The 576,716-nt window shown below is 41.4% G+C and overlaps 1 protein-coding gene across 1 annotated transcript; it reads left to right on the forward strand.

The window, feature by feature from the left end:
- Nucleotides 1-1,460: 1,460 nt before the first annotated feature.
- FHIT (fragile histidine triad diadenosine triphosphatase) lies at nucleotides 1,461-338,767 on the forward strand (the record flags this gene model as incomplete). The annotated part of the gene is made up of 6 exons (XM_080813378.1): nucleotides 1,461-1,488; nucleotides 58,929-59,074; nucleotides 61,632-61,661; nucleotides 155,794-155,862; nucleotides 313,426-313,535; nucleotides 338,313-338,767. Coding segments are annotated over 5 exons (375 nt in total), but the record flags the coding sequence as incomplete, so codon positions are not given.
- Nucleotides 338,768-576,716: the final 237,949 nt, after the last annotated feature.

Here is a 576,716-nt window from a genome sequence, read left to right on the forward strand (position 1 = left end):
AATATCTAGGAAAGTTGAAACCACATATTCCCTAACAAACAAGTAGAAGAAAAATCTCCCATTCATCCATCCCCCCACCCCCATTTCAATTGCTTATCTCTTAGTAGCTTTCTAAAAATAATTGAGTGGAATGTCTATTAGGTTATTTCTATTTAGAAGTCACTCTGGGCTTTTGCCTAGAAGAGAAGCTGATGAGCTACAGGGAACACAGGGAGTCTGTGTTCTGGTTATTCTCAACCAATGTGAATTTGGCTGGACTATTTTTTTATTAGAGAAATCTCATACGGTGTAGTGACATATCTGGGGTCTATCACTTGGTTCAAATGCAAGATTATTATTATAGCTTTGCTTATATTCAGTCTCATCTAATAATTGTCAAAAAATTACCATATTGGCAAAATATTGATCCTATAAACTAGATGTCCAAGGATCCTCCTCGACCTATGGAAATGTAACTATAAATTCCACTTTTCATGACAATTTAAAGTTCTCTACCCTTTTTCGGAATCTTTCTGTTTCCTCTGTCCAAGTATCTTGCAGTGTTTTGTCCCCTTCAACACGATGTGCTAGTTGTCCACATTTATCCATAACAGACCTAGTCTAAGGGTTTTGTTTTTTGTTTTAATTTTAATGGAAAACTGAAAGACATAAGAGATTGGCTCTCCTTCTCCTTACCTCTTTCCTTGTTCCCCCTCCTCTGTAGAAGAGACTTGCCTCCTTCTGTGAAGACATTATGGCCACCAGTATCCATGCCCTCCAGTCTTCAACTTTGAAATGGTTTGAGAAACTTGCTTTCAAGCAAATACATGTCCTCCCAAGGGAATTTTTTTTTTAAAAGATTTTATTTATTTATTTATTTGACAGACAGATCACAAGTAGGCAGAGAGGAAGTCAGAGAGAGAGAGAGGAGGAAGCAGGCTCCCTGCTGAGCAGAGAGCCCGATGTGGGGCTCAATTCCAGGACCCTGGGATCATGACCTGAGCTGAAAGCAGAGGCTTTAACCCACTGAGCCACCAGGTGCCCCCCCACAAGGGAATTTTTAAAAGAAAAAAAAAAATCCTCCATATCATTACAATCTTGATGCTTTAATGATGTTGGCAGCATCTCCCTTACAAAGAAGCTTTCCCACACTTCTCTGTTTGTTTTTGTTTCTGTTTTAACTGATTGTTATTTGGCTGTCTGGATTCATAAACCAAGGGCTTTCTTAGGATAAATCCAGCCCTTTGGTAGAAGAAAAAGCATGACCTTGGGAGAAGGGGAGAACTTTGGTTAAATTCAAGCCCTACCATTTATTCATTGTGTTTAACATAAGCGACTTTAATTTTGAACCTTATTTTCTTCAGTAACGTAGAAGGAATAATTCTTAATGGATTGTTTTAAATTGTTGTATGTTGTAGACATCAGGCTTCCAACACAAGGCTTAGAAAGCAGGAGATGTTCGTGAAATGATCGTGTTATGACTGGAACTCAAACTCCCCGTCATCTTCTGTATCCTTAAACTGAGTTACAGATGTTGTTAACTCCACAGTGTAGAATACACACACATTCTGACTGTCATTATCAGAGCACTTCCTCTGCTTAACCCCTCAGGAAAGTGTCAGGGGAGGACCATGTCTAATTTTCTGTTTTGTTGCTGAACACGTGTGAGGTACTCAGTTCTTATTGATTGGTATTTTATGGATTGGTAATCTTTAAGAGATACAAAAATGTTCCTTCTTTCTACCTTCTTGGTAACTACTTAAGAAAACTGAAATTTACTGTATCAGAAACTGTTTGATTGCTTCTCTGCCTGCCTTATTTTGAGTCAGGTTTCTTTTCTGGCATGAGACATATCTTCATTTTTTTTTTTCTCCTAGGCATAAATACATCTTTCTCATTTCTTGCTCTTTTCCAAATTCCCTTTTACAGATCTTTCTTTTTCCTTTTCTCCAAAACATGAATTCTCTTCTTCTGGTGGTGGAAATTCATCTTTAGTGTCACAAATGGCCTATTTCTATGTGATTCTCCAGTCTACTTTCCTCCAGGTGATATATTCACCTTATTTGAAAGAAAACATCATTTATTTCCCAGCATCTGATCTGAATAACAGTGAAATGTTTGTTTAAAATTAATGCTTTAAGCAAAAGAACCCTCTCTGTTTACTTGACTTGCAGTATTTTAATATTTAACATGCTATGATGTAAAACTTGTGGAAGAAAAATATCCTGGTGTGATCTGGTTGTCTAACAATTTACATTCAGCTGCAATATTTTATTTGCTATAATTACTCACTGACAAAACAGGGAATCGAAATGCAAAAATACAAAATGCTCTTGGTTTGCATTTTATTTTGGAACGTGAAAAACCCTCCATTCTTGAGAGAGCAAGCGAGCATATAAAAAGGAAACCTAGCTTAGTCAGATATCCATCTCTACACACTGACTCTTCAGCACTAAGTCTCCAACCAGAGTGGCAACCGTTGGGCTTTCAGAAAGACTTTTTGTGAAGAGGCCGTGTGATGTGGACTTCAGGTTGGAGGGCAAGGCCTGGGATCGTCACATTCCAGCTCTTACTCCAGACTCTCCCTGTGATTTTGCATTGGTTCTTTCATTGTGCAGCATTGCAGATCTGCTCTGAAATAATTGAAGTGTCTTAGATGAAAGGTAGGAATCCACTGGGCTCTTGTTAGAGAATGTCCAACTCCGGTGCTCTTTTCCCCTCCTATTACTGGCACTCTTGAAAGCGACAGGTTTCAAGGGGATTGTGGATCTGAGTGGAACATGACAACCAACACTCAGGCATCATGTATGTACCCACGATGACCTTGCCCCTTGTGAAAAAGGCCTTCCCCAGAATTAGAGGTAGGTGCTCTCCTCTGTCCCAATCTCAGCCCCCTCACACATCCATCCCAACCTCATTGGCAGTCAGAAAATTGAGAAGAGTTTCTGTTTCTGAAATTCTGAAGAGGATTACCACAGTGTGTTTTTCCAAGAAGTAATTGATAGAGGAGGTCAAAACAAGATTCTTCTTTATGATTAAAGTCAATGATGTTCTCCAGTATGAGAAAAGAAAAAGAAAAAATTTTTGATTTTTGCTTTACATTGGGGCCAAAAGTGACACTACAATGTAAAAATCTAAAACTGACTAAGGCATCTATGTATTGATTCTTTCTAATTCAAAATCTCATTTTTCTCCTAATAAGCTATGTTCTTCCCGAATGTGCAGCATTTTTCATGTAATTTATTCAAAGTAGGTAGTATGTAGGAGAAACCAATACAAAAGAGTTTACAAGAACAGTGAACATGTGTTCCATATTTCTGACATATAAAACAGGTAAGGCAAAAGATTAATCATTACACAAACTACATGTAGGCAGGATTTAGGGAAAATATCTTAGAAATAAAGGCCGTGTTGTGTGATGCATATTAAAAAGGTTTTTTCCAATTCAGTAACACAGGATTTAACGATCCTTAGTTAGTCTCCAAGTATTGATTCTAGGATCTAAATTCAGTTCAGTTTGATTTTTAGATAATTTGAAAGTTGATTGCGTTGAAGGATTTCTTTTTTGCCCAAGAAACATTTTTTTTTCATGTAACAGGAGGATGGATTTCTGCAAATATTTTATTTTTTAATGATTATTATAATTTCCAGTGTGTTTGTTATTTTTGTTTCTGGTTCAACCAAGTTGTAGAAGTTCCCAGGGTTAAAAATGCTACTTACCTATTGTCCTATTTCTGCCAATAATGAGAACTTGGATGACTACCCATATTTCTCTTTGCATGTGGGCATGTTGTCTATCAAAATACAGAAAGCTCCTGGAGTATAGTAAAATGCCAGTGAATTGAAATTGCTTCCCATGGAGGACACATTATATGACCACCCTACTGACTGGGGCCCTGTTGAAGCTGAACTATTTTTAGATTTAAGAAATAGATACTAAGCTTTTATGGGGGGAAGGGAGATTTATAGCAAGGCCACATGGAGTCTTGCACTGGCAGAGAAAGCATCAAGAGCTGAGGAAGCTCTCCACAGCCCTCACCCATGAAAGTCATGGTCAGACTCCTTTGTAGCTACCTGGATTTCCTTGCTTCCTTGGTTCGTGGGCCATCCGGAAGTCAACTTGCCCTTGGCTGTCGTGGTCTCTCTGCAGCATATTCTGTCTGCCTCAGCTCTTGGCATGTGGTTTGTGGTTCCCAATCCACATTTCCCAATTAAAAATATTTTGTCGTATTGCATCTGACATTTCTGTTTGTCTTTATGTGAGGACCTTACAAGTCCATTCTGCTGTTTATCCCACTTGGACCTGGAAGCATCCTCAGGATCCTTATTAGCACAGTATTTTCAGCAGACTATCAGTGGATTAGAGGGAATGTGCCTGGAATTGATAATATTTTGTATCACTTTAGCACTAACAAGAGGTAGGTCTAAGAGCTTTGGCATCAAGGTGTGGTTTCTATAAAAGGGAGAAGTGGGAAATATTGTTTATATGGTGGTAAAATATACATAACATAAAATTTACCATTTTAATAATTTTTAAGTGTACCCATCAGTGGCATTGAGTATATTCACGCTGTTGTACAACCATCACCACTATCCATTTCCAGAACTTTTTCATCATCCCTAATAGAAATTATGTACCCGTTAAACAGTAATTCCCCATTTCCTTTTCCCCCTAGCTACTGGTAGCTTCTGTGGTACTTTCTGTGCCTGTCAATTTATTCTAGGTATCCCACTGTAAGTGGAACCATATAATATTTTCCTTTTGTGTCTGGCTTATTTGACTTAGCATAATGTTTTCAAGGTCCCATGTGGTAGTATGTATCAGAATTTGATTCCTTTTTAAAGCTGAATAATATTCCATTGTATATACACCACATGTTGTTTATTCAAGAAATAGCATTTCACACTAGGCTTTCTATGGCAAGAAAGGTATGGCAATGCCTCTTGGTCACATAGGAAGGCTCAAAAGCGAAAGATTGGGCAGGGATCATACTCCAGATCCTTGTAGCTTTCCGCTTAACAGAAGTACGTCCTTGGGCATTTTTAGTTAACTCCCCTAGTTTGTCATCTGCCCTATGGATGTAATGATGCTGTTAAAGATTTATCATGAGGTTTATGTAGAATAATGCATAGGCTAATAGTAAGTGTTCGGAAAATTAATTCCACATTGTTACCCATTCCTCCATGTTCAGAAACCCGTACCCAGGACAAGAATGAAGAAGTACATAATAATGGGTGTTTGGAGCGGGTTGGTTTTTATAGTGTAGATAAGAAAAAAAATAGGATACTTGTGTGTCCAGGATGTGGATTCGAGAACAGTGAGGCCGAAATGCCAAGATCTTTGGAGTGGGAGGAGTGGCCCGGAGGACTTAGCACTCCTTGTATCTGTTGCATGACCTGGGGGTGGCTGGCGTCGCGGATCTGGTTGATCTCGAGAGCGAAAGGAAAGCGTGCCTCCCTGTCTACCATGCTGAAAACACCTTTTCCGAGATAAAAAGTCCCTACCCCTCTTTCAAACTGCTTTTGATATTTCCTATGGGGGAAAGAAAGTGTTTTTCATTTTGATAAAAAGCAATTTCTGTGTGCCTGCCAAGCCAGCAAAGACTCTTTGAGAAATGCTTCTGCGTTCCTGGTATCAGGGTGTACAATCTGCGGGACACCAACAACACCGCAGTGGCATCATTTAAGCAGCCGGCGAGGGAAGTGGCTGGAGGAACCGCTGAGCGAAACCACGCCGACCTCTGTAAATGCGCTCGAATCAGAAGCGCATGCGTGGAGTCTAACTACGGGCTGGGCACGTGGAAACCTGCCTCAGGGTAAGGTGTGCGGAGAGTTTCTGTTAAAAAACTTTTTGCAAATAATAGAACTGGGCCGGTGCGGCAGGAATAGGAAAACAAAACAAAACAAAAACCAGGAGTACCCTATCCTCCTCTCCTCTCCCAACCTCAGTATAAGTGGTTACTTTCGGACAGAAAAGATTTTCATTCCAAATGCATCAAAAGCAATACAACTCAAAGCAGCCTGGTCTTTGCAATCAACTGCAACATTTCTGGGCAACGTCTCTGTGTCTCAGAAGGGTTAAAAGCGGCTGAACTTGAAGAAGGAAAGCAGAAGCGTTGTGTGCTGACCTTCCACCCTGCACGGCCTCCAGATGTCCTGCGTGTGGGACCTGCATAAAGCCCTTGGCCCTTACAGAGATGTGTTCTCACAGAGCTTCCTGCAAAAGGGGGCTGGTCGCGAGTTGCTTTTCGGGGACACGCATGTGATTTGGTTGTGCCTGGAGCAGCTCTTTCCACACCTGACAGCTGGTGGTTCTTATTAAGTATTTGAACATTATCCAACATATCCATGTTGGCCAGCTGACTTGAGTACTTCCTGAGTCCTCAGGAGCCCTTGTTCAGCATCTTCAGAGTCGCCTAGGGAGTGTTGGGGGTGCATGGGGGTGGCGGTGAGTGTAACCTCTGGAATCAGATCTTAGTTCCACTTCCTCTAATTGCTAGCTCTGTGGCCTTTGGCAAGTCATTTCACTTCTCTGGGTCGAAGTTTGCTTCCCTATAAGACAATGATAAGCCTGCTTCTTTGATGTGTTGTCCCCTTGATTCAATAAAATCAAAGATCTTTTCCTAAATGTTTGCACAGTGGTTGGCTTATAGCCATTGCCCAGAAAATGTTGGTTTTCCCTCGTCTTTCCTCTCCTAGATTGTGGTATAATGTTTCTTGGTGCAAATGCTGAAGCCTTGGAGCTCTGTACACCACCATCTTTATGACACAGAAATTGGCCAGAAACCTCAGGAATAAATCTGAGAATTAGAAAGAAGAAGAAAGCCTATCACTGTGCATTTGTCAGTTGGCATCTCTTTGCCTTCTCTAGTTAGAATCTTTCATAGTAAAGTGGATATTATTTTTTTTTCCTTCTCCTTGAAGCCACGTATGTCGGATGGTGTTTGACAGGCGTTTTTGTGTGTGCCAAAGTATGGGGGAAAGTGACAAGGAGAGGCCCACTCAAGATGTCACTTCTCTGGGCTGCAAGCTGGAGCTGACAGTGCGGTCCCTTCTGAAAAACCCCGATGGCGTGTTGGAGTGTCGTAGTGTCAAGAGGAGAGAAAGAGGCTGAATAGTCAAGGGTACCTCTCTCCTCACGGGAGAAAAGTGTTTCGGGTGTGGCACACACATAGAAGGCTGTACTCTGGAATCGGGGTCATCACTTCTTTTTACTTAGGTAGAGAATCGTATGGCGACAGGATATTTTTTATTTCCTCCTGGTGTTGGACAGCTGTCCTCCCCTCCCCCCAGTCAAGGAAACACACGTGTGCACACACACATGCATGTGATACCTTCAGTGGGAATTTGGAACAGGCAGCAAAGACATCCATTCTCTTTTCATTGGCTCCTTACTTTTTTTTTTTTTTAAATGCATTTCTCACCAGTGACAGGTGGTGAAATGTCATCATTGTGGGTAGGCGAAGGATGGGATTTAAAAATTTTCATGTAATGACAGAGTGTGTAAAGAGATCTGAAGGCACAAATAGCTACCACCGCCACCATCACACAACAAAAGAGACGAGGTGGCACTTATGGACTCTTGTCCTGTGCTTGGCAAGCACCTGGCACATAGCATCCACTCAGTACAGGCTGTGTTTGATATTATGAACAAATAGATCAGGGAGAAGCCTTGCTGTCTATTTCTCAGTATTATCTTTAGTGAAAATAATGTACAGCTGTCAAGGTACAGAGTGGACTTCCTTGTCCCATCATTATGATAGAGTTCCCACTAATTGAAAAACCACGATGCTCACTGAGAAGCGCTGGCTGGGTGGGAGGTTTGTATCTCATAGCAACATCGTTCCGCTGGTGACAGGATCTGAGGAGGCATTTACATTGGTTCTGCCATTTATTTGTCTAAAGAAACCTTGTGTTCTTTTTTCTGATATGACCTTGGCACTTTCATTTATCTCACACATGTAGAAAGTGCCTTCCAGGTTCTACGTTAGAATTTGCTGTAAGTTTGTGGTTTACCATGATTTCATGCTACATAACCTTTCTCCTTTCATTTGCTGTCATCTGTTCCTATTTCTTCCCAGTAATTGTTTGCAAACTTGTCATTTGGTCCTAAAAAGAAATTTGAATCTGATCCAAAACTTTTGTAAATTATGTGATTAAAAAGCTAAATAACTCATATGTGGAGTTATTATCAAGTTAAACTGATTTTGCTACGTGTAATAATAGCTCATATTTATAACGTTTTTCTGACTGAACAAAATCATTACATTTGTTTTTCTCTTAATAAATGTATGTGGGTGGTATCTTTTTTCTCAGAATTATCCCTTTGAAAAATACAGTGTGCATCATTCCTGATTCATATGTATAAGATGCCTAATTGAATTAGGGCTGTGCATATATTTATGTTAACAATTGTGTTGAAAGGGAGTATTTACTTTGGTGGGTATGCATGTATGTGTATTTTTGTAAAGAAAGCACTTCTTCTATATTTAATATTTGGGTGGTTTTTGCCCATGAGCTTCATAGAAAGTTGTATTGGGAAAAGACTGTTTGAAGGAAGAAAGTGGTGGAGATAAAGTAGTAAGAAATAATAAAGGCTGAATGGGCACAGCCAAGGTAACTGAACGATCACTTAGGTGTGACAGGTAGGAAAGGAAAAGAAAAAGTGGGAAGTGACATCCAATCAGAGACCTGGTTTCTCCAACTTTTTACATGCCTTGGGAGACCTTTTTCCCTAAGGCTTTAACATTGGTAGAGTCTTGACCATCCTGCCAACCGTGTAGTCTTCATCTTTCTTTGAACACGCGTGGAGCTTCCGTTGTGCAGGTGCTGTGTTTGGCCTTGACCAGCATGCATGCTGATGAATGGTAACATATACAGGCAAAACACATGACTCAGAAACATTGAGGAGAATGACAACCTGAGTAGTTTCTTCTTTGATAAGGATTTGTTGGGTACCTTGTATGTGAAAGGCAGATTGTTAAGTGCTTGGGATACAAAGGTGCAGAAGGCAGAAGTCCCTGACTTTATGGTGAGGGACACAGTTGAACAAGTAAGATAATGATGATGATGATGATGATGATGGGCCCATATATATACCTAAAGGAAAGGAAATGATTGGGATAGCCTACGTTAGGTTTTGTGGCTAAGGCCCATGAGACATCATCTCCTTAGGGCCAGTTGAGAGATCTGACAGGTGAGGGCAGAAGAGGAACCAGCCATGCTCAGAGTGAAGGGGAAGAACATTCCAAGAGACACCACAACCGAGATGCTGAGGTGGGAAGGTGCTTGGCATGTTCTCATGCTTCTGGAAGTTCTCCTTGCACCTGAAGCATTGGTGGGCAAGCAGAGTGTGGACTAAGTTGAGAGGGGAAATGGGGAGAGGAGGCAGGTCACATGAGGATTGTATTTTAAGTGTAAATTTAAGTGTGGGGGGCAGGCAGATTTAGCAAACAAAATCACAGGACGCCCACTTAAATTTGACTCTGTGATAAAGAGTATGTGCTTTGGTTGTGCAAGTATGGCCTGACTACTGCATGCGCATACTTATACTAAAAAAAAAAAAAAGAAAAAAGAAACAAAAAAACTTTGTTGTTTATGAGAGTTAAGGTTAACTGGATCTCCTATATTTTATCTGGCAATCCTGTAATGGGCACTGGTACCATCTGACCTGTGTATATGAGCATCAGTCTTCTTGGGTGCCTTGCTAAGTGTCTCACCTGCTACTTTTAGGAGTCCCAGAAGGAGCAGCAGGAATGTTCTACCTGGTCCACTATATTAATCACAGGATGGTTTCCAGGAGACCCTCTTTTCCCTCCTACTACTCTTAGATAAGCTGCCTCCATTCTCCTCATCTTCTGGGTCTCTGTCTAGATGCAGCTCCTCCTGAGAACCCAACCCTTCCTTACTCTCAGAAACCCCATTCAGTGCTCCCTACTATGTGGTCCCACAGCTCCCTCTCCTTCCTCTGGTAGAGCATTTATGCCACCTGTTATAATTGCTTCTCCTCTGTCTTTCCCAAGGACTAGCAACCCTCTGAGAGCACAAAGTGTATCTTTTTCCTTATTCATTGTCTGGCATCTAGCCCAGGGCCTGGAACAGTGGACAAGTTCTATGAATGCCAGCTGAATGGGTGAATCAACTGTGTAAACTCTTTAGAGTAACCCTTGGGTCAATAAGTACAATCTTATGAATCTAATTTCTGAGCTATCAGTTGCTAAGGAGTTTATTTATTGAGCACTCCTTGCTGTACTTTGAAAAATTTTGGAGACATTTGAATCAAGGTCTGTGTCCTTAAGGAGCCTGTAAGTTAGTTGAGAACATGAGATAATCCAGAATACAGAGGATGACCAAGGCTATAGAAAGCACAGTGAAATATTAGAATAGGTGGTAGAGTCCATAAGACTTAGGGATCCTTAACCCGGATTTCACGGACCACAGGAAGGGCTTGGGGTAGGAGGTCTGAGAACTCTCTGGATTGTGTGTACAGTGTTAATGTGTTCCCTTCTAGTGAAAGAGTCTAGAGCTTTCCTCAGTTCTTGAAGGGAGGTACCTGACTCCAGCCAGAATGGCTGAGAATCATCTTCTCTAAGTACAATAGAAATCCATGGTGGACAAAAGATACAAATACGAAAGGTGAAACTAGGAAACCACGAGGAGAAAATTTATGAAATTTCTTTATCATTTCATGCAGGGAGTAGAATTTCCTAAAATAAATAAAAATGAAACTTGAGGAATTTAACTAAATCATAATTAAAGATTTGTGTTTAATGAAGAAAACCATAAAAAAATTAACAGAGGGCAAACCAAGAGAAAATATTGAAAATACTGATAGTAGGTGATCAAATATTTATACTTTAGATAAACTCTTTTTATTTCTGCTTCTTAACGAACAGAAGTTTCAATGGGTAAAGGATATAAAAATGGACATTTTAGAGAAGGGGAAACTTGAATGACTAATTTTTTTTGAGGGAGATGTTCAGTCTTAATAGTATTCAGAGACATAACTGTTAAAATGAGAGCCATTTTCCCCAGGAGGTTGGTTTAAATAATTAGAAAGTCAGGTAATTGTTTATCAGGCAAGATGTGTGAAAACAGGAATTTTGAGGTTGTTTGGTATGGCAAAGGACTAGAAACAACCTATCTGCCTATCGTTAGGAAAATAGAAAGGGAAAAATTTGGTATATGCTTAAGACAAGATACTATGTAGTAGTCAGAGAAATTAAAACTTAGAGAAGCACTGTCCCGCAGATGTGAGTTGTATCTGTTATTTCAAGTTTGTTGGTAGCTACATTAAAAAAGTACAAAGAAATAAGTGAAATTAATTTTAATATTCTATTTTATTCAAGGCAGTAGATCCAAAGTAGTATCCCTTTGACATATTTATATACAAATTATTGAGATATTTTACATTCCTTTTATATCCCTAGTGTTCAAAATTTGGTGCATACCTGACACAGCATATATCAAACAGATGCTAAATTTTCATTGGAAATATTTGACCCTTATTTCTGTGTTTAGATTTTATAAAATGTACAGCTGAAAAAATAGGTTTTCATACTCAAGATGTTCTAAAAATACTTAAAAGTGTTCTAATAGTTGAATAAGATATCAATTTTAAATTTAAATTTAATTAAAATTCAATTAAAAATAAGAATTGAATCCCTCATTTGTATAAAATAAGAATTCAGTCCCTCGTTTGTATTACCTGCATTTCAAATGCTCAGTAGCTACATGATGAAGAATTACAACTTAGCTATATAGGTGTTTCCCATAATATAATAGTGGAAGAAAGAAAAGAATAAGAACAAGATTTATAGTAAAATACCATTTAAATAAACTAAACATATACCCCCCAAAATCAATACATTGTATTTTTTCAGAAAAAAAAAAAATATATATATAATGAGATTCATGGAAATATTTGGGAAGTATTGACCTCTAGCTACAGGGTGAGACAGCAGGAGATCAGGAAGTGGGTATCTAAAGGGAAAACCTCAAGTGCCATCTAGGAGAGATCTAGACTGTTGGAGTGCTCTGGGTCCAGGAGCTTACTCAGCTCAGTTCTAGGGTGAAAACAAAAAGCAATAAGCAGTACATCCAGACAGTGGAATGTCACTCAGAGCTAAAAAGAAATGAGCTATGAAGCCATGAAAAGTCATGGAGGAATCTTAAATGCATTTGACTCAGTGAAAGGGGCCGGTATGAACAGGCTACCTACTGTATGAGTCCAACCATATGACATTCTGGAAAAGACAAAACTGTGGTAACAATAGAAAAGACCCTTGGGCTGCCAGGAGTAGTGGAGGAGATGAACAGGCAGAACGCACAGGATTTTTAGGACAGTGAGACTACTCTGTATTAACACTGTAATGATGGATATACATCATTATACATTTGTTCGAGTCCACAGAATGTACAAATCCAACAGTGAACCCTAGGTAAACTATGGACTTGGGGTGACTATGATGTGACCATGTAGGTTCCTCCTTTGTAATAAGTGTCCCACTCCGGTGAGTGGCGTTGATAATGGGGAGCCTACACAAGCGGGGGGGTGTGTGGGGGATATTACCACCTTTGCTGTAAACCTGCTCTTAAAATAGGAAATATTTAAAGGTATTTTTAAAAGACCAACACAAATCAGCTCAAAGTAGTGACAACATTGGAATCTTGATGCAGAATTATGGTTTCACGATCACATTTTCAAATACTGCCGTGGACGTTCCTTCTAAAACCGTAAACTCAGTCATGCCAGCAACTCACAAACTTAGCTGATGGCACCAGAAGACATGATTATGAAAAAAATCAGAGCATTCGCCCGCATGCTCTTTACTCCTGTGATAAACATAGTTTTTAAACATCACATTCTGACAACCTTTTGATAATGGAAAATCCAAAATAGGGCCTTATATAATTAAACCCTCTGAAGCCAGAGGGCTCTAAGGCTAGTGTGGTAGGGAACATTACTTTACTATAATATGTATGATATAAGGGTTCAGTTTCTTCCCCCAAAATTCATATAGAATCCCTAACCCTCCGTATGTCAGATTATGACTATATTTGGAGACAGGCATTGGCATCTAGGTAATTAAATTAAAATGAGGCCCTTAGAGTGAGTCCCAATCCAATTCCTGTAAAAAGAAGGTATTAGGACACACACACTGAGACCCAGGGAGGTGTCCATATAGAGCAGGACCATCTGTAAGCCAAAGATAGGGGCCTCAGGAGAAACCAAACTTTCTGCTTGATGTTGGACATAGAGTCCCCAGAACCATGAGAATATAAATTTCCATTATGTAAGCCATTCTGTATGTTATTTTGTTATGGCAGCCCTAGTGGCCCCATGCTCCTGAACCTTAAAATAGATATGTATTTTTAATGTCAGTGCAGCAGTAAGAACAGGAACTCTGGAGTCAGGTTGGATTGGCCTTAACCTCAGTCTACAAATGGCTAGTTCTGGACCTCATTGCATGCTTCTTTCTGGCCCATGAAGTGAGAGTGGTAAATTGTACCTGGTAGGATTGCTGGGAGAATTAAGTGGGTGTGTGGAAGGGATTGCTGGATAAATGTTCATTATTGTCATGATCATTATGATTGGCTGCTGTGCTCCTGGTGTCATAGTTACACTGAGGACATAGAGCAAATGCACCCCAAGAGCCAGGGTGACTCACTAGCCATTCGTCCCATGTCTGGTTTTACAGATTGTAAAGAGATTCCTTTGTGAACTGTTGTCTGGTCTGCTCATTATTTTCCGTGGTTCACTCTCTGAAAGCATGACTTTGAATTGACCGCTGGAGTTCTGAAAGTGAACACGAGAGATTTTGTGTTCTCTTTTAGGAATTAATGCAGCCAGTGTAAATGCACGTAGTTAAGAGTGGGCACTGGGGATCAGTGGGAAACCGACCTCAGCTGGTAGGAGCTCGAAAACACACAGTGGCCCATGTAGCCTTCCGTGCCCCCACCAGCCTTGGAGAGAGCCATCAGCGTCATGATACGGATTCTGTTTTGTTCTATCGGTAATACTGTTTTTCCTCTGCAATGAATCGAGGACAGAATTAGCCTTCGCAAATCAGAGGGCATCCCTGCTATTCACCCTCGGTTGTGCTTTATGGAACATTACTATAATGCGACTGCATTTTAGAACGCAACAAATTCTTAGCAAAATATCGCTGTGTGAATGCAGGCTCTTTGGGGTGTTTAAGTCAGTTACCTTTGCACATCAAGCTCTAGGAGATAAAAGTGGGCACTTAATATTCACTGGATATGTTGCAAATATCCCTGTTTATATGCTCAATTTCCTAAAATCACATAACCTTTTGTTATCTTGTAACACATAAAAGGGATGATTGGAGCTGAGAAAGCTGTTACTGTGTCAGATAAACAAGTCACAAAGTTCCATTTAAAGCACTTAGGGCCCTGCATGGCAATATGCCTTGGAGTGGAAACTTACATCTGTGAGCCCAGTCTTGGTTCTTGGCATATTTCTCAAGGACATCTCTGATAGAAAACATGCCGCTGAGCCTCTTTCTTAGAGCTCAAATATCCTACTACCCGTAGGCATCGCTGGCTTGTTTTGGTGATGTCTTGCCTTCCTCATTCCCTCTTCCCCTGTTCTGTGTCCTCATATCGGGATGCTTCTCATTCAAGTGTCCTTTCTGAGCCAGAAGTGGGTTCTGTTTGTCTTTTTTATTCCCACATAGCCGTCCCCCCCACACCCCGCTAAATTTGTGAACATGTTCTAGTGTCCGTGGAAGTGGAGAACTAATGGGCTTGCCCGGAGGCAGTCATATATACTTTGGACAGGTGCTGCACAAACCTTTGCGGTCAGCTTGCAGAGAGAATTCTTCAGCTCCAACTTGTAAACACTGATGGCACGCTGGTCTGCACAGGTGCTGCCAGGGGCTGGTTATTGCATCGACAGACGCAGTTGGCCTGACCGTGGGGGCCGAATTGATGGGTGTTCTGTTGGAAATCCCCCTGTTCATCGAATACCCCGTGTTTGCCTAAATTGATTTGATTCTGCAGACTGATCAAACTGGCTATGTGTGAGATGGCAATAGCTGCGGGGAGGAGGGGAGGCATGGACTAGTAAAGGAAGCATATGAAAAACAATTTTGTTAAATGTTTCTGGTGTGTTAGATTCTTATTCTTAATTTACACAAATGATCCAGTGCCTGTCTGTCCTTACTCACATATGAAATATTCAATGAAAAACACAAGATGAATCCATACATCTAGAAATACAAGCTTATCACTACTAATTATAGAAGAAGAAAATTTCTGAAGGGCCTAGGGTTTGACTGTAACCAAAAATTCGAGTTCCCAGTAGAAATACACTGCATCTCCACACTAACCCTTCTTCCTGAGCTCCAGATCATCAGAGCCAACTGCTTGCTGGTGATTCCTACTTAGATGAACTTCTCATGCCTTTCCAACCCTACTCTCCTCTGAAAGTGCTCCTTCTTGGCCATTCTTCATTGCAATTTTTCCAGCAACTTGGAAATCACCTATGTATTCTGTCTTCTTCATCCCCCCATTCAGAAACATAACCCATCCTTTCAATTCTGCCCCATAAATATTTCTCAGCTGTGTCCACTTATTTTTATCCCTAAGATGCAAGTCTTAGAAGGAAAGCAGATGGAAGAGGGGAGAGAGTTTTTTCACTTTTTCACTTTTTCTCTAAAAAAATTTAATTGTGACTAAACATAAAGTTTATCATCGTAACCATTTTTAAGTAATTCAGTAATGTTAAGTGTACTCACATTGTACAATAGATCTCTTGAACTTTGCAAAACTAAAATCCATACTCGTTAAATAATTTTCTTTCTTTATTTCTCTCTCGCTCTTTCTTTCCTTCCTTCCTTCTTTCTTTTCTTTTCTTTTGTTTTCTTCTTTCCTTTTCTTTCCTTTCCTTTCCTTTCCTTTCCTTCTATCTCTTTCCCTCTCTTTCTTTCTTTCTTTCATCTGCAATGGTCATTGTGAACAAGCAAAAGAAGATAGATAAAACTTTGAATCAGTATAATATTAGTTTATCAGTGTTTAGGTATTTTGAGATTCCTAAATGATGAGTATCAAGGGAGATCATTCATCGATGGCTCTTGCCTTGTGAGCGCACGGTGTCCCTATGACATGGTGTGGGGACTCCTCCCAGCATTTTCACTAGGTGTCCACATGGCCTTAGTTTCAACAATAGGAACAGAAGGGAAGATGACCTAGGATAGGCACTATTGCTTGTTTTTACAGACTTATCATTTAGAAGAGAGCTTGTGGTAGAGAATGAGATATAGGATCTGGATGTAGTCTCATTTTCATCATTTATTTATGTGTGACCATTTGCCTGCATCATATGAAGCATTGGTTTTTATGTAGGACATTCCTTTTTGGGAGCCTACAGGAAGATATTCTTGTTGTTCTTCTCATCTTCCTCTCCCTCCCTCCCTCTCCTCCTCCTCCTCCTCATCATCATCAACAGTTACACTATGGAGACACCTAGCCAAGGTGTGCTGGCAGCCAAAAAAGCAAGGGGGATAACATTTGTTTCGCAATGTTGTAGGGGAGCAAACCCTGGACACACATATTGAAAGTCACTGAATGGTATCCCAGGGGCTCCTGCATGCTTCGCCAGTGCCGTCTTCTACTTAGAAGTTTGAAGACATTGTCCTGAAACTTCCTGTGATGCTAGTGGGTAAAGGTTAACAGAGTTAAAACTTTTAAGTCTCTTTCATAAAAGGCAGCTCATCTATCTAGATATATTTGCTCTGTTATAATCAAAGATCTGTCAAAACCTTCCAGCTTCTCAAGTAAACCCATATTTTCATGATTTTAGGGTTATACTTGGTGGTAAAATTTCCTCCGGGCTACAAAGCAGCACATGCAGTCTGTTCGGGAATGAATTTTTTTTTACGGAAGCCAAAGGAAAAAAATCAATTTAGCTGGTTTTGACTTATAACAGTAAAAAGAAAAATTGAAAGTATTGGATTTTGGATAAGTACTTTTGCTTCACAGTTTGAGGGTTGAATGGATGTTAAAATATCACTCACCACATTGGCCAGTCGTTTGGATTATTCTGTTTTACTATTTCGGAGCTATAAAATCAACCAAGTAATTAAGTGGGCTGCACGTTGTCAGATGTTTCACATAAAGAACCATTAGGCTTTTCAACACATCAAATACTAATCAGTTGGCTCAGGCTTTCTTTAGTTGAATATGTTATGTCACAGATGTAGACATGAGAAAAAGCCACCCGTTTCTTTCTAATGAGTGCAGAGTGTATTGCTAAAGGATACACATATGTATACACAGCACACACATAATATTGGGCAATTGACAAGTTCTGAGGTTAAAAGAGGCAGTACTGCATAGGGCCTAAGAGTGTGGGAGTTGTGGGGTACCTGGGTGACTCAATCGGTTGAGTGTCATGGGCTCAGGTTATGACCCCTGGGTCCTGGGATCAAGCCCCACATTGGGCTCCCTGCTGAGCAGAAAGCCTGCTCCTCCTTTCTGCCTGCTTTTCCCCCTGCTGTGCTCTCTCCCTCTTGCTCTCTCTCTCTCTCTCTCTCTCACACACACTTGTCAAATAAATAAATAAATAACTCTGTCTTTAAAAAAAAAAAAAAAGTGTGTTGGGATGCCTGGGTGGCTCAGTGGGTTAAGCCTCTACCTTCAGCTCGGGTCATGATCTCGGGGTCCTGGGATCGAGTCCTGCATCGGGCTCTCTGCTCCAGAGGGAGCCTGCTTCCTCCTCTCTCTCTGCCTACTTGTCATATCTGTCAAATAAATAAAATCTTAAAAAAAATAAAAAATAAAAAAATAAAAGAATATTTTTTAAAAAGTGTGGGAGTTTTGTTCAGACAACTGGAGTTTTGATTTTACCTTCACTGTGTGTAGCTGGTGCCTTTAGCAAGATACTTAATCTCTCCAAGCCTCAATTGTCTCATCTGTAAAATGGAGCTGAGAACAGCAATCTTATATTGTGAAAATGGCTTTAAATTGTGCACAGTAAGGGGCGCCTGGGTGGCTCAGCCTGTGAAGCATCTGCCTTTGGCTCAAGTCATGATCCCAGGGTCCAGAGATCAAGCCCTGCCTCAGGCTCCCTGCTCAGCAGGGATCTGCTTCTCCCTCTCCCTCTGTGCTCTCTCTCTCTCTCAAGTAAATATATAAAATAATAATTAAAAATTGTGCAGGGTAAGTGCCTGGCACAGTGCCAGAAACATAAGTCTTAGAAAAAAATGGATAGTGCTATTATTTTCCTATTATCAACTAAGCAAAAAAGATGGGTGGTTGGCCATCATTATTCATTTACATACAATTCTATTAAAATAATTATCATGGGCTTAATGTCCCAAGGAAATTGGTGAGGGCAGACGGTCACTTCTATGCCTACTGGACACTTCTCTACACAGTGTCACAGTGTTGCTCATGCTTTTTAACTAGGGCAAGGGAGAAGGAAATAGAAGTGAAGTGCTTTCCACAATTTGAAGATGGGTGTTCCAGTTCATCTACATTTCTGCCAGATAGGGGGACTGCCAGCAAGAGAAGTTAGGTTCAATAGCATGGAGTTTGCATTTTGTTCCTCTCTGTTTCCCTCCAACATAACATAGTGCCTGGCACAGAGTAGATGATTACATGAAGCAACCAACAGAGAAATGTGTTACGATAGCATCTTTCCTCTTTGATAAGTGACTTTTTTAAGTCAGAACTTTTTTTTTTTTTTTTAATTCCTGGCAATGAATTGAATTGTGTGACCTCCAAAACAAGGTGTATTGGGATCCTAACTCCGAGTGTCTCAGAAAGTGGCTGCATTTGGAGATAGGGTCTTTGCAGAGGGAATCCAGCTAAAATAAGTTCATTAGGGTTGGCCATAATCTAATATGCCTGGTGTTCTAGTTAAAACGAGAACTTGAACACAGACACAGGCACATACACAAGGAAGATGATGTGGAGAGATACAGAGTGAAAACAGACATCTTAAAGCCAAGGGCAGATCCTTCCCTCACAACCCTTACCTGAAGGGACCTAATCTTGCCAACGCATTGATGGTGGGCTTCCAGTCTCCCAAACTGTGACATAATAGAGTTCTTTGTTTAAGGCGCCCAGTTTGAAGTGTTTTGTTCTGGCAGCCCTGGTAAACTAATACAGTCCAGACACCCCACAGGGTCTATTAAGGGTAGGATTATTCAAAATTGGAAAAGGAAAAAAAAAAAAAAAAACAAGATACTCGAGATTGCATTCTGCATTTGAGAAGTTAGGTCAGTGTATGTTTATTTGTAGCATGTGATGTCAGTGTCAGCACCCGAGGTCAGGGGTCTGGTTCTGCTAAATTTCAAATGTCTTCTCCTGGGAGATAGGTCCAACACAAAGGGCTCAAGGAAAACTGGAAGAAATATGTCCTATCCATCTGCAAGAGGCATGTTGATACACACCTTTAGTAACATCCTAGGTAGGCTGGCAAAAGTGGGTCCTCCTCTAAGAGGGGTATGTGGAAATCAGCCATCATCGCAGAAACATAGAAACAAGAACAAATGATACTTATATCCAATGCTTCTCTAAAATGTGGATTTTTATGAAAGCTACATAAAATATTTATCCAGAAGGGAAATAAGAATTAGGAAAGATTAAAATGGGATAGGTATGGAAAAATGATTTTGAGTAGAATTTTGGTTAAGAATAAATAAATCTTTCTTCTCTCAGCCTTTGTCCCAAAACATTATGTGTTGTGGAAAGGTTAAGAGACCATTTGTGTACTGATAAACAAAACTGCTCAATAATTGGGAAAAAAAATGACAGAAAACAATGAAAGTCCAAGTTTCTTCCATGGGTATGCTGCCTGGGTCTCAGTGGTGTCCTGTCCCATTGACAGCTGTCAGCTCCGATGCTGAAGGTTGACAGAGTGGGGTCTCATACTGATTGGAATGCCAGAATTAATAAAGCCATGAATGGAAGGCAAGTTCTAATCCAGTGTTCTTTGCCTTCTTCATTGGCCTAAAGATAAATAGGTCTGTAGCTAATTAACTTAGAGTTTCTTTGAGAGGCTTGATTCCATCACCAGGGCAGTAATTACTATTCAGGGCATTACTATACTTTGATGTTTGCCTGAAGTGTAAATTATTAGTGTCTGAAAGAAGTCATTGGCCCAAAAGGAAAGCATAAGAGACAGAATAGGAGGAGGATCAAAGTACTTCTGAGCTGATTTTCCTCTCCTCCTCAGAGCACATCATTCAGCCAGAGATGCCCCCTGACGCATTAGGAGTGCCCCCTGTGGATGAGGTTCCAGAAGCAGTGGTATCTGCAGTCTTCTCCTGAGGGTCATGGCAAGTGTGGGAGCATAGGCTGCTGATAGGATGGCTCATGGTTTAGAGGTGGGATGTGTAAAAGTATTCTCTGCACTGGAAATTCTTGTTTGGTGACCTGATGTTAAATGCACCAGAAGTTTCTCTATTCAGAGAAATCACTCAGTGATATATTTTGTGTATATATTTGTCAACGCCAGTTTGTCTCCTTTTTAAATGCCCCCTTCCAGATTTTAGGAGAACCATGGGTTTGATACTGGGAGTTTCGAATACAGCTTGAGGCCCTGCAGTGCTTCCTTCCCTACCCAGAGTGGCCTTCAAGGAGTACCACTCAGATGCTTAAGGTTAATTAAAAGGAAATTCAGTCTTTGAATAGCTCAGAGCAATGGGATCTAGTTCCTTTCCCTCCATAGTATTTCTCTAATCCCTCAAACCTTGGTGTCCTGGAGCTGCTCCAGAGTCATTCAGATGCCAACTCCCCAATCTATCTCCCACATTCTTGCCCAGCCTGCTTTCTTCCCCTTTGTTTCTTCTCCCACAGTCCTGAATCTTCATAATACAGATGTAGCTCCCTAGTTCTTTACCCTGCCTTGGTCCTTTGAGCCACTTTCACCGACCCAGAAGCAAAAGAGATCCAGGAACCAGGCTGGGGAGAATGAGATTGACAGAGTAAGTGTGAGGAGGACAGGGGGGTCACATGTGAATGGCATGGCTCTGTTCCACTTATACTCATTATAATTTAATTATGCTATGAAGAAAGGAAGGTTAAGGAGGAAGGCAGTTAGCATTTATTAGGTGCCTGGATTGTTATGACCCTGAGTTTGGGAGACGTGTTTCCATGTATCCCTCTAAAGACTGCTGATAGGTGCAGACATACCATGGTTTTGGCGGCCTTTCGTTATCGTAGGCATCCCTGCTCACTGTGATGTTTTCATCCTACGCTGCCTCTGGCATATATTCCGTTCTCCCTAAATATAGAGTGAATTCAATAATGAGTGGGTTAGTGACTCTCAGGGCAAATTTGTGAACTTGTATAATCTCTTCCACCTCATTGATGAAGATACTCAGATTCTGAGAAACTAAATACTTTGCCAAAGTTGAGACTGCTCCAAAGTGCCCATGCTAATGCTTTCAATTCATGTATTTGGTTCAAAGATTTTTCTACTAGATCACACATTCTGAGACAGTCTTCCCCAACATTTGCCTTTTGTAAGAGCATTGAAGTTACCAAGCAAATACATGTTAGAGCTCTTTTGCTTGCAGCTACTAAAATATTCCTATTACAATGACAGGGATGGAATGTAAGACTAACTGAAAGTGAGGTATTTAGTACAACTTTATATGCAAAAGATGCTAGATTAATGACGAACCAGCTCTCAGTTATAGCCTTATTAGCTGTTGTTTTGATTATCTGCATTCTCTAGGGGTTCTCATCCTCTCACCTCATATTTTAGAGGTTTGTGGCATTAGACACCACCCAAACCAGTCACTTTTAAACATTTTCTGTTCTGTTTTTCACGGATACTGTCTTTGGTCAAAGACAACCTTATGCCAAAACAAAGTGTATAATCCTGAGAGTAGTGAAGGGAGAGAGGCTATCAGAACACTTGCCTTGCCCCTTTTCTCCAGATTTAGACTTATCAGAAGAGAGCTTATCGACCACTGACCCAAACAAGCCTTCTTAATTTTATAGATAAGGAAACAGGAACAGGGAAGCTGAGCCTCCTTGGGAAAGTTACAGAATTATTGGTGACCCCGGAAGATTTGAGAAGTCAATCCAGTGCATCTTATACTGAATCACTTAGAGCCACTGAGAACAACCAGAACAGCAAAGCACATCCTTATCGACAATTTCATATGTCAAGCACAGTGTGAAGAGCTTTACACCTGCTTCCTCCGTAAATCTTTTTGATAACTCATGAGAGAGATGTCTGCCCCACTTCATGGATAGTGAAACTGAGATACAAAGTGGTTGATCATATTGACCTAAAGTCCCATGTCAGAAAGCAGAGGATGGTTAGAGCCAGGCTCCTGGTCTGCTAGCTCTACTTTCCCACTCACTCCCTCTCGATGTCCCATGTAAAGCCATGAATTCTCTTTCATTAACTTAAATAACTTGTGTAGCTCTTTTTTAAATTATTTTTTTATTTTAATAAACATATAATGTATTTTTATCCCCAGGGGTACAGGTCTGTGAATCGCCAGGTTTACACATTTCACAGCATTCATCATGGCACATACCCTCCCCAATGTCCATTTCCCCACCACCCTCTCCCGTCCCCCCTCCCTCCAGCAAACCTCAGTCTGTTTTTTGAGATTGAGTCTTTTATGGTTTGTCTCCTTCCCAATCCCATATTTTCATTTTTTCTTTTCCTACCTCCCCCCAACCCCCCCCCCCCGCATTGCATCTCCACTTCCTCATATCAAAGAGATCATATGGTAGTTGTCTTTCTCTGATTGACTTATTTCGCTAAGCATGATACCCTCTAGTTCCATCCACGTCATCGCAAATGGCAAGATTTCATGTCTTTTGATGGCTGCATAGTATTCCATTGTGTATATATACCACATCTTCTTTATCCATTCATCTGCTGATGGACATCTAGGCTCTTTCCACAGTTTGGCTATTGTGGACATTGCTGCTCTAAACATTCAGGTGCACGTGCACCTTCGGAGCACCACGTTTGTATCTTTAGGATATATACCCAGTAGTGCAATTGCTGGGTCATAGGGTAGCTCTATTTTCAGTTTTTTGAGGAACCTCCACACAGTTTTCCAAAGTGGTTGCGCCAGCTTGCATTCCCACCAGCAGTGTAGGAGGGTTCCCCTCTCTCTGCATCCTCACCAGCATCTGTCATTTCCTGACTTGTTAATTTTAGCCATTCTGACTGGTGTGAGGTGGTATCTCATTGTGGTTTTGATTTGTATTTCCCTGATGCCGAGTGATATGGAGCACTTTTTCATGTGTCTGTTGGCCATCTGGATGTCTTCTTTGCAGAAATGTCTGTTCATGTTCTCTGCCCATTTCTTGACTGGACTATTTGTTCTTTGGGTATTGAGTTTGAAAAGCTCTTTATAGATTTTGGATACTAGCCCTTTATCTGATATGTTGTTTGCAAATATCTTCTCCCATTCTGTCAGTTGTCTTTTGGTTTTTTTAACTATTTCCTTTGCTGTGCAAAAGCTTTTGATCTTGATGAAATCCCAATAGTTCATTTTTGCCCTTGCTTCCGTTGCCTTTGGCGATGTTCCTAGGAAGAAGTTGCTGCGGTTGAGGTCAAAGAGGTTGCTGCCTGCATTCTCCTCAAGGATTTTGATAGATTCCTTTCTCACATTGAGGTCCTTCATCCATTTTGAGTCTATTTTCGTGTGTGGTGTAAGGAAATAGTCCAATTTCATTTTTCTGCATGTGGCTGTCCAATTTTCCCAGCACCATTTGTTGAAGAGGCTGTCTTTTTTCCATTGGATATTCTTTCCTGCTTTGTCGAAGATTAGTTGACCATAGAGTTGAGGGTCTATTTCTGGGCTCTCTATTCTGTTCCATTGATCTATATGTCTGTTTTTGTGCCAGTACCGTACTGTCTTGATGATGACAGCTTTGTAATAGAGCTTGAAGTCTGGAATTGTGATGCCACCGACTTTGGCTTTCTTTTTCAATATTCCTTTGGCTATTCGAGGTCTTTTCTGGTTCCATATAAATTTTAGGATTATTTGTTCTATTTCTTTAAAAAAATGGATGGGATTTTGATAGGGATTGCATTAAATGTGTAGATTACTTTAGGTATAATAGACATTTTCACAATATTTGTTCTTCCAATCCATGAGCATGGAATATTTTTCCATTTCTTTGTGTCTTCCTCAATTTCTTTCATGAGGATTTTATAGTTTTCTGAGTATAGATTCTTTGCCTCTTTGGTTAGATTTATTCCTAGGTATCTTATGGTTTTGGGTGCGATTGTAAATGGGACTGACTCCTCAATTTCTCTTTCTTCAGTCTTGTTGTTAGTGTAAAGAAATGCGACTGATTTCTGTGCATTGACTTTATATCCTGACACTTTACTGAATTCCTGTATAAGTTCTAGCGGTTTTGGAGTGGAGCCTTTTGGGTTTTCCACATATAGTATCATATCATCTGCAAAGAGTGATAGTTTGACTTCTTCTTTGCCAATTTGGATGCCTTTAATTTCTTTTTGTTGTCTGATTGCTGAGGCTAGGACTTCTAGTACTATGTTGAACAGCAGTGGTGAAAACGGACATCCCTGCCGTGTTCCTGACCTTAGCGGAAAAGCTTTCAGTTTTTCTCCATTGAGAATGATATTTGCGGTGGGTTTTTCATAGATGGCTTTGATAATATTGAGATATGTGCCTTCTATCCCTACACTTTGAAGAGTTTTAATCAGGAAGGGATACTGCACTTTGTCAAATGCTTTTTCAACATCTATTGAGAGTATCATATGGTTCTTACTCTTTCTTTTATTAATGTATTGTATCACATTGATGGATTTGCGGATGTTGAACCAACCTTACAGCCCTGGAATAAATCCCACTTGGTCGTGGTGAATAATCCTTTTAATGTACTGTTGGATCCTATTGGCCAGTATTTTGGTGAGAATTTTCGCATCTGTGTTCATCAAGGATATTGGTCTGTAATTCTCTTTTTTGGTGGGATCCTTGTCTGGTTTTGGGATCAAGGTGATGCTGGCCTCATAGAATGAGTTTGGAAGTTTTCCTTCCATTTCTATTTTTTGGAACAGTTTCAGGAGAATAGGAATTAATTCTTCTTTAAATATTTGGTAGAATTCCCCTGGGAAGCCGTCTGGTCCTGGACTTTGTTTGGAGATTTTTGATGACTGTTTCAATCTCCTTACTGGTTATGGGTCTGTTCAGGTTATCTATTTCTTCCTGGTTCAGCTGTGGTAGTTTATATGTCTCTAGAAATGTATCCATTTCTTCCAGGTTGTCAAATTTGTTGGCGTAAATTTGCTCGTAGTATGTTCTTATAATTGTTTGTATTTCTTTGGTGTTGGTTGTGATCTCTCCTCTTTCATTCATGATTTTATTTATTTGCGTCCTTTCTCTTTTCTTTTCAATAAGTCTGGCCAGGGGTTTGTCAATCTTATTAATTCTTTCAAAGAACCAGCTCCTAGTTTTGTCGATTTGTTCTATTGTTTTTTAAGTTTCTATTTCATTGATTTCTGCTCTGATCTTTATGATTTCTCTTTTCCTGCTGGGTTTAGGCTTTCTTTGTTGTTCTCTCTCCAGCTCCTTTAGGTGTAGGGTTAGGTTGTGTATTTGAGACCTTTCTTGTTTCTTGAGAAAGGCTTGCACCGCTATATATTTTCCTCTCAGGACTGCCTTTGTTGTGTCCCACAGATTTTGAACCATTGTGTTTTCATTGTCATTTGTTTCCATGATTTTTTTCAATTCCTCTTTAATTTCCTGGTTGACCCATTCATTTTTTAGAAGGATGCTGTTTAGTCTCCATGTATTTGCGTTCTTTCCAAATTTCCTCTTGTGATTGAGTTCTAGCTTCAGAGCATTGTGGTCTGAAAATATGCAGGGAATGATCTCAATCTTTTGGTACTGATTGAGACCTGATTTATGACCCAGGATGTGGTCTATTCTGGAGAATGTTCCATGTGCAGTAGAGAAGAATGTATATTCTGTTGCTTTGGAATGGAATGTTCTGAATATGTCTGTGATGTCCATCTGGTCCAGTGTGTCATTTAAGGCCTTTATTTCCTTGTTGATCTTTTGCTTAGATGATCTGTCCATTTCAGTGAGGGGAGTGTTAAAGTCCCCTGCTATTATTGTATTACTGTCGATGTATTTCTTTGATTTTCTTATTAATTGGTTTATATAGTTGGCTGCTCCCACATTAGGGGCATAGATATTTAAGATTGTTAGGTCTTCTTGTTGGACAGACCCTTTGAGTATGATATAGTGTCCTTCCTCATCTCTTATTATAGTCTTTGGCTTAAAATCTAATTGATCTGATATAAGGATTGCCACCCCAGCTTTCTTCTGATGTCCATTAGCATGGTACATTGTTTTCCACCCCCTCACTTTAAATCTGGAGGTGTCTTTGGGTCTAAAATGAGTTTCTTGTAGGCAGCATATTGATTGGTTTTGTTTTTTTATCCATTCTGATACCCTGTGTCTTTTGATTGGGGCATTTAGCCCATTAACATTCAGGGTAACTATTGAGAGATATGAATTTATTGCCATTGTATTGCCTGTAAGGTGACTGTTACTGTATATTGTCTCTGTTTCTTTCTGATCTACTACTTTTAGGGTCTCTCTTTGCTTAGTGGACCCCTTTCAATATTTCCTGTAGAGCTGGTTTGGTGTTTGCAAATTCTTTCAGCTTTTGTTTGTCCTGGAAGTTCTTTGTTTCTCCTTCTATTTTCAATGATAGCCTAGCAGGATATAGTATTCTTGGCTGCATGTTTTTCTCGTTTAGTGCTTTGAATATATTGTGCCAGTTCTTTCTGGCCTGCCAGGTCTCTGTGGATAGGTCCGCTGCCAATCTAATGTTTTTACCCTTGTATGTTACAGACTTCTTTTCCCGGGCTGCTTTCAGGATTTTCTCTTTGTCGCTAAGACTTGTAAATTTTACTATCAGGTGACGAGGTGTGGACCTATTTTTATTGATTTTGAGGGGCGTTCTTAGCATCTCCTGGATTTTGATGTTTGTTCCCTTTGCCATATTAGGGAAATTCTCTCCAATAATTGTCTCCAATATACCTTCTGCTCCCCTCTCTCTTTCTTCTTCTTCTGGAATCCCAATTATTCTAATGTTCTGTCATCTTATGTTGTCGCTTATCTCTCGAATTCTCTCCTTGTGGTCCAGTATTTGTTTGTCTCTCTTTTGCTCAGCTTCTTTATTCTCTGTCATTTGGTCTTCTATGTCACTAATTCTTTCTTCTGCCTCATTTATCCTAGCAGTGAGAGCTTCCATTTTTGATTGCACCTCATTAATAGCTTTTTTGATTTCAACTTGGTTAGATTTTAGTTCTTTTATTTCTCCAGAAAGGGCTTTTATCTCTCTGGAGAGGGTTTCTCTAATATCTTCTATGCCTTTTTCGAGCCCGGCTAGAACCTTGAGAATTGTCATTCTGAACTCTAGATCTGTCATGTTACCAATGTCCCTATTGATTAGGTCTCCAGCCTTCGGTACAGCCTCTTGTTCTTTTTTTTGAGGTGAGTTTTTCCACCTTGTCATTTTGTCCAGATAAGATTTGCTTTCTCCTGCTGTGGAATTCTGCTGTTCTTGGTGAGTGAAGTTGGTTTTGGATGGGTTTCTTGTTGATCTTCTGGGGGAGGGGCCTGTTGTAGTGATTCTTAATTGTCTTTGCCGCAGACAGAATTGCACCGCCCTTGCCAGGGGCCGGGCTAAGTAATCCGCTCGGGTTTGCTTTCGGGAGCTTTTGTTCCCTGAGTGCTTTCCGTAGAGTTCCAGAGGACGGGAATGAAGATGGCGGCCTCCCAATCTCTCCGCGCAGAGGAGCCGAGAGCTTGGGGTTCCGCTCCTCAGTGCGCCCTCAGAGAAAAGCGCCCAACCGCCCTGCCTCCCTGGCCTGTGGTCGTGCCTTGAATTGAAAGCAGTCAATTGCTGGAACCTGGAGAAAAGCTCCCGGTCACTTCCATCTCCATGGCCTCTGGCTGTGCTCTGAGCCCACCCAGCCTGCGACCCGCACAAGGTAACCCTGGGCTGAGAGCTCACTCTTTGGCTTTGTCACTGTAGCCGGCTTCCCTGCTCTAATACCTGCGAGCTCTTTGGCACTCAGACACCCCCAGTACTTCTGTGACCCCACAGGACCTGGGGTTATGCTGACCCCGCCTGGGTTTCCCCCCGGTTTAGCCTCTGGAGCGATGTCTCCCAGTGGAGCAGACTTTTAAAAGTCCCGATTTTGTGCTCCGTTGCTCCGCTGCTTGCCAGGAGCCCTCCCCTCCCCCCGGGGTCTATCTTCCCGTCGCTTTGGATTCACTTCTCGGCAGGTCCTACCTTTCAGAAAGTGATTGATTTTCTGTTTGTAGAATTGTTGCTCTTCTTCTCTTCAATTTCCCATTGGATTTGTAGGTGTTCACAATGGTTAGATAAGCTATCTAGCTGATCTCCTGCTACCCGATGTCGTCTCAGCCTGCTACTTCTCTGCCATCTTGACTCCTCCCCCTCAGAACTGAGATTTGCCTGAGTCCTTTCCTTTTCTGCTTTTCCTGCCCTCCTCTTGAGCACTTCTCACCCAGGTCCTCCCTAGCTGTTTCCTGGGAGAGGTGGAGCACCACTTGTGTAGCTCTTTTAATGATTTTTTCCCACCCCCACTACTTGCCCTGTAATGTGGAATGGTGGTTCCTGGAATGATTCTCTTGTTGAGATGTACATTGTTGCAGATCCTTATGTAGGATCTCTGAGGGTTGGCCAGAATTGCCTGTGGTTTGGTTTGTCTTCATCCACCAGCTGAATCTGTCCCCCTCTTCTCTCTCTAAACAGCTTGAGGTACCCCTTACATGTAACTGCATCACATGTGGTGGTGTGGAACCCTGGTTAAGAATCATCGCCCTGGGGGCACCTGGGTGGCTCAGTGGGTTAAAGCCTCTGCCTTCGGCTCAGGTCATGATCTCAGGGTCCTGGGATCAAGCCCCGCATCGGGCTCTCTGCTCGGCAGGGAGCCTGCCTCCCCCTCTCTCTCTGCCTGCCTCTCTGCCTACTTGTGATCTCTCTGTCAAATAAATAAATATAAATAAAATCTTAAAAAAAAAAAAAAAAAGGATCATCGCCCTAAAGGCTGTTATCCACAGACAATGTGATTTCACATTCTGTAGTGTTTCCAGAGCAGCTCTTCCCTGTATACTAAGAGAGCATCCCTACATCTGCCCACATTCCAGAGAGCAGGAATGGTTCCCTATTATCCTAACGTGTAGTTCTCTAAGTTAAATTTGCCATAGTCTTTGGTCTCTAGCTTGCTTGACACAGCTGACCCTTCTCTTCTTCTGGATATCTGTTTTTCTCCTGATGTTGTAGATACCTCCCATTCCTCCTATTTTCTCCTGTCCTGCAAACTCCTCTTCAGTGTCCTTTGTGGGGTGCTGCTCCTCAAATCAATTTGACAAAATGTTGGAGCTCCTCTTCTCTCTATCCTAGGCTTCCTTCTCATCTCACAGCTGATCCAGAGAACATTTGCTGTTCTGTGGCTGCCAGAGAACTGGCTCAGTGTCAAGTATATGACCTCTTTTGGCAGAGCTTTTTGTCTCATTTGCTCACTGCTATGTCTCCAGTGCCTAGCATAGCATTTGTCTCGTGGTAGATACCTAGTAAATATTTGCGGAATGAATGGTCAGTGTGTCCTGAATTGATCCAACTTCGGAGCTTTGTCATTTTCTACTTAAGGTTTGTTCTAGAAAAATCCCCAAAGAAAGCTAATGCCCCCAGGAAAGAAAATAAAACATCTCTCCATACAGATATTGCCGAGACTAGTTGTTCAAAGCAAAGTGCTGTGCCTCTGTTAAACTCACAGGTACTCCAGAGAAAGTGATGAAGTGTTTGAATTATAATCCGTGTTTAGATATTACGGTTTTAGTTTTAATACTTGTTCTAGCCAAGTTAATGTTTTCCAGGACTGTGTCTCTTACAGTCTGGGGTTTTAAGTTAACAACTGTTTCTTCCTCCCAATTCAGTTGGTAAACCTGACAAGCAGCAGACAATGGGATTTAGCTTTTATTTTTCCCTTGTAGATTATATTGCTAATCATTTTTACATGTGTAGGTGACCCATGTGACTAAGATGGTAGGTTGGATTTTTAGAGAGGCGGACACACAAAACATGTCCTATCCTACATGGTCTTACTACAGTGTGATGATGAAACTCTTCAAGAGGTGAAGTTTACCTTCCCTCCACTTGAATCTGAGTGTTTCTTTGTAAATACCTTGACCAGTAGAATGTGGCAGAAGGGAAGCTGTGTGAGTAAGGATGTAAGAATACATCCTTATAGAATTTTGGTTTGCTTGACAGAGAAAGAAAGCCCTTTCTCTGTCTTGGGACATTTGCCTTCACAACCACAAGGCAACATGTGAGAAATCTGGCCACCCTGAAGCCACCATCCTGGAGATTCCACATGGGGGTGCCATATAAGGCTGGAGAGGGATGCCCATAACTGTGTGAGTCTTTCCAGCTCAGGCTCTAGTCTTGGATACATAGAAGCCTTCAGTATGACCCCAGTATAACCACTGATTACAACTTCACGAGAGATCGGGAGACAGAATCTCCTAGTGGAGATGCTTCAAAACTCCTGACCTATAGAAGCCATGAGAAGTAATAAATGGTGACTGTCATTTAGGTATCTTAGCTGTGGAGTATTTTGTTACACAACGTTAAATAACTGGAACTTGTAGGCACTATGTGTGTTCAATTTTTCATATAGAAATTGGATTATTGTTCAGTTTGGCTTTCTGATGTTTGTTTCATACCAGGTAGATATTTCTCAATGAACATTTCTTTTCTTTTCATATTGCTTTCTTCTACTCTACTGGAACATTCTGCTATAAATTCTTTATCAGCAACAAGTGACTTTTTCAAGTAAAACATGTATCCCTTTCATTTGTTACCAAAATTTCTCCCTTAGGAATACTTTGAACAGAATTCCAGGTGTTTAATGTTTTGCACCTTAATGAAGGCACAACTCATGAAAATAACTATTGAACTGTTGAGCATTCATGAATATTGGGACAGTATTAAAACTGAAGAGAATTGTATTAGAAACTCTCTGTAGTCATATCTGGAAATGATATTTAATGCTACATTTTTAAAAATTTTTCTTGACAAATTTCCAGAGAAGGTTTGTATTTAAAGTTGGTATTACCAGACTCTTAGAAAAATATACAGTGTTATTTATAATGCAGTGGGGTTGGCAGATTCTTTATGAATTATAGCAGTGGTTAATGATTGTAAATAGTCACATTTTATTCCCACTATATTCTATTGAATTAGGTAAGAAAGATTTGATTCAGATCAATAACTGTGGCACATAAAATAATAAACCCTTTCAAAAATGTAAGAGTATAAATTATGTGTGCTTATGTAAGTGGTGAAAGACTGAACATAAAATCAGAAAATATTATAGCTTGAAAACCTAATAATCTATCACCTATTAAAATATAAAATAGGTAAGAAATCATTATTCTGAAATTTAATAAGATTTGGAAGGATGATTTTTTCCTTTTTAGTATGGAAGTAGTTCAGTATAGTTTTACTTACTTGATCTTAAATAAGCTAAACAATCAGGGTTGTTTATCAACTATGGTGATACTTCCCAGTGCCTTTCGGTTATATAAGTAGACAAAAATACATTGTGTATGGATATTCCACCTTGTTCCAGAAAGGGTTCAACTCAGCTCACATCCATAAGAACAACATGTAATAAAATAATCATAGAAATTAATTATAGTAAGAAAACAAGAAAATTCACAAATACATGAAGATTGAACAACATGCTACTGAACAACCAATTGGTCGAAGAAGAAATCAAAAGAGAAGTTAAAAATTCTATGAGACAAACAAAAATGGAAATATGATATACCAAAATTTGTGAGATACAGCAAAAGCAGTCCCAAGAGGGAAGTTCATAGTGATAAATGCCTACCTCAAAAAATAAGGAAAATCTCAAAAAACAACCTAACATCAGAACCTTACAGAACTAGAAAAACAAAAACAAAAACAAATGAAACCCAAAATTAGCAAAAGGAAATAACAAAGATTAGAAAAGAAATGAGTTAACCAGAGACTAAGACAGTAGAGAAAGTCAATTAAACTGAGACCTGTTCCTTCGAAAGTATTTTTAAAAATTGCAGGTTTTTACTCATCAAGAAAAGGACTCAAAATCAGAAATGAAAGAAGAAATGTTACAACTGATACCATAGGAAAACAGAAATATAATGCCTATATGATCCAGCAATGCTACTTTTGGCTATTTATCTGAAGTAAATGAAAACACTAACTTGAAAAGATACATGTACCCATGTTCAAGGCAGCATTATTCACAATAGCCAAGAGATGGAAACAACCTAAGTGTCTATCACTGGATCAATAGATAAGGAAATTTTATATATATATATATATATATATATATATATATATATATATATATATATCTCACACATACAATGGGATATTATTCATTCCTAAAAATGAGTGAAATATTGCCATTTGTGAAATGGATGGACTTTGAGGTCAGTAGGTGAAGTGACATAAGTCACAGAAAGGCACATTCCATATGATCTTTCTTGTATCTGGAAACTAACAACAACAACAAAAAAACCAACAACAACAACAACAATAATAGCAACAAAGCCAAATTCATAGATACAGAGAATAGCTTGGTGATGTGGAGGTGGGGGATGGGGGAAGTGGGGAAGGCAGTATACGTTTGTTAAAAAATAGTAAACAAAATAAGAAATTTAAGAGTGAGACTAAAACTTTCATGTTTTCTTGCGTTGTTAATGGTGTCTTAATGATAGGCCAAAACATGGTAACATTGGCAGTTTTCTTCCCTGCACTAATATTATCCAAAATTGTCCAAGATTTAGTACATAGACTTTGTTTTCTTTTTTTCTTCTAATGATGGAAATCAAGTTCCTTTTACTAGAGGTGATTTCTTTTAGAGCCAGGTTAAGGACTAGAAGTTTTGGGGCAGGGTATACTGCTTCCTCTTAAGTAATGGTTATGGTACTAAATAGCCTGGAATCTTTAAATCTCTGGTACACATATTGTGGAAAATACAAATCAGTCTTAAGATGTGACCCAATGTGTTTTTGCATTGAGGAAGAGTAAAAAGCATTGATGGGGCAGTCATTTATCTTCTATTTAGAATTCTCCCTATATCCACTTGCACCCTGAATACAGTGATGTAAGGGACATAGACACTCTTTAAACAGTACTAGACAGAGAAGTGCAAGGAGTTGCTGGTTTAGGGGGGTGGGATTATGGGTTCAGTTTTATTTCATCTTTATGATCTTTTTAATGTTGTTTTAAGTATCTTTATGATATAAATAAGAAGAAAAAATATAAAAGGTTTATTACTTATCAAGTATTACTGGCCTCCAGGGTATTTGAAGTCTTTGGAGATGAAGTCTCATTATGCATACAGTCTCATTCAATCATTCAAGCAATATTTATCTAGCAAGGCATTGTGGGAAGCATAGAATCCCAGTGGAGACACTGTTCTCATATAGTCATAATGGCCTTAAGAGGTAGGATAACGTGCTGTGTATATTAAGAGTCTGAATGCCTTCCTGGTAACAAGAGGTACCAGGGCTGTCTATTTGAGGAAATAGAATCTAACCTAGATATGAAAGAATTACAAGATTGGGGGCATGTGGAGATAAGAAGTCATTGATGGTGTTGAACAAATGATATCAGTTCATTGTGCTTGTGGTTCGATGGGACCACATGGCTATTTATGGCAATAAATTGTGTCAATTTTTGTCTGAGCAGCTAATTTACAGTGCAAGACCCACAGAGTTTTCTTTTCTTCTTGGCATGGATCCCAGCCATGTCTGTGCTGGTGATTGCTCAGTCAGCCTGGATGCCTGAGTGACAAAGGTGCACATAGCTGATCTCCTGGCCTGCTATCAACTCAGTATCAGGCAAGAAGAAAACCTTTGGTGTTCAACCCACTGAAATGTTGGGGCTGTTTGTTACCACAACACTTGGCCTATTCTAGTATTACAGAGGGCAATGATTTTCAGAGCAGAAAATGATATTAACTGAGATGTAAGGAAGTTACTGTTGTTTGGAGCCTGAAGTTACTGAGAGTGGTGAAAAACAAGGTTGAAAAATGGGAGGACCTATCCTGGTGAGCCTGGAACTATGGGCAAATGCTCAAGAGAAAACACATCTTTGCAGGGTGTCTGGGCCATACCCAGGATATATTGCATTATTCCATGTTCTAGCCCCAACCTGAATGTATGCAAAACATATTGAAGAGAGGGATCTTCCTGTGAAACCTTGACTAGTCAAAAAACAAAACTCCCCGGGGCGCCTGGGTGGCTCAGTGGGTTAAAGCCTCTGCCTTCGGCTCGGGTCATGATCTCAGGGTCCTGGGATCGAGCCCCACATCGGGCTCTCTGCTCGGCGGGGAGCCTGCTTCCCCCTCTCTCTCTGCCTGACTCTCTGCCTACTTGTGATCTCTGTCTGTCAAATAAATAAATAAAATCTTAAAAAAAAAAAAACTCCCCAAAACACCAAAATTTAAAATAAAAAGCACTTTGTGGGTACAATATCCAAAATGATGCCTTTTCTCCATATTCTGTCACCATTCTGTGAGGTCCATGCAGCTGTTCACTGCTCTGTGATCTCTGGACCTTGGTACTCTTTCTAGAAACTTGTTCACTGGCTGACATGAACTCTAAGCATGATTTACTTTTAAAGATTTTATTTATTTATTTGAGATAGAGAGAGACTGAGAGGAGTATGGGGGATGGCCAAGCAGAAAGAGAAACTTGAGCAGACTTTGTGTTGAGCACTGAGCCTGACACGGGGCTTCATCTCATGACCCTGAGATTGTGACCTGAGCCAGAATCAAGAATCAGACATTTAACTGACTGAGCCATCCAGGTGCCCCTCAGGACGGTTTTATTGGTGTGAGGAGAATCTCTCAGCCGTGAGCAGATGGCTTGATCCTCTGCGTCAAGTTTGTGTATTCATTGCTCTGTGTTAACTTTTTCTCCAGAGCACGATGAAAATGAGTTAGGGTTTATAAAATGTTTGAAGAAGCATCAGGAAAAAAAATACCTTCCGTATGAATGAGATGGTAATAGTAATAAAGTTAGGATTGAACCAGAGGTTGGTGAAGGGAATTTAGTTTGATTTGCCTCAAACAGGCTCCATGCTTTGAATGATTGGTCAAGTTAAATCTTTTTTTTTTCTGAAGTTCTTAAGCACTCCCATTTCTATCCAGGGCTTTAATATCATTTTAATGCAGTTTTTTACATGTGAATTAATATAATAAATGTCAATGTTCAATAGAATAAGGTCACATTTTACTACTTTGACCAGAAGTGTAATCTTCCAAGATTCAATTTTATTACTATTATAACAGTCATACTGGATAAGGTCACCAATATTTCTTTCCAAATGATATAATATATGACGACAGCCTTTATACCAGCTTTAGTTTTTGTAATCTGGATTTATATTCTGAAACATGTTGACAAAGATATACCATGGGCATTTCTTGGTCCAACGGCAGCCTGGGGAAGATGTTTCCCTGTAATTTATGGGAAATTTGAAAATGGATAAATGAAGTAGTTGAAATGTAGCATTTTCTTGATCACATCAGCCCCTTGCCTACAGATAATTAAATTCTTGTGGGATTTTAGTCTGCCACTTAAAAGGGAAAGGTGATGTTTGAAGACCTTTCAATAAGTAAAACGGAGAATTGCTCTCTGTTCACTGGCTTTGTGTGAGCCAGCCAGCTGGCTAGCCTGTACAATCCATTTGAGTGACATGTTCATTGAATCAGAAGAGTCCAGGGTTGTCAGGGATGGTAAAGGACAACTAGAAGAGCCATTCACCTTGACCTTTCTCTGCAACATCCTCACCAAGTGATCAATCTCCGCTGGCATAGCTCCAGTGGGGATAACAGGAGTATCTACCTTATGACACTGTTGGGAAGCTGAAATGAAGGAATATGGAAGGAGGCTGAGACGTATGTTTCCCACTTTGTAAATGCTCAATAAATGGGAGCCACTGTGGTTTTTGTTATTAGGAACATCTCTGGGCCGCCATCACCTCAGAAGACAGTGTGTTTCCATTTTCATAGAGCCCTCACATTGAAAGAGCTTATTCGTATATTAAGCCCAAAGCTAACTATTGTACTTTTTACTAGTTGATCTTTGTTTTGGCTTTATGGATCATGAATAATAATGATGTTGCTAATAGTTGGTAATTAACATTAATTGCATTTATTGAGTACTTACTACGTGCCAATTACTCTGCAGAACATGATCATTTTTTTAAAGATTTTATTTATTTATTTGAGAGAGAGAGAGAGAGAGCAGCATGAGTGGGGTGGGGGAGGGAGACAGAAGGAGAGGGAGAGGGAGAGGGAGAAGCAGGCTCCCCCATGAGCAGGGAGCCCAACATGGGGCTTGATCCCAGGACCCTGGGCTCATGACCTGAGCCAAAAGCAGACACTTAACCAACTGAGCCAGCCAGGTGCCCCCAAAATCATTTTGAGTTATTTCAAAATACTCAGAAGTAACAGAAATAATTTAAAGGATGCCTTTTGACCTTCACCAGATTGAATTATTATCTAGATTTTGCTACAGATATTTCATCTATACATTTCTGTATTTGCTAAAATATTTTAAGGCCGTTTTTAGACATAGTTTTATCTCAACCCTACATATATTGGTATGCATCTTTATAACTGTAGAAATTTTCTAATGTAACTATAATACCATGATCATATCTAACAAAATTAATAGTAATTTCCTGATATGTAATACTCAAGCTTCTGTGGTTGTTTCAACATGTCTTTTTATCATTGATTCGTTGAATCAGGATCCAAACAAAATCTTCACATTATATTTGGTTTCTTATTTTAGTACTCTTTTAGTTCAATATTTTTTATGGCATTGATTTTTTTTTAAATCAGATCAATTGTCTTATCTTAAAGACTGTTCTATAATCTGGATTTGTCTGTTGCTTTCCCTTGGTCTTCTTTAATTTGTTCCTCCATCTTCTGTTATCTTATAAAAGCTAGGTTAGCTCTAAAGAGGGTTGTCTAGTAGTATAGATACTAGTTAAATGTGGCTATTTAAATAGAGATTAATTAAACTTAAATAAAATTTCAAAAATTCAGGTACTCCCTTGAACTGGCTACGTTTTAGGCAGCTAGTGGCTGATATATTAGGTAGCCTAAACATAGAACATTTCTATCATCACAGAAAGTTCTGTTAGACAGTGTGATGTGAGGATTGACTATCTTCAGATATAAGCATTTGTGGCAGTGCTATGTGCTCAAATCACATCTCGTAGGGAGGCATAGTGTCTGAATGTCCCACTCTTAGGGTCCTGACATTGCTCAGCGGTTTTGGGTATTGCCATCCTGGCCCCTTCTTATAAAGTTCCCAGCAACCTTCCACCTAAAGCAGGAGCTCTTAACCTTTTGTGTTAGGTGGGCCCTTTTGGCAAGTCAGTGAAGCCTGTAGATTTCTTCTCCTGGTAATTTTTTTAAAAAGATTTTATTTATTTATTGGAGAGAGAGTGAGCAAGAGAGAGAGAGCATGAGTTAGGGGAAGGGTAGGGGAGACAGAAAGCAGACTTCCTGCTGAGCAGGGAGCCTGATATGGGGGAATTCCAGGACCCTGAGATCATGACCTGAGATGAAGGCAGATGCCTAAATGACTGAGCCACCCAGGCATCCCTTGATAACATTTTTAAATGAGGAAAACCAAGTGCGTACAAACACAGAGAAAGTCCGTGTTACTGAATAGCAGTTTTTTTTTCAATATTAAAGAGCAAAGTCATGGTATAGTAAAATATGCATGATGTTCTTACATAGTAAGTAACAAGAACTGGTAGGTATAATGACTTCTATAATTTTCTAATACTCCTAGAATTGATGAATATCTGTAGAGTAAATGATTTTTCAAGATGTCTGTAACAGATATAAAGCTATCACTATTTTTTTTTAATGTCTTTGAATTATAACAAAGTTCTAGGTACCACTGTTACTCCTTGGTTTGTTATTTACATTTGTGATTTGAGGAGATGCAAAGCATCAGTTAAAAGTTATTAAAAACAGACATGCAGCATTCCCCCCTCATTCATCTTCATGTGCTCCTTTTCTTCTCATTGTGCATCTTTCCTTAAGTGTGGATGCGGAATGACCCCCCAGGTGGTGAACCCCTAATCTAAGTCCTAAATCATCCATTAATAATTTTACATGAATCAGTTTTGTTTTGTTTTTTATTTTATTTATTTATTTATTTATTTGTCAGAGAGAGAGAGAGAGCGAGCGAGCACAAGCAGGCAGAGTGGCAGGCAGAGGCAGAGAGAGAAGCCGGCTCCCCGCTGAGCAAGGAGTCTGAATGCAGGACTTGATCCCAGGAGCCTGGGATCATGATCTGAGCCAAAGGCAGCAGCTTAACCCACTGAGCCACCCAGGCGTCCCATGAATCAGTTTTTTTGTTAGGGTTTGAAAATGGTGGTTTCTGTAAATCTATTGATATTCTTTTCACTTTTAGAATTGGAGTACTTTTTTTTTTTTAAGGATTTTATTTTATTTTTTTATTTGACAGAGTGAGAGAGCACAAGCAGGGGGAGCAGCAGAGGGAGAGGGAGAAGCAGACTTCCTAATGCGGGGCTTGATACTAGCGCCCTGGAGTCATGATCTGAGTTGAAGGTAGACGCTTAACACACTGAGCCACCCAGGCGCCCCCAGAATGGGAATACTTTAGATAACTTCCCATCACTGAAACTGTTTGATTTCCCTGAAGTACAAACTGAATAAATAATACCCATTTTGCAGGCGAAGTTGCTACAACTCGAGGAGTTGATTTGGCCAACGTCAAATAGCTAAAAAAGTGGGAGACATGAAATACAAATCCAGATCTGGGTCATTCCTCAGCCCACATGTGTGACTGAAATTCTGTTCCACCATTTACTAGCTGTTTTCTGTCATTTACTAGTTGGTTTATATTCTCCCACTCACTACCAGGTTAGCCAGCATCTTCCTCTTCCCTACATGACAGCTGTTGCAATGCTGTGGCTTGAAGGTTGGCCCTTGTTTCCTCATTTCCATTTTGTCTGATCTTCCTCATCTATACTTATCCCTTCTGTGAATGTGCTATAGGCGGTCCCTGGTGGCTCCCATGTTGACAGAAAACTCCAAGAAGAGCCTTGCCAACAAAGATCAGAGTGAGAAATCGCCTCCCTCAACTCAAAACCAGACTGGCATTCACATTCTGAGAGAAAATGTGTTTTGTGGAAACAACATTTCTCTGTCGACTCATCTTGAGCTTATTCTTAACAAAAGTTCCCAAGCTGTTTTCACACATGCTGCTGTGAAGTGAAATGTCTCCATCTTGTCGTTGAGCAAATGGTAGGCTGGACCTGGGGAGCTCACCCACTGCAAGAATTCTCATCTTTAGATTTGTCTGAGGGCAAAACCTAGGAAAAGGAATGACAACCCAGAGAATTTTCTGTTGGTGGGTGTGAAACATTAGTGAGGAGCACAATAGTTCTCTTTTTTTTCTACTTTCTACTTACTAAAAAAAAGGCAATAGTTTCAGACTAATTCATTTATTAATCAAGCATCCTTTTCAGCAGTCATGCATTCAAATAGTCATTCACTTAAACACGCGTTGCTTCAAAACACCCAGCCACCACCATTCATGTGGTGTTTAGCAAGTGTGTTATGTCCGGGGACTGTACTGGTTATCAGGATGCAGCTGAACACCAGACAAGTCCCACCCTGACTCTCATTTCAGCTGACCTTCTAGGTAGGAAGTAAGTAAACCTAAATGAATGCTTTAGTTCAGGATTCAAATCAGGTTCTGAGGGATACCAGCAAATGAAGAGTTACGGAAGAAGGGTTGCTTTAGATGGAGTGGACAGGTCCCCTAGAAGGTGGCATTTGAACTGAGACCTAGCCAGGGATGAACGAGGGGAGGTGGCCTCTGTTTTAAAGAGCTCTGGGACTGGTAGCAGAGGATTTGCTATGGGAAGGGTCTATCGCAGAGCATTGTGAGGGGAAGGGTAGATCCATCTCTATCCCTTCTGTTGTCTGAAAACAAGGATTTTGGCAGGAATGTTGCTTGCTGTTCATCATCCATATTAAATAGGGGACATGCGTGGTGTTGATGTTCCGTATGTAATTCACCTCCCTTCATATTATTAGGTATAAGAGAACATTTCATGGAGAAACTTTAATGCTTAACAGCCAGATTTAATGATGCATTGAGGGGTTAAGAGGTTTGGTAACATGTAGTTCTCTAGCTGTTTAGAGAAAAAAAAATAAATTGTCAACTTTATTTTTGCCAGACAGTCTATTAGAATTCAGGGGCATGTGACAATAGGTTTACCCTTCCTGGTCAGAGTATTGGATAAATACATCTTTTTAAAGTCACTTACAGCCATCGAGTTTCTTCAGCCCACTCTGTCCTGCTATTACTGAGAAGCACATCAAGTATGACATTAGTTCCTGGCACAGGTTTTAAATATGTGGCCCATTAACCATACCTCTTATTTGCCCTACACAGTATTTTTTTATGAATTTAAAGTATTTACTGTGTATAGCAGTTTGGGACTGAAAAATGACCAGGAAAGTTGAAACCTTGCAAAGCAGTCTTAATAATCAATGCGGGAAAATTATGATGGCTCCATGACCTTTAAAAATGTTGTCAAAACACAATTCTTACTGCGTGTTAAATGCATGTAGGGGATTTTGAAAAAAAAAAAAAAAAAGAGGACTAAGACTATTTAGTGCACCGGTAATTTAAAACACTAGAAACATTGAGAAAGTGCCCCCCACCCTTTGGAAAACATTTATCAAGAGTAGTTTGAACAGCGCTCGCCTGCTTTGTCTGGTTGTATAACTTATAATACGGATGGAGCATCTTTTCTCTGCCTTGGCAAATTGTCACACTCCTTTCTGAGTTTGGATTGGTTTCCAACATTTTATCCTTTGTGCTTTCAGTGTGGTGAAATAGGAAGTTGGTTTTTTTGTTTTTTGTTTTTTTGTTTGTTTGCTTGTAAACGTTAAGTGTTCTACTGGCATCCCTTCCTTTGAGACATCTTCCCTCTTTTCGTCATGACCGCTTCCTGCGTTTATGTCAATACCTCTGCCTTAGCTAAGTTCCTCTGGCTCCATGGCTAGCGTCTGCGCCGCAGCTTGGTCCGCATTCCCAACATTCCCACACTCAACTATTCCTCCCATAACTTCCTTTATGTTTGATTCACAGATCACTTCCCCTGCCATCATTTTTTGTTTCTTTGTCGCACTTTCATATTTCTTGGCCCGTTCCCTCCTCTGCGTGTCCATGTTTGTAAAATGTCACCGGGGTTTAACCAGCAGAAGACTGGGAGGCTCTGTGTGACCAATGACAGATGCGCGATGACCCATCCCTGGCAGACTTTGAAAGAAGTACTGTGGTTGGTCACTGGTCAAGACGCACATCTGTTACCCACATGGTGGTCTGTGGACAGAAGACGTGGCAATGGATTTGTACTTTATGCATTGCCTCTGAGCTAGCAAACTATGGTCACTGAAATCTGAACTACATTGCTGGGGAACTGGTATTATTTAACTAAACTGTGGTCATTGACATTTTCGAGTGTTAGAATTATGGTGAGTAAGGGCTGGAAGTTAAGTATAGAATTACATAGAGCCTCCAATTTCCAGTTCGCTTGATAAAAAGAAACAATGAAGTAGTGTCCCCCCACCTCAGGATATGTGTTTTCCCGTTTGTGTCAGTTTTCCCAACTCCCTGTTGTTATGTACCTGGGGCTTCTACTGCTGGCTGTCTGGTGTAGAAGCAAGTAGCTGCTGGTGACTCCTGGCTATAGGAGACTACTTAAATGAAAATATAAAGTTGATGTTTAATTGTTCATTTTAAAATTAAAATTAGTTAAAATTAAATGCAATTAAAATCCAGTCCTTCAGTCCCACCAGCCACATTTCAACTGCTTAGTAACCACACGGGGCTCGTGGCTACTCTATTAGTGTAGGATATAGAACTTTTCCCTCATTATGAAAGTCCCACTGGGCAGCATTATAGGCATTGACTTATATTAGGTAAATTACTATTGATATAAGGATATCAAAACATTAAAAATCCATAATAATCCCTCTCATTTGAATTCTTTTTTTTTTTTTTTCATTTTTCATAGATTAAGCTGGACCAGACGAGATTCTAAATGAGAATTTTTTTTTTCAAGTAGAGGCTTGGCTTTTTTGTTTTGTTTTTTCTCCATATGGAAACATTGATGATGATGGAATCTCTCTGGCTTAGTATTTGAGGTTGCAGTCTCCGGGAAAAACATTCTGTCATCAATAAGAAATTTGGGATGCTATTTTAGCAAAATGTGGTAATTCATATAATTTCTACTTTTTGGTGGCAAAGATGGTGGTGATGATGGTGATATTGGTAATGAGAGGTATTGGAGCCAATGTTTGATTCCCCATGCCAGAAGACTGTCAGGTAGCAAAGATATGTGTTTTTAATATCTGGGCATATAAGGAAATGGGAGTGAGTTTTAGGATCCTGCAGGAGGAATAACATGTAAATATAAACTTGGTAAGAAATTGCCAGAACATCTGTTTCTACAATTTTTTTTTCTTTTCTTAGCCTGCTTCAATATTTTTTTCAGCTATATACAAAATAAAATTAAAATACATAGAAATATTGGGTTTAAGTTGGTATTTTCATAGATTCTTCTGAGCTTATTGGGTCTTCTAATTTAAACATTAGGCAAACCATATCGTGTGCTCTGCTGCCTAAACCCAACATCGGAAGTGAGAGCCTAGAAAAAAGTTGCAAATCCTCATTGCGCTTCAATATTTTGAATGTCTTCAGTGTTCTTGTTTTTTTTTTTTTATTGTGAGTTTTTTTATTATTGATAATTATGTTTTTAAAAATTGATATAGTTCAAACTGGAGTGAAAGACAATAACTATAGTCAGTTAACCTATCCCCAGCCCCTGCTTCCAGCCGTGCTAGTAATGATGGGGGAGAAAAACAGAGAGAGAATATGAGGTAAGGGTGGTGGGTAGGTGAGTGGACTTTGAAAACAGAGCGATGAAGTTTCATATGTGGCGTAGGGAAGTTCTGGGTTCCTCACGATAAGAACCCTCATGTCAGTGGACAATATTCAAACCCTATTCCACATTGTGGTTTCAAGGAGGGGCATGCTATCCAGAGGGAAGCCTTAAAGGAATTTATTTCTATTGATTTTTTAAGCAAACATTTGCTTAGTAGCCTTCACTTTATGGCATGAAATACGCTATTAAAAATCCCTTATTGGGGCGCCTGGGTGGCTCAGTGGGTTAAAGCCTCTGCCTTCAGCTCAGGTCATGAACCTAGGGTCCTGGGATAGAGCCCCGCATGGGGCTCTCTGCTCAGCAGGGAGCCTGCTTCCTCCTCTCTCTCTTTGCCTGCCTCTCTATCTACTTGTGATCTCTATCAAATAAATAAATAAAATCTTTAAAAAAAAATCCCTTATTGAGGCGCCTGGGTGGCTCAGTGGGTTAAGCCTCTGCCTTCAGCTCGGGTCATGATCCTGAGGTCCTGGGATGGGGCCCTGCTTTGGGCTCTTCGCTCAGCGGGGAGCCTGCTTCCCCCTCTCTCTCTGCCTGCCTCTCTGCCTACTTGTGATCTCTGTCAAATAAATAAATAAAATCTTTTTTTAAAAAATCCCCTATTAAAAAAAAACAAACAATAAAACCCTTGTAACACACCAAATGAAATAGGTATAAATAATAGCCTAGCATTAACAAAGACACTAGGCTAAGAGATTTGAGGAAGAAAGAGTAGCTTAGGAGTTTGTGGTTTGAAACACTGTATGTGTGATATGTGTGAAGGTGTCTCTTCTGCTACTGTTTTAAAGATGTCACAACTTTCCTTGTCATTGACAGTTGACTTGATAAGGAGAAGAGTTTAAGAAGCTAGAAAGAACAAACTTTGTCCCTTTACAGACTTTGGAGATTTAGTGATAAATGCTGAGCTACATTTGCATACAAATCACTCTCTTGAAAAAGCCTGCTTTCTTGACACTTCTTGCTGAATTTTTTTAAATTTATTTGTTTTTAATGAATTGCCTCTTTGTTTTTAGAGGCTGCCTGATTAACTTACTCTATTCTGGAAGCTACCAGAGTGACATTAAAATGTCTTTTGCTTCCTGTTTTGGAAACATTTAGAAATCACTTGCTTCTTAGAGTTTTCACGCATTTTTTTCCCCCTAGTAGGATTTTCTGCATTTTTATTGTTGTAAATGATTTAGCCTATTCTTTAATTTTGAATGGATCACACAATCATCTTTATGTGTCCAGCTGTCTTTTGTTGGAAGAGACACGTCTTAAACTGTTCACTGCTGAATCAGATTAAAATGATTTTAGTGTTATGCCATGTAGAAAAAAATCTTTAGTTTGTCTTTTGTGGAGGGTTCATCCTTGTTCATCCTTCTGAACATTGCTCAGACACAAAATAAACTTTTTTTTCACATTTCAGGAGTGGGTCTGATGTGGGAAACAAAGGCAGAAAAAAAATTAAATTTCCTTCCTACCTATAGCCTGCTGACAAGTCCTTGAAACAGGCAGAGTGACATTCCTCTAGACACCCAGCGGCCTCGGTGTTAATACTTTGCTAAAGGCAAAAGACAGTCTTAGCCTGACTTCCAGGATCCTGCAAGTCTACTTAAACATATAAAAATTTCTTTGGAAACCTCTTTTATCTCCCCCCTCCCCGAGATACATGTTGGCAATCATCCCCCAAGAGTATGACCTACCAATATACATCTGAAGGGTCTAATAACTACGGTTTTATTGGACAGTAATAAATGAACTTTTCCCAACAATAGCTAGCCCTCTCAAGGTTCTGGAAACCTTGCTTCCAAATTCCTTAGAGACTTATACTCTCCCTAACCCCCTCCCAACCTGAAAGCATATAATGAGCCACATCATATGGCCTGGTGCTGGTCTTTCTGCCCATGGGTCCCGTCTCCGTGCTTTAATAAAACCACCTTTTTGCACCAAAGATGTCTCAAGAATTTTCTCTTGGGCATCAGCTTCAAACCCTAACATCTTTCCTACATCAAGTCTATTAGATTCTAAGCTAAAATGGATAGAAATATGAGTCTGTTTTTAATCATTCTCTTGGGAGCTAATTTCTTGGGCATCAGCTTCAAACCCTAACATCTTTCCTACATCAAGTCTATTAGATTCTAAGCTACAATGGATAGAAGTGTGAGTCTGTTTTTAATCATTCTCCTGGGAACTAATTCCAATAATTTTTCTAATTCAAATCAGTGATTCTTATCTTAGTTGTAGTCAGGAGACTAAGAATTTTTTGCAAATTCAAGACCACAGGAAAACAGTGCATACACACATGCACACACACACACACACACACACTCATATCCATCCCATCTTGCCAGCATTTTCAGGAGATTCATAGGAGCCCTGGGGTCCATCTATACCCCCTGGTTTGTTGGTTTTGGGAAATCTGTAAATTCAAGAAGGAAAGGTCTCTAAATAGTGAGCCACATGACACTGCCTCCCCACCCGGCTAACCACCTTCTCTCCTAAATTACACCACTCTCCCCACCCATCTCCTCAGGCCAGAACCCTGGTGTCTTCTTGGACTCCCCTTCTGCTTCTTCCCCACCCCCCATCAGTCAGTGCTGTTGCTCTGGCCTCAGAAATATGTCTCAAATTTTCTGTATCTACACTGTCACCACCATAGTTTGGGCTTAGTTGGAATCTCTCAGCTAGTCTCTGGTAAAGCCATCCCCAGTGGTCTTCCACTTTTATCCTTGCATTGATTGAATCCTTATTTTTTTTTTTTTCCTCTACAGCATTTACAGGGCTCTTTCTAAAAGAGAACTCAGATTCTGTCATAAATCTCTGTTACCCACTGCCTGAGATGCCGTGGAGGCTTCCCCATGCATGTAGAATTAGTCCAGCCTGCTCCCCCACCACCAAAGCTGTGGCGGGCCAGTGCTCTTTCCTCCTGCTCCGGGTCCTCAGGCCAAGCTCACTCCCAGGTAGCAGTGTTGGTTTGGAATGTCCTTCCCCTTGTACCATTGCATCTTGGCTTTCTTATGTCCACTGTTGTCTCTTTCACAATAGAGGTCATTTTTATCTGTTTCCTGCCTTTTCACCCTCTACAATGTACACTTCTGGATGGGAAGGAACGTGGTACACATGGCTAGTGCCTGCTCTGTCCTCAGCATCCTACACAATACCTACCATGTAGGAAGCTCTTTTTTTTTTTTTTTTAAGTTTTTAGTTTTAATTCTGGTGTTTTAATTTCAGTATAAGAGTATTAACTCTCTTATTTATTCTCTAAGTTAATACATACTTAATGAATAAATAAAAAACATACAGTGTCCTAAAAAGTGTTTTGTTTCTACCTGTTCCTCCAAAATTTGGCTTTATGGCCTTCCTTCAGTAATTCACAGAGAAATTCATTCATTAAACACGGTACACCTTTCAACACGAAATATTCTCACATCTCTTTTGGGACTGAATTTGTTTATTTATTTTGGTTGGGGGGGTTAAGTCACATTTTGAGAATGTCCAATTAACATACTTAAGGCTCTCTGTTTTTGAAATAAGGAATTTTTCTATCAACATTTGTATCTATCACCAAGAAAGATCTCTTCCTTTTTTTTAAAAGAACATGGAACAATGTTATTCTCAGATCTTTCCAAGCTCCGATGAGTTAATGGTCTACAAGTTTCCCATTTAAAATGCAAGCACTGCCTTTGATGTGCAAAGGGAAGGGTATCTTCTGTTTAGTTTTTCTATGCCTTTAGCTGGGTCTCTCTTTGATTAAGAATTCAGAACTAAGCATTTTTTTTAAAGTAGTAAGTGCATTTCCCTTAATTATTTTCATGTATGTTAGTTGAGCCTGGTCTTGTTCAATGGTCTCAGAAACAATTTCTGAAACATTTTGAAGACTTACTTACGTGAAAGAATTGTTTCGCAGATTAAGCAACGAATGAGCATGCATGTCATTTTCTCTTTCACTAAATATTTCTTGACAGCCTATTCTGCACTATTCACACTCACACTGTGTGTGGCACCAGGAAATGCCATGTGAGCCTGTCTACTCGGGAATATTTCCTATCTTCTAAGAATGCTTTCCCTGCAGAATATTCCCTTTTATGTCTTACTCATTCTGGAGAAAGAGGCAGAAAATGGAGGCAGAGAAGTCTCCCATTTCCTATTCCCTTTCTCCTGTTAAAGAGTCTTTGCTGTTCCGTATTTATATTTTGGTTGTTCTTTGCGTTCCTTAGTGTCCAAACTATGATGTGTGGCTTGCTTCATGGGCTAGTCCAACTATACTAGAGATCTGATGGAAACTGGACTTTTCAGTGGCTCTTGAGTGGCATTAGCAAACCAGAAGTGGAATCTGTGCTTTTCAGGACCTAGTGGAGCTTGTGTTGGAAGGACCCTCACTGTAAGGGAGTTTGGGTCCCAGTCTGTAGACACAGACACTCCAGACGTTCTGTCCTCCTTCACATGCTGGTAGAATAGAAGCGTACATGGTCAAATACTACTGAATGACTTACATTGCAGATCTCCAAAGAATTACAGACCTTTAGCAGACCTTTAGACCTTTACTTCCTGATCTGTACTGGAATTAAAAACAACAACAACAACAACAAAAACTTTTCATAGAGTTTTTGAAGTGATCTCATAGCAGAGTATATCTGAAGTTTAAAAAAAAAAAATCCTCATTGGGGATGATCCTGTAATATTTCCTTCATCTGGGGTGCCTGGGTGGCTCAGTGGGTTAAAGCCTCTGTCTTCAGCTCAGGTCATGATCTCAGGGTCCTGGGATCGAGCCCCACATCGGGCTCTTTGCTCAGCAGGGAGCCTGCTTCCCTTCCCCTCTCTCTGCCTGCCTTTCTGCCAACTTGTAATCTCTGTCTGTCAAATAAATAAATAAAATCTTAAAAAAAAATTTCCTTCAGGTGACAAATATACTTAATTATTCTTCTTTGCAATATCCTTCCCGCTCTTAACACCTAAGACCATTTTTTATGTCATTCTCGTTTTGGGATGTTCCTGCTCCCATGTTGGCACATTATGGAGGATACTTTTGAGTGACAGTAACTCTTATTTATTTATTTATTTATTTGACAGAGAGAGAGAGAGAGAGATCACAAGTAGGCAGAGAGGTAGGCAGAGGTGGGGGGGAAGCAGGTTCCCCGCTGAGCTTCGATCCCAGGACCCTGGGATCATGACCTGAGCCGAAGGCAGAGGCTTAACCCACTGAGCCACTCAGGTGCCCAGACAGTAACTCTTTTTTAAGACTCTCCTAACTAGAATTACTTAAATCCCATATTCTTTTATGTATCTCCAGGACGATATCAATAAGACCCGATTTTCATCACTGTTACTCAGAGACATTGCATTACCTAGAAATGACTTCCATATCATTGAGAAAGGGGAAATGTGAGCCCTGGGGGAAAATTCTGTATTGCTTTCTCATCGAAGAATGGCAGATACACATGCACGTGGATATTCCTCGTATACGGTAGCCCAAACTAACAAGTCCCTCCATTTTTCCCTTCTGATTCCTATCAAGGTTTCAGAATTCTCTTCGAAATACTGCTCGAAACAGCTGCTACAGGTTAGTTGGGAGTTAGCAAAAGAGATGAAACCTGTTTGACAGACTTGCTCTAGTCACTGAGAACAGGTGATGAGCAGAGCCCCCTGCTGACCTGCAATGCCAGTCCAGTCTGACAGCACAACTGATGTTTCCGGTTGCCATGGAGAAGGAGAGAGAGCTTTGGGGTCTCATCCTGCAATTCAGGGCTTTCGTCCATAAGCGATGTATATCACTTCTGCTCCCAAATCCCTGACTAGAATTCATCTTCAGCTTCATCTAACCACAAGGATCTGGGAAGTATAATCCTACCTTGTGCCTGGATACGGCAAGAACCTGAAATAGTTGGTGAGCAGCACTAATGACCTTCCTATCCCACTAGATGTATTTTAATGCTCAACTTTTCAGCATATTTCATTTAGCAGAATGTCATCTTGCTTTGCCCATATGAATTAACAGGATATTTATTTTTTGTTTGGAAAACAGCCATCTTTTGGAGGCACCTCTATATTGAGATAAATGATGCTCAGGATTCCCAAAGAACATCCCCTAGAACATTTGTCCTATGCAGTGTTCTGCAAAGTAATAGTAATAATAATAGTAATAGTACTAGTTTTATTGTTAAGCAAATATGAGAAATGCTGCACAGCATCTCTGGTTTTTGAAAACTCAGAATGCACGTTAGCATATTAAATATCCTGATGAGTACAGTTGTAAAGAAACCTGTTACACTTCATTTCATCTGGTGCTTTTTAATCCTCACTAAGCACCCATGTTTTTCCTCCTGTCTAATGTGTGATAGCATCTCATGAAACCAGTGTTCTGGTGAACCACTGTAACGAACACCGCAGTAGGCACATGGAGACTTCCATGACACTGGCGGCATTGAGATAGCCTAGATGATTTCACCACATGGCCTGAGCCAAGATTTTCACTTATAATTGTGTCACCTTGGGTATGTGGTTTCACTTCGTTGGCCAGAACTTCTGAATGTGGAAAAACGGGGGTGATATTACCTGCCTCAAAGGGTCACTGATTATCATTGGCACAATGTTACATGCTCTTTCCTTCCCCTGCTAACATTATTCTCTTGTCCCCACATGTTTAATTTAATGCGGGTAAGCTTTTCCCATTCTAATTCTCTTAGGCTAATCAATACAAGATTCCTTTGCTTTGAAGAATACACAGAATAATGTGTGAAATTTAAACCAAAGAATCTGTACCATAGTGCTTTCAGGCTGCACGCTCCTCATTGATTTTACTTTGTTTGAAGGCCACCTGGTCACTTCTCCCTACGAATGTGATTCTCACCTCTGAGCATCCAGACTGGTATAGGAGCTCGGAGCCTGGCTCAGGGCAGGTGTGCCTAGTCAAGGATACCTGCCTTCCCTACCTCTGGATGACTGAGGACTCACTGTCACTCTATGTCTCCAGGACAAAGCATGAGCATTCTCATGGATACTTAAGAAATACTCGCCCTGAGATCCAGGAATGAGCGGAGTCCTATCATTATCTTAATCACACTGTCCTGGAGTTTATTATATTCTGGAAATCAAACTTGCTTAAAATTAAATTCACGCCATTTATGCTTATGGTTGATGACTATCCCACGATGTCATCATTGAGTTACGACGGTGGGTATGTTAATATCCAGTGAAGAAAGATGTGGCCTAAATGGACAAAGTTGCTTCTTCAGAATGGTATTGCTTAATTTAGGGAGGGGGGTAATATTTCTACCTTTCTGATAAGAAAATTCACAGAAGTGCTTGCACTGTGAATAGTAGATTACTTTTGGAGATGCCACTGACTTTGATTCAAAGCTCTGTAACTGTGCTATTTAAATCAAATAAATTGAATCTCCTCTTTAAAAAATGCCTCACCGTCCATCCTATTGTTTTTGAAGTGACATTATGAATTATTTTAAACATTTGCAAGGGCTAGGATTATTTGTTAGAGCAAATAGCTTATTACACAGGGTCTCTAGAAGTCTGTAGTACGAAGTGGAAAGTTCCTTGCTTGTCATTGAACTACATACTAAGCTGTCGTAAGATGAATACACACTCTACTTTTTTATTAGTTTCAAAGAATGACTAATTCTTCATCATATTATTGGATACTGACTTCCTCCATATTCATATATGCACATGCTAATCAGCCTCATCAGAATCAATGATATTTTGATGGTTTGATTTATTTTAGTGACTTTTATATTCTGAATCCCTAGAATAAATCAGATATGGAAAAATAAATGGGAGCAAGTCTGAACAACTCTGAGAATTATATTCTGCTGTCTTCTTTAATTAATCATCTGAATCAGTACATTTCCATTTCTCTGTCACAACTCTGTATTTAAATATTTCTTACTTGTCATGGAAATGTACATAAAATTATTTTTTAGATCATCAATTATTATCCACGATGAGCAAATTTTAAACTTATCCCATTTATTTTGAATAAAAATGTAGCAACATGATGAACATTTGAGGTGGTTGGGCTGATTCTTGCTTTTGCAACCTTTCACTTTGTTCTTGACTCCGCCGGGGCCTTTGCAGTTGTTTGTGTGGTTCTCGAGGCAGGAGAGGGAGTCAGAGAAATGACCCCTGGGTCTCATGGTATATGCCCACTCCAATTGGTGATAGGTGCTTCAAGGGCAGGATTGAGAAGGAATCTGAGTCTCTGTGGTTCAGGGACAGGGTTACGGAGTTGATTATTGATGTCTCCCAGAGGGTTAGCGCTGGAACATGGTGGCAGAGGCTCAGTGTTTTGTCATCTTGTGTGTGATGGAAGGAGCTTTGGTTTGGGAAGGGAGACAGCTGAGTTTCAGTTCCATTTGTGAACCTGTGTGACTTTGTGGCACATCAGTTAAACACTCTATTCCCCCATTTTTTTCCCCCATCCAACAAGGAAGATATTGATGTTCTAAGAGTTGAAGGATGATGTTTAAGGCCCATCCCAGCTCCAAACATGCCGTGGCTATAGATAGTCAGCAGGTGTCTAAGATATCTTGTCATCTGGTCATTTTTATAAGATCCCAAGGACTTAATTTCACAGTTACTACCTGTGGTCCATTGTTATGGTGATGACCCCTGATGCAATAGGACTGCCCCTGTCCCTACCTCTTTTCGGTGTGGTCTTTCCCCTCCTCTCAGGAGATGGAATTTATTTCTCTACCTTCAACCTGGGCTGGCCTGTCATTTCCTTTGACCAGTAGAATATGGAAGAACTTAAGCCTTCAGAGGCGTTCAGAGTTTCTGCCTCTGGATTGGGATGAAAGTGCACGTGGAGCGAGGGCCCAGTGGACCCAGCTGAGCCCAGCCCCAGCCCTGCCTGCCAACTCAAAGCAGTTACTAAGTGTGATACCGGCACAAAAACCACCCACAGAATCAGGACAAGAAAACAAAGTAGTGTTTTTTTAGGCCACTGTGTTTGTGTTTGTTGTCATAATGGAGTAGTAGACAGCTGATAGAGAAGTTGGAAGTCAGTCACTAGGTCTCCTGTGACTGGAAGGTTCTAACAGTTGGTGCTGGCTATCAGGTGTGGTACCTTAGTTCTCCTCCATGTGGTTTTCATTCCCCAGTAGGCCACCTGGGCTTTTCATGGCATTTTGGTCTCAGTGTTCCAAAAGGACAAAAAGCAGAAGTTGTTGACTGTTCAGGGCTGACCCTGGAAAGTCACACAGTGAAGCTTCTACCACATTTCACTGATCAAAGCAAGTCCTAAGTCCAGCCCAAATTCAAGGGGAGAGGAAACAGACTTCCCCTTTTGATGAGAAGAGAAGCAAAGTCACTTTGCAAAGGGGCAGGTGGGAGGGACTTTTGTGGTAGTATTTGTAAATCATCTACCACACCAACTTCAGGTGCTTGAGTTGTGCAAGATTCCATTTGATTTCTTTCTCCCATTGTGTGTATTCTGGGTTAGCTGTGTGCCACCCAGGGCTCAGCACAGGGTCTGGCGTGTTGTGTCATCATCACTTCCATATGGCAAAAACACCCTAAGTGTTTACACCCAAAGGACAGAAACAAGCACTTCTGGGCTGGTAGTGAGTGAAGACAAAGAGGGAAAGGAAAGGCATTACCAAGTTTCTGGTGGTCCTTGGTCATACAAATAATGGTGTGAGAAAGTCAGTGACTCCCAATCACTGTCCAATAGGCCGCGGGATTTTTCAATGTATCTGTCAGCCTAAGCCATCGATTTTGACTGTTGTAGCTAAGCTTCCTTCAGAATCTGCCAGCCCAGAGGAGCCAAAGGTACCTTGAAGCAAGCCAACCTCAAAAATCGAAAAGGGCCAGGTAGTAGCTATATTTGTGGTGAGCATATTTTATGTATACACTTGTGGAATCACTATGTCGTACACCTGAAACTAATGTGATATAAATCAACTGTACTTCAGTTAAAATGAATGAAGAAAGAAAGGACAGCATGGAGGAAGGGAAGGGCCAAAATGGAGGCTCCACATCCCTCCATGCTTCCTCCTGGTGAACCCCTGGTGCAAGGAGGTTCTGTTATTCTTGATGTCCTTACTCACAGTTCTCTGTTAGGATGAGGGCATCCTTAACAACTTCCCTTTCCCAGCACTGAGGCTTCCTCCCATGATGGGATTATGTATTTCCACTGCTTTCTTCATTCAAGGCTAGGCGTCTCTCAGCGTTTTCCAGTTTCGCACAGTATCTTAGTGTTTTGTAATACCCATGGCTCTCTTCCACAAACAGACCCTGGGAATTCAGGGCACACTTTTAATAAGAGGGTGGGCAGAGACGGAGTCCTAATAGTACAAAAAGTGCAACATCATCGCATTGTGGTTAATAACATGGATCTTGGAACTGCATGGCTTGGGTAGAATTCTAGTTTTAGTCTCATGTTGAGTGTCTTGCACAAGTTTCTCTTTTTCTATAAGCTATAATTTCCTCATTTGCAAAATAGGAATTATAACAGTACTTTATGGATTTGTTGGAAAGATTAAGTAAATGGAGAGTATACTCTAAATGAAACAGTGATTGTGGCCAAAGAAGGAATGTCTGACAACTTTCTTTAAAGCTAACCACAAGTTGCTAGGCCATTTTCAAGGACAGATCTTGGTCTAAATTTGGAGAAATAGTTTCTGATTTTAGAAAATTGAAATGCAAGACCATGCTGAAAAGTTTATCTCACACCCCTAGGCAGAGTTAGATTCTGTCTCCTCTGAGCTCCCACAACATTCTGTACTGATTTCTATCAATAGTCTTCATCTCTCTGTGTTGTGATGATCTGTTTAGACTGTATGACAGTTTGGGACATTAGAGTGTGAGCCCTTCAAGGTCAGTTACTCTGCTGTATTCATCTTGGCTCCCAAAACGCTAGCACAAACCCTGGACTGAGAGGAGGCTGTAGTGGTGGGATGGACGGATGAATGGGTTGCCACCCGACCCACTGGTTGAATTACTCCCCCATTTGTAAAATTCACTTGAAATCTCATCTGCTCTAGGAAGTTGTCTTTGATATTCCTCTGCTATGAGGAGTCTCTTTGTGGACCACAGGAACTAAACTCTAACTATTCCCTTCTCTTCTTAAAAAAAATGTTACTACTGAATGGACTTGTCTCCTTTAGATTAGAGAGAGAGAGACCAGATCCTATTTGATACTCTCTTTCACAGGTTCTCACCCATAATGGGTCCTGAATAAATATATATTAAATTCAATTCTGTAGATTAACTTCTTTGAGGGTTATCAGGCATGTTGGCTAAAAAGTCTCCTCAGAGGTATTAATCACAAGCAAAGAGGATGCAAAAGAAAGTGTGTTGTAATAGCCAATGTATAATGTGGGATTTGCCCATTAACAATGCCTAGGACTCTCTAAATTAAATTATACTGCATCTGTGATATTACCTTAAAACTACTGGCATATACAAAGTTGCAGTAGGATTACAAGAGCTGTCTGCTTTTTCAAAATTAATTTGGTTTCCCTGAGTTGTTTGTCTCTGGGAATCATGTAGCGCGTGATACCCACCATCTTTAAGCAATATGGTGTTTTCTTCCAAGGCTTATGCACTTATTTTGAGAAAACGCCTTTATTTTCAGTTGAATTTGTGAATAACATACTGTTCTGGTGCTCTCATGTGTTTGTAGATCATATGCTTCATTCTTCCAATTAAAGATGGCCGAAACTCCTTTAGTTGCATTGGAGAGCAACACTTAGGATTTATCTACATGATATCATCACCGTAACACATTTTCTGACTGGGATTAGTCTTTAAACACATCAAAAGTGCTGCACAGGTTCATGAAATTTCTCTATCGTGCTCAGGTGTTTTCCTTAGAAACTGACAATTTTTAAGATACCAAAATGATGTTTGTCCAATATTCTATCTAAATAACACTGTAGTCCTCACCTCAGGAAAAGAATGGAGTCCCCAAATAGTTCTAGCTTCCTTTAGTCACCTCTTGCTAATGTGATTCCTCTAAACCAAGGGTTGACATTATCAGATCCATGGCCAAATATGGCTTCTCCTGCCCCCTTTTTTTAAATAAAAGTTGACTAGGACATAACCATGCCTACTGTTGTTTGTCTTGCCTAGAGCTGCTTAGGCATATAGCCCACCAAACTTTGAATTTGACCATCTGACCTGTTGCAGAAAATGTTTGCTAATCTGCTTTAAATCCTTTACGAACGTGCTTATATTTTCGGGAAACATGGAGTACTTTATCAATCTTGCAGGTCACCTGTGGTTGCCCTGGAACCCTTGCCTCACTATGGTTCTCAGGTTGGGCTGTGTTGGGTGCTTCCCTCTGCCTCTGTATCCTCGAATTCTCCATCTGTACCTCCCACGGTACTACAGTTACCTGGTCCAGTGCCTGTCTCCTGGACTGGAAGGACGGGAGCAACTTCCTGTTCTCTGTTGCTCTTCCCAGAGCCTGGCACAGCCTCCACACTCACCTGGTGCCCCTGTTCACTGAGTGAACAAATGAATTGCAATCCCTATTCAAACTATAAAACCATTTTGATAGGTTTAGTTTACCAGAGTCTCTGAATAATCTAGAAACCACTTCTTTCTATAGTTTTTAATACATACATGAAAAGGGTTTTTCACAAGGATTCTTACCCTCATCATTATATTTCCTTTGGGCTAGTATGAAAATTCTTTTGCATGAAAAGCAAGTTTACGTTTTTCCAGCTCACATCTGACATTGGTTCCAATTATGCTACATGTTAGGAATAGATCTCTGAATTAAAAAAAAAAAAAACTTGCAGACCATCCCAACCTTGTGGAGAAGGCTGAAAATAAATGGGTGTTGTCTCCATTTTGTCAGGGTCTTCGTGCTCAGAGGTAGCTGATAAGAAGGTCTGGTTCATAATGTATTCCCTCATTGCAGCAAAGCTTATTAAGTCTGGTGTTCCAGGCAGGGGTGAGCCAGCAGTAAAGAAGGCAGTCTTCACTCTTGTGCAGCTGACATTCTCATTCAGGTAGGTAGCAGCCAACCCAGAAAACTGCCAGCTGGTGGCAAGGCCCCTGGCAGGATGGAAATTGGGTGACCGAAGAGAGAGTCACTGGGTAGCTGTTGAAACTAGTGGTCCTGGAATGCTCCTTGGAGGGGAGCCCTGGAATTAGAATCAGAATGATAAGAAAGAAGCAGCCATGCGAAGATCATGGGGAATTGAATTGTAGGCAGAACAAACAGCTGGGATGAAGGCTCCCCCCATCTGGGAAGGAGTTGAATGTGTTAGACGAACAGAAGAAAGGCAGATGTGGCAGATGTATAGTGCAGAGCAGAGCAGTGGGGGAAGAGAAGCAGCAGGAAGTAGGGTAGGCAGCAGTGGGACGTAGCCTGGGTTTGGGGTTAGGGCATAGGCTCTTTTCTGCTCTGGTTTCAGAGGAACTAAGGGATGGTGGTTGGTCCTGACTTCCTGATGCCATTTAGTACCTAGAATGGCCTGGGGAATCTGATGTTGGTCAGGTCAGTGACTCACACAGTAGCCAGGAGCTCCAGAGCCCCACCCACCCTGTGTAAATCCAGACCCATCTACCTCCCTGTGGACTCCTCTGAAGCCTACCTGTGTGTCCACTGCCAGGTCAAGATGCCTATTTGTCAGTCCGCTGGGTCCCAATAGCACAAAGACAATGATTACCTACATGAACACCTGCCCGAGTAAGCACCTTTAAAACTGAACCCTATTTCATCCTGTCATTCACATGGAGACATTGTTTGTTGCAGGCAGATAAGAAGCTTTCTTAATAAAGGATTAGATTTCAGGAAATATACATGTCAGGGCAACATGACCTAAATGGGCTGGTGGAAAAATATTCACCTAAATGAGAATGTGTTTAGCCTGCCCAACTGCTTTTTGACATGTTGTTATTAGTGTTATGAACCTTCAATTAAAATAATAAATGTATATCACGTAGACGACCCTGCCATTGTGTGTACACGGGATGAAACAGCTGACAGATTCAAACATTTTAATTCACTTCCATGAATGTTTTGATTCATTAAACATTGGGTCAAGCCCATCCTTAGCATCAGAAAAGAAGAATGAACTGATAATAAAACATTTTTATGGCATTGGGACGAAAAAAATTTTCAGATGTCACTGATATTACTGAAGTTACATCAGGTACAAAGAATTTCAGATTCAGTCCAATAGTTCTTAACAGTGAGCCCTTGTTTAAATAAAATGTCCTTCCTTCCCCACCTGGTCGCCGTGTTTAGACACAGCTCACCACAGCAATTATGGGTACTGTTGGAAGCCTGCAAAGTTGTCATGTTGCTGTGGTTTGGTGAAGTCAGGCCCTAAGGGAGGGTGTGGGGAGGAGGAAGGAGAAGGAGGTGCTGGGAGGAGGATGATGGGAAAAGGTCTCTTTTAACAAAGAAAAGGCAACTCAGTGGGAGTGGAGGCTGGCAATCTGCTAAAAGGAAATGAAAGGAAATTCTTCATTTCTAAACGGTTCATTGACCCATGATAATAAAGCAGCTCTGCCAAAGAAGGATAATTATCTTTTTAAGTATCTGATGCCCTGTGGGTGAAGGCTTCCCTTCTCCTCTCTTGAAAAATGAACTCAGATTAAACAAATGCCCCTTTTCCTAGTTTACCGTTGACATGAATTTCCTGATTATGAGCAAAATTAATCAGTTTTTCCTTTCTCCGCCCCACTCCCTCTTCTCTTATGGAAATCAGGCCCACCCAGCTGAGCTCAGTGCATTTCCCTTTGGGCTCTGAGTCCTACCAGTATGATGGGCCACAGTGCTTGATATTCTGGTGAGACTAGCAGTCCTAGAATTGGGGTTTTATTATGCCCCTTAGCTGCTTAACGTCAGGCAAAGCACACTCTTATAAAATAACAAGAAACAGGAAAAAAAGAGAGAAACAGAAAAGAGCATTAGAGCACTTTTTTTTCCTCTGCTGGTACCTGAAAACTAAACAAAATTTAATATATCTGTCTGTGTATGTGTGTGTGTATATGTGTATATGTATACACACTCACACACACACACACACATATATATGCCTGTTTGTATGCATGTAGCCACACATATGTGAGGGGTTCAAATACAAAGACAACTGAAATGTTATTGATGCTGTAACATTGAATACTGATTTGCCACCAACGTGTGATCAAACTCATCTTCTTTTTCTTTAGATCTTGTTTGTTCAGGCCAATAGCATAACTATGATGACTTGTCTTAAGATGGTTTTGTCTGCCTAAGTAAAAAAACACAAAACAAAAAACCCTGTTTTCTTAAGTCAATGATTTACCTTTAGCTGGCTTTCTGAATTCTTAATAATCAACTTGAGGAACACTTGTCATAAATTGCTTAACCATGTGGCACATCTCTTATCAGAAATGAAGGGCATGGTACATTTTCAGAATGTCGACACTCCTTTTAAACATAAATAAAACATCTCCTATAGTATTTTTATTACATTTTTCTCTAAAGAGATATTGAAATTAAAATTTTAATCGTGGATATTCTGCTTGCTTTTCCAACCCAGTGCCTTTAGCTGCTGGAGAAGACAGAGCTTTCGAATTGGGGTCAGGAGATAATGGTCCAGAATAGATTTTGCCTCTTGGCATAATTATTTCAGCCAGCACTTGAGTCTCTCTGAACATTAATGTCCCTTTCCCTTAAAAGAATTTCTTCAGTGCACCATCCAAGTATAATTAACCATGTTTATAAGCTCTTTTTGAACTTCTTGGAGTTTGGTGGTTGATAAATATTTGTTCTTTTATTCCTTAGTCTTTGAGAGTTCAGGCCCTGGGCCAAGGGGATTCAGTACTAGGGGTATAAATTTCTTTGTAAAAATACTGCCCAAAGCAAGCGAAGTGTGCCTTAACAGAACTCACCACAGATGTCCTCGTGTGTCCCCTTCGGCCGGTGGAGCGTTTCCGAGACCTGCGTCCCGATGAAGTGGCGGATTTGTTTCAGGCGACCCAGAGGGTCGGGACAGTGGTGGAGAAGCATTTCCAGGGGACTTCTCTCACATTTTCCATTCAGGTGAGTGTACGGATAGCTCAGAAGTTATTTTTCTTCCTTTCCATCCCCTAGCATTGGGATCTCTCTCTTTAAAGCGGCATCTCACTGGTAAGGTGAGTTTTTCATGTCTTATACAGTAGCAGAAAAAGGTGTATCTAATCCAGGACTGTCCTATTATCCATGGGCCCCACGGTGGACTGTAGACTGTCAGCTGAGACGCTGTCTATGGCGTTGTTTACGAAGCAGGTGGGAATAATAGACACGTGATTTCATGGGCAATAAGACATTCCAGATCTTTTCCCAGAACTGGGGCTGGACAAGTCATTTTTACTGCATGGTAAATATGTATTGAGCACTGCATGGGCCTAGCCCTCTTCTACTTTAGGATAGTAGAAACTGCCCTCAGAGGGTTCCTTTTCTCTTTAACTCAAGCCCCAGTGATTGGTTATAGATTGGTATGAAGCTGGACTGATTGGATATTCTATGTGGCCTGCTTCCCAGGAAGAAAATAAGACCCCCTCCGCCTCCAGATCACTGGAGATTTTTAGGGAGAGGTTGAACAAAGTGTGAGAGGAGGAGGTCGTGGTGAGTCATCAGTTGTGGGAATTGAGTAAATCAATAGAACATATCTTATGCCCCTTCAGATTCCCCATGGGAAGAGTGGGGGGTATCAATACCTAATTATTAAAGTCCTTAGTAGCCTTGAAATCGGATGACTCTGCAGGGACCCTTTGGAAAGAATTGGCTTCTTCCATCATGTGATACCTTTCCCTCGGTTAGTTATGCAGAATACTTACCATCCTCCTCCAACCCCTCTCATCTCCCCACCATAGACCTTCAAAGACAACAGATAAAGAAGGCCACTATTTTCAGGTTATGAAAGGCTTGGACTAAAACTGCTGTTAAACACTTCTTAGGGGCGCCTGGGTGGCTCAGTGGGTTAAAGCCTCTGCCTTGGGCTCAGGTCATGATCTCAGGGTCCTGGGATGGAGCCTCACATCGGGCTCTCGGGCTCTCTGCTCAGCAGGGAGCCTGCTTCCCCCTCTCTCTCTGCCTGCCTCTCTGCCTACTTGTGATCTCTGTCTGTCAAGTAAATAAATAAAATCTTTAAAAAAAAAAACCAAACAAACAAACAAACAAAAAACACTTCTTAAAATTTTTTTTTGCTGCCCTGTGTTGAGAGTAAACTTCCCTTTAAAATGTGTGTGTGTGTGTGTGTGTTGTATGTCAAACCATTTGAGTCACCTTCATGCAGGTAATTAATCTCAGGGTGGGTTTATCAAGCTTTTGCAACAAATCATGTTTCTAGAGAGACCAAATGGAAGGCAAGTGGCTGAAGACATCTGTTAGTGTTAAATGAAATGCTAGAAGAAAATTCACATTCACTGGAAATAGCCAGGGCTAGTTATCTAACATGATTTACTAGAAAGTGAATCCCATAAACATAGGAACTGACTTGTGCATAACACTTGGAGTACTTTCATATATGCCATGTTTTCAAACCTTTTAAAGCTTTAAACCACACTAAGATATTTATTCCACAACGGTGTGACCCTCCCCTCCCATGGATACATATATAGACAAAGGAAACCAGAGTTTTACAAAATAGCATTTACCCTTTCAGTGCACTCTAATCGTTTTTGTTGTATTATCTGATTTGTTTTTAGTGCTGATCACAACCCATTAAGCTGACTTCATGACCCACTAATGGGCTGTGACTTCAAGTTTGAAAACCACTGATGCAGAGTTCGACTTCATCTTAGCCACAGCAGGGCAAACATACTTACCCATTAGTCTAGGTTGCAGAGGTAGAAAGACTTGCTAAAAGTTGCAGCGTTCTATTTTAGTTTTACAGTTTTTGACTGTAGACATTGCTTGGTATCTCAAACCCGCTAAACACTTGCTTTTGCTTTGTATTATGGTGATGACTGGGCAAGTTAGCTTATTTTCAGCTAAACCAAGAGTTTTGTTGGGTTTTAAAAAGCTGAGAGGAGGAACCAGGATGGGAAAAAGGCCCAGCAACAATGAATGCTTCCTTATCCCCACACCTAAGGTCAGGACAGCCAGAGAGGGCCCACTCTTGGGTGATCTTCTCGTGTAAGACAACCCATTTCCTGCTTAATGGATTATGTTTACAGCAGAGTTTTTTGTTTGTTTGTTTTGGTTTTGTTTTGTTTTTTGAGTAGAGATCTCTAGTAATCAGACATTAATTAAACTACATCTGATTTAAAGATAACCAAAAGGTGTGATAATTTACCTCCCCAAACATCTCCAACCTTCCTTTAATGCAATTAAAACCATAGCCAAGAGCAAAGAGCATGGAAAGTGGCAAGAGGGTTGGCTCACTGGATAATTTATATCATTTTTATACATAACTTCTCACTTACTCTCAGTCAGAAATAGAGAACTGTCTGGTCCCACACATTTGAGGTGAATGGTCCCCATGAGAATACTATAAATTAACACACAATGAAATTGGTTCTAAATTATTAACGGGAGATAGTTCTGAATAAGCAGGAGATACCATCTATCTAGTATCACCCCTGTTATTTATCTACTTTTTTTTCCCTTCTTCTAGGATGGGCCTGAAGCTGGACAGACTGTGAAGGTGAGTGCTTATTACGTGCATACAAATTAATAAGGGGCAATTATGAGAACTAATAAAAATCACACTGAGCCATTTGCAGCACATTGCTGGTTCATTATGTTATCTTCGAGGTCAGAGAGACCCTCAGTGTTAGAGCCATAAATCCTGACATTATAAACTGTGCCAAGCAATATGTTTCCCATTAGTTTACAAGACATTTACCTTTTGTAGTAAAGTTAGTATTGTAGAAATGCTAAAACAGAAGCTAAATCAAGAAGTCCAAAAACAGAGATTGAAGTCAAAGGAGTTCGGGTGAGGTCATGTGCAGGGTACAAGTGAGCCCTGTGTGGACTGGTGGGTTCCATGTGAAGCTGGGATGTCTGTGTTCGTCACACACCCTCTTTCTGCCTTGTTTTTCTTGAGCACCGGGCGACGCAAGGTGCTTGCCCACACTTCTCCTTTGCTCCGCGCCCTGTTTCTCTTTCTTCTCTTTCTCTCCACCCACATACCTATTCTTTTCCTCCCTTTGTACCTCATAGCAAGGTTCCAACCTAATGGAGTCAGTGGAGCTCAAAGATGAGTTTTTAACTGTGCTGAAAGAGGAAAGGAGGATTTATTAGGATACTCTCTGCTTCCCTAGTAAAATAAAATAAAATAAAATAAAATAAAAGAATAAAATCTTGGCTGATTCTGAAGCTAGGTTTCAGCCCCCTTCATACAAATACAAATTTCTCTGCAGATAGGTCCTACACCTAAATCATAGAAAAGGCTATTTTCTTTTTTTCCAGTGCTAGAAATCAGAGGGAAGTCAAACTAGGGTGCTAATGTGATACTTTGCAAATTAAGGTTTTAGGACTTCGAGACTAGCTGTGAGTAGCTAAGGTAATGTCTGGCTCCAAACAGTGTAAAAAAAATAGTCCTTTTTTGGGGCACCTGGGTGGCTCAGTGGGCTAAAGCCTCTGCCTTCCGCTCAGGTCATGATCCCAGGGTTGTGCCCTGCATTGGGCTCTCTGCTCATCAGGGAGCCTGCTTCCACCTCTCTCTCTGCCTGCCTCTCTGCCTACTTGTGATCTCTGTCTGTCAAATAAATAAATAAAATCTTTTTAAAAAATAGTCCTTTTTTGATATTAGTTTGCATATGACTTTAATGTTTAACAGAGCTACTATGGGACTTTTACAATAGAATCTCTGAGAAGTACTTCTGAGGAGCAAATGCCCTATGGGGACTGCCACCAAATTCTTTGTGATAAAAAAGAGCTAGCCTCCCGATTGCTCCAGACATATGATGTCATAGGGACAGAAAGGACGCAAAGCTTCCCTCCAACCCACTGTCCACCTCCCTGCCAGACTTGTAAACATGCAGCCACTAAAAAGAATATAATATGTGTAGCTTCTTTTTGAAACTGTTTCTTGAAATACAAAACACAGTGTTTAAACCTGGTTGCTAGTTTTTTAAAAACTCCGTATGCTGGGCGTTTGGGTAGCTCAGTCACTTAAGAGTCTGCCTTTGGCTCAGGTCGTGATCTCGGGGTCTTAGGATCGAGTCCTACGTCGGGCTCCATGCTTAGCAGGGAGTCTACTTCTCCCTCTCCCTCCTCCCTACTCATGCTCTCTCTCAAAAATAAATAAATAAAACCTTAAAAAAGCAAACAAGCCCTCAATAGGTAGATGTAGATTCCAACAATACTAGAGTTTGTTAGATGTTGTGTGCACTATCTAGTTTGACAGAATTCTTTCAGCGGTTGGAAGTCCAGCTGTAGAAACATAGCTAATAATGTGGGAGAATGCACAGACTGATATGATGTACATATTAAGCGTCTCATAAAATTTATATGAATATATAGGTAATATCTCAAAATTTCACTTGGAAATTCTGAAGGGGGCATTAAAATTATGTCCTATACAAGCAGGCATCGAATAGAGACAAAAAGTCAGTGAGTGTTTGCCAGGGGCTGGAGGAAGGAAGGCGTGGGGAGTGACCGCTCAGGAGTCTGGGTCTCTTTTTTAAGTTGATGAAAATGTTGTGGAATTCGATAGTGGTGATGTTCTTGCAATGTAGTGAATATTCTACAACCCAGTGCATCGTACTTTTTAACATGGATGATTTTATCGTATTTGAACTCTAACTCAATTAAAAAGAATAATAAAATACAGTTAAAAAAAAAAAAAAAAAACCAAAACCAACAAACGCCACGTCGAGCAGGGCTGGGCCCCAAGGCCATATACTCACTGACTCGAATTGTGACTACCTTTTTGGGGTCCCAGTTATCTAGCCAAAAATGTTAATGGTTTTGTTAGCTTCAGTAGGGTAACCCCTGGCCTATAGGGCTCATACATGAAGTGTTGAACGTGATTATTATCCTCACCACTGTTGTTACTCAACATAAGGTGGTGGTGGTGGTGGTGTTTTTAACAATTCTATATTTTTGAATTAGTAGATTGTATTGCTTTGGACATCTCTCGCCTGTTTCCAGCCCAATCACAGAATTCCCCCACGCTGCGTGGGGGTGGGGGTCCTCTTACATCCTTTGTGGAATATAAAATGGCTAAAAGGTCACAACCACATACATGCCGATGAAACCTCGACCGGCGTGTGACAGAGTTTGGAAAACTGTCCTTTTCGACAAAGTCCACATCTGCGAAGTTGTCTATGTTTTTCCAAGTGCATGCCTTATATTGCCTGCATTAACATTAATTTTGGTGTTAGTTAAAAAAAAAAAAAAAAAAAAAGTTGACCCTATCAGTTCTCATTCTAAATCTTTGTGTTTGGGGCTTGGGAATCTTCCTCCTGAACCAGCACACCATATGGGTCTTTACAGAGCATGGCTGTTTATCAGCCTCATTATTTTATGGTGATAAAATAGTAGCTGGTAAGGGCCACATCCCACTGACACATGGAAGCCAACCTTCCAGGATCCAGCCCCTCCAGGGAGCAGGGCAACCCCTTCAGTTTTCAGCTGTCAGCTTCTGAGCCCGCAGTTCAAGACCGTATTTTGAAATGCACCCAGATGCGCCTTTCAGGGTAGCACTTGACAGCCTGCCAAGGGGAGCACACGGTGACTGCGGGCTTCATCTCTGCCTCTGCATCTGACTCTTGGTATGCTGCTCGATGCCTGGGTTCGGAACCATCTGTGTCTCGGGTGGTGAGAACAGTAAGCCCAGTAATGATCTCTTCCCCTGAAGCCGCTGTTGTTACTGTTAGTGAAGGTGTACCCCTGCGTGAGACTCTTAAACGTGGTGCCACTGTAAGGTTTTTTTGTTTCGGGGACTTTCGATGCTGCTTTGCAAAGAGCAAGGGTGGCCTCACGTACTTAGTAAGTAATTCGTAGCAGGAAAGGGGATGGGGAAGTAAAAAAGTGACCTCTTATTTTTCAGTTCATTATTCAATCTCCTTTTTTTTTTTTTTTTTTTAAAGATTTTATTTATTTATTTGACAGAGAGAGATCACAAGTAGACAGAGAGGCAGGCAGAGAGGGGGAGGGGGAAGCAGGCTCCCCGCTGAGCAGAGAGCCCGACGTGGGACTCGATCCCAGGACCCTGAGATCATGACCCGAGCCGAAGGCAGCGGCTTAACCCACTGAGCCACCCAGGTGCCCTTCAATCTCCTTTTGAATTTAAAAGTAATAAAGCCCTGCTATCTACCTGGTGATCATTGCAACTGTCTGGGCATCCTGCAGGCTTGAGAAGAAATCTCTTTTTTCTGGCTTTAGGTGTGTCCCATAATATATGTCTGCATATCATTGTATATACATTACAGCCATATGCCACTCTTTTATTAACCTTTCCTGACTCCCATCCCCCATCCGAAGTGGTTCTGCAGAAGCCTTTACTCCCTATCCTGTTCCCTTATTTGATTTCTTTCAAGGCATTCCTTACTGGTTTTGTTTTGTTTTGTTTTTTGTTTTTTGTTTTTTAAGATTTTATTTATTTATTTGACAGACAGAGATCACAAGTAGGCAGAGAGGCAGGCAGAGAGAGAGAGAGAGAGGAGGAAGCAGGCTCCCTGCTGAGCAGAGAGCCCGATGCGGGCCTCAATCCTAGGACCCTGGGACCATGACCCGAGCCGAAGGCAGAGGCTTTAACCCACTGAGCCACCCAGGCGCCCCAACCTTACTGGTTTTTGTTTGTTTGTTTGTTTGTTTGTTTGTGTGGCTGTTTTTGTATCTGTACCTATATTTCCATAGCTCCTCAAAAATGGTAGTCTTCGAGGACCTGCATTTTGTCATTGTCTACTATGGCCCTTTTGGGTGGTATGGGGGGAAGATAACGGGACTTTGATACAGCAAACCTCTGCTTGTCAGTTTCTAACTTGAATTAACATGGAGCAGTAGATGATAAGTACTTGCATTTCAGTGTGCAGTCAGGGGTCTGGGTTTCTTGGGATTTCTCTCAAGAATCCCCTTTATTTAAGGCATCACTGTCAAAGACCAGAATTTCCACTAATCAGGTTTCCAAATATTCCAAAATGTAATTTCAGCTAGCCAAACCATTAAAGGCAGTGTTCTACCCTTTAAAAGGGATGTTCCTTAGTAAGTTTAATGTGAGCGATCTTTTAGAGTAATTACTATATGCGTCTTTGGGTGGGAGGGTGTTTTAGGTATATTAAAGTGAGAAATTTATGGCAGGCAGGTAATCTAGAATCTCATAAGGACTATTTATGGTATATGCTTGCTTACCCTTTTCTGTGTTTATGTACTTGAGTCCCCTACTTAGATATTTAATTTTCTAATATTAAGGCAGTGGGAAGTGTCTTAATAACTATTGGTTTATTAACGGTTACTTTTCAAATTGCTAAAGAAAGAACAAGAAAAGGAATTCTTTAGAAAAGTGTGATTTAAAAATTAAAACCAGAGGCATCGGGGTGACTTAGTTGGTTAAGTGTCTGCCTTTGGTTCAGGTCATGTTCCCAGGGTCCTGAGATCAAGCCCAGCATCAGGGAGCCTGTTTCTCCTCCTCCCTCTGCTCTTCCCCCTGCTTATGCTCTCTCTCTCTGTCAGAGAAATAAATAAAATCTTTTAAAAAATTATAAAAATAAAAAATAAAAATTAAAACCAAAACAAAAGTAACTCTTCCATTTACTGAGAGGTCTCTACGGTCCTAGAGAACATTTTCTAGTGAAAATTTGGTAATCTTTTCAATTCATGAGCAAAGAGGACATTTTAGCTTTTTGTGAAGTCCAGTAGTTAATACACTTTGGTGTCAGTCAGAGATTCTATAGGAATATTAGCTCTGCTATTTTACTGTGTGACTTTGGGCAGGACTCTTAACCTCTCTGAACATCTATGCCTTCATTTTTCAAATGGAGGGAATCGTCTATTGTACGGAGTGATGTGAGGAGAAACCAACATGAATAAATAGCCCAGCCCACCACATACTGCTTCTGGGATCTTGTGCATGTCTCTTAATATTAACCTTACCCTCAGTTTTCTCATCTGGAAAATAGGCAGACTGGACGTAAAGAGAATATACTTGGCATCGAGATTGTCTGTGGCTCTGATAAGTTCACAACTACACACTGAATTCTGACACTGTTAAATTTTGCCATTTTGCTTAAATTCTTGAGAAACTTTCTTCTGATCATATGACTTGTATTTTTGAATATTGACTTTGAATTTATTATAAAAGTGACCAGTTGAATATTCAGAACCTACCTTATTAAATGGGAGAAAAAAATCTTTACCCTGGTATTTTTTTAGCCTCTGCTGTACCCCTCAGTAATAGGTAACTCATGGTTCTAAACCAACAGTATACTTCAGTTACTTGATGTAGGTTTTCACAAAGCAGAAATCTGCCTGCCCCCTTTTGCTGATTCAGTAGGTCTGGTGTGGGACCTAGGACTCTCTGCATTTTAACAGGCACTGTAAGTGATTCCCATGCACACCTTGTATAGTGCATAGCATCGAACTGATGAGAAGATATAGAGGAATCTCCGTATAACTCCTTGCTTTCAAGACAAATGAATTCCTTTTTTTTTTTTTAAAAAGATTTTATTTATTTATTTGAGAGAGAGAGAGAACACAAGTGGGGTGAGGGTCAGAGGGAGAAGCAGACTCCCTGCTGAGCAGTGAGCCCAATGTGGGCTATCCTGAGAGTCTAGGATCATGACCTGAGCCAAAGGCAGACAGGTAACAATTGAGCCACCCAGCACCCCATCACTCCAAATGAATCCTAAAATTTGGTGCACACAGAAGGAGAAACAGATACCTCGAGAATGAAAATGATTTTACGTGACTGTTGTTTATTATTTTCATCTGTATAGAAATTTCACGAGAGCTGTAATTTGCCAGAGAACTTTTATCCTCTGATCCAAGCCGTGACAAAAAGTGCCTCTCTTGTGTTTATATATCATGCCTGCATTACTGGCAGAAGAATTAGTATTTTAAGGACATAGTAGCTTTTATCTTGTGGAACTGCCTGAGAATTTATCTCTTCTCTCGCAGTGAATCCAGTTTGCCTGAATTTGGCAACCCAAAACCGATTTTGGTGCCCAGAGGATGGGTTTAGGTGTACATATGGGAGCAGACACCTCCAAACATGCCCCTACCTTCTGGCATGTATGTGTGTCTGACTCTCCTTCCCCTTCTGGTGATCTGGGGACACAACCTCAGGTGCCTGGCTCTCCAGGCAGGAGAAAGGAACCATGACCTTGCCTGTCTCCTGTTGGAAACTTTCTCTCTCCTATTAAACCTCCAGCCTTCCTCTAAGTAGCTTATCAAATCATTATGTTTTTCCATTTCTAAAGAGTTGGTTTTGATTTGTATGATGTCATGCAAAGCCCTGAAAGAAAAATTACCCAAGCCCCCTGGTGTTTTCTGGTTACTCTTTATTTATTTATTTTTCTCTGTTCTTTCAATGTCACAGGCAGCTTCGGTAGATGGGATGGGGGATGCTGGAAATGGAGTGAGGACGGAGGGGAAATGTCATCAGGATTCCAGCCTACTGACAGAGAGGGAGGACTCTGGAACCAGATGGCCTGGTTTCAGTTGCAGAGCAGTCCCTTACCAGTCAATCGTACAACCCAGCAGAAGTCAACCTCTCCTAGCCCCACCATTCATTTATAGACTGTTAAAGTGAGAGCCTCAGTGATACCCTACCTCCTAGGGGTGTTGTGGAGACCAAAGGGATTAATGCATGTAAATGTCTTTAAAACAGCCCTTGACAGGCAGTACATCTGAGTAAGTGTTTGCTTTAGTTTTATAATTTTCACTTAATCCTCCAAACCCGTAACAGTGGGCATTGGTATTTTACACTTGAGGAAACCATGGTGTATGCAGGTAGAGTAACGTATCAAACCACATGCGGCTAACAGATGTTAGAGCAGAAATTCAAACCTAGGCCTGTCTGAGGGCCCCTCTCCATTGTGTCATGTGGCCAGCTAGTCCTAGAAAACACGTTGCCCCCAGTAAGCTCAGGGGAAGATGTTCAAGGAGAGACTTTGTAAATATTTTGTCACCCTCAACACAGATTAATCCATATTATTTTGCTTTGCTTAGGGTAACATTGCCTTCTCCCTAAAAAATTACCCAGAGGATTCTCTCTGTCTAACTTTATTATACAGGTGAAGGTTAACTCAACTAAATGCTGCTTTATTGCTGTGCATCAGTTCATAGCAGAATGATACGTTTTAGATGTTCAGTTTTTCATTAGCGCTACCAAACAAATTTCTTTATTAATGGGAGGACCTAACATAAGCAAAGTGGATATTTGGCTGTTAAATTTATTTTGAGATGCGTAACACAGAATTATGGCCAATGTTGAAGATGGATTCTCGGTGCCGATGTTTTATAGATTTCAGCAGGCTGTCTTTTACAACTGATGTTCAGTCGGGGGGTTTTATTCAATCACTTGTCAAGTCAAATATCCTGTGAAAAGCAAAGTGCTCCGTAGACCCAAAAATGCTCCATTAATGTAAGGTGTAATTATTCAGTCACCTTCTTACCTCTGTTGCTGCCATCTGGGAAAGTCACTCACTCTTGCCATTTTGTTGTGGAAGACTAGGTACTCAGTAAGTCATCACCGAAGGAATCTCTTTCTCACTCTGTTGCTCTGTATGCTTCAGGCCCGGGAAATAATTCGTAGAATTATCCAATTCCATGTAACCAGCTCATGGTAGGTTTAAAGTTTTGAATCTGTGGCATCTAAATAATTGACTTGGCCAAAATGTCAACCCTATGTAAACAAATAAACGAAAAAGAAAAAAGGAAAAAAAAAGAAACATGAAAGAAAAGGTAAAGTTAACTCAGCCCAATTAATCATGTGACAAGAAGTCAGTTTTGATGAGATGTGATCATGTCAGTCTCAGTAGACAAACCATTTGTTAAAAACCATACCACACACCTTAAATATCAAATGGGGAGGGAATGGCCATTAAATAATGTGTGATTTGATTGAAATTGGACACTGCAGCTGAGAAAGATATGGATGACATTATAAACTTTTGTTTCAGGAGTTATTGAGAGCAGAAATAATAAAATATAGAAGCAGATTCCTTATAGACTGTCTATATTACATATAAAAATGCAGATCTGTATATTGCTTAGAAATTTGGACACAAATAGGATTGGGACCTCCCCCACCCTGCCCCAGGGAGACAGTAAGGAGAAGGAGCACACTGTAGGATGTCAGGGGCACCCAGGGACCTTCAACCCTGCAATTACGTTTTCTCTTTAAGTTGGGTAATGTGTACCTATTTATTCATTACATGATTTATATTTTATAATATCACTGATATTTTAAAAGTATTCTGAAAAACAATATACAGCTTTCTCTATAATTTTTTTTTTCACAGAGGTCCCACTGGAAGGTTTTCCCTCAAGAAATGGTTTTTATACTTCATTCTTTTTCCTTTATTGTCCTTAGTATATAACCAGTTCTCATACGTCCTACGTTCAGATTGCTGATGATGGGGCCCCTAAAATAGATTTTTTTAGAAGCTTACAGTTGATTCTATTGTTGCCCAGATTTAGGAACTGCTGTTTTATGTATTTCTATAAATACATTTTGATTCTGGGTCAAAGTGACCGAGGCATGATTCTTGCTGCCATATCCATCCTAAGTTACTCCGTCCCTTTCAGGAGCTCCTCTTTGCCTTTTACACTAAAGCCATTAGTAGAATAATTAAGATCCAAAAGCTGTTGGAATCATAAGGATTTGATGACTGAGCCTGGGTCAGATGGAAACCAGCTTAATGAATTATAGACGTGGCAACCTACAGAGCTACAGACATGGAAAAATTAGAATAATGACCTTCCTAATGACATTTAAGTGAGAAATACGGGCTTGTGGAGGATCTGTAATGGCCCTTGGGCCAAACACAGCGAGCAATTCTGCCCCCTCCGTAGTGTGAATTATGCTAGGGCTGGGAAAGGATAATGTTGAAATTTTAACTTCACGTGCAGCCTCATAGCAGATTCCCTTTGCGGAGAAGCCACTCATCTGCCAAGATTAGGGAAATAGAGGTGGACATCTCTGGAAGCCTCCTGAGTCCCCTGAATCCTGAACCTCAGGGGGAGAGGGCAAAATGCATGGTTTGAAATGCTTCTGGGCTCATTCGACATAATATTTTGAGGTCCTGGAATGAAGACTCCCATTTCTTCCCCCTGTTCTTAAATAAGCTTTTCTTGTTCCTGATACTACATGAAAAATCAACACAGAGTTGTTTAGGTTGTTGATCTTGCCTACAGTGGTTTATAAGAATAAACAGCGTTGAGTGAACAAAGCGACCTCACCAAACACTCTTTTACTTCGTGGCGAAATCCGTTTATCCTAAGGTTCACATTCAAATATCCCACCGTAGCGTCCACGTCTCTGGACCTGTTTCCTGAAAATATGTTTTCTTATCAGGCTTTGTGTGCTGGGGCCCTGGCAAACAACCCAGCTGGGCCTTTTATTTGTGTTTCCATTCATCCGTTGGTTATAAATGGTATAAATTCCCAGATGTAATCAGGTTCTACAGTATAATTTGACAAAACTGTTCAGCCATGCAAAGAGTAAATATGATTCCAAGCTCAGCTCTGCCATCAGATGACCAGAGATGAGAGTCACTCTCAAGGAAGAAACTCAGAGCCTGGGATAACTCGGAGAATCCCAGAAGGGAAATGATCTTGGAAGGCATGTGGTATCCTCACCTTCTGTGCAGACGATCACCCTCCATAGCCTCTAAATTGCTCTGTCCTCTTCTTCTTTATCTGGAAACCAGGCTGCTTCTAGATTTGAACCGCTTCGAACTGTGGTTGATGATGAGAATTTCCTCACCATTGAAGTATCCCGTCCCTACCTCGCAGGAAAAGAGCATCCTGTCTGCTCATGTTTTATTATCTAGCATTTAGTCTTTATTATTTTAATTTATTCTTGTGGGGCCTACTATGTACCAGGTATTGTCACAGGATCTGGCAGACCAAGAAGAGTGAGACGTAGTCCCTGTCTTTAAGGGCAGTCATTGAAATAAGTGCTTTCGCAGAGAAAGACTGAGGGTTTGCGGAAGTTCTGTTGTGCCTATGAATTCCTCTCCCAGGAAGTGTTTAGTGATCACCTGCTAGGTGTCTGGTGCTCCCAGGCACTGGGGTACAGTGGAAGAACAAGCATCCAAGGAATAACTCTCAACCTATTGTCTGTCTTCCTCTGCGCCCAAAAGGACATAGAAAATAATTGTGAGCTCTGAGCGATATTAACAAGGCAATAACAGGGAGCCACGAAAGGAAAAATACAGAAGGAGGGAAGATGGTGGAGTGACTGCTCTAGATACAGATTGACTGCTGGGGAGGTCAGCTGAGACCTGAGGAATGATAAGGATCCATCCCAACGGAGAGCTGGGGAGGAAGAGCATTCTGGGCAGAGGAAACAGCAGCAATGAGCTTTCCAAGTTCTGGGAGATGATGGATGGCCCCAGTAGCAGGAATTTGGGGTATAGAGAGGTGAGCAGGAGTCATACCAAGCCTTGTATACCCTGGTAAGTAGTTTTAACTCGATTTTAAATGTATTCGGTATTTACATTATATTCCAAGGGTGGAGGGCAGATGTGATGGGTCACCTTAATTAATTTGGTTTTTCAGTTTCTAAGCTCATTTTTTCCAGAACTTGAATAACTTTGTCTCCTATCTATTTTGAGCACTCTGGTTGTCCCTCTGGGATGCTTTCTCTATTCCTCCATTTTCTAGAAGCCAAGACATTAGGGTGTGTTTGAATCCATCTCTAAATCTAGGTGTGGACTCTGCTTGGTCTAATTCAGGAATTGGCACACTTTTTCATACAAGTCCAGATATGAAGCATTTTAGGCTTTCAGGGCCAGAGGTCACAATTTTACACCTGCCTCTGTAGCCTGAAAACAGCCACAGAAAACATGTAAATGGATTTGCACCAATAAATGTGGCTGTATTCCAATAAAACTTTGTTTATAAACTAGGACGCGGGCTGGATTTGGCCCACGGGCTGTCCTTTACTCATCTCTGGCCTAAGCCATTTCTCTCTGCCACAGTTAGGACTTCAGTTAACTCTCACCTAAGCCATTTAGAGGGTTGGATTCCATTCACTTCAGCGATGGTTCTTCCCAGCATCACGGATAATTTATATCCACTGTTTGTGGGAAGGGACGTGAATAATGAAGCAGGAACCCTGACAGCTGCTGACAGCTACCTTATGATTCCTGGGGAATCTTGCTTTAGGACAAAGCAAATGCTGGCCTGAAATGGCAGAGCTAGAAGTTGGACCCTTGGTGACATTATCAAGTGGCTGAATTAACCCATCCTGAAGACTGCACCACCTCTAGACTTTTTAGGTAGGTGATCCATTCAAGCCCCCTCTTGTTTAAGCTGACAGAATTGCATTTTCTGCCACTTCCAGTGGAAAGCATCTTCAACTCAATCACCTGCTCTAAAATATTCAGTTATCGTTACTCCTTAATATGCTTAACTGGCAGTTTGCGTAAAGCGCGGCTGCATATCTGCGATACTCATCACATGCCAATGGGAATCTTTGAGTGAAAGTTGGAGAATCAATGGCCCTAGAAAAGCTTAACTTCCAATAGGCTCCCTTTGGTGCATGACCACAAGGTAATTCCATTAACTTTAATGATGGTCGTGCTGTACAAAATGGGCCCTGTTAGTCTATTCTTCCCCTTGTCTTTAACATTAAATCTTATCCTGCAGCTAATTCTTCAGGGTAAGATATGTGCACCAATGCCATTCATTTCTTGGCCTTTATTAATATATGCAAGACTCTCTCAGGGAAGGAGTTGAGTACATTAAAAATGAATCCACTGACCCATTTGTCGACTGTGAGAAAACCCCAGAGTCGGGGACATCAATGGATTATTATCGATTGTTGTAAGATCCAATAAAATCATAAATATGCCTCAAACAATTACTGTGGCCACATTAGCAAATTATCAAATCTATAACTTGCTCTGGAGCTTGGCCTCAGAGATTTAAATAGAATGCCAGAGGGAGAAAAGTTGTATTTTAGGAATGTGACAACCAGGGTGAGGATAGAGAAATTTATGATTTAATTTGCCAGGCAATCTAATTGAGAATAACTGTTGGATTTCTAAAAAGTGAACTTTGATTAGGTTTAGCCATCAGAAATAAACTGGAAATATGGGTCGGTTTATAGTTTTCTGAGAGTCTGTCTGGAGGGGGAAAGGAACGTGTTCATTGCAAGGAATGACTTTCCTGGGTGACCTTCCACCCTGCCTCCTGTGTTCTTATTTCCTGTGTGCAAATAATTGGGTTATACCTGAGACTAGCTGGCTCTTTCCAGAGACGTGCTTTTTACTTTTCTTCCCTGAGTGTCAATTTTCCCCCATTTAGAAATAAATCAATTCAGAATGAAATTACCCAGAGCATTCATTTTTTACCATCTAGTAAATGAGCCTCTCTAAAGAACAGGAGGTCCTCCCTTTTCCAGTTCAGGCTTAATAGCATCCTCCTCTTCCCCAGAAGTAGTGCAGAGCTGTTGTCCCTGGCTTCTCCAGTCTTTTCATCTTTGGTGGACTGCTAGGCGGTATTTGCTTTGTAACATGTACACTGGCATGTTCATAGATCCCTTTGCATATTTTCTGAAGATCTAACGTGCAGTCGGACTGCCGGGTTTAAATTTCTAACCCGTAGCAGGTTGGGACTGAGCTGCCTGTGGCCTCATCTCATCCATTAGCCATTATCATCATTCATCTGCAGCCCTGGCCTCAGCCGCACTCTGATGACAAGCACACCGGTGGCTAGGTTTTCAGGAATGGATGGGCTCATCTTTCAGCTCACTTCAGGAAAATAGAAAAGCAATTTGCACAAAGATAAAGGAGATTTCATAGTGATCGGGGTAGAACTGGCTAACGGATTTCTACAGGCAGTCAGCGAAAGCTTGAAAACCCAGCTGAGAAATCATAAATTACTGCTAACTGTCCTAATTATCCCTTGACACTCTGTGTTGAAACCTGACTAAATTTTGCTGAAACTTACAAATAGGAAAGAAATTTTAGGGTTTAATAAATTATCCATAATAGAAATGCTGAGAGAGAGAGAGAGAAAGAGAGGGAGGGAGAGAGAAGACCTAGAGCAGAGAGCTCATATTGATTACCCAACAGTTTCCTGAGCCTTAGCAAGAGGTAGGGGTAAGGTGGGGGGAGAGGTGGAATGTGTTAGATACATTGTAATGTTAATTACAAACCTAACTGATGATATTCAGCAGGCTCATCAGGTTAAGGAAACCTATGAGTCAACTCCCAAGGTCATTACAGGAATAGCCATGGTAAACATGTAATTTGTGTTAAGTTGACTTGTGAACATCATGTTCTTCACAAACAACATCATCAACGTACTAGTTTTAAAGGGTCACGCACTGACGAGATGTACTTGTCTCGTTGTATTTTAATACAATCATCTTTTACTCATTCATCTTTCATGTTGCATAGTTTCAGCTTTACCTTCATCCCTTGTATAAATCACACAATGTCTTCTAGAGATGTCAATCTTACTTGTTACCAGCTATCTTATTCCACTTTTGGATAACTCCAATTAGAAAAGTGTGTTGTTCCTTTCCCATTTTCTTCTCTTCCTCCTCCTCTTCCTCTTCTCTTCCTGTGAACCAGCAGTCACAAGACTGGAATCTTGGCTGTTTTGGTTTTTTCTCTCTGGAGTCTGGGCCCTCTGGTCTAATCCTGTGTTTCCTCTTCTGCCTAGAAACCTTATAGGAATTGGAAGAAATGTGCTCTTGTCCTTCTAAGGACTCACTGGTGCCTTTAACTATGTATATGGCATGGCTTTTCCTCCTTTGCCAAGCATGTCCCTACATCTAGGTGTTCTCTAGGGATTCTTCTATTTTAAACACGTTGCCAAGAATCACATGGGGGCATCCAGATGGCATAGGAAGTGTCTAACTGCAGTCCTTGGTACATAGTAGGCTTTCAGTCAGTGTTTGTTGAACATGAGGATGGTACAGAGCCTCAGGGCTGGGTGTTCATGCTGCAGATGAAGCCTGTAGAAAATTAGAAGGTTAGAAACACGTTGTTGACAGTTACAGGCACTGCTGTATGGTGGGGATTTGTTGGCTCCTTCTCATATTTTAAAGACCACTGACCACTGGTCAATGATACGGGATCCTATGATGTCACTACCCGCAAGCCCAGCTGGGCAATAAATTGATGGAGCTGCTCTTTGATCTCACTGTGGACAAATGCTAGCAACGGAATAAATTCTGAACTAATATTCTTAATTAAGTGGTGATCTGTGGGGGTTCTTTCCACACCAAGGGTGTTTTCAGAGACTGACTGTTCTCATGTCTCATACCCACCAAGCTTTCACGCTGATTATTTTCCCTCTAGCAGGCATACAAAAGTCATCTAGAACCCTTTGACTCTTTGGGGGTGACAATTAGAAGCATAATTTAATGAAAAATGGCTAAGTCATTAAATTCTGGGGGTTGGAAGGATCATAGACTCTTTGAAGTCGGAAAGCTATGAACTTTTTCTGTGGAAAAAACTCGGGTATACGCACAAAATGTTCCATTTCATATCAGGGGTCTCCTGGTCCCCTGTCACCTGTCCGTAGGTGCTCTACTGGCCTTACCTGAATTGCTGTCTTCCACCTACATTCAGGGACAGGTAGAATTACTAATCTAAGTGGATGGGATAAATCTTGAGGCAGGTTGCAAAAAACCCTGTTCTCCCCATTGGGGAGATTTACCTTGGAACTTGTGTCTCTCATTCACGTGATTGTTTGCTCTATGGATTCAAAGTCTGGCTCCATTGACTCTTAATTGTGTGGCTTTAGGCCTGTGGCATAACTCTTGTTGCCTTTGTTTCCTTGTCCATAACATTGGAAGGAGATGACTCCCTCTTGCACAGGATTTTGTGAATATCACAAAAAGCTACGAATGGGAAACTCTCCCCATAGTGCTTGGCACACTGTATTTTTATTTACCAGTGATTTATTGAGAACTAGTGTGCTCGCCAGCCTCTCTTCTAGCTTTGGTGATGACAACAGGCATGGGGAGATGCAGTCCCTACCCTCCAAGAGAGCATCCTCTCGGGTCTTCTTCTCTGTCACCTCTGTGTCAGGCGAGGCTCATGAGAACTTAAAGAGAAACCTCTGGAGAGGAGCGAGAGTGAATTCCAGTTGGTTTCCAGCCCTTCCTGTCATCCTGTTAACGGGTCCAGAATTCTTACTAATGGAAGCACACTGGTTTCCAAGCAGTGTGATCAAGGGGGGCAAATGGCACTGAACGTGCAGAGCTAGATTTTGCAAGCAGTGGAGTCTACCCAGTGTCCCTGGGAGGGTGGGGGAGCGTGTGTATCACATCCAGACACACATACTGTCTGCCAAGCATGTGCCCCTGAGATGGGCATTTGCTCCTTTCAGAAGCGGAATGTTAACTAATCCTGAACATCAATGAATTCTTTAAAAAATGGACAGCAGCATGATTGAGAAAGTATTTCCCCCATAGCCCAACCAAGAGAGAACCTTATTCTGGCGTTAAATTTGCATCACAGAAAGTGGGGATTTCCTTCACCTCTGAGGACCAGGTGTGACCTTAAACCACCCTTGAATTTCACATGAACTCATTTCGGTCAGCTGTGAAATTTCACTTCCCTCTTCAAAAGACTCATTTTGACTTGAAGATAGAGTTAGGAAACATGAGAAGTTGAGATTGGAGAATTAAAAGGCTTAGACTTCAAAGAGTTAAATCTCAAGTTCCATTTAAGAGCACAAAATTGGAAGTTTCCTTGGAACTGAGATTGGAGGTAAGTTTTAAATGTGATGAGGTTTTGTTCTCTTTTTATTATTATTTTTTAAGGCCACCACAAGATTTCCTTTGTAGCTTCCTGTTGGCAGCCGCTGAATCGGGGTGTCCGGGATGTGACTGTCAGAAGGAGGAACAGAGCTGAGGACATACTCCGGCCTCCACAGGGTGGGAAGTTTCTCCAGCAAAGTCAGGGATGGATGGCAACACTGCTTCCTTGGGAGAGGGGTCCTGCTGCCCTCCTGTCCCACCTGTCACAGTCCCGCTGCCACCTCCACAGACTGACCCCAGAGAACATTCGTTATGCAAACACTCTGCCATCTGCCATGCTGCGGAGGCTTCCAGACTAGAACAGAAACAGGTGTGGTGTCAAAGTAACTTAGTGAGGAAACAAGCTGAAGGGAGAACTCAGAAATAGCCTGTCACGTTGTGAGCTTTTCCTCACCCTTGGCCCCGGGACCCTGGCCTGCAGCACGAGACCTCACCAGTGGCTGGCTCTTTGTAAGGTTTGTGAGGTCGGTTTGGCCTGCAGCCAGGTCCCGGGCGGTGTTGGGGTGATGTGTGACTTGCCAGTGGCAACAGGCCCCCTGGTGGGGATCCCTCAGCAGGCCCCCCTCCTGGTCTGCAGTAGGAATGGGAGTGCCCTCCTTAACCTGCTCTCTCAGAGGCAGTGCCTTGCTGGAGCTCTGAGAATTTGTTGCTCTGTCAGAGAAGGCATGGGATTCTTCTCCCCTCTAGGGAAGAATGAATTCTCAGGTTGAAATGCTGTCTGTGGAACTTCTCTTGTGATGATGTGCCAAGGCCATTCTAGTTGGATTTTTTTTTTTTTTTTTTTTTGATAGTGGATTGTCAGTATTCCTGAGAGAGGTGTATGCGCTTTCATTAAAGGAGTTGATGGTTACCTCATTTTTTAATAATTGTCATGAACATCTATTTATATTAATAGTAATACTTTGCATTTTTTTCAATTAATTGATAGTTCTAAAGTGCTTCACATCACATGCTTCAAATGATTTGTACTGGGCAAAATAGCACAGGGGATAAGGCTTTGGAACCAGAATGCCAGGGTTCAAATCCTGCCTTTATTATTATTATTATTAATATTATTATTATCAGGTATGTGACTTGGGGAAAGTTGTTTAACACTTTTGATCTTCAGTTACTTCATCTGTAAAAAAGCAGACAATGATCGTGCCTGGCTTCGTAGAGTTGTTGGGAGGATCATTAGAATTCAGGAAAGTATAGGACTTTTATCACAGTGCTTAGCATATGGGGCACCTCAGTGAATGTTAGCTATTATCACTGAGCTATTAACATCATCAGTGCTCTTGTTACTGTGCTCCCAGCATCCTATGAAGTAGGTATGCTGCCAGGAATTTTATCTTAATTTAAAAGGTGAGATGACTGAGGCTCAGAGGGGAAAAGTGACTTGCTCAGGAGCTAGAATCCAGTCAGAGGCACAGCTAAACAGAAACTCAGACCTACGACACCTTATTTACAGGGAAAATGTTGGTAGAGTCCTCCCGATGCGCTCATATGGCCTGGTTTCTGCAGCCCCAACCTCATCAGAATGTGGCTAACAAGCTCAACTCCCAGCAACAGCTTTTAAAGCAAAACATTTCATTGTCTGTGGCAGAGGAGGGTGGAATCTGGAACTTGATTCTGACACAGAGTTTTCTAAACTGGGAAAGCAGAGGCCCTTTGCAAACTGTTTGAGGTGTCATAAGTTCCACCGTTCTCAGGCCGAATATGACATCTCCCTTAAATTAAAAATGCTTCCATGCTCACACTGATATTATTTTAGAATTTTTTATGCTTTTAAAATACACTCCATGTATAACCAATTTTATCTCTTTTATTTCATTTTTTTAAGATTTTATTTATTTGTTTGACAGACAGAGATCACAAGTAGGCAGAGAGAGGGGGGTAGGCAGGGTCCCCGCTGAGCAGAAAGCCCGAAGCGGGGCTTGATCCCAAGACTCTGGGATCATGATCCAAGCTGAAGGTAGAGGCTTTAACCCAGTGAGCCACCCAGGCGCCCCAATTTTATCTCTTTTAAAAAAGTGATCAGTCACCAGCCTGGAAGAACATATGAAGAACAGTAACAAACACTATGAGTCACTGGCTTTGTAGAGTGTAGTTCCGAGCTCCAGTCTTAGAAACTTTGTGGGACTTGGTACCTCTCTCCCAGAGGTATGCAGTTCTGGAGAAAGGACAGGAAATGTATATAAAGAACCAACAACAGGGCAGCACTTTGTAAGGACCAAGCAAGGAGTTTAAGGTGAAAAGTAAACACTGTGGATTCAGAGGGTAAAGAAAGTGTCTTGGGTAGAAGAGAACTTTCTCTTTCAGTGAAGCCATTCTACAAGAAGAAGGGTAGACAACAAATTGTCTGTGGGAAATAGTAGAGGCAGGAGCCATTAGTAGGATTAAATATGCTTGTCCTTTTTGGTTTTTAGCAAGTTATTATTTTATAACACTTGGACTTCTTATGGGTAGAATCACTGTACCCAGTCTTTGAAGAAAAATACTATGGGATGAATAAAGTTGGTAACTATGTGGTAGATTGATCATCCTTGCATTTAGAAATATTTTCTGTCCTGTTGACATACTTGGAGCCTAGGTCCTTATTGTTGTTGATATTCTTGCAAAGTTGTGCTGGTGATTTTCACATCCTTTCTGTTCTGTGAGTAAGTGGCAGGTCAATGTCTGTTGCACAGATAACCTCTCTTTCTGGTGCCTTACTCGTGGCACTGCGCACAAAACATTACGAAACCCTTTGGAAGACCAGAAAATAGGCACAGGGCAGCATACCCTATGTAAAATCTCTAGTAAGTATGTGGCAAAACTCAGGTGCTTTGAGTTCAAGGATAGGATGTTAGTTTTTGCTGCATGTGTTTGCTCATTGGCTGCTTGATCCAGTCCCTGGCAATTATTTTCAGTTTCCTGAAAATCTTGATAGGTGTTGGTGCATACTTATAAAGAAGCACTAGTAGAGAAATGATTTTGTTTTAGTGCAAGCGGTGTCAATTGATCCATTTGAAATATTCTACAAATTGATTTTAGCATTAGTATTTGTTTAAATTAAAATTGGCATTTGTATTTTCCTTGGGAAACTTAATTATGTAAATAATTCCTAAATGTACAACAAGAAGAAAACAGAGTATAAGTAACCCACAGCAGATATATGTCTTGTATTTCTGGAGTGTTGATGGCAGGCTAGTTCTCATTGCTTAGCTTCAAAGTAACTATGTGCAGAAATAAATAATAGTTTGCTGATTTCTGGAGGGGGGAAGCAGGAAAAAAGCAGTGAACTCTGGGCTTCAAGCTCTGTATTCTTTATTTTTATATATATATATTTATTTATATTATTTATTATATAATAAATATATAATATATAATATATAAAATTATATATATAAATATACATTTATATATATTTAACATAAATATATATATTTAACATATAATGTAGTACTTGCTTCAGGGGTACAGGTCTGTGAATCATCAGTCTTAAACAATTCATAGCACTCACCATAGCACATACTCTCCCCAGTGTCCATAACCCAGCCACCCTATCCCTCCCACCCCCGAGCAACCCTCAGTTTGTTTCCTGAGATTAAGAGTCTCTTATGGTTTGTCTCCCTCCCTGGTTCCATCTTGTTTCCTTTTTCTCCTCTCCCTTCCCCTCATGACTCCCCACCCTGCCTCTCAAATCCTCATATCAGAGAGATCATATGATAATTGTCTTTTTCTGATTGACTTATTCCACTTAACATAATATCTCTAGTTCCATTCACATCACTGCAAATGGCAAGATTTCGTGGGGTTTTTTTGATGGTTGCATACTATTCTGTTGTAAATATATACTCGTCTTCTTTATCCATTCATCTGTTGACGGATATATAGGTTCTTTCCATAGTTTGGCTACTGTGGACATTATAAACATTTGGATGCAAGTGCCTCTTCGGATCACTACATTTGTATCCTTGAGGTAAATACTCAGTAGTGTGATTGCTGGGTCGTAGGGTAGCTCTATTTCCAACTTATTGATGAACCTCCATACTGTTTTCCAGAGTGGCTGCACCAGCTTGCATTCCCACCAACAGTGTAGGAGGGTTCCCCTTTCTCCACATCCTTGCCAATATCTGTCATTCCCTCACTTGTTATATTATAGCCATTCTGACTGGCATGAGGTGGTATCTCACTGTGGTTTTGATTTCTATTTCCTTGATGCCGAGCGATGTGGAGCACATTTTCATGTGTCTGTTGGCCATCTGGATGTCTTCTTTGCAGAAATGTCTTTTCATGTCTTCTGCCCATTTCTTGATTGGATTATTTGTTCTTTGGGTGTTGTTTGATAAGTTCTGTGTAGATTTTGGATACTAGCTCTTTATCTGATATGTCATTTGCAAATATCGTCTCCCATTCCCTAAGTTGTCTTTTGATTTTGTTGACTGATTCCTTTGCTGTGCAAAAGCTTTTAATCTTGATGAAGTACCAATAGTTCATTTTTTCCCTTGCTTCCCTTGCCTTTGGTAATGTTTCTAAGAAGAAGCTGCTGTCCCTGAGGTTGAAGAGGTTGCTGCCTGTGTTCTCCTCAAGGATTTTGATGGATTCCTGTCTTACATTGAGGTCTTTCATCCATTTTAAGTCAATTTTGTGTGTGGTGTAAGAAAATGGTCCAGTTTTATTTTTCTGCTTGTGGCTATCCAATTTTCCCAACACCATTTGTTGAAGAAACTGTCTTTTTTCCATTGGACATTCTTTCCTGCTTTGTCAAATATTAGTTGATCATAGATTTGAGGGCTCTCTGTTCTGTTCCATCGATCTATGTGTCTGCTTTTGTGCCACTACCATACCGTCTTGATGATTAGAATTTGGAATAGAACTTGAAGTCTAGAATTGTGATGCCACCATCTTTGGCTTGCTTTTTCAACATTCCTCTTGCTATTCAGGGTCTTTTCTGGTCCCATATAAGTTTTAGGATTATTCTTCCATTTCTTTGAAAAAAATTGATGGTATTTTGATAGGGATTGCATTAAATGCATAGATTGCTCTAGTTAGCATAGATATTTTCACAATATTTGTTCTTCCAATCCACGAGCATGGAATGTTTTTCCATTTCTTTGTGTCTTCCTCAATTTCTTTCATTAGTACATTATAGTTTTCTCAGTACAGATTCTTTGCCTCTTTGGTTAGGTTTGTTCCTAGGTATCTTATGGTTTTGTGTGCAATTGTAAATGGGATCAACTCCTTAATTTCTCTTTCTTCTATATTGTTGGTGTATAGAAATGCTACTGATTTCTGTGCATTGATTTTATATCCTGACACTTTACTGAATTCCTGTATGAGTTCTAGCAGTTTTGGGGTGAAGTCTTTTGGGTTCTCCACATAAAGTATCACATCATCTACAAAGAGTGAGAGTTTGTCATCTTCTTTGCCAATTTGGATGCCTTTAATTTCTTTTTGTTGTCTGATTGCTGAGGCTAGGACTTCTAGTACTATGGTGAATAGCAATGGTGATAGTGGACATTCCTGACATGTTCCTGACTATAGCCAAAAAGCTTTCAGTTTTCCCTATTGAGCATGTTATTCACTGTGGGCTTTTCATAGATGGCTTTTAGGATATTGAGGTACATACCCTCTATCCCTACACTTTGAAGAGTTTTGATCAAGAAAGCATGCTGTACTTTTTCAAATTCTTTTTTAGCATCTATTGAGAGTTTCACATGGTTCTTATCCTTTCTTTTAATAATGTAGTATATCACATTGATTGATTTGCGGCTGTTGAACCAACCTTGCAGCCCTGGAATAAATCTCACTTTGTTGTGCTGAATAATCCTTGTAAGGTACTGTTGGATCCTATTGGCTAGTATTTTGGTGAGAATTTTTGCATCTGTGTTCATCAAGGATATTGGTCTGTAATCCTGCTTTTAATGGGGTCTTTGTCTGGTTTGGGGATCAAGGTAATGCTGGCCTCATAAAATGAGTTTGGAAGTTTTCCTTCCATTGCTATTTCTTGGAACAGTTTCAGGAGAATAGGAATTAATTCTTTTTTAAAAGTTTTGTGGAATTCCCCTAGGAAGCTGTCTGGCCCTGGGCTTTTGTGTGTTGGGAGATTTTTGATGACTGCTTCAATCTCCTCACTGGTTATGGGTCTCTTCAGGCTTTCTATTTCTTCCTGACTCAGTTTTGGTAGTTTATATGTCTCTGGGAATGCATCAATTTCTTCCAGATTGTCAAATTTGCTGGTATATAGTTGCTCATAATATGTTCTTGTAATGGTTTGTATTTCTTTGGTGTTGGTTGTGATCTCTCCTCTTTCATTCATGAGTGTATTAATTTGGGTCTTTTCTATTTTCTTTTTGATAAATCTGGCCAGGGGTTTATCAATCTTCTTAATTCTTTCAAAGAACCAGCTCCTAGTTTTGTTGATTTGTTCTACTGTTCTTCTGGATTCTATTTCATTAATTTGTGCTCTGATGTTTTTTACTGCTCTTCTCCTGCTGGGTTTAGGCTTTCTTTGCTGTTCTTTCTCCAGCTCCTTTAGGTGTAGCGTTAGGTTATGTACTTGAGACCTTTCTTGTTTCTTGAGAAAGGCTTGTGTTGCTATATTCTTTCCTCTGAGGACCACCTTTGCCGTGTCCCAAAGATTTCAAACAGTTGTGTTTTCATTTTCATTTGTTTCCATGAACTTTTTCAATTCTTCTTTAATTTCCTCTTTGACCCATTCATTCTTTAGTAGGATGCTCTTTAGCCTCCATGTATTTGAGTTCTTTCTAGCTTTCCTCTTGTGATTGAGTTCTAGCATCAGAGCATTGCAGTCTGAAAATATGCAGGGAATGATCCCAAGCTTTTGGTACCGGTTGAGACCTGATTTGTGACCCAGGATGTGATCTATTCTGGAGAATGTTCCATGTGCAGTAGAGAAGAATGTGTATTCTGTTGCTTTGGAATGGAATGTTCTGAATATATCTGTGATGTCCTTCTGGCCCAGTGTGTCATTTTAAGCCTTTATTTCCTTGTTAATCTTTTGCTTAGATGATCTGTCCATTTCAGTGAGGGGGATGTTAAAGTCCCCTACTATTTTTGTATCATTGTCAATGTGTTTCTTTGATTTTGTTATTAATTGGTTGATATAATTGGCTGCTCCCATGTTAGGGGCATAGATATTTAAAATTGTTCGATCTTCTTGTTGGACAGACGCTTTGAGTATGATATCATGTCCTTTCTCATCTCTTATTATGGTCTTTGGCTTAAAATCCAATTGATCTGATATAAGGATTGTCACCCCAGCTTTCTTTTGATGTCCATTAGCATGGCAAATGTTTTTCCACCCCTTTACTTTAAATCTGGAGATGTCTTTGGGTCTAAAATGAGTTTCTTGTAGACAGCATATCGATGGGTCTTGTTTTTTTTTTACCCATTCTGATACCCTGTATCTTTTGCTTGGGGCTTTTAGTCCTTTTCCATTCAGGGTAACTATTGAAAGATATGAATCGAGTGCCATTGTATTGCCTGAAAGGTGACTATTACTGTATATTGTCTCTGTTCCTTTCTGGTCTACTATTTTTAGGTTTTCTCTTTGCTAAGAGGACCCCTTTCAATATTTCCTATAGGGCTGGTTTGGTGTTTGCAAATTCTTTTTATTTTTGTTTGTCCTGGAAGCTTTTTATCTCTCCTTCTATTTTCAATGACAGCCTAGCTGGATATAGTATCCTTGGCTTCATATTTTTCTCATATATTGTTCTCAGTATATTATGCCAGTCCTTTCTGGCCTTCCAGGTCCCTTGGATAAGTCTGCTGTCAATCTAATATTTCTACCATTGTGTGTTACAGACTTCTTGTCCCGAGCTGCTTTCAGGATTTTCTCTTTGTCACTGACACTTGTAAGTTTTATTATTAGATGATGGGTGTGGCTCTAGTTTTATTGATTTTGAGGGGGTTTTTCTGTGCCTCCTGAATTTTGATGCTTGTTCCCTTTGCCATATTAGGGAAATTCTCTACTATAATTTGCTCCAATATATTTTCTGCCCCTCTCTTTCTTCTTCTCTTGGGATCCCAATTTTTCTAATATTGTTTCATCTTATGGTATCACTTATCTCTTGAATTCTCTCGTCATGTTCCAGTAGTTGTTTGTCTCTCTTTTGCTCAGCTTCTTTATTTTCTGTTATTTGGTGTTCTGTATCACTAATCCTCTCTCTTGCCTCATTTATCCTAGCAGTAAGAGCCTCCATTTTTTATTGCACCTCATTAATAGCTTTTTTGATTTCAACTTGGTTAGATTTTAGTTCTTTTATTTCTCTAGAAAGGGATTTTATTTCTCCAGAAAGGATTCTCTTAATATATTCCATGCTTTTTTGGTGCCCATCTAGCACCTTGATAATCATCATTCTGAACTCTAGTTCTGACATATTACTAATGTCTGTATTGATTAAGTCCCTAGCCATTAGTACTACCTCTTGTCTTTTTTTTTTTTTTTTTGAGGTGCGTTTTTCCACCTTGTTATTTTATCCAGATAAGAATAGATGAATGAGAGAACAAAATACTGAAAGGGTAGTAGCCCCAGAAAACTATACACTAACAAAACAAAACAAAACAAAGCAACAACAACTACAAAAACATATATGTGTATATATATATATATGTATTAGACTGGTGAATAGAACAGAGCCACACACTTGATTTTGTGTGTATTTTGGTCTGTTGGAAGAAATTGCCTCGCAAAATTTTAAAGAAAGAAAAACTTATGTATATAGAAAAATAAGGGCAAAAGGATGAAGGGATCGAATATGACTGTAAAAGTAAAAATTAAAAAAGGTTCTAAAAAAGAAATTGAAAAGATAGGAAGTTGGTTGAAAAAAAAAGAGGAAGGATCTGATCTGATCAGGCTGGAGACTAGAACAAAGCCATGTGCTAGATTTAGGGTATATTTTGTTCTTTTATAAGAAACTCTATCCCAAAATTTTAAGGAAAGAAAAACATATGTATATACAAAAAATAAGGTTAAATACAATGAAGGGATAGAATATGACCTTAGCAATGAAAGTTAAGAAAAGATTTTTTAAAAAGGTATTGATAAGATAAAAGAGTTAAAAAAGGTTAAAATAGGAAAGAGGAAAAATTTTTAAAAATGGAATAAGAAAAAAATAAAATTAAAAAAACTTAATTTTGAAATACCAAGGAATCATGAGGGAAAAAGCCATGAATTCTATGTGTTGCATTCCCCCAGCTCTGGAGTTCTGCAATTCTCATTGGTCTGGTGAACTTGGTCTTGCCTGGATGTTCTTGCTGATCTTCTAGGGGTGGGTCCTGTTGCAGTGATTCTCAAATATCTTTGCCTGTGGCAGAATTACACTGCCCTTGCCAGGGGCCAGGCCAAGTAATCTCCTTGGGTTCCCTCTTGGCAGCTTTTGTTTCCTGAACACTTTCTGTAGAGCTTTGGAAGATGGGAATGAAAATGGCGGCCTCCCAATCTCTAGTCCCCATTACAGCCAAGAGCTCAGGGACCCCCTCCTCATTGTGCCCTCAGAAAAAAGCAGTCAATCCCTCCCGTTTCCTTGGTCTCCGGCCACAGTCCGTGCTCACCCGGACTGTGACCGAGTGTTTCTGTCTCTGGTGCATGGCCCTGTTTGGAGTCTACAAACCCAGCCAATGCCTGCCATGTGCTCCCCAGTCCTCCTGGAGGAGGAAGGAAGGGGTCTCCCTGGATCTGCCACTTGTATGGTCTCCACTCGAGAAACAGTGGCCCAACTGTGCCTTAGATCATGGTTCAAGGTAACCCCGAGCTGAGAGCTCACTCCTCACCTCCATCCCTGCAGCCGACTTCCCTGCTCCAATACCTGGGAGCTCTGCTGCACTCAGACACCCCTGGTCTTTTTGTGACCCTGCAGGTCCTGAGACCACACTGTCCCCACAAGGACTCCACCCCCCACTTAGCCTCTGGAGTGACGTCCCTCAGCAGAGCAGACTTCCAAAAGTTCTGATTTTTTGCTCCAATGCTCTACCACTTGCCAGGAGTCAGCTCTCCCCCTGAAGTCTCTCTTCCCATGTATCTCCTTAGATTCACTTCTCTGCACATCCTACTTTCCAGAAAGTGGTTGATTTTCTGTTCCTAGAATTGCTGCTCTTCTTCTCTTCTATCTCCTGTTGAGTTTGTAGGTGTTCAGAATGGTTTGATAACTATCTAGCTGAACTCCTGGGACACAATGATATTTAGGTCCCCTATTCCTCTGCCGTCTTGCTCCTCCTCCCTCCATGCTCTGTATTCTTATTCTATACTGGCTGTTCCTATGACTTGGTCAAATCTTCCATTGTTTTTTTTTTTTTGTTTTTTTTTTTTTTTTTTCCTTGGATCCCTTTTTCTTCCTTTCAGGTTTTTTGGGGTTTGTTTTGTTTTTTTCCCTTGCCCTCATCTCCTTTATCCTTCATATGTTAAAGCTACTTCAGTTGCAAGTGACAGAAAACCTAAACTGGATAAAGTAAATGGAGGATTTATTGAGTCATATAATTAAAGAGTCCATCCATGTTCTGACTTCAGGTATGGCTTGATCCAGAGACTCAATGACATAAGGAGCCAGTGTCCCCCTTCCCCACACCCCATATGTGTTTCTTTTCCTCTATGTTTGATGTAAAGCAAAGGACTGGCATTAATGTAGGTATCAAGATGGCAGTAGTGGGTTGAGCATCTTGACTCACATATGTGCGTTTCAAGAGCAGCTCAGAGGTGGGTAGGTTTGGAGTCTATTCATAAAGATACTCAAGAGCCAAGACCTGCTTTCTGACTGTGATTCCAGAAGCATTCAGGACTCATTGAGGTAAGGAGGAAGAGACTAACTGAGAGGAAAAGAAAGGTACTTCCTAGAGAGCAGCAAGATAGCAGTCAGTTGGGTAAGGCTGAAGGCTGGGATACTAATGTGTCTTTCTGTTTGAGAGTCTAAGAAGAGGCTGGGACAAGTGAATTTATAAGGAAGGGATAAATATGAGTTCAGTGCAAGATCCCATTAGTCCCATTAGCTAAAGGATTGTGGGAGAACCCCTTGGGAATCTCGACTTCTATCAGCATCATTTATGTTCTAGGCCAAATCAGGCCAAATGACACACAGCAAATAGTGGGTGAAGAAACATCTTTCTACTTGAAGAAAGTCTCAGTCCTTTTCCCTAATACCAAAATTTCCGTAAGAGTCTGTATAATAATGGGTTTTGCCCTGTAGGTTTAAATTCAAAAAAGTTGTGATTTTCTGCTTGCAAGATCACAGGATGCTATGAAATCTCATTCATCCATTTAGCATTTACTAACCACCTGCTAAGTAACAGCCACTGTCACACACAGCCCGCTCTTTTGTATGTACTGCTAAGGAGAACAGATGTGGTCCCTCACCTCACAGGGCTGATAGTCTGCCAGCGTCTGCCACCCTTCACATTTACCTAAAATAGCTCATCTTGATTCTTAAGGTTTGAACCCATGGGAGGATTATTTCTAGGAGACACCTGGAAAATGTAATCAATAGCCATAATCAGCCCTAAACCCCATTTCTCAACACTACTGTGTGTCTAAAAATTTTTTATGAAAATTTATTTCCTGGAATCTTTTGTTCTTGATTTATGGCAAAAGCTCTATAATGACTATTTTAAAAATGACTTAATAAGGCAGTAGTTCTATCGCTGTTCTAATATGCCAATAGATCACTTAAGTGTCATTTGTTAAACCACTTAGGTCAATAAAAATCCTTTCATTGTTTTTCCCCAAGTGGTCATTGAGCCATGTAACACCAGCCTTAGTCCTTTGCTCACACTGCTTTATCTGCTTTTGGCTGGCATGGGTTATCAGTAATTATTTCTTCACAGACTATTAGCTAAGAGTTATCATGATATGGTAATGGTAAAGGTTCCCAAAGATCAAATGTCCTAATCAGGAAGCAAAGTGGAGGAGTAAGCAGTTCTTCAAAGTGGATTGAAATTTGGTGAGTGAGAACTGGCTCCCTCGTACGGTCACATATAATTGGAAACACTGAGTGCTTGGTTAATATGGAACAATATACTTTCTCTCAGTGTATTTTAAGATTTCACATGTATTCATTTAATAGCTGATGTACATGAACCAGCAGCTGATGAAAATCCATGGGAAATAGAATTAGAAATCATTCTGACTGAAGCAAACAAGAGAGTTGGCACCACAAGCGTTCATGTTGTCCCCTTTCTCTTGTCACGCCAGATAGCTCCCTGAGCTTACACAGACAGAGATCTCATTTGGAGGAGTTTTATAGTTTCTTTTCTGACTGCAAAGATAACACTTGTTCATTGTAGATTTTTTGGAAAATACAGACAAAATACAAAGCAGAAAATGGAAATCATCCATGGTTAAATTTGTTTCAGCTGACACCGTTTTTTTTTGTTTGTTTTTTTTTTTAAACAACCACAAAAAGAAGCCTTCATAAACTATGAGGGGTTCTTATTATTTCCTACTCATGGTTAAGGAAAAAAACAAAACAAAACAAAACAAACAGCATACAAACAAGGTTTGGTAAGGTTATCCTCCCCATCCATTTTTCTGACCTTTCTTCTCTGTTGTGTTTGAGATGTATCAGTTCTCTATCCAGGGAAATCCCTGTCAGAGAAAAGAACCCCTCTGTTGTCAGTCTCTCTTGGTTTTTCTCTCTCTGATGTTTGTGGAGAGAAACATGTCATTTTGATATAATGAAGTCTGGGAAATTGAGCACAATTTGTTAAAAATAAAACCATGTGAAAATTACGAGAGGGAAAATGGGAAGGATGACAGGTGGGCAGCTCTGTGTTCCCTGAGACAGAGTCCCTGTGAAGACACCAAACCCAGTGCAGATGAGCCTCTGGTTGAACCCACATAGCGAGGTCTCCCTCTCTTCTGTTTAGCTAGAGATTGTGGAACATAATGATTTGCAAAATAGAAGCTTCTTTCTACCATAATTTTATATTTCAGACCCCCGCAAGCCTAACCTTTAGAGCCTTACTATGCCACCATGAGGTGGTTCTTGGGAATGATTCTTATCTCTCATAGACACCTATAAAACTCCTTGTCAGCAAAAAAAAAAAAATGTTAACCCGAGTATGCACAAAAGAGCCTTGTCTTGCTCTACGGGGAACCAAAGCTAAGGCCCTGCTTCATCTCCCAGATGGTGGCAGAGGTTTGGAGCCTAGGTCATTTGTATGAGAAAGCAATCATCTCATCCCTCTTCAGCCAAACTGACCTAGTAAGAAGGCTGTCTCCCTAGCCTCAAAGGTTTCCGGGGAATCAGAGCTCACGCTGTCTTCCTATAATAACAGCGTCTGAAAGGCTGGGGACACAGGGGCCTGACCTGTGAGAATATCAGCCTCTCCTAAATGGAAGCCAGGGGAAGCCAGTGGAAGTCTCCATGTATCTGCTTTCTCACATTTCCAGGTGCTTCGGATCCACTGACCTGCCCAGAACCACCTTTATGTTTTTTAAAGATTTTGTTTATTTATTTGACAGAGAGAGAGTAAGAGAGAGCACAAGCAGCGGGAGCAGCAGAGAGCAGGTTCTCCACTGAGCAGAGAGCCTGATACGGGGCTCCATCCCAGGACTCTGGGATCATGACCTGAGCCGAAGGCACTTGCTTAACCAACTGAGCCACCCAGGTGCCCCATGCCCAGAACCTTCTTAAAGCCTGAGTCGAAAGCCCTGAGGTGAGATGCTCTCCATTGCCTTCAGCCCAAGCTGCCCCTCCGTGGCAGCCATCTAGACAGCACTTAGCGCATTCATATATCCATCAACCTGAGATCGTGTATGCTGGCCAGCATAGATAGGAGAATCTGTTGCCAACTAGCTCCCCAAATACCACCTGTCCTTTGCTTTTAGGACTTTGGCCCTGTTCCGTTTTGCTCTAGAGCTTCAGTGCACACCTTCTCCCATCGTGGAGTGCCTATTCTCCACCTGCTTCCTGAACCCCATCTTCACTCTGTACCACCTCCACAGGGAGGTCTGCCCTCAACTCACAGGTGTTTGCTCCTTGTCTCCATTTGAAACCCTACTGCCTATGTGTGTTTATTCGATCAAAATCTGTCCTTTTCAGTAGACTGTCAGCTCAGGAGAATGGGGCCATGCGTGTCCCCACTGCCTCACTGAGTGTGTGGCCCAGAGGATTAGTCCAGGAAACACCCAGGTGAGAGATATGGTGATTATAACATGGAGATTAGAGTCTGTTTATTTGGAAAAGGACATTTTCACATGTTTGCTTTATTTGATCACGTAATAAAGGAACCAGCCGTAAGATTCTGTCAAGGCATTAGGGACAGAATAAAATACCAAAGAACAGGGAGGTGGGAGAGAAATTCATGAAGCTACTTAAATTTTTAATCCTACTTTTAAAGGGTAAAGTCAGATATGTTTTCAAGCTGTTTCTGCATTTTTAACGAGTGTTACTTTGGAATATTCAGCAGTGAAGGTGACCTGCGGGATCCCTGGTTCGGTATGGGAGGCTACCTGTTAATTTCATATTCTCTTTTCCTTTCAGATTTGCAGGAAGAGTCAGAGCCTCACACCTTTTTACTTGAAAAGCTCATACACATTCCCTATAAACCTCCCAAATGTATAAAATAATTACCCAGGAGACAAAAGAGCAGGGCTCCTACAGTCAGATATTCGTTCACGAATCTATGTGAGGCATTGTTCCATCCTGGATCAGATTACAACTTGTTCCTGCTTTCAAAATATATTTCAAGTTACATTATTAAAATGCACCATAAGGCGTCTTTGTGTAGAAAATTGAAAAATAGGACTTTAGATGGGGCAGACTTCTCTAGTACCCCAAGTTTTTTATTTTCCTTGAAACATTCCTTCACTTTGAAAAATATAAGTAGGCCATGGAGAGAAATGCCTGATGTGAATTTCTTCTAATAGCCCCAAACTCTTCTTTCAAATTACTGCAAATGCAATTCAGCATTTTTTAGTGCCAGATTGATGGGGGAAAGAAAGTGCGTATTAAGCTTTCTTTATTAATTAAAGGCAGTGAGGAAAGAGTCATCCTAGCTCAAGTTTATGAAAACAAATAATGCTTGAAAATGAGCTTGCAGTATAAAAGTGGGCAATGTTGTGCGTTAATAGTTGGTGTTCATGTTGGGTATCATTGCCTTAGAAGGGGCCAAACAACTAATTACTGATGGGCTTCAAGAAAGAGGAAAGCCACAAGATTTTGAATGGGATTTCAAGTTAGATTTGAAAAACCATTCAAGGAAACCATCCAGAGAAATGATTCTGTTTTTTCCCTATGAGACAAGCAAGATGAACTAATAGATCATTTTTGGCTCTAATTCTTAACATTGTTCTTAGCCAGGTTCTTTTATACCAGGTGAATGATGATCTGGGTCACCACCAAAAGTAGGTAGTAGAATGAAAACTTTTACAAAGTAAAAACAACAACAACAACAACAACAACAACAACAAAAACCCATATACATAGCTGTGTGTGTGTATATATGAATTATACCACTTTCTCCTACACAGAATCCTCTGGACTCTGAGGGAGATCCAATCATAGCCATATCTGGGTGATACGGCAAAGAGAATGATTCATTGTAAGTTAACCAGAGTAGAAGAAAAAATGAGGAAGCTTGGGAAGAAAATGGTCTTTGGAATTTTAATCCTTCTCTGTATCTCTTGCTTTTCTTGACCATCTTTCTAAAGGTAGAGTGCCCTTGAGTTTTATTTGGACAATTTCTTCCTGCTGAGAACTGCTAGGTTATCTTAAGGATGTGGTCATTTTTTTTTGTTGTTGTTCTTCTTTTTTTGCTTTGGAAAGAATGATTCTGTCTTGAGTTTTCTCAGGGAAGTTAGCGGTTTCAGGGCGGACAGTAATAAACTGTTGTATGCAGGGAAGAGAGACTTTTCTCCTACCCTCTTAGATTCTCTCTCTGGTCCTGAGAATTAAACTGACAAAAGACAGATAAACAAGAGAGAGAGATTCACATTTTATTTGATGTTAATAGTTTTCCACATACAAAGAAGCTTTCGTATATGTAAGAAATGAAAACCCAAAGCAGCAGCCAAGTCTGAGAGCTTATATGCCATTTTAACAGAATGATAGACGGTGGAAATGCAAAAAGACAAAGGAAAATGGGGTTTGTGCTGGGGCAGTGAACAGTGGGAAAGTGACTAGGAATACAGGGAGCAAACTAATGGAAGATAAGGGTTATTTTTGTAGGTTCATGTGTATATAAATTCCATTCAGCATCGACTCCCATCCCTAGTGGTCAGATGGCTCTTGTCTTCCTGGTACTAGGAGGATAACTTTCTCCCAGGAAATTTATGTCCTGCTTTTAAGCAAAAGGGGGAAGGGAGAGAGCTACTATTTTTTCCATTGCTTTCAGCTCAAAATTATTAGTATGCCAAAGTGGCATATTTTCCTATAAACATGTGCTTATCCCCTTTACTTTAAATCCCTAAATGGCAGTGTTTACATAGAACAAAGGAAGAGATACTTGTTTTTTTTTTTAAAGTTTATGTATTTTTCCTCTCTCCCTCTCTCCTCCCCCCTTCCCTCTCTCCCCGCTCCTCACCCCCCCCCTTCTCAGTGATGGCATGTTAAGGGGCCCATGCTCTCTGAACAAATCATGAATGTCAAATAGGTTTCTTCTCGAGTACCTGCTCTAGAAGATCAGTCATGACTGTCTGGAGAACAGTACCATGAAGGCTTCCAAGGCTCATTCTGGGCTCATTGAGGGAGGGAGCTGTAATCGATGAACATGTCTGTCGAGAGCGTGCCCCACATATATTGGGTCATCCCACTGTAGGCCACACTAGACGCATCCCAACAGCCATCAGCACTTTGTTTTCTGACCATTTATTTCAATAGTCATTAATCAAAGAATCTAGAGTCTTCACAGAAAAGCAGCTCTAGTGAAGCCAGACTCATTTCCCTGAGATGGGAGATGCCAAATGGTAGAGATAATCAGAATAAGTAAAATTGCCTGCTAGCAGATTCTAAATTACGTGCATAGATGTTCAGGTTACAGTAGAATAGGCCTGACTTATCTTTTACCTCTACATATAGTCGATTACTTTCTGTAAAAGTGTAACAGGTTTATTTAAGGCAATGCTTGATGATATTCTAAGGTTTTACAAACAACTGCCCATGTCCAGAGATTTGCAAATACACTGCTTTACCTGGCCAGTGCAGATCAAATGGAATTCTGGATCATTTGGAAGGCAGAGGACTTGGTGTTTGAAATGGAGATCAGTTAGCTTCTGCAGGGTGTATTTGAAGTCACCAAGGCCCGTTTAATCCCCAGGTGGTCAAATTAACATTAGTCTTCTCTACATCCAGAAGCTTCACACCCCACTCAGCTCTCAGAATGTGAGCGGGCAATGCTGCGTGCCTCTGGGCACAAGCCACCACAGGAAAGAGGTCCCCAAAGGGTTTTGAAAACAAAATGTATCTCAGTGTCCTGTAATGGAAACTACTTCCTTCCAAAATCTATCTGCTAGCTCTAGGTCTTGAGTCAAATTTATCAGTAGCTCAAAGACCCAATGTAGCTGGGCTAGTGATAGGGAAACCCAAGACTAATGACCTTGCTATTTTCAAATTAGGGACCATGCTGAAAGCTGGTGTTGTGAACAAGGCTGTGATATGCAGCCCATGGAATCTGCCTCTGTCCAGCTCAGCTTTGCTGAGTATTAAGTCAGATTGTAAACTTCGTTTTGACCCTCAGTGTATTTTCAGCACCTGGAAAACTCCCTGCACAAAACAGGAGCTTGGTAAGTAGGTGCTAAATAAATGAATGCATGTTTTCATAGATGTGTGTCACTGGTGGGAGCCAAAGCGGTGTGCTGTGGCCATATCCCTTGGGACTAACCCTTCTTGGACATACTGAGGGAGGCTATTCTGTTACAAGTGCCTTCTCCTCCCCACTTCAGAGCTTTCTCCCACCAGTGCAAGGATCAGTCCTAAAGCGCTGGGAAGTTAGTATCTCCCTCAGAATAGCCCTCTTAAGTTCTCCTGGAGTCTGCTCTGGGGAACCCAGAGCATATGGGGAACCGTATGGGGAACCCATACGGAGGAAGGATGAGAAGTTCAGCATACAGCTGCCACGTCTGGGAAAACCATCAGGTAGAACATACCCAGCAGTTAGTGACTGAGGAGTTTCCTCTTGGTATATTAAGGATAGCGTACTACTTACTGGGAGGCCAAAGAATTACTCACCTGAAGTCATGGAATGATGATCCTGTAAGCATCTGATAGCATTATATACTCGGTGAATCAGAATCCGTAAAGGTGTGTTCTGTGCCTTGTCCTTCCAGTCCATGGATGCTATTGTCCTCGGTCTGCCCAGCGTCCCTTCCTTATGCATCAGCAGATGAGGTATACAGTAATTCACCCTCTTTGGCCGCAGGGGTGATAGAGTTATGAGCACTTGACCCGAGGCAGGCTTTTTTGTTTATATTATGCTTTTCTAGTTCTGTTGGGAGAATTCTCCCATTCCTCCCTGATGACTAGGTTGGGGGCTTCCTGAAGCCATGTTCCCTGGCCAGGCTGTTCATCTTCATTCTGAGAGAATGAAGCCAAAACCCAGAGGGGCAAAGGACTACTACGCCAACTCTGCCTGGCCACCCTGGGGTGTATTCATGTGAGTCAGTTGAAATGCACCCTGCTTTTTTTTTTTTTTTTTAAAGATTTATTGATTTATTTGCAAGAGAGAGTGTGCACAAATGCAAGAGTAGGGGGAGGGGCAGAGGGAGAGGGAAATTGAAAATCTCAAGCAGACTCCCTGCTGAGTGCAGGGCTCCATCTCAGGACCCTGAGATCATGACCCGAGCTGAAACCAAGAGTCAGGCGCTCCGCCTGCTGAACCACACAGGCACCCTGATGGCTCCCAGCTTTTTGTCAAGAAGAATCCTAATACAGGATCCGTAGGATTTTATCTGTTACCTCTGCCTCGCTATAATCTCTAATTTACTAAGAGGAAATTCAGAATCTGGTGATTATGCCAGTTGTATGTCGAAGCCCCTGGGATGTTCTGGAAGCTGTTCTAAGAGAACAGAGACTGTGGTTAATGTCATCATTGTGGAGGACCCATTCCCTTTCTGTGTCTACAGCAGAGCATAATGGACGAGTTGCTGTTTGAAGCACTGACTATGTTGTAATATATGGGTCATCAGCCTCAGGCCCTTACCTTGGTTCAGTTTCCTTCCCTTCTGTAGGAACTGGTCCACACTGGAAATTGAGCACAGTGTCCATAAAAACAGACTAAGGAGGGCAAAAACTCATTCTGAAATATTCCCGGAGCAAAACAGTTTTGATTATATATTTCGCTTCCACTGAATTGACCTGGACTAATGCTATAGCCCTGCTGAAGTACGACGGGGCCTTCCTCCTACTTCTTTTGGATACTGCTCATAAAACAGTAAATTAGGTTTTTTCTTCTGTGATTCCATTTAACTTCTGAATCTCCAAGGTTTATTCTGGGCTTTTTTTTTTTAGAGTCTCAGAAGCTACAATTAAAAGACAAAATGTTCTTTTTTTTTTCTTTTCTCTTAATGATCTTCGGGGAAGTTATTTTGTGTTTGTGTAAATATTCTAATAGGATTTATAAACCCTATCTCCCTCACTCTCATCTTTACAAGCTAAGGCAGCGCTTGAGAGAAGAAACCCATACATCACTATTTATTCAGCTAATGTAATGGGAAGAGCTCTTTCTGGATAGTCTATTTATCTCTTCACGTTGGCACTCGGTAGAGGTAAGATCAGCCAGTGCTCAGCAATCAGGGAGTTCCTGTTCAGAAAGAAGTGAAGTCAACTGATTTTTAATAGCAGATCAATAGTGGGCTTTTTTTCGCTGACCCTGGCAAGAATGTAAACTAATAGATACCTTGACTCCTGGGGGATTGTTCTGCTTTCTGTCATAAAATAAAATTAAAAATTAACCCTATCGTGCTCTTCCTTGTGTTCCAGAAGATGATTAATGTCGATTCCAGAGCTGAAGGTCTTTTGAGATCATCAGCGGTTAATTTGGCATATTTAAGCGGTTTCACATTAAATGTTTTATGTGTGTTAACTTCTCTGCTTGACCATTTATCAGTCCGGAAACTCTGTAAGAACTGTTAATTATCAAGGCATCACTTTGCCTCAATGTGTGGGCCTTTGGATACCTTCCTTGCTATAAAACTGTAGCAATGTGGGTGGACTGTCGGGTGCCAGGGTGTTATCTAGAGGTTAGATAATGCCAGCCAGGCTCTGCCTCTGTGGGAGTCTTGGTATAATGAAGGGATTTTGCAGGTCCCCACTGATGGCCTACTTATTCCTAGCAGGAAACCAGAGACTACAGTTCAAGGACAGCAGTAGAATTTGGCTATTTGTCACATTAGCGATGGCCCATATTTTAGTTGCCTTATGTTGTCTTAACCAGGAAATCAGCTGGAAACATGAGAATTATCCTGAAGTTTAGAAGAAAGACCAGGAGAAGACAACATTAAGTCCTCTGTAATATGGAGACAGTCCAGGAATGAATATTTGAATCCTCTTAGATGAAATTGAAAATATAATAATTATTATTTGGATTCAGGAATAGCAGAAAGCATAATGTTCTGCTACACTCCATTTCCATGAGACGCTCTACAAATTTTTTCTTCTTGCAGCAAAGAAATCTATTTACTTGACTTAACTAAATATTTGCTTTTTTTTTTTTTTTAATTTTACCATGGGCATGCCATGTTTTGATGTTGTTGGTCTTGGTGGTTTGGTTTCTTCATTGCTGTTATGTAGAATAATAATTAAAATTCTGTAGCTGCTTTGTCTTTAGATATTTTTGATAGTAGAACTACAGAGATTTTCAGGGAAAATTAGTGTTGTTATCAGAAAGGTGTTACACATCATAATTTAAGGTTCATAGCTAAGATTATGTTTAATTTTAGCACACATTAGAAATTATGATAAATAGCCATCATTACCTTTCTTGAAACAGAATCAATTTATGCCATCCTTCTGCTTAAAACCCTCTGGTGGCTTCCCTTGTTTGTAGAATGGAACACACTTCTGAACCATGGTCCCTGCGCTGCTGCTTTCTTCTTTCCTACCATTCTCCCCTCTCCTTCTTGAACACCAAGTCCATGCCCTTCTTCTTAACATTTGGGCTTCAGTCTGTCTGGAATTCTCTTGCAGCAGATTTTTGCACAGTCTACATCCTTCTCATCAGCCCCTTTCCCCTTTGTTGCTTCTTCAGAGCCTTTTCCTGGTCCTTGAGAAGAAGTACCTTCCTCTTCCTTCCTGTGCAGCCATCTGATCTGCTCACCTATTTAATCATTTTCTTCAGAGCAGCTCTTGCTCTCTAATAAGGACATTTCTTTTTTTGTTTATTGTTTTACCTATGTCTTCTTCCACTCCGTATACTCTGACCCCAGAGTAGGAGCTATCTGATGGCGGGGGAATTTGTTTCCACCCCCCGGCAGGCATGAGAGCAGGGGGCGGGTGTAAGCATAACAAAGTAGCAAGTAAGGAAGTGAAGAGAAAGTATCAGGCCCTACTCTTTGAAGGAGGGACCTGATTTAGAGGCACCTGGGTAGTTTAGAATTCCCCTGTTCTGGAAAGCCGAAATGAAGAATCTACCAAATCTGCACTTTCAGCTTGATTCCACACTGCCTCCATGTTGTTCCTATCCCTTCTCAGAGCCCTTCTCAACACCCTCCCAGTGGCCCTCAGCTGGGACTGAAATACCTCCAGCAGTGGTGGAAAAAAATGCCTCCCCTCCTGGGGCAGCAAGCTGTACTTGGCTGTGACTTCTCCACACTGACCTTGAGTGACACTTGATGCTCCTTAGACAGCTTGGTGATCTAGATAGCTTCCCTAGAGCTTGAAGCCCTTCCTTGCCTTCACCTCATCCACCTCACATAGGCGCCCCCCCCCCCCCCGCCCCCGAAATTCTGAAGTGCAACACAGGCTCTAGCCTTATGGCTTAGTAACAACCTCGAACTAAAGCAGAGGCATTGAGCCTTCGGGCATCTGATGAAGTTAGGACCCCTTTCTTTCCTTCAAGTGAGGAACACAAATGCTTACTTTTGTGCATTATTTCAACGGGATTGCTTACTGTCTCTTGGATTCACTATCCCTGGCTTGACATGAGACTTTATCATAGTGAGAAAAAATGGGGAATTACCACTCAAGCCAATGTCCGAATGTGTGATACTCATTAGTAGCTGGGATGATGAGTCAGTTTAGGAAGTTGGTATTGGTTCTTTTAGGCAGTGTCAAACATAATGGGAGAGAGGGAGAGTGGGGGACGAGAGCCATGTACACTTGTGTGGTGTTTTAGGCTATCTCTTCACTGGGAAGAGAAATTGACAACATTCGAATTTGTTAAATTAGGAAGAGTCAGTGTGGTGTATTTGCCATCTGTCAGACCCATGAAGTCTTTGTTGTGGAAGAGCACTGCGAGCCAACCTTCATATGTTGGGAAAGATCTGCTGCTTTATCCCCCAGAGTTATTAGAACTTTCCATTAAGAAAGTTATCATTCAGTTATCATTTATTGTCATTCTTTATGTGGCAGGATGGTGACAATTATTTTTAGTTTCTTTCTTGTTGAAAATATCCTTGTTACTTGGACTCACCTGTGGGCGGGTTGAGAATATAAGTGAGACGTCCCTTCCTCAGCCATACAACAGATCACCAAAGAACAGTCCCATCACCCCTTGGTTTAGAGTTCCAGAGTGGCCCCACTGACCTGGAATGTTCTTTGAGGGCATGCAAATTCTAAAGGGGCTTCATCAGCACTTGCTTACCCCTGCTTGAGATATTTCTACTTACGAAGGATTTTGGTATCAATAGAAAACAAAGTGATTCCAAGAGAATCTCTAAAATATTTTATTCCCACAGCTGGTATTTTGCAAAATACTTTCCTCTCCCAAGACTATCAAGTAATTTATAAGGCCTCCCCTGTAAACATTTTCAACTAAGCATCTTGTTTTCCCTGAATCTTGGAAATAGAAATGTGCAAAATACGTGAAAAAAATGCATTGAAGGAAGCAGTAACTTACAAACTATGTTTCTGGCTTTGATGAGTTAGGTGTTAATGCATCGACCACACAAACAACCTGCAAGTCTAAAATGCCCCCTCTGAAGAGCCCCATAGCTCTTCAGGACCCCAAGTCCAGATCAAGATCTTCCTTGGTGCTTTGAGAAGGTTATTTGGGAGAGTCTGGGTGGGTCTTAGCTCTGGGGTATCTCAGCCTCGTTGTGATATTGTTAGCTACTTATGTCAAAATAGTTTTCAGATGTTGAATGGGAAATCAAAACAATGTCAGAAAGAACGGAATTTTGATGGCTCCACAGAATAGTTTAGAAGCATCTGTCTGCTGAATTTCTAGGCCCCAAAGGCAGAAGGTACTATTCAGTTAATTTTCTAAGCCTTAGGTTTTCTTTTTCTTCTCTTCTTTTTTTCTCTTCTTCTCCCCTCAGGTCCTAAGCCTTCTTGAGAAACTTTGGACCTTCTCCTTAGGGGGAAAAAAATGTCTGTCTATCCAAAAGTTTTTCAGTAATTTCAGGGACTATGAAGCCCCACCCTTCCTATTCTCTAGGGTCCATGCAAGGACCCCTCAATTCTGAACTTCTGATTAGATAGTAGTTTGGGTTGTTTCAGAGAACTAAAGTGAGCAGAAGAACACAACTAATTAATTAGCTCTTTAACTATTCTAGTCTCTCATATTTATAGTAGGTCTTTTAAGGATACTTTAGATATTCAGATCGTGGGTATAGCCAATTATACATGAGTAATTTCAGGGTTCTGACTATAATATAGTATGTTGTAGGTGTTCCATGTTCTACTTCCCTTTTCAGGAAGAAATGAAGTACTTTACATTTTAAATAAGGTCCTAGAGTCCTAATTGACATGTAAGGTAGACATGTAAACCCAGCTTTAGGACAGAACTTCCCCAAAGTTGCTGGCCAAGACCAAGGACCTCTGTGAGGAAGAGCACACAGACTTCTGGGTTTAAGTCCAGTGTGTGATTCATTAACCGTGTGACTGGAACAAGTTGCTTAACCTATTTTGGTGTCTCTGTTTCCTCATCTATGAACTGGATTTAATAGTATTCACCCACAGGATTATTGTGGGGATTAACTGAGATCGCACATGAAGAATTCCTACATAGCATAGTGTCTGGCCCACAGTAAATGTGAAATATATTTCATAATACCATACACTTGGCTGATGATATTTTTGACTCAAAATTTCATAGTTGTCCTGAAACTACATAATACTTAAAAACAGAATACTGCCAATTGACCACCAACTTCTAAATATTCTAATTATCTCTCTCTTTTGCCATGTGTCTTTATCAATTAATAGGCAGAATAACTAGAGCTATTAGAAATTTGGCCCCAAAATATCAGTATCCTTGATTTATTTGCTGTGTGTCTGTGTGTGTGTATGTGGGTGTGTGTAAGTCTTTTGTGCCAGGGCCACAGATAACTACTTATAAATACATTCATATCTGTCATGGGAGATTCTCTCTGCTTTAAATTTGTGAAGAGGGGCTGTGGAAGGGAGCATTTCATATTCAGCTTTTCATTGTTTGATAACACAGTGACTGTGTCTTGGTTGCTATTATCAAAATGTAATGTTAGGCCCACATTCTTTAAACTCTACACAATAAAGAAGACCTTGTTATTATGTGTAATAACCTCCATGAGGTTTGGAAGCTTCAGTGTGTTTCTTTTTATGACCCTTTCTCTTGGCTATTGATGTGGCCAATGGTGGATCCTTCGACAAGGGCTGCCCCTCACTGCTGATTTGGCAGGCTGGCTTTCTTTTAAATAAGTGCTTCAGGGATGCCCACTTTCTCACTAAACATAAATCAAAATTTTGGAAAGGGAGCATAAATTGTAGTCCTCTTAGCAAGGAGAACCCTCCAGGTTGCTTCAAAATAGGACTTTACACATGGAAGAAACAGAACACTGAAGTTTAGTGGCAAAGTCAAGACCATTGGCCGATAAGTGATCTTGAAAGAAACGGTCCCGTTTTACCTGGGACTTAGTCTTTCTGTCTACAAAATGAGAGCGTTGAAAATGCATTCTAGATTCTTAACCTCTTTTGGTTCTTGGATCCATGTGGCTGGCTGATGAAAAATACTTAGCATTTACATAGACACAGATGGAACTGTAGGGTATTAGGCTGAATGGAATAAGTTGAACAGAGAAAGATAATTGTCATATGGTTTCACTCATATGTGGAATATAAGAAACAGTGTAGGGGATTACAGGGGGAAGGAAAACTGAAGGGAAAGTCACCAGAGAGGGAGAAAAACTATGAGAGACTCTTAACTATAGGAAACAAACTGAGGGTTGCTGGGGGCGGTAAGGGGAATGAGGTAATTGGGTGATGGGCTTTTAAGGAGGGCATGTGATATGATGTGTACTGGGTGTTGTACGCAATTGATAAATTCTTTAACACTATACCTGAAACTAATGATGTACTATATGTTGGCTAGTTGAATTTAAATTAAAAAAAAAAAAGTAAAAAGAAAACTATGTCCTAACTCTGTAGTAAAAAGCCATATTCTCAAAGAACTTCACCACATTCTCACGGCTTCCCACCCCCAGGGCCCACTCAGAGACTCCTTGGTGGTACAAAGAGCCTCAATTAAGAGCTCCCCATAAGATGTGCCTTCAAACCATGTCTGGCTCCCAAATTATTCTCCCAGTGCTGATGGAAATACCTTGCATACTTGTTTTCCTGCTTGAATGGTTGACCTCTCTGGGTCAGGATTTCTTTGTTGTGTCTAAGTTTATCAACACAGTGGAGGACTCGGGGATGTTATTTCACTTGGCATTTTGAAATGACTGGCCTTTGAACCTACACTAAAATTTGTTTTCCCTTGTCAGTATTTCTAGGACAAGCTCAGAAATGAAGATATTTAGAAAGTATCAGGTAATGTAGATTTCAAGCATCAAATTTGTTGGTTGACTGTGATAGGACTGGTTTGCAGGGGAGTGGGGATATCTGCATGGAGATATTGAATACTAAAATTGGACCCTCCCTTCCTTTCCTCTTGACATAAAAGACATGACATAAATGATTTAGTTGCCTTTGTCTGCTTCTTAAGACAACTTTCTTACTTGTATTTGTAGAGTACCTAATTCTTTGAGAGTCTTTAGTATTTGAGAACTGTGCTAATTTGTTCAAGACATTAAGAGTGATAGCTGTTGATCATTAACAAGCTTTAGGTGGTGGTTTTAGATTTGCTTCTACCATATATGCCCTTTGGGGAAGTCATAGCATGAAAAAGGAAATACATTAATTTTATGAGAAGCAATCACTCAGCAAAATTAAATACTGTCTGTGCTTATATGACTATTGAAAGATTCTCTTGCCCATATACTGTATGGAACACTTTTTGGGAACTATCTCATTTCATTTTTGTGCCAACCTCATGGAGTAGATCCAGTTAGTATTCTCATTTTTCAAAAAATAAAAAATAAAAAGAGGCCCAGAGGACTAAGTAAGTTACAGTGTCACCCAACTTGTAAGTGATTCAGTTGTGTCTGAACTCAAGTCCTTCTGGATACAGAACTTATACTCTAATACCCTGAGTTGTCCTGGAACACTCTAGTTCTGGAGCAGGAGCTGGTGTTGTTGCTGTCTTTGAGAATAAGGGAAATGGAACCAGGGAGTCAGAATTCCAAGTCTTATAGCCTGGATTTCTACCCCAGGCTCTTAATTTCCAACTCACTCTTTGGCTTACTCCAGTTTATGGCCAGTTCAGGAGCTTTTAAGGTATGGGTCCAGTCTCAACCCACCTGACTCCCATGTGTTCACAGGACCAAATGTCACCAAATTCTGCAAGATTAGGCCTCTTATTTCTGGGTTAATGGCTCTTGATTCCTTCTTGCTGCAACACTTCTGTTTGTCTCACTCCTCCTCCCTCCTTTCCATGGTCTTTCTCTAACCTTTCTCTGCTCTTTACTTTATGCAATAGCATTCTCTTCTTCAAAGGGCCAACTGTAAAAAAGAAAATAATAGCAGGCCCTACCTTTTGCTGCTGTTTTGAAAATTATGTTATTAATAATTATAAAAAATAATTACAGTAAAAATATAAGAATAATTGCTAACATTTATTGTTTAATTATTATGTGCCTAGGATCTGTGCAGAGCATCTTACACTTAAACTCTCTCATTACATTTTAAATCTACCCTTTGAGGTAGTATACTTATCATCCTCTCCATTTTAGGAATCACCACTTGGGGGACGGAGAGGTTAAGTGACTTGCCCAAGATAAAAATTTAGTAAGTTTTGGGGCCCAGGCTTTGTGACTCTGGAACCCAAGCTCTTGGCTCTTTCCTTTGCTGCCTTCTCTTTATTCATGAGAAGCAGTAGGCACAGAACATGGCAAACAGTAAGAACTCATTCATTCTTTTAAGAAATAATCATAGTCTCCTATGTCCCAACTGCTGAGAATACGGTAGTGAATAAGAATGATAAAAAATCCCTGCCATTACAGAGTTTACGTTGAGGGGTGGGGACACACAAAAATTAAATAAGCATAAGATGTGTATCTTGGATGATGAGTGCCATGGGGAAAGATAGAACAGAGACCAGTGAATGCCAGAGGTTGCCATTAGAATCATTATTTCTGAGTAGTCATGGTAAAGGTAGAACTCATTCTTGTTAGATTAGGGTACAGACTCCTGGTAAGATCAGGAGCTGGTGTAGAACTTTTCTTTCCACTTTGGCCTCCGTTTTCACAGCGCCCCCTCAACCTTTGAATATTAGGCAGTTTCAGAACACGAAATTGTAATTCACCCCTCTCAAGTCACATACAACTTTTAGTGTGAGTTTTGTGATTTAACATTTATTGAGCTTAGCTGCCATGCACATTGCAATCATTGAGATAGGTCTGAAGTTGATACTCTTTGCATGCAAATGTGGTTGACTTTACAGACACCCATCCTTTACTAGGTGTGTTAGTGCCACTTAATATGTGGCAGTATTAAGTATAAGGAAATGCAAAGAAGATGAGATAGAAATTAGTCTGTATTTGTATCTTGTGCTGGGTGAAGGTGTTTTATATGCACTAGAATAGTTGGTAGAACTAAGGCCAGCATGGCCTAAATATCTGGCACTCTAGGTGGCCATTTGATTGCTGAGGTGAAGCATCTACCCATCACATTTGGGAGCAAGGTTTAGAAGATGATGTTTAATGTTTTTCCCTTTGCTGAATGGGGCATTTAGACTTCCTACACATATGGAGGCCAAACCATGTGCAGAATGGAAACCCAATTTGCCTTTGTTTCGTTCTTTCTTTCTTTCTTTCTTTCTTTTTTTTTTTTTTTTGTTTTCCTTTTTGGGCATTTTGTAAAACACCATCTATCTTTCGGGAGTTGGGGTACAACTTGGCCAAACTGTCAAGGGTAACATTCAGATGTCATAACGGTTCCCTTTGGCCTGCCTTTATGGCCCGTATAGATTGCTATGGCTATAGCAATTATGAGGCACTCCATATCAGTTGTTGAGAAATGCCACTGTGGCCCAGGAGAACTATATTCTTCCTTATAGATGGCACAGACAATTTTTGTCTTCAACATTTTGTACTTGAAGACTTTACAGAGCCCTGTGAAGTATTGCCTCTATGGTCCTACTTAATGGTACTATTAGGAGAAACAGGAAGCTTTGAGACATTGCATCCATGTTTTTGTTGGTGGAGAGTGGATTGAGAGCCTCTCCTATTTGTCAGAAATTGGTGCAATAAGAAGAAAAGTGGAATCTTGTCCTTGGCCCAAGTAATTTCAATTAACAAATATTAATGGAGCAACTCTTACATGTATTATACAAACCCCTAGGGATGAAATGTTTAACAAAACTAACATGGTCCCTATATCAGCAAATTTAAACTCCAGTGGGGTAGTGAGAAATTAATAAACATACAAAACCAAAATCACATCTCTGATGTCTGCTACAAAGGAGACATATTAGTACTGGAAGATCTAAAATCAAACAGAATTGCCTTAGTTGGGAAGTTCGTAAGAGATCTTGGCTAGAAATGGATGATTGAATTAAGATACAAAGGGTGGATAGGTATTAACTAAATAAAGGAAGAGATGGGGAAAGAAACACTGGGAGCACGTGTAAAGAAAGACTCTGTGGCAAGGGAGAGAGTGATGTGGTAGGAACGTAAGACTGGAAAAGACCGAAGATGTCAGATAGACTGTAAAGATAAACAGAGCCAACTGAGGTCTTCTGGGTTGTGTTTAGGATCTTTGTCTTTATCCCAAGTACAGTGGTAAATCACTGAGAGACCATAAGTAGAATCAGGTTCATGTCTCAATAAGATCAGTATAGTATTTGAGTGGAAAACAGATTGGAGGGCATATGTGTGGACAAGGAAAGAGGAGTTTGGAAGACAGTTAAGAATGTAGACAGCAAAGTAAGACATAGCATTAATTACCATCATAGGAAGTAGTAAGAAGCACCAGAAGTGAGGAATCAAGAATTTTAAGAGTTGGAGGAGAGAGAGATACACTCTATCTGGCTGGGCTTCATGAGAGAGTTAGCATTCAATGGTGTGATTTCATTGGTAAGAGTTGGGGATTGGGATGGGGTCAAGGAAAAGAAATCAAGAGCAAAAATATGGAAGTGAGAAAGCCCAGATAGCATCCAAAGACCAAAAACCAAGTACCGCTGTGATGAAAGTACCCGGTAGGGTCAGTAGATACTGGTTTCCTTCTGTTCCCTGGTGAACCTCAAGAGAACAAGTCAGAATCTTAATCCAAATCTTAATCCCAAAAGAATAGGAGTAGTGGACATGTTCCTGATACCTGCACTGAGTAGAGACACAGGAACTTAGTTATCTAAACTGTAGTACCAAGCTCTATGAGCAGAGTGGGCTGAGACCTGGGTCTGACGTACTGCTGAGACCTGTGGGTCCTGGTTGGTGAATTTGATTGTTAAAAATCTGGGGTCAGATGGAACGTGCAGAGAAGAGAGGACTGGCCCAGCAGTGGGTCTTACAACCTCAAAGGAGTGACAGGCATGGTTTAGGTTGGAGTCTTAGTGACCATGAGCTACCTGACCCATAAAACTTAAGGAAGTTTATAGTTTACTGCAGTGGATACCAAGAGTACCTTCCCAGCCATGCATGCCAAGAAATGAGACAGGTGGTTGGTTGATAAACAAGCTTCTCAAGTCTCCCCACTTTTTCAATGGGAGACACACTTGCATTGGTGACATTGATATTCCTATTGTCCAGGGTTAAGTAATCCTAGGTCTCACAACCTCCATTTGGGACTTATCAAGCCTCTTAATTATGCTACCAAGTCAGTCTGAAACTCGGGAGTGTGTTCCTTACATGTGTGTCACAGCTGAATTTAGCAAATCACACTCCTAATTCCAACATCTTTGGTCTGAGTACTCATCCTTCCTAGGACACCAGTACAGTCTTGCTACATTGTCCACAGGTTACCGAATAATGATGGGCCACATCACATGTGCAGGTTTTTAACCATTATATTACCATCCATTCAAAGTAGTTGAGTGACAGAGTTTGCCATGTCTGTCCAGGGTCTACCAAAAAGAGGTTGAAATCTTAAGGACTTAAATGAATGGAAGAAACGAGGTAGAATACGGATTTGACATTGGCAACATTTATAATTATATTTTGTTGTCATTTAATGTATCCTTAATGTATGCTGGGCCCTGTGGTAACTCAGGGTAACTGAGTAACTGCGTAACTGCAGGTAACTTCTGCACAGTGACACTTGAAATCCACATAATCATGCCCACGTTGTAGGTGATGAAATTGAACCTTAGCAGATTTACTGAGCTTGCCCAGTGTCACACAACTAGTGAATAGAGGAGCCTAGACAGGAGAGGTTTGCCTGAGTCCAAAGTTGACTCAAGACCCCATGTAGGCTTCCGTGTAGGCTTCCTTTGTTTTCCCATTGGCTGATAAACGTGTTACAGACAGATGTTGTTTGGGTATTCTCTTTCTTTCTTGGCAAACCTGACCTCGGCTTACTTGCTAAAGGTAACCCACATGAAACAGTGAATCCCTCCAGGTTCCTCAACAGATCACAGAAGGAGGTTAGCCCCCCAACAGAGCTTAGAAACCCTTGCATTGATAGTATTACACTGAAATCACCCCTTGAACCAGACTCTTCAGACACAGGTGTTGATGGCTTTAGTGTCCATGCATAAGGGAATTCTCATTAGGAGGCCCTCCTAGCAAAGATAATTGTGGTGCCTCTTTCCCAGGTGTGTTCACATTTTTAAAAAATGTGGAGATATATATATATATATATATATGTGTGTGTGTGTGTGTGTGTGTGTGTGTACACATACATATATTCTTGTGTCTATCAAAGTACCTGCTGTCCAAAGATTTTCCTCTTCTCTATATTTTTTTAAAATCTTATAAAGCTGATAGCTTTCAAATGGAACTCAGATTGCCAAAGACTGAAATTCATTTCCTTGAACTTTATATTTAACTGGGCCACAGAATCATTCTCAGAGAATCGTTTAAATTAATATGAGGCATTATGGTATTAAAGGGAAAAAATTTGGCCCTAGTTCCCAGTTTCAGAGTTTCTTGAGACCTCTGTTCTGGGCTGTGACCCCAGGGTTGTGTGTAGCTCAGGTGGCTGAGGAGCCCACACGTGTCCTGAAGTCACGTCTCAGACTCTGCAGCTTTGAAAACAAACATAGAGGGAGAGTTTATTTTTCTTCTCTGGTTGTTCAGTCAACTGGTTTACCAGTGAACCCTGGTTAAATGTGGAAAATATGGGAATTAAAAAAAAGGCTGGAGTGGGAGGTGGAGGTTTTTGCATCCCAAGTGATAATTCACCCCAAGCTGTGTTAGTGCTGGACGAGACAGCTTGTGCGAAAATTTAGGAGTCCCGGAGAACAACAATAACAAAAATTAACAAATGGCAGGATGAGTAGCAGAAGGGAAAACTCAGCATATGCTGCTCGTTTAAAATGTAGTTTCATTAAAAATCTTTTTCATTGCACCCTAAAACAATCTGTCCTTGCCAGATAACACATTGGACACCAAAAGGCTGTTCCCTCCGCTTGCTTTCTTAGTTGTAAGCCAACCCTTTAAAAATAAGAACACAGCTGTTCAAGACAAAATAGATTTGTCAGCTTGTCTTTGAAGGTAAAATAACGAGGGGGAGCCAGTGCCACTTCCCACCACTTACTGACGGTAGCAAGCAACACTCAGTTGTGTTTGTGTTCAGTCAACACTAATCAATAAACATCTGTTGGAATGAGCATTGGTGCCTCTTTACGATTCATTATGCTTCATTAGGAATTGGTATTGTCTTCGAGGGAAGAAAAAAATCTCATGTAATTAAAGAATAGTATCTTGTGCTCTCATATTTTTCCCCCTAAAGACCTAAATTCTTTTAAGGCCATTATTTACAGTACATTTATCTGTATTGAAATGTAACTAGTTTTCCTTGAAAAGACCATCTGTTCACAAAGACCATCCTTTTTGTCCTCCCAGAGGTAAACTTGGGAGCGTGATGGTATTAGGCGAGGAGTGTGGATAAATGAAAATGTATGAGACAAAAGGCAGGTGAAGGGAGCTGGGTGCCCAGTAAAATGACACTCAGTCATGTTCTGGGTGGGGATGAAAAAGAAAGGTCAAGTTTGCTGGAGGAAGATGTGCCTTTGAAATGACAGCCATTAGAAATAGTTTTACCAAAGGGAGGTAGTATAGCTAAAACTCTCAAGGCTGGTTAACTTCAATGATCCTTTCACTGGGCTTATTATACACAATTTCAGGGGCCTCTGAAGTATTGGGCCTACAGTATATTTTGTTATTTTACTGTCAAGAAAATATCTTGATTTTGAAGGTACTGCTGGAAATATTAGTGTGAATGAATAATGCAGCTCTACTCACATAGGTCACCTTAAAGACAGTATGGATTTATTCCTGCTGAGGGAAAAATATCCTCAGGTGAACTTAACAAAATGCATTTAATACACATGAGTATACAAATAAAGCAAAAAAGTAGCTGATAATAGTTCCAAATTACGCAAAACACCGTTACTGTTCCCATTAGCTTAACATTTGTTTAACCAGGGCTTTTGGTGAACTGAAAAGCAAACACATCACTTCAGAGAGAGCAGAGCGCAGCAGAGGTTGGGGTGAAATGCAAGCATTGGGATTAATGAAACATTAGTATTTACTTTTCCACTTACCTCATATTAGAGTCCCCAAATACAGAGGTTTGGGGGCTGTTTTGTACGAACAAAAGCTTTCTTTGAAAAACACTCTTAAGGAATTTCCCTGGAAGACTGGTACCACATACAAATGAAGGAAACTGGAGAATCCAATGCAATGTGATTGTTTTATTTTTGAATGATGGGATGAAGATTGGAGTAGAAAAAACAACATTAGATATTCTTGGGCAACACAATAAATATGCACGGAACAGGTCACATCCTTTCGAATTTAGATACAGAGGACTTTCTGTTGTTTATACAAATGAGAGGCATGATTACATGTGGAGTATAATACACGTGTGCAAAAAGTTTCATGTGTGAGCAATACATGAAACATGGATTTCCCACAACATCTAGCAGACCTACTCTTTGTCTACCTATTTCCTAAAATGGCCTGGACAGATCATTTCCCAAAATGTGTCAGGATGGTTAGCAAAATTAAAAAGCTAAGATACCCCAGTGAAGAACCTTTGGGAAATGTTGCATTCTTGATTTCTCTCTTAGACATTTGCAGGCAACATTGGCATCATAAAGGCTTTGAGAAACCTAGCAGTAAATAAATAACTGTGACTTCAACTCCAGCATTACTGGACAGCAAGCCATTTTGTTCACGGCACATATTTTGGTATCTAGCAGCATGTTTGTGGAAATGCACTTTGGCACACGGTGGCCGATAATGGCGTCTTCCTGGCTTGGGCAGCTAATGCACACCATAGGGAGTGATGGATTGAAAGAGGTGAGGCCCCATTTCTGTGTGTTTCTTGGAGGATAGAGAACTTTGAAATGAAACCACAGAACTATAGTTGAATGTGCTGTGAAGGTGCTGGTATCTGATCTTCGGAATCAGGAATTGAGGGGTTACTTCTCTGTGGAAGAGCCTTTGTCCAGGAGATAGCTCAAGGGTACGACTCTGGTTTGTTTTGATTTGTTTTGTTTTTGTTTTGTTGTTAGCCCACTACCTTGAGTCTAAAGCACATCTTAAATAGGTTTGGGTTTCCTGAACTGCTTGAGGTTCACATAGGTCCCTGCCCTCTCTCTGAGCGGGTCTTTGCTTCATCAAAAAAAACCCCCTAATTTATATTGTGAAATTAAATTGAAACTGTATGATCTCATCACCTGTAGCTGAGAGTCCTGGATACCTGACCTTTGTAGAAAAGTACACAATCAAGGTTAGCAGTGGGTGCAACCTAAAGCAAATTTGCCTTCCACAGTCTTTTATGTACGTTAAAAATGCCTCCCTAGGATGTGAGATGGTGTTTTTTCTTATTTCACTGTCCCTTCAAATTGGTAAATGGGAAAACTACCCCCTGGTCCTTTGAAATGGTACTTTTTCTGGCATTCTGTTCTATTGGATGGAAGTGACATTCTTCACAAGGCTATTGTGAGGGACTGTGTCTTTACCTCACAGATAACCTGATTCTTTGTTCTTTATTCCTTCTTACTTTTTTCCCCCCCTAAAGTATCCCATTTTTTATCCTTCATTTTTCTAAGCCTTCCCTGCTCCTTCCTTCTCCTTTTCTTCTTTTCTCCTCTCTTTCCTTTTGTTGTTGTTGTTGTTGTTGTTGTTGAGTCTCTTCTTCTTTGATCCTCTCTGAAGGAGAATTATGATAACTCTAAATATCTTTCATTGTATTTTGTTGCACTCCTTGGATCTACTGAGCTTATCCTGCAAACATAGAAACTGAGATGCGTCTGGGAGCCATCCTGATTCTTAGTGAAGATCTTTGCCAAATTATTGCCCACAATTTAAAAATAATGTGTTTTAGAATTTTACCCAGGTTTTGTAAAGCTATGTTCTAAGGCTATGGTAAGTTCTTTTGATAAAGGGGCATTTATGCTTACACAATATTTAGATCAAAGGACCACTTGAAGGGGTTGCATAGGTTGCATGAACATTCCTGACCAACATGGAAGTGAGGATAAAATCCAGTCCAGGCTTCTACAGCAAGCCTCATGCCTGGGGACAAAGAGAAGAGTGCTTCTTCCCTCAAGTACCATCTTCATATTTACCCCACCGGAAGGTTAAGTACCACGGCCATCCCTGTTTAGATACCCTGGCTTATGATGATGATTCTTCCAGGCCCAGAAGCAGTTCAGGATTTTAATCTGCAAGTTCCGGTGTTATCCTTTTTTGGACACCTTTGAATTCAGTGATATTTTTCCAGAAAACCTCACATCAGTTCATCAGTTCTGCCTGTAAGTTCTTTCCATTCATCCAGTCTGGAACAGCCTTTAAAACAATGCCATGTTCCCTTGAAGTCTCATTTTTCAGTTTGTGTTGGCCATCAGTTCTCTGAGCCCCCCATTTGATTTACTCTTTCCAGCTTGTTCATCTTCCTTGACAGAGCAGAAAGGAGGAAATGAGAAGCTGATTTAACTTCTTCTCTGATGGTCTAGTTGTATTTGGAGATAAAATGATTTCTAATATTTAAAGATAGTTTTTAATATCACATTTAATATAAATTTAGTTATAGTCATGGGTGTTTTGTGGGTTGGAAGTTGGACTTAATCTTTTAAATGTTCCTTTTAAGAATTGCTTGAGGGAACTGGTTCTATCTAATAAGCCTGAAGCCCAGTGGAAGGTTAGAACTGCAAGGTCTACCCCCTTTCTCTTGTTGGAGGGTGGGAGAAAGTTGGTCACTGGTGGTTATGTTAGTGCAAAATTTTTGAGCATGTTATGCTACCAAGAGGTTTTACTCTCTAACTACAAGAGGACATAATTCTGCAAGAGATGAAATAATTTAAGTTAAACAAATGGAAAAATATTGTCATCTCTTAAATAATATTCTCTTATAGTAATGTGTAAAGCAAAGAGGGTGATATTTCTGTAGCTCTGTGAGGTTTAGTATATAATTCAACATATTCTCACATATATATGCATGTATCTATGTCAGATATATCTCCTTAATAGAATCTCTATTCCCTATACACAAAGATACCCCCATCCATATTGTATTCATGCTCTGTTCTGCTAGACAATTGAAAACATTATACATTTAGGAAGTATTGCTTTGTTAAAAATACATGTTATTGACTCGTTACATAATATAAGCATCGTTTTGCTAACTCTATGATCTACTTGACTCAAAACTCTCCTATTTAGATATGTCTTAAGATTTGAGGTTAATAGAGCAAAGTGTCACAAACCTACATTCTTCCCCCGCGCCCTGAGAATACCATTTTCCTCTGAATAAGACTTTTTGCTCTAATAGATTTTATCCTAATGTTAATTTGATTTATGGGACTGATGTTGAATTTCTTCCTTTCAAATTTATGGTCTGGTAGATTTCATGCTGAGTTTAAGATGCTGAGCCTAATGATATTCACATTGGTGGCATTATATTGATTTGTTTTGGTATGATATATAGGGTTTTTAAAAATAATAACACTGAATAATTGTACATACACAATGCACTTTTTTCTGCTTATGCACGCTGGTATTAAGATTTATGTTCAGCAACATGTGATTAATTTTCTAAATACCTAAATTCAGAACTTGAAACTGATGACACCTTTAACTGGGAATAGGTAAAAATGTGCATCCTCCCTTGTTATTTACGGTATTTGAGTGCTGCTATTTATCTATTATAATTTATTTTGTGGACTTCTTTTGGGACACTTTATAAATAATTTGCACCCCCCCCCCAAAAAATGGGAGACTTATTTTCTTCTAGTTGACCAAACTCTAGAAAAAATCCTAAGTAACTAGTTTTGTATGTGAAGTGAAAACTCTTTTACTTTAACGCCGTATTCTGCAAATGAGTTACATATCACATCATATGGAGTAATGAATCAGAACATAACTTATCAGCTGTATTATATGTGTGTTATATGTATTATACTGAGGTATAATATATGACATGCATTATACAGAAATAATGGATTAATGACTGATGACTATTGGTCCACACATTGTTCATGGAGAGTAGAGGAACTTGTGAACCTGAATGGTATGTTGTTTCTGAAATATAAACAAAGTTCCAACTAAATTCAAAAGTTCCTTTTTAATACTCCTGTGTAAAGTGTCTAAGATCAGTTTTAGTATAATATATTTTAGTTTTTGCCATGAATAATATGCAGGGTATTAGTAAAGAGGTTGACCTAAATATTAAAGTTATTAAATATTTAAAAAAATATGGGTCAGCTTATTTATGGGTTGCTTTATTTAAAAAAACTTCCATACAGATAATTGGCATTAAATGAATTGAAAGTCTTATTTGGTTGACCAGATTTATTCCCTTGTTAACCAGCTGTGCTTCTGTCATATAAAAACAGCTTTACTGGGGTCTTTGCCAACACACGGCAAACTATTAGGATGAAAAATGTGACTTTTTAGTGACATGCATCTGTTTACCAATTCACATCCAACATTTTAAATCATGTTCTCTTAATTTGCTTGCCTATGTTCCTGTGAAAACTTCATTTATTTATTCACAAAATATTTTAAAGATGAACCATTTCCCCCAGTTTGTAGCAAAGCTTTATGGAAAGAGAACTCATTTTGGAGTCCAACAGATTGCTCTTTGAAACTGGGATTCTACCACTTACTCACTGAATAATCTTTGGAGAATCACTTTATTTTTTGAACCTCAGCTACTTAATTTTTAGGATAAATGAGAGTATAAAAATGAAAGCCTCCAACATAGTACTTAAATAATTGAAACATGGTAGGTAATCAATAGAAGTTTCTCCTCTTTCTCTCTATCTCATTCTCTCTTTCTCTCTATCAAAAAAGAAAAACAATGGTGAATAATTTCAGGAACTAACTGTAGTAGTATTTAACCCAAAGAATTCATACTTAGAGTTTGAATGAACTTGCATGAGCTTTGAGTATTTTTGACCACCAACCTAAAACCAGAAAACCTTTAACACAACCAAAACTTTTTGCTTTTCTTACTATCCTTGGCTTGTTAGAAATAGAATATTAGCAATGCTGAGTTCCATGTAAAACTCAAAGTATGTGTGTAATGTATACTAGGAAAATGGATGGATCTGGTTGTTCTTTTTTTGTATCCTTTATGGTGAGCCTTATTCCTACATATCATGTTTTGTGCTCTTGAACTAGCAAACAAATATGTGAACAGTTGCTTTAGGTTGGAATTTAATACTTAAATAAATAAAACTTTAAAGGAAAAGGAAATTGTGCTGAGAAAATAGTTACTGTTTTCCATTGCTTCCATCTAAGAAGAGACATTCACCTTTAAATATCTCTTGAACAATGGAAGTGAAGAAAGCTCTATACCCTTGTAGTCAATAAGTGTGTAGATTAAACTATCATTTAGGATCTCATTAGCCATCTTTTTGCTTAGAACAATAATAATTTACCTTTCCTTAACAGACCCTCCTTCCCCCACACACCCAACCACATGAATGTCCTATTACATTTCTAGGGTCTTCTGCTCTTCAGAACTTTTGACACTTAGAATTAGCTGAAATAAATTAAGTGGTCCTGGAGAGTACCAGTTTACTATAAGTAGATAATGCTGTCTTTTGGCTTTGATTAAACTTTGAACAAAGTAGCTCTTAAGAAAAAAAAAAAAAGAATAGGCAACATTAATTATATCCAGAGGCCCCAGCTTTAGTTGATGGCACTTTTGCCAAAAGCAGAAGGCCGTTTTTATTCCCCATTTTAATATTCCATATAAGTGATTTCACCATATGGGTTGGCTTTCAAGAGGAAGATTTGAATGATATAGCTCCTTTTGTTTGGATGCAGTCAGGGCTATTGAATTAAACATTTTAGTTCTAGCCTTTTAATGGAACATCTCCATGGTTTCATTTTTAGAGAAAATTCAAATTAATTATTTTGCAGAATGATTCTGCTGTGAATTGAGAAGGCTTGCTTGACTTGGTTGTATTAATTCATTTGTTATTTTCTAGACACTATGCTAGATCTAGAGGATTAAAAACAAAAACAAAAACAGAAACCAGACACCACTATTCTATCTCTCAAGAAGCTCATAGCCCAGCATAGGAAAAATATGAAAAAGTGAGCTTTAAGATAATGTAAAAAGTATAATAGAGGGCAATGAGAACAATGAAATTAGTGCATTCCTTCTAGAAACAGGTGTTGGTTAAATTTGAGTGCTTAGTATCTAATTATTAGGTAATTAAACTCATTACTTAGTACATGTATTTTCTCATCTCTTAGAATTTTTGCCATTGGGGATTGCTTCATCTTTACATTCCTATTTCCATAACTGCATATTATTTTAAGCATAAAGCACTTAAGCAGTAAGCTTGAATATGAGAAAAATGACTATAGTAGCTAGTATATCCTAACATCTATGAATCTTCCAGCTAGCCATAGTGAATTGACTCCACCCTAAAACTAAACATTGGGGAATCCTTTAGACATCAAATTCTGGGCCTAGTCCCTGCCCACCACAACTTTCACACATTTTGGCATTCATGATAGGAAGGCATCAAGAATCATCATAGAGTCTCAAGGAGCATTCAGATCAGAAACCTCGAAGTTATCTTTTATTCTACCTGCTTTCTTACCTTCACCAAGCCAATCCATTACTAAGTTCCTGAGATTTTTACATCACTGTTTCCTAAATTCTTCCATTTCTCCTCATCACCACTGACACCAGCTGGTCAAACTGCCAACCTCTCTTATCTGAACCATTAAGTAACCTATTTACTGGTTGCTTTATACCCATTCTAGTTCTACCATGCTTCTATATTATTTATATCTCTTAAGTCTAATTCATTATGAAAAAAAAAATTGCCCCCACCCTACTATTCCCTCCCTCTCTCAAATCCTTCCATGGTTTCCTGCTGCTGTTCCATGCTCCCTAAAGTGGTCTGACCCCCTACCAGGCTCTTCTCACACTCTTTCCTTCATTGACTTGTTCCAGCTACATTGGCCATCAGCTCTTTGAACACGTCATGTTCCTTCCTTCCCTGGGCCTTTGCATATGCTGTTCTTTCCTCTGCAATGCTCCACTTCCATTCCCCACCTCCTTTCTATCTAATTAGTGTTGATTTGCTTTTCAGTTCACATCTCAGACCTCATTTCCTTAGACAGGACTCCTAGCTGAAGTCATGCTTCTTTGTCATATGCTCCAATTGAACTTATTCCTTTCTTTCAGAGCATGATCTCAATTTGTGATTACACAGTAACATCATTGATTAATGTTTCCCCTTCCATTAGACTGTGAACTCCTTGAGGTCATGCACCTTCTCTGCTTTCCTCATTACTCTGTGCCACCACCAACTACAATGATAGGTACATGGTGAATATCTGTTGAAGCAAGAATTAATGAAGGACAGATGGATAGATGCATGGGTGGATGGGTGAATGAATGAATAACCCAAATTAACCTTTTGTGAGATTTATCACCCTCACTGCCCAGTATCACTGCATGTCTTATGTGTTGAAATGAGAAATAGTATGCCAGATGATTAAGAACATGGGTTTCAAATCAAAGCACTTTTGTTAGTGCTTCCTTTTTAGTTAGTGCTTTAGAGTTAGTTTGTTAATCATCTATTACAAGTTATTTGCCCTCCCTAGACCACATTTTTCTATAGAGAAAATAATGTCTCATAGGTTGAAGGTATTACATGAAATAGTCTGTTCCCATCGTCTTGGCATACTGACTTTTCATACTGAGACATTATTAAATGGTAGCTATAGCAATGATCAAGAAGTTTCAGAGAACTAGAGAATGAATTTTGTAGCTTTGATGCTGATGAGGATTACAGTGTCCACCCCATACATAAAGCAGAGCATGGAACAATTCTCACTGCATTGCTCTCTCGCTGTTGTAATTCCACATGCAAATAGGACTATACTGATGGTGCCTCATCTATCTATCTATCTATCTATCTATCTAATATCAAGAGAGGATCCTGGAGGTCATTCACAAATCTGAGTCTCCAGCATCTACCTCATTTTGTCTGTCAAAATTTATTCTAATAACTTCAGTGATAGCATTCTGGTAATGATTTTCAATGCATATACCAAAGCCACACATAACTAAAATGATACTAGATGGAGAGTAAAGAGGTTGCTATTTTGAGTCCTGGGACTGAAAGCTGGGACTGAGCAGTTGCTTTATGTTGAATCTTTTTCCAAAATTATTTTTATTAACATATAATGTATTATTTGTCCCAGGGGTACAGGTCTGTGAATCATCAGTCTTACACATTTCACAGCATTCACCACAGCACATACCCTCCCCAAAGTCCATGACCCAACCACCTTCTCCCTACCTCCCAACCCATCAGCAACCCTCAGTTTGTTTTGTGAGATTAAGAGTCTCTTATGATTTTCCCCCCTCACAATCCCATCTTGTTTCATTTTTTCCTTCCCTACCCCCCAAAGCCCCTGCCCTGCCTCTCAAATTCCTCATATCAGAGAGAGCATATAATAATTGTCTTTCTTTGATTAACTTATTTCACTCAGCATAATACCCTCTTGTTCCATCCACGTTGTTGCAAATGGCAAGAATTCATTTCTTTTGATGGCTGCATAGTATTCCATTTATCCATTCACTGTTGGTGGACATATAGCTTCTTTCCATAGTTTGGCTATTGTGGACATTGCTGCTATAAACATTTGGGTGCATGTGCCTCTTCAGATCACTACATTTGTAACTTTGAGGTAAATACCCAATGGTGCGATTGCTGGGTCATACAGTAGCTCTATTTTCAACTTTTGAGGAACCTCCATACTGTTTTCCAGAGTGGCTGCACCAGCTTGCATTCCCACCAACAGTGTAGGAGGGTTCCCCTTTCTTCACATCCTTGCCAACATCTGTTATTTCCTGACTTGTTAATTTTTGCCATTCTGACTGGTGTGAGGTGGTATCTCATTGTGGTTTTGATTTGTATTTCCTTGATGCTGAGCGATGTGGAGCACATTTTCATGTGTCTGTTGGCCATCTGGATGTCTTCTTTGCAGAAATGTCTGTTCATGTCTTCTGTCCATTTCTTGATTGGATTCTTTGTTCTTTGGGTGTTGTTTGATAAGTTCTGTGTAGATTTTGGATACTAGCCCTTTATCTGCTATGTCATTTGCAAATATCTTCTCCCATTCCCTCAGTTGTCTTTTGGTTTTGTTGATTAATTCCTTTGTTGTGCAAAAGCTTTTGATCTTGAAGAAGTACCAATAGTTCACTTTTACCCTTGCTTCCCTTGTCTTTGGCGATGTTTCTAGGAAGAAGTTGCTGTTCCTGAGGTTGAAGAGGTTGTTGCCTACGTTCTCCTCAAGGATTTTGATGGATTCCTGTCTCACATTGAGGTCTTTCATCCACTTTGAGTCAATTTTGTGTGTGGTGTAAGGAAATGGTCCAGTTTTATTTTTCTGCATGTGGCTGTCCAGTTTTCCCAACACCATTTGTTGAAGAGGCTGTCATTTTTCCATTGGACATTTCCATTGGACATTTCTTCCTGCTTTGTCGAAGATTAGTTGACCATAGAGTTGAGGGTCTATTTCTGGGCTCTCTATTCTGTTCCATTGATCTATGTGTCTGTTTTTGTGCCAATACCGTACTGTCTTGATATTACAGCTTTGGAATAGAACTTGAAGTCTAGAATTGTGATGCCACCAACTTTGGCTTGCTTTTTCAACATTCCTCTGGCTATTCAGGGTCTTTTCTGGTTCCATATAAATTTTAGGATTATTTCTTCATTTCTTTGAAAAAAATTGATGGTATTTTGATAGGGATTGCATTAAATGTGTAGATTGCTATAGTTAGCATAGACATTTTCACAATATTTGTTCTTCTAATCCATGAGCATGGAATGTTTTTCCATTTCTTTGTGTCTTCCTCAGTTTCTTTCATGAGTACTCTATAGTTTTTTCTGAGTACAGATTCTTTGCCTCACTGGTTAGGTTTATTCCTAGGTATCTTATGGTTTTGGGTGCAATTGTAAATGGGATCGACTCTTTAATTTCTATTTCTTCTGTCTTGTTGTTGACTTATGGAAATGCAACTGATTTCGGTGCATTGATTTTATATCCTGACACTTTACTGAATTCCTGTATGAGTTCTAGCAGATTTGGAGTGGAGTCTTTTTGTGTTTTCCACATAAAGTATCATATCATCTACAAAGAGTGAGTGACTGACTTCTTTGCTGATTCAGATACCTTTTATTTCTTTTTGTTGTCTGATTGCTGAGGCTAGGACTTCTAGTACTATGTTGAGTAGCAGTGGTGATAGTGGACATCCCTGCCATGTTCCTGATCTTAGGTGAGAAGCTCTCAGTTTATCCCCATTGAGAATGATATTCACTGTGGGCTTTTCATAAATGGCTTTTAGGATATTGAGGTACATACCCTCTATCCCTACACTTTGAAGAGTTTTGATCAAGAAAGGATCCTATACATTTTCAAATGCTTTTTTAGCATCTATTGAGAGTATCATATGGTTCTTATCCTTTCTTTTATTAAAGTAGTATATCACATTGATTGATTTGCGGCTGTTGAACCAACCTTGCAGCCCTGGAATAAATCTCACTTTGTTGTGCTGAATAATCCTTGAAATGTACTGTTGGATCCTATTGTCTAGTATTTTGGTGAGAATTTTTGTATCTGTGTTCATCAAGGATATTGGTCTGTAATCCTGCTTTTAATGGGGTCTTTGTCTGGTTTTGGGATCAAGGTAATGCTGGCCTCATAAAATGAGTTTGGAAGTTTTCCTTCCATTGCTATTTCTTAGAACAGTTTCAGGAGAATAGGTATTAATTCTTTTTAAAATGTTTTGTGGAATTCCCCTAGGAAGCTGGCCCTGGGCTTTTGTGTATTGGGAGATTTTTGATGACTGCTTCAATCTCCTCACTGGTTATGGGTCTCTTCTTCCTTCTTCTATTTCTTCCTGACTCAGTTTTGGTAGTTTATATGTCTCTGGGAATGCATCGATTTCTTCCAGATTGTCAAATTTGCCAGTATATGTTGCTCATAATATGTTCTTATAATTGTTTGTATTTCTTTGGTGTTGGTTGTGATCTCCCCTCTTTCATTCATGAGTGTATTAATTTGGGTCTTTTCTATTTTCTTTTTGATAAATCTGGCCAGGGGTTTATCAATCTTCTTAATTCTTTCAAAGAACCAGCTCCTAGTTTTGTTGATTTGTTCTACTGTTCTTTTGGATTCTATTTCATTGATTTGTGCTCTGATGTTTTTTACTGCTCTTCTCCTGCTGGGTTTAGGCTTTCTTTGCTGTTCTTTCTCCAGCTCCTTTAGGTGTAGGGTTTGGTTGTGTACTTGAGACCTTTCTTATTTCTTGAGAAATGCTTGTATCTTTATATACGTTCCTCTGAGGACCACCTTTGCTGTGTTCCAAAGATTTCAAACAGTTGTGTTTTCATTTTCATTTGTTTCCATGAACTTTTTCAATTCGTCTTTAATTTCCTCTTTGACCCATTCGTTCTTTAGTAGGATGCTCTTTAGCCTCCACGTATTTGAGTTCTTTCTAGCTTTCCTCTTGTGATTGAGTTCTAGCATCAGAGCATTGCAGTCTGAAAATATGCAGGGAATGATCCCAAGCTTTTGGTACTGGTTGAGACCTGATTTGTGACCCAGGATGTGATCTATTCTGGAGAATGTTCCATGTGCAGTAGAGAAGAATGTATATTCTGTTGCTTTGGGATGGAATGTTCAGAATATAACTGTGATGTCCTTCTGGCCCAGTGTGTCATTTTAAGCCTTTATTTCCTTGTTAATCTTTTGCTTAGATGATCTGTCCATCAGTGAGGGGGGTGTTCAAGTCCCCTACTATTACTGTATCATTGTCAATGTGTCTCTTTGATTTTGTTATTAATTAGTTGATATAATTGGCTGCTCCCATGTTAGGGGCATAGATATTTAAAATTGTTCGATCTTCTTGTTGGACAGACCCTTTGAGTATGATATAGTGTCCTTTTTCATCTCTTATTATTGTCTTTGGCTTAAAATCTAATTGATCTAAGGATTGTCACCCCAGCTTTCTTTTGATGTCCATTAGCATGGTAAATAGTTTTCCACCCATTCACTTTAAATCTGGAGGTGACTTTGGGTCTAAAATGAGTTTCTTGTAGATAGCATATGGATGGGTCTTGTTTTTTTTTATCCTTTCTGATACCCTGTGTCTTTTGCTTGGGGCTTTTAGTCCTTTTCCATTCAGGGTAACTATTGAAAGATATGAATCGAGTGCCATTGTATTGCCTGTAAGGTGACTGTTACTGTATATTGTCTCTGTTCCTTTGTGGTCTACTACTTTTAGGTTCTATCTTTGCTTAGAGGACCCCTTTCAATATTTCCTTAAGGCTGGTTTGGTGTTTACAAATTCTTTTTATTTTTGTTTGTCCTGGAAGCTTTTTATCTCTCCTTCTATTTTCAATGATAACCTGGCTGGATATAGTATCCTTGGCTTCATATTTTTCTCATTTATTGTTCTCAATATATTATGACAGTCCTTTCTGGCCTGCCAGGTCTCTTGGGTAAGTCTGCTGTCAATCTAATATTTCTACCATTGTATGTTACAGATCTCTTGTACCGAGCTGCTTTCAGGATTTTCTCTTTGTCACTGAGACTTGTAAGTTTTACTTTTAGATGATGGGTGTGGCTCTAATTTTATTGATTTTGAGGGGGTTTCTCTGTGCCTCCTGAATTTTGATGCTTGTTCCCTTTGCCATATAGGGAAGTTCTCTATTTTAATTTACTCCAATATATTTTCTGCCCCTCTCCTTCTCCTGGGGTCCCAACTATTCTAATATTGTTTTGTCTTATGGTATCACTTATCTCTCGAATTCTCCCCTCATGGTCCAGTAGTTGTTTGTCTCTCTTTAGCTCAGCTTCTTTATTCTCCATCATTTTGTCTTCTATATCACTAATTCTCTCTTCTGCCTCATTTGTCCTAGCAGTAAGAGCCTCCATTTTTTATTGCACCTCATTAATAGCTTTTTTGATTTCAACTTGGTTAGATTTTAGTTCTTTTATTTCTCCAAAAATAGCTTTTATTTCTCCAAAAACAGCTTTTATTTCTCCAGAAAGGGATTCTCTAATATCATCCATGCCTTTTTCAAGCCCTACTAACACCTTGATAATCGTTGTTCTGAACTCTAGTTCTGACATATTGCCAATGTCCATATTGATTAGGTCCCTAGCCATTGGTATTGCCTCTTGTTCTTTTTTTTTGCGGTGAGTTTTCCACCTTGTCATTTTATTCAGATATGAATATATGAACAAGAGAATTAAATACTAAAATGGTGGCAAGGACCCCAGAAAAATATATGCTAACCAAATCAGAAGACTTGAAACCAGAGGGAGAAGAAAAGTGTGGGGGAGATATATATATATATATATACGTATATATGTGTGTATATATATATATATATATATTTATATTTATATTTATATATATATGCGTGTGTGTGTGTGTGTATGTATGTGTGTGTGTGTGTATGTATATATATATATATATATATATATATATATATATATATATATATATTAGACTGGTGAATAGAACAGAGCCACCCAGTTGATTTCGGGTATATCTGGTCTCTTAGAAGGAATTACCTCCCAACATTTTAAAGAAAAAAAAACTTATGTATATGCAAAAATAAGGGTAAGCACAATGAAGGGATGGAATATGACTGTAAAGATGAAAATTTAAAAAGGGATTGATAAGGTAATTTGGTTGAAAAAAGAAATAAAAAACAATGTAGGAGAGAATGTGATCAGACTGGAGATTAGAACAAAGCCATATGCTAGGTTTAGGGCATATTTTGATCTATTAGAAGAAATTGTATCCCAAAATCTTAAAGAAAAAAAAACCTATATGTATACAAAAAATAAGGTTAAATACAATGAGGGGATAAAATATGACTATAACAATTTAAATTTAAATTACAAAATTTAAAAAGACTTTTTAAAAAAGGTATTGTTAAGATAAAATAGTTTAGAAACGTTAAAAGAGGAAAGAGGAAAAGTTAAAAAAAATAGAGTAAGAAAAAAATAAAATTAAAAAAACATTTCACTTTGCCAGACTAAGGGATCATGGGAAATATGCCATGAATTCTATGTGTTGCTTTCCCCTAGCTCTGGAGTTCACAGTTCTCGTTGATTGTTGAACTTGGTCTTGGCTGGATGTTCTTGCTGTTCTGCAGGAGGGGCCTGTGGTTGTGATTCTCAAATGTCTTTGCCCAAGACAGAATTGCACTGCCTTTGCCAGGGGCCAGGCTATGTAATCTGCTTGCCTTTACTCTTCGGAGCTTTTGTTCCCTAAACACTTTCAGTAGAGCTTTGGAGGAGAGCTTTGTAGGATGTGAATGAAAATGGCATCCTCCCAGTCTCTGGCCTGGAGAAGTCAAGAGCTTGGGGCCCCACTCCTCAGTGCACCCTCAGAGACAACCAGTTAATCCATCCTGTCTCCCTGGTCTCTGGCCTCCATATGCACCTGGTCTATGACCGAGCATTTCTATATCTGCTGCATGACCCCGTTTGAAGTCTCCAAACCCAGAAGATTTCTGCTATGTGCTTCTGGGCCCCTCCTCCCAGAGGAGAAAGGAGGGGGTCTCCCCAGATCTGCCACTTGTGAGATCCCTGCTCGATGAGCAGTGGCTTGACCATGCCTTGGATCATGGCTTAAGGTAGCCCTGAGTTGAGAGCTCACTCCTCGGCTCCAACTCTATCTCTGTAGCCAGCTTCCCCACTCCAATACCTGGCAGCTGTGCTGCACTCACACACCCCTGGTCTTTCTGTGACCTCGTGGGTCCTGAGACCACACTTGTCCTGCGAGGGCTCCACCCCCGCTTAGCTTCTGGAGTGATGTCCCTCAGTGGAGCAGACTACTAAATGTTCCGATTTTGTGCTCTGCTGCTCCGCCGCTTGCCAGGAGCCGGCCCCTCCCACCGCAGTCTATCTTCCCGTGGCTTTGGATTCACTTCTCCACACATCCTACCTTCCAGAAAGTGGTTGATTTTCTGTTCCTAGAATTGCTGCTCTTCTTCTCTTCTATCTCCTCTTGAGTTTGTAGGTGTTCAGAATGATTTGATAACTATTTAGATGAACTTCTGTGACCTAATGCTATTTCAGTCTGCTACTCTTCCGCCATCTTGCTTCCTCCCCAGTTGCTTTATTTTGCATTAGAGGAGCATGTTGGGATTCTCAGGATATTTTACCATGTTTATCCCAACCCCAAGAGCAAAAGTGAGGGAAGAAGAGAAAGAGAAGAGCATAAAAGGTTAACACTGGAAAGGAACTTAAGAGACATCTATTTAAGAGTAGACAACACATAACAGACATCTTCTCCTGCCAATTTCACAATCACAGAATACATCATTATTCCACCAAGGCAGTTTTACCTATTGAGCTCAGACTTCTCAGTACAACCCTCTACATAGCAGCAGCTAGTTGAATGGTACTGACACTCAGCACAAAACCTTTTTGTTATTCCTCATTTTCTTTATCTCCTCTTACGTATGTAAGATAAATAATTATATTACTTCATTACATATTTCTTTCTTCAATAAAAAAATCAGTGTGTAAGAGGAGAGATCTCTTCAACATAGAAATTATCTAGATTTTATCCCACAGCTTGTGCTATTTCAGTGAGACTTCACTGTTGAATCATCAGCTTGGTGATTCTTTACAGTCCTAAAGGGATCATGTGTTTTAATTCCAAGATCTATTACAAGAATCGATATACATGCTGTTTCATATTTTGAGCCAATAGCTTGCTGAATTGCTTGCATTCATATGAACTCTGTTGTATGGGGGGGGCAGCCATACGAGAGATGGTACTACTGTCAAAAACTGTGCCAGGTCTTGTGATTTATCATAATTTTAGATATGCCACCAGTTGCCTGTGACAGGTACATATTCCAGCTATAAAAGGGCTTTATTTGAAGGCAGTTTGGTAGATGTGGTTCATATGACTACCTATGCTAAATGTCTAACTTGAGATCCGATGATAGTATATGGTGTGGTTACCTTCAGTGGAAAATTATATGTGTGTGTGTGTATATATATATACACACACATATATCTCAATGTATATACTAACACACATACATGTGTCCATGTTCAAAGATATATTTATGAAAGCAACTGGTCTATGTATTGAAAGTAGAATATTATACTCCTTTTATTCTAGATTTGCTTTCATGTCTGAGAAATATTTGTTTACTGAGTATGAAATGTTATATAGCCAGGGTCTGTCAGAAAAATGGCCAAGGTCCAACATGTGCACATTAGTAAATAGAATTCCTAAGATTGGTATTTGGTTGCTCATCAAGGAAGGTATCAGCTTTCATAACTAATTATATTCAACTTCAGTATCACAGTTGAGAAGCACTAAGTGCCACTAACATTTTTCTTTTGTCCACTTGGGCAAGGTACATTGGGTGGATTTGCTGGTGAATCATTATAACATAGATCATCATTATTTCAAGAACAGGAGTCAACATTTGTGGCATACTTACCATGTGTAGGGACCTGGGCTGGCATGTTCTTCTGTTCATTCAATTTAGTGAGTGTCTACTGAGTATATTAGTCTGCTAGGGGAGACATAAAGTATCATGGAGCTGATGGATCAAACAACAGAAATGTGTTTTCTCATAGTTTTGGAGGCCAGAAGTTCAAGATCAGTGTGTCGGCAGGTTTGGTTCTCTTAAAGTCTCTCTCCTTGGCTTACACATGACTGCCTTCTTGCTGTGTCCTCACATGGTCTTTTCTCTTGTCCACACTATCTCAGTGTCTATTTGTGTATTCAAATTTCTTCATATAAGGACACCAGTCACATTGTATTAGGGCCCATATAGTGACCTCATTTTACCTTAGTTCCTCTTTAAAGTTCCTATCTGCAAATATAACTACATTCAGAGGCACTGGGGGTTAGTGTTTCAGAGCATGAATTTAGGGAGGAGAACACCATTCAGTCATTACACTGATTGCCTAACTGTGTTCTCTTTCCTCCTGTATGAAGTTCCAAGGACTGAAGAAAACACAGATGAGGTTCCTGTTCTTTGAAGCTTAGAACAGGAATGAATAATAAGACTCAAAATAAATATTTGCTGACCAATTAAGGTTGGTTCTATGAAAACAGGATGGATTCAAACTGGGGGTTAGAATAAGTAAGGACTCTTTAAGAAGTAACATTTAAGCTGAGAGCTGAAGGACACTAGGGATTTTTTGTTAAGATAATAGCATTTGTGAATTGTTTCATATATGCCAGGTACTGTTCTCAATATGTAGTTAATTTAATATTTACAACCATATGAGATAAATAAAATTATTATTTCCATTTTACAGATGATTAAAGTAAGGTACATAATACTAAGGAGACTGTCCATAGTCACAAGCAGTAAGACAGTTTGACTAGCAAATTGAAGCTCTTTTTTTTTTTTTTTTTTTTTTTTTTTTGATTGCATGGAGCAAATTGAAGCTCTTAACCACCAGGTTAAGGACGAGGAGTTTACTGGCTAAGGAATGAAGAATATGTGTGAGGGTCCTGACTCAAGAAAGCCTGGTTTATCTGAGGAATGGGAAATAGGCAAGTGGGAATGCAACTTAATGACCAAAGAAGAAAATGGTGCTAAAGGAGTTTTGTGAGTAGATCCTGGAAAAATTAGAAGACTTACTTGTGATTTCATTATTCTACAAGCAATAGGAGGCCACTGAAGGATGTGACACAAGAGACTGGGATCTGCTTTCCATTTGTTAAAAGTTATGCTGGCTGCTTTGTGCAGAAATGACTATAGAGGTACAAGACTCAAATCAGGAACTCACTCATGGGCCATCTGCAGTCACCAAGATGAGAGTGGTGTTGGTGCAGAAGAAAGGCATGCAGTATTAACCTGTATTTTGGATGTGAAATCCTTAGGATTTAGTGACAGATGTTGGGAGAGAGGGATATGGAAGAGTCATTAATGACTTGTAAATTCTGGCTTGACCAGATGAGTAGAGGGAAGAATTTACCAAGATGGGGGAGAATTAAGTTTAGAGATTGGACAATGGAAAGTTCCATTTTTGACATGTTGGTTGGAGACTCTTCCATGACATCCATGTGAAGATCTCAAGTAGATATTTTGACATTTGAGTATGGAGATCAAGGAAGAAGTAGGTCATTGAGGATATAAAAATATGTGTCATCAGCATTTGTATGGTATGTAAAATAATGGGATTGACAAGGGAAAAAGTATGTTGCTAGAGAAGGTGATAGTGTTATGCCCCAATAACGGGTCCGTGATTAAAGGAGCGAGACTGATACAAAGCGAAGGTCAAGCAAAGCTTTATTTCGCACCAAGCATCAAGAATCTAACCGAACGTTCAGGGCCGCACCTCTTACAAGAGAGGGCGACCCTTCTCTGTTTCACAGTCTAGCTTTTAAGGGCAAAGGCCATGCGGTCAGGCCTGGCCACACACAGGTGACCAATGAGATTGTAACACACAGGAAACTCCACAGTGATGCTAGGTGACCAATTGAATTATAATTTACCCTAGTAGACATTTGAATCAGCCTATTACACCTTGATTAGGATTGGCGCCAAAAGGGTTCCCAAAGGGCAGGGGCCCATACTCCTTGGTAGCTAGGGAGACAGTATGCAACCCCCTACTCAACGGATGTCTCCACCTGGCCTGACCCACCTTTGTATCTGGGCTTTGTTACCTGGAGCTGGTTTCCGGGACTTGTTTTTAAGTGAATTCCCTGGGGGAAGGGAAGCAGGGACAGTTTAAGGGTTAAACAACAAGGTTTTTGTTTAACCTCAATGAAAGCCTCTTCCTAAAATATAAAAATAGAAAATAGGTTCTTACAATAGGATTTAGAACCCAAACTTGAGGTTTTCCAACATTTAGAATTTGTATAGAAGAGGGTGCCTGTGTGGCTTAGTCAGTTAAGCATCTGTCTTCAGTTCAGGTCATGATTCCCAGGGTCCTGGGATCGAGTCCTGCATCAGACTCTTCTCTCGGTGGGAGTCTCCTTCTTCCTCTGCCCCCCCCCACCCCACTCATGCTCACTCACTTTCTCTCTCTGTCTCACAAAAATAAATAAAATCTTTTTTTTTTTTTTTTAAAGAATTTATGTAGAAGAGAGGCCAGCAAAGAAGACTGAGGAGTATCTAGAGAGGAAGTAACACCAGGAAAGGTCATCCTAGGCCCCAAGTTAATTAGGGGGAAGGGAGTACTTATGGGAGCATCATCAGCTGTGTCAGACACTGCTATCCATTAGTCAGGTGAGCTGGGGACCAGAAAGTGTCCATTAAATTTGGCAGCCATCATCACTGATAACCTTGCTAAGAGTAGTTTGTTACATGATCTCAAGGGTCTAAATTCTTCACCATTTTACTCTCTTCACAGTATTAATGCAGAAAAGTAGCAAATGACAATGTCAATTTCATCCCTTAAATTCAGATTCCAAAGACAAACATTTAAATTTAAAGTGATTGTCTTTGAGAACAGTTCTGAGTTCTCCTCTCACTTCTGGACCTAGCATACAACTTTGGAACTCTGCTCTCCTCATTTTCAAAAGAAAGGAATTTGAAGAAACTTTTAAAAGTCCCTCCTAGGATTTTGAGACTTTATTAATATAAGCAACTTTTAAAAGGAAGCCCAGGAAAGGGCTTTCCAAAAGGAAACAGCTGCACTTCTTTTTTTTTTTTTTTTAAGATTTTATTTATTTATTTGACACAGAGAGAGATCACAAGTAGGCAGAGAGGCAGGCAGACAGAGAGGGGAAGCAGGCTCCCTTCTGAGCAGAGAGCCTGATGCGGGGCTCGATCCCAGGACCCTGAGATCATGACCTGAGCCGAAAGCAGCGGCTTAACTCACTGAGCCACCCAGGTGCCCCAACAGCTGTACTTCTTAATGCCAGCCTGGTCTTGAGTCGATGTTCAACATGAGCATGGCCAACACACATACCTTCAGTAAGACTTTTATTGGATGCATGTACTACGTGTCACATACTCTCCTTCCTAGGTGTTTGCTCAGGCTGTTCCCCCACCTGGAGTGTCCTTTTAGTCTCCCCTTAGGGTCTCAGATCCCAGATGTTCCTGGGTTAACAGTCTTCCCCTTTAGTGCTTATCACACCCCTTAGATGAGAGGTGGATGTATGTTTCCCCTAAATCGTTTGTTTCCAAAGTGCCAAGGGGCAGGAACCATGATTTCTCCTTCATTCTGACTTTACAAGAAGCCATAGCACAATGCTTTTCTCAAATGATGTCTGTTGAGTTGAGTCTTTTGCAAATAATAAGAGCTTTGTTGAATTCTGAAAGCCCAGGGTCTTGCTAGAGGACTTGGAATGCACCAGACCTTTATTTTAGCAGAGAGGCACAAACGCATGTTTGGAAAAACAAAACTCAGCAGCAACCAGAAAACCCTCTAAAAATGTGAGTTTCCCTCCCATGATGACTGAGGCTATAACCAGTTGTACAAGTACTCATGGGGGCTCCTGGGCTCTGATTTACTTCTAGTGTTTGCTTTTCTCCCTGTTCCTCTCTTTGCCACTCTTCAAATTAAAGTGCTATTGTCTTGCATGGGCTGCTTGCCAACTTGAAGGTTAAGACTAGAATATCACAAGTTCACCACAGCCTCCCATTTGGTCACAAAAGAAGGCAAAAGGACAGGCTCCACTCGATGCAGTTTGGCCATAAAAACAGCCTCAGAACCTTCTTTTAACACACACACTTGGATCACACCACGGGTGCCAGTACTTCTCAATGTGATGGTGTACCAGCAGGTACCAGGAAATGCTTAGGCACCAGGATGCTGCTTGTGGGCATGACAACAAGTTTGGGTGCTTAAAGCTTTTCAAAGGGTGGCATGTGAGTTTGACCCAGAGAATGCAGGGGCTTCTGATACAGAGAAAATGGTAGAGGTTGGGGCGCTTGGGTGGCTCAGTGTGTTAAAGCCTCTGCCTTCGGCTTGGGTCATGATCCCGGGGTCCTGGGATCAAGCCCTGCATCGGGCTCTCTGCTCAGCAGGGAGCCTGCTTTCTCCTCTATCTCTGTGTCTGCCTCTCTGCCTACTTGTGATCTCTGTCTGTCAAATACATAAACAAAATCTTTTTTTTTTTTAATTTTTTATTTATTTTCAGCGTAACAGTATTCATTGTTTTTTTCACCACACCCAGTGCTCCATGCAATCTGTGCCCTCCCTAATACCCACCACCTGGTTCCCCCACCCTCCCACCCCGCCCCTTCAAAACCCTCAGGTTGTTTTTCAGAGTCCATAGTCTCTCATGGTTCACCTCCCCTTCCAATTTCCCTCAACTCCCTTCTCCTCTCCATCTACCCTTGTCCTCTATATTATTTGTTATGCTCCACCAATAAGTGAAACCATATGATACTTGACTTTCTCTGTTTGACTTATTTCACTCAGCATAATCTCTTCCAGTCCTGTCCATGTTGCTACAAAAGTTGGGTATTCGTCCTTTCTGATGGAGGCATAATACTCCATAGTGTATATGGACCACATCTTCCTTATCCATTCATCCGTTGAAGGGCATCTTGGTTCTTTCCACAGTTTGGCGACCGTGGCCATTGCTGCTATAAACATTGGGGTACAGATGGCCCTTCTTTTCACTACATCTGTATCTTTGGGGTAAATACCCAGCAGTGCAATTGCAGGGTCATAGGGAAGATCTATTTTTAATTTCCTGAGGAATCTCCACACTGTTCTCCAAAGTGGCTGCACCAGTTTGCATTCCCACCAACAGTGTAAGAGGGTTCCCCTTTCTCCACATCCTCTCCAACACACGTTGTTTCCTGTCTTGCTAATTTTGGCCATTCTAACTGGTGTAAGGTGGTATCTCAATGTGGTTTAAACAAAATCTTTAAAAAAAAAAGAAAAAGAAAGAAAAGAAAAGAAAATGGTAGAGGTTCTTGGGAATCTGGAAAGGTTGGACTGTTCAGTTTGTTAGGGCTTCCGTTTCAGACTCGGTTTGGCCTCTGCAGAGTGTTGAGGGGGAGGCTGAGCTTGGCTTGGAGCCCTCCACCCTCACATTACCCACTGAAGCTCTGCACTACCCTCTTCTATATGTGGACATTCCTTCAGTGCAAGTTTTTGGGAGAAAGGGGGGCTGCCTTGCTGAAACTGTGTTTATAAATGCTTGGGCCAAGGTATGCAGTGCCTGCAGCAGTGCAGGAGAAGGTGGGGCTCGCATGCCTGGTGGGAACAGGTTTCAGAAGATCTTGCAGGTTATGCTAAGGAATTGGACATGTCCCTCCAGGCGGGGCAGGGTGGGGTGGCGTGGGGTGTGGCAGGCCACGAGAGAATGAGGTGAGAGGACTGGCTGTGGCACTGGGTTTCATGCACTTAATATATGTGAACTCAATCAGCTCTAAGTGCTTGGCAGAGACCTGTATCCTGAGAAATACGTGCCCTGGGAGATATGCACAGGCATGCACACACGGATCCAATACACACATATGGCCAGAGGGTTACACACACACACACACACACACACACACACACACACACACACTGACAAAAAGAGACCTCAAGACCCAGGAAGAAACAGCCATAGAGATACTCATATAGAGAGATACTTAGAGAGCAGGGACAGACACACAAAGACATAAAGAAACGTGGTGGGGGTAGAGGGAGATACACAGAAACACATACCCAGACACACATAGAAACCCAATGACACTAAGAGAAAAGGATGATATATGCACAGAGGTGCACACATAGAGACACACACATGACAGACACCAAGAAGGGGTCACAGAAAGAGAGACAGAGACACAGAGACAGACACATGGAAAGAGAGATAAATACATAGGGAGAAAGGAAGCAAATTCCTTAGGTACGAGTCATGAACCACTCCATTCTTAGGGTATGTGCCCAGAGTGGCTGCCATCCCTGTCATTGGCTACAGTCCCACACGCCTCTCACAGGGTGAGCCTCTGTGGGGTGGAATGTGATGCTGGTGGCTAAGAACGTTTGTCGACTATTTCTTGCTCCCTACACCCAACTAGGACTTCATCAGGTGCTTGACAGCAGTGCCAGTGCTTGGTTCTGACAAGGGAAGTGAGGCTGTTCAGACTTATTAAGGGGTAGTCCATTAATAGTTCCAGATATCTAGGGGCAGCTCCTATGCCACAGAGCCTGCTGAAATTATTCAAACTAGCCGGTCCTCAGCTTACTCTGCCTTGTCCATTCCTTCCCACAGAACCCCATAAAGTCTCAGGCTCTGGTCTTTGGTTCTCCCCTCCTCTGACTCCTTGCCAGCCCCAGTTCTTCTCCATGGGACCTCCTGACATAGGATGACCCCCCACCCTCACCCACCTTGGAATCTCTGAGGATACATATTGTCCTTTCAATGGCAATTGTTTCCTGACCTAAAGGCCTCACCACACTTAATTAATAATAAAAATCGACAATTAAAACACTTTCACATTAGTAGCTAAAGTGTAAGTCCTTGAAATTGAATTCTTGTGCAAGGAGCCTAGGAACTTCTAGACAAGGCTATGGAATCCGTCATTGGCTGTAACTCTCTGGATACCGAGAACAAGATCCTAGGCCAGGTAGAGATGAAGACCATGAGAATGACCCCCAAGAGAGGAATTTGGGAGGGGTAACTGGAGGCTGCCAGGGATATTAGCAAAGCTGTAAAGAAAGGGCTTGACATACCCAATAACATAATTTTAAAGGAGGGGACTGTTGAGTAAAAGTTATAGATTGGTATTCTCAGGGACACTGTGGGCAGGAGAAGACCAGTCCCATTTCTTAGATTTGAGAAGCAAAGGTCATGGTTGGGAGAGGTTTGCTGAGAAAAGAAGTGGGGTGGGAGGGGTGAGGTAGCTGGGGTAGCTGGGCAAAGGGACTTTGCCCTGGAAAGAAGAAAGAGTAATAGAAGTTGCTTTTCTGTGCTCCATCCTCCAGGAGTCCATGGCCACTGCTGTTGAGTGGCAAGCCCTGAATTACACTGACCCCAAAAATGATGTGAGTTGATACCTGTCATGGCTATAACCACTCCTTCCAAGAGAAAAATAAGTTGGAGATAAAATGGAGTATCAAAATGTATTTAAGCACTTTCTGCTGATTGTCTTTTACCCAAAGAACTCTGATGATGACATGGACATTACCTTATAATGCCTCAGCCACCTCTAGTCCTCTGGGCACCTGTGACCCTCTAGCCACCTCTAAACCTTCAGTCAAGGGGAAAGGCCATCAGATCTTGTGGCCTACCATCCTGGTTTAGAGGTTTTGTCTTCTTTCTGAGCTATGAACCCAGCTGAGTGCATACTAGTCCCTTGGAAGGGAACACATACGATTTTCTTCAGGATCATATAGGGTTGGGATTGTAGCCTGCAGTTCTTTTCTGGACAAATCCCTTAACCTCCCTAATCCTTGGTATCCTCATCTATAACACATGGATGCTTATTATACTCAGGTTAGAGGATTGCAGTAAGAAGTAAACAAGCTAACATGTCCTCAAACCATTAATATAAAGCCAGGCACCTAGTAAAGTCTCCTCCTGCTCTCCTTTCTACTATGTTGAACCATATGAAAGTAGGTCAAAACAGCAAATCTCAGCCATTTTTATATAGTCCAACATAATACCGTATGATCACTACTATTTCCTCATATGAAGTTGTCTTATTTATGGGCTGCAGAATCCTGGGGGCTCTTGAAGACTCAGCTTGAGGACAATGGCTCCCAGTGTTAGAACCAAATATGTTTTCCAAAGCATGTGAAATGAGAGGAAGATTTTTCCTCTCAGTGCCTGAGAGGTCTGCCCAGGGGACATCAGGGGACTATGGAGAACTCATCTGATGTCATAGTTGGCTGTTCCTCATTCTGGAAGGTACTAGGGAAAGGGGAAAGAAAGCAAGGAGATGAATAAACATAGCTTTCAGATGGGGGTAAGGAATGGGAAGAAATTTAAAGAGGTGATATAAAAAGTAAAAAGTAAGTGGGTGGCAGTTTTGATTGGAGGGTGGCACAGGGAAGATCTGCTCTGGGGAGGGGCCATTTGCAAGTATGGAATCCCCAAGGCCAGAGTGTTCCTGGTATCATGGGGAAGGGAGGAAAATCACGGTGGCTGGCATGTATGGACAAGGACAGCGGGATGGGAGACGAGGTCAGGAGGGAGGTGGGCGTGGATCACAGGCTTCTTGAATGGTAATTGTTTTTCTGTCATGTGAGACCAAAATACTAAAATGCTCTGAACTAACAGCAGTGATAATTCTTATATTTTATGTTGTGTCTTTCCTTTAACAAAGACGAAGTTATGTTTTTTTAATCCGTTTTTTGTTTTGTCTCTATTATTTACTTGTGATCCATAGAACATCCATGGCAGAGAGAGAAAGGAAGGGGGGAGCAGGGAAGGCTGTTGTGTTGTTGTCTTTATTTTATAACCAGGGAGGACCCTGAGGCACAGGGGGCCCTGTGGAGGTGCTAGAGTCCATGCCCTGTGTACCCTTACCTGCACTCCTTCCATGACACCCCCCGACCCCGCCCCCGTGACTTGGTCTTCTCTGGAGCCTTAATTCCTTTGGGGGAACGATTCCACAAAGCTCAGGTATCTCATTATCTAATTATGCATTGTTGTGATTTGTAAAGAAGGTAGCTGTTTGTTTTATTCTGAGCTGCATTCTCCTCAGCAACTCACTAATTAAATGTAAGTCTGGAAATAGGTTAGAGGTGCTAAGCAATTGCCTGTGTTCCGAACATGATGTTCATATGTAAACACAGCCCACAGATCACACGTTCTGAAATGCATGTGTGCTTAATTAGCCAAATGTGAGCCACAGGTTGGCATAAATAGATACTCTTCAATAAATGGCGCTGTGTTGCAGTGTTAGCTAGAAGTGTGGGAGCCGAGAAGAAATTAATCACTAACACATCAGAGTGTGTGTATTTCTTCCTGTAATTAGTTATCCTTTCCATGGGATTAAATGATTTTTATCTAACCCCAGCCCCTAGATCCATGGTAACCATGGTTTCTGCTTCAGACCCAGGTTTAGAGTCACTGAATAAAAATCCAAGTATCTTTCGGAGAGTCACTCGGTGGACATTAATGAAGTCACCAGCTAGGTGCCCCCCTCTTAGCAAGCCCTGAGGAAGACATAGATTCTGCATATAGATGAGTCAGGGGGCTAGAAGTTCTGCCCATGGAAGAGTCCAAGTAGGCGGGAACAAAGCTCCCCAGTGAAACCTCTGTAAAGAAGTGAGGGAGAGAAGAGATGATCTCCAGCTAAAGGGACCCAGGGACGGGGTCCTGATACTTAAAAATTTCCTGATAAAAAGACTCATATCTAGAATGGTAGAGAACTCTCCAAACCCTGTAATAGAAAGAGAAAAATGAAAAATCCAATTAGAAAATGGACAAAAGTCCTGAAGAGACATTTCCCCAACAAGAACAAAGCATGGCAACAAAGTACACAAAAAGATGCTTGACGTCACCGGCTTTGAAAAGATGTTTGACATCAAAAAACCCAACGCAAACTCATGCACCGGATGTACACTGAGCCCCCCGAAAGACTGATGTGGACATTTGCAGGGAAGAAAGAAGAGTTGATTGTTGATGTGGTGCCCCCAGGAGAACGGGGAGCTAATGCTCCAAGTCTCAAACTCCCTAATGGCTTATGAGTGAGGATTCTTAAGGGCAAAATTTGAGAAACTCAATGTTGTTGTTTGGAGACCTATGAAGTCACATTAACTGATGTTACTTACTTGTTTCTGGCGTCACTCTCTCTGCTCCCATGGAGGTCTGCTCCAACGCAAAAGATTGGGAATCTGCAAAATAGCTTTGTTCTTTATGTTAGAGATGTCATTTTGTGTATCTGGTGCCAAGGAGTTCATGAGAGTGCTGTTTGGCTGGCTCCCTGAGTATTTGTACATGTGTAAGCTAGTGGGGTTACATTTTTTCATGTTACTTTGATTGACAGGCAGGCATTCCTATGTCTTGGGCCCTAGGTCTGTGTGTTCCCTGGCCAGTCCAGCCATGCCCCGGGCCAGTATCACCCCTGGTGTTCGTTCTTTCATCTGAACCGATAAGTTGGATGCCAGCTTCACAGCCCTTAGGGAAATGCAAAATCAGACCACACGGACATATCACTGCACACAGGTAAGAACAGATCAAATAAAGTGACAACACAGGACTCTGGCGAGGTTGTAAAGAAACTGTTTTTCTCCAGTGGGAATCTAAAAAACCAAACATATCCTTAGCCAGCAATTACACTTCTGGGCATTTACCCCAGAGAGATGAAAACTTACGTGCCCAGAAAACCTTGTGTATGAATGTTCAGAGTAGCTTCTTTGTAGTAGTCAAAGCAGGTAGCACCGTGAGGTCCTTCAACGAATAAGGGGTTCAACAAGCGGGCACGTCCCTACCATGGAAATCTACGCAGCAATGAGAAGGCGTGAATGACTGATACCTGCCATAGCGTGGATGGATCTCGAAGGCTGAGTGGGAAATAAGCCAACCTCAAAAGGTCAAATAACATATGATTCCATTTACAGAGCACTCTCAAAAGAATAGCGTTATGGAAACAGAGAACAGGGCTTAGAGGCTGCCAGGATTGAAGGCAGTAGGGGAGATCGTGACCATGAGTGAACACAAAGGAGGGCTTTGCCTTCATGGATGCGTCGTTTCTTGAGTACAGTGGTGTTCATGCGTCTACACACATGCAAAAGTGATTCCAAGCTATACACACATTGTACCAGAGTCACTCTCCGGGGCTTGACACGTGTGTGCTGCCACCCACGCCACATTGTTCCGTACCGGGAGAAACCGGGGGAAGGGTACACGACACCCGATCTTTCTTCACTGCTTTTGCAATTTCCTTTGAATCTGTAATGCTCTCAGAGTAAAAAATATTTTCTTAAGTTAGCAGTAGAGTAAAAATGATAATCATAGCGAACATTTAAAGAGTACCTACTGTGCACTAGGCCTTTGCTAAGGAATTTATTCCTAATTCTAAGGGGGGGGAGGGGGAAATGCTGTGAGATTTATAAAATCTTATGTTTGTCTTATCGACGAGGACACGGGGCCTGGAGAAGTCAGATAGCTCGCCCCAGGTCAGACAGGGCGTACGTGGTGAGAATGAGGATTCCCACGCTGGTAGTCCAGCTCCAGAACCACATCTGTCCCCATTGTCCTCTTCCTTGGTCTGCCTAGGACTTGCAGGGGTGTGTAAGTTCTGTTGAGCTGGGACATCTGTGTAGCCCAAGAAGGATGTTTGGGTATAGAGGAATTCCTGTGGTAGAGCTTTCTTCCCCTCCAGGCTGGTCTCTGTACTTGCAAGAGGGTTGCAAGGTCTCTAAGAACCCACTGTGAAGCATGGCAGGTGTGGGGGGCAGCGCTGCTGCCTTTACCCAGGTGCCAGGGAAGCGGCTTCTGTAATTAGCTGAGGAGAATGGAGTTGCTCTGATTTCCACTTGCAGTCTGTGGTTCTCACTGAAGCAAAAGTCCCCAAGGGCCCCGCTCCTTATATTCCATGCAGAGCAAGGCTGGGAGAAGGGTGGGGAGTGCATTTCAAATAGAACAGGTGTTAGTGTTCTTCTTCCTTTTCTGCCCCTGAGATCGAAATCCTCCAATTTCCATGCTGATTTATTTGAGGTTGAGAATATTTCTTTGTCCGCTTCCTACCCAGCTGCCTAATCTCCCTATGATCCTAGGCCTAAAAAAATTCTTTGACTTCTGTCAACCTGAAAATGCTTGGCACCCGCCAGCTTCTCCTTCTTTAAGCGCTGAGCCCCCGTCTCCTAGCGATTGGCATTTTCCGCTTTGCTGCCTGCCTTGGGCAAGGGCTTCCGACGCAAGGAGTAAAATCTGAGCAAAGCCGTGTGCTCTCAGGGATGCACCCGCAGATTTATTGTGATGCCTTATTTTTCTTGTTACTAGTATAATAGGAGCGCGGGTCTCTGCTGCAAAGAGTAGGCTAAGCCTTCTGGTTGGAACCAATTTAAGTCTCCAGTCCCTGAGGCAGAGCCCCCAGGCGAGAGTCCTAGCAGAGGAGTTGCTGTGGACAAGAGAGGGAACTGGGCAGCTGGGGTCCTGGAAAGCGCCGCTCTGGACAAATGGCCACATGGAGTCTCTTGGAGAATGGAGAACTGCTGTTCTGTTTTATTCAAGGAAAAGCTGCTACTTCTTGTAAATGCGAGGTCCTTTGACCATCCCCATTGTTGGTTGAATATTAAGCCAAGAGTCTGATAAATGTCATCCGCAAGCTAGTGAGGAGGGGAAGATGAGACCTGGGCCCAAGCTGGGTTTGGGGCATCAGGTTTGGGCACAGGAATGTTGGGAAGAAGGAAATTCATGGGAGAGACCCGGAATGTGGATTCCAAAGATCTCTGAGAAGATGGAGGACAAGGCCAATGTTTGCCTAAGGGCCAGATGGGCAGCCTGTAGGAAGGGCCCCATGTAAATATTCAGGCTGAGAGGCTAAATATGGATGCATATCTGGGGAGCTGCAACCTGAGTGAGGGGTTCAGAGAGGTGGAGGGGAGAAGAGCCTGACGTAAGGTTTGAAACAGAGTAGCTGGAGTCCCTCTATCAGGGCCCTGCAACCTCCTTGATGGTAGTGGTCTGAATGGTTTGTCAGGATCGACCTCTTTTTTCTGCCACTTTGGGGCATAAGACAGAGTTCATGAGAAGAATCCGGATCCCAAGGCCTGAGGGGATTTTACTGACTGTTCTGGAGCCAGGAAGTTGAAGGAAAATTCCAGCCAGGAGAGAGTGAATGCCCATCAAAAGTAACATGGCATCTCCATGCTTACCCCCCTCCCTAAACACACACTCCCAGTTCCTAACTCTTTCCAACTCAGCCACCCCACTCCACCACAGCCCTTGTCCCCTTAACCAACCACATCACACCTCATGCATTTGGGGGTGGCTGTTGGGGGAGCTCAGGAACACTTGCCCTCACAGTACCCCATAGAGGCACGTGCCTTCCTCTCCCAGGTTTTGGGTAGCCCTTGCGGAAGTCATGACAGCATGGTGTGTGGAGTGTAGCCCTGAGCTTCCTGGACTCTCTCCAATGGATAATATCATGTTTTGAATCCAAATATTACCCACGTCCACAAAGTAGACACAAAGGCAGTGAAGAATCCCAGCTGTAGATGTGTAACTACATCATACCCACATAGGAGGCTACAAAATGTTTTAAGATAGAAGAGAATATTTGGTATTATATGGAGGACATTTCCATGGACAAAATAAAGCCAGCCATGAAGAAAGAGAGTATGAGAGAGAGAGAGAGGTCATAATGTAGAGAAGCTTCCGGAGAAGAAAAGGGGACAAGGGCAGTGAGGACATTAGTGTCCCAGCTGCATCCTGGCATCTTTGGCAGGACTTTCACTGTGGCCCACCCCAAGGAGGTTTGAATAACCCCCCCACACACACACACCTTTTTTGTGCCTTGACAGCAGAGCAACTACCCTACTGTGAAAAGTAGTAGACGGAGAACGGTCACCTTATGACATCATGTGCACAAGTCTATGCCATCAGTCTTGTTTTTGTTTTTCCCTTAAGGATTTCTACCTCCTGGATTCAGGTCCGGTAGAATTCCTATGATCTCTTGAAGATTGAGTAGGGATGCTTCCTCTCTCCTCTTCCTCCTCCTCCTAGTTCTCTTAACACAGTCAAATCCTCCATGTATCTATTGACTGTGAGCTAGGCGTGTTCTCAGGTAATGGGATCCCAGCTCTGAATATGTCAAAAAATGAAAAAATAAAAACATTACCATTTCATGTAAGGAATGGGGGGACTGTGTAACAGTGGGGCTTCTTTAATGTGAAGGAACTGAGAAGTCCTCACTAAGGAGGTGTCTTCGGTCAGACTGTTGTAACAGGACACCATAGCCTGGGTGGCTTAAAAAGCGACATTTATTTCTCACGGTTCCAGAGGCTGGGAAATCCTAGATAATGGCATCCTCAGAGCAGGCTCTGGTGAAAGTCCTCTTCCACAAATAGGAGTCCCGAATCCTGCTCATGATGGCTCTACCCTCATGTCCTAATTACCTCTCCAAGGCTCCTCCTCCTCCTCCTCCCATGTCCTTGGGGAATAAGGTTATGATCTCAGCATATGAATTTTAGCGGCACACAAACATTCACTGTATAGCAGGAGGTAACAGTACCTGAGCAGAAGCCTGAGAGATAGTAGAGATAAGAAGCCTAAGAGATAATAGCCAACCTACATTGATCATGCACGGAAGATGTGGGAGGGGCTTTCTGTGCAGGATCTCGTTTAACCTGCTCAGGAGCCCATTGAGGAAGGTACTTCTTAGCTGCATTCCTAAGTGTGGACCCCAAGGCTTACAGACCTAAAACTGCTCTCCCAGGGTCACTTGGGAAGTGAAGGGTGGCATGGGGATTTCATCTGACTTTAGAGCTTGGCCCTGCTAACCACCAAGCTCTGCTGCCTGAATTCTGTATCCTGCGGGGAGAAGCACCTGGTTCTCTGCTTTCAGTCTCCCTCCCCAGTGGGTTGAACATAATGGTTTTCACACTGTGCTCTTTGGAATCTCTGGAGTATTTGTTTTTATTTTGTTTGTTTGTTTTGTTTTTTGAGGCCAGGGTAGGAGTGTGGGGTCACACCATGGTGTCTGGAGAATGCTTCTACTTCTGTCTGTTTTATACATTAGGCTTCAACAATCTTTTTTTTTTTTTTAAGGGCTTGAAGTCCCTAAAAGAGAGTTGTAAGAGGACTTGCTTAATGAGTATTTAAAAATTTAAAGAATAGAGGGTGTTTGTGGTCACGTAGCGATAATGATGGCTGGTAGGGGCTGCGACAGTGGTGACAGCTGGTGGACCCTTGCCTCAGGGCTTCCTAGGTGTCAAGTCCTAGTACTTTGCAGTACTCATCCATTCAGTCCTCACAGCAAGCCCAGTAGGGGGGTTATGTTCCAAAGGAGGGCTCAGAAGCCCTGAGGTGTGCAACTGGTCCAGGTACCACAGCTGGTGAGTGGCAGGACCAGGACCTGAGGCCAAGGGGGTTCAGCTGCAGAATGTGCACATTGTTAACCCATGATGCGGGGCCAGGGACCTGAACCTTCTGTCACTGTGCTTAAAGGGAGAGCTATGCTTGCCCTGAAATCTATACGTGGTGGCTATGTGTCCACAGAGGGAACTAGACAGCCTGCATGGGCCATAAGCCTTCATGGTTCAGCACCATCTGGGACGCTGTGCCTGGACTGCTTGCTGATGCAGGTGTGACATTTCTCAGGGGCCATGTGTGGTTCCCCAACTTTCACATCCATGGACCTGGCATGGCCTGCTTGCATAACTCGTCTTAAAAGATGGATTGTTGGTTCATCACCTTAATGAATTAAGCCAACACTGGCAGCAGCCAGGGCTCAACAGTGTCCTAAACACCAACATTTGTTTCCTTACGTGCAACAGGACGGTCAGCCATTGGATGGCCCTCCTTGACCAAAAGTTAATTCTAAAGGTTAAAAGGCAGGGGAAGATCATCATAGATGGTTTACCTCACTTCACCGCCTGTACAACCCAGTCTGACCCACGCCATGAAGGGGAGACTTCCTGCTAAGTGTTCCTAAAAGGGCCTCACCGCTCAGGTCTAGGGTCAGATTCCTGGTAAATTGGAGTCGTTGCCAATGCAGTTGGGTGCACCTGTCACCCCCCCCAACCCAGGAGGGCTTAGACTAGGTGACACAATGCAGTGTATCTTCCGTTAATGGCCAGTCCACATGGAACCATGGAGATGGAAGCTAGCAACCGTGCCGTTCTGGACTAAAAGAGTTTAGGCAACATAAATCCCAGGGCCTCAGTCGCTGAAATCACCCAGAAAAGGAAACATTATTGATTTCTCATATTATCTAATTTCTGGGCACTGCCTATGGAATCACTCTGTCTCATTGAACAATAAAGTATATTATGAGAAAAACGAGAGATGGTTCTAGGGCTTTCCTCACTGCCTGTTTCCTTTTTTATTATTATTGCCTTAGCAGCATTCATCGTTGGAGCCTCAAAGCCACCAGACAGGGTCCCACAAATCTCCCTGGCTCCTTGTGTGGGAGCCAGGCTGGGATGATATGCAGTCCTCTGGTTGCTCCTAGTGTCATCATTCTAGACCCAAACCGAGATGTGATTTAGGAGGTCCCGATAAAACTGGGGATCATTGGCCTAATCGGAGTCATTTATCCTGTCTTGAGCTATCAAATCAGTGCTCCTGGGTTACAGGGCATTGGGTGGGGGTGGTTCTTTCCTGGTATATTTCACAATGATTACTTTGAAAAGAATATCATTTCTGAAGTTTGTGCTCTATGGTGTGTCCGGGTAGAACATTTGTAAGAAGTAGCAGCTCCACTGAGTAGCTCTGTGGGTTCAGATTTGGCCCATCCTACAAGAGGACGTCTTTTCTAAAAGCATGTCTCACAAATCAATACCTGCTCACTTGAGTTAGAAGGAAAATGTAGCCCTCCAAAAGATGGTTCTGCCTAATTTGTGAATTCCGGAACATTAGAAAACAAGAAAGCATATGTACCAAGAGAAAAGTGGCATGTGAAAAAAAAAAAATCTAAGGGAGAAATATGATAAAATTTGGATCGCGCTAAATTCTATTTATGCTGAATGTTGTATTTTGTTGGAGTCGTATGTGAAAATAGCCATATTGAAATGGTGAAAATCTTGTATTCAACTCATGTTAAGGAAAGAGAATGTTCCTTTGAAAGATTTTGCGGTAACATTTAAAGCAAGGAACTAATTATTCATAACAAATCACAAAATGGTGGGAGAGGGGGAGGTTCACTCAGGAACATTTCCCTGCTTGCTGTTGTTCCTATGGTAAGTAAACAGCACCATCTCAAAATGCGGCATGCGGGCTCAGAGATATTTATGCATATTAAAGAAACACAACTTTTAACTATGTAAAATGATTCCCTCCTGACAACGTTTAACTAGTGTGCCAACCCACCAATAAAGCAGGCTGACAGGTCATGAAGGGACGCATTTCATCACTACTCCCAGAGGCTGAGTATCTGGGTCTTATCACACTGCAAAGGATCTTTGTTCCTTGATTTTATCTGGCACCTTTTTTATTTTTTCTCTCTGGTTGAACAGCCCAGTTGTCACTATTGGACAAAGAGAAAAGAAATATATCATTATGCTTTAGTTATTTTAAAAGAACCTGCTTTTTGGAACACAATTTGCAAAAATTATTTGAAATAGATTAACCTTTTAAAATGATAATGACATAAAATTATATTAAGTAATTTTCTTAAGAAAATAACTCACACTGAAAATAAAGTGTGACACCGTCAGCATGAAACCCAGCTTAGGATCTTGTCTGGATTCGGTTACTTCTGGGTGATTATCTGATACTCAAATTGTGTGTCTGTTTTCCCACCTAGGAGTGTCCATCTTGCCTGATGTCCCGTGAACTTCTAGGTCTGCCTCCTGGTCTCTCTGTTAGCACTAGAAAGGGAAGTAGCACAAGCTTGCCCTTCATGGTTGACCTTTCTGGGCTTCTAATCACTTTTATTTAAACCAGTTATTAAAGGTGAAAACTATGGTAGTGATGCACTCGGCTAGTGAGATAATTAGGAAGCACCATTTCCATAATTACTATGTCACTGTCTCTGGAGGGACATGAAAGCTTGTCCTGTCCCTTTAACGGGACAAGTTGCTAATCCCCTTAACATTTTTTTCCCTTTGGACTGATGATATTTCACAAATTTTTTTTTTTTGCTTTGTAAAATATTCCTAAAGGGAGGCTTAAGCAATAATGCACAGATTATGGAAATGATGCTCATTAAGTAGAGGGCAAGATTTCTAGAAAGCCACAGAGCTGCTTCGAAACATGTAACCTCCATTAGAGGCTTCATTTGAATGTTTATTCATGGAGCAGTAAACGTTTATTATTATACATTTTATTGAAACATAAATTAAAGAACTGTAATTATGTGTATGGCAAACAGTAAAGCAATGTGCATTTGTCACAGAATGAGTAAGACAAGGAAAAATGCCATAATTGTTTCATTTGCATCCAAATCCTTTATTGTATACCCAACAGAAAAATACCCAGAGGGAATAACTCTGTGGATTAATGTTCTGATACGGTGTATAAATAAAAAAAAATACATATTCTAGATATTCTTTCTAGCAAAGAGAACATCCTGGAATTAATTTGTCAAGGTCACAAGTTATCCAAAGAAAGGGTGGGTTTCTTCTTTTCTCCTGAGAGAGAACCACAGTGACTCTTATTAAAGTTAATGCTGAGCAAAGAATATGTCCCCTTGGCAGTCTGTGCAATGCTGATTGTTTTCAGGATGAGCTATTTGCTCCAGACACTCAAGCATATTTGAGGAGTTTTTAAAAAGGACTTACATGAAGCTGGGAAGACGAGACCTTCAAACTTTTTACACTTTTGTAAAAACAAAAAATACCGTTGAATGGGAAAGAAAGGAAAGTGCAATGTAATCACTATGACTCTACACGGGCCATATCCTGGTGTATGCAGGAACGCTTAAGCAGAGGGAAAAGACAAAAGTGGCCAAGAGAATCTGTGTATGTGAGGTTTCTTTTTTCCTTTTCCTGAAGCAACCTAACAAATAAAGAAGGCTTAGCAATCACCTACTACCCACCCATCTATCCACTCATCCACCCATCCACCCACCCATCCAACCTGTCCACCTGCCGAGGATTTATTTACATAATATGGAATGTAGGATTTGGGGTAAGGAAATAATCAGAAGAAAAATGCAGTCAGCAATGACCCAGAGTTCCGGACTAATAGAAGAGAAGTACCTGTAATTATTGATACTTTATAGTAAAAAGCAGACCTTGAGATACATACAAAGAATCAGAGGAGCCCTGGAGAGTCTGAAGGGTACACAGAGAAGGTGGCATTTGAACTGGCTCTTATAGGTTGGGGGGAAATGGGAGAGAAGGAATAAGAAAGGAACTCCACATAGAGGGAGGAACATTGTATAATTTTTCTTATCAAGGATAGGTACTGTAAACAGAGCAGCCACCACATTTGCTGATAAAATACAAGGATGACAAATCCGGAGACATTCTTTGAATCTCTTGAAAGTCATTTTACTGGAATTGTCACTAAGGCATTCTATCTGCCCAGCAGCAGACAGAACCCTCGCGTGTGTGGCTGAACGGGGAGACTTTCTTGTCCTTGAGTCGGTCTACCTGGAGTTTCACCTGGGTTGTTGCATGAGCATGCCCTCCTGCCAGAAAAATGACCAGCTTTGCATGGGTTTATCACAGTTTTATAAATCTTGAGTTTGTCAACTTTTCTTTTTTCTTTTTTTTCCAATTTATTTTATTTTATCTCTTTTCCGTGTTCAAAAATTCATTGTTTATGCGCCACACCCAGTGCTCCATGCAATACGTGCCCTTCCTTCAGAGTATCAGCCACGCTCAAGCAGCTGGTGTGCCTTTCATCAGACAGAAGAAACGCCTTGTTTTTCCTGTGCTCAGATTGTCCCAGTTAAGTTGAGAAACTTTAAGGAAAAAAAATAGAAGATAAAAAGCCATTTCAGTTAAAAAACAAAACAAAACCAAAAAAAAAAACCCAGAATTTGTGGAGACCCCACAGAGTTTTTTGGCTTAACAATTGTGTCTTCAAGCCTTACATCAATGATGGTGCGCCAATTGTGAGTTAGAATAATACATCATGAGAAGGACAGTGCTCTCATGATATATGGGCACAGTACATCATTTCAGCATCACGGCTTTGATGATGTATGGCTCCAAACCACAATGAGAGTTTAAAGGAGCTTTTAGCGACCAGACAGCTTTAAATTTCAAATTTTCTAAAAATTAAGGTCTTCTCAAGTCAAATAAAAGCAAGATGATGGAATCTGTTGCTGTATTAAGTGTCGCTGCCCTCTGAGAGCCTGGGCATGTGTCTTTCCCTCCTGGCTTTAAGCTCAGAACATAGAAATAATGGGCAGAACATAGAAATAACGGGCAGGCTCTTCTTCCGTTTCTCCTTCACAAGAACAGAAGCTCAGAGAACTGAACAGACATGAGCTAGGTTCAAGGCGTCTGTTTTGCCCATCGATTCCACCCCCCACTGTCTTCCACACGGCTAACCCGAGTAGCTCATCGTCATAGTCAAGTACTGGGTCACAGGACATGATTTTCTGTTTTCTTCATTTTAAGGAGCGCTTCTGCTGAAATGCAGAACAAAATGAACACTTAAGAAGTTGAACGACTTCCTTACCCATTGCTCACCAACTGGAAACAGGGCCCACAGCAAGACAAACCGGCCCTTTCTATCATTTGTCTTTGTAAAACCAATGCACTGATTGCAAACGAGAAGACAGCTCAAAGGTGACTGACATCTCGGCCGTTCACCCAGAGCGGGAAATGGGGGCTGTTGCTTAGCTCCATCCCCATTCCTGTCTTAACGATGCGTCTCTAAGATGCTGATGTTGCTGAGGAGAACATACCGCTTTGTTCAAAAACCACTCACTTTTGGGGGCAAGGAAATCGCTATCCATTAAGAAAGCAGGTGTTGGAAGAACCTCCCCTCCTCCTCTGTTTTTTAATCCTACTGCAGTAAGCGGAACAAAATGAGGAATCTCCCTACTGTTTGTATAATAGGCCCAAACAGGAACAGCAAGAGACAATTACATTTCAAGTGGCTTCTTCCATTTTCCTTTACTAAGTGAATTAGAGGCAAGCATGGCGGTGGAGAGGCTGCCATGTGGAGAGAAACATCTGGGCAGGAGGAATTAACACAGTCTCCCTGTCCATTATCTTGCCTCTAGTTTTTCACTCCTTTAGCTTCCTCCACAGATTCTAATTCTCAAATTACAATAGATTTTCGATGTCTGCCTCCTACTCCTCCCTGACTTCCAAAAGGCAAAACATCCTGTTTTCACCAAATAGAACTTTTTTTTTTTGGTCTCAAAAAAGAAGTTCTGGGCTCCCCCCCACTTCTTATGTAAGTAGCTTACCTATATAATCTGGGTACTAAAGAGGAGAAATAAACACATCACCTGTTATTCCGAGGCTGTCAGTTGAACCGTCTCGAGTCCCGGTGTCTCGAGACCCGGTGTCTCGAGACCCGGTGTCTCGAGAGAGGTGGGCTATGTCATCGCTGGTTTGAAGATTCCCCTAAAATTAATCTGCTTCTTTTCTATAAAGAGAACACTGACACATCATTTAATTACTTTTTTTTTCTCATAAGTCAAATGCTTTACTTAGACATCTGTCGTACTATCACACCATTCATCCATCCGTTTCTTAAGTCATTGTCAATTATACCAGGAGCTACCATATCTGTGAGAACAGGATATGCTCATAACCGTGCACAGTGCTGTGGGCACATTAGCACATCCAAAACACGACATAAGAGCTATGACTGTCTCCATTTTTCTAGAGGAGGAAATGGGGCTTACTGAGAACCAGTGAATTGAATTGTCCAGGGTCACCAAATCGATCACAGTGGCGGAGCGGAGATTCTCAGGCAGTTTGGTGGGATGTCTACATGCGGTCTTTGGGACACCACTGTCCTTCCCAACTATACAACCAGCATTTGGGTGAAACGTGTGTCTGGGTGTATTTGGAATAGTCCAGGGTTAGGCCTGGCGTCATAAACAGGCCACTGTAGTTGTGAATAGTGCCTCCTTTCACACTCAGAAGTTCCACTGTAGACAGCAAATGCTGTGGTGCCCTAACTAGCAGCATGGTTCGTGCTAGGCAGTCCTACTTCTGCTGATTCTAAGTATTCTCATCTGCCTCTACTAGGCAAACAGAGAAGGAAGGGCAGGAGGCTGGCTTTGGTGACGTTCTTGAGACACGGTGGCCTGCTGACTCTGCTCATGGGCTTATTGCCATTTATATATCTTCTTTGGAGAAAGGCCTATTCCTACTTCTCCTATTTTTAGCTGGAATGTTGTCTTTTCTTACGTTGTAATAGTTCTTCATACGTCCTACATACCAGGCCCTATCAGATATATGATCTACAAAACTGTTCTCCCATTCTGTGAGTTGACTCTTCAAGTTTCTTGATGGTATCCTTTGAAGCCCAGTGTTTTACATTTTGATGATGTTTGCCCTCTTCTGCTTTAAGGACCCTGGGCCCACGTGGATAATCTGAGATCGTCCACACTCTTCCCCTTTTAAGAGCAACTGGTTAACAACTTTAATCTTTCTACAGTCTACTTCTCCCTTGCCATGGAACCTAATGTATTCACAAGTTCAGGGATTAGGGTGTGAACATACTGGAGGGGTCATTGCCTGCCCATGATCTGCAGTGGTTTTTGTTATTCTTTAGAATCAGATTTGCCTTCTGAGGTCACTCATTGATCTGAGTGAGGAGGTTCAAGTGGCAGCAGCTGGTGGTTGCAGGACACTATTTATGGAGGAGCCCAGCTCTCTCCCTCTAGCCTTTCCCGCCCTTTCCCCTTGCCGTGATTGTATCGCTTATAATGAAGTCGCACTGTATTCCGGCAAGGACAAAAGACACCAGTGTGACAACATCGACCATCCTCAGGTGAGTATGAGGTAAAGTAAGTGTGTTCAAAAGGGAAGGAGAAGCTCCGTAGCATAAAAGAGGCAGAGCCTACAAAAATGTTGGCAGGGTATTAACACTCAGAGAGATCCCACATTTGGAGAAAAACAGAGAGAACAGGGCTTTTAAAGCTAAAATGTGCTGAAGCCCAGGGGCCAAGAAAAGGTAGATCTCCTGCTTGATGGAAAGGACTTCCGTTTAGTAAATGAGGGAAGCGAAGACTTGTCATTGAACAACTTTGTTCATCTGTACGATACCGGGCATGGCTTCCAACTAGGAGGGAGTAAGATAGAAATGGAACTCAGGAGGTAACACTGCTTCAAGTGAATTGAAATTTCTATGCAAAGGCCAGTTCCAACCCGTGATCTCAAAAGGACTTGCAGATGTGGTCAAAGACATGACTCAGAAATCACGGAGCTTGAGAGAGGCATCAAGGAGCTGCAGCAATGAGGTGTCCTTGAATTTGGAGTGTGTATGTGGGAGAAGGTGTGTGGTCTCCTAAGAGATGGTGTCACGACAGACTCGGGTTCAGATTTCAGTGCTTGGTCACTCTTGCAGGAGCTTGGGCAAGTTGCTGAACCTCGTTGGGCCTACTTTGCACCTGGAAATGATAATGAATTTATTAGTCACCTTTTGGGAGTATTAGAAGGCTTCATTGAAATGGTGTAAATCATCCTAGGGACTGGCAGGAAGCAAACCTTCAATAAATGCTGACAGCAATTTCTGGTGCTGAAGATAATAATGATCATTGTGGAAACCAGTAGGCTGAGGAAACTTCAGCCAGTATTTCCCCAAAAGTGATTTCTGTCCTCCCCCATCCATATCACCATTGATTTCTTTGCAGGACTCCTTTTCCTTAGAAAGTTGTCTGTGCTTATTTATCTCCCTTTCCTCACCTTCTCCCTCTCTTAAATCCGTATCAGTTTTTGTTTTTTTATTAAAAAAAAAAGCTTTATTGAGATATAATTCACATGCTATCAAATTCACTCTTTCAAAGTATATAGTTCCAAATTTTTCTAGAATATTCGCAATGTTGTGCAACCATCACGACTATGTAATTCCAGAATATGTTCATCATCCCCAAAAGAAACTCTTGCCCATTAGCAGTAACTCCTCATTCTTCTGTGGAAAATGCTAATTTACTCCCTGTCTGTATGGATTTGCCTATTCTAGACATTTCACAAATGGAATCAGACAATACCTAGCCTTTTATGCCTGGCTTCTTTCATGTGGCATAATTCATTTAGCATAATTCTTTGACTTAATGGTTCTTCATTCCTTTTTATGGCTGAATCATGTTCCATTGTCTGGCTGTACCACGTCTTATTGATGCATTCACGACTTGATGGACATTTGGTTTGCTTCCCCTATTTGGCTATTGTGAATAATACCGCTATAAATATTCATGTGCAAGTTTTTGTGTGGATATGTTTTCTTATCTCTTAGACACATGCTTAGGAGTGGAATTCTGGGTTTACATGGAAACTCTGTTTAACTTTTCGAGGAAGTGTCAAGCTCTTTTCCAAAGCAGTAATACTCTTACATTTCCGCCAACAGTGTAGGAAGGTTTTAATTCTCCATATTCTCGCCAACACTTGTTATTGTCTTGCTTTTTTTTTTTTTTCTCTAATTGCCATTCTGTTGAATATGAGGCAATATTTTCAGTGTGGCTTTGCTTTGTATTTCACTACTGACTAATGATGTTGAATCTGTTTTCAGTTAAGTGTTTATCACCCTGATTTCACTGAAACCAACTCAGGTTTTCAACATTGACACTGATGATTATTCCTTCCTTCTTGAAATTCCTTCCTCTCTCAACTCTAGCACTGACCCTTTCCTGACTTTCTTTCCGCACTGTATCCTTGAGTCTTTTTTTTTCTTCCCAAACTTCAAATGTTTAAGTGTCCCAATTCTGAGTTTTTATCTCTGCCCACTATATATTTTTCCACAACACTTATCTTTACCTGCAATTAAGTTGTGTATTTATTTACTTGTATATTTTCTGCATTACCTATTGGAAGGTAGGTTTGTGGGGGAGGGACTTTGTCTTGTTTGGTACTGTATCCCTGGTTCCTAGAATAGTACCTGGTTATAAATAATTTTGCATGAATAACTGTACTAGAAGAGTATAAATAGATGTTATATAAATAAGGACCCAAGATCTCCATTATTAAATAAGTTTCCCGGTTGCTAATTGAACATACTTAATTAAATGTATTCAATGTGGTTCTTGTCTGATACCCTAATATGGTAATGAGCCTTGTGATATTTTACTTGACCATGAAACCTTTTTTGGTGTGGAATATGTCATGGCTTTTCTGAAGTATTCTTCTAAATCAAGCAGCTAAACTGCTTGAAACCCTAGCAAAATTTAAATTCTAACAAAAAATAAACCCTGGTAAAATTTTGGGAGGGCTTTATTAAGTAGAAGTTTTGCTACCACTTAGAAAGGTATGTGGTGATCACCAAGGCTCTGTACGAACTCACTAAGGACAGGTTATGTCCAAATATCCCCATGTGTGCCATTCATAGCGCTTTGTTTGTTTTGTTTTGTTGGAATACCATTCTATTGAAAGGCCATGGTAATGGTATTTGTTCACAATAGTGAAGTTGTGAGCTGGCTTTATCATGATTTCCTTTCTCTGAGAAGTCGAGTGTGTTGTCAGGATCTCGTGATCAGTCAGTCTGTCACTTAAGAATTTATGTCAAGATATCAGGCAGGGTTGAGGTCTGTGCCCTTGGGGAGAATCACCTATATGGTGAGCTGTTTGTTGTCATCAGTGTCACAGTAAATCTTAGTGACTACCAGTGATCAGGAATGACATTTCCAGGACTGGGTGATAACAGAGCTTATAGAAATAGCCCTGAACACTAAACCCAGGCAGACAAGGTAAAGAAAAGGAGACATAGGATGGGCCTGGACTCTGGAGGTTCCCCATAGCCAGTCCATAGCCAGGCCTGTTTCATTAGTGCACGACAACAAGCCTATCCTTAAGGATAAGGCACAGAAGATGACCAGAGTGCAGGAAGCCAGGGAGCACTTAGTAATAGTAGGTCTTCCATAACCCAGTAGGGCAGACAAAACAGTGAGTGACCTTGGTGCCTCTGGTCACCTTTGGCAGGAAAGAGCTCAGGAAGCAGATGGATAGTCTAAACAGAGGATATCGGCACCACCTGGGAGTTTGCTTGAAATGCACATTTTGGGGGCCTCAGAGGTCTGTGTCTCACCAAGCCCAGATGCATGCTCAACTTTGAGAACTACCAGTCAAAGCAATAGAAAGAAGCTGTAGCCTCAGACTAGAACTGTACTCCCGCTCCAGGAGCTTCTTAAATCTCTTCTTTGCTAGCATGGGATCCAGTCCCTGGAGGTGCTCTCTACTTGGTCTGAAGGGGAAAAAAAATGATAATAAAAAAAGAAAATAAGAGTAATAATGCTGTAGCTACATGTATTGAGTGCTGATGATGCTTTGCGCAGGCTTAGTGGATTTGAATCCTCTTAATGTCCATGTGGAGTAGAGACTGTTCCCGTCCCTGCTGCAGCTGAGGATACAGAGATCCAGGCCCTTCTGAGACAGAGGCCCATGGCCAGTAAATGGTTGGTCAGGGTTGGCAGTAGGCAGTTGGACAGCGGAGCCCTGGTGTGGAATATCTGATTATTCCACGTACAAGGAAGATGGTAGTTGGGTGGGTGGGTGGATAGAAGAAAGGAAGAAAAGCAGGAAGCAGGGTAGAAAGGAAGGAAGGATAAAAGGAAGAAAGGAAAAGGGAAAGAGTGAGAGGAGGGAAGGAGAACTTCAGGTGTGGGAAGCAAGGGTCGAGGGAAACCTCCTTCCCAGGTAGGCTCTTGCCTTGAACCGTGACATTTTTCTGGTCTCACCTTGAAGTCACCAGCCTGTGTCTTTCATCATATCCAGCCCGAGACCATCCTCCATTGCTTTCTCCTAAGACTTTGGTCCACGGGCAGTTTGCAAATTTATGTTTCCCCATTTATTTGTTCCCTTTGTCTCTCTATGCTCACACAATCTTTGTAACTTAAGTATACACTCGTCCCAGTTGCTGAGCAATCTATGACTGCCTTCATTGACTGGAGAATATTCTGGCAAAAACATGTCCTTCTTTGGGGACTGTGCGCTCAGGGGCTGATGGGAAGCTCCTCTGCCTTCATTCACCTTGGACTGCCTTGTTCCCTACCTCTGCTTTAATAGCATATCATTTTTCCCTTTCTTGTGCAGGGAAGCCACAGGGACACTTAATCTCACATTCTCCAGAGGCCCTTTGGAAGCTCAGAGGCTGATCTCCGTAATCAAGAAGGGGTGGGTGTGATCAGGGACTAAGTTTGATTCTTTGTCTGCCTCTCTACATTTAGGCTTTTCATTTTCACATTCCTCCCCACGGTTTGTAATAAACGCAGGAACATAGCTCAAGGGCAGGAATGAGGTTTAACTTGAGCAGAGGTACAATAGAGGCTATTTGGAAAGTAAAACTTTCAAATGGCAGTTTAGCCTTGAAGAATATACTGAATTAGATATGCGATGTGCCTTGATTCACGATCTCTGCATAATAGCATAGCTCTGTCTATTACCTGGGTGCTTTCATAGACTGGAGACACGGGCTGTTTAATAGATGGAACTCATTGAAGGAGCGTTGATGCTCATGAAGAGTGTGGGGACAAGAGCCACAAGCCCTGGGTTCCTGCATAGACACTGCACCTCCTGCGGGGCCTTTACCACTTCTGAGGGTAGATTTCCTTATCTGTAAAGGGGTCCTCAGAGTGGAAGTTGCCTCATGGGATTATTCAGAGCAGTACATGAGATCAGTGCTAAGCATAGATCTTTCTTATCACAATAAGTCAACATTTAATAAAGGAGAACTATTTGCATTACTTTTAAATGATTTTTACTTGAAAAACCTTGATTCTGTAACTTGGCCCACGCCCTTCGCTACCGTTACTTATTTGCTCCCATGCAATTCTCTGTTGGCCAAGTCTTATTTCTTGTCACTTTCAGAGTCACTGTGGTCACCTGTCACTTCACAGCACTGGCTAACTATAGCCAAGACTGACAGCTATGAATAATTCCACAGACCCCCTAAAACGTTCTGGCATTTCACTCAAATTCTCATCCATGCCACCACATTGTTCTCTCTTGTTTTAGGCCTCTCTATTCGCCATGGATTTCAGATACAGTTACTGAAGGTGAACATCCTCCTCCTCTGAAAAATAATCTAGCAGGAACCAATGTGAAGTAATTGGGCTTCATGGGAGCATCACTGTCAAGTCTAGAAATATATGGGGAGATAATCACATTTCATTTTTTTCCCCTCTCATTCATTTTCAGCATGTTCACGTCCATGTTCTTCCGAGGAAGGCTGGAGACTTTCAAAGGAATGACAGCATCTATGATGAGGTGGGTCTGTTCTCTCTGATCTTATTGCGTGATCACAGGGGCTGTCGGTATGATGAAATCAAGCTGATGAACCAGGTATCACCCTGCATATATGGGCTTATGTGGGATTCTGCCCAATATATGACTTGGGAAGTGGCAGGAGAAGCCAAGGAGCCAAGAATGTCCATGACAGGAACCAAAGACAAATGAATTATAATGATTTTTTTTTTTTTTTCAAATGAAATGTGGCAGAAACCAAGTGTCCTTGTGATTTCCTTCCTCTCATTTCCAAGGACACTAAATATTGTGTGGAGATACAGTCCAGAGTCTCCACAGGAGAAAATCTATAGTGCTGCTGACCAATGGAAATCAAGCCAACTCATAGATTATTTTTCTAGTCATATGCTCCATTTAATTTTAACTCAGCTTTTCTCCCCTAATAGCATTTATTCAAAGTGGAACTTTGAATTATCATCAGCAGAACCTAGTTGGCTTGAATGATAGGAATGCTGTCCATGTATCGTAAACATTTGAGCAGCGAACTGATTTCTGGATATTTCCATTCAAAAATATAAATGTGAAACCACTTATAGAGATGAAATAGAAAGGCGATCTGCTCCTACGGTCCTCTACCTAGGAAACTTTGGGGGTCTGTGTGCACTATGTGGGGTAAATAACCTATAATGGATATGCTGGTGTAAAATCCTAGATGGATGATTCAATTTAACTACTTATTCTAGCCAGGGAAGGGCACATATGTTCCCCAAATGATCAGATGGCAGAGGTGCCCCCAGTGCTTGCTTGGAAAGGGTTTTGAGGCTGTTTCTGGATGAAACAAAGACAAATGCTGTGATTGATTAGTTGTGTCTACCACAGGTGTCAGATAGGAAAGGGGTACCAGTCCTGCCATCTTTTTGACGCTACTATTCTAACCACTGGAGAACAATGTTCAAGTACATTTGTTTTAAAAATTTTTGGTTGTTCATCATGTGGTCCTACCCCTGTGATTATCTCCACCTGGTTTTATATTTGTAAGGTTTTTTTTTTTTTTGTATTAGTGTGTCTTTTTTTGTATTTGTAGTGTTTCTTTGCAGTAATTGGATATTAAAATGGCTACCAAGACCCTAAAAATAAAGAATGAGAGGTCACCAGTTAATAATGAGACTTACAATTAATTTTTCTGGGACTCACTGGTTCCTCAGAGGTGACTGGTGATCATGCCTTTGGGACAGCCTTCACTATATTGTGCCTCCTGTGAGCTGTAAAAGGCCTGTGCCGAGTGGAAATGTTCTAGTTACACCAGTAACTAGAGTACTGGCTTTTGGTTCCTAAATTCCTAAGTACTGGCTTTTGGACCAATTGCTACAAATCTCCATTCCCCACAGATCCCATCCCTAGAGATTCTGACCCAGCGGATTGCGGGGGCACATTGGAATCAGTAATTATGGGAGCATAAGAAAGTGCCCAGGAGATTCTGATCATGGCTAGATTTGGGGATAGTCTCCCAAATTTCTACTTTCTGAAAGTTCTATCCTATAATATTATAATTTGAACTTGTTTTCATTATATGTGGAATGTGACTTGGAGTTAGTAAGGGCTTAGTTCAAGTTGGAAGAAAATCAGAATTATGGAGTAATTATAAAGAGATGCATTTTTTAAAAATATGAGTACTGATCTTATTAACATAAACTAAGGTTAATAGAATGTTGCCAAGTACAGGCTATTTTAATGAATAAATTAGCACATGATTTATATACAAGTGAATACTGCTAAAGTGTTATTAAAAGTGCTTGAAAACACTGTTTTCTTAGGCTGAACTGTCACCTTGAAATCTTATTTATATTCCAAATGCACTTGTGACAGGAGCTGTGGGGCTACATTTCAGCCCAGTCTGAGACACGATGTCCATTGCTGAGGTTGGCATGCGGCCTTTCTCCCCTCCCTTACTCTTTTGCCCTTGTGTGCATGCTCTCACAGCGTCTCTAGCCCCATAGATGAGGCAACACATGTTCCTGCTCCTCCCTATTTGGAGAAGCATCTCAGGAGATGGAATTACTATAACAGTTCTATTTTTTTTTTCCAATTAATTGCTAAGTCATGCAGTATAGACAGTACCCACTAAGGGAGATGGTGGTATAAAACTATGAAGGGATTGAACTTCAGAGACAGGCAGAATTAGGTTTAAATTCAAGTGCCACCTGCTAATTTTGTGACATAGGGCAAGGCATTAAAGCTCTGTGTTTTATCTTTAAAAATGGAGATAACACCCTTCAAAAGCTCGTTGTGTGGAACATATGATATACTGTACCTAAAAAGCTCATTGTGGGGATTGGTACCTACTAGGCATTTATTAATAGGTAGTGGTTCTATTCTTATTATGATCATTAATTTTGTTTTTCAAAGGACTAGCAGTTGGTGGGTAAAGGCAGTGCTTATATTCAAAGCCAGGACATTGGATGCTTCTATTCAACACTCTTTTCAGGGGTCAGATTTCCAATTTTCCCTCTGCCTTTCACTACTCATTCTCAGATTCATCTTCCTCTTTGTGCAAAAATACACTTTTCCAGTTTCAGCACGTAATAAGATAATGTCTAGAAAGTGGCACAAGAAACATGAAGCATTGCACAGGCATTATTGGTACAAGACATAATGTGCATTAGACTGAGTGATCTTAATCAGAAATGATGGAGTGATGAGGGACAGCATTCTTTATGCTGATGGGAGCGCTCATTCTAGATTATGTATCTGTCCATGAAATATAGCAAACAGACTTGCTTGGAGGGTGGGGAGTGGGAACCGGGACAACAGGAGAGGGGGCTCCATAAAAAGCAATTGTGTTCCTTCTACGGTGGAAACAGAAAATGATGTGTAAAGGAGCGCCAGATTATAAATCGGCTAAGAATGTGGGCTTCTCCCTGGGTCCTGTTTGAGGAGAGAGAGCGACAAACTGGAGAACATTCACAGAAAGATGATTGGGATGGCAGAGTCTGGAAAGGGTGATCTGGGGAGTAGTGAAAGGTGGAGATATTTTGTCTGGAGAAGGATAGACTTGCAAGGGGAAGGCAGTGACAGAGTCATTATTTCTAAATATTTGCCAGTAGGTGGGAAAAGTATTAAATGATCTGTGTGTCTCTGATGGGAAGGGGGTAGAAATTTGGGGTTTGGGGGCTAAAAGGAGCCAGATGTCAGCTCCATATAACGATAGATCAAATTGACAGAACTTGCTAAACACTACAGTGCTGTGTGTGTGTGTGTGTGTGTGTGTGTGTGTGTGAGAGAGAGAGAGAGAGAGAGAGAGAGAGTGATTGGGGGTATGTGAGGGCTTCCTTTTCCCAGATCCATGCAGACACAGAGTGGATGGCCATGATTCCTCAGGAGGACTTCTACATCCAGTCCTTGGAGGGATCCCTTGGTTCTAGGATTCCACTCTTTACCAATCTGGCCCATTAGATCATTACCTTTATTTTTCAGTTAGGCAAGTTCTGTAACAACTAGCGTGAGTTGTTGTTGTAGTTGTCATCAGAATAAGAGCATTTGGGTTGCTGCCTAATAGGACAAAATTTTTTATGTAGCTCATAGAAATATAAGTGTAGTTCTCCTCTCAGGTATGGGTGACCATGCTCTATTGATTTTTCTCATTCTCAACCTGCTTCCTACTTTTCCTCCAGTTCACTGTTGCATATAGATGGCCCACAGGCTCTGCTTGCCTCCTCATATGTATTTTATTTTGCCTGCAAAGTATTTTTTTAATGAGTCTGAATGGTGTTGGGCACGTTACTCATTCCTCAGGTCACTACATCTCCCCCAACTCCCTGTCTCTTACCAACACTTGCTTCATATGTTTATGATACCCATCTGGCCACTGAAGGCATTTGAGTTTGAGATCTCTATTTCATGGACTGCCCCTCTTCCTTCTACCTCTCAAATGTCACTACTCCACAGGATTGTTCGTCTCCTCTGCTGTGCATGTCAGTTCCCTGTAACTTCTGTTTTACCTCCTTGGTTCCTCACGTATAGCACTATGGCTCTAGGTAAGTTCTTTAACTTCAGTATACCCTGCCTACCTCTCCAGTTCTTGTTAGTTTCATTCTCCCTTACTGCTTGCTTTTGTCAAATACATTATTCTTGTTCCCACCTCAGGGCCTTGGCACTGTTGTTTCCTTTGCCTGTAACCTCCACTGGCTTTGCGTCTTCATCCACATCTCAGCTCAAATATCAGCTCCTTGAAGGGTTCTTTTCATGGATTCCCCCAGCCCATATGAGATAACTAATCTCTTATCTTCTCCACAATAATTCTATCACATTACTATATTTATTTCCTTCTTAACATTTACCATGCTTGAAACAATTTTTTAGCTTAGTATTCAGTGCCTATGTTCCCAACTACACTGTAGAGACTTGGGAACAGGGACCTACTCTGCCAGAGGAGGTCTCCAAGAAATATTTGTTGAATGAATGAGTACATGATTGAACTAGAAGAACTTGACATTCCCTACTCGTCCTAACATAATTTAAAGGGAGTGAACATCTTGCTTTTCAGGGGATCAATTTATTAACTTGTAGCTACATTGGGTGAGATTCTGACATGGTGATGTCAGCCATCTGAGGTTAATTTAATGGAGGATTTATGGAACAGAATCTACTGGTCAGAAATCAGTGTGCACACAGTTCCAGATCGCCGCATGTCAGAAGGACGGCAAAGTAATTATAAACCCTGTCTGATTGCTAAGGAAGTCTGGGAGGCATGTGTCAACATTGATAAGTCACTTGCCTCCCCCAAAATCTAGACTCACGTGTCTGTAACAAATACAGATGTGGGATTTGCCTAAAGCAGCCTCCAGAATTCTCTTCCTTTCATTTCAATCTGGATTGTCCAGATTGTCTCTGAGGTTATCTTTATCAGCTCTTCCTCGAGCTTTCTGTCCTGGATGTGTCTTTCTGCATTTTGATCACTAATTTATCTTCCTCATTTCAGAGAATGAGTCTCCTTTTTCTCCCTCAAAAATGAGTTCACACTCCACCCTTTTCAAGAAAAAATCTCTTAAAAGCCCTTTTAGTATTGTTTTCCATGAAGATCTTATTTGTCCATTGTTCCCAAACCCTTTCTATATCCATGTTCTTTAAACTTCCATGAATTATGTGAGGCCTTCTCTGAACTCAGTGGGCCCTCCATTATCTTGACAAGTTGATGAAGATTATGATAATGACATAAATGGGTCCTTGGTTAAAAGAGAACATACAGCTAATGTGGGGGAGGGAAACACCCATTGCCTAATGCCATGGTACATCATCTCATTAACTCAGTAAGGCTTAACCTAGCTGTGTCCCAAATAAGCAAGTCTCATAACTGTATTAGACAATTCATCAAATGTTTATGGGTGACATTGAATGGTTGTGATTGTGCACTGTATATAAAACCCATTACTGACGAAGGAAGTGACTATTATTAAAGCAAATGGGAATAGCAATCAGCAATTGGACAATTCAACCATGAATTTCATAGACAGAGCAACTGTGGGTTCAAGCATGCCATGGGAAACAATTGCTTGGCTGAACACAATGCATGAACAAAATCAATTTGCTAAAATGCAGGTCATTTGGCCCTGAGGGCTGGAGAAAACAATTATATTGCTGATAATATTTATTGTTGAACTTGGATCTCTTTCACACACCATTTGACAATGGGCTCAAAGTCCATGGGTCCCCAGTTGACTCCAAAAGGGAAGGAATGTTTCAATGAGACCGTTAATTAGCTTTTTTTTTTTACCCCTTTTGAGTTCAATGATGTCTTCATACTGAGTAATGCATTTTTTACTGTTTGAGAATTTTGGAATAAAAACTTGGTTACCTCTTGTTAAGAATAAAACAGAAACTAACATGGAGGACATGGGGAAATGGGAAGGAGAAGGGAGTTGGGGGAAATTGGAGGGGGAAACAAACCATGAGAGACTGTGGACTCTGAGAAACAAGCTCAGGGTTTTGGAAGGGAGGGGTTTGGGGGTTGGGTGAGCCTGGTGGTGGATATTAAAGAGGACACGTATTGCATGGAGCACTGGGTGAGGTGCATAAACAATGAATTTTGGAACACACACACATACTCAAAATTAATTTTAAAGAAAACTTAAAAATAATAAAACAGAAACTCTATGGGTTCTTCTAAATTCATGAGAACTTTCAAATTTTTCTTGAAAGAATTTTAATTGCAGCATAGTTAACATATAATATTATATTAGTTTTAGGTGTATAACCTAGCAACTTGAAAATCATATACATTATGAAATGCTTGCCATAGGAAGTATAATTATTATCTGTCACCATACAAAGTTATTACAATGTTATGAGAACTTCTACCTCAAAGAATCTGGATGTGATATAACCAACAAAAAATAGTTAGTGGTAATTTAATTCTCAAATTCTCCCTGCGTGGATCTCTGAATATTCTTTGCTTACCTGTTTTAAGTATAAGAGAATTGGGTAGACATCTGGTTTACCTTTTCCTATCTCAGATTATTACTCAGATGTCTCTGTCCCTTGGAGAGAGGAACACAAGGTTAGCAAAGAAGCATTTACCTGGTTAAAAATTATTTCTGCCCATTTTTCCTAGTAGAAATAAGAATCAGGGAGTATACAAGTCAGGTTAGTTACTTTTGACTCTACGCATGTGAAATGTTGAGAAGCAGGCAGGGTTATAATGGTGGGCTGGGGACCTCCAGGGATAATCATGCAGTCACTGGATACAAAAGGAAAAACACTGAAGGAAGGCAGAAGAGTGGCTGATGATGAGAAGGACAGGTATCTATAGGATGTACCTCAAGGCAAAGGATGACACCACTATGATTTTTCTTGAAATTGGCCTAGACAACTTCCACCGTATGTCAGTCTTCTCAGAACTGCTCTCATCTCTCATTTGAATGTGTTCAATTGCATATTAATAAACAATAAGCAGCAAAAAGTTAGTCACATGTCATTCTATCCATCATACCAAAGTAAGACCGTTCCATGTTTTCTGAATACGGCTTTATTGTCCAGAGTCTTTTCTGCCTTCCCCAGTGAATCCTGTCTCCAAACAGGCATATCCCAGCAGAAATCAATAAGATCATGCTAGATAAGATGCTTTAAGAAGTCTTCATTGCTGAGATCTTTCTGTCGCAGTTGTGTCTTTAGTAACACAGTGACTACTGCAATCAAACCTCAACTAACATCAGTAAATAAAAATTGGACCATTTGTGTATTTTTCAATTTTAAAATTAAGTTTATATTCAAGGCTCTTGACAAAGCTGTAACAGTCACTTCATAAGAGTGTCCAAAAATATTCAGTAACTTTGGAGCCTGTGACCCGCTAAAGAAAACTATCAATATCACACATAAGAATTTTTTTCTAAATCTATTTTACTTGAGAGTTTTGAGAGAATAGGGATTACTGGAGGAATAAAATATGTGCAGAAGTGGATAAGTACAGCAAGAAGGAAAGAAATATGATTAAGCACTGACACTTTTCTATCAATATAATTTATAATGGCCTCAGGGCTCCTGGGATGGCTCAGTAAGGAGTCCAACTCTTGATCTCAGCCCCGGTCTTGATCTCATAGTCATGAGTTCAAGCCCAATGCTGGGCTCCATGCTGAGCATGGAGCCTACTTAAAAAAAATTATAATGACCTCAAAGAAAAAACTCCCTAAACATTTGACTTGATCTCTGTTTTAAGGACAAAAAGCCAAATAAGCAAGAATTAAGGACGAAAGAAAGAATAAAGACGAATAAAATTTTAAAGCCCCAAAGCACTTGATTTTTTCTTTCTTTTTGCTTTTCAATTATCAACTGTCATTTTTTTGGGACAAAAGAATGATATACCTAATTAAAATAGTCTTTATGAATTAGTCTTATTACCCATTAGCTTTGAGCAGGACCTATTCTTTGGATCTATCTTGTGTCACATGCCAGTGGAGAAGAGTAGATCTCCAAGTTAGCTGCTTTGGAAAAGGCACATAGGGCTCTAGAAACATAGCCTGGTCTTTGGGATCCCAGCTCAGGTGCCCACAATATGGCTATACTGATGTCACTGTCAGGTGATATCTCTCACAATGTTCCATTCTGTACTTCCCATATTGTGTGTTGGAGCAGCATTGCACAACAGAATATAATGTGAGTTACACATGAATTTAAAAATGTTTCAATGGCCATGTTAAAACAAGTGAAAACAAATCGGTGAAAATAATTTAGTGATATCTTTTTTAACCAGTATAACCAAAAGATTATCATTTAATCATGTAATTGACACAAAATATATTTTTTTAAGAGAGAGAGTAGGAGAGAGAGAGAATTTTAAGCTTGCTGGGCCTGGAGCCTGACTCAGGGCTCGATCTCACAGTCAAGGATCACAATTGAGATCATGGCCTGAGCCAGAACCAAGAGTTGGACGCTTAACCAACTGAGCCACCCAGGTGCCCCAATACAAAGCATTATTAATGAGATATTTGCATCCTCTTTTTGTATAAGTCCTTGAAATTCAATATGTATTTTATATTTCAAGCACATCTCAATTTAGACTAGCTATACATGGCTAGTGGCTAACAAATTGGAAAGTAGGGAAAGTACCATTTCAGGCTTGATTAAATCCAAACAATTTCATTAGTTTTCATAAAGTGTAATTTTAACGCAAAACCTCTTAATTTTTTCACCCCACCTTTCCATATCCAGATGATAATAATTTATTTTTCCTGGTCCTTAAAACCATAAGATAACACAAGAGATATGTCATCAAACGGTTGAGTTAGGGCCTATCATCCTTAATCAAATGCTTTGTGTAAGTTTAACAATGAAATGACCTCAGAGATGACCAGTTGGATTCCTCTACACAGTCTACTTTCATTTTTCTTCTAATTTATCTTTCTTCTACTAATTTCACCAGGGGTTGACAAGATAATCCATGAATTTTGGAGGATAGATGAGCCACTATTTTGATCATCGTTTCTTTGGACCATTGCTCCTCTGAGTAGCATAATCAACCACTGTTCAGGTGGCCAAACTTTCTTCCAGTTTTGAAAAGAAACCCATTAAGTGTACATTTTTAAAAAGTTTTAGGGGCACCTGGGTAGTTCAGTGGGTTGGGGCCTCTGCCTTTGGCTCAGGTCATGATCCCAGAGTCCCAGAGCCCGTATCGGGCTCTCTGCTCAGCAGGGAGCCTGGTTCCTCCTCTCTCTCTGCCTGCTTCTCTGCCTACTTATGATCTCCGTCTGTCAAATAAATAAATAAAAATCTTAAAAAAAAAAGTTTTATTTATTTCAATAATCTCCACCCAAAGTGGGGCTTGAACTCATGAACCCAAGATCGGGAGTCACACGCTCTACCAACTGAGCCAGCTGAGCCAGCTGCTCCCCCCTATTAAATGTACTTTTATGGCAATATCAGGACTTAAGGTTGGGCCTCCAGATCCAGACTGGTTGCTTCATGCCTCAATTTCCTCATCTGTAAAATGGGGATTATGATGGGGCTGCTGGAAGAATAAAATAAATTACTGCATATAAAGCCCTTGAACAAGGCCTGATGCAGTGTTAATGCTTAATAAATGTTAGCTGTTATTTGTGTAATTATTAACACTATTATTACTATCATATTATTATCAGAGAGTATTATAAAGAGTTAGTGGGAGCCAGTGAGAAGTTGGAAGCTGAACTAGGTGACTGTCCAGAGGACCCCTTCTCTGGAGACCCAGGAGGTTTTCCAAATCCAAGAGACCCATCAAGGGGAGATTGTAAAGGTACAGTGTCATTACCATTATCATGCCTGTCTTGGGCCAACAGCCTTCAGAGAAACAGCAGCTCAATAATTTGTGACCACATTAAATTTTTAAGTCACCACAAGTGTGTAGCCCACACTGTCCAGACCTGCAAACATTTCCATTGACAGAATCTCTTCTGGAAAGAAGAAATTTTGATTTACAATTTTATTCCAAGACTTTCAGATTGCTTTACCTTACTGGCAAGCAGCTCTTTTGGAGATTGTTATGACCCCCAGATTTACAGGAGCCAAGTTGAGAGATGCCAGATTTTCTTTCTAGTCAAGAAAATCTAGAATAGGTTCCTCTACCTACATAGGTCTAAATTCTGTGCACTGGGTCAGTATGGTGGTTTATTACAACTTCTTTAATGTTGAACTTGCTATTTAAATCTCAGTATCTTTTATGTTTCCAGTATTTGAAATGAGGGGCAGGGGAGATTTGCTACTGGGATTAAATAATAGGTGAGTAGTAATAAACAGTGCCTAATTTTGTTTCCTAGAGAGAGGACTAATGAAAACTACTAATAGAATAAAAATATTATTGTCATTTACTGAGAGTCCACAATGGGCTGGACTCTGTGTTAGGTTCCGTACATACGTTTCTTGAATTTTCTTAAGCCTTGTGAGGTCGATATCATTAATACCATTCAGCTGAAGCTACACCTCCCAGCAAGTGTGTGTTTGTCTCAGGACATTATAACTAGTTCATAACAAAGCTTATTTATACCACAGTCCGTCTGACTACAAAACCTTTGGTCTGAGGCAAATATAATCCTTCGTTTTTATGGAAAACTCAAAGATAGTGAGATGAGTGATTTCTCTAGATAATATGACCTCCAGTGCTAAATCTCAGACGGTTTCAAGGTCTCTGTTTGGACTTAGAGACATTCGCTCACACACTCATATCCTAGATTTCCAAGAAACCCATAGGTCCTGGACACACCACTGCTAATTAAACACATAAGACTTAGAGTATAGGAAATTGGCATTTTCCAAAGTTAGATATGTTCTCTGCTTTTCACATATGACCCACTAGTCCCCAGCTAGATACTTTATTATAACTCCTTTTTATAGTTTTTATTTTTTTTTTTAAACACAAGGAAGTCATCAACACACTCTAGCCAAGCTTCTACAATTCCCAAGGTCATCCTTTCTGATCTGGTTTTGTGCACTGAACCTCTTAAATACTTTTGCATGCCTTATAGTGTATTCATGTCATGATAACAAACTAAAATATTTAAAAGGAAATTGCTGCCTTTTTCTTCCTCAAAAAGAAACAGTCCTTGCTTACAACTCTCAGTGGACCATAAATATCTTCTAGGCCAGCTGTACCAGTACCTGTTGGAAATCCTTCTTATATTAACTGTAACTAAGGAACTTATAGAATATTCCCTTTTCCCTGAAATGAAACCTTGTTTCTGCACCATCTTTTTCCTTTAAAAGAATTTTGGTTCTTTTTCGATAACTCTTCAGAGATTTTGAAGAGGAATGTGCACAATTGGGTCAGATCCATGTATGAACCTTCAACTGGGTTCTTCAGTAATCTTGGCCACATTAGTTGTTAGGAAGACTGAAGCTGAATTTATTTTTAGCTATCTGAAATAAGCAATCATACTTGTTTTCTTAAGCCATTTTCCATCCACATGATGGGTCTACATTTATCTTCCTTCCTTGGGGCACTGGTGTAGTTTCTTTGTTCAGGTTTCATCTCAAAATCAAGAGCATGAGGAGCTTGGGAGACTTTACTTATTAGTGATCTGGTATATAGCTGAATTCAACTTATTGAGGAAAAAGTTAGGGATGATATTCTCAAATGCAGAGGGGAATTATAGTGTGGTTATGACTTCAGCATGCTGATGAGGTCTTGCATCCAATAAAGTACAGGGTAGGGCAGTGAGTACATATACTTTCTAGAATAGGAAAACTGAGGCACAGAGAAACCTAGTAACATTTTCAAGGTCACACACACACACACACACACATACACACACACGGTAAAAAACAGGCAGAGGATTCATACTGCTCAGTTCTCTTTCACTCCATTGCCTCTGTGAACTCCCAGAAGTGTTTTAATCACCTTTGTCTTCCCTACCTCTTCACACCCAATAAATCCCGCTACCTGATGGAGTAGGTTCTTGAAAAACGTTTGCTGAACTGAATCTGTTACTCCCCTGACCCTCTGAATTCAGAGACTAGCTCTCTCATTTCTCAGCTCTGTGGCTTTTCTTTATCAGCTGCAAATTCCTCTGTTAGTTTTTGGGGGTACTACCTTCCTTCCTGTCAAAATCTCCCCTCAGGAAAGAACCTGTACATTCATTATAACAAAGTAATTCACATTGTTCCCTTCCCAGAGATGACAAAGTATTTTATAAAATAACAAAGCCTGATGGGAAAAGAGCAGGATTTTGAAGCTGGGATATCAGACCTTAGTCTAGAGGTATGTGGGACTTTATTGTTAATTCCAGAATCCAATCACAAAGCCCAGCTCTGAATCTTGTACTTATTTCTGGAATCTACCTGTAATTATTTTGAAAATTGACCCCTGAGAGCCTCACCAGCACTCTCTAAGATAAATCAATCCAAGATATAATAATCCTCATGCACCTTCATATTATGGAATTGTGTCAATACCCTGCCAAGAAAATAATAGATATTTCTATCTTATTACACTGTAGGCTCAAAAATACGGTTATCTGTATCAAAGTTTCCAAATTACCTTAGAGTGTGTGTCTATAAAACTTGTATAACTTACCTATTTCATTTTAAAAAAATCCATGCCTGGGAAATAATTTAAATGTCGAATAATAGAGGGATATATTTTAATCATATGTATTCACATATACGGATGAGTGCTTTAAAATAATTTTGATGATGTAAAACATTGAGATTATAATATTGAATGAAAATAGTGGCATATAAATCAAGAATAGAATGGAAACATATACTTCTGGTAATTAAAAGGTATTGTGGCTGGGTAACAGAATCGTAGGTCTGTTCTGTTTCTTTCTTCGTACCCTTTGGCATTTTTCCCAAACTTTATATAGTGATTGTTCAAAATTCTGTAACTTAAATAAAATATTAGGGGTAGTTTTTTTATAAGCAGACGTTGTGCTCTTTTAGACTCATTGACAAAGACCAACAGTTATGGGGGGCTGGCTGGTGAAAGAGACTTAAATTTTGGTGAATCCTTCATGAGAGATGCTCATATGTGACTGATCACTTGAGCAGCAATACCCAGAGAAAGGGCCTTTGTTAGTAAAAAATACTGTTTAGGATCACATTTCCCTGAGTTCCTGCCCAGAGAGTTGCAGGAAAGGATACTTTAGATATAACGCTCCGAAGCCTCGTGCTCCCTAATCACTTTGTCTTGTCTCAGGTTTCTTCTCCGTCACCAAGTCATCTCCTACCATTTCTGAGGTCCATGAGTGGTCCATAATTAATTTCACAGTTACCAACTTGACTATACAAGAATGAAATACACTTTAATCTCAAATTTGGGTTTCATTTGTAGCCATGAGAGCAGACCATTTCCTTAGCCCAGGGCCAGGTTTTGCTCAGCAAATTCAGCGCCGTCTCAGTGAGTTCAGGCCTATAATTCAGCTCTATTCTGGTTTACAGCCTCTCAGTTCAGCATTCTGCTCTCTGGGACCACTGTGAGCCACATGTCATTTGGGGAGGGCAGGGGTTATGCAGTTCTTGGCTGTTATTTCTTTGGCGTCTGGTGTCTAAGTAATTTGCCTTTCCTGGTCCTTGGGTGTATCCTTGGTCCATGCCGATACCCATAAGCAGGGCAGTCGTCCACTGAGGGTTAGTTATCATGGTCTCCTGCCTCCCTGAGGTGTCCATGGTCCTGAAAAAGCCTCTGCATACAACACATGAAGAGCACTGACTCTGTGCCCTTTGCCACCTTTCCAGCATTCTTCTAAGTTCTTTTTTTCCATGCTTTCCTGAGACCTGCAGGAGACTTGGGACTCCCTGGTAGACATTCATGTTGTTGATACAACACTTCATCATTTTCTTTGCAGAGAAATGTGCTACCAGAGTTGTTGATGAGAAGAGCAGAGTGCAGGTACACTCTGTCTTGGATTCCCAACCCAAAGGGGAGGTTTCCGGCCAGTCGCTTGTGGAAGGCAGAATGACTGCCTCCTAAGGGTATCCATGGCTTAATCTCCAGAATCTGTAAACATGTTACGTGGCAAAGAATTAAGGGAGTAGATAGAATTAAAGTGGCTACTAGCTGGTTTTAGAAGAGGGAGATTATCCTGAATTCTCCTGAGTAGACCCAGTATAATCATAAGAGTCCTTATGTGTGGACAAGGGAGGCAGAAGAGTCAGTGTCAAAGTGATGTGGCCTGAGAAAGACTGAATTAGTCATCGCTGGCTTCAAAGGTCAAAGTGGGCCATGAATCAAGGAATGCAGCCAGTATCTAGAAGACGGAAAAGGTGAGAAAACAGATTTTTCCCCTTGGCCCCCCAGAAAAGAATACAGACCTGCTGACCTCTTGATTTTTGCCTGTTGAGACCTGTCTTGGGCCTCTGACTTCCAGAACTGTAAGATAGTAAACCCGTGTTGTTTAAAGCCACCAAGTTTGTGGAAATTTGTTATAGTACAAATATCAAATTAATGTATCTTCAAACCTCAGGATTCAGCCTGGGGTTTGGAAGAAGGGCAGGGGAAGAGCCTATTGCCCTGGGGTGTGCTCATGAGCTTTCTCTCTCATTCTGTCTCTCTGTCTCTCAGTTGCTTTCTCTCTCTTAAGTTCTGTCTCTTCTCCAGTTCGAAAAATCTTTTTTTCAAGTCCAAGGATGGGCAGGTAGAGCTATGCAGGCTCCTTATCCCTGCATGAATCATTTCTCTCTCACACTGGGCAGTGCCTTTTGCACTTAGAAGTCATGTTGGTGAGTGCAGGAGACTAGTGCTAAGCAGTAGTTATACTTCCAGTTAGCCAGAAGAGAGGATCAAGAGGGAAATGGCACACTGGTGATTACTTTGAAAGAGTAGCCTGCCTTCTGTGGATAAGAAATGAGTAACAGTAACCACACAGCAGAAACCACTGAGTCCCATGGGGCAGTCCACTATGATGAAGGGTATTGCAGGTTCAGGGAAGTGACCACCTTCCTTCTCTCCGTAGAGGTTCATGTCCTGGCTCTATTGCTAATGAGACCTTGGTCAATTCCCTGCGTCTGGGGCTCAGTTTCCCTCTCCTCAAACTGAGAGGCATTCATCTCATCTCGGTCACCTCTAAGCACACGTTCAGCTCTGATACTTTGTGATTCTATGACACTAACTAGTTCAATTGAGAAAGAGCCACTTACCCTGAGGACTCCCTCCCTTTGATTTCTGCATGGAGGCCACATTAGCATAGCAGAAAGGATATTGACACTGCAGTTGACTTTTAAAATTCACCGAGAAGGGGAGATAAAATGAAAACACACCAGATGGAATGTGAGCTCCCTACTATTTCAAAACTTAGATATTTCCACTAAATGTTGGCACAAACTTGAAATTAAATATCACGGTGAATGCTATTTACAGTCTTCAAAGTGACAACAATAGTCCCTTTAGAAAGGGAAGACTATGAAAAGGTTGATTCTATCACTTTAGGAATTTTATTTTATGGAAATATTAAGGAAATAATTAGCTGGATATAAAAATAACAGGGAGGGGAAGTCATGCAGACAATTGAGACACAGTAGGATTCCACCACTGACTGACTGGGGCCTCCGGGAATGGAGTCCTGAGAAGCACTGTGAATCTTCATCTCATGAAGATTCACTAAATAAATTTTCCCTGTCTTTAATTTTTAGGGATCCTCTGTGCTGGGCTTCTTTTTTTTAAATTATTATTATTTTTTTTATGTTATGTAAGTCACCATGCAGTACATCATTAGTTTTTGATGTAGTGTTCCGTGATTCATTGTTTATGTATAACACCTAGTGGTCCATGCAATACATGCCCTCCTTAATACCCATCACTGGGCTCACCCATCCTCCCACCCTCCTCCTCTCTAAAACCCTCAGTTTGTTTCCCAGAGTCCATAGACTCTCATGGTTCATGCTGTGGTTCTAGATCTATTTTGGGTTACAGACCCCTTTGAGAGTCCTGCTGAAAGCTGGAAACTCCCTAGCTAGGACAAATTCTAAACATTTGCACAGATACTATAAAGATTTACATTTAATGTTACAATTTTTTTAATGCTGGGTTAAGAATGCCCAACTTGAAGTAGAGAAGAATTTTCTCAACATCTAGGAAATTAGGGGCTCCTGGATTGCTCAGTCGATTGAGTGTTCGGGTCTTGGTTTGGGTTCTGGTCATGATCTCAGGGTCATGGGATTGAGCCCTGCATCAGGCAGTGTGGAGTCTGCTTAAGTTTCTATTTCCCCGTGCCCCTCCCTCCCACTTGTTCATTCACTCTCTCTCTTATTCATTTAAAAGAAATCTTTTTAAAAATCTAGGAAATTAGAAAAAATGATTTTGTGCAAGAAGTTTTATATACACATATGCATGTATGTACATAGGCATATACATGGTCACACATAATCAAGGATTTGTGTTCACATCCTTGAGGCTCACTGTGTCCACTCAAGACCCAGTTGTCTCTACTTGAGAGCATTTGACTGTTCAGTTATTCTCTTGTAGAGCAAATGTCAGAATATGCAAGGAGGAGGAGAGGGTCTTTTGAAAAGGAAATATTCACTGGACCTACAGCAGTGACCTTCATCTGGGAGCCCATAATTGCACACATCTGATGGTTGACTCTCTCAGCTTTCATTTAATTAAAAGTCCAGTCCCAGAGTCAGGTAGTAGCTTTCTAAAAAACAGGACATACAATTTTCCACAAAGGGTTAGGACTTGCACTTTAATTTGTTAATTGACTTGATTTCTGATGTTTGATGATTATGTAACACCAAAGTACAGAAAACAATTATCTTGAAATTTACCAATCATAAATCTTTTTGAACTGTTAAGTAGTCTTTAAATAAGTTGTAAAAATAGGAATTTTTTTGTCCTTCTGTCGGTGGGGGAAGTTACATATTCAGTTTTTCTGTTCTCTAATATGCTCTGCATGATTATTTTTTAAGTGCTAGATGACTCAGGCTGTGGCTCTACAATATCAAAAAGATAGTTTGAAATTCAAAATTTTTGAAGAATCATGGAGCCAGTTTTGATTCCAAAGTAGCTGAAAAAGGTGATTTTTTTAAAAGAAAATCTGTTTACAGCTGCTCTCATTTTTTCAACTTCAATTAACATTTTATACGCAGTGGCCTCGTTCATCCTGCATGCATTCACCAAAGGCATACTCCTTGGGAGACTCTAGGACAGGTTGATCCAGAGATTTGAATTCAGTTGATGCATTGCTCAAACTTAATGCATCTCAAAAGAAAATGCGTCCCCTTCTCCCATAAAATATCTTCCTCTTCTAGCCATTCATACTGTTGGCATCCCCCTTCTGGACAATCCCAGCTAGAAAATCTGGTTCATTTCCAGCCCATTCCCGTTTTTTTTTTTTTTTTTTAAGATTTTATTTATTTATTTGACAGACAGAGGTCACAAGTAGGCAGAGAGGCAGGCAGAGAGAGAGGAAGAAGCAGGCTCCCTGCTGAGCAGAGAGCCCAGTGCAGGGCTCGATCCCAGGACCCTGCGATCATGACCTGAGCTGAAGGCAGAGGCTTTAACCCACGGAGCCACCCAGGTGCCCCTCATTTCCAGCTCATTCTTGAAGTCTGTCCCCTATATACTGTTCATCATGTTCCATTAATTTTTCCTGCCAAACACCTCTTATAGTTATTCTTATTCTTGGGTAGGCAGAATTCCTGGGATTCTCCTCTCCAGAAGTTTTCTGGGGCTTTCTCAGAGCTTTCAAATCATGTCTTCAGTGTACCTCTCTCTTCATTGTGGGTGAAATTAGAAGAAATCTCATAATTCTGTCAACTAATTTTTTTTTTCAATCTCCTTCTGAAGGTTGGGGTGGAAGGTTTTATTTATTTATTTATTTATTTATTTATTTTAAGGTTTGTTTGTTTATTTTAGAGAGAAAGAGAGAGAGCGAGTAGGAGTGGGAGGGGCAGAGGGAGAGGGAGAGAGAATCTTAAGCAGACTCCATGCTGAGCAGGGAGGCTGACATGGGGCTTGATCTCACAACCCTGAGATCATGACCCTTGAGCTGAAATCAAGAGTCAGATGCTTAACTGACTGTGCCATCCAGGCGCCCCAGGGTCAGAGATTTTAATGCAACTCCAAATCACACTAAAATTACCTTCTATGTGTTTCTTTCTCTTCCTCCCTCCCATTTATTTCTACTTTCCTTTTTCCTACCAGTTACTTTTGAATCTGATAACATGGGTTTGTACTTGATTCCCCATTTAGGGGTTCTGTTAAATTTACCCTGGATTTCACCATTATTTTGTGGCCATTATTATTAATTTTGTTAGTTGTTGGGGAATATTCCTTCTGAATTCTGTCACCTTTACAATGATGAAGCAGCATTATTTGTATCATTTCTTTCCTGCCCTCATTCTTATCCTCTTTCTTCAAACCCTCACCTGCTTGTACCTTTTGGACTTTGTTCCAGTCATTCCCACTTATTCCACATGAACTGGCAGATTACTTTTCCCTATATTCAAATCCTGGCTTCCCAGTGTTTGGACAAGTCCAAACCTCCTGACCTATGCTTTCAAGATTCTTTGAAATCAAACTTTGCTGCCTCATCCAACCTGTCTCTTGCACTGGTGAACATTTGCTTAATCAAACTGCCATCTTTATGGGCCCAGTAGGGGACTAAATCATTTCCACTTTAGTGCTGTTGGACTGCTACCTCCAATGACTCTAAAAGCTCTTGCCTCAACCATTGCCCTGTCCAAACTTTATTTTTTTAAAGAGACTTTATTTATTTGAGAGAGAGAGAGAAAAAAAAGAGAGAGCGCATGAGAGGGGGGAAGGTCAGAGGGAGAAGCAGATTCTCTGCTGAGCAGGGAGCCTGATGCAGGACTTGATCGTGGGACTCCAAGACCATGACCTGAGCCAAAGGCAGTTGCTTAACCAACTGAGCCACCCAGGCACCTGCCCTGTCTAAACTTCAAAGATACTTCCTGACTACTCCAGCCCATAATAATCTTCCTTCTCTATACCTCATTGCATATAAACTTAAGCACTTCGATTCTCAGAATAACAAAGCTGAAAGACTCCAGAATAATCTACTACAGTTTAAAAATGGAGAAACTCATGTCCAGATGAGTTAATTATAATAGTGCCAATTTTTTGCCCTTACTGTGTACTAGGCCCTAGGTTAGAAACTTCCCATATTTTTACATCAACAGTGTTTATTCAGATACAATTAAAATCCATATAGTTTACCCATTAAAATGTGCAATTAAATGGTTTTAAGTGTATTCACAGAATATGTAATCATCACTGTTTAATTTCAGAACATGTTATCACCCCCAAAAGAAACTCCATTACCAAAGGCAATGACTCCCCGTTCCTCCCTTCCCCCAGCTCCTGGCAATTAGTAATCTATTTGCTGACTGTGAATATTTCACATAAATGGACATTGTACATTTTGTGGTCCTTTATGACCTACCTCTTTCCACTTACCGTCACATTTTCAAGGTTCATACATCATGTAGCATGAATCGGTACTCCATTTCTTTTTATTGCCAAATAATATTCTGTTATATGACTGTACCAATTTTTGCTTATTTATTCATCAATTGTGGCCACTTGGGTTGATTTTTACTTTTTTATGTGAATAGGGCTTAGGAATAATGATGCCATGAATGCTGATATTCATGTACAAGTGTTTGTGTTGGCATATGTTTTCATTTCCCTTGGGTATATACTCAGGAGTGGAGTTGCTGGGTCATATGGCCTCTCTATGTTTAACCTAAACCACTGATACCATTTTACATCCCTAGCAGCATGAGGGGATGAGGATTTCAATTTCTTTATTTCCTTACCAATATTTGTTATTTTCTAACTTTTTAATTATAGTCATCCTAGTGGGTATGAGATGCTATCACATTGTGGGTATGAGGCGCTCTCTCACCCAGGATGGCTACTGATGTTGAGCATCTTTGCACATGCTTATTATCCATTTGCATAACTTCTTTGGAGAAATGTCTATTTTGAGCCATTTTAATTGGGTCATAGGTCATTTTATTACCGAGTTGTAAGAAGAATCTTCCATATTTAGGGGCATCTGGGTAGCTCAGGGGGTTAAAACCTCTGCCTTCGGCTCAGGTCATGGTCCTGGGGTCCTGGGATCGAGCCCTGCATTGGGCTCTCTGCTCAGCGGGGAGCCTGCTTCCCCCGCCTCACCGCCTGCCTCTCTGCCTACTTGTGATCTCTGCCTGTCAAATAAATAAATAAAATCTTAAAAAAAAAAAAAAGAATCTTCCATATTTAACTCATTTAATCCTTGTGCTTCTTTCTGGGATTGGCAGGCTTTCCTTTATTTTGTAGGTGAAGCAATTAAAGGTCAAAGATGTTCACTCATTTGTCCAGAGTCGCATAGATGGCAAAGGCAGACTAGGGCGGAACCTCTGGATTTCTGACTCTGAGGCTAGGATATTTCCTAATATTGTGCCCATTTGTAAACTTCACCATTTCGCTTGAAAACTAAGACAATGAAGAGTAAGGAAAACAATAAAACTATTAGTAAATTCCAAAAGACAGTGTAGAAATGGGCAGACTTAGTACTATAAAGGAAAACAGGGTTAAATGAGAAAATCAAAAGACTGGGGACAGTGAAAGATGTCATTAACCAACAGAACAGGTAGCAAAAGTTTTCTTCGCTGAGTCATGTCAGTCACATAGTTGAGGGAAAAATAACCAACCTCGGTATGATCACATCAAGGGAGGACTGAACAGAGTCCAAAAATTTGGCCTAAGGCAGAAGCCACCCCTAGTCTTGGCAAATACATGGCACATAAGGAGTCAGCAATTCAAGCACAGGTAGATGGCTTAGTGCAAGGTGGTGCTGGGGACGGCACCTGGGGGGAGTCTAAGAGGCAACAAGGGGAGGAAAGACATTTGGTTTGCTCTACATGTATAAACCCAAGCATCCTTATGTGCCAGTGTTCTAGGTACTGCAGGCCTTTCTTCTGTTAACTTTGATTTCATCAAGGAGCTAATATATCATGCGGCTGAAAGACCATGTCACTGCCCCTGTTCTGCTCTCCAGACTACACCATTGCTTGAAGGAACCATCCACTGGAACAACCTAGAAACTCAGTGTTTTCATGCCTTGCAGGGCTAGTTTGGGACTAGAGCTACCGAGAGCCTGTTAGTTAAGTCACTGTCACTATCTGGACCTCTACATTTAAGGTCTACATTTAAGGTCTGGTCCCTACCTAGGGAGGGGAATCCAATAGGCATCATCTTGTATCGTTCCTGTTACTGTGCTAGATGAAGGTGAAGGGCAGGTAAGAGGTCTCCCGCTGAGCCTCTGTTCTGCCTTCTTGGTGCCTGCCTCAGGGGTTACAAATTATAATGAGTGAGCCAATGGCTTGATTTCAGAAATAATGTTTTATTAGAACACAGCCATGCTCATTTGTTCACATATGGCCTGCAAAGCCTAAAATACCCACCATTTGGATCTTTATAGGAAAAGTGCCAATTCCTGGCCTGGCATCATACTGGGCCCACAACAGCTGACTCTTATACCCTCCACTGCCTTGTATACTTCCAATGTCACCTAACTGGCACAGAGCTACAAGGAGCCAAATTTTTATTAGTTCCACTGAGATGTTCTTTCCCTAGGTGAGGGTTACTCGATGCTCAAGGCTAATGCTAGCAGAAGCCACAGTACCATTGTTTTCTTTAGATGGTTAAAACGTTTCTTGCCTCCCTACTCCAGGTATGTCAGCCTACCCCCTACCCATTATCTGCCTACTCAGATGAGATCATTTTCCATTTGTGAAAATGTCTGAGAAGTTCAGTATTTCACCTGCATCATGTCATATGCCCACATGTGCCCCTGGAGGTAACGTCAGCTCTTATTTCTGAAGTTCATCGCTAGTGGAAGAGCAAAACACGGGAAAACTATGTCACTTGCCCAAGGTCCCACTTTGAATCACGCTCAGGGTCTAAATCCAGGCCCAGAAAAAAACATGAATAGGTGAGGTTGTTGTAAAGCCAAATGGGATGTGGCTTTGGAATGGGAAGATGGTAGCAAGGACTCTGGGGGACAGACCTAGGGACAAAACTTTCTGCTGATACCCAGTGTCATTCCTTGGAATCTCAGTCTCTTCACTGACAAAATGAGGCTAAAAATATTTTCTGGGTCATGGTATAGTTTGAAGGATTCCATCTGACCATGTGCATTAATTGCCTAGCAGACAACCTGGCATGTGATGCTCAGTAAATGCTAGCGCCCATTGTTGTTGCTGTTACTATTATTATTTTACTACTGTAAGTAAGAGATCGGTGTCTGAACTTGAGCTTCATGGCTCTTCATTTCGTGTCTGGAGTTAAAGGTCAAATGCCCATGGAAGAAAGAGACCATAAATGATTAAAGTCGGCTGGGAGTAAGAAAACAAAATCTGTGGAATGTATTTATTATTTAAAAGATGCAGCTGCACGTTCCTTTCTGGTTCATTCTTGCCAAGCAGGAATATAAGACGAAAACTGCCAGATCTAATCATTATTCCTGGAAATCTTCCTTTTTAACACCGGAAAACAATTTCCATTAAAAAACCAAAATACGTATGATGGGGCACCTGGAGAGCTCAGTCGGTTCAGGAGCTGACTCTAGATTTTTGGCTCAGGTCATGGTCTCAGGGTCGTGAGATGGAGCCGCATGTTGGGCTCCATGCTCAGCGGGGAGTCTGCTTGAGATTCTGTCTCTTCCCCTCCCCCTCTCCCCCACCTTCTCTCTCTCTAAGATAAATAAATAAACCTTTTAAAAATATGCATGGCAAAATATTACCAAATCTGAAGGTTATATCTGCTTTGCAACTTCTTGTATGAAGGCAGTAAAACCTTCCCTAGGGAAGAACGTTCCTGGGAAGCTCTGCTCATATTTGCTCACATCTAAAGATGGTTTCACTATCTCACTTGAGCATCCAGCAAATATTTGTCAAATAATTCTCATGTGCCAAGCACTGAACTAAGGATTTCGAGATGATCCAGAATCCCTGCCCTTGAGAGCTTCGTGTCTAGTGAAAGGACCAACATGTCATAGCGTAATTATGCTATAGTGATCAATGAATATTTTCAAAGCATATGCACCTGCCCCAGAGGGAACAGGAACAGGAACAGGAAGGGCATTCTACAAGAGGGGACATTTCCGTTGAGTCTTGTACAAGGAGTAGGTGTTCGCTAGACCAATAGGGGAGGGAGTAACAGAAGCCATTTAGGCTTTCGTTTGTGCAATATGGTAGCCACTTGCCACATATTCCATGTGGTGAATTTGATTGAAATTGAATTAGACATTCGGATCCTTGGTTGTGCAAGGCACATTTCAAGTGCTCAGCGGCCACATGTGTTTAAGAGCTCCCTCATAGTGCAGAATTAGATCACTTTCCCCACTGTGGAAGATTCTGTTGGGTGGTGTTGATCTATGGTGTCCGTGAGGAAACAGATACCCCAGGACTCTAACAAGTTCACAATACTACAAGTTTTGGGGTGTTGCAGGAGTGAAAGGTGGGCAGAAGGCAGAGCAAGATGAGGCTTATGTGGCATTTCACCATTGTTCTTCTCATCGTTGACTCATCGTTGACTGTGCTTGATCCAGGATGCCATCATTTACCCATCCTCCTGACCACTGCCGACATAGTTCCGGCTTCTTTTCTTTACAGCTGACATGCACACAAATACATCACACGGTCCTAAAAAAGCAACATTACGCTTGTCTGTGTTCCAGGTTTCTGCAAGGATGGCATACTCCTATTCTTGCCTTAGATACTGCCTGTGTATATTAAATATTTTAATTATTTTTTTTTCACAGTGACAAAAACTATAAAAGGAAAACAGACTTAAATTTATTTTCATACCATGCTGGTCCACATTGCTGAACCATATTTGGAAGCCTATGAGATTATTGCTATGGCTATGTATTGAGCATTATTAAAATTATTCACTGTATTTTCATGCCATCATTTCATTGTCTCTGCTTGTAAGATATTTAAAAGTATAGGATGAACTTTAATTTAGTGCTCATGAAAAGAATGAAAGATTTATACTCACACATTGTTAATTTAATTTGAGTTGTATGTGGTGATTGATAAACATTAACCACTTTTTTCATATTATTCTGATGATTTTGATTGTTAGATTGATCTCAGTTAAACAAAGGATACAATTTGGGGTTTAATTTGGGGTTTAACTTCTTTGCAAGTGGCAGTTTGTATTTCCTTTTGGATAATGCCTTTTTTGCTCTTCCTAGCTCATTTATGTATTATTTCATTTCCTCTTGAGAAGTCTATTCATCCACCAAATAGATATTTACCCCTTTACTGTGCCAGGCTCTGTACTCGCAGTACAGCAAAGAAGACAGTCAGATCTCCTGCTCTCTTGGAGCTGACACACTAGTGGGGGAGGGATGACCAGTCATACGAGTATAACTGAGCATATAAAGAGTAAACTCACAGATTTTGACTCATAATGTGAAGAGAATAAAACAAAGTAACATATCTGATAAAAAAAAAAAAAAAAGAAGAGAGGGCAGTTCTTTATCCCCTATAGTCAGGAAATTTCTCTCTGATGAGTTGACTCTGAATTGACTTATGAATGATGTGCCTGTGGCAGCCGTGTAAGCATCCAGAGGAAGAGCATTCCAGGCTGGTACAGAGGCTCTGAGGGGAGAAGGATCTAGCTGTGCTGGTTAAGTAGGAAAATGGGCATTGTGATTAGAGTGTGAAGAGGTGAGCAGGTGCCTGACCTTATAAAGCCTTTTAAGCTCCAGTAAGGACTTGAGCAGGTTTTGAACACGGGAATGATGGGCTGTGATTAGTACCTGTAAAAGGATATTACTGATCTGAGAGTATTGAAGGGGTGGGGGGCGGGAGGTTGGGGGAGCCAGGTGGTGGGTATTAAGGAGGGCACGTATTGCATGGAGCACTGGATGTGGTGAAAAAACAATGAATTCTGTTATACTGAAAAGAAATTTAAAAAAATTTTTTTAAAAAGGATATTACTGTAGGGAGAATGGAAGCTGGAGGTCAAAAGCGAAATCGGGGTGTCCCATTAAGAAATGTTGGTGACGATGGCTTGTCCATGCCTGGTAGTAGTGGTAACACAGTAGAGAAGCGTGCCAATTCTAGAAATACTTTTGTGGTGAGTTGACACAAGTTATTGGTAGGTTCTAGCTGTGACCCCAGTTACTGCTCAAGGGAAGATGGGCATGTAGGAGGAAGGGACAGATTTATTAGAGTGTCTAAGTGCTTTGTGCCCCAATAAGCAAAGTCATATTTGGCTATATCTTCTCTTTTCACCTTCCTTTGTGATTTCCATGTGGAAGAAGTGTTTGCTCTACTTTGAAGGAAAGTGGTGACCTGTGGTGTTTTCTACTGTTACCGTTCACTTGCTCTGCAGAAATTAAGAGAGTCCTCATTAAGTATTAGGCATTACGACAAGCACCAAGACTACAGTGGTTCCTGCCCACATGGAGGTTTCAATCTAGTGGGAGAGACCTTTCACAAGTGAGTCCACACTGATCTGTGTTCCATACTAAGGAAGGTTGACCACGACATTATGGATGTGTTGAACCAGAGAACTCTTGGTTGTGGAGATGGGGCTGTGCACAGCATCCCTGGTCTCCACCCACTAGAGGCCAGTAGCATCTCCCACCAAGTTGTGACGACCAAAAATGTCTCCTGACGTTGTCAACTATTCCTGGGTGGGAATGGGGGGTGGGGAGCGGGGGATGGGGGTGGTGGTGAGAATTGTCCTCAGTTGAGAACTCATGCCCTAATTCCAATTCCTGGTGCCTGATGACAGGAAGCAGTAGGAGCACTACTACAGGCAAATTCAGAAGCCTATTCTCCTCACCTACTAGGTCTGAGAGGTTTTTTTTTTGTTTTTTTTTTTTTTTACCTCTTAGTGATGGAGCCAAACTTGCAATATGGGAAGTCTTCGTGTAACGTTTGAGGTGGAACCAGTCTCCTTTTGATTCTTTATTCAGTCGGGTTGAGCACAGGAAGTGTGGCAATGCATGTTATTAGCAGTCTGGGAAGTCAGGAGAGAGCCAAATGACTTATTTTAAGTCAAGATACACCAATTTGGATCAATTTGCCGTGCCCTGAAAATATGAGGTATTGAAAGACATTTTCATCTTTCACAGTCCGAAAATGTCATAACAGCACTACTGTAATATGTTGCATTTTGAAGGTTAGTTCTACCAAATTCATATGTTCAGTCATACGAAGAAGTGTCTAGCTTTGACTTAGTCCACTTCCACAGCCCCCTCGTCTTCAAAGCGTGGTGCTGATTAATTCTACACTTGAGCTGAGGAGCAGATTCTAGAACAAAAACAGCTCCATGGACAAAGAAGACCGCCCCTCTGCTTTGCAACGCCAATTAGCAACAGTGGTGCCTAGTCCTGACGATGATGGTGCTAATGCTTACTAAGTGAAGTGAAAGTTATATACTAGACATTGTGAACATTGCTTAATGTGTTATATTTCTTTAATGCTGGTAATCCTATAGTCATTGCTGTCTTTACCATTTTCTATGTGGTAGATTGAGGTTCCATCAGTGCCTTGCCTAGCTGGTCAGTTACACAGCTGGGATTCGAACATCTCAGTATGTCTTCAGAATCCATTCCTTATTTTTTTTTAAAGATTTTATTTATTTATTTGACAGATCACAAGTAGGCAGAGAGGGAGCCATAGAGAGGGGGGAAGCAGGCTCCATGCTGAGCAGAGAGCCCGATGCGGGGCTCGATCCGAGGACCCTGAGATCATGACCTGAGCCGAAGGTAGAGGGTCAACCCACTGAGCCACCCAGGAGCCCCCAGAATCCATTCTTTACCTCTTTGTGAAACTGCCTCTACAGGCATTATTAATGGATCATGTTACTCTTTTCCACTGAGTCCAAATGTGGCCTCAGGGTCCTTCTCAACACGGATCACTGCCATGTGGTCAGAGCTGGTATTTGAGGTGCAACCACTTGCCTGTCAGTACCTTAATTATTCTCCCTCCAGCATTAAGCTGTAAATTCTGAGATAGAACAGGGAGATACAGTCGATACACGTGAGTTAACATCCAGTGAACCTGTGAGGAAGGGGAAACATGGTTGAAATGTATCTTATAAGGAACAATCCAGGCTCCCCTGAACTTTAATCAATAGAACTAGTATTTTCCTGCTTACTCATTTCTTTCTTAATTTTGTAAAGGCAGGTAGAACATCCTTTCTGCAAATGTGGTGTTCAGCAGACTTGTGGTGTTGTCACATTGGTGGTCTTAGTCTTTCATCTTTGGAGACATCCCTAAATTTCTCCATTAGTAGAGATACCTTTGAGGATCAGTCCCGGGGATGTGTTTTTTTTCCAGATTAGCGTGTACAAAATCCAATTTGCCTTCATGCACTGATTCAGTTCATCTTACATTCTTTGCTTTTTGGGTTGCAAAGAGTCCTTCCCAGCAGTCTAAAACCTGGAGCTAGAGGGAGATTTTCTTCCTCTTATTCTGGCCATTTTTGCTCTTTATTAGACCATTCATGGGTAAGTGATACTGGGCTGTGTCACCAGTAGGCATCTCAAAGCCTGAGATTGATTCTTTGTGCTACTAGTAAATATACCAATGGCAGAGTTAGCTTACCTTTCCCTGTGAATGGCCTGTGAGTATCAGATGAAACAAATAGGCCAGCAACAAGCTTTGGCTGGGTAAAAGTGTTAGACCAAAATATGATGGTGCAAAGATAATAATAACACTAACTGACCAGTACAACTGACTATATACTTTGAAATTTTATAGATATAATTTTAAAATACAATATGTTATAATGACTGTGTCTATCAGTGATTCCATTTTTAAAATATGGTCTGAAGACTCGTTTAAAAGTTTCTCTATTTTTTAAATTAAATTTAATTTTTTTCAGTGTTCCAAAATTCATTGTTTATGCGCCACACCCTGTGCTCCATGCAATACATGCCCTCCTTAATCACCACCAGGCTCACCCAACCCTCCACCCCTATCCCCTCCAAAACTCTCAGTTTGTTTCTCAGAGTCCACAGTCTCTCGTGGTTTGTCTCCCCCTCCGATTTCCCCCCACTCACTACTCCTCTCCATCTGCCAATGTCTTCCATGTTATTCCTTATGCTCCACAAGTAAGTGAAACCATATGATACTTGACTCTCTCTGCTCGACTTATTTCACTCAGCATAATCTCTTCCAGTCCCGTCCATCTTGATACAAAAGTTGGGTATTCATCCTTTCTGATGGAGGCATAATATTCCATTGGATATACGGACCATATATATTTTTACATGAAATATGAAAACACTCTAAAGGAATCAATGTTTTTGAGATTCCCAGACATGACCAGAGAATATGTTTCATCCTAGATTCAATATTAGGTAATATTTTTATGATTAATGAATAGGTGGTTCATTTCCAATAAAATCTTAATTTCAGCTGGGTTCATTGTTTAAGGAAATACCATCCCCATCTAAATTATATTGCTAGGCATTAAGATTTGTTTCCCATTAGGGTTCCCTGGGTGGCTCAATCGGTTAAGCATCTGCCTTCAGCTCAGGTCATGATCTCAGGGTCCTGGGATAGAGCCCTGCATCCGACTCCCTGCTCAGGAGGAAGGAGTCTGCTTCTCCCTCTCCCTCTGCCTGTCCCCCTGCTTGTGCACATGTGCGTGCTCTCTCTCTCTCTCTCTCTTTTTTTTTTTTAATTTTTTATTTCTTTTCAGCATAACAGTGATTCATTGTTTTTTCACCATACCCAGTGCTCCATGCAATCCGTGCCCTCCCAAATACCCACCACCTGGTTCCCCCAACCTCCCACCCCCCGCCCCTTCAAAACCCTCAGGTTGTTTTTCAGAGTCCATAGTCTCTCATGGTTCACCTCCCCTTCCAATTTCCCTCAACTCCCTTCTCCTCTCCATCTACCCTTGTCCTCCATGTTTAAAAATCTTAAAAAAAAAAAAGATTTGTTTCCCTTAAAAAAAGTGATAGAACAAATTCCCTAGCATGAATAATACTCCAGTTCCACTTAGGTCCACAGCACTGTTTGAGGAATACTACTTTGTTAAGTCTTACTTTTCAAGTCTGGTTTAATTTTTCAGCTCTTGACTCTGCCTCAGTGTAACTGCCATCTAACCTCTTTAACACCAGGGCTCAGGAAAGTGATGACTTTAAATTTATAGTTGTTTCATAGGTTGTTAATCACCAAAAGAGTCTATCAATCTTGCTGACCAGAATTATATTTAACAAAGAAGACGGCCAATTACTGGACTGTTTTGCTGATAGTTATTTTAATCACACTGACTGCCCTTCTTGGGGTGGAGAGCGATTAGGCAGTAGAGACAGAAGACAAGCCATCCTGGCAACGTGGGGCTGATGTTGGGAATTACACTCCAGAGGGCAATTTGTCAGTTTGCTTAGGAAGTTCAAAACTCACTTTGTTGTATTTAAACGCCACTGCCTATTTGACCAGCTGCATCCCTCCTGATCATGTGAACATCTGCCAGTTTCTTTCACTCTTCTTCAACTTGCAAATTACAGGGTCACTATTTAGGGTGGACTGAGACTGTAGGCAGCTTCAGATGATAAGGATCTGACTAAATTTGGGGGTGGGACAGTGATCTCACCTCAAATCGTCAAAATGACATCGAGCTTGCAAATTTTGCTTTCATCTTTTTACCTTTAGTTCAGGGGCAGTGCAGTTATCCTATGTCTGCTTTTCAGCATTTCTTTAAATCTGATAGTATTTAAAGAGCAGTTATGTTCTATTCAGGAAAATGCAAACAAATCTCTGAGTGCTTATGGATTCCTTACTCCTCAAAGAATTTACTGCAAGGGTACTTCAAATGGGTCATTCTTCATGGCCATGTAAAATGACCATGCCTGTAAGACATCCATGAATATTCAGTTTTTAAGGACCCTTTTATTTCATAAGGCAAAGGCACAAATGTAACCCTAGGCTGGTGCCCATAAAGGGATGACTACTATGGACACCTGCTTCTGGGCCCATGTTGGAGGAGCACAGGCCTATTAGATTGTCTCCGATGTTGGGAGAGTGAGCAACTTAGGAAGGCCATCCCCTCATATCGGCAGCCTCAATGCCTCTCATGCCTTCTGCTCGTTGTACCTGGCAAAATCTTTCCACCAAAACATGTTCCAACAACTTCTGTCTTTACTAACTCCTTTGCACCTCATGCAGAATGAACTTCCCCTTTTTCCATGTTACACATCTCATGGTTTATGGTCGGTTCTCTATCACTGGCAAGGTAGCCTCTGGAGGCCACGCTTGCCATGTATTGGTCTCCCCAGTTCCTGACATTACAGCTGTCACAGAGTTCGCCCTTGGCCTCAGCTGGACAGCAGGAAGGACTAATTAATAGTCTTTAGCCCATAGCTTTTTAGGCCTCTGGAAAGTGTGTAAGTTCTTGGGAGGCTTGGCACATGTCCCACCATGTTGGGAACCTACCCTTTAAGAGTATATGACCGTTCTTCTGACCTTGTGTTGGAGAAATGCTGAGTGTATGGTTGCATGATTGCATCAGAGTTGGTGGCTGGCAGCTAATGGAGGGTGCAGATGTGGATTAACTTAGAGCATAACTTCCCAAAGCATAGTCTCTGGAACCATGACAGGCTGAGACAAAGGAGGAGAAATGAAGAAAGTCCTATTGTAAATAACCTTGAAAAATTCTCAGCTAAACAAAATTAAACAGGTTTCTTAACTGCAGAAATTCTCAGACCTTAACATTCTTTATGAAACTCCAAGAAGAGATATAATCAGCATTTCACAAAGTACTTTTACCACATTTTTCTTTTTATTTCATTTCTTTTTTCTGGTTGGTTGTCCTTCTTGCCTGGCTGCCTGCCTTCCTTCCTTCCTTCCTTCCTTCCTTCCTCAAAGCAGTTCTATGGGAATAGTGTTTCAAAGATCATACTGGGAAATTTAGACACTAAGATTCATTAGCTGGTTTGGCTGATTTCAGACAAGAATCATTGAATTGGCTCCAATTTTGTATATGAATTAAAGTACCTGTTTTGCCTTGAGAAGCTAACAAATGAGCTTGAGAATTTCCCCAACAGGACATGAGCTGAGGTAGCATTGATTATTCAGGGACCTTAAGACCAGCCTCTCCTTGAACCTGGCCCCCAGTGAACTAGAAACCAGGGAGATCACGGCAATCCTTTCTAGTCCAATGATTGGTTTTCTAGACACCCTGAGAAAGTTCCATAGGGATGCCCAGAGCCGTATTTATGGTCATACTAGCATGAGAAATGGGAAGAGTGGAGAAGCAGCCACAGCAGCCACCACAGTCAGGTCTAATTCCCTCCATGGAGTGCCCGCAAGGAAATCATCTGTGCAGAACAATAGAAGCCTCCAGGAGCCTCACAGTCTTTAGCCTCTCGAAGTTAATTTTGTACTTGGAAATAATGAAATTACTGATGGATCAGGCTGGGCTCTCTGGTATTTAATATCTTCCCCATCTCTGTGCCTTGTGACAATGCTGTCGATTAACTGTAATGTGGTATTTTGAGCACCATTTAGATATTAATTATTTTTTAATAACCTCTTCATTGAAAGTCTAAAGCTTTGCCTAGGATTCTAATGAAAGTTTTCACATGAAAGAGAGGGATAATATTAAACAGGCACTAATAAACCCTCTGAAGAAAATTCAATACAATATCTTTGACAAAAGAAAGGAAGGAAGGAACAACACGTTTCCAGCCAATGCACATCCTCTCATTAGGACTGTACATTTATTACTGGACCATCACTGCAAATTATTCTTAGTTATGTATGTGCTTATGAACCCATGAAGAATTGGAGTTTTCTTAATGAGCACCAAAGAACATATGTATTAAAAACCCTTAACCCTTCTGTAAAAGAGAAACCACTTATTAGCCATTATGTCTTAGGATTGGAAAGTATTTTTTTCTTTGAAAGCATTCAAAGCACATTTGAGTGTCTTCTCTTATTTGACCTTTCAGCATTCCTTTGAGGGAGAGTGAGGCCAAGGCTGCAGTGTGTTTTATGTAGAATGTGTTTTTCTGGAGAATGTAAAAAGACCTGGTCATGGATCCCCAGTGAGTCAGGGACCATGCAGAGGGCTTCACTCTCATGGTGTAATTTGAGGGTGGTAGGAGGAGGCTTCATTCAGTATGAGAATAGTTCTCCTGGCCTGTGGCTCATGTACTAGAATTATCACCACTAGAGATTCATGAATTGTTCTTTTAGGCATCTAATTAGGAAGGCAAATCCTAGGGGAGGTGCCCATATTATCATCAGAGCCTTGGAAAGACCTGGGGTTGGATGGCTGGCAGTATGCGCTGGGAAGGCTGGACTGGCTGCAGATTTCTGGCATCTGGTCCCATTCTGATTGTCCAGGGCTCATGGACTGTGGAACATTGTTTTAATATAATCCCAAGCAGTAAGGACAAATGAGGACAATGTGTGTTCATGGGACTAGGATGAGAGATCCAAAGACAGACTAAGACTTTCAGAAGGTCATCCTGGACAGGCTAATCACTGATGGTACAGATATCAGGACCCAGTCCCTTTCCATTGATACTTGTCCAAATCTTTCAAAGATAATAAATGAGCAGAGGCAGTCTCTGTCTGTCTGTCTGTCTGTCTCTCTCACACTCTCTCTCTTTTTTACTGTGGAACTGTTATTTTTAAAAAGCCTTGATTTTTTTTCTCCTAGATTTTTACTGCACAATGAGTGGAGGCTATTACTATGAGTGATATATATGCCTTTTTATAATGTGGAAAATAAGATAAATATGATGATTATTATGCAGTTCCCTCACACCATTGCTTTGTCTGCAAATTTGGCCCTTTTAATGGTGTCTTTCCTAAAAAAAATAAATAAGTAAAAATAAAATTGCCAAGCTTCAACTTCACATGCAATAGAGATGCACTTTTTTCCTTATTTAAAAACAAACAAACAAACAAAAAACAAAAAAAGGTCAAATTCCTTTTTTTTAAAGGTGGTTCTCCAGGAGGTGCCTGGGTGGCTCAGTTGGTTAAGCAACTGCCTTCAGCTCAGGTCATGATCCCAGGGTCCTGGGACTGAGCTCCATGTCAGGCTCCCTGCTCTATGAAGAGCCTGCTTCTTCCTCTCCCTCTGCCTGCAGCTCCCCTTCCTTGTGCTCTCTCTCTCTCTCTCTCTCTCTCTGTGTCAAATAAATAAATAAAATCTTTAAAATAAAATAAATAAAATGTGGTTCTCCTTATATGCAGTGTATGGTCATTTTAAAGTTATAGTAAGTTAATTGGCTAACCTGGAATACACGACCATTTGGCCAAGCTAGGTATCTGAATAGTGTGAATTTCCAAGGCTGAATCATTGGGTCTGAATTTCTTAAGAGGCAACTTATTAAAGAAAACAGATCCCCTTTTTTCTTCTCCCACATTGCCCTGATGGCAACAGAATCCTGGAAATCCTCAGGGAACAAATGGGGGATAAAAGTTAGAAAGCACACATTGGCTTATTTTCTAAGCTCTGAGCAGACCCAAAAAGAAAGACTGAATTTAATCAAAAAAGATTTTATTGATGAAGGTGTCTCTCCTTCAGGCTAAACTGGGGCCCCTGCATGCTAATAAAAGCATCTCATTTCTCAGAAGTAGCCTTCTGCATAGAATCTAGGGGAGATAGAATCTAGGGGAATACGTCTTAGGGGCAGGGCCTTGACAATGACCAATCGGAAATCGGCCATCTCCCCTACTGTCCATCGCTGAGTTAGGAGGCATCTGCCTCTATGTGGATTGGGTGATTTTTAGTTCTTGGGCAGTCACCTGAATGTCTTTGGGCTTCGGGGAGAGTACAGGTTGTGCCAGTGGACCTGGCTGCGTCCCTCGGCTCAGGCAGGCTGAGGCCTCAGGGACTGCTCTCGGCTGCTCCGCCACGTTAACTGTTTTACTGCCCAGATATGAAGATGAGCAACTGAGAGCCTTGAGTTTTTATGACTGCTAATTAGTACCCTGTTTGTGCCCTCTTAATTTCTTATTATAATAGGATGGCATGACACGCAGTCTTCTTTTTTTGGCTTTCTGGCTGCTGCAGCCAGAGGGGGCTCTATTTTGCATTTTCTCATTACCTGGGTGCTTGAGGAATATTAACAAAGATGAGTTTAAAAGGGCAGGCTGTGTTCGAAAACTTTCTAGTCCTCACCTTAAATCTGGAATTCAGGTCCTGTTCTTCTCACAGCTGTGCAAGGAAGCCCTTGCCCCCAAAGATGATGCTTAGATGCCCGTGAATGAAATCAAGCTCTGGAACAGATTCCTCCGCTACTGTTCTTTCCCTCGGTCTTTGTTTTTCTCAGAAATCAGCAGGCCGGGAGGGGCATCTCCAAGGCTGTAGGACTTGGTGAAGTGGAGAGTGAAGAGTCTGGAATTCAAATTTCGGTTCTTCATTTTATTATCTGGGCATCCTTAGACAACTTGTTTTCTTTTCTTTTTTCTTTTTCTTTTTCTTTTTCTTTTTCTTTTCTTTCCCTTCGCCTTTCCCTTTCTTTCTGTTCTTGTCTTCTCATACTGTCCCCTCTTTCCCTGCCTCCTCCTCATTTAGCCAGGCAGCCAGAAGTGTACTTACTGACTGTCCAGACACTTGCTTCTCTGAGCTCCACTGGGATGGCAATTCTGTAAGGTGAGGGGCCACATCTTTGTCTTCTCTCGAAACTGTGCAGTGTGATTTCTGGCGAGTAGCTGATGCTCAATAAATACATATTTACTTAGTGAGGGAGCCTTACTCTCTTGACCTATAAAGCAGGGATCATAATGCTGCCCTTATAAGGCTATAGGGACCATTAATTGGCACAGTACTTGCAGAGTGCCTAGGAAATAGCGGGTCCCCAATTAGTGGGAGTGTAATTCCTTCTTTCCATGGAGCTCTATGAGCTGAGATGCTCAGGCGAAATGTGGCTTCACGCTTATGAGAATGAATTGGTGGAAACAAAGGAAGTTGGGGGGGGTGCTTTTTTTTTTCTTTCTTTCTTTCATTTCCCAAATGACCACTTTGGGAAAGAGTGAATTTCCAGGCTGTCAGATGTAATAGGAATGTGGCATTCCTTGCTTTCTGGTGCTGTCTTCATGTGATAGAAAGTATTACGTGTAACCACGGAGCCCTACAAAGGCATTGCAATGCTCTGGCATTCACAGGTAGGAAAAAACTGCCTTAGAACCTCCATATCAGTTTGCCCAATAGAAGGCTTTCCCTCAAATGTGTCTGTTTTGCCTTGATCCCACCACCCTCCCGTCCTTGCAAGTATAAATGCCTGGCATTAGCTTCTCTTAGGGTCAGAGGTTTGAAAATTTCAAGGAAAACTAGCAAATGTCTTCTTGGCTGAGACCTGCCTCCCTGCTGGTTTTACTCACTCTGAGTGTGCGTGAGTTCTTATGAGCCACAATGGGGAACCTGCCATGTGCTTGCAATTCCCAGTGGAAAGCTGATTTCTTTTGGTAAATGAAAGCAGTGTTCATGTCCTTCATATATGCCTTGTGGCTTCCATGGAGGGAAGTCAAAGAAAAAACCCAACTTTTGGTGCCCCAGGCAACTATACTTGAGGGCCTTAAAAAAAAAAAAAAAAGGCAACATTCAAGGTAGCAAAGCATTGCAAGGAAGGTGAAGTTAGGATGTGAAGCTGGACCTTGGAAAGTGATGATCAGATAGAGCACTACAAAGCAAGACCCTATAGGCTGTAGCTGCTGCATTTTTATTCTATTACAGATGCTCAGAAGAGCTTGGAGCAAATCAAATCACAGAAGTCAGTAGTTTAAAAGAAAAAAATATATAGCACCAGGTAGCGTGGGCTTGATGTTCTTTTCTAGAAGCCCTTTGGGTTGATTTTCTTGAGGTCACCGATTCCTTCAGACTCTCTGGAACAGGGAGGACACATGGCAGTCCCTGTGCTCATTGGTTCTTAGTGTTTCTTGGGCAGTATTTGTGTAGGTGAAGCTGAACTTCAGCCAGGATGAGGCTGATGTGGTTTCCCTCAGCTGAACCCAGTGCTTTTCCTGTTCCCCCTTCCAAATGTTGATAGTAAATGATCTTTGGGTACCTCTTAACTTCTATGTGATCCTTATGGCCAGCTGATGAGCTTTCTTAAGGGCATGAGGCTGATAATAGAAGGGTTTAAAAACATCTTTACTTGGCAACAACAACAACAACAAAAAACCCAGCGTGTCTATTGGGTATCCCATTTTTGTTTTGCTTAATTTTTGATTTTGGTGATTTTTTTCCCCATGTTCTAAAATGTAATACTGCAAGGAAACATTAGCTTAAGGTCTTTTCTGTCTTTAAAATTAAATGAGTTACAGTTCTAAACTAGTTTGAATACAACTAGACACCAAACAGGATCTCTTAATATTATCTCAACACGTACAAAGTTACATATTCTCCCAAAGATTTCACATTAATGACCTTTCATTTGAATACTTTCCATTATGTGCAGTAGCTACTTCTCAACAGTCTACTGGCAACTGACAGCCTGTTGACATCTTCTGTTCTTTCCTCCTTGCTAAAGGTGAATTTCCCTACCATCCGCTAGCAGGATACCCCTGTATACCCTCAAAATAATGGAAGGAGGGTTCAGATCTGTCACCAGCTTCATAGCCTTGCTGTTTGGGAAGTAAATCATATAGCAAATAATGACCCAGTAAACTTCCTACCCTCTAGTTTCCAACCATAATGTAGTTGTTTGTAGGAAAGTTGAATGATCATCTTTTACTAAGTATATTTATTGTAGTTATATCCAGTGGTATGCTGGTAAATGTTTAAACATCATCCCTTCAGGGGAAAAAAATTGTATGGGAATGTCCATATCTTATATATACGTATAAGTTTATTGTAAATTTTACTGATCTATAGTATGCATAGCATACATTTTTACTCTCACAGGTTGCTTTTATTGATGTTGGCTGAATTCTTGTATTTGTAGTCAACTTGTGGTTTCGATTCAGCCACAGTTTGAGAAATTCAGATGAGAGATAATGCTGGGTTACTCTCTAGTTCAGCGATGTTGCAATGTCTGACATGAATAGCAACATGAAGACAAAAGTGAAACAATGAAGAAATATGCCAAAATATTACTCATTGATCAGTGACATGAGTGACTTTTTGCTGAGTGAGATCATAGATTTAGAATACTGGAAGAATATCCTCTCAGTTTTCTGTGCTGTTCACAATGTAATAGCTATAGACACAAAACACTTTTAAGTTTAATCTGTGGTAATATCTTATCTGTTACTTCCTTAGGGCTAGATAACCAACCAAACAGTAAATCTGTAGTGCTTGCCAATTCCATCATATAAATACTCCCATGATGGCTGATTTCAAACTACAAACTAGACATCACTATGCAGAGTTAGAAAGATATGTGCAGTAGCACACTATTGTATGGGATTTCAGCCATACAAATAAAACAGACATGAATACTAAAGAACCATAGACAATGGTGAAATCATTAAGAAGTGAGGATTTTTAAATACTATTGTTGCTATTAATGTGTATTTAATTACAAGTTACAAAGTAGCTTTTCATGGTTTTTTAAGCAACTGGCTTACAAAATTTCTGAAAACTATAAATAACTCCGCATGAGTCAGTACAAACCAACCCCAGCACATCACTGTATCCAATGTATGTGGATTCCAAAATAAGCAAGAGATGAAGGAAGTTTGGAAAGAATGGGGGTTTGCTGACCTAGTAAAACACTGAAGAAAATCATTTCCCCTGGAAACTCTGTATCTCCTTCTTCTGTCAACAGCACAGTCATGGCCAAAGTCCATTTAGTTTTGTCTTTTGTCAACTTGGGAAGCTCTGAATTCTGGAGTGTTAGGTGTCTTTGTTCTCTGTTAAGGACGAACCATGTTTCTTTGGTGACAAAGATGATCAACCATTGAAGCTCCTAATTTCCCTACACCTCCGCTCACTGGCCTGAACAGTCTTTTCTGTAAACAGTTTGCTCTGTGGGAAGGTGAAAGTTATATCCTTGATTCAGATAATGTAATTAAATGGAAAGTAAATTCCATCGCCATGTCTGGATTTCTCCAGTAAGTACTACCTGAGGGCTCTCTTAAACCTCACTTACTGGCTGCTCCGCTCGAAAACAATGTACTATAAATACTCCCCCCTCCTAATTGCTTTCTGCAATTGAATATTGTTAATAACTTTTTTTTTCTTTACCCAGTTGAAGGTATGAGGACATTTCAGTAGTATAAGTCCCCAAAATTATTTCATGAAGTATGTTAACTGTATATTTCCAAACACATAAATGTGCATATGTGTTTTGAATGTTTTGTCTTCCATACCTAAATATTTTTTTACACTGTACACAGGCATCTTAAAGGACTCCTATTTTGATCTTGACTGCCCCTGAAAGTGTTTAATTTGAACAGTAGGCAAGATAAATACCTCACATTTAGACTGGTTGAAAATGAGAAAAAAAAATCATTTTAGTGAAAAAGGAAGTAGGAAATAAAAGTTCTTAATGTGAATAATTTCATAGCACCTGATGTTAAATTTTTTTCTTGTATCTCATATTACTGTAATTTAGTAACTGAAAGTGTGTCTCAGCTAATTTGTTAGGGAAAAAACTGACGCCTTATTACCCATTCAGATATTATAGTGCTATAGGTTTGTCTTATCTTATTTCAATTTGCATTAATTAATAAAAATTGCATTATTATATGTTAAAGCAAATAATCTTAGCTTTAGATTGTAACCAAGCGAAGATCTTTTAAACTGTAATATTCTGTCCTCATATTTTAGTTTCTTCCTTTTTAAGACTTAATTTTACTCATTTCCATTGAAGGACAAAATGACTGCATGCAAAGGAGGAGAGGGTAATGTTAAGTCTTTATAGAAATGTTTTGTTTTGTTTTGTTTTAACCTGGAGTATGTGGCTCATTGATGGACTTCATGAGATTCTTCAAACCCTGAAAATTATACATGAACATTTATGTGTATGTGCACTTGCCTTGGGAATCCATAGTTTTAATCAGAATCTGACAGAGGGTTTATGATGCCCAAAAACTTAAGGACTACTGCCTCATAGAGATTAGTGGGACCCATTGTCTTCCCATTCTCCCTACCTCGCAGAAATGACTTTATTAATGACCTGTTGCCCACTTCTCCTTCCTCTGTGCTTCCCAAGGATACTTTTATCCCTGCATTCTGATATGTGGAATAATAAAGAACCAAATACGTAAATACATAAAAGTTCCAAAACCTGTGCCAATGTTCTAGAAATAATACATTTGGTCAACAGCTTGAGGTGGGTTGGAACATGGCCTCTTTAGAAGCAGGGATCTCCATAGCCAGGTGGTCTTAATATCATTTTATCCTTGCTACATGGCCCAGTAGAAGCATTCAATTGCGTGATTATGGAACGGATGAAGAGATAAATCGTTGAGAAGCTGGAGCTAAGGAACAGTGTTGCTGCCCATTACAAATGTCTGTGTGTTAGATGTGTTTGTTTCTTTTAGGGAATAGACCCATGAATCCATTAATTAATATAAATATATATATATGTGTGTGTGTGTGTGTGTGTGTGTGTGTATGTGTATATATATATACACACACATATATATTATATAAATTATATGTGTATATATATATACACATATATATATGTGTATATAATATATATATATTACTAAAGGTTGTTAAGATGTCCAAATGAACAATGGCATTGCTATTTCTGGTGCTGCCATATTGGAAGTGACTGTATTTATTAGTACTCCCTAAAGGGACTTAAAGACCAGAATCCATTCTTCCCATTTAGTCTGAGACTGTGGAACTGGAATTAACACAGTATTGTTTGGGCTCATGGTAAAAATATAGACAAGTAATAAAGAAGATGGTTCATTGACCTAACATCCATTATCATGAATTAATTCACTTAAATATGTCAGAATTACCTCTGTTCTTGCAATTTTAAAACCAGCTAATGAATGTTGATGGCTTCTAATGTGCCTGACACTATCTAAAATTTTTTACACGCATGATCTCATTTAATCTTCAAAACACTGTCATTAGTAAGCATTGCTATTCTCCCCATTTTATAAATGAGGACCCTCAGGCACACAGAAATCGAGTGCTCATACCAGGTTACATATGTACTGAGTTCTGGCACCAAGGTTCAAAACCAGGCAGTCCAACATCCCAGAGCTCAGCTTCTGGACTGTGTTTAATCCCTACTGTGTGAGAGCCAACATGTTCGAAGCTTAGAAATGACAGTGATCCAGACAGACATGGTTCTTGCTGTCTTGGAAGTAGAAGCTGTGGTAGAGACCAGAAGGGCTGGGAATGGAGATTGCTTTGAAATGAGTGGATAAGGAAGAACTTTGGAGATGTAAGCTGGAGGAAGGGAAAAACACAAGGAAGAGAGAGATTCCTGACCAAGACAAGAGGAAATGCAAAGACCCTGGGGAGGGAAGGAGCTTGGAGTATTTTAGCAACAGCAGAAGCCAGAGTAGCCAAAGAGTAGTGAGCAAGGCGAGGAAAAATTAGACTAACAGCTGCCATGCATTTGTGTCTTACTCTTGAAATCCCCAAGAATGTGGCTATGGGCAGTTCTTGAGCAGTTTGAAACCATATTTCTTTGTTTTTGTGACTTGATGCCATGATCTTCCTGTAGGACTTCCCTATCTTGTGTTTGATTTCCCATTTCTTCTTAACTCCATTTGGACTTGTTCTTTTCTTGTCTTGGTTCCTTTGGTATGACACTTGACCATAACGCTGGGGGGACTAGACTGATTTCACTGGTTAAACCACTGAATTAAAGGCTCAGAAATAATGTGATCCAAAGTGTCTTAATACAAAAGTACTGGCGAAAAGTCCACGAAACTAAGAACTAAGCCAGTCTTTATTAGTGTCATGGGGCAATTTCCACTACTGGGTATTTATGAACCCAGCAATTGCTGTGATTATCTCATTCCTACCCATGTCTAACATAAAAATTATATCTGGATTATATTACTAACTTTATCTTCCATTTATTTGAGCCCCCAGAACGTTAACTCATTTGTATTTTGTTTGTTGGGCTGTGTTTTTCTCTGAGGAGTTCAATTTTGTCGTTACATACATCAAATGGGTAGGATTCATCTTTGCTTCATCTACCCCATTATGGCAAATGGCAGTTGATTAGGGCTTTCTTTAGATCATTATCAATTGTTTTCTGCCTTGCAGATAGTGCTGTTAGGATGAATTTATCATATCCCAGAGATCGTATATAGCTTGTTATTTCTAGGTGATTTATTACCCTCACCGTGGAAATGTTGTTAGTGAACATTGGGGAAGCAGTGGCTGCATTGAGAAATATCAATGTATCCTCATGTTCTGGCTTGCAGTGACAGTCAGAGATCCATCTCACTGACAGTTACCTTGTTAACATTTTGATCAGATGGCAAATTTGTCATTTTTCATGGTAACAAGTATAAGTTTGCACAAGAACCATAGATAGATGGGGAAGATAAAACAGGCCTCTCTTAGTATTTCTGTGTGATGTAATCAGTAATCTTTGGGAGAAGTGAAATAATTACTCTGTGAAAAGCTCATCTACTGTAAAATGTGTTTATTGTAGAAAGCTCAAATTTTTCTTCATTTGGATGGAATGTGCCCCTTTTTTTTTCTTCGATGACAGTTTGATTAACACACCAAGCCTCTGTGAAATAGTGAGACAGAACAAAAGGGTTTACAGTTAGAAGGGTTCGGTTTAATCATAGCATCAGCTGTGAGCCAGGTGCGGAAAGAGAACTGCACACGGAGTTCTCAGAACAGGGCAGTAGCCATCGCCAGGATGGAGTTTGAGTCCTTCCTCCTTCTCCAGTTGAAACTTGCTCTGAACCCTCTTTCATTAGCATCAATATCAAGTCACTTAGGTGGTTCTCCAAATCCCTGTCAAAAACCATGAGGTCATATATCTTGATGCCTCACTTGTGTGTGATCACACAGCCAATGTTGTCTTTGTGTTGTTTTTCTCCTGTTTCCTCTCGGGCTGTGTTTCCTGAAACTGTGAAATCTTTAAACTCGCAGCACTTTTGAAATCCCTGAGCTCTTTCTGGTGCTTAGTGGGTGAGTGTGTTTGAAAAAGAATTCCACTTTGGGGGACAGCGTTTCTTTACATTGACTGAGAGTCCGAAATGGGCTTCCGATCTTCCTGTGAAAATAACAGTCCTTGATATGATGGACAGGTGTCAGTTAGAGGGCTTAAGAACCTCTGACAAACCAGTATTATCAAAACTCAGGTACAACTGGAGAAAGTGCCTGAAAGTACCTGGGCAGTGACTGGAAGCAGGAAGACAAGGCTCTCGATGTCAAATAGAAGTTTCTTTTCTGAACTGTTGTATCTCTCTCTCACACACACACAAATGTGCGCACGTGCGTGTGCGTGTGCGTGCGCACACACATACACACACATGCCTGGAAACCCAAAATATGGTTGGTTTTCAAATGCTTCTGTCAGGTGGCCATGGCCTTTGGAAAAATTATATTATATTTGTATAATTGCAGTGGAATGCAACCACAGGGAGGAAAATATGCCAGGGACAATCAATCATTCTTTTCATTATAATTTTTTTAAAGGCAGGAAATGCTCATGACTCATTGATATGAGCCCGGTTCTTCAATAATGGTGTAACTATTAACCTAAAATATAGCTTCTTATTCCTTATTAGTTTGAAGAGTTGAAAGTAAGCTGTTAAGGTGGAAACCAATCATGCTTTCGACTATCCTGTTTTTTGTTTTGTTTTGTTTTGTTTTTTAAGATTTTATTTGAAAGAGAGAGATCAGAAATAGGCAGAGCAGCAGGGAGAGAGAGAGGGGGAAGTGGGCTCGCCGCTGAGCAGAGAGCCCGATGCGGGACTTGATCTCAGAACCCTGAGATCATGACCTGAGCCAAAGGCAGAGGCTTAACCCACTGAGCCACCCAGGCGCCCCTCGACTATCCTGTTTTATCTTTTGCCCGGGCTCGAATGACGGTTTTTGCTTTCTTTTTCTCATCTGCCTCGCCATGCATAATTATACAACTCATTCTGGGAGAAGGGAGGAGGTGTGAGGAACTTTCTTTCCATTTGCTTGGATATACCAATTTGAATTTGTCATCCTAATGACTAATATCCTTACAGAAAGCATTCAGAGAGAGAGAGAGAGAGAGAGACAGAAATGTATGAGGTCCCATGGGAATCTCTCATTTTCTTCAAAGGGGAACCTGTGATAATCCTTATATTGTCTGAATGCCTCTAAATTTCCTATTTTTCAGTCTTTACTCTTCCTTTTACTATCTAATGATCATAGCCCAAGCCCCCATTCTGCATGTCTAAATGAGGTTAACATCTTTTTTTTTTTTTTTAATTAAAGATTTTTTTGAGAGAGAATGAACAAGAAAGAGAGGGCATAAGAGCACAAGTGGGAGTGGAGGGCAGAGGGAGAGGGAGAAGCAGACTGTCTGCTGAGCAGGGAGCCTGATGCAGGGCTTGATCTCAGGACCCCAGGATCATGACCTGAGCCAAAGGCAGATGCTTAACTGACTAAGCCACCCATGTGTCCCTAAACGAAGTTAACATCTTAAATGAATCCCCCTCCTCTCATCTTTCTGAAGACCTCTAGGATTTATTTACATGTCCTTCACATCCATCTCTGATGTCACCTGTCACTTCCTGTTATGAGTCATTGCTCACTGCTCATCACCACTTGCTTTTTAGAACCATGTCTACATATTCTTGAAGTTTGTTCCAGGACTCCTTAATCCCCTTTGTGTTAATCAGTCTCTTCTTAATTCTTCAAAGGCATAGACAACACTAGACTGTCATTTATAAGAAAACTTTTTTTGATGACTCAAGGAAAACATGAAAGAATTACAAGTCTGAGTTAGTAAGTAAAATGCTTTTGTCTGCACATTATAAAAGATTCTGATTCAAAAAGCTCAAACAGTAAGTTTAAAGATAAGCTGCTTCATGGTTGGTTATCTCATTGACCCAAACATCATCATGAAGAATATAATTTCTCCCCCTCTTTCTACTCTATGTTCTCTCTGTGTTGGCGTCTGTTTCAAGACTAGTGACCTTCGTAATTACAAGATGTCAATGGTGCTGTAGCCATTCCACTCAAACCTGTTAACAGCGGAGGAGTTGTACCCTTGTCTTCCTATGTGTCTTCTTTAAGAGACAAGGAGGTGTCTCATGGGTGTCTCCCCAATAGCTGAGTATGTCAGTGGTCAGAATTATATCCTGTGGGGCACCTAGGTGGCTCAGTTAGTTAAGCGTCCGACTCTTGATTTCAGCTCAGGTCATGATCTCGGGGTTGTGAGATCCAGCTCCGTGTCTGGCTCCGCGCTCAGTGGAAGAAATTTTCTCTCTCTCCTTCTCCCTCTGCCCTTCCCCCTGCTCACATACACCCTCTCTCAAATAAATAAATAAATCTTAAAAAAAAAGAAAAGAAAAGAAAAAGGATTATATCCTCTATTTCCATTAATTGTTTAGACCAATTCAGTTGAAGGTGGGATGAGCTGCCCACAAAGAAGATGAGCAGATGGAAAGAGGCCATTACCTTAACAAAACTGAGGTTCTTTTAGCAAGGTAGAAAAGAGAAATGGAGAGTGGAAAGACAACCAGTAGTGTCTACTACTAATGCAGGAAGCTCTAGCTGAAAGATGGATTTCAGATATTTCTGCTCTTCCCCTTGATGGAATGGGCATTCCCTGCTAGTCATCTCCGTCCTCACCTCTAGCTCGTTACCATGATTAAGGGGCCCATTTACCCCTAAAGATAGGAAGGCCCTCTACCTCTCTTCATCTTGAAATCTGTTTTTGTGCCCCAGGATGACTGACCATGGAACATTTGTTTCCTCTGAGGGAAGCTCCATCCCAGTCTCCAGAGTAGGGAGGCCCTGCTGCTTCTGTCGTGGTGAAAGCACGCAGTCCAGTGCTTCTCTCAAATTCTCAGTTGTTCAGACTTAAATAATATTGCTATTAGATGCCAAAAATAATATTTATATAATTTTGTTATTAGACATCAAAATCATCCATACTAGATGATTTCAACTCTAATACAACGCACATTTCCATTTAGGAAAAAAAAATCTAAGATCACAGTTTCTTGTTAAGATGTTCATTGTATACATTTTTGCATTTTCTATTATTTTGTAAATTGTAAAATACACATAACAGAAAATGTACCACGTTAACCGTATTCAGGGGACAGTTCAGTGGCACTGAGTACATTCACATTGCCGCCCTCACCACCATCCATTCCTAGAACTCTTTTCATCTTGCAAAACTAAAACTCTGTGCCCGTTAAACAGTGACTCCACGTATCCCTATTTCCGCAGCCCCCAACAACCTCCACTTTATTCTTTGTCTCTGGGAGCGTGACTACTCTAGATACTTCATACGGTATTTGCCTTTCTATGACTGGCTCATTTAATTTAGCATGATGGCCTCAAGGTTCATCCATGTTGTAGCATGTGTCAAAATTTCCTATCTGTTATGACTAAATAATATCCTAATAGATATGTAACATTTTGTTTATCCAGTCATCTGTTGACAGACACTGCATTATGTCTACCTCAGCTTTTGCAAATAATGCTGCTATGAACATGGGTGTACAATACCTCTTTGAGTCCTTGCTTTTGATTATTTGGGAGCACATAAACCCAGACATGGAATTACTGAATCATATGGTAATTCTGTTTTTAATTTTTGAGGACCTTCCCTACTATTTTCTGCAGTGACTACAGCATTTTATGTCCCCACCAATAGTGCACAAGGGTTCCAATTTCACATGTCCATACCAACATTTGTTATTTTCTGTGAATAGGTTTATAATAGTCATTCCAATGGGCATGAGGTAGTCTCTCTAATGATTAGTGACGTTGAGCAACTTTTCATGTCCAATTGATTTTATTAAATATATTTCTTAACATCAGAGTCTGAAGCATCTATATTTAGAATATTGTGCTGACCGAGGACTTCACCAATTTGACTAGAGAGGCATATACCTTAGATTTACATGAGCAGAAAAGGTTTCCCGAAATACTCCCTTCCAGAGCAAGGACTGATCTGCCCCAAGATGAAATCCGAATTCCTTTGTAGAACAAAAACACTGCAGAAGACCTGTCCTATCTCCAAAATGGAATATTTGTTCCAGCTTCACCAATTTTGTAATTTGGATTCTACCTCCAAGGAGAAACTGAAGGAATGGTTAAAATAACAACCTGTCCTCATAACACCAAAGCCCATAAACATGGAAGAAATAGCTACAAAGAATTGTTAATACTGTAAAGGGGATCTCAGTCCTCAGGCACATAAATGATAGCGAGGTGACCCTCAAAGAGACCCAAGAGCATTTGCCTCTTTTTCCTTGCCCCAATTTGGTAGTGTCTCCATTCCCACGTGCTATGCTTGCAATGCGGGTCCTTTTGAAAGAGGAATATTTGTGAGTAGTACTTGATATATATGATTTCATGGAAAGTCAAAGACTCATCAAAGGAACTCAGGGGTTCCTTTATTGCCTGAGGAAATATTATGCATATGAGCTAACTATAATTGTATTTACCGGGGATCCCCATCTGGTAGACCTATATGTGTTTAAATGACCATCCTCTTTTTGCTTGTTTCTCCATTGGATTAGAGAACCTCTGCAATTTGCAATCTATACAGTTCTTGAACTAAAGCTATTTTTCATGAAACAGAAGCTGTTTCTGATCCTAAGGGCATATGTGCTTGGGAGAAAGTTTGAGATCTTAGAAAATGATGCAACCCGTGGTTGATGTATGGATGCCATATGAATACATATGAATATGACCCATGGACACCATAGGAAATCATGTCATGAGCCATCTTTCCCTAGCAGAATACTTACAAAATGAGTCCCCCTCTGCTGTCAAACCATTGTTAGGTCCCTGGCAATTTGAAGTTAACCAATAAATAACTGTCTCTAAAACATATTTTTGGTTGGGAAAGAAGGTAAATTTTTTTTTTCCTAAAAACTGAGAGTAACAAAACCATCTGGATGCTCCTCGTATCACAAAAATATAGTTATTTTATAGGCTTCCCCTTCACTGCACAGGAGGGATTACAAATCGCAGGGCATTTTCCCTAGTCCCCGAACAAAAATAATAGCCCCACAAAGAGCCCAGCATGAGACAAGAGTCTTGATGACTCCAATGAGAATGCCTTGGCCCACACTTCCTCTCACCTTCCCAAATGATGATGAAGAGGTAAGCCAGAGCAGTCCTGGGAGATGAAAACTCTTAAAGAGTAAACAGTGAGGAGTAGTTAAGGAGAAATGGCTGACACCTCTGGTAAGTTGCCTCAGAGGTCAACGAGAATGTAGATTGCTTTCCCTCAGGCCTTGGCGACAGTGACAGAAGAAAGGAAACGTCCTAAATCATAGTCTGAATTATTGTTCCCTGGAAAGAAGTCTGAGGCACCTTCACAGTCGGTTATCAGTGCTGGAGTGAAACACTGCTCTTCGCAAGACCTGCAGCAAATGAGAAATAAACTCATGCCCCTGCCTTCTCCAGAGGGAACTAATGGGCAGAGGAGACTGGGATGGGCCATACCCATAAGAGTTTCCCGTGAAATGATCAGAGTCACAGGAAAAAAAAAAAAAGGAAACACTTGCTGAACTAGGAGATGCCTCTAGAAACTCTGGGTTTTCAGTTCTGTTTTGTCATCCAGGCTTCTTTGGTTTTGCTTTTGAAAAATGGGACCTGTCTTAGGGGGATTTGGAGAGTGATTGAAGTGGCTGATTAGCAGTTGATAAATAGAACAGAGTACTAGAAAGAATGGAATGGGAGCCCACAGGAGAGTTTTCATCTCTAAAAGAGGAAACTGGCTGCGGGAGGTGGGGGCAGTGAGTACAGTGAGAAGAGTTTGCGTCTGTCCTGCTCTGGCTGCATCTCCAGTGCCTAGTGTGGTGCCCAGCACAGGTCAGTGCGGAACAATTTTCTTCTGATTAGCTGAAACACAAACAGCTGTGCAAGCAGTCTGATTAAGACTCCTAAACTTCCTTCTTTCTTCCCCAAGCCATTTCCCGGTATTGAATGCTTTGATCCTTGAGGGGATAAGCAGGGAGCAGCTGGCATCTTCTAGAGCCTTGGACCAGCAGCAACAGCATCACCAGGGAACTTGTTAGGGATGCAGATGATGAGTTCTGTCCCTGACCTACTGAGATCTGAGAGGAGGGCGTTCTGCAGTCTCTGGGTCAACAGGTGATTCTAATAGACAGTAAAGCTGGAGAACCACTGTGCTGGTCAAAATTGCTGATTCATTTTAAACTTTTCTTTTGAACTTTTTAACCAGGTGTGCTGACATCTCCCATGAGTAGAGAATGAGCCCCCTGTGTTAATGTGTGCAACACAATTGTTTCTTGGCTACAGAAGTTGGGTCAAAGGATTTGAATGCTTTGAACTTGTTTCTGAGGCATTTGGGGTTAGCATGACATGGAAGGATACCTAAGGAATGCACAACTTTTTGAGAAAAGCTGTAAACATTATGTGATTCTTTTTTTGGGGAGGCAGAGATAGTTTATGACCTTTACATTTCCCCGCAGAGAGGTCGTGCTGATTTTATCTCCCAGAGCTGCATGTATGAAGGGAGAAGAGAGAATTATATTTTTTAAAGAGGAGATCTTCTCACCACAAAAATGTGTTCCTTGGAGGCAGAAGGATTCAGACTTACATGTTGCTTCACTCCTGAATCGGCGTGAAAAGAGAGCAAGGTCAGTGCCTCAGGAGATGTAGGTAGGGATAGAGTGTCTTCCGTCTTCTGTCTTCCCAACTGGGACATATTTGAGGTAAAGGGGTGGAGGGTGCTATTAATAATTTCTTTGGGACATTAGTGTAAACTGTACCTCACCCTAGACAGTGGTTCTCAACTGGACAATTTTGTTGTGTCTATCCTCCTCATGTCCCATCCCTTCCTTCCATTCCCCACCTCCCAGGGACATTTGGCATTGTCCAGAGTCATCTGTTGTTGTCACAGCTGGCGTTGGGAGGGACACTCTTCATCCCTCCCCACGTGAGAAGACTAGATTAAATTACTAGGGATTTGTGTAGCTGCTGAAGGCCAGTAGAAAGTTCTGTTAACTGGAGTCTAGAAGCCCACAGAAGGTCCTAGGGAAAAAAAAAAAAAAAAAAAAATCTCTTTTTACTTAATTTCAATAAATTCTAATTTCTCATCAACATGGGTGACATTGTGCTGAGTATTACTGCATCACAGCGAGGATTGTGGTCCCCTGCAAAGCCTACAATCAGTTTGGGAAGAAATAAGCCAATAGGATCATGCTGGTAATATGAACTTCACTCACATGAGTGGGTAGATGCAGACCAGGTGCAAAGTGGGTCGAAAACCATAAGAGATTGATCAGGAAAGGCCTTTCACTGGGTTAGGTTTTTTGATCATCTTGAAGAATGACAAGAATTTTGATGGTTTAGGGAAGCTAACAGGGAAGAAAAGGAGGAAGCTGAGAAATTTTTAAAAAAGGAAACAATATAAAATATAATTGAAAGTACAGAAGCAATTATTTGCATGGTATTCATAGAATGAGAAAGAATTCCGTTTGTGCTGTAGCAGTGGTTCTCAATGGCAGGGTTTTGCCCTCCAGGGGACATTTGCAATATCTGGAGACATTTTTGGTTGTCACCTTGGGGCAAGATTACTATTGGCATCTAGAAAGTAGAGCCCAGGGATGCTGCTAAATATCCTACATTGTGCAAGAGAGCTGACCAAATATCAGTAGTGGAGGAGGAAAGCATCAGCTCGAGGCTGGGCAGGAGAGTAGGTGACCGTGGTGAAACAATCAGAATGAGCATATGCTGCAGCCCCAGGGTTCTCTAGTTATTGTTCTGGTAGATTCTCTCTTTCAGATATGGATCCTTGGGAGAATCAGCTCTTGATAAAGTGGTAAAGTACCTGGAGAATGGAATCAGTGTCCCTAGATTGGAATCTATCCAAGAGAATGCAGGGTATGGAGTCTGACCTGGAAGACATTGCTGATCTATCAGACACTTTAACACGGAGTCCACATACAGCCTCCACCTACCCTCCTGACCATTGTCATCGCGTCATTCAGAGTTGGCAAATCAGATGAAATGTTGGTGTCATCTTTGCTAGGCTCTAAAACTGACTATGTAAACTTGGGTTTGTTACACAAATACTCTCAGTTTCAACTCCTTTTTTGTGGAATGGGGGCTCGACTAGGGTAGAGATATTTCACAGGTTGCAGTGGGACTATTTTAGCTAAATATAAGAAACATTTCGAAAACTGCAATATCCTACAAATATTAGTTATTATTAATAGTACACACAGAAAAATTCAGGTGGGTCTCTATAAGATATGAAAATATTTATAGTGTTGGTACTATCTGTTGTTGCCTAAACTAGGTCCAGAAACAGTCATTTCGGTAGCTGCCATGGTGGTTTCCTTTGCAGCATGCACACGCCCTTGCCACTCTGTGCATGGGGTTTGCCGCCCCTGAGTCTAAAATTATGGAGCAGGGCGACTCAAAATGGAGTTGTTGGAGGATCAGTGCTAGTCCTGAATAAATGCATGATGCCAGTCTGGGATGAGAAACTCTGTCACGATTTGACATCGCCATGACATTAAACTGCATGATCAGTGGACTTGTCTTATTGAATAAGGGCAAGACCAATGTGAATGTGGTCATACTCATGTGGCGAATCAGCTGTGGTGTCAGCTGTCTCTCGTTATCCACACTAGGACTGTGTATCTGTCAGCCATAATTAGAAGGAAACACATACACACACACATGTCCTTCCCTGCACATAGTTTGAGAAGCACTGATACGAAAGAATCACGTGTGCCCGTGTTCGTGTCGGTTTCTAGCAAAAGCAGAGTAATGAATGACCTTTCCATTAGTACCCAGAACTTTTGAAATCTGGAATCTTTTCAAACTAGAGGCAGCCTCCCCTGGTTCTGATTTTTTAGGACATATACATGGAACTTTTACAGGCAGGTGACAAGAGATGAGTCATTTGCACCTTGCAGTTTCTTCCTTCCTTGTTAGGTAGCTCTCTACTTCCAGAAATCCACTCTACTGTTATTGTGTCAAAGAAGGCAAGGCAAGCTTCCTTGAATGTGACTGAGTTGGCATTACCCACTTGCCAAAAGGAACCAGCTCCGGGAGAATGGAGACAGTCCTCATCTTTATGAGACAGCTCTATTTTTATTCTTTTTAACTATTTTTCACAATGAGATGATTTTAGCCAGAGTGCTTATTAAGACTGGGTTGAGCAAAATGAAACCAAATGAGAGTAACAAGAGATTCATATACAAAACTATCTGAGCTTTTAAAGTAATTGTTAGATAACTTAGATCTGTGGATTAATTTCTTTGTGCCTCAACTTCCTCACCTGTAAAATGGGAATGCAAGTCTGTATCTTCTAAGTGTAAAGTGGAAGTTAAATGAGGCCATGCATGGGTAGTGTTTACCACGGTACCTGGGAGAGGTGAAGTACTTGGTAGACAGAAAGGCAGGAATAGAGCCTAGAGTTAAAAGCAGGGGCTTGGTAGTGCAGAGAGAAGAGTTTGGCTTCAGGCTGTACCACTTCTCAGTTGCATGACCTTGAGCAACACTTTGAGCTCTATAAGGCTCAGTTTCCCCTACTATATAATGGAGAAGATAATAATTGCTGGTATGAAGATGAGTGATAATGTAGGCAATGCTAAATACAGTCAGAATTTAATAACTAGTAGGCAAAAAATGGCAGTTATCATTGGGATTAATGTTACTCCAGACGAAAACTCCAAACTGATTTAGAATAGGAAAACCAGCAAAAACTCCTAAGAATTATAGTAGGCTACTTTCATCTGGTAAACTTAGATAGAAAGTTTAAAAAAAAGGTACTAGGGTGCCTGGGTGGCTCAGTTGGTTAAGCGACTGCCTTCGATTCGGGTCATGATCCTGGAGTCCTGGGATCAAATCCCACATCGGGCTCCCAGCTCCATGGGGAGTCTGCTTCTCCCTCTGACCTCCCCTCTCATGCTCTCTCACTCTGTCTCTCTCTCCCTCTCTCAAATAAATAAAATCTTAAAAAAAAAAAGGTACTGCATGAAAGGTTGGGACAATGACTAGTACATGAAAATGCAGGCATTCAGCATTGAACGCAACCCAGTGAAGGGTATTTTTTTTTTCCTTAATGCGGTATCTAAGTTAGAAAATTTATCAACTATGGTTGTAGTTATTATTGAATTTAAACATGAAAGAAAGAGTGACCTGAGAGACCCTTATGTATCACTCATTCTTCTTGGCTCATCTACTAGAAGGAACTGACCTATTTGACCTTGTTGGTTGGAGGAAACCCTTTTACTTTTAATTTTGGAATTAAGGTGCATTATAAAAGAGGACATAGACTTTGATTTCTTAATAAACTCATTTGAAACAGTGGTGGACACCTGTTGTTTCTGTCTTCCAGGCATAACTTTCAATGATTCCCAATAGTAGTGGCCCATTTTCACTGGATAACATTTTCCCCACACATCATATGGTTTTGACACGTCTCCTGTTCATGGTGTCCATATCAGTACATAGTATGCTAATATGAAACATAAATTTCTCAGCCAGATCTAGGCAAGAATGAAATATTTAAGAAAAGACAACAGCAGAATATTCTGGTCCCAGCCACAGAATGGGGATATGACCAGGCATAGGTAATCAAGGTATACCATCTCTTGGCCACAGTGACTGATCTAAGGAGTGAGCATATGATTGAACAGTCAGTTAAGCTCTTTTCCTGGAATTTTATATAAGAACAGTAGGAAGATCATTTTTTTTCTCTTCTCTTCTTCTCCTCCTCCTTCAATCTGGACTCACTGAGCTGGTGTAATTTAAGCCTAAAAATGGCTAAACACATCTATTTCCTCCTCCAGGCTCCTCTACCCCAAGCTGAGCAAGAAATTAGCCCAACACCCATAGAAAATCAGATTCAAGAGATGCAGAGTCTAAAGGACATCATTTTGAGTTTCGGAATGCCATGGAGTTAAGGAGTAGAGCTTCTAATACTGGTTGGTTTGAAAGCAAGAGTAATATATGTTTAAAGTTCTGAGTTGCTATCAGGGTAATGCACTGTGAGCCTTGTGGTGCTTGGGGCTGGGCCATAAACTGACTTTTAGCAAAACGGTATTGATAGCAAGATGGTGTAATTCAGGTCTTCATATGTGCTTCCTATATCAAGGGATGTGTGAGCTAATTTTCTTTTCACAATCCACAGATAAGGAGCAATACCTTGTATTAAGCATTCTCCATTATCATTTTGAAACACATACACTGACAGTCACATTGAGAAATTTTTGTGTGTGTGGAAATAGCATAACACTAATCTTATTCCTTCATACTGATTATACTGTGACTAGGAAATGGAAGAACATTAATCTCCCTGCTTTAGAATCCAGAAAGCATGTTTGTACAGAGGACTGGCGTTTTGGTGTCCTGAAATGCAGACAGAAGAAGATCACTTGACGAATCGCTTGATTCTTTGAGAAGATTATTATTTTTTTAATATTGAAATTAGCTCTTTTGCTAGGACCGTGTTTAGTCTTTGTAGTGGCAAAACATAATGAAAAAAGATATAAGTAATTTCTAAAGCGTTTCTGCAGTAGTTCACTCACTGAGCATAAAAGAGCATTAACTGAGAGTAAAATATGTTGGGTTTTAGTCTCAAGATGGTCACCAGCTCTTTGAATGACCTTTGTCCATACATACTTCTTGGAGTCTGTTTCTTCACCATATCCAAAAGTTTTTGAAGTAGACACACTGTAAGCTGCCTTCCCACCCTTCATTCTAACCACAAATAGGTTTATCTTATGACTTGGGATGGTAAGGACATACCCTATGGTGGAGGTATGGGGAAGATTTTGTTTGTATATTTAGAGTAAAACTCTCAAAGGTCAAGGAGTATATAATATGTGATATTTCATTCTAAATTTTGGGCCAGGTTTTTTTTTTTAAGATTTTATTTATTTATTTGACAGAGAGAGAGATCACAAGTAGGCAGAGAGGCAGGCACAGAGAGAGAGGGGGAAGCAGGCTCCCCACTGAGCAGAGAGCCTGTTGTGGGGCTCGATCCCAGGACCCTGAGATCATGACCTGAGTTGAAGGCAGAGGCTTAACCCACTGAGCCACGCAGGCACCCCTGGGCCAGTTTTGAATTACATAAATAGTTTTCTCAAGCTGAAGCATACCAAAAAAGTGAAGCTGATAGATTTCCCTCTGGTTCTAGAAGGAATCACACAGGAGGGGAAAAAGAAAAAAAGAGGGTGTATGATAAGATAATCACAAAATAAAGCAAATTACATGAAAAGCAAGTGAAATCACTGTTTCAGTGGTGATTTAGGATCAGAATGAGAAAATGTTTCTTCTCATTTTAGTGTGTATGGGGAGTGAGAAATCTTAAAAGGGGGGCAGTCTCTGTCCTAAGATTTCATTTATAACTTAATTATGTGTTCTGTAATAAATTCACTGTGATATTAATTGAGAATAAATGTGGTTATTACTTATGTTTTGATCTTGTCTTCCTGCAGGAGCTTCTTAGAAATCACCCTTTTTAAATTCAAGTAGAAAGTATGTCCAGATTTTAACATGGAAAGGGCAAACCGCATAGCAAACAAAGAGAAAGAGGGTAATCTTCATAAACTGTCATTAATGACTCATCCTCTTATTAGGTCGAGAGTGGTTCTGCTGATTATTAAGATAATTAGAGCTATCAGATTTTACCATACATTGTTCTGATGGTATAATTGGTTGAGTCTTTTAACTAATTAGAGGCTATTTATATGGGGTGGTTGCAAAAGGGAAAAAGATACAGCCCTCACATTAATGAAGTTCGCTAACCCCTTATTTGTCATAGGAAGTAAAAATTTAGAGATCATTTTGTTTGTGGCCACCTGCAAGTGAAGGAAGAGAACAGGTAATCTAGACATAAAAAGAGACCAATTTCATTCACTGAGCCTAAAATTAACTGAGAGTATAAAATACATTGGGTTTTAGTCTCAAGACTGACCTAAAGTTCTTGGTCAGATCACAAGGCAAGAGTGAGGTAGTTGAAGGACAATGACAGAACTTTCAGGTCTCAGCCCAGAAACACTGTGTTGATCCTTGGCAAGCCATTGAGCCGAGTTGTCTGGTAGAAGTCCCAGTTGTCTTCTGTTAGAGCATTAGCCCCCACCTCCGCCTTCCCTACATGTAACATATTTCCACCCTCCCCTTCTCAAATTGTGGTTAGTGGTTTCAAACCATCACTTCTTATCAGATTTACCGTTAAACGTACTCCAAGTCCAAATAATTTTTACCATCTCCACAACTCCTTTTCTCTTCTAGGCCCTCATGCGTGAGATATTTTAAGTCTACTTATATTCTTAACCCTAAGAGTCTATTTCCCATGGGGCAGAAGCCTTTAGAACTTAGATTTTGTCATGCCCTCTTTTTTTCAAATGTCCATACACCTGACAATGACATCTGCTTGGTCTGCCCCGCCCCCATCTTTTTTAATGCCTCTTTTTTTTCTTCCCAGACTAGAGTCACAGTGCCCTCTTTCTGTTCTTAGAAATATGACTTTTTCCTGCCACGGGGTCTTTGTACTGGCTGCTTCCTCTGCCTGAAATATTTCTTCTCTAGATCTCACATGATGGACTATTTCTGTTTATACAGGTCCAAGTCAGTTTCCACCCCCCAGCCAGACTTTCTCCGTCTCACCAGATATGAATGTGACCCTTACCAACCCATAATTAGGCCTTCTTGTCTGTCTACCATCTATCACTCTGAAATTCTCTCATTTATTTAGGGGTTTATTATTTGTGCCTAGTAAATATTTGTTGAAGTAGTGAATTCTTTTAAGAGTAGAACCATATTCATATGCCATCATTAAGAGAATATGGATATATGAAACAGATATAAGAGACACTTCTCTGACTGCAGTAAGAAGACACTGAACCCACTGGGTCTCTCTCTCCCTGATCCAGCCCCTGGGGAGCCTTCGGTTCTTGCACACGACCTTGGACTCCACGATCACCTCTTGAACACCATTGCACTAGACTCTTGGTTATGGCAATGAACGAGTGGCTTGGTACATTCCCACCATTGTCTACCCAAGTCCAGATCTTGGCTGGCCAACCCTTCATGAATCAAGTCTGTCTCTCACACTTACTCTTCTTTGTAAGTGAGCCTGAAGTAGATAGCAAGGGGCAAAAGCATTTTGTTAGTGATTGAATATGTCTGAACAAAAGACCTGGCTCCTTTCAAGTCTTGCAGAAGCTCCAACCTAGAATCCCATTTGGCACCTCGTTATACCCCAGGCCCCGCTTCCAAGAGGAGGTCATTATTTCAGCCTGTAATCCGACATAAAGGCTTCCCATTTTTCAGTTACGTAAAGTAATACAACACACATCTCGGCATCAGACATCAGGATTAACACTGACAAGGCTTACATTAAAATGCTCTACCAGGCAGCATCTCTAAAGTGAATAGAATAGCTAACGTGCCTGCACAATGATTCTTGCTTCATGGGGAGAAGGATTTATGTTTAAATACTATTAACATTTTAACTGTGACAGCCATGGCTTAAAAGAATTGTATTTTAATATAAGATTGAATGTATTTCTATAATAATACTAATCCCATGTTGTTAATTTTTTATGCTTTTAATTTTGATAACCCAACTAACTAGTTTGGGGAATGTCATTTCTTCCTTGATTTAATTTTTTTCTTTATTTTTTTTAAATAAAATTATGCTGTTAAGATGAAGTGCAGAATTTGGAAATGGGAACTGTATTTGACTCACAGTGTAGGAGTCAGAAATGGGCAGGATTCAATTTAAGCTGAACATCGACCATTAATTAGCAGTGATAGTAGTAGTAGTACAACTAATTATGAGCCTGGAGCTCTGACCCCCTGGGGAGTGGTGGCCTTGATGGTGTAGAAATTGCTCTTGAGATTACGTGAGGATGGAAGAATTAGGCCTCCCTTCTAAATGAACAGCATGCAGCATTTTTTTTTTCCTCCTTCACATGATTTCAGAAGGGCCTCTGTTGGCAGAAGTGGTTAAGCTCCCCATCTTCTTTCCTACGTAGAAAAGCAATTCTTATTAGAGTTTCTGTTGTATGCATCTGAAGAGAGGAGAATGCATGCATGAGGGTGTGGTATGCAGGGAAGTTCACGAGAGGAGAGAATGTGCAAGTTATATAAACCTACCCAGGGTCACCAAATATAGAGCTGGTGGTTGTACACAATATCAGCCAGAATGAGCAAAGTCTGCTGCAGTAACAAACAAATATTATAAATTTTTTTTATTTATAAAAAATAAAAGTGCCTTTCTACCTTATGCCGTAATTCTCTGTGGATTAGCTGGGCATTCTGCAATATATCATCTTCACTTTAGGGATGTAGGATGATCATTGTTCTACCATCTGAAATATTACTGGTTACCCTGGCAAAAGGAAAGGAATATGGCAAGTCATGCAATATTGTGCACTCTCAGAGGCCTCCACCTAGAAGTTGGCTCACATGGCTATGGCAAGCCATGTGACCACATCTAATTTCACAGGAACAGGGAAATTACTTTTACTCTAAGGAAGAAGAAAAACCAGAAATATGGGTATATAACTCTTATGACTACCATGGGCATCTTAATAATGGGTGAGCCATGGATGAATTCCAGTCTGCATTCCTTTTGTTAAACAGTGAGCCCCTGGCTCAGGGCTTTATCTGCCCAAAGAAGAGAACATCATTTTCTAATTTGTAGGAAGTTACCTCATATATAACAGTGGTCCAGCACCTCGGCCGTGTAATTCATTTTGCCTGATGGATGATGGTAATAACCTGATTCATTTGTTCCTTTATTCCTGCACTCAAAAGTACTCAGTGATCAAGTTTCTACTATGTATTAGACATAGGGAATAAAGCTTTGAATAATCAGGCATGGTCTCTAGCCCCACTGAGTTTATGGCCTCTCAGGGAAGACAGATAATAAAAAAGAAATAATTACGAATGTAATGAAAACTAATGAAAGGAGATGTATAGGGTGTCATGGGTATACATGACAGTAAATAAGTTATACATTGCAATCACTCTTCCTACTTATGGCAATGTCTTGACTTTCCCCTTTTGTTTTGGGTCCTTTGAGCAGATAATTAGACCAAGGGGCAGATAACTTAGATGACTTAGACTTTGAGACACTGATGAGCACTAGAAGAGTCTAAGTGCTGGTGTGCATTTCAGAGCAGGTCTTGAAATGGCTGTCTGATGGTCTATTTGATGCTTATTCAGACTTTATCCTAAAGAGTGTGTGTATGTGTGTGTTTGCACATGCATACACGTGTGCTCTTTGGCTTGGAATTAAGTGTTGACGCAGGCTTCTCAACATTGCCTCTTAAAAGATCTGCAGCAGATGCTGCCAATATACCTGTGGACGGTGATCATCCCACTACGTACTGACCCTTGGCTTCTGTCTGTTAATACCATGATGCTCTGGCTGGCCACTGATGCTATCTACTCTGCCCATGAGCAGTGCAGAATTGATTGGAAATGCCATCCTCTGCTACCCTACCTCCACGTGGTCGCAGTCATCACGTATGACTAAATGAAGTTAGTGGATAAGTACCCACCTTCCCTCGCTCCTGTGGTGGAATAAGTCTGAAACGTGTGTACGCTCTCTCTCAGTGGGATTCAGTCCCTCTACCCCAGGAAATATAACACATCTGGTATATGTATTCCTTCTCCTACCTCACTTCCCCACTCCCAGACTGGTACTTTCTGGAATCACCTTCCAAATCAACCCGCCCTCACAATCTTATATCAGGATTTGCTTTAGAGGAAACTAGCCTCAGGCATGTATATCTAAACACCGAGTCAGTAATCCCCAGAGTCAAGGCCTTTGAACTTTTCTTAGTCTGCTCCTTTACAACTGGGATGCTACTAAAAAAAAAAAAAAAAAAAAAAGACATTTGAGATAGGCAAGTCAGAGAAGTAGCAACTGAGTTCTGCTGGAAGACCATTTGTTTTCTGATGCTGGTGACTGTGATGGCTGGGCTTTGGAACATAGAGCTCTGTTCATTTACTCATCATATCTGTAGCTGCCAGGGACATTGAGCACCAATGGCCATTTTTCTCCCAAACGCATCTCATGATAATTTGGCGTTTTTGTGTTCATACTCAGCATGACTAGGACCAATTACATCACAAAGTCCTTTGGGAAAAAAGCACTTAAAAAAGCAGAACTACAGCCATAGAAAATGTATGTGCCTGTTTTATTCTTTTTTTTTTCTTTTTTAAATACTATGTCCCATGTTCTTCCCATTCATAATTCCTATCCTAACTGCATTGTTTACTATTTGACTTTTGGGCATAAAATACATTGATTAGAGAAGTAAATTAGGGTCCAATTTATGAAAATAGCCTTCTTGTACTTAAAGGAAATTCTTGTGGTACTTTTTGGAAAAGGTGATGAATGTAGTTTTCAGTATAATATCTGCATAAATTATGATTGATTTGCAATTCATCACCTTCTTCACCTTGCTCCTCCTCCGTGAAGAGACCTCATTTGTGCATTATCAAGGAGGAAATATTTTTAGGGATGTGATTATTTGGCAGAAGGGCTAATAACGATGGGGAAAATTTTCAGAAAATGTATCCCAACTGGAAGGTTCTGCAGTTTCAAAAATAGCACCTTGAAAGTTGGCACTTTCAATCCTTCAGGCATTGCTTACCTTAAACGATATCTGAAAATAAATGTTTCCCTGTGAGTCTGTGCACAGTGGATTTTTGACCCTAAACTTCAGGGCATGGCAGCAGGATACAGAAGTGTCACCAGCACTCTCCTTTCTGCAACTCTCCAGTCGGCATCACCAAGGGCACCAAGTCTTTCTAACCCCCGTCATCTTTGCATATGGGCTTGGAATCCATATTTGCCATAGAATGGGTCATCTTGTATATTAGCCATCTTTGAAATCAGTTGCACTGCCCCTGTACCACCACCCGGCTTCCTCATCTCCACGTGCTGGCAGTTCCTTCACCTTCTGCCAGGAGTTCGTCCTTCTCTTCCTGCTAGCTGGTCAAACCCTACCTCAAGCCTGCTCACGTCTTCCACGAAGCTTTCTCCATCAGTGCTCCGTCCCTGGACCCCAGGCAGAAGGCAGCCTACTGTGGTGGAATCAAAATGATCTTTGGTGTCTGGTGAACTTGTTGTCAAACCTTGGCTCTGCCGTTTACTAGTTGGGGGAACTTGGTCTGGAGTTGAACCTCTATACCTTGTAGTTCCTGTATTGAATTTCCACCTCCTGAGCACACTGTGAGGAATAATGCGACAGTAGATACAAAGGACCTAGTCCAGAGTGGGAGCTCAAGGAGTTTGACTGTTCTCTTTCATTCCATCCTTTGAAGTCCTTTCATACTGTATCTGCCACTCTCTGGAGGCTCAGTCAGATTCCTTTGTACCACGTATTAGAGCATTTAGGTTTTAGGTATATGTTTCATCTCACTTTTCATCTGAAACCCAAATGTACCTGTCCACTCTGGGTTTCCCTGTGCTCCCTCAGTACCCGTCCTCCGATCAGCCTTATGCTTACCATTAAATCAAACAAGGTAGCCCACGGTGTCTGTCCCAATGGTGTTGATGAATAATGTGGATGTTATTGGCAGTGCCTTGGAATATTTGAAGGATTATGTTCTTCACCAGAATTTATTCCACTTTTCCATAGCATTCTTCTTTTCCTACTCGTTCTTTTCCCGGTGGTGATTCTTTGTATGTGTGTGTGCACGTGCTTTCTCTCAATATCTAGCATTTTTTTTTTTCTTACCCTCTCCTCCTTCTCTTATAATGAATCTCCCTTTCTTTTTCTTCTCTGAAGTCATCCAGATCACCAACACTCACTGTCATTCACAATGCTCCTTACCAGTTCTGTCCAACAAAGGATCTTCTTTAGGATCTGTACTTCTTAAAAAGCACAAAAGATATTCGAACTGTATATGATGTAATCTTTCTGTGAAATGTATGCTGTTTCCTTCTCTTCAGAGCTCAGCACTTTCAGGATTGTTGTTTTTTATTTGTTTTTTGTTTGTTTGTTTGGTTTGGTTTTTAATTTTGAAGCTGTTGCAAACCTATAAAAGAATGGTAAGAACTGTCACATTCCTTTTACCCAAATTACCCAACTTTTAAGTGGTCACTGCATTTATTTTCCTTCTCTCTCTCTCTCTCAAACAGAGATATTCTTCTGACATGATGCCCCCCCCCGCCCCCGCCGGTCCCTACATATATATCCATTTACCATCCTAAGGCAAGGACTATCCTCTCATAACTATTATAAAAACTCCCCCAGTTGGGAATCAGTGCTGTTATGCACCGTCATCCAATCTGTAGACTCCATTTAGGTTCTGCCAAATGTCTCAACAATGACTCGTTTTCTTTGGTGATCCAGGATCCCATTTGGAATGTGGGTGATCATTCATAGTTTCTTTTGATCTGGATCCGTTTCTCAGTCTTATCTCACATTTCCCCATAAGCTCACCCTCTGTCTGTACCTTCATGCATTCTTGCGTGCATCCCTGGCAGAAATTCTACAGAAGTGATGCTGAGATCTTCTCGGTGCATCACATAGAAGGCACACTCTCATGACCCATCCTTTCACTGGATCTCCTGGTCATGTTGGTGTTTCCCAGGTTTTCTCATCATTATGTGAACATTTCCTTACTCTCTGGTACCAAATAAGAAGTCCCAGGATCATCTTATACTTTTGCTGTCCTGTCTTGGAATCAGCTATTTCTCCAAACAACCATGGTTCCTTTCAGTGGAGGATAGTTTTAGAAACTAACAGCCGGGTACTTGGTGCACTCATGGCTCCTGGGATGTCGTTGTTTCTACATCCTCTCAACACACAGAGCTTGGAAATACACGTGTATATACTTCCATATACATGTATCATATCTATGCGCATGGGCATGCATGTGTACATATACATCCCACCATGAGTTCGTACTCATTCAAATGTAACTCTTCCACTCAAATCTTACTCCTTTTCCCTTTCCGTGTTTATAAATGCCCTTGCAGATAATAAGAAACCTGGCTCACGTTGTCCTCTCTCTATATATATACTTATTTGCTCAGTATAAACAATCTCCTAAATGTTCTGTCATCCTTCCCTGCCCACCACCTCTGGGCCCCCTCATCCACTCTTCTCTGCTCCCTCAAACAATGCACATACCACTCTCCCGATTTCTGGGTGACACCCCCTCCCCACACTTTTTTTTTTTTTAAGATTTTTTATTTATTTATTTGACAGACAGAGATCGCAAGTAGGCAGAGAGGCAGGCAGAGGTGGGGGGGGCAGCCTCCCCACTGAGTCGAAGGCAGAGGCTTAACACACTGAGCCACCCAGGTGCCCCTCCCCACACTGTCTTGTATGTTTAGCTACAGCACATGCTCCCATTGAGCATGGACCTCCACGAGATGCCTTTGCCTCTCACCATCTCCTCCTTGGATGCTATCATCTCTCTTTAGCAGGGAAAGGTGTGGGGCGGGGGGGAGATGGAAAGAAATCACCATTTATGCCTTTTCACTGATGGATGGATTTTGAGAACTCCCATACCCTCTGTCTTTTATAATGTATTTGCACCTGGGTCAAATGAACAAATGTCTCAAATGTTCACCATCCACCTGCTTCACTCTTTCAGCATTATCTACCTCTCTCCAAGGTTGATTCAAAGCCTAGTTGGAGACAGAAATAGTTTGATGCTATTCAGCTGAGCCAACCAGACATGAAGCTCTGACCCTAGAGAAAACTAGGAGAACTGGATGGTACAGCAGGTGGTACCTGAATGTTCAGCTCAATTTTTTTTTTTTGTATCCAGTCATCTTCAAAACCCTCTCTCACCATCTTGTTTCTCTGTCTCAAGCTTCTTGAAAATATGTTAACATTCACAGTTCCCAGTATCACTACAGGCATAAATGGTGAGAAATGCATCCTTGCTGATTTCCTTTCTAAGGTACCAATAGTACAAAGACAAGCATAAAGTCTCTTAAGATACAAGAGAATCACCTTGCACAGTGCAGTAATAGATGATGTCATGTTATAATCTTTAATGGGATGGTGTTTTCCACATGTAGAGGGCAAATTGATTCTTAAATCTTTGTTAGTTTTCTGTGTCTAATGGATAGGTAAACTTCTCTGGGGAAAGAATAGAATGAAACACTCTATCTTCCCCACCGATTTTTCAAGCCAACAGAGTTCCCAAGCCTCATGTTTTCTGCCACTCAGCTTTTCTCCCAATTGAGAACGCTCATTCATTTTTCTAGATTCATTGTTTGTGTGAATAATCTTTTCCTATGAAAATATGAAATGGATATTGGCAACATTCTTGATAACCTTAATGGAATAAAGCCACAAGCCTTGCCTAAGATAAATTATCATAAATCTTATTTCTTAGGAACCTGGCAGAGAGTTCCAGGTGGGCAGGGAAGTGGCCAGAATGAAAACACAACAAAACAAAAAAATTCTTCTGACCTAGAATTTGTGGCAGTAGTGGAGGGAGCTGCCATGACATGTCTGATCTCATTAACGTTCAAGGTTTCCCACGCAGGGATGGATAAATGACAATGTATCACTCACTCCTGCCCTCTGAAACCTTTCCATTAGAAAGGCTGCAATTTAATCTCACAGGTCACAAATCAAACCCAACCTGAAAACTACCTTTCCCAAAAAGGTGAACACATCCCATGCCTCGTGGAAGGAACTAGAGTGCCTCTCAGAGGAAGCTCTGTGTCCCCAAAAGCAGCTATTCAAATCGCCTCCAACTGGACGTGCCCACCGTATACCAGTGTCCAGACTGCACATGGTTGTTATATTAACTTGGCTTTTTACACGTTGTGTAACTTTGGGCAAGTCGAGATTCTTCTTGACTCAGTTACTTCATTCCTTAAGTGGGGATAGTACTCGGGGTTGTGAGCATTCAAGGAAAATTGTTTCATTTTGGTTTTTGTTCGTAAGAACACTCAGCCAAGGAACTAAGCACTTGATAAATAGTAGCTATGACTTATTATTGCTTAGTGTTACTTCCATACACTGAGCTAAGGGCTTTCTATTATTGACCTCATTTATTATCCCAGAATTAGGTAGATATTATGAAACACCATTTTGTAGAAGAGGATACTAAGTTTTTGAGAGCTTGAGTAACATTCTTATGTCATACAGCTAGGAAATTGGTACGTTCTGAAGCTAATGCGATCCTTCTAAAATGTTAACAATGGTACTTAGGTATTGGAAATCAAGTTTCTTATGGACTATAACTTAGTATGCTACTAAGAAGAATGATAAACGTCTGTACTTGTGAGTAAAGGGAGGCTGTAATTTTTCTCTCTTACAGTGTTTTTGTCTGGTCTTAGTAGCAGGGTTATACTGACCTTATAGAATCAGTGGGGAATAAGTTCTTTTTTTCTATCATCTGGAAAAATTTTGCATAGACTTGGAATGATCTCTTCCTTGAAAGTGTGGAAAAACTTGCCTGTACAGTCATCTGACATGGTGTTTTCTTTGCAAAAAGATTTTTAATAAATACTTCTAATTCTTGAATAGTTATGGGACTATATAAGCTTTTTTTATATAAAAATAGAATTTATTTCCTATGCCCATCCTGGTAACTTATACATTTCTAGATACTTGACCATTTCATCTAAGTTTTTTGAAGATTTTGATGTAGAGTTGTTGATAATCATTATTTGTTAGTTATTTGAGCTGTACTTGTGTCCACCTTTTTCATTTAAAATGCTAAAATTGGGGTGGCACAGTTGGTTGAACATCTCGCTCTTGGTTTCGGCTTGGATCATGATCTCAGGATCGTGAGATCAAGCCCTGCGTCAGGCTCCACACTCAGCATGGAGTCTTCTTGAGATTCTCTCTCCCTCTCCCTCTGCCCCTTCTGCTAATGCTCTCTCTCTCTCTAAAATAAATGAATGAAATCCCAGGTCTACTGCTCACTAGCTTTGTGCCTGTGATAAATGGTGCTCTGTCCCAAGGCCTCAATTTCTTCATCTGTAAAAATCGCAAGATGGGGCGCATGGGTGGGTCAGCCAGTTAAGCCTCCAGCTCTTGATTTCCACTCGGGTCATGATGTCACTGTCCTGAGATTAAGGCCTGCTTCAGGCTCTGTGCTAGGCAGGGAGCCTGCTTAAGATTCTTTCTCTCTCTCTCTCTGCCCCTCCCCTGCCCCTCCTACCCACGGGTGCTTCACAGTACTCTCTCTCTAAAAAAAAAAAAAAAAGAAAGAAAGAAAGAAAAGAAAGAAAAGAAAAAGATTAAATTAAATTAAATTAAATTAAATTTAAAAAATTAAATTAAAAAAAATTAAAAATTAGAAATCACAGGATTCTTGTGAGGATTATGGATAAGGCCTTGCCCTATGCTTAGACTCTTGAAAAGGGCTCCGTAGTATGGGCGAGAGGGAAACCAGCTTTGCTGCCTATATACTAGCCCCTGGATTCCCTAACACAATGAGCTGATACTTCTATAAGGCAGAGTAATGATCTAATTGATAAGTGGGATGCCAAGTGGAAATTCACAAAAGAAACTTGACCTTTTTGCCTCCCTCTCCCTGTTCTTTAGCCCACGTGATGTGAGCACAGTGGAGGAGTTTGCTTTACTGACCTTCAATTATTTATCGGGCGTATTTGTGCTCAGTGACACATGTGGCAGATATAAATCCACGAGTTCTTCCCCTTGGAATGCTTCTGGGCAAGGTATACAGTGGGGACCCTTTAAAGCATCAATGTTGAAGAGCAGAGATTGATCTCGTTCACGGCCTTTCCTGCCACACATCTGGGGTTTCCTGGGATTTCCTCGCAGTGCAGGACTAATGACTTTTGATACCAATCGATGCAGAGCTAATTAATTTACTTCACAATTTACATGCACTCTACCCAGTATTTCAGATGATTTGTTTTTCTTTCTTCCTTCCCTCCTTCCTTCCGTCCTTCCTTCCTTACCTCCTTCCTCAAATCTGTTCTTTTTCTTTTCTTTACTCAGGGACTAATTAGCTTCTAATGACTTTATCTATTATTTGGATTTTTGTGGTGGGAAGAGTGTGGAACGGCAGGGAAGGAACACAGATATTCAGGGATTCCGTGAAAACCGTGCCTACTACTGCAAAGACTACTGAGTCTTTGTGACAGTTAAGAATGCTGTTGTCTAAATAAGAGTCATTACACTTGGATGCTTTATGAAAATTAGGTAGCTGATTTAATCTGTCTCTGGGAAGTTCCAAAGTAGCATAAGAAGAAAGTGACTGCCCTTTCTCCCTCTCCCTCTCTTTCTCCCTCACACATGTACATAATGAATGTGATAAAAAGAAAAATATGCCCATGGAAATTATTCTCAATCACAGAACTATAAACTCTTGTCTTCCCAGTTTAAAACACCGTCCCTTCATGACGAGATATCAAAGATTTAGTTAATTTAGATTAATTTTTTAATTCGACATTTAGAAGTATTTAAAAGGCATTTGTTGGGCCAAAGATTACACTTCGCTATATAATGGTTCAAGTTAAGTATATCCTATTGCAGTGATAAAAATCATGGACTATGGAGTTCACTAAACTTGGATTTGAATCTTTCCTCTGAGGCTTATAGTGGCTAGTGGGAGATGTTTATATTCTTTGAGTCTCAAGTTCCTCAACTGTAAAATGAGGATCATAATATCCTATGGGGCTATTTTAAGAATGAGTGTTCATGCAAGGGGTAGAGTGTATTTCTTGTTATAGAGTAAGTGTGCTATAAATGCTGGCCACTCTTGGTGGTGGTGGTGTTTTCTACTTGGAAGTTCTTTCCCTTGTTCTACTCTCTACTCCAAGAACAAAGAACCCCTTCAAGTGTTTTTAAAAAAGACAAACTTACATGGAAGACCTCATCCTGATCTGCTTAAGGAGATGGAATGTGGGTCGTTGAATGGCCATACCCTAGAGAGCAGGACTCCGCTATACATTAAGTCATTCATACTCGATTTGCAGAAGCTACTCAGTATAACAGTTTTTTAATTAAAATACTTAGGAAGAACTAATATCCCCTGCTGGGTGGATCATCTCTCTGTCTGAGCTAAGACTCACACAGTGTGTATTAAAACAAGATTAAGGTGTAAATTAGAATCAGTTCTACAGGTATGTGTGACTACTTTTTGGCACTTAATTGGAATCTTCCTACTGGTTTGTTTAAAAAAAAAACAAAACTCCAAAGTAATATCTGATTTGCATGTTGTCAGAAGCTTGTAGGAGCTTTAAACTTGCAGTTTAAAAATAATACCTCGGTGAGGAAACTCGCATGACAGTGAATATAGTAGCATCGTTAGGGGTCGAGGCAAATTCTAGTGGGCATGGCAACTAATGATGGTGACACTTCGTACAGTTTTGGGCAAGACGCTATTGTCTCTTGAGAACACAAGTACATTTAATATGCCTGACTTGGGGGCGAAGGGAACTTCTCTACAGTGTAGAGGTGACTGAGAATAAAGCTAAGTATTGTATAAGTTGGGTGTGTATCAAGTGATAATTGGATGGACATGGAATCGTGCAGAACTGGGTTTGAACCCCAGGTCTACTACTCATTAGCTGTTTTATTTCAGACAAGTTATGTAGCCTCTTACACTCAGCTTCCTTATTTGTAAAATGGAGCTAAAAATACATTGCTTGCGTTGAGGTGGTAAAGATCAAGTACAAAAATATATGTAAAATATTTCTTGTAGGGACTGACATGTAACAAGCTCTTTGTAAGTTGCTGCTTCTCATCTTCATGGTTCTTATTAAATATTACATTTTAACTGACATTTAACCAGCAGCTAATGAGCTATGAAAGTTTTGGTTAACTAATAATTAATGAGCTATAATAGTTTTTGAGCTGTGAGAATTACCACTGCTGCCACCTTCACCGTGTGCATCAACTTAAGATTTCACATGTGAGGGGCACCTGGGTGGCTCAGTGGATTAAAGCCTCTGCCTTCGACTCAGATCATGATCCCAGGGTCCTGGGATCGAGCCCCGCATCCGGCTCTCTGCTCAGCAGGGAGCCTGCTTCCTCCTCTCTCTCTCTACCTGCTTCTCTGCCTACTTGTGATCTCTGTCTGTCAAATAAATAAATAAAATCTTAAAAAAAAAAAAAAAAGATTTCACATGTGAGAACACATGCCAGCCGATGGTCTGGACTCTGCTAGGTTGACTTTGCCCAAAGACCCTAGAAGGACCCCTAACTGCATCTCCATCAAGGATGGTGAAGACCTTGCTTCCTTAGCTGATTCTGTTTTGCCAACTCCTTGTGCACTAAGGAGACTGGACGACTCTTAGCTATAGCCAACACCTCTGGGAGTCATCCAAGGCAGTCTCACGAAGAGGAGCTCTAGTGGGGTCAGATTGAAGTGGGACGTGAAATTGGGTATTAGAATACCAGGATGGCCACGTCTGTCTCCCCTTGCATGGCACCCCTCCTGTTATCTTACCATCACATTTACGAATGCAGAGAGGCTCTTGGCTTGTCGCAGATCCCATTTCCAAGGTGCCTTTTCTCAGATGTGTGTGAGTGCCTTTCTGTCATTGCCCAGAGTGTCTAGGTATTGAGTGGTAAGTGTGGGAGGTACACAGAGAGGTGACTCAGTTTTAATTGAAATTTTAAACACGGTTTCTTGGTGGTGGCAATGCTGTCTGTCCCTAACCTCTCTGGTTAGAGAGCCTGAGCTTGCACCGGCTCATTAACTCGGAGAGCTTGGCCTTTAGCTTCTCTTCCATGTGTGATGTACCAAACTTCACTTCTGCTGTGTAATTTAAGAGGAGAGACATACCACGGTTTTTATTGGAGGGCTTAGGTCTGTCAGGGTTCTCTGAGTCTGAGTCTCATTTTAATGAGACAGTGCCAGGAGGGAGAAAAAAAGGAAAAAAAAAAAAAAACCCAAACCATGTAAGATGCCATTACCTCAAAGAAAGTCTCCCAGAACCACTGGCCCAATATAGTACTTAAGAAGTTGCAAATTACAAATTAAGGTAGACGTTGACAAAGAGGTTGAGTTGTCAAATCAAAATTTGCTAGGGAATTTTGCAAATTACAACATTTTCCCACTGATAATGAAAAGTGACAGTTTCCTTCTGCTTAGATGCTAAATCCAACGTCTTTACTTTTGCAATTTACATGGAAGTAATGAATGTTTTGTGTTAGGGCCTCTCCCTTTCAAGGAATAGAGCTTCACCTTTCTAATATTATTGAATTAGCGGCCAGCGTGCAGAAAATTTCATTTTAGCATTTGGTCCTCATAGATAATTTTTTTTAAATGTTGAAAAAAATGTACTTAATTAAAATTGTATGGAAGAAAAAAAGCATGGCTTATCTTAAGGTTGTGCATTCATACAGTTGTATAGGTGTAATTTCTTTTAATGAACTAAAGTCAAAGGTAGCTTGTGTGCTTAGTATATATTCTTATAATATTGCCGATCTCTGTCCAAAATTGACATAGGCTTTTTCCTTCACTATAAAAATAATTCATATCCTTTGAACCACTCATAAAATCCATTTGTATTTCTGAAAACAATGCTAATCTTTCTTAGAACTGTGGAGTTTTAGATATTTTTGCTCTGGATTGGAAACCAACTAGCTCCTTCCTAGTAAGCCCGCCTCTTTTGTTCCATGCTTTCCACATGCCCTCAGGTGCATGCTGTTGGCAAGCTTAAAGAACAAATTTCCAGCAGGCAGCTTCCTTGCATGTCTGCATATATTTCTGAATTGGAGGCCTCCGGTAGTTAGGAGACGACCCCTCAGATTGGAGTTTCAGTGTCATGCCTCTGTTAGACTGTAGCTTGGACACACCTTACGCTGCATGCACCATGATTACATCTTCTCCATATGCATTTTCCAATGGCAGAATCTGATTTCTTGAGAGCTTGTTTGGAGGTTCTAGCAGGGGAGCGCAGCTACTCGTATACCCTTGACCGAAGAACGGTCCTCTCCTCTATCGGGGACGGTCGTCCTCTTCGACCAAGCGTGCAGCTTCGGGAGGGACGCACATGGAGCGGTGAGGGAGGAAGGGGACACCCGCCTAGCCAGCCAGATCAGCCGAATCAACCCTGGCGATCAATGGGGTGACAGATGTCGCAGCCAGATCGCCCTCACATCCCAGAATCTGATTTCTTAAAAAGCAACTCTACATGGTAGTATGAATGGTTGCCTACGGGATGGAAATCTAACCTTCATCTATGAGAGTACTGTCCTCCTAGAATTTGCATGATAACAGAGTTTGTCCCATTTTAGACCTGGTGATAATTGAGCAAAGAGGAACTAAAGGCAGTGGAGAAGGACAGATACAACTAAATACTCAGGGTGAAGGGTGAGGGACAGGAACCCTGAAATGTTTTTGTTCCCAAGTATTTTGTTGTTACTGGGAATAGGAGGAGTTATCTTTGAACTGTTACATTTTTTTGGTAGAGCTTTTCACCCCATCACAGAGGCCCCGTAGGCAATCCACACGGAAACAGGTTGCGCGGCATCATTATTGCATAATAAAAAGCCAGGCACCTGAGCATAACTCCTCATCTTTCCATTTCATTCCCTAATTTCCCTAATACACTCTTAAACATGAGTACTTCGGGGAGAGGAATTTATCGTGCGTTAACACAAAGGAATCATTTATTATTTTTATTTTTTATAATTTCCCAGAACTCCGATATTGTTTTAGAAAACATTACAAATATTACTGAAAATACTCAAAGACCCAGACACCTGTTGAAGGGCCGTATTGTTATTTTGTCTTTTTAGTGTCCCTTTTCTATGAATATAGATACGTATATTTACACGTAGTTGAGAATCTTTCCCAAACTCTGTAGATGCCTCTGATTCTAAAACCTATAGATGGCAGGGCAAAACTGGTCATCCTTATGAACCAGCTTGACTGCTTCCTATTTACTAAAGGTGTGTTGGGGCTTTAAGAGATGCTGTGCATGTGTGTACCTGTGTGTGGGAAGCTGGGCTGTGGGAAGCAGGGCCAAGGTGAAGTCTGGGTACAGGATGTCTAACAGGCATGAACATCTGTTAAAGGAAGTGGCGGAAGCAGGACTGGACACAGGGGAGGGTGGACTGTAAGGCAGGCCTTGCAAAGTATCACCCAATCCAAAGTGGGCCCTGGCATGAATACTGTTTGTCAAGGTCGTCTTGCAGTGAGCTGAAATGGCGATGCCTTTCCACGGCCGCTTCACTCAGTTAGCAGATCCTGGCGGCTCAGAGAGGGTGTGACCTCTGGGGAAGTAGCTCTCTGTGGCCGGGGCCCATCTGAAGCAGCTGGTGGCTGGACACTCTTGGTTGACCACCTGCCTCACAGCTGGGCAGCAAGTTGTTCCTTGAAGGGGAGTCAGGGCCGTGCATATCTGCGTCTACCACAATATGGGTGTGTCTTCCTGTCCCCAGCCGAGCCCTCCACACACCTGGTCTAGCATGTAACTGTAATCTTCCTGGGTGACAGTCAACCCGGATAAGATTATCTGACTTTTTCTTTTTCTTTTTTTAAAATAGTTTTTAAATTTATTTATTTGATAGACAGATCACAGAAAGAGAGAGAGGAGGAAGCAGGCTCCCTGCTGAGCAGAGAGCTCAATGCAGGGTTTGATCCCAGGACCCTGGGATCATGACCTGAACGCAAGGCAGAGGCTTTAATCCACTGAGCCACCCAGGCGCCCAGATTATCTGACTTTTTCTTGTGCATACCACAGTCAACCATCAAGAGGGCTGAGGACTCAGCCAAGAATGTAGTGAGCCGATTTGACCCAGAGGTGGATAGGATGAGGCCAGTGAGCCTCTTTGTAGTATGGAGTCACAACGTGAGGGCACCATCGGTTTCTGGGTATTTTGATAACAATGGGAATGTGAAACAACATCAATGATGTTGATTGAGCTGCTGTTTTATATGCCGAGTGATTGTTACTCTAATATCTCATTCAAATCCTCCAACAACTCAGTGAGGTCAAAGCTGTTATCATTCCCTCTTTACATATGAGAAAACAGACTCTGTGAGATTTGTCAAGATCGCAGAGCTGTCAAACGGTAAGGCAGGGTTACAAAGCCCAGTGGTCTAGCCTCACAATAGTATTAACCATTCCCTGAGGGCTTGGCCATATTTATGAATGGATGCTTGGGGACCTTCCCTTGCAGAAGACAGCAGAATAGGCACTTAGGTTCGAGCAGTATCAGACGTGGTCCCTGCCCTCAAGAAACTCAGCAAGATTTCTGCACCTAAAATGATCAGAAGATGGCATGAGTGTTCCCACATACATGCTAAAGAAAAAGTGATCCGTTCAGAGGGAGGAGAAATCTCACGTAGCTGAGAATATTGGTGAGAGCTAGGCCTTCACAATAGGTTAAAAATTATTATTTTTTTTAATTCACTCACTTAGGAAATCCAGGCTGCACAAGAAAGCAGGTGATTGCCAACATTTAAAAATTAAGAGATTTCATGATTCCTGGTTTGCCTTTTTAAACAAGAAGGAGGGCTGGCCACCAAGGGTGCTCATTTCTATGAGGAGACAGTGTGCTGGATGGGGGAGCATTTGGCCCTCAGAAAGGACCCCTTCCGGCAGCTAAGTGGGTCAGTTCAGGAGGGACACAGACGTGAGACTTGAGTGACAAGATTGCATCTGGGCTCTCCGAAGGGGAAGCAGAGACCTGCAGGAGGGAGGGGTGCCTGTGCTTCAGGGCAAAAGTTAAGCTGGAAACCAGGTTCCCACCTCGGCCTTCCTTTTTCATTACCCGGAGCCAAAAGGGCACGTAGCCTGCCGAGTGACAGCCCTGCCCTCTTCTGACCCTTCCCGTGGCCTTTCTCTAGTCCCCATTCACCGCAGCCTGTGTACCGAGAAGGGCTTTAACTGAAAGTGAGAGGTGAGATCCAGTGGTGAAACATGAGGCCGAAAAAGTCAGTAAAAGAAATCATCTTTAAGAGTGAGGTTTAATGCCGACTTCTCCCCTGAGGGGCCTTGTCACTTCAAGCCTTTAATACCAGGCCTGACAAATATTTAGAAAATGTTCAGGCCGGAACCATTTTGCACAAGGAGAGGACAAGATGTCCTGATAGATTTTTTTTTTTTTCTCCTTCGTCTTTAGTGTCTATGATCCTCTGAATCCTTCTAAGGAAACATAGGTCTCAGAGGCTAGTCTCTGGCTGGTGTTTGGCGCTGGGCGAGAGCAAGAGATAATGGAGCTGGGGCTGAGTAGATCTTCCCGGAAGACTGGGCGGGAGAGAAGGAGCCCAAGACACCTGTGCGGGCAAGGGGAAAGGAGCCTCTTGGTGGGCTTAGCCTCGTCCACAGGTGCTTTCTGGAGATGCTGGTGGGAGTGAGGCAGCGCTGCGTCGCTGACAAGAGTTGAAGTTCTCACAGAGGGGACTGAATGCTCCGGGGTGACTCGGGCTGTGCTCCCGAGGGACACACGGACTTCCTGGGGAGCCCAGCAGTGATGGTACGGCCCTTGTGGGGTATGTGTGCTGCTAACGATCAAATACCACCTAGGGCAGTGGTTTTCTTCTTTCTTTTTTGGAATAGGCTTTTTTTTTTTTCTTTTTTTTTCTAATTTAACCCAACTCTGATCTTAAATATGTAAGGTATATAAGGTAACTCGACCCAAAGTAATATAGTTCAGGATGAAATGTGATGGCTGGGCTGAAGGTTGTCAGACCAGACCTCCGGACCTGACCAACATGACCTCCCTCCTGGTCCCTCCTCCTCCTGCCTTCTAAGGCCCCGTCCCCAAGTCAAGGGCTCCTCAAAAGGTAAACATGACAACTCTGGGAAAGAACTGGAATGTGTGCAGAGTGTTTTTATCTAAACCTCCTGACCACACTGTGAAGAAAACAGAATTTGTGTCCATTTTACAAGTAAGGAAAGTGAGATGTGGAAAGGCTGCCCAGCTCCCTCAGACCTCTTCCTGTGTTTGCTTATCAATGCTGGGACGTAAATCAGGCTTCTGGGCCTGAACCCCAGCTCCCTGCCCTAGAGCGTGCGCCCCAGCCCCACAACCGGAGCAGATCGGCATGCCTGGGGAGGGCCTAGATGACCCTGCAGGAGCCGAGCCGGGCCTTGGCATCTACTCGCTGTTTGAGCCCATGTGGGGATCAGAAAGGACATTTCTAGCAGGAAGAACCACAGGAGCAAAGCCTGGGAGTGAACAGATGCAGGAGGCTTGAGCAGTAGGTTTGGGCTGGCTTGTGAGGGCCTTGCAATCCCAGGGAACTTTGAGCTCTGCCATTGAGGCAATGAAGGTGGGGCCACCATATGGTTGTCAGCAGGGGTGGGGCCAAGAAGACAGAGGGTTCGAGGCAGTCTGGCCATGGAGGGCAGCAGGCGCATATGGAGGGCGAGACTGAGGGCGGGGGACCCAGCTCAGGGAACCCGTGAACTCCAGCCTGGAGTGAGGAGACGGTTTGTGCTGGTTAGGAGGGCTGGGGTGTCGGGGAGCCTTTCACAGGCAGGGGTGGGACGGGGCGAGGGAATGGCTTTGGAGGTGGGTAAAGAAGCTAGAGACAGAACAGTTTCTGGAATCCAACTCTGGGTGGCGTTGATGATGCCAGTGAATACCGACCCGTGCTTCCTGGGGGCCGGGCACCCTCTGAGCCCTTCACAGACGCTACCTGATCTAATCGGCCCACAGTCCTCTGGAGCAGATACTGTGATTACCCCCGTTTTACACTGGAGAACACTGCAGGCAGAGAGGTTCGGGAACTTGGCTGTGGTGTCATAGCCAATGGATCCTGGGGACAACATTCAAACCCAAGCAGTTTGACCCCAGATCGGTCTCCTTAACCACTGTGCTAAACTAGCTCTCAGAGAAAGTGAACTGGTGTCAGGAGGACCTTTGGCAAGTTTTGATAGGGAAAACCAATTCTCTCAATTTCTGCATATTTTGTAAGCCAGAATTGCACAAATAGCATTCTGCGGGAGAGCTATAAGAGAGATCGTGAAAACATATATTGGCTGGAGAAATAGGGACTTAAACTTAATCGGGCTTCCATAGGCCAGGACTCTTTGGGTGCTTTTTAGTGGGAGAACGTGCCTGGAGCATTGCCAGGAGCCCACACAACCGTGGCGTGTCCTCAGCAAATTTGCAAAAGCGTAACTTTTGCTTTCCCCACAGAACATTAACTTGTGTTTCTCCAAGCACAAGTGTTGTGAGGAATATAGTTGAGGAAATGATAACCTAGACATGGTGTGACCTGGGGGCAAGAAATAGCTGTGCAACAAGTAAATGCGGACCGTGGGGAAGTGAGGGAGCACCTCCGTCAGGAGCAGGCCTAGTCCAGCTTCTGCGAGAGCCTCAGCACGCTTGGCATCCTGCTCAGGCCCCTTCGCCCAGTTCCGGCATTTCTCTTGATGGGCCGCATCCTGCCAAGTCCGTGACTAACACACATGGCCCATGGCCAGCATCTCTCTCCCAGGTGGGAAGTGGCTGCACCTATTAACAGCCTGGGCCCAATCCCTTGCACAAATGTGGGCTTCAGTGGCCACACTGAGACAGCAGGACCCCAGCCTCTTCAGTACCTCAGTGTGATGGCCAGTGGCACTCCTAGAGAGGACATGCTCCCCTTTCTCGTGTGGAGGGAGAACCCGAGAGCCAAGCTTTCCTGGCATGTGCAGAGGTGAGCCCTCTCCCCTCCCCACAGGAGCAAGGAGATGGGGGAAGGAAGACAGAATATCCATGGGTTTGCTGGGGATTTTTATATCTGACATCCTTGCCAGCCACCGCCCACCTACTGGGTCTCCCACTGAGTTAGCTGAGCCTGTTAACAAATGCACTAAACGCCTTTGAAGGGGCAAAATATGGCTTACTTTGTTCATGTCCCAGCAGTCCTGAAGGATGAGAAGGCCCAGCTTAACAGAATGGGGTGGCGCAAAGCAACCCAGCCTGGGAAATTTTGAGAGAATTGCAAACTGTCTAGCAAGAAACTTCCCTCAGGACTGAATAATACTGCCTGGTCTCTCAAATCTCCTTGACTTGTGAGCCTTAGCCATTATGTTTTATAGATTTTATTTATTTGAGACAGAGAGAAAGAGAGCAGGGTAGGGGGGCAGAGTGAGAAGGAGAAGGAGACTCCCGCAGAGCAGAGAGCCCCATGCAGGGCTCGATCTCAGGATCCTGGGATTATGACCTGAGCCAAAGGCTGACGCTTAACCATTTGAGCCACCCAGGTGCCCTGAGCCTTATCCATTTGATTAACACAGGGGAGGACTCTGTCTAGGGTGTGCTGTCTTTGTTGGCATCCATGAATAGTCTTGACTCGAGGTCCTATAGGAAGTGAAGAAGAATGGTAGGAATCTGGTTGTCCATCCAGGCAGGGCGTCCCGGGGCCAGTTATGAACCATTTTCTCTTAGATGGTCTGTGCCCCCCGTGCCCTGCTCTCAACCTATCTCTATTCCAGATGTTGCCTCTTGGTAGGTCAGGACCTGATACTTCATGCATGAGACTGGGGTAGAACTTCCTGCAGAACCAGGCTCGCGTGTGACAGGTCTGGTTAATAATTTTGAAAATATCAGCAGTTCTAGCTTCAGCATAGAACCCCTAGCTCTTTTGTCTCTGTAAGTATACAAGAAATGACCCATGTAGGGACTCTCCTTATTATAAAGGTGAGGGAAGATTGGGAGAGTAAGAAATAATGTTGAAAGAGGAGAAAACCCCATTGATGACCAACAGGGATATTATCATTCTCACTTTCTTCTGCATCTAAAGAAATTGTCAGATCTTATTCTGACTTCCCAAATAGTACCCAGATCCTCAAGGCCTAGTCCATTAAAGAAGAAAGTACAAAATCTATGGTAATGACTGTTTTGGCCCAGGCTGATACAAGGTAAAGGGCCTTTGATCCACACAATCAATGTGGCCAGAGCAGACTGTAACTCTCAGGGAAAGGTTGTCTTTGCAAAAACAGTAGAGGGGGTGTTTACAGAACAAGGTCAGCCTATCTGTATACATTTGGGTTGATTCCGTTCAGTCTGAAAAAATGGTATGACACCACTACTGCCATGTACTAATTAAGTTAAAAGTATTTGGGAATTCATGGAGAGAATGGACGGATTCCTTAATTCCTAATAATTTATTTGATTAAATTTTATATAGCTTGGTAGAGATGTAGATCTTTTGTATCTATGGATTGATGCCTAGCTATGTCTTTCTAGATGTGCATATCTCTATCAACTGTTTAACACATATTTTAAGTGATCTGAGTCTCTCTCCTGTACAGAGAGCCCCACGGCATGGGGCTGAGTCATTGTAAGGACAGCTCATTGCTGGGGCTCTATGGCACACGTGCGGGAGCGTGGGGTCATGGCTGAGGGCATGGGCTCCAGATTCAGTTGGCCCGGCTTATGTCCAGCTCCGTTACTTCTTTGATTTGACCAAGCTTCTTAATCTTTTTAAGTCTCGATGTCTTCATCATCAAAAAGAGATGATAATCTAAACAATTGCCCTAAGGAGTCAACAAGATAATCCACATAAGGTGCTTAGCAGAGTACCAAACACATGGGAAGCACTTAGTAAGTGATTGTTCCTGTCATCATCATCATTATAGCATCACTGTCATCAGGGATCGTGAATATGGGAATAATGATATCAGTCATGTCCAGGTGTTAGGTCATAGCAGTCATGCCGAATAACATGAAACGTTAAGAATTACTGAATGCCTTTTCTATGCCAGGCATGCCTCTGAGCTCTTCTTAAGCACCCCTTCATAAGAACCCTACAATACAGGTAGGATTATAACCCCCCATTTAACAGATGAAGTAACCAAGGTTCATAGAGGCTCATAGCTTGCCAGGGTCACGTACTTAGGAAGAGGTAGGGTAGGTCATTCTGCCCAGGTAGGCCGGCTGCAGAGCCCGTGGTCCTAGCATCATACCCCACACTTCCGGCAGTAACACACAACTGCAGCTCACATTAGTAGTTCTTTGGGGCCAGAGTGACTGGACTGTTCGGGTTACAAATGCCAGGATCCCTACCCTGCTTCACCCTTTGCAGCTGGGGGAAAGCAGGCATGCTGTTCGGCGAGCACCAGCCTTGACTCCACAGGGTGTATAAACCACCCCGTGAACAGATGACCCAATTCTAAAGGGTGGCTGCTGAGCACAATTGGAGCCTCCTGCAGGGCTTAAGTGTAAGTCTCTTTAAGGGCCGGTGCTATTCCTTTGCAAAAAGCCCCACTCAGAGGTCTGCCGGGGTGGCTGTCTATGCTGTGGTTGGCCTGTTCCACAGATAATGAGGAAATTTCTATTTGCAGAATTATGATGCTACATTTAGGGTTTAGACTATGGGAGAATGGGGGAGTTGGAATATTTTCCTTAGAATGATTAAATTGAAGCCTGTGTGCACACTGCAAAATCCCGGAGATTTTCAACAACCCTTGATTGCTGTTTGAATTGCAATGCAACATTTTTAGGAAACAGGTTTGACATGGCATATTTCAGAGCCCCCAAACAGGGAAGCAATTACACATGGACTTAACATTAAGGATATCTCTGAGGATCTGAACACCTTTCAGTGGGAGGCATGTATTTATTCCCAGCTTTTACCCCAAATGAAAAATTGCTTAGGATTTCCTTCTTTCCACTTGGAGATGCATATTACCTATCCGGTTGTCTAGAACTTCTCCAATGGAGTAGGTGCAAAAATGAATGTGCCTCGGTTAGCCTTTGTGCCCTACAATGGCACTTTGGATTGCTTTGATTATCTTAACGCTTGATAGAGATTATCAAGGTAAATTGTGCTGTTCTGGGTAATACCTTCCCTCCATTTTGGTACCTTGACACATATTGTTTATTTTTTACTCACACAGTCTGTGTTGAGGGACTGGTGGTTCTCCAAGGCCAGTTTCCTTATAAGATCCCTTATAAGGAATTAGATCTTCTGTATCTTATAATTCTGACATCTGAACACACAGCCCCCACATCACTGATGCAGAGAAAGAAAGAGCAGGAAGGCCATGTATTGGCTCTTAAATTCTTTGGTCCATAATGTGGCATTTTCACCCAGAGTCCTTTGGCCAGGACAGGTCAGAATGGGCCCCTTATCTGTAAGGGACTTGGAACTGCAAGTTGAGTACCTGGATATTCACAGTGCCCTAAATACCTCTTCAGTACTACCTAATCCATTCCACTTTCCAAGGGCAGTGCAGGTGTCAGATCATTCATGCTCCAACTGAGGAATATGGGAGAAAGAGTAGAACTCGACTCTCTTGGCTGAGTCTTGCATGTTTCCTCTTACATATCTAATTTTGAAGTTTGAGGGTCCCTGGTCTCTCACACCCGCTGGCTGCCGGGGAAGAGATGCAGGAGCGTAGAGGCACATGAACATTGGGAAACCCTAGGGATATCAAACATTCAGCCTCTCTCCCCTGAGATCTTGATTTGTGAATGGATTCCTTTAGTTAGAACCACATAGATCCATATAGAACAAAGATAAATTTTCAGAGGTACTGGAATGATACACTTTTCATTATGCAGAGACGGTCTGAACTCGTGTGTATCCTTGTCTACAGTTGAAATTGGTGTTTAGTTTTGTGTTCTTTAATCAACTTGATGTGGTTATTTTAAGTAACCATCACCTACTTCTTGGCATCCAATGGGTATCATACACATGTAAAATAAACATAATTCTGTATCCAGTTTTCATCTTTTATTCCTTTTATGATTGTGTTTTCATAGGCATTGTGATGATTAAACTAGAGAGCCTTTGAAATACATAAGATTTTCTTTCTTTCTTGGCAAGTTCACATAATACTAGCCAAGTTGCTTGAGTACATTTTCCTTGCTTATTAACTAGGTGAGTATATACATACCACCAATTCATGTGTGTGTGTGTGTGTGTGTGTGTGTGTGTATCTAGATACACACAGGGTGATTTTTTAACCCTCTGTTCCTTAAAAGTGCAAAATTCAACAGGCTGCTTACTTTTGAAAAATTACATATAGTATAAGAAAGAGATTTTCCCATAAATCCGTCTTAACCAAGGAGGTGACATGGTTGAAATAGTGTTTTTCAGTGAGCACTGAATTAATTTTCTTGGTTCAAAAACTTAATGGAATTTGGCCCCCAAACCCAGGCAAGTGCTTGGTGAAGTCCATGGGAACAGGTTGTGTCTCACCATTTGTCTGGGAAGTTCATATCTCTCTTTTAAAAGATGCAAACTTCAAATCACTACCCTTTATCATCTGTAGGCACATCTACTTGGCTGGGATGGCTTTGCTTCAGAGTGTGAAGGAAGGTGTCAGGGACTAAGAGATACATCAAATGTTCTTTGAGAGCTGTAGCAGAAAACCAAAATTATATCGATTTCTTAGAAGTTACTGAAGCAACACCATAACTTTCATTCTGGATCTTCCTACTTACTAGAGTACATGCCAAGGGGAAAATGTCTCCAGTCCTAGAAGCAAGAAAATGTGGTTTATTTCTTTGTCTTTGTTTCTTGTTTTTGATGATTGTTTTTAAAAAGCTATATGAAGAGAGAAAAAAGGTTCACAGTCTGACAGTAGAGTTCAGAAATGAAAAATCAAATGAAACAGCTATCTCTTTGCCTTAAACTCCAAATAATCAGTGATGTTGCTACGTTGTTCACAGAATTGAGCACTTGTGTTATCCCATGATGTTGTCAGAGTGTGGTTTTCATTTTAATTTTAGGAAAGATCAAAAAGGATTCTTACATAAGTTACTTGAAATAGAATAGAGATGGATCTCTGAGTGCTTCTTTCACGTGGGACACCATAATTCATTTCAGGATGAGCGATTTGTGTTCAAATGCCATGTTTGCAAGGACCAGTGGATTAAAACAATAAAGATGAGATGGGGTGGAAGGTACAAAGCAACCCAACACACAGCACTTTACAAAGTTTAAAAATATATACTACCCGCTTATCTCCACGAGTTTGTGCCTATGCAACCAAAGAAGATGAAAACTGCCAATTTCAGGCAATTAAAAAATGTTAATTTGTCACATCATGGTTAAGACTCTTTGGCATCCGACAAACTTGAGTTTAAGTACGGGCCCTGCCAATTCCCAGCGGAGTGACAGCTTGTCCTCTCTGTTCTCCCTGGCTTCACTATCCTCATCTATAAAATAGGGATATCTGTAGTGTTCGTGTTAGTGATTAAATGAGATCGTGCGTGTAAAGCATTCAGTATAGCAACTCACAGTATCAACACTTATGTGAGTATTAGTATCCATACACACATTCCATGGTCACAATCTACCCCACCCAGGATGACATTGATGTCTGTTAACCATACCTTATGTTGTTCTGGGGCACAGTACTTTGTATCCAGCAGACAATCAGTAATTATCTGTTGATATTCTGTCATGGAAATGTCTGTTATTTTTGCCATCTCTGACTTCAGATGTCATTCTCTTTGACTGTGTTATTCCAATTTCACTCATCAGTTTGTCCATCACGGTTGACTAACTGAGCAGTACAGTGAAAAGAAATCAGTCAAACTTGTTCTCTGACTGCAGTGCCTAACTTTTGCTTACAAGGTGGGAGCAGGATGAGATCAGACACTGAGCTCCAGCGGCCAAGAATATGCAGGCAGGATGTCATTTGTGCCTTTGAAATGTACATTGCTCAGCATGGTGCAAGGCTCAAAAGCACTTAGTAAATACTCCTTTACTGGCTTGATAATGACTGGCATAGAAGGCGTATTTGACAGCTGAGTTTTACCATAAAATATCACTGTCTTAATTGTGAAAGGATTTTGAAATCTGTTGAATGAAGCATGTAGGAAGGAAAGGGTCTCATCCTTGAGAGGGCCTGTAAGATAGCATAAAGTGGATTTACTATTTGCTACGTGGAACTTCAGTGTAAACAAACAAACAAACAAACAAGTTGCAGTAGTTACCAAGCAAAGTCTTATCAGAGCCATATGAGGAATTTGGAAATATGCAGGGATGTTTTTGTTACATTGATCATGGGGGTCGGGGCTCACTTAGCAATTGGCGAGGAGGGGCCAGGCAAGACAGAGATCCCTACATTCGTGGAGCTTATATTCTAGACATAGGCAATAAAGCATAAACATAATGAATGAGTACAGTCTGTATTAGGCCGTAAGGTGATAAGTGTAATGGAAAAACAAAGAATAGGTTGAAGGGAATAGAATTGCTAAAAGGGAGGTACATCACAGTTTTAAGCAGGATGATCTGGGTAGAAGAGAATAATGGAGTTAGATGTGCATCCACTCACATTTACTCTGGATGTAGAATTATACTAATCAATTAAACTGAAGATAACAGAAAGATTCATGTTTTGGAGGATGCTCAGAGCTGTGGCAGGTTAGTGAAATGAGTTTCAGCTGTTGAGATTCCTTGTTTTAAGCAAGAAAGCAGCCTTAGGGACATTACTACTAATGATGGATGGACGGATATAAAATTCCCATGTAAACAGTCATTAAAAAATCAGTAAAGGATATCAGATTTTCTTGTGTTCACATGGAGTCACTTCATGAATCCAGAATGCCGGTTCTGCTGGGGACCTTTGCAAAGCTGGCCCAGAGCAGATTGGGCAAAAGCTCTTCTGGGACCCAGAGTCTCAGTCCATTGACTTGTGCCTCTTCTCTACCAAAGGCCTGATTGGGGACTGTTAGTCCTCTCTAGAGCAAGACTCACTGATGCACAAGATGAGCTGAGGCCTTCTTTCAAAGCCTGATTCTTAAACTGTCTGTGTGCCTTAGACATAGTTTTATTATTCTGCAGACCCAATGAATTAGATGAGTGGACCTGAGCAGGTTTGCTGGGGGAGCAAACTGATAATGGAGAAGTCTTCATGAACAGATGTGGCCAATGTTCTCAGCTTCTTTCCTCCTCTGAGGCCACAGATGTGACATGAAATAGCCAAAGTTGTAAAAGGATTTATTTCTCCTCTGAACCATAGCAGAACTCACCTGTCCCCTAGAAATTGATGTTGTCTATGATAATGAATGAGAGTGCCATTAACACCTGCTGAGGCCCATGGGAAGCTGTTCAGACCAAAGAAACATCCATTTTAAAAAAAGCACACTCGAAAAGAAAATGACAAGATCCAAAATGAAAGATCAAACAAGTAGGGATGATCTTCATAGAAAATCCATCCAGAGAAGAAATCTGAAGTTAAGCGAACAGGCAGCGACACAGCAGCATAGGCACTATTGGAAAAGAACCCAATCCTCTGCAAGTCAGCAGGAAGAGAGGCTCTAGAAGTGCTCCGCAAGGGCTAGTGGGAGGATAGGAGGAACCCCCCAGGGGGAGGCTGTAACACTTCAAAAGGCAAACCGACCACATGAAGAAAACCTTTGCTACATTTTACCAAAACGTATGTAGCGCTGCAGATTTCGAAAGTTCTTTGAGAGCCCCTTTGCAGAGCTCCCTGGAAAATCCAAATAGCAAAGCTTCCCGGGAGGAGACGTAAGCAAAGGCTTAGAAAGATACCTCTCACACATCAGTCCACCACAGTGAGGATGGGGAGGAATGGCTGGAGGGAGGAAGGAGGGAGTGGTTGGAAAAAAAAAAAAAAAAAAAGGAGGGCGTCTGGGTGACTCAGTGGGTTAAGCCTCTGCCTTCGGCTCAGGTCGTGATCTCAGGGTCCTGGGATCGAGTCCCACATCGGGCTCTCTGCTTGGCAGGGAGCCTGCTTCCTCCTCTCTCTCTGTCTGCCTCTCTGCCTACTTGTGATCTCTGTCAAATGAATAAATAAAATCTTTAAAAAAAAGGCTTAAAAAAAAGAAAAAAAAAGAAGGAAGGGATAGAGATATTTTAGAAGCTGGTAACTAGCAGAGGACTTGTAACTTATCTCCAGTGTGTTACTGTAACTCTCTGAAACCTCGTGGGTGGTCTACTGTATCTCCCTAGGAGAAGGGGGGGCGCTCCCTTCCCTCTTCAGTGGGGGACTACTTTTGAAGTATCAAATTTCACCCAAGCTAAACACTGTTGCCACCAAGAGTGCAGAAAGAATGTAGCAGAATAGGGAATTTCCCCCAACCTTTTGCGCATGGATTTTGCTGCATAGTGTGTGAGAATTAGCTAAGGGCCTATCAATGTAAAAGCTGACCTACTTTTCTTGGATATTCAAAAATATGATTATAACAGGCATGTAGGGGGTGTTCAGTATGTCAGGTGTTGTGCTAGACACCGAGCCCATGTGGGGACCTTCAGTATACACAACAGCTCTCAAGGTCAGCTACCCAGTGTGAGGTCATCTGGCTCTGTGGCTTGTCAGTTTCTACACTGTCTTCTTTCCTTATCTTCTTCTCCCCCTTCTCTAGCTCCCTCCTTGTTTAATTTCCTCCTCCTTTCTTTTCTGTCTTCTCTCCTTTGCTCCTTTTCTCCCTCTCTCCAAATATATGGATAAGGCAACTCTCTGAGGATTGTTATGATCTTGGCGCCTGAGGCTTTGTTGGTCAGTACATGGCTAGGCATAGGAGGGCAGCTCAGGGCTTGCTGGTGCCAGGCACTGGTGAGCCAGCCTTGTTTACACTACCAGGCTCTGTCAGAGCTGAGCATTGGGGGACTCTGCAAGGCAGGGGCAACGCCAGCTAGCAACCCATCTGCTCTGTGGGAAAATCATATTGCGCGTCCCAGGGGGTGGGTGTGAGGAGAAATCATACGAGAAGAGGCAAAACTGCAGCTGTCTCCTTGCAGATGATGAGTATGGAGTGCATGCCATGGTTGTCTCCATAGGAAGCTGGCAGGAGGCACCCAGTCTCCAGAGCATTCTCCACACCTCCTAAGCCCAGCAAAGACCACCACCCCAAAAGCCAACACCAGTGGCTCTACTCTCACAGATATTATTTATTTTTTTATTTTCTCTCCCTCTTTTTTAAAGATTTTATTTATTTGCCAGAGAAAGAGAGAGAGAGAGTACACACAAGCAGGCAGAGAGGCAGGCAGAGGCAGCAAGAGAAGCAGGCTCCCTGCCGAGCAAGGAACCCGACACGGGACTCGATCCCAGGACCCCGGGATCATGACCTGAGCCGAAGGCAGTGGCTTAACCAACAGAGCCACCCAGGCGTCCCTTCTCTCCCTCTTCTGACTGCTTCTCAGGTTTATTGTTTGTCAGCCCCTAAACCTATGGGGCTCTTCAGAATTTCTCCCTTGGCCCACTTGCTTCCATGCATGGTCAGGTCTGGTCTGCTCTATGACTTCTCCTGTCCCTAAGATGGTAGCCCCTAAGTCTTGATCTTCAGCTCTGACCTCTCACCTGAATATTAGGCTTAGATCCCCAGTTGCTTCCTGGGCATATTTATCCGAACTTCGTTTTTGTTTGTTTGTTTGTTTTTTAAAGATTTTATTTATTTATTTGACAGACAGATATCACAACCAGGCAGAGAGAGAGAAAGGGAAGCAGGCTTCCTGCCGAGCAGAGAGCCCAATTCAGGGCTCGATCCCAGGACCCTGGGATCATGACCTGAGCCGAAGGCAGAGGCTTTAACCCACTGAGCCACCCAGGCGCCCCTTATTTGCACTTTGAATTCAGAAAGTCTTTAACTTGGATCCTACTCACCTTCCTATAATCCTCTTCCCTTTTATCAGCTGCATCTTGGTTAATGGCATTCACCCAAGCCCCCAAGTTGGGAATGTGAAACTATTACTCTTCTCATTCTCTTATTTCATACATTGAGTCAGCTAGAAAAGTCTATGGATTCATCATGTTGTGTCTCTCACTTTACTCTTTTCTCTTCTCCTGATGCAACCCTGCCTCACCATTCTAAGTTGGCTCCCTTCCCCCTTTATTGTATCACCAGCAGGTGCCGTGGAGCAGAGATATGCAAACATTTGTACAGAACCAGTGGCAAATATTTTAAGCTCTAGGGCCATAGATCCGAATCACCAGTAGTAGACTGAAGCCAGGGCGTGTTCATACTGTTAAAGCCCTAGAGGTTATTCAAGTGAACAGACATGTTCTAAAGCCATGCTTCTCAGATGTCCGTGCATGTAAGAACCGCATGGAGAACACATTTATGAAAGCTAGTTTCTGAGCTGCGTAGCTGGAGACCCACTAGGTTCTTCAAGGATGCCTGGGAATCGACGCTTGAGCAACTGTTCTGGGTTCTGAGAAGCTTGTTGTCCAAGGATCCTATCTTGAGAAACACTGACAGTGCGTCTAAAATGAAAACATATTAGCCTAGCTGATAGAATTTCTTCATTATCTTGTTCTATCTAACCCCTTTGTCCAGCCATCTGATCTGTACACACCACTCTGGGTGCCCTAGGTTATATGTGCTATTGTTCTCTGAGGCTTCATGCACACTCACGCCTCTGCGCTTCTGCTCATGGAGGTGCCTATGCTTGGAATGGTCTTGCTTTCTCTTCTCTAGCTCGAGAAATTCTGCTCATTTTTCTCCAACCCTATTCTAAGAACTTCATATACTCTGGTGCAATTTCTTTCTTCTCTAGTTTGCCTTAATCATTTGTCCATAATGCGGATACTTGTTCTTATCAGTCATTCATTGTACACAAAGGTGTCCCCCATACCAGACTGATTCTGTTCAAGGATGAGAACATCCCCATGTAATTATGCCTATCGGATTACCTATACCAACTAATCACATCCCCTTCCTCCCTTCCTCCCTTCTACCAGTCTTCTATCCGTCCATCTATCCATTCATTCATTTTCCCCATCAGTTCAGTGTTTTTTGAGTGTCTACTATGTACCTGGCATTCTTAGTGTTGAGACTGAAAAATAAAAAGGATAAAAATCTTTGCTCTTATATAGCTAACATTGGAGTAGGGGAGAGAGACACAAAATGAAATGAATAAGTGAAAGATAAAGCATATCAGGTGGCATGTGGAAGGATGGGAGGAAAATCAAGTTAGGAAAGGAAGGTTGGGAATTCTGGGTAAGACTAAGGGAATCGGGGGGGAACCTCCCTGATCCAGACTTCCCTGAATCATTCTGAATTGTTCCTGTTTCTGGTCTTTTTGTACTTTCCCCATTATCTGGGGCAGCACTAGGATCTTTCTAAAGCATGAAAGAACCCATCTTGCCTACACAGCCTATAACTTTTCTTTGTCCAAACGTATAAACTGACTATTGCCAAACATTATTTTCATCTAAGAGAAGTAAGGCAACTGTATTTTTCTATGACGTTTCCTGATTTTATAATATTGATAACTAATTCAACAAAAACAAAACCTCTGCATGGCTCAGAGAAAATACCTGTGTAATTTCCACAGTGTACCTGTCATTGGCCTTGAGTTAGACTCTGGTGGTACTAGTGATTCCTGTAAACCTGCATGATTCTAAGTGTAGAGGCATTTGGATAACAGAGAACTTTGGCACATATCTGGCATTCGATACGTGTTTATTAAATTAAATCACTCATACTGCAATGTGAAAAGCCTGACCTTAGTACTAAGCAGTACTGAGCAAGCTGATCACTGTTCTTGCCCAGCCCCCAACAGGTGAGAAGACGCTGGCCCAAAGAGGACGGTGACTTGGCCAAGACCACCTGGGCCTTAGTGAGAGAACTGAACTAAAATCCAGTCCACTTTTGTATTCTTTCTACTACTCTAGTTTGGTTTGGTTACAAATGTTAGAAATGGAGCCTGGGTTTTTAGCAAATTAACAGGCAAAGTATCACTTGGTAGAGGAATGGGTAAATAAATCATGAAAGATCCATTTTGGGGTATAATTCCATTCATCTAAGAATAATAGCAACAGAAACAAGACATGTAACTGTGCACATAGATCTGTGTGAATCCACAGAAAGGGTCTAAAAGAACATGAGCCGATCTGGTGATACTAATACCCCTATGGAGGGGGGCCAAAGTAGGCTAGGGTGGTCAAAAGGGCTTATAATCCCATCTCTGTTTTGAAGTTTTACTGTACAAATATATGAATAAGTTAATCTGTATAAATGAAAATGATTTTTTAAGAGAAAGAAAACGAGTGACGCAGCACTGGTAATAATCTCCATAAAGTACTATGAAATAAAGACAAACATATTGTCTTATATAAAAATAAGAGAGACGCACTTACAAGGATGAGCAATTTCTGGGCCTTCATTTGGTCCAAAGCAGGCAAGAACCTGGAGAAATGAATATGTTATTTTGGCCTGTGTGATAGAAAAGAAGCGGCAAAGAACTTAAGAGCATAATACTTTCCACAAATATGTGTGAGCAGGGGACACAAGACGGCTAACAGCCTTCCCCATTCCAGAGTGTGTGAGAAAAGAACCCGTCCTCTGCTAGCCCAGGAGGCCATATTGTTAACAGAAGTTGTATCCGATAGTACTTCTATGTTTAAACTATAAGATGCAAGGGAAAAAAAGGAACACAGCATATGGAACTGTTTCTACACCACTTCAAGTCAACAGAGACAATATTTTAAAAATAACCAGGAGAATTCTCCGGGATGTTTCTTTTTATCTGTGTTCTTCACTGCATTGCCATTTTTACTGACTGTGACACAAGTGAGTCACTACAAAGAATAAGAAGCTGAGAGCTCATCTCCTCTCCGTGCTGATGAGGCATCTGGTTTCTCTTGCCAGGGCCTTGCTGGAGAGCAGAGCATTCCTGTGTGGCTTTATGTTAGGGAGACTCCCATCCCCCCCTCTATTGAGGTGCCCAGTTCTGTTTAAGGAGAGGTAAATAAGTAAGCATGATCTCACCGTTTGACTTCCCGTGTCCATGGGAACCAGAGGTCTGGCCAGTCTTCTGGGACAACCAGGAAAAAATGAAACCTCTCAGTGAGATCTGTGGTGCTCCCATAAGCAGATCTGTTGTCTTTAATAAAAGCAAATTTTACTTTTTTCTAAAGGGCTACCAGCCAAGTTCAAGGCTTTCCGCAGGGTAAAGAAATCCTCACCGCCTCTCCCCCACCAAAAAACACCTTATTTTTGAGACTAAAAGCAAGAATTTGAAGAGAGCAAGGATCTTCTTCCTGGGCTATTATCCAGCTGCATCTCGCTGTGACTGACTCACAGTGTCAGGGAGACAAAATGCACCCCCCTCCCCTTCTCTGAATCTCACAAGGGAAACTGATGGTTAGCAGCAATGGCCTGGATAGATTCCTTCCACATCAGTGAGCTAATCCCCATACAGGAGCGGGCGGCCTCGGGAATCTGTGTTCTCAAGCCCAGTACGTGCTGTGTTTGGGGGAGGCTGACAAGTCGGATCCCTTGTGTGCGGCTGCCCCACTTGGCGCAGGGGGAGCTGAGCGGCTCCCTAATGAATGCTCCATACTTACAGCAGGGAAAGTGCAAGAGACTGCTGTTCTGCTTTGAAGTTTTCTGTCTCCCTCTTTGGAGTGGATCAAAGGCCCCTCTCTCTCCCTCTCTCTGTCTCTTCTTTCTAGAATTCACACAAGTTCCTACTACAGGGCTCTCTTCTCTCCGCCCTGCTCACACCCCCCGCTTCAGTCATAAGCTGTGGCGGTCCACATTCTCCTCGCTGTCCTCTCTCCCTTCTCTCCTTTCTCTCTCTTTCCTTTCCTGTTTTCCTCTCTTCCTGCTCTTTCATTTCCCTTTTTGGAGTCCCCTAGAAGCCCTCAGCCGAAGCTTGTAGAAAATAGGTACTGGCTCTCTGAAGGGCTCTATAGCCTCATTTCTTGCTAGTAAAACAAAGACTGTGACTTTTTTTTTTTTTTTCCTTTTCTGTGTTTTGTAAAGAAAGAGGAGCTTGGATTGGAGAGAAAACTGTTGTGAGTAAAACCAATGAAACTGACAACACAAGTTGGCTTGGAAGCTGACTTGAAAGTGACACAGAGCTTTCTAGTGCCTTCCAAAGGCTGGAGGGAAGGTTCTGGACTGCCTCTGTGTAGCTCCAGAGTTCATCTTTCTTCTGACATTAATGCTGCTGTGCTGGTGGAGCCACGGGCGGCCACCAGGGTAAGCATGCTCTTCTTGGGCAATGCTGAGAGACCCTTCCCACGCCTGTTTGGCGGGCATAGTCTCGTCTCGCGGACCAGCTTCTTTTGCCCCCCGACCTTCCTCCAAGCGTCTCCCTCGCAGCCCCTCTGGAACGGCCACCCTGCAACATAGGTGTGCTACCAACACACACAAACATTTAAGTTAAATTAAAAGCTGAAAGGCTTATGGCAAGCCAGTTTTTAGAAAACAGAGGATCTTATAGATGGTAATTTAGACAATTAATGCAAAAACACCATCTGCTAAACCTCAGATCTACCAAGACGCCGGGGTCTGCGGAGCTGTCTCCATCTGCCTCGGCCTTGTCTCTTGGAATCTTTCTCACGGAACAAAGGGTTACTGTTGTGTCCTGTGTGTCCACCCCAGTTCCTGACTAAGGTACTCCTCAGGTGACCCCTGTCCCAGCTGGTTTCCTGGCTCTGGTCCCCATCACCTTACTTCTCCTCTGCTGATTTTCTGTAGAGCTACAGAGCCTGCATTTAAAACAACGGCCAGTCTTTAAAGGGGATTTACTTGTGGGTAAGGAGTGATCCTGCTCTTAAGACAGGGAACATGCTGCAGGAGAGCGGAGAAGAACCGCTCCAAGAGAAGGTTGACAAGGCAGGAGCGGTCCCACTGTGGGCACTTGGAGAACACACTCTCCCCCCATCCTATGTTTGTGTAGCACCTTCCCGTCTCTGCTCCTGCCTCCCAGCATGAGCGAGGGAGCTACTCTCCTGCTCACCTTACTCGTAACTATCTAGGAAAAAAAAAAATCTTGCATTTAGACCATCCCACATGGCTCTTATTGTTTCCTCTGGTAATAATATGTGAGCACGACACCAGGGTTCGCCATCACGCCTTGCCATGGACCTCAAAGCATCATGTAGAATGTTCTTCCTTTTCAAATCACACCAGGGAGAGAATTCACGGTTTCTAAATCCCGGCCCACTGTGCTTGCAGCTGAGGCTGGTGGCATTGTTTAAATTTTTAATGAAAGCAAAAAGACTACAGAATATAAGCAAAAACCACATTGAGGATGACACAATGATAACTGCCGAGTGCTTACCATGCACCAGGTACAGTGCTCATGTCTCTGCATGCATTATTCCATGTGATCATCCCAGAAAGCCCGAGGCCAGGGCTCCCTGTCTCCATTTCACACAGGAGGGATTGGAGGCCCAGCAGGATTCGCTGCCTTACGCACCGCGCCGTCTCCCAAGGATTCTGTTTGCAGCCAAGCCTTTGCTATCACACTGTATCAATACAAACATGCCCTTCTGGGTCCAAGCCCACAGACTGGCTGGGCCTTCACTGTTTTTGTTCAGCAAGATGCACCCAATGGGTAAATGGGTTCTCCTTCCTGAGAACAGCTAGAAGTAGCCAAATGTCTTCTCTTAGGGTGTGAGACGGCTTCATACCTCTTCCTGGAGTTTACTTTCCGTACTCTCCCTTCACTTCCCTTCCACCTGGCCTGGACTATAGCTCCGTTCAGAGCGGAAGTGGAACAAACAAGGCAGAGCCCACCCCAGCCGTCAGCAAAGCATGGAATGGACCTAGACGGATGTGGAATGGGCCCACTCCTCATTCTCATTGTGCCTAGTCCAGTTTCTCTGAAGCAGATTGAAAGTGACAATCCATGTGATGCACTAGGCACAGCACCCACCCATAGTAAGTATTCAATAAATTGCATTTACTTGTGTTAAAAGTCCCGCTCCAGCCTCTTGAGCAATAGCACTTACTCGGGATTATTAAGCAACCTGCTCCTTCGTTCTAGGGTGCAATGACCTTAATTAAATACTTTCTGGTGTTTATTCCCCCACCACCATGGCAGCCTTTGTGAGACCTGGCTGATAAGTAGGGACTCAGCAAAGGAACCTAGAAAAGGAAAGGTGATTTCCAGTAAAAGAAAGTCCAGGAGGAAATGGGCTCTGGATTGGGGCTCCCTGAGGGAGGGACTCCATTCTTCTCTTTCCAGCCCAAGTATAGGCTCTGGGGAAATTAAATGGATAATAGGGGAGGGATATTATTTTTAGAGTCCATGTGGTCTAGGGAAAAAAATAAATAAAGGACCTGTATGGGGGTCTAGCTGACCTACCACTCCCATTCACAAAGTGTCACAAATTATGATTTCTGGTGTTACTTCCAAACAAGTTGCCATATATAGGTATACGTGCTAAAGTGTTAACTTGTTAAATGCAGGCATTCATAAAATATGACAAAAATTAAAGCTTTGTCCTGACATTTCTTCATGCTGTAAATTATCAGCAGCCTTGAAGATTGCCAATGGGAAGGATCCCCCAGGATCTCAATGGGTTTTTAGTCCTCCCAAACCACGGCTGTTTGCATTCTGATGTTTGGACCAACACTAAGCTGTTGGCCACCATTTATTTCTCCCAGAGATTTGGAAGTTTCTGCGTAGCTTGCCTGTAACGCACAGCACACGTGGAGCATTCCCCAACCCACCTGACCTTGTTCTGTCTCAGCTTCACTCAGAAGCTGTACGTCCTTCCCTGAAATACTAGCAGCATATCTTTTCTTTGCTCACGTTCTCCTTGTGTAATTGCCAGAGGAGAGCAGATTTCCCTTCCCTGAATAATTCTCTGTGCTCAGTGCTGGACATGTCTGTGTGCATATACATGTATATATTTTTAAATTTTTATTTTGCGTGGAGAGCAAGAAGAGGAACCTGTCCTCCTTTTGGGATTCCCTGGTAGAGACAGCTCTGACTCCAGGTCTAGCACAGCAGCCCACCAGTATAGTAGCTCTTAGCATCCAACACACCCCACTCCCATCACAGAGCCCTGACTTAATTTGTCAACTCTCGTACCTTGGTATCCCTCTCCATGGCCTCACCACATGCCATATTAGAACAATGACCTAGACAGCTGTTTGTTGAATAGCAAATGTGCCCAGCACTGCATCAGGAGCTGGGAATACAAGAGTCTAAAGGCATATATGAGTCCCCACTCTTTGGTGTTTATATTTTCATGGCAAAGACAGGGTTTTCTCCTACCCCTAAAATAAGATTATCTGTGATAATTGCAAAAGGATCAACAAAAATCTTGCCTGATACGAAATTCTTGACAACCCTCCCAACTTATTTTTAATTCTTTAAGCTTTAAAATCAACCTTCTTGTTCCAAAGAATACCTCCAAATCCTTGCTCTATCTTCTCTCAAAATTCCATGAATTTGGATCCCACATTTATTATTAACCAAGGGTTCCAAGAATTATTTTTCTCTTCACGCGTTATGCACTCCGGGAGCACACTGACTTGCCTTCTTAAGTTGGCAGAGAAGCATGCGAGGGTAAGTCTTCATGCAAACCTTATCGAGAGCCAGAAGCTGCACGTTTTCCAAAGTGTAAATATGCAGCCAGTGTCAAGGGCCTGAGATACGAAGCCACATAAAAGTGTTAAAATAAAATAAGGTTGACAGTGCCACTTCATTGGAAATAGGTGGTGAATTAGATGTTATGAAATGCTTATAAGCTTAGGGAGTACGGTGCTCAAAGACAATTACCAACTAAACATTTCATTAATGAAATAATGATTAATTATAATTACTAATTAAAATGCAGGATTATGCTGTTGGTTTTGAACATTAACAGGAGTAATGACATTACCATTTTTAATGGAATTCCAGGAACGAAAATTATAACAACTCACAGAAAAGATATGGTTTGCAAGTGTGATTAGGAGTTATTGTTAAACCCAGGGGCATGGAATTTTCCCTGCTGGTGAACTTAAGTTAAGTAAGTTTAATGCGGTGTAATTTAATTACTAAGCATAGTTTTCTTTCTCAGTGGGAAGAGATACCAGGTTTATGCTTTAAAGAACAAAAGGAAGAATGTAAGTAGCTACGGGTAATGATTGGCTACTAGCAGGAAAAATCAAAGAGCATTTACTGTCTTTTGCATAATATTTGAGGGTTGATGTATCCTGCCTAGGTTGTAAATTTTATTTAATTAATGCTTAGAGGATTAACAACAAAGTAGCCTGTGCAGACAGGGAATGTAGTGCTGTCAAGTGTGTCAGGAAAGTGAATTTCCATAGGAAGGACATCTCTGCTGAATAATTAATGCACGGGCATTTTCATAAATGTCAAATTCCCACAGGAAGCAGGAACTTGACCCTCGGTAATAAACCATTTAGGATTCATTAAATATAAGCATCGTTCTTAAACTGTTTGCCATGGCATGTGAGCTCATCCATAATGCAATATGTTGGCCCAAGCTGTAGTATAAAAACGCCCAACACTTGGCTTTGGGTGGTTGGAATCATCCTGAGTGCGCCCACTCCTTTCAGCCTGGTTCAGCTCCAGCCGAGGTAATATCATTGTTATAAAGCCTCTAATTGTTATAAGGCCTGTAGTCAGTCAAGAAAGCTCATGTTTGGCTCTTACGTGGTTAAGTATAATGAGGGGCTCAGACCCCGTTTAGGTCTTCTATATCAGGGTTCCTCGATCTCAACGCTACTGACCTTGAGGCCCAGATAATTATTCATTCTAGGCATCTGTCCTGTGCATTGTTGGGTGTTTAGCAGTATCCCTGGTGTCTGCCTCCTAGATGCTAGTGGCAAACACCCCCGCTCACACCTCTCTTAACAGCTGTGACAATCAAAAATGTATCCAGACATTGCCAGTACCCCCGGGAGGGGGTAGGATCACCCCTATTTGAGAACCCCTGTTTATGGAATTTACTCAAGTACTTCCCAGAATGAGATCATTCAGGGGGAGGCACAGCTCCCTATTGAATTGAGCCTGAGAGGCTGTGGGAACCTACCATCCCGGGTCACCTTCACAGTCGCAGACATCCACAGGACCAAATGTGTCTCTGCTCTTAGTAACAATGGCTGCCCCGTATGGACCCACATGTGGCTGTCACAGCTGCAGTCATGCCATTGAAATGAGAACTCTTCACTCCCATGACCCAGGGCTACCTCGTGGGTAATCGTCTTCATGCAGAAGTGGCTGTCTTCCTTTCCCCTAGGCATCCAAATGACTGGTGCTATGAGCTCCCCACTCCCCGCACTATTGTTCTGGACCTAGAAGGGGTCCAGTAAATCACTGAGCTGGTTTTGCTTTTTTTAATCTCCCCCACCCCCCGAGATTAGTATTGAGAGGGGTAGCAAATGGGTTCACCCATGGAAGATTTTTCTCAAACTGTTTCTAAAGTCTGAAAACAAATCACAGAGCCTTTTTTCTTTTAATAGAATATAGATTTGATTTCTTGATTTTAAAAACACACTTAATTCTGTCTGGGCATGCAGGGTGCCCACACACTGACTAAAAAAAGAAACCCAAAGCTATTTGGAGAATCCCTTTGTCTACACAAAAGCAGAAACTGGTTTGACTTAATGATTTTTCTCCTTTTCGATTTTTATTTGAGCCAAAATGAGCAGTTATTTCTTAGCATCCCACAGCCATTGCCTTTGCGTTCTGTTAGAATTGAGAGGATTTGATGTGCTCGGTGCAGACGTGTCATCCCTAGGACGTAAATAAAAAAGAGCATCCTGGAGGCGTGTGGGGTCCCAGTGACACGGTAACTGGACACGACCCATTTCATACTGAGGGGCTGAGACTGAATCAGTTACTGCAGACTCGGAGGCTTCTGAGTTTATCCTAGTGGCAACAATCCCTCGCTTGCCTACCCACAGCTCACACTCTGGCTTGAGAGCAGGCCACCGTTAAGTAATGGTGTCTTTCCAGCGTTCCACTTGGAACAGACACGCTTTAAATTAACCAACCAAGGCAGTTCAGGAATCAGAACCAGAGAGCGAAAAGTCTACTTGGCTCCAAACCTGAGTAAGTCTTATTAAGTCAGAGTAAAAAGCTTACATGTGCTAATTACCAAAACTACTAATTAGCTTTAATTATGAGCTTGGAAGGAAGTTGAAGTGTGTTGTATTTGATAGTGCTGCTGACCTTATCAGTGTACTTGGGGGAGGGGGGCAGGTGGAGAAGCAGAAAGGAGGTGTTAGAAAATTCATCAGAGAGCAATTAATTTAGGTCTTCTGATGAATGTGCTATAAATTAACACATCTATGCATATCAGGACGTAAAGGCATTTTAACAGACCCTTACTAAGTTCAACTGAGAGTGCCCCAGCCAGTCAAGAGAATGAGTCATTTCCTAAGTTATTTCTTACTCTGCCACTGTTTTAAACTGAGGGGGATGCTGGGTCCAGCCAGATAGATGCTTTTATATGTAATTGCAAATAAGAAAGGGGCCAGCTTTGGTTGCCTTTGGAAGGTCACTGTGAGGAGCTGTTCTCGGAGATGCTCAGAAATCTATCCCATACCGGGGTCTGGTAACACTGTCCCCATTAACCTCTCATCTGGGTCTCTGTGTCATTCTGAATCCCTGTAGCCAGAACCCACTCCTTTGATGTGGCTGGGATTCTCTGTCCTGCTTTTCTTATGATAAGACAGTTCTGCATCCACTGTTCCCATCAACACAAATGATGTTAGTTTTCAAGGATCACCAATGCAGCCTTTCATGCCCCAGACAAATGGAGCCTTCCTCAGGCCCTGGGAGCTGTCACTTAGACATGGGGAAGATGCCCAAAGCAGTACAGTGTCTGTCTTGCCACAACTTGGAAACCCTGATTCTCTTATCCTGTAGACTTGAAGCTTCTTGATTTGTCCCTAATCTCTCAAAACTGACGTGTCTCTCGGTAACCACCAGAGGGATCCCATATAATGTGATAAAAATTAGAATCAACATGGAGGAATCACAGCTCAGTCCCTGTGAGCTTGCCTCTGAGTCCCTGGGTCTCTCTCTGGAAAATGACAAGGGGGAACAAAGGATAAACAGTTTGAGAGAAGACCCTGCTTGGCAGCCTGAAGAAAGGCATCCCCCAAAGAGCGAGGAGCAGATCTGAGAACAAAGGGATCTGAGGGTGTCTTCTTCTTCACCTGGAAATAAACAGGACCACCAGAAAAATATATAAAACAAAACCTGGCTAATAGAAAGAAAGCACTCTTGAAGTCAGTAGATTTGAGTACTAACTATTGATGAACCTGTGTTCGGAAGTTGAACATATATAATGAGATTTGTTATGGGGGCTAAAGTCTGTTCCACTTAAAAAAAATTTTTTTATTAACATATAATGTATTATTTTCCCCAGGGGTATAGGTCTGTAAATCGCTAGGCTTACACACTTCACAGCACTCACCATAGCACATACCCTCCCCAACGGCCATAACCCAACCACCTTCTCCATACTCCCCTCCCCCCAGCAACTCTCAGTTTGTTTTGTGAGATTAAGAGATTAAGAGACTCTTATGGTTTGTCTCCCTCCCGATCCCATCTTGTTTCATTTGTTCCTTCCCTACTGCCCAAGCCCCCGACATTGCCTCTCAAATTCCTCAAAACAGGGAGATCATATGATAATTCTCTTTCTCTGATTGATTTATTTTGCTCAGCGTAATACCCTCTAGTTCTATCCACATCGTTGCAAATAGCAAGATTTCGTTTCTTTTGGTGGCTGCATAGTATTCATATATATATATATATATATATATATATATATATATATATATATATCACATCTTCTTTATCCATTCATCTGTTGATGGCCATCTAGGTTCTTTCCATAGTTTGGCTGTTATGAACATTGCTGCTATAAACATTCGGGTGCACATACCCCTTCAGATCACTACATTTGTAACTTTAGGGTAAATACCCAGTAGTGCGATTGCTAGATTTTAGGGTAACTCTATTTTCAACTCTTTGAGGAACCCTCCATGCTGTTTTCCAGAGCGGTTGCACCAGCTTGCATTCCCACCAACAGTGTAGGAGGGTTCCCCTTTCTCCATATCCTCACCAGCATCTGTCGTTTCCTGACTTATTAATTTTAGCCATTCTGACAGGTGTGAAGTGATATCTCACTGTGCTTTTGATTTGTATTTCCCTGATGCCGAGTGATGTGGAGCACTTTTTCATGTGTCTGTTGGCGATCTGGATGTCGTCTTTGCAGAAATGTCTGTTCATGTCCTCTGCCCATTTCTTGATTGGATTATTTGTTCTTTGGGTGTTGAGTTTGATAAGTTCTTTATAGATTTTGGATACTAGCCGTTTATCTGATATGTCATTTGCAAATATCTTCTCCCATTCCCTCAGTTGTCTTTTAGTTTTGTTGACTGTTTCTTTTGCTGTGCAAAAGCTTTTGATCTTGATAAGTCCAAATAGTTCATTTTTGCCCTTACTTCCCTTGCCTTTAGTGCTGTTTCTAGGAGGAAGTTGCTGCAGCTGAGGTCGAAGAGGTTGCTGCCTGTGTTCTCCTCAAATATTTTTATGGATTTCTGTCTCACATTGAGGTGTTTCATCCATTTGGAGTCTATTTTTGTGTGTGGTGTAAGAAAATGGTCCAGTTTCATTCTTCTGCATGTGGCTTTCCAATTTTCCCAACACCACTTATTGAAGAGACTGTCTTTTTTCCATTGGACATTCTTTAATGCTTTCTTGAAGATTAGTTGACCCTAGAGTTGAGGGTCTATTTCTGGGCTCTCTATTCTGTTCCAATGATATATGTGTCTGTTTTTGTGCCAGTTCCATACTGTGTTGATGATGACAGCTTTGGAATAGAGCTTGAAGTCTGGAATTGTGATCCCGTCAACTTTGGCTTTCTTTTTCAACATTCCTCTGGGTATTCGAGGTCTTTTCTGGTTTCATATAAATTTTAGGATTATTTGTTCCATTTATTTGAAAAAATTGATGGTATTTTGGTAGGCATTGCATTAAATGTGTAGATTGCTTTAGGTAGCATAGACATTTTCATAATATTTGTTCTTCCAACCCATGAGCAGGGAACATTTTTCCATTTCTTTGGGTCTCCCTCAATTTATTTCATGAGTACTTTATAGTTTCCTGAGTACAGATTCTTTGCCTCTTTGGTTAGGTTTATTCCTGGGTATCTTATGATTTGGGGTGCAATTATAAATGGGATCTACTCCTTAATTTCTCTTTCTTCTGTCTTGTTGTTGGTGTATAGAAATGCAACTGATTTCTGTGCACTGATTTTATATCCTGACACTTTACTGAATTCCTGTATGAGTTCTAGCAGATTTGGAGTGGAGTCTTTTTGGGTTTTCCACATAAAGTATCATATCATCTGCAAAGAATGAGAGCTTGACTTTTTCTTTGCTGATTTGGATGCCTTTTATTTCTTTTTGTGGTCTGATTGCTGAGGCTAGGACTTCTAGTACTATGTTGAATAGCAGTGATGATAGTGGACATCCCTGCTATACTCCTGACCTTAGCGGAAAAGCTCTCAGCTTTTCTCCATTGAGAATGATATTCGCTGTGGGTTTTTCATAGATGGCTTTGATGATACTGATGATACTATCCCTACACTGTGAAGAGTTTTGATCAAGAAAGGATGCTGTACTTTGTCAAATGCTTTTTCAGCATCTATTGAGAGTATCGTATAGTTCTTGTTCTTTCTTTTATTAATGTATTATATCACATTGATTGATTTGTGGATGTTGAACCAACCTTGCAGTCCTGGAATAAATCCCACTTGGTTGTGGTGAATAATCCTTGTAATGTACTGTTGGATCTTATTGGCTAGTATTTTGGTGAGAATTTTCGCATCTGTGTTCATCAAGAATATTGGTGTGTAATTCTCCTTTTTGATGGGGTCTTTGTCTGGTTTGGGGATCAAGGTAATGCTGGCCTCATAAAAGGAGTTTGGAAGTTTTCCATCCATTTCTACTTTTTGGAACAATTTCAGGAGTGTAAGTATTAATTCTTCTTTAAATGTTTGGTAGAATTCCCCTGACAACCTGTCTGGCCCTGGGCTCTTGTTTGTTGGGAGATTTTTGATGACTGCTTCAATCTCTTTACTGGTTATGGGTCTCTTCAGGTTTTCCTGGTTCAGTTTTGGTAGTTTATATGTCTCTAGGAATGCATCCGTTTCTTTCAGATTGTCAAATTTGCTGTTGTATAGTTGCTCATAATATGTTCTTTTAATTGTATTTCTTTGGTGTTGGTTGTGGTCTCTCCTCTTTCACTCATGATTTTATTTATTTGGGTCCTTTCTCTTTTCTTTTTGATAAGTTGGGCCAGGGGTTTATCAATCTTATTAATTCTTTCAAAAAACCAGCACCTAGTTTCATTGATTTGTTCTACTGTTCTTTTTTTAATTTTTCTATCTCATTGATTTCTGCTCTGAACTTTATTATTTCTCTTCTGCTAGGTTTAGGCTTTCTTTGCTGTTCTTTCTCCAGCTTCTTTAGGTGTAGGGTTAGGTCATGTACTTGAGACCTTTCTTGTTTCTTGAGAAAGGCTTGCATTGCTATATACTTTCCTCTCAAGACCACCTTTGCTGTGTCCCAAAGATTTTGAACAGTTGTGTTTTAATTTTCATTTGTTTCCATGTATTTTTTCAATTCTTCTTTAATTTCCTGGTTGACCCATTCATTCTTTAGTAGGATGCTCTTTAGCCTCCATGTATTTGAGTTCTTTCTAGCTTTCCTCTTGTGATTGAGTTCTAGCATCAGAGCATTGTGATCTGAAAATATGCAGGGAATGATCCCAATCTTTTGGTACTGGTTGAGACCTGATTTGTGACCCAGGATGTGATCTATTCTGGAGAATGTTCCATGTGCACTAGAGAAGAATGTGTATTCTGTTGCTTTGGGATGGAATGTTCTGAATATATCTGTGATGTCCATCTGGTCCAGTCTGTCATTTAAGGCCTTTATTTCCTTGTTGATATTTTGCTTGGATGGTCTGTCCATTTCAGTGAGGGGGATGTTAAAGTCCCCTACTATTATTGTATTATTGTTGATGAGTTTCTTTGATTTTGTTATTAATTGGTTTATAGAGTTGGCCTCTCCCATGTTAGGGGCATATATATTTAAAATTGTTATATCTTCTTGTTGTACAGACTGTATATATATATATTTTTTTTTTACTGTATTTTTATCCCCTTTCTTCTCCCTCCAAGTTGGGGTCTCTTCTGAATTCGTTAGTGTACATTTTTCTGGGGTCTTTGCCACCCTTTTATTAGTTTATTCTCATATATATATATATATATATATATATATATATAGTGAATAGAACATAGCCACCCACTTGATTTGGGGTATATTTTGGTCTCTTAGAAGAAACTACCTCCCAAAATTTTAAAGAAAGAAAAACTTATATATATACAAAAATAAGGGTAACCATGATGAAAGGATAGAATATGACTGTAAAGATGAAAATTTTTTAAAAATTCTAAAAAAGAAATTGATAATATAAGTTGGTTGGAAAAAGAAAGAAAAAGAAAGTGGATAGAATTTGCTCAGGCTGGAGACTAGAACAAAGCCCTGTGCTATATTTAGGGTATATTCTGATCTATTAGAAGAAACTGTATCCCAAAATTTTTTAGAAGAAAAATCTCTATATGTATACAAAAAATAAAATTAGATACAATGAAGGATATAATATGACTATAATAGTGAAGGTTTAAAAAGATTTTTTAATAGAAAGGTATTGTTAAGATGAACTAGTTAAAATTTTTTAAAAGAGGAAAGAGGAAAAGCTAAAAAAAAATTAGAATAAGAAAAAAATAAAATCTGGGGCGCCTGGGTGGCTCAGTGGGTTAAAGCCGCTGCCTTCAGCTCAGGTCATGATCCCAGCGTCCTGGGGTTGAGCCCCACATCGGGCTCTCTACTCAGCAGGGAGCCTGCTTCCTCACTTCTCTCTCTGCCTGCCTCTCTGCCTACTTGTGATCTGTCAAATAAATAAATAAAATCTTTAAAAAAAAAAGAAAAAAGAAAATCAAAAAATTTTAATTAACTTTGCAAGACTGAAGAATCATGGGGAGAAAGCCATGAATTCCATGCTTTTCTTTTCCTCCTCTGGAATTCCGCTGTTCTCCTTGATCAGTGAACTTGGTCTTGGCTGGATGTTCTTGCTGATCTTCTGGGGAGAGGCCTGTTGCAGTGATTCTCAAATGTCTTTGCTCGAGGCTGAGTTGCACTGCCCTTGCCAGGGGCTGGGCTAAGTAATTTGCTCTGGTTCACTCTCCAGAGCTTTTGTTCCCTGAGCGCTTTCCGTAGAGTTCTGGAGGATGGGAATGAAAATGGCGGCCTCCCAATATCTGGCCAGAAGAGCCAAGAGCTCGGGGCCACACTTCTCAGTGCTCCCTCAGAGAAAAGCCGTCAATCCCTCCTGTCTCCCTGGTCTCCGGCCGTGCTTGAGCTCACCCAGCCTGTGACTAAGCGTTTCTATCTCTGGCACACGGCCCCATTTGGAGTCTCCAAACCCAGCAGATTCCTGCCATACTGCTCTTCCAGTGGAGAAAGGTAGGTCTCCCCAGTTCTGCCACTTGTGGGGTCCCTGCTCAAAGAGCAGTGGTCCAACTGTGCTGCGGATCACAGTTTAATGTAACCCCAGCTGAAAGCTCACTCTTCAGCTCCATCTCTGAAGCCGGCTTCCCCGCTCTGATACCTGCCAGCTCTGCCACACTCAGACACCCCCAATCCTACTGTGACCCTGCAGGACCTGAGACCACACTTGTCCCCGGGAGGGCTCCACCCCCGCTTAGCCTCTGGAGAAATGTCTTTCAGTGGAGCAAAGTTTTAAAAGTTCCGATTTTATGCTCTGCTGCTCCACTGCTTGCCGGGAGTCAGCCCCACCCACCACAGTCTATCCTCCCATGGCTTCGGATTCACTTCTCCGCACATCCTACCTTTCAGAAAGTGGTTGATTTTCTGTTTCTAGAATTGCTGCTCTTCTTCTCTTCAATCTCATATTGGGTTTGTAGGTGTTTGGAATGGTTGGATAACTATCTAGCTGAACTCCTACAACCTGATGTCATCTCAGTCTGCCACTCCTCCGCCATCTTGACTCTCCCCTGTTCCATTTTTTAAATAGATCTATACCACCATATAAAAGAAGAGGGAATCAGGCTGTTCTGTAATAGTTTGCTAGAGTGATGGGAACAAATAACCACACACTGAGTGGTTTAAAACAACAGAAGTGTGTTCTGTCCCAAGTGTGGAGGCTAGAAGTCCCAAATCTGGGCGTCAGCAAGGCCCTGCTCCCTTTGAAGGCTCTAGGGAAGAATTCTCTCCTTCCTAGCTTCTGGTGGTTGCTGGCAATCGTTGGCATTCCCTGGCTTATCAGGGCACCTGTCCCATTTCTCACTCCACATCTGCATGGCCTTCTTCCTTTTGTGGAGGTCCCTTCTGTATGAGGGCACCGGTCAGGGGATTTAGGGCCTGCAGTAATCCCATATGACTTCATGTAACTAATTACATCTCCAAAGACCTATTTCCTCCAAATTTTTGAAAGGCACCAGTCAACCTGGTACAAGTTCTTTAAGTAATTTTTTAGAGTTTTTAAATAATTTCTTAAAAGAATTTAAAGAAGTTTTTAAAGAATTTAAAGAATATTTGAACTTTTAGTCCTAGACACAGAGCAGGGCTGATATTCTTGTTCTAATATGCTTTTTCCAGGTCATGGTGAAATCTATTATGACCACCTGGAAAATGACACTTCTGTGATACCCTTCAATTCCACCTCTGATTTTTTTAAATCGAGCCTCTCAAATAACAGTGCCTCTCCTCCAAGCTGCCGAAGGGCTTGAGTCCGAGTGTTGAGAGTGGCTTTTGTGTGTAAGTGTGTGTTGCGGGCAGAACACCAGAAGACGATGTTTCCACCCTGCCGTCCTTTCGTAGCTAAGTTTATTGCCCTCAGCTGTCAGGTTTTATAGATTATCCCTGAGCTTCTGGAGCCGAATCAGTAGTTAAAGCTCAGACGCTCTTTATTTATCCCTGCTCTTAATACATGCCTGGCTGCGCTAACGGCCAGCTGAAAACCCCAGATCAGCTCCACAGAAAGCTGTACTTTCAGGTCAGACATGCTCAAGCGAGGGGAAGATTGTCCGCCGTGTGTCAGGCAAATTGGCAAACAAGTGTCAACAGAACAGGAGGTGGGAGAAGAGCAGCAAGAGAGGAAACCCGCAGGAAATGTGGCGTTTGCTAGACTCATGCTTTATGCTACAGCAGAGAGTGGCTGCAGGGCACAGCCGGGGTGCTGATGGAAGAGCTCTTCCCAGGAAGCGAGTCTGAGAAGCCCTGGCTCGCCGTCCTTTACTGGTCCACTTCTCGTGGCAGAGCCCCTGCTACGGGGACTCTAGCCCTGGCTGGAACCCGAGCCTCCTGGAAGGCAGCAGCCCGCCCCCTCACAAAGCTCGTAGTTCTGCGATTCGAATGCCTTGTAGAAACATCCGGGGCCCCAGGCACTAAAGGCCACGTACTGTGTGATTCGATTTATATGAAATACTCATAATAAGCAAATCTATCGGGACGGAAAGCAGATTAGTGGTTGCTGGGGACTGGAGGGAGGGGGAAATGAGGAATTGCTATGTAATGGGGACAGGTTTCCTTTTGGGGTAATGAAAATGTTCTGGAACTTGATAGTGGTGATAGTTGCTCAACATTGTGAATGCACTAAATGCCGTTGAGTCGTACACTTTAAAATGGTCCAAATGGAGAATTTTATGTGTATCTTGCTGTAATTAAAATATATATATATATATATATATATATATCTGCTTCCTTCTGCTTCCTTCTGATCTACCCACTGGTTCTCTCCCTGCCCAGTGAAACCAACCTTAAGTCTAATTCTTCTTCCCTGGGAACATCATTTTAATGTCTTTTTCTCCTGCATCTGTAGGCACCGTCATGGCCCTGGTCTCTGCTCTTCCAGACTGGTCACCCTGGGTCCTTCAAATGCTCACCCTTAAGGTTGCTAATCCAGAGTAGCTTCCATTGGATAGATCCCTTCACCCTTGCTTTTCTGGAATTACGGTACAATGTTTCTGAGCACTGTGGCCGCCCTACGTCATGGCTGGATAATCGCCTCCTGAGGCCTTGGACTTAGGAGGCCTGCGTCCTGACTCAAACTCTCTGTATAACTTTTAAAAAGCCATCCATTTCTCTGGGTCTCAGTTTCTTCAGCTGTAAAATGAAAAGACAAGAGGACCTCTGAAGTCTTTTCTAACTCTCAAGCTTTATATCCCATTGCCTTGCCCTGGATCTCTTTCCAGAGGATGGCACTCATAGTGAATTCCTGTTTTTTCTCTGGTGTTAAGCTAAATCTTCCCCTTATACATAGCCCAAAGGTATGATGTTGGATTTGGGAGGCCATATGAAAGAGTCATAGGGATTTCAATGAAATTCCATCCAATTAGATACAGTGTAACATTCCAAAATATAATTTTAGATGTCCATTGAAATATCTAACCTATTTATCATCCTCCTGTTTTTCTGTGATACAGAAATCCGGGCATGTCTTCCAGCAAGTGCCTGAATAGAGTTTTCAATAGGAGAGGGTCCCTGCCAGAGCCATGACAGCCAGTGGAGACCACTTTTCTAGCGCTTTCCCTATTCCCCAGAGGTGTGGCAATGGCTCTGGTTATGACTGTTGTTTCTAGAACTGTCTGAACTGAGACTAGACACTAAATTAGTAGAGCAAAGAAGTCACATGACTTTCTGAACATCTTTCCCTTGTCTTTATCTTGAGATGAAAAGTGTACTTGTGTTTTGGTGGTTTGCATTTGATTTTGTCATTCTCATTGTTTCTCCAGGGATGATTTAGGTCAACTCGCTAGGAGGATATCATCATGTCCCATAGCTACATCTGGCCATGCCAGTGGGGGATATGAATCATTTGTTAATGTGCAGTAATTCACTTGAGGCAATAATGATTGTGCACAATGGGAGAGAGGCAAGCGGGTAAAACGCCACGTTGGTTGGAAAAAAATTACTGGGGATCTAGAAGCTTCCCGTGAAAGATTTTGATGCAGCCATGATCAGTCTAACTGTAGTAGTAGGATGAAGCATTGGAGAGAACATACAGCTTGGAGGTCCGAGAGCTGAATTCAGTTTCCTCCATTTACCAGATTTATAGCCACAGTCAAGTTGTTTGCCTCTCTGTGTCTCATTATTATAAGCTACCTTATTTATAAAATGGGGAATCTCTAGGGGCTTAAAGGAGGCTTAAGTGTGTACTGAAAACATGGTATATGGTATGGTACCTTGTAGATGTTACTTTCCTTCCCACTCGTCTTTGGGAGATTGTAAGAATATCTGAGACAATCTATATGAAAATGAATGTCACAAAACCCAGAGCATTCAGATAGGTTATCTGGCAAGAGAAATAAAGAGTAGAGTCAATTTTTACATTTCAATCTAACCTCTGATCATGATCTGATTCCCCTGGAAAGCAGGACACTTTTTTTCCACAGGCAAGAACACTAAAGGATTTATATGTTGAGTCATAGGGGAAAACGAGTAAAGAGAAGGCTGGAGTCTATGCCTGGAGAGTTGGGACAGTGATCATGTCTGATGTAAGGACAGGATATTGTAAGCAGAGTGCAAATTTTGTGGCATTGGATGGGTCTTCTCCCCAGCTTTGGATCCCTCTGTTTCATCTGTAAAATGAATTGCATTAAATCACTTTTAATATTCCTGTCAGAAATAGAAAAGCTGGGGGTAAGAATCAGCCAAATCCTATTCCAATGTTTTACCAGCCCTCATCTCTCTCTTTACAAGTTCTGAAGAGCTAAGTGCCTACAGAACATGAAATCACACGAAAGGGCTCTCTCAGTCTTTGATTTCATGCCCCATGCAGATTTCCACTGCTCTAAGCTAGACAGAAGAGGGCTCTTTCTTCACTACAGATAGAAACAAAGAGCACAGAATGGTGCCTTAGCTCCTTGCCTCCCTTCCCGTAGGCCTACACCATACTCTAAGAGTAGATCACTCTAAAAGTAAGGAAATACTAGCCTTGAGGGAGTCCACCAACCTGGGAGAGAGAAAAAAAAGGTTTTCCCAGAAACTTAGAGTACAGCTGACCTTGGCAATTTACTTCAACCTTTCTAGATTAGGACATCACCTTACCAGTTCCTGTAAGGATCAACAAGGAGGAGCTCCTTGAAACCAAGAGATGGCAGTGTCTTCTTCCTTAAGGAAAAACCCAGATGGGGGGATACAAAAGCAAACAGATATGGACCCTAAAATCCTACAGTGTCTAAAATGTGTGGCATGTTAAATAGTTTCAAACTTGACCAAGCCATAGGAGTCCCTGCTTGGATTTAAGAGCATGAGAACCTCTGAGCCCATCTTGTGGGTTCTATGATTTCCTTCTCTCTCCAAAAGAACTTGAGATACAGATAGATGTGACAGTAACTTCGTGAGATGTCTTCGAGGCCCCGCTCCTGCTCAAGGAAACAGGCTATTTCATAAAGTCTCATCAGTGAAGAAAATTCATATCTTGCCTGATGCCAAGCTGCTACTTAAAAATGCTTGGAGACCTAGCTCTGAAAATCACTCCCTGCATGCGTTTATCCCTATTCAGAATCTGTGTGCCCTGGATTGTCAGATTTCTTGTGCCTCCTTTCATTCTGATATGCTTCTTCTTTTAAAAAATCCTTCCTTTGAGATGCCCCTTGCTGAAGCGAATAGGGAGTTATTACATGGCAGTCTCCCTGAGGCTGTTTTGTTCAGGCTTCGTTGTCCAAGGCAACCGAGAAAAAGAAATTGGGGGAACAAAACCCCTTTGCTTGGTTGGGTCACCTTTGATAGCTTGAAAAGGTCAAGAACTTCTTTACTTAGCAGAATCTCTGGATAACTTTGCTAAGTGATGAGTGGGATGGAGATTCTCTTTAAAAGCCTGACATCCTTCTTTCTACCTTTGTTCATATGCAAAGTGTTTTCTTAAAATAGGGCCCTCTGCATTTGCGTGTCCTCACACTCTAATGAGACCTGCACTTGCTGCCAAAACAGCAAGGACTGTTAATGCAGCGGGAGCCAGCTCACGGGTCTCCCATCAATGCAGGCGCTACAGCTAGCCCGGAAGAGGAGCAGCATCCCTAATGAGGACCATGAGGTGACACAAACATGGAAACCTTGCCCGGCCCCGTGCATGGCTTTCAGGTCCTCACTCTTTAGTCTGCTTTCTCTCCCTGCGACTTGGGGAAAATATATCTCACCCCTGTCTATGAACTGGGACGGGAACTAAGTCAAACTCTTGACTCTCGTTCAGATCATTAATGTATTGAGCTTTTAATTTAATGAGTGGGAGGAAAGGACATGAGTTTGGTCGGCTTTCAATGTAGCAGAAACATAAATGGTGGGTTTAGGGGTCAGAGTTTATGATCCTTGAAGTGGTACTGTGTGAGCCCTGCTGCCAGGCTGGACTGGGGTGTTGCCGGGCGAGTACTGCACCCAGCATGTTGTAAGGAGGGCACAGTCTAATAGAATGGGTAAAAGGTATATCCAGATTACTACAGTTCAGAATGGAAAGTAGTAAAAGAAACAAATAAGAGCTATAATTGCAGAGGAGAGATTCTTTTGAACCTATTATTGTTTCTAATCTAGGCCGCCATCCTCCTCCTCCTCCTCCTCCTCCTCCTCTTCCTCCTCCTCCTCCTCCTCCTCCTTACCATCATCATAATCATCACCATCTCCTCCCTGGGCTCACAGCCATAGTGACTTCACTGTTTTCTGACCCACACTGAGCACCTATTGGTGCTGAGCAGTGGGAGGAGGGAACACCAAACAGGTAAGGGATGTGTATCTGTAAGACAGAGATGAAGTACCTCTACCATAACGGTCAGAGGCAAACACTGATCCATGGTCTCAAACATCCATGTCCACGGGGCCAGACAGTAGCAGAGAGTGAGGGGAAAAGCAGCAAGGGTAGGAAGTGGGGTTAAAAAGAAGGCTTATGAGGACCTGAGCAAGGGCTTTTCCTGTCTGAAGAGCGCAGTGGTTACTTGGCTATGCTTAATTATTGCCAAGCAGGAAAGGAGGGCCAGGGCGACTAGGCATATAGAACATTTTGTGTCAAATCTCTGAATCTGCGAGTCTTGACAACATTGAACATGCCGTGCCAACAAAGCATTCAGAGGGCCTGAGCTGGCCTGGGGTCTGTTATCTGGCAAACTCTGGTACATACTAAGGAAAATGTGGGAAAGAAAGAGGTGACTCGCAGCCAGGCTTCTCTGAGAAACTTGTGGAAGAAGCAGTCTTTGATATGGTCTTGGGAGAATGGATGGAAGTGGGAGATGGGCTTCCTGAGTGGAGGACAGGGAGCAGGCAAAGTTACAGACTTGAGGACGTGGAGCTTGTGCTCAGAAAAAGGGCAAGGACTCTGGTCGCTGGAGCCCAGGGCATGAACAAGGGTCAGGGAACCCACGGGCGACTTCAGGCCAGAGAGGTTAGTGGAGGCCAGATGCTCCAGTGACCTCATGCAGGTCATTAGCCCACTTGAAACCTCACTCGACTCATCTGTGCAGTGACGGTGGTGACATCCACCTGCTGGAATTGCCGGACAGAGTTGATGGGGTCATGCACAGAAAATGGCAGGTGTTGGACCTGGCATCGATACGGAGTATTTAATAAGCACGGGTTCTTCCTATGATTTAAGAAGAAGTTTGGACTTTATTCTGCTCTTACTGTAGCACTGGTGAAGGATGGCTAGTTTCTTTTCTTTTTTTAAAGAGTACATTTTCACTTATTTATGGAAACTAAACAATCAGAAACACACAAAGAAACATACAAAACATCATCTGTGTTCTTACCACCCAGATTTAACCGTACTTAATATATTGGTGGATTTACATTTGCATCCAACCTCCTGCCAAAAAAAATCATTCTTGATTTTGTAAAAAGTGTATAGTATCTCCATCATAAGAAATTGTTAAAAAGTAGTAAAGTACAAAAAAATGGCAAACATTTACATTTACCGTGACTCCATTGGGTGTGAATCATTCAAAACAGCCTCATAGGGGTAGAAGGCGTCATGTTTCCTCAAGGATGATGGGGTTGCTGTGGGGAGAACGCAGGGCCTGATACGTGGGGCTTGCGGAGTGTTAGACCAGAGGAGTTAGCGTAGCAGTGGGTACAGATGAGTTGGGACAATTGTGCAGCTCCTTAGAGTGATTTCTGTAGAGCATTTACGGGGAGTCTAGTATTCAAGTCGGACCTTAGACTTCAAAGTCTCCTGTTCATCCCCAGTTTGCAAAGAAATGTCCGACACCTCTTGTGGTGAACTGGGAAGGGGGAAATGATATGGTGTCTTGATTTAGGCCTGTTTGTGACGGTTTGTGACTGAAGGATAGTAGGTGAGTTACTCAGAGCCTCTGTTTCTTCAGCGGCAGATGTGGACAGTTCTGCCAGCCTCCCGGGAGCCTTGGGAAGGTCACAGGCTGATTCATGGAGGGCTCTAAGACGGAGAAGTCACCAAATGTTCGTCCCTCTCCTCCCTACTTCTCTCCCCAACTGCTCCACTCCTTTCTGGGTTTGGTTTAACACTCAGCAACTGGAAGGCTCCTAAATGCTCACAGAGTCCTTCTAGTTACACTTTAGACCCTCTCTCTTTTCCTGAGTATTCCTCTGATCCTGATTCTGTAGTTAATGAGTATTGATTGTGACATCTGTGTTCACCGCTGGCCCAAGAAAGGGGCGCACATGTTGGCTGCCTCTGGTTAACAGCTCAGCTGAAGGCAGGAAGCAAATTAGCTGTTAGAAGGTGGTCCTTTGCACCTGAAATTCATTATAGATTTAAACCCATTTTGAGAACACTTCTTTAACTCTATGAACCAGAGTAAAACCCTGGACCACGTGGTGAGAAACCCATTTTGCTTGGTGATTAAAAAATCTGGCACTGCCTAGTTCCTTGAGCTTTGCTGGAATTTGCTATAGCTCCTTTTTTTTTTTTTAACCATAAAGCAGGTGTCAAGTGAGGACTTTGTGTATGTTTATGATCATTATGTTGTATTAAAGAGTCGCATTGAGTTCCAGAATGAGAATAAGAATATTGCATATTCCTCTACCTGCAAAGCAATTAAATTATTGTCTGACATGTTTATAGCTCCAGAACCAGTAATCAGCTTTGAGTCTGAATAGGGGATGTGGTGTTCTAATCTAGTGCTTTGCTGAGAGGTTCATATTTAGCATTTGCATTTGATAATTTAATTTAAATAGTACTGAGCAAGTACACTTACAGTTCTTGGCAATTGTCAGAGTCACAGGGAAAAAGGCAATGCACAAACTGATTTTTTGTAAATAATTTTGTATTCCTGAATGGTTTTTACTTCCTTGTTATTAACCTCTGCTGCCCTCACTGAATAAACTGGAAAATGGTAGTAGCGTCGAAAGTCACAAGTATTATGTCTCTCTTTGTTCCCCTTTCCCTCTTCCTATGGAAACAATATCTGAGCAATCTACAAATTTCCATGAGACTGTGAAAGGCCTGCAGTGAACCATTAAAAAAAATCCCCCCAAAGGGACTTTTTTCTTGCAAGATGCCTTTATGTATTAAAGATCAATTTTCTGATAAGATTCTCTGTTCCAGAGAATATTTGGTAATTTTAGCAAAAGTAAGTGCTTGCCACAGGAATAGTGAATCTCCAGTTAATGCCCAATAATATCACAAACTAAATGAAAGAAGTTGCAGGAAGTGTCTCTTCTCTCCAACATTCCCCTCCAAAATAAAGTTCATTGGATGATTTCAGGATGTTCTTTTATAGGACTTTCTGGCTACCTTTTTTTTTTTTTTTTTTTTTAAACACAGAATTTGTTTATTTTAGGGCAAAGTGTCCCTACTGGTTTCCTATCATGAATCCTAAGTAACAACTTTAAATTGTTGTGATTTCCACGTTTTCCCTTCTACTTCCCAGGCACAGAATAACCCATGCAGATTATCCCCATCTGCTGGAAGATCATAGGCCTTGAGAAAGGAATCGCATGTCTTCTGCCATTAGTAAATTTTTTTTTCTTAAGGTATTTTTTTTCTCCATTTTGCATGGCGTTATAACCGTCACCAATATGACCTGCCTAAGCCTTCTTAGACACCAACCCTTGATTAGAAGTCAGGAAGATCAAATGAGTTTCTTCATTTTTGACTGTGCCTCCCTGTTCCTAATACCTGCCGTGTCACCTGAAATGCCAATTAGTTGCAAATGTCGCACACATCAGCCTCTACGTGTGCCTTCAAAGGAAGCCTCTTTTACTGTAGAATGACATTTCCCAGCAGACATGTTTAGAACCGAGTTAAGTAGAAATATTTCCATAGGTTTCCTAGTGTTTGTAATCTATGGAAATCTTCCCAGGGAAGGAAAGTGGAGTAAGAGGTGAAGACGTGTATCTTCCCTCTGGTATTTAGATTTGGGATGGCAGGCCATGCATAACCCTTTCTGGGAGCACAGTAGTGTAGCTGGGGGTTAGACAAGGCCTCCCGTTCATATCTGAAATATGTCCTGGGAATTAAGACCTTGAGTCTGCCCAGATGCCCACACAGCCCTTACTGTCTGTCAGCCACAGCACTAGATAGTCTTTACATGCAGTCTCTTTTCAAATATCCCAATGACCATGGACTCCACCAATCTCCATTTCCTCATGCTGAAACTGAATAGTAGAGAGGTGAGCTGAGTTGCCCATGATAATGCTGTTGGCAGCAGAAGAGCTGGAATTAAATGCAGGGTTTCCCATTCTAAAGTCTCCTGCTGTTTGCAGGCCCTTGCCTACTCCCGCCGCTACCTCTTTGTGTGTATCAGCAAATGTCCTGTTCATGTATTATGTTGTTAGACACATCTGTAGCCTTGGCCTTTGGTCAATATTGATCACCCTGAGTCCTTATCTGATACACTTGATTATGAAAGTAGTTGCTAGTAGCTAAGTAGCAATGATGCAGCTATATAAAGGGACTCATGTGTTTGAATAACTCCCAGAATCTTAGGATTCATGTGGCCAGAAAGTGAGCCTGTGGCTTAATCTTTTTCCTCCCACAATCTAGCTGTCCTGGTCAAAATTTACCTGAATCACATAACCCTATACTTGAATCTACTTTAGTTCATCTTAATGTCTACCTTTAGTGACTAAGCCAATAACATAGAGGTGGTCAAACATCTCTGGGCAGTGTAAGCACAACCCTTTCCATGTCTTGGGTCTTTCTGAACTGTTGTATATGTCCTAGCTCTTAACCTCCTATGGGGAGTTAATCTTAGAAACCAAAGAGAGGACTTAAGAGAAGCCTTTTGATCTGGAGGAGCCTATGGCTCTGGAATGTTTGCCAGCGTAGAATTCAAGAAGCAGAAGTCACCAGAACATGAGTTGGCAGCCCCTGAAGGCCGTGAGCAGCCGTCCACGCAAGTTTAACGTACTGTTCTTGTGGTAGTAAATGTTCTTCCTAGGAACAGGCCTGATAAAAATCCCATGAACATGGGTACTTTATCATTGCAAATGTAACAATTTTCATTTGTTTTAATTCCATGATTAGTTCTGTTAATAAAAATGTCTATTTAAGCTATTTAAGACGCCCACTAAAATTGTCTAATATTAATTTCATGGAAAAATTCCAACAAAACTATATTAGTTTTTCCCCCATTAAGGTAACATTATGGACTTTTAATGGAGCTCTCAGCTATAGTGGTTTTTATTGACCTAATTATTAAATGAATTAAAATTTGTCTCACCACCTTCGAAATTATGTAACAGCGGTGTCAAAGAGAGTGCCATGGTCAGTTACTAATGGGTAAAAATGGAGATCCCTGGGCTGCACCTCCTTTATACATAATGCATATGGTTTAGCCAAAAGAAAATACCAGTGATACTGTAGCTTCACTGAATGCATTTGCCTTTCACTGTTTAGGAAGTTTTTCAGATCAAAATGCTGATGTGTGATGAACAAGTGACACTGCTGTACATGGGAAGCTCCTAGTTTTGCTTTTCTGCCTCTCTTGATGCTTCTCTCTTGTGATGATTTTAAAAAAAATTAGAATTTTTGCAGTGATATTAAATATAACATAGCAAATAAGTGACTCACCGGCCCCCTAATGCCCTCCCCCTGTTCCACGGCAGACATCACTAAACGATTGCTGTACCCTTCCTCGGTCAGAACAATGCAGTCTGGGGATCTATCTGAGGCCTATGCTTCAGACAGCCCTGTCTGGAGCTGACATGGGAATTGAAACCTATTTTGCATCCTCAATAGTCACAATTTATAAAGTATTTTCATAGATACATACATATGAATCTCATTTGCTCATCAAGGAAGTTCTGTAAGAGAAGGATAAACATGATCAGTCCTAGTTAGCAGACAAAGAGCCAAAACGCAGTAAGGATGGGACTAAATCAGGGCATATGGCTGGTGAGGGGGAGTAAATGAGAATGAGAAGACACAGTTCCTGACTCCTGGTCTATTGACTGTTCTGTCAGGCTTTCATTCTTCAATTCTACAACTATTTATCAAGCACTTCCGACATGTCAGGCACAAGATAATCAGCAATGAGCAAAGCAGGCATGGTCTCTGCCTTCAAGGAATTTCCATTTTGGTGGAGACAGATAATAAACTCACAAATACATAAGATGATTTCAGGTAGCAATGGATACTGTGAGGAAAAGATAAGAGAGAGACGCAGTGGCTTGGGGAGCACAGGGAAGTTCTCTTGGAAGACTGAGTCAGAGCCTAGAGCCAGTAGGAGAAGGAGCCGTGCTGAAGAACCTGGGAACAGAAGTCAAACAGAAACAGAGGGAGAGGAGCTGGGGTAAAAGTTTGGGGATAGAAGGAGCCCCATGTGTTCAAGAGATACTTGAGAATGGATCTCGGTGGGGAAAAGAAAGAGGTAGACTGGGGCCAGATCATGCCAGGGTAAGGGATTTGGATTTTAGTCTCCTTTTATTGGACACTCATAAGAGAACATTGAGTACAGAGGAGCCCAACACAGTGTGTGTTGAGCACAGAGTGGAGACGCCACATCCGGCCCCCACAGCAACATCTACCCAATCACTAGACAAAATTTCGTCTTGAATGCGTGCACACTCATACTCTACGCTCCCCATCCCCACCTCCACCCTGCAGCCATGGACTAGAACATATAGAAGGAGCTCAGGGCAGGACACTCAGGAGAGATTCTGATAGAGACAGAAATGAATACAAGCTCATTGTGTGCCATACAAACACTCGAACAATGCAAAACTTCCAGAAAGGAGATAGGTATATAAGCCCATTTGAACTAAAAAGAGAAGGCTTTCCCTTCAGCTGCTTTTATTTATTTAGCCAAACAGTAGTTTAATGGTCTTATTAACACAACTGTGATGTGCACAGAAGCTGCCTCTCTGTTCGTTTTCTTTGCTGCGCAGCCTGGCATTGGGATCAGTGCCTCTGATGGCCAGCTGGTCTGCTCTTTCCACATGGGCTTCGTGGTTCTCAGAGGAGGCACTGTTGAGCATTCTCTGCACAGTAATATTTGTTGCACATCAGTAGCAGTTCAAAGCTCCTTGATGTGTGGACTAGGAACTTCTGGAAGCCCCTGGGCAGCATGTGCTTTGTTTTCTTATTGCTCCCATAACCGGTGTTGGACATCAGGACTGCCTCTTGAATCATCTGTGTATCCTATTGTCACTGCCTCTGGGTTTCTGCCAGTTGTGCTTAATTTTGACCTCTTGGTCTGACCGTTGACAGATGAACCTCTCGGTCCTCTTTTGAACACTCTTGGGCCTCACCAGAGGTCTGAGGGTGGCCGTGATGCTGGGTAGGAGATGGCTGCCACCTTCGCAGGAAGCACCAAGGAAGCGTGGGGCCTTCAGCCACCATTTCGGACTGAATGTAGCTCTGTTCAGTTTGGTGACAGCCTCTATTTGACCTTAGTCCTTAATATACAATTAAACTCACCCTCAGTGTACTTTTTTGGTTTACTTTAATCCCTGTATACTTTCTGAAGTAGCATTATTTTCTATAAAAATAAGATGACCTGTGATTAGGATTATCATTAGCAATACGAAGAATTTGCTGAGTAATTACTATGTGCCAGACACTGTGCTACGTACCCGGCATTGCATACTCTCAACCTTCTGAGGTAGTGACTATTGTTATGCCATTTTACAGATGAGAAAACTTGGCCACAGAAGGATTAACTAGCGCTTACCGAGGTCATCCCGGTAGGGAGGGTGGAGTCCCAGAGATATAGCTACATAGATCTCACTCTTCAGCAAAATATGGAGCCTCCTACATACTGTCAAATGAAACGGTGTGCGTGAGTTTTGGAATAAACCAGGGCTGAGCGGGAGACCTGTCATAGTTTCTTCACCTGTCCTCGGGGGTGATGATGGCACTGACACTGAGGGGTTTGGTGGGTTGAAATGAGATATAAATGACATATACAGCAGAGGGCCTAGCACATAGCAAATGCTCCCCCACCCACACCACATGGGGACCAGGCCTCAGTGCCCTGCCATGCAGGAAAATAGGAGCTGTCTCATAGGCCTCTTGAAGGCACTGGAGGAGGTCATGTGTACGAAGTTCCCTCCGCCCCCCTGTAAATAGTGGTGGCTACTCGAATTAATGTAAGGACAAGTGATATCTCAAAAGTATAACACCCACAGCAAACCAAAGTAGCAACTGGGGAGATCTCTTCTGTGCTTGTCATTTCTGCAACAGGAAGGAGCTCGGTCATTGATAACATGAGAGCCTCTGAAATCGAGTTGTGGCAATGCTAATGAGCTGGCACATTTTTAATTCTGTCTGATACTGTTTCTGAAGGAACCATTTGTGCTGTAATGGGAAACTTTAGTGCAAGACCTTTGAAGGAAAGTCTGATGTGTGATATGTAGTTTAAGTCAGCTTCTGACAACAGTATGTTCTAGAGAATTGCAGATGTTCTCAAATCACATAATATTTCTCTAAAAAACTGTGTGTGATATTTTTCTGATAGAGCATCTGGCATGACGGAGAGTGTGAGCTTCTTTTTTTCCTGGTTTAAAAACAACAACAACAACAACACAAATCTCTGGCTGAGCTTATCTGGAACATCTTGCATATGTGGTGGTGAGATTAATGGATTCCAAAACTGTGTCCCATGCTAAGAGGCTCATCAAGGGTTCGTGTTAATGTGAAATGCGGTTGGGAAGTGCTGTGGGCTGTATCTGCCTCGCTCTGGGGGATTCTGTGGGGGACAAGCCTAAGAGCTCTGCAGGACCTGAATGGGGAATACAAGAGGATTGCTGCCTTCCCTGGGCGTGCTCTCAGGCACCAGGCCTTTTTCCCTCTGAAGTTACACCCCCACTAAGGATAAAGAGAGAGAATAGTTTCCTCTTTCGAATGAGGCAGCAAGGCAATAACTTCACTCCAAAGGTTTTACCCACTTGAATCAAATCTTTCTTGTAAAGACCTGTCCCCTAATTTCACCAAGGTCATGTCAATTCTATATTGCCTTGAATTATCCTCTGGCCATGCTCTGAAAGAAGCTCCACTGAATTCTTGCAACCACTGGTCTTCTGGCAGGCAGCATGGGAGGGGTGAGGTGAGGGTCTAGGGAGTACAAGGCTAGAAGGTGGGAGACTTGGGTTCTCTCTGCCATTAGCCATGTGACCTTGGGAAAGGCTTAGCTCTCATAATCATCTAAGGCATATGAGGGACTTGGACAAAGCTTTCCTTCATCTATAACACGATGTCAACACCAACTTTGCCCTTCTCTTGAGACCCGCACTTGATCTGTGCATTCTTTCTGGCTTGCAATGAAGAAAGGCTGCTTCTTTGTTTGACCTGCAAATTTTCCTACTTTGTTTTTAATGATCATCTAAAACAAAGGTTCTTACTCTGGAGTCCCCAGATAGACCCTTAAATGGGATGCAAAAGTTGCAATATAGGTGAAATATTTAAGGGGTCAGGGGAAAGCTTTATGATTTTCATTTATTTATTCAGTAAATACTGAACACCTATTATCTGCCAGACACTGAGCTAAGCAAGAGAAATAAAATGGTGATCTGGGCAGAGGCAGTCCCTGACCTCCCCGAGCCTCCTTTATGATTAATCAGGAAGATTCTAGAAATGAATCAGTGGGCAATCACAGTGTGGTGGTATAAAAGAATGGGGGGCTGTCCTGTAGAAGACATGACATGCTATCAGAGCTTGAGAGAGGAGCTCCTCTCTCAGACTCCATCACATTTTCGTGGGACTTCAGACCTAGAAAAATAAAAAGGATAGAGACTCTGAAATAAAGGAAAGGGAATTTGACATGATGCTAGTATGAGCAATATATGGAGGAAGTGATGACAGGTGGACAAATATATTTGAGATGTTAATTCATGGCAAATAAGGCATTCAGTATGGTAGTATTTGACTTAAAAGCTTGCAGTGGTCATGGTCATTGTCATCACATTCATAGCTAATGTATACTGAGCTCGCAGTATGCACCACATTCTTGCTAAGCATTTAACATCAGTGATCTGATTTAATCTTAACAAAATGTCTGTGAGGGGGTTGTCTAGTCTGGTTTTATCCATGAGAACACAAGGGCTCATGGATATTAAGTTAACTGTTCAAGGTCTTCCAGCCAAAAAAAAGTAGCAAATCCATGATTTAAACTCAGGTACAGGTGATTCTTAAGCTTAACGCAAGTACAGATTTTTGGATCACAACGAGGGTGTACCTGGAAACTTCACCTTTCAAATAGTTGGAAAACTACGTTTTTCTTGAATAGTTTTGCCAGATACAGCCAGGCCTTAGATTTAAAAATGAAAATCAGACGTCGGCACCATCTGTTCTTCCTCACAGTGGAAAATGTTCTCTTCTGGGCAGACTTCGAGAGGCCCTCAATTACCAGCTCAAATCGAGATGGTTTAATACACTTGTCCATGGCCCAAAACCAGTCGTGGAGTTCAAAGAAGAAGCAAAGCTCTAAGGGACTTATTAACAATTTAACATTTCCAAAGCATGTGGGATTGTTAATTCCATTTGCCGCAGACATATTGTCATAATGATTAAGACCTAGTCACTGTAGGATTGCAGAAATGTGAAATCCATTGTGTGCTTGCACACTTCCCACTGCCTTATTGTAAGCTGCTGTAAGAGCCTCCTTATCTGGCCAAGCGCCTTATACTTTCTCTTAAAATTGACCTTGATACCTCCACATCCAGAGTGTCTGTATTATCTCTTCCTTCTTTTATGAGAGTTTGATCCAAAAGATACAAAGCCCTGTGAAATAGCTTTTATGGATAGTCTTACTCCCCGAACACCTGGAAATGTCCTTGCCCTAAGAAGTATGTCGGTTTGTCATTCAACAGGCTTTTACTGAGGGCAGGATCCACCCTCCGGGGATACAGAAGTGAGTCAGCCCCTGCTCTCAAGAAGCCATGGTCAGCAGTCAAACTGCTTGAAAGGAAGGAGGAAGTTTTTGTTTTGTTTTGTTTTGTTTTAAAGATTTTTATTTATTTATTTGACAGACAGAGATCACAAGTAGGCAGAGAAGCAGGGAGAGAGAGAGGAAGGGAAGCAGGCTCCCTGCCGAGCAGAGAGCCCAACACAGGGCTCGATCCCAGGACCCTGAGACCATGACCCGAGCTGAAGGTAGAGGCTTCAACCCACTGAGCCACCCAGGTGCCCCAGGAAGGAGGAAGTTTTATTCGTGTAACTGAAAAGTCTAATGGTGGAGTTGATCCAGGCATGGCTGGATCTGGGGGCACAAGCCATGTCACCAAGGGTGTTGCTTTCTTTCAAGTAGCTTCTTCCTAAGGAAGGTGCTGTGAATACCAGCAGCTTGAGGCTTATATCCTACCAGCTTAAGTGAGAAGATTGTTTTTCCCAGAAATACTGATTAAAAAAAAAAACTGCACGGAGAACTCTGGTCCAACTTGAGTTTCATGCCCATTGTTGAACTAGGAACTGTGGCCAGAGGGTTAAGGTTCTCTGAACGACCGGATTGAGATCCTGAGTCTATGTACAGGGCCAGGTAGAAATAGAATCTACTTCATCCCAACCCTAAGGAATATAATAGTTTCCTAGAGGAGAGAGGGCTTCCATCACAAAAAAGGAAAGCTACATATACATATTAATATATGTATATTATATATGTATATTTATATATATATATATATAAATGCTATAAAGCATGAATGGAGCCCAGGGAAAGTAGGGGAGAAAACTCAGAAATGCTTCCTATGGAGGTTGGTATTTGAACAGAGTCACAGGGTGAATGGAAAGTCACAAATAGAACAGAAGGGTGACCTGGAGTTTAATCCCTCTTTGCTAATACTCCAGTGGTAATGACCTAGGAAAATCATTCATTGTTTCAAAAGAAGTTTACAAACCATGTACTAACCAAGTTAGCACTGGGGCTGCACTGGTGGACAAGGAAGACATTGCTGTGCCTCTCATGGATCTTACAGTCTGGAGAGGCAAGAAGCTTTTAATAATTGCCCAAATTATAAAATTACCCTTTTACAAGTGCGTAAAAGGAAAGATCACTGTGCTAGGGTCAAAGTATACCTACGCCTTGCATTTCAGTTTTCCCAACTATAAAATGGAAAAGAAGATTCTTGTGTCCCTCTCCCACAATCAATCAATAACATATAACACAGTGAGGAAGACAGATGAATTCACCTACACACATATGTATGTATGCATGCACACAAAAAAAGCAGAAAACACATTGAAATAGTAAAATTTAGGGATACGACTATTCCTGTATTTAGTTGGCTCACTGAGAATCACCTTAAAATGCATCATTTTCTTACTGCCCAAAGTTTCCTTTGTCCTCACTGTCTTAGCATTTCTTTTTTTTTTTTTTTAAGATTTTTATTTATTTATTTGACAGGCAGAGATCATAGTAGGTGGAGACGCAGGCAGAGAGAGAAGAAGAAGCAGGCTCCCTGCTGAGCAGAGAGCCCAATGTGGGGCTCAATCCCAGAACCCTGGAATCATGACCCGAGCCGAAGGCAGAGGCTTTAACCCACTGAGCCACCCAGGCGCCCCTGTCTTAGCATTTCTGATTCAGTGTTTATATTTTTACACCCAGGCACACAGGGTCCTTCAACCGGCTCTATCTACTCTCAGAACAAAGCATCATTGTCTACCTTTTGTTATTTCCTCCTATCAAGCATTTGGGGGTTAACAAATATTTTTTGGCACAGAAGCAATGAAAAACTTGGCATCATGCTTTTAAACTACCAATTCTATTATTCAGTAATTTAAAAAGATTATACTCTTTTATAACTCTCCTGGTCATAAAAAAGATTACATTGTAGTATCTGCCCTTGGAGGTATTTCTGTTCTTTTCTTTTTTCTTTTCTTTCTTTCTTTTTTTTTTTTTTTTGGAGGTATTTCAAGTGGAATTCAACTGCCCATTTATATATACCTGAAAATCACAGTGGAGAGCAGGGATGAGACCATGCCTGCAGAGGGCACAGCTGGGAGGAAGTGGCATTTACCGTGGGAGCCTCCATGAGTGACGGCAGAAGGGTGCTGTGTTTGTGCCCATTTACTTGTGCCCAGTGGCTTTGATTCCTTATTAAATGAAAGCCAGATGCTTATGGTTAACATTTTTAATGGGTTCATTCTCCCAGGTAGCTCATAAAACCCCACTAATAAATCAAAGGGCCCTTCTAATCGGAATCTTAAGGGATGCTGCAATGTTGCTGATGTATTAAATGAATTCGAGGCACTGGAAGCTACATTCGTAATTTTTAGCTGAAGTCTCCACTCCCATATGTATATATGCTTTGTCCTTCCCCCTTGGAAAGAGAGATTGGAAAAGGAAGTTGGGGATAAATGTCTCAGTGTCACAGTGAGCACTGTGTCTTCCACAAGACAAAGTGAGTTACTAAGAGAAAAATTTCCAAGTGATTTAAAAGATACCATTTAAATTCTATTAGGGTTTTTTGAAATAAAAGGCAGTGAGTTAAGTGAGAATAAGATGTAAACCTTCCTGCAATATTTGATTGCTAATGAACAGAAAGTATTAATCTTAGCAACAGAAAGAGAAAAATGCATAGTGTTTTTCATTAAATCAACTAAATGATTAAATGAGTTAGTCAGTAGAAACCATTTTAATTTTCTGAATGTGAAATGTGCAGCTTATAACAAATAAATTCAAAGCACCTTTCTAAGCAAGTTTTGCCCATAAAAAATGTGGGTTATAAAGATGTTTGGTATTTTCTTCTTTATAGATAGTCAATATTTTAATACAGTGACATTAATTGTGCAAAATGAAATGCCCCTACTATCTGGGTTTAAAAATAGTTGGCATCCAGTGCAACGTCCCTAATGGATCTTCAACACTATTACAAAATGATTGATTGTTGTCGTACTCATTTTAGCAGCTTTCAGAGCTGTTATATTTTTAATTAAATTGGCTGTGAATTTTGTAAGTGGCAAAGGTTGATAAACTATCGCTCGGCACAATATTACTATTCTTCTTAGTGTGGCTGTCATAGTTGGTACATTTATGTGCATAATCTTAACATTCCATAAGTCTCTTTAGTCTCAGGCATTGATCTGCAAGATGACTTGCTGTTTGGAGATGAGGGAAAAAACATAAAAATTAACTCAGCAAAGCACATGAATCTGAGACATTGCTTGGTGAACAGAGAAGAGATCTAGCCTTGTGACCTCATTGTATATTGGTTCACCGTCCTCCTCCTTGCATCTCATCAACAAAGGAATGCAGACTTGCTTAGCAGGTCACAGTGCCAGTTCTTCCACCCATAGGTTTTGAGAGGCTCGCCTGAGTCAGGCTCAGGGATGAGTGCTAGGGACACAAGCATGAGTTTAATGGGAGACCCAGGCACTGATCCATCTGAGCTAATAGGGACCAACGCAGAGAAGTGCTCCGAAGGAAAGTGTCAATCTTTCATGAAGGAGGCTACTAAGTCAAGTGTTCAGGCAAGGCTTCCCAGAGCAGGTGGCCCTAGAGCTGAGATCCGAAGGTGGAACGGCAGCCAACCACATGAGGTGGGGAAAGAAGTGTGTTCCCAGCCAGGGAACTATTATTATCTTAGGCTAAATGAAATAATCAATGCACAGTAAATGGCTTTTCTTATTGTCCCTTTGCAGAAAAGGAAAATGGGGTTTCACTTTTCATAAAGAGGCAGACGCCTTTGAAATGGGCTTGAATTTTCTTCTTCTACTGCTTGGTCATCTTTTGTGCATGAAAAACTTCTCATTAGTCTACTGGTTCTTCATGAGGAAGCAACCACCCATTGGTTCATGTATCTTGTTAGTGATGGATATAAGATAGCCAACAAATAATGTTTAAAGCCCACAGATAGTGAAGGTTTGACCACAACTCATGGAAGGAAGGGTGCTGGCTTTAGTTCAACATTGTTCATCATGGGAAAAAAAAAAAAAAAAAAAAAGAATCAAGCATTGGAATCACACAGACCAGGGGCTCAATCCTGGCTGGAACACTTGTCTGTGAGACCTTGAACACGTTATCCTTTCTGAGCCTCATTTTTCTCAAGAGCAAAATGAGAATAATTCCACTTATTATATAGCATGTTATTTACCTAAAAGAGGGCAAAATGCCTGCTATATAGTAAACACCCTGCAGTTGTGGCTCTTCTAATAATGCAGCTCAATGCACTGATAATCCCCATTGAATTCACCATGGTGTGTGGGGTTGGTGGGTTGGGGGGTATAGTTAGGACTGAATCCCATTCAGTTACACAATCTTGATTTCCTTCTTTTTTTTAATATTTCTTTTTTTTTTAAGATTTTATTTATTTGACAGACAGAGATCACAAGTACGCAGAGAGGCAAGCAGAGAGTGAGGGAGGGAAGCAAGCTCCCTGATGAGCAGAGAGCCTGATGCGGGGCTCAATCCCAGGACCCCAGGATCATGACCTGAGCTGAAGGCAGAGGCTTTAACTCACTGAGCCACCCAGGTGCCCCACAATCTTGATTTCTAAGGTGGACAAAGTAGACATCATTTTTAGCGCTGTACAAATGACCTCCGTACCCTTCTGTAAAGCTTTTGGTTTTGGGTACATGACTACTTCAATGAGACATTCACAGCAGCACTACAGGGTATCAGGGGAACTCTAGAAGGCTAATGGCTACATGGGGATATTGTATTAGTAAAAATTGTGCGTGGAGTAAACATGGCAGTTACTTTCAGTGGGGTAATCTCCATAGTTTCCAACAAGAGGCTGTGCAAATTGCAAAGGAGGGAGAAGAATGTCTCAGTTTTCCTACATGGAGGTTACAGATGAGCCACAGAGCTACCATTTGTATTTGCAGCCATTTCCATCATTCTGCATGCATGCTCACCCTGGCAACATTTCAAAGCATTATTCCACATTACTGTAGTATTTTATCATGCGTCACAAGTCTGACACAGTTCTCTCCTTGGCAAGAAAGTGCTCCAGGCTAAATATCAGATTTTGTCAGTAGGAAAAAAGGAATTGTTACAGTCCAGAAGTGGCTAGGGAAACATACCTTCAAGTGCTACAAATTTGTAAAGGTAAAGCTCCAGTAGAAAGAAAGACTGGGGACATGGCAAACTTATGTCTTGTGGCTTTCTTTGTATTCTTCGCTGTGCTCACCTATTGGGCACTAGATCCAGTTGGGCCAAGCCACAAGAGTGTTTCAGTGGCCAGTGGAGGTCAAATTCTGATGCTCAAAATGGAAGGGTAAATGGAAATTGTACCCCGAGTAATTTACATCATCAAGTCTTCCATGTCTGTCACCCAGGGAGGTGGGTAACATCCCCAGTGACATGGATTATCTGGAGTCATGTCATTTTGCCTTTCTCTTGCTGAAGCCCGGAGCCAGCTGAAAAGGATTATGTGCTTCTCTCCATGTCATTCTTCCAACCAAGAGGCATTTATCTGGCATCTCATCTCTGCTAAGCTTTGTACCAGATACTGTGCAAACCACTGTGAATGTGACAGACATAAAGCAGAGCTCACAGGGGTCATGCCGGAGCCAATGAGGGGTGTCCAGAGTGCTAGGGGAGCACACAGGTAGGACCCTGATTCAGAGTTTGGCGAAGTGACATCTACATCAAAATCTAAAGGACACATGAATTATTACAAGAAACAATCCAGTTCCTCCTGCCCCTGCCTTCTCCCTGTTCTTAGCCTGTCTAGGGGGCAGGTGAAACTGGGATATGAAAGAGCAGGGCACAAATTCAGGTAACTCCTTTTTTTCCCCATGTATCAATCATTAAGCCCATTCTCTGCCATGTCTATGAACCACTTCTACTGCTATTGATGCTTTGTCAAATCAACTTCCTTTCAACTACCTGAAAACATTCATGGAAAAAGGAAAGATTATATCATTCTTGTAACAGAAAAGTAGTACAATGTGCTATAAATAGAAGGCAACTACAAAAGTAAATATGATGAAAAAGAAAATGGTGTTATTAAATTTCATCTGGATGCTGTTGTTTGAGCCTGAGGGCTGTTCTTTTCTGGTACAGAATGGGAGATTGTCAAGGCTCAGAGCAGTGTGAAGGACAAAGGAGCACCAAACTCAGCATGCTCCTGGAGAGGACATAGGAGAAAGGGATATTGAAACTAAACAATCACTGTGAGATTCTACATTCTCTACGGTCATGACTCGCGGCTACCTAAAACCACCTGTGTCCCTACAGGGGTGTGTGTCCTATAAGAGGTCCAGGGGAGTGGAGACGTGAAGTTGCACATAACACAGGGAGAGAGGTAATGAAGTGCGTGGCTTTGCAGGCCTTGTTAAGGAGTTTGGATTTTATCCTCAAAGGCTGGAAAGCCGGGGAAGTCAGCAGATGGCTGGCTGGCATGGTCTGCTTTGCATTTCAGAAAGCTCACTCACCTGCAGAGGGTGGAGGCCAGGGCTGGACAGGGAAGAGCAAACCTGGAAGAAAGGACCTGCAGGGAGGCTTTGGAAGAACCCCGGGATAAGAAGAGAGTGACAAAAACTAGAAGAGTGAATGTGGGGAGGGGGAGAAGGAAGAAAAAATCTATTACACTTTTTGATTGATGGGGTGAAAGACATAGTGGTTACTTGAAATGTTTTCTAAATGATGTGGCTCTAGACATTCAGGGGGCGCCAGGTCAGTCCAGCTTCAGCCAAGAATCCATAATCTCTCAACTCACCCCTTCTGTCCCCCCAGATCCCCTTCCTGGGAGAGGGGGGCACTGGTTCATTGAGATTCTTCAGCAGTGAGGTCTGCAAACCAGGCCTGAGAGTTGATAGTGATGTTCCCTTTGAGTTCCTTATGAGGTCGGGGAAGTTCTCAGGTTCTCCCATTAGTTCCCACTGTGACAAGGCATTGGTTTTAATGGGTAATTTTATGCCCCTGGGACATTTGGCAATGTAAGGAGACATCTGTGAACGTCATAAGTGGTAAGGAGGAGTGTGTTAGTCACATCAGGTAGGTAGAGACCAAGGATGCTGCTAAGCCTTCGAAAATGCACAAAACCACCTCCGGCCACAACTGACAATTAACTGACCCCCAAAATGTCAATAGTGCCTGAGTTTGAGAAACTCTAGCAGGACAATGGCAGTGTCAGAGGATGTTGCATGAGGACAAGAAAGAAGGCTCTAGAGGGGCTGGTGCTTCTCTCAGGAACTATTATTTGCATTAGAGGTGGGTGCTTTGGGGGAGGGAGGGAGATCAAGGGTGCGAAAGTGCTGCTTCCTCTGAGTTTTCCAGGATTGGGATCAGACCAAGGCCAGGCAGCCAGTTGGAAGAGGCAGCTGCTGAAAGCAAGCTCCATACTCTCACACACCCAGGGCTGCAGGAGTGGCTCCCAGGAGGAAGGGAGAGGCCAGGGGCTGACTCTCCAAGCAGGTCAGTTGCCTCTGCGGGAGGAGTTGGCTCAGTCCAGCACCCCAGCAGGTGTGCCGAAATTCCAAGAATTGTCACACTGCCTTGGCTAGTCTCCAAGCCTGCCCAGAAGACAAGCATCTCTGTTTTCAGAGGATGGTAGCAATGATTACTTTTTCCTAGGGGAGAAAATTGCCAGAAAGATAAATACTTTGTAAATCACTGCATGTCTTCTGCCTGCAAGCTTTGAGTCTATTTGTGAAACATTTATCTCCTTGTACACTCACCCCCCCTAAAAAAATTATCATTTAGTTAATAAACCTAATAGCCTGAGGTATGCCAATCAATAAGAAAGAATGCAGGAAGCTGACTCTGAAGCATCGTGGTATTGAACTGTCTGCAGAAAGCTATGAGACCTTCCTCTAAAATGAACACACTTCCAGTCCACTGAGCTAGGGGAGAGGGGCCGATATGTTCTCAACAGTGTTTGGGAAGTTAGAGAAATGACATATGCAGACACTCTGTTCGGATTCATGAATGAGATGAACATTGAATTTTTCTTTATTTAATGAATGTAGAGTCTGCAGATAGGAATGAATTGACTTTCATGCAAACTGGGGCTCTGTTTTCACTTCTGTGGACAAGAACAACTCTGTCTTTATGATAGGCACACAATAATCCAGGAGCTGACTACATTAACAAAAATGTGAGGAAAAACCCACTGATTAAATATATATAGACATACTGAAAGACTTTCATATAGTTAGGAATCAGGCAGATCTGGTAGACAAAGTAAGTCAGGATATGTAAGAACTAAACAACTTCATAGCCCCATTCTTCACTACAAATTGAAAAGGCCTGATTTTCTCTTCATTGTTCACCTCCACATTTCCTCTGAGTGTTGCTGGAAGTCTCCGAAAGCTGGTGTGAGAGAAAGGTAGATCTAAGGCGTATGTGCTTTGTAGCAAAGATATCCCAGGGAAGTCCGTTAATGGGTTTAACATTCCTATCATAGCTTCGGAAGTAAATGACAACCCCTAAAGGATCCCTCCCATGGACTATAGCTTCTTCCTAGAGTTCAGATTAAAGGGACCACGGGGAGAATCCTCATTTGGGAGTAGATGAAGGTAAAAAAAAAAACAAAAACAAAACACCCTGGGTTCAATGTCCAGACTGACTTCACTGATCAATAACACACAATGAGAATATCACTCAAATTCATTAACAGGACTGAATCAGAACTTTTGCCATCCCTGAGACCACTGGGAATCCTTCCTTTGTGAACTCTTAGGCCAGGGATTATCCTTGCCTTGAATTATAGTAAAATCTGTCTTAAGTGATCACCCAGGGACCATCCAAAATTGGTAACTTGGTAGAGGTTGAACTTTAGCTAAAGGTCAAGCAAAATTCTCTGGAAACCTTAGGGGTTGCTTAAAGGTGAAAGAGAAAGTTGAAATGAAAATTGACTTAATCCCTGGTTTATGAACCAAGTAGCACAGCTAAGCAAGCTGAGGGATGCGTTCAGCTCATAAATGCATCTTGACTTATCTTTCTGAAATGCCTCATCTTTTCTGTCAAGCGCCATGGCCTTTCTGGCTTGTTAATCACATGCCTAGAAATGCTTCTATTTTCCAAGGATGCCCATACATTTTGAAGACCTTTGGCTGTGTGTTTGTGACCCATGGAAGGGTTGATGCCCCGTACCACTCTAGGTCAGGCTCTGCTCACCACCCAGAGAATGGATCCCAGCAAATGCCTTGAAGAGCCTTAAGTATCTTTACCTGTGAGGTGGAAATTGCCTTAATTAACATTAGAACATCTATTCAGTACAGGAAGGACTTTTTAGAGGAAGGGATCTGTATTCTGTTATACAAAGAATTATCTTTATGTCATATCACAGAGACCTAGTGTAGAAAGTAAGGTGGGTATGTAATCTATTTTCTGATCCTCTGTGAAGCACTCAGAGTAGAATTTGTAGCAATCTTGAAGTACCCTGAACCTCCCGGGCTCATGCTAAGAAGGCAGAGAACAGAGGAGGATGGAACCAGTATACTTTCCTTGTTCCTTCCTGTAAATAGAGAAAGAACCAGACATATTGGGTCCAAATCCCAACTGTGACACATTTTGTACCTTGGATTGACCCCTGTAACCCACTCAATGTCTATTTCTTAATCTGTAACAGGACAAGCAATAGTAATCCCACACTTTTCATCTACTGAACACTTACGTATCAGATCCTAGGCTGGGTATAGATGTTATGTATATAGTCTCTCCCGGTGAATCCCCACCGCAGCATTTGCATGAGTGATGCTATCTCCATTGGAGACAGTAAGAGGGTCTGTGAAATATTGGTCAAAAATCCCTGCTTGTCAGGGATGCTGAAGACATTCAGTGACATGGCAGGTAAAAGCCCTAGCACAGCCTGCCCGCTGCCCAAGAGTATTTCCATGAAAGTGAATTTATTCCTCTTCCTATAGAGATGGGCACCATGTGTCCCTGTGACCATGCATTTCAGAATTCTTACGCCCTGACGGGATGGGAGTTTCCCTATTTTGGTTTATTCCTCACGTATTTATTTGAACGCTGCTGAGTGCTGGGAGCACAGTAAGCAACGGAACAGATGTGTACTGTGCTGGCCAAGTTGAGGGTTGTGCCCTGCTGTGCGCCCCAGGTCTGGCTGAAGCAGAGGCAGAAGAATAGGGAGAGGGCCTCTTGGGAGAGGCACGCTGACTTGAGGCTTTCTTGGAATTGAAGCAAGTTTAACCCAGTCTCCCCAGTTCAGTATATCGAGCTTTCTATTGTTCTGTATTAATGTTAATGTTATTTGGGCAATCTAGCTAGTTTCTATCCATAAGAAACTGGTGTTCTGAAAAAAGGATGTTTTCATGAAGTGCAGCCACCATCCACACTCTCTGTGCCTTCCCCCTGTAACAAAGGCTTATTTATGTTAATGGTAATGGAGCTGATGCAGTGCACAGGTATAAATCAGCTCAGCTCAGTAGCCTAATTGAAGGCTCCCTGGAAACCAGGCAGACAACTAGCACAAAGGCAACCTGTGCATATAGCCCAGAAATGGCTTATGTACCTGAAGGTTTGATTCTGTTGTCTCCAGCTGCTTGGCTGTTGGTATCTGTCCAGAGCAGCCATCCCACTTCCCTTAATAATATTTACTTCTCTGATCTCAGCTGTTGTTGCCAAATGCACCCCAGAGCAAGAATAGCACACAATGATGCTATCTTCTTTCTAGAAATCCTTTGTTATGTCCAAGCTAATGAGCCAACAGCTAAATGGCAAATGCTTCATGAAGACCTGCAAACTTGGACACAGCTTTCCTCCCTGCCTGAAGTCATTGTGATGCCAAGCTATTACCTTAATCTGGGATCAGTATAACCAAGCAGAAGTCCCCATCCTCCCCCTTTCTAACAGTGGTATGATGCTGGGGCTCCTCTCCTGTCCCAGTGGTGGGAAGTCCACCGTCTCCTTAGCCATTCTCAGTTATTCTTCATCAGGTTAAGTACATTCCATATAATTATGGAGTTTCTTACAAAAGCTGCTTGATTAGTGGACCGCACAGAAAACTAACAGGAAGTACAGGACCACCGCTCAGGTCTACGCAGTGTCTTCTGAGAATGTCAGAGGAGATGTCTCTACAAGAGACCCTGATTGTTCCAAAGCCTACTTTTCTGTGTGATAGGCCTGAAGAACTTTGTGCCAAAGAAGATCCTGTCCCAAGGTTTATCAAATTTTAGCCATATGCTAAACCAGACCTATTGCTTGCTTTTGTAAACAAGGTTTTATTTGAACATAGCCATGATGTTGTGCCATTTGTGATGGCTTTTGCACTATATCAGCAGAGTTGAGTATTTGTGACACAAATTGCAAACCTGCAGAGCATAAAATATTTACTATCTGGCCCTTTACATTAAAAAAAAAAATGTTTTCCCCATGCCCTATCCTAAAATGGGGATGGAGGGTTTAAACAACATGCTACAACACCAGCACTATGAGGACAGGGACCATGGCGGTCTCTTCACGTGTGTAGTCTCATGGGTAACAGTCACTCAACAGAGGAAAGTTGTTAGACTTCCTCCCAGTCTCTAGAAGTTCCCTTCACGTTGGTTCTTCAACTGCCCTCCATCCCCGCCGACTGTAGGAGTCCCAGCAGCAGCATCTGTCTTCAATCTTACTACCTCCATTTGCATCTTGTTAGGTTAGCCACATGGTGTTCTTTATTAAACAAATGTTCTTGAGCCCCTTTAAAGTTCTGGGCACTGGGGGATACTGTTGTGAACAAGCCAGATCACACCCTGGTCTTCAAAGAGCTTATTCCTGGGGGAAAGACAGACAAAAACAAGTAAACACAAAAATATGCCTCATCCCAGAGAGCAAGAGGAAATAAAATAGGGTAATAGGATAGAGGTATTTGTGCTGGAGCAAATGAATTTGGGTAGAGGTATCAGAAAAGGCTTCACCAAGGAGAGAACATCGCAGCTGATAACTAAAGGATAAGAGGCAAATCTGGGGAAACCTAAGGACGGAGAGTCTTCTAAGCAGATTAAATAGTGATGGCAAAAGCCATGGGTCTCAGATGAGCCTGGCATGCTCAAGAAATAGAAAGGAGGCCAGTGGGCCTGGAGGACTGATGAACAGGTGGAGGGAGCTGTGTTTACAGAGGCAGGCAGTAGCCTGGAGATCTTGTATGGGATTAGAGTTGTAGAGTCTTAGAGAAGGAAATGCCATGATCTAAGTTGTCCAAAGATTCCCCTGGCCAGGTTGAAAGAAGGCAAAGGGGCAAGAAAGGGGACCAATTAGGAGGTTATCACAGTGGTTTATGACAGATTATGGTACAGTAGAGGTGAAGAGAAGTGGGCCAGCTTTGACAGGATGACTTTAAAATCCAGCAGGCGGATTTTGTTGATGGAGTAGACTAGGAGGGCTCAGAGACTAAGAATTCCTGGTATTTGGCTTGAATAACCAGCTGGATGATTACTGATATTTACTGGAAAGATTAACACAGGATGGGAAGCTACAAGTCAGGTGTTTTCCTTTGGTTATAAGAAGTATGAGGTTTTTGCTGCACACGCAAGAATAGTCGCCAGGAACCAGTTGGTTCCAACACAGGGTTGGAACTCATGAGAGAGTTCCAGGCTAGAAACAAATTTGGGAGCCATAGAAATGTTTGTGTTGTTTTTTTTTTTATTTGTTAACATATAATGTATTATTTGTTTCAGGGGTACAGGTCTGTGAATCATTAGTGTTACACAATTCACAGTACTCACCACAGCACATACCCTCCCCAGTGCCCATCACCCAGCTACCCTATCCCTCCCCCCACCCCCGCCTCCGGCAACCCTCAGTTTGTTTCCTGAGATTTAGAGTCTCTTATGTTTTGTCTCCCTCCCTGGTCCCATCTTGTTTCATTTTTCCCTCCCTTCCCCCCATGAACCCCCACCCTGCCTCTCAAATTACTCATATCAGAGAGATCATATGATAATTGTCTTTCTCTGATTGACTTATTTTGCTCAGCATAATACCCTCTAGTTCCATCCACGTCATTGCAAATGGCAAGATTTTGTGGTTTTTTGATGGTTGCATAGTATTCCATTGTGTGTGTATATATATATATATATACATATATATATACATTGTGTGTATATATATATATATACACACACACACACCAAATCTTCTTTATCCATTCATCTGTTGATGGACATCTAGGTTCTTTCCATAGTTTGGCTATTGTGGACATTGCTGCTATAAACATTCAGGTGCATATGCCCCTTTGGATCACTACATTTATATCTTTAGGGTAAATACCCAGTAGTGCGATTGCTGGGTCGTAGGGTAGCTCTATTTTCAACTTTTTGAGGAACCTCATGCTGTTTTCCAGAGTGGTTGCACCAGCTTGTGTTCCCACCAACAGTGTAGGAGGGTTCCCCTTTCTCTGCATCCTCGCCAGCGTCTGTCATTTCCCGACTTGTTAATTTTAGCCATTCTGACTGGTGTAAGGTGGTATCTCATTGTGGTTTTGATTTGTATTTCCCTGATGCCGAGTGATATGGAGCACTTTTTCATGTGTCTGTTGGCCATCTGGATGTCTTCTTTGCAGAAATGTCTGTTCATGTCCTCTGCCCTTTTCTTGATTGGATTATTTGTTCTTTGGGTGTTGAGTTTGATAAGTTATCGATTTTGGATACTAGCCCTTTATCTGATATGTCATTTGAAAATATCTTCTCCCATTCTGTCATTGTCTTTTGGTTTTGTTGACTGATTCCTTTGCTGTGCAAAAGCTTTTGATCTTGATGAAGTCCTAATAGTTCATTTTGGCCCTTGCTTCCCTTGCCTTTGGTGATGTTTCTAGGAAGAAGTTGCTGAGACTGAGGTCAAAGAGGCTGTTGCTTGTGTTCTCCTCAAGGATTTTGATGGATTCCTGTCTCACATTGCAGTCTTTCATCCATTTGGAGTCTATTTTTGTGTGTGGTGTAAGGAAATGGTCCAGTTTTATTTATCTGCCTATGGCTGTCCAACTTTCCCAACACCATCTGTTGAAGAGAGTGTCTTTATTCTACTGGACATTCTTTCCTGCTTTGTCAAAGATTAGTTGACCACAGAGTTGAAGGTCCATTTCTGGGCTCCCTATTCTGTTCCATTGATCTATGTGTCTATTTTTGTGCCAGTACCATACTGTTTTGATGATGACAGCTTTGGAATAGAGGTTGAAGTCCAGAATTGTGGTGCCACCATCTTTGGTTTTCTTTTTCAACATTTCTCTATTCAGGGTCTTTTCTGGTTCTATGTAAATTTTAGGATTATTTGTTCCATTTCTTTGAAAAAAAATTCATGGTATTTTGATAAGGATTGAATTAAATGTGTAGATTGCTCTAGTTAGCATAGACATTTTCACAACATTTGTTCTTGAACATGGAATGTTTTTCTGTTTCTTTGTGTCTTCCTCAATTTCTTTCATGAGTACTTTATAGTTTTCTGAGTACAGATACTTTGCCTCTTTGGCTAGATTTATTCCTAGGTATCTTATGGTTTTGGGTGCAATTGTAAATGGGATCGACTCCTTAATTTCTCTTTCTCCTGTCTTGTTATTGGTGTATAGAAATGCAGCTGATTTCTGTGCATTGTTTTATATCCTAACAATTTACTGAATTCCTGTATGAGTTCTAGCAGATTTGGAGTGGAGTCTTTTTGGGTTTTCCACATAAAGTATCATATCATCTGCAAAGAATGAGAGTTTGACTTTTTCTTTGCTGATCTGGGTGCCTTTTATTTCTTTTTGTTGTCTGATTGCTGAGGCTAGGACTTCTAGCACTATGTTGAATAGCAGTGGTGATAGTGGACATCCCTGCCATGTTCCTGACCTTAGGGGAAAAGCTCTCAGTTTTTTCACCATTGAGAAGGATATTGCTGTGAGTTTTTCATAGATGACTTTTATGATATTGAGGTTTGTATCCTCTGTCCCTACACTGTGAAAAGAGTTTTGATCAAGAAAGTATGCTCTACTTTGTCAAATGCTTTTCTGCATTATCATATGGTTCTTTTTCTTTCTTTTACTAATGTCTTGTATCACATTGATTGACTTGTGGATATTGAACCAACCTTACAGCACAGGAATAAATCCCACTTGGTCGTGGTGAATAATCCTTGTAATGTACTGTTGGATCCTATTGGCTAGTATTTTGGTGAGAATTTTTGCATCCATGTTCATCAGGGATACATATTGGTCTGTAATTCTCCTTTTTGATGGGGTCTTTGTCTGGCTTTGGGATTGAGGTAATACTGGCCTCATAAAATGAGTTTGGAAGTTCTTCTTCCATTTCTATTTTTTGGAACAGTTTCAGGAGAATGTGTATTAATTCTTCTTTAAATGTTTGGTGGAGGGCACCTGGGTGGCTCAGTGGGTTAAAGCTTCTGCCTTCGGCTCAGGTCATGATCCTAGGGTCCTGGGATCAAGTCCCACATCGGGCTCTCTGCTCAGCAGGGAGCCTGCTTCCTTCTCTCTCTCTCTGTCTCTCCCTGCCTGCCTCTCTGTCTACTTGTGATCTGTCAAATAAATAAATAAAAATCTTTTAAAAAAAATTCTAAAGCCGTGGCCCAGAATGACATCACCTGGGTGGGAAGGGAGTAAAGAAAATTGCTAAGAACCACAGGTAATTGTTTCTAGGTTAGATATGATAATGCAGGAAAACCTTACAGACAGAGGGCACTACAAATGCGAAAGTCCTGATGTGGACCACCCTTGGAGTACTTGGAAAGCGTGACTGGAACACAGAGAGCATGGGACAGATGAGAGCAAGGTGAGGTCAGAGGGGGGAGTTAGATTTTATTCCGCGTGTGACTGGAGGACAGGGGCCAAAGAATGCCAGTTACGGGGTTTTAGAATATGAGCTCTAGAGGAAGGATGCCTGAAATGGTCTCTTAGTTCTGCTACTTGTTGAGGCCGATAACCTCTTTGTGCTACAGTTTTCTCTGTAACATAGGGATGGTACTAGGACCTACCACACAGGGTGGTTTCAAAGATTAAATGAAATACTGTGTGAAATGTGCCTAAATCAGTGCTGAGCATAAGATACAGTAAGTTACTCAGTAAATGTCAGCTCTGATTATTGCTGGAGAGAACCAGCAAAAATAGTGTTGACATCCAGGGGAGAGACGGACCTTTCTTCAAATCCTGTGGAGTCCACCTCTTTCCTTGACTTTGCCCTGAGAGACCACCACTGTCTCCACCTCATTCTCTGAGCTGTCAGAGCCTGTCATACCTTCATCTGGCACCTAGCCTGCAAAACTGTGCTGTTATTCTCTCACATCTCTGGGACCGAGGCGTGAGCTCCTCAAGCAAAGGGCCCTGTCTTTCATCCTGTCCTCCTGTCCCTAATCAGCCTGGGATGGTGATAGTGTGTAGCCATCAGCCCTAGTGAAGAGAACAACAGTGGCTGGTGTCAGCATGTAGCACCGGGGACTTATGCAAACCACAGCACATTTCCTAGGACAGGTCCAAGTTGTAGCACAGAAGGAGCAGAAACGCTGCGGGACTCCAGCCTCAGGGCCTTGAGAAAGCAGCCAGGAGGCACCAGCTCCCTCAGCTGGATAGGGGGTGGGGGGTGAGGTGGCTTCCAGCCCACGTGCAGGCATGGCCCCTCAGCAGGCATCGAGTTTTCAGGCTCATTTACATCCTGCGGATGTGTGCAAAGAGCTCGGCAGGCAATTCAAATTCATTTTCTGAGGTCACAGTGCCAAACTTGGACTGCGTTAGCTCCCAGAACCATTAATGGGGTAATGTGTTCTCTCACCGTGAGTGGGAATCAAAAAGACTTTAATGGGGCTTCGTTAGATCCATCTGTCCATCCGTCTAGTCTTCTCCATCCCTCACCACTGGACTTGAGACACGGGAACACCCCTAACTAATTAGATTTATCCTAATCTCCTTTCTGCCTCGTCAACCCTCTCAGAGGCCATCTGTGGATTTAGAATTCCGACCCTTAAGAATTATGCTAATCAGTCTTTTTCTAATTTAAAATGTTCATCTGATGGCCACAATTTGAAATTTCTTGCTGTGACAAATGGGAACCCATTGTAAGGTTTTGTGCTAATTTTAAACACCCTCATCCTCTCAAGTGCCACATAATGGACCATTTCTAAGAAAATAGTTAGGTGAGGAACATAGGGTCTTAGAGCTGGACAGTAAGTAAGAAAACTAGAATAGTGTGGGGAGAATTTTAATTGTGTGGGTTTTTTTGTTTTTTTGTTTTTTAATATGAGTAGGAGCTGATCTGCTTTCATTTGTAGACTCAAAAGGAAGGTGCCTGAGCTATTAAATGTGGGGATGGATTGTTTATTTTGGTGGTGCTGCCACTGGTGTGTAAAATGCAGAAGGGAATGAGTTCACTGAGGTAGGTGCCCAGAGGGAGATGATTTAGGGGTCGGTCTTCAGGCGCCCTGCACCCCTAGGGCCTGTGGCCTGGTCATCAGAGGCCGGTATGGAAAGTTAAGCAGATTCCTGTGCAGGAAGGTCACCCCAGCACTGTAGTGGTCCGACCCTGGCAGGAGAAAAGGCACCTTCTGACACAGCGCAGTGACATTTACTGCAGACCCTGAATGCCCCCAGACCCTCAGTGGGGTGAATACAAATCATCAGTTCTGGTATTAGGGGGCCCAAACAGAGGGCTCAGTAGAAAGAGTGATACTACATTGCTTACTTTGTTGAGTGAACAGGGAGTCTTAACTGGGAATGACAGCCCAGAGTGGCACCTCACAAACTCACAGGTGTCCATGAATCTCTCAGACATTCTTGGATATTGTTAAAATAGTTTTTGATTCAGTGGGCCTGGGATGGAGCCTAAGAATCTGCATTTCTAGCAAGGCCCTAGGTGACAGTGACACTGCTGGTCTAGAGACCACTCTTGGTGTAACAGGAGAGGTTAAGAGTTTGGGGAACAGAAAGAACCACGTTCAAGTCCTGGCAACTGACTGGTCAGGCAGCCTTGGGCAAAGTACTTTCCTCTGTACCTCTTTCATTCAACTGATACTTACTGAGTTTCCACTCTGCACCAGAAACTGCTCCTAGTGAAGTAGCAGGATCAAGATAGAAACTGTCTCTGCTTCCCTGGGGTTTTTAATTTTGGTGGGGCGACACATAAGAAAGAAGGTAACAAAGCAAAAGTGTGTAATTATAGCCCATGATGATTGCTTGCAGTGATAGCAAAGATGGTTAATGTTTACTGAGAACCTAGCCAGTACAAAGCCTCCAAGAATTCCACATACATCAACTGATCGAATCTTTTTATCTGCTCTGTGAGGTAGGTACTCCCATCCCTGTTTCCAGATGCAGACGCTGCGGCACAGGCATGAAGGATCTCACCCAACCTCAGGTGCTGGAAGGGGGTGACAACCTGAACCCCTGAACCAGTGCTCTTGATGACAGCCCACGATCTTTTCCTATAAATGGCCGGGCAGTAAATGTTTTAGGCTCTGCCAGCCGGTCGGTTTCTATTGCACCTACCTGATTCTGCCCTTGGAGCACAGAAAGTGTCATAGACATCGCATGAGGAGTGAGAGCAATGTGTCCCATTGGAAGTGTGTGTATCGGGGTGGCAGGGGGCCTGATTTGCCCCGTCCATTACAGTTTGCTGACTCAGGATCCTGATCGCTATCCTTGACGAGCTTCTCATTTTCTAGAGCGGCCCCGTACAACATAAATACAATGTCAGTTAATTGTGAAATAGAAAACCTTAGAGTAGCCATGTTAAAAAAAAAACTTAATATCTCTAACCCGAAGTATACAAAATATTATTTCCACAGGTAGCCAGTATAAAATAATATTGAGATAATTCACGTTCTTTTTTGCACTAAGTCTTCTTTTTTTAAAAGATTTTGTTTAAGAGTGTGTGTGAGAGAGAGACAGCATGCACAAGCAGCGGGGAGGGGCAGAGGGGAGGGAGCCCCATGCAGGACTCAATCCCAGGACCCTGGGATCATGACCTGAGCAGAAGGCAGAAGCCTAACTAACCGGCCACCCAGGTGCCCTGCACTAAGTCTTCTAAAGGTGGTTTGTGTTTTACACGTAGCGTGGGTCTCAGCTCCGACTAGCGATGTTTCAAGTGCCCGGGGGCCACGGGGGCTAGTGGCTACTGTGCTGGACAAGGCAGTGGTAAAGTGCCGGAGACTCATCCAGGCTGGAGCCTAAGATTCCATATTCATAGGAGTCGCCAGATGATATTGGTCAGCAGTGGACTTGGGGTAGGAAGGCTGCAGACTGCCCCTCTGAAGGAGGAATGGACCTGAGGGTGCAGGTGATTCAAGGGAGGCCCTGAAGGCTCTTTAAAGTGGTTGCATTCAAGTGGAAATCCAGAGGCTGAGCAGGACAGAGAAGAACACTGGGAGAAGATGCTCTATTCATGCTCTAGATGTTTTCGATTAAGTCCGCTAATGCATGCAGGCACTGAGCATTGGGTGTGTTGTCTTGGGTTTTTGTTCCAATGTAAAGGCAGGCAGATATACAGACTTTGGGAGCCCTTGCCTGCCATTCTTCCCCCAGCCAGCTTCAGTCCCCCCTCGGTGCTCCCACAATTGCCCAGATTTCCCTCGTCACAGCACTGTCCACGCTTTCCGTAGGTGCCAGATTGTTTTTTGGGTGGCCCACAGGGTTGTGAGTTCTGAGAGGGCAGGCTTGGGGCTTGGCCACTGCTCTGTCTCCAGCCGTGGCCATCTGAGTGCTTGGCAGTGAGGATTGGCTCTTGCAGAATATTTGGCATTCCATCTAGGGTCCATCTGGGTGTGCACTATTTGGAAACTTTCCAGGTAGGAGCTCTCCGACTCAACATCGGAGGAGGGAATCTTTTGTCAGAGATAGGAAAGAAAGGACTTTGTGTGGTATGATGTGTGCTCAGTGGGCACGGCAGCTGAGTCACAGGCTGAGTGGCCTGCAGGTGTGTTCATGGGGGTTGGCACAGTCAGTCTTTGTGAATCTGACAGATTTTAGAAGGGGCCGTGGCTCTCCACTCCATGGTATCCAATCCCCAGGTCCAACATGAAGCGGCTGCCCCCCTTCCTCGATACCTGTCTTGCCTCCACCCAGGGCTGAAATCGCGTGCTGGGGGAGCCTAAGAGGGAAGGGCAGGTGCTTCTCTCACAGAAGAGCCACCTCACAGGTGAGGCTGGTTCACCAGAGGAACTCAGGTCTGTTAATGTGGCTCAAGATGTCAACTGGTTGTGGTCCTAACAATGAGCTCCTCCAGTGGTCTTCCTGTCAAGCCTCCCGAAATCCGCCCACCCCAGCTCTGCTACGTTAATAGAGGGCCATCTTGCCTCGTTGTCCTAACAGCTTCAGACACCTGTATGGCATTGCCCAGTCTGAGGAGAGACGCGCCACCCAGTGGTCAGGAGAGCTGGTGCAGGCCCCGCCGGCCTGTGTTTGCATCCTAGCCCTGGGCCTGCTTATGCCGGTCCCTAGACCTCTCTGGGCTCAGCTTCCTCTGCGTTCAATGGAGATAGGTAGTGCCACCCTCCCAGGTTAGTAATGAGGAGTAGTGAAGACGGGTAGAGTGCATGAAACAGGGTCCGCAAGCAACAGGCGCTCGCTGTTACTATCAGAAATTGCTTTCACTTGTATTATTGCACATGTTCCTTCCAAGGCCCTTCAGAAAAAGCAGGGCTAGTAGTGGTAGGGTTTCCATTTAATAGTACAGGTGATGAAAGGGAGATCCAAGGAGGGAAAGCACTGTGGCTTGCAGGGAGTGCTAGACCTCCAGTTGAGGCCTTCTAAAAATTCACTTAACATTGACTTCATACTTACTGGCTCGGGGGGCACTGAGGTACCAGGTGAATAAAGGTGAGCAAAGCACAGTACAGCCCCCCAGCAGTGGGGGAAACAAATGCTTTACAGAAATACAAGCCAGGGTTGGAGGAGAGGAATTTTCCCAGTCAAGGTGTACCATGGCACAGTACATGTTTTTGTAACATCATGACATTGCTGGGGTCCTTGGAGATTTAAGTGTAACCTTTGTGGTTTTTAAGCTGGGACCCACGATACCCTCCCCCCCGGGGAGGGTTCATGTAAAGATTGTGTTTGTATGTGCACATTTTTTCCCTAGGGAAAGGAGTCATAGCTTTGATCAGATTCTCAAAGGTCTTGACATGCCCCCAAATGGTAAGAACCCCTGTTCTAGAGGAACTTGGATGTCATTTGTGAAAATTCTCAGTAACGAGCAGCCCATGTTTTAAGTGTAAGCTTGTACACATACTGATAGATACCTCAGCACTGCTGGTCTAGGAGGAGAAAGGCAGTTCTCCTAAAGACTCTGCCTTAGTGGCTCTCCCGCTGCCCCTTTACGTTGTTCTTCCATGGAGGCATTACGAGTGATTTGACCCTGAGCCAACCATTTCCGTGCTCAGAGCCCCGTATCTGGTCATATGGGGGTGATAGCTTCCAGTTTGCAGATTCCTGGGGGGATTTGGATGGTTTTAGTGTCTTACACACACCAGACATAACAGGCCCTCAGTGCATGTGAAGCTTCCTTCCTTTGCTTGGTGTCAAGCTTTCTGTTGGATCATTCCCACAGACATTCTTAGAGAAGTGTCTTTTTTTTTTTTTTTTCCTCCTTCCCATTCCGCTGCTTTCTGTCTTGAACCAAGGTTGCATCTCTTCCCCAAAATTATTATTAGTCCATGGCTGGGCCTTTATGGAGCAGGCTTGTCAACTCCTGCTCTTTCCCTCCATTACCACATCTTGAGAAAACCTACCTGTCCTTTCCTCTCTGGTTCTGTGGATTGAATAGAGTGGCTATTTCATTTGTTGCTTCCCCCTATGCCTTCCATAATGGCAGCTGATCTTTTGGTCTATTATTCTCTCATGTTAGAAGTGGGAAGAGAAAAAAACTGTGCTGATGCCATCACTATGAGAAAAGGCACATTCTGTTTTGTTGCCCTCAGAAGCTAGGAAGTAGAGATTTCCAGCATGCATTTTTCATTCTAAATGAAAACAACTGTCTATAGACTTGGGAACATGTGCCACCTCAGTCTTACTCTTAACGAAGAAGCAATAAAATGATCACAGCACATCAGCCACTTCCAGGACATGTAGCATTGCTTCTCTCCCCACTCCTAGACAAGTAGCTCTTGGCTGGGTTGTAGATAGCATCAAGGGCATGAGCTTGGGAGTCAGAAAGGCCCCCTTGTGGACTCCATCCCTGCTGTGTGACAGCTGTGTGGCCTTGGACACTCTCCATAACTTTTCTGAGCCTCGGTAAGATGGGGAGTAAGGTCGTGCATACCGTATTCATTTGCTAGTGTTGCTGTAGCAAAGCAACACAAAGTGGGTGGCTTAAACCCAGTGAAGCAACTGTGTTTTCTCACAATTGTGGAGGTTAGAGGTCTGAAATCAATGTGTCAGCAGGGTTGGTCCCTTCTGAGGACCCTGAAGGAGAATTTGTTTTATGACTCTGTCCTGGCTTGTGGGGGTTTGCTGGCAATCTCTGGCATTTCCTGGCTTGTAGACCCATCATCCCAGTCTCTGCCTTCATGTTCACATGGCATTCTTTCTGTGTGCATGGCTGTGTCCAAACTTTCCCACTGTATAAGGATACCAGTCTTACTGCATGAGTACCCACTTTTACGACTTTATTTCAACTTGATTCCCTCTATAAAGACCCAAGGTTGCATTCTGAGGTACTGGGGGTTAGAGATTGAACATATCTTTGGAGGGAAATGAGGACACAACTCAATCTGTAACACATACCTACCACATAGGGTTTGCAGATGATTAGATGAGATAATCTACAAAAAGGGTTTAACTTAGTGCCTGGCATGTAACAACCCTCAGTACATTGCTTATTATTCATAGGGAATTTATCATGCCCTAATTTCTCACCTCCAAGTCTCGGAGGTTTTCAGTTTCTTCTGCCTCTCCTTTTTTTTCATTTTTCATCAACTAGAGGACAAGTAAATGTAAAGGGAAAAGGCAAAGCATAGACCAGTTGAAACATGGAAGGTTCTGCCACTTGACCATCAGAACATTTTATACTTTAATATTTCCTCAGCCTGAGCTTATATTAGTAAAAAATAGATTTGTGTGTGTAAAAATACACAGGAACCTACTATTTCAGTCCAGTCTGCATTATTTGAGAAGTTTGTCTTCAATAGCACAATGATTTTGTTTGAGGGAAAACTCTGAAACCTAAATAGTTATCAGATGCCCATTAAAAAAAAAAAAAAACAAAACTAACTCTGTCTGAGAAAACACGTTATTGGAATCAAATAAGCTGGCGGCATAATCTGCAAATTCCGTGTGTACAGCTATGGTATCTGAAACATAATTATCAAGCTTAAGTTAATTAGACTAATGCTCAGAAAATCTGGCCTGGCAGCCTGTGGTAAGTAATTATATATACTGATTAAAAATGTAATATGCAGCAAGCAGAGGCAATGGAAACTCCATTTGACACAGCATGTGCACGTGTACAATTTAGGAAGCCGCGTAGAAGAATGCCCACAACGAGAAGGAACACGGTAGAAACCGAAAGGCATCATGCCCAGTCTTCTTCAAGATGTTCCCCTCACCTGCTGGGAAATGGGTGGCTGTCACCACAAGGCTGGCTTAGGAAGGGGATGTGGCCATGGGTATTCACTGAGCACCCAGAGCATAGTCCAGACCATAGTCTCTGCTCTGTGTTCTTTCCATTTCTCTCAAGCTTCTCCTTCAAAGGATGATTAGGTGTCAGACAACAGAGGTCCTCTTCCTTGGTGATTTTCCAGGCTTTGAAACGAGGAAATTGTCATTCATTATGGGTCACAGAGAAGGTTGGGATGCTGCTCTCTGTGCAGACAATAAACACACCTTTCATTTGCCCTTCTGCTTGCTGTTTGGCTTTCTCTCACTATTTTTGAAAGAGGGAAGAAATGCCACTGGGGATCCATATGCAAAGACTAAGGACCCCCAACATTTGGCTGTCTCCTCAGGTTCATCCTAAGTTTACTGTTTCACAAAATTTTTGATTAAGTAAATGTGGTTAAATTTCAGATTGATGATGGCTACCAAGAAATCTTTTTTGTTCTGTATCATTCTTACAATGTATCTCTGTTCCTGCATTAGTATTAGAACAATTGTTTGGGAAAACATAATCAAACCCTTCTCTGAGGACTGAGGGTGGCTATATCCTGTGTCACCCTTCTGAGTATCTGTTATGGTTGGTTGGGCAGGAAGTATTTAGTGAACACCTACTGTGTACCCAGCTCTGGTTTTGTAAGGTCTTCACTAAGGTGTTCGATTGAACCATGTGACATTCTTTTAAAGGTTAAGGGAAGATGGAATATTGGCAATAGACATGGTTTTGCCCTCATAGGACGTATAATCTAGTGGGTAAGGTATTTACAACACAGTACATGTCCTCAGACGGAACACATCAAAGGACCACCTGGTCCAGCATTGAGTGAGCAGGGGAAGAAATGTCTTCCTTATAGAGAATAGTACGTGCAGAGGACTGGTGGTCAAACAAGGCAGATTGTTGAAAGAGCCACTCTTGCTTAAACAGGGTAGGCACAGAGGCTGCAGAAGGTTGAGAGAGGGAGTGACATGGTCAATAAGGGCCTATCATACTAAGAAAGCTTGTCGAAGGCCAGTAACTCAGGACCAGAGCATTTGATAGCAAGGGTTGGAAGACCACCCTGGGCCATAATCTAGAATTTAATTTATACTTTTTAAGTAAAAGAGGCCCCAATATATCATCCTCCCACTGTGATGTTCTGCTTCAAAATCTAGATTCAAGTCACTCCTAGTAGATTTCATTGAGGATCCTTTTTAGTAGAGAAACAGGCCAAGGCTTTCAGTCTAAGACTGCAGAAAAGACTCCCACAATTCACTTAATCTTCCTGGGTCTTTTTTTCCTTTTCTATAAAATGGGGACAGCAGTATTATGCTTCTGCCTACCCCAAAGTGGATCCAATGAGATTCTGCCTGCAAAAGTGCTTTAATTTAGACACTTGACCTTAGTTGAGCAGACTCAGATACTGTTCTACGAGGGAGGGCATGCAGCTTTAGGGAATGGCCCTGGAGACCCAGCCACCTGCGAGTTACAGGGTCACACCTCTGATCTTAACTTCCTCACCTGAAAAAGGAGAAGACAGCACCAGGGCTGTTCAATAAGGGTTAAATGCAATTGTCTTTGTACCAACTTGGTGTCTGGCACTTAGCTCATGTTCAGTAAAAATCCATTAATAATAACAAAATGATTATACCATTATTGTTCTTGGGTTCCCTTCCTTTGATGTTTTCACTTCCCTAGAGCAGAAGTTCCCTGGCATTGGACCAAGAACATCTTTCCTTTGGCCAGAGGTCCATTTTCCAAACAACAGTATTTGTTCCTTATGATTTAGTTGCCATTTGGCTGGAGGATTAAGTCTGGAATCTGACTCCCTTTATAAGTTGATGAGTCTTCTCTCTACCCAAGGCCCAAATAACTACTTGCAAAGTGAAAAAAACAGTCCACCAACAGGTCTTTTTGTTTTTTGCTCCTGGAATGCCAAATATTTGGTATTTTATAATTCTTTAATTTTGGCATCTGGTAGATACAGTCTGAGTAACCCTATAGGGACACTCATAGATTTTGGACTGGTAACTTGGCTACTATGCTTCGATCTAATGTCAACGAACTAGACCGTTATTGTCAAAATCAAAAATTAAAGAGGGAGAGAAGCAAAACAGCTTGGAAATTAATGGCTTTTTTCAACATCTTGTCTGTGTTTCCCACCCAAATAGCAGTCAGCTTACTGCTTCTTGCCCCCAACGTGGGAAACAGAAGTGCAAAGGACTGCAACACCCGTCCAATGCAGCCCTGGTCTGAGAATCAGCACGAAGAAAAGGACTAAAAGAGATAATGAAATGTAGAAAGCCTGTGAAATTTATATTACCACTGCAGACATGTTTATTAAAACCCAGGCGAGTATTACTTTTGCTTCGGAAATAGGACATAAGAGGAAATTTATGGAGAGGAGAATGTTTGGATGACTATCTCACAGACATAAAGCTCTTAAGGCAGAGCAGTTTTAATTAAGAACAGCATCCTGTGTGAAGTGTTACACCCAAAATAGATCCTAGGGGGGATTCAGTGAAGGGATACATCAATTTCAGACATCTGGAATCCAATTAATAACTTCAGTGCTCTTACATAGCAAATGCTACTATGTTGTAATTCTTACCGAGGTTCTCCGAATGGGAGCTGGATTTCCATAGGGAGGGAAATTGCAGTCATCCTACGGCATAAAGTGCATGTTGCCCAAGGATGCCCAAGTTTGTTTTCATTCATGGCCTGCTTTGATGTAGTTCTACTGAACAATCGGGTATCTGCAAGCCTATCACTCAGCACAAAAGCTACGATATTGATGCCCTACACCTAACCACACAATGAGCCCACACCCCACCCTTCCCCCCACAGAGTTACCCATCACCCTGAATCTCATGGTCTCATTGCTTCACTTCTTTTTACATAGTTTTAGGCATCTCTGTGCATTTTTTTAAAAGGATATATTTTAAGTTGTTTTTTAACTTTATTAAAAAAAAAAGCATCCTGCTGCATATTATCTTTTAGAAGGTATTATTTCCTTCATTATATGTTAAGATTTGTCCATAGGGGCTAATTGTCTCTTTCAAACAATTCTTTTGATCACTGTATAATGTTCCATTATGTGAATGTATCACGGTTTATTCATCTACTTTCTGAAGAACATTGGTCACTTCCAGTTTTTGGCTGTTTTAATTAGAGCTGCTTTGAACATTCTCAGACATGTGAGAAACTTTTCTCTCGGGTATATACCTGGGCATAGTATTGGCAGGTCACAGGGTGTTGTGAATGTCAGCTTTAGGAGATCAGGCCAAACCATCTTCCGAAGAGGGTGCTGCAACATATCCTCTCACCTGCACTGCCATGGGGATCCCAAGGGTCTCCGGGCCGTGGAATCACAAGATTTAGGTGTAGCTCAAATTCTTCAACATTTGAAAGTGGTATTTGTATGTGAACTTGATCTCGTGCTGTGTGACCTGAAGCTAAGACATAAAGCTGAAGCTGAGATACATGTGCAGAGGCTGGGGAAAGGAGAATCAGACTTAGGCTTCCTGGTACCGCTTGTCAGTCAGGGTCCTGTTGTCTCAGGGCAGGGTAAAATCTCAAGCCAGTGCGCGAGTACACCTTGGATATTTGGACTAGAGAACTGTAAATATTGGTTTCAGACCCTGATTCTAGGAACAAGCATTTTTCAAATATTTGTTTCTGGGACTTTAAACAGATACCTGAAATTTTAAGAAGCTACTTTAAAGCATTTTGATCTTTTATCCTTTAAAAAGCAACCAGACTCCTTTAAACCCCTGAGCAACATCGAGGTGAGATTAATTAAAAGATTAGGACTCTTAAAAGATTTTTATGGGTTTTTCATTCACAAAGTTATAACTCCTAACAATGACATTTAAAATCAAGCCATATACAGATATACATACATACATATATACACACACATATATACATGAGTCAAGCCTGAATTTTCATACATAATTTATATAAATAGTGTATCAATAAATGTAAGTATAAATCCCAGGCTTGGCGCTTTCTATAGTACCTCTTGAGCATCTCAGTAATAAATAAATGAGAGGTTAGATGCACAGCAGGAAGCTGGAAAAGGTGAAGGTATCTCTTTTCTAGCCTGATGCTTCGAAATAATCCCAAGCCTGACATTGCATTTTAAGTGTTCGCTGTGGTGAAGCTGTTACATGTGTATGTTTGCAGTTGGCTTACATCTGTTTTTTGTACTGATTTCTGGATTATGGTCACTTATAGGGTATATAAAATGAGCAGTTGAGCCTGTAAAAAGGAAATCTCAGTTTCTTTCAAGTATTCTGTTTTTTGTTGTTTTTGGGGTTTTTTTTAAAGGTATTTGAAATCCTTTGTGACAAAGATCTGCTGTCACGCATGGTAAGCTTAGCGTTTCAGCAGCATCTAAGGCTTTACATCTTCATTAAAGGAGGTTTTTAAATGAAATAGAGAAAGGCATTCGGGAAAGGTTGGCTCCTACTTTATTTGTGCAACTCACACCGCCAGGCTTTGAAGGGCACTGGCAGGGCTCCATGAGAAGTGAATGGGCTTGTGAATAACAGAGGGCATGTTACTTTCAATGGGCATGTAGCAGCTTTGTGGGGTGTGGCTTCATAACCAGAGGCAGAATGATTATCTTGTGAAAAGAAGAAATTCATGACCAGTCCAGGGGAGTGGTGAGTACCCTTGGAATATAGATTTTACGTTCGTCATTTTTCATCTGCCAACATGGGGGTCCCGGTGCCAGGCACCTGGCCAGATGGCATTGGGGTAGCCCTTTTAGCTCTGCCAAACATACGGTGAACATTCACAGAGCCACTCGTGAGGTCAGCCTGTGCCTTTGCTACTCCAAGGTGTAACTGCTTATGCAAATAGCTTGCTTTCCTGTGGAAGATTCCCTATCAGGAGGTCTTGGTATTAAGATCAGGTAGAGGCCCAATAAGCAGAACTCAAGCCACAATGTGGCCTTGCCCTATCTCAGAGGGAAAGCAGGGCCCAGCGAGTCCAGCTGGCCTCTCCACCTTCAGCTCATGGAGTCTGGACTTTTCACATCTTCACTTGATTAGTATTCTTCAGAGCCCAACAAAAGTAGGTGCCCAGCCAGGGTGATTTGATGGAATCAGCCCATCCCTCGGCTAGCAGGTGCCCAGCCAGGGTGATTTGATGGAATCAGCCCATCCCTCGGCTAGCACTTGTTCATCTACTACTAAAGGGAAGGTGACTGGCCCCTTCTTTAGCCATTCCCTCTTTCTGCTCTTGTCACTGGTCTTGAGCCAGTACACAGACCACACACATACCGCTGTGCTTCCGCTGGGTCTGAGCCCTTGCTGATCCTTCTCAAGCCTCCTTGGCGCTTCAACAGAGTGGTCTATCCTGCCCGCACTGTCTAATGTACTTCTGTTATTTCCCTGGGAAAGTAGTAACCAATTTGATTACCTCCTAATTATCTGACTTTTCTCCTCAAATGTAAGCCTCCCGAGGGCACTAAACCTTGTCCAGCTTGCTCACCATCGCACAGGGTAATACAATGTCATAGATGTATTACTATGATTTGTTGAGTCATTTAATGAGTTCTGCAGAGAAATGAGCTTCTAATGCTCAGGGTCGGGGGTGGGGGGCTGGATTGTGCACCCCCCCCCCCCCACTCCACAAACCTCCTTTGGTTTCTCCCGATGAGTTTTATCTTGAGGGCTTAGTGGTTGCTCCCTGCGGCAGCGTACTGAACAGGACTCTGAGGCCGTGTCTATGGTGGTATGCTTCCGGCTGTGTGTCTGCTTACCTTCCTGCAGTACACACGCTCCAGGCGGTCACCAAGGAGAGCTCTCTTGCCTGGGCTGTGCTTCTAAAGATTCTGTAAGGGACCTGTAGGGAAAGAAGCCATATTGTAGCAGGAGCAAATATGAAGCAAAACGTTCAGGAGATTCAAAAGAAACCAGAAATTGGCCCCTCACCTTTTCTCTTTCCTCATTCTGAGTACCAAAGCTGACATCACTCTGGGAAGAAAGGAGAACACTCTCGGTCAAACACCAATATCCAAGACACGGTGGGGGGAAGGCTTGCGGAACATGCCTGGCCAAGGAAATTGCTTTTTTTTTTGTTGTTTGGAAATTGCTTTTTGAATAAATGTTTCCTTTTCCAAAGTTTTGTTTCATCATGAAACTCCCTTTCAGAAGGAGTTTCATTTCATTTCTCGGTGAGCGAGAAATGTTTCTAGAAACAGGAGGCCTGAGGAAATCAAACTGGTAGAAATCTCTAGTCCCTGTTGCTTCACCAATTTCCTACCCATTAAAAAGCCAGTAAAGCTCCGATACAATGGCGCCTGGGGTGAGGTGTCGGGGATTAGTGATTATTTACTGAAAACTTGCCTGAGATGCAGTTGCCCCCCTCAGAGGAGGCTCCCCAGCCTGATGCCAGTTTGGAGGTAGATCTGTGCTTGCAACTTCAGTTTTCTTCTCTGGGCTGCTCTGTCACCTGTGCTATGTTAACCATAGGAAAGTCGCCAAGAATTTACAGAATGGATCCAAGAGTGCACGAGGAGCCCACCAATCGTATTTCTGATCCAAACAACTACTGTTCCTCATTAGCCATGTGACGTTGATTGAGTGATTCAAGTATCTAGGAGACTCTGATGTTTCATCCGGAAAATGGGAATGATGAGCTTATATAGGCTGTGTTGGGAGGGAAAACACCCTTAACCAACGCTTCTTGAAAACATATTGGGTGTCAGACTCCTCACGGCTTAGTAAGGAGATGGTCAGGACGTTACTGTCATTTGGTGATTTCTATCATACACATGAGAACTAGACAGGAAGTTTTCTACCAAATTAACTATTGGTGAGGGCTTATTATAATGGAAATACCAAGAACTGTTAGGTGAGCCCACTGATTTCTCTGCCGAGTCCCGGTAATCACTACTGCCATCATGGGATTTGCAGCTGAAATTCCCAGCCCGACTGAGGCAGGATCACGCTCATTTCTTAGGATCATGAGGGTCACTGTGGTAAGCCCTCAGGAAGATTTCAGCCCTGCGGTGTCCTAAAAATAAGAAGTTGGGTTTGTATTTTACTCTGTCTATGCTAATGATTCTCCAGTGTAGTGACTCCCATATCAACACTCCCAGCAGCCCCTTAAGGCTCACTTCCTGAGCCCTGTTCCTCAACTGCCCTGATGCCATGTTGTAAGAACGTTCTAATGGTGGCTGGCCAGGAGGCAGCATGGCAGATGCAGGAGGCCCTGTCTGGGGTCACCTTTCTCAAATGTACATTTCAGGTTAGCCTTACCGATCTCGCTTCTGACAGGACGAGACTGCTCTTTTGTTTTCATTGAAATCAACCACATACGACCAAGAGCAGAAGTCTCCCTTTGCTGAGCTGCTCCTAACAAGCTTCTGATGGAAAACGGCAAATTACAATGTCCAACCAATTACAGCCATTTTATGATCGCAGGCATGTGCTCCACCAAACCTGACTGCCCACCCTAGTTTGTACAGGTTTCATAGGGTGCCTGGGATTCTCTGAAGACCATTCACAGTGTAGTCTATTGAGTAATAGCTGGTCCAAATTGTGACGCTGGCAAAGTCTCATTTGCTGCTTTGGCAATCGGCTTGACAATGTGATACTTTAATGTATAATTGGATAAGCAATTGGGTTCTGTTATAGTACAGTGGTTTGGCATAATTACTTTCCAGTGCTGTGATTTTCTAGTTAATAAATACTTTGGGGGGTTACAAATTCTTAAACATCAACACTCTATACCCCTTGAAAGTAGGGTGCCATTAATTAATATAAGAGCTTATTTCAGCATTTTGGCCTCATTGGCAGCACTAAAAACAAAACAAAATAAAAACCAAAAAATCTTCTGCTTTAACTCAAGCAAGTTAGGCTTAAGTCAAAGTGTGGGCAACTAATCAAATGATGAATGCTCTGTTGACTACCTGGATTTCTCTCCATCAGGGCAATAAATAGGGCTTTGGAAACTTCACAGTGAATAAGAGGAAACCAGATGTCACTTGGTTGCACTTAGAGATCTCGCCATGTGGCCATCAGTCCAGGGTTCCAGCTCAAACAGAGTAAGAAGGGAGGCAGTTAACATATTTTTGCACAAAGAAATATTGGAAGAACCTCAGGTTTCTAAGAAGACACAAGTGGCTGCCCAAGTTTGGCAGCACAGACTTATTATTATTTTGCATCAAATGAAAGCAAGAGGGGATTCATAAGGACCCCAAGAAAGACCTAAGTGGGTGACCATCTGCTCAATAACCAGCATGTAGAGAAAGGGTGTTTGGTGTTTGGGGGAGGAAATGTGTGCTCAAAGGATGCTGGCTGTGTGTGTGACAGAATGAGAAAACATCCAGAACCATGAAATGTAACTCAAGTTGACCTAAATGGTCCAAGAAGCCTTCTTGGGGAGTTTGGGAAGCGTGTGACTGAGGAGAGGTGCATACTGGGCAGGGCAGGAAGGATTTTCATACCGGTTCAGAGCCGAGTGAACAAGGGAGACAACTTCCATGTTGCTTTACAAAGGGGCCAGAAGGAAGCTGTCGGAAAAAGGTCTGCCTGCTCCAGGCAAGCACTGAGCCCCCCGTCTCTAATTCCAGATGTTGCCACCAAGTCACCACCACACTGGTGCATGGGGGAGCTGAGATCCCCTCTGTCCCCACCACCACCTCCTCGACCACGTCCATGCCTGCCCAGCTCCCATAGTTTCTGGTCCGGATGCCACAGGAGCCAGAAGCTCTAACTCATTCTCCAGCAAGGCTACTCTATGAAAAACTGTTCTAAGCTTTTAACTCTCCTGCTTCCAACCCTTTAATGTCTTCTTTGCAACAAAAATAAAATCCACATTTCTCAGCCATCCCTACAGGCTGCAAATGATCTACCATGTCCCTTACATTTCTAGTCACTCTACCAAGATTCTTTTTTCCCCAGTGCTCTGCACTTCTGCTCTGTGTGAAATACCACTTCTCCCTCCTCCTTGCTTCAGGGATTTCTAGCCATTGTTCCCATCTCAGCTTAACCAGCACTTCTTTGGGGAAGCCTTCCTCCCAAAACCCCTCCCCACCCTTCCACCGTCTCTGCAGATCTTAAGGCACTGGTCGTTCTTTGGAGCTCTTAGAATATTAAATTATTTTGACTTTCAAGATCTGTTTAAAAAAAAAATTCTGAAGCATTTTCCAGTTCAGCCCAATAGAAACAACCACATCCCCATTCCAGAAGGTCCACGTTTTAGCCTCACATTTTCAGTGACTTCCCTCCTCTCAGCTGAACCTCCCACCTCTGGACTATCTTTCAAGGTTAATGCCATGCTTAATGCTGTATTTCTGACACAGTTTTACTTAATCTATTTTTTAAATCGCCTCCTTACCTTAAATAAATTTACTTTAAAAGGAAACTTGAGATGACATCATAAATGGGAGATAACCCTCAAAATAAATGTGATCTAAACAAAAGAATCTTATTAAATTCTAGCTAGAGTCTGGATGGTTCCCCTGTGTCTCTTAGAGGTCATGTTGGTCCCATGTTAAGGACACGCTAGCACTGAGGCTTTCTTTTTGATTAATCAGAAGGGTTGGAAGACAATTGAAAATGGAATAACTTTCAGAAGGATTCAAAACTGTTTGTGGTTTTGAATCATAGACTAGAGGCCATCTTCTGGGCCATGGAGATATCTTCCCCATCTTTAAACCATGGGATGTTAAGGCTTCTCAACATGGCAACTAAGGTTCAGTTCTCTTGACCACTCTGATCGATGGTCAGGTATGGCCACATCAGGATTCTTTGGGAAAGAGGGATGCACGCAGTCGGCAAAGTTGAACATTATGTGTCTGCTGAAGCTGTTGTCATTGTCCAGAATAACCTTGTCCTTAAAATCCCACCACCATCTTTTGAGCCCAGGTCAAACCCCAATTTTGTAAAGTCAACCCAAGACCCCATCCTGGGTATTCTGAGAGCACTATGATAGAACTTCTCGCCCAGCCCAGTCCTTATACCAGACTGACTTGTATTATATTACATATGTATAAATCTTGTCTGCCCTGTAAGGTGGTAAGACCCCAGAAGGCACAGATTTTTGGCTTCTTCATCTTTATAGTTAGTGTAAGACCTACAGCAGTGCCTGGGATATATCATGTGCTCAACAAATGCTTGTTGGCTAAGTTGAAAGTAGAGGCAAAGAATCAGATCTGAAAAAAAATTATAGATTTACTTCCCTATTCCTTGATATTATTTCCCTTTCAAGACTTTATATAAACACCTATCTGAACAAAGCCATCAGCCCATAAGAAATAGTTTAAGCTTTCTGCTCTTTATGTTGTTTTACAAAACTAATAACAATGAAATATATTAATGTACTTTATAACAACACCCAAGTTTATATGCAGCCACTTGCTTCTTTAAGAAGTGGTATTAAATTGTTTCTCCCCCCATACCCTACCCACTGAAGACAATTTTGCATTTTACTACAGGTTAGTTCTGAGTTCTGAAAAACATTTAAATTATGGTGCATCATTCTTCCCACTGTATTCCATTACAGAGCTATAAAAAAAGTCAATAGCCAAGGCAGTTTGAGCATTACATCAGGGAATTAATCTTTACCCCACATACCTCCGGATAGCATGCTCAATGCCCGGGAAGGAGCGGAATGTCACCATTGATGCCTATCAGTACTTCAGTCAGAAATCCTGTTAACACTACCTTCCCCAAAACCATTTCAGGCAGATAAAGTGGAATGACTGCAGATACATTTTTTTAATCTCTTTTCACAGCTATATAGAAGTAGAATGCTCTTCCAGAAGCCATCACAGACTTCACTCTGTTAAATGTGAATAAAGACTTTTTGGTTCAAATTTTTGCAAACTTTGTAACTTAGGTGAGCACTTTTCCTCTAAAGAACCAAGTGCCTGTGAAAACAATGTCATCTGTTCAACAATTTCCCTGTTGCATGGAGAGAAGGAGAGTGATGTGCTGGGGTGCTAAGCATTTTCATGGCCATTTAACTTATGTGATGTAATTATCAGGAGGAAAGACAGAGCACTGTAGTGTGTTGAATCCCAGACAGTCACCTGGAAGGAGCACTGTTCTTTGATGTACTACTAACAGAGAAAAACACTGCCAATTAAATGATGACACACCGTTGATTGTGGAACACACTTTGATTTCAGAGATGTGAAAATGTGGAAAAGTACGTGCCTGAGAACCAAAGAGCTATGAGATTTAAAGGGAGCCAGTGATTTACTCTTTGTTTCTTGCAATAATAAGCCTTAGAGTGCACCCAATGCTCGTCTTGAGTTGTTCGTCCTTTGGATAGCTTGCATCTTTTCCAGTATTCACAGCTCGGCAGGTTTAGGAACAACCTAAAAGTGAGCCAAGTACTTCCTGTGGTCTTTTTCAAAGGGGTCTCCTGGACTGAGTTACCAGATAAAATATAGGAAGAAGTCTAGTTAAGTCTGAATTTCAGATAAACAAATAATACTTACCAGTAACAGCATGTCCCAAATACTGGATGAGATATACAGGACACTCATTTCATTTGTTTTAGTATTTTTGTTCACCCCAAGGTAATGTGACTGCATTTGACCATTACCACATGCTTTTTACTCTAGGACCATGACCTTTACCTCTGAGGAGCCTCCATTAATACCTTATCCATTCCTTACGACAACCCTGAGAGTTAGGGATTATTCTAAGTCATTTTAGATCTGAAGGAGCTAAATTTCCTCCTCAGGTTTAAATGTGTCAGTAGGTTCTTTGGTATGGGCCTGAATTTTGACCATAGCTCTTAATCCTTTTACAGGATATTTAAGGTCAAAAAGACACATATCATTGGGGAACCATGAAGATAGGAAAAACACTTTTGCTCCTGGCCATAAGGTCTCTGCATTGGTCAGTGATCACTGTCATGGGACAGCGTACGTGGCCTAAGAATAGTTTTTTGCTATTGCTGTGACTACTACTATGTGCCCAGCACATCACTGCTCACAACTCTTACTGCTCCCTTTTACAGAGGGTAAAACTGAGGCACAAAGAGGTTAAGGAGCTTGTCCCTCTCATTGTCAGTGTCTGGGCCAAACCTCATCTTCTTGGAGACAAGTTGCTGGATGTTCCTTCGAACCCCCATCACTCTTTATTATAGCACTCTGTTTCTTTTTCAAACTCAGCTGACTCTCAAAAGGCTTTCAGACTGGGCCGTGCTTTCCCAGCAGCAGCCCTCCCACTTAGAAATTCCCCTCTCATTGATAATTAACCATTTGGTGTCTATTCTCCCTATCTGCGGGCCCCCTGAAGACAGTAACGGGGTCTGTTTCAGTGTTCTAATGCCAAGGCCAGCCCCTAGCATTGCAGACACAGAATAAATGCTGTGTGCATGAAGAAGGAGTCACTGCCTTTCCCTGTGGGCAGCCTAAATTAATCTGGAGGGTTCATCTGAATTGAACGCCCCCCGGCATTAAAGCTTCCTCAAGGCATTTAGTACCTTCTGGATGAACAGCCATTGGAGGTCATTAGAGTTGATCTCTGCTGGTCTGCAACGCTTGTACCGTCCAGGTTCTTGGGTTGCCTCAGGGAAACAGAAATTCACTCCAAACTACAGCATGTTTAATTTCCAGGTCACCTGGGCGGCTCTTCTGAGGCACAAGTCTTATTCACCGGGATCTTTCCTGGGCTCCCTATTTCTGCTGAGACTGAAAATGTACTCAAAGTCTCCTGAACCGGATCAGCATCCTAGTGTTGCTGGGACAAGCCCCGTGGCCCAGACACTCTGACAGAATGAGAATAGAAGCAAAACAGTTCTGGAGCAGGGTTTCCAAGGAAAGCCTCTACTCTGTGGACAGGACAAAAAGCACTGGGCTCGAAGGCAGATGTATTATTTCTCAGGTACACGGGTTCTGTCTGTCCACATACACGTTTCTCCCAAGGGCGGGGCTTCTCAACAGTAAGTGCACCTTAGAATGAGCTGAGAAGTTTGAAAAAAAAAAAAAAAATCCCCAAACTCGAGCCGTGTCCAGACAAATTAAAGCAGATCCCCTGTGTGCACCCGGGCAATAGCAGTTTCTTGAGTTCGCCAGGGGATGCCAGTGGGCAGCTAGCACTGAACACGGCTGTCCTAAAGAAAGCCACACGCTCCCATCTGGGAGTTTTTGGAGGGAAACCTCTAAGTTTTAAAAGCCATATACAACAGAGCTTTGCAAATATGATTAGTTTTTGTTTTATTTATTCCCTACCTCGCATAAACAACTTGGAAGTGTCGGCACAACGTTGCCATCTGTAAGGCATATGACAAAAACAGACGGTCGCCTAATAACCAGGGAGGCATTAGCACTCACAGGCTCTAAATTATTTGGATTCATCTGGTATGATCTGTGGTGATGAAGCCACTTAATGTTTGATTTCTGGATCTTTTCGATGGCAGCACCAGAAGTGGGGAGGCCATATTTTCCAGGCTGTATATACTGTTCTTTGTCATCCTATTGGATTGTTACAAGAGGGATTTATAACAGACCTAAAGCTAGTATCAAAATGAAAATTAGTTCTCAAGTAGAAAAATAGCAATCCCGTTTGCCTCGCCCGTAGCAGTTGCGTCATATCTGCCTCCGTAAGGAAGGAAATGACTTCTTAATGTGGTTTTCTTCCACTAAGGAGAATTAAATCTATGTGGCAAAATGTAAAACTAGAGTGCTGGCAGCCATATTCTGAACGGAAGATCCATGACCCTCATCAACATACTTGTGGCCCAGTTATATGCTAATGAACCTCATTTAGGCTCAAACTTACCCCGAGTGGAAATACAGCTCAGCTGGAGAGCTGGGCTATCATTCCTTCACTGTTTTGCCTTGTGCAGCAAAGTTTGCTCTGAACTACGGGGAAATTTCCCCATCTGCTGCAAGGGGCCACGCGGTTCAGGGCGGGGGAGAGGGGGGATGGGGTATCTCTGCATTAGATTTACAGTGATTTGGGCCTGAGATAGGAAATTCCATTATGGCAGTGGAGAGACTTTTTGCTGAGGCAGCAAGATACTTTTCAAAGGATCTGCCTTTTGTGGGGGTATGCACCTGGCAGGCAGAGCTGGCCACTCTTCGATGACCTGGCAGTTCCTCTAGGATAGAGAAAATGGCGAAAATTATTGTGAACAACTCTGTCACTGCCTAGCTGGGTGATAAGTTCAACAAATGAAGGAACCTCCTCGGATCCCCATTTCTTCCTTGGTAAGATGGAGCTAAGCAGTCCCTGCCTTACGTATAGATGATGGTACAGATTAAATGAAATGATACACATCAAAGAAACTACCCATTCATATCATAAATACCAGCCATCATTGGTGCTGTTAAATCATTTACCTCAATCTCTTCAAATGACTTACAAAATACTACGCCGTGCATCCTAGGAATTTATACCTTTAGCATTTTACAATGGATAAAGCCCCACACAGGAATAACAAATCTAGTTAATAAAACTGAATTGCAATAGGAGATGAAGGGAAGAAATTGAGCTCTTCCAATGAAAAGTTCTGAGGACATCTTCTCTCTGATAGAACTGAAATTTTATTTACTTTCTCTGTAAATCTGAGACATATACAAGATGTCTTAAAAAATAAATGCGGGTGTTTGAAGGGGATTTTAAAATGATTTAATTGAGTTAGATCGATTGTTAATTTTTTGATGTTTTCTTTTTTTCTTTTTTTAACTGTTTGCCTCCTTAAGGCTCTTTTAATAAATATGCTCTTATTTCTCACTCAGTACTCATGGCTCCTGTAATATTATCACGATTTGCTTGGGCTATTTTGGTTCACTGAACAAAATGTCTAGTAGGTAAACTGCAGGCCAGCTTAGGGGAATGGTCATGGGTAGGGGGCCAACTCCTTGCCTTTGGTGTCGGTGAGTAAAATAAATGAGCGATGCCAGCTGAGCCTAAGACTAGAGAGTGGTGGGGGGTTATGGAACACGGGAGGGTGCTCCCCCGTGTGGCCCCCACTCACCACCTCTGCAGATAAGACAAGGCATGGAATGGACCACAGGCTAGCCTAATCTGGTTATTTGATCACAAAAGCTGGAAATGAGGATTCTTACACAACACTTCCCTATTTTCAAATCTGGGCAACTAGTGCAATGAAAAGACACACAAGCTTCCAGCCTCTGACTTGCAAATTGTGTTCAGCCCACAACACTTGTTCTGAGATCCCGAGGACCCATTCATGAGCTGATTCCATTGTTTCCTCCAAAGCTCCAGAAACATGACAAGGAAGAGGAGGACTCCCCAACCTTGTGGAGGTCCGAGGAGGACATGGCAGCAGAAGCCGCAACCCTGCGGGCCTACTTTCAGTGACTGTGCAGGTAAACACCGGACATTTCATCACTCACAGCCTCCATGGGGCCCCAGAAGGAGGCTCCCTGCCCAGGATGGGTACAGACAAGCAGGCGCAGGGGGGTTCAAAGACATGAAAGCCAGAGTGGAGAAAACCCTGCCCCTCGAGGCATGGATTCCTATCTCTGGGTTTCCTTTGCCTCCCTGCCTGCATGCCACCTTCCATGGGGCACTCTCCTGTCTGCCCGTTTCCTTCCAGTCCACCTCAAGTCACCGTCCTGCCCTTCTCCAAACCAACCTCACCAAGCAGGCCAAAAGAGTTTGCAGTGCAAACCTGATCATTTAAAAAGCCCAAACCCTTCGAGAGCGCACCTCTCAGATTCCCTCCTTAGGCTTCACGGTGCTGTAAGCCAGCTCACAACCTCCTGACCAGATCTTTCTTCCACTTGGATCTCTTCTCCTCAGCTAAATGGTCTTTCTTTCTTTTCTTTTCTTTTTTTTTTTTTTAAGATTTATTTATTTATTTTAGAGAGGAGAGGGGAGGGGCAGAGAGAATCTCAAGCAGACTCCACAACTGAGCCTGACACAAGGCGTGATCTCACCACCCTGGGATTGTGACCTGAGCCAAAATTAAGAGTTAGATACTCAACAGACTAAGCCACCCAGACACCCTGGTTTTATGCTTCCCTTTAATTTGGGCTGCTGGGAAGCTCAAGGTCACAGGGAAAGGTCAGACAGGATAGAATTATTTCTTTGCATTACTGAATGTTTAACTGTTGGGAAATCACAGATTTAAGATTCTGGTAGAAGGCTATAGCCAGTCTCCTTCTTCAAAATATGTATATACACCAAATTTTTATGCATTGTCCAGGGCCTCATGGATCTTCTGAAATATACTAATAAGTGGGGTTGCTATGAAATATTGGGGCATCCCTAGGCTAAAAAATACCATGTAGCCTGCATTTTATCTGTCAGCCCTGTTAATAAACCTCCTTCCATGGACCTTGGATTAAGCACTTTTCCCCTGAATAGTTTCTTTTTGAAATAGGCTGCTTCATGCAGTCTTGTGTTTACATTATAAGCTGCTAAAGTAGATCAGACACAAATTAAAAACACAATTGGTGAATATTGGTAGCAACTGAATTATATAAGATTGTATCCATCATTTAGTGATCATGATTTTTAGGTAGGAAACACCTTCATAGTATTCTGTTTTCACTTTGAAATAGATGTCTTTTTTAGATAGTTTTTAATATATATGCATTTCTTGGGCATTTTCTCCCCACCCTCCTTTTTAAAATGTCCTACTTACTGGGACGCCTGGGTGGCTCAGTTGGTTAAGCAGCTGCCTTCGGCTCAGGTCATGATCCCAGCGTCCTGGGATCGAGTCCCACATCGGGCTCCTTGCTCGGCAGGGAGCCTGCTTCTCCCTCTGCCTGCCACTCTGTCTGCTTGTGCTCACTCTCGCTCCTCTCTCTCTCTCTCTGACAAATAAATAAATAAATAAATCTTCAAAAAAAAAAAAATGTTTAAAATGTCCTACTTACTTAAAGACCCACTATCAATGGCCTTTCGCCCATTATTGTTTAAGGATGTCACAGCACTCAGGCACTTGCATTCTAGAATGCTTATTTCGCTGGAGAATGAAATCGGAGGATGTCATTGGTTTGTCAGTTCTGTATCCAGTTGCCCAAAGGGATGCAGTGTAGTGCTAGCAGAAGCTGTCTTTGATCATTTACTCTGAACCTTTTTCACTGTTCACCTTCTCATTTCTTCCTTACTCCCTCCCTCCTTACTTGCTCTGGATCAAGCTAGTCTGCCTAAGAACAAAGACCCATAGGCATAGCCTCAGACCTCTTTCTACTCCTCTCATGAAAGAAAGCCGGTGTTTCATATTGGAATGTCCCATTCAAATGGAATCACTGTTCTTCAGACTCAACTTACAAGGCTCCTTGCCCCCCCACCCTGGGTTTCTTACATAATGGGTACTTTCAGAGAGAGGCGAGAAAGCTCTAGGCTTTTCCTGAGGCTTGCTGAAATATAGGATTCTGCGTTAGGATGTATTTTCTAGATGTTTTAAGAGGATTTAAACTTAGTACCCAAGTTTCCTGTATGCTTTGCTTTCTCAGTTTTTGCTTCTGTCCTGCCTTGAGGCCCCAAATCTCCTGTCTTCCAGGTGAATCAACCTGCCTTGTAAATCTTGCCAGAAAGATAGTCATCCTAACTTCCTGTACAAACTGTTGCCATAGTGCCTGTGGGTTTTTAGATTATTAACATTAAGGCCTGTCTTTACAAGTCTTTGGTTATAGACCAAACGAATCACCGTCAATGTTCTCAGCAGTCAGATGTGGGAATGGAGAAAAGGAGGGATGACGTGGGTTGCCAGATCGCACAGCTAGTACCTCGGAGGCTAGGGACTTAAACATAAGGTTCTAGGATTTCACCAAGAGCATCCTCATTTCCTGTAGGATAAAGGGACTACTATAGGGGTTCCTGGGTAGTACAGTCAGTTAAGTGTCTGAACCTTGGTTTCGGCTCAGGTCCTTATCTCAGGTCAGCCCTGCGTTGGGCTCTGTGCTCAGGGAGGAGTTTGTTTGGGACTCTCTGTCCCTCTCTCTCAGCCCCTTTCCCTGCCCCTCTCTAAAAATCAGTCAATAAATCTTTAAAGGGACTATATACACTTCCCTTTAGAGACAAAGGGGAAAAGGAACATTCATTCCTGGAAACATGATCATTAAGTTGGTCCTCCTGGTTTTTTGACACTGCTCTCTCCTTCCTTTTCAAAATTCATCCACGCAAAATGTTTATACAGTGTTAGGGGTTTACAGTACTTCTAAAATTTCATCAAATAAATACAGCTGTCCTGGGGTGCCTGGGTGGCTCAGTCAGTTAAGTGCCTGCCTTCGGCTCAGGTCATGATCCCAGAGTCCTGGGATTGGACCCCACATTGGGCTCCCTGCACGGTGAGAACCCGCTTCTCCCTCTGCCCCTCGGGCTCTCTCTCTCTCTAATAAATAAAATCTAAGTAAATAAATATAGGGCTGTCATACAATATTTGAATATACCTAGGCCTGAAAAGTTATTCATTATTTATTTAAACTTCAGATAAACTTGGCCTCTCCAGTGTCTCCCCATTTATTACCCTCAGCAGCGAGTCAGTCTCAGGCAGAGCCAGTGTCGAGCTGCTGCTGTCGCTCACTCAGCAGGACCGTACGATCTGCGGCGCGCACGAGGGCAGAGGCGCTAGGCTGCAGCGCCGGACTCGGTGAAGGGAGCCGGCATTACCGAATTGAGAAGACATGGGTTCTCCGACCCCATCCTGCAGAGGATGAGAAAACCAGCACTCAGTGATGCTAAGTGTTATTTGGAGGCAGATAGCTGCAAGGGACAGAGCAGAGACAGAACCCAGTCACCCCCCAAAGACTATTCTCTTAGTGTCTGCACAGCCCGTCTTTGTTGAAAGAGCTCCATTGCCCAGCGAGCTCTGCCACTCTCTCCCAACTCTCCTCGCGCCCTTCAAATGTGCTCTTTAGCCTCTTCATCCGCTCTGGTTGCCTGCCTGATTCCACCTTGAAGCACTTTCCTCTCTCTTCCCTGCTGGGCTTCCCCTGCCAGCCTTGTTCATGCCACCTACCCCGTCATCCGGCTCCCCAGCCGCACCGCAGCCGGGCAGCAGGAACCCAAATGGGGCTGAATTTGCACCAACTGACTTTGCCCTCCTTGTAAGTTGTTCCAAGACCAACCCAATGCCTCCCTTGGCTGCCTGCCCTCTTTATTACATCTTATGACCATGTGCCTAAGTAATATGACCTTGGGCAAATACAGTGTTTCCCAAATCGCTCTCATTCCCATCTCCTCAGGCTTTTTTTTTTTTTTTCATCTTTGTTTCCCACCAGGGTATTGTGTGCTCCTTATTCACCTGATTCACTTTTAAACTTCATATCCTAACCTCAATGAAAAATGAGTATTGCTTGTATTAGAAGTCAAGCATACAAATGAAGATGAAAGAAAAACAACGCTGATGAATTCCAGCGTGGTGTTGTTGCTTGCCTACAGCATCTGGGACTGAGATTCATTCTCCCTTTGTTAAAAAAGAGAGGCTAACCACCGTTACAGAGGCATTCAGTCCAGCACCAGACGAGACTCTCTATGTGACCTATTTAAAAGTATTGAAAGAGAGTAAGTTAAGCAAGGTTCAATGAAGGTCACCTAAAATTATCTTAAACAAATGATTCTCATCTTTGGAAAACAGCAGTGGACATCAGAATTCAAACCCAGAGCAAGCGGGCTCCCGGCCTGTGGCAACTCCCTAAACCAGTGCTCCCTAAGCCTCTTACCAGGAATGTGGAGAAGATAAGTCACCCGAGGGAACCAGAGTTGGCTTCCCCAGGGGTAAGAGGCCAGTCTCTTGTACCTGGCTAGAAGACACCGGGCAGGAAGCCCCACATTAGGCCCCTCATCTAGGCTGATTGGATCGGTTTGAAATCACTGCTTCTCCTGGGAGGTGAACTCACAGGGCTTGGCCTCAACACTTTGCCATTAGCCTACCTTAAAAACCAGTGTGTTAAAGAATGTGGCAACCTATACCCAGAGATGCCCAATATGGGAAATGGCCTATAATAGACAAAAACCCCTGCTCTCTGCTGAATGTTCAGTGTGGAAATACCTAGCAACCTCTCAGTAAGCAGAAACCCCTGTTCTGTATCTTCTTCATGTATAAACCCACATTAATCCTCAGCATAGGACTGCCATAGGACCACAGAGATAAACATCCCAAAACTATGCACTGTTTTCTCAGCCTCTTGAAGCTACCAGGGCATCAACACCCGCTTAGTTGTATAGAATTCTCTTGATCTTCCCACATAACCCTGCAGGATGTTTTGGTACTCTGACTACTTTCTGTATCCTTTCTCAAGTAGAAAATGACTTTGAATTGCAGTTTCTTAAGCAATAGTGAAAAACAGGCATTGCCTTCACCAGGTATAGGCGGAGCCCACAGTCCAAGGGTTGCTGAGCGATGCTCCCTTCACCGGACAGACCCCTGATGAGGTGGAAATCCTTTGGTTCCAGGAATTCAACATCTGCCTTCTGCTTCGGTGAATTTATGCCTTGGCGGTACACAAGCCAGGCTGAGTTCTAGGATGCAGCTTTGCGATGGCTCTTTTAGTGTCTGCTCTGAATCCCATCAGAGGACACTGCATCTGTATCCCTTATGTGAGCATCTTTCCTGGAGCATAGTAATTCTTCATGTGCATATTTAACACTTGGGGTTGCTGCCTCCACACACCCACGTTGAGTTTCCTACTTAATTTTAAACCAATGACTTGTGTCCTAGTGAGGGGAGGTTTTACTATCTCCCTGTCCCCTCTCCTGCTCCATGTTAGAATGGAGTGGGCCAAGTTGTTTGTAAAGTATGCAAGCATGGCCCATAACTCGGATAGAAAGTCAGAGTGGGGCAGGTTTCCACACCCTGTTGTGTCAGCAGAGCTCATTTGTAATTCATCAAACTCTCCTCTGTGCATGCCTTTATTTTATAGATAATTGGTTGCCTCTCATTTACTCATAACAGAGCCTGTGCAATTTCAAAGCAACTGAGTCAGCCCAAAACAGCATTATTAGTAGTTACAGATATACTGTCGAGGCAAAATTTTGACACTGGCATTTTTGAAAAATCACCATAATTCTAGCCACTGGACCACACTTATATCATAATCATGGACAGTCGAGGTAGATGAGAAAGGACAGCTTTGCTTATTTAGCACATGTTCTGGTCACTGAATTGTACCTCTTAAAACACCCCACCAGCTTGAAAAAACTCTCCTCCTTTGCAGAGAGGGTCTGTTCTCAGCATAGCAGCCTCTGATGAGAAAGGCTGAGGGAGCAGATTATAGTATTCTCATGTTTTCTCAGGGGAAAGGAGGGTTTTAACTTCAGCTCCTTGGGCAGTTCAATCCTATACCCACCAGGCAATCCCATGCAGAGGTATCCTCCGTACCAAGGAAAGTGTTTGCTAGCGCTCATCACCAAATTGATACAATAAAAATTTTTCTTTAGCATGGAAGTTCAAGAGAAGATTCTTTTGGCTAATGACGCTTTAGTCTTTAGTATATTCAAAGTTCTTTAAATAAAAAATCCATCAGTTTAAACACAGCTGGAAAAGAGATTTTAGTTTGCTTTTCCCTTCCTCTGAAGTTTGTGTTTCTAAGGCACGGTGCTGCCTATTCTTTTATTCTGTGTAGAATATTCTGTCTACCTTTATAGAACCAGATTTCTGTAGTGAGGAATTAAAGACTCTATTTATTGGATTAATATGTTAATTAATAAATCAAGTCCCTATGATCAAAATTGGGAACAAGAAACCATAGAATTATGTCAGCTTTAGAAATAATCAAATCTAATGTCCTATTAAATGATTTATTTTACCACAACCCAAAAGGATGACTGTCTAGTTATACTTGAGAAACTTCCCTTTATAAAAATTTGGAGATGATCCACACCCCATGGTTTCAAAACGGTTCTTAGTTTGATTATTTTTAAAATATTTTACCAAGCTCTAGCTTTCTCTACATATGCCCAATAGTTGAGGCAAAAGATTTCCACAGGTCATTGATGACTAAACAATCTACAGAATCCTATTGAGATTTACTTCAAGTGATAGGAAGAATGACTAGTGTGCCATAGTTAACGTTAACCCTTATGAAACTTTGATTGACATGAAACCTCAGCACAGAGTTCTTTTCAGAAAAGAGTAATCCAAGTGCCAAAAATAACTTTCAGTTGCATCTTGCAAAATGATGATGGAACAAAGTCTATCATCATTTCCATCCTTAGGATCCTAATCCCCATCTCATCCCCAGAAATGGATATCATACATCGATCTTCACACTCTTATAGAAACTTTCCCAAGATTTTTCCCCACTCCCAAGACTTTTCCCTCTCTCTACTTGCTTCTCTTCACTCTGTGTGGTGTTCTCTTTTCTCATTTTCTCTTTGTCTCTTCCAGAAAGGAATATGGAATATGGGAAAAGGACTCTCCTAGAGGTTGCTGGAGGTTAATATGAAGGAAAGAATAAAATTAATATTAGTAATATTTGACGTACCATTTTGTAATAACATTTGTATAATTCACTCCATTCTATGCCTAACATGTCTGTAAGCCACCTTACATAAGCAATCCTCCATTGTTTTGAAATTCCAGGGGTGTCAGTCAAGTTGGCTGCTCAACCAATCAGGACACCCTAGAAAAAGCAGTTCTAAATTGTACTCCTTTTGGTGTTAATATTTTTCTGATAATCCAAAAGACACTGTACTATGGTCTGCTCCTTCTAATTTATAATGAATGGTGAGCAATGGAAACTGTGTCTTGTTTATTAAAGTAAAATCCAAAAAAAAAAAAAAATGGAGGAAAGAAGGGAGAGGATCCAAAGAAAGAGCATTTAGAGAATTAAAATATCTCACTGGGGCCACTTTGTCTCAGTAGTGTTAGTAAAATTAGATCTCCAGCTCAATTCTATGTCAAGTGCCCCCCTTCTTCCTCTTCCCTCCTTTAAGGGTACATGAGGTAGAACACACTCTTTGGAGAGGATAGGAGCCGTGCAGAGGCAGGGAAAGAGAGTGCTGGGAAGGCACCTTGGGAACTCATCTTTACTTTCTTGTGGCCAGCTCATTTAGGAGCTGGATACCTGCCACCCATTCCATGCCCTTCCCAGACTCCAATGCACTGACCTAACTATTTTGGCTCACTATTACCATTTTGCAACCCTGTCACAGGGCAAATTTTGTTTCCCCTACTAGAGCCTCATGTAAATAATCTGGAATCAAGAGAATGTCAGGTGGCAGATAATGCCTCTTCTAAAGAAAATGACTGTCTGGAGTTTTAAACAGAACTTTCTAGAACGTGCTTTGAAAATAAAGGACTGGTAAGGTAAACTTCATGGTTCTGTAAAAATTATGCCCAGCCCTACCCAACTAAAAAAGAAAAAATATATATTTTTAATCACTTGTCTTAAGTACTAGGCATATTCATCACCAAATCAAAGAATTAAAAGATCATTTTCAGTCTCCTAAGAATAATGTCTGGACTGTCTGCCACTTTGTTTTTTACTCTCAGTGGAAAAGTCTTAAATAATTTAAGCAGGCTCCCTATCAACATTGTCACGAAATTTACTCTGCGGACTTGGACATGTCACTCTTTTGTGCCTCATTTTTCCTCTCTCTGAATTACTATGGTAGAAAACATTTTAATTATATCCTCGGGTTTTTATGAGAATAACACAAAGTAACAGCTAGGAAATAACACTACCAAACCAGCTCTAAATTGTGCTCCTTCTAGATTTAATACTTCTCTGAGGGTACAAAAGACATTTCAGTATGTTCTACTACCTCCAATTTATCATGAATGGTGAACAATGGAGACTATGAGTGTCCATTAGTTGTGCCAATACATAGATTCATTATTTTCCCTATGATTTCCATTATATTTTAAAGATGATAAATTATGGAAATGTTCAGGTTAGGATAAATTAGTTTAAATAATAATTAAAGAATAAAACCTGTAGGGCAGGATATTTTCAGACCACCAAAAGAGAAAAGAAAAAGAATGACTTCTGCTTCTATTACTAACAGACCAAATAATTTGAATTAAATATCCCACTGTGTTCAACTAGGAAGAATTTTACAGAATACACACAAACATCTGCTAGAGGTAACAAGCCAGCAAGGGATTATAAGGTCAAGATCCAAAGCAGCCAGAAATCCAGAGAGAGGAGCCCACCTTTTACGGCTGCTTCTCTACTGAGGGCATCGATGTCTTGAAGAGGCAGATGGGGCTAAAAATAATAAAAGCTGGGTTTCCAATGGCAGAGTACTTCCTAAATCTCCATACCTGGGTGGGAATGCAAAAATCTGGGGAAGTGATATCCTTGGAAAAAGAATGACCCAGATATAAGTCTGGCCTGCTGCCAGCTACACAGCCCAATTTCAAATCATGTGGGCAATGGAGAAAATTTCACTTTTGGAAATGTAAGATCCCAAATTGATAGTCATACTAGATGCCTGGCAGAACCAAAGGGGAAAAAAATGTCATCCCTGGGGGGAAAAAAAAATACCACACCCAAGATCTTAAATCATTTCTACAAATTATTTTCTTCAAATACCCAACACATGAATGTGTGCATATATATACCCCATAGCATATGCAGAGACAAGTCAATACAAATAAGATTAGAATCACAGGATACCCAAAATTGGAATGATAAGACACAGTCATTAAAATAACTATCTTTAACTTGTTTCTAGGTAGAAAAGATATTTAAAAACAAAGAGCTGGAATCTGTAAGAAAATGAGATGATGTGAAAAAGAACCAAACAGAAATTCTAGAGCAGAAAAATACAGTAACTCAAGGAATGAATTTAGGAGCAAAAGAAGAATTACTAAACCCTTAAAGATGAGCCATCTGAAAATATTCAGAATGTACTAGAAAGAGATGAAGGAAGAGTGGGAAAAAGTATGAGAGGTCAGAAAACATAAAATATAATGAGAAAGCCTAAGAAATATTTATTCACAATTCCAAAACAGTTTCAGTGAACTCTATATTTAAAGAGATAATGGCTGTAAATTTTTTCAAAACTGGCAAAAGTCAAGAACACACCAACGCCAGAGCGGGGGGTATAGCATTCACACCTGAGGGTATCATGGTACAACTACAGAAAGCGAAGGGTGAGTCTCAGGTGTAATAGTGGGGTGGGGGTGAGGAAACCTCACATTCCAAGGAGTAACAGACCAAGAGACAAAAGGCAACAACAAAACCCCAGAAAATCACAAGACCATGGAATGACATCTTTATTTAACTATTTATTCATTTGCGAGAAGGGGGGAGAGAGAGCATTGAGGGGAGAAGCAGAAGAAGAGGGACAGGGTCCCAAGCAGATTTAGGCTCGATCCTGTGACCCTGAGATCAGAACCTGAGCCGAAAGCAAGAGTCAGAAGCTTAATCGATTATACCACCCAAGGATAACATCTTTAAAGAACTGAAAGAAAATGACTGTCACCCTAGATTTTCATATCCAGTTAACATATTCTTTTAAGAATGAAAGTGAAACAAACACATTTTCTGACAAGGCTGAGAGAATTCATCACCAGCAGAGTCATCCAAATGGAATTCTATAATATCCACCACCAGCCTCACCTGGTGGGTATTACAGAGGGCACGTATTGCATGGAACACTGGGTGTGGTGCATAAACAATGAATTCTGGAACACTGAAAAGAAATTTTAAAAATAAATTTTAAAAAAAGGAATCCTAAAGAAAAAGCAATCAAAGGAAATTAGAAATAATTTTTAACTGAAGGAATAAAACCTAAAACTCATGGATGCAACTAAACATGATTAGAGAGTAACTTACTTGTAGTTATTACTTGTATGCATTTATTGGAAGAAAATAAAAACTGACAGTAATATGCTAAAGGTTTATCTGAATATTGCCATCATTCAAAAGGAAAAGAGCATATAATGAATAATTTTAAACCAATGGATTTGAAAATTGGGGTGAAATTTGAAGTTTCTAGGAAAAATACATTTTACCTAAACTGACACAAAGTAAAAAAAAAAAAGAATAATTGGATAACCATTAAAGAAATCAAACCTCAATTAAAACCCTCTCACAATGATAACATCAGTCCCAGATAACTTTACTGCTGCATTCTACCATGCAATTAAGAAAGAAAGAAAGAATCTGAATAAGACTGTTATTATCCATATAACTGATGGAAAAAATTCTGCCAGAAAACTGAAAAAAAGCGAAAGAAATTCTTCCACTTCTCAGTTTGTTGTATGAGTTGCCTTCTTGCACATGACCCTGACAAGAACATCACAGAAAGGAACTCTATAGACTCACTGCACATGGAAATACAGATACCAAAATCCTAAAATCTATCAGATAGGTAGACAGATTGTGTATGTGTGTGAACGTACAATCTATGAGAAGGGAATACACTGTGACCAGTGCAATGTGGTTTCATATTAGACTACTGAGCATTGTCTTTCACTAGACTAATAAGAGATAGAGGATAGGATCATCTCAGTAGATGTGGAAAAGTGTATTGATCAAATTCAATATCCCAACTTTATATAAAAGTTCCAGGACACTAAAACTAGAAGGAACTTGTACTTAAGGATGAAACGTTCAACACTCTTTATCTGAGATTATAAATGAGATGACAATATTTACTATTAGCCCTGCTATTGCACAATGTACTCAAGGCCCGAGCTAGTACAGTAGGGCAAGAATGAGGAAAAAAAATAGAAGGAGTAGAAACGAAGGAATAAAAGTGTCATTATTTGTAGACAGCAGTATGATGTATATAGAAAACACAAAACAGTCTGCTGAGAAACAATTAGAATTAATGAGTAAACTTAGCAAAGCCTCTGAATATAAGATCAATATATGTAAGCTTTTTATTTCTCTATGAGTCATTCTCTTAGCACGGGCTGCCATGTACCATACATACCATCCCATAGACTGGGTGGCTTAACCACCAAAAATTTATTTCTCACAGATCTGGAGGCTAGAGTCCAAGGTCAAGGTGCCAACATGGTCAGGTTCTGGGGAGAATCTTCTTCCTACTTTGTAGATGGCTGCCTTTTCACCGTATCCTCACATGAAGGAGCGAGAGCAGCAAGTCTGAGCCTCTCACTCTTTTTACAGGGACATTAATTCCATCATGGGGGCCCTCCACCCTTATGACCTCCCCTAACCCTCATTACCTTCCTGAGGCCCTACCTCCTATTACTATCACGTTGAAGTTTAGGGCTTCAACTTATGGATTCTGAAGGAACACAATCATTTAGTCCATAACAGCCACACAGTAAGAAAATGGAAAAAAAATTGAAATTAGCTTATGTAGATTTCCCCACCACTATCTCAAAGTAGAGCGTTCTTTTGAAATCTTTCCTAAGCTGAAATGGTGTAAAGCAAAGACGCAATTACCATTAACTTATATGGAAAATTCTTTGAGCATTTCCAGACCCAAAAATAACCTCTTTTAGGCTTTACTGATACTTCAGGATACATCTTGCTAATGGATGCACAAAATAAATGGAGATAAACCACAGATGCTCACAGACACAGGTCATGGCTATGGCGGCTTGATGCTGAGTATAGTTGCCAGGGAAGGAGCTCAGCAGGGCTGTGCTCACTGCAAAATGCACGCTAAATGCTATTTTCGCTTTTTTTCCTTTTTCATAAAAGCAAAAATCCAATTCGGATTCTTTTTCTGTTAGTAAAAACAGGTACTAATGTAGGTCTTTTGTAAAAGTGTGAAGTGGTGGAAGTGAATTTTCAAAAAGCAGGGGACACCTATGTTAACATCAGAAATCAAATGCCTAGGAATAATTAAAGACATGTAAGCTTCTAGACAAAAAACTACAAAGTAGTAGCAAGACGCATTAAAGAGGAATTAAGTAAACAGAGAGAGGAATGACTCAACTTCATAAAGACTCAACTCTCCTCAAATTGACCTATAAATTCAATGCAACTCAGATCAAAATTATCATAGGATTTTTTTTTTTTTGGTGGTGGTGTTGAAAATTTATAAGTTAATTCTCATGTTTATAGAAATGTAGCCAGAGACTATTAAAAAAACAGACAAATGTATAGGAGGGCTTACTCTAATTGATATTAACTTATTGAAAGTCTATAAAAGTTAAGAGAGTATGGTATCAGTACAAGGAGAAGTAGACTAATGGAACAAAATACAAAGCCCAGAGCCAGGCATATGTGAATACTTGATTCGTGATTAAAATGAAGTCACAGAGCTGTGGGGAAAACAAAATCTTTCCAATAAAAGGCCCTGGGAAAAGGCCCATGTACAAAACCAATGAAACTATACCCTACTTCACACCTTATGCAGAAGTCAGTCTGAGGTGGGTTGAATTCAGAATGTGAAGGGTAAAACCATAAAGCATTTAGAGGATAATATAGGGGAATATCTTCATTATCTTGCTATAGGGAAAGACTTTTTAAATAGGACACAAAAAGCTTTACCATACAAGCAAGACTGATAAACTGGAATACATGTAAGTTAAGAAATTCTGTTTGGGCAACTGGGTGGCTCAGAGGGTTAAGCCACTGCCTTCGGCTCGGGTCGTGATCCCAGGGTCCTGGGATCGAGCCCCACATCGGGCTCTCTGCTCAGCAGGGAGCCTGCTTACCCTTCTCTCTCTGCCTGCCTCTCTGCCTACTTGTGATCTCTCCCTCTGTCAATTAAATAAAATCTTAAAAAAAAAAAATTCTGTTTATCAAAAGACACCATTAAGAGAAATGAAAGGCAAGACACAAGGCAGGGGGGGAGGCATTTGCCACATAGGTAGCCAACAAAGTACCAGTACCCAGAAGATTTTTTTAAAGAAAAGAAAAGAAAACAAAATAAAACAACACCTTAAATATCATTGAGTAAAAGCCAACAGCCCAATAGAAAATACAAAAAGTACTGTATGGTGACTAACCTAACATTAAAAAAAAAAAAAAAAAAGATTTGAACAGGCACTTTGGAAAAGTATCACAATGGCAAATGATCTTTAGTCATCAGGGAAGTGTAAACTTAAAACACAGTGAACTATCACTGTGTACCCTCCACAATAGTTAAAAGCTGGCAAGACTGATATCAAGTGTGAAGAACAAACACAAAAGAACACACACTGTGTGATTGCATTTGTGTAAAGTTCAAAAACAGGCAAAACTGAATTATAGTGTTTAGAGATACACTTAGAAGGTAAAATTATAAGGGAAAGCAAGGAAGCAATCACCCTAAAATCAGACTAGTGGTTACCTTTTGGGGGATGCAAGAAAGGGGCGGTCATTGAGAAAGGAAATGTGGCGTAGGAGGGTATAGGCAATGTTCTACTCCTTGCCATGGCCAGTGGCAAGATGTGTGTTTGTTTTATATTAATTCTCTAAGCTGTGTGGGTATATATGCATGTATATGTGTATGTGTGTTTGTGTGTGTAGCACATATGTGTATATGTATCTTCTGTACTTGCCTGTGTTATATTTCACCCTAAAAAGGACTAAAAGTAAATCAGATAAATAAAGAACTTTAAGGACAAAGGAAAAGGAAGGAAGAGTTTGACTTTAATGTACAGTCTAATTGCTGGCTAGATATTCAATTATTCCATGATAGGCTAAAACAAGAAAGAATAATTGTTGTATGTAATCTTTACAGACACTGTACTCCTACATCAGAGCCTATTCTCTTCCTCTTGGCCATCCTCCCTGACTTTAAGAGGCCATGGTGGCCAACAAGATCATTATCTGAGGAACTAAGTAACAGAGATCACCATAGAGAGGACACTTTATTATTAATGATTCTTAACGTTACCACTCAGGGAGCACTTATTATGGACAAGTTATACCAAGCATGTTATAGGCCTTATGTCAGTTAAATCCCACAGCAACCCTGGAGTACTGTCCTGATTTTCAGATGTGGAAACTGAGGCTTACAGCCACCGTGGGACTTGGCCGAGGACTCTCAGGGTTGTGTGGAGAGCCAGGGCTCAAGTGCTGGGGGTCTGACTTGGGAGCCCACACTTAATTGCACACTAAAATTGGTGGGTTTCTGTTTAGAGATATCATCTCCTGCTTGAACTCTAGCTAACCGACAACAAGAATTATACAATGAAGCTGAGGCTTAAGAGACTGCTTACTCTTGCTTCTTTACTATTTTCTGTAAAGGAGCCAGAATTTGGTAATTTCTGTGCTAGGGGCTTTGGTCACTTCATGCACTTGTATCAGTAATATGCTAAACAATCCTGCTAGAGAAAGAGTGCCGTCCCCCGTTTCTCCACACAGCCATAGTTACAGACTGAGTATTTCTCTAAAAGCTAAAACTGTATTCAATGAGTAGGAATAAATCAAAGCTAATCAACCTTGGACCACGGTGCATTAGATGTTACTTTCTTGGGATCAATGAGGACTCCCAACGGCTCCATTCAAGACCTTTACCTCTAAAGATATGGGTTTTTCACCAAGAGTCTGAAATTAACTCTTGGGTTTCGAAACGCTAAAAAGCTTGTTGAGAGATTTGAGAAGAAAATAGGATGGGGTGTAGCGGACATTCTTTTTTTTTAAGACTTTATTCATTTGAGAGAGACAGAGAGAGAACACGAGCAGGCAGACGGGCAGAGGAAGAGGGAGAAGCAGGCTCTGCGCTGAGCAGGAACCCCCATGCAGGGTTTGATCCCAGGCCAGGACCCTGAGTTCATGACCTGAGCTGAAGGCAGACACTTAACTGACTGAGCCACCCCGGCATCCCTGTAGCATTGACTTTGGAACTGCCAATCTCATCCATAGGCCACAGTCTGGGCTTATGACCTCCCCCCTCCACACACACACACACACATTCAGCTTATTAGAGTTCTCCTCTACTATTCGGTGTATGGACATACAGAGAGAAGCCTCTGAAGGGGTGACATGTATCTGCGACTATTGGCAGTCATCCTGATCATCATTTGGACAAGTCTAATGCAGGAGAAGCCCCCAGAGCGAAGGGAGACAAAAAGATAAAGAGGGGAGACGAATTCCCACATCCACCCCACCCTTCACAGTTAAACGGTCAGTAATGATGTCAGTTTTCTTCAGAGGCTCATTTGCGCTGAGGTCTCCTTACTTGCCATCGAGAGTCCTGCCTACGACAGGGGCATGGGCTGCTTGCTTCCTAGAGGACCCTCTTAACCATGAACATCTAGGACTCAATCACCAACTATTTACGGAGATGCCATTTTGAGCCAAACACTGAGGCAGAGTAGGTGAAGTATGCCCTTGCCCCAGAGAAAGTGCTGGTCAGTCAGTCTCAAGCAGGAAGACTGACTGGAGAACAGGCAAGCATGTGACTGCGCTCTGTGCAAGTCGGCGGTACAATGTCAACAGTACCTGGGACCAAATTGATTTCTCTACCTTATCCCACCATGAAGTAGTTGACTCTGTGTCAATTTTGTCTAACCCCCCCATGCCCACACACAATTACGTGCCCTCCAAGAGCCACCCCACGGTCTAGGATTAGCCAATCAATTTTAATGCGTATTTAAGGGATTCTTCAAAGTGTGTGAGTCAGTGCGTAAAAGGATAGCTCATGTAATAATTAAAGCATTAAAAGAACCCAATTGAGGATTCCCTTTCCGCCAGCAGATATGTTTAGGTCAAGAAGGTCTATAAAAACTGGCAGATCATTTCCATTCCTTTAAGACAGGTAAAAATGGCTTTGAATGTAATTAGATGTTCATAGCAATTTTCCCTCTGCTAAAGCTCTACATCTTGTTCCAATGAGGCCCACAAAAAGTTTAGAACTGTTGGCATTCTAAGCTGCCAACTGACGGTGTGGTATTGCTTTGAAGAAGTGAAAGCCCATGATATTGCTTGAATCACTTTTTAATTAGAAATGATAAGCCAGAGTTATAGCTTTAGGAAAAGGAAGTTTTCTCACAGGCAAGGCCAGTCTTGGCACTGCGGAACTCTGGGCCGTTCTTAGAACTCTGCCCCCTCTCTCATCCGCTCTCGGGTGGCTCTGCAGATTCCAGAGTTATCAACTTGGAACACGGAATATGCCTACTGTAGTAAAATCAGCATTTATCTTTGGCACCCCTATCAAAGTTCTGTTTTATTACTCTCTTCTCAAGGATCTGTTATCTATCCAGGCAGGGTTTTTTTTCCTTTTCTTTTCTTTTGAGGTGGAAGATCTCGTGTGCAGTTAATTTTAATTTTTTTTAATCCTTTAAAAGAATGAGACTCCATGGAAATGCAATGTAGTGCAAAATTTTCAAAAGTATTCTCAGTAAAACCTAAGAACTTCCCCCTCATTCTGGGTAAGCTTTTGTGATATTGTAGTTAAAAATAGAGCTTCTGTATATAGCATATCGTATGTCAATTCTTGCCTCTGACTCTTAAAATACGCATCTATACCCCCAAACTCACCCAAGGTCGTACAAAAGAATGAATACATTAAAACAGGAAGTTCTTGTAAATGGCAAGCTAGATTATGTCTCTCCTCCATACGTGGGAAAGCCAGCCAGGACCTACTCATGAGAAGTTTTGGTGGCCACTGTAAAGGACAGAAGATCAAATCCAGTCTCCTCTCCCAGGTCTCTCACCCACACTCATTCTTCCAGCCTTCCTGCTTCCCTGCTGTCACCAGGTCACATCAGACACACCTCGGCTTTGGGGTCCTGGCCTCCCTTGTCCCCCTCTGCCTGAAATTCTTTTCTCCTTCCATGCAGGATTTGACCCAATGTCACCTGCTCCCAAAAGGCCTTCCCTAAGTGCCCAGTCTGAAGTAGTGCTTCGGTCTCCTTCTTTCCCTTAAACTGGCCTTATTTTCCTTAATAGTGTTCACCATCGCCTGTCACCACATTATAGATCTGTTTGTCTGCATGCTCCCCTAGCAAGTAAGTGTCTAAGGACAGGGTCGTTATTATCTCTAGCACTTGCAACAGCTCCTGGCATATCATGAGCATTCAAATCACTTGCTGACATTTCCTTAGAGTCTAGAGGTGCCTCACCTGTATCATCCTGAGTTCTCATAACAACTCTAGGAGAATAGGTACAGTTAAGTTCCCATTCTGTAGATGATGGAACTGAGGCACGAAAAGGCAAAGTAACTTGATCAAGGTTACACAGCAAATAAGTCACAGGCCTAACTTAAATCCAGAGCTCATGTTCTTAAATACTAAATACTAAATGAACTCTTTAGATGCTCGCAGAGCCCTCTGTCTCCGCACACCTGGGCAGCTTCACTCTGCTCATTCCAGAGCCCCGGGGCCAGGATATAGTCACAGAGGAGCACTGTCCCATAGGAACCGAACATGAGCAACATGTGTCATTTTAAATTACCCAGTGGCCACATTAATGACTGATTAAATTAACATTTATATTTAACCCAGTGTATCCAAATATTATTTTGATATCTTTATAATCTAAAAATATAAACATAAAAATGGCTGAGCTGTTTTGCATCCTTCTTTTAGAGTAAGTCCTTGAAACCTAGACTTTATACTTTCTGCACATCTCAAGTCACGTCTTTCAGTGCCCATTAGCTGCGTGTGGCTAGTGGCGACCATACTGGCCACTGCAGGTGTGAAGAGGGTGAGCGCTGGGATTAAGCACATCTTGTTCTAATCTTGCACTTACTGTGTGACCCTTTCCCAGCTGGAACACTGGCATTATGACATCTACCTCATGTGGCTGAGGTGAAGACTGCATGAGGTTTCCATACATAAAGATGTACACCCCTTAGCACAAGAGCTGGCCGGTAGATGCTCGGGACAGATGGCTTTCCCTGCTGTGCACAACTTTCAGGGCCTCTCTCCTCACTCCAGTTGAACTTTGTGTGGTGGTGCCTCTGTGTCCATTCTCTGCCATGAGTGGGGAGGCCTCTGGTGGGATGGACCAAGAGCTTTGGAGATTGGTGCTCCTTCTTAGCCCTCTCACCAGGCACATTAATATGCCCAGTAAGGAGTCCCTTCCTGAAAAAGATAATCCTCAAGTCCTCAAAGTGAGCACTCAGCTATCTCTTCTATCAGTGGAACAGTCAGCTTCCATGTCCCTATTGAAAGAAATCACTCTGAGCATCTGTGGGCCAGAAGGGGGTCAATACCCAGTTCCACAAAGACAGAAGCAGTGGTCCAGAGAGCAGACATAACACGTCTAGGCACACAGAGTGATAACACAGGCTTAAGACCCTTCCTGTTTGTAATCTCCGTATGAATACCCAGAGAGAGAGCTCTGTAGAGATTTCCCCATATGGACTGCTGGTGTCTCTGCATGGATGTGTTCATCCCTGCCTTTTCTTCTGCATTTCATTCTTAGCATGAGAAAGAGTCTCAGGAAAAGCAGGGTGATGTGAACTATTCTGTGTTCCCAGTAGCTTTCAACTGTGTTTCCTTGCCAGTTTTCAACCTTTGATCTTTTGGTCCCAAGCAGACCTTGAGTGTAATTCAGGTTAGTCTCTTTTTGAGTCGGTGAAGCAAAGTGGAACTTTTTTAACCATCACCTTCATGCTCAAAATAGAGCCTTGAAGATTCCATCTTTTTGTTTTTGATGAAAGGCCCTGCTCCAGACAATAGATTTTTAATCCATTAGCCTAAGGATTTTTTGGATTATAATCTAAACTCACATATAAGGCAGAAAGGACAGAGTTATATCAACTTCAGTACCTTTTAAATGGCAGAGAACAAAAAAATATAATAACCCCATTAGGCTGTTAAATGTGCTGAACCCTGACAAATCCTCAGTGTGACGATCCTTGAGTATTTGCCTGTAATCCCTCAGCAAATACACCTTTTATTCAACCACAGAGTTGCACACACTCCAGACACAAGTGCCATTAATTAAATAACACACTCAGCAAACTCTCAGAGCCATTAATTATCAAAGGTAGCCTGTGCCATGGTTGGCTCCAAAATTCCATTATAACAAAAGAGCACAAGTAGAGTGAAGGAATATGGGAGAGGAAGGTCACCCTCAAAAGCATGATAAGAAAAAGCTGTCAGACAGAGTAAATGACAAAGCATGTATACCTTTTAGCTTTCCTTTTGCCCCTTTGGAGGGTTGAGAAGAAGGGAAAGTATTTCACATCGTAGGGACTTTCTTTCTCAAAATTAGTTTCGCTCACGAAAGACGCAAGTAAATATAAAGTAATCCTTTTTCATTTCAACTGAGTCTCAGGGAAAAGTAATATCAGCTGAAGATTTAGAGACAAATAAAGCCTGTTCTTCATAAGCTCCCTCGGAACGAGAAAGCCTTTTAAGGGGAGTCTTTGCTCAGTACAGACACGGGGACGGGGGCGTCAAAGGGACAAACGTGGAAGACAGAGGCCTTACTGGTTTCAAGTGGGCAACAAGAAAACGCTCCAGGAGTGCCACGAATTTGCCAGGAGCGGGTTTGCTCTGTTCTGCCTCCTCACTCCCACCATCAAGCCTCAAAGGCTTCGCAGCTTCACTTGCCAGGAGACAGTGGGATAAAGGAAGTGCTAAGCCCCGCGGGGTCTCCGTAAATCACTCACAGCTACAAGCTTGGGCATCATCTTTCTTGTGTGTTTGCTGTTCTTAGTGTTTGATTTATCCCTTCAAAGAGAAAACCGACAATGCCGAGTCTGTGGCCACTCTATAAAGGACAGCCCCCGGGTGAGCCCCACCTCTGTGCAGAACAGCACACGGCATCCCCCCTCCTGAGCGGGGCTGGCCCCACAGTGCCCTCAAGGAGGCACAAACGCGGGACTGGGCCACAGGGAAGTTTCAGCAGAAGTTAATGCACACTAGCTCATCAAAGGAAGTTGTGTTATTAATCAGTGCCAGGGGTGCACCACAGAGGATTGGTTTTGAGCCAGAAAACTTGGTGTGAGATCACCCTGTTCTCTTGAGTCTGTCCTCACACTGCTGGGTTTCTGGCCACTGCTGGAGCGTAACCCCTTCTATCTCTAGATGGAAGAATAATTGCATTGCCTCAGAGTTCCTCATCAGAGTGGCTCTCTGTTCCTTGCCAGTTCTCCCCCAGCTTCCCCTTTACCCACTTACTCTAAGAGATTTCCACCAGCGGCTTTTGTGGCCCAATTTCTGAGACCAGTTTATTAAGAAAAAGCTGAAAAGCAGAGGTCAAAGGTGCCTGGTTGTCTGCCTATATCTCTAGGCTGCTAGGAACAAAGAGTTACTTTTCAAAGAAGAGATTGTTACAGAGGAATTTGATGTTAGGGTCTCAAGACTTGGTTTTGCTGTTGAGTGTGATAACTTTGCCTTAAAACCATATCTGTGACATCCCTGGTATGGATGCAAATCAAGTCATCTCATACAAGCTCATAGGCAGGAATCACTTCCCTTTGAAGGCCAACACTTGCCCAGTGTGTGTGGCTCTGCTAAGGCTGTGGCAGACGGACAGCCTTGGATGTCTGCATCTGAAACCTACTGAAACTTGTCTCCGGCTCCTGAATTGCTTTGGGGCAGCTGGAGCATTTTATTGGGAGCACACTTCAGAGCTGAATCAAAAAGGAGACAGGGTTGGAGTCTTTGCTTTCACATTCAGTGATATCCCCCCAGAAGTCTAAGCCATACTTCCAAACCATTAGATCAGAATCTTGGTGGGGAGGTGGGTAATTCCAGTGAATAGTCACGTTGAGAAACACAACCTTCAAGAAACCGAAGGGGATGGTGTGTTGAGTTTTTGTGGCCCCCAGTGTTCCTTTTGCATTCCAGCTAGACGGACTGTGGCTGGCTCCTGTCCAGGTTCACCTACAGAAGAGAGAGGCACTGATCTGTTTTCTTAGCCTCAAAGCAGAAAACTCCTCTTCTGGGCCGATCAGAGTATGAGGCACAGAGTACAAGGTAGAAGCCTTCTCTGCTGACACCGTAGTGAAAAGACATCGTCTTAAATGCATGCAGAGCCTGGTAGGATCTGTTGAAAACAGGGAACTCTGCTTCCATGTTGTGGAGAATGACTTTTTAGAGCATGAAGACAACTACGCGGTCAAGGAGAAGTCGGCATGGTTCAGCTCATAACCCAGGGGATCCGTGTGTCCCTCCGCTTCTGTTTGTCCTCACTAACTCCTGAGAACAACATGCAAATCGACGTAGAAGACTTGCCTGAGACAACAGGGAGAGCCAGAGGGGAAGATGACAGCATCTGCCACAGGGCCAGCCCTACTCAAAACTTAATCTTTCTCCTTCAGACATTTGTATTTTCCTTCCAAATTGGAAGCTCTCCTTCCCAAAAATCTCTTCTACAGACTAAGGTCATGGTGCTTCCCTTCTGCGTTTATTCCCTATCCTGCAAAATAAACCTCCCCCTGAACTTCATGATACTCCCTGTTACTCCTCAAGCACGGCCTTGCCCGGGAGCAGGGTGTCCTCAGTTCATCTGCCACTAGATTAGAGACATAGAAATACCGGCAAAACACACGTTCGTGGCGATCAGTCACACTTCACACATTCCAGGCCCCGTGCTGTCTGTTCTTGAGGCCCCAGAAAGGTCACATTTTTGGGACTGGCTGCCCAGCCCCCGATCAGCTCTTGCGTGCTGTGCTGAGCGTCTCTCCACAGGAGCTGGAAGCGCCTTGAGGATCCCATCATTCACCACCTTGCACCTCCTCCGGGTCTCACTCACGCCTCAGGAAAGACATTTGTCGATATAACCAGGCAGCACCAAAAGACACCACTGTCTAAGGGAATATTAGAGGGAACATGAAGGTCACCTACCATATGACATCCAACCACAAGATGGGAAGATGAGCACCTTGCCCAGATGCACCCTCTCCAAAAATGAGACTGCGGGGTGCCTGGGTGGCTCAGTCATTAAGCATCTGCCTTCAGCTCAGGTCATGATCCTAGGATCCTGGGATCCAGCCCCACATCAAGCTCCCTGCTCAGTGGGAGGCCTGCTTCTCCCTCCCCACTCTCCCTCTTATGTTCCCTCTCTTGTCTCTCTCTGTCAAATAAATAAACTAAATCTTTAAAAAAAAAAATGAGACTGAATCTCTTGCTGCGTAGCTAAGCTCTGACATTCACTGGCTTTGACTGGCAATGCAATCCAGAGGGAAAATCACGGTAGTGACACCAGGCGCTAACCTGAGTGAGTGCTTGCAGTGGGTGAGGCTCTGCTTCAAGTGCTTTGTATGCATTCACAGGCTCAGTCCTCTCCCCGACCCCCAGCACCCCCAGCCAGGCCCAATCCACATCCCCTGCAAACACAAAGCCAGCCAGTCAGTCATGAGGCTGGGCTTCAGACCCAAGTCTCCACAAAGCCAGACAAGGTCCCTCTCTGTGCTCTGGCTTTAAAAGCAGACTCTGCTTCCCACAAGCTTCCAGGCCTGTCGGAGAAAAGGAACTGCTAAATGCAGAGCCTGCAGAAGTGAGGCAGACTGTGTGGATGCCAGTGCTGGTGAGGGATGTGTGCGGAAGCATTGTAAATAGACTGACGGAAAGTCCGCTCAGATACAGAACGAGGCTTCCGTGGAGATTCAGAAATTACAGGGTTGGTGTCAGGGAGGGCGGGTGTGACCAATAACACGGGGCCACAACGTTCAAAAGACCAAAAATAAAACCGAGGGAAACTTCTCCTAGGACATAAATCTGCCCTAGACAGGTGAGGCGGAGGAAAAGAAAGGGCACATCCATTTTCAGGCCTGCACAGGTGCCTCTGACTCAAAGTCAATAATTGTTCAAGGACAAGGGCAATGATGAATGATCAGGAGATGACCTGTATGCCCAGACAAGATGGGTGGTGCTGAGCACAATAGAGAACGATCCCAATGTCATAGAGAAAGGAGACAGGCCCCCATCTCGGGAACGAGGGAGGGGAGCTGCAAACTGACTGGTGCCTATACCCTACTTTCCACCCCTCACTCCCAGATATCAGTAAATGCGGGGGCGGGGGGCAGGAGGAGGAGTGGACCCTGAGCTCAAATGTGAAGGCTGAAGCAGAAGTGGTTAGGCTTCTATGTTCTGGGTCCTGGAAGGGACCAGATATACTTCCAAAGGGATGCCTGTCTGCCCTTTGCTCTCTGACCTTGGTACGCACTTAGAGAAAAAACATAATGCTAGACTCAGTAAAAACTCTTTCCATATGCCAGAGTCTCCTCACCCAGGTAGAACTGAACAAGCCCACGCTGGGTACACCCTTGAACTACACACTGGACCTAGGAAGCAGAGGATTTGCAGCTCAGCCTCCCAGATCTGTGTCCATGGGGTTGCACCCAGAGCCATCCATTTAACAGACAAATAGCAAACAGGAAGTGAAAAGCAATGTAAATCTACACTGAAGTCTTTTGAAAACCCTGAAGGGGAAGTCCGTTTGTGCTTCTCAACAAAGTTCCTCAAAATCTCCTCCTATATCACACCCGTGGTGGCTGTACCCAACATCTCCCGGCACCCCTTCTTTCAACCTTCCCCCAGTATCATGGAATCCAGCCCCAAAATTTCTCATCAACCTCCCCTTCTGGTTAATTTTCTCTTTCCTGTAACGGTCTGCCTTTCCCAATGTCCTCCAAGCTGGTAGCCTCACCCTGTCCAGTTCCCTACCACTCCCAACTTACTGATACTAGTAATTAAGGCCCAGAAACCAAGGATCCAACAGGTTCTCCTCTGGGGTAGAGGGAGAATGCCAGAGATATGAAAGGTATTCGTATGATCTAGGGGTTTTCTTTTTTTTCCACGATTAACCTCTCCCTTTCTTATTTTATGAGTAGAAATTATTTGTTTTAATTCTAGCCCAATACTTAAGGTAACTTAGACTTGAAGCAAAGTGAATTCTGCCTGCTATACAGTAGCTCAGTAATTCCCCAAATCTCTGACTGTTCTGGAGAGCTCGTTAAAAGCATAGAGTCTCGGGCCTCTCTCCAGACCTGCTGAGTCAGAATATGGGGGACAGACTTGAGAAATCTGTGTTTTTAACAAGCTTACCCGGTAATTCTGGTAACGTCTATGTTTGAGAATCCATTCTTACCTAATTAATAAAGGTCTGAATTGGCTTCATTTGTATGTAAGGCTCGTGTCCATAAAATAGATCCTTAAGAGACCACACAGCTGACCTCTGGGGTGTGGGGTGTGGACAGAAGCCACAGAAAATGTGGGGATCTGGGGAGTACAGACACCAGCAGGGTTGGAACCCACCTATTTCATACATTCTGTCCACATCTTTATGGCTTCTTGGAAATTGTTAGTGGCAATCCAATAGATTAGCAGTAAGCAAACTTAACATTTTGTTTATTGCCATAACTCAAAAAAAGCTATTGGTTCTAACTAAATGTCTGTTTTTATGTTCTGTCATTTCCAGGCATGAAAGTAACTTGAACAAATCCCAAGGCATAAGGAAATGGGCCTCATTCTCTAGGACTCTGCGGCATTGGAAATGAAGCTAAGCAGACTTTATTACATCCTACAATTCTGCAACCTTTTGCAAAGCATTTTATTACACTTGTGGAAGCCATCGGGGTTACGTTTCAATCACGATGACTGACAGGCTAACTTCAAAATAACAGCATCGACAGCCCTTCCACACTTCCTGGGCTATGTACTTAGAATAGAACCTTTTCTAAATTGTCCCTTGGCCTGGATGGAAATAAAATGGTAGTTAAAATATTTATCTTGTGTGTTGGGTAACTTAAAAATTGATATTTGGGGGCCTCTGAAAGGCATAACTGAGGAAGTCAATCTTTTAGAACTACCGTGCTTCCTGTAACCAAAGGTTTGTTAAAGCTGAGATAAAATTTAGTTTCCATTTTTCGTAGCAAAAAAAAAAAAAAAAAAAAACAGAACAAGAAATGCATAGCTTTTCCTTGGCTGTATTCTCCTCCTGCCTTGGGTGCAGAGAGGCAGAGCTGAAAGAGCTTAAGATGGCAAAAATGGGCTTCAAGAAACTAATAAACATGTAATGAGGTGATCAGACACCTCGGGCTGGGCCATTTGAGCGGGAGGAATGTAACGAAAGGGAATGGAGAAGCTCTTGATGTTGGTTGAGGAAGCATGCCCCTTGCCCGGACTAGTCAAAAAAAATTTTTTTTCTGGAATAGTCAATTTCTATAAGGAAGGATGACCGAAGTAGGCTCTTTCTTTTCTCTGGTATATTAATAAAAGGGGAGAGTTGAGTTTATAGAGAAAAATAAAACATATCAATGGCACTGCGATAAAGAACCACAAAAAGCCTCCCTAAGAATCTCTGTTGCCTTATGGGCTACTCCCTGACCTCGACACCATCATTGACGTAAGGCATATTAGTTTCCTGTGAGTGCTGCAACAAATTACTGCAAACTGGGTGGTGCAAAATGAGAGAAATGTGTCCCCTTACAGTTTTGGAGGTCAGAAGTCCAAAGTCCAGGGAGGCCCTGCTCCCTCCAGAGGTTCTGGAGGAATCTCTCCTAGCTGCTGGTGGTTGTCAAGAAAACCTTGGATTTTCTTGACAAAATCCCACTCTCTGTCTCTGTCTTCACCTTCCCCCTCTTCTGTGTGTCTCCTCTGTGTATCTCTTCAAAAGAGACTTGCCACTGGATTAAGGGCCCACCCAAATAATCCAGAATGATGTTCTCATGGTCTTAATATCCTTTACTTAATTACATCTGCAAAGGCCCTTTTCCAAATTAGAAAACATTTAGAGGTTCCCGGGATTTGACTTGGATATATCTTGTGGGAGGAGGGCACGATCCAACCCACTCCCTAGGACATTTGATGTTTGACAGTTTCTGATCTAGTATAAGCCAATAAACTGAGTATGACAATCACATCTTCTTTCATATCTTTTTCTATGTCTTTGCCAAAGTCCTATTGATTGACAATAGTTTGGCAAATGCCTTCTTGAGACCCCAAAGTCTCTCATTCCCAAGCCTCGTCTGAGATGCTTCTTTCTTAGCTAAAAGGAAAAAGCACAGCAATATGAGTAGGATGTGTTCAGAAGATAAAACACCAGTGAGGGAAGATGGCAAGTACTGGTGATTTCCCCCAGCTCAAGGGTGGCTGATTTGTGGTCCAAAGAAGAGCCCTAAAAGTACTGATTTTTCTTATCCCCAGAAGGTCAGACACCAATTCCATCTCCATTTTAATAGCAGATGTCACCAGAAGACCAAGCTGCTGCCGTTGGGGCTAATTCCACATGTTACTCGATGGCTTTCAAAGAAGTGAAGAAACAGTCTCTGATGAAACAGTTGTGTGATACTGCAAACCTACCAGCAGCTGTGGTTTCCATTTTCTCTGTCCAGTTGAAATCCTAGAGGAGCCTCATTTCCGCCCTTCCTCCCATGCATTTCCTCAGTTTAGCATCTTCCTATAACTCTGCCGTGGTTTGGACACTGTGAAGGTTGTGGAGGCTAGGGGTACAGAAAGCCAGGGCTGAAGCTCTACTTCCATGTCAGCCCCATAAATCCAGGCCCGATGGGAGGCCTGATAACCCAATAAGGAATGTTTATAGTGCCTTTTAAGAGATGTTTCTAGAACTAACAAAGCCTACTGATACCAATATGGGAAAAATAACTATTACTCCATTTGCTAAAGTGGGTCTGGTCTGTATGGAGAAAAATCAGAAGAAAAGACAGTATCCCTGGCAGTAGTCTTCTTTTTCTCTCTTATTTCTTCTTGGACACAAATACCCACTAGGTGGTTTCGGTTTTGCCCAAGATCTGGGCAGTTCCTAATGTTACGGTAAACAATGGATAACTATGTATTATGGGCATCCATTCCATCATGCTTATCAGACAAGAGCACAGCAGCCAGTCTCTGTATTGACAACATTCTGAAAGAAGATGTCTCCTATATATCTGTATGTGCTCACTTTTCAAACTCCAGGCCCACTCCTTATCTTTATTGTTCCATCTATAATCAAATTCCAAATGGCAAAAGAGAAGGACACTCTATTTTTGGCAAAGAACTGGAAAGGAACTTTCCCCATGATTATCTCCACCATAGCTGACCCAAAATTATACAACAATACTTCTCAAACCCCATCAATTCTTTCAGATGGTATGAAGGAGCTGTGTGTCCCATGAAACAGAAACCTCTCCCATCCATCCCTCTCTGTATCTAAGCTTGAGACTAAGTCTGGGGATGTACCTACTTCTTTCAGTAGCTACAGTTATGGAGTATAACTGCACAACAGGCTGGTCAAAGAAGGAAATGAAATTTTGTTGTGTTTTTATTGTAGATACATTTGCAAATATTATTTTGTTTAATCCATACAAGATCCCTACAAATAAATATATGGAGATTTAGGCTCAGAAAAGTTAGGGAACTTGATCAAGTTTACAAAGTTGATAATGGATGGATTGGGGATCAACTCAGGTCTTATTCCCAAAAGCCTGTCCCTTTTGGAGAATAATCAATAATGAAGGGCTCTCAGCAAATTTAATAAATATCATTTCCAATTTCTCTCCTGAATTATGAAGTTGTTAGGTTAGTTCTTTGTACTGATGTTCAAACAGAAAGGGAAAGGGATAGTTAAGGGAAGGCAGGGAATATTTAGGCATTCTCAAGGTGAGAGCATCCCTTTAATCATGTAAATTGGAAGGGGAGGTGAACCACAGAGACTATGGACTCTGAAAAACAACCTGAGGGTTTTGAAGGGGGGGGGTGTTGAGGGAACCAGGTGGTGGGTATTAGGGAGGGCACAGATTGCATGGAGCACTGGGTGTGGTGAAAAAACAATGAATACTGTTACGCTGAAAATTAAAAAAAAATTTTTTTAAAAATAAAAAATTAAAAAAAGAACTGATAATAAAAAAATCATGTAAATGAAAGCAACTCATGACATTTCTATAACTTAAAAACATACAGGAAGAGTATTACCAAAAATGCTTATTCTGACTCTGATGCAAATGTGTTAACCAAAAGGTTAATGATCACTTATCCTGGATATAGAACAATGTAAAATAATTAACATGTAATTACTTAGTTATAGGGAATAAAAACCCATCAGTCCCATTTGGAATAACCACCACTAACAGCTCTCAAACATGGTCACATATCTGTAGTCCATTTCAGTCCTGCAAACATCTTGACCATCTATACCGTACATCACATTGAAGGCTATAGTTTTAGCAGCCAAAACTGAGATGGCCCCTGAGGTGTAGCTGGGAAGGGGAGTAACCATGGATTGCAGAGGGAAGAGGAATGGGAAGAGCAGATCTAGTTTCAGCAAGAATACAGGTCCAATTCTAGGTACCTAGAAGATGGTTTTCTGAATCCAGTCATCATCTTCTTCTTCTCCACCGCCTCATCATGAGATACTATTCGCAGGGTAGCTCTGTACCAAGCATTATGCCAGGCATTTTCAAAGCACTATTTCATATAAGCCTCAAAACAACAACAACAACAACCACAAAAAACCTTAGCCCATTTTCCTTCTTTCTTTCCTCCCTTTCTTTTAAACAAATATTTATCCAACAACTACTATATGCCAAGTATTGTATGTATTGGGTGCCCCTGCTATAATGCTGAGCAAAAACATCTGGAAATAACTATTATTCTCTTTCTGTAGATGAGGAACCAGCAGTTCAGAGTTTGTGAGCTGCTTAAGGTCATACACTAGTAAGAACACATATATGCGACCTAAAGCCTGGAGCTCTTTCCTCTAAGCCAAGCTCTTTCTCAGAATACAGTGTAAGAGGGAACAGTTAATGCCCTATGGCTAACTCCTGGTTTTCCCTACAAACCAAGGCAAAAAACGGAAAACAAAAAAACAAAACAAAACCCACACACACCTACATATTCCAGATCAAAATTATCTGGGGGAAAACAATATACTAAGGTTCAATCTTTGTCAAGTCAAGGAGCATTTATTAAGTACCTTCTGTGTGTCCATTCTGGGGAAGACTTTCTAAGAGCAAGTGAAGCTTTCTTGTGCTCTTTATGTCACCCTGAAAATGTCCCACTACTCTCTCATATTTCTGTAATAAAGCAGCACTTTGGTCATTCTCTGAGCATTCTGCCTAATCACCTTGGCCAGGGGTGCCCATCTCTCTGTCTTGTGCCATTCCTAAGGAAGAATCTGAACTAATACTCTCAGATTCCCAATGAGCCCCAGGTTGCTGGTTCAATGTCATACTTCAGTAAGCAGTCTTCCCATCCAGGTTGCTCAGCTTTCCTTGCTAAAAAAGTAGGCCCACATAAATAAGTCCATGACTCTGAGAGACAGCCTAAAGCAAGAGTTCTTTAAAAATATCACTGGCAGGGCTTGTTAAAACTTATTGTAAGGCCATACCTCCAGAGTTGCTGATTCTGTCGATCTGGAATGGGCCCTGACATGTTTCCAGGTGATTCTGACACTGGTGTGTCAGGGTCCACACTTTGAAAACCACTGGCTTGAAGGGATGATTTTTTTTTTAATTTTTTTTTGTACTGTAAGTAAACAGAATTTGTTTCCAGTACAGAATCCAGCTTGCTTTCCAGGCCCTGAATTTAACATATCTTAGTCTAGAGGTAATGAACTGCAAGTTAAATCCAATCGGTCCACTCAAGCATCTCTGGTAGGTTTCTGGAGTTATTTAACACCACAGAAGACTTCTTGTCTGGGCTAATTAAGTGATTAGTTTAGATAGATAGAGGAACAGAGGGAAAGTGGGGCAGCTATAGCTCACTACCAACTTAATAAGATGGTGCTAACTTCAGCCACGAGAAGCAACATGGGTTGAAAATTGGACTTAGCTGCTGAAGACATCAATGTTTCTATAGTAGGAGAAAAGGAGCTCATGCATGCTATTGGTAGACTATGGTTGTTCAAAAGGACTCTTACAAATGGAGTGACTTTCTTTGGCCCTGGTAGTCAAACAACTCCACCATAAGGCAAAGGTGTCATTTTGAACGACTGACATTCATATCTGCCTCTCACAACTGTGGATATCAAGCATTGCCAATGACTTGATGTATAGGCTGGCATTTGCACTCAAAAACCTCATTGTGGTTGTGCTCCCAGTCAAAATTAAGTAAGGTATGAAAGCCATATACCTATAGCTTTGGAAGTTTGCATTAGCTTACCTATCTTATATTTCCGGGAAAAGAGAATGGTAGGAAGCCTGCATTGATTGTGCAACAGCTATGTGCATTTTGAGGCGGATGGTACCAGTCTGATTTTACCAACAAGGGAAATGAGGCTCAGAGAGGATGTTACCCAAGGGGGTGGCAATGATGATGACAATAATAATAGCACCTTACATTTATTGGGCATTTACCACGAGATAATGTTTCAGGCATTTTTTTCTAGGTACTCTATATTGTTATTTCAGTCAATCTGCTCAACACCCTACGAGTAAGTCTATTCTTATTATCCCATTTTACAGATAGGAAAATTGCAGCACAAGGACGTGTGCCTTGCCCGTGGTTACCCAGTTAGTAAGTATCCGAGCTCAGCGTAGAACCCCAATGGAATCCAGAATCTTTAATGATACATTGCTGACTGAGATGTAAACCCCAGTACACCAGACTCTGAAGTCCTCTCTCTTTGCTGCCCTGACTCTTCTGGGGATGGAGCCCAGTGGAAGTCTTTCACTCAGAACCAAAGACTAGAGCTAAAATATCCCCTGGCTCTGTCTCTTTATCCCTTTGGAGAGCTTGTCCTTTTGTGTTCAGACAGCCCCTCACAGACTGATACATGGAACCATCTGACTTTATGAGAAGGTGGCTCCACCTTGGAAGTAAACCCTCAAGAGGGAAAGTATGTCATTGCTCCCAGCACAATTTCCCCAAACTTTAGCTCTTGGCGACCTTCCCAGCCTTCAGTGTGTTTGTCATGACTACATGCCTATGTTATTAATATATTTCATTTTACTTAACTCTCGTTTTTACTTACATTTGTTCAAGAAAACATAAAATTACTGCGGCAAATGGAAAAGCACTATCCCTTGCCATACACAGAAGCTAACCATAAGGATGAATACAAGGCTATTAAATTCTAGTAGGTCCTGTGAGCTGCTGAAAGTCCTGCCTCTGAGGCCTGCCTTCTCACTTTATTATAAAAGGACATTAGTAAGTGTTAGAGAGGTGTTAAAATACACTAGCACCAGACAGAGTCCTGCTCCTTGAGGACTGAAAGAGAAGTGGGAAGGGAACAACTTCTCACCTTATGATTTAATGGGTTTTTTGGCTGTTTTGTCCATGGGCCTCCAAAACTCCACCCCTGCCCCAGCAGTGCTATGCTTCCCACTGGGGGCAATGCAGACCCAGCTCTGTGGGTGCCCTGGAGAGTGCCCTGGCTGTTGCCCTAGAGCCACACTGAGCCTCCCCTAATGCTTTCTAATCAACAGGCACATCTTGAAAGGGGGAAAAACTATCTCAGGTTCAGGTGCCTCAGGGAAACAGGCAAAAATCAAGGAGAGGAAAATGATTACGCTGTGAAAGCAGCAGACAGAACTTGCAACGGTAATAGTGATCATTGAGGAGTTTTCCTTTTGAACAGAAATGCCTTTGATAGTGCCCTCCTCCATTCTTCCACTATTCTGCAGCATGAATGAATAAGCAGGAAGAAACAAATGGCACTTTTGTGTTTTACCAGCATTTGCCATAGAAGGAAAGGGATGGCCCAATTTCAAGGTGGAAAATCTAGAACTCCATATCTATAGCCATCTAAAAAAAAAAAAAATAGAGGAGAAAAGGGAAGGGGAAGAAAGGAGAAGTAATTCCAACAAAAAGAATTTGGCGATGCATCCCACAACCCCAACCCCAAGAATCCTGGAACATTCACAGTCTTAAGTAATCTGAGAAATTTACTCCGTTCTCCTCTACCCATTCTTCCAACCCAAGCTTCTTTCCTCTGTCTGGTAGAGCCCCTTTTTGCTAATGTAAGTAGAGGTGATAGTAATAAGCCATTTTATTGCATAGCCATTTTTTGTAAGAAAAAGCAAACCCAACAAAACTGTCTTTCCAGAAAGTATATGAAGCACAGAAACACCCCACTTAACAAGGGTCTTTGTAAATGATGGTGGTGGGGGTGGTAGAGACCACTTTCCATGGAGCAAATATGGTGCTTTACGTCCACCAGTTAATCTCCACGACAACCCAGGAGCGAGAATCCTATTATTCTTCCCATTTTACAGGCTAGGAAATGAGGCTGGAGAAGTTAAGTAACTTGCCCAAGATTACAGAGTTAGTTAAGTGACAGGATCAAGCTCACATCTATGTTTGTTTTGCACCAAAACTCTTGGTCTTAACTACTAAGCTCTGTTGATTCCCTGATGGAAATGTTCATTATCACTTCCATATAATTATATACAATTAATTTTACATAATCAAGGCAAACAGAGAAACTAATAGAAACCAAACATTTCCCTAAGGCTCTATTGACCCAACACCAGTTGCAGAAGACATAGGACCTGAATAGTTTTCTCATATTAAAATCTTACTTATCCTTTCTGTATATCACAGATGAAGTACTAGTAAGGTCAAGTCAGAGTAGCTGAGATCAATTGAGCACATATTACGTGCCAGATCTTATGCTAAATGCCTCCCATGTAGTTCTCACTCTTAATTCTCACCATCTCGTGAGATAGGTGTTGCTTAGGAGAAAACTGAGGCTTGGAGATGTTCATTAACAGGCTCAGAGTTGTTCAAGGTCACTCAGCCTGTGTGGGGCAGAGCCAAATGATGAATGCAGCCATCTTTCTGCAGACTGCAGAACCCACACTAGGATCCGGTATAGCAAGAAGATCTAGGAGCACATGAGTTAGAAACACTGTACTTTCCTCTTCCAAGATTGCAGTGATAGATGAAAGGAACTCATGAACACGTCCTGGGGACTTAATATCTATGAGGCTTTTTTTTCTAGGCAAGTCATCTAGATAGAGCTAAGACTAGCTAGAGATGGGCTCTTCATAAGATTTCCATGCTTCCTGCACTGCTGAATGAAAAAGAGAATACTGTCTTCTTTTAGTGTTCCAGGGAGGCTGTCTACCTACAGCAAGGCTCACTTATAAATCAGTATTGTCTGCGTCTGTTATTCAGGAAGGCTGGAGAGTAGGGGGATCCAACAGCCTTCCTGAGTAAGTGTTCTGGAAACTCTATAAAATATCTACCCTACATATTTTATATTTCCTGGTCTAGTTTCAGTATACAAACTTGAATTACAATTTATTACTTAATTGTGCAGAACAAGAAGCTGTTAGCCCTAAAATTGTTCTCAACTAGAATGTCCACATGATTTAGAAGCAACTTGCCAAAGAAAAGCAAGCCTAGAGCCTTTCCCTGGGAATCTCTTGCTGTTGGTCTGGGATGGGGCCCAGCAAACTATATCACAGCAAAAAAAGTCCAGGAGATTCTTTTCTGCAGGTTTTCAGTAAGTACAGATTGAATCCCAAACTCAGAGACTTCCTCCTGCAGCAAATCTTCTTTGACCATCCTGACCTGATTCTACACCTCAGAGATGCTATTGCCATTGGGGTCTTCTAATTTTTTCCATCTATTTCATGAATAAATGAGTGAGAGATACAAGGAGAGAAAGAGAAGGGCAGGAAGGAAAGATGAACAACATGTGTGTGTGCTGTCTAAATTCTCATGACATGTTTGAGCTTCCTGGATCCAGCTATACCTGAAACCAGAAGACCCCCTAGACTTTTAGTTTTGTGAGCTAATAAATGACTTTTGGGATTTAAGCTACTAAGCAGGTGATAGGAGAGAAAAGAATGAATTATTTTTTGCTTGTTCTGAAAAAGAAAATAGATAATGTGCATAATACTTTTGTTAGATGAAAGTTCTAAAACCCACTCACCCTGCCTGTGTGAGGCTGAGCCAGGACCTAGCCTGTCTGGCCCTTTGTGTTCTCATCACCACCATCACCATTATTTCAATCTAATTCTGTGGTTTAATTGCCCCAGGGTTCTATGCCCCAGGGAGCTGTAAGTAAATAGTTGACGACTGTGTCTCCTCTAAGATGATCATATCAGAATTACAGATATGAAAACAGAAATTGTGTCATGTCACCATGTTTGTGTTTCCAGGATCAGCAGCTGATTGACAGGAAAAACACTGCTGAAGCCAATTCTAAAGTGTCTCACTGGTTTGAGTTTTCATGCCAGAGGCTATGGAGAAAAAAGGAAGCAAGTCAATGGAACCAGATGCCTTATTGTAGCCCTGTAGCTTTTTACTGCAGATTAGAACTGGGAATCCTGCAGGGGTCTCTTTACAAGTGTAAAACAGTGAGGGGCTCTTTGTGTCTCTTACCATTTCTAAAAAGCTTTTTAAAAATGTCTTGCTTTCCTCCTTTGTGCTTTAATATTAGACCCCATGTTCCCTGGGATCTTAGGGGCCTGAATTCCCATTGTAAGCTGACTTTTGTTCCCTGATGCCAAATTGTTATTTTGGAGACAGAAGCAGGATTGAAAGCTGGTCTCTGGCCCCCGAACATTCCCTGCCTGCTCTGGGGAGGCTCCAGTACTGCAGAAAGACCTAGACTGACTGTCCCTGGAGTCAGGATCAGGGTCAGCAGAGCATCTCCCAAGGTCGTAGGGCCATCAGTTCATTGGCTCTCTCAGTGCCATGGTCTGTGCTCCATGCTTCATACTCATTCTCTCATTTGATTTTCTCAACTACCCTCTTAGGTTGTCCTTCAGCCCATTTAACAGAGGAGGAAAACCAAACTCATTAAGTGATTTATCACTTAATCAACATTAAGTGATTACTCCAACATAACATAGTGAGTAAGTGGCAGAGACTGAATGTTAAGCCAGGCTCTATGGGACTCCAAAGACAGAGATCATCACCAAAGATCCTGGAAGAAGAAAAAGGAGCAAGCGTTTAGGAACAGGGGTCAGCAAACTATGAGGCACAGGCTAAGTCTGTCTACCCACTTTTTTTGCAAAAAAAAAATTTTAGTAGAACATGGCCACACCCATCATTTACATATTATCTATGGTTCATTCCCTCTACACCAGAGGTAAGTCATAACTAAAAACTCATAGCCAACAGAGCCAAAAATACACACTCTGTGCCCTTATAGGAAAGTGTTTGTCAACCCTTGGTTTGCAACATTAAACATGGCCATCAGTCTGACTCAAGAGTCATTTCCCCTTGTTCTCTGTGTTCTCTATTTTTCTCATTTGAGATCTGGGCAGTTAAGGGGCAGTGTCCTTAGTGAAGCAGCAATGAGGATGGAGTGAAGCATTGCACTTCAAGCTCCTAGCATAGTGGTTGGTGCTTAGTAAGTCCTCAAGGAAACATAGCCAGTTACCTGCCCAACGAGATTGTAGAATACCCCAGTGCAGCGGCAGAATGTACTAATTCCCATGAAATGACAAAGGGCGTGACTGAAAACTTGGTTGTGGGATGGACAGCGAGGACTCCAGCAAGCCCTCAAGCCAGCTTCTCTGGAAGGCTTGAGGCTCTCGTAACCAGCCTCACCACGGCAGCCCTAGCCCCTTCCCTGTCAGATCCTTCAGAGGGCCTGGTTTCTGGAGTTGGGCTCTGAGGAAGAATGCCTAAGAATCAAGGTCAACCAAACTTGTTCTTCATAGAGGATATTGTTTTTGTTTTCCTCCTTTCAGCCTGACAGGAAAGATGGCAGTAAAAGAAAAATTAAATGGCTCACCCAGGAGTCTATTATCTCATTGATATATCAGTGATTCACAAGCATAACTCCTCTTAACACCAATAAGAACAGAGCAAATAGATAATTTTCTTCCTTGCAAAGGTCAAAGTAAGTTTGTTTATCTTCCATATTTTTTTAAAGTTATCAGTGATGATTAAACTTAGGTCTGAGATGAGTGGGACATGCTGAATGCACTTTTAGGCTAGCTTCCATTTCTTCTTCTTAAAACATTAAGACTGTCTTAAAAGAAACCACAGGGTTCCAGCTGGCCTCATTGGAACCCACACAGGGGCTCTTTGTGATTATGCTAATAAGTAATCACAGTGATACTTCTCTTAGCAGAGCCCAGGGTTTTATCCCACTGAAAATTATCTCACATTAATACCACGCAGGCACAATACAGCATCGGAGGTAGCCCCGAGTTACAGAGAATAAACTCACTCTACGAGTGCATTCTCTTCCCCAACACCATCACCTGTTAGTTTTCTACACCAAGTTGTTCTAGCCAAGAGGAGAAATTGTGAGCTCAGTGATATATTGAATGCTTAACTCAACTTCATTAACTAGAACTAAATGCTAACATGCATGGTACCAGCTTCCAGCACAAATTAGCATCCATAATAAAGCATATAATTAGCCACATACCCAAATGCTTTCCATGATGAATAAGCCCCCGAGAGCCCCCAGCTGCTCTTTGATTTTCGTGAGATGGGTCTGTGGTAACAGCCTGGTTCCCACTAACCTACTGTCCATCAGCCAAATGAGCATCTGAATTGACAAGGTCTGGACAAACTCATCCAAAGTCAATAATGGAAGGGCAAGGAGAGTTCTCTGCTTTCCTGGCATAGGAAGGCTCACAGGGAGGTAAGCTCAAAGTCAGGGTAGAGGTGAAAATAAAATGCTGAGTTCTCCTGGCCACCTGCACTCAAGCCCTGGTCAGTGAACACCAAGAGACCTTAGTAAAGTCAATATGAGCACTGATGTCTCCAGAAATGTCTATCTTCATCATAACCCCTGTGTCATGGTGGCTGGTCATTTACAAAGGACTTGCAGATCTGCCATCCCCTCCAACCCTCATCGAGAGAGGGTAAAGGATTTGCCCTGAAGAATAGCAGAACATGCCACCTCAAAATAGGCCACTTTGGCATGTGAAGCCAAAAGCAATCAAGACCCAGCAAAGCAGGCAAAATTTTTTACCCCCCTCTTAAATGCCTACGAATTTTAGATAGGCAGCCAATACTGAGAAGAGAGCCATTTCCAGAGAGAATGTTTTCCCCTGAGAGACTTAATATGCATGGGAGGGCTACCTTCCTGTGAATTGCCTTCACCCGTTTAAAGCCTCAGACTCCTATCATTTTCCATAGCTCAGGATGGTATGTATATAACCCTCATTGTCTGACTGTCTTTGAGTCTCCTATCTCTGTGGGGCTACCACAGGTACATACATAAATAAATTTGTTTTTCTCATGTTAATCTGTCTTTTTATTATGGGCAGGGGAGGTCTCAGTCAAGAACCTAGAAGAATAGTGGGAAAATTAATTCCCCCTCCCCTAGAGCCTAAAGATCCATTAGAAACAAAGATCAAATTTGAGCTTAAATCTCCAAATGTGACTCATTTTAGATCAAACCTTCATTGAGCACTGATTTCATGCCATCCACTAAGCTAACATTTGGGGATCCCTGCTACATCAGAGCCATCACCTTGTTTAGTGCCTCTCTCGACTCATAGTCTGCCCCTCTATCGCTCTACTTGTCTCTGGTTTTCCTCCTATACCATTGCCTTGGCCAAACCACCATCACCGCTGGTCTGACTTTGGGGACAGTCTCCCAGCCCCTTCTCCTGGCTTTCATGTTCTAATTTATCCTCCACATGAATCAAATTTCACTGAAAGGTATCAGCCAGAGCCCATCATTTCCCACTTAAGACATTTTAATGGTTCCTACTAGACTCAGAATAAAACCCAAATGCCAGTCTCCAGAATATAAGCTTCTCTAGCATCTTGCCTCTGCCCACCTCTCTGACACTTGTGTTCCTTTCCTAGCCAGGCTCCCCCTTTTATTAGACAGATTTTCCTTTTTCTTTCTCTCTCTCTTTTTTTTTTTTTTTTGACAGATTTTCCCTTTTTTTATCATCTCAAATATACCACATTCTCCTTCGCCACAGTGCCTTTTCATTTGCTATCTTCCTCTGTTTGGAATGTTCTTTTCCTGATTCCAGTCTTACATGGTTTTCTCTCAAGGTTCAAGTCTCAGCTTAAACACCGCCTCCCCCAAGAGGCCTTCTGTGCACACAGTCTAGTGAGGCTCCTCCACAGTGCTGACATTGTTACCCTCTTACTTATTTTATTCCTTCTTATCACATCCAGAGAGCATCACATATGTTCACTCTGTCTCCATCACTAGAAAGGAAGGAAGCTTCATGAGGGCAAGGAATGGACTGTCTTATTGATTCTATATGCATAGCAGTTAGCAAAGAGACACACAGTAAATCCTGAATAAGCATATTCTCATAGGATGAATGGATAAAGAACTAATAGCAGTACAGCATTCTCATCCACTTTCCCACAGTTGCCTTTGTACAGTAAGTAGGGCACCAACTTGGAGCACAGGACTTAAAGGACAGAGCAAATGCTCAACTAAACTAAAAAAAAAAAAAAAGTTTTTGGAATAGTAAGTATTCCCATGTCCTTTCCCCAGGACTGAAAAGCTATACTAGCGCACCCAAACTAAGTGATTTATTCATAAGGTGGACAAGCTCCTGGGTAATAACAGACATCCTATCACCATTCTTCATTTGCTAAGAAAACCTCAAGAATCCCTAATGCAATGATCAGACCAAGCCTAGAGGCTGACAGAGGGAACATATGAAGGCATAAAAAGATGTGATCTTTATGGTAAAGGTAGTTCTAAAATCTGTGTGTGAGCTTATCCAAAGGACAGGCCATGTGTGACTATCAAGATCTACTTTGAGGAGTATCCCCAGAGGTCCCACTCATGGACTCCTCATTGAATGAAATCCTTTCTAGGCTACCAGGAATCTGCAGAAATGGCTATTTTTAAATTTTTTTTATTTTATTTTATTTTTTTTTTTTTTAGTTTTTCTGTTCTGGCTGCAGAGTCTTTTCTTGAGCTGAGTGCACAGGCTTAGAAAGCTTATCATTTCGGACTCTGGGCCCAGGGAACGGAAAACCCTTCACCCTATGACACAAAGCCAAATCGAAAGCTTTGCCTTCTGGTCTTTCACTGAAGCCACACTCATCAGTAGAATGCATTTTGTTCAACTGAGAGGCCAACCCCAAGCCCTATCCCTCACCCCCTTGTACTACTTAAGCCAGTCTGAAATCATTTTGAAAAAAAATCCTATAGGTCCCAGGTAGGATGCCCTGTCCTTTTTGTTCTATGGTTAAACCTTTCTAAACTTTGACAAGCTCCCCATGGGAAGAGGCCTCATTCAAGACTCATTAGAGAGGCCCTGGCTTAGTCACAGTCCACAGCAGAGAAGTGAGAAAACACAACCAGAAAAAGGAGAATTTTAGCAAAATTCTCTAATAGTGAGAGCAGTATCTCTGGCAAGTATTTGAAATCCAACAGAATATTTTGAGTTCTGAGATTTCCAGAGGAGTGTCTATATGATGTAGTTATTGAATTGGGTATGTGTGCGTGATGTGCCGTGGTCTCCTAATAAGTATTTATTTTAGGTCTGCTTCCCTTCACATTGCTAATAAATACATAAAACCAGCTTGTGAGCATCAGGAGGGCTCCATGGATAATGAGGTATTGATTTCTCTGTATAGGGATGCTCCCTAGGACAAGGCTAAGAAACTAACCTCTGCTTACTTGGAGATTTGCATAAGCCTTCTGAACAGCCTGGAAGGCAAGAAGGTAAGTTTTGTTGTTGTTGTTGTTGTTGTTGTTGTTTTTCAAAAAATTATTTGGCTACTTGCAATAAGAAGTGTTTTAAAGCTCCCATGCCTCCCCTTGTAGTGAGCTGATTTTTCCATGGGAAGTTGGTCTCTTGTGTATGATAAGTAGGTCTGAGGAAACCACTGCATATATTCATTTAAAATAGTCTCTCTGCACTGATGGCTGAGAAATTTCCATGGGACTGTTGCACTTGAATGCTCTGCATAATTGAACACTGTGTCTGCAAATAAGACTAATAACCATAGTTGTTCAAATGATTACCGTATCATAGATCTTAATAGTCTACCGGAAATTCTTCTGACTGTAATGCTTTTTTTTTCATGATCAGCCAACCTTGCATTGACAGTTGTCCATACAGTTGGAATGGTCACCCACTTCTCTCTTGGCCATTTGCCCACTCACCCCTGTTCTTGGCCAAACTTTTCCACCTATAAAACGTAGAAATTGGACTAGATGATCTTTGAAGTTCTTTAAAGATCTGACATCCTCTCAGGGTTTGGATGAGTGGAAACATTGTTTCAGGTACACAACATTTATTGAAGGGTGGTGGCCTGCAACGGTCACACAACTGGTAGGAGGTGGAGCTGGTACTTTGATGGCCCCCAAAGCCCTCAGCCTAACCAGTGTGTTTCTTTGAGCAAAGTAGAGAGCAGAGCCATTCACTGTGTGATCTGACAAAAATATTCAAAGGCTTAGAGAAAAATGAACACTTCCTTCAGTTAGCCGGGCAAGTCATATCCTATTCTCAGTAGTGTTGAATGTGGAGCTCCAGAAACCAGCATCGCAGGTTTGGCTCCTGTATTACTTGATGTAATTCTGTGTATAGGTCAGTCCAACCATCTTCTGACTACCCATTTGGAAAATAAAGGTGGGTCTGGTAGACTTCTATGATTTGGGGAGACAGGGCCAATAAGTTGGTATAACTCCCTAATAAAACCACACACATATACATGTATGTCCATGAATACAAGTGACAGTAGCAGTTCAGTACAGGACATTCAGGGAGAGACTTATTTTTTAGTGAACTTAGTTAATGCCATCTTCATGAAATGTGATGCCCAGTGGGCACAAGTGAAATATTTCAACTTCTCGTCATGGTCCTGAAACAAATCTCCAGTCACCAAAGCTTTTATAGCAACCTGACAAATGCATACCGTCCTCCTCATGGCCATAGCCTGTGGAGGGGGCCAGGCTGAGAGCTCTGCAGGCAGAACATGCCCACTAGAAAAGAAGTCATGGAATTTCTCCTGGGGCACGGCATGCACTCTGTTTTCCTCCAAACAATGACCTCTGCAGCTTTGCGGCTTCTGCCCCTTCTGCTTGGCAAGGGCAAAACTGACTGATGAAAACCCTGAGCTCCGGAGTCTGCACCCAAATTATGGTTTCTCCGCTTCTTTTGTTTGGGGGACACCTGACTGTCCGAGCCTGTTTCCTTTACAAAATGATGATAAATAATGGTACCAGCCTCAAAGGGCAGTTATGAAGATGAATTGAGATTCGAAATAGCATACAGGTGTAATTCTCTTCCTGCTAAATAATTTGCACTGTGTGAGTTTCCTACAGCTGCTGTAACAAGTTACCATAAACCTGGTGGATTTAAACAACATAAATTTATTATTTCATAGTTCTGTGGATCAGAAATCTGAAGTCAACCAGTTTTGGTGGACTAAACTCGATGTCTTAGCAGGCCTGTGTTCCTTCTGGAGGTTCTAGGGAGAACCTGTTTCCTTGTTTCTTCCCAGCTTCTAGAGACCACCTGTATTCCTGGCTCATGGCCTCTTCTTCCACCTTCAGAGATCATCACTAGCACCTCTGTTTCTGTTCTCCCGTCTCCCTCTTCTACCTTTGACTCTCCTGCTTCCCTATTACAATGCCCCTTTATGATTACATCAGACCCACCTGGATAAACGAGGCTAAACTCCCTACTTCAATGTCCTCAAAATCATCATGATCTCTCAAGTCTCTCTTGTCACCTGAGGTAATAAACTCACAGGTTCTAGGGATTAGGATGCAGACATCTTTCAGGGGCCCTTATTCAGCCTTCCACATGCACATAAGTATGGTTATCACTGTTAGGCTATTTCTTTCTGTCGTTTTTTTTCCCCCTTTCCATTCAGGCAAAATGCACATATAGCTAAGTGACAAATCTTAAAACTCAGTTTATGACTGTTTACATATATGCACCCTCATAACCCCTTTCAAGTCAAGATGAGAACATTTACATTTCCTCTCTCACCTCCCAAAGGCTACCTTGTGTCCTCTCCCAGTCAGTAGCCACCTCTACCCTGAATAATTGCTTATGTTTTATTCTCATAGATTACTTTTGTAATCTTCATATGTATGGAATCATGTTGTATGAACTTTTTTGCTCAGTGTACTACCTGTGAGATTCCATCAGGATGTGGAGTACACTAGTTTGCTCTTTTGCATGGTCATATGATTGATGATTTTTTAACCTCTTCTATCTATCTATCTAGTCTTAGACCATCAGCATGCTTCCAGCTTGTCAAGCACCATATCAAAAATCACCTTTTTAAAACATCCCCTGGTAGCAGTGTGTCCTCAGTCATAAGTAATGTGTCACTGCCTCCTACACCACTTGTACGTAACTTGCAGGACCACTCACACTTGGGGCTCTTAGGAATTGTGCACTGATCTCATGCACCACCTCACCTGTTCCTATTACGCTTTATTTATCTCTGTAAATATCAATCCTAGCACCACGCCAAGCGTGTAGTCACCAGAGCTTAGACCTGTCTATTGCTTTATCTCCATGATAACTATTTCCTCTGAGAAAAGATACACTGTTGTTGCTTATTATTTGAAACCCACATGTACAAAGCATACCCATTTCCCATGTGTATTATAACACCCACTAACAGAAAGTGGCCTGGAAAATTTCCACATGTTCCCTTTTCAAAACTGATCAGAAACAAATGCCAGGAGGCAAAGCTTGTTTAGGTAGACAGGATTTCAAACCCTTGATTTCTATGGTCCACCCCTCCCCCCCAAAGTAGAGTAAGAAAGTATAATCAAGAGTCTAAGTCCATTTTTGAGATTTGACACTGGTAGCTTTCAAACCCCATCCCTTCCCATTTACGATTGGCCCCACATCTGGGCAAGACCATGAGGAAGCTCAGGCCCTGGCAGGGAAATTCACAGTACTCAAACCCTAGCCTTTACAGGAAAACCTTATCCCAACCCTATCCCTTAAATTCCCAAAAAACTCCAAAGCCACCTGATTCTCCTTCCTTCTTGCTTCATTCTGAATAGAATCTGAGCCCTTCTCAGGAAATCCTTTGGCTATTTATATGTGAATAATAAACATTATTTTACATCTTCTGGTGTCTGTGTCATCTGTCCCCAAATCCATACACTTCTGGGAGAGCCTGTTCAGTGTCCAGCAGGGGATGGTTGCGGCCCAAATAAGACAGAAGACATAACAAGCTCCAATCTCCAGAGTAATGATAAAAACCTCACCTGAGATGGACATCGGTTATGTTTGCCTACTGCATATCCAGTACTCCTTTTCTGGGAATGTCATTTTTATTTTCCTTGGGAATAATTTCTTCTCATTCTCCATCCATGTATTTGGGGTGGAGGTGAGTCTCCTCTAGTTTCCAGACCTCCAGGGTGCCCTTGACCTCAGCCTAGCCAAGGATTGCACTGTATCTCCTGGTCAGATTGATTTGGTTTGGAGATGGTCTCATGACTTAAACTGATTAAGAAAACTCAATCCAAGGACTTGGCTTGGATTTTGGAGAAAGGAGAGCTTGATTTACACTGGGGTTTCTTGCTGTAAGGGTTCAGAGTTCTGAGCAGTCTCTCCCCAGAGTGACACCGATGTAGGTGCAAACAGAGATGGTGATAGAGACTCTAATCCTAATACTGTGCAGTCCCTGCATCTGGTTGAACTCAGACTCAGATCCATTCAAGATTTTGTAGTTACATGAACTAAGCCAACAACTTCCCATTTCAGATTAAGCCATTTTTTTTTAAGATTTTATTTATTTATTTGACAGAGAGAGATCACAAGTAGGCAGAGAGGCAGGCAGAGAGAGAGGAGGAAGCAGGCTCCCTGCTGAGCAGAGAGCCTGATGTGGGGCTCTATCCCACAACCCGGGGAACATGACCTGAGCTGAAGGCAGAGGTTTTAACCCACTGAGCCACCCAGGTGCCCCTCAGATTAAGCCACTTTTAGTTGAGTTTCTGTCACTTGTGACTGAGAGCACTTTTGAAGGCTACAAACATCAGGTTTTCTACAATCTGAGCTTTTTGAGGCCAAATATTCAATGGAAACCATACAACCTTGGTCCCCCATTAAACACTGAAACCTCCTTTTCTAAAGGTAAAAGCAGCAGATGTGTGAGAAATGGCATGACAAATTTTGACTTGAATTGCCACTCTACCAAGACCAAAAAACCCCTGAATAAACAGTACTAGGTCAACAGTTTGCTAGAAATATCAGCTGAATCAGAATGATAAAATTCCAGCTCATTGGAACATCACTTACTCGATGCACCAGGAGTCCTATGTCAGCAGAAGCTTGTGCTGTATTGGAAGAAGCAAAGACAAACTACAAAATGAGCATGATTCCCCAGTTTCTACTCAGTGAAATTTAATTCTTTGGTAATTTCCATTCTAGTGCTGAAGTCAGTAAAGTAAGCCAAGCTGGGACAAAATTTCCATTCCATATAACAGCTAAAATTTACTGAACGTTGTGGTAGGCAGGATAGTGTCCCCCAACCCCCCCCCCCCACAAGTCCACATGCTAATCCCTGAAACCTATGAATATATTATGTTACATGACAGGGGAGAATTAAGTTCAAACAGGGACGTGAGGTTGCTAATTGGTTGACCATAAGATAAGGAAACTATGCTTGGTTATCCAGATGGACCTAATGGTAATCACAAATGTCCTGATAAGTAGAGACAGGCAGGAGAGAAGGTCAGAGTGTTGCCATGTGAGATGAACTCCACCCACTGCCATTGGATTTGAAGACGGAGCAAGAGGGCCACAGGCCCAGGAATGTGGGTGGCTTCTAAAAGTTGGAAGTATCAAGGATGTAGATTCTCCCATAGAGGTTCTATATTGGTTTGGTAGGGCTGCCATAATACAATTCTTCAGACTGGGGTGGCTTCAACAGTAGTCATTTATTTGCTCACAGTTCTAGAGACTGGGAATCCAAGAACAAATTGCCAGCAAGTTTGGTTTCTCCAGAGGCCTCTCTCCTTGGCTTGCAGATGATGTCTTCTTACCATGTCCTCACATGGCCATCCTCTGTGTAGAGGCATCCCTGGCATTTCTCCGGATGTCCAAATTTCCTCCTCTTAGAGAGACATCAACCAGATTGGATTAAGAACTACATTAGCAGCCTCATTTTAAAATAATCAATATCTCCAATTTAAAATAATTTAATATCTCCAATTTAAATATCTCCAATTTAAAATAATTTAAAATAACCAATTTAAAATAATCAATATCTCCAAATACAATTACATTCTGAGATGCTAGAGGTTAGGTCTTCAACATATGAATTTTGGGGGATACAACTTAGGTCATGACAGGTTTCAAAAGGGAACATAATCCTTCCAATAGCTTGATTCTAGCCCACTGAGATGATGTCAGACTTTTTTTTTTTAATTTTTAAGATTATTTATTTATGGGGCATCTGGGTGGCTCAGTCAAGCATCTGTCTTTGGCTCAGGTCATGATCCCAGGGTCCTGGGATCAAGCCCTGCACTGTGCTCCCTGCTTGGCAGGAAGCCTGCTTCTCCCCCTCCCTCTCCCCCTGCTTGTGTTCCCTCTCTCACTGTTTCTCTTTCTGTCAAACAAATAAATAAAATCTTTATAAAAAAAAGATTATTTATTTGAGAGAGAGGGAGTAAGTAAGCACAAAGGGGGAGGGGCAGAGGGAGAAGCAGACTCCCCACTGAGCAGGGCGTCCAATGCCAGGCTCAATCCCAGGACCCCGAGAGCATGACCTGAGCTGAAGGCAGATGCTTAACCTACTGAGCCACCCAGGTGGCCCCCATGCCAGACTTCTATCCTAGAAAACTGTGAGATAATAAATGTGTGTTGTTTGAAGCCTCTACAATTGTGATAATTTGTTAAGGTAGCCCCAAGAAACTAATACATGCATTTGCTATGTGGCCAGCACTGTACTAAGTCCCTTGCTTCTATTAATTTAAGTTTCATCCTTATGTCAGCCTTATGAGAAGACATCATCATGATCTCCATGTAGGAGGAAACAGAGACATGGAGTTGCTAAGTATCTACCCACTGCCATATTGCTAAGGGTAGTGAGTCCCAAACTTGAACTCAGACACAACTAACTCCAAAACCCTACTGCTCTATACCTCTCCAGCCACTGGAAAACAGAAAGGACTCAGAAACTTCACTTTTCAAGCAGGATAAAGAATGGTAACAAAAAGTCACCAGATGAGCAGAGACACCTGGTTCCAGCTTTTCATTTTGGAAAATGAAGAAAAAGTTCAGAGAATTGAGGCATCTTCCCAAGACCCAGAGCCAGCTCTCTAGGACCAAAATGAAGTCTAGGTCTCCTGGCTGTCAGCCCACTGCACCAGCCACTCTTTCTTCTTCAGTAATATGAACCATCACTTCATGTCTCCATGACATCTCACTGACTCATATAACAGGAGAAGAAGCTGAGATCCAAAGTCACAGCACAGCAAAGTTTTGTCTCCTGCCTCATTGTACCTCTGATAGAAATATGTCATTATGAGAACACAAATCACACGTTTAAACTTATCTTATATTCCTTGGTAAGCAACTTTAGAAACAGGAAGGGCCTTTGAAATTTTTATCTGAATCCCAAACTCGAGTCCGGAGTCAGGGCAAGTAAAGACTGTGAACTGGCTTCATTTCTATTGTTTTATCTAGAAAAGTTAACAGTAGCAGAGAGACCTGTGAGCAACAGACCTTGAATCTGCCACAGGAACATCAGGCTAAGTCTTTCTAGGGCACATGTCAAAGTTCATGCACTTCATGGCCTTTCTGAAACATCCCAGGAGACAGCCTTCATTCCCCTCCCCAAAACATCCTTCATTTTCATTTCTGGGAAGGGCTGGCCACACGGCTGATGAAGCTGGGAACAGGTAACTTCCTTACACAACTGAGACCTGAAAGACCATAAATACTCCAAGCTAGAACAGTAGGATTAGTAGGATTCTCAGCAATTAACACAGTCCTATCCTGGTCAAGACAGAGAAGAACTGCTGTCACTTGCACCACTGTGCCTGGAGGAAACAGCCATGTTTTTAAGTCACTAAGCCTCAGGGGCCCATGGAATTTATCACTGAGTTTCAGCACCACTGCCTCTTGTTAGGATCTGGGGAACCTCTGGAGGGGAATTTGCAGAGGATGAGAGTGAACTGGCAGTGGATATTTTTGTGTCATATGTTGGTTGCTCAAATATTGAGAGTGAATATCCCCGAAAGGTCAGCTGTCTTATCCGTACACAGCAAAGTTCTCATGAGAATTGTTTTTGCCAAAATTTAAAGGATGTTATTCTGTGACTTTAAACATCAGTGTAAAGCATAGTAAAAACCATCATGTTTGATTTGTTTTATGTTAACATCCTTGAGCTTCCATTGCCCACTTAAAGTGACTAAACTAGCAAATCAGAATATCCATAACATTGCTTAAAATGAAATTCCATTAACACTAAATGAGACCACACATTCTCTCTCTCTCTCTCTCTCTCTCTCTCAAGAAGTTGATGGAATTTTGCATTTGCTTAAAATCTTAAGTGGGAGTTTAGTTGCAATGGATTGAAAAACACAGAAGGCACCAAACTGAGGTGATTATTTGTGATAAAATAGTAGTCAAATATAACAAGGCAAACTGATTTTAAATATAAGGGGATAATGGGCTTTACTTGTGTTTGGAGCATTAATGAGCTAATTTGTTTTTTTGTTTGTTTTTTTTTTTTTTTAAGGGCTTTTATTTTTTCCCCTTTTCCTCTAAAATATTCTTCATTGTGTTATTGTATCTCCCTACTGGGCCAAAAGGAGCAGGGAGGGGAGATTAGAAAAGGAAGAGAGCCAAAGGTAATTAAACATTCTATTTAAAATGTTGCAATCACAAGCATCTTACTGTAAGGTGTCCTGTTATCACATTCCCATCCCACAGGCTCAATTCTACTGTCAATATGCTTATATCACTCACATGAAGTTACAGAAGACAGCTCGCTCTAATTTATCGTGTGGTTTAACACTGTCAAGGGATTCTTTAGCTGGTCCAAATTACTTTGGTTAAACAGATACTCACACACACTCCCAGACACACACACACACACACACACACACACACACTTCTTAAAGTTTTCTGCATCAGTCCCAAAGCACTCATTCGTGAAAGTTCCCTTTTGGTTTAATTAAGCTTTTCATTAGACCAGAGACTAAAAAGGCACATATATGACATTGCCTGTCAAGAGTTTTGGTTGGTCAAATAATAGAATAATCAATCATCTCCATTCTTAGAAAATGGCATGATCAAAGGTATTATAGAGGCAGTTAGATTCATTCTCAGAAAGTCGCTGAACAATTACAGTGATTGTCAATTGTTAACTGCTTCTGATAAGTACATAATGACCCTAAACGTTTCCTTAACAACATGGAAATTAAAATCATCTCTCTTAGTTGAGTCTTCGTCTCTAGACAGAATGGAGACTTGCAAAAACTAGCTTGGAGTCCCAATGGGTTTCTTTCTTTCTTTTTTAAAGATTTTATTTATTTATGAGAGAGAGAGAGAGAGAGAGAGAGAGAGAGAGAGACAACACAAGGAGGGTGGAGGAGGGAGGAGGAGCAGAGGGAGAGAGAGAAGCAGGCTCCCCACTGAGCAGGGACCCTGATGTGGGGCTCAATTCCAGGACCCTGAGATCATGACTTGAGCCAAAGGCAGAAGCTTAACTAACTGAGCCCCCCAGGCGCCCCCCACTGGCTTTCTTAAGATAGATCAAGATACACTTAAGTCCAAACTCGGAAAACGCTAATTTCTTAATTAAAGAAATCCACTCACTCATACATTATACAGACATCACCCCATCATGGGTGAAATATTACAGTTGATTCCAAAGGTTAGGGCACTTTTGTTTAGCTTCAAAGACAAGGAAAGGGGCAATTTATTATTCAAATTCTCATGTGGCCTCTATAGCTGGGATGACTTCTGCCTGACTTTATGGGAACTTGGTAATTCCCAGTGAATGAAAGAGATACCCTCAGGGATCCTCCTCTGGGGAGGAAACTCGGGTTCTGCCTCAGAGGTCCAGAGACTGAAAAGCCAAGGAGTTAAGGCATCTCAATATTTTCTATCACTTCTTTTTTTCCCCTCTTTCTTAAAAAAGAAATCAAGATGACTGCCTCTGCCTTAACATACCCTAAAAATATCCCTTAGGGACAACAACTCCCAACTTTCTTCCTTGCTTCTTAGGACTTTAGAAAGGAGATTAGCCTTTATTCATCTCTGTCTCCCCTGAATTCATGTCTGACAAGTAACAAGTACCCAGTTTATTCAGTGAATAAACAAATATACAAATGGAAGATATCTCCTCTCCTAAGCTCTTTATCTCAAATTATTTTCTTCTTTTATTCTTCTCCTCTTGTACTTTCCTATATTTGCTTGAATCCCTAAAAAATTGTTGAAATTTGGTCTTCAGGTATAGGACACTTACCTGGATTGCTGTTTCACCCCTCCACTGTTCTCCAGATGGCCTGTCTTTCGATGAAACACATCCATGCTCGCTGTTGTTCTTGAATATTGATCAGGTTTTCGCTTCACAGACACATCACACTCACAGTTTGCAAAGAATTTTCAAGAACACTCATTCTCTCCTCCTTTCCTGTGAGGTAGCACAGGAAATGGTCCTTCTCATTTCTTATACCAGAAAACAGATTCAGAAGAGAGGCAGGCCTTTGGGCTGTGAACACAGGATTCTTTCCCCTCATCTCACCCCGCCCTGTAGACTGTGTTTTTTGAGAAAGTTTTTCACTCAACAGCCAAAGAGGTTGAGATTAGATAGAAATTAACAACAGATTTAAGTCCTGTGGGGCTTGAGGGATTTATGCGGAATGTGCAGAAATTTAGATCCCTTTTGAAGACTGCTTGGGCCACAAGGAACGTCCCTACCTTCTTCTCTGGGGCATGGCAGCACTGAAAAGCACTCCTCCCCACTGACCTGGTCTGGAGGATATGTGCTGAATGGCACCAGAGAATCTTGGAGCAAGGGCTGTTTGCTATCCCTTCGGTTGGCACCCTTGCCTTCTCTGACCAGCCCTTTCACTGACTCTCTGCTAAGAATACTTAGATTTCTTGTGGGGACAACTCCACTGTCCACTGGGCCTGGGAATCCATTGGGTCAATCAGTCTATCTCCAGGGAACCTGGATCATGAGCGCCATGACGCAGGTATGCCCCAGTGGCTGCCCTTCTGCTAACTCAATCTCTTGCCTGTTCCAGTCTGCCCTTTCTGAGGTCTGCCCATCTTTTTTCTCAATTCTGAGAGCCACCCTTCTCTTCTGCCAGTCAATGTTAATCTTTTGCATAGTTCAGCCAGACTCGGGTTCTGTTGCTTATAACCCAATTCGAACACTGAATATAGAAGAGATACAAAGAAAGAGATTTCCTAGAAAGTTGAAGGGCCGGATGGATACCTGTCACCTGGAAGATGGACCTGTCTGGGTTCTGTACGCATTCCACGTCAGATCCTGCTTCTGCTATGACCTGGACTACCAGGAAAAAGTCCTTGTCACTTCCCATTAAGGTAGCCCGGGAACAAGTTACTGCTGTCAGAGACTGAACCAGCAAATAGACAAGGGCAAAGCCTTTCACATTGTCAGTTCAGTCTGTGGACAGAGCACATCCTGATAGGCTAGCAAGAAACGCTTGCTAGGCCTTGGGTCGGGTTTGTGTTTGTGTTTCAGCAGAATAAAAGATAATGGCAGGAGGTAACACCATTTCATGTCAAGCATGCAAGCACTGAACTATGAAAGGAAGTCCTGAAGTCACAGGGTGAGGGGAAAGACTTCTTCATTTCTGAAAAACAGATGACAAGTGATGGAACTCAAGGGGCAGAGTCAGTCCTGGAATGAAAGGGGTGTTTGCCATTTGAGATTCGTGGGGGCCACTCCGCTCAAATCTCTCCCAAACTCTGCTAAACATCTTTCAAGGTTGAGAGAGGCCACAACTTAGGGAAAGAAAGGGGGTCTGGAGCTTGAGCCTTATTCTAGACAGACACGAGAGTGTTGGCTTTCCTGGCCCTCAGGGATTTAGGTAATGAGAGGGGAATCAGATACTTAACTGTGTTGCTTTATCTTCTTTCAACTCACTCTCCCCTCCCAGCAAATTCCACTGGATGACCAACAATAGCAACAACTCCCATTAATTAGACACTTAATGTATTCCAGAGACCATGCTCAATGCTTTACATTTATGGTTTCATTTAATTTTCATACCAACCCATGGAGTCAGTATAGGGTTTCTGCTGGACCTCGGATGGCACAAAGAGATGCCCTACCTTGACACATACATACGCACGCACACACACGGTCAGGCCACGGCCCTTTTACATCTGGTGCTTATGTCACCACCACTTCAAGGACTATGTAATGACCTCTGTGCTTCTGTTTGCAGGAATGTATATAAACATTGGACTCCTCTGGTTCTTGAACCAAACCCAGTCTCATAGAAGCCTCCCCCTCATCCTGAATGGAAGGTCTGCCTCAAGCTCTGTTCAAAATGCTGAGAAGCTCATTTTTCCAGCACAGTTGCATGATGTTATACACATCTCCACATGACAGAGCTAGGAAGTAGCATATAGGATTTGAACATATATCAGAAGACCTGCCATGACACTGCCTAGAGGTCTCTGGAGATCGATCCCATCGAAGGGGTGTCCAAGTATCCAGATCCTGGCTGCATGTGCTGCTGTGACAGGGACTGGCCTCAATGGCCTTCTAAGGTGCTGTTACCTATGGGGCCGAGGTCCCCTCTTGGCACGTGCCCACACCTGTGACTGAATAGGGTTCTCCTTGGCAAGAGAAAAGGACAGTTATGGGGACACAGGTCCATAAGATGCCTGGGAGACACACACCCCGGTTTTAGGATGGATTCCTGAAGACTCTCCCATACTCCCGCCCCCCTGAATTCCTATCCCTCTGGGGCTAGGGAAAAAGTAATAGAACCCTTCTTCGACCGCCCAGCCCTACAGGTTCCTGCCGGCACTGTTCACACCCCACCTTCCTTTCCCAGTTCTGCTCTTCAGGCCAGGGGCCCCACCTCCTGTGGCTGTGCCTCCTCCATCAGCGTTTTCAAAGCCGGCCCTATCCAGGTCACTCTCCCATCCTAGCTGCAGATCTGGGGTGCAGCTCAGATGCTTCAAAAATATCTGTGTTACAACCTGCCCCCAGGCAGTTCCAGCAACTAATGCTCCTATGAAGCAGCTTGCCAGGTGGTTTTACGGATGTGACCTAATTTGATTTTCAGTATCTTCCTCTAAAATAGCCCCTCTACCATCACCTTTATTTTCAGGCAGGAAAGAAACAATAGAAACAATCTGGTGCAGTGTTTTCTTTTCCTTGTGGGGCTCTACACTACTGGGAGGTTATGTTCTACAGTCAGACAAAAAATGTGTATTGGGCAAAATACTATTAAAAATCCCTTAAGTACCTAGGAAGTAGAAAATGTTGACTTTATATCATTAACGGTCTATAGCAAATCTTCTACAAACTATAGCTTGAGGACCACCAAACTAGAATAAATACAGGAACAAAATGAAAATCTATATGCAAACGCGGACATTTTCAAACAATCTACCTTTCAGATAACTCAATTCTCCAGAGGGGGGAGAGAAATGAACAAAAATTCTGATGTTCCTGCTTGTTGCCATGTGCTGCCTCCTATTTTAATATTCATCCTCAATTATTAGAATGCATGCTATAGATCTGCCCGTTACAAGGGGTAATGTAGATATTGGGTCTGTTTCTAATAATGGGCATCTGGGGTACCTGCTATTCTAAGACTATTTAAAAGTGAAATGTCTAGATGGCACATCTATAATGTACAGCTGAGAAACCAGGTTCAGAGGAGAAGGGGCCTCCCAAGGCTATCTAGTGGTCATGCAGAGCCCTTATGCTCCAGTCTCCAGGTTGGCTGTCTTGCTGGAGCATGTGCATCTCGTAACTGTGAATCACTAAGCTGACATGGTTCAAACTTCAATTGACTTGGTTGGCACAGAACTGACGGGAAGCATCACTGAATCATATTTATTTCACAGGGATTCTTTGCTCCCTGAATGCATTCCTGAAGACTACTTTAATTACGCTGTTTTCTGGTGTTAGGAAGTCAGTAAAACATTCCCACATCTGTCTTGCACCATATCATGTTCGTCTTATGTGACATACAAGCAAACATCCATTTAGGACATGGGAGGAGATTCTTTTTTTTTTTTTTTAAGATTTTATTCATTTATTTGACAGACAGAGATCACATGTAGGCAGAGAGGCAGGCAGAGAGAGAGGGGGAAGCGGGCTTCTCGCTGAGCAGAGAGCCTGATGTGGGGCTCGATCCCAGGACCCTGGGATCATGATCTGAGCCAAAGGTAGAGGCTTTACCCCACTGAGCCACCCAGGTGCCCCATTTTAGGACATGGGAGGAGATTCTTAAATCATGTGAACAACCACAATTGTGATAACTGGGCCCTTGCAAGGTGCCAGGCACCATGACAAATGCTTTATGTGCATTATCATGTTTATTCCTTAATAATGAAATCAGAATTCTTTTCATCCCCTTTTAGAGTTGTAGAAACAGAGGCTTAGAAAGGTCAACTAACTTGTTCAAGGTCACACAGCTGGAAGACAGCAGAGTGTGGAATCAAATCCAGGTCTGTTTTTCTCTAACTCTGATATGCTGAAAATGCTGCCTACATGAAACCTTCGCTGTCGAATCAGCAGTCTTGTTGTGAAGACATGGCTACAGGTAGCAGCAAAAGAGATTGGAGAGTCACTTTCCAGTCCTTGGGGACAGTCACCGTGAGTGCCCTTGTCATCACAGCATCCTCAGTGCACCCCAAGGGGGACAAAACAGGGGTCAAGTGTTGTTGCCTTCACAAATGCACTTACAATGAATGTAGCCTGTGAGCCTGGCCATGGCCACATCCCCACACCCCCTGTCTTTTGGGTCCCATCTCCTTTGTCTCAGGCCTGTGTTGCTAGGCCACAGTCCACTCCGGATTGCTTATTTAATCTATAATAATCCAACATGTCAGATGGAATCCAGAGAAGTGACAGTATACCGCCTCCCACTGAAGTGAGAATATTTCTCGCCAACTCAAATTATTTATGGTCTAACAGTTAACCAGTCACTCAACTTGAGGATTTTGGCACCGTAGGGCTGTTTTATTACCCTCAGCATAAAGATGCCTTGTACATAAACAACATTTACTATGACAGTCTGCTAGCTGGCTTGTTAAAACCATGTCGTGTCAGGATAGGATTGTTATAACTGAAGCAGAAAGCACCTTGCTGTTCTCCTCTGCATGAGCGCACCTGGCTCACAGCAAGTGCTCACATATTTGGGTTAACACATTCACCAAACCATTATTTATAGCATGCCTACTATGTACCAGGTTCTTCTCTAAGTACCGGAAACCACGAAGGAGAAAAAAGCGTCCCTATCATTATGAAGCTTACATTCTAACTGAGGGAGACAGACAACAGACAAATAGATAAATGCCAGTGCTTTGAAGAAAAATAAGGCAGAGCAAAGGAGGAGGGCTGAGAGCAAAGGGTGGCACCGCTATGGTCTAGGACAGCTTCTCTCGTTGGCTGACATGTGAACACATAAGTGAAGGTGTGAGTGACTAGTGAGAAGAGTATTTCAGAAGAGCAAAGGCCCTGAGGCAGAAGCATGCAGAATACGTTGAGGGAAAAGCAACGAGGCCAGTGTGGCTAAAGTGGACAAGTCAGAAGAGAGAAAGGGTGAATGGTAAAGTAAGACAGTTAGCGGCAGGAAGATTGGGTGGTGTGAGGCCTGATTGTATATAGGACCTTGTAGCCACAGTAAGGTCTTCAGATGAGGAAGGAAGGAAGGCAGGAAGGCGGGAAGAAAGGAAAGAGTAAATGAGTGAATGAAAACTGCCATGTGTTAGGACAGAAACCATTTTCCGTTTGTGTGTCTGGAACTAATCAAAGCAGCTACCACTTACTGAAAGCCTACAATGTACCAAGATCTCTGCTAGGCCTTTGGCAGACATTATCTAACTTAATTCTGACTACCCCAGTGAGGGACACATGACCCTCTTTTACAGATGAGGGAAGGTAGAGGTGTAGAATGGTTAAGCAACTCGCACAAGATTACAGAGTGGTAAATAAACAAACCTGAATTTCTCTGAATGTAAGGCCTGTGCTCTAAAAACCACTCCAGCTACTGGGATCCTTAGGTAGGACAATCTGACTCAATGTAAGAAAACATTTTGAAGATGGGGAGTTACTTGAATATGGACTAGGCCATGTGCAGAAGAGAAGAGCTCCCCAGGATGGAATGCATCCTGGTAGATACTAGATATAGAAGCAGGAGTTTAAGCATCAGATCAGGTATAGGGTAGAGTGATGTCCAAGCCCTCAGTGATATCTGAAAGTCTCTCAGAGCCTTGAATGTCACCTGGCACTTTCTTCTGGAATGCTATTTATACTTGTTTTTACATTGGTTATGGTATCTTTGGCAATACAGATGCTTTTAATTCATATGTACAGATTGGTTCCTTTTTTGATTAATGGCTTTGAGGTTTCTGCCTTACTTAAAAAATACTCTTCCTTACTTAAAAAATACTACCCTACATTTTTTCTAATAACCTTAAGCATTTTAAAATTGAGATGGAATTCTTATAAAATTAACCATTGTGCATTTTGGGAGGCATTTAAAAGATTTACAACATTGCATAATCACTGCTTCTATCTAGCTCCAAAATACTTTCATCACCCCAAAGGAAACCCTATACCCATTAGCCGTTATTTTCTATTCCCTCCTCATTCCAGCCCCTGGTGATGAGTAATTTGCTTTCTGTCTCAAAGGATTTGTCTGTCCTAGACATTTCATGTAAATGGAGTCATATAATATGTGCAAACTTCGGGGTCTGGTTTCTCCTACTTAGTATAACATTTTCAGAGTCCATCTAAGTTGTAGCAGGTATCAGTACTGCATTCCTTCTTATGGCTAAATATTTTATTGTATCAATATTCTTAAACTTTTATTTGACTTGTCTTACAGTTGTAATCTATTTTGTATATGGTGTGAGGTAGGGGTCTAACTTTATAAAATCACAGGCATTGAAGCGTTATTTTTATTGTAATACCAATACCCAGGAGGAAATGAAAATATATTAGAATCATTCAAATACATTAATATTTCATTACTTACATTAACCTGAGGCCCAAGTACTTTCAACACATCTTGTAGTGACACCTGCCAGAGAGGAAGCAAGATCTTACTCATGACAACAAATCACCAGTATTTACCTCGGCAGTCTAGGCAATTACACTAATTCGTGGGCCTCCTAATGCTCCCCACCCCTCCACGTTGGGCATTAGGTTTGTGGAGTGACATTTATCTAATCAATGTATCAGCATTACATGGATCCTCTTAAAAGACACTTAAAAGATACAGCATTCTATCTCAAACCCATGTGAGCTGGGAGTTCAGAAATAGCATTGGTATTCTGGTTAATTTATTTTCTAAATGTTCATTCCGGAGTGGTGGAAACTTTTGACCTTGATGCTGATTATGATTAGCATAGCAATCACTCTTCTATAATTAAAAGGCAGATGAGAATTTTCTTTGGCTTGTTTATTAATTCCCTTATGAAACTTTTTTTTTTTTTTTCCAGCAACGAGGGCAAAGTGTTTTGTGTTAGTCGTGAGGGATGTGGGTGTAGTTACCCCAGCGATAGAGGCCATGACCTCGCCTTAAAGAATAACCACTGCCTCTTGGGTGACCCTGAAGCAATCTGTACCCCCGCCCATTCCTCTACCCCCCTCCCTTGGCCTAGCAATAATATGCAGCCACACAGCCCTCATGATTAGTCATAGGAGTTACATTTATTTTAGTTACTGATCTTTTGACAGCCCAGAGTAGAAGGCCAAGACACTTCTGCAAAAAGCACTGCAGCATGGGACAGCCTTTTCCAAATCTCATCTTATGTGAGTCTGACTCTGGAGGCCCAGGACTCCTGTTTAGCTCTCTGACTCTGCCTCTCCACCTGACACTCAAGTTACAGCTGGGAATGATGTTTGCGGTCTCAGTTTTAATAATGACTATTATTTATGGATCACTAGATATACGTAGACACAGTTCAAAGTGTTCTTCATGCTTACTGTCATGTAATCCTCTCAATAATGTGAGGTAGGTATGATCATCATTTCCATTTTTTCAGATAAAGTAACTGGCTTCAAGTGATGAATAACTTATCCCAGGTCATTCAGCTAGTAAGTGTGAGAAGTGGGATCTCTGCTTGACTACAAGGCCCCTACTCTAAATCAACACACTTTTGCTTCGCCAGGGCTTCACCTTGACACTTGACTCTTTGAGGACTCAAGCTTCCTCTGCAGACTTGCCCCTTGTAATCACGATGCAATGGCAACACTGATGGTGATAACAAACTTGTGTGCCAGGCTCTCTTCTCACTCATCATATATGTAGAACACCAATAATCCTAACGAGGTGGATCCTATCATGATTCCCATGTTACACATGAGAAACTGAGGTGCAGAGGAGTCTCACAGCAGCAGAGACAAGACTGGTGCTGGGGCTGTCTGTGAGCTTTGCGATTGCAGTGGAAATACAGAAAGGAATCTTGGAACCTTTGATGCTACTGTGCAGCTCAGCAGGGATTCAATTACTGAACTGGGTTTGTAGTTCAATCCCAGGCAGGATGTGGGAATTCCTCTTTCCTGACATCCTTCCAAAGCTGCTTCTCTGTAATACCTCATCTACCACTACTGTTCTGTAAAGCTCCATCCCCACAGAATAATTTTCTCTGATGTTCTTAATGCTGGGATCTCATTCCTGTGGTCCCCTCAATTCTGTGTTCTAACTGGGACTCTGAGTCCCACCTTGCTCCTGAGATATCCTGCCAGCTGTAACCCAAACAAACTCCCTGTGGGATATTGTCCAAATCTCTCCACAGAGTATAGGTCAGCTCTCTATCCCACTAGGGGGTAGAGAGGAGACAAAGAGACTGAGAGGAGGTCTCAGCTGGAGATGAAACAACTGAGACACAGACTGGGGAGTTCCTTGGAGCTGCAAATGGTCTTCTATAATTTCCTATTAATTCGGCTACCTCGATTGGAACAAATTTGTGGACTTTGTTGTCAGCAATAATTTGTTGAGTCTGATACGTTGAATTTTAGGATAATCCTTCTGATATAGTTCCAGGACGATCTCTAATAGGAACTAAATAGGACTAAATAAAACTTGCATTATGCCTTGCTTTAGAATGGCTATATAGCTATAATGATAATAATAAAACTGCAAAAATACTTATAGATATTTTTATGTGGGAGACTATTTTACTAGCTTTAAATGTATTTTTTAATTTTTAATTAAAATATAATGCATTATTGGTTTCAGAGGTACAGGTCTATGATTCATCAGTCTTATATAATACCCAGTGCTCATTATATCACATACTCTCCTTGATGTCCATCACCCAGCCTTAAATGTATTCACTCTTTAATTCTTGGGAAGGAAGTGCTCTTATTTTCTCCATTTACAGACAGAGAAATTGAGAGATTAGGTAAGTGCCTGGGTTCCCCAGCTGTAAGATGCAGAGCCAGGATTCAATCCCTACCAGCTAGGTGCCTAAACCGTATCTTTACGTTGTATGTTCTATTTTAATCAAAGGCTTCCAGGGACAGAGGACATTGCCATGATAAGAAGATATGTTTCAAGGGGTGCCTGGGTGGCTCAGTGGGTTAAAGCCTCTGCCTTTGGCTCAGGTCATGATTCCAGGGTCTTGGGATTGAGCCCCGCGTCAGGCTCTCTTCTTGGCAGCGAGCCTGCTTCCCTTCCTCTCTCTCTGCCTACTTGTGATCTCTGTCTGTCAAATAAATAATAAATAAAATCTTTTTGAAAAAGATATGTTTCAAGTCATAACTGCTAACACCCATTTCTTTGTGTCCTGCTGGTGCCAGTGGCTTTTATACATATCATCCCATTCAGTCCTTATAACCATGCTTTGAGGAAAGTACTGTTACCCATCCTACTTTAAAGATGTACAAACTGAAGTTTAGAACAGTTAATAGAGATTTCAAGGTCAAATAGCTGATGAGTAGCAGGGTTAGCACTTGAATCCAAGCCCTGCTTGACTTCAAATCTAGTTTTTTAAGGATACATTTTTCTGTGTTCTTTCACAATATAAAGTAGAAAGGAGATTTTTTTTTAATTAAGAAATGAGTATCTTGTTAAGAATCTACATTAATGACTTCCCCCACTATTTTGTGAATTTTAATGTAACTTCATACCAATGTCAATGAATAATTGTAGCACTGACCTTGAGGGCCTATATAGCTTTTCACTCCTTCTGAATGGCTTTATTACTTGAAAATCTAGAAATGTTATAGTTATTCAGTTTTTTTCATTCATGGGAAATTTTCCTATCTTTCTCATCCTTACCTTTCAACCTACTTTTTCTGTCCTTGAACCACTTTTCCTTCTGTCTCCTAGTACTTAAACTATTCTAGTTACAGTTATTTTATCCAGCCCAACCTCTCTCCCAAGCCTCAGAAGTCATTTCTACCTGTCCCTTGCACACCACTGATGTCTCACACCAGAGATCCACCATGTCTGAAATTTGACAAAAAAAAGCCTTCTCCTGACTTCCTAATTTCTGATTAGGCCACACCCATCCCTTGTCACTCATGCCTAAAATTCCAGGATCATCTTTGGATTTTTTTCTCCTGCAAAACTCAAGCTATTCATTTTTTTATTAGACTGTTTATTCACGAAGTGTTAGAGGGTTAGAGCACCATTATATCCATCCATTTGCTCAAGTAACATGTATCTGCTACTGGAACTGAATATAAAACCCAAGAAATTAGAGGGTTTCTCCTATACTGTGTAACAGAAGGGAGAAAATTAGAAGTACACAAAGCCAGGTATGTGTGGATTTTCAGACAGAAGAGATTTCTCTAAGCTGGAGAGCAGTTGGAGACCATACACTCTATCATGCTCTTTTTTTCCCATGCCCACAGTTATCACTAAACCCCATGCACATAGATATAAAGTAAATTTCAGTACTGCATTCTAAAATCAAGGCTACAAATCAGTGGCTTATGAATCCCTACACTATGTAGCCCAAGTCTATCCCAGTTTTATATTTATATTCTACTTAGAGAATATAGATAGATATCCTATCTATATTCTACATCATCATCTAATTTAGGACTCTGAAATATTTGCTGTGGATATTGTGTAGGAAATGGATTGTAGGTAAGACTAGAAGCTGGAAGTCTAGTTAGGGGTCCACCAAGGTATTCCAGGTAAGAGACTGACATTTTTCTCCATGATCTAGACTAGGGGTTGGCAAAACACACCCATGGATCAAATTTGGCCCATTGCCTATTCTTGTAAATAAAGTTTTATTGAAATAACAACCATGTGCATTTGTTTACATTTAGTCTATGGCTGCCTTCATGCTACAACAACAGTGTTGAGTAGTTGCAACAGAGACCATCTGGTCTGCAAAGCCCAAGATATTTCCTATTTTACCTTTTACAATTTGCTGACCCATGCTCTAGACAAGCCACCTCCTTCCAAGTCTTAGAACATGCAAAGTGTTTTCCCACCTCAGAGAATAGCACATGCTGTTGTGTCTGCCTAGAATACTCTTCCCTCATTTTTGGCACTGCATTTATTAGCCTTTAGGTCTCAGATTAAATGACAGAGAAGTGTGTGGAGCTGAAAGAAGCCCTTTTATTCTATCCCTTTCCCCTGTTTGAATGCTTCCTGCTATTTTTATAATTGGCTTCATCTTTAAGTTATATATGTATTTGTGTATTGTTTGTCTCTCTCATTCTTAGATGGTAAGTACCATATGGGTGGAGACCACATGTTTTATTTACTATTGCATGTCGAACAGCTAGCATTGTTTTCAAAGATAGGTTCCAAATCAATGTTCTGTTCTGAGAACGGATCATTAATGAAATGGCATGATGAGAAATGTTAGTAGATTTTATATTTAAAAATAAATATCAAAACTTTAAAAATATTCCCTCCAAAAAAATGGCAAAAGTGAGTGATTAACCATTCCCTACAAACCAATAGGAAACTGATCCCGGCCCAAAGAAAAATAAGCATAATATGTGGATAAGCAAGTGCCACCAAAAGAGGATGTCCAAATGGCCAATAAACATATGAAAAATTATTTCAACTTCATCACTCATTATGAAAATGCAAATGAGAACCGTAATGCAAACTGCAGATTAAAAGTATACACATTCACCAGAATGGTTAGAATTACAGAGGCAGAAAACACCAAGTATCAGCAAGCACATGGAGAAAACAAAACTGTCTTCCACTGCTCATGGGAATGTTGGTTGGTGCACCGGCTTTGGGAAACTGCTTGGTAGTGTCTAGTAAAGATAAGCTTACACATTCCCTAATACAATTTAAAAAATGCATGTATGGGCTCACCTAAAGACCTATATGGAATTTTAATAGTAGCACTTTTTGGAATAACTCCAAACTGGAACCCGCTCAAATCCCTATGAATAAAATGAATATGTTGTGAAAGATAAACACACACACACATGCACACACACACACACAATGGAATACTGTGCGGCAATAAAAAATGTACCATTTGTCACTCTACACAACAAAACGGATAATTCTTGTAAATGCAATGTTCAAGAACTAGGAATAAAATGATCTCATTTAGATGGACTAAAGAAACAAACGAAGCATATTTGTGCTGTGAGAAGTCAGGTTGAGTTTATCTTTGGCAGGGGTTTGTAACTGAGAGGGGGCCACAAGGTGTGTTTCTAGAGAGCTACTGATGTTTTCTCTTGACCTGGATGTTGGTTATACAAATGTCTTCAGTTCTGAATATTAATCAAAAGTATACTTAGGATATATGCATTTTCTGTATATTATAAAATAGAAAATTAAACAGAAAATTCAAATTGTTGATCACTTTTTACAGTCATGAGTGTGTTTTGGGCATAAGAAAGATAAAATGTGCTTCCTGGAATACATACCATTGAGAAAAGGTATCTTTAAAAAATCTGTAAGTCTGTGGTGTATCACAGAGGAAGACAGACCTTCATTGATCTGCACAATCATATTAGAAATGGACAAGAACATTTTGCCTCAGGGACCATTAGTGGTTTGCAGAACACATTAAGAGCAATATCCTTGAGCACGGAGTCAAATAAAAATAAAATATCAATGATACCATATTATAAGTTTTTAAAAATATTTGCTAGCAGTTCCACTTCCACGTAAGAGCCTCACAATAAGTTATGTGGACAGTACAGTTTATACCCATAGTACAGGTCAGGAAACTGATACGCAAGGAATAGTGTGTCATTAGAAATGGGTTCCTAACCCTCATTCAGATTGAGTTTTAATATCTTAATATGCTAGGACTTCCTAAGTAATTTCAACCTGGAGACCCCCCACCTTTTAGAGATGAAAATGTTCTGAAAACCCTGAACAGGATAACACATGAATTTTTTATATAAATTAAAATAAACATTATGACCAAAACCCTCTGTGTATTCCATGGATTTATATTAATCATATTATTAATCATAGCTATACCTATATGTTTAAAAAGTAGCCAAACAAGTCATGATATATTTTAACTTTTTAAGCTTTTATTTATTTGAGAGACAGAGTGAGAGAGAGAACATGAGTGGGTGGGAGAGGTGGAGGTAGAAGCAGACTCCTCACTGAGAAGGGAGCCTGACATGGTGCTTAATCCCAGGACCCAGGAACATAACCCAAACTGAAGGTAACCACTTAACTGACTGAGCCACCCAGGAGACCCACGATATATTTTTAATTTAAAAGATAATGTTGAGGGGTGCCTGGGTGGCTCAGTGGGTTAAAGCCTCTGCCTTCGGCTCGGGTCATAATCCCAGGGTCCTGGGATGGAGCCCCGCATTGGCCTCTCTGCTCTGCGGGGAGCCTGCTTCCTCCTCTTTCTCTGCCTGCCTTTCTGCCTACTTGTGATCTCCGTCTGCCAAATAAATAAATAAATTCTTAAACAAAAAAAAAAAAGATAATGTTGAGTGCATATATGGATTCAAGAAGAGCCACATAATCTAATGGTCAAATAGTCTAAAGTTCGGGAATCAGCATGGTTTGAGAATTATGTCAGAGCCTGTGGTTTCTAGTCTTCAGACTTCCTGCAAAACCTCTCAGAGGTGAGATGTCCTATTCCAGCCTTCCATAAGGAGTGCAAACTCACTACTTATTAGCTACCAGCTTGGTACAGCAAAGAGCTAGGGCTTCTGTCTGCCTCCTGTTCATGCCCCTTCTGCAAACAGTACCATGTTTCACTTTGAAAAACCTTTTCCTACTCTCAGTTCACATTACAGTGTGGGGTTGACTTCACCCCACCTAAGACCTGCCATTGGAATGTTCCATTCCCTGGGCACAGTGACAGGTGCATGCCTGGGCAAAAGAACCGGACTAGACCAAATAATAGTCAGTCTTAGGAATTTGGCTAGATACTCGGGAAATAGATGTCTTTCCACTGGGGTTGCTAAGTCAGTAAGATATCAAACTGTGGGGCTGTTCCACATTGTATGGAAAAAATCTGCTGGGAAGGAGGTTAACACAGAGAAAACAGAGCCTAGACATGGAGGATGACTCTGACAATAACACTCAAGCACCTGGATTCACCTGTGCCTGAAGCTGAGCTCTACCCTTAGACTTAATAAATTGCTTTCTTTTTCTTTAGCGAGATGTATTTGTGCTTCAGGATTTGCAACCACAGGAGTCCTAACTAATACACTTGGGCCGATAACAGCCTCTATACACTTCAGTTGCCTCACCTTGAAAATGGCAGTGATTATACCATACTCAGAGAGTGCTTAATAAGAATCAGATGAAGTGATGAGTGCAAAAGTACATGGTAAATTATAAATTGGTAGAAAATGCTTATTAGTATTTGTCATTGTGCTTAATTGTGAGGATATTACAGAAAAGAGGACATTATAGGGGAACAGTAACTACAAACAAACAAACAAACAAAACCCCTTGCTTTTTCTTTCCTCCTGAGTAAAAAGATCAGCAAAATGTAATATGGGCTGGACATATGACAGTTCATATAACTCTTTTTCAAATTCAGATCTGAAATCGTACAAGTTCGATGGATCATGTGGAGGGAAGATTATATTAAGCTCCCGGCTACAAAATGAATTGCTGATATAAGAAGCAGTGGACAGGTCTCTGAAGAGCTTCCCTCATCCCACCTGCATGTTGAACACAGTGAAATCTGTATTTAGGCAACTATGAAGAAAATATCACAGGACAAGTGTTGATTTGGATTATAAGAACAGCATAGCACTATCAGACAACACATGCCTTGCTGCAAATTCTCGTTAAGGACCATAACATAAGCACTTCTTTTAAACTTGGATGATAAGCCTCACACAACTGGGGGAATAAAAACCATTGTGCCCAGCTCCTAGATTTAGTTTCTCACGCATCTGCTGAGAGTAATTCCTTCCTCAGAGCAGAGAGAGGGGAATTATTTCCACATTTCCTGGAGAGAAACCTGGTCATTCCCTCAAGGTGGCCATTACTTAGGAAATTCTAAGACAAGCGTGGACACTAGACTCTATGCTGACAAGAACTTATGATAAAGGTGGTTTCTTGAGTACCTGCTCGGGAAGACTTAGTGCCAAAGGTGGCTAAGGGGAGCATACACCTTTTTTTTTTTTTTTTTTTAAGTGAAAATAGTCTTTTTTCTTTGGTTCTTAAAAGTAATATGTGTTTAAAAGAAAGACACTTAAAAGGTATAGAGAAGAAAAGAAAGGTACTTGTATTTCTCTATTTTTAAATCTATAGCTAAAGGATAGTAAGAGTGAGTTCTATTTTTTAATTGGAATAGTTTCATATTCAGCATAGTGTTTTGTATTCTGCCTTTGTCACCTAATATTATAGTATGGGCTTTTTTCAATGGTAGTAAATATAAGCCAACAATTTCCTTTCTGATAAGACATAATTTATGATTACATCCATTTGAATATACTTAAAACTTCCTCTTCCTTTTTGTATTTTTTTAAACAATGGGCCAAATTTGTATCTATGGTTAAATCCTTAGGGTAAAAATTTATTTGAGGGGTGCCTGGGTGGGTTAGGCCTCTGCTTCGGCTCAGGTCATGGTCTCAGGGTCCTGGGATCGAGCCCCGCATCGGGCTCTCTGCTCAGTGGGGAGCCTGCTTCCCCCTCTCTCTCTGCCTGCCTCTCTGCCTACTTGTGATCTCTCTCTCAAATAAATAAATAAAATCTTTAAAAAAATTTGAGACATTCCTAGAAGTGGCATCACCTCATCAAATGGTATTCAAAATCAAGACATTTGAATATGGCTAAATTATCCCCACTAGACATGTACCAATTTCACTCCCATTGGCATTACCTGGGAGCATGTTCATCTAGATCCTTAGCAGTACTTGATGCTATCATTCTTTTGAATCTTTTCTGTACCCTCTTGACCTTGAACATTATCAGGGGGCAACCACACAGATTGGGAAGAAAATCATGGAGAGTAGAAAACCTGAGTTGGGAAGGACCCTAAGAAAGAAAGAAGAATGATGCACATAGAAGAAAATGGAGGAGCCCACTTGGACTTTCCTGTGTCACTAGACAATGCTGGAATTCTATGATGTGATGGAAATTTCTAATCAATATATACATATTACCAAATAAGAAAATAGTTAAAACACTTAAAAGGATCAAAAGGTTTTGATTTATCTAATACAAAATGCTCATATTCTAATACTTAAGCCCTTTCAGACCAGTCCAAGATGTCTCAAAGAAATGGTCTCTTGTGCATGAACAGACAAGAAACAGTTTGGAAATGGTCCAGTTCCTGTGTGAAACTTCCCCAGGCTATCATTGTTGGTCACCGTAAACCTCTGTGAGTATACTTGCCTTCTGGAAGGATGGGAAATCAATATGGACAAGGATTTAAGAAATTAAGTGTGACATATGTTGTCATGGGGGATCTTGAACCAACTCTCTCAATCAACAACCAGTGTGTCCAATAGCCTGATTTGGTACAGTCCGCCCCTGGAAGTTGCCCCTTGGTAAGCTCAATGTTCTCAAAACTTGCCTTTTGAGGAGCACACTAGTGCTGGGCTAGCTTTTGCACTTGTTCTCTTCTCAGCGTGAAATGTCCTTGCAACTTCCTCTCCCTCTTGCACCGATTCCTATAGTCCTCCTTCATATACGTCAGGCCCTTCTGTGAAGCCTTCCTAAACCCCCTCTACCTTACAGTGCCATAGTTTCTTTATCTCCTTTAGGACAGAGTACCTACACCTTGAACTTAATTACTGTGCTCAGCTCACTGTGTTGCCTCCATAAGAGTGCATATTGGACCTCCCACTGGACCGAGGGTGAGGGCAATATGTGTGCCCTGCTTATTTCTAGTATCCCTTGCACCTGGCTTCATGCCTGCCACAGATATGGCAGGTAAGGGTATGTGAAATTGAACAGAGAAATGGTAGCTATTAATAAATATTGAGGGAATGTTGACCAAATATTTACCTCTATTTCATGTATTTCCATAGAGCATTCAGAGTACAACAAACAGATAAGTAAATGTCAAGTCTGTAGGCCTCATTATTGTCTCTATAACATGATGGAGAATACAACAGATGAAAAAAATAGGTGCTCATAGAGATTATGCAACCTGCCCAAGGCACACTAGTAAGGAACAAATATTTGAATTTGGGTCTGCCTGACTCCAAAAACTGTAGTCTCAATTATGACATTATTCTCTCTAGATCTCTTGACCACATTCGGAAACTAAAGCCTTATGATCTGGAATCCATTCTGAAATGCCCCCCAAACTGAGTGGGGTAGAAAAACACATAGCATTTTTTACTAGTGGCCCATTAAAGTGGAATGGATTTTCTTGGATTGCTCATATAAAGGAAGGGGAAACAAAGGAAAAAAGAAAATCTATCAGAGAAATTCTAAATGAGATGAACCATCCCAATCTGCCCTGTCTCTTTATGCCCCAAAGGGGTCTTGTGGGAGAGGGGTGGGGATAATAGTTTTAAGTGAATGATAAATATGCTGTACTTTGAATGGAAACAAAGCTTCAAAAAACCCTTTGATCATCAAATCACACACATAAAATTAAAATAAATTAGACTTGGAAATGATAATGTTGTGATTATGCAAATGCTAATTAAATTAGTATTGACAGTGTTCTAGGCTAAGGTCAAAGGGAAGATGACCCCTGTTCCCTGGCAGAAGATAAGGCCACCTCATGCACAGTGACAGGTAGGATGGCAACAAAGACTACAGGTCACAAGTGCCAAGAATACTAAGTAGGCACAGGCTACCCTGTACCCTTGCCATGGATAAAGGGCAATCACATCTTCCCTCAACCAGAAGCTCAGGATTCCCACAGCCCCTGCAGCTTCCAGGGACTTTCTAACCCATCACCCCATTTTGCCTCCTAGTGACACACGTGAACCCATGTCTCCTTTCTTCTTCTACTTCCTGTCTTTCCTGTATGACATCTCAGGGCTTCATTAGTTTCAGTGTACAGGAATTTGATCCTTCCTTCATTTATTAAATAATTTATGGAGACCCATGATGGGACAGTCTTTCTTCTAGGTACTGGGGGTGTATCTGTTTTGTTAATGATCTTGGTCCTCATGTAGCATACATTGCAGTGAAAGAGAAGGAGAAGGCATAAAAAATAGATATAGAACATAACGTCAGGTGAAACTGGATGATCTGAAAACAAAGAAAAAAAAAGATAAAAAAAAGAATAAAGAATAAAGAAAAAAAAAGATAAAGCAGAATTAGGGGACAAAAAAGGATGAGATCTACTAGTTCATATAGAGAAGTGTCAGGAAAAAATTTTCTGTGATAAAATGACATGTGAGCAAAACCCAGAATGAAGTGAAGAAATGAGCCATGAGAATATCTGGAGAAAGTGTGTACCAGATAGAGGTCAGAGCACATGAAAAGGCCCTGTGGCAGGAATAGAGCTATGTATGTCTGAAAAGCAGAAAGGAGACTAGTGGCCTGGAACAGTCATCAGGGCTGAGGCTATAAAACGGGTTCTGAGAGTTAGCTGTTAGGCAGATTAAGTAAACAGAGGGAAAGAAGCAAGAGAAGGAACAGGAAATCCAAGTGAGAACTGATATTGGCTCTGACAAGGTAATGGGGTGGAGGGAGTGGAGATACTGAGTGATAAATTTGAGATATATTTTTAAATAGAAGCCATAGGATTTTCTGATACACTAGATGTAAGGAATAAGAAAAACAGAGCTGTGCTGGATAATCCTGAGACTAATCTGAGTTGATCTGAGACTCCTCCATGCTAAGGAAGAGTTCATTCAAGATTTTCATGCTATCAGTGGTACCAGAGATACATTCCAAGGGCACAAGAAAGAGCAGCCCATTCATTTATTTACCCATTCACTTATTCTACCATTTCCTATCCCCTTCATACAAAGTCCAATGGTAAGGGCTAGAGAGATGAAGAAGATAGGTTTTAGTAATAAGCATTTTAATAAATATCAACATAAAGATGTTGATTTAAAAAGGGGGGGGGTCTGGGGGAAAGATATTTTAAGTGGTTAGGTCTCTGAAAGTTACTTCAGAGACCAGAAACATTGATTCCCATGGCCTACCTAAAGCATTGGACAGAGGCTCTCAATCTTGGCAATACTGACATTTTGGGTCCAATAATTCTTTGTTGTGAGCAGATGTCCTCTGCATCACAGCATGTTTAGCATCTTCCCTGGCCTCTATCCACTAGAATCCAATAGAAACACTTGCTCCCATTCCCAGGTGTGACAACCAAAAACATCTTCAAATTTTGCCAAATATTTCCTGGGGAGAAAATTGTTCTTGTTGAGAACTGCTAACTCTAGGAGACTGTGGGCGCTCAGGGTGCCGAAATCCTGTGCACAGGGGAAATACACCCAAGCATTTTATGTAGCAGCTTGACACACAGGGCCTCTCTCTTGGTGCAGTCAAGTCCCTCTTTAATGCCCACTTCTGCAGGGGAATTTCATGGTCTCTTCTAGCTGGAAGAAAATGCTTCTTCCTGAATTCCCAGAGTTATTTAAGTATGTATTATGTTCTACTCCACATCACTTTCAGAACATCTGTATCTGCTCAGCCACTGCCTACTAGCTATGTGGCCATAAACCACAAGGTGGTTTGGCCTATAATCTTCCTTGATTAATATCTATCTCCTCATTTGGATCCCAGCTCAACTATACCCCATAATTAGGTTAATGTCCACTTGAGGCTCCAATCCTAGCTTGCCTCCCTTCCCCCGTCACTTTTTTTAATGCCTTCTTCATTTGCAATTTTACCTATATTTGAGAAATCATTTGATTGTGGGTATCCCTCCCAGGAACGTGACCTCCATGAAGGTGAAACTCTGGCTATTTTTTGCATACTAGTAAACCCCAATCACCAGTATTCAGGATATAATAGACTCAAAGCTTGTTGAATGTATAAATGAATAGATTAATTAAGATAGTGTTTATAAGGCTCCCTGCAAAATGTTGTAACGTAAACACTCAATAACTGTGGTTGTGATATTATTCTACTCTTGTTATTTATAGTGGGGACAGGAAGACACATGCTCAGAGGTTGCAAAGTCATGCCCACTGATTCATTTCTTGTCTTCTTCTCCTTTTTCTTCTTTCTGCTTTTTCTTCCTAGTCTCCATTAACCCCAAGGTATGCAAAATAAGCCTCTTTATGTTCAAGAATTTATAAAGGTTTAAGTCTAAAAGTCACATAGAAACCCAGAGAACTATTAAGTACAATGAGACAGGTTTCTTCAGGTATGACTGAGGTACCTCCAGATCCACCCAAGTTATGTTCCAAGGGCAGTTATTACAAAGAACAACCTAAGCCACAAAACACCCTTTACATACCAGCTTCTCATCAGGCTTTTCCTCCATGTAGCTGCTTATGGGGCTAAGTGATTAAGACTGAGATGGATGTTCTGAAGCTGAGAGGGGCAGAGAGGGCACCCTACCAGAGCCTGCATCTCCTTTTCAGAGACAGTCATATGTCACAGACAATTAGATTAGTGCTCAGAGCTGGAAATGCTATTCAACTATCTGTAAAAATAGCCCACATAAGTTATCTTCTTGGCTCTAAGGGAAGCTTCATCAATCCCAGGATGGGTGAGCAAGGACCCCTACTTTATCTCAGAACTTCCTGGAGCAACCTGCTTGCTCTGGGACCCTTACTATCTGAAGACAAGCAAATGCAAATCAAGTACCACTTTCCAGTCCTTGTGATAGTTAACACTGGTTAAATTTTACTAGGTGGTATGGGTGGTACATCTCACCCAGGCAGTAATAAGCAGTAGTCAGCCCAACCCTGATTCAGAGTCTGAAGGGTGTTGGTGTGATTCCTCTTTGCTCATAGGGAGGTCTGCTGGACAAACACCAGATGAAGAACCTGCTGCCATATACACTCAAGCATTCAGAAATTCTTCCTTTCTTCCCTGTCTGGATAACATCTAAAAGTACATATAAACATAAGAATGACTACCATGACCATAAACATAGTAAGCAATCTCCTGCTATGTACTTATCTATAGTCAGTGTAACCATTAAGGATAGCCATACCTTCCCAAACACAAATAATACACATGCAGAAAGTTGTCACTGACCTCACAACTTGATCTCAAGCACAGACTAATGGTCTTCAATCTATTGTTGTTTTAGCCTTAGGATCCCCTTTCCTCTACTACTTTCATGCTCTACATTGTACATGGTGAAAAGTTTGAGCCACCCTAAATAGAAAGATACATTCTTGACCTCCTACCTCATTCCTTGTATCAGCCCCTGAGATTTCTCTTTGTAATTTAAAACAGTCCTAAGGCCAGTTTGAAAACCATACTATTCAAGAATGTACAAGTCTACATCACCAAAGATCTTAAGAACCCAGTTTTGTTCTCAGGGGACAATGTCAGCCCTCAGCCCTTCCTCATTCAGTTCTATTGGGTCCTTGTAGAATCAAGACTTGGGCTCATGGTTGGCTACCCCTGGACAAGGATACATCCTAAAAGGGAGACGCAGGCTACATTTCCACTCCTCCTCTATGCCACAAGCTATGTACCTTGGCACAGGGCTTCCTGCGTCTAGAGGCAGGGACACATTTTCCTAGTTTGCACAAAGAAACACAGCAATAACTCCAGCTCATGCACTGGGCTTTTTTGTTATATTCTGGAAGATACCTCTTTAATTAAGAGCAAGAAATCCCAAAAAGAGCAAAAAGAAGTGACAGCAAGAAAAACAGACAGGAAAAGCATTAACTGGAGGGCTGACATCAGATTTGGGACAAGGATCAAGTTCCAAAGCTTTAGAAGGTTTTCAAAAGAAATGTGAAATGTGCTTACTGTTGGTTTTTATTTTTTATTTTTTAAAAGATGTTATTTATTTATTTGAGATAGAGAGCAAGTGAGCAAGAAAGAGAGAGAGAACATGAATGGGGAGGAGAGGGAGAAGCAGGCTCCCCACTAAGCCAGGGAACAAGGACTCTGGAATCATAACCTGAGCTGAAAGCAGACATGAACTGACTGAGCCACCCAGGTGCCCCTTATTGTTGGTTTTTAAACAAATGTTTGATGGGCTTACTTTATACATGTTCTTGGTGCACTAACTGTGTTTTGTGGAAGTGGATGACGAAATAAATTAATCTGAGTAACAGTAAAAGATTCAAATCTTTATTTGAAGAGATTGGCCTGGTGGGAGATGCAATTCTTCTCTGAGACCTGCCACCCTCCAGGCCACCATCCAGGCCAGCTGGGGCCTGCATGAAGGGGGCTGTACATGTGACTAGACAAGCTCTGTCCACCTAGCTGATCCAGCTACCTCCTAGGCCACTGTGCACTGCAGAGCAGTGCTGCCCACTCGCCAGGCAGGACAGGTACCCCTACTCTGCCTAGGGGAATTACTAACACAGAGGTGAAAAAAATGATTCACAGTGTTTAATTATTCTTTAATTATGCTCCATGTCATTACCTTTGCAAGGATTCTTACAGGGCCTGTCCCTATCCAAGGGAGAGTTAGAGGGAAAATTAAAGAATTTCTCTTCTGGCTCTGTAGTGCATTCCAGGTTTCAAAGTTTTCCCATCAGTCCAGTTGGGCATGAAAAGACAGAAGAATGTCTTTCTCTCAAAAGCCCATTGGAGTGGAAGCAAAAAGGGGACTCTGAAAGTGATAATTAAAAAGTCTATCCAGGCCTTTCAAGTTCTCTTGGGCTCAAGTGTCCTTTTGCTTTCTTCCAGCATTTCTACCTTCTACTGGAGGTTTGGAAAGAATGCCTATTAGGTTGTTTTATGCTCTGCAGAAAACCAGGCCAGTACCTTAACCAGGAAGGCAAGCTTCTTTCTTAGGGATGGTCTAAATACCATCTGGGTTTGGAGGGAGAGCCTCCAGCATCAGCAACACCAAAAGAACAGAGGATAACCATCTTCAGCAGATTAACTCTAATTTCCAGGGATTTGGAAATGAAAGGGTCTTAGAATTCATCTAGCCAATGGCTCATGATATACCTTTGAAACATTTCATCCAGCCTCTGCTTGGGGGTGGAGAAAGACTAGGCAATCTGACAAGACCACCATGCAGTGGAGACACCTGTTTTATTTAGCAGGCTGTTTTAATTTCAACAACCCGTTCATTCAACAGTTGTTTCTGAAGTACATTTGAATCCTGCCTCTGTCACTTATTGTCTGATCATGAGTAAGGAGGCTAATGTCTCTGAGCCTCAGTTTCCACTTCTGTAAAATGGGTACAGTACTTATTTCTTATTATGAATTCAAATAGAATTTACAATCTTGAAATAGGCTTTATAACATATTAAACATGTGTCATTATCTGCCACAAATGGTAGTGACCTTTATAACTAGGGATAGGGCATATACATAATGCCTACTAGATAATAAGCTCTCTAAGGTCCATCTCTACTGTGTTTTTACCTTTGTGTTTCTAGAGCACAACATGAGGTATAGCATATAGTAGTAGGTCCTCAATAAGTATTTGATGAAAAGGGAATAAACAAGCATGGAAGATACAGCAGAGTTGGCAAATGCAGGGACAGATGGAAGCCCAGCATGGGAATACAGAGGAGAGAAGCTCCACTTCTGAGAAGCCATCTCTAAGTTAGGGCTGAACTAAGGCATCAGGTTCCATGCAGGCTGTCTGGAGCAACCCCAGTCAGTGGGCCCGGTCTTCCAGAACAACCCTCTCAAGGCATTCCTGATGGGATATTGTTTTCTTCCCCCCACTTCCTTACTCATGTCCATCATACTCCTCCTCCCCCAGTGAGAACAGTGTCCTTATAACTGTGTGACCAGAAATGACAAAATATTCGCACCGTGGCTGAGCATCCCTGAGTTCAGCAGATGTGTTGGCTGTGACCAATGAAGCCAACACTCCCACATACTTCCAGCACCAGCCTACACCTGGAGTCCATGCAAGATGCCCTCACATGTGGTCGACACATTCATGTGCTACTCACAATGTACTCATTTAAATTACATTGAATTAGCTTCATTTTCGTTGGTGATGTTGAGGACCACTGACAAATGGGGCTACACTGGCATTTCACAAAACCACCCTTGGGATGGTTGACAGAGTGGCTTCACTGTATTTTGGGAACTGGAGCTTCATTTCCCTATGAACTGAGAGAACTCTGATCCCTGCCAGTTTGATTTAGGCATGAACCTTGGGACATCATTGTATATTACAGGGGATGCATACCACCAGCATCACCCGAGGCAATCCTGGGTGGGATTCAGATGATGGTTCTAGAATGCTCAAAGTATTTCTTTTTCTTTCCATGTATATGAAATAAGCCATAACCAGCATTTCAAACCCATGTTTTTCACAGATACTCTAGGTACTTATTCAAGTTAAAGTTTAAAGAGGAGTCAACATTAAGGAAATGGAAACATAGGTGGTACACAGAGCAAAACCCTAAGGTTGGTCTGGGAGGCAGTCACACACCCTCTACCCAGGATATCCCAGTGACTGCACCTGCACCAGGTCTTAGTTTCCTTATCTCTGAAACGAGGGTTGGTAATTTCTACTCAGTCACCACCCTACAGATTGTTTGTAAGGATAAAGTAAGATAATAAGAATTTTGTCTACCATTTACTGATTGTACTTACTAGATTCTAGGATGGGGCTACATTCTTCACACACTTTATTCCATCCTTACAGCAATCTTATGTGATAGGTGCTATTAATCTCCCTATTCTACAGGAAGGCAAACTGAGATTCAGGAAGAGCTGAAGTAACTTGACCCAAGTCACACAGATTAAAAGAGACAAAGCCAGAATCTGAACTCATGTCTCCCAGACACCAAAAGCCATGCCCTTTACCATCCCAGTTGTGTGTAAGAGTGTGAGCTATGCGGATTGCAAAGCCTGATAAAAAGAACAGCATCAATAACACTGAACACAAGCTCCATGATGGAGGGACTTGCCTTCTTTGTTCATCACTGTCCCCAGAGCATGTGGAAAAGCCCATAACACACTCTGTATGCTCACTAAATGTGTGTGTGTGTGTGTGTGTGTGTGTAAGAGAGAGAGAGAAAGAAAGAAAAGAAAGAAAGAAAAAAGAGAGAAAGGGAGGACAGAGGAGGTTAGAAGCAAAGGGAAAGAGGGAGAGAAAGAAAGAGAAAGGAAGAAGGAATAGATGTGGGGAGAAAGGAAAGGAATAAAAACAGTCTTTGGGAAGACAGAAGTTAGCATATTCTGGTTATGAAAACAGAAAATCAGGAGAAACAGACTTGCTGTGCAGAGGTCAGGAGCTGGAGTGAATGCAGACACCATCGGTGCTGGGAAATGCATGGGAGAGCCAGTTTTAACCACTGACAGGCTGGTTCATCTTATGCATGGGCTTGTTCTGTGCCAGAGTAGGCAAGGCATCAGGAGTGTCTCAAGAAGGAATGAGGAGAAAGGGATGAAAAGAATAGTATACTTTCACTGATAGGAGATCTTCAGAAACATCAGTAATGGTGCATATTTTGAAGACTCTTTGAAATCTCTTTTCATTACCAGTATAATACACATCAATACAAATATATTTGCCTTCTAGTATTATAGTATCAAAAGTTCAGGAGAATCATTGTAAAATAATCTTGTTCTAAACAAGAATAGAAACAAAATATACATAAATAAATCTAAAGATTAAAGTATTAAAGATCTATATGTGGCAAAATATGCCATAAAGTTAAAAAAAATAAAAAGACTGGGAAAAATTCATGCAAGGTACTTATGCAAGATGAAGGACAGCGTTAATATCCAGAATATGAATTGTGCTACTGTGAATCAATAAAGAATAGAAAAATAACTTCTTAGAAATTTGTGAAGAGAGTATGAATAGACATTTCATAGAAAAAGTACAAAAGTCCAATAAATATTCGAAGAGAACATAAGCTCCCCAAAAGCTGAAGATTGTAAAGATCTCCAAAATTGAGGAGTGTAAAATAAAACAATAAAATTAGCAAAAGTTTTCAAAAATATACATTGATAATGGTACATCAATTCTTCTGTGAGGAAGTAGGCCTTTTAATATTATTGTTGGTGAGGGTTTTTATAGAAGGTAATTTAGCAGTAGTCATCAAAATTAAAAGCAGACAGACCTTTCGGTTCAGCAATCCCATCTCTTGGACTCTATCTCTTGAAATATTTAGACATGTGCATAAAAATGTGAATTCAGAGGTATTCACAGCAGTGAAAAACTGGAAGCAACCTAAATATTCATCACTTAGGAAAATGACTAAATAAATTATGGTACATTAATATGTGGATTTTGTTCAAAAATATGAAATAGACCTAGGTACACTAAAAAAAATTGCCAAGATATATTATTGGTGAAAAAAAGTCACAGAAAAATATATATGATACCATTTATATTAAAAATAAGAATATAGACACAATGTCTAAATATATGATCAAATGCATAGAAGAGGTACTAGAAAAATATACTCTATACCAATGACAGTAGCTAGCTCTGAGAAGTATAGTGGAAGCAGCAAAAGTTGAAGGAAAACATTCACTGTTTGCTGTATATGCTCATATCTGGCTGAAATCAGAATTATATATTACTAGTAATATTTGTCTTTCCCTTAAAGGACACACACACAAAAAGTTTTGATTTCTCTGAGGACTACTGAACCCACATTGTTGCCTATCAGAGATTTTTTTTTTGCCTTTTGTTTAACTGTTCCTTCACTCCTATCAGGAGTTAATACTCCACATGTTTTGTTATATGTACATTCAAACACTCACACCCACTAACATAATTCACTTGCAGACAAAGACTCATAGAATGTCAGAAACTCAGAGACCATAGACCTAATCTCATCCAATCCTTTTGTTTTAGAAATAAGACTACCTGTAGTAGTTAAATTTTTGTGTCAGTTGAGTAGGCTACAGGATGCCCTGATACTTGGTTAAATGTTATCTTTGGCTATGCCTATGAGGGTTTTTCTGGAAGATATCATCATTTGAATTGGTGAGCTTGTAAAGCAGATGGGCCTCCCCAATGTGGGTGGGCATCCTCCAATCCATGGAGGGCCTGAATAGAACAAAAAGGTGAGGACGGTTCGCTCTCTGCCCAATTGCTTGGGAAAGACGTCAATCTTCTGCCCTTGGTGCTCCTGGTTCTCAGGACTTCAGACGCGGACTGGAAAGCATACCTTTGGCTCTCTGGCCTTCAAATTACAGCACTGCCTTTCCTGGGTCTCCAGGACCCAGGTCTGCAGGACTCAGCCTCGTTTCATCACATGAGCCAACACCTTATAATAAATCTCTGTGTGTGTGTGTGTGTGTGTGTGTGTGTGTGTGTGTGTGTATTCTTCCTAATGGTTCTATTTCTCTGGAGAATCCTAATACGGCACCTAAAGTGGAGGAACACCAAATGGCTTGTTTATGGTCTCACAGTAAAAGAATGGCAGGGCAAGAATTTGGTCCTAGCTCTCTTGGCTCAAAGTCCAAGGTCTTTCTATGACACTCCAGGCAGAATGAGAGCCTGGAGGCCACCAGTGGTCTCAAGAGCTGCATTTCACCATTGCATGAACATTGCCTGCTACCCACTCACTGAGCAAGTAGGGTCTGAGGCCACCGGTGCAGAGGCTTTTCAAATGCATCATGATTTACACAACACCTGCACTAAATAACCCAGAGCTGCTCCATGGTAAAAATTTCCTAAGTGTTCAACAGCACTTGAAGTTTCTCTTTTCTGACTTGAAGTGGGCGAGGTGCAGCTGAGAGGCTGCCCGTTATAGAACCAGAGAAGACCTATCCAGACCCTTTTTACACATACGTGCTGCAAATATTTCAAGCTCTCTTCACACATCTCAGCCTTTGTTCTTAAAAATGCTATGTCACCATCAGCAAGGTGTTTACTGGAAGTGTTCATAATTGCTGAGCCTTATTTAAAATACTTGATTTAATTTACCTTCAGTGGTGATTTGGTTAGCAATAATTGATGCTGAAGGTGAGATTTTACTTGTATTATTCCACTTTTGGTATAACTCTCTATATGAAACAGAGTCATTACTAACAGGCCATAATGTAAATCTCATCTTTATAACTTGAATTTTATTTTAAATGCTCTAGAATAGAACTTTTGCTTTGAAAGATCTTCTGATGGATCATTTTTTAAATGCAATCAGCAACTAAATCTACACTGTCCTTTGTGTACCCACCATCTACATGTGCCTACTGAGCACTTGAAACACAGCTTCTCTAGATTGAGTTGTATTTTAAAAATAAAAATGAACGAGATATTTTACACACATTTCTGCTATTTTTTATTCTTTTATTCTTAAAATATAGACCAGAAAGTGCACAAAATATCTCATTAACAATTTTTATATTGATTATATATACTGATATTTTGGACATACAACTTAAATAAAATGTTATTAAAATAAATTTTCCCTGTTTCTTGTTACATTTTTTTTTGGTGTGACTACTAGAATATTTAAAATTTGACATATGGCTTTCATCATACTTGTATAGTATCAGTCTAAATAATTAGTTTATAACTTGGGATTTTTTTTTCAAGCCAATTTTCTTAAGGGAAAATCCATCTATTCTCAGAATATAAACCATATAACTTCCAATTGTAGGTAACAGTGAGCATTTAAAGAGACCATTTAACCTTTGATCAATTGAGTATATACACAATATATTCAGGATGCAGTGTCCTATGGATTGACTCTTGACCCCAAGGAGTTCACAGTCAAGAAAATGGATTAGGCCATCATGCATACGATTAATTAAAAGTGCCAGCTTTCTTTATTGTCCCCAAACCTTAAAAGAATCACAACAGTTCAAATATCTAAATATCAAGGTAGAAATGTCTAGGTAGAAAGATTGCAAAACTTCAGGCTGAGACCACAAATGTCTCTGTGAAATCTAGAAGTTGCCCAGGATTGCTGTGGAATTTATAGTCTCCCAAATCAAAAACTATAATGAAGTCATAAAACATTCTTTCAAAACTGTATTTTCATGACTTTTTTCTAAGAGAGGACAAAGTCTCCCTTTTATTACGATGTGACTTGTATAGTGGTAAAGGACAAGTTGATTCAATAACATCTCACAGTACCAAGTCCACACCAAAGAGTGTAATTAAATGGAATTCAAGTGTGCATTCATGAATTGCTATGGAAATGACAGTTCAATAAATAGTGTTGGGAAAACCGGAGAGCTACATGCCAAAGAATGAAACAGACCCTTTTGCCATATACAAAAATAAACTCAAAAAGGCATTAAAGACTTAAATATAAGATCTGAATCCATAAGACTACTAGAAGAAAACAGGCAGTAAGCTCTTTGGCATTTGTCTTGGCGATATTTTTTGGATCTGTCTCATTAAGCAAGGACAACAAAAGCAAAAAATATATAAATAATAATAATAATAATAATAGTAATAGTAATAATACACCAAACTAAAAATCTTTTCCACAGTGTAGAAAACTATCAACAAAATGAAAAGACAACCTAATGAACAGAAGAAGATATTTGCAAATCATATAACCCAAAAGGAGTTAAACTACAAAATATATTAAAACTCAGTATCAAAAAAAAAAAAAAAAAGTCCAGTTAAAAGATGTGTGGAAGACCCAAGTGGACATTTTTTCAAGGAAGACATCCAGATGGCCAAAAGGCACATGAAAAACTCCCCAACATTACTAACTTTCAGGGAAACACAAATCAAAACCACTATGAGATATCACCTCACACATGTCAGAATGGTTAGAATAAAAAAAGATGAGCAATAACCAATGTTGTTGAGGATGTGGAGAAAAGAGAACCCTTATGCACTGTTGGTGGGGATGCAAACTGGTGTGGCCACTATGGAAAACAGCATGGTGGCTCATCAAAAATTAAAAGTAGAATTACCCTAGAGGTGCATGGGTGGCTCATTTGGTTAAGCATTTGACTTTAGCTCAGGTCATGGTCCCAAGGCCTCAGGGTCAAGCCCTGCATTGGTGGGGGGGGGGGGATTCCTGCTCAGTAGGGAGTCTGCTTCTCTCTCTCCCTCTGCCCCTCCCCTTGCTCATGTTCTCTGTCTCTGTCAAATAAATAAATAAAATCTTCTAAAAAAATAGAAATACCCTATGATCCTACAATTCTACTTTCAGGTTTTTATTGGAAGAAAATGAAAATACTACTTTGGAAAGAGATTATGCATCCCCTATGTTCATCACAACGTTATTTATAATAGCCAAGATGTGGAAGGAACCTAAATGTCCTATTGATAGATGAATGAATAAAAATATATATACGGACACACACACACACACACATACACACACACACACACAGAGTGGAATATCACTCACATATAAGAATATAAGAATGAAATCTTGTCATTTATAACAACATGGATGAACCTAGAGAGTATTATATTAAGTGAAGTAAGTCAGGTGGAAAAAGACAAAATACTGTATGACCTCACTTACATATATTACCTAAAAAACATAATAAGCAAACAAAACAAAACAGAAACAGATTCATAGATACAAAGAACAAAACAATGATTGCCAGAAGGGAGGGGATTAAAGAGATGGATGAAATAGATAAGGAGGATTAATAAGCCCAATCATCCAGCTACACAATAAATAAGACACAGGGTTGTAATATATAAAGTTAGTAACATTATTATAACTTTGTATGGTGACATATGGTAACTAGACTTATTGTGGTGACCATTTTTTAATGTATGAAAATATCAAATCACTATGTTGTACACCTGAAAAAAAATATAGTATACGAACTATTCTTAAAGTGAAAAAAGGAAGAGTACCCAATGAAAAACGTTTGCCTTTCTTCCACCCCAGGAGCAGTCAGTAAAGATAACCATTGCAAAAAGTTTCCTATATTTTGTCCAGAAATTTTCCATGTGCATTTATAGATGGAAATGCACATATATACCCACATATACACATATGTGTAAGTATTTATGCACATGTCCATTTTAAGTACCATGGCACACACCATACAATATTCTATACCTTGTAATTATTCACTTAATAAAAGGCCTTAGAGATCTTTTCATATTATCATATAGAGTTACCATTCTTTTAAATGACTACATGATCTCTCCTGGAATAAACATGTCATACTTAGGTAACCAGCACCCCATTCATGGATATTTAAATTCTTTACAGATTTTGCCCAATATAAGCAGTGCTGCAAGGAACACCCTTGGGTACAAATACAAATACACATGTTGGATAAATTTTTGGAATGAGGACTCTACTTGGGTTCAATGATATATGTATTTGAAATTTTGAAATATACTGCCAATTTGCTCCCTTGAAAGGGCTTACAATTTATATCCTCATCAACAATGTAAGGAAGAAAAAACATTTTATTTAAGGTACATTGTCAGTGTCAGATAAAGAGGTCATTTTATATAGAGTATAAATAATGTCTAGAAAAATCAATGCAAGGCCACATTACATAAAAAGCAACTGAATTTAGTGTAACTGTTTTACTCATTTCTTACAATTTGTAAGAAGGAACTTAAAACTATAGAGTAGAGGAGCTAGATGGCAGAGGAGTAGGAGACCTAAATTTCGTCCAATCCCAGGAATTCAGCTAGATAGATATCAAACCATTCTGAACACCAACAAACTCAACAGGAGATCAAAGAAAAGAATAGCACCAATCCTATAAACAGAAAAGTGACCACTTTCTGGAAGGTAAGACGTGCAGAGAACTGAATCCCAGGCAATATTTGGAAAGATAGACTGCAGGAGGAGGGAGCCTCCGTTAGGCAGCTCCCAGCAAGTAATCGAGTGGCGGATCACAAAATTGGAACTTTTAGAAGTTTGCTTCACTAAGGGAGACTGCTCCAGTAGGTAAGCAGGAGGTGGAACTCTCACTGGGATAGTGTAGTCTCAGGACCCTCAGGGTCACAGAAGGACCGGGAGTGCCTGAGTGTGGCAGAGCTCTCAGGTATCAGAGCAGGGAAGCTGGCTACAAAGACAGCCAAGAAGTGGGCTCACAGCTTGGGGTTGCCATAAACAGTGATCTGAGGCACATTTGGGCAACTACTCTTTGAGCAGTGACCCCACAAGTGGCAGATCTGGGAAGACTCCCCTTCCTCCCCAGGGAGGAGTGGCGTGGGAGTGAGCCACAGGAATCTGCTGGGTTTGGAAACTCCAAATGGGGCTGTCTGCCAGAGATAGAAATGCACGGTCACAGGCTGGGTGAGCACAGAGTATGGCTGGAGACCAGGGAGACGGGAGTGATTGACTGCTTTTCTCTGAGGGTGCACTGAGGAGTGGCGTCCTGAGCTCTCATTCCTCTAGGCCCAGAGACTGGGAGGTCAGCATCTTCATTCTCATCCTTCAAAGCTGTATGGAAAGCATTCAGGGAACAAAAGCTACTGAGAGCAAAACTGAAGAGATTGCTTATCCTGGCCCCTGGCAAGGATGGTACAATTCCACCTCAGCCAAAGACATTGGAGAATCACTGCAACAGGCCCCTCCCCCAGAAAATCAGCAAGAACATCCTCCAAGGCCAAAGTTTACCAATCAATGAGAACAGCAAAACTCCAGTGCTAGGGGAATATAGCACATAGAATTCACGGCTTCTCCCCTGTGATTCCTTAGTCTTTCAAAGTTAAAGTTTTTAATTTTCTTTATTTTTTACTTTGTCTATTTTTTAAAATTTTTCTTCTTTCCTTTCTCAACCAATATCATCAATTTCTTTTTAAAAATCTTCTAAAATTTTCATTTCTACAGTCATTCTATCCCTTCATTGTACTTAACCACATATATATATATATATATATATATATATATATATATATTTCTCTTCCTTTAAAATTTTTGGATGCAGTTTCTTCTAACAGACCAAAATATACCTAAAATCTAGTTTATGGCTTTGTTCTAGTCTCCCACCTGATCACATTCTCTCTTTTTTAAATTTTTTTCTTTCTTTTTTCAACCAACTTCTCATCAATTCCTTTTTTAAAATCTTTTTTTTTATTTTAATCTTTATAGTCATATCCCATTCCTTCATCGTATTTTCCCTTATTTTTTTTTGTATGTGTCTGTATATATACCTATATATATTTTTTTCTTTCTCTAAAATTTTGGGAGGTAGTTTCTTCTAACAGCCCAAAATATACCCAAAATCCAGTGTGTGGCTCTATTCTATTCACCAGCCTGATCACGTTCCTTTTTTTTTCTTTTTTCCCTGTGGTTTTCAGTCTCTCCTGATTTGTTTAGTGTATCTTTTTCTGGAGTTATTGTTACCCTTTTAGCATTTTATTCTCTCATTCATATATTCTTCTCTGGACAAAATGACAAAACAGAAAAACTCACCTCAAAAAAAAGAACAAGAGGCAGTGCCAACTGCTAAAGACCTGATCAATATGGACATTAGTAAGATTTTGGAACTAGAGGTCAGAATGATGATTATAAAGATACTAGCTGGACATAGAAGATACTAGAGAATCCCTTTCTGGAGAAATAAAAGAACTAAAATCTAATCAAGTTGAAATCAAAAAGGCTATTAGTGAAGTGCAATAAAAAATGAAGGCTCAAACTGCTAGGATAAATGAGGCAGGAGAGGATTAGTAGTATAAAAGACCAAATGATGGAGAATAAAGAAGCTGAGAAAAAGAGAGTTAAATGACCACAGAACCTTGAGGGGAGATTTCAAGAGATAAGTGAAACCATAAGAAGAAACAGTATTAAAATAACAGGATACCAGAAGAAGAAGAAAGACAGAGAGGTGCAGAAGGTATATTGGAGCAAATTATAGTCGAGAACTTCCTTAATTTGGGGAAGGAAACAGGCATCAAAATCTAGGAGGCATAGAGAATCCTCCTCAAAATCAATAAAAATAGGTCAACACCCTTAATCTAATAGTAAAAATGTATGAGTCTGAGACAAAGAAAAAATCTTGAAAGCAGCGTGGTCAAGAGGTCTGTAACCTACAATGGTAGAAACATTAGATTGGCAGCAGACCTATCCACAGAGACCTGGCAGGTCAGAAGGACTGGCACGATATATTCAGAGCACTAAACAAGAAAAATATGCAGTCAAGAATACTATATCCAGCTAGGCAGTCATTGAAAATAAAAAGAGAGATAAAAAGGTTCTAGGACAAACAAAAGCTAAAAGAATTTACGAACACCAAACCAGCCCTACGGGAAATATTGAATGGGGTCCTCTAAGCAAAAAGAGAGCCTAAAAAAAAAAGCAACATAGACCAGAAAGGAACAGAGACAATATAAAGTAACAGTCACCATACAGGCAATACAATGGCACTAAATTCATATCTTTCAATAGTTACCCCGAATGTAAACGGGCTAAATGCCCCAATCAAGAGACACAGATTGGATATGAAAATAAGACCCATCGATATGCTGTCTGCAAGAGACTCATTTTAGACTCAAAGACACCTCCAAATTTAAAGTGATGTGGTGGAAAACCATTTACCTTGCTAATGGACATCAAAAGAAAGCTGGGGTGGCAATCCTTTTATCAGACAAATTAGAGTTTAAAACAAAGGCCATAATAAGAGATTAGGAAGGACACTGTATTATACTTTAAGGGTCTATCCAACAAACAAGAAAATCTAACAATTTTAAATATCCATCCTCCTAACATGGGAGCAGCCAATTATATAAGCCAATTAGTAACAAAATCAAAAAACACACTGACAATAATACAATAACAGTAGGGGATTTTAACATCCCTCTCACTGAAATACATCACCCAAGCAAAAGACCAACAAGGAAATAAAGGCTTTAAACGACACACTAGGACAGATGGACTTCACAGATAGATTCAGAACATTCCATCCCAAAGCAACAGAATACACATTCTTCTCTAGGGCACATGGAACATTCTCTAGAATAGATCACATCCTGAACCACAAATCAGATCTCAACTGGTACCAAAGACTGGGATGATTCCCTGCATATTCTCAGACCACAATGCTTTGAAACTAGAACACAATCACAAGAGGAAAATTAGAAGGAACTAAAATACATGGAGGCTAAAGAGCATCCTACTAAAGAATGAATGAATCAACCAGGAAATTAAAGAAGAATTTAAAAAATTCATGCAAACAAGTAAAAATGAAAACACAGCTGTTCAAAATCTTTGGGATGCAGCAAGGGTAGTCCTGAGAGGAAAGTAAATAACAATACAAGCCTTCTCAAGAAACTCTAAGAAATGTCTCAAATATACAACCTAACCCTACACCTAAAGGAACTTGAGAAAGAACAGCAAAGAAAGCCCAAACCTAGGAGGAGAAGAGAAATAATAAAAAATCAGAGCAGAAATCAATGAAATAGAAACAAACAAACAAACAAAAAAATAGTAGAACAGATCAATGAAACTAAGAGCTGGTTCTTTGAAAGAATTAAGAAGATTGATAAACCCCTGGCCACACATATCAAAAAGAAAAGAGAAAGGACCCAAATTAATAAAATCATGAATGAAAGAGGAGTGATCACAACCAACACCGAAGAAATACAAACAATTATAAGAACATATTATGAACTATATGCCAATAAATTAGACAATCTGGAAAAAAAGAAGGCATTCCTAGAGACTATAAACTACCAAAACTGAACCAGAAAGAAAAAGAATACCTGAACAGACCCATAACCAGTAAAGAAATTGAAGTAGTAATCAGATGCTTACCAGAGGAATTCTACCAAACATTTAAAGAATTAATACACATTCTCCTGAAATTGTTCCAAAAAATAGAAATGGAAGAAAAATGTCCAAATTCATTCTATGAGGCCAGCACTACCTTGATCCCAAAACCAAAGACCCCATTAAAAAGGAGAATTATAGACCAATATCCCTGATGAACATGGGTGCAAAAATTCTCACCAAAATACTAGCCAATAGGATCCAATAGTACATTAAAAGGATTATTCATCGGGGCACCTGGGTGGCTCAGTGGGTTAAAGCCTCTGCCTTCGGCTCGGGTCATGATCCCAGGGTCCTGGGATCGAGCCCCACATCAGGCTCTCTGCTCAGTGGGGAGCCTACTTCCCTTCCCCTCTCTCTGCCTGCCTCTCTGCCTCCTTGTGATCTCTGTCAAATAAATTAAAAAAAATAAAAAAAAAAAAGTTTAAAAAAAAAAAGGATTATTCATCATGAACAAGTGGGATTTAGTCCTGGGCTGCAAGGTTGGTTCAAGATCTGCAGTTCAATCAAGTTGCTATAGTACATTAATAACAGAAAGAACAAGAACCGTATGACACTCTCAATAGATGCAGAAAAAGCATTTGACAACCTACAGCATCCTTTCTTGATCGAAACGCTTCACAGTGTAGGGATAGAAGGTACATACCTCAATATCATAAAAGCCATATACGAAAAACCCATAGCAAGTATCATTCTCAATGGGGATAAACTGAGAGCTTTTCTCCTAAGGTTAGGAACATGGCAGGGATGTCACTATCACCACTGCTATTCACCATAGTACTAGAAGTCCTAGCCTCAGCAATCAGACCACAAAAAGAAATAAAAGGCATCCAAATCAGCAAAGAATAAGTCACACTCCCACTCTTTGCAGATGATGTAATACTTTATGTGGAAAACCCAAAAGACTCCACTCCAAATCTTCTAGAAGTCATACAGGAATTCAGTAAAGTGTCAGGATATAAAATCAATGCACAGAAATCAGTTGCATTACTATACACCAATAATAAGACAGAAGAAAGAGAAATTAAGGAATCGATCCCATTTATAATTGCACCCAAAACCATAAGATATCTAGGAATAAATCTAACCAAAGAGGCAAAGAATCTGTACTCAGAGAATTATAGAATACTCATGAAAGAAACTGAAGAAACACAAAGAAATAGAAAAACTTCCCATGCTCATGGATTGGAAGAACAAATATTGTGAAAATGTCTATGCTACCTAGAGCAATCTACACATTTAAAGCAATCTCTATCAAAATATCATCAACCTTTTTCAAGGAAATGGAACAAATAATCTTCAAATTTGTATGGAACCAGAAAAGACCCTGAATAGTGAGAGAAATGTTGAAAAAGAAAACCAAAGCTGGTGGCATCACAATTTCAGACTTCAAGCTCTATTCCAAAGCTGTAATCATCAAGACAGTATGGTACTGGCACAAAAACAGACACATAGATCAATGGAACAGACCAGAGCCCATAAATGGACCCTCAACTCTATGTTCAACTAATCTTTGACAAAGAAGGAAACAATGTCCAATGGAAAAAAGACAATATCTTCAACAAATGGTCTTGGGAAAATTAGAAAGCCACATGCAGAGGAATGAAACTGGACTGTTTCCTTATTCCACGCATAAAAATGGATCAAAAATGGATGGAAGACCTAAATGTGAGACAGAAATCCATCAAAATCCTTGAGGAGAACACAGGCAGCAAACTCTTCGACCTCAGCCTTAGCAACTTCTTCCTAGAAACATTGCCAAAGGCAAGGGAAGCAAGTGCAAAAAAGAACTATTAGGACTTCATCAAGATAAAAATTTTTGCACAGCAAAAGAAACAGTTAACAAAACCAAAAGACAACTGACAGAATGGGAGAAGATATTAGCAAGTGACATATCAGATAAACGGTTAGTATCCGATATCTATAAAGAACTTATCAAACTTAAAATCCAAAGAACAAACAATCCAATGAAGAAATGGGCAGAAGACATGAACAGACATTTCTGCAAAGAAGACATCCAAATAGCCAACACACACATGAAAAAGTGCTCCACATCACTCGGCATCAGGGAAATCCAAATCAAAACCACAATGAGAAACCACCTCACACCAGTCAGAATGGCTAAAATTAACCAGTCTGGAAATGACAGGTGTCGGTGAGGATGTGGAGAAAGGGGAACCCTCTTACACTGTTGGTGGGAGTGCAAGCTGGTGCAGACCCTCTGGAAAACAGTATGGAGGTTCCTCAAAAAGTTGAAAATAGAGCTACCGTATGACCCAGCAATCACACTACTGGGTTTTTACCCTAAAGATATAAATGTAGTGATCCAAAGGGCATGAGCACCCAAATGTTTATAGCACCAATGTCCACAATAGCCAAACTACGGAAAGAGCCTAGATGTCCACAAACAGATGAGTGGGTAAAGAAGATGTGAGATATATATATATATATATATATATATATATATATATATATATATACACATACACACACACACATACACACACACACACATACACACACACATACATACATACACACACACACACACACATGTGCAATGGAATATTATGGAGCCATCAAAAATTGAAATCTTGGGGCGCCTGGGTGGCTCAATGGGTTAAGCCTCTGCCTTCGGCTCAGGTAATGATCTCAGGGTCCTGGGATTGAGTCCCGCATGGGGCTCTCTACTCGGTGGGGAGCCTACTTCCTCCTTTCTCTCTCTGCCTGCCTCTCTGCCTACTTGTGATCTCTCTCTGTCAAATAAACAAATTCTTTATAAAAGAAAATTGAAATCTTGTCATTTGCAATGATGTAGATGGAACTAGAAGGTATTATGTTAAGTGAAATAAGTCAGTCAGAGAAAGACAATTATCAGATGATCTCACTGATATAAGGAATTTGAGGAAACAAGACAGAGGATCATAGGGGAAGGGAGGGAAGAATGAAACAAGATGAAACCAGAGAGGGAGACAAAGCATAACAGACTCTTCATCTCAGGAAACAAACTGAGGATTGCTAGAATGGAAGGGGTTGGAGGTATGGGGTGGCTGGGGGATGGACACTTGGCAGGGTATGTGCTGTGGTGAGTGCTGTGAATTGTGTAAGACTGATGACTCACAGACCTGTACCCTTGAAACAAATAATACATTATATGTTAATTTAAAAATATAATAAAAAATTAAAAATAAAACAAACAAAAAACTATACAGTAAATACCATTAAAAGTAAATACCTTTTTATTTAAAGGAAGATATAAATATGTTAAGATAGAAGAAAATGCAAAACTCAGAAAAGTCACATGCAGTGAAAGGAAGTTGGGATAAAAATAGACACGCAGAAAGACGTCACACAATGAGATTGGCACAGGAAAAAGAGAATGCCAGAAACCCAGTGAAAATGGAGGAGATTGGGCTTTTCTACCAAATGTATGCCCCTCTCATACATTTTTCTGACTATGCAAGCAACCATTGACACATGACAGATGAAAATGTGGCATATATCACATATGGGTCCTACTTTGTATTCATGGATGTGATGGTTGCATTGTTTGTCCTAAATCTTCAGTCTTCCCTCCATCCACACCTTTGTTATAGCCTCATCATGAGCAGAGTGTACTTCTCTATCCCTTGACTTGGGTAGACAGGTCTTACTTTATTTAGCCAATGGCTTGTGTGCCAAAGTGCCAGTGGGCTAGTTCTGAGCCTAGGCTTTTAGAGGCCTTATATATTTCTGTTTGTTCTCTTGTGGTTATGACATTTCATTGAGGAAAACATGTCCTGGATTGGGGAGGCTGCTGGTTCAGGGAGGCTGAATAAAGACCAGTAGGATGAGAGACTTGTGTTGAAGACCTGAACCCTCAGACCTACAGTGTCAAGCAGAGCCCAACCTATGTCAGCCAGCTCCAGCAGACTGCAAGAATGGGAGCTAGCCAGCCAAGATCAGCAGAGCTGTACCAGCCAAGCCCAACCTAGACTGTCAAATCTTCCACAACCAGCAGACTGCATGAATAATGATAAAGGATTGTTATGGTAAGCAATCAAATTTTCAGATAGCTTGTTACATAATAATAACTTAATTAGGAACACATTCAGTCAGCAAAGAGGATGGATTTGCCCTAAGTCCTCAAGATGCTCCATTCACTAAACAAATATGTATAAAGCACCCACACACCAAGTGTCCAGCACTCAGTTCTGAGAATACAAGGAGAAATAAGGGGATCAGGGCCCTGCTTATCCAGACTTTTGTCTAGTGAAGAGGAGACAAGGAGCAAAGGAATAAATAATGAAAATGAGCAACAGATGCTACTATATCACAAAATGATTTATAAAATGACTGGCTGGCTGCTTTAGATTACTTGGACAGTGAGGGTCTCTTTGAAATGACATTTCAGTTTGCATCTAGCTGACGTGATAAAGCCGGTTTTAATTTCCAGAAGCGGGATGCTCCAGCCAAAGGGAACAAGCTAGTGCAATAGCTCTGAGTGGGAAAGAACTTCATGCCTCCAAGAAACAGAAGGAAGCCTGTGGGGCTGAAGACATCTTGCTCCTTTCAGATAGTTAGTGCCTCTTTGTGATTGGAAAATGCGTTTGCCTAAGTTGGCAAGAGGCCCATGTCGATTGTAATTTCACTATTCCAAAGGCGTAATTATCTTTAATAAACTTGGCTTGGACTTCACATAAAAATGAAACCCCAACCTCACTCTGTTCTCATTTAAAACAGACATCCACGGCTGACTCCAATCTTCATTAATAAATGAGCACAAATGAAGTACAGCGACTAACAGTGAGCTAATGGCCAAGAGGGGACGCAGGCCAGGTCTCCATTGCCAGGTTCAATGCTGAGAGAAGGAACATAGTAACAACAGATTTTCAGTTTTGTCAGCTCTGTGGTTTTGCTCTTTCAAATTGACTTTTAATTTGGCAGAAGAGTTCTGTGTCTAAATGAACCAGAGTTTGCCTTCTGAGACACAAACAGATCTAAGCGGCACCCAGAAGAAGTGATATTCTAGGTCAGACTGGAGCTGGAAGACTTTAGTGAATGTGGCTGCCTTTAAAAGAGAGCATGAAAAAAAAAAAAAAAAAAAAGAGAGCATGATTTCTTTTCAGGAACGAGTTACTCATTTAGATATTGAGAAAGAGGACACAGTTTACCTGGTGGCACTTCACTCATTATTTTGTTACCTTATTTGGGTTATTTCGCCTCTGTGAGCTACAGATTTGTTTATGAAATGATGATGGTAATGACTAAGCAGCCACAAGGGTTGAATAAAGGGCTAAATAAGATAATATGTTCTGAGTCTTGTATAAACTGTGAAGCACCATGTAATTGTGAGTATCTGAATTACTGAAGACATCATAACCCACTGAGAGACTCGATTGCTCCCTATCCCCATTGAACAGGAAACCTGTAATATAATATTTTGATGCATAAATGTAACATTTTGAAATAAACATGGCATATGCTGATATTGTCCAAGTGATAACACTATTCTATGACTATTTAAGAAAAGAAAAATTTTCTCTTAGCCTAAGTAAAAACATAGTAAAAGGGTTTCTTCCCTAAACATTCCTGTATGGAAATTCTGATTGCATCCCATTATACATCAGCCATAATGAGCCTAAAATATGCAAAGTACAGCATTTATCTTTGGACTATATTTACATTTTGTTTATATGATGGTCTGACATATGAGCCCAAAATAAATATTTTAGAAATCTCTTCGATGTCTCAAAATTCTTTAATTGATCCTTTTCCCAGCTATCATCTTTTTCAGTATTAACTTTCAACACCTGAGTTATAATTAGTAGCACATACACACTGTTCTCCTTATGAGGAAAGGCAGTTAATTTCCACAAACCCAAATGCTTAGTCCTAACAGCCCCACGTATGGTCCTGGCTGCTGCTCGTATTCAGAAGTTGTGATCTAGATCACATCCTCGCTCTTGGTGGCACCACTAAGACCAAGCCACATCCCTTAGCCTTCGGCTTCCGGGTTTCCTTCACTGACTTACTCGAAAACATTAATACCCGTGTTGCCGACCAATTTAAAAGTGTATGACATCAAAACCTCATTCTAAATAAAGTTTTCCTTGTAGAAATATGTTCTTCCTGTGCTGATGGTTGACATCGCATAGTCAACCATCTGGTTAAACATGTGTCTCAGCACACCTAGGGTAAGAAGTGAGAAGTGGATCCAATATCTAGATTTATCATTCAATAGATGTAAGGCTAATGATGTTTCACATTAGGTAAGGAATTTCTTCTTCACCAGATTTGTCATAAGACTCGTGTAGTGAGCTTTCTAGGACCGCATGAAATGTGATCCAATTTATGAAAAATCAATTGACAGGTTGCTTTTTGAGAATGTATTTAATGCATAAAGAGTTGTCCCTTAGAAATTGTGCCTCCTGATTTTTTTTTTTTTAACAAGGTTTGCCTGTCTAGAGTATGTGAGGGCAGGAATTGGAGGAGGTTATAGTGAGCACTCGGTAGATATTTGCTAATACATGTTAAGTGAATGGAAAAACAAGTGGATGATTGGATGCACAGGAGGGTGGTTCCTGCTGATTATTCTGCCCAGAGAGATCTCCATATTCTTTTCTTCCCAGTGAAACTCTGTCCATTCTCTGAGACCTGAAAGTAATAGTTGCCTATCCCCAAGCAAATCCTGTTCCATCCTCCAGACTCTCTCCTCCCCTTGGGTCCCACCACTATGCAGGGACGGGAGCAGTAATAGGAGTAATAAAGGGGAAGGAAGAGAAGATAGATTTACCAAGCATTTACTACTACAAGACTCTGGGCTGATTCTTTCACACTCATTATTTTACTGAATCCTTACAAGAGCAATTAATCATCATTGCTCTATAGATGATGATCCTGAGGCTTCAAAAGAGGGTATTTAAATTACCCAGAATTACTCAGTTAGTAAGTGGTGGAAGGTGAAATTTGAAACCTGGGCCTAACTCAGTGTGGAGCTAAAATGCAAAACCACCACACTTGCTGCCACATCATACTTTATTAGAATTATTAGACTTTATTTTGCTTCCATCTCTCCTACTACCATCTTGAGGGCAGGCAAGTGTCTCCATTGTTCTAAAGTTTGGCTAGTACTGAGTGCATATTGCATGTATATTAACTGGGTAAGAGAAGGTGGCATATTTCCTAGAGTAAGAACAGGCTCACGGTGATCTCAGCTGGGCCTCTGTGGGCAATTTTGGAGGTGGCCAGTGGAAACCAGGTTGGGGTCTGCACTAAATGGAACTGACAATCCCGATACATGGTGGGAATCAGGAAGGTGTCATTTTAGTGTGAAATCAGGCTGGCGCCAGGGTCAAGAGGCCCTTTTGGCCTGGGCATTTCACAATTTCTTTACCATGCTTCCAGGTGCCTGATATATTTAGTTGGATGTTTACACAGCAGTGTTGACTCAAGCAAAGAGTGAGTGTGCCCTTTCTGTGGCAAACAGGTGAGCTTATTGAGACTGACACAAGTCAGATTTGATCTAAGTGGCTCTTTCATCTCCTCGTGGCACTTTGAAAAGCCTTATTTACTCAAGATGAACCCTGGCTTTCAATAGCAATGGGAGTGCGTCCCTCAATTCACTCCCAATGAACACTGGGGAGAGCTCAGTCCCACTCACACTGCTGCTTGTCCTTGTCAATGCCACCTCAAGACAGCCACCACCATCTATTCATTGTATTTCTTGGTCCTACATGCTCCCTCAGATATTCCCTATATTTTAATAGTCAAGAAATGCACATGCCTTCGTCAGGTTGCACTGCAAATAAGAATGACTCCAATAAGGAACAACGACATGTCTCTGCACATGTCTTGTGACTTAACAAATGATGTTTTTGTTTAATTACACTTTCCCTATATAGGTATACTGTATTTTATCTTAGAGAAAAACCATTAACTCCACTTAAACCTTTCATATTTAGAAGAAAAGAAGTGTGCAAGATGTCACTAAAGTCTTTAATTTTTTAACAAAAGGCACTTAGCATCTACTAAATACATGTTAGTGGGCTGAGCACAGGTCTATGGAGATGACTGAGACAGTATCCCTGCTCCCAGGGCCTGCTGCTTTATAGGAGGTAAAAAATAATAATAATAAACAATCACAAGTTGACTGAAATGAGGGAAGTGCTGGACTTGCACACCCACTGCTAGGGTTGATTAGGAGGTGGTGAATCATGACGTCTTCCAGGTGGGCATACCAGGGATAATTTCTCAGCATGGCAAATACATATTGAATGCCCATCACATTCCAGGCACAGAGAATGTGACAACAGATGCAAAAGTGTCCCTGCCTTTGAGGAGCTTATAATCTAACGGACAGAAAGCTTAGGAAACAAGTCACTACACTTCAACTCAACAGGAGCTGCAAAAAATTCTTACTCTTTGAGACTTAGGCCACTGAATTATAACATCCTCCCACTCCAGCCCCACCACATCACTGCCGTATACCTGTACTGGCCATTCCCTCCCATCCGTCAGAGATTTGGATATCTGACTCATGGACTCCCACTTTATCCCAACCTTTTACGTAGGCACCCACCTCTCAGTTTCTAACATCCTCATTCCTCTCTTCCACGTTCCTCCTGACACCTGCTCATGGGGCATAGCCAAGATCCTGTGATGACTCAAAACTCCATGGCCATTAACCTAATTCCAGCCTTTGGTCTGACTGTAAACACCTCTCCTTCCTGATATTTTCTTTGATTATATCTTCTAAGACTCTTTCTTGACTATTCCTAGGGATCTCTGGCTCTGTGAACAGAAGGGGTAGGTATTTTGGCTTCCCAACCACTTTAGCATAAATGGCTTTGCTGCCATTCCCTGCCCAAGTACTTAGTACACCGGATATGTAGTGGACATCCATCCATTCTAAGTAGAACTTTATTGAGCATATAAGTGCCAGGCACAATGGTAGATCAGATGGGCAGAACCAATAGAGCTCAGACCGTATAACCTGTGGGTGACCAAGCATCTGAATCCATTATCCAGAGGTCACCTCTACACTCAATCATAAGAAATTATTCTTGTTGTTGGGAGTTAAATACACTTGCTTTCTGTTCAGTTCTCACCAGGATCCAGAAAGAGGAATATCATGATTTGTCCTATTAAGATTCTGATTTGTTTGATTCCTTTCTATCAAAAACTGCTGGGGTGAACTGGCTGAGAAATATATTTACAAGCACCATCTAGGCATTTAGGCAGGTTTCTCTTTGCTTGTTTATACGAATTTTCTACACTTCATATTTTGTACAGAACTCCCTAAATTCCCAATGGAATTTAAGGGCTTGCCCCTGCTCTGGGGATGGGGTTCCAGGGAAACCAGGAAAACCCAGCATAAGCACATGGTCTTTATAGTGAGTGGGTAATATTGAGGCACTGAATAATTATTTCAAAGTAAGAGGAAAATTAGTTCATTTTTATGTCATTCTTTAGATGAGGATCAGTGGAAGACATGGGTCTGGGTATATGCATGAGCCCCCTTGTCGGGATATTACAGCAGTCGGAGTAGCCTGTTAAAGATTTTGATCAAGCCAAGCATGTGCCTATTCAAACCCTACAAAGCAGGGCCTACTTGGCTCTGTGTGATCTAGCCCTTGCCTGCCTCCTCCTTACTAGACATCAGCTGCAATGGTAGCCTCCTGGTCTTTCTCACAGGATCAAGTTCATTTTTGTCTTCGAATACTCTGAATTTGCTTTTCTCCTGCTTAGAACTCCTTTCCCCCAGATCCTCCTATTTCTAGTTCCTTCCAGAAATAGGTCTTAATACCCACTGTAGTTGCTCCTAGCCTCTGATTCCCCTTTGTGTCATCCAGTTTCTTCAAATGCTTGGCATGTGCCACAGTTGAAATTATCTTTTAACTTACTTATTTCAGTTAATTTACTATATGAATTCCATACCATCTTACATTATAGGCCCTTTGGAAGCAGAGATCTGGCTTATCTTGGTCATCATTTAATAGTCAGAGCCTAGAATGATCTCTGGGACATAGTTGAAACTCAGTACTTATTTTTGGAATAAGTGAGTTTGGAAAAGATGAGTAAGTTTTCCATCAAAATGCCTTCCCATGCCACAGCATTTAATCCATACATAAATGTGGTTTATCGAGTAATTAATCAAAAACTTTGCCTCTCAAGCACCACTAATGGCAGGCCAATATGGAATGCTCACAAAACTAATGACCATTAGTCTTTCTCAGCAACATCCAGACACTTTTTTGGCTCAAGTGTTCCTGAGGTGAAATTAGGTGGGGAAAATACCACCACCTTACCCTGTGGTTTCCAATCACAAATAAGCACAATACTGGTGGGGTTTCCAGGAATGCAGAAGCTAGAGGCGCCCCTCCTCTTCGGGCTGCACACAGATTATTAGGTGACTGTTTTCTACAAAGAACAGCCTAATTTACCCAGAGATGGTGGTGAAGGAACAATGGAGAATGATTCCACTGATAATAGGCTAAAGAACTGTTGATGTTGGCAGAAAGAAAACAGTGTTTTTTCATAGTGGTCCAGAGTTTGAAATATCCAGTCTTCAGCCAGATGTTCAGGCAGATCATGATTTTCAATGGGCTTAGTTGTGTAACCGCAGAGGGAAAAGTACCATATGAAGACACATGTATGCATTTCAAGGATGTGCTCAAGGCACAACACACATGCATCTTGGATGAGCTATTTTTATTTGCATATTACACGTGGCTACAGACACCAACGCCTGCCTTTCAAATGTACACTGTGCATTTTACATTTTTTTCTACTAGCTAATGTAAATATACCTTAAGGGATTTTAAATTTTTGGATTAACTCAGCCAAGATATCTTGAGCACATATAAATTTAAATGGCTGTGTTGATTACACTTCCACTTAGATAGTCAGAAACCTGACACATTAAAGGAGACAAGGACTTAGGGGGAAAAAAACTGTCTCTAGAATTTGTTATAGTGTCTGAAAAATAATATCTGAATTTTTTAAAAAAATTACTAGCATAAATTGCCAGGCAATTTATATGCATGATCTTGTTTTATCTTTATAGTGACCTCAGGAAGTGTTTTATCAGCGAGGATAGAGTCAAGGCACAGATTCTGCCCAAGATCACACAGCTGGTGATGCTGACATAGATTCTAGGCCAGACAATCTGAACAAAGAGCCCACAGTCTTAGCAACTCCACCCCACTGTCTCCTCAAATCCCAGACCATCTTTTGTCACCTGGTGGTTCACAAACACCTGTATATTCTGTGTCTCAGAGTATCACTAGTGACTGCTTCCTAAAGCTAAATCAACACCATTGTTAATATTATTCTTTGCAAAAATCAGTGGATGCTATCTTAGCCCCATGATAATGTAATTCTCTTCCTTAGACAGGAAGGTGGCAGGCGAGCCCAAGGGAAATGTGCATTTCTCCCCCTTCAGACACTCATCCAGTACCTAATGTGTACAATAAATGCCAACAATGTCATGGTAAAGAAGTTTACATTCTAATATCTAATACATGTCAATCCAATGATAAATTAGTATGTTAAAACTGTGATAAAAGGATAAAGGGAAAGCTATGGCACAAGGGGGCTTCTGATCCTGTCCAGGGGATTCATAGGCACCTCCCTGACAGCTGAGACCCGAAAGCAAAATTTAAAAAGGTAGTCTTGAGAGTCAGGGTACAAGCACAGGCAGAGAAAACAACCCAGGAAAAGTCCTTGGGCAGGAAAAGCTGAGTCTGTTCCAAGACTGAAGGAAGGTAAGAGTGGCCAGAGTGTTTCAGGGAAAGTCAAGGGAGCACAGGGCAGGGCTAAGAGGAAGGTAGACACCCAGCGTGACTCACTGGTCTCTACTGCAGGCCATTCTTAGCACTTTCCCTGGATTAGCTCCTCTGAGGCTTCCAAGCACCCTATAAGGTAGATACTATTATGACCCCCTTTGTACAGATGAGAAAAATGTCACCCAGAATTAGTCAATTTTGCCCATGATCATACAGCCAGCAAATGGGGGATTTAAACCTAGTCACTCTGGCTCTGAGCCTTCACTATTAACTACTTGGCTAAACTGCCCTGACACCAGGAAATCAAGATACAGAGCAGTTAAATAACTTTCATAAAAATCATACTATGAAGGAATGGTAAAGCCTTTCAAACCTAGAAACTGGGTTACTTCCCACAGCACTAGGCTGCCCCACGGCTAATTCTAGATGTCAACTGCAGGGGCCAGGGGCTCTTTAGAGGGGTAGAGAGGCACACACCAACTTTGCTAAGTGAGCAATGCCTTTCCCAGGGCTGGGAAGACGTGTTCTTGACATAATGGCAGAAGAAAGAATGACTTCCAAGGTCTTTACAGGCTCCACCCACCCTCTGAGCCTCATAGAAATGCCAGAGGAGGACCTGGCCTGAGTAGAGTGCCCAGTTCTTCCCCTGAACCTCAGCATGTTTTACTTTGTGCAGGGATCAGTTATTATTCCTGTTTTTCTGGTAGGAAAAGCAGCATCACAAATGTTTTCCAGTTGGAAACCCATGGAACAGAAAGATTTTGCCAGAGACAATTAAAACAATATGGCTCAACCTGAACTTTCTTTCTCCCAAAATGTACATGTTTTTACCAGGTCTTTTTTCTCTGTGTGGCTTGCCAACACTTTGCTTGTGGAACAAGTGAACTGGGTCCCTCCTTATAGCCTGATACTTGAGATGGAGGAGATTTCCGCCAACCCCTTTGCCAGAGATATCTATTAGTCTTGGTTCTTCATGGGCTAAGGGAGAGTTCCCTTCATGGGCATCTGGCAAGGTAGAGGAATAAAAAAATAAAAAATATAGCACGCTGCTTCTGCTACTGTCTGGCACTCAAAGCCCGTCATGCAGTCTGGCATTACGTCTAGGCAACAAGACTGGCATCAGCCAAGGGACCGGGAACAAACACTTCTTTCCCATCACCACCTCATCCTTCTTTTTTTCTTTTGGCGGGGGTGGTTTCTGGGCAAGGCAGTGTGTGCCAGTAGACCACCAAATGAGCTCCCGGGGCAACACTTAAATTTCTTTTTTTGTTTCTACAGATACCAAAAAAACCCTGTCTATTGCAAGTGGCCTCTGGCCTTTTCTGGCAGGAAGCTTCCTCCAACTGCAGACATCTCAAAGCACCATCCCAGGATCCCATGCTAAGCTGACCTCCTGTTTAGCAGTTAGTAGAGAAATTCTTGATTTTGCCTCTAGGATTCTGGAGTGTCTACTTGTCCTTGGACTAATGCTATGAAGCTCCGTGTGAGAAGAACCTGTTGTTTCCTTTGCACTACCAAACCCCCGCCTGGCTAAAAAGGTCTGGAGTCTTTCTCCTGCTGCATGTGAAAGCAGAAGCTCCTGCCCCTTCCTCTAATGAGGGCTCTCATCAGGGGCCCCGAAGACTTGGCTTCATACTTCCCATGCCTGCTGAACACATCATACCCAAAAGTGTTTATATTTTACAGTGGCAGTAGGACTGCTCATCTTAGAGCTGATCAAGTTGATTTTTTTTTTTTTTTAAATTCCTTGTCTTGGGCACCTGGGTGGCTCAGTGGGTTAAAGCCTCTGCCTTCAGCTCAGGTCATGGTCTCAGGGTCCTGGGATCCAGTCCTGTATCGGGCTCTCTGCTCAGTGGGGAGCCTGCTTCCCCCCCCCCCCCGCCTGCCTCTCTGCCTGCTTGTGATCTCTCTCCCTCTCTCTGTCAAATAAATAAATAAATAAAATATTTTAAAAAATAAAAAATAAAAATTCCTTGTCTCTTTTTTTCCTCCTCTTCTTCCTCTCAGGTTTGACCATTTCTTCACTAGGTACAAAAGAACGAAGAGTGGGGAGGAGGGAGACAGGTAGGGACACTGCTTCATCATGCCCTTCCCCTTCCCTTCCAGCCTGGGGAACACCTACTGTTCTCACTCAGAAAGTTCCTAAAGGCTGGGCCCATTGCCTCTTACCAGAGTGAAGAGGGGAGAATTCTTCCTTTATATTTGACTCACAGACTTAAAAATCATAAAAGATGCTCCCTTAGAATTCTGAAACATGTATTCAATTAAACATCAAGCTCTGTCCAAATATAGTCCATCTTATGGGTCAGGATCCCCCTGCTGTCTGGTTATTTGGATTTTAGACATGTTAGAAATCCATCCAATTAGGTCATATCACTCCCTTCCTTCACTGATGAACCAAGGATGTTTGACAGGCCTCAGAAGACATTTTATGGCTCTGTGGAGCTGCTTGATGCTGGACCTAACCAGAGGTTTAGGTTGCTACTTAGTATAACAAAATGACTCAACTCTCTCTCACTCCCGGGAAGCTAGCAGAGTACAGAAGTATAGCTCTATGAGGTCATACACTTCTTGTACAGAGAAACTTCTTATCCAAATGGACAGACATTACATTAGAGATTGCAGATAAACAATTATAAGCCTGATTTTGGCTCTTGAACTGCAGAATCACTCTCATAATGTTAAGTTACCCTCATATATGTGCATGTGTTCATAACTCTTAATTAAAGACAAGGCTAAGTAAAATGAAAAGACAACCTACAAATGGTAGAAGTATTTTCAAGTCATATGTCTGGTATGGGCTTAACATCCATAATATATAAAGAACTCCTACCACTCAACAAATAGACAACCCAACTAAAACATGGGCAAAAAAGATGTGATGAGACATTTCTCCAAATGGTCAGTAAACACAGAAGATGCTCAACATCATAGGTCATTAGGGAAAGTAAATCAAAATCAGAGTGAGATACTACTTCATAGCTGCTAGGATGGCTAAAATAAAAAGGACAGGCAATAAGGAGTGTTGACGAGAATGTGAAGAAATTGGAACATCCTCTTCCCTACCCTTGGCTGCATGACTGCTGGATTGCTGGTGGGAGAGTAAAATGGTGCAACCACTATGGAAAACAATTTGGCAGTTCCTCAAAAAGCTCAACATAGAATTACCATGACCCAGGCATTTCATCCCTGGGTATATATCCAAAATAACTGAAAGCAGAGACTCAAACAGAGAGTTGTATGCCAGTGCTCATTGTAGCATCATTTGCAATAGCCAAAGTGAAAACAACCCAAAGGTCTGATAAATGAATGGATACACAAAATGTATCATGTACGTAAAATGGAATATTATTCAGCCGTAAAAAATGCAGTTCTGACAGATGCTACATCAATGAACTTTGAAAACATTATACTTAGTGAAATAAGCCAGACACAAAAGGACAGATGTTCTATGACTCCATTTATATGAAATGTTGAGAATCGGTAAATTGAGAAAGACAATAGAGGTTATCAGGGCTGGAGGGAGGGAAAAATGGGGAATTACCGTTTAACAGATTAGAGTTTGTTTGGGATGATGAAAATGTTTTAGAAACAGTGATCATGCTTTACAACATTGTAAATGAAGCTACTGCCACTCAATTGTACATTTAAAAATGGTTAAAATGATACATTTTATGTTATGTGTATTTTCCTACAATAAATACAAAATTCATGAGAAAAAAAATCTAAGAAAAAACAATAAAGCTTAAATAAATATTTCAAAATCAAATTTCTTGTGTAGTTCCTTCAGCTATATCTCAGAGACAGAACTCAAAACCAGATCTTCTTTTATTGAAGGCTTAATACATTATAGCATTCTGTGTTTTTAAATTCCACATTTGTTGATTCATTCAAATCATCTTTCTGTTCTTCAGATATTTATAGAATACCTAGTAAGTGCTTGGTGGTCGCAAATTGGTGGTGAGGGTTGGGGTGGAAGAAATAGATTTCAATATGTGGTCTGTGTCCAGTTCCTTGCTCGAAGGCCCTTTACATGTTATCCCAATTAATCTTCCCATTATGAATCATTTTTATTCCCCTTCTATGGCTGAGGGCATGAAGCTAAGGGAGGCTAAGCAAATTTGCTGGTAGCAAGCAGCAGATTTGGGATTGGAACCTAGATCGGCCAGATTCTAAGCCCTCCCCGCTTCATGCCATTTATTCTCTCCCTCTCCTCACCCTTCTCCCAAATTCCCTTGGATTTTTGGCTCTCCCCATTGTTCTTAGGAATGAAGAACAGCTTCACAGGGGGAAAAGCAGCCCCTTGGCAGTAGCTCTAGGTTCTGGGTCAATCAAGGTTGCTCATATTCCAGGCAGGAGCAAGGCTCAGGTTTTATAGCTGGAGGAGGAGCTACCCTAGGGATCTGTTGGCCAGTATGGCAACTTGATGATGCCAGGAGCATCATCAAAAAAAAAAAAAAAAAAAAAAAAGTAGCTGCCACAGGTGAGGGGAGCTGGCAGACCCCCAAGGCCAAGATCAAGGCAAGCAGCAGGTGCGCCCTCTGCTTTCTATGGGTTACCAGACGGGGCAGCAAGCAGTGGCTTCTGCCAAAGGCTCAGCTCCGTGTGTTTGTTAGTAGCACATTCCAGAGTCTGAGCAAGCTCATTCTGGGACGGGAAATGAACAAGGGACTGCAGAGAGGGCCCTGGAGGCCAGGTCCAGTCAATCACAGGCCTACTTCACTCCAAGGAGCAGGTAGACCCAGGAGAGCAGGGGGCAGGACAGGGTAAGGAAAGCAGAGGTGATTCAGACTCAGGACAAGAGCCAGAGGCAAGTCTCTTCTTGGCTTCTGCCCAGCTGTGCTGCCCCATATCTCTCTGCTGCTTCTCCTGAGACTGTGTTGAAGTGTTCCTGCTTTCCCCTGCAAGCATACAAGGCTTGTCCCAGCATTCATAAGAGCTTTATTATCACTGCATTGGGGGAACCAGTGCATTTCCAAATCAGCAAGAGAGGACAGACAACTCAGGAAATGAGGAGTTCTTTCCCCTTCCACTTTCCAGTGAATTTTCAGGTCGTTATTGAGACAGAAAGCTCTGCCTTCATTTATTCCATCACACGAGATCTTAATGCATTTCAGTCCACTGCTCATTAATAGCGCTAAGGAGCATTTGCGGAGTATTTAAACTTGGCCCGCTTGCTCGCTCTCTGCTCACTCCCTGTGGTGCAGTCCGGTTTCTGGGATGAAGCTCAATCGATAAACACGTTCTTTCTGTCTGTTGAGACTTTGCGTCTTCCAGTTAGAAGAGAGGGGCAAAACATGCTGCTTTATTATATGGAGACAGCAGTCAATTTTGGCTCGATGCAGAGTGGGAAATGCTGATTTTTCATATGTTTGCGTAACAGAAACAACAAAGCATCCGCTTGGAAAGCAACAGGATTTTCCTTAGCCAAACTGCAGACAAATAGGCTTTCAGCAACTCAAGGAAGGCACAAGAAAACAGGAGCGTGGGCCCTGGGGGACAGTAACCCGTTACTCACTCAGGCCTGGGTGTGGTGACCCCGGGTGGCAGGCTCCGTGAGACAGCCTCCCTCTCTCCAGGTTATTAAAACCCCGCTTGGCCCAAGGGAGTCACCCAGTCCCCATGGGTCTGGATTCTTTGCCTTTAGAAGGCAAAGGACCTAGATGCATCTACCACCACCCAGGCTGCTATCAAGGCCTTCCCACTGGAAACTGAAAATGTAAGTCCTCTGGGTCTTCACATCTTTAAACAGCATCGGCAGGCCCTCTGGTTTTTCAGAAGACTCAGCTTTGGACTCTTTGAGACTAAAACTGTCAACTGAAAGCATGGTGGTGTATCAGGGAATGTCTTAGGCTTGTGGTTCACTGCTAACAGTAATACACAGGGAGAGAATAGGGAGGAGGAAAAAGAGGGTGAGAGAGAGAGAGAGAAGGGAAGAAAGATGGGGAAGGAGAGGAGGAGGGAAGGAAAAGCACGCTTGTCTAAGTAACAGGAAACTTGTATTTTATTGACAGCCTGCCAATGATGAGGTCAGGGACACAGGGCAAGACTTGGTCTCTCCTTATTCAGATAGGAAACAACGTAAAACTAAAATCTGATGAGTTTTTATCACACATAGGTACTATGAGGGTCAAATTGGATGATGAACAAGATGACACTTTTCACCTATGGAACCGAAATAAAACTCCACCACCTGAAGACCAGCCTCAGCACAAAGATATTACACACATACACACTTTAATCCAAAAAGTCTTGAGAAGCAAGTTTTTACTGAATGACTCTTAAAGAGGTGACAGGAAGGATTTATGTCCCACAACATGGCAAAACTCTTCTCATAGAGCTTAATTAGCTCTTTTCCAAACATCTCTATTCATGGTAGCTGTTCAATGACCTCTTTTGTCTTCAAGTGGTTCAGCCCATACTGACCACACTCATATTTTCCCCTTCTCTTTAATCCCATCCTCCAGATTTCTAGGTAATTCCCCCTCCCCAAATTGTTCCATATGCTATGTAGGGAAGTCTACTTCTCCTTCTTTAAGCTTCTTTACCATGACCTCTCTACCTATTTCCCTGATTTGTCCAACAAAGACAAAACAGTCATGCAGTGTCTATACAGTATTCTCCCTAAAAGCTGGGAGCATGAAAAAAAAAAAATTGTAGGCACATACTGACATTCTTCTTGTTGTTATTCCCTGTTATACCTCTAATAAGGGATTCTTATTTAACAAAATGTGATTATAACTTAGTGTGTCCCAATAGCACAAAATCAGTGACACTGCAATCCAAATCTATTTGATCCTTTATCGAGAACCTATCATGCCTAAGACCCTCTGTAAGGAGGGTGTGATGGCCATGGACGGGGATAAAGCTCTACTCTGTTGCCTAAATTAAAGGTATCACTCTGGCCCCTCAAAAAAATAAATAAACAAAAACATACTGTTTTAGGGATTCCCAAGAGACTTGGTCTGACCTATTGCTATGGCCTCACCATTGTATGTCTATCATTCAGTAGGTGAGGAAATGGGTCTCAGTAAGGTTAGTTACCCACACCCTCACAATAAGTGGCAGATTTACCAGTTGGATCTGAATGTCAGATTCCAAAGCCCTTGATGCACAGGCTTAACTTATAGCCCCCACTTCTTGCCTCTGACTCTCTGTATGTCCTTCATCCAGAGACTGTCCTGTTTCTAGTCCTGATTCCACTACAGGGTGGTCCTAACATATAGATGGACTTGGCTTATGGCATGTGATTTGATGATTCACCCTACCCATAGCTCATCTCCTGGTGCCTTACAAAAGCCCTTGAAATTATCCTAACTCATCTCTTTCTCCTTGATCAGGCAGGGCCATAAAATAGACAAAACTCTTGCCCAACTTCTCACATGGGTATCGCCAACCAATTATAGGAGGTTCTCCTGCCAAGCCCAGGCGGAACACTGGAATACTTCTCATCACTGAACTCTGGGGAGCCACTACCAATTAAGGGAGATGGCAGTTGAAAAGAAACCTATTGGCCTGGAACACTGACTCCCCAGTGAAAATGCATATAAGGTGCTTGGCAAGAAAATTTTATTTTGATATGGTGGATGCCTCCCTGTTTAGAGAAAGTCTTCCTTTTCCTGGCTTCTGAAACACCACACTCTTCTCTTTCTCTTTCACTGTGTTTGCCATTCTGCCTCAGTTTCCCTCACTGACTCCTCCTTACCATCCTGATCTCTCTATGCTGGTACCTCAGGGTCTGTTTTGGTCTTGCTTTATTTCTCTATTTACATATTCTTCCTGGCATGATCTCACCTAGTCCCATAACTTAGATACCTATGTATTAGTGGCTCCCAAAGCTAGATTTCCCACCCAGATATATCCTTTAATCCCAGACTTGGGAGTCCATGAGCATTTAAAATTTAATATGAGAAAAGGGTCTCTTGATTTTCTTTCCAGCTTGTTCTTTCTCCATTTCAGTGAACACCACCAGTATTTTTCCTGTGGTTCAAGCCAAATCTTCTCTTGCTTTCCCTTACCACAATATCTAGTCCAGAAATAATTAACATTGACTTTATTCCACGACCAACCCTAAGTCCATCTACTTTTCCCAATCTTCTCAACCACTACTTTTATTATAAGTCGGAAACACCTTCCATTTGACCCCTGTAATCCACACTAACCATTCTCCCTGCTAGAACCCTGTGTGAGGGCCTTCCCACTAGCTGTTCCCTCTGCCTGAAATGTTTCTCCTCCAGGTCTTCACAAGGAGGATCCTTTTTGTCATTCATATATCAGCACACGCGCTCCCTCTTCTGAGGTTTTCCTAACCATTCTATCTAAAGTAGCCATGGGTGTTAGTTCCTTGGCACTAATGTAAGAAAGGACCATAAAATGGGTGGCTTCCAACAACAGAAACTCATCCCCTCACAGTTCTAGAGGTCCGAAATCAGACATCAGGACACCAGCATAACCACACCAGGCAGGTCCAGGCATTCCTTGGCTTGTGGCTGCATCATTCCAGTCTCTGGGTCTGGTCCCACTGCCTCATGTTCTTCTGTCTCAAACTCCCTCTGCCTTTCTCCTATGAAGATACTTGTAACTACATTTAGAGTTCACTTGCATAATCTAAGAAAGGTTCTTTCTCTCAAAATTCTTAAATGATTCCGTCTTCTGCCATCTAAAGTAATATTCACAGGTTCCAGGAATTAAGACTCAGACACATCTTTTTAGATCGCACCATTCAGATATATTGCTTGATTTTAACTATTTAGCATTTGCCGTTATTGTCCTCACTTCTGTTACAAATTTGTTTAATTCCTCTCTCTCCCTCAGAATGTAAGCACCATGAGAGCATGGACTCTGCCTGTCTTTACTTCCCTGATGTTGAGAACATGGCCAAGCACAGAGCAGACACTCCAAAACATTTTTAGATGACTACACTGAGGATGAAATTAAACCAATAGTTTTTAAGCTTCTTTTTCAGTCATTTGCTCCATAAAATTCTTTGTTTAAGAGCAGAAATCAAACAAGTAGATGGAGAGAAGTTGAAAACTCAGCTCTTCACTCAGTCTGAAGCAGGGGTGGGAAGCAGGGAGCTCTGGGCCCTATTGCTCTATTCTTTCGGATGATGGTGCACTAGAGACTGGAGGAATGGTCTGAAAAATATACTTCCCTATCTTGGCTCAAATAAGCTGCTCAGGAGAAAGGGGGCATAGAGAAACTTGGAAGAAACAGGCCACTGAGCGGACACATTTTGATGTGTGAGTTGGTGCAGGGAGTAGAGACGGGCAGTGTCCCAGGTCCCACAGGAGTAGCAGGTGGTCACTGCAGGGGAGTCGTATGGGTTATGGAACTGGAAAGTTCACTTGTACTCGAATTCAACTATGGATACTCAATATTACGTGGCCTATCTTTCCTGAAACATATCCTTGTGCACTGAAAAGAGTGAGGCTATTTGGGGTCTTCTTTGATCCTCAGATGGGGGTAGGAGAGGTGGGAGAAGGTAGTGCCTTAAAATGCAGGCTCTACAAACAGACCCTGAAACCAATCAAGGATCACATGGCTTCTTGGCCATATGACTTCGGGCAGGGTGCTTCACCTCCGCACACCACATCCCCTCCCCCCTTTCTGGGATGTGGGGATAACAACGCTTCCCTCATAGCTATTGGGTACTGTGAGAGAAGGGACATTAAACACTTAGCATATCATCAGGACAAAGGCAGTACATGCAGGGGCAGTACACTGGGATAATTACCACTTATTAAGCATTCCTGTTATTTAGGTATTTTCAGGTGGGAAGCAGAGGCCATCTTGGGAAGTCCCTCATTTCCATACCCTGACCCTCTAGGAAAATGACCCTTGAGTCAGGCCAGAGAAGAATTCATTCATTCATTTGCTCAATCAGGAAATATCTATTAAGGAGCGAAAGTGACTCAGAAACTGTTCCAGCTCAAAAAGATAAAGAGCTATGTAAGACAAACTTCCTTTTCTCACAGAGTTTGACTTTCGGTCAGTGGTGGAGACAGATGATGAACAAGTCTGTTCTTCGGGGAAATCCTAGAAATGTCTGTTCCCTCACTGTGTTTATTTCTCACCTTTGGTTCATTCCTCTGCTATAATGTATACCTTAGAAGCTTAATCCGAGCTCTGCTCTGCTGTTGCAGAAGTCTGGTGCCAAAACAGCCTACGAACACTGCAGAGGAGCCCCCTCCTTACCCCTTCCCCCCTGCAGGCATGAAGTGATTTCCTCAGGGGACTTCAAAGCCCATTCTCATCGACTTTATTGATGAAGATGCTCATGTTGACACTGTTAGAAGGAATGACCAGTTTTAGTGTCCCTACTATGTGGTGGGTGCCATTGTGCTAATATTTTACACCGATAGCTTTATTTAAATCCTCACAGGAACCTATGAGCTGAAGTTCCATTTTAGAAATGAAGAAAATGGAGGCACCTGGGTGGCTCAGTGGGTTAAAGCCTCTGCTTTTGGTTCAGGTCATGATCCCAGGGTCGTGGGATCAAGCCCCGCATCAGGCTCTCTGATCAGCGGGGAGCCTGCTTCCCCCCAACCCCTGCCTGCCTCTCTGCCTACTTGTGATCTCTGTCAAATGAATGAATAAAGTCTTTTTAAAAAAGGAAGAAAATGAGAATCAGTCTATGAAACTTCTGAGTGCCCCAGTTGGGATTTGACATGATTCCAGAGTCCCTAGCTTCAGTCCCTCACCCTGCTCTGTTTCATGGGCTTCTGGGAAGAGTTCTATGAGTGTAGGTGAAGCTTTGAGCAGAGGGTACAAGAAGAGCTGTGCGGTGTGTGGCCGGGCGGTCGGCCCACAGCTGACCCATCCCTTGGGACAGGACTCCATGCCCTATAGGTGTGGCACTGCTGGGTCAGGCAGACTGCCTGCTGCCTTTGCTTGCATGAGAAGGATCAGTTGTGCTTCCTCAGGATTCTCTGTGAGAATGAGAATTTACCATCTGCCTTCAAAGCTATATAGCCTTATAGAAGAGAGAAAAAATGCTCCCACAACTTACAGTTGAAAGTTGTTGGGCAAGTCATTCACCTTCTCTGTGTCTTCTATTTCTTATCTGTAAAAGGGTGCTAAAAACAAAACAAACAAACAAAAACAAAAACAACAACCAACCAACCAACCTACCTCACAGGGAGTTGGCAGGATTAATGGAAGTAATATAAGAAAGCATTTGACACAATGCCTGATGTGTAAAGAGAACCAAAATGCTAAGGATGAAGGGAAGATCTCTTTCTACCTTCATATCTACCTATCTACCTTCATACTATTTAATCCCACTTGCCCCAAAAAGATGCCTCCAGACTTCTTGGCTGAGTCACGGCCCCCCTCCCATTACACCTGCTCACAATAAGGGAGACTTATCTTCTTAACCTAGTAGTATCAGCCCACAGCTGACACTCAGAAAATATTTTTTACAACAAACAGACATGAACAAATGAAAACTCTGGAAAATTAAAGACGATCCCAGTTCTCAAAGTGGGGACCTGGCACTGGACTGGGCAGCCCTCACTGCTCCATACCTACCTTCCTGTCCTCCTCCATCTCCATCCCAGCCCCTCACCTTCTGCATCCCAGGGCCTGGCATATGCTGTCAGGCCCTCCATCTTCCAAGTGGGGCCTGCAGTGAAAGCAGGAGGGAAGAAACGGCAAGCCTCGCTAAGGTTTAAAGATGTGCTCACCTGAAATTGCACAATTCATCCCGTGGGCCCAGCAGGAATGCGGCGTTTGGAGAAATTACACCTCTGAGCTGCCAGAATATATTCAAACAGCCGAGAACAGAAGTTGGCCCAACTGGGACACATCCAGAGAGCAGCAAATATGCACAGTGAGCTCGCCTGCAAAGCGTTTTCACTTCTCTAGGGAATGTCCAAGAAGGTCTACCTGTCTGTGGGACCCTTCTCCTTGGGTCTAGGGTAAAACTTACTGAATGGTTTCCAAACCTAGTGTTGGGGAGGGAGGAAGGAGAGGATCTACACATGCAAATGATTGCCAGACCTTTGGGCTACCGTCCTCCCAGCTGTTATTAGTTGACTTGGGAGTGAGGAGGAAGGGATGATCAGAGCACAAGCTCTGGGATTTGCACAGCAGGGTTCAAATCCAGGCTCTAACACTTACTAACAGTATAATCTTGGACAAGTTTCCACACCACAATGTGCCTCAATTATCTCCTCTATGAAACAGAGAAGATCATAGTTCGCTTCTTCCAGGGTTGAAGATTTAAAGTTGAACACATCAAAAAAATAAAAAATAAAAAAATGAACACACACAAGCATTTAGATGAGTGTCTCACATGCAACTGGTGCTCAATAATGAGACAGAATTGGCAGGACATTTGGCTGGAGCAGTGGTTCTAGGTGGTTTCAGTGTCATAGTCTCATTAAAAGTTCTCTCCACCTTATTGTAAAAATTTTATTTTGTGTATTACGGATATTAAAATGATCAAATATATCATTAAATGATACAAAATAGAGCATATTTTAAAGCCTCAAATGAAGGGTGGACATAAGATTTGACAAAAATAAACACATTTAGCTTTATGATAAATTAAAAAAACAAATAATAAATTTATTGCTATTTACTGAAGCCATATTAAATTATGAGCTAAGAAAGTGAGGCTGTCTGGAAGCTTCTACCTCCTTGGTGGCCTGTCTCTGATATCCCCTGCTCCTACAGCACCCCTCACCCCTATCCCAACACTGGTCATTTTGCAATTTGTCTCTCTACTTTTCTGCCTCACCCTCCGTCATTTCCTCACATGTGTATTTGCCATCTCCTCCACTAGAAGGGAAGCTCCATGGGGGCAGAGACTTTGACTGACTTGTCTCCCTGCCACTGGGATTGGTTGCATTCCCAGGCACTGACAGTCATGCAGACAAGGGAAGGTGGCCAAGCAGCATCACCGGAGAAAAGTCCTGGAGAGAGGAGCAGGAGCAGGTGCCCAGGTCCTCACTGCCCATTGCATTCCGGAGCAGCACACAGAGTTACAGCAATGTTAGAGATCAGACCCAGTAGGAGAACACTGAGCTTCTAGCTGTGTGGTCTTTTAAACTGCCTGGTTAGGGAAGCATCAGCTCCTCTCCCAGCATGAGGAGAAGCAAGCCTACAGTAGCATTGTAGCATGGCAGAACATCAGGTCTGACTTGGTGCTCACTTAGTGTTCACGGCTATGGAGCCATGATCTGGAGGCTGAGCCCCAAACTTCCCAGTTGTAGCTCTATAATGAGAAAAGCTTGAGACAGTATTCATCACTCCAGAGTTTTTGAAAGGGTAAGAATTGGACTCGTATCTAGTATAATGGGGTGGTGGTAACAGTGGGGGTTGGGGTTCCAGACTCGGAACTCACCAGGATTGACTTTTGAAGTACTAGGCTGTGTACTCAGCTTCTGCAGAGTATTGAAGGAGGCCAAGTACTTTTCTGATAGGCCAGCTGGGAGGAACTATCCCGGACAAGTTAACACTTAACCTATCACTAGCACGTAATAGGTACTCAATAAACATGGGTTAAATAAATGAATGGATTTTGCCTTTCTACTGTGACATGAAATAATCATTTAAAAAAATTGATTGGCCCTGAGTGAGCAGTAGCCAAAGAGAAACTCAGCTCTATCTTTCCACCTTGTCTTTGTCTCTGTGCACAGCATGCGTGCTCTTGCCTGTCTGTCTCCTGCTCTTCACCTTTCCTAGAAGGAAAGCCACCCAGTTTTGCACACGATGGCCACCCCATACATTTTGATTGCTATTCTTGTTGTTATTGGTGCTCTTTTCATGGGCCAAAGCTCAGTTTAAGAACCACTAACTAACCCAACTGCCCTGATTCTCAAGAAAGAAAGAACAAGAGTGTCGGAGCTTATCTGCTTCTAGGCCATCTCCACCACTCGACATATGAAGAACCTCAGAACGCACAAGCTAGAAGTGACCTGTGCAACTAGCAGAATGTGAGAGGAGCAGACCGAGGTCTCTACTTCCGAATCCCTAATAAAATTCAAGTCTAAGTAGCTGCAAATTATGTTGTTTTAACATGCCTTTTCTTGGTCTGTAGGTACTATTTGTCTTTTGCAGAGATAACTGCCCCCTCTAGTGGGACCATGCACATTCCAGTTCACCACAGTCTACTCCATTCCCCATTTCCTCTCACGCTAGCCTGCTTCACTCCTTCACGTCACCTAACTGGCCCCTGAGGCACCTGACTTTTCAACCCCCATCTCTATGCCTGTGCTTAGAAAATTCAATCAGTACACAACTGGTCCCCATAGGCTGCTTCCCAGTTAAAGAGTTGGCTGCCTTCAAAACTCCGGGGGAACTGGCCATTGCCTAGTGCTTAAGGCAATCGATCTGAGTAATCTATAAGCCTGAGGTCCTCCCTACTCCCGCATCATTCCAGTTTTTAAATTATTGTTTAATGTGTGATAATCTTATTTTCTCTAGTAGATTCTAGGGTACTGGGATGGAGACTTACTTTTTCATGTCTCTGTATTTTGTAATAAGACTTAATAAGGATCACAATTCTGTATCTTCAGAAATTCCCAGGGAGCATGCTAAAAGAAAGATTCCACAGAAACTGTGATTTGGCTGTCCTGGGCAGGGACCCAAAAGGGCATATGGTGGGGCGCCTCGGTGGCTCAGTGGGTTAAAGCCTCTGCCTTCAGATCGGGTCATGATCTCAGGGTCCTGGGATTGAGCCCCACATCAGGCTCTCTGCTCAGTGGGGAGCCTGCCTCCCCCCCACCCCGCCTGCCTCTCTGCCTATTTGTGAGCTCTGTCAAATAAATAAATAAAATATTTTTTAAAAAGGGGGGGCATATGGTGATACTGTATGATTCTGATGTGAGTGATCCAAAATGGAACTTCAAGCGACGCAAGGCACTAGGCCTGTGGAAGAGGTCCATTAAAGACTTGTAAATAGAGTTATCTCCACCAGACGGACACATTTGAGACTATAAGATGTTTCTTTCTGTTCTCCCGTGTTTATGGAAAAACAAAAGGAAACTGAATTATAACCAACTTTCAAAAAAAATTTAAATGTCTTGTCAGATTTGTGCCTTCCCTTGATTACAAAGAAAATTCAGATCACATGAAGGCCCTGCTGTCCCCTTCCTGGGAACAACTAGCTGGAACTGTGCAACTATTGCACCCCCTCCCCTCAACACACTTGCACAGGTTATCGTGTCTCCCTAGGCCTTGTGATAATAGGCCCTCCCCCTTCTCTTCTGGCTCATGCAGACATTTGCTTTTGTGACCCGTCTTCACTGCACACTTGCACCTCTTCGGCGATCCCATCATTTCACCAGGGTAGCAGCCATCTTGTTGAAGATCTGTGTGACCATGTCATCTGTTTGACTGGTAAAGGCATAGTCTACAGTCTTTCGGCTCAATGGAGAGGGAAGGGAGAAAGTCTAGCACTACAGTGATCTGGAAATACATACCCATGTTCAGATGGATGGATGCAAGGGCTTAGAAACCCTGGGATGAGGTTTTTAGAATGGGACCTCAACCTAAAAATTCGGGAGTGGGTGGCAAAGAATTGGGAAGTAGACTAATTCACATCCCATATAAGACATCACAATTGAACTAAGTAACTGCCAAGCGACAGAAGAAGTCAGATCAAATAGCCGACAACCAGCCACAGCAGAATGGCTCTTAATAAGAAATATTCCTTCTTGGTGGGAGGAGGGTCCTACGAAGAGCCTGGTGGTCAACTGAAAGTGTATGAAGTATCACCGGTGGAGTAGCTCAAACATTCCTACAGTGATTCATTAGGATTGTTCGGAAGCTATCTGATTACATAAATCTGGGACAGCAGTGTTTGTAACCAGCAATTGGGCCCCAGAGCCCATCTGACAGAACTTGCACACTGTAAAACTTTGGAATCTAGAGTTTAGTGAGAAGAGCTGCCATTTATTTGTACCCACTACTCTTAGACTAATTTTCAAAGTAAAAATCAAAACATCATAGACTAGTATATATAAGTAACCTGGGGCCTTGTTAAAAATACAGATTCTGATTCTGTAGACCTGGGCAGGGCTGAGATACTACTTTCCTAGGAAGACCCCAGGTAATGCTGAAGCAACTGGTCAAGGACCATGCTTCCCCCAAAGCACATGGTGGATTTAGATCAAATCCTTGAAGGTAATCTCAAAACTAACTCTTTTGGGTCAAGAGAAGCAAATCTTGGGAAACTTATAGAGAATGTGGATTTCTTGAATGCTAAAACAAACTTCTTCTTGATAATTTTTGAAAAAAATTCCTCAGCAAAGGATTCCACAGGTCCCCACTCTCCTGCAGATGTTTCCTGTAAAGTCACAGAATTTATTTCCTAATGATCCCACTTAGAAAACTTCTCATATGGAGGATGGGGTGGGGGCGGGAAAGGGGAAAGCAAGGAAAGTGAAAAATAACTTTGCTGTGAGTGCTTTCTTCTCATTCCCTCCCATGTGGCTTTGAGATTCCAAACCAGTGTCCCTTGTGATGGCTGGCTTAGGCAAACTCAAGGAACTCCCCCTGCCAAATTCAGCCAGAAGTGATGCAAAAGGCCATTCAGAGAACCTTGCTCCTTGCACTAGAGAAGAGAGGTGGAGCAGCTCAGCCAGCCAGTGGAGGAGACTACGTTCACAGCTACATATCTGATCTCAAGTTGGATATCCAATTCTCAGCCTCCATCATCCTGCTCAGCACCAGAACTGTGAGAAGTGATAAGACCAGGGCAGAGGTTCTTAGCACTCAGGACATTGGGGTTGATAATTTTTCATTGTTAGGGTGAGGGTGTTTACCAACATCCCTCAGCTCTATCCAGTAAGATGCCAGTAGCAGAGCCCACCCCCAAGTTGTGACAACTAAAAATGCTTTCAAAAATGGCCAAAGGTCTCATGGGAGGGGGTGCACAAAATTGCCTGATTGAGATCTATAGTCGAATGCTGGTCACGGGACCTATCTCTCTAATATCAGTCCCTCAACTGCAAAATGGATGTAATCACATTAATATTGTTATTACCTTGTAAGATCATTGGGAGGATTGGATGAATTAATCAATGCACAGCTCTCAGGACAGTGCCTGGAACAGAGGAAGGGCTGAAGGAGTGTCTGCTGTACGACCCCTTTCCTGTCATTGTCACCAAGCCTGATGCTGACCCATCACTCAAATTGCAAACCTTGTGGGGCCAGTTTGCCAAATTCTACAAATCTTGATATTTAAGCCCCTTAGTTCTTTCTCTTTATTATCTGAGAGTGAGAGAACTGAGCGGCATGGGAAATGCTTTCCCCTCAAGTTCAAAAGAGACAGTGAGAAAAGAAGCAGAGGAGTATGAATTGAATCCCCAAGGAGTCCAGATGTGGGATGTTCATTTCATGCCTAAGGATTTTACATTCAGTTTCTCCTGGAAAGGTGGACAGACCAACTCTCCCGAATAAACTGAAGCCACATTGGCCCCTTCTAACCCCACCCTCCCCAACCCCTTGTGGCTGGCGGTCTCTCTCTGTCAGTCTCTACCGCGCGTGCGCGCGCGCACACACACACGCGCGCGCGCACACACACAGCAGGAAGAGGAAGAGATTTAGACATTTATTTTGTTTTGGCAAATCTACCTCTGATCTAAGAAGCCAAAGACTATTGTTGGCTTTAGAACCCTGAGGGGGAAAAGGCACCCTGAGTCATTTATTTGTTTTTCATGCATTCTTTCTAATTCTGCTTTTAGAATCAGTCAAGGGCAGCAAGCCTGTGGCGTCAGTTTGGAGGGCAGCTTTGCATCCATGATACGTTCATGGTGTCAGCACCAACTGTCTCATTCCTCAACCTAGAAGGAACAACTTCTGCATGGCTCTGAGAAGCCTGAATTCTGGGCCCTTCCACAAATGTACCGGGGGGAGGGGACATGATGGGCTGAGCGCGCCGTGACACCTACCATAGCTCAGTGCAGGGATCCAGGAGAGAGAAATGAGATGGCAAATACCACCCTGGCAGCATTTCCATCAGAGGAAGAGAGGGTATCTCAAGGGGGCCTGGGAATATCAACACAATGCCTGGGCATATTTTCTAGATGGGCAAAATAAAAAGCAAAAGCAAAAAGTAGGGGGAAAAAAAGGTTTAAGGAGAATAATGACTCAAGAAACAATATCAGCACAATAAACAAGAGATTGCCAAGCTGCAGTTGCAGGTTGGAGGTTAGGCAAATCCTTATACATAACAAACAAGCAATTTAAATGACTCCTGGACAGTCTCGGAGGCACCATTTGAAGCACCACCTTGAATTTATTTTGCAGCAGTTGCCATGCCAACAGTAAGACTATATTCCAAAGGGTAAATGGACATTCCACCCCCAAGCTGCCTTGCATCTAATGTTCCAACCATGCTGGGTTTCTCACTGCTCCCCAGGCCTGCCATGCCTGCTTCCATCCACCCCAGTGCCCTCACATGTTATCTGGGAGGTGAAATCTTTCATACCCTGGATCCCTCCCTCCCCTCTGCAGTCAGAGCACTCTCTTCACACCCTTGTAATACCACATGCGGATGATCAGGCTACCCCAGAAGGCCCTTATCCTACCACGGTGGGAAATGTGCTCAGCCCATCTTCGAGCCTAGCCCAGTGCCTGCAATGCAACAGGTGGTGTGAATGGTTAGACTGGCAAATGCCAAAAAGATGCCTCAGAAACGCTGTCTGCTGTGTAGTGTGGTTTTTTAGGTTGAATTAAAAAAAATACATAAAGAACTGAAGAAAACTCCTCACATCAGAGTAGATGCTTAATGCTTGTGGAATGGGTGAATGAGTGAATAGAAAATAAATGAATAAATGTCAGATAAGGTGAGTTTTTACAATAATTCTCTTCACTCACAGCTCAAGTTTAAAGACTGGGCACTTTATTTCTCAGCAGAATTGGTCCCACAAATCAACTGCTGATCCCTGCCATCCACCTGCCAGGTCCTGTTTTAAGCTCCTCATTGCCATTCTCTTCCATTGTCACAATACCCTGCAAGGTTGGTTCTATTTGCAGTAGGGGAAAATGAGGCTCAGGAAGGAAAGCAAATCCCCACCACCACTACCAAACTGTAGCAGAGGTGGACTTTGAATCCAGAGCCTTTCCTCAGCCCTAGCCCAGAGGCTAAGTGTCCCACTCCAGAATTAGAAGACTGAAGCTCTAATCCTAGCCTGCCTCCTACCAGCCCTGTAAGAGTGAGCAAATAGCTTAAGTTCCCTCAGCTTCCAGTTGTTAGAATGTAAACCAGTCACCTCTCTCACCTCCCTCTTCCTGGTGTTGATGAGGAGAGGGAAAGAGATCTCACTCTTGGCTGGAACAGAGAAGACAGTGGGTGAATAGGAAAACAAGGATTACTGGTGACATGGCTAGGGCTTGAACAAAACAATGTATTTTCCACTTTGGGAAACGTAGGCTGTAGAGCACTCAAGAACTAGAAAGAGCTCTATACCTGTATGATTCCAAACACAGGGCACACCCACGTGGACACTCAGGCAGCGGGTTCTCCTGTTTGCAAATGCCCCTTCCTCTCTTTTTCTCCTAAGTGAAAAAGGATAAATACCATTATATCTGAATGTGCTTCAACTTTTATATAAATATCAACATGTATGTTTGTTTATATTTGGTTTATTTATATTGTTTTTAATGTTTAGGATCTGTATTTTTCAATCACTGGCGAACAGAAGGATCTTTGTTCTATCTTTAGCCGACCTCATTTCTGCCTTTATTGGAGTTTCTGTTTGCAACACAGATGTGTATCAACATTATTTCTGACTCCTCTCTTAATTACTGGCCTAGTTTGAAAGCAGAAGGCAAAGCAAATATTTCGGTAAGTGGACATAGAGAGAAAAAGGAAATAAAGGGGGAGAGAACCAGAATCCTCAAACTAGCCCTCTGTTCCTGCCAATTGGGCCTGAGGTGTTGATGAACACAGGCTTACTTTGGAATGTGGGCAAAGGGAAATTTTTAAGACGATTCAGTGCCGAAAATTTCCTCTAATGTCCAAGACAGAGTCCAAGACTCTGATGTCCAATGTTCTTGTGCCAATCCACTTGGGAAACAACACTGTTCAACGGCCCTTGAAATCTCTCATTTTGGACACAACTCAAAGGGAGCATCCAAGAGCTCGCACAGCAGCACAAAATTTTGATGGGAGAGTCTTAGAGGCTTTGTGACTAAAGATAACTGTACCACCTGAAAGGACCCCTGGCTGGAAGGACATGCTGCTTGATTTCTGCATCATCCTCCTACTGCCTTAAACAACACTGTGTGGGAGGAGCATCAAGTGAACCGTTTGAGGGAGATTTAAGAGATGAGCATGAAGGCCACAAGAAATGACTGTTCGAACGCTGGAGCAAATGAAGCCCACATGACGTCAGCTGTGCCAAAGGTACGGTTTGTGTGGGAAGTAACTCCTCTTACCATAAAACTGGCAAAGGTGATGGGGACAGCCTCGAGCACAGTCGAGCTTATAAACGTAATACGCTCCTGAGAGTCAGAGGCCACTTCACAGACCTCTCATCAGACTTGTCCCATGTCCCACGGGGAACCAGGGACATAACTGGTGATCAGTAACGGTTACCAAAAATATATCATTTTTGAAGTAGAAAATTTTCTACAGATACATTTTTAAAGGAAATATAGAGAAGGTATCAGAATCAAGAGGTCTACATTCAGATCACTCCCTCACCTCCTCCTCATTGTACAACCTTTAGAGTAAGGCTACCTTGGTCTTTCCATCTATAAAATGGGATGACACTGGGACCTACCTCACAAGGCTGAGTCAGGAATGGAATGTGAATAAAGCACGTTGCATGGTACGTAGGATACAGTCGTGCTTAAACGGTACTAACTTCTGCTGGTGGTTAAGAGTAAAGAAGTGAGGGGTTAGCACTGCTGTTGCCTGCCTGAAGAAACACAGTTTCTTTTCACTATTTATGAAGTAGAGAATGTGTCCAGTTTTCTGTTTCAACTGGAAAATTAAGCCATTTTTCTTTCAGAAAGGCAGGTATAAGGTTGATACAATAATACCTACATGTTTATACAACAGATCTCCTTCTCATAGAAGATTATAGTCAGAGGTATCCTGGTGAACATTCAACTGATTGCCCCAAAATATTCGTGTATTTAAAATTTTTTTAATTATTATAAATTTTACTGATACAAAGGCTATGTAGCACATAATTTACAAATTATAAAATTTACAGTATTCTTTACATTAAATTCCGATTGGCATAAAATGGTTTTGTTGATTTTTACCAAACCTTTGTCTTCAGAACCATTCACCTTGATTTAACATGTAGTTTCTAGGGTACTCGCTGCTGACACGACATACTTTTAAGCAACAATTGCATTGTTAACATTTTCCCATCACCTTCCTAGGCCTAAACAATCAGTATAACAGTGAATCCCTCCCCACTGTGTAGCCTTTACCAGTTTCCTGGTGTAAATATCCCCACCATGACTGCTTTCTAGCTATTCACAGAGTGTCAGTGAATGTGGCATTGGGAAGGGACACTCAGTGGCATGCCGTTACAGAGCATTGCGCTGTACAACTGATGTGATGACCTCAGAAACAGAGATAATATGAAAATGGAATAACACAATTTGGAAATGATGGCTGTCGAGTCTTTTAACCTTTGTTTTTTAATGTAATTTATTTAATTGCAAGTTTCTTAATTAATTTTGGTTAGGCTTAACAGCTAGCTCATAAAATTCCCCAAAATTGGGGGCATCTGGGTGTCTTGGTCGGTTAAGCGTCTGACTCTTGATTTGAGTTCAGGTCATGATCTCAGGGTCATGGGATCAAGACCCAGGTTGGACTCTGTGCTCCATGGGGAGTCTGCTTGAGATTCTCCTTCTGTCTCTCTGCCCCTCCCCTGGCTCTCTGTCACTCTCTCTCTAAAATAAATAAATATTTTTTTAAAAAATTCCTGAAAATTGAAGACCTGGTGCTACTTGTGTTTGGAGCTGGTCACAACATGCTGCCTTGAGAGAGAAGCATCTGTCTGACCCACAGCTCCCCTGTCTCTATGCCTAAAGCAGCTTTTTAATGAATTGAATCACTTTTCAAAATCTCACTTCCAGCAGTTGATTTCCTTCTACTTTTCTATCATTGTCTAAGGACCTTTCCCACCCTCTTCCTCTGTCCTTTCTCTTTGCTACTGCTATCACCTCCTTGGTCAATGCCATTGCCACATCACATCTGGACCACTGACGGACCCTCCTAATCATTCCCTTCCCCCTCTTCTTTCTTACTCTGTATCATTCTAGATTCTCCTTCCAAATTTATTTTCCCCACATCCTTCTTTAAGCCAGTTTTCTGCTCCAAAGCCTTCCATGGTCATTCAAGCCTAAAAGGATAGGGTTCAAAACCTCTAGAAATTCTGGAGATAATTGCAGAACAATGCAAATGCACTTAATGCTATGCAACCATTCACTTGAAAATGACAAAAATGGTATACTTTATACTATGTATGTTTTACCACAATTAGAAAAAAAAATCCTGGGGCTCCTGGGGGGCTCAGTCAGTTAAGCATCTGCTTCATGATTTCAGCTCAGTATGTGATCTCATTGTCATGGGACCAAGCCCCACGTTAGGCTCTGTGTTTAGCATGGAGTCTGCTTGGGATTCTCTCTCTCGCTCTCCCTCTGTCCCTCCCCCACTGCCATGTGCTCTCTCTAAATACGTAAAATATTTTTTAAAAATCCTTAGAAAGACAACCTAGACCCTAAACGATCTGCTTTTGTTTAGAGCTTACTAAATTTGTCTTTCATTTCTATTATTGGTGCTACTAACTCTTTATACTCACTGATCCCACGTGCCAAGCACTGCGCCGCACCACCTACATTAGTCCTCAATACAATCCGAGAAAATGAGACTATTCTGGCCACCGCTTTGCAGAGAACACCCAGAGGTGAAATATCTGGAAGAAGGTCATACCTGCCAGAGCACTGATTTGATGTTTGCATTACTAGCCACGCAAACGTAACAGGTCAGATATTGTCAACTCTCTGTGATAGCTTCCCACTGGGCCAGACCCCGGGGACAAAAGTGAGGCGCTCCCCGTGGTTACAAAATTTAAGGGAACAATAAAGATAAATAATATTTAAGGCAATATCTTCAATAAAAATTAATGCGAAACTCCCACGATGAACAAAGTATCACAATTTTAAATAAGAACAGTACCTGACCATGCACTTAGACAACTCTGTCTCACTTGCTTTACCCTGTTCCTGGCCCTGATTCCAATGAAGCCTTATTCACCACAGCAGGCAAGAGCCCAGGGCTCACGGTTTGCCAATTGATTTTTTTTTAAATAGTGCTTTAAAGCAATGGCCACAGTTGCCAAACTGTGGAAAGAGCCAAGATGCCGTTCGACAGACGAATGGATAAAGAAGATGTGGTCCATACATACAATGGAGTATTACGCCTCCATCAGAAAGGATGAATACCCAACTTTTGTATAAACATGGGTGGGACTGGAGGAGATTATGCTGAGTGAAACAAGTCAAGCAGAGAGAGTCTATTATCATATGGTTTCACTTACTTGTGGAGCATAAGGAATAACTCGGAGGACATTGGGTGAAGGAGAGGTGAAGTGAGTTGGGGGAATCTGGAGAGAGAGACAAACCATGAAAGACTGTAGACTCTGAGAAACAGAGTTTTGGAGGGGAGAGGAGTGGGGGTTTGGGTGAGCCTGGTGGTGGATATTAAGGAAGGCACGTATTGCATGGAGTACTGGGTGTGGTGCTTAAACAATGAATCTTGGAACAGTGAAAAAATAAAGTTTAAATTAAAAAAAAATAGTGCATTGAAATATCATTTACCTTAATTACTGAGTTTCTTGGAGTACCCCTAAATCTTGAGCATGAGGCAAACACCTCACTTGTACTCAGTCCTGGCTCTACTGTGCTGTCAGCTAGAAAGAAAGGGCCACAACTTTCTATTTTTATACCCCCTTCCACTTCCCAGGTCCCAAGTATTGACCTTCATGCCTGTTCTACCACAGGGAAATGTGACTATTTCAGGCCACAGGACATTTGTTTTTTAAAGAGAGAAAAGTCTGTAAGAACAAACTGTTCTGTTTTTATTGTTACAACAGAACATTTCTGGAACCCAAATTATTTGTCTATAGATTAAGAACTATTGATATGCCTGCATATCACCATGTCAGTAAGAAATGGTGTTGGCCACAATTTTCTTAAGGTTTTTATAACTGATGTGCCTCTTGGGCACTCTGAAAACATTAGCCCAACAGTGATGTGACTATTTATTGCTGAAAACACAATCACTGGTTTGCAGTACTAGGAGAAAAACAAACTGCCTTCATTTAATCTTTTAGATTTCGAGATAATCTGGAGCTGATTTGTAGAAAGGAACATATTCTAGTTTCTTCTTGAGGTAAGGAAGCATCTTCAGGAGAAACTGCTCTTTGTATTTTAAATGATAAAATGCCTAGGGCTTTACACACACACGTACACACACACACACACACACACACACACACACACAGGAATTCAAGACACATAAAATAGGTGGTATAATTTTGTTGTCACTTTATCAAAAGGTCCCATGTTTATAATCAAAACATCGAATTAGTCTGGGCTCAAAGCTTTGAGTGGGCACTTCTCACGGATTAAGTCAGGCAGTCCAGAGCCATGTTTTCTGATCCCAGGGCAACCCAGAGCACCAAACATAGAAAGGTATCTTCCTGTTAAAAAACAAAAGAATGGAAGAACAAAACATAACAAGAAAAAAATCAGTAAATCTGCCCATATCAGAGCTTGCAAGGGAGGCAATATGCAGGTGTCCAGAAGCAAAGAGGGCCACAAAGTCTGGATGGACCTGAAACCATGGTGACTTTTTGGAAAATGAGAGGCTAGAAGCTGGACTTGAGCCCTCAACAGAAATGTGGGAGCCTTTAAATATTTTCCTTTCTGTGGGAAGAAGGAAAACCTCCTCTGTTTGCCTCAAGTTGCAATATATGACTACAGTCTGCCTGGAGGTATAGGAGGGAGAAGCAGTTACACACAAAGGCATCAAAATCCACCACATACATCACATGATGATCAGGTATAGGTCCATGACACATGGCATGGGAACCCCTAGCTGAGAAACAAACACACAAATAAGCACAGGAGACTCACATGTTTAACTGTCCAGCAGGCGTATTCCTATGATGCAGGACATACAGGACTTGTAAAGAAGTCCTCACCTCACCACACCCCCAACACCAATGATGATAAACCCAATGATCTATTTTTCTTCATAAGATGACCTGCACAAGAACACAAAGTACCACAAGGGAGAATCAGCTGATACCAGCAAGTGGGAAAATTAGCACCTCAAGAACTAGAGATAATTATCTGACTGAAACTATAAAATAAATGTGTTCAAAATCTTCAAAGATTTAAAAACAAAGGCCCTGAAGCCCTAGTGAAAGAACAGGACATTATTTTTAAATGATTCATGAGAATTTGAAAGAAAACCAAATAGAATATTGGCAACAGAACAGCTAGTCATTAAACTTAAGACTGCAGTGAGCAGGTGAACAACATACTGGATACATTCCAGGTGCTCTGGAACTGAGGGAACCACGCAGAATATAGACTCAGATAAAGAGATAACATAAAAGCAGCTATGAGACAACAGGGACAGATTGCTAAGTCATCTATGTTTCAGAGAAACTGCAGAAGAAGAATATAGGGGAGGGCAATTTTCAAAAAGATAAGGCTAAGAACTTTCTAGAATTGAAGAGATACCAATAGTTTGAGAATCTACTTTCAAATCCAAGCTGGAGAAGATAGATAGATAGATAGATAGATAGATAGATATACATATATAGCTCTAAGTTATATAGTTTTTTTAAAATTATTAGCAGAAAATCTTTCTCCTAGTTGACTGAATCCCTAAGACTCAACCCAAGGCCTGTATCTGTAGCAGCTGACAGTTTTCTCTGGAACACCATGGCTTCCCACTGGGTCAGGGCCCTGGAGGAAGTAGGATTAATTGCAGTCAACCTATTTGGGAATGAGCTAAGAGATCCCGCTTAGATAAATCATCTATAGTATTAAAATCACATTCAAAGAGGGATGCTAATGTGGACACCAGATTACTTTTCAGATGCTGCTCAAGACAGCACCTTTGTGAAATGCAAAACTACTTATAAATGTCAAAGTTATCTGAATATTGGTTTAACAACTGATAATAATTAATATGCCCAGCACTGTGCTAAGCACTATATGAGCATTTTCTCACTTAATCCTTACAATAACTTTTAAAGATAGGGATATGTTTTTAAGTACAGATGAGTAAACAGAGACAGAGAAGTCAAGAGTCTTACCCAGAAGCTCAGAGAACAGTAGAATAGGGACTCATCTCAGATCTGCTGGATGCCAACTGCTTTATGAGTTTATCAATCAATGTGCATAACACAAAGGAAGTAGATTGCCACTATTAAAGTAAGACTGCCCATTAAAAGCACATAAACTCTAAGAACTTTCCTTGGTTATCTTCAAGGCTTTTCTATCCTGAATCTAGCAGATCACCTGGAGAAGATCGGCCTTCCTGATGGCCAATGACTCTGGTATTTAGGTGGCTCCAATCTAGGTAGAACTAAGCCATTATGTAGCCAGACCTGGGATACTGATGGTGGCAAATATACCAGCAATCTCATCCTGGAGGTTCCTAAATATTATTCGATGGGGAAAGGGAAAGACAGCCTGTTTATTTTGAGCATGGAGTGTTACATTCATTTTTTAAAATGTCAGGCATATGCACATAAGATGTGCCTATTTTCTAGCAACATGCTTTTTCCACAGAACACTGAATTAAAAATAAATTGCTAATGGAGATACAAGTGAATGAATCAGAATCAAAGGGAAATACCAACACTACCTCCAGCTGAGCATATGTCACAGGATTTTTCCAGAAGATTCCAGCAGCTTCATGGAAGCCAAAGTAGGCTTCTCCGTACAGGTGGCACTAGGCACTATTTTTTCAATATGCTCTTCCCAAATGTACGATAAGCACTATTTTGAAGTCCGTACTTTTAGCTAGCCTTCTATTTCTCAGTGCAAAGAAACCCAATTTATTCTTTGTTCAAAGAAAAAGTGGACTCACAGGCCATCTCCACAGGAACTGATGAAAACATTGGCAAAACTTTCAGATAAAAGAGATCAAATTGTTTACCAGTCTTAAGAAAAAAATTACATAAATATATATCCCATTTTATGTTCTCTCACAGACATTTTGAAAAGAAGGGAGCAAGTTGGTGGGGGTGGGGTGGCTCTGACATTCTTCTGGTAGAAAACCTTTTAAAAAAGCAATTCAGCATTTTAATCATTATTCCAGGTCATCTGAAAAAAAAAAGTGTTTAACTTTACTCTGGTTTTCATTTCTTCCCTTACTCCATGATGGTTTTTCCTGTGCTGACAGAAACAGATTTCTGGCCCTCCAAAGAAACCTCATACACACAAGGCCAGCTTCCTGCTTGCTCTTTCACAGGGTAACAATCAATTTTTTAAAAGTTCTTTCTCTTTGTCTGAGGTACCCATATGCTTGGGTGAAGATTATAGGTTAAACTCCACTGAAAGTAATTGAATTAGTTTGCCCTTACATTTCTGGTCAATACCCTTGTCTGTGGATTCAGGTTTTCTACTGAAAATTGTGCTGTTCCTACTCCTACTTCCAGACTCAGCTGTGTACTCAGACTTACAAGCAATAAATTGCTGGTTTGGAGGTAAATGGAGGTAAACGGTTTGGAGCAGAGAAAAATTAAAATGCTATTCTTTAGTTTTTGAACTTAAATTTCAGAATAAATGCCAAGGGCTACCCCCAGGTACCATTATCCAATTACTCTCAGTTCAACATGACCCCTGTCATGTCAGGAAAGGTTTTTGTATACATACAGTGCTCAGAACTTTTGCTAGTGTCTGCTCATAACAAAAAATCATAAGCTGGTGAGTGGGACAGAAAGGATATGGCAAATTTCCTTCAACACCCAGATTTAATACCCTTCTGCAGCTCATTTTTAAAGGCACTTGACCTGACAGGGACAGTCACGAAGAAAGCGGAACTTGACTCTACACTATGAAGATAACCAGCCTGAATTCACTAAAAGCCACCAAGATTTGACTGGTTCACATCCAAATGCATGGTACATGTGCCTTAACTCCTAATCACATACTTATGACAAACACTAGTAATCAATTACTATCATGTTTTCCAGTAAGTACAGATAGGGCCTCAAGAGCCTTCTCCATAGAGCTCTGCAGGCAACTGTTACCAGCAGGATTTATAACCCTCCTGCCGATCCTGATTTAATACCCTTCCTTTTCTAGCATCTTCAGGCAGATGATCCATTCATCTTACTAGGGAGTGAGACTAGTAAAAAATTTAAATAGAAAGATAGAAGGACTAGGTCTGTGCCTCCACTCTGCTGTCAGCAAGTTCTTTGCCCTTGGTCAAATCACTTGCTTTCTTTAAACTTCAACATTCAAAAATCTAGAACAAGTAGCTCCAGTTTGATGAGAAGATGTCAATCACAACTCAAGGACTCCTAGGAGGGGCATGAAAATTGCAAGAGGACCTGGAATTCATGACCTTCAAAACATCATTTGAATATTAAATGAATGGCATGGCAACTAATTTTCCAAAGTTGATGGACATTGTTGCAATGAATGAAATACAAACTTATCCAAAATCACTGTTGAATTTATAGTTGTTTTGTCATTATTTTCTTAATCAATAGGCACCCCAATAAAATAGTTTTTCTTTACCTCCTCAAATCTCAGTACCCTCATCTGTTAATAGCATTTTAGAAAAAATAAGTCTGTCTCAAGGGACACCACAAGTGTGATAATGCAAGAGAGGGCTTGATACAGACCCTGCCTGGCCCGGGGTGGGTAAGTGCTCTGTGAGACATAGAACAGGACACGGGCTTCCACAACACAGGACTAGGGTGGTGTCACTTACTCTGGGGCACAGACTCTGCCTTCTCCCCCGGATAGGGATCATAAGTGTAAGCCAGCAAGTAGGAGACTATGATTTTTTTTTTAAATAATTCCTTGAATTTAAGTGCTTAGGTAGTTCTGGGACACAATATGAAAGCTGATTATATAAGCCCTGGAGAGCAACAGTATTGCAAAATCCCCACTGTTCTCTTAACTCTAACCGGATTCCAAGTGCTGCAACTTCCCCTATCCTGGAGCTCACATTTTTTTTTTTTCCATTACATTTCCAGATTCTTAGCTGGTTAAACTGAAAGTTTAGTCTAATCCTAGAGAAGCTGTGTTTTTGGCAGCTTTCTTCTAGTCCATATCCCATTCAAAGGAAGCAGCCAGCCAGTATTACTACCATCCTATGGAGATCCATATGTCATTGTTACAGACAAGTCCCACATTTTAAAAGGTTGGGAACAAATGGTCTAGAAGATTCCTTCTTATTTTTTCAACATGGTAGACTATAGTGTTAAATGTAGCCAAAACATAAAAGGCACTTTCAAGAGACAGGTCTGGAAACAAACAAATCAGTGCTAAATGGGATAGTCCAGTTCAAACCTGTTGTCATCCAACCTCCCATCATCAAGAAGAACAAATAGATACACAAAGCCAATAGAGAGTTAGAATAGAAAAAGAGATTTCTGTTCCATTCCCTTTATTGTCAGTGATACCAAAATCCACCGGTTTCTTAGCCCAGAAAGCTATGAATAACCTGTGATTCCTCCATTTTATTCTTACTCCAATATCCAGTCAGATCTCTCAGTTTTCCTAAATCATTTCTGAATTCTCAACCCCTCCTTTCACAACTAGACTCATATCTTGGACTACATTGCCACTTGCCTTTCACTTTTTGACCACAGCAACCTTCTAGTTGGTGTTCTCACTCTTACTTCTGCCTCCTTCAAGTCACTCTCCTCTTTGCAGTCAGAGTAAACTTTTTATATTATGTCTCATTGTTGTCATTCTTCTGCTTGAAATCATCTCAAGATTTTCCAATGTACTCTACCAGTTTATAGAGCCCTGTACACTTTGATTCCTGCCCTACATCACCAACATGCTCTTGTCCATCTCTGCTCTCCACTTGTCTTGCGTAGCCATGCTGGTCTTCATTTAGTTTCTTAAAGGCATCAAGCTCTTTCCCCACTTTGGTGTTCCCTTGTAGGACAGTCCATCTGCCTGGAACAATCTTTCCTTCCCACTTCTCTTTGAACTGAAGCCTCTACCTCATCTCAACAAAACCTGACATCACCTCTGTCTAAAGAAGCTCAGTATATCTCATCACTTTGTGTGCTTCTTGAAAACACAGCTTATTATTTGTAACCATTCATTTATTTGATTATTTTTGCTTTTTTTTTTTTTTTTTTTTTTGGTTCTAGACAAGATTATAAACTCCTTGAGAGCAGGGGCCTTGCCAGGTCTTTTCACTGAGGTATCTCCTGAATCTAGAATGGATCCTGGCACTCAGAAAGTCCACAATAAATATTTGTTGACTAGACGAGATCACCATGACAATTCTAATGATAACTTTTCACTATTATATATGAATACTTAGGTGTGGGTTATGAAAAAGTTGTTCAATCTCCCCTACTTAAGAGCCTCTAGTGTTAGGTTGTCCAAGATGGTAGCCACCAGCTACATATATCTTCTATATTATAGGACATTTCCACCATCTCAGAAAGTTCCATTAGAAAACACCACTCTGGGCATTTGGTTGGGTTGGATCAACCCCTTCCACAGGAGCTAATGAAGAAATGACTCCTCCTTTGTTTCCTAGTTCTAATAAGAACTAGTTATAACCTAAGATCTTAAATGGTTATCCTCCAACATGAAACTATTGCAATTACAGTCCTGAGTCAGCTTGGTTTACCAGGTATGAAAATGTGATTGACATTTCATGGGGAGTGAGCCTCCTGCTGAGAAATATGAAAACCAGAACTAACTCCTACAACTCCATTCAAAGGGTTGCTTTGCTCTTCAGCTATAAAAGCTCTGTGGAAAATGCCAGTCATTTATGACTAGACCATTGTTTAATATTTTTTCAGTACCAAAAACTATGCCGAGAGCATGAGCTGGAGCTCATGCTGGTCGCTGCCTTTTGGGACTTACCATTTAATTAGACAGAAGGGGAAAAATACCCAAGTGTGGTTCCCAATCACATTTATGAATAATAAGCTGGACTGCTGCTTCTGGCAGGATGTCACACTGACAGAAGATGCAGCGCGAGGCACGATGAGCCCCCGCCACCCCTGCTCCATGCTGGAACCAGGACATGAATGGTGCTTGTAAAACAACCATCTCTGGCTCACACTCAATTTCGGCTTTCAACTCCGGCTGAGACCCTCCTATCTTGGGACTAATTCACATTTGATCCAGTTTTCCTCTTTTTGGTGCTTTTAATGCCCTACCCATCCTGTAAGTTTAGGGTTTGATTTTAGTTTGATTTTGCTCATTCTTCCTTAAGCTAGGGCAAAGTCAGAGTACATGTACTGCCACATGTCCAAGTATCAGCTGGCCTGCCTTGAGGGAAACTGGTCACATCTTTGCCAGGTGGTCGGGGAAGCTGCTCTAACTGAGAAGAACAGAATCTAGGGTTCAGCCTGTCAGGTTAAGCCCATGTCCCACTTTATTATCCTTCTTGGGAGGGTGTAAACTTCATCCCTTCCTTTTCACCAATGAGGTCTTCTAGTTGCATCTAGAAAACATCACACTCCTTTTCTTTGCATGCTAACAGATCTGAGATAAAATTTTTTTTTTCAGATCTGAGATAAAATTTACACACCATGAAATTCATCCATTTTAAGTCATAATTCAATAATCACCTATTGTATTCAAAGTTGTGTGACCTTCACCACAATCTGATTTTAGAACATTTCTATCAGTCCCTAAAGAAACCTTGACGCCCATTAGCAGTTACTCCTTGTTCCCACCCACAACCTTAGGCAACCCTTAATCTACTTTCCGTCTTTATGATTTGCCTATTCTGGACATTCTATGCAAGTGGAATCAAACAGTATATGTTCTTTTGTGTCTCACTTCCTTCATTCAGCATAATGCTTTGGAGATTTATCCCCTTTGTAGTGTGTCTTGAGTATGGTGTTCCTTTTTATCTCAAGATACTATTCCTATATGGGTATACCACATTTTGTGTGTTCATTCATACTCATAATGTTATACAGAGATAGAAATTATATCAAGGCCTTCATTGAGAACATTTCCTGCCTTTTATTTATTTGAATAAAGCTTAGAAATTGATTTCCTTTGTAAAATTTTCCTCAAGTTTCTAAATCCTAAAAGATAAGCCCTTCCCCCTTAATATATGCAATTAGCTGTACATCGTTTAGGATCACTTAAAAGCAAACACACCCACAAGTCTGCAGTGTTTGCCAATAGATGGCAATTATTTTCTTGGGAGAGATCATCAGGCCAATTGCTGATAGGAATGATCACGGGTGATATAACCAAATACTGTCAATCTCCATCCAGGACTCATTTTAGCTGAGGGCAATGGCAAAATTGGCAACAATAAAGTATTTAGATTTACAGTGAGGGTATAAAATATGGCACCTTCTCTGTCTGGAGCCATATAAAATATTTATGATGATATGGGTTATTTATATTTAATAGGCTGCATGTTCCCCAAGTCTCCTGCTTCTAGCGTAAGCAAGATGGATGCTGCTTGGTTGCTCATGTTGCCTCTTTGTTCAAGTAGCACTGGCACTGGTAACTACTTCACAGGTGCTTCTTCTGAAGCACCAAGAGGAATGTTTGGATATCTCCAGAGCCTTACTGATACCTTTGTGGTGGCTGTGGACTCCCTGTAATCCTGTATATTCTTTTATGCCCTTCTTCGGCTCCATCCCAGATGTTGGAATCCTTCTTCCACTCCAATCCCTGTTTGCCACAGCTGGAAGTATTCTTTCTGTCTCTTAGCTTCATGGATTTTTTTGTTCCTATCACATTCCCAGTTTGGCTAAAAAAAGACATAACTACACACAGCTCTTCTTGGTGGTCCAGAATCTCCAAATTTCTCTCTTCCTTTTACATAATTGATTAACTTGTAAGTATTTAGGAGATAATGCCATTTGTTGCTAATACATTGCTCTAGAGAATTATCCACAGCACATGCTTAAATAATTGTGACATAATTTTAAATACCATAAGACAATCTAGAACTATAGGTTCTCACCCTATTTTAGCTCATCGGTGGATTCTGATCCCAAACACAGCTCTTTTTGTTCTAATTTCTTCTTGAATTTTATTGTTATTAACACAGATTGGTAAAACTAACTTAATGGCATCACTGCCAGATAGTTTATCAAGTGACTGACACAAAGCTGGCATTGTTTCCCCCACATTACAGATGTGGAATTGATGGTGGGAAGCTGAATGGCTTTGCTAAGGTCACAGAGATAGTCAATAGTGAAGATGAGATTCGAGTCCAGGTTTACTCTGATTCCAAAGGCCACACACTTCCCACAACTGTCTCCCAGCTTTCAGGTGACACAATGACCAATTATGTCACTTATTTAGAGTTAGGGGTCCAACATCTTTCACCAACAGCCAAGAGAATGACCTGGGTTCTGTAATATTGGTTACATTATGGGCAAGTCATTCAACTCTCAATGCTTACCTCAAGGTCAGAAAAATGGCCATGAAGTGGACACCACGAAAGGCTCTAAAGGAAACCCCTCCACCATTGTTAGAGGCCAGTGTTCCAGCTCTGCCTCTATCCATATCTGTGGGGAATATTTTCTTCACAACCTACTAGCAGGGCATTCATTCCCTTGTTATCTTCTTGAGCAGCCAAACACCCACTTCTCCACTGCCTCTAGCACTTTGAATGCCACTCAAAGATCCACGCAGGGTTCTGAACTTTTGTGAGTAAAGAATTTCATTTCCCTTGTCTCTCCCTGTGTGTCCCATAAAGCCACTTGCAACCTTTCTATCTGCTGCACATAAAAACAGCCAGGCAGACAGCCTGATGACCAGTGGTCATGGTGATGTACTCTCTCATGTTCTGGTAGGTCTGAGAGCTGCAGCTGTTCTTGCAGTCTCTGGAATTTACTATCTCACTTCCCATCTGTCCCTTTCGTACTAAAGATCAGGCCCCTGGGTGACTGCCACGCTGAGCTGGTTCTACCAGGCTTACCTGAGTCCTAAAGACACACCTGACGTGATATGATGTCACTGTTGCTATTTAATATTTATCAAGGGCACTCAGCACATTCAGTACCACTCAGACAGGCAATGTTCCCAGCCTCTCCTCTTTCCTTCCTTGCCACAAAAAAAAATCTGACCCTGTGGGATTTAATGTGCTCAGAGATTCTGTCATTGCTTATTTCCTTAACCTTGGAGCTCTGTCCCCTGCAGGTGTCCAGGGATTGTCTGGGTGGTGTAGGCTGCTGACACTAACCATCATGATTATGGATATGACCTCAAGCACAGACCTCCTGCCACCCCAAATTAGCCTGAACAGGCACCAACCAGCTGGCCCTGTGGGAATGTCACCGACCCTGGATTCCTTCCCCTGCTTCTGCCCTTGGTATTTGCAATCTGAGCTCAGGAGTCCAGCTTCCTGCTATGTGTGAGAAGTCACACATCCAGCGTCAGCCTCTGTGCCCAGCTGCCATCATGCTCTCAGCTTCTTTCAAACATTGTTTCTTTAAAGCTCCAGGCGAGTGTCACCAAGGCCATTTTTAAAAGTTTGTTGGCCAACTTGCTTGACACTCCACCGAAGCTGTCCTCTGCCTCTAACACCTAAGGTGAACTCTGCTCTAATCACCTTCTTGGCTGCTTGGCTGCCTCCCTGCCTTCAGCAGTCTCTTGCTTTTAACAGCTTGTTTAAGATCCTTGGAACAAGCTGTCGGCCTCCAAAGGAGGGACGGTGCTAGAAACAGTCTGGGGAGCTAAAAATAAACACCTCCCACAGATAAGGACACACACGCTGTACAAAGAAATTATCTGGCACCCTCCTGACCCAACTGCATCGCAGGCCTTGTTCCCCATTCAGAGACAGTGAAGTGTTTGCATGGGTAGCTCTGCATTATTGCACAGGTGCTAGAAACCATTTTTTTAATTGCCCATCAGATGGGCAGTGGCAGGCAGAAATCCATCGTTTGCAGAATGGGTACAGGCTGTCCAAATGGCTCCTTGCAAGTTAGTCACAACCAAGGACAAGAAATCCTACTCTAAAAAGGAAGAGTACGGTGTGACTTAGAAAACAAAAAATCAGGGTTTAAAATTTTTATCTTATATATTTATTTACTTCCACCTGTGCAAAAGCTAACAGGCTCTAAAAATCAGTAAATGCATTTGTCTGAGAACACTAATGTAGTTATTAAATAGCATGGCCTTTAGATCGTACCTAGGACAAAATTTATCAAACTAGCCATTGTAAGTAATAACAACACGTGCACTAATCCACTTTGTGGTTCACTCATTATTGTAGTCAGGGGAATCCTTATGGTTTCCATCTGTGGGCCTCACCCTATATTCTAGGTGCCATAGATCAGTTAGCTCTGTTTCTCTCCAGAGTCCCCACAGTCGTTTTTTTTTTATACTGAAGAAATAAGATTTTTGAGTGGTTAAGTGACTTGTCCCAGCCCAGCAGCAGAAGGGTAGAGCCTGTTTAAAAAAGACTAACCACTCACAGAAGGTTAATTTTATGCCAGGTATTACGCTAAGGGCCATATGGATGCCTGCCATGACGGAGCAAGAAGTCAGTGCGGACCTGCCGGCTTTGGAACAACTCCTACCTTCTCCTGGTTGCTCAGTGCTGGCTGGAGGCAGGGGAGGGCCAGAGATCCAAGTCAGAGCTTGGACTGGGTTAAGGTCAACTTCTTTCAGGCTCAACCAGGATACACACTGTGCTATTTTTGTACACAGGTCAGGGCTTACAGAACTCTGAGGAGGAAACCATGTTAAGAATCCTGACCCCAAGGACTGATGAATAGATTTTGCAATAGTAACAAAAAGTTACTTTATAGCATAGAAAGTTCTGCGTGATGAAGTTCTAACGGCAGCAGGAAAAACAGTGACTAGCATCCAACGTGCAAGGCAAATGAGCTGCCTCCTTTCCTGAGAAGAAGGCTGGCCTGATTTCATACCTTCACTGCAATTCCCACCATGAAAATGGATTAACGCTGAAGCACTCTCTGTTCTGATTAAACATTTCTGTCTGTGCCAGTGTCAAGATTGTAAAACACCTAACACGGCAGTTAATTATAATGCCACGAACTACTTTAACCTTTACAATTATTTGTGTTTTTGGAGGCTGACCCCCGCCTCTCCCAGCCTTTCCAGGGTAAGGGATTGGCTGACCAGCAAATAAAACTGGGGCAGATGGAAGAGGTCAGAGACCAAAGTGACCTCTAGAGCACGAGTGAGGCACAACCCCCACGAACTATTCTTGTTTTATTGACCAAATGAGGCCCCTGAATAGTCTTCCCTGTGTCAGCTCATACCTGAAGAGAACAGAACGTTTCTAGACTCTTAGAAGTAGCTATAGCAAAAGCCTCATCAAAGGATGAAAAGGAAAAAATTAGCTGCATTTCCCCTTTCTCATCACTGCATTTGCCACTTCGTCCATAGAGGGCGGATTCAGCGGCAGCAACAGCTCATTACCAGTTACCGTGTCCAGGATTTTGCTGGATGTTAGCTCAGTGCTCACAATGAGACTATGAATCTGGCATTCACATGCCCATTTCGTAGAACAACAACGGCGGCTCAAAAAGGGTTAAAAAAAAAAAACAAAAAACCCTTGTGGAAGCCATGTAGCTACTAGATCATCGAGAAGACATTAATGTCTACTTATGACTCTGTAGCTTGTCCTTTTAACCAAAGCTCTGTGAGGTGGAATATAGTCCGTTTACCTAAGAGTGCAAGAAGAGCGTCTGAAATGAGCTTTTGCCAGTATGTGACCTCTTTTCTGCAGCCACACACCTGGGGGGATTCTTGCCCGCAATCATGAGCCACGACAGCCCTCCCTGTCCTTGCTTATTGCTTCCTAATAAGTACAAGGACAGAGCCTTAAAATAACATCAGCCCCTCTGTGGCTGTCCCCAGCAAAGGGGAAATGCTCCTCCTGGAGCAGTAGGTTAAGGCCACTGGGCTGCTTCCCAAGTAAGACATTTACTTCATTTTCTCTACTAAGATTTGATTAGATGCTAATCGTCATGGGCAGGGAGGGGGCTGGGCGGGGTCACTGAAGTATTTAAGTAGGGAAATAACAAATAAAGAGTCTGCATTAGAGAGATCACATCTATTCTGGTTAATGAAAGGCAAAGAGGATGCCAAGGAGCCAGAATTTCTGAAGTACTTAACTAAATGCCAAGTACCCTGACGTGTGCTTTACGTTTATTATCTCATTTAATTCTCTCTAAAATTATATGATTAGGCACTAATATCAGTATTTTCATTTTATAGGCAAAGAAACTAAAATACTCTGCAGGGAACATCGTTGCCAAAAGTCACCCAAGTGGTGGCAGAGAAGAGGCAGAGGTTGTGCTGGCCAATGTTTTGTGACTGGCTGGAAGGGGAGGAGGGGAAAGGAAATAGGGCAACAGCAGTGGAAGCCCTGCTTCATAGAATACGCCAGTTTCCGAGGTATAAATACTCCTGTGGTGTGGCCACTTGCAAACACCAGCCCAACAATGCCAGGGGGAAGCTGTCCCCAAGAAGGGGACAAGCTATGGAGTCAGGAGCAGGTGGGGGCAGGTATCACGGGGCCACAGGTATTTCAGCGACACATGCTCTACTCCATATGAATTGATCTGTTTTCTTTATCCAGCTGATTTTATAAACGGTGCAGCCCTAATGAAGGACTAAGAGAGACCCCCAGTGGTACAGGTGCAACACCTCCCAACAAAAGGCTTTGAACCTGCCTGACCCCTTACTGTCCGTGGCCTATTTCAGAACCCCCAACTCCTGCAAGACAACAGCCCAGATGAACTCTGAAGGCTTGCTGCTTAAAGAATTTTGCACATCGCTGGTTTACCACACTGCCTTCTAGCCTAGCCAGCCTCTAAAATCACTGGATTAAAAAAACCTTGTCCATTAGACGTATGCCTTAGGTAAATGAACCGTGAGGTAATCTAACAGGACACTGCGAGGCAATATTACTGCCATTTTTACCCAGGGTGACAGGAGGTTACAGAAGATTTTTCCACCCCCTAATATTAGCAGCAACCCCATTTTCTGACTTAGTCTGTTCTTCACCTCTTCATTTTCTTTTTCTTTGGGGCTATCTTGCTCTGGCCATCTAATGAGGGACAGAAGAAGAGCTATATATACGGAATGGTTTCTTCATGGTTATGACACCATTGTTCGTCCCTCTGAGGTGACCTGACAGAAGGCACGTGTAGTTTCCGCTGACCAGCAGGTAAGTTGGTTCATGAATGAGCTGCGCACCCTCAGTTGCTCTCCCCCCAGCCTCATCTTGAACTCTTATTTTGAGGAAACATCCAGCTGACAACATCCACCGCAATGAGATGTAGGCCCTCATTCAATTAGAGAAGCTATCTGAGCCTTCTCATATTTGAGGACCATATTTTTTTTAAATATTGATTTTTCAAAAATTTTTAAAAATTGATTTAAAAAAATTATAAAATGCCTTTTATAAAGTTTCATCTGGGAAGACAGCCGAGTCTAGAGGTGAATTCACAGGCTCTGTTGTCAGCTGATCTGGGTTTGAGTTCTGGCTCCCTTATTTAACATCCATGTAATCTTAGACTAACTCCTTAATCTGTGTTTCACTTCTTGATCTATCAACCGTGGATAAAAATAACATGCATAGCACTGGGTTATTATGAGGATTCAGTGAGTGAGTCTAGTCAAGTATTTAACAGGGTGATTTCTGCCATATAATACTAGTAATTATTATTAAAATATGCCAGCAAGACATATTTTTTTAATATATTTTATTTATTTTTTTGACAGAGAGAGATCACAAGTAGGCAGAGAGGCAGGCAGAGAGAGAGAGAGAGAGGAGGAAGCAGGCTCCCCGCCAAGGAGAGAGCCCAATGTGGGGCTCGATCCCAGGACCCTGGGATCCTGACCCGAGCTGAAGGCAGAGGCTTTAACCCTCTGAGCCACCCAGGGGCCCCAAGACATATTTATTTTTTTGAGTGTTAAGAGAATGCTTGGGTGGGCACAGGTATTTGTAAATCCAGCAATAACTCCAAGGTCCACAGTAGTCCATGAATTGGAAATTACTGGGAGAGAGTGGATATCTACCACCACACCCTTCTCTCAACCCCAGTACACCGCCCTCCACCACCACACACACTTCTAGACATCCCTTGGCCAAGAAAGGGATTTTATATTTGAGTTTCAAGTAGTATTTGGTTGGCTGGGTTTTTTTACAGTGCATTTTTAAAAATGTAAATAGAACCCACCCTTCCCCATGACAAGAAAATGCATATTTTAAAGGCCTTGTCTGAAATAATAAATCAGAAGATCAAACTTGTTTCATATTAGATGTATCTTCAAGTAGTGGTTGAAATGAAGAATTTGCATTTAAATGGAAAGATTAATGACTAATACACAAAGCTCATATTTAATCACCATTTCCTTAACACAAATAATTTATATTTTTATACAGATCATTCACCTTAAGTCAGCAATCGAAAATGATAGGTGTAGTATTTTATAAAACAATTTCTGTGCCACCAATCATGCATCTCAGTTATAAATACTTCTGAGGCTGCTGGTTTCACACTGTTACTTGCAAATGATCTAAATGTTGGTACAGTAATTTGAGTGTAAATATATTTGAGAAAGTGTGACTCTCACCTCATAGAAATACCTTAAACTAAAGAGAAAGAATCATTGGGCAATGGCTTTCTATGCACAATCTGTTCTTTTGCACTTTCCCCTCAAATGTGAGCTAAGTATGATTTGTACCCCCTCTGATTTTTGGCAATTGTTAAAAAAATAATAATCTGACTTCCCTATTCTGGAAAAAATTAGTAGTGAAAACACAAAAAAGGATATATTTTCCTTCCAACAAAAATGTGAAGGAATGTTCTGAAAAACTACATATTCCTTCTATGAGTCCCAGAAACCCCTTTATTGGTACCTTTCCCATCAATGGTGATAAAGCACTTTTGTTTACCAACTGGCAGGTCAAGAAGCATCTTGGCTTATTCTAAACTGTTCTTCAGAATCACACCCTGCCACCACCATACCACTTAATCCATTCTGGGGTGCATTACATAAATACAGAGGAGGCTCAATGATTCTGGGTCTTCCTTCCTAATGCCTGCCCAGTAGAACAGCCAAGCCGGACAACTCTGTCCTGAGAAAGGAACCCGATAGCGGAGACATTACCCCAGGCATTGAACCATATCTGTTCTCTGTCTGTGGCTTTAGGCTCAATGTTGAGCAAATGTTGAAATTTGATTTACACTAGCTGGAGAATTATAATGAAACGACACATGTGCATTAAACAATCTTTCTTAGTCGGGACTGGCCAGTAAGCGTCAGCAATGCCTACACTGCCAGACTATTTAAAGCCCCTGGCTTGTATTATGTCATCCTCTGCACCCTGATCATTTATAGAGTTTTTCCAGTTCTCTTCTCTCCCCTCGCTTCATATTTCTTTCTCTTTCTTTCCACCACCCCTCCCCTAAGGAAACAGCCAGAGCAAATTACATTGAGCAAGTGAGACAATAACATATTGGAAACTGGAAAAAATAAAGTTATTAGACCCGGTTTTGCCCTTAAAACTTGGTATAATTCCGGAGTGTGGCATGCCGTTTAAAAATAACACCTCCTCTACAAATTGGCACCTGTGCTCTCTATTGATCTCTTCTGATTGCTGACCAGTAAAATTAGCACCACTTCCTTCCCCATTAAGAGGACAGGGTGAAATGTGAGGGAAAATATAAGCACTTTACTCAGAAAACCATGCCAGCGGACATCCTCTATTAGGCTTGGATTTTTTTTTTTTTTTTTTTGCTTCTGAGATCCTTCATTTATGCCAATAAGGACTGTATCAGGAAAGATGTTTGGATTTTGTCGGTGGTGATATGGAGGTGGGTGTTCCCTCTTTGGGCAGGTTGGGTCCAAGTCCGGGGGGGTGGGGGGAAGACCGTGTGTGCATTAGGGAAGTCTAGTTCAAAAAGCTTTCTGCAATTCCAATCAAGACCCAATCATCCCTGAAGAGAAAATCTAGCTACATTGTACTCATTGTGTCAGAGCTGACCTATATGAAAAAAGCTAGCACCCAAGTAAGGTTAATTAAAAACACATATAATGCCTCTCGTTTCTGAAAGCTGTGACTCTACCTGGTTGGGGAGAAAAAAGGCTAAGAATTGGTGTCTAATTGGCCTTCCAGACTCAGCTAGTGGCTGCATTCACCGCTGTTCTGTGTAGTGATCCCTGGTGAATAATAGAAAAAGATGTGGTCCAGTGGCTAATGAAACCAGAACAGTACAAAGAACACATACACTTTAATTCATCGTCCCTCTGTTGCGTTTGGATTCTTATCCAAAAGACCTTTTAATTAGAGCGCTCTCAGGTGAGATTTGTCCGCCTTTTCAATAACAAATGGATAATAGGGAAAAGGCAAACAAGCTCTTTGTTTCTCCCCAGCACTGGGTTCACTAATCATCATTCCCAAATTCAGCTCAGGCTTCCGCCCGAGCTCATTTCATCTTCATCAGCATTGCCATTTTCGATCTCATATTTCAAAGAGCAATTGGAAAGCAGATATTTAATCAGAAAAGTTTGGGATTCATTTTTTGGACACCCAATCTGTCTTCAGAGGCTTCGAGACAGACAAAATTGCTGTTGACTACAAAAACAACCGATGTCTGTGTCCTTGAGAAACACTGAAGCCTGATGGAAACTGCACAGGCTTTGGCGGTGGCCAGGTCTGGTTGATACCTCAGCTTCACCATTTATTAGATGTCTGATCTTGGATGATTTGCCTAAATCCCCAGAGCATCCCTTTTCTCATCTACAAAATGAAGAGAACTCTCTAAGATGTCTGTTTGTTAAGGCTGCTATCTGCATTGGTTCTAATGTAAGTCAGAAAAACCAGCTTGAACTAACTTGAGAGCAAAATGGGTGTTCTCTTACAAGAATTAAGGTTCCGTAGAAATAGGATGTCTGTGGACTTTACTGTGTAAACAGTGAAGGGGAGTACTATTATAACCGAACTGGACAAACCAGATTATGCTGTTACCCTACATGGAAATCAAGGTCAGGAATGCATCCAGTTCTGAGGAAAGGTTGACTTTGAATCCAAGATGATGCCAGAAATTCATTCTGTGCTCGCTCCCTGTCTTTTGTTTCTGTTTCTCTTTGTGAATCTCCATCATTTCTCTCTGTCTTTGTAGGTTGCCTTGTCTTGCTCTAGGCTACCCAGCAGAAGACAGCTTCACCGGTTCCTGAGTACAAATGTTACATCTCCAGTCACATGTGGACAGTCTCCCTGGTTTCTGTTGTTCTCAATTCCAAATTTAGAAGAAAAGGATTCTGATTGGTCTAGCTTGGGTAAAATGTTACCCAAACTTGGTCTAATCTGATGAGGTTGGAGCATCTATCACACTGTATGGGATGGCTACTGGAGAAGGAATTTCATTGCTTTTGATAATGAGATTAAAGGGGGAGTAGCAACCTGGAAAGATACCCCAAAAGGTATTCACAACAAGAATAGGCTGGCAGGGAGTAGGTGTTGAATAAAGATAACTAGAAATGTCTTAGTCAATGAGAGAGCTTTATAAAATAAAATTGACTTTCCAGTTTTCATCCACATGAGCCACCTGTTTCTGAAAGGATCAATGCGATTGATGATTTGAATACCAGAAGTTTCACCACTGAGATCTCGACTCTCAAAATCTATTCAGCAGCCCAAACCTGGAGAGTTATAGTGTGGACCTCCGGTCCACTCTCCAGGCACACAGGGGATGCTCTGCCAGTCCCAGAGAGGAAACCATGGCTCCTCCTCACCCTGGAGGACAGTGAGGGGCTATATAGTCTCTTCTGGAACCACTTTGCATTTACTCTGGGAGACATCTCATTTCAGACACAAGATGACTCAGCTTCACTCAGATACTCTTTAACTAAAGGCCCCCAAATCTCATGCATGTGAAAGGGAAAATAAAATGAGAAGCAAAACTACAGTGCCTTCTAGTTACGGAGTTGATTATTAGGCCTGACACAAACTGTCTGTTCTTTAATGAGTTGGTTTATAATGGAATACAAATAGTCGTTTGGGATGGAGGAAGCAAAGGGTCCCTCTGACCACTAAGGGATCCTAAGCAAGACTGCAACTCACAAACCTAAATTTCTTTTATAAACTATACGTTCTCAAGAATCACTGGGCTGCATCCCTGAAGTTCTGGGCCGGAAACCAGGACTCTAACTGGACGTATTTCTTTGATCAGTTATGGCCGCCAACCAGAGCCATGACCATCTTCTCAACAAATGTTTCTCAGATGTTCCATTCAAAGTCTACCCTTGTTAAGATTTTTTCCTTCTGTTTCATTTCTCTTCAAATTCTAACTTCTGCCAATGAATTTCTCTCTTCTCCGTCTCTCACAAATATTTGTTTTTCAGAAGTAAGGAGCGTGGGGAACATCTCTTTACTTCCCCAACATGTAGCAATATGCTTACAAGTCTATGTAGCAAAATATTACACTGGAAATTTTGATTGAGGCATTGAGATGTGAGAAAGATCGGATTACAAAGAGGTACCTTAAGCAAAAAGGGCTTCAAAAGTAATGTCTGGAAAGTGGTTTCCTGACTTTTGAGTCCCTCATCTTTGATGAGCCTATAACAGGGCTAGGTCAGAAAATATGGAGAAGGTATTTTGGTAGAGAGCTCTACGCATCAGTGCAGAGCCAGATATGTTCTCCACAGCTAAGGGCCCAGGTGATGGGGATCTGACTCCTGCCTGAGAATTTGAGTAGATGGGAGCTAAACAAAGATGGCTACTTTGGGATTGGCCTCCACACGTGCATAAAAGTGGCATGAATCTTTTCCAGAAATCAGATGTGAATTATGTGGGGCTGAAGAGGCGAGCTGGCCTCAATTCATTTTACGCCCCTCCCAGGAGCCTGCCTGAAAAGGCAAAGGAGTCTAGTCGAGTACAGCTGCCAGAGGGATAAAATGCACTGCTCAAGGCATGAGGGGCCCAGCTGAGGGAAAGGCCTCACTTGAGAGTCAGCTTGAAAGACGTAAGGCTGTGATGTCACCTTGCCATCCTCTGATGGTGCCCCCCAAGTGAGAAACTTTCTTCCATTCCCCTATCCCCAGGCCTCCCGTCTTCCGAGGCTCCAAACCTTCTGTGGGAGGGACAGTAAAGATGGCAACTCTCCGGTGGCAGAGAAGGTGAGAAATAAGACCCTGCTCTTTCCTTTCCCGGGCAGCAGCCTTGAATGGAGTGGCAAGTTGTCTACCCAGGACAGAAACATTTAAATTAAATAACTAAGGTTAATTGGGTAATTTTAAAGTGACCACAGAGCTTAATCAGGAAATTACGAGACCAGTTTAGCTTTCAACTCGGGACACTGGAAGAACTTCTACTGAATAAATTTTACGTGACTGTGTAAGACAAACATAAAGTTGCTCCAGTGATTATATCCCATGAAACCTGCTTGTTCTACTTTCTGATTGCCTCTCCAGATATTGCCATGGAAATGGAAATTTAGAGAAGCATTCATAGCTCAGAAATAATGCTACTGATTCCTCTGGTGAGCTGAGGTAGCAAGACTGAAATAAAGATGCTTCTTATATTTAATTTCTTGGGACTTTCAACTCTTGGGGTTAAAAAAAAAAATAGTTTTTGCAAAAGAGACAAACATGTCATCCAGCAAGTCTGATTGACCAGAGACTGTGGACTAAGGTCAACCTCTTGAATCTTTGGAAACTTCTCATCAAACTGCATGATTTCTTGAGTTTCCTTTCCTTACTTCCTTCTTCCACCACTCTCCAATTCTTTGAGGTTAAAAACCCTTTAACAAGACTTGCAATGCCTTTCCTGATCTGCCCTTGCCAGTCTCTCTACCTCCCTCTCCTGTAGCACTGGGGCTCCAGGTCAACCAAGAACATTCAATCCAGCCAGCATGCCATGCACTAACTGTGGGCCTCTGAACATCATCCATCTCCCCACTCTTTACCCAGCCGCATCCCACTCATCTTTCAGGCCTCAGTGTGGATCCTGCCTCTTCTAGAGAGCCTTCTTAGACATTCTATACATCTGAGAGGGTCACCCTCCAACGTGCTCAGACATCCTGATGTGGCGGTTGTCACACTCTGTAGTGTGGTGGTTCATTTCCCTCTTTGTCTCTTCCACAGACCATGAACACAGGAAAGGCAGGGATGTATCCCCAACTCATACCCCAGGGCCTTCATAAATGTCCTGGAATGACTGCCCAGACCATAACTGACCCAGATCAGAGCCACCAGCACATAAAGAGTACAGTTAAATTTTGGAAGAAGATTTTCAATAGATGACACAGAAGGTCCTTAGTTCAAGTGGGTGAAGGCACAAGTAAAGTAGCAGGAGGTTACCAACCCAGGTTTGGCCATGGTGTGAAATTCCAGATGTGAAAGGAACAGCAGGAGCCTCACCATCACATTCTGCATAATATCACTCTGATTGAGGTAGATCTACCCCACCAAGGAGCTCCTTATACAGAGAAGCACGTTTTGCAAAAAAACAAAAACAAAACAAAACAAAACAAAAACAAAATAAAAACAAAAACAAGTAGTCCAAGCAGAAAATTAGTTTTGACCTCGGAATTGATAACTAGAAGAATGCAGAGGAGGTAAAGCAATGACTATCAGTCAGTCCTAACACTGTGTCCTTTATTAACACCTAGGACATTACTGGCAATGATGTTAAATAAAAAGTGAAACATTAGCTGGGTATTTCATCCAATTTCATGGTCTAAATTTCAAGGCTTTCTCCCAGACCAGAAAACAATAAAGTACAGATGTCCTTAGTCCCTTAAAATATCACTTTGCCAGTTCTTAATTTTAAAGGCATCCTTGTTTTTCCATGCACTTAATAAATTTTATTAGGATAAAGTCCTCACTCCACAAAGTGTAGTATTATGAGTGGATGGCTTCACCACCACGTAGGGATTCTGCTGGGAATTTCTGCTTTCAATTCTATAGTTCCCTTCATGGCTCTGTGTGTTCTTGCTCTAGCTCTGTGTGTCTCCCTCTCTAGATAAATGGTTTCTCATTTTTGCTTCTCTCCTGCTTTCTCTTTCCCACTGCACTCCCCACCCTCACCCCCATCTTTGTCTAAATAGTTCACGTGGGGCATGCCAGCCACATGCAAAGACTGAGGTACAGATTCTAAATTTAAGTTTCATATTCACAAAGAACTAACCTGATTGGCCCCACCTGGAATACATGGTCACACATCGCTGTAGGCAAACCACCTCCATGAGTGTCAAAGGAGGGGTAATTGTGGGCAAAGGGCAGTAATCAAGAACTAGGCAGACCTTTTAAGATGGGTCTACCACAGTTCAGTATCTCCTAAAGGAGTACTGTATGGAATAGAAGTCAGAAAATTGGGATAAATAATTTATATTTAATTGTAAATTGTACTTTCTTCTTGAGGGCACCTAAATGTAAGAAACAGAATAATTATAACAGCATTTTCATAAATTAAGTAGTATTAGGCTTAACCCAAGTCACGGCTGGGTGCCCAGCACAGCAGGGGTTTAATAAAGGCTTCTTAACTGTCGAGAACTCTGTCGAATTTAATTTAGCTTGATTTAGCATTTCCTATATGCAAAGTGCTTGACACCATTGTATTTCCTGATATTTGCAGTCTTCCTGGGAACCTGAAACACTATAAAGCTGTTTTTCTATTCTACAAATGAGAAGATATGTTGCCCAGATAGACTCATTTATTTGTGTGTTGGGGGAGTAGGGAGGAGGAGGAAAATTGGAGGCAACAATGGTGAAGGACACTAGATTAGGTCCAGATCTTGGCTCCTCAACTCACTAACTCTGTGAGTTTGGTCAAGATAGCTAATCTCTTTGAGCTTCACTTTCATTCTAAACCGATGCAGTAGAATTTACCATTGTTGGGTCCCCCAATAATGGGTCCGTGATTAAAGGAGAGAGACTGATACAAAGCGAAAGTCGAGCAAAGCCATATTTTGCGCCAAGCATCAAGAATCAAACTGACCGTCAAACAGGCCGGTCAGGGCTGCTCCTTACAGAGAGGACGACCCCTCTCTGTTTCACAGACTAACTTTTATAGAGCAAAGGCCATGTGGTTGGGCTTAGCCACACACAGTGGCCAATGAAATCATAACACACAGAGAAAGCTGCACAGTCATGCCAGGTGACCAACTGAATTACACTTTACCCTAGTAGACAGTTGAACCAGCCTATCACCTTGTTCAGAATTGACGCCCAAATGGTGCCCAAAGGGCGGGGCCCATACTCCTTGGTAACTAGGAGACAGTATGCGCCCCCCACTGATCGAATACCTCCACCTGGCCTGACCCACCCTTTTTACTTGGACTTTGTTACCTGGGACTGGTTTCCGGGACTTGTTTTTAAGTAAGTTCCCCTGGGGGGTGGGGGGGGGGCAGAGTCAATTTAAGTTTTACAACAAAATGGTAGTTCAACCGGGGTGGGGCTGCTCTGGCTGAATAGGCCCTTACACCCTGCCAAAATTTTATGAGGACTGAGAGCTTTGGTCCAGAAAGTGCTCAATATGTTAGCTTTTCATAACTACAATAGCTGTTGTTGTATGAAATTTTACAGTGTGTTAAGAAACAGTTCTTTTCTAAAGAAGAGTCCCAGGAATGTTACGACATGAATGGCTTAAGAGCTCATGATGCTGTTTACCTGGGAGCTCCCTGTAATTGGTACTCTTTGGTCACAGGTCCAAGTGGCCCCCTTTTTTTCCTCTGCTGAGTTCCCAGGTTTACCCTTTTTCTTGGGTGTCAGTCTATGGAATACTCCTTTTCAAGGACTAGACCAACCTTTGGAATACTGACTTGAAGGGCTGGAGGAGTAATTGCGTGAGGTGATTCCTACTTGAAGAGCAGCAAAGTAAAGGGTCTGTTACATAGAAGCCATACAAATTGTTTAGGGAAGGTAGAATATGGAAGCATTGTGTAAGCACTGGAACAGTTTCAAAAGAAGGCAGAGCAGAGAGAAAATCCAGTGCCCAGAATGACACTGGAGTGCCTGGTGCATGGTGTGTATACTCTGGAGGCAATGGTCAGCAGTGGGCAGTGGGGTAGGGGGAAGGGAGCTAGTATTAAAGGTACCAAGTTGGGGATGAGACCAATATGCAAATATGCCCCTGGTCTTAACAGTGACCAGGAAGCCTTTCACATGGTAATTATTATAATCATATGCTAATTATTATAATATTGGTCTTGTGTTGATCTGCTCCCTCACCACCAAATGGAAGAACTCAAAGCTATTGCACTGTTAATGTGGTTCAGGGTGCTATCTTCAGCGGAGATGAGTTAAATCAGACCAGAGTCAGTGATGATACACCCATGCTGGGTAAAATCCTTGACATTGTCATTAACCATAGGTGCAGAGCCATCTTAATTTACCTACGTACCATTTTTTTGTTCATTTATCACTTCATTTTTTCCACCAACATTATTGAGCAGACCCTAATGAGACCCAAATCATCTTGACCCTACAGTTTAGAGGGAGAAGTAGCTAAGGATACCATGTATGCAAATAGTGGATGTTTTATGCTTCTTAAACTTGCTTCTCACTGATTTAGGAAATAAAGGAAAAAAATACAGGATAAAGTACAAAAAAATACAGAGAAGTTGCCAAATACAATCCATACCTCCTTCATCTGTACTGTCAGGGCTAAAGACTCTTGTCTAAGCTACAGAGGGTCAACAGATGGCCAAAGCATCAACCAGAGAAGCAAGTTCAGCTTGAACCTAGCTCATCAGGATTCTAGGTCAGCCCTCAGGCAGGAAGCCTGTACCCACAATTTGGTGGAAACAGGCATTGATGTGAGTGCCCTTGGACATTAAGACGTGATTGTTCCCGTCGTCGAGATTGGCAGCATGGAGGGAAAAGGCAATGATACACTTTTAAGCTAGAGAGAACATGAAAGCAGCCCATGTCTACATAGTCCCAAATCAGAAAGAAACACATGTGTCCTACAAGGGTCTGGTGTTCACAGGAAGTCCCTGTCTTGGGATACAGCTCCCAAGCCGGGTTCTCATATCTGGCAAAGTTTACATAGTTAAATCCCAGATAGGAGTCCATGACAAAAGGCATCTTTTAACCAGATTAACAGCACTGGGCAGAGGCTTTGTGATCTCCTGTCCTGGGAGAAATGACAATTAAAGCAAAACACTGCTGTTCTCCAAGTATTCTGTTCACTTATCCAATTGCAGGCACCTCCCAAGTAAGGGACCACTAAGAAACTCTGAATTACAGCAATGGGAGATAAAATCAATGCCTCTTCTCAGAAAGGAAAGAAACGACTGAGCAAGAACATAGCAGAGGATTTACTCAGCGCATACCATGTTCCAAGGCATTATGCTATGGAGCCTGGGCACGATATGGAGTGAGGATTTTGCCCTGACAAATTTTATTAAAAGAACAGATAAACAAGGATGCCTGTAAAATTAAGAACTGGCAGAATGACACTGTGAGGGACTAAGGAGACATGTACTTTATCATTCTTGTCTATTTGAGGAGAAAGCGCTGTAATTTTAGACTGTGTTATTGGAAGGAATTCCCAGGTGTTATTCATTTCTTATTTAGCACCACTTGATGTTGCTAATCACTAAAACACGTAGAAGCTTTCCGATTTGCCTCCCTAGACACAGTGCATTGTGCCTGACCTGCGAGCCCTCCATGAAGCATACCATATGCTCCATCCTCCCCTCCATCCAGACCTCAAACAGACTCCTTTACTATTATTCCACATCTTCAGGAAAGATTAAAGAGGAAAAAGATTTAGGAAAAATAGAAATCAGTCCCAGTTTGCTTCATAGGGAGAATGAAGACAGTAGTTGGCCCAATGGTGTTTCTTTTCACGTGGTAAGAGGATACGTCATTCTCTGTTCAATTAATTACGGGCCATTTGAAACACACTGCCAATAAAACAGTGTTGTGAACTAGTGGAAAAAGAAATGAGATGAAAAAATATGCCTGTCCCATTATTCATTTGTATTGATCTAGATTACAACACTATGCATCACAATTTGACAAAAGGTTAAATATTAACAGAAGAATCATTAATCTAACAAAACAAATTAACACAACAATAGCTCTCCTGGTTGGCTTTATGAATACCCTAGGGCTCTCCATGGACTGAGGAACCTTTCAGACTGATGTTTAGTACCTCTTTTTGGAGATCTGACAAAGAACTGGACTGGATAGAAGATAAATAATAAGAGGTCATTCTTGTTAATTGCAAAGTTCTTGTTATAAAGATGAGGGCTTTCACTGCAGTGTTCTGCGGTATCAACCACAGAGGCCTCTTACAAATAAAAACACACGCAACATTATCTAGCATGGGGCTTGGCACAAGTTTTTTAAAATTATTTGTAAAGTATGTCAGGTACAATAGTGTCTTTTGTGAAGGAATAAATATTTTAATAAATTTTAGCATTTTGTCCAATTTTATTTCAGTACATTTTTCTTCTGAATTTATTTCATTTTTTATAATTTTTTAAAAAATTTGTTGGACCCTTCTATCCTTCCTTCCCACCATCCTTCAGTTCATGAATCCATCCATGTACCCTACCTTGCATTCGTCTACACACTCACCCATGCACTCATGCATTCATCCATGCCCTTAACCCTGAACCCATCTATACACTTGTCCATGCATCCATCCATAAAGCCAACCATTTATCCATCCGCACACCCAAACATGCATCCATCTACATCCCTAACCATGCATTCACCCATGCTTCAATCTGTGCATCAGCCTATGCACGCCCCTGTTCATTTCTTTATCAATTTGGTACTGCAAGAATAAAAGGTTTAGACATTTTGGATTTTGGACAGATGGGGAAGCTGAAGCCTGAAGATGAAAGGCGATTTACTCAAGTCACTCAAACAAAGACCAGTCTAAAATCGAACCTGTGATTAAATCTTTCAGGAGTTCCTGGTGTTTTTCTTACTTTATAGCTAATAAATACGTAAACCACCAAGATTACGGGTATTCACTTAAAATCACAAGATTTTGATAAATCACTAATTATTAATTTCCTCCTAAAAACTGAAAGAGAAACAGAAGTCTGAATTTCAAATAAAATATAATAAGGGAGACCTGACCGCTATAAAAATCATAGCCTGAAAGTTTATAGTAGAAGAGAGTATGATCATTTTCCATAAAAATCTTTCATTGAAATAACTAAACTCATTTGTCTGAAGACAAGAGAGATGACACTTCACCTTTACCAAGCCATGCAAAACAGCCCTAATCAATCCCAAAGACACTTCCCTATGCAAATTTATTATACTTTTCAATGATTCTATGGATCTTATTTTATATCATCCTTGAAATTATTGCCCATATCAACCAAAATTGGATATGCCACTCATAAAAGCACAAATACCTACACACCAACATTTGGAAGCAAAGATTAGATTATCTAAGGACTAGCTGGGGTGATCAAATTTAAAGGGCCACTCCTAACTTAGCTCAGGCTGTGTATTTTTCTAACACTCTTCTTATAATACCTGAGTGATTTGAAGCTATTTTATTTGGCAATACAGAATCTTTGTGAAGTTAGTGGTCTCTTATCCATCATTTAAATGGCTCCTAAAAATCCCCTTCCTCCACAAAGTCTTCTAAGGAAGAGAATGGTTTTCTCTGGCTTCATCTTTCCTAGATCTGAAACACACCCATGGCTAATCTTTTCTTTCTGTATCCTTAAACGTGCATTGACCTTCAATGTGAAATATTGCTCAGTGGGTCTCTATATTCCTGGGCAGGGGCCCAAGTTCACTTATATCAATCTTGTAGGGACCCTAAAGACTCCAAGACAGGAACCAAATCAACAACATGCAGATGATGGAGAAACATGGAATTCTGGTGAATCTGTAATGTGGCAAAAGTTACCACTTTTATTTTTAAATCAAAAGTAAAGGAACCAAGATAGTATGGAACAATGGATGCACAAGGAATCACAAACTGCTACAAAAGGATTTTAAAAATTTTTTAGGCATTTCTGAGAAGAAAACCAGTTCAATTTTCAAACTGTATATTGGTGGGGGAAAGTTTTGTCAGAATCTTGGTGTTCTAATAGGTGCTTTCCTAATTTATAGAGGCCCGTTTTTGCTTGCCGTTTTACTGTATGTAGCTCTGGCCAGCTTCAAAGATTGATGAAATCTGAGAGTGGTATTAGATTTAACACCATTTCAAGATGGGCTTTAAGCTGAGTGAGAATGAGTTGGACAGGGAAGGAAATAGAAAGGGAAAGTTCCACAGACGAAACTCTTAGCCTTAAAACAAATTGAAATATTATTATTGCAATTCCCTCCAGAAATCTCTGGGGAGGTCCATGATGCTGGAAGGTGGCACCGCTTCCCAGGGTGGCATCTGAATAAAGATATTACGGGGCTGAAATGGATTATAATTTTGTATATCAAACAGAACGAGAAATTCCCTAAAACCAGTGCCATATTAAGAGACTGCTCCCTGTTTACCATGCACGGAATATCTGGGCTGAGCGAAGCAGAGAACCAGTTACATGGGGTCAGGGTCTCAGCAGGTGTTTTCCTCAAGAAGCTTAGTTTCACAGATCAAGGGACCAGCTGTCGAAGACTGATACGGTTTAATGATTTCTCACTTTGCCTTCAGGGGCATCATCAACATCTTCTTGTTCTGATTCTATCAGAAACCAAGATTTTAAGTAAGTAGATAAACAAAATCTCCATAAAACGAGAGATGCAAAATAAGATTGAAAGTGATAACACGTTTAGAAGCAGTGGCCGAAAACAATTCTCAAAGCACAGAAAAAGAGTTAAATATATGGCATCTCTAGTGAGCCAAAAGTTACTGTCCATTACAAAGTCTCTTGGATATGCTGATGCTTAGATGCCAGTATGGTTAAGTTAATATCCAAGTAGTAGTCCCACACCAGTCTTTTTAGCTTTATGTTTGGGCAATAAAAAAAGACATATTAACACAAGTGGCCTTTTCAAGTTCCTAAGTGATAACATTAAGGTTGCAATGTACAACATTAAGGTTGTAATGTAATGTAAGGTGTTAAACATAGGTGAAATAAAATTTTTTACATGATGTCGTTGAAAATTATGGGCTATATGGAGTACATAGCCTGGGTTAACACATTGATTTTGTTATAAATCTGTTGTGCAATTTACTTAACCTTTCAGTGTCTATTTCCTCAATTATAAAATGGGACTAACAGTTTATTTCACAGACTCCTCATGAAGATTAGAGATAATAATACATGCGAGATTGTTACTGTATGAGTCACGTGATAGGCTTTCATAAATAGCTATTTCTATCATCGTCATGAGTAGAATCCTCAAATCTTTCCTAAACTTTATCATAAAAGCAGAGTTTTAAAAAATTCCAAAAATTTTATATGAATTCTTAAATTTTTCTTCTATTTTCCCAATATACAAACAAGATGGAGAAGGTCACCTAGTTGGGCTATTTCCCCCTACCATCCCTTAGTAAGTGTCTGTTGAAGAACCTGTGCCACTTGACCTGTGGAGTTGCACACCGTCTGGGCTTTGTTGGCTGCATGATTACGGGTAATTCAACACGCTCTTCTGTCCTGGATATTTCTCACAAATTGACAGCCCAACCCACAGGCTTGATCAGATCAGATATGATCCCTTTCGCAAGATTAATAATGGTAGTGTGTTGTTTCACCTGAAAATACATGGTGTTCTATGTTCGCTTTTTTTTTCATTGTTAGTAGTAATTAATGCTCAAAGCCTGAATAGCTCATGAATTTATAATGATATTTATAGTTCAAATTTGGGAATATAGGAATTTTATTTAATTTTCCCAGATTATATCTGTATACATAGCACATATACATTAGCATAACAATGCTAATGCCATCAATTATTGTTCCCGAAAATAGTTAAAACATTTTTTTTCACATATGTCCTCTAATTTTTCCATTTTTGGTCGCACTATGTCTGCACTGTCAGATCATACAGCCACTACTTAGCATAATCTTCCCTCTTTTAGTGATAGATATAAAAGCTCATTTAATGTCCAAAAGCCAGTTTTTACATTGATGTCTCTAGTCATTCTGGTGATCTGAAGCTAATTCTCTAGTAGATTTCTTAAAATAAAAAACAGAAACCTGGATGGGAGAATATTCTTACATGTTATTTTTATCTCTGCCTTTTATACTGAAAGATCCTTTTTGGTAGACATTAACTCTTTTCTCATGTCTTCTTTATTCCATGTTCTACTGTATTAAAGCATTGCTATCAAAAAGTCTGATGAAATCCATTCTTTTTTCCCTTCTAAGTCAGGTGTTCGTTTTGCCTAGATGCCCCATTTGTTTTTGTTTTCCTTTCCTATTTTTTTTTTAATCCAGATATTCTACTGGAACGTATCTTGCAGTTGGTTGGTATTGGAAAGCACGCCTTCTCAGTAGGCACTTTCATTTTTTTTTGACCCAAGAAAATTCATTCTTAATTACCCTTTTTAGTATTCTCTGCTCCTTTGCTGCTATTTCCTTTTTCAGGAACTCCTATTATTCGCATGGTTAGATCTTCTTGGCCTATCCGTAATATTTGTCATTTTCATATGAATCCTTTTTACCTCTGTTTTTTTATTTTAAAAATTCCCTTCTTTTCATCTATTTTCTTAAGATGTTATTTACTATGTTTACTTGTTCTTTTATTCCTTCTATTTTGGCCACTATTTCTAAATTTTTTTAAAAAAGGATTTATTTCTAATTCTTTTTTTAAACTCATCTACCTTGAGTTTTTTTATTTTTGTTGGTTTTCATATCTTTTATTATTTTCTTAATGTCTCTTAGATTGTTCTGAAATAAAATGTCATAGCTTTTATCTGTTTTTTGAACATCTATTTCTGGCATGCTTCTATTCTCTACAGAGATATATTCTACTTTTCTTTTTTTTCTTATTACAACTTTGCGTGAGATTTACCTGAATGCTCTTCTTTTACTCATTTCTATGTTAAATTAGTTTCTTTGAACCCAAACTGTGACGTTCAACTGGACTACTACTTACTGTAGCATTAAGTACTTGCAATTACTATTAAATGTTGTATTGAAAATAGTCTTTTTTCTTTTTTTTTTTTTTTTGAGATTTCTGCTCTCTGTTCCTTTCTTATATTTTTACCTGAAAACTTTCTCCTTCTTTTTTATCTACTGACCCTGTCCTGCTCAATTTTGATTCCACTCCCAGCAATTTCTCCTTTGTGTAGAGTCATGTCCTGAAAGGACACTGCAAGGTCAATTTCAAGAGTTCATACAGGTAAGACTGCTCCAGCTCCTTCATACCTAACAAGCATACCTTCATACCTCTGTTATGGCATGCAGCAAAATCACCCCCAGTTTTAGCTACCATTTTAAAATTGGCCTGCGGCCCATTCCAGTTAGTATCCGTTAGCTCTCTCGTGGGTTCTTTCTCCTGTTCTCAGGGCTGTCAGACAACCTATTGCTTTCCTTTGTTTTCTCCCACAGACAGTAACACCTGCTTATATTCTGTGGGCTGTGGCATACCTTGTCACCTCAATGTCTTCCAAAAACCTGGAATTTTAGTTTTGCTAACTAATTTATCTGAGTTTATATAATGATTCAAGGAAAGCCAAACATTTTGCTGCCACTGTCTCTCTCCCCCAAATCTCCTGATTCAAAGGTTTTAACAAGCAATGATCATTTGATTTGATCTGCTGTAAAATAAGTTTTTGAGAGAAAAAAAAGCAAGTCTGAAAGAATAAAGTTGGGGTTCTGCCTGGGTACTTTAAATTTGTTTTTCAGGATGGCAATGCAAGTCCCTGAGTTTTAATGCTATTAAAACTATTTTGGGAGACCACAGGTGTGAGAGCAATAAAAAATTTAAGGAAATGTTTTTCATTTTGCAGTGATATTTGCAATTGATCCCCTAGGCCTTTCTGTTGTCTCAACTCTGTTTTACACCTTAAACGTCAGTGGCTGGAATATTTGAAAGTACTTAGAAGGCTCATCCTGATCCACGGTGATTTGATTCTAAATGGATCATGGCCAGAGAATTACCAAAGCAGGACACATCCTGTTGGCAGTGTGTTCTGGGCATTCTGCTCTTGTTCTCAGCTAGAGGCAGAGGCTCTCTTAGATGTGAATTTTCTTGTAATCCCAAGTTGACTTCCAAAGCACAGGTAGGGTGAATTACTTTAGTGGAGAAAAAATTAACTTAGGGGAAAACAGGTACTACCAGATATTTCTGTCCATTTCACTGTAATGCAAAATCAGGCAATGACACGAGGGCAGTACTGAGATAAAGCATAGCACTTATTTCAAAGTTACATATTGATATATATTTAAATATTCAATATTTATTTAATTATATTTATATAATTATATATTTTATTATATATTATATATTAAATATATATGCTATATGGTTATATAAATTTATAATATATATTATTTAGTTATCTATATAAAGTTATATAATATGTACATATTAATTTTAAGCTACTCTTCTCAGAACTTTCAAATTAAAGAATTACATATAATTAGTATTAGCTAATTAAGATATTGTCAATTTTTACTAGCTCTGTGTGGTCACACAACACAAGTCCATTCCAGCAGATCTTTGTGGTTGAATATCAGCTTCCAGAATTCAACATCTGCCATACCCCTACCAGAGTGAAGGTACATGGTTTGTCTCATCAGGACTACCACTCCTGCTTGCCATAATTTTTTTGGTGGTACCAAACAGAAGCAAAACCAAATTCTTTTGTCTTATTTGACAAATAAATCCCAACATGACAACAACTAAATCCTGATACTTAGGGATGACAATAATTCTCATTGCTATGGTAAGGTGCTTAAGTCTTCTTGGATAGAAAGCAAAGATGAAATTCATGTGTGTGTGTGTGTGTGTGTGTGTGTGTGTGTGTGTGTGTATACAGAGAGAGAAAGAGATAACCATGTAGATACAGATATGTATACATAGATCTTTACCTATAGCAAACTATTTCTCATTTCATACAATGTAAATATTATTTACTGAGAACCAGAGGTCATGTAGACCTGTTGCCAAAGTTTCATAAGTTTCTAAAATCTTTCCATCTTGAGACCCCCTGCTATACTGCCCTTTAACATAGGTCACCTCAAATAAAGACCTCTCTTCCGCCACTACCCCCTTCTTTGATCAGAGCACAACAGAATAGAATATATTAGAATTAATGTGACCAATCATACCAAATATGAGATGATAAAACCCAAACACATTTCTGTCCTTCACATGTTCTCTCTGAGAGGATTCTGATTTGAGCTCATTTGGGTCTTTAAACAAGACCCCACAAATGTCCATATTTCAACTTCTGCAGAAGTCACAAAACCTACATTCATCTCCCATTCAACATCTGCTTTGCTGCCATTTCTGCTTTTTCCTACGAGTGAATGAGGCATGCCAAGTCACCATGATGGAGAGGTCACTTAATTTTCGTTTGTAAAGCCAAATCTCCTGTGCTCTCCATAATTACCAATCAATTTTACATAAATAGCAAAATTAAGCCCCATTATTCTCATTTACCACAAAATTAGAGGAATTAATTAAACATGGAAAAAGTGCCGATGCCTGCCAAATCACTACTTCCAGTAGATGGAAGCAAATTCAGGAATGACACACAGGCAGGAAGAAAAATCATCACAGCATTCAGAAACACAGTAAAGTAATGCAGTTGAAAAGACAGTTAGTGGCACAAGTCTAAAAGCACCTGTGTGTTACTGAGTTCCTCTCCCAAAGCTAGGACAAGGGAAATAAACTCCTCCTTACAGAGATGAAACCCAGCATCTTCACAATCCTAGGTATTCTTCATTTCTGGTTGTTGTTTTGGGAAGCTGTGGTCTGCATCTGGTTTCAGTTTGAATAAGCCCAGAGGAGAAGGCAAACTTGAGATGTGCTTTCAAATCTAGATCTGAGGAATTCCATTCATGTGACCACTGCTAATGAGTTCAACTAAAGTCCAGAAATCACACAGATAGAACACCCATACTTCTATTGGAGAGGTCAAGCTGTGTTTAAGACTAAATTCCTGAAATAAATGAGAAGCAGAAGAGGATTCACGATTTTCGACATTGTCCTCAACAATTCTCAGATCTGCCAAAAAGTGTGGAAATTACGAGGCTGCAAATGGTGAAGTAGTTTTAGAAACTAGAAAAGAAAGATTCAAAAATGAAAGTGTTCTTCAAGAATTATTTGAGTTTCTTGCAATTACTTCCATTATAAAACAGTGAAATATATACCATTCCTTAAATAAACACACCAAAATGATACCTCTTTTAACGGTTGGGCTGTAGTAAAAAGATCTTTGTATCTTCCTTAATGAGATTTTCATTGCTTGTGTAAATTTGTCTTGTGCTGAATTTTTGTCTTGGGAACCCTGAATTATGTTACCTTGAGTTGTTCCTGGTAAGCATGCAAGCATCCACCCAATTTTTGCTGTGAAAATGGCTCCTTCTGGCAAAGTGAAAGCAATTGGAACTCAGTTTAATTAGCTGCCTTCTGTAAATATGCCATTATTCTTCTAGCTCTGTGCTGGAGTTATATTTACAAAGGGAACAGATAGCAATAATTATTTGGGGTTGTAGTCAGTCAGTATTAGTTAATGTCTGAGCATAATTGAGAGGAAATTAAGACAGGTGTAGATTATGGGTGCAAAACAGAGGATAAATGCATGTCTGTCAGGACAGAAATTTTACCTGTATTTTCAGGCATGGATTAGAAGCTGAACTGCACAGAGAAGCAACAAGCTTCTCACCTGAAACCCATTTAGTAAGAAACATGTGCATCTACCTTATCCTTTTCTGAATAATCTCACAGTGGGTTTTCTATTATAGATATTCACTCCCAAACCAACTTTTCTTGGTAAATCACCAAGCTTTTGAGCTATTCATGTTTTCTTGGACTCAGTGGAACCCAGGAAAGGTAAACACAGTTTAGTGTCGGCCAGAGCCAACAGAATAGAGGGGAGGGCTACTGTTCCCAAAATACTGAATGTATTGCAGGGTCGAATGTAAATTGTCAATGAATTAGGTATTCCACTGGCTTCTACTAGATTAGTCAGAGTTGACTAGTTTTTTAAACTTCATCCTTAAGATTGGCAAGAGTCACTGATAAAGGAAATTCTGACTCACAAAGGTCCCACAACCTCTCCTGGTGGGTATGATAGGGAACAGATCATTTGGGGCAATCTTCCTCAGAACCCAGACGCTGGAAGACAACACCTATTCCCTCTCCATTAGTTCGGTAGTGTGAGGAGAGGGAATCGAAATCATGAAGTAAGTTAAAGACCTAGGCCTTGGATTCAGACATCTCTGGATAGTTCTTCAAGCCCCAGTGCTTGCTACCTATGAGATCATAAGTGAGTTATTTATTTTCCCAGTTTTCTAATTAGGAAGGGAGGGATAACACTAGAACGTAGTGATTAGTAGGACTGAATGAGATAAGTCACTGAAAGCATTCAGCACTGAGCTTAATATAAAAAGGGGGGGTCACTTAATTGGGATAACTACAATTTCTAGGATTATCTCTACTCTACCAACATCTTCTGAGAGCTGTTTAAAACCATTCTCTAAATACATATAGCAGGTTTTTGTATAGTATCTGGGGACAAAGAAGAGTTTGGGCTGGGGAAAATCAGGAAGGAAAGTAGTACAAAGTATTGGGTATGTCCCCAACTGGTATAATGAGCTGAGTTTGAGATTCTACTATCAGAGGCTGACACGCAAAACCTTTTAGTCTTTTGTCTGTTTTGTTTTGTTTTTTTTAATTTGTGTACTGATTGTTTTACAAATGAGGCTGGGTAAAATTCTAGCTCAAAGCAGAATCATAGTTCCTGAGATAAATGGAGAGGCTCTAGATGTAAGCGAGGTTGCCTTGAGGTACACATGACAAAACATGGCAGGCTGTGGGGAGAGAGGTTCTTCTCACCATTGTATGGTGCCAGCCATACCCTGGCACCCCTTGGAATGAGAGCCTTAGAAGCACACAGAACTCTTCCCACTGGAGTTCTCCACGTAGACCCCGCTGGCTGGAAGTTTGTACCCAGTGGTCTGGTACTAATGGATGTGAAGAGCTAGAGCACGGGAGGCAGATCAGAGACAAGAGCTCATAGATCCATCTAAGGACAAATGTGAGGCACTATTTGGGGAAGCTATCTGAGTGGCTGATTTCTAACCACGATAGCACAAATGATCATTGAATTTGGTCATTTATGCCTTTGTGTCATATTCATAGAATCAGGATATTTAAGAATTCTAGGTGGGAATCCATATACTTTGCAATAAGTTTAGTTAGCATTCATAAAAACATGCAGAACTCTCCAAGTGAGGTAGAAGGATCTCCCACCCTCCACCAAAATACCTGTTGTGCTGGGCTGCCTTGGCACTCCTTCCCCTTTCCAGTCACAATTCCAACCATCTGTACTTCCATCCCTCTGAAAGGCAAAAATAGGCTAAGACCTCCCTTGGTGAGCCTGCTTAGGACACCTGGCTTTTCATCAGGCTGCAGGGAGTTACCTCATGGAGCACTGGAGTCCCCAGTCTGGGGGACCAGAGGCAAATATGCAACCCAATTTCTGCAGGTTCTTGGTTTGGGTGCTGTGTGAATGCTTGTTTTACATCTCAGAGGTGACTCTTGTCTCTAAGTAACAACCCTCTGGGATAGTATTTTAAACTAATTTCAAACTTCCTAAAAAGTACAAAAGAAAATACAGAGAACTCTAAATATTCTTCACTCAGATTCACCAATTTTTAACATGTATTTCTCACATATACATATTAGTATATGTTTTTATAAATTACTTGAGAGTAGATTGCATACGTCCTGCCCCTTAGCCCCTTAATACACCAATGTGTGCTGCACAGAGTAAGTAGCCCCATGAAATAATCTGCCAGAAGAGATTCTTTGGCCTACAAAATATGGAAAACCCTCCAAGCTATAGTCCCTTTTTAGAATCAAGGGCTCTAAAAGAAATCACTTTAATTCAATGCTACCAGGACTTACTGGAGCAGGAAACCATTTTGCTTTCTAGCAGTGGCAGTGTGGGTGTGTATGTGTGTGTGTGCACGTGGCTGCCAATAACATTCTGTGCAACAACTCTGGGGAAGGTTCCTCTGGCAACACTGCGGAGGAAGCCAGCCTGCAGCTCCTGCCTCCTCAAGCCTCCCTTAGCTCCAGGACACGCTCTGCAGCAGTGTCTCCGCACCCCCACCCCACCCCCGCCACACACACACCTGATAGGCAAACCCTGAAATAGAATGCCTTTCTGGGCACAAGATATTCTTACTCTGGAAGGGTGAGAGAAGAAGGAAGCAATTGATCTGAGCTTCAGGAATGAAGAGTTTTGGGAAAGGGGATGCAGCTACTCAGGAAGGCTGAGTGGGGGTAACAAGGATGCCAGCAACAGCCCCATTTGCAGAGCAATAGGTTTATAAGCAAGCATTAGGCACTATTTTTTGAATTAGTAAGAGACAGCGATCTTCTCCAGATAGAAGTTTTCACCAGGCCTGAAAATGAGCCCTTCTGACAAAAATCAATCCTAGATGCCAATGAGGCACTTTGAAAACCCAAGTGCTAGTAAGAACACATCTGATGGCACAAGGGAAGCTGAAATGCATACCTTACCAGCCCCTTCTCATCCACATGGGGTACCCAAACATGTCTGAAAATGAAGTGCACAAGTGATGAAGGGAAGTGGAGTAAGAAAGAAAGAGAAGGAGAAAAGGGAGAGAAAACAAGAGAGACCTACATTAAAGCTGTGGGGACGTGATCCTCTGAGCCCAGGACTGACTCAAACTGCCGAAGAAGGGAGCAAAATCCCCTTTGCTTCTGAGACAGAGAAGACAGACTCAAAAAAGACACAAAATAACTCTGCTGAGGCCAACATCTTACAAGCCCATTGGCTCTGCCAAATGACTGAGTCCCTTTAACAATTCAGAAATATGGAGTCATCCTGGAATATGGAGTGTGTCCCAAACACCAATCTGGCCTAACCAACGAGGGTTGTATTTTTGATTTGGCAGCTGCATGGACAGAAGCAAAGAGGAAAATCCACCTAAAAAAAAAAGCAAAAACAAAACAAAAAAGTCCCACAGAGGCAGAGAACAGAACATTGAGAAAATCTTGGACTAAATGAAGAAGCTGCCATGAAACCAAGAAATCAACAGAGGCAAATTCACTCAGGTAATTATGATCTGAAGACCATTAACTTAGTGGCTGATGTAAGAGAGCCTGCTCCAGAGTTAATCTCTTGCTAGCTTTGTGACTTTAGTAGCATTACTAAACCTCTCTGGGCCTCATTTCCCTCAGCAGTGAAGTGGTGAGAAGTGTTCCTACTCACTAATGTGGATAGAAGGTTTTAAGGATTCTCTTAGAGTAAGACACGGCACATAGTTAAGAGCTAAGTAAATGATACCTGTGAGAACTGCTATTGTTAATTGAATGTATCATCTGCCCTGCGTTACATTTACCTCTACCGGCTCTCCAGGACATGGTACTGCAAGCAGGAGCAGAATTAAGCCAAAGGGGCAGGTTGCCATATTTTTATTTGAGAGGAGGAATTTTGCTGTGAGTTAACTCTCGCTGTCTCTTGTCTGGTGATGCTGGTTACTTCTGGGACAGTGAATGTGAGGCTACTGACATAGTTTCAGGATCTGTTAGTACAACCACTGAGTGATTCCTGCCTCATGGTGTTGTTCTGTGGATTAAACAAGATAATGCAAGTAAAAAGCTAAGTCCATAATAGCAGCCATTGTTTCTGTTCTTATCACTTTCAATATCATTATAGCAATGATAATACTGCCACATAGTCTAGGACTGAATGATCCAATGTAAAACCTTACAATCAGATGCAGGATTCAGATATAGCCTACCTATTTTCCAGAAGGGGATTAAAATCTATTTTGATTTGGGGGGGGGTGGGGGGGTGGGATAATACATATAAAAGATTTTTGTAAATTCTAATGTATGTTTCCTCTTGTGTTTGCAAAATTAAAAAAATTAAATTGCCATCCCAGCCTGTGGCCTCCAATGTAGTTTGTTGCTACGCTTTATATTCAAAATATTAACAGGTATTTGTTTGGCTTCATTCTCAGCAGTGAAAACTCATTGCCGGTTGAGAAGCCCTCGGAGGAACACAGGAGAAACTGCGCCATCTGCTGGCTACTTAGGAGAACTGCTTGGGGGGAAGCTGCCCATAGCCATGTAAATACCCCAGTGATAGCTGCAACGGAGCTGAGAGCAGGAGGCCCAGTGGTTTGAGATCCAAGAGGCTCGGAGGAGCTGGTCAGCACTAAGGGTCTCTGGATGGTCACAGCTTGGATCTCACTGCTGTGCTGCTGGGCGTGTGGCATCTGGCCCTGGCTTGTCTCTCAAGACAACACCTGCCTTTGCTACTCCCGAATCAGGCAACGATTCAGCAGGGAGTGGGCCTGATGTACTAATCAGGCTGCTCCTTGGCATTTGGTTCCATTCCCAGCCTGGTAGTTCATCACAGCCTGTTGCTTCCTGGCCTTGGCTTGAGCACAGCCCACCACGGGCTCCAGGCTTCCGCTGCTGTTTCCTTTCCTCTCCCCAGGGACTCAGCCAGCTGTCAGGCAACATGGCCATCAGGAAGAGAGGCACACAGAGCATCGTGACTGGTTCTCTGCCCCACCGAATCGGGGAGAGAGACATGACCATCCCAGGGCTCACTGCTAAGGGTTCCAGCTCCCCTCTACAGGGAACAGCTCAGGCTAAACCTGTTCTAAACAAACAGTTGCCCTTATACACAGATAACCTCACACACAATAAAAGGCTTCCAGCACCCCACAAGGGACCCCTTAAAAGACTGTTCCTGAGCCCAATGTGCAAATGATAAAGCAGCTGACCCATCTGAGCACCTGCTGTATGCCAGCAATCGTCAGGTGTGAGTTCTCTTATTAACGTATTCAACCCTCACAACCACACTGGGAGGAAGATACTATCACCGTCCTTATTTTACAGGTGAGGAAACTGAGGCCCAGCAAGGTGACACAGCTTGCACAGACTTATAGCTAGTAAGTCTGGGCTTACTTCAAACCCAGGCTGTTCTTCAAACCCAGGCTGCCTGCCTCCAGAAGTCACACTTGTAATCAATTAACACCAAACAACCAATCAACACAATCGGATGGGGAACTCATGGATGTGAGGGAGTGTAAGATCACTAGCAGGGGAGACCCGGGTAATGGGGTCCATGCCGATCCCCACCCTGCACTAATCAATGGGGACCCAGAATGAGAGTTCAAGGAGCCATGATGACTGGAGTAAATGAGGAGGGATTCTGGAGAATGGAAAGACAGTAGATGATGAGTCACTGCATAACCTGAAAAAAAGGAAAGAAAGGAGGACAAGAGGGAAACAAAGGCGAGTGGACAAAAGGTTTGTCTAGTTCCTCACATTCAGAACCAATTGAACAAGCTTAGTGCGGCCATGAAGCCTGGAGTAAGAGGAGATGAGCACAGGGCCTGGTAACCAAACACAGGCGGGTTCAGTTGCCAGACCAGGTGGCTGGCCTGGGTGTTGAACCACGGCCCAACACGGTAGGGCTTGGTGAACCCTCCCGCACGCCCTTGCATGCTGCAGACAGCCCCACAGACATCCATCCCCACCCCCGGACAGGCTCTGCCACTTCCTTACTCACAGGGCCCCCTGGGGACCAAGCACTGAGGATACTACATGAACCCCACTCTCAGGGAATTTACATGTTAGGGGGAGGGGAAGGCAGAAAGCAAACAGGTAAATAAGATAATGGCAAACTCAAAGGGAATCAATAGGCAACTGTACTGGGAAAACAGTTTGGAAGACAAAGACCTTTTCATCACAGAAAAGAAGAACCAGGGGGTGTTCGGCCAAGCCTCTCATTTCAAAGGGCCTCCCACGTCCAGTGCTAATGGTGCCTCCAGATGAGGGACCGCACAAAGGCACAGAGCGAACCTGACAGGACTGAATGATGATCACATCTTGCCACTCGAATCAAGGGTGCACGCCAAGACCTCCCCGCTCCAACCCACAGGACTCATTATGCTACACATTCTTTCACAAAATACATTCTCCATCTTCTTTTGAATAAATGAATTGGAGTTTCATTGTATTATATATTGTAATGCACAAATAGAATGATTTAAAATGGTTTAAATATTCCAAAATACAGGCACTCGATCTGGCTTTTCATCCGGGCCAGGAGGTGGCCGGGTACCTCAAAAACAGGCCTGCCCAGTGTCTAGAGCGGAACAAAGTCCCCAGGATGTGGGCAGGGTTTTGAAGCCGGAGACCCGCAGGAAGAAAAAGTGACAGCCATGCGAGGCAGAGGGAGGAAGAGCATTGCCAGCTGTCCCATAAAGCAACCGCACATTTAGAAGACAAAGGCCCCTCTCCAGGGCTCCTGTTTAAAGGAAAATTTAAATTCTGTTAAGAAATAAAAGATCCTGGTAAGTTCTGGTGGGAAGGCTTAGAGTTAAGTCCAAGACAAACCGATTCTAATTTAGCCAAAAGTGGGAAGAACAAAGCCTCCTATACAGCTTAATGCTACCTTTAAGTCTGATTCCTTGAGACTCACGACATGAAATTTTGAAATGAATCATTGAATTATAAGAAGCTAGGCAACCAGCAGATCGTGCGTCTCAGATTCCATCTGATTCTGAAAATAGGCATTAAAACTGCAGCAACCTGGGGAGAAAAAAAAAAAGGAGTCGAGGCCAAATTTCAAATGACAGCTTCCTGATACCCCTGGCAGTGAGAGATGGTGGCTGACCAAGGGCTGAGCTGTCACCTCAAGAGTGTCCAGGGGCTAACCAAGACAGTCAACTTCCTCACTTAGTCTGGGGCTGGGGATGCTAAACGTTTTGTTTTGTCCGTTATAGCCTGGACCTTGAGGACAATGAACCTGGGGCCTGACTCCTGAGGGAGTCTCCTTTGAGGAGAATTTGTTTGTCATTAGGAGAAAGTGTGTTGAGAAAATAAAATTCTGCCTCCTCCGTACCACAAAAGACAAGTGGAACTTTCAGCAAGGCCCTGTGGAAATTTCTTGCCGCAGTAGCCAGGGTTTCCTGGGTTAAAGCCTTCCTCATACTTTGTATCTTGTCCCCTTAAAGGCATTTCCCTAGGGAAGTGCTCTATCCATCTCCTTCCCAGGCACCTAGATTACCAGTCCTAAGTATTTATTAAAAGACTGAATTACCAGGTTATCAAAATCTCTATCTGCTACCACAGAATTCCCTCTGGCTATTATTAAAGGATTCGTTTCTCCTAGTCTAACCGACAGCCATTGTGAACCGACCAAGCAGCAAAGAATTTCTTTATCTCATGTTTATTGGAGGACCTATGAGGTGTCAGGGACCTTATAAGGTTTTCCAGATACTGCAGTGAATAAGACAGATGAGCTCCTGGCTCTGGGTGCGCTGGCCGTGGGTAAGACTGGGGGCCAAAAGACTTCTACAAAGAGCCCAAGAGTAAACCTCTGAGGCTTTGCAGGCCATAGGCAGTCTCTGTGGCATACTTTTCTTTGCCTATTCCCCCCTACAGCCCTTACATTGTAAAAATCATTATCTCAAGTGTCTTTCAAAAATGGCACATGGGGTGTGCCTGGGTGGCTCAGTGGGTTAAAGCCTCTGCCTTCGGCTCAGGTCATGATCCCAGGGTCCTGGGATCGAGCCCCACATCGGGCTCTCCACTCAGTGGGGAGCCTGCCTCCTCCTCTCTCTCTGCCTGCCTCTCTGCCTACTTGTGATCTCTGTCTGTCAAATAAATAAATAAAACCTTTAAAAAAAAAAATGGCACATGGGCCAAATGTAGCCCATTAGCCAGAGCGAACCTCGGGTTAAGGCAGATATTAAACAAATAACCGCCTTGATAATTACCTAAGTACAGATGTGATGAGTACGTAAAAGGGTGAGGGAGAAAAACAGGCAGTGTCAGGGCATGATTTTGGAGCAATCTGGGAGGCCTCTTGGAAGAGGCAATATCCAAAGGGGTATTTTGACAAGAGAGGAAGGCAAAACCCATGGAAAAAAGCAGGGGAGCGTGGACTGGGGTGGAACAGGGAGAGCCCTCGGGAAAGGGGCCACAAGAAAGGCTTTGGGCAACAGAACCGGAGCTTGCAGGACCTTGTCCGTATTGAATTTTTATCCTCGGTCCTGTGAAAGCCTTTCAGGGGCTTTAAGGAGAGGAGTGTCAGGGTCTGATTCGAGTTGGAAGAACCCCTCTGGCTGCTGTGCACATCTGCTTTGGAGAAGTGACAGGTACAAGGTGGGGGGTGGGGGGGGGGGAGAAGGCCGGGCAACTATAGCTTCCGGTTATGGGCAGAGCTGTGTCTCTCCAGTTGTTGAAGTCCTAACCCCCTGCACTTTAGAAAGTGACCTTATTTGGAAATAGGGTTACTGCAGACTTAATCCATTAAGAGGAGGTCAAGCTGGAGTTGGGGGGGGGGGCACCTCACCCAACATGGCCGGTATTCTTAGAAGATGACTGCCACATGGAGACAGACCCACAGGGAGAGTAGCGTGGGGTGACAGAAGCAGAGATGGAGTGAGGCACCTGCAAGCCGGGGGACGCCAAAGGAGGCCAGCAAAGGCCTGGAAGCCAGGAGGAAGCCAGGGAAGACTGCCCTCCGGACATCAGGGGAAGCACGGCTCTGCCGACGCTTTGATTTTTCAGACTTCGAGCTTCCAGAGCTGTGAGAGGATATATTTCTTGTGATGTGAAGCCACCCAGTTTGTGGTACTTTGTGATCACAGCCCTGGGATACTAACACACCTTGTCAGGGGCAACTCTGGCCAGGACGACATTGTCACGGAGAAGCAAAGAAATGCACTGAGTTGAAAAGACTCTGGCAGGGTTTCAGCAGCAGCCGCAGCAGGGGGGCCTGTGGCCCTGGGCTTCAGCTGGGACAGACCCAGCGTTTGCTTTGGGGCAGAAGGGTGAGCGGTGAGAGGAGAGGAACTCTCCTTGCCTCAAAGGGGCTCAATGAGTTCTAACCAAGAGAGAGGAGAAAGGCTTAGGACAAACAAAGGGAGAGATCTCTGAGGGAGGCCGGAGCACAGGGTTGCCAAGAACAGCTTCCAAAACAGAGTCCCTTGTCCCCAGCCCGTGTGTGTGTCTGGCAGGTGCGGGAGGGGCGGCCTTGCAGAGCAGCGTGTTAGATCTGGGCACCTCCGTTAGAGGAATCACACCGTGGAAGGAATAAAAGGCTGAATGTTATTTTAATTGAATTTGTTTTCAATTTATTTTCAGCTGTCTAGGGAAAAACCTTTTACACTCACATCATTTGATTCCTTTTTACTTCGTGTCCATTATCCTCATAATGAGCTTTTAACGCATTAATGCGGCCCTGTTTGCCGAATGGTGATTCACGTTGGTTAAATCAATAAATAGCAAAAGCATAAAAATACACCAAACTGAGACACTGAGCCAGAACATAAATGGAAAGCTCGGACTCCCCACTTCCTGAACAGTGGAGATGGCATTCTGATATTCTGCCTCAGACATCACCAAAAGGGTCACAGAAATCCCTTTAATTTCCCTTTATTTTCCATATTGAATTCCCAGCTGTCCACAGAGGCATCAGAGCTAAACTCTGGAGCCCACAGGAGGCTCCTCTGCCTACCAGTGGCCTTTAACCTTCCCTCTGCATTCCATTCCCACAGCGTGCTGTGGTCCTAACAAGATGTGATGGAAAGGGGGAAATCAAAATGCGGACTTCCATGGGTAGTTTTTTTGAGGCTCCAAGAAAGCTGAGAAGAGTGAGAACTTTTGCCGGCTGCCCCCAGAGTTCACACAGCCAGCGTCTACATAGGTGATACTTGTTGCCCATTTTGCAGTACCACTGTAGGCTTCCAGAAAACAAGACAGCTTTTCAGATCATAGCACAGCAACTCCTTTTGACAGCTTAGCATGCTTCTTGATCACAACGAAAAGAAGGATTTGCTCTGGCACCCATCCACAATGGTGGCAGGGAGAGGGAAGTGCCTTGGGATTCAGTTAATAAAGATTTAATTAATCTAGAACTTCTCCCTTGGACCTTAACATAAACCAACTGAGAAGACAGTGAAGATCTAGTGTGGGTGGTTCCCCAGCTATGTTCCAAGGAACACGGGTTCTCTGAAATTTAATCACACATTCCAAGAAAAATGCATTCTTTGGTTCTGGAACTTTTGGAATCTCTGCATACTCAATTATTCCCTTTTATATTCCAAAGTGTGCTAGCCGTATAGGCCCTGAGAAGTCCTGCTGCACATTTTAATTCAACTTGGTGTCCCTAATACCTGGTTTGACTTAGAATACTTTAAAATCGTTTTAAATAAATTTTTAACTGAAACACCAATTCACACTGTACAACACAAGGACAGTACTCAACCTAAGAAACATTTTAGAAAAATACATCCTATTACAACCTGAAGTGGGTTTTCTTATTTGGGGAAATGTCTTTACATTCCATGGAATACCTATCACGTTCCTAAACAAACTGGGCCACCGTGGCTTCTTTATAGCTCTCCCATGGAGCATGAGGTCCTTTAGAGCAAATCTGAGGCATTATTCAGGCATAATGTAGGTATTCAGTAACCAGATGTGAAAGAAAAGAAGTTATTCAGGACTCATTTCATCACAAACAACACAAACCTAGATCGATCTAGCTTAAGAAAGTGGATATTTATTGAAGAGACATTGGTGAAGCTCACAGTTTGGGACATGCCAAACAGCCAGGTCTCAGGAAGGCAAGAATCAGAGAAACTGTATTTTTAGGGGGTGGTGATTCAGGGACTAAAGTATCATCTGGATGCTGGCCCCCTCTTTTTCCAGTTGTTTCTTATTTCTTTTCCTTTCTGTATGTTGGTTTTGCGCTCCTGAATTGCCAATCCTCTTAATTTTACTACTAGAAAAGAAAAGGGGCCACTCCCTTAAAATGAAAATCCCAGTGGAGAGTTCTAATTGGCCTGATTTATGGCCTGCATCTACCATGATTGGCTCATTTGCATCTGAAGCCTACTCTCGAGTTGGGTACGGTAATAAGCAGCCCCCTCTTAGAACCACATAGGAAGTTCGAATGGCTCCCTCCAGACAAAGGGGAGCTGTTTTAAAGAAAGGGAGGGTGTGTGGGACTGACATACACGCATGTCGGCTCCGGATGGAAAGCGAATATTGCTGGGATGGGGAAAGAACCATGTCCAGTCCACCCCCTTCCTCATGCTCTTTGAAATCAGCCCAACTACAGTTGGGCTATGAACAAAGCATCCTGCTTAACTCAGGTGCTGCTCCTGCATTTTGGATGTAACCTGGGCCTGCTCCTCCCAGGGGGAAAGCACAGGGGGCTAATTGCTTTAGCAGGTTCATTACCTTGTTGGTGATTCTGTACCTAATCTGTTCATTATTCTGCTTATGTCTTTTTATAAGTGGAGAGAAATTGTGTTATCAGAGGAGAAATGAGCTCTCTTACTTCTTGGGAAATTCTCTTATGCCTGGACAAAGGGTTTTACGTTTATCAATGTCTCCTTTGTGATACCTCCTTCCAAATGATGTATTAATCATGTTTTGATTTGACAAATCAATAAAAGATGTTTTAAAGGTTAGGTTAATTAAGTCTTTGGTAGGACTTCATATTTATTTAGATTTCCTATGTTGACTTTTAGTAAATTGCAAATAAGTGTCATGGAAAAACATACTTCCAACATTGTGATCCTTAGAAAGTCTTCTTTTATCTCCCTGTACATCTCCCTGCACAGTCACAGCCAGCCATCCAATTCTGTCAGCCTGTTAGTACTTCTACCTACATACCTAACATGCATAATGTCTTCTTTAATTTTAATTTTTTTTCTTTGGAAAAGAGAAAGAGAGAGAGAGAGAGAGAGAGAGCAGTGGGGGGCGGAGAGGGAGAGAGAGAATCTTAAGCAGCCTCAACACTCAGCAGAGAGTCTGAGGCAAGGCTCAGTCCCACGACCCTGAGACCATGACCTGACCCAAAATCAAAAGTCAGACAACCCAATGAGCTACCCCAACATACTTATAGAGTCTTTTTATGTGGCAGCCATGCCCAAGTCAAGTTCTATAGTCAGATGTGAGGGTCTGTGATCATTCAGAGTGAGGATATGGCAAACACACCTCACAGTTCTCCTCCTGGAGGAATGTGGGTGGGATCCAGGCTCAGCATTCCCAAGCTGCCTTACATTCTGGACTGACCACAAGGGAGGACACTCTAGCAGCAGAAACAGACCCACAATTCAGATGTGTACCCATATGCACTGGGAATCATTTCCTCAGAGTCACTGAAATAAAGACCATTACCCAACCTGAGTTTCTCTGCCCAGAAAATTGACAACAACCACTCAAAAGTACTCCTCGACCACCAGGTCTGCAGGATGCTCTAGCAACCCCCGCTCTCCTCACTGACTCCACAGACTTTTATTTCTTAGCATCTCTTCTAACTCAGCTTCCTGAAATCAGGTTGTGTTTGGAGCACAGAACCAGGAGGGAAAGTTGGACTCTCTGGTGAACAATTTCTTGAGGAAGTATTTTTAAACATAGAACACTATTCTCTTGCACACACACACCCCCAACTGAGTCCGCCCAGACCCACAAGTCCAAGCAGGCTCTTCTTCATGCCCTGCCCCCTCCTCACCTCATTCTTCACCAAAGTCCCCCAGCACTCATGTTGCTTTGTTTTTAAATATTTACTTCTTGATGAAAAATTTATGATCTTTTGCACACTTGGAACAGATATAACAATGACCTGTATTTTACACCACATACATAGCTTTATTCCTTGTATTCTTGGAAGTTCTGGTTGCTTCCAACAGCTTTGCCTTTGCTACATACAAAATGTAAACACTTGGTATCCAAAAGAACACATTTTCAAGATGAAGTATTTTATTCCAGTGTCCAGGCATTATTTTCCCTCACTTTCAGGATAAAAAACCAATATTCAATAGCAAATATTTAAGGGTCATCTCTTATGTACTAGATATTGCTTTGCAAAGTGTTGAGGACCTCTCAGAGAATATAGTCTATGGGGAACAGTCACATGTCAGACAAAGTATAGGGTCATAAAGAGCATAAAGACTCTGGAATTCAGGGAAGACTTCTCAGAGGAGATAACTCTATGATGAGGTTCAAGGAGTGAGTAGGAGCTGGCCAAGTAAATGGGGAGTGGGCAGAAGGGAGAGGCATGAGGGTGTCTGGTGGCTGACAGTACAAGTGGGAGGCAAGGCTTCCAAGCAGAAAGGCAGCCTACTATAAATTAAAACAAAAAAGAGGCAGTGGATGAGAATAAGGAGGGAGGTCCCAGTAGTAACACAGTGAGAGATAAACAGGGACATTGCTGGAAGGACTTTGTGGGTTGTATTAAATCTGATCTTACAACACCATTATTAAAAGTTTCCAATGGGATTTGCTGCCTCTGGCACTTATGGAGAACAGACTGAAGGGCCAAGGCTGAGACTGGGGCAAAAAGCAGCCAGCTTGGCAGCCGGAGTAGCAATGAGTGGCCTGCTCACAGGCAGAGACAGTGGGGATGGAGCTGGGAGGCGAGAGAGAAGAACTTGGTAGCTGGATGGGAGAGGAGGAAGAGGAGGCAGGTATGACCCTCGGCTCCTTGAGCGAGGGGATGTTATTCATAGAGATGGGGACATACAAAGGGAAGGCAAACTGGACGAAGAGCTAGCACCTGGGAAAAGTGAGTCTACACACAGGTATATGTATGCCGTCCTCCCCCCAACTGAGTCTGATAGGCTGTGCCAGATAATGCTGTGGAGGCAGAATGAATCACCCCCATAACAAACGTGGTCCCTACAGCCTGTCATCTCCAGCTGCTATAGCTCTGCCCTATGCTGTCTTCACTCTGGGAAGCCTCTCTTGGCAACATGGCCCGGCTCATGGCAGCGAAGATGTGGCAAACTCCGAGCTGGCTCTTAAGCAACACACTTCAGTTTCACTCACATCACATTGGCCAAACCAAGTCACATGGATTACTGGGATTAAATGGGACAGAGATGTACAAACTCTCACCGGGAGAGTCACTGGAAGATATGACAGGATAGTTATATAATGCATGACTCCTAGGAGAAGTGGCCAGAAGCCCATTCTCAACGCCAACAAAACAAAACCTTGCTTCTCCCATTCCAAGTTGGTGAAGACGATATGGACATCTGCATTTTGGGACACCTATTTTAAAAGGGAAAATGCAAGGGTGAAAAGGACATAAGACATCTGGGTTCTGAGCCTACATCCATATGCCTTGCCTCAGCCCCATTGCTGCTCTGGATAGGAGTTTCCCCAACTGTCAAATGAAGTGTTAGATACCAGGAAGGAACTAAAAGTTCCTTCCAGGTCCAAGACTCAATGGCTCGTCACTCTACTCCAGAGCATCTGAGTCCCAAATCTTTTGCCCTTTTACTTTCAGAAACAAGGCTCTCTCTCACTGCCACCAGGTCACACTACAGGAGTCAAGATTCAAAAGGGGACCCCAAGTCTCTGTGACTCGGAAGATATGTATTCTGCTCCCAATTCACTGCCCTGAGAAGATCTGGCTTCTATACCTCATCCTGCCTGCTGCATTGTATTAAAAACTAACACATTATGCTTGACCTACTTCTTAACCCTGCCCTGTGGGAAGGACCTATGTAGACCATCCCTTCCAAACCCAATTTACCATGCTTTACTCAATCTCCCTTCCTTGTATCCGATTTAAGGATCACAACTTCCATTGTCCCCCCTCCCCCCTTCAATTTCTGTCCTTTGATGTTCATCTAGTGAACAATGATGAATTCTAATTTCCAGGTGCCTGAGGCTGAAAATCCTTTCAAGATATAATCAGCTGAAAATAAGGATTTTTGCATCCAAGGCTGATCCAACATGACTACACAACTATTACCAAGCCCAGGTAATTAAAAATGAACATTTCACACACAAACCATCATCTCGATGGAGAAACATACGAGATGAAAACTTCAAGGAGGCACTGAATAGAAAGATAATGAAGAGAAAATGGGGATGAGAGGGAGGATACCGGAAGGCCTCCCTTCTAAGAACTACCCTGTCCAAGTAAGCCTTACTATTTACAGCCCACTCCTCAGAATGCAATTCTGGTATATCTGTTTAATTAAGGAAATGGCACTGTACTAGATTCTGAGCCTGGGTGGATGGCCCAAATAAATGTAGAAACACTTTTAACAGCAGCCACTCACAATCTATTCCCAAACTTCCCTCTGATGGAAGGTAGGTCCAATTCTCCACTCCTAAGCATTGACATGAGCCTGTAGAACTCAGGCTTGGGTGCTTATGATAGGCAGATTCTAAGATGATCCCCAGTGACCCTTGCCTGCTTCATGCCCCTGTGGAGCCCCCTCCCACTGAGTCCTGGGTAGGGCTTGCTGCTAATCAATAAAATATGGCAAAGGTGATGGGATGCCTCTTCTGTGCCTGTCACTTAAGATTGTAACTCTCGTATTGTAGTAGAGTCTCCTCACTTGCACTGATAAAGCAAGATGCCATTTTGTGAGCTGCCCTAAGGAGATAGCGACATGTCAAGGAACTGAGGCAACCTCTGGTTCACAGCCAGCAGAGGGAACAGAGGCCCTCAGTCAAACCATGAGTATAAAATCTGTCAGCAACCTGAGTGAACTTCAGAGTGGGTCTTTCCCCAGCGGCGCTTTTTTCCCCGGTGGCCCAGATGAGACTCTAGCCCTGTCTGACATGTTGATCACAGCCTTATGAGACCTGAAGCCCTTACCTAAGCTATGCTGATCTCTGAATATCTTTGGAAACTGTGAGATAATAACTGTGTGCTGTTGGGTGTCTGAGTGGTTTAGTTGACTAAGTGTCTGACTCCAGATCTCCAAGCTGGGCATGGAACCTACTTTAAAAAAAAAAAAAAAAAAAAGCATATTGTCTGAAGTTGGTGGTAATTTGTTACGCAGCAAGAGAAAACTAATACAAATCTGATAGCAGGCTTTGGAAAACCTGAAGGCATGCTGGTAAAGGTTATTTCTGTGTAATGAAGTACCACTTTTTCCCATTTACTGAGCATCTGCATTCCTGGAAAATATAGTGTATAGAACACTGGGATTATTTTATACTTGGTATGTAAACTGGAGTCAAGTTCAAGGCTTGAAGAGGTGCAAATGGTGTTTGCATTTACAGGAAATTTTGAATGACGTCTGGAAGTCCTGCGGGAACCGGGCTGTTCAGGGTGCTGGGGAGATTTAGCATTCTCGACTCCCCCTACTAAACGCAAGTCATTGCAAATATCAGTCAGTGCAATAACTAATAACTGCCCCACAAATTTCCAAAAGGGCTTCCCGGGAGCAGCACCAACCCCGCTAAGGTATACTAAAGGAATGCATTGTCATGAAAGAGAACACAAAAGCCCTTCTCCTAAGAAGAATCTGATTAGAGGCAAATGGGGTGCTGGGGAAGGATGCAGCTCAGGAGTGGAGGTGGGGGAGAGGATCTCAAACAGGCAGTCACCTTCCAGAGTTCTGATCCCCAATACCACACATTCTGAAGCTTGCCCATAGTACAAACTCAATAAATAATGGCAAATGCTATCCTTGATATTATTATTGCTTCTATATGCCCCTACTATAAATTCATCTTACTGCTATTATAGGCCTACAGTGGAGAGACTATAAAGCACAGTGATTAGAGCTGTCCGGTGGGTCTGGAGTCAGTTCCTGGTTTTGCTGTTTATTAGCTGTGTGCCCTTGGGGCAGCTCTGTCTGGTGTGAATCCTACCCCCAACTCTGCTCAACCAATCTGGCATTTTCTGCACATTACAGGAGTTGGTGATATGTTGCTGTGTAACTGCTTTGACTATGTGGTAGAATAATTAAGGCTCTATTACCAAGATAATTGTGGGCAAATGAAAAAAGTCTCTGTAAATATTTGGACGGTCATCATAAGAATGTAAAGTGCCTCTGACATGCAGAGGCATCAAGAATGTGAGGAGAAAAGAGGCATCTTCCGTTTCAAAGTGGTTTGGATCTCAGATTACGCAAGCCAGTCAGGAGGCAGAAGCCTTCATTTTTGTTCTTGCCTGGGTTCACGGATCTTCCACAAGACCAACTGGATATTGCATTTTAATCTGGAGTCTTTTCTTAGCCATATTCTTTATTTTCCTGGTGAAGCAGGATTCAAGAGTTTCCAGGAAATACTACTCTTTCTGTTGGGAGTAAATGCATTAATCATTAAGTTTGGGTAGAAGATTCTATTTTTTGTAACATTCGCTGAAAATTAACATAGTTTTCCACTTGCAACATATAGCCTCTCCCCAGGAGCTGGCTTCCTAGGGAAAATAGCTAATATTTTTCAGCAGCTATTGAAAGCAAGAACCAGGCTGGTGTAAAATGTGCACACTTCTGCATTCCTGTTTCCCTTTGCACAAAAAGTACAGCATCAATTGGATGAAATAATAGCTATTCAATTGGTCATTCCCTTATGACTGCAAGCCATTTGGAGCTCAGTCACGCTTACAAAAGCCGATATCGACTATGTGTAGAAATATTTGGAATGAGATGCTTTGCCACTGACATCTTTCATTCATAATTACTGCAAAGTCTGCCTGCCCAGGCTTAGTCAATGGCCAGTCAATATTCCCATTATAAGCCAGAGCAGGGTGAATGGCTAGGGCAGAAACACAAAGCAGACACATATTCAATGGGGCCCATGGGTCCAGACATCAAAGTTGGCCATAGAGGACCTCAGGAACTATTCGAACTCAGAGGAGGGATGGGCACACACAGTTTGATGTTTTCCTGCAGTCTATGTTCCATGAGTTTAGAAGTTAAGTCTCTTCACAATGATACAATGCATGTGATAGGAGTGAATCATTCTTCTCTGAAAAGGTATGCCAAGCTTGTTATAGTTACTTTTCCATTTGGTGGCACTACCTTGTCTTAGAACACGTTTTAAATAGCCAGGGATAACACAGTATCACCTAGTCAATAAATCCAAATTAGAAAGTCTGAGCAAGTACCACTCACCGCACAAAAGATATCCCAGCTTTGGCACTGGTGCCAAAACACCACCATGTAATAGAGAGGAGTTGATGGTGGTGAATTATGAAATGGCTTATAAGTTTTAGAGAATCATTTGCCTGTTGATGGGTTGCTGGTATAGGATTTGCTTGCAATGTAATCCTTAATTTAGCAACTTTCATGTTATCAGCATGAGGCCATTCTGGGCCTTAATTCTGAAGTTCCCCCATAAACCCTATAAATCAGCCAATACTAACTATTGTGTGTACTTAGCAAATGCTGCTGCAGGAAATTTTCTTTCAAATCATCATTTCTTAAGATTCACTCACTGTCCTAAATAAGGACAGAGTTTTTGGATCTCATGGGAGTTTTACTTCCAGTGTTTCACAGAAAATCCTTTAGACCCCATTATTGTTGTTCATGATAAATGCTATTCCCTGAATCAAATTTAGGTAATTTTCTTGCCACTGTAGAGGACTAGCGCAGAAATGAGTATTAATTTCCTGCTAATTCAGTGTGCTAACCCTTAATTAGCAGCAAGCTTTGTTCGAAATAGCAGATGTTAAAATCTGAGCTGACTTTTATCCAAATTAAAGCCACCATTGCAGGTGTGTATACACACATGTACGCAGCCACGTGCACACATACATCTCTCTCTCTATCCTATTTGGAAGTAGACTCCAAGGATATTTGCTATATATATGTTAGTATTAAACTTAAGTTGTACAATAGTGCAGCTTATCTAAAAAGCCAACAGACCTGGAGATGAACAGCTGGCTGAATAGATCCTTTGAAAAACCCCACAGAGCTTCTCAGGTTCAGGGAACCTTAGGGAAGCTCGAAGTGAAATTGTATTTCTCTAACAATGGAGTCAATAGAGTGTTCTATAAGACAAATATTCTCTCATTTAATCCTCATTATGACCTCTAAAAATGGTCTCTATTAATCCCTTTTATCGCTGAGGAATTCGGGGTTCAGAGAAGTTCACTCATTCACATATCCATCCATCCATCCAATACCTGAGTGCCCAGTACAGAAAAACTCTCTCCTGTAGAATGGGGATACAGTAGTAACAAAAATGACAAAGCCCCTGCTCTCATAGGGATTTACATCCTAGAGAGATTAAATAAATCGCCCAAAGTTATACACTCAAATATGGCCAGGGCCTTATTTCCAAGTCATGACTGCTTGATTTCTGAGATTTGTTCTAAACCCATATAGCATGCTGCCCTCTATGACAGGACAATATTTAGGAGAAGCTAAAAATTCTTGCCTAACATTTGTTTGCTCCCTCTTAAAGTGATACTGGGTTTTGCCATGCCACAACCTAGCTCCTCTATTAAACCAGGCCGAAACAGAGGTCTTTTCTCTCACCCTCTCATTACTAAGGCCTTAGACATCTGGAGGGCAGGAAGCAAATAATTCTTAATGTCAAACTCTGGCAAACACTGCTGGTGCCTCTTCACTTATCTATTCTCTCCTCTTTTCTTACTGTCAGAACCAAACTTTGCTTGGGCAGCAAATGTCCCTTGTCCTGGAGATACTCATGTGACTGAACACCTTATACAATGATGTATAAGAGAAAGTCCACTGCAGAGAACTTCTAGAAAAGCTTTGCATTCCTGATGGAAATGAGACCAATTTCGCTGGCCCGTATCTTTCTCTTCTTTCTGTTGGGGGGCATAGTCACGATTCCTGAAGGGGCAGAAGAATCTTGCAACCGTGAATACTAGAGTCATTCACTAAGGGACACAGAGTAGGGCAAATGGAAGGAACTTGGGTGCTTGAGGATTTGTCCCACCAGACATGCAAGCCCTGGAGTGCCCCTTTTTGCACATGAGAAAAAATACACCCCCATTTGGTCAAGCCATTGAGGTTGGGTGTTTTTATATGCAACGGATTACAATATCATTGTTAAAGAAACACAAAATATACTATCGATAAATTCAATGTTGAGTAATTACCACATCTATAGCACCGTCATCATTCCCTGACTACTTCACGCTGTGCACAGCACTATGCTAAGTTTTATTACACAGCATAATTTATTTCTTATAGGAAACGTAGGAAGGAGGTATTATTACCTCATTCATAAATGAGGAAATGGAGGCTCAGGGAGGTTGAGAAATTTGTGCAAGATTATCATGTGGAGCGTAGTGAAGCTCCTATTCAAATCTGGCTCCTTAGCCTAACCCTTCAGCACCTGATTTACTTATGTATCCATCTTTATAAAACCACACAAAGCAACAACTTCTGACATTTGAAAAAATACTATTATATTAATGTTTTATAAAATAGTGGTCCTGAGAGCAAAGATTAAGGATGGATCTACATCTCTAATATCTTCAGACCTGCTGTTTCTATAAAACATGGCCCTGACATTATTCAAGCTTAATAATTCCTAATTCCTTTCCTTCCCATTTGTAACCTCAAACAGTGTGACAAAACGTAAAAAACCTATCTCTATGCTGCATGTGTATCCAGAACAAAAATGAAGCCTATTTGCCCATGAGCTTCCTATCTAGCTGTGCATTTGGAGTTACTAATACACTGGCCATGGACCTCTCCCTCTCCTGGACTTATGTTGCCCATATCAGGGAAACATAAAGGAGGAGATTTCTAGAAGCACGAACAAGTTCAGGGAAGGACATCAGTGTGGCTGCCAGGAGAAAGACAGTGTGGATACCATCTGTCTTGTTCCTCATACCATTTGCTCATCTTTTCTTTCTGCCTTTGTGTCCTTCCTCACAGCAGGAAGCATGTTCCCCAGACCCCCTTACGCTCAGAGTCTAGCTTTTTCTTTTTCTTCATGGGCTAATCCACTATTGCCATTTGGGAAAAATTTTTTCTTCGAAGCCATTTGACATTTAATCAGAGAGGATTTGATTATTTTTTACCTTCTTCAAGATTAAATCCATATTTTACACACACATACACACACCCCTCCTTAGCAAGGCCCCACTCAATCTTCACTCTACGTACATCACACCTGGTTCAGATTCCGCACCTTAGGTAAGTATCCGGATTACCTGTCTGAAAATACAAAGTCAGTCACAAAGACTCCTTCTTTTTGGTGTTGCTGAGTAGGAGATATGTTCTTTGGGCCAGAATTAAATGTTTAGCTGCCCTAAACATTGGGAAAACCATGGTACTGACTCCCTCATCCACCCCACTCCTCACATGTCATTCCAAAATAAACTAATACCAGAGCATTAAGTAAGCCTAAGTCTACTCTAATTCTTCTAATTATGGCTTTCATTTTTTATTTGAAATATCACATGTAAATATATATGTGTCTATGCATACGTATGTGCATACGTACATACACATGCACTTATCATGCGTGTCTATCTGTGTTCTGCCAACACCCTAAGCCTACGCTCCAATCGTCCATCTGTCAGTTGGACAACCCAGCACTGGGTGTTCAAACCCTTATGTTAGGATTACTTCATATACAAGGGAAAAGTTTGCTTTTTCAAGTTCCTCGGTCCAAAACAGAAAAAAAAAAACATAAAAATTAGAGTGAAAGAGACACTTGCAGAAAGAAATAACCTGTTAGTAATATAAAGGGAATAAGAGTTGGTTGCCTATTAAAAACAGTTAAGACTCAAACAAGAAATACTATTACTATTGGTCTGTAGGTGACAGCAATATTTCACTTTTGATTTCCATGTTGGTTCAGTGCTTCTTTGAAAAACTTGTCTATCTTTCCCATCCATATTATTAGATGATGCCTATATAATTATCCTTTCCAATCCATACTCAATTAGGTACTTAAATACATGAATTTTAATTGATTATGTGCATGAAGAAGTTCATGCTTTCAACTTTCTGATTCCAAATATTAAGACCAAACTTGAACAATTTAAATCCTATGTCATCTATAATCAAGATGGATAATACTTTCTAAATGGCTTTTTTGTTCTTGTAAATTAGAAAATTATAGGAAAGTACAGAAAGTAGCATTTGTACATCTTCTAACACTCAAAATTTATCATTAATTTTATATGCCTTTTTTTTCTGTGTACATGTTGTTTAAACAATTATGAAAGACAAGTTCCCCTTTAAGAGAAATATTAGAGTATTGCAGATAGAGCTCACAGCTATGTTTCTACCAACCCCAGTCCCGTCTACACTCATCTTTCCATTTCCCTCTCTCTCTCTCTCTCTCCACAATACCACCTAGAGTCATTTCTGAATGTAGTCTCACCACCCTTTAAAAAATGCTTTTACATCTATCTATGTCCATAGAAAATATACAGTATTGATTTTTGTGTTTTTCAAGTTCAGATTTTACTCAGGCAGAGCATTAGTCTTCAAAGAACTTCAGAGAAGCCATGTGATCCTCTCAATGCAAAACAATACCTATTATTTAATTACATTTAAACACAACTTTCAGCCAACTATGAAGAAAAGTGAAATTCTTTAACCTAAAAAAGTAAATAAAAAAATCCCAGAGTAAAAAGCATATTTAGTGCTGAAACATTACACTACCTTCCAAAGCTAAGAATGAGCAGCTATCATGATCTCTGTTCAAAGGATGCTGGCCAGTAGAGTAAGACACAAAAAGTCAGTCAAAGGCATAAGGGTTGGGAAGATAGAAATAAATTTATCATAATTCATATACTGTGGGTTTGTCTTTATGAAAAGCCAAGAAAATCTCTAAACACAGAACTAATGAAATAGTTTAGCAGGTTCTCCGGGTATAAGTTGATTACATAAGAATTATTTATGCTCTTTTGCACTAGCAGCAATTAATTTGAAATTCTACTTTGAAAATGTCATTTTTAACGATAGTCCAAAAGAAAATATATCAAGGAGGAAAAACAACCAAAAGTGTGTAATAGTCTTATGGGCAAAATTATAAAACATATAAAATATTTTTATATAAAGACAAAAGTATGTAGGAGACATATGTTAATGAGGAGAGAACACAATTATAGAAGTGATTTTTGCTCATACTAATCTATACATTTTGCTCATACTAATCTATACATTCAGCAAAGCATGAGTTAAAATCTTAACAGTTTTTTCATGGTACTTGGCAAAATGATCTTAAAATTCATACAAAGTACCTAAGAGTCTGAAATACCCTACCCAAATTGGAAGGGACTATTCTTGATAGCAATCAGGTCTTATTTTAAAGCTATATTAAGACAGAATGCTGTTGTTCATGAAAATAACCCAGACCAATAACACAGAGCAGATATCCCAGAAACAGACTTATACCAGAAGGAACCAACACATACACAGAAACTCTGTATATGAAAAGAATAGCAATAAAAAAAAAATTGGAAGAGTATTTTAAAATGGCCTGGGACAATTGGTTATCTTAATGGAAATAAATGTTAAGATGCCTAAATCACACCATAAAAAATAAGCCCCCAGTGCATTAAAGACAAATATGAAATGTGAAACAGAACTTTTGAAGGTGAATATAGGGGAATGTGGCTCAGGATAGGGAAGGATCTTCTTGAACAAACCTTAAAAGTAAACAGTGACAAGTTGGTATATTAGATTTCAAAACTTCTGTACCATGAAAGATACCATAAAAAGTGAAAAATTAGCCAGAGATTTTGAGTTACATTATCAATACATATAATTGATGATGATTAGTAACTAATATACAAAGAATCCAAAAAAATACATAAAACACGGACAGCTAACAGGAAAAATATGGACAAAGCAAATTGAAAAGATTCACAGGAAACAAAATGACCAATAAATGTTTCAAATACATTCACTGAAACAGCTTGTGTTCCCACCAACAGTGCAACAGGGTCCCTCTTTCTCCGCATCTTCACCTACATGCAAGCTGTTACAGCCACTCTGGGAAACAGAATGGAGATTCCTCAAAAAGTTGAAAATAGAGCTACCTTATGACCCAGCAATTGCACTACTAGGGATTTACCCTAAAGATAAAAATAGTGATCTGGAGAAGCACCTGTGCCCCCAATGTTTCTAGCAGCAATGTCCACAATAGCCAAACTATGGAAAAAGTCCAGATGTTCATTGACAGGTGAATGGATAAAGAAGATGATATAGATACATTATATATATATATATATATATATATATATATATATGCGCACGCTCGATCTCTCTCTCTCTCTGTATGTATGTATGTGTGTGTGTGTATATATATATGATGGGATACTATGTAGCCACCAAAAAATGAAAGCTTGCCATTTGCAACAACATGGTTGTAACTACACAACATGGTTTTAACTACAGAGCATTATTCTAAGCAAAATAAGTCAATCAGACAAAGACAATTATCATATGATCTCACTCACGTGTGGAACTTAAGAAACAAAACAGAGGATCATAGAGTGAGGGAGGAAAAAATAAAACAAAACCAAATCAGAGATGGAGACAAACCGTAAGAGACTCTTAATCACAGGAAACAAACTGAGGGTTGCTGGGTGGAGGGATGGGGTAACTGGGTGATGGCCATTAAGGAGGAAATGTGATATAATGGGCACTGGATGTTATATAAGACTGATGAATCACTGACCTCTACCTCTGACACTAATAACACACTATATGTAAATTAATTGCATTTAAATTTTAAAAATCTTTAAAAAATACATTCACTGAAAATCAGAGACATGAAAATTAAAACCATAGTGCAATAGCACCTGTTCTAGTCAACGGTCTGTCTTCTTCTAGAATGATTTCCTGCCTTGCCCTGCTCTTCTTTATATCACTGGTAACTTCTGGCCTGCAGGTAAGTTTAGCCAAGCGAGACACTCTAGAAAGAGATGGGGGGCAGGGGGGATAGGCGAAGGAGAGCCTGGCACCTCTCCCCTTTTCTCTTTGCTTCTTGGAGGATCTCTGGCAGCTTCCATGAGCCTCTGTGGCTTCTCACACCCCATTCCCCACACTGGTTTCAGCTTCTGACAGGTGGCCCCAGCTTCTGGGCTCTGGTCCCGGCACCCTCTCCATTTGTCCCTCCAGCCGGGATTGACTTTTACTACTGTGGAAGTTGTATCACCAAACTGCTTAGCTTCTCAGCTGGGCCATCAACTGTCCCAACAGTCACTTGTATTCAATTTGTTCTATTGAAGGGCCTAGAGCATTCCTGGCTATACCCTGACTGAGACACCATTTCACACTCATTAGATTGACAAAGATTTAAATGTCGGACAATACTACTTGCTGACAAAGATGCAGAGCAGGGGGACCTGCCATACATAGCTGCCGGAAGTAGAAGCTGATAAGGACACTTTGGAAAGCGGGTGGCAATATTTAGTAAAACTGGATATGAGTGTTTCCTGTGACAGCTTTTCCACATTTAGGCATATGCACCCCATCCATACTTCTCCTTATTTCCACAAGAAGGCAAACAAAATAATACTCATGGCATCATTATTTATGATAGCAAAAATTTGGAAAGCCCTGCCTTGGGCTCTCTGCTCAGCACGGAGCCTGCTTCCCCCCACCTTCTTTCTCTCTGCCTGCCTCTCTGCCTACTTGTGATCTCTGTCTGTCAAATAAATAAAATCTTTTTTAAAAAAAGTATCAACTATAGCTTCTGTATCAATACGGAAAAATCATAAAAGCACAATGCTGAGTGAAAAATAATGCAGAATGGTATATATCTATAGCATAATACTATTTATACAGTTCTAAAAGTGTCACTTGTGTATATTCTCTAAGGATAAAAAATGTAGTAAAATTATTTTTAAATAAAACCATACAGATGATTAACAAACACCAAATTCAGAAAAATTGTTCCCTCTAGTAGGAGGGAGGGAAATGGGACTGGAGAATTCAACATATCGGTATGTTTCATTTCTTAAAAATATCTTACACAAATTTGGCAAAAGTTGTATTTGATAAAGCTTGGCAGAAGACACATATGTGTTTCCTAAATGATTTTCCACACTTTTGTTGCATCAATATATTTCATTTAACCTTTTAGAAGTTATCTTTCTAAAAATAAATGGCCATTATTAATGTGGAAGAGCCAGTAATGGCTCCCTCATCACGATCCCCAAGTTTATGGGGTATAGAAGCTGTTGGGAACTGACAAAACTTCTACAGGAAACCCACCTAATTTCTTCCCACAGGAAAGTCCTATCTTACACACGCTCACCCCCATCCATCTTCCAAACAACACACTCTTTCCGTGTTCATCATCATCAACCATGTCGGCCTGCTGAGACCAGCTCTGGAATGAATGCTGCTTCCAAACACTCTCAACCATTTTCCAGAGCACTGTCACTGCTGGCCTTCCTGTGTCCACTGCAGTAAATCCATCTCTGTGATGTGTGGTTCGTCTGCCTCCGTTGAAGCTGCTAGCCATCAGCATTTACGCTGAGTTTCTCATTTAGTCTTAAAATCTAGCCTGGCTGCTTGGGTTCATTTCACTTGTTTTTTGCCTTCCTTTATTAGTCACTGAGGTCATTTGTTCATGGCCCAGGGCTCTGTGTTTTCAAACTTCTCATCACTCCACTGTAACCTGTGTCTAGTTTATTAATCTTGGACCAACTGCAGTGTTCAGAACTTGCTAGCATCTTCAGGTATACCAGGCTCTTCCTCACCTCCAAGCTCTAACACCTGCTCCCTCTTGATGCAGAACACTCTTACCTACAACCCTTACTTTTCCTGCTGACTTCCAATCCCCTCAAGCCCCAGCTTAACCCCTTCCACCTGGAAACCTTCTTCAGCTCCTTGAGACTGGCATTCCCTACTTGCCTTATTGCATTCAGCAAGTAATATCATCATCCCTCTCACCCATCCAATTTAAGTTCCATTCAGCCAAGGAAAATGGTTGCATCATTCATCTCAGACTGTCAAGTGTAAAGCCTGATGTATAGTAGCCATTCAATAAATATTTCATGAATAAATGAAAGAAAATCAAGTCAGACTAATATTTTACCCCATAAATTATTCCTTTTCTAGTGAGGGGCGTAGGTTAGGTCCACGAAGTCAAAAGTCTGCCAAACAGCTACACGTTGCTAGCAAGTTGCTTCGTAAGTCCTCATAGATCGGTCTTCCAAATATTTACCTAGTTCTCTGCAGAACTTTCTCTCTTTGAAAAAATTGGCCATTTCTAGGGTAAAAAATTCTGTAAGGTTCTGTCATCCTATGCAAAGTGAGTTCCTTTAGTTGTTTTCACATTCTTCTTTTAAACCTAATGTCTTTAAACCTAAAATATCTTCAGTAATATTTCTAAACTGTAATACTACATTTCTGAAAAGTAATAATACTTCTCTCTTCCAGATAAAATACAGAAAGCTTATTTCCATAGCGCGATGGAGGAAGAAAACAAGGCTAGGGAGCCAAAGCAGGACTGAAATAGTAGCACTCACAGAAGGCACATCAGACATGACTCGTTTACACACACAAACTCAGGCACCTGTGCACCAATGATGATCATGGATTATCGTCCCATTCTATCTACTAGCCTCTCAGAGATTTTTACCTTTGCTCAATCTACAGCAACACGCAAATGTGAGTGCAGAAAGAGGAATTATTAACACAGCTGGTCTGATCTTCTCATGCCAGTTTAAACTATCTCTTTAGTTTGTTTCTACAGCAGCAGTAGGGACCAATACTTCTTTCAAATTATCACAAGATTTAAGGATATAATGTGATCCAAAGGCAAGCAGAACTAGCTACAGCAAGAGAAAAGCAACACGAGTATAAACCAGCTCTAATCTGTTATAACGGTACCAATTTTTTTTAATTTTATTTATTTATTTATTTGATAGAGATCACAAGTAGGCAGAGAGGCAGGCAGAGAGAGAGGGAAGCATACTCCCTGCTGAGCGGAGAGCACAATGCGGGGCTCGATCCCAGGACCCTGAGATCATGACCTGAGCTGAAGGCAGAAGCTTAATCCACTGAGCCACCCAGGCACCCCTAATTGTACCAATTTTTAACTAAATATTTTATAGATTATGTCTTTGCATGTTGTAGGTATAGCTATATTTCATGTCCATTTTATGTCTTACATATGATTGTACATTTAAATATATGTATATTGTATTTTTTAGAGATGAATATGTTTGGCACTTACTCTGTTAAAATATAAGCTGACTTTTCCCTGGGAAATTTTTCTTGACATTTCTGTAACAGATTTGTTTTCAAATATTTTTGAGGGAACTTCTTTTAAAAAAAAAAAACATTTTTGCTCAGCTGAAGATAGAAAATCTCCAAAGATTCCATGTTTTAATTTTATAAACTGTTTAAAATTTTCCAAGGAAACCAGATAGCATTTTTCCTCAATAAGCATTAGGAGATTCTCTGACAATACCCATCAGAGCATGGTCCCCAATATATTCCAATATACTTATTCCTGATGTAAGATGTTAATCCTTTACATCTTTCTTCTGAAGAGTTTTAAATTATACTCTTAAGCAGGGCTTATTACTATGAATTTCAAATAGATAAATTAATGTTTATATATTTAAAAAGTCTCCTGCAGATGCAGTTGCCTGTGTATGTGGCTAATGGCAGAATAGGGTGTGTTGAATGCTCAAAAACGGTGTTTGCAAGTTATACTTAAGCTGAGTCAATCAGGCAAATACCTCCAGAGCCAATTTTGTTCTGAAAACAATGAACTAATGTCAAAAACAAAACAAAACAAAGCAACAACAACAACAAAACCCACTGTTCTAGTTAGTATGGTGCTAGCTAGCTGCAGATGTAAATTTGGGTGATAACAGGAAATATGATGTGTAGACCTAAATATTTAAAAACTGTAAACCACATCCCCTGGGTTTTCCCAACCCCGTTTCCCACCCACCTTCTGAAAAATCATTCCCTTCCTTTTTTTTGTTTGTTTTAAGATTTATTTATTTATTTTAGAGAGTAGGAGCCTTGCGGGTGGGTGGGGTATGAAGGGAGAGAGAAAGAGCGAGCACGAGCAAAGCAGACTCCCGAGCAGAGTGCCACAAAGCCCAAGGATGGAGCTCAGGACCCTGAGATCACCACTGGAGCTGAGCTGATGTTAAGAATTTGACATTCAACCAACTGAGCTGCGCAGGTGCCCCCTTCTTTTTTATTATAAAAAACAAGCCAATGTATCTTCCTTTCGAATGAAACTAATGCAGTTATGACCTGTTTTGAGAGACTGATGTATAATTCTTTTTTTAAAAAAAGATTTTGTTTACTGGGGAGCCTGGGTGGCTCAGTTGGTTAATCATCGGACCTTCAACTCAGGTCATGATCTGGGTCCTGGGATCAACCACTGCATGGATCTCCCTGCTGGGGGCAGTGGGGGAGCTGGGAATCTGTTTCTCCCTTTCCCTCTGCCCCTCCCCCTACTCATGCTCTCTCAAGTGTCCTCTCTCTCAAATAAATAAGATTACATTTATTTACTTGAGAGAGAGAGAGAGAGAGAGAGAGCATGAGCAGGGGGGAGGGAGAAGGCCAGAGGGAGAGAGAGAAGCAGACTCCCCACTGAGCAAGGAGCCCCAGGTAGGGCTCCATCCCAGGACTCTGGGATCAGGACCTGACCCAAAGGCTGACACTTAACCAACTGAGCCACTCAGGCCCCCCCATATAATGACCTGGATACCTATTTTCTTTTCAGGTATCAGTAGGACCCTTTTGAAACTGTATGGCTTTTTAGAAGTCAGAAGTACAATAATTAAGTGTAGACAAGTTTAAGTCTCAAGCAGACAGCTCTTTGAGTCAAACCCATTTCACGTTTCCTAGATGTGTGCTGCTCAGCAAGTTACAAAACCTCTGTGTGCTTCATTTTCCAAAGAAATCGGATGGTAATAATAACAATACTTTTGGCTGAGGATTGTTGGGATAATTCAATAAAAACTCTGCATAGGCTTTTAGCACAGTGTCTGGCATAGCATAAGATCTCAATAAATGTTAGCTGTTACTGCCAATGTTATTGCTATTAATTTTGTATTATAGCAGATAAGCTCTTTTTATTTTTTTTTCTAGTATTGGCTGAGCACGTTGAGGTAATAGAACTTGACAGAGGAAAAAACCACCAAATACCACCTTATATTCATACAGTAGGTTCTAGTTAACAGCTTTGCTCTAACCTGACCACATTTTGAGCCCTCTGAGGTTTTGCAAGCAAACTGAAGTCACAACATTTCATCAGTGAGGTTTCTTAGTTGCAAAGAAAAAAAAAAAAATACACTCTAGCTGATAGAAGCAGAATAGGAATTTATTGAGAAGGATAATGGTAAACTCAGAATTGCAGGGGAAGGCTGAGAATCAAGGGAAGTCAGGCAGGTGGGATTCAGTCTCGCGTCACACTTCAGCAGTCCCTGGCAAGAGCACAGGGACACTAACCCTTGAACAGCTCCCCTCTAGCATGACCCTGCCCCCAGACTCTGGGCGATACCCTTGCTGCCCCTGGAAATGAGCTATTGCTATACCTCTGCTGCTGCTAGCAAGAATCATCGGTGTTCAACTTTTTTTTTTTTAGCTTTAGTTAACTTCCTTCATGGGTTCTACTCTTTTTCTGGGATACCAAACAACCATAAAATATGTCTTAAAATATGCAAGTCATTCTACTGTTCCAACACAACCCAACCTTTAGCAACCGGTATGATCAACAGTGACTGGCCAGATGCATGGTATTCCTGGAATCCCTGAATACTCCAGGGTGCCAAAGTACTCTCACCCAGCAAAGAGACAGGAAAGGGTCAAGAACTTACTGTTTGCTTTGGAAGACAGACATAAAATAAGCAGTTTTGTGAAAAACCCTAATAAACCCAAGAAAAAAGCCTTGGGGTCTAAGATTATTTTACTTTCCTGCATTTTGTTGTTATACTTTATGAAACTGTATTTAACTATGTTTCCAAAAATATGCTTGTGATGCAGAGAATAAATTTTTTCTTGTTTATTTAGAGAGTGACAGGCATCACCTAGTTGCTATGCCGAGTTGTACAATTCCAGCAACTGTCACTGGCTTTCTTTATTGAAAATAATCAATGGCTTTGACAGATAGAAGGGGAGGATGTAGTGGCATATTTTGATGCATCTTGACAGCATGTTTTAGAGTGGCTGTCCCTGTCAATTTCTGCTCTTTGATTTTTTCCTAATCAAGACCCAAGGGAAAGTTCTTAGGTTCTCTAACACCGAAACTTCTCCAAACATAAAGGGCAATGGATACATAGGACTTGTCTGGTTTTTATCCACTGATGTATTCTATATTTTAACTCTTCATTTCAGCCTGGTTTAGTTTCAATAAAGTTATAAAATTTGCGAAGATTCTTCTGGACTTAGATGCATGCTTCCTTGGCAATGAGAAAATGCTTGAATTGATAACTATGTGCCAACTACGCTTCATTGTTGGCTCTTTTACATGAGTCTAAGTAATTTTAAAGCTTTGTTAGTAGATACTATGAAATATTAAAACTCATGGGCCATAAGAGAGAGTTAAAGGACAAAGGGCACTTTCATTATGATTCATTACATATACCCAGAATTTCCATCATTATGGCTACCTGAGTAAGTACAAACATTCTTTATTAAACCCTGCTAGCATATAAAAGACTTTTGTTTATATAGGGGAAGATGAGAGTCACATTGGCAACTTGTCTGCACTTAAGCTACTCTCTATCCTCCTGGCAAAAAAATACAGTCTATTGTGCTAAATAATTTGAAATACCATTTTGTTAATAGGTAATTAAATGTGTAGCTAATGGGTCTCCTGAGACTTTAAGCTAAAGCTACACGCTATCATTTAAATGACTCAGTTGACTAAAGCAGTTGCCAATTCAGGGGAAAGATCCCAAGTCTACATCCATGGGCAGGTAGAACTTCCAAGACTAATACTATCCTCCAAATTAGGACCCTCTAGCCACAGCAGGAGCTCCTGCTTCTTTGAGTTGTAACTAGGACGCAAGCCAATACAAAATACAAGACAAAGAACATGGAATGGCTTCCCAAGACCATGAGCAGCCACTTCTTTTAGCCTTTACTAAGGTTGTATTGTCTAGCTGGGTTGAGGTAGTACCTAGCTTCCTTGCTTAACACCTTCTGATAACTTGCCTGACATCTCAAAGAGTTTCTTAAAATATTCTTAAATCTTTAGCAACCCTTCTTGCCCCAGACCTCATGAATAAAACATTTACCCAGTCAGCAGCTTTGGCCGAGAGGAAAAGCCAAGTTCCATCCATCAATGTCAAAAGCTGAATTACCCAGTGATCGGAGAGCCTTTAATAACTCCGCTTCTTTATGACGATGTTGGTAAACAGCCCAATGCTGCCCACATCTGGGGTCTTAGTAAGCATTCCTTTTCTATCCTGGCAGCATACCACCACTATGTACAAATGATGAGTGGCCATGATGATCCCAGTGATTGTTCTGTTTTTTTCCTATTTGCAATCTGTATTAGTGTCCTAGGGCTGATATAACAAAGTACTGCAAACTAAGAAGCTTATACAACAAGAATGTATTGTCTCACAGTACTAGACCTAAAAGTCTGTAACCAAGATACCAGGTTGGTTGATTTCCTTCTAAGGGCTAGGAGGGACATTCTACTGCTCTCCTAGCTTTTGGTGATTTGCTGGCACTTGGCATTCCTTGACTTACAGAAGCATCACCCTAATCTCTACATTCATCACGACATGCATCCTCCTTATGTTCTGCTTGCCACCTGTCTAAATCTCTCCCTCTTATAAGATCATCAGTCAGAGGGCCATCCTCCTCCAATATGACCTCTACTTAATAATTACATCTGCCATGACCAGATTACCAAATAAGGTCACATTCTGAGGTGCTGGGGGTGAAGGATTCAACATATGACTTTTGAGAGGACACAATTCAACCTGTAACACCATCTTTCCCACCTTTCCCAAAGTGCTTTTTTTAAAAACACATTTTTTTCTTCCTGTTGGTTGCAGAAGGATCAACCAAACCTACACATAGAAAACTAACAGGGACTTATTTAAGCCAAATAAAGTCTGGGCTTCATAGCAATCTGATTCACTTACCATTAGAATCAATTGAATATTATACTGTTTTGTGAGGCTAATGAGTAAAGCAATTTTGGTAGAAAATATAAAGTCAATGCTTTCGGCATTTTATAAGCAGGTTATTCTGAAACACTCTAAATTGAGAATTTAAAAACAAACAAAAAGGAAGTCGAACAAAAAGTTGATCATCTAAAATACCAAAGTCCACATGTGAATAGGCAGAAAGTAGGTCTTTTCAAATTTCTGTAGAAGTATTACTTAAAACTAATGAGTTGCCAGATTGGGGTTGGCATGGTAAAAAAGGAAGCACTAACTTTCTCAGTGAAAAGTCACAGGATGCATAAAATTATTAATAATCCCAGATGGTTTTACTAGCTACTAAACAAAGACAGTATCATATTTTTCTACTTCCTCATGGCCCAGGACCCCTCTAAATACTCAAGTACATACAAAAATAAGTCCTCAGTGAACACATAGAAAAAAAAAATTCCTAACCTACCCAGAATAAACACACTTCTGGTAGCCTCTTCCATGATATTAAGCTCACCACATACATTTTTTTCACACATCCACAAATACATACAAACATACACAATATATGCAAAATATACAGTATATACAAAGATATATAAATTTGAGATGCATGATCATGAGCCTTAGTATATAAACACAAAAACAATAAAATTCAGCCCAATGAAATAATGAATTGAAGGGAAGAAAATGCTTGGCATCATACAGACAAAGTAACTGACCACAGAGTTCATTTCTCTTAGGGTCATATTGCCTCCATTTATGTATAGCCAGGAGCAACCTCATTATTCAAACCCTTCGATTCTCAGGCAATGAGCAGCCCCCGCCCACCAACACACACACACATACACACAGGGATGGAGAGAAGTAGGGAAGGATAGAGAGAGAGAAGTTTCTCTAAAAAGTAGAACCAAATTTAAAACAATTACTTTGAATAGACTTCCCTTCCATCATCTTCTCAGTTTGACAAAGCTACTAGGAAAATAAAACCCTTCCACAAAGTAATTCCTTTCTATACCTGTTTACCCCAGATTCTATTAATAAGATGTTTTAAGAATCCGTATGATTGTTAATTCTTCCCTGAAGACCTATTAGCGGACATGAGCTTATAAACATCACTAGAGATTCTTCAAAGTAACTCTCTTCCCTCCCCCACACAATCCCACTCACGGTGCTATCACTGTAAATATTGAGAAGAAACTTTCGTGTGGCTGGTTTTGTTGTGTTCTATTAAGAAGAATCAAATCATCTTCAATAACATGTGTTTGTAGTTTTATAAAGCACTCTTTCAAGTACACTTGATTAATTCTATCCGTTTGAAATCTAGGTTTGATATACACAACAGTGTCCACCTAAACACAAACACTGTGTTTGGCTGTTAGAGATGGATAATACAGAAGGCAGTACAGTCCTTCTATTACTTGCAATACTCTTTGCCTTTCTATTTGCATGCTTTGTAGTTAGATTGTTATTCTGCCTCTGGGAAGCCAAAAAGAACAATGACTAAGACTAATCTTTATAGTATGCTCAGGGACTGTTTCCTTGCTCAGCTGGGATTTCATTTCCAAGTAACTTTTCTGGTAAGTGGGGAACTTTCTCACAAGGACCTTCCAGTTTTCACCATCTTTAACACTGTGATATTTTAATGTGCCTGTCTTAATGCATCACTAATTTCATCACCACATGATTTCCTCAGGAAGCAACAGTTGCTGCCCCATTTCTCACAGTGACCTACTGAAAATAAAAATAATAATAATAATAATAATAATAATAATAATAATTAAGTCCTATGTTCCAAGGATAACTCTTATTATTGGTCTATAGGAGATGGTACAATAGGGGTTTTGCTAAGTCTTCTTACTAGTCCCAAATGTATACTGCATCCCCTTCTCCAAGAGCTGGACCAAGGCTTCTGGAAATTACAGAGAGTTCTAAATATAGGCCATTAGCCAACATCAGTATGATCTGTGGCCTGTTGGATGTGCCCGAGAGGAAGTAGTTCTCCATAGCAAACTCTTGTAAATTCTCAGAGGAGGCATATGAGAAAGCGTGCACCCATCCCTTGTTCAAATGTACCGATGCCCTGAACTTGAATGATGTATTCAAGCAAGGTGAGCACTGGAAGTTCTTCCGTTCGGAAAAGAGGAAAAGCCTCACCCACCTTCCTGCAGATACTTCATTAAGGTCTAAATTGGGAAGGAATTCTGAAGACAAAAGCAATAACAAACATTAACACAGAGAAGCTTCCACAGTTCATTATTAATCACAATCAGAGCATGACCATCCCTGAAACATAAGTATCTTTAATAAAAACTAAACGTGCTCTTTTCAACTTCTCCCAGCTTCATTCTGAGACCAGGGAAACAGGCCTACTGTCACAGTTGAGAAAATGTAGTATGAATTGGCAGAGAGCCCAGATGGGGTAAGAAAGCAACCTCGTGAATGTGCCCAGGTAGTGACTGGGGTAAAGGTATGTCACTATCAGTCACCATCACTGTCACATTGCTCAAAGTCCTGTGCATGAGAAACTACAAAAAAGCCTAGCTCTTTCCCACCTCTGTGGCTTTGCTTATGCTGTTTCTGGTGCCCCAAACACTACTTGTCTGAGTTTCACAAGCCTGGGTCCTCAGGTCTCAAATTTCAAGTCAGATGTCAACTCCTTAAAAGGGCCTTCCCTCACCATCAGTAAATTATCTCCAGTATTGCCTATCCCAGCAACCCTGACTTCATTCCTCATTGATGTCATCACATCCTCTGCTTGTCTTACATGTAATCAGCTTCTACCTTGGGCCAAATGTCCCTGAGAGCAGAGACTGTATCTTGATTTCACCAGGACAATGCCTAGCACAAACCAGGTACCCAAGAATAGTTGGCTGAGTGGTGTGTTCTAGACAGTACTATCCAGTAGAACTTTCTGGGATGATGGAAATGCTCTGTATTATTCTCTTCCCCATATGGTAGCCTCTACACAAATGAGGCTATTGAGCACTTGAACCGCTAGCATGAATGAGGAAATAAATTTTTAACATGATTTATATAATTTTAATCAGTTTAAGTTTAATTTAAATCATTTAAATCACCTAATGTAGCTATTGGTTGCCATAGCAGGGAGTGTAGTTTTAGGACAATCCGGTCAGTCCTCAAAAAGGCACACAACTATTCCCAAAGAGCTCATCTGACTTGAAGAGAAGGAGCTAGCTTCATTATTAAGCTTCATAATATTCTTCTTGGTTACAGGATATGGTATATATTATGACACTAGCTAATTTGGGCCAAATTTATAATAAAATAATTTAATATTTTTCTAATTCATTTTTTCAATTTCTGCATACACAGAAAACTCAAATATCTTTAAAACGAATGGCTTAAGCTAATTCCTTAGTATCTGTTCAACTACAATAACAAACTGAACTAGAACAGGGGCCTTACTGATTCAATTGGTTGTGGCCTTGAAGGGCAGAGGCTGTGTCTGCCAGTTCTATGTTTATCTCCAGAGGCCTGACACAGTGCCAGCATGGAGAAGCCACTCAGCAAATATTTTGTGTGTTGTTGTTGTTGTTGTTGTTCCAGCAAATATTTTTTGAATGCATAATTCAACCGTAGGGCATCATTTTCTTCAGTTACTCAGATTATTTTTCTCCTTTTCTTTTCCCATTTATTGTACCTAATTGATCAACTGAAGAAGTAACAGCAGATAGATGGGGAAAGGTAAGTTGTAGAATAAAAGGACTTCTCTGTATACTCAGGTGTCTCAAAGTGGCCCAAGCGATGGGTCAGTATCAAGAGGGCAGGAGAGCCATAGACCCAGCAAGGTTCAGACTGGAGTGAGGTCACCCAAGGTCCCGCTGGCCAGTGTCACTTTCACCCACAAGAAGAGCCACTGGCTGGCTCTGAAGGACTGTTCTTAAAACACTATCATGGGATGCCAAGGAAGAGAAAAATAGAACAGGATGTCCTTGGCAAATAAGAAACCAAGCGTGTTCTTTATCAGTCTGATCTAAATTCAGTTGCTCTTGAGGTTTGAAGTTCTCTCTCAAAAACACAGATCCCACCAGCTCCTGTCACTTGTACAGCAGAGAATCACACCACCCTTCTCTTCTCTTTCCTTTAGGCTCCTATCTTGCAAATGGATCCAGATATAATTTGTTCTTCTCATTTGAAAGTGGCAGCTCTAGCAAATCATTTCCACAAGAATTAACAATCACCCTTTTCTGTATCCCTCTCTCTCTCTCCCCTCCCTCCTCTTCCTTCCCTTCCTATTCCTCTCTTTCTGATATAGTGAATCACAGTCAGAATTTCCTTTTTGATCTAGTTAGAAAAATAGGCTCATTGCCTCAATATTGACAGCAGCTGCAGCTGGATCGCCCCAGGCCAGAAATCCTTTGTCTGAAACAAACAAACAAAAATTCTGCCTCTTTGCATTTCCCCAGTGAAACCTGTCACCTGCCTCTCAAGTGGGAATCTAACCCATAGGCATTTACATCACGAGGTTTGTTTATATAAGTTATAGCAAAAGGCAAAATGAGCATGGTTCTCTGACTACTGGGCAGAATTCCCAGTGACTAATTTGTTAGGGATGACATTTCTGTTAATGTCCTTGTATTAAAACTGAACCTCATATTTTCATTTCACTATAATATCACACTGTGCCACTTGGTAAGAGAGAGCCATCAGGAATCATTACTGAAAGGACATATAGAACTTTGTGTGACTAAGTTATATATTGACTTTTGGCTAGTGTTTCAAAACAGTTTCATCATGTCAAAGAGAGAAAAAGAAAAGAAGAAAGAGAAACAAACATTTGGACTCTCAAAGTAGGAAGTTGTGGAAAATAGTAACAAATATTTTTGTTCTCTGTTTGCAATTTATCATCCAGTCCATTATGCATGGTACGGAGCACCATTTTTCTCTAAATGGGTTTGAGATGAAATATCTTGTTCTACTAGGTCAGGTATTATTAGGTCCCAATTAACTCAGAAACCAACTGTGTCTGAGAAGGATGTTTGGAAAAACAGATGGTAACGTTGAGGCTCTCTTTTTGCTAAGTGACAAATTTCCACAAAATACAAAGTAATATTTAATCCAATCTCTTTGTAGCCAGGATGGGATGTCAAAGCGTTTGTGACACTACACCCAGGAAAATACTAACTTCTAATGTGACAAGACAGTAGTGAAGATCATATGCAGAAATTCTTTGCCTGTTATGGTTAGTCATGAACAGAAGAAAGAGATAACACAGTACAGTCGTCAGTCATATGTTCAACACTCATTTATAGAGAACAGTATGCATAAGAAACACCTGTCTTCATATACTAATTTTTAGAGAAGATAGTGGGAGCATCTTAAGAAAATGCAGCAATCAACAATTTCCCTTTTACAAAGTAAGGGCCTTCTCCAACACCATGGATATCACTTTCTCCTAGCCTTGACTGCAATTTTACAACAAGAATTTACAAATCCTTCAGAAGCTTCTGGTTAAAAATGAGAAATTCTTTGCATAGCAGAAGGTGGTTCTCTCTCTTCCTAATTCTCTGACCCAGCAAAAATTACTGTCAACTATCTGCCCAGTTGAGGGATATTGATTCTCCTGTTGTCATGGCAACACATTAGGTGTCAGGTCTGTGTGTCTTATACTCAGTGCCTAATCTGTTCCTCCTGGCTTTTGGATTTTGACACTTCCTAAGCCTTAATTAGTTCATTTGATGGGACCTGCGCATTTTATTTTTATACTAAGTAGCTATTGAAAACAGAGTCATCCAGAGAACAGATCACAGAGGCAAAAATCGGTGCACTGTCAGGCCGACCAGAGATGACAAAGAGTGTGAGTAAAGTGGGAGGCACAGGCTCCGCTTGCTGCTCCTCAGATATTGGGGAAAATCAAAACAGTTTTTGCCATCTGTCACATAGCACACTGTGAAAATTATGGAGCTGTTCGTTTTGACGTTTGAGGAACATTCTGCCACTGTGATTAGATCACAATAATATTACCTAGTCACTAAAGGTTTGGATCAATGCTCTTTAATATTTTTCTTCTTGGAGAATCTCTGCCTTAACTTATTTTTCCGTGGGAACATCTGCTAAGCAATTCACTTAGAGATAAATATTTCACACAGATAAAACACTTAGGATGGGAATCACAGTACAGCTGATGATTTAGTGAAGTTCAGAGAGTTAATCATAAAAGAAAATTAGGGGGGGGGGGAATTTCACAAAAGATTACTATCCCAGAACAAAATGTAACTCCAGAGCAACAGTTCTCAAAGTGTGATCCATAGAACCCCAGAGGAAGGAGAAAATCTGGTCCAAAGAGCCTTGTAGGGAAGCCACTATGTCAAAACTATTGTGATAAACTTAAAACATTGCGTTTTTCACCCTTTTGACCTTTACACCAGTGATGCAAAAGTAATTGTGAGAAAACTAAGAGGCTTAGCACAAATCAAGGTAATCTCTCTCACCAACATTCCTTCCCCCTAACTCTTCCCGGCACACTGGCATGCAGAAAAAGGAAGAAGAGGAGTTTACTTTTTTAAAAGGTACTTGAAAAGGGAGTTAAAAAATGGTGAGCCCTATTAAATCTTGACCCCTTCAGTACACATCTTTTTACTATTCTGTATGACAAAATAGGAAAGTTGCATAACCCACTTTTGTTGCCAACCGAAGTAGGATGGTTGTCTCAAGGAAAAGCACTTGCATGATTGAGCAGAGAACTGAACCAACCACTTTTTTTTAATGGAACACAATTTTTACTTGAAAGAACAATGGACACACAATTGTACTGATATTTGGGTATTTAATAGACATTTTTTTCTAAATTGAAGACAATGAAACTTTCATTTCAAGGGGAACTTAAAGCACTTGTTGCCAATGCTGAAATTTTAAGCTTTCAAGCAAAATTAAAGGCTTTTTTTAAAAAATTGTATCTGTGAGTTTAAAAGCTTCCCAGTTCATAAAGGTTTTTCTGATAAGGTGGATTGTGATTTTAATGAATGTAATTTTTTATATTGTACAGTGAAATGTGTCAACATTTGGCAGATCTGCACCAATATTTTCCAAATAATCAATGCATGATGTTAAGAAATCTTTCATAAGTAAAAGACCCTTTCAAAGTAAAAGAAAGACCAACTGATTTTAATTTTACAGAATATAAAACATTAATTCATATGGGTTCAGATTTCAAACTGCAAATAGCTTTGGAAAAACTACCACTTGTCAAGTTTAGGTGTATTATCAAAGAAAAATACCCATAATTATCTAAAAGAGGACATTAAAATATTCATCTTTTACAGCTACACATCTATGTGAGACTAGATTTTCTTCATATACTTCAACTTTCATGAACCTATCACAACAAATTGAATGCAATTTGTTGTGATAGCATTCAATTTGTTGTGATAGGTTCATGAAAGTTGGCAGATAAAAGAAGTCTTCTGTTAATCCATACTAAAATGGTTTGCAAAATTGTAAAACAATGCCACTCTTCTTGCCAATTTCTTTTGTTTTGGAAAGCATAGCTATTGTTCATTTGAAAAATGTAGTTATTATGTAAAGGTTTATTATCTTAAAAATAAATATGTATAATAATTTAAGATTTCTTACCTCTGATTTTTAATATAACAAGTATTTAACCAAAGTCCTTTGGAGTTTTTAATAATTTGTAACTGTAAGGGTTACATGACCACAGTTTGAGGACCATTATTCCATAGAGGGCTAATGGCAGGGGGCTGGGGTGGGGTGAGGGACTGTCCAAGGTGCTGAGAACAAATCAAGGACTTGAGTCACACAGGAAGGTATGTTCTTAGAAATCAGTTTCACCATCTAGGCAACAATTAAATAATTGCTTCATGGCCAGGCTCTAACCTCTTATCCCCAAAATATAGACAATAAAATTCCAGAACAAGGAAAAGACAACCCAAGTTTAGTCCCAGGACATGATTCTATTTTCTTGGTAAGACATATTTCTCTTTCTTTTTTCATACTTCTCTAAATTAGCAACATCCCATTCTACATTAACATAAGCAAAATGTTCTGGGATCACCAGAGAGTCTATAACACCAGTTATTATTTATAAAAACAGAAAGCAGGACAAGAAGTGACATGTTCCACCTTTTAACAAACATCATTCTCAATATGTATAAGAAAAAGTATAGTAACATTCCACTGCTGATGCATCTTATGCTATTTAAATAGAAATCATAAAGCCTAATATCACTATTACATGGCTAATGGTAAACTAGGGAATATGATACCATGTTTCCAACAATGACTGGCATCTTGGACCAATGTAATCATTCTAGACCATCAGATTAAGACCCGGATCACACTAATATCAGAAAAATTTTGAAAGCCAATACATCTTGCAACACTTAGTAGAATTCAGTGATTCAAACCTTCAAAAGCATAAATTACTATCCCATAAGCAGAACATTTATCATCCTGGGAATGAGTGAAACGAAGTAAGTCAAAGTAAGAACTCTGCTCCCTATGTATGTTTTTCAGAACAAATCAAATAGTAACCATTCTTTAGCATGGACTATTTGGTAGCCTACATCCACTCTTTGGGGAACTGTGTTCTTGGTTTCCCATTAGTAAGTGTAAAGAAATATCACTTACTTACCTGAGTCTAACACCATCCAAGCAGCTTGACAACTGGATCTGCCATCTCGTCTTTCATCAAAGAACTAGGAAATATAATAAAACAATTATCAAAATCCAGCCTGGAACCAGAACCCTTCTATATTTCCCCACATATTTTGCCTCTTCATTTCTGAAATGAGTGGCAGCTCCAGGAAAAGGAGACATGAGGGACGAGGCCACATACCATTCTCCAGAAACTGCCCTCTGGAGCTCACCTTTTCAGGTAGGAAAACCAGCAAACCAGTCTTCTTTGCTTCCACACACCACCCTAACCTCACCAACAGGTTCAAAACAGGTTCAAAAACACTAATGCTGATTTTATAATGACACTACCAGGATACGTACTATTTTTTTTTTTATAATACAAGTCAATTTTATTCTACAAAATTAAGACTTCCACATTTCTAAGTCTATTGAGGTTAAAAATAGCAGCAACAAAAATCTCTGAAGATTATTTTCAATTCTTCACAAAAAAATGTTAAATGTTTATTCTCACACCTCCAAAATTAGCAAAGCGATGTGACCAATGTTTTAGGAATAACCACTATAAAACAAAACAAAACAAAACAAAACAACAACAAAAAAAACAACACTGAATCTTTAAAAGGAGTATATCCAAAAAATAACTTCTTGGTTTGATGATCTTCATGGTAGTGTGACCATAAGTCACTTGGAAGATTTAGCCAGCCCCCTGGCATCTCTGGCCCACTCACCATTTTCAAATTCAGTAAAAGCAATATCATGTTTCCCCAAGTACAAAACCTATTTCCTTGACACCTGAGAATTTAACAGCTCAGAGCATCAACCTGTGAGCCACCTCTGGTAAGTTACTAAGGAATAAAATACAGTTTGAAGGATAATGGTGAGGATCTGGTACTGGATTTCTTTGGGTCTTAGTTGAGGCTCCATGACCAGGCCTTTCTTCTAGTAACAACAGTCTGTTCCATTTTTCTGGCCCCTTTCTTTTGTTTGTCAACAAAAGTACCACTCATTTTAGATGTCAGAATCTGTTTTTGCACATGGCATTTGCATTGGTTTATCACAAGATAGAAATTCTTTTAAATTTTCCAAGGTATTTCTTCATGAGACCAGTTTTTTTTTTTTTTTAAATAAAATAGGCCCTCACTCTCCTCTTTTTTTTTTTTAAAGATTTTATTTATTTATTTGACAGACAGAGATCACAAGTAGGCAGAGAGGCAGACAGAAAGAGAGGAGGAAGCAGGCTCCCCGCTGAGCAGAGAGCCCGATGTGGGGCTCGATCCCAGGACCCTGGGATCATGACCTGAGCTGAAGGCAGAGGCTTTAACCCACTGAGCCACGCAGGTGCCCTGCCAATGTAAATTTTATGATTTAGTCTGATATCCCTGTTTTGGGTTAAATATAATAAGCAAAATAAGACAAACAAGCTCTTAATGAATCAACCCCAGCCAAGGCTATCCTTAATCATTTCCTTATTACTATCAATTAAGTCATCACCCCAATAGGTCAACAATTTTGCTATTTCATGATTAATCTTATGTAACCACACCACACTGTCAATTGTTAGCCCCTCTTCACTAGAAGATTAAATTTTCCTAAAGCTTTGGTATTAAACAACAATGAAGAATTTTAAAACACACTTTTTCTTTTTCAGCAAGTAGCCATGGACTCCACACAGTCTTCGGTAAAAACAAAAATTAAAAACAAATTATGCTTAATTTATATTTCTTAATATTTCTCCTTAATTTCATTCCTCTTCATGTTGCCTTCATTCTTGTAAAATTATTATTCACAGAAAACAAAATCCCTCCTGGACTCCTCACTTTCCTGTTTTCTCACTTCAGGATTTAAAATATGCAAGGAACTTTATTATCAGGGAAGAAAATATAATTACGCCTCTCAACTTATAGGAGGAACAGTTGTGATGGGCTTGCCACAGGGAGATTTCATTACACTCAGATTTTGCATTGAATGCCTTTGTATTGAAGCTAGAGGTATCCCGGTTTCAGGAATAGACATCAAATTCAAGAAGAGGGACAGTTGCTTTGATGTACCCTGTTTGCAGTAATTGGTAACAAAGCTCAGCAGTCAACATATTCTTTACATGGGGGCTACTTGCACTCATGACTGCTATCTTTTTATTATTGTGGTAAAGTATACAGAAGGTAGAGTTTACCATTTAAAGTGAACAATTCTGTGGCACTAAGTACATTCAAAATACTTTGCCAACATCAGCATGATCTAATTCCAGGAAGGTTCTCAACACCCCAACAAGAAACCCTATACTCATTATACCTACAATATTTTAAACCATGGATTGGATGCTTGGTTTGGGATCAGAATTTCCTTATCCCTTCATTTCTATCTCTGGTAGTTGATTATACTTGAGAGCATGAGCTCTGAAATCTAATTGCCTGTATTTAAATTCTGTCCCTGGTGCCTACTCATTCTGTCTGAGCTTTGTTGTCCTCAACTGTGAAAGGGGAGCAGTCTTAAAATGTCTTACAAGGTACTGAGGAATAAACTAGAGCATATACAATCCACTCAGTTAAGGATCTGACAAGCATTAAGAACTTAATATATGTTTGACGTATTTATTAATTTTTTCATCACAACCTTCCATGTACCATGCACCATTCTAAATGCTGTATAAATATGAACAAATTTAAATTTCTTAGTAATCCCAAAAGGTAATCACTATAACCAACTCCATTTTACAGATGAGGAAACTCAAGCACAGAGAAGTTAAGTAACTTGCCCAATGTCCTACAGCTTTGAAGCTGAAGAGCCAGGATTCAGACTGCCAGGGGCCATGTTCTTTTTTTTTTTTTTTTTTAAGATTATTTATTTATTTGACAGACAGAGATCACAAGTATCACAAGTAGGCAGAGAGGCAGGCAGAGAGAGAGGGGGAAGCAGACTCCCTGCTGAGCAGGGAGCCGGATGCGGGGCTCCATCCCAGGACCCCAAGATCATGACCCGAGCCAAAGGCAGAGGCTTAACCCACTGAGCCACCCAGGCGCCCCCAGAGGCCGTGTTCTTAACTACAATGCTATACTGCTTCTCTGTTACTACTTCCACTTATACTTAGCCCAAATGTGTGTGGTTACCCTTTCTTTACCATTCTTTGTCTACTCCCTGGAACAATTTAATGTTGCCAAAAATAGAGGCCATCCATATTCCTGCCCTCTTTACACATCATCTTGAAGTGTTTCTGTGTATTCTTGCCTTTTATTTTTCATTACATGTGTGATTTTTAACTAATGAGTCAGGCATTTAGATCAAATACACTTGGGATGATCTTTTTTTTTTTTTTTTTTTGGCCATACCACCATTGAGCACAAGAGGAAAAAAACTGCATGTCCAGTCTGACACCAAAATCATGGTTCTGTAGGGTATCCTACAGCCCTAGGGCACAGGGCAGGAAATACTCCTCTACTTAATCCCAGGATAGAGGGAAGAGAGATTATGGGAAAACCAGCACATCACTTTCAGAAGTCCAAATTCTATAGAGGGAAAGTGAAAGGAATCAACATCACCTTAGCACATGTACATGCCAGTGTGTGAATGACACGCCAGTCTAACAAATACCACTTCCAGTTACCATAAATTATTAGCAGAGATCTGCATATTTAAACAAAGCAAGCTTACTGGAAATCCAGGGCAAGATGCTTCATTACATGATTAAAGAAAAAAAAAAAGTACAGGTTCTGATAAAATAAATTTCCCTTGAGGCACAATTGTTTTTCTTTGTACCTTCAAAAGGATGAAAGGGCTTCATATTACTTGGAGGTATGTCAAATTCAATTTCTTTCCTTTTTTCTCCTTTTCTTTAATTACAAAAGTAATACATGCTCATTGTAAGGAGTTCAAACAATATAGCACTAAGTAGAGTAAAATAAAGTTCCCTCTTAACCACTGCCCTCTTCCAACCCTAGTCCCCAGAGGCAACCACTGCCAATATTTTAGACTAAAACCTTCAGATCCCTTTCCTATTTTTTTGCACATATGTAAGCATATATGGAAATGCAAATGCATAAATTTATACACATAAATAAATGTGTATTTATTCAAATACACAAAAATCTAACTTTTGTATTTATTAGCCATGGGAAAATCATAAAAAAGACAAGATAGTTTGCAGCAGAAGTTGAAGGCATATTGGGTCTCCCATTAAGAGCTGCTGACACCCAGAAAATAACATCAAATTGAAAAGAATTGCAGAGACAAGGTTAAAATGAACAGATCTTTTAGCTGAGAACACAAAGCATCATTCAATAAACAATGTATGTCTAACTTCAAACTGTGGCCAATTTAGTTTGATTGGTTATACAATCACTCCTCCTCATCAGAATTAGGTCAATAGTACCATCAGCTTTGAAGATTTATGTTAGGTGATGCTTCAGAATAGAAAAAAAAAATTACTGCATATACTCATCGCTATTCACATTCTTGCTGATTTGACATTCTTTCCAACAGTCTTGTTAATGCACTACTCTCTTGCTCAAAATATCCTTCCCCATCCCCTCATCTTTCCTACCATCTACCTAAAGCTTATTTGTGCTTCGCACAACAGATTATTTCCTTCCATTCCGTAAAGACTTCCGTCGTCACTCTGACCCAAAGAGATTGATTTGTCTTCTGAACTCTACATGCTGGGGTATGACATTTTGTGATTAACCATTCTTATGCGCTATTTTGATTTTGTCTCTAACTAGACCATATGCTTCTGGGTAAGGTTGTCTCAAGCATGTCCAGGTTGTCTGCATGATATACCTACTAGTCAATACAAGAATTTCTGATAAGAAGTTTATTTCAGTTGCTATGGACTAATCAGATACTAAACTGTGTTCATGGTTTAAATCTCGAGAAATCAAAGGTGATTTCCCCAAAGCTTTTAAATTCTGGATTCTAGGATAAAGAATATTAACTCACTACCTGGGATTTCTTAACTCAGGACCCCTGGATAGACTCCAAAGCATCACTAAGGCCTCTGAAATTATGAGCAATATTGGGGAGGTGTGTCCATGGGTATCGAGGATGGGTAGGAGGAGAAAGCTTATGGCTTTCAACAGATGCTCCACAGAACCCTGTGTCTCAAAGGGGTCAAGAAACACACCAGAGGGAACCTGGGTGGCTCAGTGGGTTAAAGCCTCTGCTTTCGGCTCAGGTCATGATCCCAGGGTCCTGGGATTGAGTCCCGCATCGGGCTCTCTGCTCAACAGGGAGCCTGCTTCCTCCTCTCTCTCTGCCTGCCTCTCTGCCTACTTGTGATCTCTGTCTGTCAAATAAATAAATAAAATCTTTAAAAAAAAAAAAAAAAAGAAAAGAAACACACCAGATACAAAGCATCTGTGGAGAAGGTGGTAGCATTTGTGTGGCAGTATGGAGCTTGGATAACACAAGGATTTTACCTCACTCTATAGATGAAAGAGTTTGCAGGAGCACTTGTTGCCACCCCTCCATTTCAACCAGATGCTCAAAGGCTTAACATTAATAAACTATCCACATTTTGATATTTTCAATGAGTTGAAAAATAGCCAGTCATGACCATAAACTTCTCTTTGTGGCAGGAGATTGCAGCAGGGAGGGTTATAATGAGAAAATGCCTCAGGCCAGAGAGGGTTTACATAAAAATGAGGACTGAACCTTAATATGATCTCAAACCTCAGTACACCATTCCACATTCAGTTAAACACATGCACGCAGTATAGCAAATTTCTCTTTCTCTTGGTATGTGCTTATGCATAACTGGTATGAATGATCCTTATAATAAAACATGGCTCTGAGAACCCATGTATAACCCTTCAGCTCCTTAGAGGATATTAGTAAGAATGATTCTAGAGTATAATACTCAAGCCAAAAAGAAGTCTGGTGAGTAGAGCTCATTATTTCTGAAACTTGTCATGCCCTGCAATAGAAAAAAACACGTCATTTGCTCTGACTTCAATTAGAGCTGGTTTCCCACTGAGTAGTGTGTTGAATCTTTGGCAGAATAACAGATGATGCCTTAGACAATTACATATCCATCTTGGGATGAGACTGAACCCAGCAGTATTTAGACATATCTCGATTCCAAATGATGCAAGCAATTACCCCTTTATGACACTAGAAGAAGTCTGTATTTCCTGGGAATTGGGACATCTGAGTTTTGGAACTGAGCCTGCCATTAATAGGTGTGTGACCTTGGACAAATCAGTTAATCCAATTTCCTCAGATGTAAAATCAGGGGGTTGGATTCTGACTCCTCTCTTCTCCCTTCCAGCTCTAGCACACTAAATCTTAGGTATCACTTAAAAGGCAGTGAAAGGGTTAGATTTTTGACAAGAAGAAAACATGAGGAAAGAGATTTATCTCGGTTTAAGAAATGAATCCTTGAGAACTTGTGTTGGATTATGAATCTGCAAAATAAATCTTATTGTTTTATTAGCTATATAAATACACTGTTTTATATAATTTACTAACACTCAAATTTCAGGTTTCCTGATCTCAGTCTCTCTCTGGAGGTGAATACTATTTAAATATCTAAGTATGGTGGAGTCAACATCTAAAAGATGTTTTGTGTTTGCTCATTTTGGATGGCCATACATAAAATTTTCTGAAGTTCTGTTCACCCAGGACTGAATATCTCTTTAAATATTGTCTCTGTTCATTTAACAACTTTTGTTTGCTTAGCTACCACAGGACAATATAAGACCATGTATTGGAAAGCAGGGAGGTCCCAGTGAATTTGGTCTTAAAAACTGGGGTTTTTAATGTGTGTAGCTCTATCATCCTGAACCGATGCCTAAGAAGATAAGAATGATTAATCTCCTTTAGTAACAGTATTGCAAAGGAAAGCAAAAGGCATGTACATATACCTCTCACTTGAGAAAATTTTCTTCCAGACCTAAGGAGAAAAAGGCAAGGAATAGGCTCAAGGAATGTCTGATGCTCTTCAGAAAAATAAGAACAATGTCAGCTGGGCAATGTTTTCTTTTCAAAGACTTAGGGTTCACTAGTGTCAGTCACCAGGAAGTATAAATAATTGAGATCATGGATCCAAGATTTTTTGAACTCAACAACTCAATTCTGGAGGCAAGTGAGCAGGATTACTTCTGGAATACATTGTTGAAATAAATGAGCTTAATTTGAAAAAATATACAAACAGCCACCTCTCTGCCTAAAAATTTCAGTCATGCCAGGTTGTCTTTCTGTATCTTTTCTTTGCAATGAATTGCCCAAGAACCATAAATTTTCCCTCAGGATACATTTAGTCAATCATTCGTGAAAATGCAGCTGAATTTTCTATCTGGGCAATGCTTACCCTCCTTAAGTAGAGAAGATATAATCATATATTAAATCAATAAAATTAGATGGTTGATGATTCAAATAACTCCACATTAACTTTCACCTGTAATGCTTCAACATCTTTCATTCAATGAAGTTATGAGGACCTGTTATGTACTAGCTACCCTAGCTGGTGATGATGATACATGGAAGGTAAAAACACCACATCCAGTATCATAGTAACAGAAAGTAAGCCATTTAAAGCAAGAATCTTGGGGGAGGGGGCCAAGATGGCAGAGGTATAGCAGACTGAAATGACATTAGGTCCCAGGAGTTCAGCTAGACAACTATCAAACCATTCTGAACGCCTACAAACTCAACAGGAGATAGAAGAGAAGAAGAGCAGCAATTCTAGGAACAGAAAATCAACCACTCTCTGCAAAGTAGGACATGCGGAGAAGTGAATCTGAAGTGACAGGAAGATTGACCGGGGGGGGAGGGGTGGGCTCCTGGCAAGTGGCGGAGCAGTGGAGCACAAAATCAGAACTTTTACAAGTCTGCTCCACTGAGGAACATTGCTCCAGAGACTAAGTGGGGGTAGAGCCCACGCGGGGACAGTGTGGTCTTAGGTCGTGCAGTGTCACAGAAAGATCAGGGTGTCTGAGTGTGGCAGAAATACCAGGTATTGGAGCGGGGAAGCTGACTACAGAGACAGAGCAGAGGAGTGAGCTTTCAGATTGGGGTTACATTAAACTGTGGTCTGAGGCACAGTTGGACCACTGCTCTTTGAGCAGGGACCCCACAAGTGGCAGATCCAGAGAGACCCCCTCCATCCTCCCCCAGGAGGAGTGACCCAAGAATGTGCAGCAGGAATCTGCTGGGTTTGGAGACTCCAAATGGGGCCGTGGGCCAGAAATAGAAATGCTCGGTCACAGGCTGGATGAGCTTGGAGTGCGGCTGGAGACCAGGGAGATGGGAGGGATTGATTGCTTTTCTCTAAGGGCACACTGAGGAGTGGGGCCCTGAGCTCTCGGCTCCTCCAGGCCAGAGATTGGGAATCCGCCATTTTCACTCCCATCCTCCAAAGATCTACAGAAAGCTTCAAGGAACAAAAGCTCTGGAGAGCAAAGCTGAGCAGATTACATAGCCTGCCCCTGGCAAAGGCAGTGCAATTCCGCCTCGGGCAAAGACATTTGAGAATCACTGCAACAGGAGATCAGTAAGAACATCTAGCCATGACCAAGCTCACCAATCAAGGAGAACAGTGGAACGCCAGACCTAGGGGAAAGCAACACATAGAATTCATGGCTTTTTCCCCATGATCCTTTAGTCTTACAAAGTTAAATTTTTTTATTCTGTATTTTTTCTTATTCTATTTTTAAATGTTTCCTCTTTCCTCTTTTAACGTTTTTAAACTAGTTTATCTTAATACATTTCTAAAAAAAAAAAATCCTTTTAAATCTTCATTGTTATATTCATATATTAACCCTTCATAGTAATTAACCTTATTTTTTGTATACATATAGGTTTTTTTTTTTTTCTTTAAAATTTTGGGATACAAAATATACCCTAAATCTAGCACATGGCTTTGTTCTAGTCTCCAGCCTGAGCACATGCTCTCCTTTTTTTTGCTTTTCTTTTTCCAACCAACTTATCTTACCAATTCCTTTTTTAGAATTTTTTAAAAAATTTTCATCTTTACAGTCATATTCCATCCCTTCATCGTGTTTACCCTTATTTCTGTGTGTGTGTGTGTGTGTGTGTGTGTGTGTGTGTATTTCTTTAAAATTTTGGGACGTAGTTTCTTCTAAGAGACCAGAATATACCCCAAAATATATATATATATTTATTTTTCCCCTTTTCTCCTCCCCCTGGTTTTGGGGGTCTTCTGATTTGGTTAGCATACATTTCTCTGGGGTCTTTGCCACACGTAAAGTATTTTATTCTCTCGTTCATATATTCTTATCTGGATAAAATGATGAGATGGAAAAACTCACCACAAAAAAAAAAAAATCAAGAAACAGCACCAATGGCTAGACACCTAATCAGTATGGACGTTGGTAATATGTCAGAACTAGTGCTCAGAATAACAATTCTCAAGGTGCTAGCTGGGCTCGAAAAAGGCATGGAAGATATTAGAGAAACACTTTCTGGAGAAATAAAATCTCTTTCTGGAAAAATAAAAGAACTAAAACCTAACCAAGTTGAAATCAAAAAAGCTATTAATGAGGTGCAATAAAAAATGGAGGCTCTTACTGCTAGGATAAATGAGGCAGAAGAGAGAATTAGTGATATAGAAGACCAAATGATGGAGAATAAAGAAGCTGAGCAAAAGAGAGACAAACAACTACTGGACCATGAGGGGAGAATTCGAGAGATAAGTGATACCATAAGACAAAACAATATTAGAATAATTGGGATTCCAGAAGAAGAAGAAAGAGAGAGGGGGGCAGAAAGTATACTGGAGCAAATTAGAGAATTTCCCTAACATTGCAAGGGGAACAAGTGTCAAAATCCAGGAGGCACAGAGAACCCCCTTCAAAATCAGTAAAAATAGGTTCACACCCCATCATCTAATAGTAAAACTTACAAGTCTTAGCGACAAAAAAAAAAAAAAAAAAAAAAAAAAAAAACCCTGAAAGCAGCTCAGGACAAGAAGTCTGTAACAAACAATGGCAGAAATATTAGATTGGCAGCAGACTTATCCACAGAGACCTGGCAGGTCAGAAAGAACTGGCATGATATATTCAGAGCACTAAATGAGAAAAATATGTAGCCAAGAATACTATACCCAGCTAGGCTATCATTGGAAATAGAAGGAGAGATAAAAATCTTTGGACAAACAAAAATTAAAAGAATTTGTAAACACCAAACCAGCCCTACAGGAAATATTGAAAGGGGTCCTCTAAGCAAAGAGAGAGCCTAAAAGTAGTAGACCAGAAAGGAACAGAGACAATAAATAATAACAGTTACCTTACAGGCAATACAATGGCACTAAATTTATATCTTTCAGTAGTTACCCTGAATGAAATTGGCTAAATGCCCCAAGCAAAAGACACAGGGTATCAGAATGGATTAAAAAAGCAAGACCCACTGATATGCTGTCTACAAGAAACTTATTTTAGACCCAAATACACCTCTAGATTTAAAGTGAGGGGGTGGAAAACCATTTACCATGCTAATCGACATCAAAAAAAGCTGGGGTGGCAATCCTTATCTCAGATAAATTAGATTTTAAGCCAAAGACTATAATAAGAGATGAGGAAGGACACTATATCATACTCAAAGGGTCTGTCCAACAAGAAGATCCAACAATTTTAAATATCTATGCACCTAACATGGGAGCAGACACAAGTTAATAACAAAATCAAAGAAACACATCAATAATAATACAATGATAGTAGGGGACTTTAACACCCCACCTCACTGAAATGGAAAAATCATCCAAGCAAAAGATCAACAAGGAAATAAAGGCCTTAAATGACACACTGGACCAGATGGACATCACAGATATATTCCAAACATTCCATCCCAAAGCAACAGAACACACATTCTTCTCTAGTGCACATGGAACATTCTCCAGAATAGATCATATCCTGCACTACAAATCAGGTGTCAGCCAGTACCAAAAGATTGGGATCATTCCCTGCATATTTTCAGACACAATGCTCTGAAGCTAGAACTCGATCACAAGAGGAAACTTGGAACAAACTCAAATACATGGAGGCTAAAGAGCATCTTACTAAAGAATGAACAGTCAACCAGGAAATTAAAGAAGAATTGAAAAAATTCATGGAAACAAATGAAAATGAAAACACAACTGTTCAAAATCTGTGAGGTGCAGCAAAGGCGGTCTTAAGAGGAAAGTATATAGCAATACAAGGCTTTCTCAAGAAACAAGAAAGTTCTCAAGCACACAACCTAACCCTACACCTAAAGGAGCTTGTGAAAGAACAGCAAAGAAAGCCCAAATCCAGCAGGAGAAGAGAAATAATAAAGATCAGAGCAGAGCAGAAATCAATGAAAAAGAAACCAAAAAAAAAAAAATAGTAGAACAAATCAGTGAAATTAGGAGCTGGTTCCTTGAAAGAATTCATAAGATTGATAAACCCCTGGCCAGACTTATCAAAATGAAAAGAGAAAGGACCCAAATTAATAAAAATCATGAGTGAAAGAGGAGAGATCACAACCAACACCAAAGAAATACAAACAACTATAAGAACATATTATGAGCAACCATATGCCAGCAAATTTGACAATCTGGAAGAAATGGATGCATTCCTGGAGACATATAAACTACCACAACTGAACCAGGAAGAAATAGAAAACCTGAATAGACCCATAATCAGCAAGGAGATTGAAGCAGTCATCAAAAATCTCCCAACAAACAAAAGCCCAGGTCCAGATGGCTTCCCAGGGGAATTCTACCAAACATTTAAAGAAGCATTAATATCTATTCTCCTGAAAGCATTCCAAAAAATAGAAATGGGAGTAAAACTTCCAAACTCACTTTATGAGGCCAGCATTACCTTGATCCCAAAACCAGACAAAAACCCCATCAAAAAGGAGAATTACACACCAATATCCTTGATGAACACAGATGCAAAAATTCTCACCAAAATACTAGTCAACAGGATCCAATGGTACATTAATAAAAGGATTAGTGGGGCGCCTGGGTGGCTCAGTGGGTTAAAGCGTCTGCCTTCAGCTCGGGTCATGATCCCAGGGTCCTGGGATCAAGCCCCACGTCGGGCTCTCTGCTGAGTGGAGAGCCTGCTTCCCTTCCTCTCTCTCTGCCTGCCTCTCTGCCTAATTGTGATCTCTGTCAAATAAAAAAAAAAAAAAAAAGGTTTAGTCATCACGACCAAGTGGGATTTATTCCTAGGCTGCAAGGTTGGTTCAACATCCACAAATCAATCAATGTGACACAATACATTAATAAAAGAAAGAACAAGAACCATATGATATTCTCAATAGATGCAGAAAAAGCGTTTGACAAAGTACAGTAACTTTTCTTGATCAAAACTCTTCAGGGGCACCTGGATGACTCTGTGGGTTAAGCCTCTGCCTTCGGCTCAGGTCGTGATCTCAGGGTCCTGGGATCGAGCCCCACATTGGGCTCTCTACTCAGCGGGGAGCCTGCTTCCTCCCTCTCTCTCTGCCTGCCTCTGTGCTTACTTGTGATCTCTCTGTCAAATAAATAAATAAAATCTTAAAAAAAAAAAACAACCTCTTCAAAGTGTAGGGATAGAAGATACATACCTCAATATCATCAAAGCCATCTATGAAAAACCCACAGTGAATATCATTCTCAATGGCAAAACACTGCGAGCTTTTCCCCTAAGGTCAGGAGCACGGCCGGGAGTCACCACTGCTATTCACCATAGTACTAGAAGTCCTAGCCTCAGCAATCACACAACAACAACAAAAATAATAAAAGGCATCTGAATCAGCAAAGAAGTCAAACTCTCACTCTTTGCAGATGGTACGATACTTCATGTGGAAAACCCAAAAGACTCCACTCCAAAACTGCTAGAAGTCATACAAGAATTCAGTAAAGTGTCAGGATATAAAATCAATGCACAGAAATCAGTTGCATTTCTATACACCAACAACAAGACAGAAGAAAGAGAAAGTAAGGAATCAATTGCACCCAAAACCGTAAGATACCTGGGAATAAACCAAACCAAAGAGGCAAAGAATTTGTAGTCAGAAAACTATAAAGTACTCATGAAAGAAATTGAGGAAGACAGAAAGTAATGGGAAAATGTTCCATGGTCATGGATTGGAAGAACAAATATGGTGCAAATGTCTATGCTACCTAGCAATCTACACATTTAATGCAATCCCTATCAAAATACCATCATTTTTTTTTTCAAGGAAATGGAACAAATAATCCTAAAAGTTATATGGAACCAGAAAAGACCCCAAATAGCCAGAGGATGTTGAAAAAGAAAGCCAAAATTGATGACATCACTATTCCAGACTTCAAGCTATATTACAAAGCTGTCAGCATCAAGACAGTATGGTACTAGCACAAAGACAGACACATAGATCAATGGAACAGAATAGAGAGCCCAGAAATAAACCCTCAACTCTATGGTCAACTACTCTTCAACAAAGCAGGAAAGAATGTGCAATGGAAAAAAGACAGTCTTTTCAAAAAATGGTGTTGGAAAAACTGGATGGCCACATGCAGAAGAATGAAACTGGACCATTTACTTACACCATACACAAAAATAGACTCAAAGTGGATAAAAGACCTCACCGTGAGATAGGAATCCACCAAAATCCTTGAGAACACAGGCAGCAACCTCTTTGACCTCAGCAGCAGCAACTTCTTCCTAGAAAGGCAAGGGAAGCAAGGGCAAAAATGAACTATTGGGACTTCATCAAGATCAAAAGCTTTTGCACAGCACAGGAAACAGTCAACAAAACCAAAAGACAACTGACAGAATGGGAGAAAACATTTGCAAATGACATATGAGACAAAGGGCTAGCATCCAAAATCTATAAAGAGCTTATCAAACTCCACATGCAAAGACCAAATAATTCAATCAAGAAATGGGCAGAGGACATGAAAAGACATTTCTGCAAAGAAGACATCCAGATGGCCAACAGATACATGAAAAAGTGCTCCACATCATTCAGCATCAGGGAAATACAAATCAAAACCACAGTAAGATACTACCTCTCACCAGTCAGAATGCCTAAAATTAACAAGTCAGAAAATGACAGATGCTGGCGAGGATGCAGAGAAAGGGGAACCCTCCTACACTGTTGGTGGGAATGCAAGCTGGTGCAGCCACTCTGGAAAACAGCATGGAAGTTCTTGAAAAATGTGAAAATAGAGCTCCCCTATGACCCAGCAATCGCACTACCATGTATTTACCCTGAAGATACAAATGTAGTGCACGTGCACCCGAATATTTATAGCAGCATTGTCCACAATAGTCAAACTGTGGAAAGAACCTAGACGTCGGGGCACCTGGGTGGCTCAGTGGGTTAAGCCGCTGCCTTCGGCTCAGGTCATGGTCTCAGGGTCCTGGGATCGAGCCCCGCGTCGGGCTCCTTGCTCAGAGGGGAGCCTGCTTCTCTCTCTGCCTCTGCCTGCCTTTCTGCCTGCTTGTGCTCTCTCTCTCTCTCTCTCTCTCTCTGTGTCAAATAAATAAATAAAATCTTAAAAAAAAAAAAAAAAGAACCTAGATGTCCATCAACAGATGAATGGAGAAAGAAGTGGTATATATATGCCATGGAATACTATGCAGCCATCAAAAGAAATGAGATCTTGCTATTTGCAACGATGTGGATGGAACTAGAGATTATTATGCTGAGCGAAATAAGTCAATCAGAGAAAGAGAATTATCATACGATCTCCCTGATATGAGGAATTTGAGAGGCAGGGTGGGGGGCTTAGTGGGTAGGGAAGGAAAAAAATGAAACAAGATGGGATCGGGAGGGAGAAGAACCATAAGAGACTCAATCTCACCAAACAGTCTGAGGGTTGCTGGGGGGAGAGGGAGTATAGAGAGGGTGGCTGGGTTAAGGACATTGGGGAGGGTATGTGATATGGTGAGTGCTGTGAAATGTAGAGGCCTGACGATTCATAGACCTTTACCCCTGGGGCAAATAATACATTATATGTTAATGTAAATAAATAAATAAAGCAAGAATGTTTATTTTCTTTAGTGAAACTATGACTCACAAAGTTTAAGAGGAGAGGCTGCCTTCAACTCAAAGTTTGTGTCCTCATCCACAAAATTGGGAAAATACTACCTATCTTATAGGTTGTGAGGAGCAGTGGGATAAGTTATGTTGGATCCTACATTTGCTGGCTTGCGCTGCTAATACAAAATACCTCAGGCAGGGTATCTTAAACAACAGAAATTTCTGTTCTCATGGTTCTGGATCCTGGAAGCCCAAGATCAAGGTGCTAGGAGAGTTGGTGTCTCGTTAGACCTAACTTCCCAGCTTGCTGATAGCTGCCTTCTTAGTATGCCCCCACCCTCCAGATCTCTGCTCTGTCTTCTTATAAGGACACCAGTCCTACTGTATTAGAGCTCCACTCTTACGACTTCATTTAACCTTAATTTCATCCCTAAAATTGCTATCTCCAAACACAATTGTATTGGGGGTTTGGGCTTCAACCTGAATTTTAGGGTAACACAATTCAGTTTATAACAGACCCAAAACACAGCTCCTGGCACATTAGTTAACATTCTTTGAGAGCTCACTATAATTGCCTGGTTATTTTCATAATAGGAGTTATGAGTATTCTTATTTTCATAATAGGAGTTACGAGTATTTCCCCCCATAAACTCAAGACAGCTCGGAAAGATTGTGTGATTATAAAAGTAAAAAGGAAACTAACCATGAAATCTTTCTCAAAGACCCCTGTACCCTCATCACCTCCTAGAGGGGCTTATTTTCCTTAGGCTACAGCTCAGTGTCTGTGGATCGGGGTTCCTACGGACACATGGCCCTGTTTCTGATGTTGATAGTGAGTATGAGACACTTTGGGATCGGCTTCTCAGTGTCACAGTGGCTGCCCAAACCCTGCTAATCATCTTCCAATCAGTTCATCCCAGGCCTGCACAAGGCACTGCAGTCTGCCTACCCACCATAATACCAACACAGCTGTTCCACTCTAGAAAACAGGGGCCAGTATGCACACAGGAGCCATTAAAGTATTTCTCTTTGCTTTAATGAACAGGCTTTAGGAGCAGTACAATTTCCAAAATGAACCTCCACAATATTCACTGTGACTCTCCTTTTGGCACAGGGAGAAAAACTATCACTTCAGGAAATTGACCACTTGGCCAAACCTCTGTGCATGGGCCCCCAATGTGATCCTCTGTGTAAATCTCAGAGACACAAGCTGGTAAGAAACGGAAGCTGTTTTGTCATCCTTTGAGGATGCCCAAAACAATACCAAAAAAATTCTACCTGTTCTGAAGAGCTAATTTACAATGCAAATACTACATTAAAATCAATATTTTATTTGCCTTCTCAAAAACAAGTGCCTGCTGAGAGTTTGGGGGAATTTATTTACAGGTTAAGACCATGGAGTCAGAGACCCTTAACTCTAATGCTAGTTTTTCTGGTCCCAGACAGGTAAACCTAGGGTAGAAGAATCACCAAGGATGAACACAGAGATGTGAAAGAATAAATGCGAGCAACTTAACAGCCACTGTACTGATAGAATCTTCCCAAAGTAAAATATATTTCAGTAAGAGCTATTTTTATTTTGGCTCAAGCTAAAAAAACAAAATAAAACAAAACAAAAAGTAAAAACTAAAAGACAATTAATGGTTGATATTCCAACCCTACAAACGACACACATCCAAAAAACTCTTCTTCATTTCACCTGCCCCAACCCTAACCTAAAACATCTTCCTCTCTGAACTACGCACAACTTTTCCTTACCAGTATGCCTGTTTATCTTCTTTTCCTTCCTCCAATCCAATCTTATTTATTTCTTTTAATTGTGTTAAAAGATAGCTAACATAAAATCGATCACTGCCACCACTGTACCGTGTACAACCCAGTGTGATCACGTACCTTCACAACATTATGCAACCGTCCCCACGATCCATCCCCAGACCTTTTTATCAAACCAGACTCAAATTCTGTGCCCATTAAATAACAACTTCCCCTAGCCCCTGGAAACACCTATTCTACTTTGTGTCTCTATGAATTTGCCTATTCCAGATATTTCACATAAGTAGAATTATGCATTATTTATCCTTGTGTGTCTGGCTTATTCCACTTAGCATGTTTTCAAGGTTCATCCATGTTGTAGCCTGTGTTAGATTTCCCCCTTTTTAAAGGCTGAATAATATTTCACTGTGTGTATATACAAACTTTTTTATTTCATATATACACACATACACATAAATGTATATATACACATATGCAAACTTTATTCATTTTTTGATGGACACTGGGGTTGTTTCTATCTTTTGTCTACTGTTCATAATCCTGCTATGAACACTGATGTATAAGAATCTGAGTCTCTGCTTTAAATTCTTTGGGGTATAGATCCACAAGTAGAGTTGATGTATCACATTGTAATTCTCTGTTTAATTTCTTAAGGAACTACCATAGTGTTTTCAAAAGCAACTGCACCATTTTATATTCCCACAAGCAATATACAAGGGTCCCAATTTCTCCACATCCTGTTGTTTTCTTTTTTTTTTTTTTATAATAACCTTCCTAGCAGATGTGAAATAGTATCTCATTGTGGTTTTGTTTGCATTTCCCTACAGAATAGTAACATTTTCTTTTCACCTTTTCATGTGCTTGTTGGCCACTTATATGTCTTCACTAGAGGAATGTCTATTCAAGTACTTTGCCCATTTTTAAATTGGGCTTATTTGGGTTTTGTTATTATTGAGTTAGTGTTTTTAATATGTTCTAGATATTAATCCCATATCAGATATATGATTTACAGACATTTTCTCATTTTGTTGGTTCCCTTTCCACTCTCATGGTAGTGTTCTTGATTGCCCAGATGTCTGGGTTGGTTTTTTTACATAAGAGTTATTTATTTGAGAGAGAAAGAGAGCACACAAGCGGGAAGGGTAGAGGGTGAGGGAGAGAGAGACTCTCAAGCAGACTCCCCACTGAGCACAGAGCCTGACACAGGTCTCCATCTCATGAGCCTGAGATCACAACCTGAGCCGAAATCAAGAGTCGGATGTTTAACAGACTGCGCCACCCACATGTCCCTACATAGAAGTTTTTCTTTTGATGAAGTCTTTTCTTTTATTGCCTGTAGTTTTAATGTCATACAAAAAAAGTCATTGTCAAGTCAAATGTCATGATGCTTTTTCTTTATTTTCTTCTAAGAGTCTTGGAGTTTTAGCTCATACATTTATATCTTTGGTCCATTTTGGGTTGATTTTTTTGTTGTTGAAGATTTTCCTTATTCATTTGACAGAGAGAGAAAGATCACAAGTGGGCAGAGAGACAGGCAGAGAGGGTGGGGGGGGAAGCAGGCTCCCTGCTGAGCAGAGAGCCCGATGCGGGACTTGATCCCAGGACTCTGGGATCATGCCCTAAGCCGAAGGCAGAGGCTTAACCCACTGAGCCACCCAAGCACCCCATTTGGGGTTGATTTTTGTGTGTGTTGTAAAGTAAGTGTCCAACTTCATTCTTTTGCATGTGAATATCCAATTTTTCCAGCACCATTTCATAAAAAGACATTTTTCCTCCTACCAAATGATCTTGGCATCTGTGTCAAAAATCATTTGATCTTAAATGCTAGAGTTTCCCTCTGGGTTCTCTATTCTAGTCCATTGACCTACACATCTGTCCTTATGCCAATATGACACTATTTTGATTACTGCATCTTTGTAGTAATTTTTGAAATCAGGAAGTCTGAATGATCTAACTTTATTCTTATTCAACATTGTTTTGGTTATTCAAGGTCCCTTGCGATTTCATATAAATTTTAGGATTGGTTTTTCCTCTTTCTGCAAACATAAGCATTTTTTTTTAATAGGAATTACACTGAATCTGTAGATTGCTTTGGGTAACCTTATCACTTTCATGCTAGTTAGTCTTCCAATTAATGAATACAAGATGTCTTTCTATTTATGTTTTTTAAAATTTCTTTCAGTGATACTTCGTAGTTTTTCAGTCTAGTCCAATTGTGATGCAACAGCTAGAGGAAACTTTTAAAATCATCAATGATATCATATAAATTCTCTGCTTAAAATGTTGCAGTGGCTTACCAATGTCCCTGCAAATATACCAACACCTGCATGGTCCTGCACAACCCAGACCCCACCTACTTCCTCAGCAGTACCCCACATGACAACCACCTTTCATGCCCCACTCTCCAGCTGGCATCCTCTGCTTTTAGTTTCTCAACACTGACGAGATTTTCCACAACTCAGGATCTTTGTATATGCTAGTTCCTCTGCCTGGAATGCTTCCTCCTGCTTTTGTCTCCTACTTCAGTTTTCCTATAAATAGAAGCTCTACAAAGAGGCCACCCCTAGTGGTCCTTGGTATTTAGGGCCACCCAAGCAATCAGTACCACTCTCCCTCTTTATGTCCTTCACGGCACATAGCACAGTGCTTAGCTGTCCTTGTTTGTGCTTTTCCCTGTTTATTGCCCAGCTCCTCCAAGGAAAGGATCTTAACTGTCTTATTTACCCTATGTCTCTATGCCTGGAACCTTACTGACCTACACTGAATAATTGCTGAATGAAAACAAGTAATACCCTTTGCAGCACAGAGACATAAGATTCTTCTCTAGAAGGTCAGCAGGAAACATGAATCCTGTCCGTGGCCAACAGGTTCAGACATACCAAACCCACCTGAACCATACTCGGTTTTTTTTGCCTACAAATTCAGGAATCTGGAGAAAATATCTTGCCAGAAGAGAACACTTTGAATGGTTGGTGATTAAAAATATCGTTTAAAAGATCCCTTGGTCCAGTGTCATAACTCACTCCGTCGCTTAGGACATTGTACTTAAAAATAATGAAGATGAGAGTTCAGGGAAAAATACCTCCAGTGGCTCTAGTAATGCTTCCACCTACACTCACAACTAATGATGAGTCACATTGCACTAGCTCCCCTTAAGACAATTTACCAAAGTTACTGCTATCAGAACACCCACTGTGAGTAACATTAATCACAGATGCAATGGGGCTGAGTACATACTTTGGCTGCCTCACATAGAATGAGGAGCAAAAATAACTCTCAGGTAGGACCTATCCCATGCTGAAATATTTATACAGCTAAAGTAGGGAATTATCAGTAGAACCCCCAAGAGAGGTCTCTAAGGAACTGGGTCTGAACCAGAAGGCACCAGCTACAGACAACCAGCAGGAAGCAGAACAGCCTGGGGTCACCAGCACTGGCTTGGCAGTCAGATCTGGTTTCAAGTCTGGCTCTGCTAATCACAAAACAGGGTGACCATGGGTAAGTTACTTAACTTCTGTGACGCATACTTTCCTTATCTGTGAAATGGGCCTACAAGATCACCTACAATATATATTGAATAAAAGCATGGGTTCTAGAAACCAACTCTTCGGGTTCAAATACTGACTTTGCTTCTTACTGGCTGCATGCTGTTGGCCAGCCTCTCTCTCTGGGCCTCAATTTCCCTTGCTGATAAAATGGGGACAATAATAGTACTCTGCTATGAGTATTAAAATGAGATACAAGCCCCAAATGCATGTAACATGGTATACTGAACACAAGAAATGTTCAGAAAGCACCAGCAATTATTTTTCTTATTTCTAGGCCATTCTACAAACTTAGAGTGATCCCTGACACATTGCCTGAAACAAGTTCTCACATGTACCCAGCAAGGAATTTTCTGGTAGTAATGCCAAGGGGTGAAATATTCTGTCATATTCTAAGACCTCTCAAAGAGACAAACACATTCAGGATGCTTTACCCCCAGCCTTACTTAAGCGACTCCTTATACCTGGTACTATATAAAAGGTGAGAAAAGGTAAACAGAAGAATGCAAATCCCATTTAATGGGGTGTGGAGGAGGAAGTGGGGGTAGATATTCAGAGATGGATAACTACTCTCACCCACACATAGGGTTTTCCATTCAATTCCAGGAGTTCACAGACTTCACCTGCCTTTGGTACTAGAGCACTATTTAAGTGAGATTACCTAGGTGTCCTGATACACCAATATCAGCTTCTCTAGGAGCTGTCCTCAATACACTGCTGCTCACACAGGATGACATTTCTCAGCTGCCATAATGGCAGAATCTCTACAAACCATACACCTCTCAAGTCTTTCTGTTGAGGTTCTTCCAAAATTAATATTCCATTCTTAATGAGGCACCCAAATCGGAGGTTTAGTCTCTCTGATGACAATTTAACTCCCCTACGAATAAGCAGAGGCAATAATTCTTTCAACACCAGATAACTGAGCAGCTGCTCTGCACATGGTCTAGGGGTTGGGGATCCATATAACAGGTATGACATCTGTCTCCAATGACCTTCAATGAGCTCACAGTCCAGGAGATGAAACTTCTGAGTAATCTGGGAGTGGGCAGGTGGTATGAGATACTGTGTGAACAGACACAAACTTGAACCAGCACTGGGTGGGGGCAGGGGGGAGTTGAGATAGGCTTCATAGAGAGTATCAAAGCAGAGAGCTCCAGTGCAAGAGGAGCTGACCAGCAAAGAAACGTGAAGGGTAAAGATGGAGAGGAGAAGACTCCTCAGGAAAGGAAAGAATATGTTGGAAACGCGATGGCAGGAGGGGGTTCGATACCTTCAGGGTCTTGAGATTCTCCATTGGTTTAAACGCTAAAAGAGGAGATTGAAATAGGCATGGAAGGAGCCTGGTGGAGGACCTTGCAGGGGATGTTAGAGTTTTATTCTATCCCATAGAAAGCAAAAACATTAAAGGGATTTTAAGCTGAGAAGTTGCACGATTCACACATACCAGCAACTCCAAGCACCAACTACAGTCTGATTATGTGATGCACTTCACTGGCATCCATTAGACACGTACCATGGGAGCTTGCTTCCTAAGCATGTGCTCCTGCTAGGATTCTCTAATCAAGAAGCCCTGCTTCTGCCCTCATGAGGCTCCCTGCTGAACTGAGATGGCTTTGTCAAAATGTCAAGAATAACAGAAGTGGGTAGGCATCCTCGAGAATCAGAATTGATGGGACCCCTGGGTAGCTCAGTTGGTTAAGCGTTAACTCTTGATTTCAGCTCAGGTCATGATCTCATGGTTGTGAGACCGAGCCCCAAGTTGGGCTCTGCACTGGGCATGGAGCCTGATAAAGATTTTCTCTCCCTCTCTCACTCTCCCTCTGCCTCCCTCCCCAACACTCTCTCTCTCTCTCTTATACACACACACACACACACCCCATAATAAAGTGTGGCTCCTCCCAGCACACAGTGGGCAAGAACTGAGAAGATGGAAGGAGAAAGGAGAGGGGAGGCACTCCAATAGGATCATGGTCTCCGTGAAAGTGACACTGGCCTGGCAGAGGAAGAGGATGCCACAAGGGACACTTGCTGGGTGTCCCTTAAAGCAGGCAACAGTAATAAAGCAGGAGAAAAAATAAGTGATTTAAAAAAAAATAAATAAATAAAGGCCAGCTCATGCCAAGTCCCCTGCAGTCTTAGAACAGAACATTTAGAGTTTTTTCCAAAACACTCTTAAAAGATAATTAACCTAATTTGGCATGTTACAAAGTCACTTTAAGTCTCCATTTGGTGAATGAAGTAATATATTCAGCAGCATGTGTGTGTTAGTGATAACTCCGTTTATCAAGGGCCAGAGGAGCCCAATCTCGAAGCAAGTGCCTCCCTATGAACCCGGGGGGGCTGGCAATTATCTCCTACCAGCCTTGCCACCTGTAATAAGTTTGTTCATGATGTGGCCCAGGTTTTAAAATAATACTGGTTTTCTGTAGGGTCTCCCATTCTTGGGCCCCCAATCTGAGGATTTATACCTAACGTGACTAAGTTTAAAGGGGATAGTACTCCCATCCTAACCATAACTGCCATTAAGATAGGATTAAATCAAAGATTTCTTTAGCTCTTTATCTCCCCAAAAAATGCCATTTAGTATTTTCATTGCTATTTCTTATGTTTTAAAACTAATCCCATATTAATAAACAAGCCACTAGGGCCATCTAGATGCATAAATTGTAATTATGTGATTCCCTTAATTAATTTTGACAGAGGATTTCACAACAAAGATCCCAAGCCAGTCTTGTTTTCCCCAGAAAAGCACTGTGCATGTAATCCTTATTCTCAGAGCTCTCTATCAAGGACGGAGATTTTGAAAGCCAGCCTCTTTAACTACCTTGTTTACTAATAACATGAACACATAAGCACATTCCCAGTGACAGCAGAAGTCCCACTCAAACTGTCCCAACTCCAGGGAATGTAGCCCAGAGTTCACCACTGCTCCTTAGTTCTACTTGTGGTAAGATCTGGAGGCAAAATAGAAGCAAAATATAGAGTCACTGACTGGATTACAGAGAAAAGTAGTGTATTAAGAAGAAAGTAATAAACCAAGCCCCAGAGAGAAACCAAGATCATTGCCCCACCATTATTCAGACTCTGAGTTCCTCCAGTGGAGCCCATACTGTTTTCATGTCCAGTGCACAGCCCAGAGGATGGCCCATCTTAGGTCCCAAGTGTTGTTTACCTACTCGTTCTGTCTCCAGCATCTCGGTCAGGTAACATCCTCCCGTGTCCCAAGCTTTCCATTTCAGAGGTAGAAAATCCCTACTCATGCTTTCATAATCTGAACAACCATTTACTCTACAAAAGCTTCTGACATCCTTATACCAACTGCTTTGGAATTTCCCGTTGGGTCTAGTAGATCCCATTCCATTACCCTTTCCACTCAGTTGGTCAGATGTCTGGGGACCTCTTGGGATAGAGCTGAATGGTCCCTGTCATCCCACAGTTTGCAGAAAAGAGACAGTCATCAGAAAGCTGGGCCTCTTGCAGGGGGACAAGAAAAGCAATTCCTGTTTTAAATGATTGCTTTTCATCCCTTTTCCTTGAATTGTTCATGTCCTGAAATTCCAATGTGCACCCTGGACCTCTTCTTCTGTGCACAAGTAATAGTGAGGTCCCATGAGTTTTGCTACTTGCTTATAAACCTCACTTGTACCTGCCTTCCAGACACCTCACTCTAAGTCTGGGCGCCAGTGCCTTACGGGTCCTAGAATGTAAACAGGTGACATGAGGATTTTATTTGATTCAGTGGGGCTAGGGCAGGGCCTGAGATTCTGCATTTCCAGCAAGCTCCCAAGTGCCCCCATGCATCTGGTCCACACTGGGAGTAGTAGGGGCTTGTTCCCACCGAGGGGGCACTAAACTTTCTAGTTATTGCTCAAGTAAACATAACATCTTGTTTCCTTTCTTCCCCTGTGGGTTTCTTTTATCCTAATTTACAATCTCTTAGCACGCTCTGATTCTGCCGGTGTTCCCCGGCACCCATAAAAACCAACACCACAAGCCATGTTAGTTCCACCTGGGAACACAGCCATAAAAGTAGACTCACTTCATTCTTTCTCCATTTGTCATTTCAATCACTGAAGACACACAAATTAAAAAGATAGCAAGAGAGAGAGAAACAATAAAGTACCTAATGCCCCATGTTCCCCCTGTTTATCTGAAGGTGTTGATTACCTGGCAGTAATTTTTTTCTTGTAAAGTAATTTATTTTAAATAAAAAAAAAAAAGGTCAGGCAGCTATTTCATTTATCACCATTACAAAGGAGTCTAACCCAGTGATGGAAAAAGGGAAGGAGAAATTAATTACAAGTCAGAAGCTGCAATAACACTCTGGGTAATTGTGACAAAAATTTTAAATTAACTTTTCTGTCACTGAAAGAAGTTTGATTAATTTTACAATTGGAGATGCTATCGCCAGAATATTGGAGGGATCGGAGGACACCACCGTTTGCGGTTTGAGATGTAGATGGCTTCTTTAAGGCTCAGAATGCATCTGCAAGGCACCTTCACACTTTATTAACAGCTCAATCAGTGCCATGCTGGAAATAATTAGCCAAGAAACCATGGAGTAAATAGATCTTGACTGGCAAACCATGTGAAAAGATATACAAGCAATGAGCTTTTCTGGAGCTATAACAAAGCCGACCTTGTTTTCTGTGTTACAGGGTATCCTGGGAGGACCCCCGGCCGCCGCTGCAATGTTCCCTTCTGGAAATAAAACAACAGAGCAGGCAGCAGTTAGACCTCTCCATTGGCATTTCCTTAAAGATTTTACTTCGGGGAGGGATGGGAGAGGTCCCGAGGCCTAAACAAGAGAAGTTAAGAGAAATGAAATGCTAGAAATATTCTTTCAGTGATCTATGTAGTGCACTAGGCTCAAACTAACACAACATTCAACACTTTTTTTAGGGCTTGGTATGTTCCCAGGCACGCGGATGCCGGGAGCTTTACCTGTGCTCATCCCTTCAGTTCTCCATAGGACCCTAGAAAGTGTACTTTATAATCATCTTCATTTTATGACTGCCCTATTTTGGGGACACAAGGGGGTTAAGAAAGTTACCCTTGATCACACACCTAGAAATTGGTGAACAGATACTCGTTCTCAGGCGACTTAGCTCCAGCACCTGCAATTCTAACCAGCGGTCAGCAAACCACATGCCAGGGACAAACCCAGCTTGGCATCTATTTTTGTAAATAAGGTTCTACTGAAACACAGCCATGCTCATTCATTTATATATTGTCTATGACCGTGTTTCACTATAATGATAAAGATGGGTTGCAACAGAGAACTGTGGCTCAAAGTGAAACATATTTTTTATCTGCCTATGTAAATCAGGTTTACCAACTCTTGCTTTTAACCAGTGCTGTTCTTTCCTTAGATTTCTACACTAACAGCATCTAGAAAAGACTGGACAGTGACAGACACTCTGGGCTGCTCAAAGAATAAGTGGCAAGGGAACTGTGAAACAGGATGGAAAACTTACCTGCAAAACATGGATTGAACTTAATCTATTAAAAGCCCCTGATGATGTTACACGGAATCACATTTGATTTTGATGTAAAACCTATTATTCAACTGGTAGAAGAAAGTAGGAGAGAAATACAGTTGCGCCCTCTAGTCAAGGAGATGGTAGTTTCTAGAATGGATCACTGAGCTGTTGTCAGGGAAGTAAACGTAGGAGACCAGCATTTGTTTCTCTCCACCGAGATCAGGTGGAGGTGTGCGGCAAATGACAGTTTGAGATTGCTGCTCACGTGGATGTCTTTTGGGTTTGAGAACATGTAGGTATGTTCCAAATCCCAGAGTATGAAAACTATATATATAAGAAGTTCTAGTTTGAAAAGTAAGCATACCTTTCCCAAGAATCTTAGCTATTTAATTGTACAGGCTGAGAGACAGACATTATACAATCAGGGAGGAGAAGAGTAGAAATACAGTAGGAATGGGAGGGAGTGAGCTGGTGTTTGGTGTTAATAGGTGTTAATAGGTATTGACACTCAGTAGAGGTTTGTGGTCTGAAATGGGAGCTTTGTGCAGTGCAAGATAGTAAGGGAGGGCAATCAGAGAGCAAGTTAGCTGAAGAAGGAAGCTTCCGCACCCAAGGAACATTTACAACAATAGTATGTATAATCAAAGGGGAAAACTCACATGTTAAACAGCAGACAGAAAAGTAAAATTTTAAAAGATAATTTCCAAATTGAAAAGTCCATGGAACGTGAAGTGCTGGTGTTCGAATAATTTAAAATGTACTGTAACTAAAATGATTGTATTACTCTAAGCATAGCTGGGTGGAATTAAATCTTGAAGTATGAACATAGTCAATACAGTCCAAAGGAAGCATTTAAATTCCTGAAGGAGGTATTTCATAATTGGCACTTAGATCACTCCCCACCTCAAAATGTTAAATACCTACTCTCCTTATACTTTGAAGTAAACTCAGATCAGTTAAAGTTAAAACAAAAACAAAAACAAAAACTGAGTCACAAGATTGGAAAGGTGGGGCGCCTGGGTGGCTCAGTTGGTTAAAGCCTCTGCCTTCGGCTCAGGTCATGATCCTGGGGTCCTGGGATCGAGCTCCGCATCGGGCTCTCTGCTCAGCAGGGAGCCTGCTTCCTCCTCTCTCTCTGCCTGCCTCCTCCTCTCTCTCTGCCTGCCTCTCTGTCTACTTGTGATCTCTGTCAAATAAATAAAATCTTAAAAAAAAATAAGATTGGAAAGGTAATATAATTTACATTTATTCCCTTCTCAGAATGAGGTAATCAGTAAACAAAGGAAGAGACCATGAAAAAGATTTTGGAAATATTTGGCCTCATAAAAATAAAAATATACATTTTATTGTTAAAATGTGAAAGTCAGATGAACAGCTACGAACTATCTGCTTTGTTAATTAAGAGTTTACAAGGTAATAAAAAATACTTTAATTACAGCGGGCAACACATAAAACATGACAAGTAAAATAGAAAAAAAAGGGAAACACACAAACAATCGAGTGAACCTAAGAGGAAAACACTTAAAAATTCATAGCTTTCGAATAACAATCAAAATATTGGGGGCCTGGGTGGCTCAGTCTGTCTTTGGCTCAGGTCATGATCCCAGGGGCCTGGGATCAAGTCCCACATCAGGCTCCCTGCTGTCCCCTCTCTTGCTCACTCACTCTCTCTCTCTTTCAAATAATAAATAAAATCTTTAAAAACAAAACAAAAACATAATCAAAATGTTTATGCCAGTTAGGTACCCATTTTGACCTGTCAAATTAACCATTATAAACCACGACCGCTGCCACCCCCCTGCACCAGGCGGGTAGATTTAATCCAAGGGTCCTCCTCCCACACTTCTGGGGGATGTAAACCCACTAAATTTGTAAAATAGCCTGAGCAACACAGCAACTCTACTTTGAAGATGTTATCCTAAGGGGAAAAAGTATCACAGATGTGCGAAGAGAGCCGAATGCAAGCACGGTCCTGCCAGAATAGTAAACACAAGTTAGAAAGGGAAAATACTCCCAACATCTGACCAGACTGTGGTTAAACAGGGCTTGGCACACCCAGCCTATAAAATAATGTGCAGTTCTAAAGCTCCTCTTATAAAAGATTTAAAGGCAAGGAAGTATTGCGAGTGCAGTGTTGAGTAAAATGTAAGAACAGCGCAGTATGTGCAATAAGACCCTTGATTGTAGAAAAAAAAGAAAAAGTTTTGTTTGTCTTCCTTGTGCTTTCTTACACATTCTAAGCTTTTTTTTTCAGAGAGCCTGAAATAGTTGCATAATCAGTATTGATAAACGTATTAAATGTGAACTTTGAACAAGAATGTGGGAGCAAGGCAAAGGCGATCAGCTCTCCTCGGGACTCAGTTTGGGGGGGGGGTGCTCCGGATGGCTGGAGAGAGCATCAGCTCAGCTACCACCAACCCCTTAGTAACTAGTACCACAGGTTAGCTCCATTCGCATTGGGACTGCCGCCTGGCTTCTCTGTCTGACTTTCCCGTAGTGCAGTGTTGCCTGGAAGAGGCAGAAATGTGGTGAGATGCCAGATGGTACAATCCAAGGCGTCAGAAGGCCCGAGACAGACACAGACCACCACAAGCAAAGGAACCAGCCTTGGAAATTTTCAGTGCGTGGGCAGAGCCCTCCCACCAACCACCGGTACACCCGATCCGGACCCCAGGATCGCAGCGCCGTAGATGAATCCCTGTCTGTGACTTGAAAAAAGCAAACTGACATTACGAGACAGAAAGCACGTACAGTGGTTCTTCCTTCAAAAGGCATCAAAGGTAAAGACTCCATTAGAAGTGGTGTCACCGAATCTGATTCTCTCTCCCCTTTCTAAAAGCAGCAAGAAATGTTAAAAGGCAACGGGATAGAAAGCTTTTAGTTTGGACCTGTATACACTTCATCCCTCTGATAGGAAGTGAGTTCCATCTTTGAAGGTGTGGGCTTCATGCAGAGAAGAGCTGAATTGATTCTCTGCCACTACTCCACTTAGTCGAGCCGTCTCTTTCTGCTTAGACTGGAAGGAGGACGACAGCTAGGGTATTAGGTAACCAGTGACGTAGACTCATCTGCAGAATTACGCTAATGGAGCCTATCCGCAAACAATGCCCAGACCTAGCACAGTACCTTAAAAACAGCAGGAACTCCATAAACAAGCTTGGGTAAGTCACTCCACAAAATCTATGCTTTCTGGATGACAACTGGGATTATGCCCTTTTCTTAAATTCCCTTTCTATATATTTAGCTGGTCAACATACATGTATCTTGAATTTTATTGCTTTTGAACATTCTGGAATCATTCTAGGATATTTAGCTTTCTAGACAGGAAACACAACTCATCAACACAAACCTTCAATAGCCAGTGAGCTGAGGTTCCTGCTAGATGATGCAGGAGGAATCTAGGAAGGGAGGGACATGGCACTCAGCTAGCCCATCCTACCGAACTGTACAAATGAGGTAATGGGACCAGACAGCAGGTGTGAATTACTGGTTTGTTGGAGATTTGAGGCCAAGTTTTCCTTTCTCCAAGGTCAAGGCTCTATCAGATCAACCTTTCATTCAGCCAAACCTTAACAGGTGAAAGCAGGGAGTTAGTTTCTGTCTCCTGAAACTTAGTCTTCTTACTATCCTCCCCATTTCTTTACATCTCCTTTATTATCACACAAACCTGAATATTGTTTACATCTCTTAACTAAGAACATCCAGATACAAAATAAAAAACACATGATTATTTGTAAGAGCATTCAGTGTACATCATTGGTACCCTCCCACATGTTATAATATTTGTCATGTCTTTTTCCCACCTTTGACCTCTAATTGTTTGAGAAGTATGTGAATACATCCTAATGAATATATGGAATCTTAATTAAGTTAATTAGGCAGTGTTCAGTCTAGTGAATCCATGAAGTAACAAATGCTACATGCCCTGTCTTAGAAACTCGTTATTTCAATTTCACTCCACTAATAATTTTACCGATTCAGTCTTCTCCTTGAAAGAATATCAAATTCTGGTCCACCTATTGCTCTCAGCCCCTTGATATCATTTTCCTTTAAAGTGAAACTCTCCATGTGCAGCCAGGTCTCTAGCTGAAGAGAGGTGGAAAGAGACCTGTGTAAGCCTGGGTCTTCAGAAGGAAGCCGGGACAGGAGAGAGCAGATCTTGTTTAAGTCGGACCCCGAATGGGGTAGAGAGGGAGAGAAGGTTGGATGGAAGTGTTCCAGACTGCCCTGCAGCCTAAGGCGGGTTCCACAATGTCATGGGGGGAATCTTAGAGCCAACATGGTAAATAAATTAGTCTCTTGTCTCCCAGGAATGAGTCTGCCTTAGTACTCCTAACACTTTGAGTTATTAGCCAGAAGTAGTTTGTGGGGGGAGTTGGTCGTGGACAGACCTGCTAGGTCATGTCCATCACAGTAGCTTCCTATGAATTAGCCATCTGGTGGGAAGGTTTTTGAAGGTCAGTTCTCAGATACCTCATTTAACTACCCCAGGAAGGAGATGGACAGACAAAAATGGAGAGAAAAACAGTGTTTGGAAAAGGGCTCAAGAAAACAACATCACCATCCAGGAATTCTTGTGGGTAGAATTTGCTTGCAAACCAAAGAGTTGGTGGGTTTAAAAAAAAAAAAAAAAGAATAGCTTTCCCTGTGAAGCCATCAGAGCTGATAAGATTCAGCCCCAGAGGCAGCAAGACCTTCCAAGTTAAAACAGTAAATAATTTGATTGAGATAAAGATTAATAGCTGAAATCATGTGAGCCAGTCAGAAGCACCAGCGAGCATCAATCCCCAAAGATTAATAATGGTAAAAGACAACACTGCGAGAATCAGTTTCATCGTGATGGATCATGGGAGAGTTTAATGAGTGAATTTCAGGAGGAGAATTTCAATAGAGTAGACTAGACTTGGAGCGAGCACAAACCACGTGGCTGAACCTCAAAGTGCGCTGTCTGCCTAGAGGACACAGGGAAGAACACCATTTTCCTGTCTGTGTGCTAAATGCTAAAATATCACACAAATTGGTGTCAGGAGGTTGAATGGAATCTGCTGCAGCAAAACGTGACTCGAGCAGAGAAACCATGCTCACCGCTCTAATTTAGAAGGTGGGAGAGCTGAGCTGACAGAATTTAATCACGTCTTAATGTGCTCACGAAGACTGAGAATCATTAGTCATTGTCTGAGGGGCATACAAAGTGATGTCGTTAGGGGCCTGTGTTATATTTCAGAGAATAGGGGGCCACCGTCCTCAACTCTTGTCTTTGCCAGCCCATGCATGCCCAAACTCAATCCTTCCACTGTGTTCTGGGCACCCACCAGGTAAGCAGCCTCCACGCTAAGGCCTAGGAAATGAAATGACAAATGAGTCATGGTCCTGGACCTCAGAGGGCTTACAATTTAAAAAAGAGAAACTGATAGGACCATAATAATAGAAAGGAATTTATCCTGGCAATGCCTGGGAAGGAGAGTACACATTTTGACACATGGGCTTTAAAGACAAACTGGCCCGTCTTCTAGTGCTTCTTCTACCACAGCTAGGGGACTGCGGCAAGTATATCGGAGCCTTACCTTCCCCATTTGCCAACTACAGAAAATCCTAGTTTTCACCTCATGAAGTTGTTGTAAAGCATAAATGAGATAAGCCAAATATATTCTTCACACGATGCCCAGTACATGGTCATCTTCTAGAAACTGTAGATACTGATGTCGCCCCATAAATTAATTACCTTACTAATATTGTTACTGTCATACACAAAACTAAAAGAGTGGAAAGTAAAGAGAAATGCATTGTTCCCGTAAAGAAAGATGGACGGGACCAGGATGTAGATTAAGATCAGAGGAGAGTTTCAGAGATGAAAAACTGGGTATTGGGGATAGGGCTTAATTATAAAGAGGAGTTTTCCACATCCAGATTCAAAGGGGAGAAGTCTTCAAGGACAGAGGAACTCTTAAGAGACAAAACAGACAGTATAAAAATCCCAAATGGTTTGAAAAATGCAGGAATTTCAGTATGGCTAAGGTGTTTTATGGTCCATGAGCTAAGGGAGAGAAAATGGATTGGGACAAGAGAGCAAAAAGCTTTAAATGCTTTTAAACATGAAAGAATCCAGAAGAAGCCAAATTTGTAGTTGGAAGAATCAAGAAACAACATTTCTAAAGCACAGGGATCTTCAAAGAATAAGCAAAATATATGGAAGGAGATGTGCCATGACATAGTCTACCAGATTTTGATGACCTTTGTCAGATCAGATCCCTTCTAGCAAAATTACAAGTAGCAAAAGCATAATTAAGACACACGGCTTAGAATATGAGTCTTGGTCCCAAAGACCAAGTAATAATGAATAACTGTCAATACCACCTGTGTGTTTGTAGGGTGAGTGATTGTTACTAAGTGCCAAAGCATCAAACACCGCCCCGCCCCCCAAATATGCTGACAATGATGTCCACCATCTAATGAGTGCCTCCTATATGCTAAGGGCTTTGTGGCTTGTAGGTTTTATTACTTATACCCATTTTGTTGGTCAGAAAACAGTTTCCCGAGAAATGAAGTAGCTTGCCAAGAGTGCCAAGGTCACATGGGGCACCTGGGACGTGGAGAGAAGGCAGCCTCATTCCAGAAGGCGGCATGCAGCCCACATGCTCATCTTAGCCTCCCCATCTCCTCCAAAACAAACAGCAGTGAGGATCCCTTCTGCATAGAGCAAGAGAGGCTTCAGACTCCCACTGGTTTGCTTTCTATTCACATTGGGCAAATTACATTATAAATTCATCCTGATGAAACATTCAACTCTTCCCTCCCCTCTCCCCTCATCAGCTAAGAAGCCTCACTCTTGTCCTGAAGCCCCTGCAGAAAGGACCTTCAGAGAAAAAATCCAGGGGCCTTGATCACATTTGCTTTTTAATTAATCTAAGGTGTTAATTTTCAGCTGGAGGAAAGTTAATTTTTCCTTTTGTTAATCTCATGGCCAGAGGCAACACTGGTGCTGTTGCAGCAAAAGTCTGGAATGCCTGTGGAGCTCCCCAGCGCTACAATAAATGCGGCGGCAAATAAAACAGCTTCCCTGGAAGGCACAAGAATTTAAATAATTTCCGCAGATGGTCTCTGCTTCTGTCAGTGAAGAGAGAAAAAGACTAATTCCAACCTAATCAGGCCACACGAACATCCAGGCAAATCCATTCTTTTGATCCTTCACATTTCTTCTCTGCAACAAGAAGCAAAAAATAAACATCCATTTCTTTCAGCAGCAGAGGAGCTGTACAGATTTGGGGTTTGAGAAAGTTACAATGTGTTTTCCTCTCCCTGGAGAGCCATTCTAATCCCAGCCTTCTTGCCTCTCCCCCATTATGTAACTACTTTATAGGCTGGGCTCTTAACTAGAACAAAGACTGCTATTTGGGAGAGGAATTAAAGCTACAGGCCCCCTTGATTCCTTCTGAAGAAAACTCTGAAGACCTCACACCTGTAAGCCAACTAATTTCAGGAGTCTGGGATCAAGACACTGGTTATGTGCAGACAGAAGTTTCAAAGCACACTGGATGAAGCCCGGATGAAGCTCTTATAACCACTCTTAGTGTGTCCTGCTTCAAAGCCTTTTCTGAAGGTCTGAGACATCCAAAAGAGGGCCATCAGGTATTGGGCAAAAGCCTCGACAGGAATCCAAATTTTGGAACTTAGGAAAGCTGGCGACATGCTACCAACAATCAGAGGCACCTGAAATTTGGCCTTGACTTGGTGTTGGTCCTCCTGACATCCAGCTTTTAAAAAATATATTCTTACTAATTTTTTTTACTTTTAAAAATCGTATCTATGACAATAATTTCACATGCTGATGCAAAGTGATTGGGGGTGGCCGCGTGGACCCACCACATTGAAAAAATATTGTGAGCCTCCGGACAAGAATTTCCTGTCTGCTTTCCTGAAGTCACTAGGGCGTCAATCAGGTAGGGGGATGGGGTACATGCTCCTGCTCTCTGCTACCCACATACCACGTTTCTTACTTTCCAGCTTGCCAGTGAGAGGAGAGGGCCTCCATCCTGAAGGGCATCTTAACTCCTGAAGAATCCCCTCTCTGATGAACCTACCCTCTAAGCCATTTTGAAGAAAGGAGTCATACTTAAAATCCAGAACTTTTATTTTCTTCCAAAGTGATTTTTCCAAAGAAAGTTTTTCCTTACAGCTATTCCTTGCAAAATCTTTCCATCTCTAGGGAAGAGGCTTGAGAGGCTGAAGCTTTAGCTCTGAGTCTCTAAATGAAATAGGTGCTCAATTCTATATTGAAAAACAGAGAGAAAGACTCCTGCAGGCATCAAGGGGTTACACCTTTGTGCAGAGAAAAATTCTTTCCCAAAGCAGGCTTGAAACAGACACAATGAATTCAGCCCATCCACTTTTTAATGGCTTGCATTATTAAAAACATTACTTATGCTTTTTGCATGACAAAGAACATGAGTAATAATTTTGATAATAACTTTGTCTTTGATACACAAAGGAACTCAGTGTGAAAGTTTTAAAATACTATCTTTGGGGCAAAACTGGAGATTAGCAACACACTGGGAAATGAGCTATCAGTACAGGGAGAAGTCTGCAGTACCTCTGTTTTGTTTTTTTAATTTTAAATTTGGAACCCTAGCAGAAAGTTGGGAGAATGCTTCAACAGAGAAATGTCCCCTAGAATATCTGGCTTATGAAACTCTTAATCAGAAAAAATATCTATTTATATATATCTGCACACACACTACATACTTATTTCTTTAAACTTGCCCCGACAATCATAGGGTTTCCACATACCAAATACATTCCACATACCAAATACTCCCAGTGGTTTGTGGTTCAATTCAGTTAATGGACACTAACTAGTAGACATTAACACTTGAACCTTTATGGCAAGTTTGAGCTGTTAAGCACATTTTCTCTTGAATTCCTTGCCAAGTGACAACCGGCATTTATTTACTCAAACATTTACTGAGCAACTACTATGTGCTTCAATATTGAATCTAAGGATATTAGGAAATAAAACAGACAGGTGGAGTTTACATTCTAGTGCAGACAGGCAGATGCTCGGTTAACATAAGAATATATTGTGTGTTAGAAGGTAAGTGCTAAGGGAGAAGATCAAGCAGCGTATGGGGAACAAGAGGTGGACTGCAATCTCAAACAGGGTAACCAGGGCAGGCCTCCTGGAGGAGGGAGCATTCAGTTCCAGACTGGAAGGGAGGGAGGGAATCAGCCGTGTAGTTCGTCGTCACCACTATTACAACATGGGGGAGGCTGTGGGTGTATAAGCTTTGGGGACTGGAAACATCCAGATCTCTGCTTTGGATCTGCCCAGTTCAAGATCTACTAGGACTGAAGAAGAGACTTGAATGTACAACTCTGGAGAGTTCAGGAGTGAAATTTGGGCTAGAAATAGAAATATGCTCACGCGGGCATAGAGATGGCACATTGCCCTGCAGGCTATGTGACATCTCTCAGGAGGGGAGTGTAAATAAGGAAGAACAGAGTTGAGTCTTTCAAACATTCTCAAACTTTGGAGAAAAGGAAAAACAGTAAAGGAGTTGGAGGAGCTGCCCTGGAAGCTAATTGCAGAAACTGTATCAGGGAAGAAAGCCTTCAGCTGTGCCAATGCTTTTCACTGAGAAGCCAAGGAAGATGCACGCAGGGAATCGCAGTGCACGGACGGCATGGTCACCACCGTAATTATCTGGGCATGGCATTGGCCTCATGAACTCACAGATCCTTTGGTGTTATATCTTATCAATCTGAAAATAGTTCACACCCCATCCCCCCAGGGCCAGGGCACAGCTTGGTAGCTCCCCCAGGACTGGCCTATAGAAGTCAGTTTCTGTTGTTTTGTTTGGCCAGTACAGTGTTCTAGGAATCTGAAGTTGTGAAATTTCATGTCCAAAAAATACAGATGTCCGTGTTCTCCTAAGAAACCAAGCTCTCACTGACTGACCTGCACGCCCACCACCCAGCAGAGGCCGACTGGAACTGAAGGACGTGTGTTTCCAGGTCACAGCACTGCCACCAAATTGTCAGTGAGCACAGACAGGCTCCCAGCCTGCCGCCTGCTGCCCCTCCTGCTTATCTGAGCTGGCTGGCTACAAACACTGCCGTTTTCCATCTCTCCTTTAGGGGACTGGAGAAATGGAATCAAATCTCAATGGTTCTGAAAGTATTACATAGATCTGTATATGTATATAAAGTACAGTTTCATGAATCACAGTCTGGAGAACTGATATTTTGACAGATTTCTTCTAAACCAGCAGGGAACACCACTTCAGGTGATGTTAAGAAGTTTTAAGTGGCAAAAAGATTTCATGTTTAAATTAGCATTGGACATATTCGGTTATATATTTTTTTTTCCCTTTGCTATGGGATGTCTTAGAAGTTTTAAACAGTAACGTAGAGTTATGTCCTCTACGCTCCTTGCCAAATCTGTCTGCTCATGGAATAATTTTCTGATGCGTGGGATATACATCTTGAGAGGTGAAGTCCCTCCAGGATGATTCAAGGAATGGTCACTCTAGACTGCGACTCTCATGATGGCTGGGGCCATGTTCTCTTTCCAAAGGTCAACACCTTGAAAAACATCTAACCCACAGATGTTCAACAATTCGCGGAGTAAATTACAGATCAGAGGCACTGGACGTATCATCTAGGCTACGGTAAAGGGATTCCAAATTTCATTCCACACCTGGATCACAGGAAATGAAGTGTTCAGGTCCTACACAAAACCAGCCCTCGGTGCATGGCACATGAGCTTCTCAGTCTCGTGAGAATCAGACACCCTACCGTAGGCAGCAAGGCCATGCCTACCAAACTTGTGCCATTTCTAGCCTTGGGAGGGGCCGGTTGTAAAGCTCCCCTGTGCCACTGGCTAGTCATATGCAGAGCACACAACCTTTCCTGCCCCACTCACTCCCCTTTCTTGATTTCTCTTCAACTGATGAGCCACAGAGTCAGTGCTTCCCAAAGTGATCCTGCTTTAAATTGGGAGATAGTCTCTGGCAGTAGCTGACAGGGCCCAGCAGGTGTTTGGCATCCAAGCTTTAGTATGTGGGAGTTTGACTACATTTGCGATGGCATGAGCTTCAAACCCACCATGAGGATAAAACAACTCAGAGTCACTTGCCTGGGGGCTTGGCTGAGCTTGGCCCCAAACATCTGTATCTCTACCTGTCTTCACAGTTGTCTCTCTCTTTTTTAATTATCATTTACTCAGCACCAGGTACCAGGCATTTACTTTTCACAATAAGCAATTAACTCATGAAGCAGATATTAACCCCATTTTACAGATAAGAAAACCAAGGCTCACAAAAAATTGTACCCATCTTGCGAAGGTTACACAGTAAATATCAAATTTTACCTCCAGTCTGACCTGATTTTGAACAACTCCTGGTGTGAAACGTTCTAGAAACATTCTAGAAAACACATGGAAGATTCAGGAAGACACATTGTCCAGATTTTGTCATGGGATTCTCATATGTAACTATCTGCATTAATCCAGATATGGGGGTAGAGCAGAGCATGTTTATTTAGCAAAAAATTTTGCTATAACTTCATCCCAACTAGCCCTGCACCTTCTTCATGTTGTGTTTGGGTGTTTTTTTCCTTCTAATTTCACAATTTTTTTCCTTCTGATTTACCTTCTGATTTCACTTTTTTTTTTTTTTTTAATTTTCTGCATTGAAAATCCATGGTCTCTCTAAATTGGAAGGAACAAAAATAAATTTATGTCATTTAAAAATATAATAAAATTTTAAAATAGTATATTTGTTCTTAAAACTTTTGGGGGTAGGGGGGCGCCTGGGTGTCTCAGTCGGCTGAGTGTCAGACTCTTGGTTTCGGCTCAGGTCATGCTTGCAGGGTTTTGAGATTGAGCCCCACATCAGGCTCGGCACTCTATCGGAAGTCTGCCTGAGAGTCTCCCTCTCCCTCTGTCCCTCCCATTCTCGCGCTTGTGTGCTCCCTCTAAAACAAATAGGTAAATCTTTTTTTTTTTTTTAATATTTATTTATTTGACGGACAGAGATCACAAGTAGGCAAAGAGGCAGGCAGAGACAGAGAGGGCGAAGCAGGCTCCCTGCTGAGCAGAGAGCCCGATGTGGGGCTCAATCCCAGGACCCTGGATCATGACCTGAGCTGAAGGCAGAGAGGCTTAACCCACTGAGCCACCCAGGCACCCCAGACATGTAAATCTTTAAAAAAATTTTTTTTTCTCCTCATAGAATGGCAATTCTCAGTGTAGTCAGGTATTAAAACCATATTATGACATTCCACTGGCGTCTCATTTGAGGGTGATGAAAATATTTTGGAAGTAGATAGAGGCCATGTTCTTCAATACTGTAAATACACTATATGCCACAGCTAAATGCCAGTATGAGTTTAAAGTGGTTAATTTTATGTTATATAAATTTCATTGCAAAAATTAAAAAAACATTCCACATTCCTATACCACAAAATTAAATTCAAACATGCTTTCCCCTAGAGAACCAATTCTACCCTTAGCCAAGTCTCTGCCAAGCTGCAGCCCTCCTGGGGAGCTGCCAGGCCTTCTCTGAAACTCAGAGACAAGGGCAGCTTCCTGAGTTTCCAGATGACCCATTGCCATTAGAAATATGGCTGCAGAGTCACCTCATCTGGGACCAGGGGAAAAGTGCCACAGCGGATGCCCCATAAGCACACAGTTTTTAGAGCACTCAGCAGCTCGGCTGACTCCAATTCTCTCAGCCCTGTCCCCAGCCCCTTCACCATACACACAAACACCCACGTCTAGGCAGGTATGCCATCTCAGCAGGGAACTGATCCCCAGGCAGAGTGGGGAGCCTGACCCCTCCTCGGCTCCCCACTAGAGGAGCGCCACACCTGGGTTGTGTGCCTTGAAGCTACTCTGCTTACACCCAGCATCTCTCCAAGTCCCTTGTCTCCTGTGACAAACAGTTCTGATGCTTTGCTGCCCTCACACTCCTAACCCCAGGGCACTGCCGACATGAGTCTCATCCGAGCCCTGCTCAGCCAGCTAAAAATGCCCCATCGTATAAATGTGTTCGTCTCATCGCAGGCAACGCTGCATTTCCAAATCACTGTCACAGGCACTTGTGTCTAGTGTTCAGGACGGAGGATGAAATGCATGTTGTCATCTGCTACCCTGGGTGACCAAGAGCGGACACACCACGTTCCACCAGAATTCAGAATGCAATTTCAGGCTATGTGATGGTTTTCTGCTATGCAAGGCTAATCAGCCCATGCCAGGATCAAGGGTACAACACTGGCCTTGTCAGCACTCTCCCCAGACTGTTTATACTTTACAAAGATCAAAAAGCACACAGAGAATGAACACGAATACCATGAAATGCCCCTATCCTTTAATTTCTTTCCTGAAGGTCAGGGCTTTATAATGAGGCTCACAAAGGAGCAATACAGCGGGCTAGAAACACACATTAAAAGAACTTCTCCTATATCAAGAGGGAAAAAAATAGGTCATTGACCATTTTAATGGGATCATTTTAGTCCACTGGCCCTGGTGCTAAAACCGTATTGGAAATGGAAAAGTGGGATCTTTCATATTCACTAATAATGTCTCAATAGCAGTAAGACTGAATTTAGCCTAAAATTACACACTTCTGCCCAAGACAGGGAAGGCCTATGAATAGAATGTATCTTAGGACAGGCTTCCTCAAAAGAGAGCTTGAGACACACTTTGTATGCAGGTGGTTTCTTTGGCAAATGGATGCTTCGGCAGGAAGGAAGGGCTGGGGGACTGAGACAGGAATGGGGGGGGGGAAGCCGACATGAAGACATGCTATCAATGTGCCCCCACTGTAGACGTTGCAATGCTACATCCCTTGAGACTTTCTGAGAAGCCTTGTTAAATGTGCCTTAGAAGTGCCCACCTAGGGGTGAGAGGAGAAGGCATTTATTCCTCAACTCTCACCTCCCACTGGCCAAGGGTTTCCTGAAGGGTCACTAATTCCCAGGCTTCCAGGATGCCCTTGCAAACATGCCAAGCAGCTCCCATGTCCCCCTAGAAACTGATGTCAGTGAAACCCAGAAACAAGAGGCATGTGATGTGTAGCCGAGCAAGATACTGCTTAGTTGTACCTGCACACAGAGGCTTGAAGTCTATGTGAACCAATTCTTGGAGCCACAGTGGAATCCGAAGTCCAGAGAATTCGATGCCACATCTCATACAGAACTCTGAGACCCTCCTCCACCCCAACAAAAACTCACTGGTCACAACGCTGCCAGAACTATGCAGCACTTACAGGGAGAGACCCAAAGCTTTGTATGGGAAGCAAATCTCCCATAATCCCACCTTATGAAGTAAGATTGCTCAAAATTGTTTACTCGGTCTCTGAGCATCTTAACTGTGGAACTCATTTCGATAAAGCAACAGGGGCTTCCTAGCTCCTTTACATTAACAAAAAAAGAAACCACCCATTTCTAATACCCAGTATTTGCTCTTGTCTCAAAACTATAGATATCATGGCTCAGATATTGGTTTTAGACTGAAAAGGCAAATTCTCAAAGTTCTGCCAACATGGCCTCTCGTTGGCCTCGTTTGCCATATTCCTACTCCTCTTCTCTCACAAACAGGAATATCCAGGGCTCACAAGTTTCTTTTCCATCTTGCACACTGACAAAGTATAACTTAAGACCCGTAAGCAAAAGGGACCCTGTCGCAGGGTATACTACCAACACTTGAGTTGAAGAAATCACTTGCTCATGAGCTTGGCATTTCCATACTCAGCTAACAAAGTGAGCATCTCATGGAGATTCACAAAAACATACTTATTGAATAAATCTCATTATTTTGCAGTAAGAGGAGAAAAAGAGAATTCCCTAGCAATCTTGCTTAGTACTGGAAATTCTATAGCAGCTACACGTGTGTGCTGGATGAAAATGAGCAACTCTACCCTCATATTTCGTGGCTTCTCCAGGTTTCTTAACTGGTCAGTGGCTAAATTTCTCCCCCTTGCAACCTAAACATGGACTACCCAACCCTTGGTCCTTAGTAGCTGCAAAGTTCTACCTTCAATACACATCCTCCGACAATTATAGTGTCCCTTGCTTTTTCATTGGGGGACTTAAATTGTTCCATGATATGTATAGATGCCCAGTCTGGGTGAGGGGTGTGATTTAAACGTGCTGTCAGTTTTGATTTTTCACATTACCTTCTCATGCTGGCCAAGAGGGCCCACTAAATTAGCAATAAGTTTTCAATCTGAGGAGGTCAAAATAAACCTTGTGTCACGTGAGTCGCTGGATGCTTCTGCTGACTGAGTACAGAACACCGAAGGAACCAAGCTGCCCAGTGAATGCAATGAAGGCAGACAGTCGTCCCCTCCAACAGTATAGCCACAGGATTCTCTTCTCATTAACATTTCCCCTTTTGGAGAATAGACTTGTAAATTGTCTGCATAGAGGTACAATAGCTGCTAATTAGGTGTCCTCCTAACTAATTGCTTGACCACAAGGAAAACAAGAAATCAAAGAAAATACTTGCAGTTCTTCAGAAACTGTCTGATAAAATAGTCTGAGGTCCTAACAGTGTCTTGTATACAGTGGTGCTCAATAAATGTTTTCAGAGCAAAATGCGATGGCATTCACCCCACTATCTGTATTTTGCCTTCAACTCAAGCACCATTTCCCCTGCTGTCATAGAGGTTTGGTCTTTGGATCCATACTCAAAGGCACACAACTTCCTATAGCTACAGCTCAACAAGCACGGCGCACAGGACAACTGTATCTAGAAATAGTCTAATTGGAAACCACGATTAATAATTCTAACAAACAAGCAGCATAATTTTTCTTCTCACTCTGTTCTCATGCATTTGGACTAGACTAGCATTTGGACTGTGATAGCAGTCAGGATGGGCTGAGTTTTGCTGAAATAACAATAATACCCTGAATCTCGGTGACTTAAAACCACAAAGGTCTATTTCTCACTGCAACTTCATGCTCCGTACAGCTTCGTGGAGGACTTTTCTTGGAGGCCCCAGACTGATGGCAAATCTGTCTTCACTGGGCTTCCATGTTCCCTGTGCTAGGAAAAAAGGAGCTCTCGTCTCTTGCTCTGGCACTTTAATATTTCTGTCTAGAAGAGACACGTGCTACTTCCTCTCAAATTTTATCATCCAAAGCAAGCCATAGACCACAGCTGACTGCAAGGTACCAGGAAGTGTGACCATCCACGTACTGATGAGGAGGCAGGAAGATGGAGTACAGTGGACCTTTGAACAACATGTTTTAAACTGCATAGGCCCACTTTTATGTGGATGTTTTTGATAAATACCATGCAGTACTATATATGTATTTTCTTTTCCTTATTCTTAACATTTTCTTTTCTCTAGCTTACTTTATTATAAAAATACAGTATACAATACATATAACATAGAAAATATGTGTTAATCTATGGTTTATCAGTAAGGATTCTGGTCAACAGTAGGTTATTAGTCATTAGGTTGCAGAGAGTCAAAAGTTAGTGAAATCTTGTCTGTGTGTGGGGGGAAATTGGTGTTCCCCGTTTCCTGTGTTGTTCAAGAGTCTACTGTACTTGGGGATAGAGCTCTGTTCTGGCTTTATGTGGGAAGACCCTATCTTAGGGCTTTGCCTCCAACTCTGGATGATATTTAAAGTCCTCTTAAAAACCACTGGGAAGAACTTTCCATAGAGAAAGCCAATGCATTATAGTCAAAATATAGTCTAAGGCATGACCCAGTCTCAAATGGTTAGGAAGTTCTTCAAGTTCCATAACTACTACCCCTTTCAGTTAAAAATGAGGCCCTTCACCCATACATGTAGGGAAACAGAGCTCTAAATAGGCCTAATTCCATCTACCTGAGTAGTCTCACCAGTACAGCAATGCTCAAAAGTAAGTTTTATTGTTTACCGAAAATCTAGCAATCAAGTCTAATGAGGGTTTGGTTAAGTGATGTGTTCGAGAGAACTGAATGAGCAGAAAGGCCTCTGTGGTAACTCTAAAGAGAGGATGTGAGAGAGAAAAGTGTAGCCAGATAGCAAAGACTGTAACAAGGCTCATGTCCCCACCTGAGGAGGTTCCAATAAGAAAATACATCTCCTATGGCCAAGTTAAAAGGTATGGTCCCTTCCAACTTTCCACAGATGTTACAGAATTCAGAAGGGGCTGCCAGGACATAAGTGTGGAAGTGAGAACACCTTGAAAAAGAGCCAAGTTTGTGGCCAAAGGCAAGGTCAATGTGTTTAGGATATTGACGTTACCCATGAACTCAGAAAGAAACTACATGTATAAAATATATACATATTAAGTATATATTGCGATGAATATACACACAAACACACACACACACACACACACACACACACACACACACACACACATATATATTCAACATGGTATTGGTTTAAGAGTCCTGGGCTAATATTTCTGTTTTTTCTCCAGAGCAGAAGTCATCAAACCACAGCCCTCAGGCCCAATTGGGCTATTTCTCTATGGTCTGTAGCTAAGAAGGTTTTACATTTTTAAATCGTTGGGGGGAAAAAGTATATAAATTCATCTCATCTCTTGTCATATAAATATTATGTAACATCCTTGATTTTGCCTCTTAGCCTTCAAAGTCTAAAATTCCCATATGGCTCTTTACCAAAAGTTTGCAGACCCCACCCTAGACTATTAAGACCACCTCCAGCTTCTCCCTGCGACACATGTGTTAAGGGAATTCACAAAGGACCCCATGGTTTCTGTCACCACTGGAGGCCACCTTCTGTCATTTATGTAACTTTCACTCAGATACAACTGTGACTGTAAGGAACAGAAGATTCTGGAAAAATGCAGAGGACCAAGAGAAAGACAGGGATGCAGAGAAAATCACATAAAATTGGATTTCACAACCAGCATGTCTGTTCACTTTTTTTTTTTTTTTTAAACAGCTTTGTGATTGAGTCTCAGAACCTTGGTTTGCTGGTCTGTGAAATACTGGTAAGTAGTATTACCTCATCTTCCCAGTTGCCTGTTTTGGCATATATACCAAAAAGACCCAATCGGCAGGATGCCCTTTGAACAATGAATAGGTCTGAGCAGCTGGAGCTGTTGATGGTGTATTATCTCCACCCAGCAGAGGCGGCATCACTGTCTCATCCATGTGGTGGATTCAGCAGATGATCAACTAAAAATTAGTGTCACTCTATTCAAATGTAAGGAAAAACAGGTAATTAATCAAGGATTGGCATAGATCTCAAGGCTCACTGAGACAATGTGGCATCTGTGACATTAACAATTTAGTTCTCAATTAGGTACCAAACCATATATAATGAGAGAGAGCGAGAGCATGGTTCCTGAAGTAAAAGCAAGGATAGGGAGCACAGACATTATGAAAGAACTTTGTTTTTCTATGTTCTCACTCCTTCCATATCCATGCAAGCACCCATCCATATATGAAGCATTTTCTACATTCAATGCCCTCTCGGTGATAGAAAAGATTAAGCCCCTGCTTTCATGGAGTTTACATTCTCCTGATAGGAGAAGATATATGGTAAATACATTAACAAATAAATTATTGTAGATGGTGATGTATGCTGTGAAGGAAGTGAAAATGGGTTGAGAGAGGAATGGGAGGGCGTCAAATTTAAGAAGGGTGTGCTGAGAACATGAGCAGGAACCAGATGTGTGGTCAGCTGAAGGAAAGCCCTCCAGATAGAGAGAAGAGAAATGAAAGGGTCCTGAAGCTTCAAGGGACAAAAAGGCCAGAATTTTTGAGGGAAGGGGACAGAAATGAAAAAAAAGCCTGGGTCACATTATCACAGCTGTGGCCCTGACACAAGTTTGGCTTGATGTTAACTGATTGCAAAGGATAAGGTAAATTATTTACAACTGAGCATCTGTGGTCCATTCCTGATCGGGGAGGCTAAGGCAGAACAGTCACCTAGAGCACCCAGGAGTCAGGGCCTTGCAAAGCTACAGATGGAGCTGACCACGTAGAGGTCACTGAACCTCTGAGCAAGCTAGAGGGGTAAGTGTGGGACCGGAGAGAGAGAAGAGCCAGAGCTGGAACCTGAAAAGATCCAGGTAAGAGCAGAAGAAGAGATGGCACACGGTCAGAGGGCCCACAACATACATCATCGCCCACCCCTCTTTTGTTGCTGGTTGGATGTTCCTAGGGTAGGTTGACTGTGAATAAAGTAGAATGTGACCCTTCTGGATGCAGAAATGTGTGAAACATCATGAAGAGTGCATGAGAGACGAAGTCACCTTCTATTTTCTCAAGTAGTTCAAAATCTGGTTAAAAACATGAGGTGTAAGACACAGCTGAATCCTAATACAAATGCTGAACCCATGTGACAAATTGTGTTTCTGTTCATGCTATAGGTGGTCCGAGGAGAGCAGGTTTCTTCAATACAGAGCAATCAGGGCAGAGAAAAGGAGCTAGGACTTAAGATGGGCCATAAAAGTAGTGATCAATCTGAAATGGCAAGGAATGGACAGAAAATAAAGCTGAGAAACAGGGCAACAACTAAGAACATAGCAGATGAAGGTCACCATGGTTTCCTTTCCTGGTAATTACAGCAAATGTATTTTATGGTAACATTTCTACAGCAGACTTATGTCCTTCCACCTACCACCTGGTTCAGATCAGTATCACCTCCCCTTCCTTAAAAGAGGGAGTTCATAGAGACTCCTTAGAGAGATAAGAAGGGAAATTGGCTGTTCTGAAAACAGGGTGCTTTCTTCTTTGAAAACTCTTTCAAAGGGGAAAGCTGTATGATAATGAAAAATATCATCATCATTATTATTTACTCAAATATTGGGTTCTCTCCTAACAAAAGCTTCATTCTTTGTAATCTTATTTTTGTTTGGATATCAAAAAGACACTGAAATTCATTTACACCTTCAGCTCTGGATACAAGGAGTGCCACCTGCTGCTCTCCCTCTGAGGCTGGTTTATCCCATTATGCTATTTATAGGGACTCCACGGTGAAGGTGGCAGGAATAGTGATGCCAAAGTTTCTTGCTTCCCTCCATCTGACAGCTGGCATGTTGTCTGACAACACAAAGGAAAAGAAGAAAGGTTGCATATCAAAATATTTTGAAGGCTTTTGAAGACAAAATATTGTCTGTCAAACATACAGACATACAACATGGATAATTACTTAAGTTTCATTGCATTGTCCAAAATGAAATCTTTCTAATCTGGGGACATGTTACAAGTTTCAGGAAAATAATTTGATTTTTGACTCCAGATTTTTTACATTTTCTTATTAAACACACACAACTACACACACATGTACACGGAGGAGGGAGTAGGGGTGGGGGGGAGAGATGTGCACACACAAGCTCTTTAATTACTATTTTGCCAAGGAAATCAATTCTGGGTGTGAGGGTTTTGGGGTTTTCGTTTTTGTTTTACTTCTAACATGCAAAAATGAGTACATCAAGGTAAATTTCCATCAAGTAAATCATACTCCCACTGAGTCTGATAAGTAAATAGAATCATCCTAACAACAACATAGAAAACTCTATCTAAGATGAGGTTTAATACAACTAATTCCCAGGACTATGAAGACAAAATGAGCACCTGAAGTTCTACTCAATTGAAAAGAAGGTCTGACCCAAATTGAGTATCTTCTATTTGCTGGCCTTTGAGTTCCAAAAGTTCCTTGATATCCAAACATCTTAGAACTCCCCCTTTGAGTGTTTACATTATTAAAACATCACACTCCACAGCAATGTTACATATTCTCTATTCTATGGTGAATATTCCTTAAGGTATTTTGTGGAGACAAATTTACACCCTATTTTATCACTGGTTACAAATTCTGATACTGAAATGGTGAGAAGGTTTGAGTGCCAGTAACATACTTTGTGTGTTCCCTCAGCCTCCCTGCCACTATTTTCTACAAAACCTTCCTTCCACAGCTAGCACCCCCCCTTCACCCCCGGTGTTGGATGAGGAGTGGATGTCCAGTGAGAAATGTTTCTCAGAGGTTTTCCTAACCTTTGATTTGGGTATCAAGACCCCAGAAGATACACTGCATTGATCAAATCGCCTCTGGGGAATTTGAAACAAAAGACACAAGTAAGTGCACAGGTGGTGGTGAGAAACGCAGGGGGAAGAGCTTGGATGCTGAGTGGCAGGACATGCCCAAGTCCTGAGGAGCTAAGGACTGAAAGGCAAGCGGTTGGGAGTGAGAAGAGATCAGATAGGAGGAATCACAGGAAACAGGAAAGGCGGCGGGGGGGGGGGGGGCAAGTCAGTACACCCAGAGCTGCCCTGATGCTGGACCTTTCAGATATCTGCTTGTGTGACATTTCCCTGGCTTCCTAGGAATACAGATCTCTCCATTCTTACAAAAGAAAAATGGACTTTGAACTTGAGATAGTTGAGCAGATCTCAGTTCAGTTAGAAGATCTCCTACTCATAAGATGGCCAATGGGCTACCTGAATCAGAGTCCCTGGGTAGCTATTCAACACACCCAATGCTAGTCTCTACCCAGACCCCTTCAATAAAAGATGCTGGGGATGGGGATCAAGAATCTGTATTTTTATCAAGCACTGTATACCTTACTAAAATCAGGGAACTATCTTCTTTACAGAAACATCTTCCAAGACAGTTTTGTCTTTAAAAGTTAATGAAAATATGAAGAACAAAAGGTCAGCTAACACCATATTCAGTGTTTAGAACATGTTATAGTCACACCATCTTTAAGTCTCTAAAACACACTGCAAATAAGAAGGGTAGTTAAGTTAGTACACAAACAGCAAATCATCCCTCATCACCGTGGTGAGTTCTGATTGTTTTCCTTAAGCAAGCACATGCCTATTAAAATTAGCATCATAAACAGCTTTGATTTCCCCTTTTGTCCATATACTATCATGTATCATATGTGACCTATGCCATGTCATAATTGTGATTATTTCAATGCCAATTAATTGAGAAAGGTGATATCAAACTATCTCCAGAATTACACAATTACAGAGCTTAGTCTTTCAACAAATGTTAAGTACTCTGTGCCTAGAACTCCACCAGGCACAAACGATACAGAAATAATCAACATGCCTGCCTTGAGCCAAAGGAATTACAATCTTGGATTGGGGGGAGATACACTGGTAATTTATCAAGATTGCCAGGAAGATCTATAAACACCAAAAGACACAACATATGTACAATGGGGTCATGGAGAGAGTGGGGTCAACTCTTCAGCAGGGGACGGACAGGAAGGGAGCCTTCTCAGACTCTACTCAAATGGAGTCTAGTATATCGTAGCCTATATCTGAATGGGTCCATTTGTCTACTTCTGGAACTGAGTATTAGAAAGCACATTGGGTTATAGATAAATGATATCTTCTACCTAGTTTTTATCAGTAGTAGGAATTATAATCTATATTTTCCATTTCTCCTGTCTTATTTCTCAGGGTAGCCTTATACACTGGGTTGCTTCAAAGATCCCAGCACAAAGATGTTTGTTAATAAGAAAACATTTTCCCAGAACTTTCAACAAATATTCCAGTGTCTACCATACTGAAGACCAGGAAATGCCCAAAGATGTACAAACCTTTCCATTTAGAGCTTAGTGGGAGGGAAAAAGACATGGACAGTAAAGGTATAATAAAGTATGGCATAAGTGTCACATGTATTAACATAGTGGTATAGAATTATGAGCAATAATTCTGTCTCCCAGGTAGAGACAGATTCTGAGAACAAGATATTTGCTCTGAATTAGGATTTGAGACTCTAAAGATTTAACTTAAATGAGAAAAATAAAGCATTCTAGCAAAGAATATGTACTATAGGAGTTAGATTTTGCCATGTAGCAAACCACCCCAAAACATAGCTTAAAACAATTATTATTGTTGTGGGTTAGTTTGGCAGTGCTGCTGCTCTTAGTTGGCTTGGCTGAAGTCAGGTGGCCTAGGAGACCCTCATTCCATGCCTGGGGCCTTCACTGGGATGAGTGAGACAGGTAGGGTCTCTGTCTTTATGGCCTTCCTTCTCCAGGTGGCTAGCCCTGGCTTATTCATGTGAAGGCAGGATTTTCAGCAGCCCCAGTAAGCACCCATTTTCAAGTCTCCCATATCACACTAGCTAATGCCCTACTGGCCAAGCAAGTCACAAGCAAATTCCAGGGATGGAGAAATAGATTGCCCCTCTTCATGGGAAGAGCATGAAGTCCTGTTGCAGAGGTATGTATACATAAATGAGAGGATTGATCACAGCCATCTTTGAAAATATTTGCTATATATATTAAACACATATAGAACCACATCCTTGGTTAATCCTAGTAATTTTCACTTGGGGCAGAAACAAGAGTAGATAAAGAATATGAAAGAAATATGTTTCTAAGTGGAGTCTAATATGTCATCATTGCTACCACCACCATCACCCTTACAAACTCAAAAACAAATATTCAAAAAAAAGAAAAAACATAAAGTCAATGTAAAGGTCAAAGATTGCTTTAAACAGTATCATTTAACTCACCCCTGGATAAAAAAGAAACAGAATGGTATGAGCACCTGGGAGACTACTAATTCAGCTATTTAACCCGGTAAAAACAAAACCCAGACCAGAACAGCTCTTGGCAAACTCACTGAAAACCATGAAAGGAGTTTGGCTGGCTGGCTGAGCAGCCAGTAGGTGCTCAGTTGGCATTTGTTGTCTTTGTTGCTGCACTGAAAGGGGTTCCAGTATCATGAAGCGGTGCCCAACATCTGCTTATCCTGGCTCCTCTGTGGCTGAGGTTTGCACTTTGGTCAGAATGTTAGCAAACTGAGCCTTGTCACAAACTTTGTCAGGTGCTAAAAGTCAATATCTGGAGTCCTCTCCCACCCAGAAGGTGAATTGATATTGAATTGAATCCTTCTTGTGCTGTTACAAAATAAGCCCTTAAAAAACAATGAGCAAATGGAAAATAGAGTGTCTTTTATTGATTGTGATGTTTCCACTTAACTCGATTCTGGCTGGGGAGCTTCTCCAGTGGCACATGCGCACAGAGCAAGGGCATCACCGCGGTCGATGATTCTGAGGAAATGGACAGCCTCGTCTGCCTAATGGATCTCTCCAATTTCCTCCATTGGGATCCAACTTGGGATTAGTCACTCGACAGATTTTTCAACAGTTCCTCTAGACTTTGCTTTCTTCCAAAGCAATTTGGTACATGTCAGCTGAGCGTCTGAGCTAACTTTCATGACTAAGGACTTTCTCTTTCTCTCTCTCCTTCTTTCTTGGACACTGGGGTGTTCTTTTGGTTTTCTTTTGAACCAGAGGTCATCTTTGATTTTTGTGCTATTCTCTCAGTGGATCATTAGGAAAATACACACTCCTGCACAACGTCCTACCCCGCCACACACACACATTATAGGGAAGAAATTTGTCCACGAAGTACGTTTTCATGAAGAATATGTTCCAGTAGTTCCTTAAATGTTGCTCTCCCTCAATCCTGCTTTCAATACCATTTTAATACGTTCTGTATTGGGGAATTATTTTAGATTTACAGAAACATGACAACATTAGTACAGGGAGTTCCCATACATCCTCCACCCATTTGAGGTTCCCCTAATGTTTGCACATTACAGTGGTACATTTGTCTAAACTCAGAAACCAGCATCGATATATTACTATTAACTAAACTCTAGACCTGAATCAGGTTTCACCAGTTACTCCATTTATGTCCTCTTTCTGTTCCAAGATGGGAACCAGGAACCACACTGCATTCAGTCAGCAATGTCCCCTTCATGTCCTCTGGCCTGTGGCAGTTTTTTAGTCTTTGTAATAACCTTCACATTTTTGAGGATTATTGGCCAGACTTTGTAGAACGTCCCTCAATTCAGCCCTGTCTGATGGTTTTCTCATGATTACCTTGGGGTTATGGGTTTACTATGAAGTAAAGTGCCTTTCTCATTACATCATATCCAGCGGTCTAGGCTACTGATAAGACTTATCACTGGCATTGCTGACCTTGATCACCTGGCCAGATAGTGTCTGCCAGTTTTCTCCTCTGTAAACATTTTTTTTTAAGTAGCTAACCCTCAAATGCATCATATTCAGGTAGTACTGCATTGCTCAAGATACTAAAATTTCAAGTGCCACTTCATAGCGGGTTGGGGGAAGCGGAGTAGAATGTTGTAAAGTGTTAGGATAAGAAAGAAAAAGGAGGTGGATGTAAGTTTATTTCAAATTAATCTTTTAATCAAAATTATATAGTAAAAAAGTTCTTTCAGAGAAGACACTCCTCTGTGCTGGCCAACTGGTTGTCTCCATTTTATGGGATTTGGCCTCAGAACCCTCTGTTATAAGCAGGACAAGCTGATCTAGACCTCCCAACTCCTAAAATTTTTTAAATCAGTCTTAGCAATCACCAGCTTATATTCTGCTTTACATTTGAGAAAAATTGAGAATAGAGGTCTGTTTACTTCAAGGACATCTTGGAGGGGGGAAAAAAGAACAGTTTGATCTATTTAAAATCCTACTGATGTAGTATCTAGTACATAAATAATGTTCTTTACAGATTCTTCATGGTAACAGAATCTGCCTTGTGCTAGAGAAACTTGCTCTCCAAGTGTGATTTTCTAATCAGCTGCCTTGACCTGGAAGAAATGCAGGGTCGCCTCCCACCTCAGACCTACTGAATCAGAAGCTACATTTTCACTAGATCTCCAACTGATCTGAAAGCACCTTAAGGTTTGAGAAGTGAAACTTTCGAGAATATAGATTACTAGTGAAACACTGGATGTGAATGATAAACAGAGAGCTAATAAAAAAAATATATGTAGGGACTTCTATCCCTCTATTTTCAGGCCAATGATAATACCGAAGTTTTCAAGGCACAGTTTGGTAAAGGAATTGATGGTATTAATCTGAATTATGCTATTTGACATAATCTTTCTTTAAAAAAAAAATGAGCAGAAAACAAACGATCCAAACAGGACCCGGAAAACATTAGCCATAAAAAAAACTGGACCATATTAAAATTAAGAATTGTTCTTCAAAACACATCATTGAGAAAAAAGGAAAGAGGGATTTTTAATCAATATAACTGATAAGGTGTTTGGAAGATATAAAGAACTATAAATCAGTAAATATGAAGAACCCAATGTTTAAAATGGGTAAAATATGTGACTCTTCATGAAAGGAGATATCCAAATGCTGCTACACACACAGAAATGCATTTCATCTCATCAGAAATAAGGAAATAAATCAAATCCACAATGCCAAACCACTGCTCAACCACTGCAATGATTAAGCAAAACCAGATCCCAAACCCAGTACAGTAACTAAGACACTACCAAGATTTGGCAAGAATGTGGAACATCAGGAAATGTTTGTGTTACTATAAAAACTGATACAATTTTGAAAAAAATTAATTCATCAAAAAGGATATAATACAGTAGAGTGTCATATTCTGGTTTTATTTAATGTTTTAAATGGCGTATTTTGAATTTCATCTTTTTTTTTTTTAAAGATTTTATTTATTTATTTGACAGAGAGATCACAAGTAGGCAGAAAGGCAGGCAGAGAGAGAGGAGGAAGCAGGGTCCCCGACGAGCAGAGAGCCCGATGCGGGGCTCGATCCCAGGACCCCGAGATCATGACCCGAGCTGAAGGCAGAGGCCTCAACCCACTGAGCCTCCCAGGTGCCCCTTGAATTTCATCTTCTAACTGGAAGACAGGAAAGGGCTCTGATGCTCAGTGTTTTTTGTGACAAACCCTTTTCTCACCTTGCTTGATTGCTACTTGTACTCTTAGCAAGTCTTCCAGACCATACATTTTTGTTTATAGTCTTTACATGAATTTGAAATGTGCCTCACTTTATCCAGACCTCCCCATTCCCGCATGAGCCTCTGACCCTTGGCTTCTCGTCCCTCCCCAGATGCCCCCTCTGGCTGAGGGAATGCCCCTCACACTTGTGCCAACATGATATGTAGGTCAATTAGGACTTGGGAGACGAGTCCAGTCCCTGGGCTAAGACACAATGTTTTTCAAAGAGACGTGAGAAAGGTCACCCTAGAGACAACTTTTCTTAACAGATGATTCTCCTAGGCACCAGACAAGCCAACGTGGACCTGGACTCAAGTATTCTGCCGACATCCTGCATGTTGACAGCTACAATTCTTCCTTTTTCAATTTCAATTCTTATTGATTTTCAAGATTCTCATTTCGGAGATGTATGCCATCATTGTACTACAGTGTTTAGCTATCTATCTGTGCCTGCTTTTCTATGCTAGATTGATCCTTTCCCACTAGAGCCGCAGGCAGCCAAGCCTCGGGTTGCTGCTCAGGTACCACGTCTGCCCACAAGCTAGGAAAGCGAGGCATTCCACCCTCTCACCTGAGGGAAAAGACGCAACAGAGCCTCACGCCGGAGACGCTCACATCTGGTAATGAAGCAGAATTTGGCAATGAACCACTTCTAGGAAGAAGGGCATAAGTTAGGGGAAAGTCAAATCTGAGGTGGGCAAAGCAAGCAGGGACACGCTCTGTGTTTCTACTGAAGATGCCAAGATTTCCCTCTGGAAGTCAGGGAGAGAACTGCATTAAGTGATGAAGTACTTGCTTGGTTCTGGAGCAGAAAGAGTGAGCACTGTTTTTTCGTTTTTTGTTTTGTTTTGTTTTGTTTTTGATACTGCAAGTAAATGGCTTGAAGAGATTTTAGGAAGCATAGGGAAGGCAAATTAAATAAACCTGGATTAGAATACGTTTCTAAGAAATTCTGGAATAAATCATGGAATAAGTAAATAAATCATGGAATCTTTTGAATTAAATTAAAGCACTCATGGTGAATGTACTTAAGAAAAATGCTTTAGGATTTCAAGATTAAAAATACAAATAAAACATTTGGGGATTATAATAATTTGTGCTCTTGTGCCTAATTTCAACTATTCCATTTATAGTGACTGTGAGAATTATGTTTCCTTTTTCTTGGGGGTGGTGTTTCTTCATGTCAACTACCTTTCTTTATATTTTCTTCTGTCATGTCTGTGGCCTCCCCATCCCCACCCCCCACCCATCTAACTCAGTCCTCTTGGCTTAATATTGCATGGGATATACTGATGCTTAAAAAATCATGATTTATCAGAAATCCCAATTTAACTGGGCACATATGGGATATACTTCCATTAAAAATGTTTATCTGGAGTTGAAATTTAACCAGCATGCTGTATTTTATCTGGCAATTTACATTATACCCTCTCCTGCTCACTTGTAGGTGCCTTATTTCCCTATGAAATGTACTTGCTGGGCTTTTATTCCATAAGACAGCAATGATCCAATGCCACCTGAATGACAACTGGCTGGGAGTTTGGGATAAGCTAAATTATTCTGCACTGGTGTTTGAGTAGAGCCCTTATCCTGCCTTATCTTTGCTATAACTGGTGAGCTCCCTTAAATGATATGAGAGCACCCCCCACCCCCAAGAACCATTGTTATCAAAAGACAACCACTGTCAAAGGGAAGCCAAAATTTATTCTTATACTATGGAAAGAATGTCTAGAGTATCCCTATCTTAGGATAGCTCCACTGTAACATAGGATACCATGTTTTGGTCCCAGGAAGCAACACCTTCCACACCCCAAAACAGGTTGGTGAAAGAGATTATGGAACTTCACAGGGTGGAGTAAATGAAGGAAAAAAACTGGTAATGTGAACTCACCTTTGCTCTTGTATTACTTTTGGGTGACCACTTCACTCAAAAGTGATTTGTCTGCCAACTGACAAAATGGGAGAAGATATTTGCAAATGACATACCAGATAAAGGGCTAGTATCCAAAATCTACAAAGAACTTATCAAACTCAACACCCAAAGAACACATAATCCAATCAAGAAATGGGAAGAAGACATGAACAGACATTTCTGCAAAGAAGACATCCAAATGTCCAACAGACACATGAAAAAGTGCTCCACATCAGTTGGCATCAGGGAAATGCAAATCAAAACCACAGTGAGATACCACCTCATACCAGTCAGAATGTCTAAAATTAATAAGTCAGGAAACCACAGGTGTTGGCGAGGATGCAGAGAAAGGGGAATCCTCCTACACTGTTGGTGGGAATGCAAGCTAGTGCAGCTACTCTGGAAAACAGTATGTAGGTTCCTCAAAAAAGTTGAAAATAGAGCTACCCTATGACCCAGCAATTGCACTACTGGGTATTTACCCTAAAGATACAAATGTAGTGATCCGACGGGGCACATGCACCTCAATGTTTATACCAACAATGTCCACAATAGCCAAACTATGGAAAGAGCCTAGATCTCCATCAAAAGATGAATGGATAAAGAAGATATGGTGTGTATATACAATGGAATATTATGCAGCCATCAAAAAATCTTGCCATTTGCAATGACATGGATGGAACTAGAGGCTATTATGCTAAGTGAAATAAGTCAATCAGAGAAAGACAATTACATGATCTCGGTGATATGAGGAATTTGAGAAACAAGACAGAGGATCATAGAGGAAGGGATGGAAAAATGAACCAAGATGAAACCAGGGAGGGAGACAAACCATAAGAGACTCATAATTTCAAGAAACAAACTGAGGGTTGCTGGAGGGGAGATGTAGGAGGGATGGGGTGGCTGGGAGATGGCCACTGGGGTAGATATGGTGAGTGCTGTGAATTTTTAAGACTGATGAATCACAGACCTGTACCCCTGAAACAAATAATACATTATATGTTAGAAAAATATATATTACATAGTTTTAAATGTTTTCTCATAATTTCCTCTGATTTTTACAAAAAGCCTTGAAATATGATTATTAATCCCATGTTTTAAGTGAGAAGACATATTAAAAATGATTGGGCAAAATTTCCACTGAGCTAATAGATAATATAAACTCTGGGTTTCAGAGCTAATAGATAATATAAACTCTGGGTTCTCTGGCCTGAAACCTTTTTCCAACATAGAGACATCAGTTACATCCCAGGTGCTATTCTAGATACATGGTGAGTAGGAGACACGTTCCTGCCTCAAGAATTGAGCATGATACTACTTCAAATACATTAAATCAAATTTAGTATTGGGTTAGATAAACTACTTCACATACCTTTAAGAAGTAAGAACAAACAACATAAAAATGTATTCAATATAGTTAACACATACTGAATCTTGAATTCTTGGTAGCCAAATTAAAGAGAGAGAGAAAGAGAGGACATTAGAGGCATGAGGAAAGAACCAGTAAGAGAAAACCCTGATGGGATGGGAAAATTAAGAATACAGAGACAAGGGGCGCCTGGGTGGCTCAGTGGGTTAAAGCCTCTGCCTTCGGCTCAGGTCATGGTCTCAGGGTCCTGGGATCGAGCCCCGCATCGGGCTCTCTGCTCAGCGGGGAGCCTGCTTCCTCCTCTCTCTCTCTGCCTGCCTCTCTGACTACTTGTGATCTGTCAAATAAATAAAAATCTTTAAAAAAAAAAAAAAAGAATACAGAGACAATCCTTAATGCTCATACTCCAAAGAAGGGAATGACCACCACCACTGTACAGTTGGCATTACCCAAGTGTTCAGATGCCTTGCTCTAGAAGTATTCAGTTCTCCCCTCAAGGTACTCACACTCTAAGATATCCCAATTCAGAAGTTTTAACCTCTCCTATCAGCTCTTTTACCTCTAATTATACTTTTCTCAGATCTCTACTTATACTGAAACAGTCAGTCCTTCTAAAACTGTACACTCTTTGAGGCTGAAATCCATTTTGGATTCATCTTATTACCTAACCCACCTTGCATAATTTCCAGCATCTATTGGGTCCTAAATAAATCGTCACTGAATTGAGATTAAACTGAGGTTTCTCATCACTAATTTGCCACCTTGAATAAGTACCCTCCTTAAGTAAGATCCATTCTTATATATACCACACCAAAAATTCTGTCCTATTCTAAAGTTGAATATGTGCATGGAGTTTTCATCAGCAGAATTTACTCCCCTTGATTCTGGGGTGAGAGGGTGAAATAGAAAACACAGAAAATGCCCTCTAAGAACTTATACCAGGTCCCTCCCCACAGTGTGCTTCCCATGTTCATTCAGAACTGGCTGGGATCAGCCCTATTTGGGTTACTCAGGGACAAAACTGCCACTAAATAATCAGGATTGTTCCCATCTTTTCTCACGGGCCAATGAGCTTCACAGAAGGGTAATAGGGGAAAAAAATCAGCCAAGCTCACACGGGTCACCGGGATTTTATCCAGCTATGTGCTGATGGGGATACTATGCCCCAGATTCTATGGTCTGAATGTTTGTGTTCCTACCCATCTCATGTTGAAATCCTAATCCCAAAGGTGATAGCATTAGTAGCTGGGGGCTGTGGGAGGTGGTTATGTGGGAAGGTCATGAGGTAGAGCTGTCAAGAATGGGAGTAGTGGTCTTATAAAGGAGATTCTACAGAGCTCCCTTGCCTTTTCCACCACACGAGGACAAGAAGTTCATAAACTAGAAAAGAGCCTCCGTCCGACCATGGTACATTTATCTTGGACTTCTATCCTCCAGAACTATGAGAAATAAACTTCCATTGTTTAAAAGCCACCTGCCTGTGATATTTTACTATAGCAGCCCAAATGGACCAAGATATCAAGTAAACAATGCAAGAAGGCATATGATACACATATACATATCTAGATAAATATAAAAACCCAGTGTTACAATTTGTCAGTTTTCTTAATAAGATGACAAATTACCAAAGGAAAACCAAGGGAGAGTATTTTCTACCTTGTATAATACTTTCCAATGAAATCCTTGGCTAATAATTCAGAGAATTCTATAGGATGTCTAGGATATTGCTGATGTTCAAATAAATTTTCCTCGAGTGAGACCAAATGGGGAACAAAGATGAAGTACGCTGATACATTTATAGTTCTCATTTGTTTCTTGCAGAATTCTGAGTTATGAAAAAATCAAGGCCTTTTTGCAGGCAACAAGATAAATAGGTTGTAATTATAATCCAGAATAATAAAGCTCTTGATTATGCTAAAGAAAACTAGATTGCAAAGATTTTGCAACTGTGGTACATCCATTCAGTGAAATGTTATTTAGCAATAACAAAGAAATGAGCTATCGAGTCATAAAAAGACAAGGAGGAAACAAACGCATATTGCTACATGAAAAAAGCCAAAATGAAAAGATCAGTATTTGGGGAAAAAAGATGAATAGGTGAAACACCAAGGATTTTGAGGATGGTAAAACAATTCTGGAGACACCTGGGGTGCACATTCGATTAGGCATCCGACTCTTAGTTTCATCTCAGGTCATGATCTCAGGGCCATGGGACCAAGCCCTGGGTTAGGCTCCATGCTCATCACAGAGTCTGCTTGGGATTCTCTTGCCCTCTTCCTCTCCCTGCCACTGTGGCAATCTCTCTCTCTCTCTTCCTAGGATGGATGGATGAATCTTTTTTTAAAAGTTCTGTATACTGTAATGATGGGTATATGATATACTTGTGAAAACCAGAGAATGTATAGTACAAATAAATCCTTATGTAAACTATAGACTTTAGTTAGTAACATATCAATACTGTCTTATCAACTGTAACACATGTAGCAACTAATCCAAGATGTTAATAACTATGGGATCTGGGAGTGGGAGGGTTTTATGGGCTCAGGGACAGGGATATATGGGCACTCCTTGTAATTTCTGTTCAATTTTTCTATTAAGCTAAAATAAAAACACTTTTTTTAAGCAACCCTATAAGAATAAAAAAAAGTTCAATCTACTAGAATGAAAATCCTAAGAAATCAAAATGAGTATCATGACTACAGACCTGGTTTTGGAGGGGAAACACAGTGGAGGGGTGTGGCTCATGGTGTTCTTACTGTTTTATTCACTATAGATAATGTATATTTTGAGAAGCAGAAAGGAAAGGGTTTAAAACATACAAAACAAAGGAATATACTCAGAAGCAGCTTTAGTTCATTTCATGGCAACCAGAGAGAACAGAGATGGGGAAGTGAGTGGAGGAATAACGCAAAGAAGAATATAACAAAAGGTCATGATAAAAACATTTTTTAATTATAGAATTACAGGTACAAGGAAAATATGCATTAAAAGGGGGGAGATGTCAAGAACTCAGACAAATGTTTTAACCACTGTACTTGCTTTATAGTTTCAAACACAGGGCTACTACAAGTGTATAACATTGTGCAGTCAAAGGGCATTATTTGAAATTTCCATAATCTTTCAGGACTGTAGGGTAGGAAACTAGAACAGGTTTCTTTTCAAAACTTCCTAGTGCTTTCTCATCACCCTTAGTGATTTTTTTTTTCCTCACCATTCTCAATTTTACCTTCAGCAGGAATATTTTTCACTTTCAAAGGGTTCCAGGCACACTTGGTTTTTGGTCAGAAAGACACGAAGATGAACTAAACCAATTCTGGCTCAGTTCCTTCTCTGACTTTACCTCAACCCTGTGCAAAGCAGCTGGGTAAAAGATAGGGAGAAAATGAGTTACTGGAGTCAGCTCCTCTTCTGCCACCTCAACATTAGCTCAGGTGCCCACAAATCTTCCTGAGGCAAAAAAAATCTGTAACAAAAATAAATATTTGGTCTTTGTCCCCAGTTTTTGGCAAAAACCTTCTAAAACCTTTGGAATCTCTGGAGTGATTGTTACATACTAATGAGATGACTGGTAGTTAGGGTCCTCTAGATAGCTTCAGGATGGGGGATGGTCAGCAGAAGACTAAGCATGATTGGAGAGTTAGAGCTTTCAGCCCCAACCCCTGGCCTCTGGGGATGGGAGAAGGCTGAAGATTGGGTTCAATAACCAATGGCCAGGGATTTAATCAATCATGCCTACCTAACAAAACCTTCATAAAAAAAAATCCTAAATGACAGAGTTTGGAGAGATTCTGAGTTAGTGAATACTTCAAGATGCTAGGAGGGTGGCATCCCTGGAGAGAGGAAATCGAAGCTCTATATACTTGCCTCCTAAACTTGCCTTATGCCTCTCTTCCAAATATTTGGCTGTTGTGGAATTCTATCCTTTATAATAAACTGGTAATAAGAAGTAAAGAACTTTTCAGCATTCTGGGAGATCTAGTAAGGTATCAAACCTGAGGGGGGGTGGGTTAAGAACTTCTGAATTTGTGGTCAGTTGGTCAGAAGCATCAGTGACAACCTGGGACAGTCAACTGGCATCCAAAGTTGGGGAAAGTCTAATGGAACTGAGCCTTAATTTGTGAGATCTAATGCTAACTGCAGATAGAGTGTGTCAGCATTGAATTGTAGGACACCCTGCTGGTGTTGGGGAGCTAGAAAATTGGTTGTTGTCAGAAAACATAACAGAATGCCTTCTGATGAGACTAAAAGATGCTGTCTCTCCTGCAGACAAGCTCAATGAAGTTTATGGAAGTGTACTGGCAAATGTTATGGATATATATATTTCATCTTTGAGCAGATTACTCATCAATTCTTTTCAATGGATGAAGAAATTATCTGGGCACCCAGGCTGTAGAAGGAATGGACTAAAAGTAAGGGAAATTGAGAAGCACTTCTCTTGCAATACCCTACATCAGTTCAAGTAACTTACAGTCTTCCAGGGGGAGAATAAACCACAAGTACACAAGTAGTATTTGCTAGAGAGATCAAAGCCTACTATATTTATTCCTCCTGAAGTAGAATGAGTTTCTGTTGGAAATTATAAGACACTCAGCAGTCTTCAAACTGGTGATTGGTACTTATTATGAGGGGACATGGAATCAATTTAGTGGGTTACAGCCTATCATTCTGTCTGGTTTTAGGACTGTTTAACTTGGTATTGCCCCTATGTACAATTAAAATATTACTAATTGATTTTTTTGCATATCTAAATATATTAGTCTACAAAGCTATGTGTCATAGTGAAACAGAGTTTGGAGAAAAGTGCTCTGAATGGAATGAGAGGTAGTTTGAAGTTACCAGAAATGCATTACAACAGTTAATTTGGTTCTTCCATTCCTTGCTGATTTTGTTCCCCTCACACTGACTTGAATGTAGCAGCGCACTCCACCTCAATACTTCCAGATATAGGCGACGGCTATGTCTCTCGATCTCTCGATGGGAGTGCCCTGCAGGGGGGATAATCCCTGTGTCTCCTTATTTCAAATCAAAAGGAAAAGTCTTCCTGCAATATGTCCTAGGCTTACCCAATTCATCCCGTGGGTGTGGTTGATACTGAATATTTTCTACTTTATCAAAATCAGGAAGCACTAAGAACCCATCATGAACTGAATATACTAGAATCTGGAACAATCTGGTATAGCTCTTGAAGGCATGTATATTTAGGGGAATGGAAAAAAGCTCTCTGACTTGGTCCCTAACAAAAATGAGACCAACAAGGAGAAAAACAAACAAGCTTATTAACTTGTGTACTGCACATACACACTGGAGTACCCAGCGATGAGTAACTCAAAGGGGTGGTTAGAACATGGATTTATATAGCATCTTAACAAAAAAAAAAAAAAAACAATACATTTTCAGTGAAAAAACAAAGGAAAAGGACTCTGAGCTTCTAGGAGTAGCAAGTTGTGGGAAGGCAACTATTTAGGGAATCAAACGGTAGCAAAAGGCTAGTTTTGGCAAGCTTTGTTATACAGATTCTCCTTGTGCCATCTCTGGGATGATAAGGGTTCTAGAATTCTCTCCAGTGACTACCTTTTCTCCTTCTGGTAGAGAGGGAAGTGGATATATCTGTATAAATTTATGTTCTGCTTTTAGGCAGAGAGCTTTTCTTATATCTGCTGCTTCTCACTTGCCTTCAGTGCAAGGTAATCCTTATACCAAGTTCCATATTTGGGGATAGCATATTCTGTTACCCTTCAACTGAAATGTCTGAGGAATGGCCCTATGGACTATCTTCTTAAATGTTTTTGGTTATACTGAGCTCAGACCAAAAGCTAGATATTGAAATAATGGACCAGTTCTCAGAAAGCATCCAAAGCTCTCAGATAGCTTTGAGCACAGAAATGGAAGTTGTGGGAGGTAAGAAAACAAACTTCACTGGGGTCAGGATTGAAGTGGTCTTCTTAATCCCATTTCCTTATTCCTGACCCCTGGTTGGACTATGTCACACTTGTTAAAAGAAGAAAGGCAGAGTAGAAATTGGGGAACTTTTTCAAAAAGTCCTTTTATTAAGGACTTAAAGGGCAGGTACTGTTAAAAGGATTTTCTAGGTCTTAAACTATCTAATTATGAGAAGTCTGAGGAATAATTCTTTGTATTTACAAATGAATATCATTATCCCATTCCAACTTCAATTGTTAGGAATAATAAAAGTAAACCATTCTCACTTTTTTTTTTTAAGATTTTATTTATTTATTTGACAGAGAGAGAGATCACAAGCAGACAGAGAGGAAGGCAGAGAGAGAGGAGGAAGCAGGCTTCCCACTGAGCAGAGAGCCCGATGCGGGGCCCAATCCCAAGACCCCGAGATCGTGACCCAAGCCGAAGGTAGAGGCCCAACCCACCGAGCCACCCAAGCGCCCCAAACCATGCTCACTTCTGATATAGCTTTAGAGTTCACATAGATATAGACAAACCAGAATTCTAGAATTTGCATTATCAATAAGATGGAATGTTACAGTGTATTTTCCCCACCAGAGACAAAGTTATTATATGACTTATACCAAATCTAGAAAATCTGTCAGAGTGTGCACATGGTATATATTTGACGGTAGTTGGAGGAGAGTTTCCCATAGTATTAGACAACAAAAATGGAAATACTTTCTACTTAAAAATATTTTCTGCTCACTTCTCAATTTGGGGTTTTAATGTTTTATTTGTATACCATTCTATTAATGAAATTTTGTATATGAACATTCAATTTCAATTTTAGTAAAAAGTATTGCTCTCTTGCCCACAACTGTATTAAAAAAAACAAAAATAAAACAAAACACTGGCTGCTGGTGGCTCACAAGAAGTACTAGGTAACTGAATGAAAGAATCTATTTTCCAACCTTAAGAGACCAGAAAAACAAACTGAGGTATGTGCATATAGTACAATACCATGAAGACATTGAATTGTATTTACATAATCTTAAAAAGGAAAAAAAGTGGTACCTCAACATTATAAAGGCCATATATGACATACCAATGGTTAACATCATACTCAATAGTGAAAAGCTGAAAAGTTTTCCTCTAAGATCTTCTAAAACACAAGGATGATTAACCACCTTATATTCAATAGAGTACTGAAAGTCCTAGCCACAGCAATTAGGCAAGAAAAAGAAATAAAAGTCACCCAAGGGCAAGTGGGTGGCTCAGCTGGTTAAGCGACTGCCTTTGGCTCAGGTCATAATCCTGGAGTCCCAGGATTAAGTCCACCATTGGGCTCCCTGCTTAGTGGGGAGTCTGCTTTTCCCTCTGACCCTCCATTTCTCATGCTGTCTCTCATTCTCTCTCTCTCAAATAAATAAAATCTTAAAAAGCAATAATAAAAAATAAAAAATAAAAATCACCCAAATTGGAAAGAAAATGATCACTATTTACAGATGAGAGAACACTATATATATATACATGTGTGTATATATATACACATATATATATATCCTAAGGACTCCACCAAAACACTATTAGAATAAAGAAATTCAGTAAACTCTCAGGACACAAACTGTATAGAAATCTGTTTTGTTTCTATACATTAATAAATTATCAGAAAAAGAAAATAAGAAATAATTCCATATACAACCTTACTGCATCAAAAAAATAAAATACTTAGAAATATACTTAACCAAGTAAGTGAAACACCCTTCCTTACTCTGATAATCATAAAACATCAATGACAGAAATTGAAGACAATACAAATAAATGGAAAGATATACCATGCTCATGAATTGAAAGAATATTGTTAAAATGTCCATATTACCCAAAGAAATCTATAGATTCAATGTAATCCTTATCAAAATACCAACTGAATTTTCCACAGAACTAGAACAAATAATCCTAAAATTTGTATGGAATAACAAAAAAACCCTGACTAGCCAAAGCAGTCTTGGGAAAGAAGCTGGTGGTATCACACCCTTGGATTTCAAACTACATTATAAAGGTATAGTAATCAAAAGAGTAAGGTACTAACAAAACAAAGACAAAAATCAATGGAATGGAATAGAGCCCAGAAATAAATCCACACATACATGGTCAGTGAATCAATGACACAGGAAGCAAAACATACAATGAGGAAAACACAGCTTCTTCAATAAATGGTATTAGAAAAACTGGACAACTACATGTAAAAGAATAAAACCGGACCAATCTCTTATACCATACACAAGAATAAATTCAAAATGGAATATTTAAATGTAAAAGCTGAAACCATAAGTGTCCTAGAAGGAAACGGCAGGCAGTAAGCTCTTTGACATCAATCTTAGCAATATTTTTGTGAATTGGTCTCCTCAGACTAGGTTGAGAAAAGCAAACAAAACAAAACAACAACAAACAAACAAAAAAACAAAAAACAACTGGGACCATATCAAACTAAAAAGCTTTTGCACCGCAAAGGAAACCATTAATAAAACATAGAGGCAACAATTGAATGGAAGAAGATATCTGCAAATGATATATCCAGTAGGAGGTTAACATTCAAAATATATAAAGAATTATTAACTCAATATTTAAAAATTTCAATTAAAAAATGGGCAGAGGACCCCAATAGATATTTCTTCCAGAGAAGACAAGCAGATGGCCAACAGATACATGAAAGGATGCTCTATATAATTAATCATCATGGGAATGCAAATAAAAACAATGATATCATTCACACGTGTAGAATGGCTACTATCAAAAGGACAAGAAATAACAAGGGTCCCTAAGGATGTAAAAGGAATCCTTGTGCACTGTTGTTTCCCTTGTTTATTTTTTTAGCCCTCATGCACTGTTGGTGGAAATGTACACTGGTGTAGCTATAATGGAAAATTGGATGAAGGTTTCTTGAAAAATTAAAAATAGAATTATCATATAACCCAGCAATTCTACTTCTGAGTATCCAAAGAAAACAAAAACATAATTTAGAAAGTCAATTATCATATGGTTTCACTTACTTGTGGGACATAAGGAATAACATGGAGGACATTAGAAGAAGGGAAAAATGTGGTGGGGGGGAGGGGATCAGAGAGGGAGACAAACCATGAGAGACTATGGACTCCAGGAAACAAACTAAGGGTTTTAGAGGGGAAGGGGGGTAGAGGGATGGATGAGCCTGATGGTGGGTATTAAGGAGGGCATGTATAGCATGGAGCAGTGGGTGGAGTGCATAAACAATTAATCTTGGAACACTGAAAAAATAAAATAAATAAATAAAATTTTAAAAAGAAAAATAAAAAGAAAGAAAAAATAAAATATTCATCCCTTGTTCACCACATTATTTATAATAGCCAAGATAGAGAAGCAACCTAAGTGTCCACTGATAAATGAATAAAGAAGATGTGGTATAATGAAAAGATATCACTCATCAATCACAGAAATACAAATCAAAACCATTATGAGATACCATCTCACACTTGTCAGAATGGCCAAAATAAATAACCCAAGAAACAACAGGTGTTGGTGAGGATAAGGAGAAAGGGGAACCCTCTTACACTGTTGGTGGGAATGCAAACAGGTACAGACATTCTGGAAAGCAGTATGGAGGTTCCTCAAAAAGTAAAAATAGAACTACCCAATGATCCAGTAATTGCACTACTAGGTA

This window comes from Martes martes (assembly GCF_963455335.1).
Source record: "Martes martes genome assembly, chromosome: 1".
In the NCBI taxonomy this organism is placed as follows: Eukaryota; Metazoa; Chordata; class Mammalia; order Carnivora; family Mustelidae; genus Martes; species Martes martes.